The sequence below is a fragment of the Papio anubis genome, chromosome 15 (assembly GCF_008728515.1).
Source record: "Papio anubis isolate 15944 chromosome 15, Panubis1.0, whole genome shotgun sequence".
Taxonomy (NCBI): domain Eukaryota; kingdom Metazoa; phylum Chordata; class Mammalia; order Primates; family Cercopithecidae; genus Papio; species Papio anubis.
In genome coordinates this window covers 73,466,984-73,919,905 of record NC_044990.1, presented here as the reverse complement: position 1 = coordinate 73,919,905, position 452,922 = coordinate 73,466,984, and the positions used below count along the sequence as shown (strand labels likewise).

The 452,922-nt window shown below is 43.0% G+C and overlaps 1 protein-coding gene, 2 long non-coding RNA genes, 1 other non-coding gene and 1 pseudogene across 11 annotated transcripts; 2 read left to right on the top strand and 3 right to left on the bottom strand.

The window, feature by feature from the left end:
• Positions 1-54,126: 54,126 nt before the first annotated feature.
• On the top strand, positions 54,127-67,878 carry LOC110741726. The gene is made up of 2 exons (XR_002518476.1): positions 54,127-54,411; positions 67,558-67,878. It is a non-coding gene; the product is annotated as an uncharacterized LOC110741726 (long non-coding RNA).
• Positions 67,879-76,785: 8,907 nt separating this feature from the next.
• On the bottom strand, positions 76,786-87,420 carry LOC116270501. Its single transcript, XR_004178534.1, has 3 exons — positions 87,250-87,420; positions 82,826-82,873; positions 76,786-79,881 (listed from the first exon to the last, which is right to left on the bottom strand). It is a non-coding gene; the product is annotated as an uncharacterized LOC116270501 (long non-coding RNA).
• A 38,386-nt stretch (positions 87,421-125,806) lies between these two features.
• ABCC4 (ATP binding cassette subfamily C member 4) lies at positions 125,807-417,281 on the top strand. Of its 8 annotated transcripts, none has more exons than XM_003913994.5 (31): positions 125,807-126,024; positions 182,746-182,856; positions 183,521-183,641; positions 195,883-196,107; positions 220,955-221,044; positions 222,144-222,307; positions 223,788-223,913; positions 224,934-225,183; positions 238,974-239,075; positions 244,651-244,740; positions 246,302-246,493; positions 255,461-255,555; positions 255,759-255,845; positions 262,889-262,985; positions 266,759-266,968; positions 268,604-268,744; positions 269,455-269,492; positions 269,882-269,976; positions 271,767-271,913; positions 321,237-321,316; positions 350,163-350,313; positions 358,010-358,129; positions 359,255-359,365; positions 360,289-360,389; positions 361,738-361,929; positions 370,748-370,903; positions 382,353-382,442; positions 391,516-391,688; positions 392,162-392,267; positions 401,161-401,295; positions 415,444-417,281. In XM_003913994.5, exons 1-31 carry the CDS (start codon positions 125,951-125,953, stop codon positions 415,549-415,551), a joined length of 3,978 nt encoding a protein of 1,325 aa, XP_003914043.1. In that variant the 5' UTR covers positions 125,807-125,950; the 3' UTR covers positions 415,552-417,281. The 8 variants fall into 8 exon arrangements, with proteins under 8 accessions (XP_003914043.1, XP_031511460.1, XP_009190353.1 ...); XM_017951358.3 differs by lacking the exon at positions 125,807-126,024 and adding an exon at positions 159,668-160,079; XM_021929724.2 differs by lacking the exon at positions 125,807-126,024 and adding an exon at positions 163,176-163,470.
• LOC116270623 lies at positions 221,290-221,394 on the bottom strand. The gene has a single exon (XR_004178780.1). It is a non-coding gene; the product is annotated as a small nucleolar RNA U13 (small nucleolar RNA).
• A 498-nt stretch (positions 417,282-417,779) lies between the features above and the next one.
• On the bottom strand, positions 417,780-417,878 carry LOC116270668 (annotated as a pseudogene).
• Positions 417,879-452,922: the final 35,044 nt, after the last annotated feature.

Here is a 452,922-nt window from a genome sequence, read left to right as displayed (position 1 = left end):
ATGCAACCTCCATCTCCCGGGTTCAAGCAATTCTCCTGCCTCAGCCTCCCAAGTAGCCGGGACTACAGGCACTCGCCACCAAACCCAGCTAATTTTTTAATTTTTAGTAGAGATGGGGTTTCATCATGTTGGCCAGGCTAGTCTCAAACTCCTGACCTTGGGTGATCTGCCTGCCTCGGCCTCCCAAAATGCTGGGGTTACAGGCATGAGCCATCACGCCTGGCCTGCAGCTTACTTTCAAATGGTTCAGAAGAGTAAGTACATAGAAAGCAAAGGTGGCAAGATGTTGTTGATAATTGATGAAACTGGATGAAGGTGTCTGGTGTTCTTTACATGACTTTCAACTTCTCTGGTTTGCAAATTTTAAAAACAAAATGTTGTGAAAAAAAGGAAACCATAGAACATTAACAATGTGTATCGAGAATTGTCTAAATGGGCTTTTATCTCCTCAGAAGCAAAGCAACCAGTCTTCCAGGGACAGGAGTGAAGACTACATTCCATGATCCCTCTGCTTCCCTGAGAGGAGCAGGGCCCTGTGCAGATTCATTCTTCTTTCTCCAGCCTCTTCAGCCCTATCTCCTTCACACTTCAGCAGTGGTCTCTGGAGCCTGGGCAAAATTAACCCTGTATTGACCAGAATCCTCACCAATGTTGCAACTCCTAGGTCTCCATGGTGAAGAAATTTGGGTTCAGCACACCTAAAGCCTGCCTCGGTGGCCAGACAGCCCTAGTCTCCTTGAAGGTTGATTTTGCTATTTGTGTATCAGAGGTGGATTTGTCATGAAGAGTAAGAAGCTTAAGTTTCAAAGTCCCTCATTTGTACACATCTGGGGGTCCCTGAAAGTAGTTGGGAGTCGTAAAATGTTCTAGGTGGAGAAAGAAAAGTAAGTTCCAGTCAGCCAGCATTTCTAAGTGAGCACATCTGGTAAGTTACATAAAGAGAACTCACAAGAAAGGGACCTGAATTTCCAAGCTCCTAGTATTTTGTACTTTCTTTTCTCATTTTAAATGAATATTCATTTTCACATCTAATTTTGAATTTATTCAAAAGGTCCCTCAAACCTAACTAGGTAAACCTTTATTTTCTGAGATACATTTAATTTATGTTTATTTTTATATTTTGAGACAGGGTCTCACTCCAGTTGCCCAGGCTGGAGTGCAGTGGTACGATCTTAGCTCACAGTAGCCTTGACCCCACAAGCTCTGGTGATCCTCCCACCTCAGTCTCCCGAGTAGCTGGGAGTACAGATGCGCACCACCATGCCTGGCTAGATTTTTTGTGTTTTTAGTAGAGATGAGGTTTCACCATGTTGCCCGGGCTGGTCTCAAACTCCAGGACTCAAGTAGTCCACCTCAGACTCCCAAAGTGTTGGGATTATAGTTGTGAGCCTTCACAACACCATAGTGGAATTTGTGTTAGTATTGCATTGAATCTACTGATTAATGAGAAGGTGATTAACATTTTTGTAACAGCAAGTGATCACTCTTTGAGTATGAACTGTCTCTCCATTTGTTCAGATCTTCTTCTATGTCTTTTTTTACAGTTTTCTTCATAGAGAGGGCTGTTGTGTCTTTTGAGTTAATTTCTTTGTGTGTGTGTGTGTGTGAAAATCTCTTTTTTTTAATTATACTTTAAGTTCTAGGGTACATGTGCACAACGTGCAGGTTTGTTACATATGTGTACATGTGCTATGTTGGTGTGCTGCACCCATTAACTCGTCATTTACGTTAGGTATATCTCCTAATGCTTTCCCTCCCCCCTCCCTTTTGAGTTAATTTCTAAATACTTTATGATTTTTATTAATTTTATGAATTATAGCTTTTTAATATTTTCTAGTTAATTATTGTTCAAGTAAGGAGATGCTATTGAGCTTTCTATGTTAATCTCACATCTGGTAGCTTGCCTAGGTTCTATTATTAGTCCTCATAGTTTCATTCTGGTTAGTTTATTCTAGATGAATGTTTATATAGTCTGCAAATTATGACAGATTTTTCTTAATTTTTATTTTTGGAGACAAAGTCTCACTCTGTTGCATAGGCTGGAGTACAGTCTATGCAATCTCCTCTCACTGAAACCTTCACCTCCTGGGTTCAAGCAATTTTCCTGCCTCAGCCTCCCAAGTAGCTGGGACTACAGGTGCACACCACCACACCAGGCTAATTTTTTGTATTTTAGTAGAGACAGGGTTTCACTGTGTTACTCAGGCTGGTCTCAAATTGCTGAACTCAGCAATCTGCCTGCCTCAGACTCCGAAAGTGCTGGGATTACAGGTGTGAGCCACCGCACCTGACCAGGTTTTATTTATTTATTTATTTATTTATTTATTTATTTGATACAGGGTCTTGCTCTGTTGTCCAGGCTGGAGTACAGTAGCTAAATCATGGCTCACTACAGCCTCAATGTCCCAGCCTCAAGTGATCCTCCGAGTTCAGCCTCATGAGTAGCTAGGACTGTGGTGCATGCCACCATACCTTGCTAGTTTTTATTTATTTATTTATTTACTTATTTATTTATTTTATTTATTTATTTTTGGAGATGGGGTCTCTATATGTTGCCCAGGCTAGTCTTGAATTCCTAAGCTCAATTGATCTGCCTGCCTTAGCCTCCCAAAGTGCTATGATTACAGGCCTGGCCTATTATGGCAGTTTTGACTCTTTTCTACCAACCTTAAAGCTTCTTATTTCCTTTTCTTGCCTTATAGTATTATTCAGCTCTCCAGTTCAAGGCTACATATCAACAGTAATACCTTGTTACTAGTCTTAATATTAATAAAATTCATCTACAATTTCTCTGTGAAGTATAATATTTGCTCTGGGGTGTGGCAGTGGGCCTTTACCAAGTTATGAAGGTGCTCTTCTATTTTTAGTTTGCTCTTTTTTTTTTGTTCCTTAATCATAAATAGATAATGCCCTTTATCAATTACTTTTCATGTAAAAATTGAGTTAATCATATGATTTTTCCCTTTCAGTCCATTGAAATGATGGATGATATTGACAGACTTTCTTTTTTTTCTTTTTGAGACCGAGTCTCTCTCTGTCGCCCAGGCTGGAGTGCAGTGGCACCATCTTGGCTCACTGCAAGCTCCGCCTCCCGGGTTCTCGCCATTCTCCTGCCTCAGCCTCCTGAGTAGCTGGGACTACAGGCACCCGCCACCACGCCTGGCTAATTTTTTGTATTTTTAGTAGAGATGGGGTTCATTGTGGTAGCCAAGATGGTCTCGATCTCCTGACCTCATGATCTGCCCACCTCGGCCTCCCAAAGTGCTGGGATTACAGGTGTGAGCCACCGCGCCCGGCCTATTGACAGATTTTCTAATGGCCAAGGCTTCTTGCTTTACTAGGTTGAGCCCCACTTGATCATAATGTATTATTTTAATATGCTATTGGGTGCAATTTGCTAATATTTTATTTACTATTTGTACATCCTAATATAAAGATGAGATGGACCTATAATTTTCTTTTCTTGAATGTCCCTTATGTGGGAATCAAGATTACATGGGCTTCAGAAATTAAGCTAGAAAGCTCTGACTCTTTACATAAATTTGGGGGTCGGGTGCGGTAGCTTACATCTATAATCCCAGCCCTTTGGGAGGCCAAGGTGGGCAGATCACTTGAGGCCAGGAGTTTGAGACCAGGATGGCCAACATGGTAAAACCCCATCTCTACTAAAAATACAGAAAAAAGTAGCCAGGCGTGATGGCACACGACTGTAATCCCATCTACTTGGGAGGCTTAGGCAAGAGAATCGCTTGAACCAGGAAGCAGACGTTGCCGAGATTGCACCACTGCACTCCAGCCTGGGAGACAGAGTAAGATTCTGTCTCAAAAACAAACAAACAAACAAACAAAAATGGAACAACTCGACTGGGGACATTGCTTTCCTGCCACATTGAGCCGCATGAGCCACGCAGGCAGCTTCTGTCATAAGCATGGAGAAATCTGGCAGCCTCTGGCTCTCTTTGAGTTGCAGATCTTGAGTTTTCAGCACAAAGTTAAAGGAGCTTATTTTTCTCCTTAATTCTTCCTCACCTTATTTCTAGCCGACCCCCCAGTTTTTTTGTTTGTTTGTTTTGTTTTGTTTTGTTTTTTGGAGACAGAGTCTTGCTCTGTTGCCCAGGCTAGAGCGCAGTGACATGATCTTGGCTCACTGTGACATCTGCCTCTTGGGTTCCAGTGAGCCTCCTGCCTCACCCTCCTGAGTAGCTGGAACTACAGGTGTGCACCACAGCACCTGACTAATTTTTGTATTTTTAGCAGAGATGGGGTTTTGCCATGTTGTCCAAGCTGGTCTCGAACTCCTGACCTCAGGTGATCCACCTACCTCGGCCTCCCAAAGTGCTGGGATTATAGGTGTGAGCCACTATGCCCAGGAGATGCTCGGAACTTTTAAACAGAGTGAAGATTTATTTATTTATTTAATATTAGTTTTTGAGACGGAGTCTTGCTCTGTTGCCCGGGCTGGAGCACAGCGGTGAGATCTCGGCTCACTGTGACCTCTGCCTCCTGGGTTTGAGTGATTCTCCTGCCTCAGCCTCCCGAGTAGCTGGGATTACAGGCACCTGCCACCATGCCCAGCTATAGAGTGAAGATTTCTCAGGACGTTTATTTTTGGTTAGGACTTGTCTCTTGCCATCAAGAGAAGTGGATACTGAGGAGAGATATACCTTTTGACACTAAAGTAGGTGGCAACTTGATGGCTTGGCTATGCTAGGATTCCCCTGTGTGCTTCACTGTGAAGCTGAGAACAGTGAGGCAGGGTGAGTTCCCATAAAGGGTCCTTACACTGGACAGCCTGGAGGCCTGTAGAATTTCCTGTGCTCCTTCATCAGTTCAGTCCAAAATCCTTTCTCTATCTCCTACAATCCATCCCCGGCCCATACACTCCAGTTCACCAGGAGGCTGCTCACCTCCACTTTCACAATGTAAAACACTTTCACTTGGCTTCCACTTCCAAATAATGTTCTAACATGCACAATACAATGTTAGCATTTTTAGGCAACAGTAAGATAAAGAAGAGACCGTGGGAATGGAAATAAAGTAAATAGCTAGATATATATGCTTTCATTTTAGGTCTTAAATTACCTAAAAAATGTGATGCCTTTTTTTTTTTTTTTTTTTTTTTTTTTCTGAGATTCAGTCTTGCTCTGTCACCCAGGCTGGAGTACAGTGGTGTGATCTCAGCTCACTGCAACCTCCGCCTCCTGGGTTCAAGCAATTCTCCTGCCTCAGCCTCCTGAGTATTTGGGATTACAGGTGCATGCCACCATGTCCTGCCAATTTTTTTGTATTTTTAGTAGAGACGGGGTTTCACCATGTTGGCCAGGCTGGTCTCAAACTCTTGACCTCATGATCCGTCCACCTCAGCCTCCCAAAGTACTGGGATTACAGGTGTGAGCCGCCGCACCCGACCAAATGTAATGCTCTTGTTTGTGCTTAGACTTAAGTTTAGGCTGGGAGTGGTGGCTCACACCTGTAATCCCAGCACTTTAGGAGGCTGAGGTGGGAAGATTGCTTGAGCCTAGGAGTTCGAGACCAGTCTAGGCAACAGAGTGAGACCTCATCTCTACTAAAGATAAATCAAAATTTTAAAAATTAGCCAGGCATGGTGGCATACACCTGTAGGTGTAGCTACTTGGGAGGCTGAGGCTGGAGGATGGCTTGAACACAGAGTTTGAGGCTTCTGTGAGCTATGATCATGCCACCACACTCGAACCTGGGTTGTAGAATACAACCCTGTCTCAAAAAAAAAAAAAAAGAAAAAAGAAAAGAAAAGAAAAGAAAAAAAAATCACAGTGTAAGGTATTCTTGAGTAAAGAAGTCCAACTTAAAAAATAGTTAGCTTGCTGACAGTGGGTAGAGAAGTAGAGGCTTACAGTATTATCCGTGCATGTTCCTACACCTACCTCCCTTGGAGAAACTCATTATTAACAGTAACTGTATTTTTTGCTCCATGTCACTGAAAAGTATCCAACATCAGGAAGCATTGCTATTCTGCATCTAGTTCTCTGCGATTATACTAACGTAATCACAAGTCATGATAATAGTTTTGCTGCAGGAAATTATAAAATGTATTGCCTTGCCAAATGTGTTTTCACTTTGACATGCTTATTTTAAAGTGGCTTTCAAAACAAATATAATGGACTCATTATAGACAGTAAATTGAATAGAGAGGTCTGCTAAAGCAACCAGTGCTGGGATCAGTGAACAAACAACCCCATCCAAGAGTGTGGTGGTATAAAAACGTGCTGCTGAATATTCATCATTTTATTCAGCAGATACTCTGATGCATGGTACTAGGCACACAGGAAGAACCGGAAGGTTCAGATAGTTCAGATGTATAGGTTTGAACTGATTTATAGGTTTTACAGAAAGCTGTTGTCTTCACGCAGTTCCTTCTTATTTTATTTTATTTTATTTTATTTTGTCTTATTTTTTTGAGGCAGAGTCTTCCTCTGTCACTCAGGCTGGAGTACAGTGTTGCAATACCAGCTCACTGCAACCTCTGCCTCCCGGGTTCAAATGATTCTCCTTCCTCAGCCTCCCAAGTAGCTGGGACTACAGGCATGTGCCACCACACCTGGCTAATTTTTTTAGGAGATCCGAGGTCTTACCATGTTGCCCAGGCTGGTCTCGAACTCCTAAACTCAAGCAATCTGCTCACCTTGGCCTTCTAAAGTGCTGGGATTACAGGCATGAGCCACTGTGCCTGGCCTTCACCCAGTTCTTATTTCTTAATTTCAAGTTGGTCAGTAGCACCATGAATAATGAATCAAATTGCTTGATTTGGCTTTTACCCAGGATGGAAAGACTCATGCCTTTCTACTTACAAATAAACAAACAAAATTAGGAGCAAGTATTCTAAGCATTTTTGTTTGCTATAAAGTCGGGCAAGAGCTTTCACTGGATCCAGACAAGTGTGAGCTCGGCTGGTTCTCTTGATGTTTGATGTTGCCCAAATCTGCCCTGGAATGTGCAGGATAGAGATCCTTGTGGGATATTCCTCCTGTGCATCCCCAGAAGGGCAGGTGGGAGCCGGGAATTTTGCTGACATCTCAGGCTTCCATTTTCAAACCACAGCATTAACATAACCACCCTGCAACTTCAGAGAAGGCAGAACATTAAAACAGCAACCGGGCTTCGTCTTCGGTTCCTAAATGAATTGCAACATGGTGAAGATCACACACACAGCAGGGATGACTACATGAAGCAGTGATAGACACGCCCCCCCCCCCACCTTATGCTCAGACAGTGCACTTTTTCTTCTCTTTATTGTAAAATATAACACACACACAAGAGAGTAAAATGTAACATACAACACTACTGGGTGTGGATAACGTGCTTACTAGGAGAATTTCAGCTGTTTCCACTCAGAGAGCTAGTTTACTCAATTCTCATTAATGGCCTGTACATTTGTATTCATGCATTTGTTTTCAAATTCCATGTCTATTTCCAAATTGTTCTTTTTAAAAACAGAATATTTAAACCACTTTAGTGGTGTAAGACTGGCATGTAAAAAGTGGTGCATATTTAACATATACAAGCCAATGAGCTTGGGGATAAGTATACACCCACGAAACCATCATCACCATCAAGGCTGTAAATATATTTGTCACCTCCTAAAGTTTCCTTTCACTCCTATCATAATTATTATTTGTGTGTATGTGTGGTAAGAGCATTTAATATGAGACCTACCCTCTTAGAGAATTTTAAGTATACAATACAGAATTGTTACCTGTAGGCACGATGTGTATAGAGATCTCCAGAATTTATTTATCTTGTATAATTAAAACTTCATACCCTTTGACCATCACCTCTAGATTGTTTTTTGATGTTGTCGTTTTGTTTTGTTTTGACAAGGTCTTGCTCTGTCACCCAGGCTGGAGTGCAGTGGCATCATCATGGCTCACTGCAGCCTTGACCTCCTGGACTCAAGCCATCCTCCCTCCTCAGCCTCCTGAGTAGCTGGAACTACAGGCATGCGCCCCCAACACCCAGCTAATTTTTAACTTTTTATAGAGACAGGGTTTGCCATGTGCCCAGGCTGGTCTTGACCTTCTGGGCTCAAGCAATCCACCAGCCTTGGCCTCCCAAAGTGCAGGGATTACAGGTGTGAGCCACTGTGCCCAGGCTAGATTGTTAGTTATCTCACCCAAGCATCTATCTTCTTGTTTCTCCGTATGGATGTAAGCTTAACTTTTTTTTTTTTTTTTAAACACATTCCAGACCTCTTTTCCAGAATCCTCTCTTGTTATTGGTTGACATATTATTGGATCTCACTTCAGACTGACTCCCCAACTCACTCCAATAGGATCTAAACCTAGAGAGATGACTCCAGAATCGTCTGTGGCATCTATACTTCCCTGAGTGGGTGGAGAAGCCATGTGAATTATGGCATGGATCAAGGTCGGGTTGCTAGCCTATAGCAAACCACCCTAACTTCCCTTGAGAAACTTCCTGACATCTTTAGGAAGATGAAAGATCATTCAAAGCAAATTTTTATCCTAGTTCAATATTTTGTACCCCTCAACAGCTCCTTCCAAAGTGATTCCTCATCTCCAGATTACATGTCAAAACCTCATCCTCTCTCTACGTCTTTCCAAATTAATATGGATTTCGATACATTCTAGACAGATTTCAGATGACAATTTCATAACTATATCATCATTTTGCGCCACCACTGCCTTTTCTTGATTATTTTGCAATGATTCAAAGCTTAACCTAAAATTTAAAAAACATAATTATATTTTATATGGAGTCGAGCTGCCATTTGAGGTTGGCCCCATTGTCAAAACACCTACAGCAATGGACTATGAGCAAGAAGCTGAGGATGCTCGGGTGAAGAGGAGGAAACGACAGGTACAGCCCTGTCTACCCTCTGCTTCTATGAGTGGGGCCTAGGACAGACGTTGCTTTTAAGGAGTGGGGTATTGTGGTGACAAAGAACAGATAGGAGCTTTGGGGCCAGAAAAAGCTGGGTTGGCCAGAAACTTTTCAGCAGGTGCTATCTAAGACAAAGTCACTTACTTTAAACTTTAAAAAATATATATTGTGAGCCAGGTGCAGTGGCTCACACCTGTAATCCCAGCACTTTGGGAGGCTGAGGTGGGAAGATCAATTGAGCCCAGGAGTTTGAGACCAGCATGGGCAACAAAGTGAGACCCAGTCTCTACCAAAAAAAAAAAAAAAAAAAAATCAAAAATTAGCTGGGTATGGTGGTGCATACCTGTAGTCCCAGCTATACGGGAGACTGAGGTAGGAGGATTGCTTGAGCCCAGGAGGTCAAGGCTGCAGTGAGCTGTGTTCCTACCACTGCACTTCAGCCTGAAAGACACAGTGAGATTCTGTCTCAAAATAAAAAGGAGGGGTGCTGGGTGCAGTGGCTCACATCTGTAATCCCAGCACTTTGGGAGGCCAAAGCAGGAAGATCACTTGAGGTCAGAAGTTCAAGACCAGTCTGGCCAACGTGGTGAAACCCCATCTCTACTAAAAATACAAAAGTTAGCTGGGCGTGGTGGTGCACGCCTATAATCCCAGCTCTCAGGAGTCTGAAGTAGGAGAATCGCTTGAACCTGAGAGGTGGAGTTTACAGTGAGCTCAGATCATGTCACTGCACTCCAGCCTGGGCAACAGAGCGAGACTAAAAATAAAAAAAGAAAGAATTATGGTAAAATAGACGTAACATAAAATTTATTATTGAGACAGGGTCTCGGTTTGTTTTCTTGCAGCCTCGACCTCCCCACGCTCAGCTCATCCTCCCACCTCAGCCTCCCGAATAGCTGAGACTACAGATATACGCCACCACACCTGGCTAATTTTTGTATTTTTTGTAGAGACAGGGTTTGGCCATGTTGCCCAGGCTGGTCTTGAACCTCTTGACTCAAGTGATCCTCCTGCACTGACCTCCCAAAGTGCTGACATTACAGGTGTAAGCCGCCATGCCTGGCCTCATTTTAACCTTTTTTATCTTATTAATTCAATATCACCACACACATTCTCATTGTTGTGCAACCATCACCACTATTCATCTATAGGGCTTTTTCATCTTTCCAAACTGGAACTCTGTACCTATTAAACCATAACTCCCCATTTCTCCTATCCCCAGCCCCTGGCAACCACCATGCTACTTTTTGTCTCTGTAAATTTGACTACTCTAGGCATCTCACATGAACAGAATCATATAGTATTTGTCCTTTTGTGACTGGCATATTTCAGTTAGAATGATGTCTTGGCCAGATGCAACATAGAGAGACCCCATCTCTACAAATAATAATTAATTTTAAAAATAATAATTTTAAAAATTAGCTGAGCATAGTTGTGTGAGCCTGTAGTCCCAGCTATGGGAGGCTGAGATGGGAGGATCAATTTTGGGAGGTCAAGGCTGCAGTGAGTCGCATTTGTGTCACTGCACTCCATGCCGAGTGACAGACCAAGACCTTGTTTTTAAAAAAAAAAAAAAAGCTAGGAAAAAATATGGAAAGCAAGCACAGTTCTTGGCATACAATCAATGGCCAGTAGTTGCATCCATATAAATGACCCCATGTCTACCTTCAAACTGGGCCTATTTGCTTGTTAGTTTATTTGTTTATTTTTAATTTGAGACAGGGTCTCGCTCTGTCACCCGGGCTGGAATGCAGTGGCATGATGTTGGCTCACTGCAACCTCCTTCCTGGATTCAAGCTGTCCTCCTGCCTCAGCCTCCCGAGTAGCTGGGACTACAGGTGCCTGCCACCATGCCTGGCTTTTTTTTTTTTTTTTTTTTTTTTTGAGACAGAGTCTCACTCTGTCGCCCAGGCTGGAGTGCAGTGATGCGATTTCTGCTCACTGCATTCTCTGCCTTCTGGATTCAAGCAATTCTCCTGCCTCAGCCTCCCGAGTAGCTAGGATTACACACCTGGCTAATTTTTTTATTTTTAGTAGAGACGGGGGTTTCGCCATGTTGGCCAGGCTAGTGTTGAACTCCTGACCTCAGGTGACCCACCCACCTCGGCCTCCCAAAGTGCTGGGATTACAGGTGTGAGCTACCATGCCTGGCCTGGAGTGCTGGATTTGTAACTGCTGTGGATCAACTTGAGTTTGTAGCAAAATCTGTTTAACGGACTCTGCAGATGGAGTGAGCTCTGTCGCAGGCAAGCCTTGGAGTCCAGGGTGAGTGCTTCGTACACACCTTCCGATGGACATGGGGAAGGTGATGTGTAGAAGGAATGGCGGAAGTAATGTCCATGTCTCTTTGGGATGAGAAACACATATTTTACTAGCCGTGGAGAAAATGTAGATTTTTAAACCTGTAGTTGGGAGGCCCAGAACATTCTTCTTTATAAAATTTGCCAGGTGCTTAGCAGGACCTCCATGAGTCAGGGTTGTGATTTAGGCAGAAGTTTGTCTTTGCCCTGGTTCCCAACCTAAGGATGACTGTGTTCTCTTCTCCCTTTTCTTCCCTGTCTGATGAGTCCCCCATCATCAGCAACCCCTGCCCATGCCCTTCTTTCGTCGCCCCCAACCCCAAGCTGCTCTCAGGCAGGGACCCGCTGCCACCTGCAGGTTAGTGTGGATTTTGGTCAACATATTGCGTCTCCCAGGAATAAATATTTTTCATTTCAGTGAAGGCTAGTTCAGAACTGCCCCCTCCCACCTCCATCACTCTAAATAAAAAACGTGTTTGCTAAATGCTGTGGACTGAATTATGTCCCCCTAAAAGTCATTATGGTGAAGCTCTCTCTACCGCATTGTGATGGTATTTGGAGGTGATGCCTTTGAGAGGTGATGAAGTCTAGATGAGATCATAAGGGTGGAGTTTGCATGATGGAATCAGTGCCCTTATAAGAGATACCAGCGAGCTTGCTTCCTCTTCCTCTCTCCGTCCACACACCAAGGAGAAGCCATGAGGCAAGGCAAGGAGGCAGCCCTCTGCAATCCAAGGAGAGAACCCAGGCCCCAACCCAGACAGCACCTTGAACTTGGACTTTCAGTCTCCATAACTGTAAGAAAATAAATTCCTTTTGTTTAAGCCACTGGGTCTGTGGCTTTTTGTTAGGGCAGCCAGAGCTGACTAATATACTAAGAAAATGCAGGTTCAGGCTAGGCATGGTGGTTCATGACTGTAATCCCAGTACTTTGGGAGGCCGAGGTGGGCAGATCACTTGAGGTCAGGAGTTCGAGACCAACCTGGCCAACATGGTGAAACCCCATCTCTACTAAAAACTACAAAAAATTAGCTGGACGTGGTGGCACATGCCTGTAATCCCAGCTACTTGGGACATTGAGGCACAAGAATCTCTTGAACCCCAGGAGTCAAAGGCTGCAGTGAGCCAAGATCGTACCACCGCACTCCAGCCTAGGTGACTAGCATGAAACTCCCCATCTCTAAAAAAAAAAAAAAGAAAAGAAAAAGAAAGAAGAAAATACAGCTTCAAGACCAGCCTTCCAGCCTCTTTTTCCAAATAAATTGTTTTCCCTATGCCCCTCGTACGTAGAATTTCTGACACCGAAACAGCTTAACCCTTACCTGTACTTGTATAGGAAATTACCTAGATGCACCAGTAGCTCCCAGAGCACCACCAAGGCGAGCCATCCCAGGGTAGTGAAGCAGAAAGACACACAGTCTAAAAGGTTAACAAGCTTAGGATAGGATGCAAGTGGGACAGAAGGAGCACACTGTCTGGATCCAGATCATGCAAAGTTTACATGTCCTATCCTTTTCTCAGCTATATCAGCCTCGTGGTAGCATGGATGTAAGGACCAGCATGGAAGTTCCAGTAGAGGGACCCAAGAAATGGCTGCACCCAGAGCCGACACATCCCCTCCTCCACCAGAAGACACAGGGCACACATACCTGCCCATGGCTGCAGCTGGCTAGTCAGCCCACTGAGCAGCACTGGGCTTATCTCCCTTTTCTTGGGCAGAGTGCATATGGGGCCAGAATGGGACCACACTAGGTATCACCAATGTGTGGTTGACTTAGGCATGACATGACACAGCTCTCAGCTTATAGGGTGCAGAGTGATTTCCTATCTTTGAGGAACATTGCTGTTTGTTCCATTATACTGTTTATTCTATTTATGTTAATATGGCTTACAGATCACCAATTTACTTATTAACTATACTGAATGTATCCTTTTAGTTGTGTACATTATCTAACTTGCTTCCTTACAGGGAGAACAAAGCACCTTAATATTGTCCTAAATCACCCCAGGTGGGAAAGTCAGCCACAGCTTCTGCAAAGGAATTGTGGAACAGTATCAGATGTACAAGTAAGGGCTAGCAGATACATAACCAGATTTAGATATTACTTTTACATAGACATTTATTGCAGTGAGGAATATATATTCGGAGGGTTCTGTTTCCACAATGCTATATATTTTTGAAAGGTGCTACTGTCACAATAACTCATGCACGATTATTCTACTGTGTCCTTATAATGCTGGAAGAAGAGGTGCCAGGATTGCATTAGTCATCATGCCCCTAACAACCCATCTTGCAGCCCTCTGCCTTTCTTTTGGCATGTGCACTTCTTGTTCCTGCCATATGAGTCTGTTGGAATAGGAACATAAATTATTTTGAGCAGATGTGAACTAATGTTACCTTACTTGAAGAAAAGAAAGGAAAAACCTGCTGGAAACTCTGTTGTCACCTAAAAGAAAAGCACTGATGAGCTCCAAAGTGATGGAAAGTCGATTCCTACAGTTGCCCTGTTTTGCCACGCGGTGGCACCCACGCACCAGGAAGACACCACGGCTCTAAGGCGAGCGGCTGCTCTGCCGGCTTGGGTCTGTCCGGGAAAGGTCTGGCGGAGGTGGTGAATGACCCTGAGAAGAGAAATGGACAGATGAGCCAGAGAAAGTGGATGAAAGCTAAGAACATGGAGAGAGCGTAAGGCAGAAGTTAAGAATGTTGACTTTGGAGCCGGGCGCCGTGGCGCACACCTGTAATCTCCGCACTCGGGAGGATCGCTTGAGCCTATAGGAATTGGAGACCAGCCTGGGCAATATAGTAAGAGCTCCCAACTCCTCCAACCCCCACTCCCAAAAACGGAATGTTGACTCCGGGGTCCACTACGTTGCTTTCCAATCCCAGCTCTGCCACTCAGGCACCTCAGTTCCCACTTTCTTACTGAGAAAGGCAGAGGGACTGGCTAAGGGCAGACCATTTGGTGGGAAAGGAGTGGTGATACGGTTTGGATATGCGACCCAGCCCGGATCTCGTGTCGACTTGTAATACCCGGCGTTGGAGGTGGGGCCTGGTGGGAGGTGATTGGATGGATCGCGGGGGGAGGGGTGGGTTTATCATGAATGGTTTAGCGCCATCCCCTTGGTGCTGTCCTGGCGATCGTGAGTTCTCGTGAGACCTGGTTGTTTAAAATTGTGTGGCATCTCCCTTCTCTCCTTTTGCTTCTGCTTTGGCCATATGAGGCGCTTGCCTACCCTTCACCTTCCAACATGATTGGAAGCTTCCTGGAGCCTCCCCGGAAGCAGATGCCAGTATAAGGCTTCCTGCACAGCCTGCAGAACCATGAGCCAATTGAGCCTCTTTTCTTTTCTTTTTCTTTTTTTTTTTTTTTTTTGAGACGGAGTCTCGCTCCGTCGCCCAGCCTGGAGTGCAGTGGCACGATGTCGGCCCACTGCAAGCTCCGCTTCCCGGGTTCACGCCATTCTCCTGCGTCAGCCTCCGAGTAGCTGGGACTACAGGCGCCCGCCACCATGCCCAGCTAATTTTTTGTATTTTTGGTAGAGATGGTCTTTTTTTGTTTGTTTGTTTGTTTGTTTGTTTGTTTTTGAGATGGAGTCTCGCTCTGTCGCCCAGGCTGGGGTGCAGTGGCCAGATCTCAGCTCTGCCTCCCGGGTTTACGCCATTCTCCTGCCTCAGCCTCCCGAGTAGCCGGGGCTATAGGCGCCCGCCACCTCGCCGGCTATTTTTTTTTTTTTGTATTTTGTAGTAGAGACGGGGTTTCACCATGTTAGCCAGGATGGTCTGGATATCCTGACTTCGTGATCCGCCCGTCTCGGCCTCCCAAAGTGCTGGGATTACAGGCTTGAGCCACCGCGCCGGGCCGATCTGGTCGTTTAAATGTGTGTAGCTCTCACCTTGCTCTCTTGCTCCTGCTCTGGCCATGTGACTGGCTGCCTTCCACTTTGCCTTCCACCAGGACTGTAAGTTTCCTGAGGCATCCCAGGAAGATAAGCAGATAGCAGCATCATGCTTCCTGTACAGCCTGCAGAACAGTGAGTCAATTCAACTTTTCTTTATAAGTTATCCAGTCTCAGGCCAGGCACAATGGCTCATGCCTGTAATCCCAGCAGTTTGGAAGGCTGAGGCGGGCAAATCACTTGAAGTCAGGCGTTCGAAACCAGCCAACACGGCAAAACCCCATCTCTACTAAAACCCCACTCCAGCATGGATCACATCAGAGGATGAATGAGGCAGTTTGGGGACGACACTTGTTTGTCCTAAGAGACACCAGGATATGAGTCCTGACTTATTTGTAGCCCCGTTTCTCAGAAGATTTTTCCAGAGTCATGATGGCACCAAGGGATGGGAATTCTGCTCTGCAGATTGCTTGGAGGTAAGGCAGGTGATCAGGAAGACCTCTGACTCAGAATTTTCTGGGGACGTGGTGGCAGTGTCCTTTCCTCTCACCCCCAGTTCTGCTTTGCTGCTCCCTCCCTCCCATTTCTGCCCCTCCACTGTGCACTTTCTTTTTTTTTTTTTTTTTTGAGACAGAGAGTCTCACTCTGTTGCCCAGGCTGGAGTGCAGTGGCCGGATCTCAGCTCACTGCAAGCTCCACCTCCCAGGTTTATGCCATTCTCCTGCCTCCCCCTCCCGGGTAGTTGGGACTACGGCCCCCCCCCCCTCCCCCCGGCTATTGTTTTTTTTTTTTTTTTTTTTGTATTTTTTAGTAGAGACGGGGTTTCACCAGGTTAGCCAGGATGGTCTCGATCTCCTGACTTTGTGATCCGCCCGGCTCGGCCTCCCAAAGTGCTGGGATTACAGGCTTGAGCCACCACGCCCGGCCACTGTGCACTTTCTAATTTTTCCTACCTGCTTTCTTTTTCTAGCGCATCTCTCAAATATATCTTGTTATTTTCAGTTATCTTGCTTCCTCCTCTTGATAAGAACAAATACAGTAACAGATTCATCTGTTGTTAGCATGGATGTATGACTGTGGAAAAAGGAAAAAGCTCAGAAAAAGTCAGGGGTGGGGTGAGAGAAAAATTTATGGAGAATATACAAATGGCCACAAGCCCATGAGAAGATGCTCAATAGCACTAATCAAATGCAAACTAAAACCACAATGAGACATCACCTCATGTCCATTAGGATGGCCATTTTCAAAAGCATGGAAAATACCAAGTGTTGGCAAGAATGTGGAGAAATTGAAGCCCTTGAGCACTGTTGGTGGGAATGAAAAATGATGCAGCCACTATGGAAAACAATACAGAGGTTCCTCAAAAAGTTAAACATAGAATTACCCCACAATCCAGCAATTCTACCTCTGAATATATTTCGACAACAGGATCTCAAAAAGATATTTGCATACCCATGTTCATTGCAACAGCATTCACAATAGCCAAGAAGTGGAAGCAACTCAAATGTGCATTAATGGTTGAATGGATAATGAAAATGTGGTATGTCCATACAATGGAATAATATTCAGCTTTGAAAAAGAAAGAAATCCTGTCATAAGCTACAACACGGATGAAGCTTCAAGGCATTAAATGAAAAAAGCCAATCACAAAACATAAGTGCTGCATAAAGCCATTCACATGAGATGTATAAAGTAATTAAACTCAGAAAAGTAGAGTGGTGGTTTCCAGGGGCCAGAGAGCCAGGAAAAAGGGAAGTTGTTCAATGGGCATAGAGTTTCAATCATGCAAGATGAGGAAGTTCTAGAGATCTGTTTTACAACAATGTGTTTATAGTTAACGATACTGAACACTTAAAATTGTTAAGAAGATAAATTTATATTGTGTTCTTTACTGCAATTCCAAAAAAGCAACAGAGGCTCATACTACAACATGGATGAACCTTGATGACATTACGTTAAGTGAAATAAGCCAGTCACAAAAGGACAAATACTGGATAATTCTACTCACATGAGGTACCTAAGAGTAATCAAATTCATAGAGACAGAAAGTAGAAGAGCGGTTACTTGGGACTAGGAAAAAGGGATGATGGGGGGTTATTTATGCAGGGAAGGGGGAATGGGGAGTTAACAGGTACATAGTTGCAGTTTGGGAAGATGAAAAATTCTGGAGAGGGATGCAGTGGTGGTTGCATAACACTATGGATTTGCTTAATGCCACTGAAACATAAGCTTAAAATGGTTAAAATGAAAAATTGTATTATGTTTGTTTTCCTATAATTTTTTTAAAGGAAACAAAACAAAACAAAACTGTGGAGGCTCTCCAGAAAGCCTAGAAATGATTTATAGATGGCAGAGAAAATACAAAATAGCAGGAAGAAACAAGGTATAGGCACCACAGTCTGCCCATCTCCGTCACTTTCCATGTCTGGTGATTCCTTGTCTTGAGCTCATTCAGTTTAGAGCCAAAAGACCCTCTAGATTCCATGAGTGCTAGCTTCCCCCCACCCCCACCCCCACCCCATCTTTTTTTTGTGCAGACATCTTTTTTCTTCTCTTGCAGGAAAGCTTGCCAAACTAAACAACAGGCAATTAAGAACTGGTGTTGTTAACAAGTTATTTCTGTTTTCATTCATAATAACAGAGCTTCCAATTTCAATGTGGAAACGACATCTTGATTTCTACAATAAATCCAGAACACAGAAAGAATGGAATTAATTGAAGATCTCCTTTGGCCTTTGCCCAAGTTGGCTGTGGGAGAGTTTGGCAGGGTACAGGAACATCTCTTGAAGAAATCAGCTTACACAAAAAAATCCACGCAGCAGAGCTCCCTAGGGAAGGAGATCAAATTAATTCAGAACTTGACTTACGCCAGACGTGGTGGCTCATGCCTGTAATCCCAACAATTTGAGACACTGAGGAAGGAGGATCTCTTGAACCCAGGAGTTTAAGACCAGTCTGGGAAACGTAGCAAGATCCCATCTCTATTAAATAAAGACAACGAAATAAAACATTTTTAAAAGAAAAAAATTGTGAACCTAGACTGGAATAAATATTTTATATATATACACACAAATATATATATACACACACACACACACACACACACACATATAGTAGAGTGGTGGTTTCCAGGGGCCAGAGGGAGAAGAAAATGGGAAGTTGTTCAATGGGCATAGAGTTTCAATCATGCAAGATGAGGAAGTTCTAGAGATCTGTTTTACAACAATGTGTTTATAGTTAACAATACTGAACCTTAAAATTGTTAGGAAGATAAATTTATATTGTGTTCTTTACTGCAATTCCAAAAAAGCAACAGAGGCTCATACTACAACATGGATGAACCTCGATGACATTATATTAAGTGAAATAAGCCAGTCACAAAAGGACAAATACTGGATAATTCTACTCACATAGGTACCTAAGAGTAATCAAATTCATAGACATGGAGTCTCACTCTTGTCACCCAGGCTGGAGTGCAATGATGCAATCTTGGCTCACTGCAACCTCTGCCTCCTGGTTCAAGTGATTCTCCTGCCTCAGCCTCCCAAGTAGCTGGGATTACAGGCGCCTACCACAATGCCTGGTTAATTTTTTGTATTTTTAGTAGAGATGGGGTTTTAGCATTTTGGCCAGGCTGGTCTTGAACTCCTGACCTCAGGTGATCCACCCGCCTCAGTCTCCCAATGTGCTGGGATTAAAGGTGTGAGCCACCATGCCTGACCAATAAAATATATTTCTAAAAAGAAGAAAAATAAGAACTTGATGTAAAGATCACATGGGAATGTGCCAAAGACATTGCTAGTAGCTGCAGCAAAATGCCTCCCACACCGAGAATGGAGAGAAGAGACTCCTACAAACCTCACCAAGGGCTGTTCCTGACTTTGGGGAATGTATCCTACTCACCCATTTATGACCATCTTTTTCCTACAGAGATGTAAGCACCTGATGAGTTCTTCCTGCCCACTGCACAGACAGAATCAACCCACTGAGAATGAGGCATTGCAGTAAAGAGTTTAATTGACATGACAGCACACATGTGAGAACTAGAGTTGTCACTCAAATCTGTCTCTCCTCCCCCGCAGCCCCCGCCAAAGGTTCAGGTGTTAGGGGTTCTTTTTTTTTTTTAAGATGGAGTCTCGCGCTGTCACCCAGGCTGGAGTGTAGTGGTGCCATCTTGGCTCACTGCAACCTCTGCCTCCCGAGTTCAAGCAATTCTCCTGTCTCAGCCTCTCGAGTAGCTGAGATCACAGGCCATGTGTCACCACACCCAGCTGATTTTTGTACTTTTAGTAGAGACGGGGTTTTGCCATGTTGGCCAGGCTGATCTCAAACTCCTGACCGCAAGTGATCCACCTGCCTCAGCCTCCCAAAGTGCTGGGATTACAGGCATGAGCCACCTCACCCAGCCTAGAAGTTCTTATAGACAATTTAGTGGTCAGGGGGCTAGGGAACGGGTGCTGCTGATTGGTTGGGGATGAAATTGTAGGGATGTAGGAAAGGGTCCTCATGTGTTGAGTCTACCTCTGGGTGGGACCACAGCATCAGCTGAGTCATGACTCAAGTCTAGGTGGGGTCAGTCTGAAAAACATCTCACAAAAACCCAATCTTAGGTTCTACAATAGTGATGTTATTTATAGGAGAAATTGGGAAGGTCACCAATCGTGTGACCTCTGGCCACATGACCCTGAAACAGCAAGGGATTATAAAAAGTCCACCTATTGTGTGACCTCTGGCCATGACTCCTGAGCAGTAAGGGCTTACAGAAACCACACTTATTTTAGGACCTCTTGTTGGTCTTAACAAAGGTGGTTTCAGCCCTGAAAACAGGGAGGGCATTCGTTTTAGAGTGGACTGTCATCATTCTTGTTTCAGAGTTAAACTATAAACTAAATTCTTCCCAAAGTTGGCTTAGCCTACACCCAGGAATGCCCAAAGACAGCTTGAAGGTCAGAAGCAAGGTGGAGTCAACCATGTCAGATTTCTCTCACTGGCATAATTTTGCAAGGGCGGTTTCAGAGATACAGCAAATTCCTCATTGCCTTCCCCAGAAAATCCAGGCTGAGGCCAGCAGAAGGCTCACCATGCCTCTGCAACCAGCCTCCTGATGTTTGAGCGGACTTATGCCCGAGAAAGAGAGACAATGATGGAGAGAGTTTGAATGAGAGCTCCCAAGTCTCCCAGCAGATCCTCCACTGTCCCCTTCTGCTGTCATCTCAGCCCTTCTATTCCCATCTGCCCTTGTATCCTGCCCGTGAGCTTCCCCTCAAATGCATTCAGGACTTCTCTAGAGTTCTACCACAGAGTCAAAATCATTCTGAAGTGAACTCATATGTGGTTTAAAAGTATGTTCCTTGATATTTGAGCAGCTTTACCCATAAGAGCAAGTGAAGGAGGGGAGGGGACAGAAATGGGATGAGGGTCAGAGGTATTGATTTGTTACTTCTCTCTGCTTTTAAATTGGGATATGGGGCATGGAATGCGATCCAAAAACAAACATCATAGCATTTTTGCCAGAACCAGGCCCCCTAAAATTGTGACAGATATGAAAAGTTGCCATAACAGCCCCTCCCAATGCTCTAGGCCTCCCTTAAAATTAGTTTTAATTGTTTGGTTTTAAATGTTGGATAGATGCCAGGTGCGGTGACTCACACCTATAATCCCAGCACTTTGGGAGACCAAGGAGGGTGGATCAACTGAGGTCAGGAGTTCAAGACCAGCCTGACCAACATGGAGAAAACCCCATCTCTACTAAAAATACAAAATTAGCCAGCATGGTGGTGCACGTCTGTAATCCCAGCTACTCAGGAGGCTGAGGCAGGAGAATCACTTGAACGCAGAAGGTAGGGGTTGCAGTGAGCCGAGATTCTGCCATTGCACTCCAGCCTGGGCAACAAGAGCGAAATGCCATCTCAGAGGAAAAAAAAAAAAAAAAAAAAAAATATATATATATATATATATATATATATATGTCTTGGGCTGCTTTTGGTTAAAAGGGAAATTCCAATGAGGACTCTGTTGCCCTCACTATCTGCCTAAATAATTTCTTTCTACCTCCAGTGTCATTATGTTTATCATAATTTACTGTTGTTTTAAATCTTATTTGACCTGGGAGCCCCTGCTTTTCTTCACTTCTGGAAAATGCTCTCTTCAAAAATTACCATTTTAGGCTGGGTGTGATGGCTCACACCTGTAATCCTAGCACTTTGGGAGGCCGAGGCAGGCAGATCACCTGAGGTGAGGAGTTCGAGACCAGCCTGGCCAACATGGCGAAACCTTGTCGCTAATAAAAAATACAAAAATTAGCCAGGCGTGGTGGCACGTGTCTGTAATCCCAGCTACTCGAGAGGCTGAGGCAGGAGAATTGCTTGAGCCTGGGAGGGTTGCAGTGAGCCAAGACCATGCCACTGCACTCCAGCCTGAGCAACAGAGTGAGACTCCATATCAATAATAATAGTAATAAAATAAATAAAAGTAAAAAATACATTGTAATGTATAATGAAATAATTATACAACTTACCATTATGTAGAATCAGTGGGAGCCCTGAGCTTGTTTTCCTGCAATTAGACAGTCCTATCTGGGGGTGATGGGAGACAGTGACAGATCATCAGGCATTAGATTCTCATAAGGAGGTGGCAACCCAGATCCCTCGCAAGCACAGTTTGCAATAGTGTTCGTGCTCCTATGAGAATCTAATGCCCTGCTGATCTGATAGGAGGCGGAGCTCAGGCAGTAATGAGAGTGATGGGGAGCAGCTGTAAATACGGATGAAGGTTCGCTTGCTAGCTCACCACCCACCTCCTGCTGTGCGGCCCAGTTCCTAACTGGCCAGGGACAAGTAACTGGTCTGTGGCCCAGTGGTTGGGATGCCTGGTCTACAGAACTCCAGCCCCAACATGCTAGAGAGGGTAACAGAGAGAGAGAAAGGGTGGGTTTAGGGCTAAGAGACATTAGATTACTAATTTCCCCTTCTCCTTTGACTATGCCATACCCTTCTACTCATATTTGAATCCAAATTTGCATCCTATAATAGTTTTGTGCTTTTTAAAAAATTGTAGTAAATTATAGAGCACATAAAATTTGCCATTTTAATCATTTTTTTCTTTTTAGAGATGAGGTCTCGCTATGTTGCCCAGGCTGGTCTGGATCCTCCCACCTCAGCCTCCAGAGTAGCTGGAACTACAGGTGCGCATCACCACGCTCAGCTCATTTGAACCATTCTTAAATGTTCATGTTAGTGGCGTTAAGTACATTCACATTGTTATACAACCATCACCACCATCCATCTCCAGAACTTTTTATTTTCCCCAACTGAAACTCTGCACCCATTAAACAATAACTCAGTCTGTCTCTAGTTAATGTTAATTATTTTCTAGTTCAGTCATCATCCTACTGGAATATTCTTTTGTTTTTTGTTTTGTTTTGTTTTGTTTTGTTTTGTTTTTGAGACGGAGTCTCACTCTGTAACCCAGGCTAGAGTGCAGTGGCACAATTTTGGCTCACTGTAGCCTCCGCCTCCCAGGCTCAGCCAATCCTCCCACCTCATCCTCCCTGAGTAGCTGAGACTACAGGCGTGTGACACCACGCCCGACTAATTTTTGTATTTTTAGTAGAGGTGGGGTTTCACCATATTGGCCAGGCTGGTCTCAAACTCTTGGACTCGAGTGATGTGGGTGCCTTGGCCTCCCAAAGTGCTGAGATTACAGGCATGAGCCACAATGCCTGGCCTGTAATATTCTTTTACCTAAATAATAGATTATAAATTTAAACTCCATCAATGATTCTTATATAAATAATAAGTGTATAACAAGCGAAGTAGAAAATATGCATAGCTGCTACAGTCCTCATTTTTGTCACTGAGCATAAGGCTTTAGTTGATATTTATAATTTTTTTCAACTTCCCATTTTGCCTTCTCTTTGACCACAGCAAGGAACACAGCTAGCTGGGATTCTTTACCTTATGGTGTGACATAAACCTTCATTCTTGATCAATCAGAGTCCTAGTCACTCAGCCTTCATTGAGTTGATGCAATCATTCTTTTAACTATTACTACTGGGCTTGAAGGTATTAAGAATCATTCAGAGGCTGGGCATGGTGGCTCACGCCTGTAATCCCGGCAGTTTGGGAGGCTGAGGCAGGTGGATCACCTGAGGTCAGGAGTTTGAGACCAGCCTGACCAACAAGGTGAAACCCCATCTCTACTCAAAATACAAAAATTATCTGGGCATGGTGGCACACACCTGTAATCTCAGCTACTTGGGAGTCTAAAGCAGGAGAATTGCTTGAACCTGGGAGATGAAGGTTTTGAGACTCTGTCTCAAAACTAAAGAATCATTCAGAGAGGTTTTCAGACTTAGTCCTCCCTGCTCCACTACGTAGTAACAACTCTACATCTTCTTGTAATTGGAATTAATTACTCCAGTCAGTGCTTTGCCTCTTTCTTTGCATATTGGTTCAGTGGCATAAAGAGCCCCAAATAGTTGGTTCACTTGGAAACAATAATGTGTCCCTTGGTGGAAGCGTTCTTCCCTTGGAAATAAAGAATGACCTGTAAGGCCGGGCACAGTGGCTTTCACCTGTAATCCTAACACTTTAGGAGGTCGAGGCAGGAGGACTGCTTGAGTCCAGGAGTTTGAGACTAGCGTAAGCAACATAGTGAGACCTTGTCTCTACAAAAAATTAAAACATTAGCTGGGTATGGTGATGTGTGCCTGTAGAGTCCCAGCTACTTGAGATGCTGAGGTGGGAGGATCACCTGACCCCAGGAAGTTGAGACTGTTGTGAGCCAAGATTGTCCCAATGCACTCCAGCCTGGGAGATAAAGTGAGACCCTGTCTCAAAAAAAGAAAAAAAAAAGATTTTTTTAAAAAAGCAAAAATATTCAGGAGCAGGAAGCAAAACTTAGGACTACTAAATTTAACAGTGAGAGGAGCTATTCCAGCTTGTACCACTTGATTCCTGGACCCGTGTTCTGACTATGAGAGAAATATTATTTTGATTGCTGGTTCAAAACACATACCCCATCACATAGAACAGACTCCAACTAACGGGGTGTTTTCACCCTGGAAAAGGAGCCTAGTCTTCTCAGAAATGGGAGAGAAGAGTGATTCCACTTGCAATGGGTATTCAGGGGCCTTTGGTGTTTCAAGATTTTTATGTTCGTCCAAATCCACACAAATATCCCCAATTCTCAGCCAGGTGCAGTGGCTCACACCTGTAATCTGAACACTTCGAGAGGCCAAGGCAGGAGGATTGCGTGAGCCCAGGAGTTCTCGAGACCAGCCTGGGTAACACAGGGAGACTGTCTCTACAAAAAAAAAGGAAAAAATGTCAAAAAAAAAAAAAAAAAAAAAAAAAAGACATTGTCCGGGCGCCGCGGCTCACGTCTGTAATCCCAGCACTTTGGGAGGCCGAAGCGGGTGGATCGTTTGAGGTCAAGAGTTTGAGACCAGCCTGACCAAGCTGGTAGTCTACTAAAAATACAAAAATTAGCTGGGCGTGGTGGCCCGTGCCTGTAATCCCAGTTACTTGGAAGGTTGAGACAAGAGAATCTCTTGAACCCAGGAGGCGGAGGTTTCAGTGAGCCAAGATCTTGCCACTGCACTCCAGCCTGAAAGACAGAGCGAGACTCCGTCTCAAAAAAAAAAAAAAAAAGAAAGAAAAGAAAAGAAAAAAAAATTTCTCAAGGTCCTGGTTCTGAATTTACACCCCAGGTTCCCAGAAACAAGGTAGAAGCTGGCAGGAACCAGCAGACGGCACCAAAGAAAACCTCTGGCTGCCCTCACGGCTCGTTAGCGTAAGACACTCCCATCAGCCTATGACAGCTTACAAATGCCAGGGTAACTACCCAAAAGTTACCGCCCCTTTCCTAGAAAGTTCTAAACAACGCTCTTCTCAATTTGCATTAACCCACTCCTTAATTTGCATATAGTTGAAAGTGGGCATAAATATAGTTCCCAACAGCCCGTACACTGCACAGGGAACACTGCCTCTGAGTTATCTCTGCTCCACAAGGAACACGACAATAAAAGATTGCCATCTGATACCACCGGCTTGCCCTTGAATTCTTTCCTGGAGGAAGCCAAGAACACTCCTAGGCTAAGCTCCAGTTTTGGGGGTTCCTTGTCCTGCATCAGCTTCTAAATCAGCTTATCATAATTCTGCAACCTCGGCCAGGCGCAATGGCTCAAGCTTGTAATCCCAGCACTTTTGGGAGGCCGAGGCAGGTGGATTACCTGAGGTCGAGAGTTTGAGACCAGCCTAGCTAACATGGCGAAATCCCATCTCTATTAAAACTACAAAAATTCGCTGGGTGTGGTAGCACGTGCCTGTAATACCAGCTACTCAGCAAGCTGACGCGGGAGAATCGCTTGAACCCAGGAGGCAAAGTTGCAGTGAGCTGAGATTGTGCCATTACACTCCAGCCTGGGTGACAGAGCAAGACTCTGTCTCATAAATAAATAAATAAATAAATAAATAAATAAATAAATAAATATTTTAAAAAATTAATTCTGCAACCCAAACCACCAAAACTTGGATCTATATCAGTCCTATGGCTACCAGAAACCAGACGTTTTTGTTTGTTTGTTTTTGAGGTGGAGTCTCGCGCTGTCACCCAGGCTGGACTGCAATGGCACCATCTCGACTCACTGCAACCTCTGCCTCCCAGGTTCAAGCGACTCTCCTGCCTCAGCCTCCCGAGTAGCTGGGACTACAGGCACCTGCCACCACACCTGGCTAATTTGTATTTTTAGTAGAGATGGGATTTCACCATATTGGCCAGGCAGGGCTCGAACTTCTGACCTTGTGATCCACCCGTCTCGGCCTCCCAAAGTGCCAGGATTACAAGCGTAAGCCACTGCACCTGGTTGAACAAATTATTATTATTATTATTATTATTATTATTATTATTGAGACAGAGTTTCACTCTGTTGCCCAGACTGGAGGGCAGTGGTGCAATCTTAGCTTACTGCAACCTCTGCCTCCCAGGTTCAAGAGATTCTTCTGCCTCTGCCTCCTGAGTAGCAGGGACTACGGGGGCATGCCACCACCCCAGACTAATTTTTGTATTTTTAATAGAGATGGAGTTTCACCATGTGGGCCAGGCTGGTCTTGAACTCCTGACCTCAAGTGATTCACCCGCCTCAGCCTCCCAAAGTGCTGGGATTACAAGCCACTTCCCCCGGCCTAAAGATTTCATATTGGAAGATTTTCTTATTTGTTGTTAATGACTCACCACCAGAAGACAGCACACATCGTTCTTTTTCAAAATAAGTTTATCTATCTATCTATGTATGTATCTATGTATGTATCTATCTATCTATCTGTCTGTCTGTCTATCTATCTATCTATCTATCTATCTATGAGACAGCATCTCACTCTGTTGCCCAGGCTGGAGTGTAGTAGCGCAACCTCTTACCTCCTGTGCTCAAGCAATCCTCCAGCCTCAGCCTGAAGTACCTGGGACTCCAGGTGTGCACCACCACACCCAGCTAATTTTTGTATTTTTAGTAGAGACAGGTTTTCACCATGTTGGCCTGGATGGTCTTGAACTCCTGGGCTCAAGTGATCCGCCCATCTCAGCCTCCTAAAGTGATGGGATTATAGGCATGAGGCACACTGCCTGGACAACTTTTATTTTATAAAAACACTTTAAGAATTAAGAAAAGGGATCATGGTTTTGGCCAGACCCTTGCTGGCCTCTGGCTTCCAGCGCGTGGAGTTGTCAAGAGGAAACTTCTCAGTACAAGGGGGTCACCAGGGGAAATGCAGCCAACCTCACTGAGAAGCGTGAAACATTTTTCAAAGAAAATTGGACAAAGTACCATGTAGACATTTGAGTTTTAAACATAGATTAAAGTAGCAGTGAGGTTTTACCAGTCATCCTTATCTGCAATGGGGATGACTAAAGTTCGTTCCTTCTGTGAAATTGATTAAAGTAATGTTCATGCCCGTTAATCTTTCCCGACAGCAGCTCTTCCTCCTCTTTCCCAAGGGCATTCTTCATTTCTTCCTTGGCCTGTATGGCATCCTCCTCCCTTTCTAGACTCTGGAGAAAGAAACAAAAAAACAAAAGCCCCGCCGGGCGCAGTGGCTCACGCCTGTAATCCCAGCACTTTGGGAGGCCAAGGTGATGGATCACGAGGTCAGGATTTCAAGACCAGCCTGGCCAAGATGGTGAAACCCCATCTCTATTAAAAATACAAAAATTAGCTGGGCATGGTGGCATGTGGCTGTAGACCCAGCTGCTCAGGAGACTGAGATGAGGGGATCGTTTGAACCTGGGAGGCAGAGGTTGCCTTTGTTTTTTTGGGACCAGGTCTTTCTGTGTTGCCCAGGCTGGAGTGCTGTGGCACCATCTCAGCTACCACAGCCTCAACCTCTCGGGCTCCCAAGTAGCTGGGACTACTGGTGTGCAGCATCATGCCCAGACAAATTTTGTTATTTTTTTGTAGAGACCAGGTTTTTCCATGTTGCCTAGGCTGGTTGCAAACTTCTGGGTTCAGTGATCCTCCCACCTTGGCCTCCCAAAGTGCTGGGAGTACAGTTGTGAGCCATCGTGCTTGGCTGAAACCAGAGATCCTTTTAGGGCCACTGCCGAAGTCCTCTGGTTCTCTGATAGCCTTGGGTGAGAATTTAAAGTCCTGAGTTTGTCATTTTCTTTCTGTAAGGCTCTTCAAGGTAGTCAGAGGGAGCCATCCAACTTCACGGTCCTTGTGCCATTCCCAACATAAATGTTAAATGCAGCAGACATCTGGTGTTCTAAAACCTTGTCCTCAATAAGCATTTTATCCCAGGCAACCACAGTCCATAATTAAAATACGGTTTTGCTACTGCATGCCATAGACTTCCTGTATCCTATTTTTCACTGGCTAAGAAGTCACCACTATATTCCAGCCCAATCAGTTTAATAACCAAATTGAGATTCCCATATTTGAGGGTCTTTTTTTTTTTTTTGAGACGGAATCTTTTTTTTGAGGCACAATCTCGGCTCACTGTAACCTCTGCCTCCTGGATTCAAGCAATTCTCATGCCTTAGCCTCCTAAGTAGCTGGGATTACAGGCACATGCCACCAAGCCTGGCTAATTTTTGTATTTTTTAGTAGAGATGGGGTTTTGCCATGTTGGCCAGGCTGGTCTCAAACTCCTGACCTCAGGTGATCTGCCCGCCTCGGCCTCCCAAAGTGCTGGGATTACAGGTGTGAGCCACCGTGCCCAGCCGGTCATTTCTTTTTATACCATTCTGGTACCAAACCCTGTATCAGTTGGTATCCAGTTCAGAAAAACCTGACTGTATGTATTTCAAAAACCATTCTTCTGTACCGAATCATATTAAAATCCCAGGTTTCTTAAACACCGCAGCAGGGGGTAGAAGGCTGTGTGTGAAGTTATTTAAAGAAAAGCAGGGCATACTGGACTTCTGGTTAATGGAGTAGGTGGGTACTCCAGTGTTTTGATGGAAAAATGAAAGTGGGGTGACTGTATTTGTACTTGAACTTGACGCCTTCAATAACTTGCCTCCTATACTGGAGGCTCACTGAGTCAAGCTCTTTCATATAAATTAATCCTTCTCTTTTTGTCTCATCCAGTCTTTGGTGCCTGACACACATGCCTTTCGAGCATAGGAGCACTTGAAACAGGGAATTGGTTACAAAAGGGGTTAGGAGACCTATAGGGACAAATGGGGAAGGGTGGTGTTACCCTGCAGGCAGCTGCTCCTGCTCCTGGGCTGGAGGAGCTTACAGGGACAGCTGTGTTACCCAGAGCCCCAAGCCCACAGCCAGGCTAGAGCTGCTCTTTACAGGGCAGGACAGTTGGAGCCTGGGATTGCTCCCTGTTACTGATACCTAACAGCGACCCACGGCCCAGAACTCCTGCCAACACCTCTGCCAGAAACAGAATTGCACAACCTTCCTCCACCTTCTAATCTGAATAGATGTCTCCCATGGCATCCATCAGAATTCACCAGTCAGGTGAGTCTGAGACATGTAGTTTGCATATTTTCAGCCTCAGTGGTAAAGGAAAGATGACAGCATGCCAGTTATGAGATTGAATATCAACAACTTCTAGTATGCAAGGCAATTTAGGGCACATCCCCATTTATTTTGTGTAGAGAAGGTGTGCAATGTGTAAATGGTTTACAGTAGCAGTATATAAGTATATTTTGGTTGAAAACATTGGATTTGTTAAGCCACTGTGGAGAGTTCTCGTGACAATACAGATTAGGATCTTGCAAAATGTTAATAATAAATTTTAGAAGTGTTGAGAAGGTAGTCTGTAAAGCTGGCAATTTAGCCACTGTGCTGACAAATTAGCTGTTAATTTCTTTGGTGAGAAACAACCAGGCAAGTCCACAATTATGGAAGGGACTAAGTTAATGAGAAATACTGCCTTCTGGAAGCACATTCATAAATTTTCTTTTCAAGAGTTGATTAAAAAAAAAAAAAAAACCTTGGCCGAGCACAGTGGCACACCTGTAATCCCATCACTTTGGGAGGCTGAGGCAGGTGGATCACTTGAGTTTAGGAGTTTGAGACCAGCCTGGGCAACATCTAAGACTCTGACTCTACAAAAAATACAAAAATTAGCCAGGGGTGGTGGACCACACCTATCATCCCAGCTACTTAGGGGGCTGAGGCAGGAAGATTGCTGGAGTCTAGCAAGTCGAGGCTGCAGTGTGCCATTATTACACCACTGTACTCTAGCCTCAGCAACAGAGAGAGACCTTGTCTCAAAGAAAAGAACAAATAAATATAAAATAAAAATAAGTTAGATCAAAATGGAGCAAGAATCATCTAATTTGGCAGGAAAGTCATTCTTAAACCAGGTTCCCAAAGGTAATTTTATAAATGATTATGCCCTTCCTACTCTCTGGTGCATGAGAAAAACAAGGAGAGTGACGAAGGGCAATCATCAAATGCTTTAGTGTGACCTGAAAGGGGTCCAATCTGACATTAAATAAGTGTCGTCTTGGCAATATGTAGCAACCAGATATTTTAGGCAATGCCTTGTGCTTTTTTTTTTTTTTTTTGAGACAGACTCTAGCTCTGTGTCCCAGGCTGGAGTGCAGTGGCACAATCTTGGTTCACTGCAACCTCCGCCTCCTGGGTTCAAGCGATTTTCCTATGTCAGCCTCCTGAGTACCTGCTACCACACCTGGCTAATTTTTGTACTTTTAGTACAGACAGGGTTTCGCCATGCTGGCCAGGCTGGTCTTGAACTCCTGACCTCAAGTGATCTGCCTGCCTTGGTCTCCTAAAGTGCTGGGATTACAGGCATGAGCCACCGCACCCAGTCTACAATTACTTTTGCACTAACCTAATACTTAAACAAATAGTTTGGATTTTTTTAGATGGCGATCACCTAACCTTACCTACTCTCTTTATGGCTCTGGCCAATATCCATGCCTTTCTTTCATTTGTATTTTACAATTGACTTGGAGCCATACTTAGTGAGTTTTTTTTGGATGGGGTCTTGCTCTGTCGCCCAGGCTGGAGTACAGTGGCGTGATCTCGGCTCACTGCAACCTCTGCCTCCTGGATTCAAGCGATTCTCTTGTCTCAGCCTCCCAATTAGCTGGGACTACAGGTGCATGCTACCATGCCAGGCTAATGTTTGTATTTTTAGTAGAGATGGGGTTTCGCCATGCTGGCCAGGCTGGTCTCGAACTCCCTACCTCAAGCGATCCACCCAGCTCAGCCTCCCAAAATGCTGGGATTATAGGCATGAGCCACCATGCCCGACCACGTATTGTTTTCCATAGAGATTGTATTAATTGACCGGGTGCAGTGGCTCATGCCTGTAATTCCAGCACTTTGGGAGGCCGAGGCGAGTGGATCGCCTGAGGTCGGGAGTTTGAGACCAGCCTGACCAACATGGAGAAACCCGGACTCTACTGAAAATACAAAATTAGCTGGGCATGTTGGTGCATGCTGTAATCCCAGCTACTTTTGAGGCTGAGGCAGGAGAATCGTTTGAACCCGGGAGGCGGAGGTTGCAGTAAGCCGAGACTGGCACTCCAGCCTGGGCAACAAGAAAAAAACTCTGTCTCAAAAAAAAAAAAAAAGAGAGAGAGATTGTATTAATTTACATTCTCACTAACAATGTATAAGCCTTCCCTTTTCACCACATTCATGCTAATATCTATTGTTTTTGGACTTTTTAATAATGGCTGTTCTTGCAGAAGTAAGGTGGTATCTCACTGTGGTTTTAATTTGCATTTCTCTTATGATTAGTGATGTTGAGAATTTTTTCATATATTTGTTAGCCATTTGTATATTTTCTTTTGAGAAATATCTATTCGTGTCCTTTACCCACTTTTTGATGGGATTACTTGTTTTGTTTTTTTTTCTTGCTAATTTGTTAGAGTTCCTTGTAGATTCTGGATATTAGTCTTTTGTCAGATGTATAGTTTGCAAATATTTTCTCCCATTCTGTGGGTTGTCTGTTTACTCTGATGATTATTTCTTTTGTTGTACAAAAGCTTTTTAGTTTAATAAGGTCTCATTTATTTATTTTTTGTTTTGTTACATTTGCTTTTGAGTCTTAATCATAAATTCTTTGCCTAGGTCAATGTTCAGAGGAATTTTTCCTAGGCTTTTCTTCTGGAATTTTTGTGGTTTCCGGTCTTAGATTTAAGTATTTGATCCATCTTGAGTCAATTTGAGTTTATTTTTGTATAAAGTGAGAGACAGGGATCCAGTTTCATTCTTCTACATGTGGCTTGCCAGTTTTCCCAGCACCATTTATTAAATAGGGTGTCCTTTCTGCAATTTATGTGTTTGTATGCTCTGTTGAAGATCAGTTGGTTGTAAGTATTTGGTTTTATTTCTGGGTTCTCTATTGTGTTCCATTGGTCTATATGTCTACTTTTATATCAGTGCCATGCTATTTTGGTAACTATAGCCTTATAGTGTAATTTGAAATCGGGTAATGTGATGCTTCCAGATTTGTTCTTTTTGCTTAGGATTCCTTCTGCTATTTGGGGTCTTTTTTGGTGTCACGGGAATTTTAGGATTGTTTTTTCTAATTCTGTGAAAAATGATATTGGTATTTTGATAGGAACTGTACAGAACCTGTAGATTGCTTTGGGCAGTACAGGCATTTTCATGATATTGATTCTTATAATCCATGATCATGGGATGGGTTTCCATTTGTTTGTATCATCTATGAGTTCTCTCAGCAGTGTTTTGTAGTTCTCCTTATAAATCAAAGACAACTTTCATTCATTCATTCAGCAAATAGTTGTTAATTTCCTTTTATGTACCAGGCTGTGCTGTAGGTGGCAAACAGAACAAGGCAAAGTCATAGCTCCTACAGAACTCATGTTCTAGTGGAGAGAGAGACAATAACAAAGATGCACTGATAATTTCAGATAATAACTAGAGATTTGAAGGAAGTAAAATTGGGTGGTGAGGTTATGGATGTTGGATGGTGTGAGATTGTTGTGGTCAGGGAAGGCTTCTCTGAGGAGGTGACTTCATGCCTGCAATCTGAATGAGAAGGAGGTAAGGATCTGGGTGAAGGGCCTTGCAGGTGTGCAGGTGGAAGAGACAGTGATTCCACAGGCCAGATGCCAGCATTAAGCTTGGCAAGAGCGGGAATGGAGAGAATGGAAAGAAGGCCTCAAGTGACTGAGGCCAACGGTAAGTAACAGAGGGAGGCAGCAGGCTCCTGTGAGAAACGACTTCTCTATCCATACAATAGATTATGATTTCACCATAAAGAGAAATGAAGTACTGACACATGCTACAACATGGATGAAGCTTGAAAGCATTAGGCTAAACCAAAGAAGCCACACACAGAACACCCCATATTATATGATAGGAAATGTTCAGATTGGGAAAGTCTGTGGAGACAAAAAGTAGAGTAGTGGTCTCTGGGGGCTGAGGCAGAGGGATGCCTAGTAGGGAATTGACTGTGGAAGGCAAGCAGTCTTTCTTTTGGAGGTGATAAAAATGTTTTAAAATGCACTGTAGAGCCAGGTACAGTGGCTCACGCCTGTACTCTCAGCACTTCGGGAGGCCGATGGGGCAGGATCCCTTAAGCCCAGGAGTTCAAGACCAGCCTGGGCAACGTAGGGATAACTTGTCTCTACAAAAAAAGAAAAAAAAAATTCAATTAGCCAAGCATGGTGGCATGCATCTGTGGTTCCAGCTACTTGGGAGACTGAGGCAGGAGAATTGCCTGTGCCCAGGAGATAGAGGCTGCAGTGAGCTATGATCGCACCACTGCCTGGACAACAGAGTGAGATCCTGTCTCAACATAAATAAATAAAAGTACTGTAGTGATGGTTGTACATATCTGTGAATATACTAAAAACCATTTAACTGTACACTTTAAAAGGGTAAATTGTGTAGTATGTGAATTATATCTCAATAAGGCTCTTAAAAAAAGAAGAACCTACAACTAGATTCTCAATTTCTCCTACCTAGGAATAGGGATTGCAGGTCACCTCAGAAGCGACTGTGTTGATCCAAATCCTCTGGGAAGCAGACATGAGGTAGAGTTAGAAGTGCAAGAGGCTGGGCATGGTGACTCATGCCTGTAATCCGAGTACTTTGGGAGGCTGAGGCAGGCGGATCACAAGGTTAGGAGTTCCAGACCAGCCTGGCCAACATGGTGAAACCCCGTCTCTACTAAAAACACAAAAATTAGCTGAGCATGGTGGCACGCATCTGTAGTCCCAGCTACTCGAGAGGCTGAGGCAGGAGAATCACTTGAACCTGGGAGGCGGAAGTTGCAGTGAGCCAAGCCTGGTGACAGAGCATGACTCCATCTCAAAAAAAAAAGAGATTTGTTAGGGGCAAGCCAGGCAAAGATAAAGGAAATGGGAGCAAGGAAAGCCTTCAGGCCATGATGCAGGTTTGAGAACTGTGGAAGGAGAGGGGAAAGGAAAGGGTTTGGATAGGAAAAGTTTTGTATGGCTGTGCGGCCATCATATAGCTATATGGTATCACGTATGGCATCACATAGCTAGCCCAATGGAGAGCTCCAGCACAGAGGTTTCCCTTTGGGGAGTCCTCTGTTGGCAGAAATCACCAGACCCTAGAAGCCCACCACGCTCAGTCATGACTGGAGCTACCCAGAAAAGCATGGCCTCAGTTCCTCTACTGCAGCAGATCCCGAAGCTGTGCAGCTGTAGGCTCTCAGCTCGCTGGACTCCTTGCTGTAGCTTCTCCTGGGAAGGAGGGCTGTGTGGTGCACCTCCATGGCTGCCTGAGACCTGGCTATTCAGGGAGGAGTCATTTGAAAGCCCTGCTGAATTAGGTGAGGAAGGACAGGAGGGAGAGGGTGACAACACCTTTTATGATGCATTCAGTGCTGCCAGTCCCCAAAGCCCTTGATATTCAGAGCCGATTGTAAAGAAGAAGGTGATCACTTTCGCAAAGGCACCCACATGAGGAAAATATGCATGAGGGTGCTCAAGAGACCTAGACCATGACCCCATGCTAAACAAGCATATGAGGTGCAAAAATGAAATGACCTTCCAGAAAGGGGGAATCTGGTCGTTCTTGGATCTCATGCAAGAAAGAATTCGGGACCGGATTTGGCTCCAGGCCTCTAATCTCAGTACTTTGGGAGCCCGAGGCAGATGGATTGCTTGAGCCCAGGAGTTTGAGACCGGCCTAGACAACATGGTAAGACTCCATCTTTACAAAAAATACAAAATATTAGCTGGGCATGGTGACACGAACCTGTAAACCCAGCTACCCAGGAGGCTGAGGTGGGAGGATCCCTTGAGCCCAGCAGGTTGAGGCTACAGTGAGCAGTAACTACACCGCTGCACTCCAGTCTGGGCAACAGAGCGAGACCCTGTCTAAAAAAAAAGAAAAAAAAAAAAAAGAAAGAAAGAAAAGATAAAGAAAGAAAGAGAAAAGAAAAAGAACAAAAGAAAGAAGACAAAAAAAAAGAAAGAATTTGAGGAGAGTCCATAGAGTGAAAGCAAGTTTTATGGCTGGGTACAATGATTCATGCTATAATCCTGGCACTTTGGGAGGCTGAGATGGGAGGATCGCTTGAGCTCAGGAATTTGAGACCAGCCTGGGCAACATAGTGAGACCTTGTTTCTAAAAAAAAAAAAAAAAAAAAGAAAGAAAAAAAAAGAAAGAAAGAAAGAAAGAAAAAATGCTATTTTAAAAGAAAAAGAAGAAACAGGAGAATGGCTACCCCATAGGCAGAGCAGCACCGAGGACTGCTGGTTGGCTGTTTTTATGGCTATTTCTTGATTACATGCTAAACAAAGGGTGGATTATTCATGAATTTTCCAGGAAAGGGGTGGGCATTTCGAGAACTGAGAGTTCCTCCCCTTTTTAGACTATATAGGGTAGCTTCCTAATGTTACCATGCAGTTGTAGACTGTAATGGCACTGGTGGGAGTGTCTTTTAGCACACTAATACATTATAATTAGTGTATAATGAGCAGTGAGGATGACCAGAGATTATTTTTGTTGCCATCTTGGATTTAGTGGGTTTTGGCTGGATTCTTTACCACATTCTATTTTATCAGCAGAGTCTTTATCTTGTTATACCAGTTCTTCTGATTTCCTATCTCATCCTGTGACTAAAAATGCCTAATCTCCTGGGAAGGCAGCCCAGCAGGTCTCATTTTCATTTTACTCAGCCAATTCAAGATAGAGTTGTTCTGGTTCGAATGCCTCTGACACAAGGACCTGAGGACATTTTGGGCATATCATATTCCTCTCAACCAGTCATTCTGACATGGGCTGTACTTTGATAGTGACCATGGCAGCACATGGATGGGTGCACACTAAAGAGGGCACCATCTGCAGAGACTGGGCAGAGACCTAGAGCAGCAGAGCATCCCAGCCACAGAAGACAAGCTCTATCAGTCACACTTCAGGTCCAACCTCCAGTGGTCCCATGGTGACACGATCTAGGAGTGAGAAGTTACAGTAGCTGTAGTCTGATCAGACTCAGTTCTTCCTACTTTGCTTTTGCAAACAGAATTAATTGTTCTTTTGCACTGAGAAAGATTAAGACCTCAGGTCTCTTAAACAAGGCAGCAGGGGTGGGGGGTGTTTGTAAAGATGCTCCAAAGAGCTGGGGCACACTAGACTTCTAGTTAATGGCATATGTGGGTGCACAAGTGGTTTGTTGGAAAAAATGAAAGTGGTATGACTGCATTTGTACTTGGACTTGATGAACGGATCACACCGATGGCCTTAAATGATTTGTCTCTTACACTGGAGGCCACACAGTTGGCTCCTTCATGTAAATTGCTCCTTCTGTTTCTGTCTATGCCAGGCTTTGGTGCTTGACATATGTTTACTTATCTTTCTATGAACTTAGATTATCATCTCAACAGGATTTCAAGCTCTAAAGACAAGAGTCATGAATCATTTCCTTCCCTAGACCTGTGACCTTAAAGGACAATGACAGGCCAGGTACAGGGCTCGCACCTGTAATCCTAACACTTTGAGAGGCGGAGAAGGGAGGATCTTGCTTAAGGAGGCCAGGAGGTCAAGGCTGCAGCGAACTATGATAACACCACCGCATTCCAGCCTTGGTGACAGAGTGGGGCCCTGTCTCTAAAAACAAATAAAAAGAAAAATAATTTTAAAAAAAATAGCACAATGATGCTTGAGGGGATAGCAAAGAGGTGAATTCATTTGCTCTGTTGGTCATCCCTTTGATCTCAGAGGATAAAATTATAGATTTAAAACAAATTAAGCAACAAAACTCATGAAGTAGTAAATGACTACTAATACTTACAGATGGCAAGTCTCAAATGGATTATTAAAGTCAAAATATAAGAGGCTGAGGTAGGCAGATCCCCTTGAGCTTAGGATTTCGAGACTAGCCTGGGCAACATGGCAAACCCTGTCTCTACTAAAAATACAAAATTAGCCGTGTGTGGTGGTGTGTGCCTATAGTCCCAGCTACTTAGGGGGATGAGTCAGGAGGATTGTTTGAATCTGGGAGGTTGAGGCTGCGGTGAGCCAACATGATGCCACTGCACTCTATCCTGGGTGACAAAGTGAGACCCTGTCTCAAAATTAATAAATACAATCAAAATAGCTGGGTTCAGTGGTGCGTGTCTGTAGTCTCAGCTACTCGGGAGGCTGAAGCAGGAGGATCACTGTAGCCCAGAACGACCCCAGCCTGGGCAAGGTAGTGAGACCAGGTCTCTACAGAAAGAAAAAAATAAATTTAAAAAATAGTAATAAAGTCAAAGTAGTCAAGGTTTTTCGTTTGGGAAAGAAAAGTCTCAATTCTTGCCTATTTTTTGTATTTACTCACTTTCCAATTAATATTGCAGAATTGGTCCTCATGTACTCGACTTCTCTTTGCTAAGCCAATACAGAGGCAGTTTCTGTAACTTCACTCCTTATGCTGGCAGGGGCAGTAAAAAAATGTTAAATATCAGACTTTGAGTTGAGACAGTAAGGCACCAGTATCAATTAGTTTAAAAAGTACATTGCCAAGCGCAGTGGCTCATGCCTGTAATCTGAGCACTTTGGGAGGTCAAGGCGGGCAGACTACCTGAGGCCAGGATTTTTTGAGACCAGCCTGGCCTACATGGCGAAACCCCGTCTCTACTAAAAATGCAAAAATTAGCGGGGCGTGGTGCAGCACTCCTATAGTCCCAGCTACGTGGGAGGCTGAGGCAGGAGAATCACTTGAACCCGGGAGGCAGAGATTGCAGTGAGCTGAGATTATACCACTGCACTCCAGCCTGGGTGACAGAGCAAGACTCCATCTCAAAAAAATAAATAAATAAAATAAATTAGCTGGGGTGGTGATGTGTGCCTGTAATCCCATCTACTCGGGAGGCTGAGGTGAGAGAATGGCTTGAGCTGAGGAGTTCTAGGTTACAGTGAGCTATGATTGTGCCACTGCACTCCAGCCTGTGCAACAGAGTGAGACCCTGTCTCAAACACATAAATACATAAGGGAATAAATAAATAACAGACCACCAGTCCCTGTCTCAGAGTTTCTGATTCAGTGAGTCTGCAACAGCCTGAGAATTTCAAAACACAGTGGGGTTACCCATTACAAACAAAAAGAAAAGGAAAAAGGCTGGGCACAGTGGCTCACACCTCTAATCCCAGCACTTTGGGAGGCCAAGGCCTGAAGTTAGGAGTTAGAGACCAGCCTGGCCAACATGGCAAAACCCTATTTCTGCTAAAAATACAAAAATTAGCTGGGTGTGGTGGGTCACGCCTGTAATCCCAGCTACTCAGGAGGCTGAGGCAGGGGAATCGCTTAAACTCGTGGGGTGGAGGTTGTGGTGAGCCAAGATCACGCCACTGCACTCCAGCTGGGGTAACAGAGTGAGATCCTATCTCAAAGCAAAATCAAATAAAATAAAAAAACGGGAAAAGAACCTTTTGATGAATAAATTCAGCCACATGTGCTTGCTGGGGATGGTAGGTGGCAATGCAGGAAGGTTTTCTGTTTCTGAAACTCTAGGAGGGGTACAATGAGCCCATAAGAGCTATGTTAGTTTTTTTTTTTTAATTTGTTTATTTTGAGATGGAGTTTCTTTCTGTTGCCCAGGCTGGAGAGCAGTGGCACCATCTTGGCTCACTGCAAACTCTGCCTCCCAGGTTCAAGCAATTCTCCTGCCTCAGCCTCCTGAGTAGGTGGGATTACAGGTGCCCGCCACCATGCCTGGCTAATTTTTGTATTTTTAGTAGAGACGGGGTTTCACCATGTTGGCCAGGCTGATCTTGAACTCCTGACCTTGTGATCTGCCCGCCTCGGCCTCCCGAAGTGAGCCACCATGACTGACCCCTAACAATCTAAAAAAATTACTTTAAATTTAGAAAAAGGGTATTAGTAGAGGGTATTAAAAAAACAGAATTCTTTTTTTTTTTTTTTTTTTTTTTTTTTGAGACAGAGTCTTGCTCTGTTGCCAGGCTGGAGTGCAGTGCCTGAATCTCGGCTCACTGCAACTTCCGCCTCTCAGGTTCAAGTGATTCTCCTGCCTCAGCCTCCAGAGTAGCTGGGACTACAGGTGCCCGCCACCATGCTCAGCTAATTATTTGTACTTTTAGTAGAGACGGGGTTTCACCAAGTTGGCGGTGGATGGTCTCAATCTCTTGACCTCGTGATCTGCCCACCTTGGCTTCCCAAAGTGTTGGGATTACAGGTGTGAGCCAATGCGCCTGGCAAAAAAAAAAAAAAAAAAGGAAAAAGAATTCTAAAGGAGATGGTAAAACAAGGTACAGATCTGAAATTTAAGGTTAAAATAAACTGTGTGTGCGTACAATGTTTCATAACTTTTGAAAAGGATGTTTGCTATCTTTCCTTGCTTATTTTTAAGGCCCCTTTACCAGATGACCTTAAATTCACTCAGTTTACAGTTTCCTGCTGAAGAAAGCTGCTCTTGGATGTTTTGGGTTTTCTCCTTAGTCATTTGGAAGAATATAAATTTTGCAGTTCAAGGGCCAGCACATTTTATTCTCAAAGCAATGCCACTGAGATTTGTGTTTGTAGCTAGACAGGGGAGAAAGTAAAACCAGAAACATCAAGTGACTTGCCCAGGGTCAAACCAGGACTTGAACCAGGCCTGGGCAGCTGAGCGCAAGATCATCTATCCTTCTGCACATCAATGCACGAGCAGCCTGGAGCAATGAATTCCGCCCAGCAAGGATGAGGCAATTGGCTGAACAAAGCAGATGGGCTCCCTCTTGGGCTGGAGAAAGCAGAAAGAGTTGGCGGGTTATTAGACAAGGAGGGCAGAAGTCATGCACGGCATGAGGCGGAGGTGTTCAGTAGCAAGCAAGTGGGGCAACCAGGGGCAAGTGAGAATCCCCCATGCTGCCTGGCCCCTGAATAGCCTCAGACATAGATGGCTCATCAGTCCCTGTCCCTGGGAACCCTAAATAAATATCTTTGCCTTTGGTGGGCCTTGTTCATTGCATCCAAAATACAAGGAGCTCATCTACTAAATTAGACAGGACAGGAGAGGCTGGGCGCGGTGGCTCACGCCTATAATCCCAGCACTTTGGGAGGCCGAGGTGGGCAGATCACTTGAGGTCAGGAGTTCAAGATCAGCCTGACCAACATGGCGAAATCCCATCTCTACTAGAAATACAAAAATTAGCCGGGCACGGTGGCAGGAGCCTGTAATCCCAGCTACTTGGGAGACTGAGGTAGGAGAATCGCTTGAACCCGGGAGGCGGAGGTTGTAGTGAGCCGGGATCACACCACTGCACTCCAGCCTGGGTGACAGGGCGAGCCTCCATCTCACACACACAAAAAATAAAAAATAAATTAAAAAAAAAATTAGCCGGGTGTGGTGGCAAGTGCCTGTAGTCCGAGCTACTCGGAAGGCTGAGGCAGGAGAATTGGTTGAATCCAGGAGCCAGAGGTTGCAGCGAGCTGAGACTGCGCCACTGCACTCCAGCCTGGGCGGCAGAGCGAAACTCGGTCTCAAAAAAAAAAAAAAAGGAAAAGAAAAGAAAAAGAAAGAAAGAACAGGAGAAATATGGCAGAATATTAAGGAAGAGGGGAATCAACAATAGAGCTTAACTTGGGGCATGTTGTCCTGAATATCGTGTCTTTGGAGTGTGATTTGAGAAAATGCAAAACGTGCTGACATTTTTATCTCTGACAATCCTACAGATTATTACTCCTTAAAGAAATTCTTGGCCAGGCACGGTGGATGGCTCATGCCTGTAACCTCAGCTCTTTGGGAGGATGAGGTGGTAGGATCACCTGAGCCCAGGAGTTTGAGACCAGTGTGGGCAACACGATGAGACCTCTTCTTTAAAAGAAAAAAAAAAACAGAAAAAAGGAAAAAAAAGAGAAATGTTTATATCTTTTAATATTGGGACTGCTTTAATTGAGTAATCAACTTTTTTTTATCTTTATTCTATAAATATAGCATCAATTTGGGATCCTGACTTGGTTCTTACAAATGCATTTTGTACAAATTCCATTAACTGAAGCCAATTTGTTTTCTATTCTTTAAATATGCCGTAATTGGCTGGGCATGGTGGCTCACACCTGTAATCATAGCACTTTGGGAGGCTGAAGCGGGTGAATCACCTGAGGTCGGGAGTTTGAGACCAGCTTGACCAGCATGGAGAAACCCCGTCTCTACTAAAAATACAAAATTAGCTGGGTGTGTTGGCGCATGCCTGTAACCCCAGCTACTCAGGAGGCTGAGGCAGGAGAATCGCTTGAACCCAGGAGGTGTAGGTTGTGGTGAGCCGAGATCTCACCGTTGCACTCCGGCCTTTGCAAAAAGAGCGAAACTCCATTTCAAAAGAAAAAGAAAAAATTAGCAGGGCGTGGTGGCAGGCACCTGTAATCCCAGCTACTTGGGCGGCTGAGGCAGGAGAATCTTGAATCTGGGAGGCGGAGGTTGAAGTGAGCCAAGATCAGGCCACTGCACTCCAGCTTGGGCAACAGAGTGAAACTGTCTTAAAAAAAAAAAAAAAATTTTCTACCAGCTTTTTCAAAGAGTCAGTCTGAGGATCCTTGCCCTGTGCTGTTCCCCTTGTGCTGGAGCACAAGCCCCAAAATAAAAGTCGTGTCTAGGAAATCTGCTTGGCCCAGTGTTACCTTTTTATTACATGGGAAGTCAAACAGCCTGTGGTCTGTAACGTCTTATAAGTTTTTATGAAGTCCAATCAGTACGTTATGTGAAAAATACGAATCAAGCTATTACTATAAGATCATTTCTATATGTTACTGTGTTTAACTCTAATTTTAATTTAAGGGTCTTTTGTTTAAGGATCCCTTAAGATGTTTTTCATTTTTTTTAATTTTAATTTTAATTTTTATTTTTAAGACAGAGTGTTGTTCTGTTCTCCAGGCTGGAGTGTACTGGTGCAATCTCGGTTCACTACAACCTCCACCTCCTGAATTCAAGCAATTCTCCTGCCTCAGCCTCCTGAGTAGCTGGGATTATAGGCATGTGACACCATGCCCAGCTAATTTTTATAGTTTTGGTAGAGACAGGGTTTCATTATGTTGGCCAGGCTGGTCTCAAACTCCTGACCTCAAATGATCCATCCACCTTGACCTCCCAAAGTGCTGGGATTACAGATGTGAGCCACCGTGCCTGGCCACCTTTAAGATGGTTTTGGATACTGCATTCAATCAACCAGTTTGAAGGCCTCCACTGTGGAGCAGGATTAGCATGAGAACACAGCTTCTTCATCCTTCTTTCCCATAACTTCAGCCTGCACTCTTCAACCAATCAACAATCTCTACACTTCAGCCCACCCCAAAACCCTTAAAAACCCTATCCCAAACTCCTCAGGGAGACGGATTTGAGGTTTCCTCCCATCTCCCCTGATATGGTTTGGCTCAGTGTCCCCACACAAATCTCACCTCAAATTGTAATCCCCACATGTCAGGGGAGGAACCTGGTGGGAGGTGACTGGATCATGGGAGCGAGTTCCCCCTTGCTGTGCTTGTGATAGTGACTGCGTTCTCTTGAGATCTGGTTGCTTGATCATTGTCTGGCATTTCCCCTGCACACTCTCTCTCTCCTGCCGCCTTGTGAAGAAGGTGCTTGCCTCCCCTCCTCCTTCCGCCGTGATTGTAAGTTTCCTGAGGCCTCTCAGTCATGCTTCCTGTTAAGCCTGCAGAACTGAGTCAATTAAACCTCTTTTATTCATAAATTACCCAGTCTCAGGTAGTTCTTTATAGCAGTGTGAGAACTGACTAATACATCCCTGTTTGGTGAACTTCGATTACCCTTTTTCTGCTGCAACCCAATGTCTCGGCATATTGACTTGCTGTGTGCGTATGGTTACAACTCAAAATTGGAGCAATTTGATGATTAAGATGAAGTTCATTTATTGGCCAATTCTGTTAGAATTCACAGAGCTAGTTCAACAAAGAAAAGTAGGATTGTTTGACCACAGAGTATGCCCATCCTGTTCTCCATGATGCCAAATCATCTTTGCAGGAAATTCAGGGAAGAATTCTGTTGCTTCTGCACCCATTCCAGAAAACTACAAATGGCAAAACTAAATCCAACCTAGAGAAAATATTTAAAAATAAGATAACATAAAATAAAATAAAGAAAAAAACACAAGGAAAAAAAAAGAAAAAAAGAAAAAATACATATTAAGGGCCGGACATGGCGGCTCACACCTGTAATCCTAACATTTTTGGAGGTTGGGTTTCAGGGACCAATTAAGCCCAGGAGTTCAAGACCAGCCTGGGAAATATAGGGAGACCCTGTCTCTACAAAAAATAAAAAATTAGCTGAGTGTATTGGTGTGCACCTGTGATCCCAGCTATTGGGAGGCTGAGGTGGGAGGATCACTTGAGCCTGGGAGCTTGAGGCTGCAGGGAGCCATGATTGTGTCACTGCACTCCAGCCTGTGCCACAAAGTAAGAGTCTATCTCAAAAAAAAAAAAAAAAAGTATTAATTCATACTCTGTGACGTGTGAGTGTAAGAGCACAATTTTTTTTTTTTTTTTTTTTTTTTAAACAGAGTCTTGCTCTGTCACCCAGGCTGGAGTGCAATGACATAATCTTGGCTCACTGCAACCTCTGCTTCCCAGGTTCAAGTGATTCTCCTGCCTCAGCCTCCTGAGTAGCTGAGATTACAGGCGTGCACCACCACGCCTGGCTAATTTTTGTATTTTTAGTAGAGATGGGGTTTCACCATGTTAATCAGGCTGGTCTTGAACTCCTGACCTTGTGATCTGCCTGCCTCAGCCTCCCAAAGGGCTGGGATTACAGGCGTGAGTCACCATGCCTGGCCCAAGAGCACAAATTCTGAAGCCAGATTCTGGTCCAAATCCTAGCTCTGGGGGTGGACATGGTGACTCACGCCTGTAATCCCAGCACTTTGAGAGGCCAAGGCAGGTGGATCATCTGAGGTCAGGAGTTCAATACCAGCCTGGCCAACATGGTGAAACCCCATCTCTGCTAAAAATACAAAAATTAGCCAGGCATTGTGGCCGGTGCCTGTAATCCCAGCTACTCGGGAGGCTGAGTCAGGAGAATCTTATGAACTATCGCAATTCCCCTGTCTTGATAAATCAGCTCTGTCTAGTTGTTACAGGTAGTTAGATAGGCATGAGCCAGGCAGGAGAGGGCTCTCTTCCTACCCACTAGGAATGTCAGGTGATTAGACAATTATCAAACTGTCTCTCTAAAAATGTTAACTCTGCCGTGGTGCCAGGGCGCCTGGGAGAGACAATCTCCTGATGATCCACAGCTGTTAACATTGAAGTGTTAATTGAAGGCAGATGCCAGGGAGAATAAACTTCCTGGGCATGCACACTAAGAGATAAAATGGCAAAATATGGCCTTCCAGGGATACTTCACCAGAAAAGGGAAGAGAACCTCAGATGGCATGCGTAGAACCGCCTAAACACACTGCACATGCTCAATTCCCAAGGGTAGAGGGAGCGCTGTGCAAGCGGGAAGTGCCCACTAAGGGAAGAACCATGGGAAAGAGGTGGGCCTATGAAGTCCTCAGATTAATGTTAAATGCTCTTTTTGGCCTTCAGGTGCGTCTTGGATCTTTTCCAAGTGAACTTTCCTTTCTTTCCTGTTCTAAAACCTTTTAAAATAAACTTCCACTCTTGCTCTGAAACTTGCCTTGGTCTCTTTTTCTGTTTTACTCCTCTCGGTCAAATTCTTTCTTCTCAGGAGCCAAGAATTGAAGTTGCTGCTGACCCATATGATACACTGCTAGTAACTCGGATACCTTCCACTGGTAATGTAGGCAGTGGGCAGGGTGAACCCATTGGGCAGTTACAGTTTTGGAAGGGTAATTCCTTAAGAATGACTGGTAGCATTGGCTGGGCGCCTGTAATCCCAGCACTTTGGGAAGCTGAGGTGAACAGATCACCTGAGGTCGGGAGTTCAAGACCAGCCTGTCCAACATGGAGAAACCCCATCTCTATTAAAAATCCAAAATTAGCCAGGCGTGGTGGCAGATGCCTGTAATCTCAGCTATACTCGTGAGGCTGAGGCAGGAGAATTGCTTGAACCCGGGAGGCAGAGGTTGCAGTGAGCGGAGATCACAGCCATTGCACTCCAGTCTGGGCAACAAGAGTGAAACTCTGTCTCAAAAAACAAACAAACAAAAAGAATGACTGGTAGTATCTTGGCTGGGCGTGGTGGCTCACGCCTGTAATCCCAGCACTTTGGGAGGCCGAGGTGGGTGGATCACCTGAGATCAGGAATTCGAGAGCAGCCTGGTTAACATGGTGAAACCCCGTTTCTACTAAAAATACAAAATATTAGCCGGGCGTAGTGGTGTGTGCCTGTAATCTCAGCTACTCGGTAGGCTGAGGCAGGAGAATCGCTTGAACCAGGGAGGCGGAGGTTGCAGCAAGCCAAGATCGTGCCATTGCACTCCAGCTTGGGCAACAAAAGCGAAACTCCATCTCAAAAAAAAAAAAAAAAAGGTAACTGCTAGCATCCCATCGAAATATAAACCAGCTGCCCTTTGCGCCCTTGTTGCCTGGCCCCAACATCATGTTCTGGTTCCTGTTTGGATTTACTTTGGACACCGTGGTTGGAATGCATCTGGCTCAGAACTATGACAAACCAAATCTGGCTAAAGAACTTGAAGAAATTCGGCCAGGCGTGGTGGTTCATGCCTGTAATCCCAGCACTTTGGGAGGCCGAGGTGGCGGATCACCTGAGGTCGGGAGTTTGAGACCAGCCTGACCAATAGAGAAACCCATCTCTACTAAAAATACAAAATTAGCCAGGCATGGTGGTACATGCCTATAATCCCAGCTACTCGGGAGGCTGAGGTGGGATAATCGCTTGAACTCGGGAAGCAGAGGTTGCGGTGAACCAACGTTGTGCCATTGCACCCCAGTCTGGGTGACAAGAGTGAAACTCCGTCAAAAAAAAAGAACTTGAAGAAATTCAAAAGGACTTGGATGCCTAAAAAAGAAATCCCCTGGTTCATGAGGCCAACTCTAGCACTACCTTCTGAATACACTGATTTGACCACTCTTGAGGGCCTCCTTTACCATCTGAACAATCATCCCCAGGCACAGTGACTTTTTTCTTTGCTAGAGCCTGTGTTTTTTGCCTTAGAGCAAAATTGGGGCCCCAAGTTGAGAACTACCCGTCCACTTGCAACATCCTCACCTCTTCCTATGTCTTCCTTTGAGTTTCATGGGAGGTTCTAAGACTGGAATTGCAGAGCTAAATTAGTAAAGATGACTTTTAATAAAGATTAATAAATGAATGAATAAATACATAAAATCAACCCAAGCAAAAATGAAAACTTTTCAACCAACACAATTGCAGTCTATTTTGCCAAAACCATACAGGTTTTTTTGTTTTGTTTTGTTTAAGAGATGGGGACTTGCTATATTTCCCGGGCTGGTCTCCAGCTCCTGGGCTCAAGTGATCCTCCCACTTCAGCCTCTTGCGTACCTGGGACTGCAGGTGTGTGCTACCACACACAGACTATTCCGTCTTTACATGTTGCTCAGAACTCAGTAACTACTTGATCACAGGAACTGAATCTTATGTTTTCTTTTAGTTTTAACATTGAAGTTGAAAAGATTTGCAAAGGGAGTCGGGGCACAGTGGCTCATGCCTGTAATCCTAGAATTTTGGGAGGCCGACGGGGGAGGATTGCTTGAGTCCAGGAGTTTGAAACCAGCCTGGGCAATATAGTGAGACCCCATCTATATAAAAATAAAATTAAAAAGTATTTTTTAAAATCAATAAAAATAAAAAGATTTGCAAAGGGGAAATTAACAGAATATTTGCTTGACTAAATTAGGGAAGGGAAAGGTATGTGTCAAAGATGACTACTTTAGAATCTCAGCTAGAAAGAAAAATAAAGAGAGGGTTGTCAAGAATGGCAGCCTGGCTGGGTGTGGTGGTTCATATCTGTAATCTCACCACTTTGGGAGGCCTGGAATTAGAGACTAGTTTGAGCAACACAGTGAGACTCTTTTTCTACAAAAAAAAAATAATAGTAAAAAAAAGCAGAATGGCCTCAATTAGTGGTAGGAAAACAAGTTCAGGGGTTTGAGATGCCTATAATGCCAAAGTGAATGTCCAACATTCTCCTCATTGTGTGAATTCTGACATTCTAAAGAAATCATAGTTGTTAGGTCGGACACAATGTCTCGTACCTATAACCCCAGCACTCTGGGAAGCCAAGGTGGGAGGATTGCTTGTGTCAGTTTGAGAGCAGCCTGGGCAACAAAGTGAGACCCCATCTCTACAAAAAAATCAAAAAGTTAGCCAGACATGGCGGCTTGCACCTGTGATCCCAACTACACAGGTTGAGGTGGCAAGACTAAGGCAGGAGGATCACTTGAGCCCAGGAAGTCGAGGCTGCAGTGAGTTGTGTTCATGCCACTGCACTCCTGCCTGGGCAACAAAGCAAGACCCTGTTCCAAAAAAAAATTTAATTAAATTTAAAAAATGATAGTTGCATCTTCTAGCAAGATAACCACATGTTCTTTTTCTCACAGTTGGGATTCCAGTAAGTATCCCGTAGTTTAGGAGTAATCAAAAGCCTGCGGCCAGGATCTGCTTTAGAAGTATGTTCCCTTGTGCTGGGTGCAGTGGCTCATGCCTGTAATCCCAGCATTTTGGGAGGCTGAGGCGGGTGGATCATGAGGTCAGAAGTTCAAGACCAGCCTGACCAAATGGTGAAACCCTGCCTCTACTAAAAATACAAAAACTAGCTGGGCACCTGTAATCCCAGGTACTCAGGAGGCTGAGGTAGGAGAATCACTTGAACCTGGGAGGCAGAGGTTGCAGTGAGCCAAGATTGCACCATTGCACTCCAGCCTGGCTGACAGAGTGAGACTCCATCTCAAAAAAAAAAAAAAAAGGAAAAAAAAAGAAAATATGTTCCCTTGCACACTTCCATGAGCTGTTCCTCCAGTAGCAAAAGCTGGGGTCCTTGCTGTCATTGAACTTTGGGTGCTGTTGTAGAGACAGATAATGAAACTGAGAAAGGGGAAATGGAGCTGGGAACCCAAGGCTCACTTAGCCAAGGAAGCTGTCCAGCCACATTAGCTTAGGGGTGAAGTAAGATCATGGAGACCCATTAGCAGTCCCTGGCCCAGCTTCCATCTGTAACATCAATGAAATCCATCTGTCCTCCAAGTTTCCAAGGCTGTTCCCAAACAGCATCACCTGTGCTCATGAGTAGCCTTGGCTCTCCTCCGGTTGTAACTGTTCAACAGGTTCTCCTTGCCTGTAGCCCAGATAGAGCCAATTTATCAAGACAGGGGTCCTGCAATAGAGAAAAAGTTTCATTCATGCAGAGCCAGCTGAACAGGAGACTGGAGTTTTACTGAAATTAGTCTCCCCCAAAATTCAGAGACCAGGGTTTTTGTTTTTTTACTTTTTATTTTATTCATTATTTATTTATTTTTTTTTTTGAGATGGAGTCTCGCTCTGTTGCCCAGGCTGGAGTGCAGTGGCGTAATCTCGGCTTACTGCAACCTTTGCCTCCTGGGTTCAAGCAATTCTCCTGACTCAGCCTCCTGAGTATCTGGGACTACAGGCACGTGTCACCACGCCTGACTAATTTTTTGTATTTTTAGTAGAGACGGGGTTTCACGGTGTTAGCCAGGATGATCTCAACCTCCTGACCTCGTGATCTGCCCACTTTAGCCTCCCAAAGTGCTGGGATTACAGACACGAGCCACTGTGCCCAGCCATACTTTTTAAGTTTTTTTAAGTGATTAAAATTTTCTTCATTTCTCATTTTTTTATAATACTGAACCATCCATTTCCTATGAGACTGGAGTTTTTAAACGATAATTTGGACAGGGAGTGGGGAGTGCTGATTGGTCAGGTCAGAGATAAAGTTATAGGGGTCAAAGTGGATGTCTTCTGTCCCTGGGTGGGATGGCAGAACTGGTTGAGCCAGATTACAGGACTGGATGGTGTCAGTTGGTGCATCAGAATTCAAGGTCAGCAAAATATCTCAGGCACTGATCTTAGATTTTACAACAGTGATGTTATCCCTAGGAGCAATGGGGGAGGTGTGGAATCTTGTGGCCTCTGGGGCTGCATGACTCCTAAACTATAATTTTTTTTTTTTTTTTTTTTGAGACGGAGTCTTGCTCTGTTGCCTAGGCTGGAGTGCAGTGGCATGATATCGGCTCACTGCAACCTCCGTCTCCCAGGTTCAAGCAATTCTCCTGCCTCAACCTCCCAGGTAGCTGGGACTACAGGTGCATGCCACCACGCTTGGCTAATTTTTGCATTTTTAGTAGAGACAGGGTTGCACAATGTTGGCCAGGATGGTCTCCATCTCCTGACCTTGTGATCTACCCACCTCAGCCTCCCAAAGTGCTGGGATTACAGACATGAGCCACTGCACCTGGGCAACTCCTAAACTATAATTTCTAGTCTTGTGGCTAATTTGTTAGTCCTACGAAGGCAGTCTGGTCCCCAGCAAGAAAGGGGTTTGCTTTGGGAAAGGGCTGTTATCGTATTGAAATGGCCTTGTTGTCTGGAGTAATACCCAAAGTTTGTTGTGCCATGGTCATGGAGAACAAGGATGTGGATACAAAAAGAGTGAGGTTAAGAGCAGAAGTTTAAAAAGAAAAAGAATGAGAAGAGCTCTCTGCTGCAGAGAGGGATCCTGGAAAAATGGGTTGCCAAATCCATGGTGAAATGCAGGGGGGTTTATAGATAAGCTGGCGAGGAGGTGGTGCCTGATTTACATAGGGCACAAAAAACTGGTTATGCCATTTGCATAGGGCGTGAATTTCTTGTATCCCCAACCTACTCTTTTTCATGCACGCAGGTTCTCTGCCTGGGCTGTGCCATGTTGCCCATTTCTCTATTACTGCACATGTGATAACAAAAAAAGGGAAGATGGAGCCTTGATGTTGGACATGCCTGGCCACCAGGTAGCCCTTTTCTATTGGCACAGTTGCTGGCATTTGCCCTGCAAGCTTCTAGCTTCCTTATCTATATCTGCAGCTTGATTTTTCAGGCTGCTCTTTGTTAGAAAAGAAATGATTTGGGGGCTGCTTTTGTTAGAAGAGAAGTTCTGCCGAGGACTCTGTTGCCCTCACTATTTGCCCAAATAATTTCTTTCTACCTTCTGTGTCAGCATTTGTTTCAAAGTTAAACTGTAAACTAAGTTCCTCCCAAAGTTAGTTCGGCCTACACCCAGGAATGAACGAGGGCAGCTTGAAGGTTAGAAGCAAGATGGAGGCCGGGTGGTGGTGTCTCATGCCTGTAATCCCAGCACTTTGGGAGGCCAAGGCAGGTGGATCACCTGAGGTCAGGAGTTTGAGACCAGCCGGACCAACATGGTGAAACCCCGTCTCTACTAAAAATACAAAAATTATCTGGGCATGGTGGCAGGTGCCTGTAATCCCAGCTACTTGGGAGGCTGAGGCAGGAGGATTGCTTGACTCTGGGAGGTGGAGGTTGTGGTGAGCCAAGATTGTGCCATTGCCCTCCAGCTTGGGTGACAGAGCAAGACTCTGTCTCAAAAAAAAAAAAAAAAAAAAAAAGGACAGGATACTGTGGCTCACGCCTGTAATCTCAGCACTTTGGGAGGCTGAAACAGGTGGATCACCTGAGGTGGGGAGTTTGAGACCAGCCTGACCAACATGGAGAAACCCTGTCTCTACTAAAAATACAAAAAAATTAGCCAGGCGTGGTGACGCATGCCTGTAATCCCAGCTACTTGAAAGGCTGAGGCAGGAGAATCGCTTGAACCTGGGAGGCAGAGGTTGTGGTGAGCCAAGATCGTGCCATTGCACTCCAGCCTGGGTAATAAGAGCAAAATTCTATCTCCAAAAAAAAAAAAGAAAAGAAAAGAAAAAAAAGAAGAAGCAAGATGGAGTGAGTCAGGTCAGATCCCTTTTGCTGTCATAATTTTCTCACTGCTATAAATTTTGCAAAAGTGGTTTAACTGTAGTCAAGCAGTCACCTGCTGACAGCATGTATCTCTCAGGGTGTTGTGATGGTATCTTGCCACTTGAGGTGGAAACTGTGTTTGTCGTCCTTCCAGCTCAGCTTTAGGAAAAACTCACACAGGCATGGAGGGAGGCACCCTCCTATTAATACTGTCGATTTGCTTCAGCCAGAGTGACTCCATCTTGAATAGGGACTGAGAAAAAACCAGGCTGGGACATGCTGGGCTGTATTCCCAGAACGTTAGGCATTCTTAGTCACAAGCTGTTTATGGTTAAGGAAACAAATTAATAATGTTTACTAGACAGACACAGGACTTAAGAGACCCGGAAATGTCCTGATGTCCCCATAGCTCAAGAACAAAAGCAGTCCTAGTCCAAGAAGAAGTTTAACTTTAAAGATAATAATATCGATTCTTCCAAAAGGTGGTCATTACAAAGATTAATCCTTTATCATGAACCCTTGTAGTCAGCACATCTCTCCATGATTTGTTTGTTATCTTATATGTAAACAAGCATTGCACCCTGATGGGAGGGGGGCAGGGGTGACAAATTATGGGAGGGCAGGAGGGGAAATGTATGGTAAATGAAGTTTGCCTTGTTAGGCAGAAAAACGTCTTTCAAGTGATAAAAGTTGCCCGGAACAGCCTTCTTCCTGGTACAGGCACATTTACTAATGAAAATTTCCTTCATAGATGGAAATTTCCTTTACAAAAGGGCAGGTTTTCAGAGCTGCTCATTTGTCTGTGGTTTCTTAAAAAAAAAAAAAAAAAAAAAAAAAAAAAAAAAAAAAGCCAAGCAGGCTAATAATATGCCAAAGAGGAATAGTTTGGGGTGGTATGTCCTGGGCCCCAACAACACCCTCACCCCAGGACCCTCATTACAATCAATGATTTCATAAAGCCCTCCATTATCACCCGGGCAAAATGTGGCCCAGCTCTCTTTTCTTTTTCATCTTCCCTTAAGTTGCCTTCTTGTAAAGTCTCCAGGGCACTGCTGGGGTTGTTCTTGGTTTTACCAGGACAAAAGCAGGGAGAGGTGGTAGAAAGGCAGTCACACATGACTGAGGAGGCAGGTCTTTGAACCTCCCTAAGGGCAGATGCTGACACTTAGGAGTCTCTCCTAATTTTCCATAACTGGAGGAATTAGATTTTGCTCTGTTGGTCTTGTGAGGGTTTCTTTTGTGTAATCACCAAATGGATTCTTCCTGCTGACTGCACAGACAAAATGAATTCACTGAGACCTCAGCACTGCAGTAAGGAAAAGAGTCTAGGCCAGGCGTGGTGGCTCACGCCTGTAATCCCAGCACCTTGGGAGGCCGAGGCGGGTGGGTCACGAGGTCAGGAGATCGAGACCATCCTGGCTAACACGGTGAAACCCCATCTCTACTGAAAATACAAAAAAATTAGCCAGGCGAGGTGGCAGGTGCCTATAGTCCCAGCTACTCAGGAGGCTGAGGCAGGAGAATGGCGTGAACCTGGGATGCGGAGCTTGCAGTGAGCCGAGATCGCACCACTGCACTCCAGCCTGGGCGACAGAGAGACACTCTGTCTCAAAAAATAAATAAATAAAAAATAAAAAAAAGAAAGAGTCTAGGCTGGACTTGGTGGCTCACACTGAAACTGCCATTGCAAAATGATAACTGAGACAGTGAAAGAGATCTGACCTAAACCAACTCCATCTTGCTTCTAACCTCTAAGCTGTCCTTGTTCATTCTTGGGCGTAGGCTGAACAAGCTTTGCGGGGAGCTTAGTTTATAGTTTGAAACAAAGAGATGACAGCTCTTTCCTGAAACAAACCCCCTTCTTGCCTACAGACCAGTTGGCCTTTGTAGGACTAACAAATTAGCCAAAAGATTAGAAATTATGGTTTAGGAGTTATGTAGCCAAAGGCTGCAAGATTCTGACCCTCCCCAAATTGCTCCTGGGGATAACATCACTATTGTAAAACCTAAGGTCAGTGCTTGAGATATTTTGCAGACCCTGCACTTGATGGATCAGCTGGCATCATCCAGATCAAGAAACTGGCTCATCTGGTCTTGTGGCCCCCACCCAGAAGCTGACTGAGCACAAGAGGACAGTTTTGACTCCCTGTGATTTTATCTCCAACTCAACCAATCAGCAAATCTCAACTCACTGTACCCTACCCAGCAAATTATCTTTTAAAACTCCGGTCCCCAAATGCTTGGGGAGACTGATTTGAGTAATGATAAACTCTGGTGTCCCATCCAGTTGGCTCTATGTGATTACTCTTTCTATATTGCAATTCCCCTGTACTGATAAATTGACTCTGTCTAGGCATTGGGCAAGGCGAATCCACTGGGCAGTTGCAACACCTGTAATCCCAGCACTTTGGGAGGCAGTAAGATAACTTGAGCCCAGTGTTAGCAGCGGGTCTGTGGCGTAGGGGTCTGCAGCAACTCGATTTTTGCCCCTTCAGAGGAAAGAATTCATCTGAGAGGCATAAGGCAGAGTGAGAGACTGAGGCAAGTTTCAGAGCAGGAGTGAAGTTCTATTAAAAAGTTTTAGAGCAGGAACAAAAGGAAGTAAAGTACCCTTGGAAGAGGGTCAAGCAGGCAACTTGAGAGATCCAAGTGCCTGGTCTGACCTTTTGATAGGGAATAGCTGGGCTCCTGGCTAAACCCCCACCCTTAAGCCTGGAACTGCAGCCCCGAAGTGAAAACAGCTGACGCTTATTCTTCCATCCAAATGTTTACCTTTGGGCCTGCCATGCCCCTATCCTGTGCCCGTAAAAAGACTTCAGCTGGCAGAGCAACACAAGCAGCTGAGCCTTGGAGACTATGGATAGACACGGCTAACCTCAGATGGTGCGGCTTCAGGGGAAGATCACCTTCCTGCACCATCCCCATTCCAACTCCTGTCCAGAGGACAGCCGCTTCCATCGCCAAATAAAATACTCCACATATACTACCCTTCAATCTGTTTGTGTGAACCTGATTCTTCCTGGATGCCGGACAAGAACCTGGGTGCCCGCCAGGCGCAGTGGCTCACGCCTGTAATCCCAGCACTTTGGGAAGCCAAGGCGGGCGGTTCACGAGGTCAGGAGATCGAGACCATCCTGGCTAACACGGTGAAATCCCGCCTCTACTAAAAATACAAAAAAAATTAGCCGCGCGGCAGGTGCCTATAGTCCCAGCTACTCGGGAGGCTGAGGCAGGAGAATGGCGTGAACCCAGGAGGCGGAGCTTTCAATGAGCCGAGATCGCGCCACTGCACTCCAGCCTGGGCGACAGAGCGAGACTCTAACAACAACAACAAGAAGAACCTGGGTGCCGAGAGGGCAGGGGCTTGGATGCTGCTGTGGAGACTGCACAGAGCCTGCTCCTGCCAGAGAGGAGCGACCAGCCAGTTCCAGTGCTCCTTCCCTCCGGTTCCTGCACTCACATGCTTGCCTGCACTCCCTCTCTCCAGGAGCGGCCAGCGGTGGGCTGAAAGGACCCACTCCAGCTACTGCCCACGAAGGAGGTCAAGGTCAGGAGAACTATCCTCTCACTTTAACTTGGGGTTTTATAAGTAGGCATGCTTCTGGGGGTTGCATCTCTCCTCCCTTGACTCTTCCCTTGGGGCGGGCTGTCTGCCTGCACAGTGGCCTGCCAGTGCTGGGGAGGGGCCGCATGCACAGCCTGTTTACTGGAGTTGTACATACGCTCACTTGAGGCGTGTTCCCCTTTCCAGTCGAGTATTCCTAGAGCAAGGTCATATACCAGTTAAACTCCATTTTCCTCTTAGTGCACATGCTTAAGCCCACTCGCTCGACTTCTGAGATCTCATCAGGAAACTGCCGATCACCAGCTTCAGGTGTTTTCTGTCTATTGGAAGACTGCGTTTCTCTGGCACTGGTTGCAACCAATTATTATTTTAGAGAGACTGTGTAACAACTACCTGACCATCATCTGATGGTTGCTTGACATTCCTGATAGCGGGAGGCCTCTCCTGCCCTGCTCATGTTTGCCTAACTACTCTAACACCAGGAGTTCAAGACCAGCCTGGGCAACATGGTGAGACCCTGTGCCTACAAAAAACTTAAAAATTCACCAGGTGTGGTGACATGTACCTGTGGTCCCAGCTATTTAGGAGGCTGAGGTGAGAGGACCACTTGAGCCTGGGAGGTGGAGGCTGTAGTGATCTGTGATTACAACACTGCACTCCGGTCTGGGCAACAGAGCTGTAACTGCCCAACAGATTCTCCTTGTCCAGTGCCTAGATGGAGCTGGTTTATCAAGACAGGGGAATTGCAATAGAGGAAGGGTGTATTTCACTCAGAGCTGGCTGTATGGGAAATTGGAGTTTTCTTATTACTCACATCAGTCTCCCCAAATTCAGGGATTGGGGTTTTTAAGGATAATTTGGTGGGTAGATGGTTGGGAAGTGGAGAGTGCTGATTGGTCAGGTGGAAGATGAAATCACAGAGAGTCAAAGCTGTCCTCTGGCACTGAATGAGCTCATGGGTAGGGGCCATAAGACCAGCTGAGCCAGATTACCAATCTGGGTGGCGACAGCTGGTGCATGAGAACCAGAATGCAGGGTCTGCAAAGTATTCAAGTACTGATCTCAGGTTTTATTTTTTATTTTATTTATTTATTTATTTATTTATTTATTTATTTATTTATTTATTTATTTATATTTTGAGACAGAGTCTCTGTCACCCAGGCTGGAGTGCAGTGGTGTGATTTCGGCTCACTGCAACCTCTGCCTCCGGGTTCAAGCAGTTCTCTGCCTCAACCTCCCGAGTAGCTGGGATTACAGGCACCTGCCTCCACGCCCGGGTAACTTTTGTATTTTTAGTAGAGACAGGGTTTCACTATCTTGGCCAGGCTGATCTTGAACTCCTGACCTCGTGATCCACCCGCCCTCAGCCTCCCAAAGTGCTGGGATTACAGGTGTGAGCCACCATGCTCGGTCTGTTCTTAGGTTTTAAACAGTGATGTTATTCTCAGAAGCAATTTGGGGAGGTTCGGAATCTTGCAACCTCCAGATATATGACCCCTAAACCATAATTTCTAATCTTGAAGCAATTCGTTAGTTCTACAAACGCCAACTGGTCCCTAGGCCAAAAGGGGGTTTGTTTTAGGAAAGGGGACTGGGCACAGTGGCTCATGCCTGTAATCTCAGCACTTTGGGAGCCTGAGGCGGGCAGATCACGAGGTCAGGAGTTCGAGACCAGCCTGACCAACATGGTGAAACCCCGTCTCTTCTAAAAATACAAAAATTAGCTGGGCGTGGTGGCTCATGCCTGTAATCCCAGCTACTCAGGAGGCAGAGGCAGGAGAATTGCTTGAACCTGGGAGGCAGAGGTTGCAGTGAGCCCAAGATCACGCCATTGCACTCCAGCCTGGGCGACAGAGTGAGACTCCATCTCAAAAAAAAAAAAAAAGGAAAGGGCTGTTATCTTATTTGTTTCAAAGTTTAACTATAAAGTAAGTTCCTTCCAAAGTTAGTTTGGCCTATGCCCGGGAATGAGCAGGAACAGTTTGGAGGTGAGAAGCAATATGGAATCAGTTAGGTCAGCTCTCTTTCACTATCATAATTATCTCAGTTATAATTTTTGCAAAGGCAGTTTCAGAGCAAGGCCCTGTCTCAAAAATAAAAACAAGAAAAGTTTAATTGGCTGGGTGCAGTGGCTCACACCTGTAATCCCAGCACTTTGGGAGATCAAGGCAGATAGATCACCTGAGGTCAGGAGTTCGAGACCAGCCTGGCCAACATAATGAAACCCTGTCTCTACAAAAAATACAAAAATTAGCTGGGCACAGTGGCATGCGCCTATAGTCCTAGCTACTTGGGAGGCCGAGGCAGGAGAACCACTTGAACCCAGGAGGCGGAGGTTGCAGTGAGCATAGATCGCGCCACTGCACTCCAGCCTGGGCGACAGAGTGAGACTCCGTCTCAAAAAACTAAAAAAAAAAAAAAAAAAAAAAAGGGTTTAATTGACGCAAGGCCAGCCGCATGAACACAGAGTTATTACTCAAATCAGTCTTCTCAAAGGCTTAGAGATTAGGGTTTTTCAAGGATAGTTTGGTGGGCAGGAACTAGGGAATGGGGAATGTTGATTGGGTGGGTATAACATCACAGGGATGTAATAAACAGTCCTTGTGAGTTGAGTCAGGTTCTGCCTGGGGCCAATTGTGATTGTGTTACAATTTATGGAGTCAGCCTGTCATCAGAAATGCAAAAGACAAAGGCAGTAGGGCTCGCCGAGGTGGGACCAGAAGTGAGCTGAGGAGGCGGCGTTCAGGTAGATGCCGGCAACAGCAGTGCTCGCAGCCCCGAAAGAAAAATGAGTTGGGATATAGAATGCTCATCCTGGCCGGGAGCAGTGGCTCATGCCTGTAATCGCAGCACTTTGCAAAGCCAAGGCGGGTGGATCACCTGAGGTCATGAGTTCAAGACCAGCCTGACCAATAAGGAGAAAACCCATCTCTACTTAAAAAAAAAAAAAAAAAAAAGTCAGAGGTTGGAGGTTGAGGTGGAGGTGGAGGTGGAGGTGAGCTGAGATCATGCCATTGCACTCCAGCCTGGGTGACAAGAGCGAAACTCCATCTTTTAAAAAAAAAAAAAAATGCTCATCTTTTCCAGGGGAAAGGCAACAGCAGGTCTCAGGACAGCAAGGGTAGCTGCTGTCCTCTCTGAAGCATTGCTCAGTCATTAACAGCTGAAAAGACATGCGCCTTGTATTATCCCCTAGACCCCAAAAAGAAACCACCACATCTAAGAGCATCAGTGGGCTTCCAGATATAACGTGGAGTTCCAGTGGAAGTGATTTCTCAGATGAAGATAAGACACTTTGGTTTTTTTGTTTTGTTTTTGTTTTGTTTGAGACAGAGTCTTGCTCTGTCGCACAGGCTGGAGTGGAGTGCTGCCATCTCAGCTCACTGTAACCTCCGCCTCCCAGGTTCAAGTGATTCTCCTGCCTCAGCCTCCCGAGTAGCTGGGATCACAGGTGCTGACCACCACACCTGGCTAGTTTTTTGTGGTTTTTTTTTTGAGACGAAGTCTCGCTTTGTCGTCCAGGCTAGAGTACAGTGGCGCAGTCTCGGCTCACTGCAACCTCCTCTTCCCAGGTTCAAACGATTCTCCTGCCTCAGCCTCCTGAGTAGCTGGGACTACAGGCACCCGCCACCGTGCCCGGCTAATTTCTGTATTTTTAGTAGAAATGGGATTTCACCATATTGGTCAGGCCGGTCTCAAACTCCTGACCTCAGGTGATCTGCCTGCCTCAGACTTCCAAAGTGCTGGGATTACAGGCATGAGCCACTGCTCCCGACCAGATAAGACACTTTCTAAATCACAGAGAGGAACCCAAGGGTGCTGCTGTAGCCTCCTAGAAAATGTGCCTGCAAGATTTTCAGTATCAGCAACTTTACCTCTTAGTCTCAAACTTTTCCTGAGTGGTTAGCAGAAAACAGATAACTCTAAAATGTAAGTTGTAGAATGGAAATCAAGGACTCTCTGCCACTGGGAGAGGTGGTGTGGATGAGCAACTTGTGAATGCATAGATTCATAGAAGGTGTATTGTCTGGATATTGGGGTGAAATGTAAATTAGTGATGAAAATATCCTTTTATATTAGCTACGTCAAAGAGAAAGAAGAAGACTAGGAAACAGAAAAGTGTCTTTTATGGGGTATTTTAGAATAGATATTTCTAGAAAACCAAGATTTGTTTTTTAAAAAATGATGCCCCATGTCTTATCCATTCTTCCTGCTTTCTGTTCCTCCTTATCACTTCTTCTCTAACATGCTGTGAATACACTTATTTATCTTGTGAATATTTTCTACTAGAATGTAAGCTCCAGAAGGGCAGATGTTTTGTGTCATTCTTTTCTCTTTAGAAGAGTTACTGAGGCCAGGTGTGGTGGCTCATGCCTGTAATCCTTGCACTTTGGGAGACTGAGGTGGGTGGATCACCTGAGGTCAGGAGTTTGAGACCAGCCTGACCAACATGGTGAAACCCCATCTCTACCAGAAAATACAAAAATTCGGCCAGGTGCGGTGACTCATGCCTGTAATCCCAGCGCACTGGGGGGCCAAGGCAAGCAGATCACTTGAGATCAGGAGTTCAAGACAAGCCTGGCCAACATGGTGAAATCCTGTCTCTACTAAAAATACAAAAAATTAGCCAGGCTTGGTGGCGTGCACCTGTAATCCCAGCTACTCGGGAGTCTGAGGCAGGAGAATCGCTTGAACCTGGGAGGCGGAAGTTGCAGTGAGCCGAGATCGCACTGCTGCACTCCAGCCTGGGAGACAAGAGTGAGACTCTGTCTCAAAAAAAAAGAAAAAATAAAAAAAATTCGCTGGGCGTGGTGGCGCAAGCCTGTAATCCCAGCTACTAGAGGAGGCTGAGGCAGGAGAATCGCTTGAACCTAGGAGGTGGAGGTTGCAGTAAGCCGATATTGTGCCACTGCATTCTAGCCTGGGCAACAGAGCAAGACTCCATCTCAAAAAAAAAAAAAAAAAAAAAAAAAAAAAAAAAGACAGTTGGTGGCACACAGGTGCTTATACAAGTATTTGTTGAATGAAAGAATGTATGTTTCCTATTTGATGCCTTATTAGTGTCTGACCAATAGGTAAATCTTTTCTTCCCCCAGCAAAAAATGCAAAAGCCTAAAAAAAAAAAAAAACAAAAAAACCCTCAAAAACAATCTTACGTTCTACTATTGTAGAATAGTGATGTTATTTACAGGAGTGGCTCAAGAAGTCACAAATCTTGTGACCCCCAGAGCAATAACTGGTTATCCTTTATGCCTACCTCTTAGCAGAATTCAGGCCCTTCTCACAATCCTAACCTTGTGGACTGTTTTTGGTTTTACAAAGGTGGTTTATTTTGGGAAGGATTATTATCATTCTTGCTTAAGGTTAGATTATAAGCTAACGTCCTCCCAAAGTTACCTTGGACTATGCCCAGGAATGACCGAGGACAGCTTGGAGGTAGAAGCAAGATGGAGTGAACTATAGTAGTTTTCTCTTACTGTCATGATTTTGTAAAGTCTGTTTCTTTAGTCCTCAGCCCAAGGTTAATCCTAGCCTTGAGGACTTTTGATTGATCCCTTTAGAAACACAGGTCTACCCAGCTGTATTTCAGGTAATTACATCTGTATAGTATGGGAAGTAAAAACAAAACAAAAGAACAGGAAAAAAAGTATATAAATATATTATATATTATATATATTTATATATTTTTAATGTATTTTTATTTGTTGCCGGCATGATGGCTCATGCCTGTAATCCCAGCACTTTGGGAGGCCGAAGCGGGTGGATAACCTGAGGTTGGGAGTTCAAGACCAGCCTGGCCAACATGGTGAAACTCCTTGTCTACTAAAAAATACAAAAATTAGCCAGGCTTGGTGGTGAGCGCCTGTAATCCCAGTTACTCGGGAGGCTGAGGCAGGAGAATCACCTGAAACTGGGAAGCAGAGTTTGCAATGAGCCAAGATTATACCACTGCACTCCAGCCTGGGCGACAAGAGCAAAACTCTGTTTCCAAAAAAAAAAAAATTGGTCAGGTATTGAAGAATTCATAGTTCATGGAAACTTCAAGATAGTTTTGCCTGCATGATGACAATGTTGTTTCTACCTTATATCCCCATCTACATATTTGACATCAGGCCCCATCTATGTATTTGTAATTGCCTTCGAGTGCTGTTGGTTTTCTGCTGATACATTGTAGAGGAAACTGCTTTAAATATATAAATGCGCTATAAATCAATATATCCTGATGACTTTTACTAAAAAAGGACCTCTTTCATTAAAATGTTTTTGGATGTCAACTTTACCTTTGAATTTTCAAAGGGATAAACAAAGTCAGTTTTGGGGGAATAAGCTTTTTCCCCCTGGAATTTCTGACCCTCTTTGGTTCCAAATTCCAGTTGGGGTAAGCTCTGGGGCAAGCAAGCAATAGCATCTTGCAGTTCAGAGAGTAAGGTCTTGGCCCAGACTAGAGCATAAACATTCAGATCCCAATGTGCAGCCATGGGTCACTGTGCCTTGCACCCCACCCCTCTCCTCAGTATGTTTTTAAGGACTACAGCTTAAAGTCAGAGCCTCTTGGTTTTTTCAATTCAATCTGAAATGCAAGGTAATAAATGTGTCATTATAAATTGACTAGCTGTCAATATGGAATATGTAACACTCTGTAGGGACTGGCTTTTAAGTTTTCCTGTGGCTGTAAAAAAAAAAAAAAAAAAAGAAAGAAAGAAAGAAAAAAACATGGCCAAATGATCTGACCATAAAAGAGAAGCTAAGATGCTTGCTCCAGGCAGTTCCTGGGACCCAGGCTGAGCTCCTAGGTGGACAGGACCAGACTTCAGCAGCAGCACCTGGAGCCAAGATGTGCCAGGAGATAGAATCTGGAGGGAAACTGAAGGAGAAGAAGGGGCAGGGATTGCACCCCCTAGGCATCAATCAAAGAAACCAGGAATGAAGAAGAATGTCCACGTCTAGGGTGAGTCTGAAAAAATGGTCAGAACCAGACCCAATAAGGAAGCCAGAATGGAGGCTGGAGTCAGAGCCTGCAGAGGTCCCTGGAGCCACCAGAATATAGCCTCAGCGACTGTCCAGGCCTTGGCTTGCAATGTTCCCATGGTGGTAGGAACTGACAGAAGCCGCTTGCTTGTGCACAACTATTAGCTTCCGTTTGGCAGATTCTTTAGCTGCCAAAAATTAACAGACAGAGGAGAATCAACTCACCCCTTACAATCTTGTTCCTGGATGATAATGAGAGCTGATTTCAGACTGAATTCTGCCACACACAATCATTTATTAGGCAAACATTTATGAACAAGCAGGCATAAAACCGCATATTCTGTCCTATAAACTCCACGAAGTCCCTGCTGTCTTTACTTGTAGGTGCTCTGACAACCTCTCAATTGAAAGGTTGATTTGAGACAAGTACAGCAATCTAGAGGCAAGATTTAGTTAACCCATTGGCAATCAAAATTCTCTGAAATCATAGCAGGACACATAGGATCGTTTCAGAACTATGCCTTGGAATCTATTCCAAAAGAAGGGAGGTGAAAGAAAGTCTTTCAAAGTCTTATTTATTTTTTTAGAGAAGTGGTTTCACTCTCACCCAGAGGCTGGAGTGCAGTGGTGCAGATCATAGCTCACTGCAGCCTGGAACTCCTGGGCTCAAGCAACCCTCCCAGCTCAGCCTCCTGAGTAGTTGGGACCACAGGCATGCACCACCACGCCTGGCTCTAAGTCTAGAAGAGCTAAAAGAACTTGGGTTCTTTTCTTTAAAAAAAAAAAAATTTTTTTTAATAGAAATGAGGTCTCGCTATATTGCCCAGGCTGGGGTCTTGAACTCCTAGGCTCAAGTGATCCTCCTGCCTCAGCCTCCCAAAGTGCTAGGATTATAGGCATGAGCCACCACACCCGGCCCAGAACTGGGGTTCTAAACTACAGTTGTATTGTGAGCTTGGCTTATCATTTGGGACTTAGTTTACCTATTCTCTTTACAGAAATGTCACTCCTCCCAGTCACTATGTTGTGCATTGAATTGTGTCCAACAAAAGATAGGTTAAGGTCTTAACCCACTACCCTCCTCCCACCCGCCTTGATTGTGACCTTATTTGGAAATAGGGTCTTTGCAGATATAATCAACTTAAGATGATTATGGTGGCCCTAAATCCAGAGATAGAAATGGAAGGAATTTCAAGGATTGCTGGCAACCACAAGAAGTGAAAGAGAGGCAAGGAAAGATTCTTCCCTACATCCTTGATTTCGGATTTGCAGTCTCCAGAACTGTGAGAAAATCAATTTCTGTTGTTTTAAGCCACCCAGTCTGTGGTACACTGTGGGTTTTTAAATTTATCTTATTTTGGCTGGACACGGTGGCTCACACCTGTAATCCCCGCACTTTGGGAGGCCAAGGCAGGCAGATCACAAGGTCAGGAGTTTGAGACCAGCCTGGCCAATATGGTGAAATCCTGTCTCTACTAAAAATACAAAACTAGCCGGGTGTGGTAGTGGGTGCCTGTAGTCCCAACTATTCAGGAGGCTGAAGCAGGAGAATTGCTTGAACCCAGGGGGCAGAGTTTGCAGTGAACTGAGATCCTGCCACTGTACTCCAGCCTGGGTGACAGAGTGAGACTCTATCTAAAAAAAAAAAAATTCTTATTTTACTTTTAAGAGATGGGTGTCTCACTCTGTCGCCCAGGCTGGAGTACAGTGACCTGATCTCAGCTCACTGCAGCCTTTACCTCTTGGGATCCTGCCTCAGGACCCCACCCCTGCACCTCCCCGATAGCTGCACTTGCATGCATACACCACCACACCTAGCTAATTTTTGTATTTTCTTGTAGAGATGGGGTTTCACCATGTTGCCCAGGCTGGTCTTGAACTCCTGAGCTCATGCAATCTGCCAGCCTCTTGAACTCCTGGGCTCATGCAAGTCCTGGGATTCCAGGTGTGAGCCAACTTGCCCAGCCTGGTACATTATTTTGAAGCCCTAGGAAGCAAACACACTATCCTATACCTCTCTTGTATTTATTTCACAGCTCTCAATTGCCTAAAATTATTGTTTGCTTATTTATACCTGTTTTTCCCTGTTAGCATAGAAACTCCATAGGAGCAAGGATCCTGTTTCTCTTGTTAAATTAAGGCAAACAAGGGGTAACCAATCCAGCTGTTTCTGTACCTCACTTCTGTTTTCTGTTCATCACTTTCCTTTTTCTGTCCATAAATGTTATCTGACCACGAGGCCGTTGCAGAGTTGTTCTGGACCTAGTCTGGTTTGTTGCGGGGGTTGAGGGGGGGCAGTGCTACTCAATTAGCAAATCATTCTTTGCTCAATTTAAACTCTGTTCAGTTAAATTTGTCTAAAGTTTTTCTTTTAAGATTTGGGCATGGTGGCTCACACCTGTAATCCCAGCACTTTGGGAGGCCAACGCGGAAGGATCACCTGAGGTCAGGAGTTCAAGACCAGCTTGGCCAACATGGTGAAACCCCATCTCTACTAAAAATGTAAAAATTAGCCAGGTGTGGTGGTGGGTGGTAATCCCAGCTACTTGGGAGGCTGAAGCAGGAGAATCACTTGAACCCAGGAGGCAGAGGTTGCAGTGAGCCAAGATCATGACACTGCACTCCAGCCTGGGTGACAAAGCAACACTCCATCTAAAAAAAAAAAAAAAATGAAGTTTTTCTTTTAGTAGTACAAAGTAGGTACTCAATAAGTATTTCTGAAATAAATGAATGAATATGGGTATGTTAGTTCCCCTGGACTGCCATACTAAAGTAGCATAAACTGGGTGGTATAGAACAACCATAAGAAATTTGGCTGGGCGTGGTGGCTCATGCCTGTAATCCCAGCATTTTGGGAGGCCAAGATGGGAGGATAACTTGAGCCCAGGAGTTTGAGACCAGCCTGAGCAATATGGCAAATCCCATCTCTACAATAAAGTATAAAAAATTAGCCAGGCATGGTGGTGCATGTCTGTAGTCCCAGCTACTTGGGAGGCTAAAGTGGGAGGATCATCAAAGCCCAGGGAAGTCAAGACTGCAGTGAGCCGTGATGGTACCACTGCACTCCAGCCTAGGTGACAGCGAGACTCTATATCAAGATATACATATAAAGAATTTTAGGCTGGGTCTGCTGGCTCATGCCTGTAATCCCAGCACTTTGGGAGGCTGAGGCAGGAGGATCGCATTAGCCGAAGAGCTCAAGACCAGCCTGGGAAGCATAGCAAAACCCTGTCTCTACAAAAAATACAAAAATTAACCAGGTGTGGTGGCATGTGCCTGTGATCCCAGCTACTCGGGAGGATTGTTTGAGCCTGGGATGGCAAGGCTGTAGTGAGCCAAGATCGCACCACTGCACTCCAGCCCGGGTGACAGAGTGAAACCCCATCTGGGAAAAGAAAAGAAAAGAAGAGAGAGGAGAGGAGGGGAGGGGAGGGGAGGGGAAGAGAAGAGAAGGAGAAAGAAATGTATTCTCTCATCGTTCTGGAGGCTAGAAGAAGCAACAGTTCTCAGAATGGGTCAGGTGGGGTCATCAAAACATAGATGAAGATAGTTTTTCTGGAGGAGGAAAAGCTGCTAGGTTAAAAAAGAAAAAAAAAGGTCTGGTGATGGTGTGGTAAAACTGAAGAAATTACGTTGCAAGGAAATCAAGATTCTTGGCCAATTAGAACTATTCTAGTGAAATGGATTGGGCCGAGATTGTGGTCCAATGCTCATGCTCATGGTTAAATGCAACCGAGCTAGGTAAGTTGCCTCCCAGCCGAGGACATGGCTAAGGTTTCAATGGACTATTCTTTAAGGCCACATGCTTTGTGGCAATGGAGTATGTGGCAAGATAGATCAGTAAATCCAAAGGGTATCAGTTCATTGCATTACTTTTTTTTTTTTTCTTTTTTTTTTTTTAGAGACCAAGTCTCACTCTATCGCCCAGGCTGGAGTGCAGTGGTGTGATCTTGGCTCACTGCAACCTCTGCCTCCCAAGGTCAGGTGATTCTCCTGCCTCAGCCTCCTGAGTAGCTGGGCTTACAGGCACACACCACTACACTCGGCTAATTTTTTTGTTTTTAGTAGAGATGGGGTTTCACCATGTTGGTCAGGCTGGTCTTGAACTCCTGACCTTGTGATCTGCCCACCTCGGCCTCCTGAAGTGCTGGGATTACAGGCGTGAGCCACCATGCCCGGGCCTTCTGCATTACTACTTTTGCATCAATGAGTTTCTTGATCAGCATCAATTCTGGAGTGGAATGCATCACCTTAAATAAGGTATTCAGGGCCAGGTGGAGTGACTCATGCCTGTAATACCAACACTTTGGGAGGCTGAGGCAAGAGGATCACTTGAGGTCAGGAGTTTGAAACCACTCTGGGCAACATAGTGAGACCCTGACTCTGCAAAAAATAAAAAAATTAGCCGGGCACAGCGGTGCATGCCTGTTGTCCTAGCTACTCAGGAGGCTGAGGCAGGGAAATTGCTTGAGCCCAGGAGATCAAGACTGCAGTGAGCTACAGTCACATCACTGCACTCGAGGCTGGGCAACAGAGTAAGACACTGCCTCTAAAAATAAAAATAAAAAAATAAGGCATTCAGGCTGGGCGCGGTGGCTCACGCCTGTAATCCCAGCACTTTGGGAGGCCAAGGCAGGCAGATCACCTGAGGTCAGGAGTTTGAAACCAGCCTGGACAACATGGTGAAATCCTGTCTCTACTAAAAATACAAAAAATTAGCTGGGTATGGTGGCACGCACCTGTAGTCTCAGCTACTCGGGAGGCTGAGGCAAGAGAATCGCTTGAACCTGGGAGGCAGAGGTTGCAGTGAGCCAAGATTGTGCCACTGCACTCCAGCCTGGGCGACAGAGTGAGACCTTTTCTCAAATAAATAAGGCACTCAAATGAAACAAACAAACAAAAAAACTAGAAAAAAATTTTTTAAAAAAACAACAAAAAAATAAAAAGAAACAATAAGGCATTCAGTCAGTCCCACAGATGGATAGGGCTGGCAGAAGTATGGCACATAGGAGATCAGATCCAAACCAGAACGTGTCTATTCCGCAAAGGACAAATTGCTGTCCTAGCTACGATGGAACGGTCCAAGTTATCAACATGTCACAAGGTTGCTGGCTGACTCCCCCAAAATACGGTGCCCTATTGAGATGTCAAGGTTGGTGGCTGCTGGGGGCGAGCTGGACACTCAGCAGAGACAGCAGCCGGGTGAGTTTGGTGAAAGGGAATGTGTGATACTGAAAGAAAAAGAAGAAAGGAAGGAAGGATATATAAACAGAAAAAAGAAAAGAGGGAGGGAGAAAAGGAAATGTCATAGACCCCTACCTCAGGCCATGCTTTCTAGGGGAGGTGGATAATGGTATGTTTCTATCACTCACACTGTTTCCTACAGTGAGGATTTCCCATCAACTCATTGTGTTCTTCCCCAGCTGTGTCTGACAACACCAAAGCAGTTCACCTCTCCCTGCTGTAAGGATGCTGTGCAAAGCCTATTTCTTCCTGCTCCCCTGGTCCTATCAGCATGGTATTATCTACGTAATGGGCCATTATTGTACAACCTGTGCAATAATGAGACGATAAAGGTCTCTGTGGCATAGTGCCAGAAAACGTGTCATCCTGTACTGGGGTATGAAGGGAGGCTATGTCCTTCTCAGATAAGAGCCAACTGCCTTAAAAAAAAAAAAAAAAAAAAGAGGGAGAGAGAGAGAGACGGTCTCACTCTGTTACCCAGGCTGGAGTGCAGTGCATGATCATGGCTCACTGCAGCCTCAGTCTCCTGGGCTCAAGTGATTCTCCTGCCTCAGCCGCCTGAGTAGCTGAGACTATAGGCATGCACCACCACACTCAGCTGTTTTTTTATTTTTTGAGCAGATGGGGTCCTGCTATGTTGCCCAAAGTGGTCTTAAACTCCTGAGCTTAAGTGGTCCTCTTGCCTTGGACTTCTAAAGTGCTGGGAATTACAGGTGTCAGTCACTTTGCCCCTCTGTCTGCCTTTTATATTCTCTGTTTATTGGGTTAGGGGAAAGGTATTGGCAGCTCAGTTGCTACATATCAAGTACAGAAGCTGTGCTGATTTTCTCCAGGAACGAATTATACCTAGAACAGTAGCTGTTATTAGCATTAGCATCTAATAAAATTTATAATAATCCACCATTTTTATTCTAGAGTCATCTGACTTCTGCACTGGCTACCCTGAGGATGTAATAAGAATGACCACTTGGCCAGCTTATGCCTGTAATCCCAGCACTTTGGAAGGCCAAGGTGGGAGGATTGCTTGAACCCAGAAGTTTGAGATCAGCCTGGACAACATAGTGAGAATTCATGTCTACAAAAAATTCGTCAGGTGTGGTAGCACGCACCTGTGGTCCCAGCTACTTGGGAGGTTAAGGTGGGCTATTGCTTGAGCATGGAAGGTGGAGGGAGTGAACCATAATCGTGTCATTGCACTTCAGCCTGAGCAAAAATAAAAATAAAATTTAAAAAAGATTACTTGTAGAAGAGTCTGTTAGTTATTTCCCAGTGTCTGTCCTTCCCTTATTCCATAATAATAGAACCCCTGTTTGCAACTTGGTATATGGCCAGCTTCATTTACTACTAAGAGTGGCCATGTGACTCAATTCTGGCTGATGAGTTGTAAATGAAAGAGTTGTGTGCTTACATTTAAGAGTGTGTAGGCTGGGCATGGTGGCTCCTGCCTGTAATACCAGCACTACCATTTGACTCAAAAAAATAAATATTTTTGAGACAGAGTCTTGCTCTGTCACCCAGGCTGGAGTTCAATGTGTAATCTTAGTTCACTGCAACCTCCACCTCCTAGGTTCAAGTGATTCTCCTGCCTCAGCCTCCTGAGTAGTTGGGATTACAGGTGCCCACCACCACACCCAGCTAATTTTTGTATTTCTAGTAGAGACGGGGTTTCATCATGTTGGTCAGGCTGGTCTCGAACTCCTGACCTTAGATGATCCACCCATCTCGGCCTCCCAGAGTGCTGGGATTACAGTCATGAGCCAAATTTATTTATTTATTTATTTATTTATTTATTATTTTTTGAGACAGAGTTTCACTCCTGTTGCCCAGGCTGAAGTGCAATGATGCGATCTTGGCTCACTGCAACCTCCACTTTCCAGGTTCAAGCCATTCTCCTGCCTCAACCTCCCAAGTAACTGGGATTATAGGTGCCTGCCACCATGCCCAGCTAATTTTTTGCATTTTTAGTAGAGATGGGGTTTCACCATGTTGACCAGGCTGGTCTTGAACTCCTGACCTCAGATGATTCACCCGCCTTGGCCTCCCACAGTGCTGGGATTACTGGCAGAAGGCACTGCACCCGGCCAAATATTTTATTTTTTGTAGAGATGGGGGTCTCATTGTGTTGCCTAGGCTCATCTCAGACTCCTAGGCTCAAGCAGTCCTCCTGCCTTGGCCTCCAAAGGTGCCAGAATTACAAGCACAAACTACCATACCTGGCCTGTTAAATTTAATTTGTCTAATTTTTTAAAATTTATTTTTTGAGACAGAGTCTTGCTATATTGCCCAGGCTGTTTTCAAACTCCTGGGCTCAAGTGATCCTCCCATCTCAGCCTCCTGAGTAACTGGGACTGCAGACACACACCAGTGGACCTGACCTAAAGTTTTTCTTTTAACAAAGGTCATTAGTCACTTAGTGTTTTTCTAATGTTTGTTTATAATTGAATTCAAAATTATAGCTGGGTGCGGTGGCTCACGCCTGTAATCCCAGCACTTTGGGGGGCCGAGTAGGGTGGATCGCCTGATGTCAGGAGTTCAAGACCAGCCTGGCCAACATGGTGAAACCCTGTCTCTACTAAAAATACAAAAATTTGCCAGATGTGGTGGCAAGTGCCTATAATCCCAGGTATTTGGGAGGCTGAGGCAGGAGAATCACTTCAACCTGGGAGGTGGAGGTTGCAGTGAGTCAAGATGGTGCCATAGCACTCCAGCCTGGGCAACAAGAAATGAAACTGTCTCAAAAAAAACAAAAAAAAAAAATTCAAGATTATGGGTTTTGGGCCAGAATACCACAGACATGATATTGTGTCCTTGTCAGTATATCATATTAGGAGATATGTGATGTAGATATGTTTCAATACTGGTGATGTTAACTCCATCACAGATTTCACTTTGAATTTAGGAAGAGTCTTATGGGATTATACTTTGAGTCTGTGCAAATATCCTATTTGCCTTTGTGCTTTTGCTTACTAATAATTTTACCATTTACTCTTGCTAGCAACTATTATAATAATAATAATATTATATTATTATTAGGGTCTTGCTCTGTTGCCCAGGCTGGAGTGCAGTGGTACAATCATGGCTAATCTCAGCCCCCTACGTAGTTGAGACTATAGACATATGCTACCATGCCTGGCTAATTATTGTAGAGATGAGTTTTCACCGTGTTGTCCAGGCTTGTCTGGAACCCCTGAGCTCAAGTGAGCCTCCTGACTTGTCCTCCCAAAGTGCTGAGATTACAGGCATGAGCCACCACACCCAGCCACCTGGGTGGTATTTGCAACTATTATTGTGGTGGTATTTGCCACAAGGTGGTTTTAAGTTTCTGTCGTCTTTTCTTTCCAGATACTTTTGAGTTCATCTCCTTGTCTGTTAATCCCATTTGTGGGTCCCCAGCTCCGCCTCTAGGTTTATTTACTGGAATTTCCTGTATAAAGGAGCCTTCTGCCCACTCTTAAGTGAGAGTGGGGCTGCTGCCTGGCTGGTTTTTGACGATGATTCATGGCTGCCTCTGTCCAGGGGAGAAATTAGGCCCGTGGAAAGGGAGCAGCCTTCTGACCCTGAAGAAAGGAATTGGATTTCAGTTTTGTCATTTTACTATGAGTTTTGATATGCTTACATTGCCATGAACTTATATAATGATGACACTTTTAAAGTAAAATAGATCATAACATGACTGACTACCTTCTGGGTGATTAGATATACATTAAAAAAAGGAAAAAGGGCCAAGTAGCAACAAAATGAAAACTTAGCCTTCAAATCCAGCTGCTTGTCAAAAGCAGAGAAAGAACACTGTCCTCAAACCCAGCATGAATGAAATGATGACCTTTATGAACTCTGATAGCTTTAGAGAATCAAACAAAGCCTTTTCATTGTTCTTGGCAGGAGCCTCAGGAGTGCCTTTGACTCAAGAACAAAACTTTGATTTGAAAGGGGCTGTGGCTTCTATTTTTCCTTCATAGGAACGAAAACCGCAACCTTTCCTTTCTTACAGAAAACTGCACTCTATAGGTAATGAAATAAAGGCAGGATGTTTTGTTGAATGAATTTCAAGTGTTTTAGGGATGGGAACTCACCATTCCTCACAATGCTTCCTTACAGGAAGGCAAGGGATAGGGAATTATTATTATTCTTTGTATAAAAACCAAGGAGCGGGGGGGGCACTGCTGAAATGAAAGAGAACAAGCTGGCCTCTGCAGACAGGCAGGCTGAGGGTTGGGAGGCTGGACAATTGTAGCCCTCACTGGTCCAGGTTTGTTGGAAGTCTCTCATATAACTTCATTTCAGAACTCTCCCTCCGCTGTTGTCACCTCTCAGCATTTGCTATTCACATATCTAGACTTCCCTTGTTCAAACATAAACCTGGAAATGCACTGCTTCGCTGATCTTCAATCAATTCCTTGGTCAGACTTTAACCCTCCATGCACATTTTATCAACCGACTGCAGAAGAGTGGAAATGAGCCCTCTATTCCTTGTGTTATCCTTTTTGCCATCTGACTATGAGTATTTATCAACACAAATTAGACTGGATTCTTTTTTCAGAGCAGGTAGAATGTGGAAGGAAGAAAGTAGAGAGGAGAGTTGAGGATAGGGCTGCCGTGATGGCTCTGTCCACCCAGATACTGTTGAGTTCATCGCCTTGTCTCTCAAATCCCATCTGCTCATCCCCAGCTCTACCTTGGCCACTCAAGTCCAAGTAATCATTATTTCTCTCCTGGATGACTGTAATAGAGAGAAGCCCTGTATTCACTCTAGCACAATGTTTCCCAAATGGGTAATTTTGTCCCCCTGGGGACATGTCCAATGTCTGGACACATTTTCTTTCTTTTTTCATTTTTTTCAGAGACAGGGTCTCACTCTGTCACCCAGGCAGGAGTGCAGTGGCATGAGCATGGCACCCTGCAGCCTTGACCTACTGGGCTTAAGCGATCCTCTTACCTCAGCCTCCTGAGTAGCTAGGACTATAGGCATGCCCCACCATGCCTAATGGGTTTGTTTTTTGTTTTCTGTTTTTTTTACTTTTTGTAGAGATAGGATCTCTCTATGTTGTCCAGGCTAGTCTTGAACTTTTGGGGTCAAGTGATCTTCCTCTGTCGGCCTCCCAAAGTGTTCGGATTACTGGTGTGAACCGCCATGCCTAGCCTGGACACAGTTTTGGTTGTCACAACTAAGAGGGGGAGAGGTGCAAATGCCATCTACAGAGTAGAGGCCAGAGATGCTGATAAACATGTGGCAATGTGCAGGACAACCTCACACAGTAAAGCATTACCTAACCCCAAATGTCAGTAGTGCTGAGATTGAGAAGCTCTGCTTCTAGTTCCCCTGCAATGCCTCATGTATAGAACCATGATGTTTCCTGAAAGGGCAAGTCAGATCATGTCACTCTATTGCTTATGTTAGGGCACAGAGAATGATACCCAAAAGTATGATACTTGGGCATGCTGAGCATTTTTAAATGAATGGAAATCCGAGGGCCTTAGAAGCTGCTCAGAATCAAGGCCTCTCTAACCTCTTGTTTCTCTCCCCCTGGTGCAGGGAGGAGCTCTCCCTGGAAGTTACTTTATCTCACTGAGGAAAGCTTCTTTCAAAAGAAATGCAATTATCAGTGGCTCACACCTGTAATCCCAGCACTATGGGAGGACAAAGTGGGCAGATTATCTGAGGTCAGGAGCTTGAGACCAGCCTGGTCAACATGGTAAAACCCCATCTCTACTAAAAATACAAAAATTAGCCAGGCATGGTGGTGAACACCTGTAATCCCAGCTACTCAGGAGGCTGAGACATGAGAATCGCTTGAACCTGGGAGGCAGAGGTTGCAGTGAGCCGAGATCATACCACAGCACTCCAGTCTGGCCAACAAGAGCAAAACTCCATCTCAAAAAAATAAAAAAATAAAAAAATAAAAACCCCCTCCCTAGGAAACTCATCAAATAGCCGGGAATGATTAACCACCAGAGAAAAGACTAAAAGTCATCACCATCACCATATCCAACAGACTTCATCTATTCTCCTGAGGGAAGCTCTAAGACATTATCTGGGAGACTTAATCTACATAATAAGACAACCTTTGTTCTCAGTGAAGTTCCACCCCTCCCCTTTCCGAAACTTCCCTCAGAGCTCAGAAAACCTTTGTCCCAGGACATTTTCTGTTCTTTGGGCTCATTCATTATTCCCTCACAATCACCTATGTCCTCCATCTCCCTTTCCCCTATGAAAAGGGTGCTATTTAGGCCTCAACTACCTGGCCCTTCTTTGAGTCTCTTGTGTCCATGGGCACTTTAATAAATTTGTATGCATTTTTTCTTGTTAGCTGCCTATTAGTTTGTTTGAGCTTTCAGAGGGAAAGTTTAAACTTCCCTACACTTAAAACCTTTCAGGCTGGACACCATGGCTCACTCCTATAATCCCAACACTTTGGGAGGCTGAGGTTGAGCAGATTGCTTGAGCCCAGGAATTTGAGACCAACCTGAGCAACATGGCAAAATACCATCTGTATTAAAACAAACAAAAAAACCTCTCAGTGGTTTCCTATTATTCTTAGTGCCAGAGGTGTTTGAACCAGAGCAACTTTATCTTGAATAGGGGCTGGGTAAAATAAGGCTGACACCTACTGGACTGCATTCCCAGGTTAGGCATTCTTAGTCACAGGATGAGATAGGAGGTTGGCACAAAGTACAGGTCACAAAGACCTTGCTGAAAAAAGGTGCGGTAAAGAAGCTGGTCAAAACCCACCAAATCCAAGATGATGACAAAAGTGACCTCTGGTCATCCTGACTGCTCATTATACACTAATTATAATGGATTCGCATGCTAAAAGACACTCCCACCAGCATCATGGCAGTTTACAAATGCCATGACAACATCAGAAAGTTACCCTATATAATCTAAAGGGGGGAACCCTCATTTCCAGAAATTGCCCATCCCTTTCCCAGAAAACTTATGAATAATCCCCACCTTGTTTAGGATATAATCAAGAACTGACCATAAAAATAGCCAACCAGCAGCCCTTGGGGCTGCTCTGCCTATGGAGTAGCCATTCTTTATTCCTTTTCTTTCTTAATAAACTTCCTTTCACTTTATCCACCCAGATACTGTTGAGTTAATTTCTACTGAGGTTTTGCCTTGAATTCTTTCTTGTGCAAGATCCAAGAACCCTCCCTTGGGATCTGGATTGGGACCCCTTTCTGGTAATGTTAGTATGAGAATTAAAACAAAAAATCCCTAGTTCCTTGAACATGCGTGATCCATCCTCCATGCTCCCCCTTTTCTTGTGTGTAGTAGCCGAACTGACTATTCCTTTATTTCTAGAAACCATCATACTTCTTCCCACCTCATGGGTTCTCAACTCATGTGATTCCTTCTTGTAAATAAGTTCCCTTGTTCTTACCAGCCTCTCCCCTTTTGCCTACTTACAATAGCCTTTGAACCCCTCAGAAGACCTCAGCTCAAAGCTTACTGCATCACAGAATCTCTCCCTGACCACCACGCTGTGAAGTAGCCTGGGAAGAAAGGCCATCTCAGCTCTTCCAGCTGTCCTACCTGAAGCCTGAACATGTGAGTGAGACCACTGTGGACTCCCAGCTCTTGCTGAGCCCTCAGCTTTCTGCAGCTGTAGGAATGAGTCCACGTGAGGCCAGTGGCAGAACTACCTGATCAACCTTCACAATTGTGCTAAATAAATAAGTAAACGATGACTGTTTTTAATCACCTGTGTCTTAGGGTGGATTGCTATGTAGTAACAGATGCCTGATTCATTCTTCTTTTTTTTGAGACAGAGTCTTGTTCTGTCGCCCAGGCTGGAGTGCAGTGGTGCCATCTCGGCTCACTGCAACTTCCTTCTCCTGGGTTCAAGCAATTCTCCTACCTCAGCCTCCCGAGTAGCAACTCCTACCTCAGGCGCCGGCCATCACACCCAGCTAATTTTTGCATTTTTAGTAGAGATGGGGTTTCACCACGTTGGCCAGGCTGGTCTCGAACTCCTGACCTCAGGTGATCTGCCCACCTCGGCCTCCCAAAGTGCTGGAATTACAGGTGTGAGCCACTGCACCTGGCCAACCTCAACCTCATTCATTCTTTTTTTTTTTTTTTTTTTGAGATGGAGTCTCGCTCTGTCACCCAGGCTGGAGTGCAGTGGCGTGATCTTGGCTCACTTGAAGCTCTGCCTCCTGGGTTCAAGCAATTCTCCTGCCTCAGCTTCCTGAGTAGCTGGGACTACAGGAGCCCACCACCATACCTGGCTAATTTTTTGTATTTTTAGTAGACATGGGGTTTCACCGTGTTAGCCAGGATGGTCTCTGTGAGGCCTCTGAGCCAAAGCTAAGTCATCACATCCCCTGTGACCTGCACATACACATCTAGATGGCCGGTTTCTGCCTTAAGTGATGACATTCCACCACAAAAGAAGTGAAAGTGGCCTGTTCCTGCCTTCACTGATGACACTACCTTGTGAAATTCCTTTTCCTGGCTCATCCTGGCTCAAAAGCTCCCCTACTGAGCACCTTGGGACGCCCCCACCCCTGCCTGCCAAAGAACAACCCCCTTTGACTGTAATTTTCCTTTACCTACCCCAATCCTATAAAACTAAAACTACAAAAATTAGCTGGGCGTGGTGATGCACACCTGTAATCCTAGCTACTTGGGAGGCTGAGACAGGAAGATTGCTTGAACCCAGGAGGCAGAGCTTGCAGTGAGCTGAGATCATGCCACTGCACTCCAGCCTGGGTGACAGAGCGAGACTCTGTCTCAAAAAAAAAAAAAAAAAAAAAGAAAGGGCAACAGTGGAACAAAGGGATTGCAGGGACGCAAAAATGATACCACGCTGTTTATGATATCGCTGTTTATGTCAGGAGCACAGGGTTCTAACACCAGGGCATTCCCATTGTCACCCAAGAAGACCACAGGCATGATGCGGATGACTGTGAGACACACTGGGTCAAACAACAGGCCCGGGAACTTCAGAAATGGTGCAAGAAGGCAAAAGATCCCATCAGAACTGCTGAAGGGGAAAAAATAAAATCCTCTAACACAACCACACACACATCACAGGAAGCTGCCAAGCAGGATTTAGCCCACCCGGGTCTTCAGTGCCCTGCTCGGCACTGTACGTAAGCACAACCTGAACATCAGCCATTGGGTCCGCCAGGTTGGAAGTGGAGGAAGTGATCCAAAAAAGTTGCCTGGAAAGTGTATTTATTCTGGAGTTTTGGTAGCCTACCTAGCAGCGAGGGTGGCAAAGCTACAAAATTGCCATGGAGACCTAAATCAGCTTTAGAGATTTAGCACAGATTCCTGGGCTAATAAGTACTATTAATCTAGACAAGGAGACTGATAACCACAAATAGACAGAATATTTAATATATTGTAAGCAACATAAGATCCTGGTAGTAAGAGGAAAACATCAATAGCTGTTGTTTTGATTTTGGGAGAGTTTTTTTTTTTTTTTTTAATCAGTTCATTAACGATTACAGGTAGATAAAATGCTCTATACCCCATTTGGTCTGTAAGCCAGCAGCACCATCACCATCTGGGTGGTGTAAGAAATGCAGATTATCAGGCCCACTGAATTGGAATCAGCATTTTGTTGTTGTTGTTGTTGTTGTTAAGATGGAGTCTTGCTCTGTTGCCCAGGCTGGAGTGCAGTGGCGTGATCTTGGCTCACTGCAACCTCCATCTCCCAGGTTTGAGCAATTCTCCTACCTCAGCCTCCCAAGTAGCTGGGATCACAGGCAAGCACCACCATACCCGACTAATTTTTGTATTTTTAGTGGAGATGGGGTTTCATCATGTTGGCCAGGCTTGTCTGGAACTCCTGACCTCAAGTGATCTGCCCACCTCAACCTCCCAAAGAGCTGAGATCACAGGCGGGAGCCACTGCGCCTAGCCTGGAATCAGCATTTCAACAAGACTCCCATGTGATTCACGTGATTGTTAAAGATTGTGAGGCACTGACCTAGGCCACTTAAAAATTACTATAAATAGGCTGGGTGCAGTGGCTCAAGCCTGTAATCTCAGTTCTTTGGGAGGCCAGGGCGGCTGGATTGATTGGGCTCAGGAGTTCAAAACTAGTCTGGGCAACATGGTGAAACCGGATCTCTACTAAAAATACAAAAGCTAGCTGGGCATGCTGATGCGTGCCTGTGGTGCCAGCTACTCAGGAGGCTGAGGTGGGAGGACTGATGCCTGGGAGGTTGAGGCTGCAGCAAGCCACGATTGCGCCACTGCATTCCAGCTCGTGTGACAGAGACCTTGTCCCCCGCTTTGAGAATTTTCACTAATTACTGGGAGTTCTCACTTCTCTTTTTACTTTCTGAGTCTCTGCGAGACAGAGCGATACTGTTTTATGTAACACACTTGTCCTGAAGTTTTCTGATGAACGATGGTAGCTACAAAACCTTTTATCATTTGAAGGAACAAGTGTAATACACAGGGGAGCAGCAAGCAACTTTCTATTACCAGTAATATACTTATAATGAGGGTTTTAAATTTTTATAGCTGGAAACTATTTTCTAAATGAAGACCGAGGATCAAACCTGTGTTAAACTTGTACAGGCACATGTATCAACTTTGTCATGTCCTAAGCAGGTTAGTTTTGTCACTGGGTCTGAAAAGCTTTTTCTTAGCGAGTAACACAGTATTTTTTAATAACAGAAGTTTTTAAGAGCCAGATGCTTGAACTTGGGGTATCTGTTTGGGGAAAGAGTTAGTTAAAGTAAAGTTATCTTGAGGCATTAACTCTTTTGCTTCTCAAGGCCATTGGTCTCCTATGTTAGCCTTTTTGTAAACATAACATGAAGAAATATCTAGGCTGCCAGCAATGTTTTCAGCCAACTGAGCAAATAGGCTTTTTCTGTTTTTGCTAAAGGAAGAGGTGCTGGTAACTTCTGGTTTATATGTTTAAAGAATGACTGTAAGACTCGGAATTGTTGCTGGACTGGACGGGTCTGGGTTTCCTAAGTGGTATGTGTACAGTGGGGACACCTTATATAGGTGTTTCTTCTAGCGTGGTTATGGGGGGTAACAACAACAAAACAATGTACAGCAAGGACAAAAGAGGTCCTTATCTGGGAAAAAGGTTGAATACAGCGACAGAACAATAGGAAAACAGTTAGTATTGCAGGAAAACTATTAAGACTTTTAACTACATTTACTTGCTTGACAAGTCCTCAAGCTTCGGCCATGTGTAGACTAGTCAGCTGCCGGTGTGTGACTAGAGCAGGGCTTGTTGTCTCCTCAAGCTTCAGCCGTGCATAGACTGATCAGTATCCAGAGTGACCAGAACAGGGCTGTCATCCTCAGCAGCAGCTTGGTCTCGTCTCAGGATCAGCCAGGTTGGATGATCTGTGTCCTGCTGGCTGGTCCACTTGTCCTGAGCTGCCGGTGTCAGCTGACTGTGGTGGATCCAAGACACAACACCTGCAACTTTAACAGCAGTGGGAGTGGACAAGGTTACAGTATAGGGCCCATCCTATATGGGTCCTAGAAAAATTAGATTTTACTTTAAACAGAGTCACTAGATTTAAAGGGGTGTCAGGCTTATAGGCATTTTCATTTATTTAATTATGAACACTTTGTATGGCTATTTTTAAAACCTGCATTTGCTTTCTTAAGGTTAATTTCTTTAGTTTCTGGAGGTCACCTTTAATTTGACCTATGATTTGGGGGTGGCCAACCACACAAAATCTTATAGGGCAAATACCTACTTTGTTTGATGGGGGTGCACCTGACTCAGAGGAGGACCATAAGCAAAAACCTGATTTTATTTTAAATGAGCAAACAAGCACTCGCATGTACTGATAGCCTCCAGCACGGGGCAGTTCTGTAAAGTCTATAAGCAAGTTTTCACAAGGTATGGTTCTTTTTACTGTGTAAGTTTCTTAGAGGAGGGCTTCTTCTCCCTCCACCCCCGCTTTGTAACTCTATTTAGTGGCTTAGCCTTCAGTGAGAAATTGGAATCCAGATACGGCAGAATCTTGCGGCTTTTAACTTCTAATGTGACCATGGGCTCCTGGGAGCCTAATGAGAAGGTGCGTAGTCTGCCCAGTCTTTACATTATTCAGCTCCTGTCAGTCTGATCAGCTCAGTATTTGGTTCCTCCAAGGTGCAGCAGCCCTTGGCTGATGGCCTCTTTGTCTTGCGGCCTTGGCCATTTCCTTTATTGCCTTTTTGAACATTTACCCTTCTAGTGTCCTTTTCTTTTTGCATCTCGCACATTAATCTCTCTCTAGCCTGGTCCGGCTCTTGCATCTTTGCCTAACTTGACTTCTTTCATATCTACATCCACGTCCACGTCCTCTCACGTTGCTAATTTCTCTTTTTTTACACTTACTCTTAGTCTTTTTCTTTTGCTCTTTCCCAGGTTTGTTTCTTTGTTACAGTTAACATACACCTCGATGGCCACTTTTATAGACTAGGTGGTATTCACGCCTGCAGCTTCTGCTTGATATTACCATGGACTTGCTTTACAAATGCAGTATTCACTATATACTGATTTTCAGCAGCCTCAGGGTTAAATGGGGTGTAAAGCCAGAATGCTTTATACAGTCTCTTATAAAACTGACTTAGGCTCTTGTCAGGTCCTTGAAGCATTCCTGGAATCTTTTTTTATATTACTTGCTTTTTTCTACCAACTCTTAGCCTCTGCAGAAGTGCTTCTCAGTACCTCTGTAAATGCTGAAGCTGAGTTGCATTCTCTGGGTGTTTTCTTCCCCTTTTTCCTAGAGTTTAATAGGCTCTTTTCTTTATATAATTCTCCATGCACTTGGAGGGTTAAACAGGCATACCGAGAGTCAGTGTAAATGTTTACAGTTTTACCTTTACTGAGTTCTAGGGCCCGAATTAAAGCAATGAGCTCAGCTTAACGACAGCGTCCAGGGTTACCACCGCATATTCTGCACATCTCTCTCCTTGTGGGTTGATGAAGCTGTTCCCATCCACATAGAGCTCCTAGTCTACTGATGCCCAAGGCTGGTCCCGGAGGTCAGGTCTGCTGGAGTAAACTTGAGTCCATCACCTCTACACAGTCGTGCTCGACAGGGCTCTAGCTGCCGGGAGCAAGGTGGTGGGTTCAGGGTGTTTCCAGTTTAGTAGATCAATGGTTGAAAAGGGCTGATAGATGAAAGTCTGTTGCCATCCCCGCCATGTGGGCCTGGTCATTGTAATAGACAGGTCCTCGTGTCTCCCTGAGAGGGAGCTCCTGAATCTCGTTTCTGAGGGAGCTGTTGGCCTCGGTAAAGCACGGTAGGCTGGGACATATGGAGAAAGAATTACTATTATCTCTGGCAGCTCCTGCAAAACTGGCTTCTCTTGCTGTTTCTGGGACTCCCTTTTCTAACTCTGTGTCTGCTGGTGAAGCTGCTCTTACTTTTACTTTTGGCTTTTTTGCAATAAGCTGTTAAACAGGGCTAAATTTATGCTGGTTTTGTCTATATTATATTTAACCATGAGTCAACATAAAGGAATTTGATCTAGGTACACTGGCTGTGCTCTGACCCCTGTCACCACCTTAAATACATGGCCAATTGTTCTTTGTCTATATTTCCTTCGGTGGGCCATCCAACACCAAAAGAAGGCAGTTCTAATTCACACAGAGATCTTAACCTCTAAGGGATTAACTTAACTCTATAATCTCCTGCAAAACCTTTCTTAAGGTTCTGTAACATGCATTTTAATAGAGTAAGTTTTGATGATTTGATGACTTTCCTTTTCTCTTGTTGAAATTTTTTAACACAGTTCCTAGCGGAGTGGGCTTACTTTGTGTCTGATCTATTCTTCTCTCAAGACAAAACAACATTCACACTACAAGAAGGAAAGGTTCAAAGTCACTCACTCACCTAATTCACACTAAATCAAAATCAAAGCTAAAACCAAAGTGTTGTTAAAGGCACACCTGTTGGTCAAGCAATTTAAGCCAAAGTCAAAATCAGAACCAAAACCAAAGTGCCAATAAAGGCACCCCTGTTTATCAAGCAATTCAAGTCAAGTCAAAATCAAAACTAAAACCAAAGTATCGAGCAATTAATTCAAGTCAAGTCAAAAACAAAAACCAAAGTGCCGGTACAGGCACGCCATGGGTGATCAGGCCACGCTTCCACTCAAATGGAGTGGGCAAGTTCCAAAGACCAGTCTTACCAAGTTTCAGATGTCCGGACTTAAAGTGCCAGTTCCTTCCCGGTGTTCAGCCACTGTGTTGATCCCCCACAGGGGCCTGCTGTGCACTGCTCTGACGACGCGTTCCACCGGGGCAAATGCCTACCCTGGAGCGCTCTCAGGATCCGCATCGCTCAAGCTGGCCAGAGTCCCCTGCAGGGATACTCTACAGGGCAGGCATAAGCTGCCTAAGAGGCTGCCTCAACCGTCCTTTAATCACCTCGCTTCCCGGTCAGGGAACCATGAAATGCAGCAGGACAAGCCGCAGACAAAACTCCTCAGACACCGGATTAAGGAAGGAAGAGGTTTTTTATTCGGCTAGGAGCGTCAGCAGACTCGCATCTTAAGAGCCTTGCTCCCCAAAAAAGAAATACTTGGCCTTTTTAAAGGCTTAGAACTTTAAGGGGTCCACGTGAAAGGGTCGTGATAAATAGAGCAAGCATGGGAAATGTGACTGGGGCCTACATGCATCAGCTAACAGAACAAAAAGTTTTACAATGCTTTTTTTCCCAAACAGTGTCTAGGATTTACAGATAACACAAGTAGTTAAGTCAGGGGTTGATATTATTATTACTTTGTTTAACTCCTAGGGCCGGGTGGTGGTGCCAAGGTTGTCTAGCTATTTATCTTACTTTTGCTCCTTTCTCTCTTTCCTCCTGTCTTGTGAACTAGGCAAGGTGAGGGAAGGAGAGCAGCAGGAGTAGTAGTGGTCTCTTTCCTTAAAATAAAATAAAAAAAGTTATCATAAATAATAAAGTCACACTTTGGGAGGCCGAGACGGGCGGATCATGAGGCCAGGAGATCGAGACCATCCTGGCTAACACAGTGAAACCCCGTCTCTACCAAAAAAATACAAAAAACTAGCCGAGCGAGGTGGCGGGCGCCTGTAGTCCCAGCTACTCGGGAGGCTGAGGCAGGAGAATGACGTAAACCCGGGAGGCGGAGCTTGCAGTGAGCTGAGATCCAGCCACTGTACTCCAGCCCGGGCGACAGAGTGAGACTCCATCTCAAAAAAAATAAATAAATAAATAAATAATAATAATAATAATAAAGTCACAAGAGAATGGCTTGAACCCAGAAGTCGGAGGTTGCAGTGAGCCGAGATCACCATTGTACTTCAACCTGGGCAACAGAGCAACATCTCAAAAAAAAAAAAAAAAAAAAATTGAAGAAAAATTAAACGGCCAGGCACAGTGGCTGATGGCTATAATTCCAGCATTTGGGGAGGCCAAGGCGGGAGGATCGCTTGAGCCCAGGAATTCAAGATCAGCCTGGGCAACATAGTGAAACCCCATCTCTATTTAAAAAAATTAAAATGCTGCTTTTTTTTCTTTACTTGAGAGGAAAGCCAAGGATTATGAGCGTCTTGAAAAACTGAAACTCCAACAATAGCTCAAGGATAAGATGAAGGTTGAAATTCAACACCGAGCTCATGTCAGGTAGAAAAGGATTCTGCTAATAGGAAGAAGTGAGGCTTGCTCTGTGTAACAGCTGGATGTATTCAGGCAAAATAAATGCCTTGTGGTCACTGGCTGCACCTCGCACTTTATATGTCATTGCTCACAGCAGGGATGTGGTTCAGAACACAGCTGTTACCACAAATTTAAAAAGTGGCCAGGTGTGGTGGCCCACACCTGTAATCCCAGCCTTTGGGAGGCCGAGGTGAGTGGATCACCTGAAGTCAGGAGTTGGAGACCAGCCTGGCCAATATGGTAAAACCTCATCTCTACTGAAAAAAAAAAAAAAAAATTAGTTGTGCCTGGTGTTGTGCACCTGTACTCCCAGCTACTCAGAAGGTTGAGGCAGGAGAATTGCCTGGGGGCCAAGGTTGCAGTGAGCGGGGATCACGCCACTGCACTCCAGCCTGAGACTCTGTCTCAAACAAAAGGAAAAGAAAAAACAAAACAAAAAAAAACTCCACAGAGGTAGCCCTCACGGGTAATCGAGAAGCAGAAGATCGTTCAGGTTGTAGCACAGTTGAGCCAGCAGTTGAGCTGTTACACCCCATCAACAGGCACCTACCACTTCTTAGTTACTCACCTCCTCTCTCTGTTTACTGATTCTGCTGAAGGACTCAATATATGTCCACTGAAAGAGAACAAATGGTCCCACCAGTAATCAGTTAACATAAGGGGCCCTGTGAGGAAGAGCCTTCAGGCCACTGTACCCATAGGCTACTGGCCACCCCATAAAGGATGATGAGTCAGGTCCCCCCATTGTCTGGCTAGGTGGTGGTCCATCTGGATGGCCATCCGTGTGTAAAGACCCACTCAGAAGGGACTGTTGGCAGTACTTTGAGGCTTCTAGGAAGGGAATTAGGGCTGGTCGTGGAGGTTCGTGCCTGTAATCCTAGCACTTTGGGAGGCTGAGGCAGGAGCATTACTTGAGCTCAGGAGTTCAAGACTGGCCTGGGTAACATAGTGAGATCCTGTCCTATAAAATTTTGTTTTGTTTTATTTTATTTACTTATTTATTTTTGAGATGCAGTCTTGCTCTGTTGCCCAGCTGGAGTGCAGTGGTGCGATCTCAGCTCACTGCAACCTCTGCCTCCTAGGTTCAAGCAGTTCTCCTGGCTTAGCCTCCCGAGTAACTGGGATTACAGGTGCACGCCACCATGCCTGGCTAATTTTTGTATTTTTTAAGTAGAGATAGGGTTTCACCATGTGCCAGACTGGTCTCAAACTCCTGACCTTGTGATCCGCCCACCTTGGCCTCCCAAAGTGTTGGGATTACAGGCGTGAGCCACAGCACCATGCCAACTTTTTTTTCTTTTTTTTTAAAGGAAGGGAGTTGGCCTCTCCAGCAGAAATGTTCTTAACATGTCATTCAACTGCCTTAAAAATCTAGTTTCAGCCCACTTTCCCTGTCTTTGTTGTGATTCCTCTTTCTTTTCTTTCTTTTTTTTTTTTTTTTTTTTTTTTGAGATACAGTCTCAGTCTGTCACCCAGGTTGGAGTGCTATGGCGCGATCTTGGCTCACTGCAACCTCCACCTCCCAGGTTCAAGTGATTCTCCTGCCTCAGCCTCCCAAGTAGCTGGGATTACAGGTGCCCCCCACCACACCTGGCTAATTTTTCTATTTTTAGTAGAGACGGGATTTCACCATATCAACCAGGCTGGCCTTGAACTCCTGACCTCAGGTGCCTCGCTCACCTCTGCCTCCCAAAGTTCTGGGATTAAGGTATGAGCTACCATGCCTGGCCTGTCATTCCTCTTTCATTAATACTCTACATTTCAGTAAAAGGTGTACCACTTAGAGTCCCTGTATATATCTCATCTTTGCACGTGCTGTTCTCTCCCCAAGGGTGCCATTTCTCTACCATCATATTTAGAAGGTGTCCCATCCCTCAAGGCTCAGCACATGAATCTTCCTTTATATAAGCAGGGTAGGAATGATGACCCCTGTTTTACAGGCATGAGATTGAAGCACAGAGGTATTTGATGCCTCGCCAAAAATACGTTATTGCCAAAACATGATGTCAGGATTTAATCCCAGGCCCCTTGACTCTCCAGTAGCTCAATGCTCACCCCGAAGTTTGGCAGAGCACCATGAAAACACAACATGAGTGCCAAATCTGCCCTTGCATTAAGGATTTCAACCCACTGTATTGTATTATTAGAGACAATACAAGGAAATGATGCATGAGGATACAGAGATGACATTTCTGCTAAAGCTTCAATTAACTGATGATGGTATGGAAAGGTGAATATCCAACAAACATTTCAAAAGTAAAAAAGCAGGCCAGGCATGGTGGCTTATGCCTGTAATTTCAGCACTTTGGGAGGCCAAGGCAAGCGGATCACTTAAGGCCAGGAGTTTGAGACCAGCTTGACCAACAGGGTGATACCCCTTCCCTATTACAAAAAAAAAAAAAAAAAAGGCAGGCCAGGCACGGTGGCTCACACAGGTAATCCCAGCACTTTGGGAGGCCAAGGCAGGTGGATCACCTGAGGTCAGGAGTTCTAGACCAGCCTGACCAACATGGCGAAACCTATCTCTACTAAAAATACAAAAATTAGCCAGGTCTGGAGGTGGGCTCCTGTAATCCCAGCAACTTGGGAGGCTGAGGCAGGAGAATCACTTGAACCTGGGAGGTGAAGGTTGCAGTGAGCCGAAATCACGCCATTGCACTCCAGCCTGGGCGACAGAGTGAGACTCTGTCTCAGAAAAAAAAAAATAGCCAGGCGTGGTGGCACATGCCTGTATTCCAGCTACTTGGGAGGCTGAGGCAGGAGAATTGCTTGAACCCGGTAGGCAGAGGTTGCAATGAGCTGAGATGGTGCCACTGCACTCCAGCCTGGGCAAGAGAGCAAGATTCTACCTCAAAAAAAAAAAATAAAATAAACAAAAGTAAAACAAGCAAAAATTAGATAAGAGTTTCTCTAACAGTTTAAAACTCAGATAAATCAGAGTTAGTCATAAACAGAAATTCTGAAAGAGAAAAAAAACACAAGGTGTTTATATATTAGGGATAAATATGTTTCAAAGAATATAGCTAGGCTGGGCGTGGTGGCTCACGTTTGTAATCCCAGCACTTTGGGAGGCCGAGGCAGGTGGATCACATGCGGCCAGGAGTTTGAGATCAGCCTGGCCAACCTGGTGAAACCCCATCTCTATTACAAATGCAAAAAATTAGCCAGACATGTGGCATGTGCCTGTAGTCCTAGCTACTCGGGAGGCTGACGTACGAGAATCCCTTCAGCCCAGGAGGTGGAGGTTACAGTGAGCTGAGATCGCATCACTGCGCTGCAGTCTGGGTGACAGAGTGAGGCTCTGTCTCAATAAATAAATAAATAAATAAATAAATAAATAAAGGTATATAGCTATTGGTTTTTTCATTTTAAAAATATGTAGGGGAGCATTTGAGAGTGAACATGTATAATGAAGCAGAATATAAATAGTTCTTAAGGGTCCATGGTCCATGGTCATCCCACTCTGTTTGGCAACACTTGGGTTGGGATGCCCAATGGGTGTACTTGACAAGCTGAGCAGATTTAGATCTGAATTGATTCTGGGGCTCTTGGGTCCACTGCTGGGGGGTTCCAGTGTCTGATATCAGCCACGAGAATCCGTTTTTCCAAGGAGGCCTGTTGCCTTATCTTGTATGTAGAGCATAACAAATTGCAACTCGGATTTTCCAAGGGTGTCAAAGGAAAGAGAAGGTCCACTTTCTCTTCCTGATTGTTATTGCCACCATACATTCTGGACAAAAACATGGGCACCAGTGACTTCTTTTACATCCTGCAGAAAAGCAGCACAAGAAATATATACAGAGCTTTTACTGAAAAAAAAAAATGAGATTGCAAAAGGAAAGTAACCCTGCCTGATAAAATAGTTTCTTTATAAATGTTAATTAATTAATTTTTATTTTTAGAGATGGGGGTCTCACTATGTTGCCCGGACTGGTCTTGAACTCCTGGGCTCAAGCCATCTTTCTGCTTTGACCTTCCAAATTGTAGGTATTACAGGTGTGAGCCACTGTACCCAGCCAAAATAATTTCATCAACAGCTACGATACTAAGATTTGTGCGCTTTAGGGTAAATACGTAAATTGATTTTCCCCCCAAAATGCTGCCTATGATCTTTGTTATCCCCAAACTGGTCTATGTTATCCTCTTTCCCTTAATGAATTCTCAAAGTGATTCTATATTTTTTTCAGTTTATAAGGCTCAGCTCTGTTCACTTACAACTTCAATCTCACATTCTACTCAAGTTTCTCACCTGTCAACCAAGCAAGTTAGCCTCAAGGCCCTAGATCAGGGTGTCTCAACGTCAGCGCTACTGACATTTGAGGGGCTGTCCTGTACATTGTTAGATATTTGGCAGCATCCTTGATCGGTACCTACTAGATACCAGCAGCACCCTCCCCACAGTAGTGACAATCAGAAATGCCTCCAAGCATTGCCGAATGTCCCCTGTGAGTGCAGATCACCCCCATTTGGGAGACACGGTTCTGGATGTTTGGAATGCTTGTGTGGGGATTTTGGTATGTTCTGGTTTCCACACACCTCTTCCTCTTCCCTTCTTCTGGTGCCAAAATTCCTGAATTAAGAAATTGCGGCTAGGCCCAGTGGCTCATGCCTATAATCCTGGCGCTTTGGGAGGCCGAGGCAAGCAGATCACTTGAGGTCAAGAGTTTGAAACCAGCCATGACCAAGATGGTGAAATCCTGTCTCTACTAAAAATACAAAAAATTAGCCGGGCATGGTGGCACACAGCTGTAATCCTAGTTACTGGGGAGGCTGAGGCAGGACAATTGCTTGAACCCGGGAAGCAGAGGTTGCAGTGAGCCGAAATCGCACCACTGCAGTGAGCTTGGGTGACAGAGGGAAACTGTCTCAAAAAAAAAAAAAGAAAGAAAGAAATTGAAATCTAGCTATTCATTTATTTTATTTGCAGTTGGAGAAGAGGTAGGGTGGAGATATAGGAACAACTGAATTTAATATTTTGATAAATTATCTTACCATAATAGCGTCTTCTCATTAAACATCTTCTATGTTCCAGGAATTGTAATAAACACTGTCGCATAAACAATAATCCTATGAGACCAGGCGCGGTGGCTCACGCCCATAATCCCAGCACTTTGGGAGGCCAAGGTGGGCGGATCACAAGGTCAAGAGTGCAAGACAAGCCTGGCCAATATGGTGAAACCCCATCTCTATTGAAAATAGAAAAATTAGCCGGGGGTGGTGGGGAGCACCTGTAATCCCAGCTACTTGGGAGACTGAGGCAGGAGAATCCCTTGAACCCAGGAGGCAGAGGTTACAGTAAGCTGAGATCGCACGCCACTGTACTCCAGCCTGGGCAACAGGGTGAGACTCTGTCTCATAAAAACAAACAAACAAAAAACAATAACCCTATGAATTAGGTACTACTTTTGTGTCCATATTACAGATGAGAAACTGATTTCAGCAAATATAAGTGAATTTCCCAGGGTGGTTCATCTGGACTCAGAACAGCTGTAAAAGAAGATATGAATATAAATCTAGGCCATCTGGGTTATAGGGCACAAAGTATTCATCTTCAACTTGGCGTCCAGCTTCTGGAATGCAAGGGTGGATTAACACAGGGGAACTGGGAGAGATGGGTTTATGTGTGTGAGACCCAGGCCAGCAGATGTGACGCTTCACAGGACTGTGTGGGTAGAAGGGAGGTCCCAATCATACATGAGCAACAAGGGCCTATCTGGGCAATATTCCGGGAAAGCTCAATGCAGCAGAATGATGAAATGATGACTAGGAGTTATTTGTTTCTTTATTTCCAATCCTATTCCTGCCAACCCTCCCTACCCCAGGAACCCAAGACAGGTATCCTGCCCTCCTCTTACCTGTGTCTCCATTTTCTCTGCATCTTGTTTGGGGTTTTGCTGACAAATCTTCTCAATCGGCAGGGTGCGGTGGCTCACGCCTGTAATCTCAGCACTTCGGGAGGCTGAGGTGAGAGGATCACTTGAGGCCAGGAGTTTAAGACCAGCCTGGAGAACATAGTGAAACCCCTGTCTCTACTAAAAATACAAAAAAAATTAGCTGAGCTTGGTGGCAATTGCCTATAATTCCAACTATTCAGGAGGCTGAAGCGTGAGAATCTCTTGAGCCTGGGAGGTGGAGGAGGCAGTCAGCCAAGATTGCACCACTGCACTCCAGCCTCGGCAACAGAGCAAGACGCTTTCTCAAAACAAAAACAAAAACAAAACAAACAAAAAAAAACAAAAACAAAAAAAACCCTTAACAAATTTACCCTCTGATTTCTTTTTTAACTTAATCCCAAATGTGGTAGTACCCTCTGATGTTAATGTTAGCTTGGTCTCATATAAAACTGACCATCGCCAAGGTAATACAGCCACATCTGGATAGTGAACGGCCTATTGGCTGGTGAAAAGCCAAGATGACTGGTTTTGAATCAAACACTGCAGGTGTATGCCCAGCTCTGTCACTGTCACTGAAAACATGTGTGGCCTCAGCATATCAGGGACCTTCTCTGGGCCTCAGATTCTTTTCCTGTAAATTCAGACGATATCTCCCACCTCACAGAATTATGTTGGGGATTAACTGAAATTTCACCCCTAAGAAAGCCAAGCACTGTCACTGTATTCTATGAATTTAGTAAAAGTTAGTTGGATCTGAATCAATCCACAGGACGAAGAATTTTAAAGCATCATTAGTCAGTAAGACATATTGAGCAAGAAGCAAATTCACATTGTTGGGGGACAATACAGGCTAATATTTAAAAAAAGAAAAACCAAAGGGCTCAGGTTAAATCACCCAGTTCTGATGGGATAAGAAAGGAAATGGCGTTGAAGATAAAAGAGGAGCTCTAAACTTTTGTATCATTTAATCAACAAAGAGGACAAATTTACAGCAATGCTGGGGAACTAAGCGTGTGTACAAATATATTAGAACTATTTATAGGGTTTGCTTGACTTTAATTTCCTGGTGTTGTTACTGTGATTCTTCTTTGGTTGAGGCTGCTAGATGGGTTATATGAAGAATGAGAACACTTCTAGAACTCAGAGTTCCAAATGAATATTAGCCAGGTGTCCATGCCTGATGGCAAATCTAAACAGTTTATTCAAAGAATAAGTCTTATGACTTTTATAGTTTTGGGAACTGTTTTTCTGTGTGGCTCCTCTGGAACAGAGCGGAGGATTGAAACAGCAAAGAGACACTGTTATGATCACCAGGCATCAGGCCAAGACAGGGAAAGGGGATGGGTTAGGGGATTTGAGCTCTGAGAGTTCCTTCAATGGAAAAGTCTCTGTCCCTGCAGCACAAGACCCATGACCTTGCCTCTAAAGCATATGCAGGTATCCTTGCCCTTTAACCAAAATCCATCTCATAATAAATCCAGATGCCTGAAGACTTTCAGGTACTCTATGGCTTCCTCCCTCCCTCCCTCCCTCCCTCCTCTTTCTCTCTCTCTCTCTTTCTTTCTTTCTTTCTTTCTTTCTTTCTTTCTTTCTTTCTTTCTTTCTCTCTCTTTCTCTCTCTTTCTCTCTCTTTCTCTCTCTTTCTCTCTCTCTCTCTCTTTCTCTCTTTCTCTCTTTCTCTCTTTCTTTCTTTCCTCAGCCGGGCACGGTGGCTCATGCCTGTAATCCGAGCACTTTGAGAGACCAAGGTGGGCGAATCACCTGAGGTCAGGAGTTCGAGACCAGCCTGGCCAACATGGTGAAACCCCGTCTCTACTAAAAATACAAAAATTAGCTGGGCATGGTGGTGGGTGCCTGTAATCCCAGCTACTCAGGAGGCTAAGGCTGGAGAATTGCTTGAACCCAGGAGGCAGAGGTGGCAGTGAGCTGAGATTGCACCATTGCACTCCAGGCTGGGTGACAAGAGTGAAACTCTATCTCAAAAAAAAAGAAAGAAAAAGAAAAAAAAGTCTCTTATATTTTGTCTGATTTCTGTTTCTTTAAAATTAAAAAAAAGAAAGAAAAAAAAGACGGGATTGCACCATGTTGCCCAGGCTGCTCTCAAACTCCTGAGCTCAGGCAATCCACACACCTTGGTATCACAAAGTGCTGGAATTACTGGTGTGAGCCACCATGCCTGGCCTGTTTTTCTTTTATTTTTGAGATGGGGTCTTGCCTTGCTCTGTCACCCAGGCTGGAGTACAGTGGCAGGATGACAGCTCACTGCAGTCTTGAACTCCTGGGTTCAAGTGATCCTCTCACCTCAGCCTTTTGTGTAGCTGGGACTACAGGCACATGCCACTATGCCAGACTAATTTTTTTAGTTTCTGTAGAGATGGGATCTCACTATGCTGCCCAGGTTGGTGTTGATCTTCTGGGCTCAAGCGATCCTCCCACCTCAGCCTACCAAGGCTGAGGGATTACAGGGGTGAGCCACCACGCCCAGCCTCACTATAGCCTTCTAGAGGTCCATGTGACCATTCCACGTGGGTATTTCTTCATTAGTACAGGGGTTGCCTCCTACTCTTTTTTTTTTTTTTTTTTTTTTGAGACGGAGTCTTGCTCTGTCGCCCAGGCTGGAGTGCAGTGGCGCGATCTCGGCTCACTGCAAGCTCCGCCTCCCGGGCTTACGCCATTCTCCTGCCTCAGCCTCCCGAGTAGCTGGGACCACAGGCACCCGCCACCTCGCCCGGCTAGTTTTTTGTATTTTTTAGTAGAGACGGGGTTTCACCGTGTTCGCCAGGATGGTCTCGATCTCCTGACCTCGTGATCCGCCCGTCTCGGCCTCCCAAAGTGCTGGGATTACAGGCTTGAGCCACCGCGCCCGGCCCCCTCCTACTCTTATGAATTTCACCAAGATCACTTGAGGATGCCAAATCAAGACTACAGCCCATAATACTCATGGATGAATGCCAGTGATCAGTAGAGACTTCTATCTTGTTCTATTATTAGTACAATGTTTTCATAAGTCTGCCCATACTACAGCATATTTCTCAAAAGCATCTAAACACCAACAAATACACAGATTCATCATACCCTGAGATGCCCAAACAACCCATATGTGAGGAAAATGCAACCACATCTTTGCTGAATGGGTCAAGTCATAGTGGAAATGCAACTTTTTTTTTTTTCTTTTGAGACAGAGTCTTGCTCTGTCATCCAGGTCGGAGTGCAGTGGCACAATCTCAGCTCACTGCAACCTCCGCCTCCCGGGTTCAGGCGATTCTCCTGCCTCAGCCTCCCATGTAGCTGGGATTGCAAGTGCCCGCCACCATGCCTGGCTAAGTTTTGTATTTTTAGTAGAGGTGGGGTTTCACCATGTTGGCAAGGCTGCTCTTGAACTCCTGACCTCAGGTGATCCATGCACCTCAGACTCCCAAAGTGCTCGGATTACAGGCGTGAGCCACTGTGCCTGGCCAGGAACGTGGCTTTATTATGAAATAGGAAAAGCTTGTCTTTAGCTACAGTGGAACTTTTTTTTCAGTATGGAACTTCCCCATCTTGCCTCCCAGGAGAGGTCCCCTAAGGCCACTCCCAAAGATAGGGAGGAGAGGAGTTACAGAGCAGGAAGAAGGGATTGTTTTGCTCAGAGCACAAGGCCACTCTTTTCTTTGCAGGATTTAAATCAAAACTCCCACAAAAGCAGAACGGAAGCTTCCAAGGTCAGCTTTGTGCTATTCAAGTGAGAATGTTAAAGGTCAAACTGAGGAGGGCCTGGACAATCAACCTGTAAAATAGCATCAGTGATACGAAGTTCTCCTTGCTCATCTAAGTTCGGCATGGTCTTTTCATAGGTAGCAATCTGGCTCGGCCTCTCACCTCCAATAGAAGAAAGACAGATAATCAAGTTCAGAGTTACAAGAAACAGAATCCAATCCTGACTACCTTAAGCAGGAAAAACATTAAAGGCTTTTGTAGCTGGTGCCGTGGCTCACGCCTGTAATCCCGGCACTTTGGGAGGCTGAGGCAGGCAGATCACCTGAGGTCAGGAATTCAAGACCAGCCTGGCCAACATGGCGAAACCCCGTCTCTACTAAAAATACAAAAATTAGGCAAGTGTGGCAGTGAATACCTGTAATCCCAGCTACTTAGGAGGTCGAGGCAAGAGAATCATTTGAACCCAGGAGGTAGAGGTTGCAGTGAGCCGATATCGTTCCAGTGCACTCCAGCCTGGGCGACAGAGTGAGACTTTGTCTAAAAATATATATATATACTTTTGCATAGCTCACAACATATCCAAAAGCAGGGATAACCAGGATTGGAGGCTATGTCCACAGGAAAAACAGCCAAGACTGTGCCACCAAACAGCTAATGAAGATTCCCTTGCTGCTGCCACTAGACACAGACATGGTCCCTTGCAATGCTGCTGGCCCCCAGATCCTGTGGTCCTTGTCTCTACCTCCACACCTCTGGCTATCATACTGCCACCCACACCAGTAAGGATTCCACCTAGGCACTGCTCTTTGCAGCACTCGTTTCTGATTCAAAATCCTATGTGGGACTGGTCTGATGGTAGTGAGTTATCAGAACTTATTAACATTTGTGTCTCTAAAGTTGGTATATAGCCCACCACTGCTAAATTTGACTGGCTTAAAAAAATAAAATAAGGAAAATCCTACATGGGTAAGTCCAATTGGCAGAGTATGGGTTTTGGGCAGGTATCTGACTTAGCTGTAAGGAAGGCTGGAAAAGACAGTATCCAGCTCCCACAGAGGTGGGTAACCCCTGCATCCCACCAAGAACCAAAAGCAGGGGAGTAAGGGTGCTTTGAGGTTGGGTGACCAACAAGAACAACAAATGCCACTCTTGTTACTCATCCATGTGAATTAATATAAGGCAAAGTAGTGCCTCTCCCAGGGGTAGCCACATTCAATCTGTCTTTATGGAATGAAAGGCCTTGCTTCTTGAGTCCTTTAAGATAGCCGGGCAGGCTGGGTACGGTGGTGGCGCATGCCTGTAATCCCAGCATTTTGGGAGGCTGAGGCAGGTAGATCCCCTGAGGTCAGGAGTTCGTAACCAGCCTGACTAACTAACATGGTGAAACCCCATCTCTACTAAATACAAAAAAAAGAAAAAAAATAGCCAGGCATGGTAGTCCATGCCTGTAATCTGAGCTACTTGGGAGGCTGAAACAGGAGACTCGTTTGTACCCAGGAGGCAGAGGTTGCAGTAAGCTGAGATCGTGCCATTGCACTACAGCCTGGATAACAAAAGGGAAACTCCGTCTAAAAAAAAAAAAAATAGCCGGGCATGGTGGCTCACACCTGTAATCCCCCCACTTTGGGAGGCTGAGGTGGGCAGATCATTTGAGGTCAGGAGTTTGAGACCAGCCTGGTGAACATGGTGAAACCTCGTCTCCACTAAAAATACAAAAATTAGCTGGGTGTGGTGGTGTGCACCTATAATCCTAGCTACTGGGGAGGCTGGGGCAGAAGAATCCCTTGAACCTGGGAGGTGGAGGCTGCAGTGAGCCGAGATCATGCCCTTGCACCCCAGGCTGGGTGACAGAGCGAGTCTCAAAAAAAAAAAAAAAAAAAAAAAAAAAAAGCCTAACATTAGCTAGTGAGACTGTTGGTGGTGGTATTGAGGTGCGTTGTATTTATTTATTTATTTATTTATTTATTTATTTATTTATTTATTTTTGAGACAGGACCTTGCTGTGTTACCCAGGCTGGTCTCAACCTCCTAGGCTCAAGTGATCCTCTTACTTCAGCCCCTGGAGTAGCTGGGACCACAGGTGTGCACCACCATACCTGGCTAACTTTTTAATTTTTTGAAGAGACGGAGTCTCCCTATGTTGCCCAGGCTGGTCTTGAACTACTGAACTCAAGTGATCCTCCTGCCTCAGCTTGCCAAAGTGTTGGGATTATAGGCATGAGCCACCACACCCAGCCAGCATTTGGGTATTAATACCAGAAGCTTTCCTGGTATTGAAAAGCATACTCATCTACGAAAAGTGCTGGAAATGGATAGTAGTGATGGTTGTACAACATTGTGAATATACTTAATGCTACAGAATTGTACACTTAAAATGGCTAAAATGGTGAATTATTATTATTATTATTATTATTATTGAGACAGAGTCTCAATCTGTCACCCAGGCTGGAGTGCAGTGGCATTATCTCGGCTCACTGCAACCTCTGTCTCCGGGTTCAAGCAATTCTCCTGCCTCAGCCTCCCAAGCAGCTTGGATTACAGGCACCCGCCACCATGTCCGGCTAATTTGTGTATTTTTGGTAGAGATGTGGTTTCACCATGCTGGCCAGGCTGGTTTCGAACTCCTGGCTTCAAGTGATCCATCGCCTCAGCCTTCCAAAGTGCTGGGATTACAGGTGTGAGCCGCCATGCCCGGCCATAAAATGATGAATTCTATGTTACATATATTTCATCTTTTCTTTTCTTTTTTTTTTCTTTTTTATTTATTTATTTATTTTTTTTACAAGGCACACTAAATGGAACCACCCTACTTGCCCCAGTGCTGGCCTTACACATGGGGCCCATGGAGCACAGCAGCTATACCATAGACCTCCTCTTCCACAGGCTTGCCCACAGGCCACAGGTTGGCCCAGAATGTCCCTTGGTACCATGGTCACTGCACTAGAGTAGAGCTCCCTAGATTTCCTTCAACTCTATTCACATTTGAAGTCATCCATGAATAACAGCAATAATTAGCTGTTCAAATCCTGTGTTACTTACTGTGTAACCTTGGGCAAGTTGTTTAACCTCTTGGCGATTCCATTTCCTGATTTAAAATGTAGGGGCAATTATAACACCCATTTCTTAGGGTTGTTGTAACAAGTTGATATGTGTAGGGCACTTAACACAATGCCGAGTACATAATCAGTGCACAGTAAGGTTACCTATTATTAGTATTGTTTTTTCTTCTTCTATAAACTAGCACCAGGCTGGGCGCAGTGGCTCACACCTGTAATCCGAGCACTTTGGGAGGCTGAGGCAGGCAGATCACTTGAGCTCAGGAGTTCGAGACCAGCCTGGTCAACATGGCAAAGACCTGTCTCTACTAAAAATATAAAAATCAACCAGGTGTGGTGGCACATGCCTGTAATCGCAGCTACTCAGGAGGTTGAGGCATGAGAATCACTTGAACCTGGGATGCAGAGGCTGCAGTGAACTGTGATTGCGCTACTGCACTCCAGGCGAGGTGACGGAGGAAGATTCTGTCTCTAAATAAATAAATAAACTAGTACCAGAGTTTTAAGATTTTCCTTCTCTTAAAGGACAATCGGTGGCTCACGCCTGTAATCCCAGTATTTTGGGAGGCCGAGGCGGGTGGATCACCTGAGGTCAAGGGTTCGACACCAGCCTGGCCAACATGGTGAAACCCCATCTCTACCAAAAAAATTAGCCAGGCATGATGGCGTGTGCCTGTAATTCCAGCTACTCGGGAGGCTGAGGTGGGAGATCCAGGGAAGCGGAGGTTCCAGTGAGCCGAGATCGTGCCATTGCACCCAGCCTGGGTCACAGGGCAAGACTTCATCTCAAAAAAAAAAAAAGGCCGAGTGCGGTGGCTCAGGCCTATAATTCCAGCACTTTGGGAGGCCGAGGCAGGCAGATCACAAAGTCAGAAGATCGAGATGGTCCTGGCCAACACAGTGAAACCCCATCTCTACTAAAAAAAGTACAAAAAATTAGCCTGGCACGGTGGTGGGCACCTGTAGTCCCAGCTACTCTGGAGGCTGAGGAAGGAGAATGGTATGAACCCAGGAGGCGGAGCTTGCAGTGAGCCGAGATTGTGCCACTGCTCTCCAGCCTGGGGAACAGAGCAAGACTTTGTCTCAAAAAAAAAAAAAAAAAAAAAAGGTAGGTTGGTTATCTATTACTGTATGGCAAATATATTAGTTAGGGTACTCCAGAGAAACAGATCCAATGGTGGGGGTGGTAGAGAGAGAGAGAGAGAGAGAGAGAGAGAGAGAGAAATTTCCTGTAGGAATTGGCTCATGCAATTATGGAGGTCAAGAAATTCCATAGTCTGCCACTTGAAAGCTGGAGAACCAGGAATGCCAGTGGTGTACTGCCAGCCTGAGTCTGAAGGCCTGAGAATAGGGAGAGGGCAGGAGCAATGGTGTGAGTGCCAGTCTAAGTTCAAAGGCACGGAGAATCAGGAGCACTGATATCTAAGGCAGGAGAAGATGGATGTCCCAGCTCACACAGAGACAGCAAAGTTGCCCTTCCTCCACTTTTTTCTTCTATTTGGGCTCTCAGTGAGTTGAAAGATGCCCACCCACGTTGGTGAAGGTGAACTTCCTTACTCAGTCTACTAATGCCAAGGATGATATTTTCTGGAAACACCCTAAGAGACACACCCACACCCAGAAATAATATTTTACCACCTATTGGGGCATTCTTTAGCCCAATCAAGTTGACAAGTAATTTTTTTTTTTTTTTTTTTTTAAGACGGAGTTTTGCTCTTTCGCACAGGCTGGAGTGAAGTGGCGCAATCTTGGCTCACAGCAACTTCTGCCCCCCCGGATCACTTGAGGTTGCTTATAATCCCAGCTACTCAGGAGGCTGAGGCAGGGGAATCGCTAGAACCTGGGAGGTGGAGGTTGTAGTGAGCCAAGATTGTGCCACTGTACTCCAACCTGGACAAGAGAGTGAGACTCCATCTTAAAAAAGAAGAAAAAGGCCGGGCGCGGTGGCTCAAGCCTGTAATCCCAGCACTTTGGGAGGCCGAGACGGGCGGATCACGAGGTCAGGAGTTCGAGACCATCCTGGCTAACACGGTGAAACCCCGTCTCTACTAAAAAATACGAAAAAAAAAACTAGCCGGGCGAGGTGGCGGGCGCCTGTAGTCCCGGCTACTCGGGAGGCTGAGGCAGGAGAATGGCGTAAAAACCCGGGAGGCGGAGCTTGCAGTGAGCTGAGATCCGGCCACTGCACTCCAGCCTGGGCGACAGAGCGAGACTCCGTCTCAAAAAAAAAAAAAAAAAAGAAGAAGAAGAAAAAAAAAAGATTTGAGAAGAAGTTTGTTAATGGGGGCACTTCTGAGAAAAGTTTTTGTTTTTGTTCTAAAAAAAGAGACACAAGTCAGAAGTAATGGTTCCCTTCCTTCCCTTTATTTTCCTTTCCTTCTCTTTCCTCCTTTCTCCTCCCCCTCCCCTCACCTCCTCTTCCCTCCCTTCCCTTTCCCCTTCCCTTTCCCTTCCCTTTTCTTTCCACCTCCATATATTGGTGTGAGTAGATTGGTGCTTGGAGCTTTTGCAGTCATCTTGTGACCAGGAGACAAGGTAACTGAAATTCTGAGGATGACAGAGGAAAAGCAGAAAGGATCTGGGCTTACTCAAAGAGTTTATTGAATAATCCCCATAATAATTGTGCCTCTGGAAATAATATATTCTGCTTTGCTTTTAAGTCCATTAATTGAATTAGAGTAATTTGTAGCCAAAAGCATCAATCCAATACAAGAAAACTCATCCTCTTCATTTTGCAGACAGAAGACTAAGATGTGTTGAATAACTTGCTAAAAATCACAGAGAATTGTTTTAATACAAAGCAAACTCCTTCCTTTAATAGTGGTATATGTATGTGTTCTTTATGAAGTCTCCTCTGAGCATCTGAGCCCCTGATCGTCACTATTTCCTTTATTAAAACCCAACAGTGGGTAGCACCTGCACCATACCTCCTAGCATTTGATTATACACTGGGTCATATTATTGTCTGATTGCTTTTCCAGTGTTCAGCTCTTTGAGGGCAGGTCCATAGCTCCCCTGTTTTATCACAGTATGAGGTACACAATACCTGCTTAATAGAGACAGGAAAAATTGACACATGACTGAGTTTGAACTGTGCTAACAAATTAATAATCTATTCTGCCTCTCGGTATTAAAAAATTAATAACCCAATTTTATGGGAATAATATAAATTTTGTTTTTTTGAAACAGGATCTTATTCTGTCACCCAGACTGGAATGCAGTGGTGTAATCATGGCTCACTGAGGCCTTGCCTTGACCTCTTGGGCTCAAGTGATCCTCCCACGTTAGACTCCTGAGTAGCTGGGACCATAAGTGTGTGCCACCACACCTGGCTAATTTTTTGTGCTTTTGTAGAGATGGGGTTTTGCCATGTTGCCAAGGCTGATCTCGAACTCCTGAGCTCAAGCAATCTGCCCACCTCAGCCTCCCAGAGTGCTGGGATTACAGGCGTGAGCCACCACGCCTGGCAATATAAATAATTTAAAACTCTTCACGGCCGGGTATGGTGGCTCACGCCTGTAATCCCCGCACTTTGGGAGGCCTAGGCAGGCAGATCACCTGAGATCAGGAGTTCGAGACCAGCCTGACCAACATGGTGACCACCCCCACAACCTCTACTAAAAATACACGTGCCTATAATCCCAGCTACTTGGGAGGCTGAGGCAGGATAATTGCTTGAACCTGGGAGGCGTCTGTCTCAAAAAAAAGCCTCTCTTCTTCTTAAAGAATGCTGCCATAAATTCATGCTCTGTGTGATTAATAATCATAAAAATAACAATAGTAGAAGTTGCTATTGACTTAGTGCCAATAGGCCAAACTTTATGTGTGTGTGCATGTGTAGATAAATATGTGTTTATATATGTGTATATCAATATATGTGTGTACACACACATCCACGCGCGTGCGTGCGCGCGCGCACACACACACACACACATACATATATATCTTTTGAGATAGAGTCTTGCTCTGTTGCCCAGGCTGGAGTGCAGTGTGGCACCATCACGGCTCACTATAGCCTCTACCTCCTGGGCTCAAGCAATCCTCCCGCCTGAGACTCTTGAGTAGATGGGACCACAGATGCTCAACCACCATGCCCAGCTAATTTTTGTATTTCTTGTAGAGACAGGGTTTCATCATGCTGCCCAGGCTGGTCTCAAACTCCTGAGCTCAAGAGATCTGCCCGCCTCAGCCTCCCAAAGTGCTGGGATTACTGGCGTGAGCCCCCGCGCCCGGCGACAGTTCTACTTTTAAGTAAACTAAACAAAGGAACAAAGTCCCAAGTCCTCTCTGTACTAAACAGAACTTTGCAATTTATGAGTTTCCCTCACAGTGTGGTGGGGAGTGCTGAGGGTGGGAATGTCATCTGGGGAAAGCCGGCCCGCTCTTGCGAGGGGCCATGTCAGAATAGGAGCGGGAAGCTGAGCACCATTTTTTTTCTCAATCAAGTGCTACAGACACAGCACATGGAACCTGTGGGTACTTCAAGGGCCTGTGAAAATATCTGGGTTCAAAACATAATTATCAGCCCCAAAATGTCAAAACAAAAACAACTACCATTATAGGACTTTTTCCTTAGTTCCGCTAAAAACGGGGTCATTGTTACATGGCCATGAAGTATTAGGCATGCAGACACTTTGAAGGGTGAGAAAAGTGGAATTTATTAGACAAAAAGGAAACCAAAAACTTAGAAGCGCGAGAGAGGTTCCTGTCAACCAGCCCCACCTCATACAGACTGAATTGTCGGGTACCACCCCCCAGAACAGGAGAGAGAGGCCGGGCTCCTCCCTGCTGCAAAGGGCATAAATTCCCCACCACTCCACCCCATTCTCCCAGTGCCGGGCTGGGCGGAGGTTTTCCAGAGAATTTCTCCCCTTATGCTTGGCTGTCTCACTACAATATTGATTTTTAATGTGTGCTTTAGTATTCATAGGACATCACCAATGACACTTTCATCTATTGCCAACTTTGATAGTCATAAATGGATTGATTCCTTGGAAAGCAATTTGAAAGTTCTAGTTTTCTCACTGCACAAGAAGTCTCAAACATACACACTATTTGTAGAGCAATCAGAGCCAATCATAAAATGAGTTACTTGTAGCCACGTAATTTCAAAAGCAACATCTCTTTGAAAATGGTTGTAGGCCTGGCACGGTAGCTCATGCCTGTAATCCCAGCACTTTTCGAGATCAAGGCCGGTAGATTACTTGAGGTCAGGAGTTCGAGACCAGCCTGGCCAACATGGTGAAATTCCAACTCTACTAAAAATAAAACAAATTACCCGGGCATGGTGCTGCGTGCCTGTAATCCCAGCGACTTGGGAAGCTGAGGCAGAAGAATCGCTTAAACCCAAGAGGTGGAGGTTGCAGTGAGCTGAGATCGCTCCACTGCACTTCAGCCTGGGCGACAGAGCCAGACTTCGTCTCAAAAAACAAAAAACAAAAAAAAAACAAGAAAGAAAATGGTTGTAGGCCAGATATGATGACTCTCGCCTACAATCCCAGCACTTCGGGAGACCGAGGCAGGTGGATTACTTGAGGTCAGGAGTTGGAGACCAACCTGGCCAACATGGTGAAATCACATCTCTACTAAAAATACAAAAATTATTCAGGTGTGGTATCGGGCATCTATGGTCCCAGCTCTTCAGGAGGCTGAGGCAGGAGAATTGCTTGAGCCGGGGAGGCAGAGGTTGCAGCGAGCCAAGATTGGGCCCCTGCACTCCAGACTGGGTGACAGAGCAAGACTCTGTTTCAAAAGAAAAAAAAGAAAGGAAACAAAGGAAAGGAAAGGAAAGGAAAGGAGAGGAGAAGGGAGGAGAGGGGAGGGGAGGGAGCAGGGGAAAGAGAGAGAGAGAAGAAAAAAAAGGAAGAGAAAGAAAGAGGGAAGGGGAGGGGAGGGGAGGGAAGGGAAGGGAAGAGAAGGGAAGGGAAAGGTTCTAATAAAAAACATGTGTAGGATGTAAATGATTTTGACATGTGATATAACATGCAGTGGGACCCACTGAAAGTATCCGGAGCCAGGGCCGGCTTCGCAGGCGAGTGACCTGTGCATTTAGCACCAGGTCCCAAGTTCATTAGGGCCCTGAGACTGGTTTAATGCTCTGCTCTCATCATCTTGGAAGTCTTTCTTTCTTTCTTTTTCTTTCCTTCCTTCCTTCCTTCCTTCCTTCCTTCCTTCCTTCCTTCCTTCCTTCCTTCCTTTCTTTCTTTCTTTCTTTCTTTCTTTCTTTCTTTTCTTTCTTTCTTTTCTTTCTTTCTTTCTTTCTTTCTCCTTCCTTCCTTCCTTCGTTCCTTCCTTCCTCCGTTCCTTCCTTCCTTCCTTCCTTCCTTCCTTCCTTCTTCCTTCCTCTCTCTTCTTTCTTTTTCTCCTTTCTCTCTTCTCCCTCTCTCTTTCTTTCCTCTCCTTCCTTCCTTCCCTTCCTTCCTTCTTTCCTTCCTTCCTTCCTTCCTTCCTTCCTTCCTTCCTTCCTTCCTTCCTTCCTTCCTTTCTTTCTTTCTTTCTTTCTTTCTTTCTTTCTTTCTTTCTTTCTTTCTTTCTTTCTTTCTTTCTTTCTCTCTCTTTCTCTTTCTTTCTTTCTTTCTTTCTCTCTCTTTCTTTCTTTCTTTCTTTCTTTCTCTCTCTCTCTCTCTTTCTCCTTCCTTCCTTCCTTCCTTCCTTCCTTCCTTCCTTCCTTCCTTCCTTCCTTCCTTTCTTTCTTTCTTTCCCAGGCTGGAGTACACTGTGACCATGGAGCTCAGTGTAGCCTCCACCCACTTGGCCCTACTGACCTTCCCATCTCAGCCTCCACAGTAGCAGAAACTACAGGCAGATACCACCACACCAGCCTTGGAAGTCTTCATAATTTTTGAACAATGAGTCACACATTCTTTTTTTTTTTTTTCCTTGAGTTGGAGTCTCACTCCGTCGACCATGCTGGAGTGCAGTGACGCGATCTCAGCTCACTGCAACCAACGCCTCCCAGGTTCAAGCAATTCTCCTGTCTCAGCCTCCCGAGTAACTAGGACTACAGGCACCCACTACCCTGCCTGGCTAATTTTTGTATTTTTAGTAGAGACGGGGCTTCACCATATTGGTCAAGCTGGTCTCAAACTCCTGACCTCAGGTGATCCACCCACCTTGGCCTCCCAAAGTGCTGAGATTACAGGTGTGAGCCACCACGCCCGGCCACACCACACATTCTTATTTTGCACTAGGTCCTACAAATTATGTAGCTGGTCCTGTCCAGAACTTACGAAGATTTTAAAACAGCCCTGTGTGGAGCTCTGTATCCAGTAAAGCTGTGTTGCTTCCCTTTGCAACACAAAAACAAAGGTTTGTTTTTAGGTCCTGTGTTTAATTCACTTGAAAAATGTGTGAGATTTTGTGTTTTTTACAAGGTAGCTAGATTTTTAAAGTTGAGGAATTATTGTACTATACAGAAAGACAAAACTCCCACTAAGCAAAGACACAGACCCACATCACTAAGGCATTAGAAACAGCACCACGAATTTACGAAAAATAAAGTATACTGCAAAATTAAATCCCGGCTAAGCACTTCAAAAGGTCCAAATGGCTTCTAGGCTAGGAACCAAGAGTGAACAAACATTACCTCCACAAATTAAATTTGGAGTGACTGTAGGACATTTTCATCTGGTTTAGATAAAGTTTTTAAATGGTCCTATCCACAATCCATCAAAGTACTGTCTAGACAAAGGCCAGCATTTTCTGTTTGGGGAAACCAGGGGAGGAAAAACCTTCAGGCCACATCCTGCTGATATCCTTGAGAGGCTCAATGGCAGGATAAGGCCCTGAGTGTTCAGGTCCGCCACACCGAGCCCTGAGCCGCTGCTTTCCTCCCACGCCCTGAGGAGTCGCCAGGACCAGGCAAGGACACTGCCATTTGTTGAATATGAAAGGAAAGCTCAGGGTAGGGCTTGGTGAGCGGGTACCCCCTGTGGACGAAGTCCAAGGGGTCCTCGCGCAGTATGAAAGGAAGACTGGGCATTAGAAAGATGTGGGCTCATTACCATCCTCGTCAGTTCTATTACTTCAATAAACTTTATTTTAATTTGCTGGCTCATGGGTTTTTTGTTTGTGTGTTTAAAAATGTATGTTCATCAGGCCAGGCGCGGTGGCTCACGCCTGTAATCTCAACACTTTGGGATGCCAAAGCGGGTGGATCACCTAAGGTCGGGAGTTCGAGACCAGCCTGACCAACATGGAGAAACCCGTCTCTACTAAAACTACAAAAATAGCCAAGCGTGATGGCTCATGCCTGTAATCCCAGTTACTCAGGAGGCTGAGGCAGGAGAATCGCTTGAACCCTGGAGGTGGAGGTTGCAGTGAGCTGAGATCGCACCATTGCACTCCAGCTTGGGCAACAGGAGTGAAACTCTGTCTCAAAAGAAAAATATATATGTTCGTTGGCCAGGCGTGGTGGCCTGGAGGACAGGAGTTCGAGACCAGCCTGGCCAAGATGGTGAAACCCATCTCTACTAAAAATACAAAAATTAGCCGGGCATGGTGGCAGGCACCTGTAATCCCAGCTACTCGGAAGGCTGAGGCAGAGAATTGCTTAAACCCAGAGGCAGAGGTTGCAGTGAACCGAGATTGCACCACTGCACTCCAGCCTGGGTGACATATATATGTATATATGTTCATCATGGACAATTTAGAAAAATATTTAAAAATAGAAGAAGAAATGACCCATAATTCTATTTCTTGAAGAAAAACCACTAGATCATTAATGCTTGTGTTTTTTCTGGTCTCTTTTCCACAGTATTGTTCATTTTTACATGGAAGTGTAGAAAATATATACCCATATTTTTTATTTAATTTTGTCCTTCTTCCTGTTAAATGGCATGGTACAATCAGGATAAATAGAAAGGTTGATATAACAGGGTTGAAATAAGTCCAAATCTAATAATTATTATTTAGTAAGTTAAAAATGACTAAACTTATCAAATAAGAAACAGACATTATCATATTGGTTGATAAAGAAAAGCCAGACCTTGGCCGGGCATGGTGGTTCACGCCTGTAATTCTAGCACTTTCGGAAGCTGAGGTGGGTGGATCACCTGAGGACAGGAGTTTTGAGACCAGCCTGGCCAACATGGTGAAACCCCATCTCTACTACAAATACAAAATTAGCCAGGTGCTTGCCTGCAGTCCCAGCTACTCAAGTGGCTGACACAAGAGAATCACTTGAACTTGGGAGGCGGAGGTTGCAGTGAGCCAAGATTGTGCCACTGCACTCCAGCCTGGGCAACAGAGCAAGATTCCGTCTCAAAAAAAAAAAAAAAAAAGCAGCAAAGAAGGCAAGATTAGGAATTAAGGAGAACATTTTCACAAATAAATTGTTAATGATAAGAGAATGCCATGAACTATTTTTTACATTTTATTATATTTAATTAATTTATTTTTAGAGTCTCACTCTGTTGCCCACGCTGGTGTGCAGTGGGCAATCTTGGCTCACTACAACTGCTGCCTCCTGGGTTCAGGTGATTCTCCTGCCTCAGCTTCCTGAGTAGCTGGGATTACAGGCATGCGCCACCAAGCCTGGCTAATTTTTGCATTTTTATTAGCAACAGGGTTTTGCCATGTTGGCTAGGCTGGTCTTGAACTCTCAACCTCAGGTGATCTGCCTCCCAAAGTGCTGGGATTATAGGTGTGAGCCACTGCACCTGGTCTATTTTACTTCATTTTATTTTATTTTATTTTATTTTATTGAGATGGAGTTTCACTCTTGTCTCCCAGGCTGGAGTGCAATGGCACAATCTTGGACTCAGTGCAATCTCCGCCTCCCCGGTTCAAGCAATTCTCCTGCCTCAGCCTCCTCAGTAGCTGGGATTACAGGCATGTGCCACCACGCCCAACTAATTTTTGTGTTTTTAGTAGAGATGGGGTTTCACCATGTTGACCAGGCCGGTCTCAACCTCCTGACCTCAAATGATCATCCCGCCTCGGTCTCCCAAAGTGCTGGGATTACGGGCATGAGCCACCATGCCTGGCCTTATATTTTTGAGACAGGGTCTCACTCTGTCACCCAGGCTGGAGTGCAGTGGTATGATCTTGGCATACTGCAGCTTTGACCTCCTAGATTCAAGTGATCCTCTCACCTCAACCTCCCAAATAGCTGGGACTACAGACACACACTGCCACACACGGCTAATGTGTTTTCTGGTTTTTAGTAATGATGAGATCTCACTATGTTGCCCAGGCTGGTCTGGAACCCCTGGGCTCAAGTGATCCTCCTGCCTCAGACTTCAAAGTGTTGGGATTACAGGCATGAACCACTGTGCCTGGTTTATTTTTAATTGACAAATAATAATTGTTTTTTTTTTTGTTTTCTTCTTTTACAATACAACATGATATTCAAGACAAATAATAACTGTACATATCTATAGGGTAAAATATGATGTTTTGATATATATTTACAATGTGGAATCATTAAATCAGGCTAATTAACAAATCCATCACTTCACATATCATTTTTTGGTGTGAAGAAACACTTAAAATCTACTCTTCTAGCAATTTTGAAATGTACATTGTGTTTGTTGTCATCACCCTCCTGTACAATAGGTCACTAAAGCTTATTCCTTTTTTTTTTTTTTTTTTGAGACAAACTCTTGCTCTATTACCCAGGCTGTTCTGCAGTGGTGTGTTCACGGTTTCCTGCAACCTTGAACTCCCGGGCTCAAGCAATCCTCCCACCTCAGCCTCCCGAGTAACTGGGATTACAGGCATGCACCACCACACCCAGCTAATTAAAAACATGAGTTTTGTTTGTTTGTTTTGTAGCAACAGGGTCTTGCTCTGTTGCCAGTGCTGATCTCCAACTCCTAGTCTCAAGTAATCCTCCGGCTTCAGCCTTCCGAAGTGCTGGGATTATAGGTGTGAGCCACTGCATCCAGCTAAGCTTATTCTTTCTGTCTAACTAAAACTTTGCATACTCTTTGATCAATAGTTTCTCTTTCCCCTGCCTCCGGTAACCATCATCCTACTCTCCACTTTCATGAATTTAACTGTTTTTTTCTTTTTTGAGACAGAGTCTCACTTTGTTGCCCAGGCTGGAGTACAGTGGTTGGATCTTGGCTCACTGCTACCTCCACCTCCCAGGTTCAAGTGATTCTCCTGCCTCAGCCTCCAGAGTAGCTGGGACTACAGGCGCCCGCCACCACACCTGGCTAATTTTCTGTATTTTTAGTAGAGACGAGGTTTCACTGTGTTAGCCAGCATGCTCTTGATCTCCTGACCTCATGATCTGCCCCGCTTGGCCTCCCAAAGTGCTGGGATTACAGGCGTGAGCCACTGCGCCCGGCCATAGGTTCAACTTTTTAAGATTCCAGATATAAGTGAGATCATGTCATCTTTGTCTTTCTGTGTCTGGCTTATTTCACTTAGCATAATGTCCTCTAGGTTCATCTAAGTTGTTGCAAATGATGGGATTCACCCCTCCCACCCTTTTTCAAGGGTAATAGCATTTCATTGTGTATGTATACCGTGTTTTCTTTATCCATTCAACTCAGGATGGATTCCGAGTTGCTTTCATACCTTAGCTATTGGGAACAGTGCTGCAATGAATGGCAGTGTAAATGCCTCTTTGGTATACTGCTTTCAATTTATTTGGGTCTATATACACAAGTAGGATTACTGGATCTTATGCTCATTCCACTTTTAGTTTTCTAAGGAACTTCCATACCCCATACCATTTTCCATAATGGCGGTATTAATTCACATTCCCGTCAACAGTGCACAAAGTTTCCCTTTTCTCGGTACCCTTGGCAACACTTTAGTGTAATGTAATCTTTAAATCTCTCATTTTTGATAATAGCCAGTCTAACAGGTATGAGGTAATATCTCAATGCAGTTTTAATATTTTGGATATTAGCCCCTAATTAGATCTAGAGTTTGCAAATATTTTCTCCTAGTTTGTGGGTTGTCTCTTCACTCTATTAATTGATTTTTTTCGTTATGAAGAAGTGTTTTAATCTATGCAATTCCATTTGTTTATTTTTGCTTTTGTTACTTGTGGTTTTGGGATAATGGCCAAGAAATCTTTGCCCAGGCCAATGTCCTGGACCATTTCCTGTATGTTTTCTTTTTCTTTATTTTCTTCTCTTTTTTTCTTTGAGAGTCTTGCTCTGTCAGCCAGGCTGGAGTGCAATGGCATGATCTCGTCTCACTGCAACCTCCGCCTCCTAGGATCAAGCGATTCTCCTGCCTCAGCCCCCTGAGTAACTGGGATTATAGGCACCTGCCATCAGGCCCGGCCAATTTCTGTATGTATGTATTTATTTATTTATTATACTTTAAGTTCTAGGGTACATGTGCACAACGTGCAGGTTTGTTACATATGTATACATGTGCCATGTTGGTGTGCTGCACCCATTAACTCATCATTTACATTAGGTATATCTCCTAATGCTATCCCTCCCTCCTCCCCCCTCCCCACAATAGGCCCCGGTATGTGATATGTGATATTCCCCTTCCTGTGTCCAAGTGATCTCATTGTTCAATTCCCACCTATGAGTGAGAACATACAGTGTTTGGTTTTCTGTTCTTGCAATAGTTTGCTGAGAATGATGGTTTCCAGCTGCATCCATTCCCTACAAAGGACACAAACTCATCCTTTTTTATGGCTGCATAGTATTCCATGGTGTATATGTGCCACATTTTCTTAATCCAGTCTGTCACTGATGGACATTTGGGTTGATTCCAAGTCTTTGCTATTGTGAATAGTGCCACAATAAACATACATGTGCATGTGTCTTTATAGCAGCATAATTTAAAATCCTTTGGGTATATCCCCAGTAATGGGATGGCTGGGTCAAATGGTATTTCTAGTTCTAGATCCTTGAGGAATTGCCACACTGTTTTCCACAATGGTTGAACTAGTTTACAGTCCCACCAATAGTGTAAAACTGTTCCTATTTCTCCACATCCTCTCCAGCACCTGTTGTTTCCTGATTTTTTAATGATTGCCATTCAAACTGGTGTGAGATGGTATCTCATTGTGGTTTTGATTTGCGTTTCTCTGACGGTGAATGATGATGAGCATTTTTTCATGTGTCTGTTGGCTGTATGAATGTCTTCTTTTGAGAAATGTCTGTTCATATCCTTTGCCCACTTTTTGATGGGGTTGCTTGTTTTTTTCTTGTACATTTGTTTGAGTTCTTTGTAGGTTCTGGATATTAGCCCTTTGTCAGATGAGTAGATTGCAAAATTTTTCTCCCATTCTATAAGTTGCCTGTTCACTCTGATGGTAGTTTCTTTTGCTGTGCAGAAGCTCTTTAGTTTAATTAGATCCCATCTGTCAATTTTGGCTTTTGTTGCTGTTGCTTTTGGTGTTTTAGACATGAAGTCCTTGCCCATGCCTATGTCCTGAATGGTACTACCTAGGTTTTTTCCTAGGGTTTTTATGGTATTAGGTCTAACATTTAAGTCTCTAATCCATCTTGAATTAATTTTCATATAAGGAGTAAGGAAAGGATCCAGTTTCAGCTTTCTACTTATGGCTAGCCAATTTTCCCAGCACCATTTATTAAATAGGGAATCCTTTCCCCATTTCTTGTTTTTGTCAGGTTTGTCAAAGATCTGATGGCTGTAGATGTGTGGTATTATTTCTGAGGGCTCTTTTCTGTTCCATTGGTCTAGATCTCTGTTTTGGTACCAGTACCATGCTGTTTTGGTTACTGCAGCCTTGTAGTATAGTTTGAAGTCAGGTAGCATGATGCGTCCAGCTTTGTTCTTTTGGCTTAGGATTGTCTTGGCAATGTGGGGTCTTTTTTGGTTCCATATGAACTTTAAAGCTTTTCCAATTCTGTGAATTGGATTTCTGTGAAGAAAGTCATTGGTAGCTTAATGGGGATGGCATTGAATCTAATTCTGTGAAGAAAGTCATTGGTAGCTTAATGGGGATGGCATTGAATCTAATAGCTGATAAGCAACTTCAGCAAAGTCTCAGTATATAAAATCGATGTGCAAAAATCACAAGCATTCTTATACACCAGTAACAGACAGAGAACCAAATCATGAATGAACTCCCATTCACAATAGCTTCAAAGAGAATAAAATACCTAGGAATCCAACTTACAAGGGATGTAAAGGACCTCTTCAAGGAGAACTACAAACCACTACTCAGTGAAATAAAAGAGGACACAAACAAATGGAAGAGCATACCATGCTCATGGACAGGAAGAATCAATATTGTGAAAATGGTTATACTGCCCAAGGTAATTTATAGATTCAATTTTTGTATTTTTAGTAGAGACAGGGTTTCACCATGTTGGCCTGGCTGGTCTTGAACACCTGACCTCGTGATCCACCTGCTTCGGCCTTCCAAAGTGCTGGGATTACAGGCGTGAGCCTCTGTACCTGGCCAGGTGAAACTACTTCTTAGGTAAATGGGTAGGCTCCATTGTCCTGGGAGAAAGAATATACTCATACATGGCTTAACAATAAGAATATGTTCTGGGAAATGTGTCCTTAGCTGATTTTGTCATTGTGTGAACATCATAGAGTGTACTTCCACAATCTTAGATAGTGTAGCCTACTGCACACCTAGGCTACATGGTGTGGCCTATTGCTCCTGGGCTACAAACTTGTAAAGCATGTTACTATACTGAATACTGAAGACGATTGGAACACAATGGTAACTATTAGTGCATCTGAACATAGAATAGGCACAGTAAAAATATGGTATTGTAATTTTTCAGTAGCCAATTACTGAAGGTATTGTCATCTTATGGGACAACCGTCATTTATGCAAAATGTCATTGACTGAAACCTCTTTATGCAGCATATGACTGTATTTACCGTGGAATTATCTCCACTGTTCAGCAAAGAGTCACATGATTGGTGTCTCTCAATTATACAAAAAGATGAAAGGTTTTTGTGGCCGGACGCAGTGGCTCACGCCTGTAATCCCAGCACTTTGGGAGGCCCAGGCCAATGGATCACTTGAAGTCGGGAGTTCAAAACCAGTCTGGCCAACGTGGCGAAACCCCGTCTCTACTAAAAATACAAAAATTAGTTGGGTATGGTGACATTCACCTGTAATCCCAGCTACTCAGGAGGCTGAGGCAGGAGAATTGCTTGAACCCATAAGGCAGAGGTTGCAGTGAGCCAAGATCATGCCACTGCACTCCAGCCTGGGCAACAAAGCAAGATTCCATCTTAACAACAACAAAAATAATAATAAGAAGAAGAAAGTTGTTGTTATGTAGGATGACTGGACCCATGTTTCAGGGAATAAAGTTTAATAATTAGACTTTTGCTCTTTTGAGTGGTTTCAAGTCCCTGCTGTGGAGGAAGAGGGTAGGGGGAAGGTAGGTCTGGCCTGAGAGGCAACAGACTCCAGAACATTTCCGACACAGCCCTTCAGAGGCTGGCCAGTATTAAGGAAAGTAGTTAGGTATAGGGTCCAGCCTTACGAGGCTTAGCGGGTGTTCTCCCTGTGTGCGGAGATGAGAGATTGTAAGAAATAAAGACACAAGACAAAGAGATAAAGAGAAAACAGCTGGGCCTGGGAGCCCACTACCACCAAGACGCGGAAACCAGTAGTGGCCCCGAATAGATGGGTGCGCTGATATTTATTGCATATAAGACAAGGGGGCAGGGCAAGGAGGATGAGTCGTCCAAGTGATTGATAAGGTCAAACAAGTCATGTGATCATGAGACAGGGGGACCTTACCTTTTAGGTAGCCAAAGCAGAGAGGGAAGGCAGCGTACATCAGCATTTTCTTCTATGCATTTATCAGAAAGATCAAAGACTTTAAGACTTTCACTATTTCTTCTACTGCTATCTTCTAAGAACTTCAAAGAAGAACCAGTAGTACAGGAGGAACATGAAAGTGGACAATAAGCCTGACCACTGAAGCACAGCATCACAGGAAGGGGTTTAGGCCTCTGGATGACTGCGGGCAGCCCTGGATGATATCCAGCCTCCCACAAGAAGCTGGTGGAGCAGAGTGTTCCCTGACTCCTCCAAGGAAAGGGAGGCTCCCTTTCACGGTCTGCTAAGTAATGGGTGCCTTCCCAGGCACTGGTGTTACCGCTAGACCAAGGAGCCCTCAAGCAGCCCTTACGTGGGCATGACAGAGGGCTCACTTCTTGCCTTCTAGGTCACTTCTCACAATATCCCTTCAGCACCTGACCCTATACCTGCCGGGTATTCCTTGGTTATATTAGTAATACAACAAAGGGTAATATTAAAAGCTAATGATTAATAATGTTTATACTAATGATTGATAATATCCATGATCATCGCTATATCTAATTTGTATTATGACTATTCTTATTCTATCTCTTTTCTTTATTATACTGAAACAGTTTGTGCCTTCAGTCTCTTGCCTCGGCACCTGGGTAATCCTTCACCCACAGTTAGGTTTGTGAGGTGAAACAGTGGATGCTTGTGGCTTTTCCGCAGTGTATGCACTCAGGCCAGCTTGACTTGGAGGAAAGCCATCATCTGATACTCTAAAATGGTGCCATCCAGCCCTGGAGGTAACTGTGAAGCACAGGGTTCAAGCCTCTTCCATCATCCTCAGGGCACTGTTTGTTTCAGGATACTCTGTGGCACTGCCTTCTTAGAGCTATAATCTCTAGGATTTTTCACTTTCTAGACCAGCTCACTGGCACCACCTTCCCCTCAGTAGCTAAAGAACTGCCAACCCAAGCTGGCAGGGAGAGCTTAGACCTCACCCCTTAGAGCACACTGGGGACTGATTGGGCACATTATTGCCCACTGCTCCACTAAGAATTACACGCCAAGAGTACCTAAAACAGCCTAAGAGGCCGGGTGCAGTGGCTAATGCCTGTTATCCCAGTACTTTGGGAGACTGAGGTAGTCAGATCACGAGGTCAAGAAATCGAGACCATCCTGGCCAACAAGGTGAAACCCCATCTCTACTGAAAATACAAAAATTAGCTGGGCGTGGTGGTACATGCCTGTAGCCCCAGTTACTTGGGAGGCTGAGGCAGGAGAATGGCTTGAACCTGGGAGTCAGAAGTTGCAGTGAGCCGAGATGGTGCCAGTGCACTCCAGCCTGGTGAGAGGGTGAGACTCTGTCTCAGAAAAAAAGAAAAAAAAAAAAAAAAAAGCTGGGCATAGTGGTGCATGCCTGTAATCCCAGCTGCTTGGGAGGCTGAGGCAGGAGAATCACTTGAACCTGGGAGGCGGAGGTTGCTGTCAGCCAAGATCACGCCATTGCACTCCAGCCTGGGCGACAGGGTGAGACTCTGTCTCAGAAAAAACAAACAACAACAACAACAGCCTCAAAAGGAGATGGAGGCCAGGTGTAGTGACTTACACCTGTAATTTTAGCACTTTGGGAGGCTGAGGCAGGAGGATCACTTGAGCTCAGGAGTTCAAGACCAGCCTGGCAACACAGTGAGACTTGGTCTCTATTAGGAAATAAAAAGAAAGAAACAGATGGAGACATCTACTTGCTTTCAGAAATAATACTTTCTTTTTTTTTTTTTTTTGAGACGGAGTCTTACTCTGTCGCCCAGGCTGGAGTGCAATGGTGCAATTTCAGTTCACTGCAACCTCTACCTCCCGAGTTCAAGCGACTCTCCTGCCTCAGCCTCCCAAGTAGCTGGGATTACAGTCACCTGCCATCATGCCCAGCTAATTTTTGTATTTTTGTAGAGATGGGGTTTCACCATGTTGGCCAAGCTGGTCTTGAACTCCCGACCTCAGGTGATCTGCCCACCTTGGCCTCCCAAAGTGCTGGGATTACAGGCATGAGCCACCGTGCCCGGCCCGGAAATAATACTTTGTAATATTATGTGTGGTAAAATAGACATTGCATTACATTTATCATTTTAACAGGTTTTAGGCATACAGTTCAGTGACATTAAGTACATTCACATTGTTCTGCAATCATCACCAACCATCCGCCTGCAAAATGTTTTCATCTTCCCAAACCGAAGAAGCTCTGTACTCATTTAACAATAACTCTCCATTGCCTCAGACCCAGGCCCTTGCAACCACTGTTTCACTTTCTGTCTCTAGGAATTTGACTCCTCTAGATACCTCATATAAGTTGAATCATACAGTAGTTGTCCTTTTGCAACTGGCTTATTTTTTTGTTCCCTACAGCATGGATGATGTAGTCTGTGTGAGGATCCCTTCTTTTTAAAGTCTGAATAATGTCCCAGTGTATGTACATTACTGTACAAAATGTGGATATGTCACATTTTGCATATCCAATCCAGAAATAACACTTTTTCATTTATTTTCTTTAATTTAGTCTTGACTATATTTGGGTGACTTCATACATAGGGAAAATGTCAGAATTCTTTCCCTCTGTGCTGATACCAATTTATTTGCTTTTTGTTTTTACTATTTTTTTGAGACAGTGTCTTGCTCAGCTGCCCAGGTTGGAGTGAAGTGTCATGAACACGGCTCACTGCAGCACTGACCTTCTGGGTACAAGTGATCCTCCCCCTCCTCCTCCCATAGTGCTGGGATTACAGGCATGAGCCACTGTGCCCGGCCAGCATTTTTGTTTGTTTGTTTGTTTTAGACAGAGTCTCGCTCTGTCACCCAGGCTGGAGTGCAGTGGCGTGATCTCAGCTTACTGCAACCTCCACCTCCCAGGTTCAAGACATTCTCCTGCCTCAGCCTCCCGAGTAGCTGGGATTACAGGCACTTGCCGCCATGCCTGGCTGATTTTTGTATTTTTAGTAGATATGGGGTTTCGCCATGTTCGTCGAGCTAGTCTCTAACTCCTGACCTCAGGTGATCCACCTGCCTCGGCCTCCCAAAGTACTAGGATTATAGACGTGAGCCACCGTGCTCGGCCAGCATTTTTTTTTTTTTTCAAGCAGCAGATTGAACTAACAGGTGCAAGATTCTCCCTTATCTCTTGAAGATTAGTTTACATTTTATTTGTAAATAAAATTGTGAGTAATGGCTTCCTGTACACATTCAGCAAATACTGCTGATGGATACATAAAAGCTGTTGTTCTCATGTAATGCATCATTGAATAATTCTAATTTAATTTTTCTCTACAATAGGTGTATATGTAACTGTGCCATTTTTAGTCTTTTAAGGTCAAATATATTTATTTTTATTTTGTTGAGATGGAGTTTAGCTCTTGCTGCTCAGGCTGGAGTGCAATGGTGCAATCTCGGTTCACTGCAACCTCTGCCTCCCAGGTTCAAGCGATTCTCCTGCTTCAGCCTCCCGAGTAGCTACAGGCATATGCCACCATGCCAGGCTAATTTTTGTATTTTTAGTAAAGACGGGGTTTCATCATGTTGGCCAAGCTGGTCTCGAACTCCTGACTTCAGGTGATCCACCTGCCTCGGCCTCCCAAAGTGCTGGGATTACAGGTGTGAGCCAGTGTGCCTGGCCAATGTCAGATATACTTTAAAATTAATTATCATAGTCTTGGCAGTTTTAAAACATGGATGTCTCTGCTAAACAAGTTGATTTTTCTGCTGTTTTGATTATAATGTCTATATCGTAGGTTTTGAAGTTCCATGGCCTTCCTGCCTGTCATTCTACCCAACATAGCTGTGGTGACCCCATTTCAAGTTGCCCTAAGGCACCTGTTTGCTCCTGCAATCTGGCTTCATACATGTCCAGCCTCGTGGTGCTAGATTACATCAACCACATCAGAAATGTTGACTCAGTGACTGTTCCTTGATCTGCTGGTGACTCTAACATGACATCTGAAGTGGAGAGAGAGGCAGACCAAAGTGGTACAACGTTCATGGGCATTGGCAAATCTTATTTTTTTCCATTTTGGAGAATGTACTTCACCTTTCTCTAAGCTTTATTATCTGTAAAATGACAATAATACATTCCTCCGAGTAGTATCGCAAGGATTTAGTGAAATAGTAAAAAAGTACAGTTACTCATTCAGTGAAGTATAGCTACTGAAAGAAAAAAAATCATATTTTGCCATACATTTATACATTTGCTTTCTATGATATAATATTTGCTCTGAAGCATAATTCTAAACTGATGCTAAATTCTTGGGATCCTGGATTTTTTGTTGTTTTTTCTTTTTTTTTTTTTTTTTTTAGACAAAGTCTCATTCTGTCACCCAGGCTGGAGTGCAGTGGTATAGTCATGGCTCACTGTAGCCTCGACCACCTGGGCTCAAGTGATTCTCCCATCTCAGCCTCCTCAGTAGCTGGGACTACGGGTGCGTACCACCATACCTGGCTGATTTTTTGTACTTTTTTTATAGAGACATAGTTTTGCTATATTGCCCAGGCTGGTCTTGAACTCCTGGGCTCCAGTGATCCTCTTGCCTCCGCCTCCCAAAGTGTTGGGATTATAGGCATGAGCTACCATGCCTGGCCTGTTATGTTTTTCATATACATGTTGATATTTCTTTTCTTTTCTTTTTTTTGAGGTAGAGTTTTGTTCTTGTTACCCAGATTGGAGTGCAATGGCGCCATCTTGGCTCTCTGCAACCTCTGCCTCCCAGGTTCAAGCGAGTCTCTTGCCTCAGCCTCCCAAATAGCTGGGATTACAGGCATGTGCCACCATGGTTGGATAATTTTATATTTTTAGTAAAGACGGGGTTTCTCCATGTTGGTCAGGTTGGTCTGGAATTCCCGACCTCAGGTGATCTGCCCACCTGAGCCTCCCAAAGTGCTGTGATTACGGGCATGAGCCACTGCACCCAGCCAAATGTTGATTTTTCATTTGCTGTGTATTGCTGAGAAAGTTAACATCAGTGATGGTTTTATTTAGGAAAAGGTTTGTTTTTTTGAAGATAGACTTCTGGAATTCACAAAACCTGTTAATCTGTATATTGTAATTACAGTACTTCTGTTTTATTTTATTTTATTTTTATTATTTTTTTGAGATGGAGTCTCGCTCTGTCACCCAGGCTGGAGTACAGTGATGTGATCTTGGCTCACTGCAAGCTCCGCCTCCCAGGTTCACACCATTCTCCTGCCTCAGCCTCCAGAGTAGCTGGGACTACAGGCGCCCGCCACCATGCCTGGCTAACTTTTTGTATTTTTAGTAGAAACGGGGTTTCACTGTGTTAGCCAGGATGGTCTTGATCTCCTGACCTCGTGATCCGCCCACCTCGGCCTCCCAAAGTGCTGGAATTACAGGCGTGAGCCACCGCGCCCTGCCCATGTACTTCTTTTTTAAAACAAACGAATGTTTAATTAAAAACAAACAAACAAAAAAACCCTCACTTTATGCCAGGCTCAGTGACTTACACCTGTAATCACAGCACTCTGGGAGGCCAAGGTGGGAGGATTGCTTGATGCCAGGATTTCAAGACCAGCCTTACAACATAATGAGACCCTGTCTCTACAAAAAAAGTTTAAAAAATTATCCAGCTGTGGTGGCATGTACCTAGTCCCAGATATTTGGGAATCTGAGGTAGGAGGATCACCTGAGCCCTCGAGGCTTGAGTGAGCTATGATTGCTCCACTGCACTCCAGCCTGAGTGACAGAGAGACCCTGTCTCTAAAAAAACAAAACAAAAAACTAAAAATCAAAAAACAGAAAAATTAACGAACTCAGTTGCGGTGGCTAACATTTATCATCACAGTACTTTGGGAGGCTGAGGACAGAGGATCCCTTGAGTCTAGGAGTTTGAGACCAGCTTGGACAATGTGGCAAAATCCCATTTTTACAAAAAATACAAAAAATTAGCTGCGTGCAGTGGCGCACACCTGCAGTTCCAGCTACTCCAGAGACTGAGGTGGGAGGATCACCTGAGCTCAAGAGGTTGAGGCTGCAGTGAACCATCATCACACCACTGCACTCCAGCCTGGGTGACAGAGCAAGACCCTATTTCAAAAAAATAAAAAATAAAAAATTAATGAACTCATTTTAGAAAACTTGGAAAATAGAAAGGTTTGCTTTGATTTTTAATTACCTATAATTACCCACAATACAGAACTAATCACTGTTATCATTTTCGAATATTTTCTTCCAATCTTTCTTAGTTTCATGCATTCTTTTACATAATAGGTATAATGGTTTTATATCATTATATGAATATTTTCTTTTTGTTTTGAGACAGAGTCTCACTCTGTCGCCCAGGCTGGAGTGCAGTGGCACAATCTCGGCTCACTGCAAGCTCCGCTTCTTGGGTTCACGCCATTCTCCTGCCTCAGCCTCCCGAGTAGCTGGGACTACAGATGCAAGCCACAATGCCCGGCTAATTTTTTGTATTTTCAGTAGAGACAGGGTTTCACCATGTTAGCCAGGATGGTCTCAATCTCCGATCTCCTGACCTCGTGATCCGCCCGCCTCGGCCTCCCAAAGTGCTGGGATTACTGGCATAAGCCACCGCGCCCGGCCCATTATATGAGTGTTTTCTATTGTCTTAGTCTGACAAGACCCTAAGACAAGAGTTCGAATGTCAAGAGATTGTTGGTAGGTGATCCCAGGAAACACCCATCATGGAGTGAGGAAGTGAGACAGGGGAGGGAATGAAGCCAGTAAAGGGTATATCATCAGACATGTCCTGGTCTGGGCTACTGGAGAGTAATCCTGCTGAGGAAATTTAGGAGACAGTATAAACACAAACCTCAGTTCCCTGAGGAGTGAGTGAGTGAGTGGGGGTGTTTATACACCCGCTCTTGTCCATCTATTAGTTGATTGTTGCTGGAGAAGGAGGCCAGAGGGAGACATTAACTCCCTAGCCTGCCTTGTACTTGGGCTAAACCAACTCTGGTGGAGCAGAAGGCCTTGAGGCAGAGATGCAGGAAGTCAGGCTAGTGCGGAAATTGTAAGGGCCTGGGGATTCTGGTCAGGCACTGACAACATCTACTACACCCATCATATTAATTCATGGAAGTCAGGCTAGTGCGAAATTGTAAGGGCCTGGGGGTCTGGTCAGGCACTGACAACATCTACTACACCCATCATATTAGTTCATTCTCACACTGCTGTAAAGAAATACCCAAGCCTGGGTAATTTATAAAGGAAAGTGCTTTAATTGACCCACAGTTCCACACGGCTGGGGAGCCTCAGGAAACTTACAACCATGGCAGAAGGTGGGGAAACAAGGACCTTCTTCACATGGTGGCAGCAGAGAGGAGAGCAAGGAGTGAAAGGGGAAGAGCCCCTTATAAAATACTCACTATCATGATAACAACCACCTCCATGATCCAATCACCTCCCTTTGGGTTTCTCCCTCAACACGTGGGGATTGTGGCGATTACAATTAGAGATGAGATTTGGATGGAGACACAGAGCCAAACCCTATCACCCATGTTGTTAAAATTGGCTATGGAATAGTCCACGGTTTGGAGGACTGCTTTCCCAAGGATTTCTCTCCTGCAATTATATATTTTCTCTCTCTCACAGCAACAATTCTCAGAGAAGTTGTATATAATCACTCTCTTCATCTTCACATTCCATTCTCTCCTCAACATATTTTAATTAGGGTCTGTCTCCTTCTCTTTAAAATACTGATTTGATCAATTCACCAAAGGTCCCCACCTTGTTAAACACAGGGGCTGCTCTTCTGTCCTCAATTTCCCAGCCTCTTAGGAGCATGGGCTTCAGCTATCCTTTCTTGAAACATTTTCTTTACTTCTGTGACTCTATTTTTTTTTCTCACTTCAGTCTCCTTTGATAGGTTCTCTACCTGGAAATGTTGGGGGCTGTTTTTAACTAATGTGTCCAAAATATTATCATTTTAACATATAATCCATGTAAAAAATCATTCATGAGATGTTAAACATATTTTTCTTGATACTGTCTTTGAAGTCAGTGTGTTTTATACTTCCAGAACATCTCATTTGGGACCAGCCACATTTCAAGTCCTCAAAATGCTCACGTGGATAGTGCTACCATATTGGACAGCCAAGGGTCTATGGTATTAGTAAACACTTTTATGGGTGCAAGTGAACACATTTTTAAGTAACTGGAAGGATATTTTTTGTAGGTGTCTTAGTTTGGGTTCCCACAGTAGCAGACCTGGAGACAGGATTAGATTGCAAGTAGTTTATTTGGAGGTGACCCCAGAAAACACTTGTAGGGAGTAGAGAAGTAAGATAGAGAAGGGAAAGAAGCCAATACAAGGGGATTTCAAAAAGTTCATGGAATCACAACCAGTTATAGATTTCTTTGCTTCTTTTCCACTCCGTTTCACTTGACCAGCCTTAAAAAAAAAAAAAAAAAAAAAGTTCATGACAAAATGGACTTAAAACATAAAAATTAAAAATATAAACTTTATTTCTCAATATAAGCTCCATCAAGTTCAAGACACCATTGTAAGCAATGATACCAGTCATTAGTCCATCCCTAAAGAATTGAGAGTCCTGGCCAGGCGTAGTGACTCACACCTGTAATCCCAGCACTGTGGGAGGCTGAGGTGGGTGGACCACTTGAGGTTGGGAGTTTGAGACCAGCCTGACCAACGTGGAGAAACCCCATCTCTACTAAAAATACAAAATTAGCTGAGTGTGGTGGCACATGCCCGTAAATCCCAGCTACTCGGGAGGCTGAGGCAGGAGAATTGCTTGAACCTGGGAGGTGGAGGTTGTGGTGAGCTGAGATCATGCCATTGCACTACAGCCTGGGCAACAAGAGCGAAACTCTGACTCAAAAAAAAAAAAAAAAAAAAGAATTGAGAGTTCTGGGAATTCAACCATACAGTATTAACAGTAATAACTAAAGAAAAATACATGCCCTTTAAATATATTTTAAGATTAGGAAGCAAAAAGAAGTCAGAAGGCATTAAATCAGAACTGTAATGTAAATACTAGTGATTTCCCGTTGAAACGCTTGGGAAATTGCCCTGGTTTGATGAGAGAAATGAGCAGGAACACTGTTGTGGTGGAGAAGGACTCTGGTGAAATGCTTTCCCAGGCATTTTTCTGCTAAACCTTTGGCTAATTTTCTCAAAACACTCTCGTAGCAAGCATATATTATCATTCTTTGGCCCCCCAGAACAGCAACAAGCAAAATGTCTTAAGCATTTCAGAAAACTGTTGTGTGACCCTTGCTCTTGACTGGTCTGTTTCTGCTGCGACTGGACCACTTCCACCTCTCAGTAGCCATTGCTTTGATTGTGCTTTGTCTTCAAGATCATACTGGTAAAGCCATGCTTCATCTCCTGTTACAATTCTTTGAAAAAAATACTGCAGGGTCTCCATCTCACTTGTTTAAAACTTCCACTGAAAGTTCTGCTCTTCTCTGTAGCTGATCTGGGCACAGCAGTTTTGACACCTATTGAGTGAAAAGTTTGCTCAACTTTTATTTTTCAGTCAGAGCTGTGTAAGCTGAACCAATTGAGATGTCTGTGGTGTTTGCTATTGTTAATATGGTGTTGGCTGCTGTTAATTGTTGGTTTTCTTCAATTAGGGCACAAACAAGATGATTTTTTTCCATGAAAATTGATGTGGATGGTCTGCCACTGCAGGCCTTATCTTCCACATCTTCTCATCCCTCCTTAAAACAAGTTATCCATTGGTATTTTTTTCTTTTTTCCTTTTTTTTTTTTTTTTTTTTTTTTTTTTTAGACAAGTTCTCACTCTGTCACCCAGGCTGCAGTGCAGTGGCATAATCACAGCTCACTACAACCTTGACCTCCTGGGCTTAAGTGATCCTCCTGCTTCAGCCTCCCAAGTAGCTGGGACTCCACCACTATGCCCAGCTAACTTTATTAATTCTTTTGGTAGAGATGGGTTTTCACTTTGTTGTCCAGGCTGGGCCTCGAACTCCTGGGCTCAACCAATCCTCCCACCACAGCTTCCCAAAGTGCTAGGATTATAGGGGTGAACCACCATGCCTGGCCAAGTTTTTTTGAGACAGAGTTTCGCTCTTGTTGCTCAGACTTGAGTGCGATAGTGCGATCTCAGCTCACTGCAAACTCTACCAGAATCAAGATATTCTCCTGCCTCAGGCTCCCAAGTAGCTGGGATTACAGGGACCCGCCACCATGCCTGGGTAATTTTTGTATTTTTAGTAGAGACGGGGTTTCACCATGGTGGCCAGGCTGGTCTCAAACTCCTGACCTCAGGTGATCCACCCCCTCAGCCTCCCAAAGTGCTGGGATTACAGGCCTGAGCCACAGCGCCCAGCCAAATGGTTGCATTCTTTTGAGCTTCTGACAAGTCTCTCCAAATGAGGCAATCAGAATATGCATCTGTCTCTGTGAGCAGAGGGGTGACTTTGAATAGAATGGGAGGCAGACTTGCCCTGAGCAGTTCCCAGCTTGAAGTGGCCCTAATATTTTTTCCTTTGATAAGTCATTCTTAAGACATCTTTAGGCTGGGTACAGAGGCTCTCACCTGTAATCCCAGCACTGTAGGAGGCTGAGGCTGGCAGATTGCTTGAGCTCAGGAATTCGAGACCAGCCTGGGCAACACAGCAAAAACCCCCCCACCAAAAAAAAATACAAAAATTAGCTGGGCATGGTGGTGCGTGCTTGTAGTCCCAACTACTTGGGAGGCTGAGATGGGAGGATGGGTTTGAGCCTGGGAGGTTGTAGTGAGCCAAGACTGCACCACCGCACTCCAGCCTGGGCGAGAGCTAGACCCTATTTCAAAAACAAACAAACAAACAAACAAACAAAAAAGAAGACATCTTCCTCGTCTTTGCAGGCTCATTCTCTGGCCTAGCTATCATGTATCCAGAAGGCATCCACTAATATTTATTGAATGAATGGGAAAAAATCCCCATTCTTTAATTTGTATATTGCCTTCACAATGTATTCACAAGTTGTGAGACTCACAATAATCCTGTGAAGAAGGAAGAGTGGGGATTCTGATCCCTATTTTGTTTTTAAATTTATTTTTATGTTTTTAGAGACAGGGTCTCTCACTCTGTCTCCCAGGCTGGAGTGCAGTGGTGCGATCAGAGTTCATTGCAGCCTCAAACTCCTAGGCTCAAGTGATCCTCCCATCTTACCTTCCCGAGTAGCTAGGACCACAGGTGTGTGCCACCATGCCTGACTAATTTAAAAAACTTTTTTTTTTTGGTAGAGATGGCATTTCATCACATTGCCCAGGCTGGTTTCAAACTCCTGGCTTTAAGTGATGCTCCTGCCTTGGGCTCCCAAAATGTTGAAATTATAGGTGCGAGCTACCATGCCCTGCCTGACCCCATTTTATTGTTTTATTTATTTATTTATTTATTTTTTTATGAGAGTCTAGCTCTGTCACCTAGGCTGGAGTGCAGCAGCGTGCTCTTGGCTCATAGCTCACTGTAACCTCTGCAGCCCAGGTTCAAGCAATTCTCCTGCCTCAGTCTCCTGGGTAGTTGGGATTACAGGCACATGCCATCACGCCCAGCTAGTTTTTGTATTTTTAGTAGAGATGGGGTTTTGCCACGTTGGTGAGGCTGGTTTCTAACTCCTGACCTCAGGTGATCCGCCCGCCTCCGCCTCCCAAAGTGCTGGGATTACAGGCCTGAGCCACTGTACCCGCCCCGACTCCATTTTAGACCTGAGGAAAATAAGGGTCAGAAAGGTCAGGTAACGAGTGAAAAGATATAAAGCCCTGGTCCCCTGGTTCCATATCCAGTCTGCTCTGCAGTCAGACACTGCTGTACAGTATCGCTTCCAAATACCACATTGTTAATGTTCAGAAAAGAATGTTAAGAAGTTCCAAAAGATCTTAATTAAGAAAAAAATAAGCCTCTGCAGGAGCCGAAGGGACTGAGTACTTTGGCAGTTTGGAGATGGCTAATTATGGGTCTTACACAGTTGTTGGGGGTAGGGAGAGCATTCTGGGGCAGTCTGACACGGGAAGTCACTAGACTTCTAACTTTAGCAAACAGGTTCTCTAGCTTGGAAGTAGAACTGGTAGCTCAGCATTTACTGGGCTAGAAAGCTTAGGGAGTTTCAAAGGGCACTGTAAATCAGGTGAAGACTGATTATTTTGGTTTATAGCTTGCATTATCTGAGAAAGAGCTATCAGAAAGGTAGGTTATTGAATGATCATAGCTTTCCCACAGTAGTCAACTTAAAATATTGTGTTCCTTTTTGTGACAGAAATTCTGAAACATGAGCTGGTATGCTGGTGAGTGCCTACAATCCCAGGTACTTGGAGGGGCTGAGACAGGAGGATTCCTTGGGCCCAGGAGTTTGAGTCCAGCCTGGGCAACATAGTGAGACCCCATCTCCAAAATGAAAACCAAATTCTCAAACATTCATGAAATATGAAGAAAATAAACCCCCATGACACATCATTTGGCTTCAAAAATTATCAATATTTTGCCATTCTTAATGTGCTTGACTTTTTTTTTTTTTTTTTTTTTTTTGGAGACAGAGTCTCACTCTTTAGCCCAGGCTGCAGGGCAGTGGCGTGATCATAGCCTACTGCAGCCTCCAACTCCTGGGCTCAAGCAATCCTCCCACCTGAACCTCCAGCTGGGACTACAGACTCACGCAACCATACCCATCATATTTTTACATTTTTAGTAGAGATGAGGTCTCCCTATGTTGCCCAGGCTGATCTAGAACTCCTGAGCTCAAGCAATCCTCCCACCTGAGCCTCCAGGGTAGCTGGGACTACAGACTTACTCCACCATGCCCATCTAATTTTTACATTTTTAGTAGAGATGAGGTCTCCCTATGCTGCCCAGGCTGGTCTAGAACTCCTGGGCTAAAGCAATCCTCTTGTCTCCACCTCTCAAAGTGCTAGGATTATGGGTGTGCACAGCCTAGAGTGCAGTGGCACCTTTTTTTTTTTTTTTTTTGAGATGGAGTTTTGCTCTTGTTGCCCAGGCTGGAAAGCAGTGGCATGATCTCAGCGCACTGCAACCTCCGCCTCCTGGGTCCAAGTGATTCTTCTGCCTCAGGTTCCCAAGTAGATAGGATTACAGGCGTCCACCACCAAGCCCAGATAATTTTTTGTATTTTTAGTAGAGATGGGGTTTCACCATGTTGGCCAGGCTGGTCTCAAACTCCTGACCTCAGGTGATCCACCCGCCTCGGCCTCCCAAAGTGCTAGGATTACAGGCGTGAGCCATCGTGCCCGGCCCAGTGGCACCTTCTTAACTCCCTGTAGCCTGGAACTCCTGGGCTAAAGCCATCCTCCTGTCTCAGCCTCTCAAGTAGCTGGGACTACAAGGGCATGCCACCACACTTGGGCTAAATTTAAATTTTTTGGTAGAGACAGGGTCTCACTATGTTGGCCAGCCTGTGCTTGACTTTTAAATACGTGTTTGTGTAAGGCTTTCTTTAAAAGCTATTAATGATACTATCTTAGCAAATATACATGCAAAATTATCAAGGAACAATAAAATGATCTTGTTCCAAGCACCATGAACTTGGAGTCTTTATTTTTTTTCATTCAGGGTGGAAATGAAGAGCAGCTGCTGACCTTGGTAAGGTAGCCACAGAAGTAACTGAAGACTTAGAAGTGGGAGTCCAAAAGCTTGGAAGAAGATTTTGTTCATTCATTCCTACAGCCGTTCAACCAGCAGATTCTGGCCACTTCTCATGCACACTGGTCATCCACCAGGGAGATTGGCCATGCTTAGGCACAGGCTTAATGTAAATCATGTTTAATCCTTTCTTGGCTCTAAGACCCTGGACAAGTTCTGCCTTTCAGCTTCACCTTCCTCATCTATAAAATAAGAATAACCTTGAATGCGGCACTGATAGAATTAAAAGTGAGATAATTGGTCGGGTGTGGTGGTACATGTCTGTAATCCTAGCACTTTGGGAGGCCACGGTAGGAGGATCACTTGAGCCTAGGAGTTTGAGACCAGCCTGGGCAACAAAGTGAGAAATTATCAAGGAACAATAAAATGATCTTGTTACAAAGAAAACCAAATTCTCAAACATGCATGAAATATGAAGAAAATAAACTCCCATGACACATCATTTGGCTTAAAAAATTATCAGTATTTGAACTTAGAGCCTTTGATTTTGATTTTTGCATCTCTACAAAAATTACAAAATATTAGCCAGGCGTGGCGGCGGGTGCCTGTAGTCCTAGCTACTTAGGCTGAGTTGGGAGGATTGTTTGAGCCCTGGGAGGTCCAGGGTGCAATGAGCCATAATCGAGTCACTGTGTGTGAGACTGCCACACACACACACACACACACACACACAAGTGAGACTACGCACTCAGAAATGCACATAAACATAATTGGTCTTCTGGAACACATGTGTCGTTTGTCACTGTTATCTGTTAGGCTTTAGGGCTTGATGACAGAAATCATAAGGCAGTCTCTCTTTCCTCTTACATTCCTTTCCCAATCTAAGAGGGCAGCAAAAAGCTCAGAGGTCCACGGTACCATGCAACATGTGAGATGCCAAAAGCCCGCCCCATCGAAAGCCCGCCCCATCGACGACAGCATTCATCCATCTCCCAAATTCATCTGGGTCCTACTCTCGAGTTACCCGGCTTTCTTGAGGTCTTGCAGCTCTACAAGGATAATCTGTGCTAAACTTTGCTGTCGTCCGGGGTCAAATGTTTGGCTCACAGGTTGGAGAGCCTCCCATGGCACCCGCGTTTGGTCCTGAGAAGGGCAAGGCGCCCAGGGGGCGGTCTGGTGGAGCACGAGGCAGCTGTCTCCCAGTCTCCCCAATTCCGTGCCCGAGGGGGCGTTTCTGCGTCGCAGGGGCGGGCACAGCCGACGCCTCCCGGCTCCACCTTCTGGGTCGGCGCCAAGACTCGGATAGTGAATTTTGGGAAGTTTCACTCGGGTGCGAGGACGTGGGCACCTCAGGACCCGGGCTCCGCGCCGCGCGCTCGGCTACCCTCTCCATCCAGCCGCGCGGGCGGCCCTCGCCTCCCCCCTGGGCGTGGCTCTGGGTTCCCTTTGGCGTCGCCAGTTTCGCCTCCTCTCGCCGCGTCTCCTCCCGCCGCGTCACCCGTCGGTCCCGGCCGAGCTCGCACGTGGTGCGCGGCTCCCGGGCTCCAGGCGGCGGCGCGTAACGGGCGCCCCCGAGGCGGCCCTGGTAGCGGCGGGCCTGAGAGGCGGGGACTGGGCGTGCCGCCGGCGCCCGGCTCCCGGAAACGGCTGCTTCACAGGCTCCTGCCGAGCAGACTGGCGAGGCGGCGGGAGCTCCAGCATCTCTGCTCACGGTCCAGGAGGGGAGCCCGCGGCCACCGCCGCCTGATCAGCGCGACCCCGGCCCGCGCCCCCCACGCCCGACAAGATGCTGCCAGTGTACCAGGAGGTGAAGCCCAACCCGCTGCAGGGCGCGAACCTCTGCTCGCGTGTGTTCTTCTGGTGAGTGTCCCCGCCCGAAACAGGTCACCCTGCAGCCGGTGGCCCCGCTGACGCGCTCTCCTGGGGCCGCGCTCGATGCTGCCCCAGCCTTCTGCGGCTGGGGGCGAGGGGAGTGCTTTCCTGTGCCACGCGGTCCACGCTGGGCTTTCTGCTGCGGTGGCGCCGCCCCACGCCGGCCGCGTGGTCCCCGCCTGCGCCCCTGTGCGCGGGGCAGGGGGACGCGGGGACGCGTGGACCCGGCGCTGGTGGCGCGGGGCCAGTGGCTTTGCTGCTGGAGGCCCTGCGGGCCCTTAGGGCTCCGGGGAGGAGGAGCGGGAGGTGGGGAGGCGGGGAACCCAGGCTGCCGAAAGGGGGAGTCTCTTGCCCAGCGGGAGAAGCGACTGCACCCATTACACGCCCACCCTTCGCTGGCTGCCACCTCCTGCTCCGAGACTCACAGTCTCCTGAACTCAAACGCACCTTTTCATTTCTTTTTAAGTAAGCAGCTTACGAACAGCTTCCTTTATCTAATCTCAGCCAAAGCCTAATTAGTGTCCTGGACCTATGCCATCTCCCAACAGTGTCCCCCACCCCTTCCGATATTCCTTACGAGACAGCTGGATCCAACTCCACGTCCCGTTGTGTCTCTCTGTGTCCCGATGTCTCTGTATCGTTTGTCTCAGTGACCAGGGCTCTCCTGTCTCTCCGTGTGAATCTCACTGTGTGTCCATGTGGGTCGTGGTACCTAGTTATGGCAAGTTTCATGTGGGTAAAAAACACTATTATTTTTTATTTATGAATGAGGACACTGTTATTGAACAAAATTTTCCAAGTTTTGCTTTTAACTGGTACATACACCGCCACGACTGGAGTCTGTCTTTGACCAACTTCTTTCCCTGTTTCCAGTATTTTCACTTCCACCTAGGAGGATTGCGCCGGGGTGGGGTCCCTGGAATCGCTAACCTTCGGAGAGGTGATCCATGGTCTTGATGCAGGTGGTTCCTACCAGGAGTTCTAGCATCTTAAAACCACCCCAGGGCTCCTGAGCTGGGAGGGCCCACAGCCCTACCCATTTTCTGCAAGGAAACAGGTGGAGAAAGACTCAGGTGATAGTTGTATCTGAAACTTCCATCTTGGCCTGGCGCAGTGGCTCACGCCTGTATCCCAGCACTTTGAGGGGCAGAGGCGGGTGGATCACGAGGTCAGGAGTTCGAGACCAGCCTGGCCAACATGGTGAGACCCCCCCCGTCTCTACTAAAAATACAAAAATTAACTGGGTGTGGTGGAGCACGCCTGTAATCCCAGCTACTAGGGAGGCTGAGGTAGGAGAATTGCTTGAGCTCAGGAAGTGGAGGTTGCAGTGAGCTGAGATTGCACCACTGCACTCCAGCCTGGGTGACAGAGTGAGACTCTGTCTTGAGGGGCGGGAATTCCATCTGCTAACTACATAAGCCTGAACCTTTGAAGGGCTTCAATCTCGCTTGGTTGATTATTAGATCTTGTGTTTCTTGACTTCTGCTGCCTCATCTTTCCCACATGTTGATATTGCCTTTTATTATGGGACAGCCTAGGGTGGGGGTCTCCAATCTTTTGGGTTCCCTGGGCCACACTGGAAGAGTTGTCTTGGGCCATACATAAAATACACTAACACTAATGATATCCTAACACTAATGACAGCTGATGAGCTAAAAAAAAAAAATCGCAAATCTCATGATGTTTTAAGAAAGCTTACGAATTTGTGTTAGGCCACATGCAGCCCACGGGCCTCAGATTGGACAAGCTTGACCTAGGGGATTCCAAGAGGATGGGTCACTTACTCTTGTTTCGATTGTGATACACTCAGTGAGTGTAGGACCCTCTGGGTTGGCGGCCTTTCTCTTGAGGCGAGAGGCGCGTGGAGGAGGAAGGAATATGGGTGTGGTTTCTGTAAATAATAACTTGAAGTAGACAAATGGTCTCCTCAACTTCAGGCAGGGCAAGGAACTTTTTTTTTTTTTTTGAGACAGGATCTTGCTTTGTGCAAGCTGTGACCCAGGCTGGAGTGCAGTGACACATTCGTAGCTTGCTGCAGCCTCCAACTCCTGGGCCGAAGCAATCCTCCTGCCTCAGCTTCCCGAGTAGCTGGGGCTCCAGGTGTGTGTCACCATGCCTGGATAATTTAAAAAACAGTTTTTCGTAGAGATGGGGCTCTCTAATTTGTTGCTCAGGCTGGTCTTGAACTCCTGGGCTCAAGTGTTTCTCCCGCTTTGGCCACCCAAAGTGCCAGGATTACAGATGTGAGCCCTGCCTCCTTACATTTTCTCCCCCTACATTTTCAAAATTTAGGTGGTGAGGAAATAGGAAGTGATGCCTTCCCATTGATGACTGGAGTAGGTGTTCATTTCTGGTTTCCCTGATGGAGGGGAAGGAGCTAGTACCTCTATTTTACTCTGAGGACACAAGCTGAGAGTGGTTGAGTAAGTTGCCTGGACTCACACAGCAATCAAGTGTCAGAGCAGGCTCCAAAGCTGGGCAGACTGGCTCCCCAGCCTCTTTGGAGCTGCTGTACTGAGCTGCTTCCAGTTCAGGTGCTTGTCGGAAATGCATGGAGAAGGCACCCCCTGTTCTGGCAGGCTAGAGTTTCTCAAGGGAAGTTCTTAAAGTGCCTGCAGTTGGAGATGATACATGTGTAACAACTTTTACTGTGCTTTAGGGCAGCTGTTCTCAAAGCATGGTACTCAGAGCGGCAGCATCAGCATCACTTGGGAGATTGTAAGAGATGCAGATTCTCCAGCATCCGCTCCGGACTGATTCAGTAAAACTGGAAACACTGGGTGTGTGGGTGGTGGTGAGGGTTCACGTGCTCCAGGTGATCTTGATTTGAGGAGCTTACTGCTTCTAGCTACTCCTCTCATTGGAGTGTTATTATAGTATTATGCTTTTCTTTGTTTTTAATTTTTAAAATTTATTTTCTTTTTTTTTTGTTTTGAGACGGAGGCTTACTCTGTCCCTCAGCTCTGTCACCCAGGCTGGAGTGCAGTGGTGCAATCTCTGCTCACTGCAACCTCTGCCTCCTGGGTTCAAGCAATTCTCCTGCCCCAGTATCCCGAGTAGCTGGGACTACAGGTGTGCACCCTCACACCCAACTCATTTTTGTATTTTTAGTAGAGATGGGGTTTCACCATTTTGGCCAGGCTGGCCTTGAATTCCTGACCTCAGGTGATCTGCCCGCCTCGGCCTCCAAAAGTGCTGGGATTACAGACGTGAGCCACTGTGCCTGGGCCAGTTTGAGGAATTTTAAAGTCTGAGGCCTCTTAGTGAGAAAATAATAATCATCATCATCTGAGGAATGCAGAGTCCTTTTAAATTATCAGGCCCAGAGAGACATTAAAATGATACAGCAGTCACCTTATATTTCCCACCCCCTGGAGCTATTTACTTATCACTTGAAAGTGCTTCATATTGCCACATAGCTACAGACTAACCTAACAGGGCCCCACGAACACTGTAATCCACAGCTCAGGAGTTTGAGCTCCAGCGATCTGCCTGCCTGGGCCTCCCAAAGTGCTGGGATTACAGGCGTGAACCACCGCACTGGGCCTGTAGTAAATTCTTGAGTTATATTTTGTGCCTTAGCCTCCTACTTTTAGGTTAGTATTTGTGTTCCCTTCCCACTGCCAGTGGAAAACTGAAATGAGCCCATCCAGGAAGTGGCTGCCTGGAGACAGGGCCCACCTTGTAGGGAAAAACTGCTTTTTCACCTTCTTGCTGGGTATTTGCTTTTCTTCTCAAATATCATCTGCTTTCTGAACTTGTAAACTGGTAGCTGCCTACCTAAATGATGCCAATAACTAGCTTACTGACTTTTATACAAAGTATGTTCCTGGGATTTTGGTGTATTCATAGCATAATTTGGACTTGGAGTCTAAAAGGAGTCATGCATTATGATTGTTGGCAATTGTGGATTTTTAAAGATAGTATTTTCTCCTATTTCTTTTCTCTCCTTTTTTTTTTTTTTTGAGACAGAGTTTCAGCTCTGTCACCAGGTTGGCAGTGTTGCGATCTCTGCTCACTGCAACCTCTGCCTCCCGGGTTCAAGCCATTCTCCTGCCTCAGCCTCCTGAGTAGCTGGGATTACAGGCGAATGCCACCATGCCCAGCTAGTTTTTGTATTTTTATAAGGAGGGTTTCACCATGTTGGCCAGACTGGTCTTGAACTCCTGACCTCAGGTGATCCGCCCACCTCTGCCTCCCAAAGTGCTGGGATTACACACATGAGCTACTGCATCCGGCCACTTTCTGTAGGAAATTTGAAACTATAGAAAAAGAAGTAAGGAATAGAATGTTTTATTTCTGTTGGCCAGGTATATCTGCTGATATTTTGGTTGCTTCTGTCTTCCTCACAAACCTTTTCTTTCTTTTGCTCAGGCTGGAGTTAAGTGGTGTGATGATGGCTCATTGCAGCCTTGGCCTCCCAGGCTCAAGTGATCCTCTCACCTCAGACTCCTGAGTCGCTACAGGTGTGTGTCATGGCTCCAGGCCAATTTTTGTATTTTTTTTTTCATAGAGACAGGGCTTTGCCATGTTGCCCGGGCTGGTCTTAAACTCCTGGGCTCAAGTGATCTGCCTGCCTCAGCCTCCCAAAGTGCTGAGATGATAGGCATGAACCACTGTGCTCAGCCTTAATTTAAATTTTTATGGCATTAAATAATCTTGAAAACATGATATTTAATGGTTGTAATTTATGTAGTTTTTCACGATTGAACACAGTGCATTTCTAATAACAATGTAACGGATATCCATGCTTTTGGTATATCTTTCCTTTTTCTGTTTTCTCAGAAGTAGAATGACTGGTAAAGGCCTGTTTCCCAACAGAATCGGACCACTTTGCCCTCTTAGTAGTAGTTTGTGTCCTTATTTCATTGTTAACTTTGAGTACTGAATTAATTAATTAATTTTGAGATGGAGTCTCGCTCTGTTACCCAGGCTGGAGTGCAGTGGGGGGTGATCAGGGCTCATTGCGACCTCCACCTGCTGAGTTCAAGCGGTTCTCCTGCCTCGGCCTCCTGAGTAGCTGAGATTACAGGTGTGCACCACCACGTCCAGCTAATTTTTGTATTGTTAGTAGAGACAGGGTTTGCCATGTTAGCCAGGCTGGTCTTGAACTCCTGACCTCAGGTGATTTACCTGCCTTCGTCTCCCAACGTGCTGGGATTACAGGCATGAGCCACAGCACCTGGTCCAAATACTGAATTTAAAAAAGTTTCCAAGCTGATAGGTTAAAAATAGTATCAATCAGTTTCAGTTTGAATTTATTTGATTGATAATTATAATTGAACTTTGACAAGGTCTGCTGACCATTTGTTTATTGGTATATCTTTGAATTATCCATTACGTTTTTTGCATTTTTTCTATGAGGCATTTATGGTTTTGAAATAACTTGTAGTGTTTACAATAGTTTTCTAGATTTTCACTTCTCAGTTTTTTTCAGAAGTTTTAAATTTATATATCATTAATTGATCTTTTCTTTTTGGTTGTTGCTGTTGCTTCAGCTCTTTTTTAAAAATAGAGATGAGGTCTCACTATGTTACCCAGGTGGGTCTCAAACACCTGGGCTTAAGCCATCCTTCCACCTAGGCCTCCTAAAGTGTTGGGATGGAAATTTCTTTGGGTAGATTGAGGGACTGAAGTGGGTGGATCACCTATTTTTTCCTAGTTTAGGTGGGATTGCAGGTGCGAGCCATCTTCTCATTTACCTCTTCCACTCTGTTGACCAGGCCTGGAGTGCAGTGGCGTGAACATGACTTAACTGCAGTCTCAACTTCCCAGGCTCAAGTGATCCTCCCAGCTCAGTCTCCCAAGGAGCTGAGCTACAGGTGCATGCCACCATGCCCAGCTAATTTTTAAATTGTTTGTAGAGATTGGTCTCACTATATTGCCCATGCTGGACTCCAACTCCTGGGCTCAAACAATTCACCTGCCTTGGCCTCCAAAGTGCTCAGATTAGAGGTGTGAGCCACTGTGCCTGGCCTTCTTCAACTCGAAATATACCTTTTTTTAACCGTAAGATCACCTCGATCTCCATATCCTTTTTTTTAAAAATTTGGAGACAAGGTCTGGCGGCACTGCCCAGGCTGGAGTTCACAGGCATGATTTCAGCTCACTGCAACCTCCTCCTCCCAGGCTCAAGCCATCCTCCCACCTCAGTCTCCTGAGTAGCTGGGACTACAGGTGTGCACCACTATGCCTAGCTAATTTTTGTATTATTATTTTTTTTAATAGAGCTGCGGTTTCACCATGTTGCCCAGGCTGGTCTCAAACTTGTAAGCTCAAGTGATCTGCCTGCCTCGGCCTCCCAAAGTGTTAGGATTATAGGCATGAGCCACCACGCTCCACCTCTATATCCATTTTCTTTTTTTTTTCTGAGATGGAGTCTCACTCTGTTGCCCAGGCTGGAGTGCAATGGCATGATCTCGGCTCACTGCAACATCCACCTCCAGGATTCAAGTGATTCTCCTGCCTCAGCCTCCCAAGTAGCTGGGATTATAAGCGCCCACCACCATGGCTGGCTAATTTTTGTGTTTTTAGTAGAGAAGGTTTCATCATGTTGGCCAGGGTGGTTTCGAACTCCTGACCTCAGGTGATCCACCCACCTAAGCCTCCAAAAGTGCTGGGATTACAGGCGTGAGCCACCGTGCCTGGTCTTCCATTTTCTTTTAGTTATTGTTTCATTTCTAACAATAAAGGCAGCTAGAATTTCTTTCGGTATTTGATATGAGGTAGTCCCCATTTTTTCCCCAAACAGCTCGTTTTCCCCATTATCATTTATTGACTAATTCCTCCTTTTCCCGTTAGTGGAAATAAGTGGCACAGCCCTTTAACCATGTCAAGCTTGGCACAAGATGGGCCAATCCCTGAGACTCTCCTAGGAATCGTCCTGCTGCCCCCTGGTGCCCGGCAGGCACTTTGCATTCCTCTGCCCACACTTGATACAGAGATCTGGGGTCAGCAGCAGGGTGGAGGCTAACAACGAAGGACGTTTCCCCAAATATGGGCATTGAGAGGGATCGCCAGATGCATCTGGCCCACAGAGAGAGTTGTTAAATCCTTGCTCCCCTGTTGCTGGCCGTGTCTCAGTGGGTGAAGTATCGTCTAGCAAAGCCTGCGCTGCTGTGGAAACGGCCACTAGTGACCAGACAGACTCTCTGGAGACCTGCCCTAGAAAGCTGATGACATGACTATAGAAGCAAATGCAAGTGGCTGAGGGCAGGGGATGGCTTAGAGAGGATGGGTGCATGAGGCTCTCAGTCAATGCATAAAATGTTTAATTTTATATTTTTTTCTATAATAAAAAAAATTATTTTTCTTTTAGAGATGAGGTCTCACTATGTTGCCCAGGCTGGTCCCAAAATCCTGAGCTCAAGCAGTCCTCCTGCCTAGGGTTTCCACCTGGGATTACAGGCATGAACCACTATTCCTGGCCATTTAATTTTATGTGTGTGTTTTGAGACAAGGTCTTGCTCTGTTGCCCAGGTGGGAGTGCAGTAATGCAATTATGGCTCAATGCAGCCTCAAATTCCTATTCTTAAGTCGTCCTTCCAGCTCAGCCTCCCGAGTAGCTGAGCTATAGGTGCATGCCATAACACCTAGCTCAGGTGTTTTTTTTTTTTTTTTGACGGAGTCTCACTCTGTCACCCAGGCTGGAGTGCAGTGGTGTGATCTCGGCTCACTGCAACCTCTGCCTCCTGGGTTCAAGTGATTCTCCTGCCTCAGCCTCCCAAGTAGCTGGGACTACAGGTGTCCGCCACCATGCCCGACTAATTTTTTTTTGTATGTTTTTAGTAGAGACAGTTGGCCAGGCTGGTCTTGAACTCCTGACCTCGTGGTCCGCCCTCCTCCGCCTCCCAAAGTGCTGGGATTACAAGCATGAGCCACCGTGCCTGGACATCTAGCTAATTTTTTTTGCAGGGGTGGGAGGGATGGAGTCTTGCTCTGTTGCCAGGCTGGAGTGCAGTGACGTGATCTTGGCTCACTACAACCTCTGCCTCCCAGGTTCAAGCGATTCTCCTGTGTCAGCCTGCTGAGTAGCTGGGACTACAGGCACATGCAACCATGTCTGGCTAATTTTTGTATTTTTAGTAGAGACAGGGTTTCATCATGTTGGCCACAATGGTCTTGATCTCCTGACCTCGTGATCTGCCTGCCTCAGCCTCCTAAAGTGCTGGGATTACAGGGGTGAGCCACCGTGCCTGGCTGCTAATTTTTATTAATAGATTTTTGGTAGAGACTGGGTCTCACTGTGTTGCCCAGGTTGGTCTTAAACTCTTGGCTTCAAGTGATTCTCCCGCCTTGGCTTCCCAAAGTGTTGATATTACAGGTGTGAGTCTCACCAAATAATAAATTTCTGCGTCCACAGAATCACCGTCTCTTGGGGTTGAGGCGGCATCCTGAAATTTGCAGTTTTTTAAAGTGTATTTCCTGGATGATTCAGATGCTGAGATTTCAGAGCCATGTTTCTCAGGTCTTTCTCAGTCCTTGGCGTCCCATTCTACTTGATCAGTGTCTGGGAGGCCAAGGTTACTGACTTGACCCTCTGCGGTTTAGATTATTCATTTAGCAAACATTTGAGTGCCTTCTTTTTATTTTATGTTACTTTTTAAAAATGTTTTTATTTTTGAGACGGAGTTTCACTCTTTTTGCCCAAGCTAGAGTGCAACGGCGCAATCTCAGCTGACTGCAACTTCCGCCTCCCGAGTTCTAGCAATTCTCCTGCCTCAGCCTCCCAAATAGCTGGGACTACAGGTGTGTGCCACCACGCTCAGCTAATTTTTTGTACTTTTAGGAGAGATGGGGTTTCAACATGTCCAGGCTGATCTTGAACTCCTGACCTCAGGTGATCCACCCACCTGGGCCTCCCAAAGTGCTGGGATTACAGGCACGAGCCACCGCGCCCGGCCTGGACTATGTTTTCTACCCGAACCTTGTGGTCAGAGGTGACCATGAAACTGAGACCTGGCCAACAGGAAGTGGTTGCAAAAGGTGTCTGGCTTCCATGCCTGGAACACAAAAACCAGCCCCACGCAACGCCTTTCCAGCTGAATAAAGAGGTCTCCTGGAAAGGAGGAGTACTGAGAGGAGGCCGAGCCACAAGATGGTGAAAGTCCAGCTAGGAGTGAGTGTATGGTGTTGTTCCCCACCCTAGATGGCCCAAAGGGGACTACAGCATGAGAATAGGCATGGTCTTGGTTTCCTTTTTTTTGATATGGAGTCTATGTCTGTCTCACAGGCTAGAGTGCAGTGGTGTGATCTCGGCTCACTGCAACCTCTGCCTCCCGGGTTCAAGGGATTCTCTTGCCTTAGCCTCCTCCCAAGTATCTGGGATTACGGGAGCTCGAAACCATGCCCGGATATATATACGTGTGTGTGTGTGTATATATATTTATATTTTGTATTTGTAGTAGAGAAGGGGTTTTGCTGTGTTGGCCAGGCTGGTCTCCAACTCCTGACTTCATGTGATCCACCTGCCTTGGCTGGTGATTTTTAATTAAGCCACCGAGAATCGGGGCTTGTTTTCTTCAACACCTAGCATTATTTGCATGATACAGTGGCTGCCTCCCTCATTGTGTGAGCTCTTTGAGAACAGGAATGGTACTTTATTGTAATGGATTTGAACCTGGCAAGAAAGAAGGCACTCTGCCTTCTTTCGTAGTGGCACGTGCCTGTAATCCCAGCTACTTGGGAGACTGAGCAGGAGAATCGCTTTAACCCAGGAGGTGGAGGCTGCAGTGAGCCGAGATCGGACCACTGCACTCCAGCCTGGGCTACAGAATGAGACTCTGTCTCAAAAAAAAAAAAAAAAAGAAAGAAAAAAAAAAGAAAAACATAGTCCAGGCTGGGCGTGGTGGCTTATGCCTGTAATCCCAGCACTTTGGGAGGCTGAGGCAGGTGGATCACAAGGTCAGGAGTTCAAGACCAGCCTGGCCAACATAGTGAAACCCCATCTCTACTAAAAATACAAAAATTAGCTGGGCACAATGGCTTGCACCTGTAGTCCCAGCTACTTGAGAGGCTGAGGCAGGAGAATCGCTTGAACCTAAGATCGTGCCATTGCACTCCAGCCTGGGTGACAGAGTGAGACTCCGTCTCAAAAAAACATAGTCTGTGTGTCCAGCAGTCCCTGCTGCAGGAGTTCATCCTGACCCAGTGTTGGGTGTGCTGGAGTAGAGGTACGGAAAAGCTGTGTCAGGGTGGAATTTTGCTTTTGTTTTTGTTTTTTGAGGTGGAGTCTCACTCTGTCGCACAGGCTGGATGGCTCACTGCAACCTCTGCCTCCTGGGCTCAAGCGATTCTCCTGTCTCAGCCTCCCAAGTAGCTGGGATTATAGGTGTGCACCACCAGGCCTGGCTAATTTTTTTTTTTTTTTTTTTTTTTGGTAGAGATGGGGTTTTGCCATGTTGGCCAAGGTGGGGCTCTTTGGGGAGGGGTTGATCCTCCTGTTGGAGCTTGGATGGAGAAGGTGGGGAGTCATCCCTGGCAGGGGATGAGATGTCCAGGTCACAGAACTACATATGGACAAAGTGTTGCCTGAGACGTGTGGTGAATGACCACCCCTCAGTCGCAATGCCGTCCCTGTGAGCTGGTAGCATTTGGTACACCCAAGGGCGCCCTTCCCTCTTTCATCCCAGCACGTTCAGACTTTGCTTCTCCCACTTCCAGCCCTGTACTCATGAGTACTTACAGCTCTTCTGTGGCCTATGACTTAGCTCCTTGTTCCGTTTCTGGGTTCCATGACCACTTCCGTGCTGGTCTGTTTCTGGCCTAGTCCGTGTCTGCAATTTTCTCCATGCTAGCTCCTATCTTCCCCTTTTCCTTAGTGTCATAGAATTAGTGGGTTGAAAGGAAGAGATCTTCTAACCCACACTCAATACAGGAATCCCTTCCAGATATTGGGCAGTGGGGAAATGCATTATGTGACTCGCATGACTTTAGATTAGAATGCCAGAATTATGTTGTATTGAGCCGCAGTTTTCTTTCCATGCAATTTCTACTCATGTTTATCTACTTTTAAGAAAAAAATTACAGAATTTAATAAAGCAAAGAATGATCTGTGAATCAAGCAGCTCCTAGAACCAAAACAGGTTCATAGCCACTCTCCTTCTTTGTTTTTTGTCAACACACAGAGCAAGTTGGCTATCTCCCTTCATATGCTCACCTCATAGTATTCAAAGACAGCTTTCATGGCCACATTAAATCTTTGTTTCTTTGTTTGAGACAGAGTGTCACTCTGTCACCCAGGCTGGATTGCAGTGGTGTGATCTCAGTTCACTGCAGTCTTCACCTCCTGGGCTCAAGCCATCCTTCCACCTCAGCCTCCCGAGTAGCTGGGACCACAGGCATGTGCCACCACGCCCAGCTAATTTTTTGTAGAGGCAGAGTTTCACCATGTTGCCCTGGCTGGTATTGAACTCCTGGGCTCAAGTGATCCTCCCACCCTAGCCTCCCAAAGTGCTGGGATTACAGGCATGCACCATGGTGCCTGGACAGGAGTTTATTTTTGACCCTGTTAAGTTTGAGATGCCTGCTACACATTCACATGGAGATGTTGAATAGGCACTCAATTGGTCATGAGTTTGGGGCTCATGGAGTTTATCTTCTTCTTATTTCTTTAGATGGAGTTTTGCTGTGTTGCCCAGGCTGGCGTGCAGTGGTGTGATCTTGGCTCACTGCAACCTCTACCTTCCGGGTTCAAGCGATTCTCGTGCTCCAGCCTGTCAAGTAGCTGGGATTACAGGCGCGCACCACCACACCCAGCTAATACTTGTATTTTAGTAGAGACGGAGTTTCATCATATTGGCCAGTCTGGTCAGGAAGTTTATCTTAATTTGTACATCATCAGTGATACGTGCAGTTGAGCTGTATTGGACACGTGGCCAATTGACCTCACAGTCTGCTGGGCTTATCCACGTGTAACTGCTCTTCTATTCCTATGCAAATTTATTTTGTGGATGCCAAAGTTTAGCAGCTCATTGTTGCTGTTGAAAGTTCTTGGAACACTTTTGTATTCTGAATGCTAGAAAGGATGGGTCCTAGGAATGTCCTCTAGGTTGTGGCAGATCCACTAATCAACACTGTAGTCGCTAGATTAACTTGGCCACAAGTGTCAAGAGAGGTTGTGTCATATGGAAAGTCTGCTTTATGGAAGTCAAGAAGTATTGGAGTATTGGATCACCTGGGCATTTTCTTCTTCTTTTTTTTCTTTTTTGAGACGGATCTTGCCTTGCCAGCTAGCCTTGGAGTGCAGTGGTGCAATCATAGCTTATTGGAGCCTTGACCTCCCAGGCTCAAGTGATCCTACTGCTTCAGCCCCCCAAGTAGCTGGGACTAAGGTGCAGGCCACCATAGCTGGCTAATTTTTCTAATAGAGGTGGGGTTTTGCCATATTGCCCATGCTAGTCTCAAACTCTTGAGCTCAAGGGATCCACCTGCCTTGGCCTCGCAAAGTACTGGGATGACAGGTGTGAAGCGTCATGCCCAGCCTGGGCAGTCATTCAGAAACTCTGCCAAGAAAAGGGTTAAAGTCATTTGGCATGATTTCCTCTTTTTTTTTTTTTTTTGAGACTGAGTCTTGCTTTGTCACCCAGGCCGAAGTGCAGTGGTGCAACCTCAGCTCACTACAATCTCTGCCGCCTGGGGTTCAAGCGGTTCTTCTGGTTCAGCCTCCCGAGTAGCTGGGATTATAGGTGCGTGCCACCACATCCGGCTAATTTTTATATTTTCTATTTTTATTTATTTTTTTGAGATAGAGTTTTGATCTTTTTGCCCAGGCTGGAGTGCAATGAATGGCGTGATGCCACTGTGCCTGGCCTCATGATTTCCTCTTTTTTTTTTTTTTTTTTTTTGAGACAGAGTTTCGCTTTTGTTGCCCAGGCTAGAGTGCAATGTCTCGATCTTGGCTCACTGCAACCTCCGCCTCCTGGGTTCAAGTGATTCTCCTGCCTCAGCCTCCCCAGTAGCTGGGATTATAGGTGTGTGGCACTACGCCTAGCTAATTTTTGTATTTTTAGTAGAGATGGTGTTTCACCATGTTGGCCATGCTAGTCTCGAACTCCTGACCTCAGGTGATCCACCCTGCCTCGGCCTCTCGAAGTGCTGGGATTACAGGCGTGAGACAGCACATCTGGCCATGATTCCTCTTAACACAGGCTGGTTCTTGGTGCTGCTTTTCATGAATATACTCTTGAAATGCTCCCTTCAAATGATTGTTGATGTGCATTATTTCAGTTAACCTTACTAGCTCTATTTTTTCTAAATTCTTTTTAGATTACATAGCAGTTTCTTAGCCCTCACCATGATTGGATCACCTGGACAGCCATAAAAATATGGATATCTGTTCCCGTTATAGGCCAATTGGAATAATAATTTCTGGGGGTGGGATCTGCATGTCTATATATATATAATTTTTTTTTTAATTAAAAATTTTTTTTTTTTTTTTTGGAGATGGAGTTTCACTCTTGTTGCTCAGGCTGGAGTAGAATGGTGTGATCTTGGCTCACCGCAACCTCCGCCTCCCAGGTTCAAGCAGTTCTGCCTCAGCCTCCTGAGTAGCTGGGATTACAGGCATTCACTACCACGCCTGGCTAATTTTGTATTTTTAGAAGAGACAGGATTTCTCCACGTTGGTCAGGCTGGTCTCGAACTCCCGACCTCAGGTGATCCGTCTGCCTTGGCCTCCCAGAGTGTTGGGATTACAGGTACAAGCCACCGCGCCCTGCACGTCAATATTTTAAAAAGGTTCTCTATGTTTCTGAAACCCAAGAACTACTGATCAGCTGCTCACCAAAGTCAGATATATTTCTGTGCATATTTCCATTTTTCTGGCCAAAGGTTCACCGCCCCTTCTTCGGGTTCCTCTCAAAGGACTTGGCTGATCTCAAAGCATGAGAACCATTACCACAATAGGACTTATTCCCCTCTGTGGGTGCTCAGCCAGTGGCTGAGGGAGAAGGGTGCTTGCTCTGTACGAGGGATGTTGTTACGGATTCCGTGTCCTTCGATTTTTATAGTAACCCCTTGTTGAGGGTGGCTGTGCTCTTGTGTTACATACAGGTGAAGGAAACTGAAGCTGGAGAGGCCAGGTAGCATAATGAGGGTCACCCAGGCAGGACATGATGGAGCTGGGAATTGAGTTAAATCTGACAAATTCCAAAGCGTGAGCTCCAGCCTCTGTGTCACTATGTTTATTTTCTCACCCTGGGTCAGAGATTAATTGAGCTCATGAGATTAACTGACTAGAAATCTCACACTTGTGAATTCGGGGCTCGTGAGCATAAAATTGCTCTTCTAATCACTTGCTTTTATTTGCTGATCTTTATTGGTGCATTTTATTGGTCAGGATATGATTGAGATTATGTGATAAACCCAATTGACTGCTTCTTTTAACTTCTGCTATTGAAGTAATCCCTCAAATTACTGTCTTGAGAGAGGGAGAATGCAGACAGTCCAACAGGATGTACTCTTCCTCTCTGAAGACAGTAGAAAGGTGTCCATCCTGTTTTAAGTAGTAGCAGGGAGATTCATCAATGGCTTAACATGGTAGGCTGGGCCTGGAGAGCTCTCAAGGTAACAGAGCCCCAATGTGGCATTTACATTAATTCTAAGTTGATCAAGCGACACAATTTGTTCAACTATAAAACATAATAGATTCTTAATAGATTTTACCTATTATTGTATATGTAGGTTCCTAGTTCATATTAGGCTGTAGATAAATGGGATGATGAGGGTTCTTGGTACTAAATTTATTCCCCCTGCCTTTTTTTTTTTTTGAGACAGAGTCTTGCTTTTGAGCAGCCTCCACCTCCTGGGTTCAAGCAGTTCTCCTGCCTCAGCCTCCCGAGTCCCTGGGATTACAGGCTTGTGCCACGACACCTGGCTAATTTTTGTAGTTTTAGTAGAGACAGGGTTTCGCCGTATTGGCCAGTTTGGTCTTGAACTCCTGACCTCAGGTGATCCGCCCACCTCAGCCTCCCAAAGTGCTGGGAATACAGGCATGAGCCACTGCATCCAGCGTACATTTACCCTTTTATCTCGCCTTTTTTTTATTGTCTTAAGTCTTTAAGTCTTATTGAAGTCTTGACTCATTTGCGAGTTTTTTACTAAATTGTTAACTCTTTTAAGGCAGAAACCAGTATCTACAATGTTTTAATCTCTCAGTGTCTGGTTGAATATCTTGTACTTAATATACTTAATTAATGCTTATAAACCATTACTTTAGTCTTAATCTCAATTCTTGAATTTAGAGTTGCTGACACCTGTGTCTTAGGAACAAGTGAGAAGCTAGTTATTGTGACAGCCTCAGACCGGAGCCAGAAGACCCATGATCTTGTACACATTAGCTGTGTGCAACCTTACGCAAGACACATGACCGCTCTAGGCTTTGGTATCCTATTCTACAATTTAGAAAAATTAAACCTACTCACGGCATGCTTTAAGAACTATATTTTAAGAATACATTATAAAATATTTATTTATTTATTTATTATTTTTGTGAGGCAGAGTCTCACCCTGTTGCCCAGGCTGGAGTGCAGTGGTGCAATTTCGGCTCACTGCAACCTCCGCCTCCCAGATTAAAGCGATTCTCGTGCCTCAGCCTCCCGAGTAGCTGGGACTACAGGTACAAGCCACCACGCCTGGCTAATTTTTCGTAGTTTTAGTAGAGACAGGGTTTCACTGTGTTAGCCAGGATGGTCTTGATCTCCTAACCTCGTGATCTGCCAGCCTCGGCCTCCCAAAGTGCTGAGATTACAGTTGTGAGCCACCTCGTCTGGCCTATTTATTTATTTATGAGGTCTTGCTGTGTTGCCCAGGCTAGACTGTAGTGGCTATTCACAGGCACACTACATCCTCAAATTTGTGGCCTCAAGAGGTCCTCCTGCCTGATCCTCCAAAGTATCTGGGACTGGCTCCAAGAGTTGTATTTTAAGGATAAATTTTTTTTTTTTTGAGATGAAGTCTCGCCCTGCTGCCCAGGCTGGAGTGCAGTGGCGTGATCTTGGCTCACCACAACTTCCACCTTCCGGGTTCAAACGATTCTCCTGTCTCAGCCTCCTGAGTAGCTGGGATTACAGGTGCCTGCCACCAGGCCCAGCTAATTTTTGTATTTTTAGTAGAGACAGGGTTTCACCATGTTGACCAGGCTGGTCTCAAACTCCTGACCTCGTGATCCACCCACCTCAGCCTCCCAAAGTGCTGGGATTACAGGCATGAGCCACCACGCCTCGCCAGTTCTCTTTTTTTGGAGACCGAGTTTTGCTGTGTTGCCCGGGCTGGAGTACAGTGGCACAATCTTGGCTCACTGCCACCTTCCGGGTTCAAGTGATTCTCGTGCCTCAGCCTCCCAGGTAGCTGAGACGATAGGCGTGTGCTACCATACTGGGCTAATTTATTTGTATTTTATTAGAGACAGAGTTTCACCATGTTGTCCAGGCTGGTTTCAAACTCCTGAGCTCAGCCAATCCGCCCACCTTGGCCTCCCAAAGTGCTAGGGTTACAGGCGTGAGCCACCGTGCCCGGCCAATAAAACAATAAAGTTCTATACACTTATTTTTCTTTTCTTCTTTTTTTTTTTGAGACAGAGTTTTACTCTTGTTGCCCAGGCTAGAGTGCAGTGGCATGGACTCAGCTCACTGCAACCTCTGCCTCCGGGTTCAAGCAATTCTCCTGCCTCAGTCTCCCAAGTAGCTGGGATTACAGGCGTGTGCCACCACACCTGGCTAATTTTTGTATTTTTAGTAGAGATGGGGTTTCACCATGTTGGCCAGGCTGGTCTTGAACTCCTGACCTCAGGTGATCCACCTGCCTCAGCCTCCCAAAGTGCTGGGATTACAAGCGTGAGCCTCTGTGCCTGGCCTTATACACTTATTTTTCTCCCTCACCTCCAATCAAGCAGGGAAAGTTAATATGGAAGTAGGTCAGTGTATAATGTCCCATCTCTGGTGAATGGAGAAGTCACCTGTTTGTAAGTCCCCCCAGAAATGAAGATCTATTAAAAAAAAAAAAAAAAGAAAGGCCACAAAGGGAAATTTAATTCGTACTCAGAAGTGGGCCTCTATCTATGGAAGTGCTTGGAAAATTATAAGGTGTGTTATTATTACGTCTCTAAGAAGTTTTCCTGGGCTGGGTACTGTGTGGCTCATGCCTGTAATCTCAGCACTTTGGGAGGCCGAGGCAGGTGAATCACCTGAGGTCAGGAGTTCGAGACCAGCCTGGCCAACATAGTGGAACCCTGACTTTACTAAAAATACAAAAATTAGCAGAGTGTGGTGGTAGGCGCCTGTTATCCCAGCTTCTGGGGAGGCCGAGACAGGAGAATTGCTTGAACCTGGGAGGCGGAGGTTGCAGTAAGCCGAGATTGTGCCACTGCACTCCAGCCTGCATGACAGAGTGAGACTGCATCTCAAAAAAAAAAAAAGTTTTTCTGGAAAGCAGTTTCACAGCAGAGCAACAAGACTGAAATTGCCCCAGTCAGCCTTTGCTGACTGACTTCCCTCTTTCCGTTAATAGCACCACCGCACCCAGTAACTAAGGCTTGCGTCCTCAGTTATCTGCATGTAGGGAAGAGTCTGGTCAGTGATAAGAGGTAGTTGATCTGTTGCCACGTCTTGACTGGAGGCACGCAATGATTCCAGATTCCAACCCAGTCAATACACTGCAGGTTTCATCTTTACAAGGCATAGCTCTGCTGCTTTCTGTTCCAGAGCCTTTGGTGGCATCTTTTTTGGCATTTGATACTCTCCTTTTCCTGGTCTTAACTTAGCTTTCCTACATTCTCAGATATCCATTGTTCCTGGACAGTCAATATATGATGGCTTTCCCCTGATCACACCTCATATTTGCTGTCCTGTTCCCTTAGCTCATGCTATGTACCCTGGCTAGAGTACCTACCTCTCAGCTCGGCTGCTAAAATTCTCCCTGAAAACTCATCCATTGACCAACTTCTAGTCCATTATTCAGAGGATATGGAACTGCTATTTATTTATTTATTTATTTATTTATTTATTTATTTATTTATTTGAGATGGAGTCCCACTCTGTCGCCCAGGCTGGAGTGGAGTGATGTGATCTCAGCTCACTGCAACCTCCGCCTCCTGGGTTCAAGTGATTCTCCTGCCTCAGCCTCCAGAATAGCTGGGATTACAGGCACCCACCACCACGCCCAGCTGATTTTTGTATTTTTAGTAGAGATGGGGTTTCACCATGTTGGTCAGGTTGGTCTTGAACTCCTGTCCTCAAGTGATCCTCCCACCTCAGCCTCCCAACGTGCTGGGATTACAGGTGTAAGCCACCACGTCTGGCCCTATTTATTTATTTATTTATTTATTTATGAGATGGAGTGTCACTCTGTTGCCCAGGCTGGAGTACAGTGGTGTGGATCTCAGTTCATTCCAGCCTCTACCTCCTGAGCTCAAGTGATTCTCTAATCACAGCCTTTTGAGTAGCTGGGACTGCAGGCATGTGCCACCATGTCTGGCTTTTTATTTTTTGTAGAGACGACGAGATCTCACTATGTTGTCCAGGCTGGTCTCAAACTCCTGGACTCAAATGATTCTCCTTCCTCAGCCTCTCATTCTGCTAGGAATACAGACATGAGCCACCATGCCTGGCCTGGAACTACTATATATTTAGACATTATAATTATGTAGTGCTTCCTGTAGGCAGGGGGGCTGTTCTAAGTACCTTACCAATAAATATTATTAAATACTAATAACAAACCTATGGGGTGGGTACTATTATTTCCCACGGTCACACAGCCTTTGAGTGGCAGAGCCTAGGTTCAAACCAGGTAGGTGACTTAGCACAGAGTCCCTGCTCTCAGCTGCAATGTCATGTACCTCTTGATTATAGGTGCTGAGAACAGCGACCCCAGTCCCTGTCCTAAGGGGCTTATGTTCCAGTGGGAGTCAAACCATATACATTTTTGAGTCTCTGCTGTTTGCCAAGCACAGGGGACGGGTGTCTGCCCAAAAGGCCGTATCATCTGTGTAGCTGCTAGACACTGTTAGTTCCATGTGGACAGTGTCCTTGCCTGTATGTGTCCCAAGTACCTGACCTAGTCCTGACACAAAGTGGCTCAGTTGGCTAGGCAAGGTGCCTCATGCCTGTAATCCCAGCACTTTGGCAGGCTGAAGCAGGTGGATGGATAGCTTGAGCCTAGGAGTTTGTGAACAACCTGTGCAACATGGTGAAACCCTGTTTCTACAAAAAATACAAAAATTAGCCAGTCATGGTGGTGCATACCTGTAGTGTACCAGCTACTCGGGAAGGCTGAGGTGGGAAGATCACCTGAGCCCAGGAGGTTGTGGCTGCAGTGACACATGATCACACCCCTGCACTCTAGCCTGGACAACACAGTGAGACCCTGTCTCAAAAAAAAACCCCAAAACAATAACCAAAAACTCAAACCAAACCAAACCAAAACAAAAAGAAAAAAAAAAAAAAAAAAACCCCAAAATGGCTCAGTTACTGTTTTTGAATGAGCACACAGGACCAACTTTGTTGTAATTCCAATAATTGTGATTACTCCTTCCACTTTCTCTTTGTTGAAGGGGATGCTAATTACAGTGATGAAAGAAATTCTTAATTTATCTCTTCCTTTCCCTGTAGGTCTAGAACATTTCCATCACTGCAGAAAATTCTGTTGTGGCCAAGTGCTGTGGCTCATGCCTCTAATCCCAGCACTTTTGGAGGCTGAGTTGGAAGGATCACTTGAGGTCAGGAGTTTAGGACCAGCCTGGGCAATAGGATGAAACCCCTTCTCTACTAAAAATATAAAAATTAGCCGGGCATGGTGGCATGCACCTGTAATCCCAGCTACATGGGAGGCTGAGGCATGAGAATCACTTGAACCCAGGAGGCAGAGGCTGCAGTGAGCCTAGAGTATGTGGCTGTACTCCAGCCTGGGTGACAGAAGGAGACTCTGTCTTGAACAAAAAAAAAAAAAAAAAAAAAAAAGATTCTGTTGCACAGCATTGCTCTGGTTTAGAGGATTAGATCCCTAAACAGTGAAAATCTTTTTAAAAACTTGCTCAAAACCAGATGTACCAGTTAGCCTTCCCTCCCAGATTAGCAGGAGCCTGGGCTGAGGGGTGAGGAGCAGGAGCCAGGAGTGTGATAGTGGGTGGCTAGACCCAGGTGAAAGGGACCTGAGATAGAACCTCAGGGATGATGGCCTCATCATCAAGAGCAAATACCTGTACAGCCCTTACTGTGTGCTTTATGCATATTGGATCCTCCCAACAACCCTGTTGAGGTTGGTACTTTATTATCCCTAGTTTAAACATGAAGAAATTGAGTTACATAGAGCTTAAGACATTTGCCCAAAGTGACACAGCTAACAAGTAGCAAAGCCAGGATTGGAATCCAGGCAGTCTGGATTCAGAATTGCCACTCTTTTTTTTTTTTTTTTTTTTTTTTAAGATGTAGTTTGGCTCTTGTTGGCCGGGTTGGAATGTAATGGCACGATCTTGGCTCACTGCAACTCTGCCTCCCAGGTTCAAGCAATTCTCCTGCCTCAGCTTCCCCAGTAGCTGGGATTACAGGCATGCGCCACCAGGCCCAGCTAATTTTTTTATATTTTTAGTGGAGACGGGGTTTCTCCATGTTGGTCATCAGGCTGGTCTCGAACTCCCGACCTCAGGTGATTTGCCTGCCTCAGCCTCCCAAAGTGCTGGGATTACAGACGTGAGCCACTGCGCCTGGTGCCACTCTTCTTTTTTTGAGATGGAGTTTTTCTCTTGTTGCCCAGGCTGGAGTGCAATGATGTGATCTCGGCTCACGGCAACTTCTGCCTCCTGGGTTCAAGCGATTCTCCTGCCTCAGCCTCCCTAGTAGCTGGGATTACAGGCATGCACCACCACACCCGTAGAGATGGGGTTTCTCCATGTTGGCCAGGCTGGTCTCAAACTCCTGACCGCAGGTGATCCACCCGCCTTGGCCTCCCAAAGTGCTGGGATTACAGGCGTGAGCCACTGTGCCCGGCCCCCTCTCTTAATCTCTGCATTCTGCTGCCACTCAGCAGGAGATACTCATCAGAAAAAAGATCCTTCTGGCTGCAATATAAAGTTAGAGGAGGGCAGGAGTGGAGGGAATGAGTTAGGAGCTAGCTGCAGTCCTAGCTGCTTGGGAGGCTGAGATGGGAGCACTGCTTGAGCTCAGGAGTTCAAGGCTGCAGTGAGGTATCATTGCGCCACTGCGCTCCAGCCTGGGAGACAGCAAGACCCTGTCTCAAAAAAAAAGAAAAACCACACAAAAAGTTCAAGGTGGTTCTGGGATTAGCAGCATTAGCAGCAGCCTGTGTTTTAATCAGTCCTCCAAGTGATTCTGATGCATGCTGATGTTTGAGACCCACTGCCATAGGACCAGTTTTTAAACTTTTTTTTTTTTTTTTTTTGAGATGGTGTCTCGCTCTGTCGCCCAGGCAGGAGTGCAGTGGCGCTATCTTGGCTCACTGCAACCTCCGCCTCCTGGGTTCAAGCGATTCTCCTTCCCCAGCCTCCCAAGTAGCTGGGACTACAGGTGCGTGCCACCATGCCAGGCTAATTTTTTGTATTTTTAGTAGAGACAGAGTTTCACTGTGTTGGCCAGGATGGTCTTGATTCCTGACCTTGTGATCCACCCGCCTCAGACTCCCAAAGTGCTGGGATTACAGGCTTGAGCCACTGTGCCTGGTCAGTTTTTAAACATTTTGATCATGTTCTACAAGTTTCACATATGTAATGACCACAAGATATGTTCTCTTTCTCTCTCTCACACGTACATATTTAACATACTTTAGGCTGGACACGGTGGCTCACGCCTGTAATCCCAGCACTTTGGGAGGTCAAGGTGGGCAGATCACAAGGTCAGGAGTTCGAGAGCAGCCTGGCTAACTTGGTGAAACCCTGTCTCTACTAAAAATACAAAAATTAGCCAGGCATGGTGGCATGCACCTGTCATCCCAGCTACTCAGGAGGCTGAGGCAGAGAATTGTTTGAACCCGGGAGGCAGAGGTTGCAGTGAGTCAAGATTGTGCCAGTGCACTCCAGCCTGGGCGACAGAGCAAGACTCTGTCTCAAAAAAAAAAAAAAAAAAAAAAAAGAAAAGCATACTTTCATAAAAGTTTCAAGAAACAGTGTTCTGACTTAGGAAACATGTGACACACTGATATTTTCGATTCTGTTTCATTAAACAAAGTGCTTTGAGACCTGTTTAGAACCCCTGCTCTTGAGCAGATCCACAAGGTTGCTGTGCTGCAAGGGTGCTCTTCCAAAGCCACCTTCAGTGGGTCTTTCCTGGCTTTGAAGAAGCCTTTCGCTTCCAGAGCTTGGCCCAGGGAGTCCTTGTTTCTCTAAGTCTGGACCTGCTCCTTTATCACCCATGTTATGGGCTGAATTGTGTCCCGCTGAGGTTCATATATTGGAATCCTGACCTCTAGTACTTCATTCCGAATGTGATTGGGTTTGAAGATAGGGATTTTTTTTTTTTTTTTTTTTTTTTTAAGATGGAGTCTCTCTGTTGCCCAGGCTGGAGTATAATGGTGCGATTTCAGCCCACTGCAACCTCCACCCCTCCCAGGTTCAAGCGATTCTCCTGCCTCAGCCTGCTGAGCAGCTGGGACTACCAGTGCGTGCTACCACATCCGGGTAATTTTTGTATTTTTAGTAGAGACGGGGTTTTGCCATGTTGGCCAGGGTAGTCTTGAACTCCTGACCTCAGGTGATCTGCCCTCCTTGGTCTCCCAAAGTGCTTGGATTACAGGTGTAAGCCATAGTGCCTGGCCTGATTGTGGTTTTTTTTTTTTTTTTTTTTTTTAGCAGCCTGAGCAGACTATATTATAGCCCACAAGCCTCACAAAGATATTGACTGGAGTTAGTGCCACTGTTTGTCATTTTCCAGAGCTGCTTTGTAGGGCAGTAATTTGTCCTCTATTAGACTGAGCTCGCCAGGGAGTTTGACACTCTACTCCACCTGCTTATTATAGAACCACTCCTTCTTTTCCTCATGGTTTTTGGGTTGAGTTCAGGTAAGATCCCTGTAATTCTTCAGATGTGGAACCAATCTTCATAAACCCTTCAGAATACTTTGCTTCCTTCTGAATTACTACAGACAAGCAGTCTGGGAGGTCCAAGTTTGTATAATTATTGTTCTTAACATACTGTCACTCATTATTGTTGGTGTTCGTTTCTCAATGCCAGATGGGGTGTGTCCTTGGCACAATCGTGTCTGGTATAAGCTGTTCTGTTCTTTCAGGCAGAATCACTCAGACTCATGCTCTCAACTCTCTCTTTTTTTTTTGAGACAGAGTCTCTGTCGCCCAGGCTGGAATGCAGTGGTGTGATCTCAGCTCACTGCAACCTCCACCTCCCGGGTTCAAGCAATTCCCCTGCCTCAGCCTCCCAAGTAGCTGGGATTACAGGCGTGCGCCACCATGCCCAGCTAATTTTTGTATTTTTAGTAGAGATGGGGTTTCACCATGTTGCTACCATGCCTGGCCTGAACTTTCTCTTTTAAATCTACATGCAAATTACCTGAACTATCTGACTTTTGGGAAAACCCGGGCAAGTCCTTAGTATCCAGTATTAAAAAAAAGAGATGGCTGTGTTCTCTTAGCAACTCGAAATCGTCTGTCTTCTCCCCCTTTAAAATATGATGTCCTTGTTTTTCCTTAAAATAAATGTTTTAAAGAGAATATTAGTCCATTTGAAGAAGCCAAAATAGAATCTCTTCCCCTCTCCTTGTCACTGTCTCTGTTGAGTGGATTTTGGTCATTTCTGCTCGGACTTGCCCAGAAAATAGGCTGCAGTCTGTGGAAGGGAAATTCCACACAGCTGCCTCATGTCCACAGTTCCTCGGGAGGAATTCCTTTCCTGTAAGGAGGAGACGTATTTTCTGAGAGTCCCTTCCAGGAAGGATGAGGTGCAGCAGGAAGGAATCCCACAGAGAGCCGTCTCACAGACACACAAAAGGGAAGGAATTGCCTTAGACTTCTGGGAATTGGAGAGTTTTTTTTTTTTTTTTTTTTTTTATTAGAGGACAAAACAAAGTGAGCAAATGGCAGCTACTAGTGACTGACCGTATCAGGTTTTGGAAAAGTGGAAAAGTAGGCAGTGGGGGTTTTGTTGATTGGATGGAATTCTGCTTGGCAAACTGTAGATGACCCTGAGGAAGCCTTAGCCTTTTTTTTTGAGATGGAGTCTCCCTCTGTCACCCAGGCTGGAGTGCAGTGTCATGATCTTGGCGTGCCACAACCTCTGCCTCCTGGGTTTAAGTGATCCTCCTACCTCAGCCTCCTGAGTAGCTGGGATTACAGGCACCTGCCACCACACCGGCTAATTTTTTATATTTTTGCCAGAGATGGGGTTTCATTATGTTGGTCAGGCTGGTCTCGAACTCCTGACCTTAAGTGATCCACCTGCCTTGGCCTCCCAAACCTTAGCCCTTTTGATTCCCTGACATCAAATGCTACTTCTCTTGGAGAGTTACACTGTGAGAAGTTGGTGACGGGCAACATGGGAACCCAGGCTGGTGTCAGAAACTCGCCCAGAGTCGCAGGGACAAAGCTGTTGTGAGGGTTCCTCCCTGCGAGAATTTTAAGGAAGGAAATGGTGAGCACAAACCTTGGCATTTAAGGACTGACAATGCTGAGATGTTGTGGTGGGTTCTTGAGTAGGGCTCAAGTGTCTTTCCAGGGTGGTGGTCCCAGGGAATTGGGCTGGAAACAAGGCCACCCGGTCTCAGCTCTGTGGTTCCTGGGGGGCCCTGTGGCTCCAGGAGCTCGTGAACATGGCGAACCCCACTTCCCCATCCCGTTTCTGCCTTCCCTTCTGTTCTCTTGACAGTCTGTTTTCTACCCCCTGGGGTCAGCAAATCAGCCCCATTTACCGGTTTCCACAAAAATTCATGCACTGTGAGGGCTTGGGGATTTCTTGAAAATTTGGGTTGAGGTATTTCAGGAGGGCCTTGCTTCGCCCCTTTCCGCTCCATCTTCCTCTCTGCCTCCCACTTCTCTGGAGTAAGAGGTACTGCCCTCCTTATCTCAGCCATGTCATTCTGATCACTGTAGGACCGGCTGAGACCTTTTAATGAACAGTTTCCTACCCTTTTAGGCAACCATCTGTAAGACAAGGTAGATTGCTACCCTAACCATGATTAACATTTGCAAACACTGCCACAGTGCAGCCACTTTCTTTGTTTCCAGCTGAAGAAATTGAGGTGCACAGAGGTTAAATTTCGTGCCCAAAGCAATACAACTAGCAAATGTAGGAGGCTGGGCTGCTTGATTGACTCCCAGCTTAGAGATTGAAAGTCACATGCGAAGCGCTTTGGCAGATAGAGAAGGGGGAGTCATATTCCAGTGTGCATTTTAGTTTGTGCTTTTTCTGTCCTTGAATTAAGAAGTGTGACGTGTGCCTCCAAAAGCATAGCATGCTACAGAAATGGATTTCCTTTCCTGGGGTTAATAATCTGCTGGCCAAATGTTTATCTCTGTAGTATCCTGTGTTTCCTGATGCATTTTAACATTTGGTTAAATTGTAGAGAAAAGGGTTTGCGTTCTTTATATCTGGATTTTCTATTAGACCACATTTCTATGTGTTGTATTTGCATCTTTTTTTTTTTTTTCCCCAGAAGGAAGTGATTGGCTGTAACAGTTTCTCTCCAACTCTGATCCCTGAGGAAGGGAAAAAAAATACCTTGGTTTGATATGAAATTAGACTAATAGAATTGCTAATTATCTGAGTTCATTGAGTCGGGTTTTTTTTTTTGTTGTTTGATTGTTTGTTTTCTGAGACAGGGTCTTGCCCTGTCTCCCAGGCTGGAGTATAAGTGGTGCGATCATAGCTTACTGCAGCCTCGACCTCCCTGTGCTTGGACTCAGGTGATGCTCCCACCTGAGCTTCCTGAGTAGCTGGGACAATAGGCATGCACCACCGTGCCTGGCAAATTTTTGTTTTGGTTTTACAGAGGCAGGGTTTTACCATGTTGCCCAGGCTGGTTTCAAACTCCCTGGCTCACGAAATCCACCCGCCTCAGCCTCCCAATGTGTTGGGATTATAGGCGTGAGCCACCGCTCCTTGCCTCTCTGTCTGGGCTTTTATCAACTTGGTCCTCCTGAGAACCTCTGCCTTGATCACCCATCTAGAGGAACCGAGGACCTCTGCCTTTTAAGTCGTCCGTTTCACCTGTACCAGTTGGCCCAGGACAATTGTGGTTTATATCCCTTATCACACTGCCATTATTAAGCTCCCCCTTTCACTCCTAAGAGTATCCCAGGTTAGATTATATGACCATGAATGGAGCTGAAGCTCATATTACATAAGGTATACAGGCCCTCTAAAGCCGTGGGGCATAAGCACCAAGTGGACAGGGTGATGTAAATATTTGCTAAACTTTTATCCAAAGTAATGATTGGGAAAAACCTGTTAGTATCCCCACTTGAGCAGACATCTTCAGAAATAACCTATAACCTGTGCTTTGTACATAAGAACAATGGCATGTGGCCTTCTGTCCTCTGACCCTGGGTTGACCGCGGTAGGGCAGGGGGTCAGACTTGCGTCCTCCAGTGGGGTGAGTCCCCTTGGTGGTGACTGTCCTGGCTGTTGTTCCAATCTGAGCTAGTTTCTTCGTAAGTCAACTGAAGGTGCAGTATTAACCCTGCAGGGTGGACTGAGGAATGTGTTAGCCATGCATGCTGCCTTTCTCCAGGACCTGAAGCCCCGCCACCCTCTCATAGGGTCCCTTTTTCTGTCCCTTCTGCAGGACATATTTTGTGATCTCTGCCCAAACAGAGGCAACACACTTAGTCATTAAGGATTCTTCTGTAAGTGCATTAGGCCTTAGGCTTCAGCACTTGCTGTTCTCTTTGCTTGGAACTTGCTGACCCTGCTCTTGTCACTGGGGGCTCTGTCCTCCTGGGAAACTCTGCCTTGACCACCCATCTAGAGTAACTGCCCCCATTCACTGCCATGGCTCCCTCCTTTCTGTGTGAATCTTTTTTTTTTTTGAGAAGGATTCTCACTCTTGTTGCCCAGGCTGGAGTACAATGGCATGGTCCCAGCTCACTGCAACCTCCATCTCCCAGGTTCAGGCAATGCTCCTGCCTCAGCCTCCCAAATAGCTGAGATTACAGGCGCCCACCACCATACCTGGCTAATTTTTGTATTTTTAGTAGAGACGAGGTTTCACCATGTTGGCCAGGCTGGTCTTGAACTCCTGAACTCAGGTGACCTACCCTCCTTGGCTTCCTAGTGCTGGCATTATAGGTGTGAGCCACTGTGCCTGGCCGCCTGTGTGGATCTTATTGTTACTCTGAACCCCTCTTTTTAGTGTGGTTGCCTTTCCCCCTGCCTGCTCCCTTCCCCAATGCGAGCTCTGTGAAAATGATCATAGGTCTAGAACCTAGAAGGGTGCCTGTTAGTGGTGGATGCTTAAGAGTTAATTTGAATTAATGAGGTTAATAATTCTTATCTCTCCATAGTCCTGTTGTTGAGATTCCTGGTTAGAAAAAAAAAGTGAATTGTGGGTTGTATACTTTATTTATTTAATTTATTTTTTTTGAGACGGAGTCTTGCTCTGTCGCCCAGGCTGGAGTACAGTGGTGCGACCTCGGCTCACTGCAACTTTTGCCTCCCGGGTTCAAGCAGTTCTCCTGCCTCATCTTCCTAAGTAGCCGTGACTACAGGCATGTACCAGCACACCTGGTTAATGTTTGTGCTTTTAGTAGAGACAGAGTTTCACCATGTTGGCCAGGCTGGTCTCGAACTCCTGGCCTCAGGTGATCCGCCTGCCTTGGCTTCCCAAAGTGCTGGGATTACAGGCGTGAGCCACTGCGGTTGGCCCATGGGTTATTAATAAAGGCATCTCTATCTGCTGTGGTTTGAGAGGGGTTGAAGGCTACTTCCCATGGGAATGAGTGAGGAAGAGCTATTGCACTCTGGTGTCTTTGAGGGAAACAGAGAGGGGTAGCGCCTTCTCTGCTCTTGGGTTCCACAGCTGGGGATTGGGAGATTACTCTTTTATCAACTGGTGTTTGTTTTTTTTTTTTGAGGCAGGGTCTCACTCTGTCACCTAGGCTAGAGTACAGTGGCATAATCACAGCTTGCTGCAGCTTTGACCACTTTTTTTTCTTTTTCTTTTTGTTTTGGAGATGAGTCCCGTACTGTCTCCCCGGCTCGAGTGCAGTGGTGAGATCGTGGCTCACTGCAGCCTTGACCTCCTGGGCTTAAGTGATCCTCCCACTTCAGCCTCTGGAGTAGCTGGGACCACAGGCATATTCCACCATGCCTAGCTAATAAAACACTTTTTTTGTAGGGACTAGGTCTTGCCATGTTGCCCAGGCTGGTCTCAGACTCCTGGGCTTAAGCAATCCTCCCGCCTTAGCCCCTCAAAGTAGTGAGATTATAGGCATGAGCCATTGTGCTCAGACCTGAAATTTGTTTTAAAAAGTGCCCTGGGAGTCACTATGGAGTATTCTCTCTAGATTTATTTCCTATTAAGTAAGCCCTTTAACAGACCATGTATGGCAGCTTTTTGAAGAATGTTTTAGGTCTTTCTAAATTTGCAGCTATTCGGGCTGAGGATTGGCATGTTTGTAATTGACCTAATGCTTCAAAGAATGGACTAGTTCAGCTGGAATTTTCTTAAAATCTATCCCATTGACGTAGTATTGCACAAGGAGAAAAGTATATGATTTATAATTAGCGTACCCACTTTAACTCTGAATAACAGGCATAAAGGTTATTACATTTTAAATCAGTGTTAATAGTTTTAGACAGCTGTTCTTTGTTACTTGATTTGTTTTTTTTTTTTTTTTTGAGACAGAGTCTTACTGTGTCACCCAGGCTGGAGTGCAGTGTGGAGATTGCAGCCCACTGCAGCCTGTATTTTGAGGGACAGTTGTTTTTGCTCATTAGAGTGCTGCTGAGAGAGTTGATTTCCTAGCTCTAGAGTCACTGCCAAGAGTCCTAAACACTTTCCTAGAAGAGAGGTGGTAAGGATGGTTACAAAGAAGCAGGACTGATTGGTGTAGAAATTGGTTTCATGTTCAAAGCCAACATGGAGATGGGAGAGTTTTGGATCAGACCTGGCACAGGGCCACAAAGGCTTTGTGTATTTTGTTTACGGAGCTTAAGCAATCTCAGTTATTAGCTTGTGGATAATTACCAGAAATGTGAACTTAAATCCGTGCTTATTTATTTAACCCCTTGCCTTTTCTCCTAAGAATGTAGGGTGCTGGCATTATAAAAATTAAAGCAAAAGCAAGGCTCTACCACTTTCATAGTGGTTCTGCTTTACTTGCAGTAAAATCATAGCGGGATGACCAAATTGCCCTTCCTCTCCAAACTTCATACCATTTACTGTAAAATAATGTGGATCATAGGGTGATGTAGGCCAGGGGCTGAAGTCTGTGTCAGAATGTTCCTGTGGAGGTTTGTATGTTAAAAATTAAAATGAGAACCCGTTTTATTTTATTCTATTTTATTTTATTTTATTTTATTTTTTGAGATGAGTCTTGCTCTGTTGCCCAGGCTGGAGTGCAGTGGCACAATCTCAGCTCACTACAACATCTGCCTCGCGGGTTCAAGAGATGATCCTGCGGGCAGCCTCCTAAGTAGCTGGGATTACAGGTACCCACCACCACAACTGGCTAATTTTCATGTTTTTTAGTAGAGACAGGGTTTCACCATGTTGGCCAGGCTGGTGTCGAACTCCTGACCTCAAGTGATCCACCCACCTCGGCCTCCCAAAATGCTGGGATTACAGGCGTGAGCCATCTCGCCTGGCTTATTCTATGTTGATTTTTATGATGGTCAATGAGATGTGGCCACAGGAGGAGGCAGAGGAAGTGCTCAGGAAGGCCAAGGTTATTATACTCACAGGTCCTAGGGACAGGAAGCATGTCGTGTCATGTCCTGCAGGGCCATATGGGGAAGCATCAGTCTTGGTCCCCCCTCTAGGAGCATGAAGGAGCAGGAGTGAGGGGAGAGCCTGGGCCGTGGTCTTTCTTGAGATTTCATGGACAGGGCAGGGGAGTGCATATGAACGGTTTAGAATTGGCTAGTTTGAATAATTTTGGCAGGCTGTAATCTACAGGCGTGGTTTCTAGTTGCCTGTTATCAGGCCCTGTCATGATACAGGTGAAGAAATACTGCTTCCTGGGGTGGACAGGCCAGATAAAGAAGGCACAGCTCTGGGTTGGTTGGTTTGCGTATCAGAGCTGTGCTCCTGCCTGGGCCCTGCTGGTTCTAAGAATTGGCCAGCTCTGGGAAGGACAGTCTCTCCCCAGCCAGAGAGGTTTTCAAAATGTCAAGACATCATAATATGCACAAAGTAAAAACTATAAACAGTACAAAGGCCCTGAATAGGGTCACCCTGCTGTATGAGAAATCTGATGGCCTGGCTGAAGGAGAAAGTTGCTTGGTGAGAAGCTAAAGCAGGCTTGGTAGTTGTATGAGTCTGTTTTCACGCTGCTAATAAAGACATACCTGAGACTGGGCAATTTACAAAAGAAGAGGTTTAATGGACTTACAGTTCCATGTGGCTGGGGAGACCTCACAATCATGACGGAAGGCAAGGAGGAGCAAGTCACATGGATGGCAGCAGGCAAAAAGAGAGCTTGTGCAGGGAAACTCTTGTTGTTAAAACCATCAGATCTCGTGAGACTTCTTCACTATCACAAGAACAGCATAAGAAAGACCCGCCCCCATGATACAATTATCTCCCGTCAGATCCCTCCCACAACATGTGGAAATTGTGGGAGCTAGGGAGCTACAAGATGAGATTTGGGTGGGGACACAGAGCCAAGCCATATCAGTAGTGTAAACCTGGAGCCAGCAGGAGGAGGCATTTGACAGAGCAGGAGGGTCCATGGTGCTCAAAGTCTTAGGACAAATAGTTCCCATGGAACAGAAGGCAACGCACCTGGCCCTGTTGCGTTTAATTTTAACTTTGCTGTATTTTCAATGATCCTCCAGGGAACTGGTGGCACACCCTGAGTCTGCTTGGTGGGCTAAAGACTCACAACCCGAGGGAAGGGGCCCGGAACGAAAGGAAGCTATGGCAGAGGGTGTCATTTGGGACCCCATGCCCATCCAAGCCGACAGCTGCAGTAAGGCTGAGCAAAACACTCCTACCCGAACCTCACTCTGACATTGTGGGAGGCCCTACCTTGTCAAAGCTGAAAGAAACGTCAGGAAAAGAAAATGCCCAAAATAATTGTAACACATGTGCTATTGGTTTGGAGACTTTGGTAAAAGGTTTGGAAGTTTCAGGGAAGATTCCAGATCAGCAGGGACCATGTTCTTCATAAATTGCTCTTTGAATTAGGATAAAAAAAATCAATTGCCATAGATAAAATTTCTGGGATTTTTATGAACCCAACCTGTTTTCCAGGTTAATCATGCCTAAATATCTTGTTTTTTTTCTTTCTTGCCTTTCCTGTCATGTAATGTCACTGGGGTCCTGTAGGGTGTGTGTGTGTGTGTGTGTGTGTGTGTGTGTGTGTGTGTGTATGATTTTGTGTCAGGTAGCAGGTGTTTAGGTTTGTCCAGCACGTGTTTATTTTATTTTTATTTTTTTATTTGTTTGTTTTTTTCGAGACGGAGTCTCACTCTGTCACCCAGGCTGGGGTGCAATGGTGACATCTAGGCTCACTGCAACCTCTGCCTCCTGGGTTCAAGCGATTCTCCTGTCTCAGCCTCTCCAATAGCTGGGATTACAGGCACGCAGCACCACACCTGGCTAATTTTTGTATTTTTAGTAGAGACGGGGTTTTACCATGTTGGCCAGGCTGGTCTCAAACTCCTGACCTCAGGTGATCCACCTGTCTTGGCCTCCCAAAGTGCTGGGATTACGGGTGTGAGCCACCGTGCCCGGCCCCATGTGTTTAGTACTAGATGCTAAAATCAATCTGTGGCCTTGTGGAGTTTATAATCCACTGAATTAATTTAGATTAATTCACAGGATTAATTTAGATTTCATGTTTGAATATGAAATTTGTGGTCACTTAAACAGAAACTGGGCTGAAAAGTACTTTTTTCTCTGTCTGTGAAAGGTTTTTTTTTAAGGCAAATGAACAGTATAAATTAGATTGCTTAGAGAATGTTGTAAACACATTTTACCACAGACACTTTATGTGCTCAAAGAGGCCTGTTGCAGTGGCTCACGCCTGTAATCCCAGCACTTTGGGAGCCCAAGGCAGGTGGATCACCTGAGCTCAGGAATTTGAGACCAGGCTGGCCAACATAGTAAAACCCTGTCTCTACTAAAAATACAAAAAATTAGCCAGGTGTGGTGGCAGATGCCTGTAATCCCAGCTACTTGGGAGGCTGAGGCAGGAGAATCACTTGAACCTAGGAGGTGGAGGTTGCAGTGAGCCGAGATTGTGCCATTGCGCTCCAGCCTGGGCAACAAGAGCGAAAGTTCGTCACCAAAAAAAAAAAAAAAAAAAGGAGATATATGCTCAAAGAACATGCTGGAGCATTTCCCCTAAGGAAGTTATCTCAGGTACTGGAGATTAATCAGCCTGCACCTCTTTGTGTATATTCAATACTTTAGATATTTTTTGTGAGTTCAAACTGGCTTTTTCTTAAAGTTGGTGGGGAGAGGCATGTGATCAGACTTCTTGGTTGGGTGGGAGCTTTTTAGATTGAGTCCAGCCTGTTTTCCAGGCTGTTGGCTATTGGTGATTAAAGGCCCAGGGAATCCTGCTTGTCTCCTTCCAGTTTTGTGCAGAGCTATGTCACGCTGCGTGCTCTGTTTCTGTTAGGACCAACATCTGTTTGCTATATAAATAGAAAAGGAACATAAAGCTAAGGAACCAAGAAGTTCCATTGCAAATCAGTGTCTCTCAAAGTATCCTTGATGTTTGGTAGAAGTTCTCTGCTTCCCGAAATTTTTGGACAAACATTGTGATATTCATAAATACCGAACTGCTAGGATATTGAGGGCTGAGGTAACGCAAATATTTGCTGAGGTTTTGTAGATTAATAATCTGTTAATCATAGCTGTGGCCTTAGAGAATAAACAACCTCTGTGTAGGCTTCTGCGTAAGAATGGCACAGCTGACGGGGGCCTCTGCGAACCAAAGGCCAGCGTGTGACCTTCTTATCCTCTACTTCCTAGGCCAGCAGTGACTGCCTTTGGAGATCTCATTGTTTATAGCCCTGTCTCTGACTCAAGGTGGCAGACTGTGTTTTTGGTAGAGCCCAGCCAGCCCCTATCACATTGCACACTAACGTAATCTGTCTGCAGCTGTCTCTGGATTCATTATTTAGCTGCACTAACTGGAGTTAATCATAGATCTGAGCTAAACTTTGTTATGGGTCAGGAGAGAAAGGCCATCTGGCTATTTCTTGGGTCGTTTTGGGTGTATTTTTCCAGTGCTCATCATTTGACCACCATCTTTTTTTTTTTTTTTAGACGGAGTCTCGCTCTGTCACCCAGGCTGGAGTGCAGTGGCGTGATCTGGGCTCACTGCAAGCTCCACCTTCTGGGTTCATGCCATTCTCCTGCCTTAGCCTCCCGAGTAGCTGGGACTACAGGCAGCCTCCACCATGCCCGGCTAATTTTTTGTATTTTTAGTAGAGACGGGGTTTCACTGTGTTAACCAGATGGTCTCTATCTCCTGACCTTGTGATCCTCTTGCCTCGGCCTCCCAAAGTGCTGGGATTACAGGCATGAGCCACCGTGCCCAGCCCATTTGGCCACCATCTATGAGGCATCTGAAAGAAGAGAAACTCATGGGTGATGGCTCTGCTGTAGCTTCCCTACTCAGTGTGATTTGCAGACAGTAGCATTGCCAGCATCTGGGGCTGGGGAGAAACACAGGGTCTCATGTTCCGTCCCAGACTTAGTATCAGAATCTGTACTAGATCTCATGCATGGGCCAGCCAGCCCCTGTTATGTGCTTGGTTGATGCTGGGCTGCTGCTAGTAGACCTCCCTTTCTCTTCTATGCCACAGGGTCTCATCAAACTGCAAAGGAGCTGGGTAATAGAGTCAAACCCTGTGCCAGGAATGATGGGAGAAGGAAGGGCCAGACCCACAAATGGGCCAAGGAATGGATTAGGTGAGCTAAGCTGTGGTTGTAGTTCAGCCATCACTATTATGCCCACCTTTTCTTATTCCTTTCCTATTTGTTTTTCTTTTCTTTTCTTTCCTTTTTTTTTTTTTTCCACAGCCTGGTAAAGTGGAATATTTACTTTTCTTAAATCACTGTATTAAAAGATGAAAAAAGTCATTTTTTCTCTTCCCCTTCCCACAGTCATTGTTGGTTAGAGGAAATACTAACAAAATATATTAATTTCATTTCCAACCACAGATAACACCAATATTAATAGTTGGGTGACTGTCCCTCTTCTCATAGAGAAAACCTAATGCCTATCAAATGCCCAACATCGAAGAGCTATACAAATGTGGATTTTCCGGTAGTCTTCCTCCCTCCCTTCCTTTATCCTCTCTTATGACAGAAAATTACAAACATGTGCAAAAGTAGAGGGAACAGTAATGAATCCCTGAATACCAGTCTGTCAATGACCAATTCCCAGCCAACCTTGACCCTCCTTCTACTCATTTCCTGCCCTAGATGTGTTACTTTTTTGGCACATCTGATGAGTGAAGTGAAGAATGGTATTTCATTGCTCTGTTTTTCTTTTCTCTATTCTTTGCTTTTCTTGCAAAACCCCACTCTGTCACCATGCATTTGTTACGTAATTTTCACATGTATCTGTAGGAAATGGCCAGTATATGATTATATATACGCTGTTAAATTATCCATTGAAATCACATTGTGTTCCTTCTCACTACATTTTTTAACCTTTATGTTATAAAGCAGATACAGAATATTATACAAGCAAATGTGTAACTTGGATAATTAATTATAAGGTTAACATCCTGGTAAGTAACAACCAGATCAAGAAATAAGATTTTGCTGGTCCCTGTTCTGTGTCCTGTCTAAATTCCAGGCTCCTTCCTTCCCTCAAAAAGAACTGAAAGTCAACTTCAAATTCTTTGTAGTCTATGTTACCTTTAAATCTTGATCAATGTTGTGTATTGTATATGTGTGTGTGTGTGTGTGTGTGTGTGTGTATATATATATATTTTTTTTTTTTTTTGAGATGGAGTCTCGCTGTGTCACCCAGGCTGGAGTGCAGTGGTGCAGTCTTGGCTCACTGCAGCCTCCAGCTCCTGTGTTCAAGCAGTCCTGCCTAAGTCACTAGAATAGCAGGTCAGCTACTGACAGGTTGTAGCTAGTGCTGCTGACAGGTTGTAGGCTCTGTATTTGGAAGATTTAGGTACGGCAAATCAGGGTGGCCCAGCCCACCCTGACTTCCGTCAACCAGCTGCAAATTCTATGCTTCCCATGACCCCCCTTGGGTTCAGTGAGCTGCTAGAATGACTCACAGAACTCAGGGAAGTGCTGCGCTTACCATTACAGTTTCACTACAGCAAATGGATGCCAACTGGAACCAAAGGGAGAGCCCCAAATACAAAGCTTTCTTGTCCTATCCCTGGGGAGTTGAGACCTGTCACTTTCTAGCCTACTAGTGTGTGACAATGCCCAGAGTATTACCAGCTAGGAAATCTCATCCGGGTTTTGGTGTCCGGAGTTTTTATTGGAGCTTCATTACATCAACACGATTGATGGGCTCATTGGCCATGGGATTGATCTCAGTCTCCAGTATCCCCTACCCTGGAGGTTGGGCAATAGCAGTTGGCTCAGAGCCCAACCCTCTCATCACAGGGCTGGTCTTTGTGACATGCACAGCCCCCATCCTGAGTCATCTGTTAACCTCAGCTGCTAGGGACCCACTAGGTTATATTATGTCCCTGATAATTTATGTTAGTGTAAACCATCAGGGACCACACTTCTATTACTTGGGGAATTCCAAGTATTTAGAGGACCCAGGGACAAAACCCAGCCAAATTCTTTATTATGTGAGTTCCTTCCCTTCCACTCCTTAGCCTTCATTTCTCTGGCCCTGTTTACTTTGACCACCCAGCCCCTTGTCACTGTGCCTGTAGAACTTTGCAGAAGACAAGTCAGGGGAGCTGGTGTATTAGTCCATTTTCACACTGCTGATAAAGACATACCCAAGACTGGGCAGTTTACAAAAGAAAGTGGTTTAATGGACAGTTCCAATGTGGCTGGGGAGGTCTCACAATCCTGCAAGAAGCAAAAGGCACATCTCACATGGCGGCAGACAAGAGAACTTGTGTAGGGAAACTCCACTTTATAAAACCAGCAGATCTCTTGAGACCTATTCACTATCATGGGAATAGCATGGGAAAGATCTGCCCCCATGATTCAGTTACCTCCTACCAGGGCCCTCCCACAACACGTGGGAATTGTGGGAGCTACAATTCAAGATGAGATTTGATGGCCAGGTGCGATGGCTCACGACTGTAGTCCCAGCACTTTGGGAGGCCGAGGTGGGCGGATCACTTGAGATCAGGAGTTTGAGACCAGCCTGTCCAACATAACATGGTGAAACCCCATCTCTACTAAAAATACAAAACAAATTAGCTGGACATGGTGGCAGGCGCCTGTAATCACAGCTACTTGAGAGGCTGAAGCAAGAGAATCACTTGAACCTGGGAGGTGGAGGTTGCAGTGAGCTGAGATGGCACCACTGCACTCCAGCCTTGGTGACAGAGTGAAACTCCGTCTCAAAAAAAAGATGAGATTTGAGTGGAGACAGAGTGAAACTCTGTCTCAAAAAAGAAAAAAAAAAAAGAGATTTGAGTGGGGATACAGCCAAACCATATCAGCTGGTAATGCAGCACACAGAAACAGGAGAGAGCCCAGGGGGCAATGTTACCTAGGCACTCTCGCCAAAGGGATAATGCCCCACTTACTAATGGGGGAAGATGGCCTGGCTGGCTCCCGAGAGCCTGTCACTTGTTGGTGCGAGGGCTCTGAACTCTGCTGTCTGGACGAGTCTCAGCCCTGTCACATGCAACCTGCATGCCCCAGGACAGCTACATGTCTGCCATATGCCTGAGTTTTCCCATCCATAGGGAATGGTGATAACGACACTGCATCATTTTGCTGAGGCTGCCGTAACAAATTTCTACACACTTGGTTGTTTAAGACAATAGAAATTTATTCTCTTACAGTTCAGGAGGCCAGAAGGTAAAAAATCCAGGTCTAGGCAGGGCTGTGTTCCCTCGATATGGTGGGGTGAATATTCCTTGCCTCTTCCAGCTTCTGGTGGCTCCCGGCAGTCCTTGGTGTCCTTCACTTGTGTCTGCATCACTTGAGTCTGTACCTGTGTTTACACCTCCTTCTCTTCTGTCTGTCCCAGGTCTCCCCTGCCTCTTTCTTGGAAGGACACTTGTCATTGGATTTAGGACCCACTTGGATAATCCAGGATGATGTCTTCACTCCAATGTCCTCAGTTTAATTCCATGTGCAAATACACTTTTTCCAAATAACATTCAGTCCTTTACCATGAAAGGTAATACTCACAGGTACTGGGGGTCAGGACTTGGGCATATCTTTTTGGGACCACCATTAAACCCCCTTCAGGAGCCTACTTCACAGGACTGTGAGGATTGCCTCAAAATGCTTGAACCGGTGCCTGGCACACACTAAGTGCTGTTAAGTGCTGGTGACTGGTGGGGACAGATACAGCCCGATCTTTTGTGTAATCTTGACTCCTTATTTCCCCTGATTTTAATCTTTTCCCCTTCACAGTTATCTAAGTGTACGTGGGGTACGCATATTTAATTTTCATACTAAGAGATTTTTTTAATCTGTATGGATGCCATGTACTTGCCTCTCCTTCAGGGCTGGGATTTTTTTCATTTTGCTGTCTGTGAGCACACACACAAGCCCGCAGGTGCCTAAGCCTCTTGTATGCGTGTTTTGAACTGTGTCCTCTGAGTTATGTGTCTAGGTGCATGCCCTCTTGTTAGTGTGGGTCTCCTTCCCCTCTGTAGCACTTCCTAATGTTAGGCATTTGTCCGTTACAGCAGCTATTCAGTGATTTCCTACTTGCTCAAATTCCTGGCCTCAAGCAATCCTTGAGCCTCAGCCTCCCAAAGTGTTGGGATTATAGGCATGAGCCACTGCACCTGGCTAATTTCGTGTTTTACCTCGTTAACCTTTTATTTTTATACTTTTAATCTTTTTTTTTTCTTCTTGTGTCATGCTTTTAAACCAGTACTCTAGAGTTTTCATCATTGTCTTTTAAATATTTTAACATCTGGTAGTGTCTTTTAACTTTTTATTTTGAAATAATTCAACCTGATGAAAAAGTGCAAGGGTAGTACATACATACCACTCTTGTATACCCTTCATCCAGATTCCCTAATGTTAACTTCTACCATAGTTGTCATTGTCTCTTTCTCTGTTTATACATATTATCCTTTGTTATCTGAACTACTTGAAAGTGGATTGTAGTCTGGACGTGGTTGTTCCCACCTGTAATCTTAGCACTTTGGGAGGCTGAGGTGGTTGGATCACCTGAGGTCAGGAGTTCGAGACGAGCCTGGCCAACATGATGAAACCCTGTCCCTACTAAAAATACAAAAAAATTAGCCAGGTGTGGTGGTGTGTGCCTGTAATCCCAGCTACTTGGAAGGCTGAGGCAGGAGAATCGCTTGAACTCAGGAAGCAGAGGTTGCAGTGAGCCGAGATCGCACTTCACTCCAGTCTGAGGGAGAGAGCAAAACTTGGTCTCAAAAAAAAAAAAATAAAGTGGATTGTAGACATGAGGCCCCTTACACCTAAATATTTTAGTGCATGTGTCTTAAATAAAAGGGCACTTTCCATCGTAGTTACAGAACACCCAACAAAATTCAGAAATTTATCTTCAAACTCCATAACCAGTTTCCCTGTATTAGTTTTTTGGGCCCAAGATCCTATAATGTATTTGGCTGTCATATTTCTTTAGTATCCTTTAGTCTGGAACACTTCTGCAGTCTTTTCTTGTCTCTCATGTCCTTGATAATTTGAAAAATATTCAGGTCATCACATTCTAGAATATTCTTCAAAGATGCAAAAAAATGTGATGTGACCTCATAGCAGAAATACCATAAAAATAAATACAGTATCCTCAGTGCATCGTATCCGGAGGCACACAATGGTGATGGTAACTGTTATCACTTGGTTAAGGTCGTGTCTGCCAGGTTTCCCTGTTCTAAAGTTGATTATGCAATACTTTGTTCTTTTAAATATGTGTTTTATGGGGAGATAATTGGAGGCTATGAAAATATCTTACTTCCCATGAATCTTTTACCCACTGATTTTAGCAACCATGGATGGCTTTTCAATAAGTAAATAACTTATTACTGTGGAAGTTGCCAAATGACGATTTTTTTTTTCTGATTCTATTGTTAATTCTGATCTTAATTGTTTGGCATTCTATAGTAAGAAATATTCTGTTTCCCCCATTTATTCACTCATTTATTTACAGCACTATGGGCTTATGAATAATTTTATTTGTTGGATTTGAATCCATTACACTTATGATTTATTTTGGTGCTCAGATTACCCCAGGTTTGGCCATTGGGAGCTCCTGTGTCCTTTGGACATGTTTTGGGATTCTTTGAACATTTCCTTACTTCTGTGGCACAAAAAGGTAGTCCAGACATGTCGTGTACTTTTTTTTTTTTTTTTTTTAGACAGAGTCTAGCCCAGGCTGGAGTGCAGTGGTGTGATCTCAGCTCACTGCAAGCTCCGCCTCCTGGGTTCACACCATTCTCCTGCCTCGGCCTCCCGAGCAGCTGGGACTGCAGGCACTCACCACTATGCCCGGCTAATTTATTTGTACTTTCAGTAGAGACAGGGTTTCACCATGTTAGCCAGGATGATCTCGGTCTCCTGACCTCGTGATCCACCGGTCTCGGCCTCCCAAAGTGCTGGGATTACAGACGTGAGCCACTGCGCCCGACCATCTTGTACTTCTTTTTCCCCAATCTTGGATTCAGCCATTTCTCCAAGGAACCTCTGCATTAAAAAGTTACATGTTCTTTTTAATAAGTGGATACTGTATTTAGAAACAGTGCTGGGCACTATGCACATTTTTTTTTTTTTTTTGAGACGGAGTTTCACTCTGTTACCCAGACTGGAGTGCAGTGGCATGATCTCGGCTCACTGTAACCTCTGCTTCCTGGGTTCAGGCAATTCTCCTGCCTCAGTCTCTCAAGTAGCTAGGATTACAGGCGCATGCCACTACGCCTGGCTAAATTTTGTATTTTTAGTAGAGATAGGGTTTCACCATGTTGGCTAGGCTGGTCTTGAACTCCTGACCTCAGGTGATCCACCCACCTTGGCCTCCCAAAGTGCTGGGATTACAGGCATGAGCCACCGTGCCTGGCCTAGGCATATTTATTGTTATGGGATCTCATTGCTTCTAGGCACTCTAAGCAGACAAAGCTAGGATGTATTTGCATACACAGATCAACACATATTATTTATATATTTGTGTGTATGTGTATATACACATACAGACATATGCATGTGCAGTTGGTTCTTGTTACTAGTGAAGCTCTATAAAGTCTCCACAAACACAGGACTAGTGAACACTGAACCATTGCTTCCAGGGGAAATACAGGGTTAGGTTCCTATGCGCCTTTGGTCACATTTTTGTCAGCCATTTAATATATAACCTTGTTTTATGCATGTTTCTGCTTAGAGACACTTTATTTAATATATAGTTAATTCATTAACTTTGAATTAACAGCCAGCAGCACTATAGCTCATGCCTGAAGGAAGCTTCTGTAACACACGTTTTTTCTGTAGGGCATATGACAGCCCTCTTGCGCTTTGATGCACTAGACTGCACTTGAGCGTGATGCTTGGCACCATTGTAGACAGCGAAGTCACCCACAAAAATCCCCAGAATGTGAAGAACATGGTACTGAACATCCCACAAAAGGATATTTGTTTCTACTCTAAGAGCGGGAATAAGAAGGCAGAGTGTCGGCTGGGTGTGGTGGCTCACACCTGTAATCCCAGCACAGGTGGCATTGTAATCACACCTAGGGAGGCCTAGGTGGCTGGATCGCTTGAGGTCAGTAGTTCGAGACCAGCCTTGCCAACATGGTGAAACCCCATCTCTACTAAAAACACCAAAAATTAGCCGGGCTTGGTGGCATGTGTCTGTAACCCTAGCTACTCGGGAGGATGAAGCAGGAGAATCGCTTGAACCCAGGAAGCAGAGGTTGCAGTGAGTCAAGATCATGCCACTGCACTCCAGCCTGGGCGACAGAGTGAGACTCTTGTCTTGGGGTGGAAAAAAGAAAAAAAAAGTCTAAGTGTCATTTCATTTGACTTCAGCTGGGAGCATGCATGTTGGGTGACTCAGATATTTTGCTGCTCTGTGCACGTCTGTGAAGGACTGCAGGACACCTGGAGGACTGATTTTTTAATTTAGCAAGTAGGCAAACTCGCAAGTACAGGATTTGTCACTAAAAAGCATCAAGTGTATATTGATTTCTCTATCTTTATTTAGGTATCTATTTATATAGATGTGTATTAGGAAACACATTAGGTAGACTTCACACCAGTGCTTCAAATCACAGTTCAAAATCTCATGCTTTGTTCTGGCTTTCCCTCTTTCCGTATTTGTGTCTTCATCCTTCAGTAGTGAGAAACTTGACTCCTGCTGTCCTCAACACCTTGACTTCTTTGCTCAGTCCTCTTGTTTCTCACCAGGGCCCCAGCCACAGGGGCCATCTACTTGCAGGGCGTGTTCCTTGGACCTGGTGTGCGGGGCTTCAGGGCTGTGCTCCCAGGCTGCTGCTTGTGAACTTGCGGAGAGCTGCCCCCCAGGCATGTTGCCCTAGGCTGGCCTCCCAACCTAGTGGATACTTCTTTTGATCATTGTTCACTGTAACCTCAAGCCCCTGGGCTCAAGCATCCCTCGTACCTCAGCCTCCAGAGTGGCTAGGACTACAGATGCGTGCCACTGTGCCCAGCCAATTAATTAATTAATTTTTTTTTTTTTGTGGAGATAAGGTCTCACTATGTTGCCCAGGCTGGTCTTGAACATTTGGGCTCAAGAGATCCCCCTGCCTCAGCCTCCCAAAGCGTTGGTATTATAGGCATGAGCCACCATGCCTGGCTTGAAGTTAGTTTCTTATTAACGTTTTCAGTATCATTAGACTATAGTAATGCAGTAGATTTTTGACTATTTATTGGTATTGTACATCTTGCAACCCTAATGTGCTAGCTTACTGTCTTCAGTCAATGTAGGATTGGAGTTCTAATTGTGTAAAGCTCTCTGTATATAAGATTTATTACTTTGTGTTTTTTCTTCAATAGCCATGTCACCATTAATACTAGTAAATGGATGAGCCGTTCCTTTGTAATATCTTATTTTAATGACAATGAATTAAGGTATGTTTTGCTGATAAGAAGAGCTCCTCATGGATACGGCTTTTTATGTTACTGCTGTGCTGGTTCTAGGTAATTTCTTTTTTTTGACACGGAGTCTTGTCTGTCGCGCAGGCTGGAGTGCAGTGGTGTGATTTTGGCTCACTGCAACATCCGCCTGTCGGGTTCAAGCAATTCTTCTGCCTCAGCTTCCTGAGTAGCTGGGATTACAGGCACACACTACACCCAGCTAATTTTTGTATTTCTAGTAGAGATGGGGTTTCGCCATTTTGGTCAAGGCTGGTCTTGAACTCCTGACCTCAGGTGATCTGCACACCTCGGCCTCCCAAAATGCTGGGATTAAAGGTGTGAGCCACTGGGCCTGGCAGTTCTTAAAAAATTTGATTTAGAGTTGCTTCTTCCTTTTCTATGAAATAGGACATTTACAAAATTGTTTTTGAAAGGATGACTTGTGTTGCGATGTTTTTCTTGTTTTGAGGTCCTAGAGTAAATTAGAAATAGGATGTGAAATTTTAAATTGACTTCTTGTGCATCTGCTTATTTTTGTGGTAGAGTCGCAGAGTTACGACCAAGCAGGGGAGGTGAGATTTGTGCAGGCTGGGGTGTTGGGAGGGTGAAGTGATCTAGTTTGCTTGAATGAAAGGATGTGACTTGTTGTATTGGTGAAGTTTCTTTCAAATCCAATTCCTAACTGGTTTCCTTGCCGTCCACAGTTCATCATGTACAAAGTAGCTTAAAAACATTTACAATTTTCCTGTTATCTTTAGGATAAAGTCCAAATTTCTGAGTTTAGAACACAAGACCTTTGATTACCCCATTATCACCCCAAACCCCATGCAGCATTTTCTCTGCTGTCTCCAAACAATAAGTCTCGGCTGTGTGGCTCCGTTTTTCTGGAAAGCTTGTCCCTTCTTCCTCCTTTGTCTTCTCAGTAAACTCCAAATTCTTTCCCTAAAGTTTGCTCAAACTTTGTCCCTTTCTCCAAACCCTCTCCAACTTCCCAGGTATCTACCTACACCCTCTTTCTTCTCTGTACCATACAAATGGTTCCCAGACCTGGCCGATGACCAGGATGTGCTGGGTGAGGGAAACTCTTTAAGGACCACCACTTGGGCTTCATCTTGGCTTGTTCTGATTCAGTCATTTGGGATTGGGCTCTAGGTGTTTGTGGGTTTTTGTTTTAAAATTCCCCAGGTATAATTGGGTAATGTATTGAAGTTTACTGAAAAACATGAAACTCCCCAGTAAAACTCTCCAGGCTGAGGTAGGAATTTTGTTAATGAGCCAGGGTTGGGTTGGGAGTATTGGCGTATATGCCAGACAAGTGCTTCCCATTTGGTGTGTCAAAGCAAGCTGTATGGCAGGTTCTCAAACCTGAACCTGCATCCGCATCACCTGGAGAACATCAGAAGATACGGATTGCAGGGCCCCACTCTCAGAGTTCCTGATTCATAGACCTGGAGTGGGTCGTGAGAATATGCATTTCTAACTCTTCAGGGGATTCTGGTGCTGCTGGTCCAGATATCACACTTTGAGAACCTCTGCTGTACAGAAGATGAGTCTGGTGAGCTGGGATGTTGAACCCTTAGCCTAATAGAGACCTAAAGAAAGCCCACAAGTAGAGTCTGTGCATAGCCTGTGACCACGTGTCCCATCTTTTTTTTTTTTTTTTTAAATTTCCCACACTACACAGATGTTGTATGTCCCATCTTACTGTAATTCTTTGTTAACATAGATGCCTTGAACTCTTGGAGTGGAATTGAACCGGTGGATTTACTAATGGGTTTATATCATTTGCTAATGTGGCTGAAAGACTGCTGTCATCGTCTTGTGACTTCTGCCTGAGGCCAGCATTTGATGTAAGATTCTATAGCCTGTCCAGAAAGGCTATAGAAGACCTTAGTGCAGTGGCTCTCATCCCTGTGATTTTGCCACCCTGGCATTTCCTCAGATAATTTTAGTTGTCAGGACTTGGGATGGGGATGCTGTTGGCTTCTTGAGGGTGGAATCCAGGGATGCTGTTAACCATCCTACAGTGCACGGGACGGCATCCCCAACAAAGAGTTATTCAGCTCCAAATGCCAGTAGTGCCAAGGCTGAGAAAACTTGCCGTAGGGGAAGGTCTCTCTCTCTCTCTCTGTCTCTCTCTCTCTCTTTTTCTTTCTCTCTCCTTCCTTCCTTCCTTCCTTCCTTCCTTCCTTCCTTCCTTCCTTCCTTCCTTCCTTCCTTTCTCTCTCTCTCTCTCTCTTTCTTTCTTTCTTTCTTTCTTTCTCTCTCTCTCTCTCTCTCTTCCTCCCTCCCTCCCTCCCTCCCTTCCTTCCTTCCTTCCTTCTTTCCTTCCTTTCTTTCCTTTCTTTCCTCCTTTCTTCCCCTTCTTCCCCTTCTTTCCCTTCTTTTCTTTCCTTCTTTCCGGAGTTTCACTCTTGTTGCCCATGCTGGAGTGCAATGGCGCGATCTCAGCTCACCACAACCTCTGCTTCCCTGGTTCAAGTGATTCTCCTGCCTCAACCTCCTGAGTAGCTGGGATTACAGGCATGTGCCACCACGCCCGGCTAATTTTGTATTTTTAGTAGAGACAGGGTTTCTCCATGTTTGTCAGGCTGGTCTCGAACTCCCAACCTCAGGTGATCCACCTGCCTCGGCCTCCCAAAGTGTGGGATTACAGGCATGAGCCACCGCGCCCGGCTGGGGGAAGGCGTTTCTAATGAAGTTTCTAATGAAGTGAGATCTGTCGTTGGGTCTCCCTGCACCCAGCTCCTGCTCTCCAGAGTCCCTGACTCTGAGCAGCCTACCTTCTTCTCCACCCTGCCCCAGTGCAGCCCCGAGGCTGGGCCCAGGAGCCTCCCACAGCCAGGGCTGGCAGACTCTTCAAGGAGAACTAACCAATGGTTAATAATTTGCCACACCTGGAACTACTTTGAAATGCATTATTCTTTCAATAATAAATGACTTATTGAGTGAGGCTAGAGCATCTGTTGAATCATTTACTGACCTCAGGTGACCTGCACATTCCCCTTCTCCTGCGGGCACTTAAAGAGGGTTGCTGGGCCCCAGATGTGGGTGTTCTCTGCTGCTGCTCCTCAGCCTGGGTGGAGAGTCATTCACTCGTTCACCCCACACAGTTCTGAGCGCCTGGTCCCTGGCCCAGTGAACACCATAAAAAAATCCTGCCCTAAGCGAGCTTTTGTTCTAGAGGGGAAAGTGACAAAATAGTTAAGTGCATTATTTTTTATCTATACAAATAGATTGTAGTAAATGGGTGAAGAAAGTGAGAATGAGGATATAAATGATCGACAATGAGGGTATGTTTGGTTTTTTGTACACAAGGGTAGGACTTTCTGGAGACTGAGACCTGCAGGAGAGAAGATCTAATTGTGGGAGAAGATGGGGAAACGCATTTGCTCGCAGGCAAGGGGACAGGCAAACAGGAATGTGGGATACTGTCAGAAACACATCAGGCCAGGGTGGCTGGAACACTGAATGAAGGGGACCCAGTCAAGTACAGCACCCCATCATGAGTTTCATTGTTTTTCTACTGCAGGAAAGCAGCATGGCGTGATATTTTTAAGAATCCACTCTGGCTTTTCTATTGAAAGATCCCAGGGAAACCAAGGGTGAATGTGGGTAGGTCAGCTAGCAGGCTGTTGGGGCCCTGAAAATTCATGACGCCTTGGGCCACAGTGATGGAGGCAAAGGTGTAGAGAGAAAGGGTTATTGTTGGGACAAATGCGCCTGGACAGGCAGGTTGGCGCTCCTGCAGGCATGTGTGGGCTCACATAGGTGAGGCATATGTGTGGGGCATGGCTGCGCACTGAGTGACATGACACATGTCTTAAAGGCACACATGTTTATTTCCCAGGGACAGATAAATTTTGAGCAGTCTGGGAAAGCATCAAGGTAACTGACTAAATTCTGTCAGTTTAGTCTTGAGAAGTGTGAATTATATGTTCACATGCATGTAATTCAGCTTCCAAAGCAATTCTTTGACCCCAGTGAAGCACAGTTGACCCTTAAACAACAAGGGTTTGAACTGCAAGAGTCCACTTATGTGCATTTTCTTTTTTCTTTTCTCTTTTCTTTTCCTTCCTTACTTCCTTTCTTTCTCTTTCTTTCTCTCTCTCTTCCTTCCTTTCTTTTCTTTTCTTTTCTTCCTTCCTTCCTTCCTTCCTTCCTTCCTTCCTTCCTTCCTTCCTTCCCTCCCTCCCTCCCTCCCTCCCTCCCTCCCTTCCTTCCTTCCTTCCTTCCTTCTCTCTCTCTCTTTCTCTCTCTTCCTTTCTTTCTTCCTTTCTTCCTCTTTCTTTCTTCCTTCCTTTCTTTCTTTTTTTTTTTTTTTTTTGAGATGAAGTCTTACTCTGTCACCCAGGCTGGAGTGCAATGGCATGATCTTGGCTCACTCTAACCTTCACCTCCTGGGTTCAAGCGATTGTCCTCTCTCAGCCTGCTGAGGTGCTGGGATGTGCACCGCCACGTCCAGCTAATTTTTCTGTATTTTTATAGAGACAGGGTTTCACCATATTGGCCAGGCTGGTCTTGAACTCCTGACCCCAAGTGAACCATCCGCCTCAGCCTCCCAAAGTGCTGGGATTACAGGCATGAGCTGTGCCCAGCCTACATGCAGATTTTCTTCAGCTTCTTCCACCTCTGAGACAGCAAGGCCAATACCTCATCTTCCTCTTCCTCTTCAGCCTACTCAACACGAAGATGATGAGAATGAAGACCTTGATGATCCACTTCCATGTGTATCTTCTCCTCAATGATTTTCCACAATGATTGTCTTAATGACCGTTTCCTTTCTCTAGCTTACTTTGTTGTAAGAATGTAGTATATAATGCACAGAGCATACAAAATATGTGTTCATCAACTTTATGTTACTGGCAAGGCTACCAGCCAGGAGTAGGCTATTACTAGTTAAGGTTTTGGGGAGTCAAAAATTATATGTGGTTTTTTGGTTGCACAGGGCGTTGACACCCCAACCCCTGCATTGTTAATCAATTATATATTATTCCCTGTGCTTCTTGGTGCACAAATTTAAATGAGTAGCTTCTGATGCTCCTTTTGTTAAGCAGTCTTATTCCTTAGTCTGGCAAGTGGTTCTGTGAGCTTGGAAGCAAGAGAGAGCTATGTCATCTCTTATGGGAGATGAAGTTTAATCGTTTGGAAGAAAGCGCTTGATTTGAACAGGCACTGATTAATGTCTAGATTTTTTTTGATCCTTCCTTCCTTCCTTCCTTCCTTCCTTCCTTCCTTCCTTCCTTCCTTCCTTCCTTCCTTCCTTTCTTCCTTCCTTCCTTTCTTCCTTCCTTTCTTCTTTCCTTCCTTCCTTCCTTCCTTCCTCCCTCCCTCCCTCCCTTCCTCCCTTCCTTTCCTTCCTTTCCTTCCTTTCCTTCCTTTCCTTCCTTTCCTTCCTTTCCTTCCTGACAGGGTCTCACTCTGTCACCCAGGCTGGAGTGCAATGACACAATCACGGCTCACTGCAGCCTTTACTTCCCAGGCTCAGGTGATTCTACCACCTCAGCCTCCTGAGTAGCTGGGACTACAGGTGCATGCCACCACGCCTGGCCAGTTTTTTGTATGTTTTTGTCGAGACAGGGTTTTGCCATGTTGCCCAGGCTGGTCTCAAACTACTGGGCTCAAGCGATTTTCCTGCCTTTGCCTCCCAAAGTGTTGGGATTACAGGCGTGAGCCATAGTCCCTGGCCAATGGCTGATTTTCAGAGAGTCAGCATCATACACTGATGGGCTCAGAAGGATCTTGGCGACAGTGAGCTCTGCATCTAGTAGGTGCCACGCGGGCCTTGCTGACTATATAGTATGGCATCTCTGGCTAGTCGTCAGATCCTTCACTTGCTAGTTGCAATGAACAATGCTTTCATCTCCTCATGAGTCAGCCACATGACTTGGGCAGCAGAAATAATTAATATCCTACTCCCTTAGCCAGGCGTGATGGCACGCACCTCTAGTGTCAGCTATGTGAGAGGGTCGCTTGAGCCCAGGAGTTTCAGGTTACAATGAGCTATGATTATGCCACTGCACCCCAGGATGGGTGGCAAAGTGAGACCCTGGGTGGCAAAGTGTCTCTCAAAAAAAAAAATCTTACTCGCGTTTCATTTTATTGTTACTAAATTGTGTACAAATATGCCAAGTGCATCTTTTTTTAAGGAAGAAGACTAAGACGGTTAATCATGCACAATGGCTGTAGATTCTCAGTACTGGTTGTCGTGTGGGAAAGTGCTGGGAAGATGGAATTATAAAATGAGGGCCCTGTGAAGAAGTGAAAGGCATGGATTAGCTGGTGGGAGAACAGGGAGACAAGAAGGCCGTGGATGAACCAGAGAAGGCTTTGAAGCTCTGTGGTAGGAAATCTCTGAGGTGGCTATGGCACAGAAGGACCCACGTTGAACCCAGAGTGCGGGTATGGAGTGGGGTTTGGAGGACCCAGGAGAGAGGTGGACAGGGCCCACATTGCCTGTTGCTTAGGTTGATATAGAAAGAACAGGTAGTAGAGTGAAGTGGGAAGGGATGAGAAAATGGGCTTTGAACATGTTTTAGGAATGGAGGAACGTTAGAGGAATAATAACAGAAGGAGATCACAGCTTGACGGGTGCCACCTGAGTTTAATTTACTTGGCCATGAGCCAAGATAACTGGGTTGGGACCATGTCGAGAACACCTGTGGTGTGGGTGCTGCACCCTCACACGAGATCCATTCCAGCAATTCCTGTGCCTGGTGAGCATTGAACTTTAGGGCATGGAGAATGGCTATTTCGGACTGCAGAGAATGGGAGGAGATTGAAGAAATCAGGTGTGTCAGGCTCCCCTTGGAGCCAGGCCATGGGAAACTTTATAAGGACAGAGGCCCTGGTGAACTTGGAAGGATTTTGTTTCTTTTGGGCGTGCAGGGTTTGGGGTCTGAGCAGAATTGCTGGAGCGTTAATGAGAAGCTGTGCTGGCGATGTGCTGCACCATTCCTTCCCTGCCAGCACTCAGTTAATGCACATTTGCACCGGTGTGTGTCCTTGCACCCTCTTTCTGAAACCCATTTGCAGAATCCAGGCCTTTAGGAAACTTTTGCTATTGCAGACTTATTTATAGCTGTAAGTTATTTAATATTTATATTTGTAACTGAGAATTTGATACCATGGACTCGTAATGGATTTTGGAGTTTAAATATGTTAAAATAGGTAATTTTTAGAGGATGTGTTCATTCATGTGACAAATCTGGGTGACTTCTGTGTACCCAGCATGTTCTAGGTGTGGGTGGCTTAGAAGCAGACAACAGAAAAACCCCATCCTCGTGGAGCCTGGATGCTTCCGGAGGAAAACATGATTTCAAAAAGAGTGAAATGTAATAGCCCTTCTAATGCTGACAGGTGCTGAGTAGAAAATTTAAGCGTGGGCAGGGGCAGAGGGTGAGCCTCATAGGGTCAGTGTGACTGTTTCTGGATATACTTTGCAGGTTGAAATAATAGGACTTGCTGATGGCTTAGATATGTCCTATCTAAGAGTGACAAAGTAGGGATGGCCTGCAGGGTCACCTGAAGGTTGTCTTTTTTTTGGAAAATTTGGGCAAGGGGAAAGATGTGACGGCTGATAACTGAGAGGGAGAAGCCTGGGAGGAGCAGGATGTTTTTGTGGGATGATAAGGTGTTCTGTTTGGACACTGTTTAGTTTGATATGCTTATCAGACACCCAAGAGGAGGAGGTGTTGAATCAGCAGTTGGTTATGAGTCAGGGGTTTTGTATGTGCCCTTAGGCACTCGCCATGTTTTTTTTTTTTTTTTTTTTTTTTAAGCAAAATTATGACCATCATTTCAGAAAACTATTTTATATATGTAAAGAGGTTGAAAGCTTATTAAGACTAGATTTAGAAAAAAAAAGAAACATATAATACTCTAAGAAATTCTATGTGTAGTGTCAGGTAGAAAGTAAAGTGTTATCTAGTTCTGTTTATAAAACTCCCTTTAGGCCAGGCGCAGTGGCTCATGCCTATAACCCCAACACTTTGGGAGGCCAAGGTGGGAGGATTACTTGAGGCCAGGAGTTCGAGACCAGTCTAGGCAATATAGTGAGACTCTGTCTTTACAAAAATATACTTAAAAAAAAAATAGCTGGGCATGGTGGTATGTGTCTTGTTATCCCAGCTGCTTGGGAGGTCGAGGTGAGAGGACCACTTGAGCCTGGGAGGTTGAGGCTGTAGTGAGGTATGATTGTGTCACTGCACTCCAGCATGGGTGAGAGAGACCCTGTCTCAAAAAAAAAAAAGAAAAATCCGCTTTATACAAGTATTTGCATGAGGGTATTGCCCACATTTGAAGGAACACTTAACCTTCCATGTATTATATTTATATGGAGACTTGTCTCTGAAGATGGGTTTTGGAGTTTAACTATATTAAATTTGTTTTTTTTTTTTTTGACGGGGCCTTGCTCTGTCGCCCAGGCTGGAGTGCAGTGGCGTAATCTCGGCTCACTGCAACCTCCGCCTCCTGGGCTTAAGTGATTCTCCTACCTCAGCCTCCCGAGCAGCTGGGATTACAGGTGTCCTCCACCACACCCAGCTAATTTTTGTATTTTTAGAAGAGATGAGGTTTCACCATGTTGGCCGGGCTGGTCTTGAGCTCCTGACCTCAAGTGATCCACCTTCCTTAGCCTCCCAAAATGCTGGGATCACAGGTGTGAGCCATCATGCCAGGCCAAATCTGGGGATTTCTGGAGGATGTGCTCATTCATGTGACAAATCTAGGTGCCTTCTATGTGCCCAGCATGTTCTAGGTGACGATGGCTTAGCAGCAAACAAAACAGAAAAACCCCGTCCTTGTGGAGCCTAGATCCTCTGGGGAGAAAACATGAGTTTTTGAAAAAGTGAAGTGTGACAGCCTTTCAAATGGTGACAGATGCTACAGAGAAAATTTAAGTGTAGGTAAAGGCAGAGGGTGAGCCCCATGGGGGCGGTCAGTGTGCAAAATGGAAACTCAGCATCATTTCTTCATTGGGGCTGTTTTGGAGAAAGCCCGGGGCGAGCATGGTTGGCCGTGCACTAACCTTTCTATTGTGGAGGCGTGGGGAGGGGAGAGGCATTCTCAGGTGTTTTCCTTAGAAACACAGGAAGGTGAGGAAGAACGGTAGAAACTGAATGAAGAACAAAAGGCATTCAGATTTAAAGATACCAAGATGAGAAGTTCAGAGTCTAGAGTGGTCACCAGGCAGCAGATACTGTTTAAAATAAGTGTTGAATTCCTGGCACCAGAATTCTAGTCCTTTACTATTTTGTGGCTTCCAAATAGAGAAAGTTCATGGAAGGAAGCATTAAGGGCATCTAGTTAAAGTCCTGTGTATCTGTTTCTCCCTATAGAAGTACAGTAGTCCCCCCAGTCCGAGGAGGCAGGGGAACTACCCTCATCCAAGACCCTCAGTGGCTGCCTAAAGCCGTGGATAGTGCTGAACCCTAGTAGTTTTTTTTTTTTCTACTTACACATATCTTTGTTTGTTTTGTTTTTGAGACAGTCTCGCTCTGTCGCCCAGGCTGGAGTGCAATGGTGCGATCTTGGTTCACTGCAACTTCTGCCTCCCAGTTTCAAGCAATTCTCCTGCCTCAGCCTCCCAAGTAGCTGGGATCACAGGTGCCTGCCACCACGCCTGGGTAATTTTTGTATTTTGGTAGAGATGGGGTTTCACCATGCTGGCCAGGCTGGTCTTGAACTGCTGACCTCAGGTGATCCACCTGCCTTGGCCTCCCAAAGTGCTGGGATTACAGGCATGAGCCACCGCAGCTGGCCCTACTTACACATATCTATGGTAAAGTTTAATTTATAAATTGAACCCAGTAAGAGATTAACAATGATAATAAGAAAATGGAATCATTACAACAATATGCTGTTCACCATTTCATCGTTAGAAGATTCACTTTTAAACCAAATCTCAGCAACCTCAGCATACAATTTTTTTTTTTCTTATTTCCTTTTCTTACTGGCTTGAGAACTTTCACCTTTTCATATAAAGGAAGGCCTTTGTGACTTCTCCTTGGCATATCCAAATGGCTAGCATCCTTGTACTTGCTCTTTGGGGTCATTATTAAGTAAAATAAGGGTGACTTGAACACCAGTATTGTGATGCCATGACAATAGATCTGATCGCCAGGGTGGCTAAGTGACTAAGGGTGGGTGGCGTCTGCAGTGTGGAATTGCTGGACAGAGGGAGGATTCCCATCCTGGATGGGTCTGTGGGAGATTTCATCATGCTGCTCAGAAGAGTGTGCGATTTAAAGCCTTAGGAATTATTTCTGGAATTTCCCATTTAATCTTTTCAGTCAACCATGGGTAACTCAACCTGTGGAAAGGGAAACCGTGGATATGGGGGGTTGACTATAGCAGCAAGAGACACCAGTGAACTCCTTCAGTGGGCTGCCTCAGGGGATTTCATTCAACCTGCCCTTAGCTTTCCTTGTTCTCTAAACTCTCAGCTTAGCTCGCAGCTTTGACCTTCTCCTGTGTGGGTCTGAGCACAAACCTGCCTTCTCACTCACCTCCTGGATCCCATGATTCCAGGGCTAAGTTCAGGAGGTACAGAGCAGAGATGACCTTCCCTCCCTGGTCTCTTCTTTCAGTATTGTTTATTTCTAATAAAGGTGGGGAAACTTTTCTTCTTTGATCGACTATAATTTTAGGGTTATGCAAATGCATAATCCATTGAAAAAGGTTTTATTAGGCTTGGCTTCTGAAGAATATAAAATATTGAACTTGTCCATTAAAGACAGAACAATCTTGATTCAATGAGTATCAAGTAATGAAATAATATTTTAGTTCCATCTCAGCCAGTTGTTACAAAAAGGTCAGGAAAGAGGAGAAGACAAATAGAAAGGGCCTTGAGGGAATTAAGGAGGCAGAGAGGTCTAAAAGAGAGCTGAAAGGGGAAAAAAGGAGAGAGGGAAAGAGAAAGTGAGGGGATTTACCAAAGATAAGTTAGCTTTTATTTCCTCCTTTACTTGTAGATATGGGGAGCGTGAAGCTCATAGAAACTGAGGACTCTGGTCAGGGTCACAGAGACAGGGACCTGCGTTTTCCCCCTTATACCACATTAAGAAACCACTATTGGCCAAGCTTGGTGGCTCATGCCTGTAACCTCAGAATTTTGGGAGGCCAAAGTGGGAGGATCGCTTGAGCCCAGGAGTTCAATACCAGCTTGGGCAACATAGAGAGACCCAGTCTCTCTCAAAAATAAAAATATTAGCCAAGCACAGTGGCATGTGCCTGTACTCCTAGCTGCTCGGGAGGTAGAGGCAGGAGGATTGCTTGAGTTCAGAAGTTTGAGGCTGCTGAGCTCTGATCTGATCTGAGTGAGCTCTGATCACTTCACTATACTCCATCCAGCCTAGGCAACAGAGCAAGACTCCATCTCAAAAAAGAAAGAAGAGAAAAAAAAAGAAACCAGTAGTTAGAACTTTTCAAATCCTTGGGAAAAAAACAACAACAAAAACTCAGTGCAAACACCACCAACAATAAATAACAAAACTCTCTACTAACCCTTGTCTAAGACTCCTGCTTGCTGGAAATGATGCTGGGGGTTGTGATCCTGGGCGGAGAATGTCTCCTGTATTGCTGAAGCTGATGGCTTCCTGTGTGTGGCATTGAGCATGACTATGCTATATTGAGTTTGTATTGAATTGTACCCTAGATCATTGCTCAAGGTACTCTACCCATCTGTCTTATTCAATAATACAATCATTCATTCTTTCCATAACTATTTATTATCTATCACATACCAGGCATAATGGGGATTCCAAATAACATGGGAGTAGTCATTGCCCTGAAAGTGCTGTACTGCTAGTAGGACAGTTATGAGGGAAGCGATGCTGCTGTACTAAGTATTGTGGAAGACGAGGGGAAGAAGAGACTATGTCCGAGGAGAGAAGGGCTATTGGGGCAGAATTGGGTGGAGGAAGGGCTCATTTGGCGGTGGTCTGGAATTGTTGACTAGACCCCCTCACGGATACATTGTTATTAAGGAGCCAATTGACTTAGACTTCCATGTATAAAGTCCTTACATAGATGGCTGAAGATAATTTAGTCTCTTGTCAAAGTAGACTTTTGTCATCAGGCAGAAGCCTTTAGCTCTTGCTTGTACCCACATCTTTCAGCCCAGCTTTTTGAGATCTGGGCAGTGAGAGGGAGTAGGAGGGTCCTTGTTAAGTCCTTACTGATTTGTGTCATCCTCTAATAGAAGCTTTGGGTCTCTTCTGATTGCAGATACTTTAAGTCAACAGTGGCACCCCTCCTTGTAATATTTCTAAATATTATCCAGTTAAGTGTTCAGCCTGTGGAACAGAGTTACCATTCTCACTTTTCTTAATTTTTTAACTTCCTGGAGCCAATTTTATTCCCTGATTAGAAAAAAAACCTCTTTAGTCCAAAAAGACACCAGTGCATTTTACTTAGAAGTCCTTGCTGAAATACCCTGTGTGATGTTCCGCTGGAAGGGAGGTCTCAGGCATGCAGAAATCATCTCAGGCATGTCTGGGAAGCCCACCTAAGTTGAAGCTGGGCTGGTTAGGTTACAGTCTTCTGGACACACCTTGGAGGAGGTGGGGAGAAAGAGGTGAGTTGATGAGTTCTTGCCATTGGGTTAATTAGATTTGCTAGTTTGGATCACCAGGAGGTTTCTGGATTCCTGAACTTAACTTGGGTACCCCTGCAATGTGTGCTCCAATCTTAGGGGGCATTGAAAGCCCACCATTTAACTGCAGGCAGAAGCCACCAGGCAATGGGTTCCCCATGGGAAGGGCTTCCTAGATTAGACAATCCCCATAGTAAAACATGCCTATTAAAGGTGACACATGGCCAGACAAGACAGCCAAGATGAAAGAAGTTTGTGTACTTGAGTAATTGCATCTATCAAAGTTATTAAAAGTTTCCTAGTAGGGCACAGGCACAAATATGTTTCTTTCTTTCTTTCTTTTTTTTTTTTTAGACAAAGTCTTGCTCTTCTGCTCAGGCTGAAGTGCAGTGGCGATCACAGCTCACTGCAGCCTTGACCACCTGAGCTTAGTCCATCCTCCCACCTCAGCCTCTGGAATAGCTGGGCGCACACACCACTACACCTGGCTAAATTTTAATTATTTTATTTTTTATTTATATTTTTTATTTTTTTTTGAGACAGTCTCATTCTCTTGCCCAGGCTGGAGTGCAGTGGCATCAATCTCAGCTCACTGCAACCTCTGCCTCCCAGGCTCAAGTGATTCTTGTGCCTCCGCCTCCCGAGTAGCTGAAACTACAGGCATGTGTCACCACACCTCAGTAATTTTTATATTTTCTTAGTAGAGATGGGGTTTTGCCAGACTGGTCTCAAGGCCTCAAGTGATCCGCCCACCTCAGCCACCCAAAGTGCTGGGGTTACAGGCATGAGCCACTGCCCAGACTTTTTCTTTTTAAACTTTTAGTAGAGATGGGGATTTCACTATGTTGTGTAGGCTGGTCTCAAACTCCTGGGTTCAAGCTGCTCTCCCTCCTCAGGCTCCCAAAGCTCTGGAGTTACAGGTGTGAGCCACTATGCCTGGTGCATGTTAATTATTATCATTTAAATGGTTCCTCATGGATGATGACCATTTTGATTTTTTTTTTAGTGAAAAGGATCTCACAATATTTGAATAAGTTCTTTCTGTCCTCTGCAAGAATACTATTTTTTCCTTTTATAACTAATAAATAATTTGTACCTAGATAATTTTAGATTATGTAAATGTCCCATCAAACTTTCACTGACTGGTTTTAGCTTCCGTCGAAAATATTTTCTAACCCCATCATTCTTTATCTGAGAGCTTTTTCCTTCTTCCCCCATTTATGTCTCAGTAAGGATTCGTGGATTCTTTCGTTATTCAGTGGGTTAGAATTCATTGCTGTCATGATTTATTTGGATGCCTCCATTATCACAGACTCGTCTAGTGGGACCCTGTCAAGCTGGGTCCTCTGTTCTTTGGGCCCATCCTCTTGATTCCTTGAATGTTTCCTGATCTTATGGTATCTCATGGCTCCTCTTGTACTTTTTCTGCCCCAGCCTTGGAATCATCTATTTCTTCAAGAAGCCCTGGTTCCTTTTAGAGAATAATGGTATTGGAAACCAAGATCTGGGCACCAGCTCTCAGCTACTGGTGTGTCATTGCTTTTGGGGCCTCTCTGTGGTTAAAGCTAGGGACTGTGCGTGTGTGTGCGTGTGTGTGTGTGCGCGTGCATGTGCACACATGTTAATTTTTCTCTTTCTCTAGCTCTATCTATTCATATCTCTCTGTCTATATAGAGCTATATGTATTTTAGAGGTAAGTTTAAGCCAAACCCATGGAGGTAGGAGTCTACTTAAGCACGGATGTATAATTCCGGGTGTATGTCTCTTCTTTTCTCTTGTTGACAGGTGGCTCAATCCCTTGTTTAAGATTGGCCATAAACGGAGATTAGAGGAAGATGATATGTATTCAGTGCTACCGGAAGACCGCTCACAGCACCTTGGAGAGGAGTTGCAAGGGTAAGTGGGAGGCAGTAAAGTGGGCATTAAGGAAGCGTGGGTGTCTGTGTGTGGGGAGTGGGTTTTGCCTTCCTGAGTCCCGTCTGGAGCCTCTGTATACCCTTGAGGTGAATGTTTGTCACCTTCCTCAGGCTGCCCCTAGGCTCAGCCTACCATGGTGGCCTGGGGGAAACTCCTGAACTTCTGGATTCTGGAACTTAACTTGGGTACCCCTGCAGTGTGTGCTCCAGTCTTACGGGGCATTGAAAGCCCACCATTTAACTGCAGGCAGAAGCCACCAGGCAATGGGTTCCCCATGGGAAGGGCCTCTGTAAAGGTTGGGGGAGCCAGCATCAAAGGCCCGAGATGCCTGAGATCTGTCCCTGGAGGTGGAAGTGGTGTGGCTGGAGGAGGTTGTCCGGCTTATCTGTGCTGTGATGGGGCTTCAATCCAGCAAAGCTTGGCAGTAACTTGTTTCCCCAGACTTCCCCTCAAAGCCTGCTTTTCTGATGCTACAGATTCTATACCACACATACCCTTCAGGAGCCCTGGAATCAATTAGCAGCATTTATGAGATAGTCACAAAATGCCCTGTCTTAAATGCTTACCTGTCACTCTGCCACCTCCCCTGTTTTATATTGTGGCAGGGTACATTGTTATTTACAAAGCTTTTTCCTCATTGTAGGTTCTGGGATAAAGAAGTTTTAAGAGCTGAGAATGACGCACAGAAGCCTTCTTTAACAAGAGCAATCATAAAGTGTTACTGGAAATCTTATTTAGTTTTGGGAATTTTTACATTAATTGAGGTAAAAGCTTTTACATACCGTGAATTGTTTTTCAGGACACATAGAGTAAACGTGCTCGCCATTGATGGTGCTGTAATGGATGGGGAAACAGAAGGGAGAAGTGGCCAGATGGGGTTTGAAGGTATTTTAAGGTCTAAGGATTAAACGTGTCTAGGAAGCATTAGGTAGTTAGTTCAGTGAGCGTATTTATCCGAGTGAATACTTAAATGACTAAAGCTCAAGGTCATTATTGTTTTTCTTGTAACCAATTAAAATGCAGTGTCATGGAAGAAGAGCATTTTATTCTATGGTAGGACAATGCTGGTGCTCAGTAAATGTTTTAAATGCTGAGTCACTCCTGATCCAAAGAGGATCCTACAGCCTCGAGGAGCGCGTGCCCTGTGGTTTGGAGGAAGTGATTTTTGATCAGAGCCCAGAATAATGTAAGACACTTTACAGGTGCTCAACAAATAATTGTTCACCAAGCCAAATCTGATAAATGCTCTCCTGGAGAGGTATTGTCACCTCTCCCCTCTCAGGGAAACAGAGCTGAGGGCCTTGCACCTGGGCTGGCAGTGGTGCCCCAGAGGCTGGAGCTGGCTGAAGCACCCAAGAGCTACCCCCTCCCAATGGGCCCAGGTGCTGGGAGCCAAAACCCCCTCTGGGAAGAAGGTCCGAGGACTGTGCTTCCCAGGGGATTCATCACACCTGTCCGGTGTGTCTTCCTTGCTGTCGGAGTGGATTACTGGTTGGAAGGTAGAGTCTTGGTGCCTGGCCCTGCAGAGAGTGTATAAATGGACAGTCCATGAAAAATCAAAGGCAGAAAGCCGGAAGGGCATTGACCTCCGTTACCCCGAAGGGCCTCTATCGAGATCCTGCAGCAAGGCAGTGTTCTGCCTAGGCACACTGCCAGGTAGCCTGTCTGTTCTGGTCTGCGGCCTGCTAGAGGGGATGCAGAGAGTCCTGCTTGGTGACTTGTGTCCTCTGTGCTACCTTAGGGATGTCAGTGGTCCATGAAAGTAAGAGGGGTGGATGTTGCTGTTGCTACGAAAGGGTGGCTTTAAATGTGGGTTGGGGAGTTGTCACGGTTCATTTTGTTGGGAGTGAGGTGGGGGAGGTTGGTTTGTGTGTGGGGGATGTAGCTCCTGTTGAACATGCTTTTTGTTGTGGAGGGCTCAGTGAGCAGTGGGAGGCAGGTAGGTGCGCTGTGCCCTACACTAGAGGAATCTGTCAGACAACAGGGGACTGGATGGTCCTGGGAGATGGATGGTCTCATTGGTGACAAAGGTGTGTTGGCCAGGGTGCCAGATGGTGAATGCCACCTTTGAGAGGATACCCGCCCTGCCTGCATGCTGCTATGGCTTTGTGGAGGATGGGGTAGATATGTAGAATAACCGGTGGAACTGACTTGAGGGTGGAAGAGGGCGTAGGAGCCCCTCAGGTTCTCCCAGCCCCTCTTCAACCTGTGCCGGGGTGTCCCAGCGATGGTGTTTCCCCATGGCCCCAATCAATCTCAGTTGGAAAGAAACAGAATGACAGGTTGCTGTCAATGCGGCCAGCGTGTGCAGGATTTCCTGGCCCAGTTTGGCTGTGCAACCTCAGAGAAGTTGTCTGGTAACCGTGGAGCCTCCGTAAGTGCTTGAGGCTCACACCAGGTGTCTGGTTAGGTGTAGTAGGAATGAATGGCCTCACATAGGTTTCGAGGCAGGCCTCCCTCAGCGACTTCCATTTCTCTAGTTTCCCTTTGTTACCAGCTGCTTATGAAATTGAAAACAGCATGATCTAGAAGGAACTGAGCTTGTCATACTCAGGGCTGTCCGTGCTATCATGGGCTGCCAGCCACTTGGGGTGGGGTCTCTAACCCACAGATGGTGACTAGACTACAGTGAGATTTGGGTAAGCTTTTGGGAGAAGCAGGCACAGAAGTAGAGGCTGTAGAAATGTGAATTTCTCCTGAAACTTGAGGATGGGCCCCACTCTGGTGCTGGGAGCATGGTAATCCTTACTGCTGGTGGGCATGTGGGAAGGGGCCCGAATCAAGGGGAGCTTAATACAGGTACAGCTGGTGGAGAGCTGGTCTTTCTTTTAGCAGGGTGGTTGTTGGGCAGTCATGGCAGAAGAGTAGGGAGTGGAGGACCTGGCAAATATGGGGGCTCATGCTCAGTACTGCTTAGCAGCAGCAGTGCTAGTAGAAGCAGCAGCAGGATTAGTAGTGGTTGGTACTCAGTAGCAGCAGCAGTGCTAGTAGCAGTAGTTGTAATAATAGTGACAGTGAATACTTGAAAAATAGTATGTACCAGGAACTGCTATGAATTCTTTTCTTTTCTTTTTCTTTTTCTTTTTGTTTTCCTTTCCTTTTCCTTTTCTTTTCTTTTTTTTCTTTTCTTTTTTTTTTTTGAGATAGGATCTCACTCTGTTGCCAGGCTGGAATGCAGTGGTGCTATCTTGGCTCGCTGCAGCCTTGGCCTACTGGGCTCAAGCAATCCTCCCGAGTAGCTGGGATCACAGGTGCGTACCACCATGCCTGGTTAATTTTTGTTTTTTTGTTTCACTATATTGCCCAGGTTGGTCTTGAACTCCTACGCTCAAATGATCCTCCCACCTTGGCCTCTCAAAGTGCTGGGATTACAGGCAGGAATCACCATGCTCAGTCAGAAGGCATTCTTTTACCCCTACTTTTGGGAAGAGGACACTGGGTGCCATGTAGTTATATAATGTGCCCAGGGCCACACAAAGTGTAAATGACAGAGCCCAGATTCAGTCTCAGGCACGCTGACTTAGAGTCCTGACCATCTCCAGACTGTCGTAAAGGTGTCTTGAGAACTCTGTCTTCAGTGTCTCTAGCACATGCTTCTTGAACTTGGCCTGGGGATAAGTCAGATGCTAAGAGCTCCCTGGAGCAGTGGGGCATGGCTGTGGGAAATGAGATTGGGGATTATAAATTACCCTAGGTTCCTAGGTCTCCTGGGGCCGGAAAGTCAGGTGACATGCTAGAGAGTGGCTGGGGTGCTGGGCAGGTCAGAGCACTGAGGTACATTCAGGTTGACCAGGAACCCTTTTTTTTTTTTAAATGTTTTTCTTTGAGGCGGGGTCTCACTCTGTCACTCAGGCTGGAGTGCAGTGGTGTGATCTCAGCTCACTGCAACCTCCATCTCCCTGGGCTCAAGCGGTCCTCCCACCTCAGCCTCCTGAGTAGCTGTAACTATAGGCATGCACCATGCGTGGCTTATTTTTTGTATTTTTAGTAGAGATGAGGTTTTACCATGTTGTCCAGGCTGGTCTAGAACTCCTGAGCTCAAGCCATCGACCCACCTCACCCTCCTAAAGTAGTGGGATTACAGGCGTGAGCCACCGTGCCTGGCTGACCAAGAACCCTTTAGAAACTTGTCTCCCACTAAGTACCATCCTCCAAACGTATGAGGTGTGGCAGCCCTGCTGACCCAAGTTCATCAACATCCGTGCTGTTAAGATACCATTCCCAGTTGTCTCCTCCTCAGACAGACGAGGGGGAAGTTTGTGGTCTTCCATAGTCACGACATTGACTCATGGTTTGGGCAGATGTCAAGTTCCCTGTTTTTACTTATCAAAGGCTCTGGGTTTCCTGCATAGCAATGATAGCTCTGCAGTTTTAGAAGCCTTTGGCCTGAATCGTGAAGAGGGTGTGCAGTTTGCTTGGCAAGGATGAAGACCCCAGATCAGCCACTAGTATGGGGACAGGTCTTCTGTCCTGGTATCTGAACCCTCCCACTAGCAAGGTGGGCCCCAGGTATTAGGGCGGCAGGCTAAGGTGTTAAGATGGACCCACACAGTGCTGGCGGCAGGCACCTCTCATATAAAGTGGAGCCTGGGCTTTTTACAGGAGAGCACTTGTTGGTCCTGTGTTTACACTAATATCTTGGTGGTTTATGGTATAAAATTAGACAGTAGTCAGTTATTTTTTAGATGATCATGGTGACTCGTGGATGATGCTCATTTTAACTTTGTGTCTTTAATATAATAACTGGTAGAACTTTTAGTTCCGACGCAGTAAAGTTCAGGGAGCTAAAGCTCTTCCCAGTTCAACTCGAAGTAATCCTTGGACTTTTTTTTTTTTTTTTCTTTTCCTTCTGGCAGTGAAAACAGCCTGAATTCTAGTATAAATACTATTGTTTTCCCAGACTTGCTTATTGACACTGGGCTGTTTTGGAGAAGTTGGAAATAATTTCTTAAGATGAAGGTAGTGAGTGTAACATCTCAAAAGCATTTCAGGTGCTGTTTTGGGTTTTCAATCATTAAAGCTATTTATTGACCAGGCATGGTGGCTTATGCCTGTAATCCCAGAATATTGGCATGCCAAGGGATGATTATTTGAACCCAGGAGTTCCCAGCTTTAGTGAGCTATGATTGCACCACTGCACTCCAGCATGGGGGACAAAGCAAGACCTTGTCTCTAAAAAAGAAAATTAGGCCAGGTGCCATGGCTCATGCCTGTAATCCCAGCATTTTGGGTGGCCAAAACGGGTGGATCACAAGGTCAGGAGTTCGAGACCAGCCTGACCAACCGGGTGAAACCCCATCTCTATTAAAAATATAAAAATTAACTGGGTGTAGTGGTGGGTGCCTGTAATCCCAGCTACTCAGGAGGCTGAGGCAGGAGAATTGCTTGAACCTGGGAGGTGGAGATTGCAGTGAGCTGAGATCATGCCACTGCACTTCAGCCTGGGTGACAGAGCAAGACTGTCTCAGAAAAAAAAAAAAAAAATGGAGTTAGAACAAATGTTAGTTTCACAACTGATTTTATGAAGATGCTTTTCATTTTTTGGTCTTGTATCTGTGCCGCTTGTGGATCTTCGTATTTTAGATAGTGGAAGCTCTAAACTCAACCTAGCATTTTGTAAAAAGCTTCTGTGATGACATTCAGGCCTTTTTTAACCCACTTATGCCGGAGGTTGCCAATTTTTGTGCGGGTGTGTGTGTGTGAAAAATCAGACCTTGGCGATGACCTTGAGCAGTAGAATATAAATAACTCCCACAAGCTTAGCGTTCCAATAATGGAATGCTAGGCACAAATGGGTTAATTCCTCTGGTTACAGTGCTGTGGATCCATAACTCCCTAGCCGTATACGCTTAACTAAGCAGAATGCAAGCAGAGTCTTCCCTGGGTACTAATGGTGGCACCAGCAGAAAGAGGGATGGTGACACCAGTTTTTGGGGAGTCTTTGAGGTTGGAATTTCAAAGTAATACAAGTGAGATTAGGAATGATTTCAGAGTTAAGGGATGGTTATAATGCCCAGAGAAATAAGTACTAGTCTAATGGTGAACTGGTGAACACGGTGCTCTTACAGGCAAATGCTAATTAGAACAGAACAGCCTGCAAATTTCCAGCACATCTGTCCCCTGTGTGCACCTCCGTGGAGACTGTGATGGGGACTGAGCAAGTATCCACCCACTTGGAGCCTGCAGTGGGGCAGGAGGAAGGAGGAGCTTGGGAATCCTCTGTGTGGGCCAAACCACGACACAGGCAGCTTCTCCATTTGTATCTATGCTGCTTGTTGGTCTTTGTATTTTAAATAGTTGAAAACTATCTAAATATGTCTCTGAGAAATGAGGTGTTTTTTTTTTTTCTGAGACGGAGTCCCACTCTGTCACCAGGCTGGAGTGCAGTGGCACGATCTCGCACACTGCAACCTCTGCCTCCCGGGTTCAAGTGATTCTGCTGCCTTAGCCTCCCGAGTTGCTGGGAATACAGGTGTGCACCACCACACCCAGCTAATTTTTTTGTATTTTTAGTAGAGACAGGGTATCACCATGTTGGCCAGGATGGTCTCAATTTCGACCTTTTGATTTGCCTGCCTTGGCCTCCCAAAGTGTTGGGATTATAGGCGTGAGCTATCGTGCCTGGCCAATGAGGTGTTTTTTAATAACTCCAATTCTACATTTCTTGTTCAGCTGCCTGACATGAGGGCCAAGACCAAGCCTCATGTGGTGTTTTCTTTCTTTGGTTGTTTTGTATTTTGAGCCAGAGTCTTAGTCTGTCACCAGGTTAGAGTGCAATGGTATGATCTTGGCTCACTGCAACCTCTGTCTCCTTGGTTCAAGCCATTCTTCTGCCTCAGCCTCCCGAATAGCTGGGATTACAAGTATACACCACCAAGTGCAGCTAATTTCTGTATTTTCAGTAGAGACAGGGTTTTACCACGTTGGCCAGCCTGGTCTCGAACTCCTGACCTCAAGTGGTTTGTCCACTTCGGTCTCCCAAAGTGCTGGTATCTTTCTTAGGTTTTTAAAGATCATTTCAAAAATATAAAAATATAATAGGACACTAAGCCCCCTCTACCCCTAAGCCAGATTCAGTAACTATCAACTCCTGACCACTCTTGATTTTTATGAAGCCTTGCTCACTGCCCCCTTTGAAGATGTGTGTGCGTGTGTGTGTGTGTGTGTGTATGTGTGTATGTGTTTTGAGATGCAGTCTTGCTCTTGCCTAGGCTGGAGTGCAGTGATCTTGGTTCATTGCATCCTCTGCCTCCTGGGTTCAAGTGATTCTCCTGCCTCAGCCTCCTGAGTAGCTGTGATTACAGGCATCTGCCACCACGCCCTGGTAATTTTTGTATTTTTAGTAGGGATGGGGTTTCACCATGTTGGCCAGGCTGGTCTCAAACTCCTGACTTCAAGTGATCCACCTGCCTTGGCCTCCCAAAGTGCTAAGATTACAGGTGTGAGCCACCGTGCCCAGCTGCGTGTGTACTTTTTAATTGAAGAAACCATGTTGCTTGTCCTGCACGGATTCCCAGGGTGTAGACTGGGCTCATTGCAAATCCCTCCTACCCTTCTCGTGACCCTCTGCATCCCTGCATGCTGTATCATTTAACATGTCCGTCTGGTACCAGAAGTTAGTAGTTAGATCTAGAACCTTGATGTGATTCAGGTTTTATTTTCCCCCCTCCTCCTTTTGGCAGGAGTACTTTGTAGGTGGGGGTGTGTACCACCTGCCACTTCGAGATACCTCGCTTAGGTCTGGTTGTGTGTGTGTGATATTTGGAGCCATTCATGAGCATTGTTTACATCCATTAATTTGTTAGGAGTTTGCAAAGTGGTCATATTCCAGTTCCTTATTTATTAGCTGAAATATTTGCATAAAGAGAAACTTTGCCACTGTCAACTCTTTGATACCCTGAGTTACAGTATACTTATAGGAAAGGCAGGAGAAATGATTAATTTTGTTACTTTTTTTTTTTAAAACCGATTTTCAAAATAAGGAGTGATTCTCCAGCATTTTCCTCTAGAGTTAATGAATTTTTTTGTTATTGCTTGTTCTGTTTATTTTGATGAGTATGATTGTGAGCTCATGGATTTAAACAGTTCTGCTGTTCATTACAGTTATTATCCCTGTGCCACACTTTGGCTGTCTTTGGCTAGTGGGAGTCTGTTGAAGTCGGGCTCTGAGTCTTTTGCATGTGTACTGTTAGTCTTTGCTAGCTTCCTCATTTTCAGGTATGACAAGATGTTTTAGTCTCCCTGAACAGTTTTTGCCCCAGCTGTGGAATCAACCATGTTTCCTAGCAGCTTTAACTCCTTTTATGTTTATATTTAATATGTTTATATTTAAAGATAAACACATCATGCATTTATGTGGGTATTTCCAAATCCGATTCAGGACACTGGTGTTTTTACTTCATCTCTTTGCTCTTACATCTGTATCTCTTTTCTCCCTTCATCTGTTCTTTTTTCTTGCTAGCCTAATCCCAGCTCTTGATATCAACATACTTATTCATTTATTTTATCTTACAGTATCAGTACTATTACCCATAATATGATTTCTGAAAATAAATTAAATTTTTTTCTTTGCAATTTACGTTGTCCTTAGGGTAGATAATAATGTGCAGGGACTATCTTTTCAAACTATTTTTTTTTTTAAAGTCAAACAAACTAGTTAAACTATTTTGTTTAAAGTTAAAAAAAAATTATGATTCATCCTTTTGTTTGGTAGGTACAGTCTTTACTGAACATTGAATTTTCCCTGCTCTGCAGAATGGAAGGTCTTAGTTTCATCACTGAAATCTCAGCATCCTTTTTTCCTAAGGGGTTTTCTTGACATTTGGCAGCAGCTCTGATTAAAAGCCCTTTGTGGTCTTAAAAGTTCTTCAGGGTCAGGCGCAGTGGCTTATACCTGTAATCCCAGCACTTTGAGAGGCCAAGGCAGGCAGATCATGAGGTCAGGAGTTGGAGACCAGCCTGGCCAATATGGTGAAATCCCGTCTCTACTAAAAAAATACAAAAATTAGTTGGGCGGGGTGGCACACACCTGTAGTCCCAGCTACTCAGGAGGCTGAGGCAGGAGGATGGCGTGAACCTGGGAGGCGGAGGTTGCGGTAAGCTGAGACTGCACCACTGCACTCTAGCCTGGACAATAAGAGTGAAACTCTGTCTCAAAAAAGTTCTTCACAGCGGTTCTCCAGCCCCTCCAGACTCAGACACAGAGATAGTACAGGACAGGAGAATAGTGATGTGTACAGGCATTGGTTTCTACACTCCAGAATCTTCCAGGGATGGGGAACTCAGGCCCTACCCTGATCAATTGGCCCTAAATCTGGGGGATGGGTCCTGGGCATCAGTGAGCTTTTAAGTCTCCCAGGTAATTCTCACATGCAGTCAGGACTGCACTGATTCAGAGAGGACTTCAGGTATATCTGGAGTCTTAATGGTTATTATTTCCCCAGATTCACTTTTTTTCTTCCTTATCTCTGGATCTTTCTCAACCCTACTTTTGTCCCCTGTTCCCCCATTTCTTTCTTTTTTTTTTTTCTGAGATGGAGTCTTGTGCTGTTCCCCAGGCTGGAGTGAAATGGCGCCATCTCAGCTCACTGCAACCTCACCTCCTGGATTCAAGTGATTCTTCTGCCTCAGCCTCCCCAGTAGCTGGGATTACAGGTGCGAGCCACCATGCCCAGCTAATTTTTGTATTTTTAGTAGAGATGGGGTTTCACCATGTTGGCCAGGCTGGTCTTGAACTCCTGACCTCAAGTGGTCTGCCCACCTTGGCCTCCCAAAGTGCTGGGATTACAGGCGGGAGCCACTGCGCCCGGCTGTATTTCCCCATTTCTAAAACAAACTGCTTACTCATTTTTCCACAGCTCATTCTTTTCTGCTTGTATTTTTCACTCAAACATGTTCTTCTTTGGTAGCTTGTTTCTATTTCTTGTGTTTTCTTTCCTTCCCATGCAATCAGGTGCGGTGCAGTTGGGCAAGGAATATCTGAAGTGCGTGGGGGAGCAGGAGCATGGAGGCCGCGTGCCCACTGGGCCTAGACATGTAATGTGTCACTGCAAGAAAGCAAGGGATGGGGCTCAAATGTCAGGAGGCTGAGTACCAAATACTCCATTGAGAAGTATCTGCCTTCAAGTACTCTGGGACTCCGGTAGAACCTGAAGTATGGAACACTGAAGTATCCTACTGAACTCTTAAAAATCTCCGTGGTTTCACAGTTGAGGAGAATTCCTGTGAAGGAGTAAGGACTGTATTCTTAGCTTGTTTGTGAAAAGACTCTTCACCAGGTCGTAGATTGGTTGGTCTCTAAGATGGAGAATTTATGTGAGTTACTTTTGACCTTGGTACTGATATTTAGAAAGTTTAAATTTGGTTAGTTATAATTTTGATACTGAGCATTTTCCCAGTTGTTTTGTTTCTTATTAATTGAGGGTTAAGATATGGGATAGAGAGGTCCGTGGAAAGGCATGGACCAAAAACCAGCATTACTCACCAGTGAGCCCGTTGACTTGACTGGATTATTAAAGGCTGTCTCTCGGCAGGGAAATCTGGACAATTAGGTGGTCGTGACCTGCCTGCCTTTTGCATTCTCTTTTGCTGGGTTTATTGCATCTGTTATTTCCTCTGGGGGCCATCCCTCTTGCTGTTTGAATTGTACTCACCCTAGGCTGAAATGGAGAAGTGTGTTAACAGGTAACAGTGACTCCCAGGGACCGTGAGAAGTTTCAGGAACATTTAGAAACGCAAAGAGTTAGCACTGAGCTTCTGGCTGATAGCCCAGGTGTGTCTGCTGCAGCCCTGGTTCCCCTTGGCACTCCTGAGCTGGGGCTGCCCATGTGTACAGGTTGGTCTTCTTGCTAAGTTTTATTTTTATTATACTTTAAGTTCTAGGGTACATGTGCACAACATGCAGGTTTGTTACATATGTATACATGCGCCTTCTTGCTTCTTGATGTAAACTTCCAGATTTTCATCTCAGTAAACTCTACACAGTCCGTGTTATGACCCATTGTACTGGGGACTCTTCCATAAACTCTTAGTGCCTCTTGAATGATTGGGCATGCTGGAAACGTAACAGTGAGCCTCTGCATTCTTGATATCTGATCATCTTATTCATAATTCTTTAACTAAATGGTATTTTCTGATTTCTGTATCATAGGGGAAAACTTCCATGACCTCCTGGAAGGCAACGTGGTTGGTGAAGTCTGTGAGTGTGTGTGTGTGTGTGTGTGTGTGTGTGTGTGTGTGTGTGTATGCATGCATGACAGGACAGGAGTGTTGGGATTTAATATCATGACCCATTTGAGGAATGGGAATGTCTTCTGTAAATATCCTGATCCAGCGCTAGTTGTTTGGGATGAAAGTGTGTGTTAATTTTGTTTTTGTTTTTTATCGATTCTTCTTCCCTCAAGATAGACAAAAAACAGCTATCAATAGCAAATCTGTCAGGTGTTTATTATGCCTTTGTTAAGAAGGAGAGATTGCTTAAAAGGAAAAGTTGTTTTTCAAAGTCAAGGTCTTAAAAGATTTTCAACCTTTTTGCATTTTGTCTTCTGAGAAGTCAGGAGGAAATGATGTCGAGGGCCTACTTGTTTACCTTTGGTGACCTGGATTTGCAATGAGTGTTTGGTTCTCTTTGATGGGGGAAAAGGGTCCCTTACAAGGGTTTCTAGAGGGAGGAAGTAGGTTATGGGGTGAGGTGCTCATTTGGCAGGGAGAGGAAAGGAAAGCTCCTTTGCTTACCTCAAACCATGGCTCAAGCTGTGTTCTGCTGTTTCTTTGCCTTAGTCTTGGAGGTTAACATTGCATTCCCTATGTCTTGTTCAGAAGGTAAGCCCTCATGCCTCCCAGCTCATTGGTGTGGGGTTTTAATTTTGCCTCGGGGAATAGATGATTATTAATATTGCTTCAAAACCAGGACCTTCAAAGTATGACTGATTAGAGAACTAATGATGACATTACCTTTGAGGTCAATTTCTGGCGTGTTTAATTTTTGACTCTGCACTACCTGAGCCAATGTGGCAGTTCTTCTGGGCAAATCCAGGCTTGTAGGGGGCAGAAACATATTGAAGTAATGTCCTGTGGATCCAAGAGCCTGGAATCCTCCCAAGCCTGGCTCTTTTCCCCACTCCAACTGAAGCTGGACTTGGTTGTCTTAGATCTATTGACACGTGGAGTTTGGATTGGGAAAAATTGGAGAGTTTGATTTTCTGATCTGGGTTTGTGCCATTATCTCCGTTCATAAAGGCTCTTAACAGGGAAGAAGGTGTCGAGAGTGGTGGCCTCCCATACACGAGCCTTCTCCACTTTCCTGTGGGCTGGGATGTCAAGAGTTAGAGGAAGTGGGGTGAGAGCTGGGGTGCCCATTTGTAAGCAAATTCCTTATTTCTCTTTGGTCGCTTGTTTTCTTATTCACCTTAGGCCAAGACTTAATTTGGTAGTTTGCCAAGTGTGCTTTAAAGCACTGTTTGTCATACTGAGCACCCACAGTGTACCAAGCACAATGTACTAAAACTTTATTGACTTTGAAATTAGAATTTTGACTTCAGGTTAAAACTCCTATCAGCTTGTATTAAAGAAGAAAACAGTTCTGCTTTTCTTTTAGATTAGTGATGAATGTTGCACTTTGAAAATATAAAAGTAAAACTTGTGTTAAGAAAAAATGAGCCTGGGTGCGGTGGCTCACATCTGTAATCCCAGCACTTTGGGAGGCTGAGGTGGGAGGATCACTTGAGCCTAGGAGTTTAAGACCAGCCTGGGCAACATAGTGAGACCCTGTCTTGACAGAAAAAAAAGAAAAAACCTCTACATGATGATGTGCACTTGTAGTCCTAGCTACTTGTGAGGCTGAGGTGTGAGGATTGCTTGAGTCAGGGATTTCAAGGCTGCTGTGAGCTAGGATTGTGCCACTTTACTCCAGGATGGGTGACAGAGCGAGCAACATCTGAAAAAAGAAAAAGAAAAAATGGTGTGGTCTTTATGTCTAATTAAAGGCTTTTTTTTTTCTTCTTTTAGGAAAGTGCCAAAGTAATCCAGCCCATATTTTTGGGAAAAATTATTAATTATTTTGAAAATTACGATCCCATGGATTCCGTGGCTTTGAACACAGCATACGCCTATGCCACGGTGCTGACTGTTTGCACGCTCATTTTGGCCATACTGCATCACTTATATTTTTATCACGTTCAGTGTGCTGGGATGAGGTTACGAATAGCCATGTGCCATATGATTTATCGGAAGGTAAGTGACATTCAGCATTAAACATGTACCTCACCTGAAGCATCAGAAGCATTCTGGGAAAGTTTTATGTAAATTAAATACTGCATAAATAGCCACTGCTCTCCAGCCTGGGTGACAGAGCAAGACCCTGTCTCTTAAAAAAGAAAAAAGAAGAAAACTTCCGTAAATAGAATCATTTACACCTTACTAGAGAAGCTTGCTATTTGCATCAGGCCAATGTTTTTTTTTCTTTATGCAAAATTTTCTAGTGTATAATGAAAGTTTTCTACTGCTGTCAGGGCACGGCTGCCTTTGATAACAGGCTGTTGCAGAATACTAAATTTATAGTGAAATCTAATTAAAAATATCAAATTGGTTTTCAGTGTTTCTTTGCCTCAATCTCATAGTAGTATTTATGGAAATTTTTGTTGTTGTTCATTAAAACCTTCACTTACATCACAGTTGTATTAAGAAGTGAACTTCAGTGAAATTGGATCTATGAAATGAAATCTAGGAGAAAAGAATATATTTGAGAAAGAATTCTTGTATTTTTTAAATGAACCATTTAGTCATATTCCATATAATTTTCTTAACTGAAGAAAAATGTAAATGGAATCCATGTCCGATACAGGCTTTCTTTGTATTCTAAATCTAGTTGTGGTTGTTTTTAATGGTATTTAAGAAAATAGTTGGATGTTTGGGATAACACTTTGAATTTTTGATTGTTTTTCATAATTTTGGAGAGAACTTACAGTGTTTCTATTTTCTGGTTGGTTTTCATTCAAAGTAAGTTTTTACATTAAACAGTTGTCCCTTGATATTCATGGGGGATTGGTTATAGGACCTCTTGAGGATACAAAAAATCGGAGGATGCTTAAGTCCTTGATATAAAGTGGCATAGTATTTGCATATAACTTATTCATACCCTCCCATATATGGCATTTTATTTATTTATTTTAAATAATTTCATCTTTTTTAGATTCAGGGGTAGAGGTGCACGTTTTTTCCATGGGTGTGTGGTATGATGCTGAGGTTTGGGGTATGGATGCTCCCATCTCCCAGGCCTTGAGTGTGGTACCTGATAGGTAGTTTTTCAGCCCTTGCCGCATTCCCTCTCTCCCCACTCTTGTAGTCTGCAGTGTCTTTGTTCTCATCTTTATGTCCGTCTGTACCCAATGATTACCTCCCACTTATAAGTGAGAACATCTGGTATTTGGTTTTCTGTTCCGGTGTTAATTTGCTTAGGATAATGGTCTCCAGCTGCATCCATGTGGCTGCAAAGGACAAGATTTTTTTTTTTATGGGTGCACTCCCATGTACTTTAAATCATCTTGGCTTACTTATAATACCTAATACAATGTAAATATACATTATATAATGTACAATATACAATGTACATTGGGTACAGTTATATAATGTACATTGTAAATTGTACATTATATAATGTATGTTGTAAATACATTATATAATTGTACATTGTATAATGTAAATATACATTATATTAGGTATTATAAATAAATGTTTAGGGAATAGTGACAAGAAAAAAATCTATGCATGTTCAGTACAGACACAATCACCTGTTTTGTTTCCCCCAAATATTTTCAACCCCAGGTTGGTTGAGTCCAGGGATGCAGAACCCATACATACAGAAGGCTGACTGTATTTTCTTTCCCATCAGGGCAGTAATAATGATAAGACCTGATTTGATATTTTCTTATTTTATTTGTGCTTTTGTATTGAGATATGCCATAAATTATACTATAGTTTGCCGTGGTCTTGCCTGTTACAGAAGGAGTAGGATTTCTGGTTGCTTTACAAAGAAGTTGCCATAGAGATGCTAGTGTCTAGAGCTAAAGAACTTGTCATTAAATCAGTCCTGGATATCTCTTTGTCCTGGGCCATTTTTTTAAGCCATTAAAAATTTTTTTTTTAAACGAAGTCTTGCTGTCACCCAGGCTAGAGTGCAGTGGTGCAACCTCTGCTCACTGCAACCTCCACCTCCCGGGTTCAAGCAATTCTCCTGCCTCAGCCTGCCGAGTAGCTGGGATTACAGACATGTGCCACCACGCCCAGGTAATTTTTGTGTTTTTAGTAGAGACGGGGTTTCACCATGTTGGCCAGGCTGGTCTTGAACTCCTGACCTCGTGATCTGCCCATCTTGGCCTCCCAAAGTGCAGGGATTACAGGTGTGAGCCACCGCACCCAGCTCATTTAAATTTAAAGTACTCTTCTTTAACCTTGTTGTCACTTATCCGGAGCTTCCATTAGGTGTCCTCCCCAAGTCTTCCTTTGACATGGGGGAATCGATCTTGTAATTCTGTGAATCCTGGAGGCCTCGTGTCTTAGTGGCTTTGGTACAGTGTAACAGGTTTGCCCGGATTCCTCATGTGTGACGTGAAAATGATAACAAGGCTTGTACACACTAGTCAAGGGGTCTTCCCCACCACCACCACCACCACCATCACCAGCATCATCAGCAGTACCATCATCTGTGTTATTCTCCTGTACTCTCTTCTGCCATTTAGGAGAAGAATACTGAGGTTTTTCTATAAATTAGCTAGTTTTGTGTCTTTCAAGATCATACGTCTAATAAATTCATAAAAATTTTCACTAACACTCCACTTGCAAACTTTAAAAACACCCTACATGAAGTCCGGTTTGAGGTAGTGGTTCAGTAAAACACAGCTCTTCGTACAAGTGAGATATTGTTCACCTGCTTTTCTTGCTCTTTTCCACTAACGCTTTGGAAAATAGCCTTTGGGAAATCTGATCTAACTCAGCAAATTTGCTTACCTGCATGTAAACATCTCCCAAAGATATTAATTTACCAACTTGATTATCTTAGAAGTATTGTCTCTTTACAAAGTCAAAAATTGCTGGGGTTAAACCATAAGACTTAACCTGAAATCCCAGAAATGTGGGAAAGATGAATATCCTCGTGTCCTGTCTTGTATGTGGAAACATGCCCAGGTGAAGAAATAAGACACTTCCTCCTTACCTGTGGGCTGCTTCCTTGGGGCAGAGGCTGGCTCTGCAGCAGGGCTCTGAAAGGTCCCTCTGCAACGCTGGCAGTTTCCACTGAGGCCCCACATCCTAATTCCCGGTCTGGCAGAAATCAGGTTGGGTGTTGCAAATGGAATGACTGCCGAGCCCATCGTCGTCATTTAGTGTTGAATGATCTTGTGGGATGTCTGCAAATGACTTGTCATTTATTTACTTTTTCACAGCTTTGGTAAAATTACTTTAGGCTTTTTCATCATCATTTTTTTTTCTTATTGTAGTAAAATATACAGAATACAAAATTTACCATTTTAACTCTTTTTAAGTGTACAATAGTTCCTTGGCATTAAGTACATTCACATCACTGTGCCTCCCAACCCCACCATCCATCGACAGAATTTGTTCATCTTCCTGGGTGGAAACTCTGTACCCATTAGGCACTGATTCTCCACTCTCCCTTCTCCACAGTTATCACCCTGCTGCTTTCCAGCTCTATGAATTTGATGACTCTGGGTATTTCATAGAAGTAGAATCCTACGGTATTTGTTATTTTGTGCCTGGCTCACTTCATGGAGCATAAGGTCTTCAGGGATTATCTATGCTGTATTGTATGCCAGGATTTAATTCCTTTGAAAGGGTGAATAATATTCCATTACTTGGATATGCCACATTTTGTTTGTCCATTCATCTGCCACTGGACATTTGGGTTATTTCTGCCTTGTAGCTATTGTGAACATTGCTGCTACGAACACGAATGTACAATTATCTCTTTGAGTCCTTGCTTTTAGTTTTCATTTATTTTTATTTTTGAGACGGAGTCTTACTCTGTCTCCCAGGCAGGAGTGCAGTGGCATGATCTTGGCTCACTACAACCTCTGCCTCCTGGGTTCAAGCGATTCTCCTGCCTCAGCCTCCTAAGTAGCTGGGACTACAGGCGCCTGCCACCATGCCAGGCTAATTTTTGTATTTTTAATAGAGACAGGGTTTCACCATGTTGGCCAGACTGATCTCAAACTACTGACCTCGCAATCTGCTCACCTTGGCCTCCCAAAGTGCTGGGATTACAGGCGTGAGCCATTGTACCTGGCCGAGTCCTTGCTTTTAATACACTGGAGTATTTATTTAGAGGTGGGGTTGCTGGGTTATGTGGTAATTCTATGTTTAATTTTTTGAGGAACCACCATTTTTTTTTTCACAGTGTTTTTCACAGTGTTTTTCACTGTTTTTCACAGAGGCCACACCATTTTACATTCCCACTTACTCTTTAATAATTTGTCTGTTATGTTTTTATGAATCATGACTAGCTTTAATTTGGATTGAGGGCTCCAAGGGTGGTCTGTTGAAATGGTTCATGGTGGTTTGTTCAATTTCCTTGTGTTATTTCTTATAACTTTTACCGAATAAAGAGACTGTGCAGCACAGGCTGTATTTTAAGTGAGGTCAACAGATTTGCATTAAGAATATGGGCTCCTCATGGCAATAGTACTTGCTCATGTTAGAATGTCATCAGTCACAAGTCATATTCCCAGCATGGGTTCGTATTGTGGGGACAGTGCCTTATCTCCTGTTTTTACTTTTATCTGGGACGCAGAAGCAGGGGATGTGTCCATCTTCAAGTCTCAAGGGGTTACTTCCATAGCTTAGAGCACATGAGTTGGGGCCATGTTGGAAGAAGACAGTCCCTTAGTCACACTGAGCCTGGATTAAGGATAGCTGAAGATCTCTAGCCCCAGCCACCAGTGAGACTGGATCTCCCATTTGCCCATGCCTACCTTGGCTTAGGGCCAGGATAGATCTGAGCCTGAATGCTAAACGTCTGTAGACCTATGATGGAATGGAGGACAGTTTCATTAATCAGGATGGGCTTGTCATCCCAGCTTTCATATTATAAAATACGTTAGGCATAGATATTCTTCCTGAAGATCTGTGGCCTAATTAGCTTGAGATTTCCTGACTTTGTGTCTCATTTGAAGAACCGTGGTGGCTTCTGCAGAGGGCTGGCTTCTGAGTTGTGGATTTTGATGTTGGGTTGGCTTGTCCTGAATGCCAGGTAAAGCCACAGCAGTCCCTGAGCCTGCTGGTGCTCCTCTCTGCTGTTTGCAGACTTCTTTGCAGAATTGAGTAAGTTTGGGGAAACTTTTTATTCTGGATAAAACTGCTTGTCTTCACTTTCTTTAGAGTTACTCTGAAGGACAGTTTGAGGTAAAGTATCTGTCTGTCCTTCATTGTTGCGGGAAGTCAGGGACCCCGAATGGAGGGACCGACTGAAGCTCCGGCAGAACATAAATTGTGAAGATTTCATGGACATTTATTAGTTCCCCAAATTAATACTTTTGTAATTTGTTACGCCTGTCTTTACTGCAGTCTCTGAACATAAATTGTGAAGATTTCATGGACACTTATCACTTCCCCAATCAATAACCTTGTGATTTCCTATGCCTGTCTTTAATCTCTTAATCCTGTCATCTTCGTAAGCTGAGGAGGATGTATGTTGCCTCAGGATCCTGTGATGATTGCGTTAACTGCGCAGATTGTTTGTAGAGCATGTGTGTTTGAACAGTATGAAATCTGGGCACCTTGAAAAAAGAACAGGATGACAGCAATGTTCAGGGAACAAGGGAGATAACTTTAAACTCTGACTGCCGGTGAGCCGGGCGGAACAGAGCCATATTTCTCTTCTTTCAAAAGCAAATAGGAGAAATATCACTGAATTCTTTTTCTCAGCAAGGAACATCTCTGAGAAAGAGAATGCGTCCCTGAGGGGAGGCCTCTAAAATGGCCGCTTTGGGGATGGTTGTCTTTTACAGTCGTAGATAAAGGGATGAAATAAGCCCCCGTCTCCCATAGCGCTCCCAGGCTTATTAGGATGGGGAAATTCGTGCCTAATAAATTTTGATTAGACCGGTTGTCTGCTCTCAAACCCTGTCTCCTGATAAGATGTTGCCAGTGACAATGTGTGCCTGAAACTTCATTAGCAATTTTAATTTCACCCCATCCTGTGGTCCTGTGATCTCGCCATGCCGCCATTTGCTTTGTGATATTTTATTACCTTGTGAAGCATGTGATCTCTGTGACCCACACCCTATTTGTACACTCCCTCCCCTTTTGAAAATCGCTAATAAAAACTTGCTGGTTTTACGGCTCAGGGAGCATCACGGAACCTGCTGACATGTGATGTCTCCCCAGACACCCAGCTTTAAAATTTCTCTCTTTTGTACTCTTTCCCTTTATTTCTCAGACCAGCCAACACTTAGGGAAATAGAAAAGAAACCACGTTGAATATCGGGAGTGGGGTTTCCCCAATACTTTATCTTCCGCCTTCTAAGGTGTGTTGAGTCCCTGCAGACTTCCTAGTTTTCCTTTATCATTTATTACACGTCTGTCCTAGAAGAAAATATGGAATATATGTATGCAGTATATCTCAAAGGGGTGCTTTCTATAGATTTCTGTGTTGAGAAATTTTTGTAATTACCCTAAGTGCATTGTTTAACCATTTAAGAGATACTGTGTGGTTCTCTTTTTAGAATTCTGTAAGGTGGGGGGAAAGGCATATTCCCTGTATCCAGGGAATGGATACTCCAGGAATACATGTATATATTCTCTTGGATACTCCATCCAGAGTTCATATTATCAGGTACTCTTCATCTTTCTGGGGAAAGAATTCCCGTTTCTTTTAATCCTGTCATTTGAGAGCCTTCTCCTTTTGACCATTTCTTTCTTCTTTTTTTTTTTTTTTTTGAGACAAGGTCTCTCTATGTTGCCCAGACCAGTCTCAAACTCCTGGGCTCAAGGGATCCTCTTCCTTGGCCTCCCAAAGTACCAGGATTACAGGTGTGAGCCACCCTTTTTTTTTTTTGAGATGGAGTCATATTCTGTCACCCGGGCTACAGCACAGTGGCATGATCTTAGCTCAGTGCAACCTCCACCTCCCGGGTTCAAGTGATACCCATGCCTCAGCTTCCCAGGTAGCTGGGATTACAGGTGTGGTGGTGCCTTTTTGTATTTTTAGCGGAGATAGAGTTTCACCATGTTGGCCAGGCTGGTTGCGAACTCCAAACCTCAGGTGATCTGCCTGTGTTGACCTCTCAAAGTGCTGGGATTACAGGTGTGAGCCACTGTGCATGGCCTTTATCTTTTCCTTCTCTTTTCTGGCATTGCTGCAGGTCAGGTATATTTTTAGGTCAGTGGTCAGAGCAGCAGACAGCCTCCTCTGCCACAGACTGAGTAGGAAGTAGAAAGCGCCCTCCCATGATGCACAGAGAGGCTGGGCTTGTGCACCTTTCCCAAGTCATGTCTGCCGCCCTATGCAATAAGTAGAACCTGAAGTAAAAAAATAAATGCACCATTATGTGCCGATGGTGAGAATATTGCAGTCCCCTGTAGCTCTCCAGCTGCATCCCAGTCTTCCTGCCCCATCTCCCTCTGGGTTTTCTCAGTGGATGTGGAAAGACAATTGATAGAAAATTTTGTCAGCATCTGAGCCACACAATGTTGTGGTTGTAGTTTTAAAACAGAACTTCTGTTTTTATTTAAAGCGAATTTTATTTCACTGTAGACTCTATATTGCTTTATATTTAGACTGAATAGTGTGAAATTAGAGTATTCAGGGCCAGGTGCATTGGCTCACACCTGTAATCCCAACACTTTGGGAGGCTGAGATGGGTGGCTCACTTGAGGCTAAGAGTTCGAGACCAGCCTGACCAACATGGTGAAACCCCGTCTCTACTAAAAATATAAAAATTAGCCTGGCATGGTCATGCACACCTGTGATCCCATCTTCTCTGGAGGCTGAGGCACAAGAATTGCTTGAACCCAGGAGGCGGAGGTTGCAGTGAGCTGAGATCTATGCCACTGCACTCCAGCGTGGGTGACATAGCAAGACTCTTCTTTAAAAAAAAGAAATTACATATATTCAACTCCTTTGGGCCTTTTTACAAAACTAGCAGTTTCATATGGTTCAAACTAACCTTTTGTCTATTAATCTGTAGATAGGTTTCCTTTCTGAGGATTCGTAGAGAGCCTCTTGAGAGTGTTGTCAAAGTGAAACCGTGTGGTGTGTGTGGAAGTAGAGTTATCTCCCTGGACACATGTGATACTTTGGTTGGACTTCCTCTTCTAATGTTATTTTCTAAGTTTCTGACAAAATTAGAATGAAGCAGAAGTGCTTCTTACATTGTCTATAATACATTAAAATGTTTGCTTCAAAAACTTTTTCCCCCCCATTTTTTGGTTTTACTTCTGATGTGAACTTGAATTGTACCTGGGCATTTTGTGAGACATTAGTCTCATCAAGGGACAATTTGTGAGTCTTCTAGTTTGCTAGGGAATAGCTTAAGAGGAGCCAAGTTAACTTTCCGTAGCTTGGAGTTTGAGCTAAGAAAGCAAGTTAAGGAGGGAGGACTTGTTTTGTTTGGATTTTTCCAAGAGGAAGTTTCTGCTGCTGAAGATTTAGGAGTGTCAGATGCGTCCCACCATCTGATAATTTTATTTGCCTCACTGGGGTGTGGGTACAAACTGGAAGAAAATGCTTTAGCTCAGTGGTTCCTCAAACTGCTCTCTGTTGTATTTATGAGGGGAAATATGCAAAATAACACTGGTGTCTGGACTCTTTCCCTAAACATTCTGAATTAATTGCTATGGAGAAATTTTAAAAGCTCCTATGTGATACTAATAGGCCTCAAATGAGTGTTCAACTTAATTTTATGCTTTATGACTAAGACCTTCCAGTTCACAGAGATAGCATATGGGTTGCAGGTTTAATCCCCCTCACTGGTGAATAACTCCTTCGGACTTGTAGGTATAAATATCAAGCATGGTACCTGCTCATCAGCCCGCGTGTCCTACCATCTGGTCTGGGAATCTCATATGCAGGAGAGCCCAGGTGTTGAGTCAGGTGTCCAGGCACTTTGCAGAAGCCTCCATGAAGTCTGCTAGTGGCGGATTGGCAAGGGTAGAGATTGAGTGTGGACTCAGAGCTATCACGGACTCAGAGCAGTCAGACCTGAGTTCACATCTCAATGTTGTCATTTTCTAAGCTATAAAATCTTAGAGAAGTGCATTCACTTTTTAGAGCCAGTTTCCTGATAACAACTTGTTGAATACTATTTCCCCCACTGAATTAAGTTGGAGAAAATGTTGTAGATTAAATGGCCATTTATGTGTGAATCTGTTTCTGGATCTTCTATTCTGTTTTGTGAATCTATATTTTCTTTTGTTTTACTTTAATAGTCAGGTGGATAGAATCTATTCTTTCTTCATAGCAAATTGTCTTAATTACTATAGCTTTATAAATCAAATACTGAAAGTTACCCAACCTGTTGTTTTTTTTTTAAATAATTGTTTTTGCTATTCTAAGTCTCTTGCATTTTCATATTGACTTTAGAATCAGCTTTTCAAGTTTTACAGGAAACTGTTGGGTTATGCATTGGAATTGTGTTAAATTTATAGACTTAGAGTGGGCATCTTAACATTTTTTAGATTTACTGTCTAAGAAAATGGTGTATTTACCTTTTCCTCAGTTATCTAGATCTTTATAAATTTCTTTCTTTCTTTCTTTTTTAAGTAGAGATGGAGTCTCACTATGTTGCCCAGGATGATCTTGAACTCCTGAGCTCGACTGATTCTCCTGTTTCGTCCTGCGAAAGTGTTGGGATTACCGGCATGAGCCACTCACTCCAAGCCCTAGATCTTTAACTCGCCTTGTAATTATTAGGATAGAGATCTTAGTGATCGTTTGTTATATTTTTGTTCATTAGCATTTAAAAAGAATGCCATAATTCAAAGTATCATTTGTGCTGTTATAAATGGTATTTTATTTATTTATTTAATTTTTTTTGAGATAGACTCTCACTCTGTTGCCCAAGCTGGAGTGCGGTGGCACGATCTTGGCTCACTGCAACCTCCGCCTCCCGGGTTCAAGCAATTCTCCTGCCTCAGCCTCCTGAGTAGCTGGGATTACAGGCACCTGCCACCGCACCCGACTAATTTTTGTATTTTTAGTAGAGACGGGATTTTACCATGTTGGCCAGGCTGGTCTCCAACTCCTGACCTCAGGTGATCTACCCACCTTGGCCTCTCAAAATGCTGGGATTTCAGGAGTGAGTCACTCTTGGCCTCCAAAAGTGCTGGGATTATAGGAGTGAGCCACTGTGCCCGGCCATAAATCGTATTTTAAATTTTCACTTACCATTTGTTGTTAGTATATAGAAATACAATTTATTTTTGTATTTTTGCTTTGTTTCCTGAAACCTTGCTAAAGTGCATTAAGTTGCAGTAATTTTTGACTGTTTCCTTAGGATAGCTATTTAGATAATCATGCCTTTGGATAGAAACAAATATACTCTGTGTGTGTGTGTGTGTGTGTGTGTGTGTGTGTGTGTGAGAGAGAGAGAGAGAGAGAGAGACAGTGGGGGAGAGGGAGAGAAGAAGGGAGAGAAGTTAAAATCTCCAGTTATGAGAGTTTGTCTTTTTCTCTTTAGTCATGAACTTTTTGCATCCTGACTTACTGGATTCACTTGTATTTAAAAGTTTCTTACTGGATTCATTTGTGCTTAAGATTTATTTGTATTTAATATCCCCTCACTTTCACCACCATACAATATTTGTGCTTTAATTATTCAGTTGTCTTTCCACAATTTAAAAGAAGAAAAAGAAGAAAAATTACCCACTGAAGTACTATTTCTGGTGCTCTTCATTCCTTCCCTTAGCTCCAGGTTTCCATTTGATATAATTTCTTTTCAGCATGTAAAACATCTATTAGCATTTCTTTCTTTTCCTTTCTTTTTTTTTTTTTTTTTTTTTTTTTTGAGACAGAGTCTCGCTCTGTCACCCAGACTGGAGTGCAGTGGCGCAATCTCGGCTCACTGCAACCTCTGCCTCCTGGGTTCAAGTGATTCTCCTGCCTCAGCCTCCCGAGTAGCTGGGATTATAGGCGTGTGACACCACACCTGGCTAAATTTTGTATGTTTAGTAGAGATGGGGTTTTGCTATGTTGCCCAGGCTAGTCTTGAACTCCTGACCTCAAGTGATCCACCTGTCTTGGCTTCCCAAAGTGCTGGGATTACAGACGTGAGTCACCACGCCTGGCCAACATTTCTTATAGTACAAGTCTGCTGGCAATGAATTCTCTCATTTTGTTCTTTAATCTGGACAAATTTTTTTTTTTCTTTTGAAGCACATGGTTGCTAGATTTTGAATTCTGGGTGATAGCTGGTGGTGTCTGCCCCTCTCCCCTCAAAGGTGTTCCATTGTCAACTGGCCTTCGTTCTTTCTGATAAGAAGTTAGCCATCAGTTGTATCTTTATTACCTTGTATGTAATGTTTCTATGGTTTTTTTCTTTTTTTTCTCTTTGATACTGATTTTCTAGAGGATTGATAATGATCCTAGGTATAATTTATGTGGTATTTATGCTTCTCGGAGTTTGCTGAACTTCTTGGATCTTTGATTTGATTTGTTTTATTATTGTAAAGTTTAGGAAATATTTAACCATTATATCAATTTTTTTGACTTATTCTCACACTCTTGTTTTTCTTGGACTCCTATTACATATATATTAAACTATTTGAGATTGTCTTATAGGACAGTCAGTCTTTTTCACTTTTATTCAATCTTCTCTATGTTTTAAACTGCTAGTAAGCCCAGCCAGTGATTTTTTTTTCTTCTTTCTTTCTCATTTCAGTATTGCAGCTCTAGAATGCTTACTGGGTTCTTTTTAAAATATTTTACACTGGCTAGGCATGGTGGCCTGTAATCCCAACACTTTGGGAGGCCAAGGCAGGCAGATCACATGAGGTCAGGAGTTTGAGACAAGCCTGGCCAACATAGTGAAACCCCGTCTCTACTAAAAATACAGAATTTAGCTGGGTGTGGTGTTGGGCACCTGTAATCCCAGCTACTCGGGAGGCTGAGGCAGGAGAAGCACTTGAACCCGGGAGGCGGAAGTTGCAGTGAGCTGAGATCACACCATTGTACTCCAGCCTGGGTAACAAAGTGAGACTCTTTCCCAAAAAACAAACAAACAAACAAACACTACACTTTTTTTGCTGAAAATCTCTGTTTACTCATATTTTCCCTCAGTTTCTTTCAACATATTAACCCTTTGAGTACATTTATACTTGTTTCTGTAAATCTTAAAATCCAATGTTTGTGCCTACTTGGATTTGCTTTTATTATTTATATATTCGAGGGGTTTGGTTTTTATTATAAACGCTGCTTTCTTTATTGCCCTGAGTTAAATTTTCTTTCTTGTATGTCTAAGATTTTTTATTCTGGACATTTTGGATGATATATTTTATGTCTGACTTCTGATAATTCTAAAAAGTATTGAATGTTACTCTAATAGCATATTAACTCGCTGAACTCATAGGCCTGTTTTTTATGCTTTGTTAGGGCAGAACTTTGGAAATTTTAAGGTGTTTTCCAAGCTTCTCTAACTTGAAGAGACTCAAGATTCAAACCATGTGCCATTTGCGGGCCTTGTTAGGTAGTGCTTGTTTTTTCTTGGGCAAGTTTAGAGTTAACTCTTTTTTAGTGTAGAGTTTCTCAACCTGAGTAGCACTTGACATTTAGGGCTAAATAATTCTTTTTGGGGATGGAGAGGCTGTTCCATGCATCGTAAGATGTTGCACAGCGTCTGTGGCCTCTACCCACTAGAAAGCGTCCCTCTGGTTGTAACAACCAGTAGTGCCACCAGTCATTGCCAAATCTCTCCTGGGGGGCAAAATTGCCCTGTTTGAGAATTATTTTTCTGGATAGTGCTCTTGAATTCTAAGACATGGTCTCTCTGGTGTTTGAACTGGATGCTGGGTGTGTTAATGATATGTAAATGAGGTTTCTGCACCCTGGTCCGGTGAGAATTTCAGTACCTCACCTCAGCTTGACCTTCAGTATCTCTGTTCAGCTCACTCCTCCTTAGCACTAGCTCTCTGTTAAGGCTTGGGTGGCCTTGACCTGTGCCTGCACATCAGCCAGGGACTTGCAGCACCCCCACCCCATAGCCTTCTGGGGCCCTTCCCTTCTGATACCTCCTTACTGTCCAGGGCCATGCAGATGCCAGCGGCTTTAACTAACCCAAGCTCTGACCTCCGCCCCTTTGCTCGGCAGGGCTGCTGTGCTGTGTTTGGACTTCAGTTCACTGCCACAGTTGGAAAGTGGTGTCCTGGCTCAGAGCCACGGCAATGCTTGGTGTCTGGAAGCATCTGCCTCCTAGTGTTGTACAGTTCTGGGGCAGAGGAGTGGGCTGTTATGGTATAAGCCACTTAGCTGTGGCCAGAGCCCACTCTCTCTGCTAGTTGAATAGCCCAGATGTTTATGAGCTGTGGAGCTGGGAGCTCCAAGCGTATAGTACAGGGTGTGGTCATGTAGGCTGCAGGAAATGCCTGATTAACTTCCTTACTGAATAGATGCAGGGTGAGGGCATATGCTAGACTGGGGGGCTCCAGCATCTGCCATCTGTCACCTGTGTGCTTAACAAAAACCCCAATCCCGGGCTCATCCCCAGCCTGACCTGCTATTTCAGAATTTCTAGGGAAAGGGTCTGGAAATCTGTGTATTTAATTTGTGCCCCAGGGAAGTTTCTGTGCTGGAGGATGGCTAAGGGAACAACAGGTGTGGAGAGGGAGGCCGGACGTGGCTTCCTTGGAAGGGAAAGGGCCGCATGAGGCTCTGCATTCCTTTCTCCAGGACTTAAATGTTGAAATCATGGCTGATGATTTAGTTTTTAAAAATGTTAATTAATTCAGTTTTTAAATTTTAGCTTTCTTCTGTTTTTTCTACCTTCTAAGACAACTTGTTACAGCAAATTTTTAAATTTTTTAATTGCCCTGAAAATGTTTTTATTTCTCCTTTTTTTTTTTTTAAAGATATTTCTCTAGGTTTAGAATTTGTATTTTGTGGTTATTTACTTTCAGGCCTTCAAACATAATTGATTTGTTTTTAATCTTTTTCTGTTAAAAATTTTAAAAAATTGTGGTAAAATATATATAACGGTCAGGCATGGTGGCTCACACCTGTAATCCCAGTACTTTGGGAGGCTGAGATGGCCGGATCACTTGAACCCAGGAGTTCAAGACCAGCCTGGACAACATAGTGAAACGCTGTTCCTACAAAAAAAAAAAAAAAAAAACACACAAAAATCAGCCAGGCATGGTGGTGTGCACCAGTAGTCTCAGCTACTTGGGAGGCTGAGGTGGGAGGATTACCTGAGCCCAGGAAGTCGAGGCTTAAGTGAGCCATGATTGTGCCACTGCACTCCATCCTGGGCACTGGAGTGAGACCCTGTCTCAAAAAAATATCTATCACATAAAATTTGTAATTTTTGCAAGGCATGGTGGCTCTTGCCTGTCATCCTCTGGCGTCCTCCATTTTACTTTCTGTCTGTAATAATCTGACTACTGAAGGGACCTCATCCAAGTGGGATCATACCATATTTGTCTTTTGGTGAGTGGCTTATCTCACTTCGCATCATGTCCTCAGATACATTTAATTTTGGAGTTTATGTCATACATTTTCTCAGCATTTAGTGAAAAACTTCTGCCTCACCCTGATCCTCAGCTGTGGTACTGCATATTTATTCAGCTGTAGTGGAAAAGGAAAGAATTTCAGAGATTCTACCCTTTTCTGGCTTCTTGCTCTGACCAACTGCCTGTGTCCTGGTGTGGGTGAAGTCCTTATCTTCTGCTTTCTACCACCTCTGGAGCCCATTAGCCGAAGGAACAGGGTCATTTTCTCTTTTGGGTCTCTCCTGGGGGTAATAGCTGTGGGCACAGGGCTGCTATTTGATATGCTTATCATAGAGTCGAGAAAGTGGGAAGGAGGTACCTTGGTAAAGAGTGTCTGTCCCTCCTCTCTCTCTGCATTTTTCTCCTAATTCCTTTATCCTCATCAGTGAAAGAGATGAAGGCATTACTGCATTTGGTACGTTTGCTTGTAAAAAATGTGTGTTAGTGAAGAAGTCATTATTAAGACGTTTTCTGACATCTGTCATTTTTTTTCCTGCTGCACAAATCTCTTCATTTTCTTAAAGTTTCAAAGATAATCTTTGAAAAGGGAATGAATGATGGAATGAATTTTGCAGTATTATAGTATTGTGCACTGTTACTTTAGGATTACTGAATATCTGGCCTACTCAAGGTCAATACTTCGATAAATACACAACATTAGGAAAAAAGGAAAATCACATATGTAATATATTTTCATTTTCATTTGACTTATTCTTAGTAAAATTATGGTGAGTCTGTAGAGTGCAGATTGCTTCCTCCAAGTATTTTTGGTCTGAAAGAGGCCACATGAAACATGTCGTATTTGAGAAGCTACATTGTAAACACATTTCTTATTTGTTTCTTATAATTTTCTATCAGAAGTGGAAAGCAGGCTGGGTGCATTGGCTCACACCTGTAATCCCAGTACTTTGCAAGGCTGAGGCAAGTGTATCACTTGAGGTCAGGAGTTCGAGAGCAGCCTGACCAACATGGTGAAACCCCGTCTCTACTAAAAATAAATAAATAGCCAGGCGCAGTGGCTCAAGCCTGTAATCCAGCACTTTGGGAGGCCGAGACGGGCGGATCACGAGGTCAGGAGATCGAGACCATCCTGCTAACATGGTGAAACCCCGTCTCTACTAAAAAAATACAAAAAACTAGCCAGGCGTGGTAGTGGGCGCCTGTAGTCCCAGCTACTCGGGAGGCTGAGGCAGGAGAATGCTGTAAACCCAGGAGGCAGAGCTTGCAGTGAGCTGAGATCTGGCCACTGCACTCCAGCCTGGGCGGCAGAGCATCTCTGTCTCAAAAAAAAAAAAAAAAAAAAAAATTAATTAATTAATTAAAAAAATTAGTCAGGCAAGATGGCACATGCCTGTAATCCCAGCTACTTGGGAGGCTAAGGTAGGTGAATCTCTTGAACCCGGAAGGTGGAGGTTGCAATGAGCCAAGATCACGCATGCCTTTGTACTCCAGCCTGGGCAACAAGAGTGAAACTCTGTCTCAAAAAAAAAAAAAAAAGAAGAAGAGAAACATGATAAAAAAGATTTTAAGAAAATGATGATGGATGCCAAACACAATGGCTCACGCCTCTAATCCTAAAACTTTGAGAGGCCAAGGCGGGAGCATTGCGGCACTCGCCTGTAGTCTGTTACTTGGGAGACTGAGACAGGAGGATTGCTTGGACCCCAGAGGTAGAGGCTGCAGTGAGCTGTGATCATGCCACTTCAGCAAAAAGAGCAAGACCCTGTCACACACACACAACAAAAAGATGATAGAAGTTTGGTTTTTTTCTTCCTCTTCAATGGGGGTATACTGCATTTATATTCTCCTTAAGATGATCTTCTCTGCCCTAACCCTAGACCATATATTTGTCCCCATGTGTGTCCTCACTGTCCCTTCTTTACCCACTCCTGGGCTTGTCATCCTCTCCATATTTTCCTTTTCCTTCCTGTTGCCCTGCCAGTATGTCTTGCCCATCACTCTGTTCCCTTCTCAGTTGATAAACCAGTTCAGTTGGGGCTTGTTTTTCAGGCAGAGAAACTGGAGATAGCAGGGTCTGGGGCTGAGGGGTCTTTCGGCCATGGTGGGGGGATGTGGCCCCCCTTTGAAGAGATTATTGTCAAGCCTTGTTACATGTTCTTTCCATGGGTATTGGTAGAGTTGATTAATTAGATTGTACTAATTTCCTTCAATATATATTGACTGCCCCACCACTCACTGAAACGCTAATTTTTTTTTTCCTTTCTTTTCTTCTCCTTTCTTTTCTTTTCTTTTCTTTTCTTTTCTTTTCTTTTCTTTTCTTTTCTTTTCTTTTCTTTTCTTTCCTTTTCTTTTCTTTTCTTTTCTTTTCTTTTCTTTTCTTTCTTCTTTCGAGATGGGGTTTTGCTCTGTTGCCCATACTGGATTCCAGTGGCGTGATCACTGCTCACCACAGCCTTGAGCTCCTGGGCTCAAGCAATCTTTCCACCTCAGCCTCCTGACTAGTTGGGACTACATGCGTGTGCCGCCATGCATGGTTAATTTTAAAATTTTTTTGTAGAGGCAGGATCTCACTATGTTGCCCACTCTAGTCTTGAACTCCTGGGCTCACATGATCTTGCCACCTTGGTCTTCTAAAGTGCTGGGATTCCAGGCATGAGCCACCCCACCTGGCCTACAGAGAACTTTCTGTATAGGTTTTCAGGCTTGTATTCCAGCCATGAAAAATCAGGCGAAACAAAAAGAAAAGCCCCAGAAGGCAGTGAAACTGTCAGATTATAAAGATACAGGTTGTTGATTTTGGATGGACATTTTCATCTCCTTAAATTTCTTTTCTTTTACAGAATTAGGGAAGGAATGTGACTAACTTTGTAGACTAGTCACCCATCATGTGTACGAGGAAGGAGGATATGAGCCAGTCCCTGGGTCATCCCCTCAAAAACAGAGATTATTGGTTTTAGATTATGCAGTCGTTAAAGTAGATGTGTTGTTACTAAGCAACTCTGGCCAACAGTATTGGAAAAATACAGGCAATTTTCTGCTTCAAGTGACTAAGCATACTCATCCTAGTTGCCTGTTGCAGAAATACCCAGTTTAATTGGAAGTTGCATTACCTCACAAACTCAACTCTGGGGTAGGGTCATGAACCGGGAAGTAAGCAAAGCATAAAATAAATAAGATAGATAATACTTGCTTTATGTGCTTATTCAGACCGTATTTACTCTGACTTTACTTACAACACTCCTGAGCCACATCCCAGTCTAAAACAGTAGTGGGTAACGGTGTGACATTCTGATGAGAATAAAGAGGCACCTGATAGCCTGACAGCCAGGGGCACGATGGATCAGAAAGTACCAGAATCCGAAAAGTGTGGCCACCTGGGGACTCTGCGGGAAGAGCATCCCTGTCCACCAAGGGTCATTGACACAGGGTCAGAGCCATTTTGTTGTGAGGAATTTGCATCGTGAAGGTGATGAACTGCAGTTTGCATCTTTTGTTTTATTTATTATTATTATTATTATTTTATTTATGAGAAGGAGTCTCACTGTCACCCCGGCTGGAGTGCAGTGGTGCAATCTTGGCTCACTGAAACCTCTGCCTCTTGGATTCAAGCAATTCTCCTGCTTCAGTCTCTCTAGTAGCTGGGATAGCAGGGGTGTGCACCACCACGCCCGGCTAATTTTTGTATTTTTAGTAGAGACAGGGTTTCACCATGTTGGCCAGGCTGGTCTCGAACTCCTGTCTTAAGGTGATCCTCCCTCCTTGGCCTCCCAAAGTGCTAGGATTACAGGCGTGAGTCACTGCGCCCAGCCGCATCTTCTGTTTTAAAAGGACTATTAGAGAGGGGAGAAAGACATCTGTTAAAATGAAGATAGGATTAATGCATTTAATCCAAGAAGGGATATTTCTCACCAGTCTGGAAAACTCACTTCCATGGAAAGGTCATTCTCTCCTGCCACCTCCTTTTGACGGTGATATTTATGTGGCCACACTGATTAAAATAAGAAAGAAGAAACAGTTTATATCTTTCAAATGAAACTAGATATTACATGATTTATTTTTAAGAAATTGAATAAAATTAATGTTTTGTTCTAGATTGTAGAGTTTTCTTGTAATCCCAAACATATTTCCTTGCCTGCTTTCAGTAGTGAGCAACTATCAAATGGTGCCCTGCCCTGATGGTGTTTACTTTCACCATTCACTGTATTGTTCTTAATGGCCATGCAGATTCTAGAGTAACCAATAATTAGATACTCAGATGTCTTCCAGTTTTCAGTAATTAGATTTTTAGATGTCTTCTAGTTTTTGTATGTTACACATAGCATTTTAATGGACATGATTAAAGCTGAACATTTGGACAGACACATCCTTCATTTCCTAGGGTATACAGATTTCAAGGCTTTTGCTATGCTAGATTTCCTCCCCAAGAGTTGTTAATTACTTACATTTCCAGTGAAATGAGACAGCCCTGAAAGTCCAGATTTGATGTTATATTTTAATCATCACTGTCAATCTCACGAATTTCATAGGTGAAAAATAATGCATTGTTATTTTAATCTATGTGACTTTGTGTAATAGTGGATTTGAGCATTTGCATTTCCTTGGCCATTTGGGTTTTTTTTTTTTGTGGTGAATTTCCTGCACACATCCTTTACTCCTTTAAAAAAAAAAAAGGTAGGCATTTATAATTCATATTGATATGTAGGGGCTGTTGATTTATTAAATATATTTTGGGTTTGGGATGTATACTACAAGTTTTGATTTCAGTTGGTTTTAGTTGCCTTTTATTTGTTCTCACGGTAGAACAATTTTGTTTTCACAGGGAAAACAAATGTAATGGTGTCTTTTTATAACCTGTCAGGTTAATGAAGCATAGAACCAAAATATTTGCAGGACGATGATACATTAATTTACAGATTTTTTTCTGTACATTGGATGTGAACTGTTTTAAACTATAACATGGACACTTTATTGGAACTAAACTTTAGTTTTCTACATTAATGAGAAACACTGGTAACTTTGCTTCATTAAAAAAAATAGCTTGTTCTCTGTCAGATGTAAATAGTTTGACTTTATTTTTGTCTTCTTATCCACAAAATAGGAATAATTCTTACTTGGTAAGTGTTGTTTTCTTGTTCAGTTGTCTGGCTTACAGTAGGTGCTTACTAAATGGTAGCTTGATTTATGATCATAATGACATAAATGAATATGACTTGGTCTGTATATTCTGGTAGCTACTGAGGGTAACACAGATATATGATTACACTAATTGTACTTCTGAGGATGTGAGCACTGTTTTGTTGTTGTTTGTTGGTTTCTTTGGTCTTGATTTTAGGTAGAACTTAGATTATCAATTTTATACGTTCTATTTAAATGTAAAATCCTTAAAGCCAAAAGTGTACTCTAAGACTTGCTTTAGCTATATCTCACAAATTATCATTATCATTTACTTTAAAATCTTTCAGATTTCCCTTATGATGTCATCTTTGACACATGCTTATTTAGAAATGTTGATATTCAGATATTTTTAGAGATATCTTATTGTTGATCTGTAATTTAATTCTGCTGTCACCAGAATACATTCTGTGTAACATTTTTATGTTCAGATATTGATTGACGTTTACTGATGGCCCAACATAAGGACTATTTTACCTTAAAGGTTAGAAGTATACAATATTAAAATTCTATTACCCTTCCCCATCTTTTGTACTGTTGTCATATATTTTACTTCTGTGTCCAAAATGCACTATTACCATTTTTGCTCTAAGCAGTTAGTTGTTTTTCAAAGTAATTTGTCTTCTTTTTCTTTTTATTTTTTTAGACAAGATCTCACTCTGTCACCTAGGCTGGAATGCAGTGATGTGATCTTGGCTCACTGCAAACTCGGCCTTCTGGGTTCAAGTGATTCTCCCACGTCAAGCGATTCAGCCCCCGAGTAGCTGGGTCTACAAGTGCAGGGCACGATCCCTGGAGAATTTTTATATTTTTTATAGAAATGGGGTTTTGCCATGTTGCCCAGGCTGATCGCAAACTCCTGACCTCAAGCAATCTGCCCGTGTTAGCCTCCCAAAATGTTGGGATAACAGGTGTGAGCCACCACACCCAGCCTCTCTTTTACATTTACTCACATTGGTCATTTTGGTTTCTGTGTATTCTTTCTGTAGATCTGAGTTTCCATCTGATATCATCTCCTTTTAGCTTGAAAGGTATTCTTTACACTGTTTTTTTACAGTTCAGGTTCATTGCCGATAAAGTCTCTCAGAAAATGTCCTAATTTCACCCTCATATTTTAAAGGACATTTTTTGTTGGTGATAGAATTTTGAGTTGACAGGGTTTTTTTGTTTGTTCTTTTTTTTTTTTTTTTTTTTTTTTTTTGAGTCAGAGTCTCACTCTGTCACCAAGGCTGGAGTGGAGTGACGCGATCTTGGCTCAGGCAACCTCCCAGGTTCAAGCGATTCTCCTGCCTGAGCCTCCTGAGTGGCTGGAATTACAGGTGCCTACCACTGTGCCCAGCTAATTTTTATATTTTTAGTAGAGGCGGGATCTCACCATGTCGGCCAGGCTGATCTCGCAGTCCTGGGCTCCAGTGATCTGCCCGCCTCAACCTCCCATAGTGCTGGGAATACAGGTGTGAGCCACCGCGCCTGGCCGATTGTTTTTGTCTTTCTTTCAGCACTGTAAATATTGTTCTGTTGTCTTCTTGTTTGCATTGTTTCTGGTGTGTCAGCTGCTGGTTGTTTCTGTTGTTTCTCTGTGTTTAATGTGTGTCTAGGTATAGATCTTTGTTTTTGTCCTTCATTGGACTTGCTAAGATTCTTAATAATGTAAATTAGTATTTACTACCGACTTTGGTAAAATTCCAGTCATTATTTGTTCAAATATTTTTTTCTTCCCCTATTTCTTCTTCTACTAGGACTCCAAATACATGAATATTTTATTGCTTAATATTCTCCCATAAGGAACCTCAGTCTTTGTTCTTTTTCTTAACTCTTTTTTTCCTATTTGTTCTTCAGATTTCAGTTGTAAACTATAGAAGAAAGGGTTAGCGATTCTGGGAATAGATCAATGGAAAGTATCTGCTATTAATGATATCTAATTCATTTTTTATTTCAGGTATTACCTTTTCAGTTCGAGAATTTCCATTTGGTTCTTTTTGGTATTACCTATCTCGCTCCTAAAAATCATATCTACTTGTTATAACCATATTTTTCTTTAACTCCTTGACATATTATAATAGATGCTTCGTAGTTGTTGTTTACTAATGCCAAAATCTGGATCATTTCAGATTTTTTTTTCTATTGCCATTTCCCTCCTTTGATTACAGGTCCCATTTTATTGTTTCCTTGCATACCTAGTAATTGTTTTACTATGTTGAACATTATGATCGATATACTATAGGGAGTCTGGATTAAAGAGCATTGAGTTTTGTTCATGCAGGCAGTTAAATTCCTGGCAGATTGGCCCCTTCAGCATTGAATCCATCCATCTGTCTGTCAGTCAGTTAATCGTAGGGCGGGTAACTCCATTCTGAACTTATTCCAAGTGCACAGCTGTTAATCTAGGGTGAGATCTTTATTACTAAGACATAGCCTTCCTGGTGTCTCAGTTGAATGCCTGAGGCCCCAGTGGGGATTTCCTTCCCCTCCTCGGGTGGCCTGTCCTGCTGCATGACCTCCAGAATCTTCGGTCAGCACTCAGCCCCATAGCTGCTGCTTTCTTAGGTCTCATGGAATCTGGCCCTTCTTATGAAGCCATTGGCAAAGTATCCTGAGTAAATCCCTACTGAAACTTCTGGGGCAAACCCTCTGCTACTCAGGCTCACAAATTCCAGATGCTTCTACAACTTGGAACAACTATTTCTTCTTCCACAGCTCAGTGAAGCTGTTCTGTTTGGGCAGAAAATGTCCCCAGGCATAAAGCCAGGTCAGTCCCGGGCCACCACCTATATTTCCCATCTCTTGAGGCTCACAGTCCTGTGTTACCTCTGGTCCAGGGCCTGAAAACAGCTGTCATATGTTTTGCTCGGTGTTACATTTTTCCAGGGGAGGGCAAGTCCTCTCTCATGGTTGGAAGCAGCAGCCTGGCAGTTTGCTTGTCAGCTGTGTCTTCCTAATTTTTTTTGAAACGGAGTCTTGCTGAGTCGCCCAAGCTGGAGTGCAATGGCACGATCTCAGCTCACTGCAACCTCTGCCTCCTGGATTCAAGTGATTCTCCTGCCTCAGCCTCCCGAGTAGCTGGCATTACAGGCACCTGCCATCATGCCTGGCTAATTTTTGTATTTTTGTAGAGATGGAGTTTCACCATGTTGGCTAGGCTGGTCTCGAACTCCTGACCTTAGGTGATCTGCCTGCCTCAGCCTCCCCAAGTGCTGGGATTACAGGTGTGAGCCACTGTGCCCGGCATGTCTTCCTCATTAATAATATTCATGGCACTTCATGATATTTTTTATCCTATCTGGAGTATGACTGATTTTATTTCAGCAGATCCTTAATTTCTGAGTTGGCAGTAGAGTTATCATTCACTTGGGTTAACTTCTGTTACAACCCAGGTATCTGCTCAGCCTTTTATTCCACCTCTATACCTGGTGATGTATTACTACTGGTAATACATGAATTACAAGTAGCCCTCCTGGTGCACACAGAGAACTTTGTCTTTTTCACAAATTGGCATCTGTGCCATCTTACCTAATCCTCATTGTTGGCAGCAGATGCCATCTGTGGATGATGGTTCAAGTTGGGCACAGTTGATTTCAGATTTCTTGAAAAGGGTCATCTTAGGCTTAGAGTTTGGTGTTGACATTTTGCTTTTATTTTGTTAAAATTAGGTATCGAATTAACATGCTTTAAAAGTGTGGTGTATTTTCTGCGTGTGGGATTAACATACTTGTATGTAAGATTGGCTTTGTAAGTATTTACAGATAGTTTGTAGTTAGTAAGGCACGTTACGTTCTGTTTCTTTCCTACAGGGGCAGGCTGGTCTCTCTCCTTCCCTCTCTTCTTCTCCCTCACCTGCACCTTTTCTTCTTTCTTTGTATTTTATGATTGATTCACTTATATTTGCATAATAGCATTTTTAAATTTTTCTTTTTTCTTTTTCTTTTTTGAAACAGAGTCTCACTCTGTTGCCCAGGCTGGAGTGCAGTGGCACAATGTCGGCTCACTGCAACCCCCGCCTCCCGGCTTCAAGTGATTTTCTGCCTCATTCTCCCAAGTAGCTGGGATTACAGGTGCACACTACCATGCCTGGTTTAATTTTTGTGTTTTTAGTAGAAACAGGATATCACCATGTTGGCCAGGCTGGTCTGGAACTCCTGACCTCAAGTGATCTGCCTTCGGCAACCCTAAGTGCTGGGATTACAGGTGAGAGCCACTGCGCCTGGCCATGTTTTAACTTTTAAAAGTGTTTTCACTTCTCTCTGTCCCTTTTTTTTCCATTCACATAGCTTGGTTGACCGTCTTGTTGCCTCTTGCCTGGACTGTTATTGCAGCAGCGACTCATTCTCTTTCTTCCAGTAGTCTCCTGGCCAATCACTTCTACTGTTTAACCTTCCTTAAGTTGAGTTTCTCCCTCTAACTTGAAAAACCACACATACTGTTCCATATTGCCTTCCATAAGCTTCACCTGCTTCAGCCAGGTTTGGGGTGTTCTTTATTCAGCAGCCCCCACATCCCCCTTCTCTGTACTTCTGTCCTAGCGAGGCCTCCCATGTAGCACCCTTCCCTTCCCTCCTTAAAGTCCCTCCTTCATCGTCCAGGGTCTCTACCACCCAGTGTCCCTCAGTTGGAACTGCCCCGAGTTCTCTGTGCAGGTCACAGTTGAATCACAGGTGTCTGGACATACCTAGCCCTGTTTCCCAAGGCGAAACCCATGACTGCGTCACCGTATCTGTTGGGGCTCCTGGTGTCCTCCAGATAGTTGATGCTCTGTAAACATTTGTCATTTCCCATTGATCACATTGAAACCCTGTGATCCAGGCAGAGTGAAGAGATTAAGGCCCCGTGTGTTTAATTATGTTGCACATCGAATTAATGATTGGTACGGATTTATAGTCCACATCCTCTCATTTCATTCTTTTGACAGCCTCTCTGTTCTTCTCTAATTTCGCTCAAAATTACTTTGGTTGGCTCTTAAGTAGAAACTTACATCATTTTATACTTGGGGGCATGTCCAAATTCATTAAATGAGGTGAGAGATTTTTCTTCTCCTTTCTACCCCTCGCTTTGCTGTCCTGGCAGGACACAGCTGCCACCACTAAAGGTACCGGGAGGGCTGAAATGCTGGTCGTTAGAGCTGTTGTCTTGGGTTATCTGGTCTTGACATCACACAAGACTTCCTCAGGTCTGCTGTGTCCTAAGCCTGACTTAGTGTCACTGTATGAACACAATTCTCTACCTACCTCTTTTATTTCAGGCACTTCGTCTTAGTAACATGGCCATGGGGAAGACAACCACAGGCCAGATAGTCAATCTGCTGTCCAATGATGTCAACAAGTTTGACCAGGTAAGCTGCAGTTCAGGGATCCTTTTTCATTGCATTAAACACCCCTCTTCCCCCTTTTATTCTTTCTGGAGACAGGGGCTCACTCTGTTCACACTGGATTGCAGTGGCAGGATTGTAGCTCACTGGAGCCTTGAACTCCTGGGCTCGAGTGATGTGTGATCCTCCCTCCTCAGCCTCCTGATTAGCTGTGACTACAGGTGTGCACCGCCATGCCCAGCTAATTTCTCTCTTCTTTTGAATTTTCATGTCAGATGGGCTAATGTGGCAATGTCATAACAGAATTCAAGGGTGGCACATCTCACACATGTGCATGAACACCCGACTGTCATGCTCATGAACTACAAAAGGATTGCTGGCTAATTTCTTTTTTTATTATTTGTAGAGAAGGGATCACGCCTTGTTGCACAAGCTGGTCTCAAAATTCTGGCCTTAAGCGATTCTCCCACCTTGGCCTCCCAAAGTGCTGGGATTACAGGTGTGAACACCGTACCCACCCAGTGTCCATTGTTTAATACTTACCTTGTGGAGGTATCATGTTATCCAGGGCATTCTAGCTGCTGGCCATGTCCATTTTGCACTAGGACCACTTTATTTTTTTTCTTTCCAATTATTCATTCATAGACACGAACTAAAGCCTCCGCTCAGTGTCAGGGACAATGAATAAGACGTGGTTTCTGTTCTGAAGAAGCTCACCGCCTGTCTGGGAGACAAATACACAAGTAAATTACTGGAGTGTGTGGTGGGCACTATAGTACAGGCTTTCTTAGGGTACTGGAGAGCCCCAGGGCATATGGGAGCTGAATTCTGTGGCAGAGAGTTCTGGAAAATGCTCAGCTCATCAGTGAGATAGTCACTGATCAAGATCTTCTAATGCCGCTGGTCAGATTCTCTTTCAGGTCTCCCAGACCTGCTGTTTGTTTCCCCAGAATGGCTTCGTCTGTGGTGGGTGCTTGGATTTCTGCTTTAGCAGGTGTAAACCCACTGTGGTCATTTCTGTTTAGGATTTGCCTGTTCTTTTCCAGTGGATCGTTTCTGTACTGTGTTCTTACTTGTTTTGCTTTTCTAGAGTCCTAAGAACGCTCTGTCTTTTTCTTTAAAGGTGACAGTGTTCTTACACTTCCTGTGGGCAGGGCCACTGCAGGCGATCGCAGTGACTGCCCTACTCTGGATGGAGATAGGAATATCGTGCCTTGCTGGGATGGCAGTTCTAATTATTCTCCTGCCCTTGCAAAGCTGTTTCGGGAAGTTGTTCTCATCACTGAGGTAAGAGAAATACTGGTGTGAAAAATGTCATATCTATTTGGTAACATCCACAGTCTTCCCAATGCTTTTGTTCAGAAACAAACTAAATGCCTTTTATTATCTCTTCTTTGCATATGTTGCAGCTCTTCAGGCTTAGCCAAAGGGGGCCTCCATCCTTATACTGAAGGCGAATCTTCAAGGGAGAAAGGTGAAGGCATTCACCGACTCCTCCCAGCCAGCTATTCAGGCGCTGTGGCCGCAATAAGTAGAATGTCCTTAAGCAGAAATCACATATGTAGAAGTTAGTGAAACATATAATGAATAACGATAGATTGAAATATTTCATAGGCTCCATTCTAGCTGCATACATCTTTACTGTGCTTGTGTGAGAGTTATTTTCACATGTGTATACAAGTGTGTTATTTTTACTTCAGTATTTCCATTAAATTGTAAGCTCCCCGAAGGCAGGGTGAATTTTAATGATGTATTTATAAAATCACACAGTCCTAGTAGTGTACATGTTAGAAATATGGTTGTCGGCTGGTCGTGGCAGCTGACGCCTTTGGGAGGCTGAGGCAGATGGATCACGTGAGGCCAGGAGTTGGAGACCTGCCTGGCCAACATGACAAAACCCCGTCTCTACTAAATTTAAAAAATTAGCTGGGTGTTGTGGTACACACCTGTAATCCCAGCTACTTGGGAGACTCAGGCACAAGAACCACTTGAATCCAGGAGGCAGAAGTTGCAGTGAGCCAGGATTATGCCAGTGCACTCCAGCCTGGGTGACAGAGTGAGACTCTGTCCCCCCCCCAAAAAGAAGAAAAAAAAATACAGCTTTTGGTCAAGAGGTTAATGATGATAAAATAAATTAGACTTGAAGCAGGTCCCAGTGAATTGGAAATGAGTCATTGTCAAGGTTGTCAGCTGGATCGAGAGGAGCCACTGTTGGAAGTGCATTGAGTTCTTTGTTTTATGCTTTTGCTTATGGTGTATTTTCTACTTGGACCTTCCCCTCTTTGCCATCTGGAGAAACAGTCCTTGTCCTTTGAGGCCCCGTTCAAATGCTCCCGGTCCTCTGAAGCTTTTTTTTTGCTCTCCTCTTTCCCAGTGGAGTTAACAAGCAGCCCTTTCTTTTCTGCTCCCCAGCACTTCATTCTCATTTTAGTACACTCCACCCACTGTGTTACTGTCAGGCGCGGGTGCCTTTCTGCCTTCCCTGCCCACCTGTGAGCTCCTCCAGGGGACAGATTACATCTGACTCATTTTCATGTCTTCCTCAGCAGATATTACAAATTCTCCAAAATACTTATTGAGTTGGGATAGATTGTTGACTTCCTAATCGAAGTCTTTTTCTATTTGTATTTTGAGTAGGACCTGTCTGTGTTGACGGAAGCAAAAGCGCTCTAGGGAACCATGTGATGCGGGTCCCTGCCTGTGCCTGCCGCTGATAAGGGCAGGCTGTGATCGCTCAGGCTCATCTCCCGTGTCTGGTCCCCCTTAGGAGTAAAACTGCAACTTTCACGGATGCCAGGATCAGGACCATGAATGAAGTTATAACTGGCATAAGGATAATAAAAATGTACGCCTGGGAAAAGTCATTTTCAGATCTTGTTACCAATTTGAGAAAGTAAGTTTTTGTATACATTGTACCGTATTTTCATACTTTTCTATTTGCTATTCTTGTTGAATGGTTTTAGAAGTTTTACTATGTGTTCACATTATGGGAGGTTCAGTACAATCCATCCCACTCCTCACGTGTGGCAGTTGGGTTAAGTAGAATGGTGGAGAATGTTATTTTCACTTGGTTTTCCATTTACCATGTTCTTAAACAGAAAGCATGTGTATGCTTCTTACTAATATAGAAGTGAAATTCCAAATGTTTCTGAATATCCCAAATCCCAACAACGATTCTAAGATGTTAGTATTTGAGAATAATGGTGTTTAAAATAAAACTATGATTTATATTAATGTAGCCAAATGGACAGGTTATAGAGACTGGGCATATCTATATTGGACCAAACTCTATGAATCAGTATTTTTCATTCCAAACAGGCATGGAAATACTGTTAGTTGTTCTTTGTGTTATTAGAATTTTTGGGGGGCGGCTGGGCATGGTGGCTCACGCCTGTAATCCAAGAACCTTGGGAGGCTGAGGCAAGTGGATCACCTGAGGTCAGGAGTTCGAGACCAGCCTGGCCAACATGGTGAAACGCTGTCTGTAGTAAAAATACAAAAAATTTGCTAGGCGTGGTGGCGCTTGCCTGTAATCCCACTACTTGGGAGGCTGAGGCAGGAGAATCACTTGAACCAGGAGGAGGAGGTTGCAGTGAGCTGAGATCGCACCATTGCCTGGGCAACAAGAGTGAAACTCCATCTCAAAAAAAAAAAAAATGTTTTTCTGGCTTTGGATTAAATATTTGATTAGCTGTTGCATTCCAGCACATGGTACTTCTTATGATTTTCTGGGTAGTTCCTGGCCACCTCTCACCTTTGCACCTTTTTGTTGTTGTCATTGCCCAGGATGGTCTCAAACTCTTGGGTTCAAACAATTCATCCACCTCAGCTCCCAACGTGCTGGGATTGCAGGCGTGAGCCACTGTGTGTGGCTGACATCACTGCTTTTTTAAAAACCTGTACTCTCTTCCAGGAAGGAGATTTCCAAGATTCTGAGAAGTTCCTACCTCAGAGGGATGAATTTGGCCTCATTTTTCAGTGCAAGCAAAATCATCGTGTTTGTGACCTTCACCACCTACGTGCTCCTCGGCAACGTGATCACAGCCAGCCGCGTGTTCGTGGCCGTGACACTGTACGGGGCTGTGCGGCTGACGGTCACCCTCTTCTTCCCCGCAGCCATTGAGAAGGTGTCAGAGGCAATCATCAGCATCCGAAGAATCCAGGTTGGTGTCAGATGCCTTTTTAAAGTTGTAGGTGCATTCGAGGTGAAATGATATCTCCTTTTATTTAGCATCACTATGTTCCAGTGTGATGACATTTAACTCTCTCATAACCAAAACGTGCTGCCATTCCACAATGTTGTGTGTACTTCCTTATCTTAGATAGGGCGCACTAAAGACAATGCAAGCATTGTGATCGTTTATTAGCAGCAACCTAAACAGCAGTGGCACAGGGCTTTTGATGTGCAGGTGGTAACGGCAGGTGTGATTAAAATGTTTAAGCTGTCTAAAAGGAGGAAAAGCAAATAGATTTCATGTGTTACGTTAACGCAAATGAGAAAGTAGCAAGTATGGGTTGAGTATGGTTCGTCTGTGGGCTGGAAGGAAAGAGCTTGCTGGAGGTCCCTGCTTCTTGGGCAGGAAGAAGGGCCTCAACTTCACTTAGCTATCCCTGTTTGAAAATAAGTTCTTTCCTCTGTAGATGTTTTCCTTGTTAATTTTTGTGCATGCCTTTAGGATCTCTGCCGTTTCTTTCCTATCCTCTTTTCACTTTTTTCTTACTGTTGATGAACCTAACTCTACCAGACTTCTTTCTTTCCAATCGGTTGATTTCTACTGCCTTGCTCCGTTTGTTCTACCGTAACAAAATACCTGAGACTGGCTAATTTATACATGTTAGACATTTATTTCTCATAGTTCCGGAGGCTGGGAAGTCCACGATTAAGGCTCTGGTGTTGGTGTCTGGTCTGGTGAGGACCATTCTCTGCTTCCCAGATGGACCTCTGTGTCCTCACATTGTGGAAGAAACAGAAGGACAAACTGGTTTAGTTCCCTCCAGCCTTCTGTAAGGACACTAATCCCCATCAGGAGGGCTCTGCCGTGGCGACCTAATCACCTCTTAGAGGCCCCACCTCTTAACACTGACCCTGGGGTGAAGTTCCAGCCTATGAATTTAGAGTAGGCATGCCCATTCAAATCATAGCATCCACTTTACACACCATCACCTTTTCCTCAGTAGCTGTCACTAAATTGCCAGGGACAAATAACTTATATCACCAAGGTAAGGTCCTGGCACATAATGTATGCACAAGTATTTGTGTGTTTATGAATAAGTTGAAAATTAAAATAAATTGGCTTTGTGAGAGGGCTTGGCAAGACCTTGACTGTCTAAGCTTTTCAAAAATCTGCTTTGTTTTATTCCTGGTTCTTAATAGAGATGGATGCCCAGGGACAGACTCGAGTGAACTTAGCTGACACTGGCTGTGATTATTTTTTATTTTTATTTTTTTGGTTGGGGAGAGAGTGGGGTGGGTATTATCATAAAAGCTAAGATTCTTTTTTATGATGAAGTTTGTTTTTTAAAGAAGAGATCTTGCTGTGTTACCCAGGCTGGAGCATAGTGGCTATTCATAGGCAGACTCCCACTACTGATTAGCAAGTTTATATTTCATAAAAAATATTACCTCTAAAACAGACCATACAAGGTCAATTCTTATCCTCATTCTTTCTGACAACAGCTTCAGGTAACACTGTGAAGGGATGGCCCATGCAGGTCAGTAACACTTTTTTCTTACAGCTTTTGCATCTTGAAAGAAATAACTTAGAAATATGCTTTGACCAGAGTGTCTTTCTGAGCATACAGGACACCTTTTTCAGATGGAAGGGCCACATGTGTATTGTGCTGCTGTAATTCTCTGACGGCTGTTGCTACCCCTCACTGTGATTGCAGGCGCTGGTGTGTGTACTGTGAACCAGGGCTCTTGGAAGCCTTTACATGTTATTTCATGTTATCCTCACAATTGAAGGAGATAAGCATTAGTGTCCCCACTTTACAGAGAATGAAACTGGCTCCTATAATAGGTTAAGGAGTTTACCTGTCTTAGAGATAGGAATCTGTTCAGAACCATGATTTCTTAATCATTATTGCGTTGCCTATTCTATTAGTCTGTTTTTATATTGCTATAAAGAACTTCCTGAGACTGGGCAATTTGTAAAGGAAAGAGGTTTAATTGACTCACAGTTCAGCATAGGTGGTGAGACCTCAGGAAACTTGCAGTCATGGCGGAAGGGGAAGCAGGCACTTTCTTCACAGGGCGGCAGGAAGGAGAAGTGCAAGCAGGGGAAATGCCAGAGCTTATAAAACCATCAGATCTCATGAGAACTCACTGTCACTAGAACAGCATGGAGGAACCGCCCCCATGATCCAGTTACCTCCACCTGGTCCCACCCTTGACACGTGAGGATTATGGGGATTGCAGTTCAAGCTGAGATTTGGGTGGGGACACGGAGCCAAACTGTATCACCTATGTTGCTGCCTTAGTATGTTCTGGTGTGGGATATTTCCTTCAGTGTTCTTTTACTCATCTAGTCTTACTCCAAAAACCTTGAAAGGTTCTCTGTTTCCTGTGGAGTCCTATTTTTGAACCCTAGGCATAGGGCTCACCTGGCCACATTGTGTGTTTCCCAGCACATGACCCGTCTCTTTTCTTGCTTTGGGGTCTTTGGCTCTTTGTGGCTTGAGTGTCCTCCCTTCTGTCCTTGATTTAAGCAAGTGCTACTAAGCCCTCCGGCCAGGTCTCAGGAGCCTGGTGGTACTTTTGTTCCTGCTGAGCAAGGCCAGTATGGTGCAGCTCAGAGATGATGAACACATAATGGGCACCAAATGCTGGATGGACAGAAGCAGCACCCATAGCAAAAGGCTGGGACCCAATACAGACCCAAGGTGGTCCAGGCTGTACCATAAGCCAGAGGAAGGCCGAGTGAGGAAGCAGACTCGAGTTGAACATTCCCAGAACACCGGGCCCTGTTCAAGGGGGTTGTGAGGGTCCTCAGCTCTGGGGAGCTGGATCTTTTTCAGAGTGGACTGGATCGGAGTCTCCGCCTTGTTATGCGTGTCCCTCTGTGCATCTCAAACCCCACGGGACTTGGTCCACCTGCTCTTGTAAGAGAGGGGCCATGTCTGACATTAAATGTAGACCCTCCTGGCCGGGCGTGGTGACTCACACCTATAATCGCAGCACTTTGGGAGGCTGAGGCAGGTGGATCACTTGAGGTCAGGAGTTAGAGAACAGCCTGGCCAACATGGTGAAATCCCGTCTCTACTAAAAATACAAAAATTAGTCAGGCGTGGTGGTGCATGCCTGTAATCCCAGCTCCTCAGGAGGCTCAGGCTTGCTTGAACCCAAAACGTGGAGGTTGCAGTGAGCTGAGATTGCGTCACTGCACTGTAGTCTGGGTGACAGAGTGAGACTCTGTCTCCAAAAAAAAAAAAAAAGAAAAAAAAAAAGAGCCTCCTGACTGGCTTCCAGGCGGTGAAACAAGTGGACTTTCCTTGGGCCACGTGGAGAAATAGAAACAGTCTTGCTTGGTTAATAAAATTAGTCTGTCTTCCTGGCCATTATGAGATAAATGAAGATTAAGATTAAGACCATGGGGCTTTATATGAACAGGTAATAGCTGGTGAGTACTTACTAGGTAACAAGGAGGGGCCCAAGAGCCTTATGAATATTCACTCCTTTTACTAGTGTAACTCCCCTATCACTGCTACATTACAGGTAAAGAAACCGAAGTCTGGGGAGGGTGAATAGCACCTCCATGTTTTAACAGTTAATAAAAGGCTGATCCAGGGCTTTAGCCCAGGCCGTCCATCTGTCTCAGAAGTGCGGCCATGGCTCGCATCCCAGCACTTTGGGAGGCCAAGGTGGGCGGATCACTTGAGGTCAGGAGTTCTCGACCAGCCTGGCCAGCATGGCGAAATCCTGCCTCTACTGAAAATACAACAACAACAACAAAATTAGCTGGGCATGGTGGCAGGCATCTGTAATCCCAGCTACTCTGGAGGCCAAGGCACGAGAATTGCTTGAACCCGGGAGGTGGAGGTTGCAGTGAGCTGAGATCATACTACTGCACTCCAGCCTAGGTGACAGAGCGAGACTCCATCTCAAAAAAAAAAAAAAGTGTACAATCTTACCCCAACATGCACAGCATAACCTGAATGCAGATGTCACTTCTGTGCGGCAGCCATAGGAAATAATGGGGCAAAGAGCAGCCCGACAGGTAGTGTGGTGGGGCGGGACGCAGACCTTGGGTCCTCACCAATTCTCTGGGCCTCGGTTTTCTTGTCTCTAAATAAGGGGATTGGACTTAGTGTCTGGAGGTCATTTCCTGTTTTGTCTCACTTATTTAGAAAACCATCTGTATTAGTCAGAGTTCTCCAGAGAAGCAGAATCGATAGGGCCCACGTGTATGTACGTGCAGAGAGACATTAGTAGATTGATTTATAAAATTTTCTCACGCAACTTGAAGGTGAGGTAAGTCCACAATCTGCAGGGCAGCTGGCAGGCCAGAGACCCTGGGAAGAGCTGATGATGCAGCTTGAGTCTGAGGAGGACAGTCTTGAGGCAGAATTCCCTTTTCTTCGTAGGTCTTTTTTCTCTTAAATGCCTTCAACTGATTAGGTGAGGCCCACTGACATTATGTAGGACTTCAAAGTCTACAGATTTAAATGCTAATCTCAACTGAAAAATACTTTCCCATTGATATCCAGACATATTTGACCAAATATCTGGGGACTGTGGCCTAGCCAAGCTGACACATAAAATTAACCATCACATAGTCTTTTTTTTTCTTTTGAGATGAGTCTCGCTCTGTCAGGCAAGGTGGAGTGCAGTGGCACGATCTCAGCTCACTGCAAGCTCTACTTCCCGGGTTCAAGCAATTCTCCTGCCTCAGCCTCCTGAGTAGTTGGGGTCACAGGCGTGAGCCACCATGTCCAGCTAATTTTTGAATTTTCAGTAGAGGCAAGGTTTCACCACGCTGGCCAGGCTGGTCTCAAATTCCTGACCTCAAGTGATCCACCTGCCTTGGCATCCCAAAGTGCTGGGATTACAGGAATGAGCTGCCGCACCTGGCCCATCACAAACTGTTTAATCCTCATCTCTTCTTTTGGGATCTCCACAGGTGACTTTGTCCTCATTTTCCACTTATTATTGAAGCCATTTGTTTATAGATTTCTTTCCCTTCCTAAACTCTGAACGTATAAAAGGCAGACACAATGCCTCATTCATCTTTATATTACGTATACATTGCAGGCGCCCAGAAAATGTGTAAGTGAAGTCAGCCTCCAGCTTCATTACATCTGTGAGATTTGGAAAATGCCTAACAACTGAGCATTATTTTAGTGGGAAGTGATGACTGTCGTTCTCTGCTGAATTATGTCACACATCAGAGAGTGTGGCATGAAAGGGGTCCTGCAGACAATTTTCAGGGAATTGTGGTCCAATATGCGGCTAGGGAAGAAATCCTTAAGATTTTTTATTTTTAGTTTTCCAATAAAATGCAACTCACCTGTGTCTAAGGCTTGAAATTCCTCTTCATGTAGATAGATGTATGCATGCAGTAAAACAAACTGACCAGCTGGGAATTTTACATTTTCCAGTGGCTAACTTTGGCAAGGTACTCTGTGTCCAGATAAAGGATGCATCTTTGAGTTGGGCAGGAAACCTTAATTTCCCCTCACGTACATAGTTTCTGGTGGGAAGGTGGGCCTAGAGTTCAACAGTAGTGGTTTTCAGTAAAGGAGAAACGAATGGCCAGGCATGACTGGTAAGAAAGCGCTGGTGTTAGTGTGCTAAGCTCCTTCACAGTGGTGAAGTCATTGTTGGAGGTTTTGTTTTGTCTTGTTTATTTGTTTTTTTCTGCCTTTAGAACTCTGTATTTTTTCAACCTGGATGGTTCCTGTAACCCATTTAAAATTTTATCCCCTAGTTCATCAGAATTGCCTGATGTACTGATTAAAACTAAATGATTACACCTTGGAGATTCTGCTTCACCAGGCATTGGCTGGGGCCCAGTATCTTTCGTTTTGTTGTTTTGAGACAGCGTCTCGCTCTGTCACCAAGCGGGAGTGCAGTGGTGCGATCTCAGCTTACTGCAATCTCTGCCTTCCAGGTTCAAGTGATTCTCCTGCCTCAGCCTCCGGAGTAGCTGGGGCTACAGGTGTGCACCACCACGCCCAGCTAACTTTCGTATTTTTAGTAGAGACGAGGTTTCACTCTGTTGGTCAGGATGGTCTCAGTTTCTTGACCTCATGATCCGCCCGCATTGGCCTCCCAAAGTGCTGGGATTACAGGTGTGAGCCACTGTGCTCAGCCCAATATCTTTAGAAAGTGTCCTCGTGTCCCTGAAAATATGCTGTCTTTGGAAAACCTTGCCCTAGTTGTGTGATAAAAAAGCACACAAGGTCAAACTATGTGTAGCAAATATAAATGACATCAGGATCACTTAAGACTAAAATCAATTGAGAGGAAGCACACGGACACCTGTCTTGGTCTATGCTAGGCTTTTGGGGGTTAAGTTTGGAATTTATTCATTCACTTAGTCATTGACTCCACAATGTAATTGAGCCCCTGGCTTAAGCTGGCACTGTGATAAATGCTTAGATACAATGGTAAGCCAATGCACAGAAGTCCCTCCTGCTGGGAATTTCCTCCTGGGAATCAGCAAGCGGGGATTAATAAATAACCACAGAATTAAAATCAGTGCTCGTGTGTCATTGTCTTTGGAAGGCAATGTCCGAGATGCCATGAGGTGCTTTGGTAGAGATGCCGATGCCATTGTGGGGGTGTAGTGCTTCCTGTGAAGGCTCAAGAAATAGCCTGCAGCATTGTGTGTGTGGTAGTGGAGAGAGATGGGGAAGGGTTTGGGAAAGGGAGGGGCTTGGGGCAGCCAGGAGGCTGATGCCCTGCATTTCCCTGGGGGTAATTATGTGAGAAAGCTCTTAATGTTCAAGAAAATCCACATATTTTAAATTCACCCTGGCTGCAGTCTGGGAATGCATTGGGGGCCCAGAGTAGAGGCAGGGAGATACGCCAGGAGGCTGATGCAGCAAGCAGTCCAGGAAGAGGATGATGTGATTTGGACTCAGGCCAAGTAGAGAGCCTTGGATAGATTTGAAAGCCACTGGGAGCATATCCTTATTTGGGTGTGGGGCTAGAGGAGGGATTAGTCAGAAGGAGGGATTGGGGCTACTTTCGTTCTTATGGCTGCAAAATCTTTTTACCTGGGTTCACTGAAATATGGAATACTAGAAGAAGACCAGATTTAGGGGTGAATTTGGCTTTGAAGACTGGGATGCTTTAGAACTGTGCAGGTGTTTGCTACAAGACCCACTGATGGAGTCTGCCTGGTTCTGCCTCCTTTCCTATTTAAAAATGGAGGTTGTAAATGATGAGTGTAACGAATTGATCCAATGTTCACTTTTCTTCCTTGCCTCTCATGTGGATGTGTTAATGAACAATGAGAAGGTGAAAAATGGCATCAGGAGAGGAGGAATAGGTCTGCCCGATATACCGATCGGAACTAAGTGAGCCTTGACCGTAGATAGACCAGAGTTTGGCAGACACATAGAGTTTAGAAAACATTGTGTTGTTAAATTTCTTTTTTAAAAATATTTTTATATTTTTATTTTAATTTTTTTATTATACTTTAAGTTCTGGGACACATGTGCAGAACGTGCAGGTTTGTTACGTAGGTATACATGTGCCCTGGTGGTTTGCTGCAGCTATCAACTCATCATCTAGGTTTTAAGCCCCACATGCATTGGGTATTTGTTCTAATGATCTCCCTCCCCTTGCCCCTCACCCTCTGACAGGCCCCGGTGTGTGATGTTCCTCTCCCTGTGTCCATGTGTTCTCATTGTTCAACTCCCACTTATGAGTGAGAACATGCGGTGTTTGGTTTTCTGTTCCTGTGTTAGTTTGCAGAGAATGATGGTTTCCAGCTTCATCCAAGTCCCTGTAAAGGACATGAACTCATCCTTTTTTTATGACTGCATAGTATTCCACAGTGTATATATACCACATTTTCTTTTTTTTATTATTATACTTTAAGTTGTAGGGTACATGTGCACAGCGTGCAGGTTTGTTACATATGTATACTTGTGCCATGTTGGTGTGCTGCACCCATTAACTCGTCAGCATCCATCAACTCGTCATTTACATCAGGTATAACTACCAGTGCAATCCCTCCCCTCTCCCCATAATAGGCCCTGGTGTGTGATGTTCCCCTTCTCGAGTCCAAGTGATCTCATTGTTCAGTTCCCACCTACGAGTGAGAACATGCAGTGTTTGGTTTTCTGTTCTTGCGATAGTTTGCTGAGAATGATGGTTTCCAGCTGCATCCATGTCCCTACAAAGGACACAAACTCATCCTTTTTTACGGCTGCATAGTATTCCATGGTGTATATGTGCCACATTTTCTTAATCCAGTCTGTCACTGATGGACATTTGGGTTGGTTCCCAGTCTTTGCTGTTGTAAATAGTGTTGCGGTAAACATATATGTGCATGTGTCTTTATAGTAGAATGATTTATAATCCTTTAGGTATATACCCAGTAATGGGATGGCTGGGTCAAATGGTATTTCTGGTTCTAGTTCCTTGAGGAATCACCACGTTGTCTTCCACAATGGTTGAACTAATTTACACTCCCACCAACAGTGTAAAACTGTTCCTATTTGTCCCCATCCTCTCCAGCATCTGTTGTTTCCTGACTTTTTAATGATCACCATTCTAACTGGCCTGAGATGGTATCTCTTTGTGGTTTTGATTTGCATTTCTCTAATGACCAGTGATAATGAGCTTTTTTTCATATGTTTGTTGGCTGCATACATGTCTTCTTTTGAGAAATGTCTGTTCATATCCTTTGCTCACTTTTTGATGGGTTTTTTTTTTTTTCTTGTAAATTTGTTTAAGTTCCTTGTAGATTCTGGATATTAGCCCTTTGTCAGATGGGTAGATTGCAAAAATTTTCTTCCACTCTGTAGGTTGCCTGTACTCTGATGATAGTTTCTTTTGCTGTGGAGAAGCTCTTTAGTTTAATTAGATCCCATCTGTCAATTTTGGCTTTTGTTACCATTGTTTTTTGGTGTTTTAGTCGTGAGGTCTTTGCCCATGCCTATGTCCTGAATGGTATTGCTTAGGTTTTCTTCTAGGGTTTTTTATGGTTTTAGGTTTTACATTTAAGTCTTTAATCTGTTGTCTTTCTTACTCATACTTTTCCATTTCCTTTTTTCCATGTACAGAAAATGAAGGTTTTATTGTGAAGATTTTAGGTCCAAGAAGTTCTGTCTGTTTTTCTTTTATTAAGGAAAGGATTGATGGTTTTGGCAATAAGGAAGTCCAATAGGATTTTAAGAGATCTTATCTTCACAGCAAAGCACTGAAAGTCTTCAATGACTTCCACATCCAGTAAAACGTGTCTCTAAGGTTTTATTGTTCACAAAGCTGCCCCAGTTTTTGCCAACCATCCACTCTGAAGTCAATCTCTTTGACTTCAGTTCTGCTGTCTGATACTTCCGCAAGTGAACTATTCTGGGGACGCACCTCATTGCTGTATTGGCAATGGCATTTCAGCTTTTTCATCCTCCTGAGTGACTAGAGAAAGTCCAGCCAGCCCCTCCAGCATCTTTACAAGCCATTCATGTGTTGAGTGGAGTCTCATTTAACCACCAAACTATTATCATCTCTTTCTCCACTCAGATCTATTGTATATTGACCAGTGCTTAGTAGGTTTACTGTGTGGATAATTTTTTATTTTGAAGGTGGGGAACTTCTGTTCTCACATGCATGTACAGAATATTGAATTTGATGTCTTGGTCATACACTTCAGCTAAAATCAGAATTTTATTCTGTCTAGACAAGATTAAGAAGATGTATAGCCTTTTGCTTGTTGCTGTGCTGACGTGGCTGATGGCTTGAATAATTTAAGCCAATCATACAGTCGGTTTCTGACCGTAGCATGTATCTGTGAAGAGCTGACCCCGAGTGCAGTGCAGTTTCATGCAGATGAGTGTGTTTGTAAGTGCAGGATGGGGGACGCATCTCTGCCCTGTACATAACTCAGTTTCAGTACCAGCTGTGGCCACCCTGAGCTGGTTCCCGGCAGGATTAGTTTTTGAGGTGGACCCTGAAGGACAGGGTGGGATTAATACTCAGGGAATCCCTTTGGGAGTGTGAATGTCAGTGCTGCTGGGCCATGGAAGAGTTTGAAGCATGGTGTCCATTATCAGAGGTGTTTTCAGATGGTCCTTAGGGAGTAGTGTTTGGGAACGGTTGGTTTTGATGGGGGATGCTGGAGAAGGGACCAGTGAAAACACTGCATCAGTATCACGCATGATTGCCGGTCAGTAAACTTGTGAAATTGGGTCTGGTCTTTTCCCTCCCTCCCTCCCTCCCTCCCTCCTTTCTTTCTTTCTTTCTTTCTTTCTTTCTTTCTTTCTTTCTTTCTTTCTTTCTTTCTTTGCTGCTTTCTTTCTCTCTTTCTCTCTTTTCCTGCCTCTCTTTCTCTCTTCTCTCTTTCTCTCTTTCTCTCTTTCTCTCTTTCTCTCTTTCTCTTTCTCCTTCCTTCCTTCCTTCCTTCCTTCCTTCCTTCCTTCCTTCCTTCCTTCCTTCCTTCCTTCCTTCCTTCCTTCCTTCCTTCCCTCCTTCCTTCCTTCCTTCCTTCCTTCCTTCTTTCTTTCTTTCTTTCTCTCTTTCTTTCCTTTCTTTTCTTCCTTTCTTCCTTTCTTTCTTTTTTGACAGGGTCTTGCTCTATTGCCCAGGCTGGAGTGCGGTGGTGCCATCTCAGCTCACTGCAACTTCCGCCTCCCGGGTTCAAGCGATTCTCATACCTCAGCCTCCCATGTAGCTAGGACTACAGGCGTGTGCCATCAAGCCTGGCTAATTTTTATATTTTTAGTAGAGATGGGGTTTCGCCATGTTGGCCAGGCTGGTCTCGAACTCCTGACCTCAAGTGATCTGCCCACTTCGGCCTCCCGGAGTGCTGTGATTACAGGCGTGAGCCACCACGCCTGGCCCAACTGGGTCATTTCTTGAGGAATAGTGAACTGTGGCAAATTAGGCCCAGATTCTTATCTCATTGACCATAGAATAGGTGGTATGGGAGGAGGAAGCAGAGATGCTGTGGTTAAGCCTACAGCAGAACATTCAGGCCAGCATCTGTCTGCCCTCTCTGCCATGCCAGACATGGGCTTGTGCAGGGAGGACCAGCAGTGCCCACTCCTAAGTCGGCTCTCAGTAAGGCTGGTGGGTGGATAGTGAGGGAGCAGAAGAATAGACCGCATCTTCTGCTTGCTGGGTCTTTGAGAGAAATACTGATTTTTTTTCTTTTCCTATATAGAAGAAAGGAAAGTATCTTTCTTTTCCTGCATGGAAGAAGGTTTTCATTTTCAGTTTTTGTTCTTTTGAAGTGTAACATTGCAGTCAAATGTGAAGTGACAGACAAAAATTTTAAGGGCTCAAAGGATGTTGACAAATTTTAGAGTAGTAGATGACTTATATAAGTGTTGTTTTCTCTGTCTCAAAACATATTCCATGCTCATTTCAGTTGCTTCAGAGTTGCCAGTGTTTGCAGAATACCCGTGTAATAGCCATTTATACAAGGTGGTTTATTTTTCTCATGCAAAATCCTCATAAGTTTCCTTGTGAGTTTGTGAGGGCTGCTGGAACAAAGTGCCACAAACACAGTGACTGAAAACAATGGAAATTGAGCCTCTCATGATTCTGGAGGCTGGAGGTCTGAAATCACGGTGTCAGCAGTGCCAGGCTCCTTCTGAAGCCTGCAGGGAAGAATCTTTCTTTGCCGCTTTGAGCTTCCAGTGGTTGCTGGCAGTCCTTGGATTGCAGCTGCATCCCTCTCATCTGTGTCCTAATCACTTGATTGTTTTCTGCCCGTGTGTCTCTCTCTGTCTCTCTCTTCTTTTCTTAGAAAGATACTGATCATGTTAGATTTAGGATCCTCCCTTTTCCAGTATGACTTCGTCTTCACTAATTACATCTGTAACACTCCTGTTTCCAAATACAGTCAACCTTTGAGGTCCTGAGGTTATGACTTTATCTTTTTTGGGGGTGTCTTAGTCTGTTTATGATGGGTAAACATAAATTACAGATTGGGTAATTTATGAAAAACAGAAATTCTCACCACTCTGGAGGCTGGGAAGTCCAAGATCAAGGCACTGGCAGGTTCAGTTTTCTAGTGACCTGCTCTCTGCTTGTAGATGGTGCCTTGATGCTCCATAGTCCAGATGTGAGGAATGCTGTGTCCTTAAAGGGCAGAAGGTGGAAGGGCTTAGAGGGCTGCCTACTGCCCAAAGCCTCCTTTACAGGGTCCTTAATGCCATTTATGAGGGAGGAGCTTTCATGGCCTAAATACCTCTTAATACCATCACATTGGCCATTGAGTTTCACCACCTGGATTTTGGAGGGGAGGTTGTCCAGGCAGCTTCCAAGGACTGGACATTGGGGTATAGGAAGTTTCCTGGACGTTGTCATTTTCTGTTGGGCTGAACTTAAGTCATGCGACTACATCTAACTGCGTTAGGGGCTGGAGAGAGTGGTCCTTGTTCAAGGCTGTTGTGCATTGGCTAAAAATTGGGAGTTTTGTTAATCACAGAAAATGAGAGCAGATTTTGAGGAGAGCTGACAGCTTTTGCCACATCTACAAAATTTTGGATGGGGTGGGGGTGATCTAGGTTGTTTATTCTGTTTCTAAGCCACTGTAGCTTCTCTCATTGAGTTATACCTACCATTTGAGGAGCAAAAGGGAGTTTTCCTACATATAATTATGTTAGGTTTGTTATGGTTAGCAGGACTTTGTTTTATTCAGTTAAATTGCATTGTGTAGTTGCTAACTAGTATGGAAAATAGCAATAAGCGAGAGATTGGGCTATTCCTGCTGTCTAGGAGGAGGCATTGACTAAGGAAAAAGATAAGTGTAGGTGGAGCACGGTGGCTCACGCCTGTAATCCCAGCACTTTGGGAGGCCAAGGTAGGTAGATCACTTGAAGCCAGGAGTTGGAGACCAGCCTGGCCAACATGGTAAAACCCCATCTTTAGTATAAATACAAAAATTAGCCAGGTATGGTGGCAGATGCCTGTAACCCCAGCTACTCGGGAGGCTGAGGTAGGAGAATCACTTGAACCCGAGAGGCAGAGGCTGCAGTGAACTGAGATTGTGCCACTGCACTCCAGCCTGGGCGACAGAGAGAGATACTGTCTCAAAATATATATATATAATATATGTTATATATATATTGTTATATGTAACAATAAGTTATTTTGAAAAGAAGCTTATAAAATATGTTTTAAGAGATAGAAGCCTTTTTTTTTTTTGGTAAAGAACACTGACTTAGTGATAGTGAATAAGTTGTACGTCAATTTGACATGCACAAGGGAGTCTGAGAAAGGCCATTTGAATCTAAGTGACCAGCCAGAGCCAGAGCTGCCTTCAGAGGCTCTGCCCTGTGTTTGCTGCCTGCCCTTCCGGGCTAACTCGCTTTCTGAAGGCTGGGAATGGCCTTGACTTTCATGTTGCCAGCATCTAGCGTGGGGCTTGGCACACGATGAGGGTTCATGAAATATTCATCAGATCATTTCCAACCAACTCCCGTGTTCACCATTAGTAACACAAAGGTGCAATAGTAGAAATATGCAGGCTGTAAATGCACTCAACCTCAGAGCAGTATTTTCAGTTTATTTAGGAACCAGTGTACTTGTTGAAAAAAATTACACAGATAGCTCCTAAAATTACAAAGATAGTTCATGGCCATGAACTCTTTATATGTTTATTTATTAAATAAATATCATATGCTGATATGAACCGATACTTTAAATAGGGTTGGTAAAATGATCTGTAGGCTGTATAAAGTTTTATGTTGCAAATTCCGTGGAAGCAGTGACTTTTGTTTGTGCTTTTGTTTCTGTAATTTAAACAATCTGTGTTTTTCCCATTTTCTTTAGAACTTTTTGCTACTTGATGAGATATTGCAGCGTAACCGTCAGCCACCGTCAGATGGTAAAAAGATGGTGCATGTGCAGGACTTTACTGCTTTTTGGGATAAGGTAACATATCCTTAATTGCAAGATCATGACTGCTAATAGATAATGAGTGACATTGATTTAATACAGAATTTTGAGGTGTTACACATGGTATAAAATATGGCTTGCTCATTTACTGTAAGTATGTTACAAAGATTCTCAAAATTAGGAGTAAGTTTTGCAATTAATAGAAAGTAGGTATGAAATCAGGCTTAGGTATTTGACAACTTGTATTTTATCTCATTTTCAAAAAACCAATGAAAGTGTTACCTCATTCTAAACTAAATGTCAGTGTTTGGACATTGGCAACATTGGATTTTATAGGATTGGACAGACTGGGGTGCAGCATGGAATGGGTTAACTGCTGAGTACATTGTAAATTATTACAGAGACTTTGAGGTATCAGTGCACATTTTCACCTTACTGTTTTCAGGTCATCTTATTACATATTGAGAAAGCCCATGACTTGGATTTTTGCCACGGGGTTGGGTTGGGGCTCCCCTATTCCAAGCACCTGGATGTTGCCAGCTGCTTTGGTGGCAGCCCAAGGCAGAGGGGAGGCTGCAGGCTGGCGGAGCAAGCTCCATGGATTCCTGACTGAAGGGTTTCACTGTGTGGTAAGCGGACAGGTAGTTCAGGCAAGGCCACAAGGATTTTTCAGCACTTGGTTTACTCATAACATTTAGGGAAACGGGAACAACAGCAGGGGCCACCCACAGGAAGTACTTAGGCTCGGTGCATCTCCTGTTACCCACAACTCCAGGGCCCTCCTTATGCTTCCAAGGAAGCAGTGGGCTCCCTGCCCAATGCTCATAGAAGCCACTACTATGGCACCAGCTTTTCATGAAAGAAAGGCTGCATTGTAAGTCGAATGGCAAGGAGACAGGAGGCAACGTGCAAATTTGTCTTCCCTAGCTGGGGGATGGGGCAGGTTTTACAGGCAGAGGGTAATGAGGCGTGGTCCGATTGGTTCTTGCAATGAAGTGATGCCGGGGCTGGATCTGATCGCATCCTGGATCAGGCCATGAGGTGTCCGCTCTGAACTCGTTCCTCCTTCCTTGGTCCCAGCACTTGGGTTCTGCCCATGGTTGTGTGCTTGGTTCATCTGGAAATGCTCAGATTACATAACTCGCAACCTGGGATCCATGGCAACTGAAAAACAGTTTACTATGTTATTACGCAGAGTTGAACCAGATTGGACTGGTTCTGTGGTTATGCTTACCTGAGTCCGGGGTCCTCTGCAAATCCACTTGTCTCAGTCTGTGTTAGTCTGGAAAACAGAACATACAGCATGGGAGAGGGAATTTCGTGCAGAGAATTCATTACATAGGTGATGAAAGAAAGAGCACAAAGGGAAAGCAGGGCTGGAAGAGGCCACCCTGAGACCAGCCATGGCAGGAAGCTGCACCCCTGGGGCTGGAGATGATGTCTGCCAGGAGCAGAGCCCAGTGGCCTGGCTGCCAGCAAGATTTCGGATCAGAGGGCAAGGGTCTCTTCTGAGGGCGCTGGGACCGCTTGGACTGCTTAAAACGGGTGGGCAGTGCTGGTGGTGACCAGCTCCTCCCCTCTCCGGGTGCTCTTCGTGGCTGACCTTGAGTTGTAGTGTAGTTTGCTGGAGCCAAAAGCCAATAGGCGGTTGAGCAGCACTCCCGCCCAGCCCCACTGTCTCCGCCCTCTCGTGTGGGACAAATGTCAAAACTCTAGACTCCAGACTCTTCCTTTCTCTACATGCCCTTGGCTCTAAGTATCACACTCCCTGTTTCATGTTTGCCTAATTCTGATGTAATTTTTGCCATCTCGACCGACAGAACAATAATGTGTTCCCAAATATATAGAACATCATTGCACCTTGTGCACATGGAAACTCACACAAGGTACGTCACCTGACCGGACAATTTCTCCTTACCTGCTGGCATTCCCACCTCATACACTTTATTTATTTATTTATTTATTTATTTATTTATTTATTTATTTAGGAGATGGAGTCTTGCTCTTTTGCCCAGGCTTTAGTGCAGTGGTGTGATTTTGGCTCACTGCAACCTCTGTCTCCCAGGTGCAAGTGATTCCCTTGCCTCAACCTCCTGAGTAGCTGGGATTACAGGAACACTGCACCATGCCTGGCTAATTTTTGTATTTTTAGTAGAGACGGGGTTTCTGCCACGTTGTCCAGGTTGGTCTTGAATTTCTGGCCTCAAGTGATCTGCCCACCTTGGCCTCCTGAAGTGCTGGGATTACAGGTGTGAGCCACTGCGCCCAGCTCTAATACACTTTAAGCATTGATAGAAAAGCTCTGTGAACATCCACTAGCAAAAAGCACTCTAGGTGAATGCTGTTGAGCTAGAGGAAGGCACTGCGGTAGCCACCACACACTGTGTAGGTCCCATTTGCAAATTTTTTTTGTACCAAACTCTGCAACATTGTAAAATGGGCTGTTTTGTTGTTGTTCAGTTCCTAGACAACGTTGACAGCTGCATTGAAACAGAACACTCCACCCTGTTTCCTGGGCCTTGTCTTGGGGTGATTATGCCCCACGCTGCCAGGGATTATTAGGGAGGCCATGCAGCTGAGAGGGTGCTTGGGTGGGAGGAGGGGCACAGACACTGGGGCTTTTGGAGAGAAGCTGCAGAGGAAAGAAGGGTGTGCTGGGCTGGGATTCGGGAGAAAGACAGAGGCCCCAGCAGCAGCCCTGCTGGATAGACCAGTGGGTATTGGGGGAAAGGTCTTCTCACCAGCCTAGGGTCTCATTTAGAAAACAAACGGGCTTGTGCTGAATCTCTAAGCTGTAAAGTCTGTGGCCCTGTGGGAGCCTGTGACTCTCCATGGGGCAGGGATTTGCTTCTGCTTTCTTCACTGCTCTGGCCCCAGGGCCCAGCATAGGGTCGGCCCCAGAGTGGGGGCTCAGTCTGCCTGCCTTAGTGTCCTGGAGCCTGGAGGTCTCAGAGGGAAGGGGCCTCGCCTTCTGAGCTGTCGAGTGCTGCCCCCTTCTGGCTGCGGCGCACCAGTGCGGGGTCCCAGGCCTCCAAGTGGGGCAGAAACCTGCTCTAAGAACCAGGGCCGTGATGGGAAGCTGGATTTTGCATGTGGCTCACTCTTTTGCAGTCAAAACTGAGTAAAAAGAAGTAAAATCAGAAATAGTTGTTAGGAAAGAGACACACTGCAAAGGAGGGGAAAGGGACAGGTTGACCAGTTGTGTTTTTTCATCCTTTTGTAATCACAGAAATAAGTGGGTTTCAGTTGTCTTAAAAGACAATGTTACTTAATCAGGAATACAGAGTAGACCCTTTACATTTTAGAGGAGGAACACTTTATACAGTAAGGCTAAGTCAAGCAAGACTTTGTGAATTTGTGACAAGTTTGCACTTACAAAATCGTGTAAATAGGTCACATTTTGTTTAACGTTATTTTTTCCAAGTGTTTAGGTAATAATGTATTACTTTTTAAAAAAAGACATAGTTGATAGGCATGTAGGAAGGAGTAGAGAAACCTCTTCTGGATGGTTTTTATGTAATTCCTATGATATCTGGGGCTAGTTTCTTTGTGATTAAAAGTGATCATGATTGACTTGGTCTGTGGCCATACTATAATATGGTACGGGACACATTTATAAGGGGTCAGTTTACATACACACATATTTTGGTATTTGACCATTTATAAAAATATTTGTGATTATTTGGGTGTGTGACTGTTAAGTCGTTTCCAGATAAATTTTTCATTTTGAAGGTTATCTTGATCTCTTGTTCCTCCGCGGTGCTTTCTGTCTTTTGGGCATTTTACTAATCGCACGTGCCCACCTGAGATGTGGAGAGGGGTTGATGAGTACCCGTTTGTGGACTGGGCCAGCTCAGCATCTTTAGGTTGCGGGTTGGTTGACTTCATGCGTGCTTCCCTCTTCCATCATCCCAGGGGTGTTCCACCCTTCAGGGATGCCAGATTCATTTTGAGGAATCCTTTTCTAGAGTTGAGGAGGCTGCATTGCCTTTGATTCACTCTTGATCATTTTTCTAGGATATGGATGAGCATTTACCAAAGTGTGTTGTGCGGAAGAATAACCCTTTCTGAAAGGATTTGGGACTCAAATAAATTTGCTAAATGCCCACCCACCAGACACACATGGTCAGGTCTCTCCAGTCTATCCACGAGAAATTCAGATGAAGACTGTAAATGTGAGACTTAAACCCCTTTAGGATTCCTCCCAAATTGTAGCTGTTTTTACTTCACTTAACAGTATCAATTTTTGTTTGCTAGTGTTGATGTCTGGGTTTGGATAAAAGTTCTCATCGTTGGCAGTTTTTACGGTTGAGGTTCTATACTCTGAATTTAAAACCATTCCTCTCTTTATTTGTACCAAGTGACTTTTGCTTTTTTAAAAGATAGACAATTCAAAGTATTGATTGTCCTTGTATGAGAAGAGGAAACCTCCTCATTTTGGTTTGTCATGCTCTGGTAAACTGTCCCTTCTCCCTGATATGCACTTAATCCTCTCGATTGAAAATATTTAGAAGCTCTTTGTAAAAGTAATGAATTTGATTTGGTCTCCTAAATAATAAAGTGTAAAAGAACTTTTTTTTTTTTTTTTTTTTTTTGAGTTAAGGTCTCACTGTGTCACCCAGGCTAGAATGCAGTGGTGCAATCTTGGCTCACTGCAGCCTCAATCTCCTGTGCTCAAGGAATCCTCCTACCCATGAACATATACTTAATTTCATTATTCTTCAGTTTTTGGTTGTTGTTAAATTAGAGCTCTGGTTACAGGGTTGACCACCATTTGTAGAATTTCATTTGCCAAGAGTGACTTTATAGTATAAAGTGCCTTCTTGCTGGCTGGGCGTAACTGAGGTTCGTGCTTTATCAAGTGAAAATGGAGAGATTAGTGGAGATTTCACATCATCTATTAGCCAAGGACTGGGCATGCCATGTACTCATGCTGCCACCTTGTGGAGGTTAATGAAATAGAATATTAAAACCAAGGGACAGAAGGAAAACTTACAAATGATTGAAAAGCTCCCGTACTGAATATTATATTAAGAATATTGTTTTAAATGAGAACACATGGACACAGGGAGGGGAACATTACACATCGGGGCCTGTCAGTGGGTGGGGGGCAAGGGGAGGGAGAGCATTAGGACAAACACCTGATGCATGCAGGGCTTAAAACCTAGATGACAGGTTGACAGGTACAGCAAACCACCATGGCACATGTATACCTATGTAACAAACCTGCAGGTTCTGCACATGTGTCCCAGAACTTAAAGTTAAAAAAAAAAAATTGTTTTAATAAGTTAGCATGAGTTTTCATTTCAAGAAGGTTGCCTTGTCATTGTTACTATCTAAATTTTGTGGAAGTGTGAAGCTGTGTTCACATGAAAATCGGGTAAAAGAGAATGGGCCTTCCTTAAGTACTGAAGACTCCAAACTGTTTAAAACCCACGAAAAAAAATGTGATTTATGAAAAGGACTCTAGGATACAATATATTAAAATAGGAAGGAGAAAGATTTGGGTTATGTTCGTGTATCAGTGACTATTGTATTGTTTTCTTCTCTTTTTGAAGTGATTTGTGTGACTTTATTGAAATGGGCACATTTTATAAACTTTAATTTGTAGGCATCAGAGACCCCAACTCTACAAGGCCTTTCCTTTACTGTCAGACCTGGTGAATTGTTAGCTGTGGTCGGCCCCGTGGGAGCAGGGAAGGTGAGTTAGAATGGCTTTTGGCAGCTTGACGCACCCCACTTCTCATATTAACTTCTTGGGTTTGAGCCCAAGGCTACGTGTAACACATTTTTGAATTGGGTATGCTTGGCACGGCATTTCTTAGTACATGGAACATTCGTTTTGCAAGAAGGGTCACATGACCAAGTAAATGTGGGCAGTGCAACTCCTGTTTCTCTTGGTTCTTCAAGTTGCGTAATTGGGAACTCCTAGAAGTTGGACATCACCATTAAGGAAATTATTTACGTGATCACGATGCAGGATGGATTGACTAAGAAAGTGGGAACTTCTTTTTGTCAAAGTGAACCCTAGATGCTACAAGACGTGGAGGTTGTGAAGGCTTGTCTGAAAAGCTTTAAACATGTTTTGATATGACTTCTCCAAGTCACATGAACATACATTTAATAAACCTGTAGCCAGGTGTTCAGTCCTGTGTTAGGAGTAAAAGATACACCTGTAATCAAGACCCAGACACCACTGCCCTCCAGAAGTTTCTGGTATCTGGGGTGAGACAGATATACAAACAGATCATTTCAGTTCAATGTTCTAAGTGTTACAATAGTGGGGGGCACAGACATGTCACGTCTGTGCATTGTAGAAGATGTGAAGGAAACATGCATACAGAATTAGTATCATGCATTCTAAAGCAACGCAATAAATCTAGATGTAGGTATATAACCAATAGGGCGGTTTCACAATTGAAGTTTGCTCTCCAGAGACACGATTCTTGGGTAGTTAAAAATAAAAGTCCTTCGTAGTGCACAGGATATATTGTTTATTTTTATTTATTCATTCATTTATTCATGTATGTATGTAGGTTTAGTTTTTGAGACAGGGTCTTGCTCTGTCGCCCAGGCTGAAGTGCAGTGGCGCGATCTAGACTCAGTGCAACCTCCACTTTGGGTTCAAGTGATTCTCATGCCTTAGCCTCTCAAGTAACTGGGATTACAGGCGTGCCACCATGCTCGGCTAATGTTTGTAGTTTTAGTAGAGATGGGGTTTCACCATGTTGGCCAGGCTGGTCTTGAACTCCTGGCCTCAAGTGATCCACCCGCCTTGGCCTCCCACAGTGCTGGGATTATAGGCGTGAGCCACTGCGCCTGGCCAGGATATGTTATTTACATATAGCTTTTCTAGAACTAGTTCTTTGTCAAAAAGGATACCTGCATGCAGAAACAATGCATTCAATATTGGATATATGAACTATATGTCATGCTTGGCTACCCTGTTGCTGTAAACATTCTTAGTTGATCTTTGTTCCATGTACCATTTCATTTAGGGGAATGAAACTCATTTAGGGAAACTCATTAGGGCAGAGTACATTGTTACACTCTATTTTAACATTCCTTATAAACCCCTAGTTTATATGGACCAAAATGTTATTTCCAATTTTTATTCACAATTTCCTGGCTGTACTAGATCCTCTTTTAAATGAATGAATGATGTTTTTCAAGCTCCCAGGACTGGGCAAGGCTGCACTGCAGTGGCTTATTCTTGTCTCGAGTGTTGACTGAACATGTGTTTTTTTTACAATCTGTTTCAGTCATCACTGTTAAGTGCTGTGCTCGGGGAATTGGCCCCCAGTCATGGGCTGGTCAGCGTGCATGGAAGAGTTGCTTATGTGTCTCAGCAGCCCTGGGTGTTCTCGGGAACTGTGAGGAGTAATATTTTATTTGGGAAGAAATATGAAAAGGAACGATATGAAAAAGTCATAAAGGCTTGTGCTCTGAAAAAGGTGAGTGATGACTTTCGCATTTCATGGACTCCGATGTCAGTGTTCACTTGAACAACAAGGTTTTTTAACTTTTTTTTTTAATTTTGAAAGACCTTTGAATATTATTTCATACCTTAAGGCAGTCCTCCCAGTAAATAAACACACACATGCTCTGTCCTCTTCAGTCTGATGTGAAAATGATATTTACAGGGTGAATGTGGGGGGGGGTTGGTTGGTTTTGTGAAGTTTTATTTACTTTTAACTTTTTTTTTTTCCAAATGGACAATTATAAAAATTTGCAAAAGTGGAGAGAAGGGTGTCTTGAACCTGCATGTACCCATTGCTCAAGTTCAAGTGCAATCAACTTGTAGCCAATTCTACTCCATCTCTACCCCTACCTTCTGCTAGCTCCACCCCTACCCCAGATTCTTCCGATGTACACCCTCGACCTCAATTGTATTTTATTTGTAATACCTTATTACTTATCTCTAGAAGATAAGAACACTTTTGAAAAAAAAAAAATTACATTTCCTTCAAGAAAAATCACCAAAATTTCTTGCTCTCTTCAACTGGCTCGGCAGAGATTACGGTGCTTTAGTATCTCATTACCCACTGGTTTGCATCAGACTCCAGAAGATGTCTGCATCGTGCACTTGGCTGATGTTTCCTGCTTGGGTCCCTCTCAGACCATAGGTTTCCTTCTCCACTCCCTTTAAAAAAGAAAATTTGTTTCAGTAGATTTTGGGGTATGGGTGGTTTTTGGTTACATGGATAATTTTTTCAGTGCAATTTATTATTTAAAGGAAACAAACTGTTTTAAAATTTATTTTTCATTGTGTGTCATTTCACCAAGAGAGTGATTGTTTTCAGAAAAGATGAAGTGTTTGATGGTACACTGAGGTTTTCATAAAATTGGTGGATAGTTGATGAAAACTGAGCATACTTAATAGAAGGCTGTAAGTTAGAAAATAGAAAAAATGGTAAATACTGCTAAATACTATGTTACCTTCTTTGGGCCCTAAAAATCAGTGAATAATGGCATTAAAGGGCTCTCCCCGGGCTCTGTGCAGTGTGGCCTGGACATCCTACTGTTCTTTTGTACTGTCTGGAAAAGGCCGCCACAGACTGTCACAGGTGTGATGCAGAAGGCTTCCAGCCAGGTTTGCGAGGAATGAGTAATTTTGCTTGAGCAATGGCTGGAATATCATAGATTCTATCTATCAGGTGAGTAATATTTGCTGGTGATTTGGACAGAGAAATCATTGCTTGTTTAATGGGCCGTTTCTTCCTCCTGGGCTGTTGTTAATGAGAGATGATGCATTTTCAGAAATGACGTTAAGTTAGCAGTAATGAGCTAGATTTTTATTGAATAGTATATACTGTATAGGAATAGATGGGCTAAGGCAAGCTCCTAGTTATTCAGATTCCACCAGGTGTTAATTTTTTTTCTCTGTCTCACACACACTCACACATATGCGCACACAAAAGTGTATGAAGTTTTAATCTTTTGCCATGATTTCCCAGTGCCTTTGCTAGTGCTATTCTCATTTTGTTTATTTTTTGATATTGCTAGCTTCATTTTTTTTAAAGTAAAATTTTCACTTTATTCAAAGTTGGTACAGAATTGCTAACATTTCCCTAAAATAATTACTATACTTCAGCTTGTCCTGCTGGTGTCCCCCCACTGTCCCCTGCTTCCCTGAATATCCATTTTAGAAAAATTTTGCATAAATACAAGGTCCAAGTAGGGGAATATACAAGGTGATTTCAGTGTGTTGCAGTGAGTGGAGTGTGTCATGTTTTAGGGAATTGAGAAACAGATGGCAAATTTTGCATGTTTTCCCCCATTGGTAGTTACAGTTGTTAACCAAGAAACTGCTGATGGACCAGGCCCTGGAGACAGGAAAGATGGTGTGCCATTTTTCAGTGGAAGGGTGGCACTTGGCAACCGGGGCCTTGTCTTTCAGCTCTTTTCCTCCATCATTTCTCTATGACAGGTTAGAAGTGAGGTCCTTGGGACCAATATAGGGCTTTCTTGGGAAGGCTTTGTTGCTCTTTGCATATTAATCTGTCAGTTTAAAGATAACCTACTAGTAAACGCTAGAATTTAAGAATGATTTATTCCATAGTAGGCTGTGGTTTTAAGAGTTGAATGTTGCTTATGGCTGGGAAAGTGGAGGATGGGAGAGATGAAATGAACTGTGTGAAAATGAAATGAAATGAAATGATCTCAGAGAGATCAACTGAACATTTGCAGTTCAAGTTCAAAGCCATACCCGCCTAGCTCCAGACTCCATTTCCCCTCTGCCAGGCCACCTCTCAGTTGAGAGTGTTTATAAGTTAGGTGATTGATAAAAAGGTAGAATGTGGGACAAAATGTTTTTCAAGCCTTCCCTTTTTACCTGTTCAGTTTCTGGTACCCACATGAGACCCCAGGTCCCAGGTCACGCAGCCTTGCCTTGCTCCTCCCCGTGTCAGAAAGGCTCTGGGGGAAAGCGGGGGTTAGGACAGTGGCTGCCACTGAGCTTCTGCCATAGCCACCTTTGAGGACTGGCCCAGTAACTCTGACAGTGTCCCAGGCACCTGTGGGCTTCTGCGTGGCAGGCAGACTCCAGTGGCAATGGGGTCCCCTCGGGGCTGGGCTGCATGGTGACTTCTCGGTTCCTTCCTGGATGTGTATAAGCACAGACTGCTGGCCCCCGTGCATGGTTCCATCCTCGGTAGGACGGTGGGCCTCCAGTGGAGAAGTCGAACAGAGCAGGAAGCTGGCCCAGCTTTGTCATTTGCTCGCTGTCACTGTGGGTTTTTTTTTTTTTAATTTTGAGATGGAGTCTCACTCTCACTCTGTCACCCAGGCTGGAATCTAATGGTGTAATCTCGGCTCATTGCAACCTCTGCTTCCCAGGCTCCAGTGATTCTCCTGCCTCAGCTTCCTGAGTAACTGGGATCACAGGTGCATGCCACCATGCCTGGCTAACTTTTTTTGACTTTTAGTAAAGATGAGGGTTTTGCTATGTTGGCCAGCTGATCTTGAACTCCTGACCTCAAGTGATCCACCTGCCTTGGCTTCCCATAGTGCTGGGATTATATGCATGAGCCACCATGCACGACCAGCTCGGTGTCACTTTGGACATGTCATATTACCTGCTGTGGGCCCTTGATGTCTCTGCTGCGAAATAAGGACATAGGGTGAGATGGTTTCCCAGAGGTTTTGCTACCGTTCTCAACTGCCATTTATGACTGTTTAGCAGGGGACTGGCAAGAAACCAGGGATCCTCTTAATGAGTTACGAGACCATTTGCTAACTCCTTTTCAAATCCGCATGTCAGTGGTGGGTGTAAGATGGCCATAGAAATAGCAATCCTGGAATTATTTTGGCTTGTAGGTACAGAGATTGCGTGTGTAATGAAAACCTGCTGGACAGAAATGGTCCTGGGTGTCTCTGGGTGTTTGCCTCTGTTTCATTTCTTATTAAATGGGGGAGATACAGCAGGATTATGAAGACTGCAGGCAATGTCTGTAAAATGCAAACATGCCAGGTTTTTGCTAAATAATAGCTATTGCCCTTTTCTGTAAATCAGTTAATAAGATAAATAAATGATTTTGCCTTATACACTTTCTCATTCCCATCCCGGCCACCCTCCACTGCAAAAAAAAAAAAAACAAAAAAACAAAAAAAACAAAACAGAAGTCCCAGAGAAAAAAATAGGAAATAACAAGAATGCTCAGATATATTGATAACAACTAGATATATTGTACTAGATACAACTGAAGTGAATTTATAAGTTCATTGAGCTAAAAATATCTTTTAGATAAAATAATAAGATAGGAAGCAATAATTCACATTTAGCAATATTGGTTTAGGCTAATTGCTTATTCAAAGTGATATCGTAGCAAATGACAGGACATACCTCAGGAAACAACATACTGATGTTAGATATGTAGGTGGATAGTGGTTAAAATCCTAGGCCTTGGAGCCAGACAGCTCTGGGATGGAATCTCAGTTCCTCTTTAGTAGGTGTGCGATTTTAGCTCATCGTCTGAACCTTAGAAAGCCTCAGTTTGGTCATCTGTATAACAGAGATAATAAACTATTCACCTCATAGGCTGTTGTGAGGATAAGATTTAATCAAGAACTTAAAGCATCTGGTTACTAGGCACATAACAGGCCTTCTTCTTAATTATAAGAGCCACCAATTTTGGGTGAAATCACATGAAATGTGACATGCTTGAAAGAATGTATCTGAGTATAGAACTTCCATTATTTGAATTGATATTTATATAGGGGTTCTATACATAGTACAGTAAATAAGTCAACAATAAAAATATTGTTACCCTAATAGATGCAACGTATTAATTTTATGTCACCCTTTGCATAGTTTCTTTTAATCCTTGAGCACTTTTAAGAAACGAGTATCCAAAGGCATGGAATTGATACATTTGAGTTTCATGTTTTTCTATATAGCTCGCTTGAATATACAAACCCCTTTGGGGTCCCCACTATCTTATAATTTTCTTCTCATATTTGCCACATTCCTGCCAACTTGGACATTTTCTTTTTAGATTGCCTTGACAATCATAAAATAACTGTTGTTATGCCTTTTTTTTTTTTTTTGTTAATCTCTCAGTTGGGAGAACCATATCACTTCTTTGTGACGTAATAGGAAAGAAATGCTGAGGGCCGGGCGTGGTGGCTCACACCTGTAATCCCAGTACTTTGGGTGGCTGAGGTGGGAGGATTGCTTGAGGCCAGGAGTATGAGATCAGACCCTGTCTCTCTCTCTTTTTTTTTTTTTTTTAAAGCTGAGTACAAAAGGGATACAATGAGGTGAATCTAACTAGTGTGACTAAGTGGACTGATAGTGCTGTGTATGGATAGAGAGCCTTCGAGTTCTGAGTTGTTTCAGTGTTGCCTTTAAGTATCTTCTAGTAAGCACTTGGGGAAGCGTGATATGAAAGGGCAACAGGCTGTGAACTGAGATGAGCTTGGTTCAGACTCCAACCTTCCTTTATTAGCTGAGAGTCCTCAGACCAGTTACGTGCTCTCACTTCGTCTCTGTCTCCTCATCTGTAAGTGTGGTCAGTACTTACTTGGCAGGTTGTCATGAAGATTGGAGATAATACCAGGCATCAGGCACAGTGGTTGGTGCGAAGCTCTTACATCCAGGAGCTGACTCGTGGAGCAAGACGCTGAGTACACACATAAACATTAAGAGGCAGAATACGGCGGCTCCTTCCTAAGAAATATAAACAAGGAACCTAGAAAAGAGAGTGATGTTTTCTGATTGGGGGAATGCAGGTTTGTTTCATAGAAGAGTTTGAGTTGGGCCCTGAAAGAAGAATAGGATATTGATAAGCCATGATAGGAAGGGCCGGTCCAAATGGAAGCAAAGTGTGGCCCAAAGCTGGAGAGCCCTGCTCTCTGACTCTGGAACCTGCGTCTTGTGCTGGGGCCTCAGGCCTGGCCCCTGTGACCGTCCCCACAGTGTCCTCAGTGGTCTTTCTGCCTTCGGTGTCACCATGGTTGATGTGCACATGGTAGGATTCCGGTGAGATGGCATCCAACCCACATAGCCACGTCATGGTTTTTCTCTAGTTTCTGTGTCTGCATTTCAGTAAAGGTGGTGGTAGATTAATTGGTTAATTTTACTGAGCAGTACCTAACGTGCATAAGATACCTTCCTCCCACTGGGGGCACTTCTGCTTTCTGCTCAACTGTTTCCCTTTAACCAAACTAGAAAATCACGGTTGGGAAATTAGCCTGACTCAGATTGTACTTCAGATCCTTTGAAATATTTTCCCTCTCTGAGGCTTGTCCATAAATAGTTTGCCAAGTCAACAACACTCAAGGTTGTTGTAGTACTCAAAGGGCTACTACCAGGCATGGGGAGAGAGCTCCTTTCCTATTCCCTGTCTGCGTGAAATGAGACAGGTATTTTGAGTGTCTTTTCTAGAAAATGGCTAAGATTGCTGTGCTACGACTTGATGCTATTTTGAGAATGAAAACAAAACAATGTAAAATCAAGGCACAGAAACTTAACACATTATATGAAGACAATCAGCAATGGAATGAGGCCAAGTAAACAATGTGTGTTTGTGTTTGTGTGGAAGGCTGGAACCCTGTCTTAAAATGGTGCATTGTCTTTTTATGAAAACTGAAAGGAAGAGATAGTGTTAACTGGTGCCTTGTCTTTTTTTTTGTTTGTTTTTTTTGAGTTGGAGTTTCACTCTTGTTGCCCAGGCTGGAGTGCAGTGGCACGATCTCGCTCACTGCAACCTTTGCCTCCCAGGTTCAAGCGATTCTCCTGCCTTAGCCTCTCAAGTAGCTGGGATCACAGGCATGTGCCAACATGCCTCATGCCTGGCTAATTTTGTATGTTTAGTAGAGATGGGGTTTCACCATGTTAGCCAGGCTTGTCTTGAACTCCTGACCTCAGGTGATCCACCTGCCTCGGCCTCCCAAAGTGCTGGGATTACAGGTGTGAGCCATGTGCCCGGCTGCATTGTCTTTTTATGAAAACTGAAAGGAAGAGATAGTGTAACTTCCGAGCTCAACAAAGAGATAATGTGAAATAATGAATTTTCATAACGGGGCACTTACTATCTTTCATTTGATGCCATCTGGTTCAGATTGGAGTTTTAGGGGACTCCTGTGTGTCTTTGTGGGCTGCCAGGGAGTGGGTTCCAATGGAGATACTATCTTTTTTCCATTTGGTGATGTACTTTATTTAGTGAGATTCATGCTATGAATGGGGTCCTGCTGTTGGTTTGATCAGAAAATATGTCCTAGTCATCAATAGCAAATTATAAAGAACTCAGATCCTGTTTCCACTTAGTTCATACACTTACTTTAGATTGTTTCAGCATTCTATGAGTTGATTAATTCTTGTTTCTCTAGGACATTTTGTAAAAGAGATAAAATGAGAACTTAGGGAGGTCAGAGGACTTACTTGTCATGGAGATCTCAGTGTGCCATTTGCTTTGTCTCCCTGGCTTTGTCAGAGTAGAGACAAAGAAGTGACACGTTGATCTGTAAGAGGGCTATCTCTGTAGTGTCCTAGGTTGCTGCTTATGAAGCTCAGTCAGTACCCAGCGATCTTCTCCACACTTTGTTTGTTTATGCCAGGATCTGTCTAGTGATAATTATAGGCCATCCAAGTAAAGTTTTCTTTTTTTTTTTTTTTTTTGACAGAGTCTCTCTCTGTCCCCCAGGCTGGAGTGCAGTGGCGCAATCTCGGCTCGCTGCAAGTTCCGCCTCCCAGGTTCATGCCATTCTCCTGCCTCAGCCTCCTGAGTAGCTGGGACTACCTACAGGCGTCCGCCACCACATCCGGCCAATTTTTTGTATTTTTAGTAGAGATGGGGTTTCACCATGTTAGCCAGGATGGTCTTGATCTCCTGACCTCATGATCCACCCGTCTCGGCCTCCCGAAGTGCTGGGATTACAGGCGTGAGCCACCGCACCCAGCCCCAAGTAAAGATTTCTAATGTAATGTCGTGTAACTTAAACCTGATCATTATCCTGTTATTTTCAGGGATGTTCTTGTCATGTTTTTTTTTTTTTTTTTTTTAAAGTATTATGCTTTGTCAACTTATTTCTTAAATAATTTTTAAATATAACTTTGGCTAGATCCTCAAATAAAACCTTGTTATCCTTCCTAGCTTTTGTTTTCTGGGGTCTTGCATGGAACAAGAGTCTACTTCGTGCATCCAGTCTGTGCAGTGTCTCAGGAGCACACTGCTCCTTTCCCTTTGGCTTTTCCTGGCTGGGCTGCTCTTTCTGCTCTTATTTTTTGCAGAGTTTTTCTGTCAGTCTATTGTGATGCCTTAAGTATCACGGTGAAGATGGGGCGGGTGTTATCGCTTCTCTGAGAATGGAAAGCTAAGGTAAAAGTCAGCAAAATGGCTTGTGAAGATACAGTTGTTCCTTAATAAGTCCCATGTCTGTATGCTGACAGCCCTCACAGTTGGGTCTCCAGCACAGACCTCCAGACTCACTTATCCAGCAGCAAGTCAGGATTGCTGGTCAACATTTCAGTTTGGCCATAATCAACCTTTTGCTTTTATCTCTTACATCTGCATCCCTCATTTCCCGCAGCTCAGTACATGGTAATCCTGTTCTTCCCTTGTCTTATACCAAAACCAATGCAGTCCTCCTCTTTTTCTATCAGAACACACACCCATCTCATCAGCAGAGCCTATAGGTGCTACCTTTAAAATTTGTTCAGCACATGACCACTGATGTTTGCTTCCCTGATCCCCACTCTGGTCCCAGCTACTGTTGTTTCTTATCTCAATTATTGCCTTGATCAGATCGTGTCCTTCCTCCTATTTCCCTGGGTGTGAGCCCTTGGCTTCTCTTGCCTGTCTCTGGCCTCTCCTGTCATCATCCTGTGCTCACAGTTCTGCGGGCATCCGTATTGCTCTTCTGTGAGCACCTTGGCCACGTATCACCCCATGGCTTTTGCACTTGCTTATTCCTCTATGTGGAGCAATCTTCCTGCACTCTGTGCCAGCCAGTCCATCCCCTGGCAGGTCCCTGCTCAGACCCCCTCGATCAGAGCCCTTGCTGACCTCCCTATATGAAGTGGACTTTCCCTCTGTCACTCTCTGTCTCCCTAAGCCAGCTTCCTTTTCCTTCTTAGCACTTATCACCTCTTGCATTTGTGTCAATCTTTTATTGTCAGGTCACTCACTGTGGAAACTCTTTCACTGCTGAATTCACAAGGAGTTGGCACTCAAAACATTCCTGTTAAAATGGCTCAGTGCATAAATGCTATGAAAAGCTACAGCATTAAAACAGATAACGTGCCCTGATGGTGTATTTGATAGGTTCAAAGTTACAATTTAGTTCCTATGAAATATATCCATTGCTGTTGATCAAATACTTGTTTATTTCTGAAGAACTAATGTGCAAAGTTTAGGATAACAGAGGGAGAACATGTTTTAAGTCTTTTTTTTCCCACCTTCTTTCCTTTGTCCATATAGGATTTACAGCTGTTGGAGGATGGTGATCTGACTGTGATAGGAGATCGGGGAACCACGCTGAGTGGAGGGCAGAAAGCGCGGGTAAACCTTGCAAGGTAAGTTGCATTTCAGCAGCCACTATACAGTTGTCTTTTGTGCTGCTTCTAATGGTGGTGAGCACATAGGACCCGCTTACTGTGTATTGCGTCCTGTGTGAAGCACTTTCTTGGATTATTCTACTGGCACTTGAATGAACATCCTAGTTGTTGAAAGTTATCATGTTCTGGGTGAGAGTCTGATATCTCTTTATATTTTCTAGAGCAGTGTATCAAGATGCTGACATCTATCTCCTGGACGATCCTCTCAGCGCAGTAGATGCGGAAGTTAGCAGGCACTTGTTCGAACTGTGAGTTTGTTTGTGTCTTAAGTCATTTCTGCTTTCCCAGAGCCATTTCGAGTTGGCTCAGGAAAGCCTTTATGGCTTTCAGCTTGTCCTGCTCTGGTGCTCCCCCTCCCCCTCCGCACTGTCCCCTGCTTCCCTGAAGATCCATTTTAGAGAAATTTTGCATAAATACAAGGTCAAGATAGGAAAATATACAAATGATTTCAGTGTGTTGCAGTGAGTGGAGTGTACCATGTTTTCGGGAATTGAGAAACAGATGGCAAATTTTGCAAATTTTCCCCAACTAGTAATTACAGTTAATAACCAAGAAACTGCTGCTGGACCAGGCCCTGGAGATAGGAAAGATGGTGTGCCATTTTTCAGTGGAAGGGTGGCACTTGGCAACCGGGGCCTTGTCTTTCAGCTCTTTTCCTCCATCATTTCTCTATGACAGGTTAGAAGTGAGGTCCTTGGGACCAACATAGGGCTTTCTTGGGAAGGCTTTGTTGCTCTTTACATATTAATCTGTCAGTTTGGAGATAACCTACTAGTAAAATCTAGAATTTAAGAATGATTTGCTCCATAGTAGACTGTGGTTTCAAGAATCTAATGTTGTTTCATGGATTCTTACCAGAATGAACACTGAAGACTCATCTAGGCCTGGCTTGCCTTTGAAACTAGTTGTCTAGAATCTGGCTTCCCTCCCGACTCTTACGTGGTGTTTCTGGGATTTGCTTTCTTTGGCTCTTGCTTAGACACGGAGCCATGGAGGTAGAATGACTCTGGAATCTTTTCTGTATATTCTGTAACCTCATGTGTGCCGACTGACACTTCCTATGTAGTCTAGACTGGCCTTTTTGAAAGCATTGTGAACTGGTTTTTCTAAAACGGCACCCACATCTGCCCCACAGTCAGCTTCCTGTTTTTTGCCTTGTTAAGGCCAATGAGCCTATCCCACTCATTGTAGCCCTTCTGTGCACACTGAGGTAGATGCCCCTGCAGGTGCTACTGCATGAAACGTCTTTGCTTGCAGAGGATGGCAGTCAGCCACAGAGAAGATAAGCACCCATGCTGGGCTGAGTGAGAGAGAGAGACAAGTTCAGATTTCATTCTTGCCCATAAGGAATTTGTCTCTGCAGGGATTCAAGACTAAGTGCATAGGAAAAGTTCAACAGACCCCAAGGCTTAAGGAATTTCAATATAGGACAATCTATTTTATTATTATTGTTTTTTAAAATAGGGTCTCGCTTTGTTGCTCAGGCTGGAGAGCAGGTGCAATCTCGGCTCGCTGCAGCCTCGACCTCCTGGGTTCAAGAGATTCTCTTGCCTCAGCCTCCCAGGTAGCTGTGACTACAGGCTAGCACCACCATGCCCAGCTCATTCTGTGTTTTTTTTGAAGGGAGGGGGCTTTGCCATGTTTTCCAGGCTGGTCTCCCTATGTTGCCCAGGCTGGTCTCGAACTCCTGGGCTCAAGGGATCTGTCCTGCTTGGCTTCCCGTAGTGCTGGGATTACAGGCGTGAGCCCCTGCGCCCGGCATAGGACAATCAATTTTTTTAAATGGAAGAAGTGGGTAGCTGAGATTGGAAAGGTCACTGAGGGCCGGACTTGGCTAGAAGTAGCCTGTGGTCCTGCAGGCTGGTAAGGGTTTATAGTGGCTGAGAGTAGGATTCAGTTCCTTTGAAAGAAATAGTAGAAGCAGAGGTGTGCAGACAGGAAGGAGTGAGGCCTGTGGGAAGGACAGCAGGCAGGAACCTGTTCCTGTGGTGGGGGATAGAGAAAAGAAAGCTCTGGAAGTCCTGTGTTGGCCAGCCAGGGCTGCCCTCACAATGCCACAGGCTGGGGGGCTTACACAGCGGCCGGTTGTTTCCGCACAGTTCCGGAGACTGCATATGCGAGATCAATGCGTCTGCAGGCGCGGCTCCTCCCGAGGGCTTTCTTGGCCTGCCGATGGTCGCCTTCTCACCCTTTGCTCCTCATGTCTCTGCATCCAAACCTCCTCTTCCTGGCGAGACACCAGTCAGATTAGAGTAGGGCCCACCCTCATGGCCTCATTTCAGTGTAATTACCTCTCTAAAGGTTCTGTGTCGGCCAGGCACTGTGGCTCACGCCTGTAATCCCAGCACTTTGGGAGGCTGAGGCAGGCAGATCACCTGAGGAGTTCGAGACCAGCCTGGCCAACGTGGTGAAACCCTATCTCTACTAAAAATGCAAAAATCAGGGATGGGTGGTGGTGGGCGCCAGTAATCCCAGCTACTCCGGAGGCTGAGGCAGGAGAATTGCTTGAACCCAGGAGGTGGAGGTTACAGTGAGCCAGGATAGTGCCATTGTACTCCAGCCTGGGCAACAAGAGTGAGATTCTGTAATAATAATAATAATAATAATAATAATAATAATGGTTCTCTATTCCAGTTCTAAGGTGCTGGGTGAGGGCTGGAACATAGGAACTTTGAGGGGGGCATGGTTCAGTCCATAACAGGTCCTGGGTAGCAAAGTGGAGACAGAGTCGGCTGTGTGAGAGTAACTCATCTCTGGGCTCTGGATTCCAGGGGTTGGGACATGAAGTCATCCACTGAGCATGGGGCTCTACGTGGGCTCCTGAATGTTTCCCCACCAGAGTGCGTGTGCAAAATGTGCCTGGTATGGGATGTTGAAGTGGATGTGGATGGTGGTGATGGTTGCACAACGGTGTGTACATACTTAGCACTACCAAGCTATACACTTAAAAATGGTATAAATGGTAAATGTTATGTCATGTCTATTTTTCCACAACCAAAGAGACGTGGGTGGCAGCATTGAATCTTTCTGAATGCAGAGTGAGGGATAAGCTGGCACTCGGCATTGCCCCGGCACTCTGATCAGAGTCTTGTTTCCTGCTCCCTCCTCCCTGTGCCTTGATGAATTTTCCATTTGGCCGAGAAGGGCCTCTGTGGCTTGCTCGAGTCTTGCACGAGTCCCCACCAGTTCTTTATCACTCGAACAACAATTCCCGGTGGGACACTCTCTTAGCGTCGCCGCAGGGAAGGAGGAAGGTATTTTCATTGCTGAGTATCAGTGTGCATATCGCACAAGCTCCCCCAAATTTTCCTTGAACTCAGGAGGTATTTATAAAGTCCTCTTGCACCTTTAAGGATTAATGACTTTGGATATACACTTGTTAGAAGCAAGCTTGTTAAAATTGTTGTTTGCTAATCAGAATCACATTCTTTGGGGAAACTTAGGACAGGGAGCACGAATGCAATTTAGGAAATCACTCAGCAGCAACTGGAGAATGTTCTCAACGAGTTAGAAAATTGGATTGAACAATATGCTATGAAAGATGGCGGTTGTGTTGAAGCTTAGAAATGTGAAGTGTTTTGTATTAAAAGTGAATGAATTACACTTCTATTTGCCATTAACAGTTTTACTTCGATCATGAATATATATCGAGAGTTGTTAAGAGTTGTGTTTTACAACTATATGTTACAAACACGAAGTGGATTTTATCACATACAAAAAGTGAGGGGCACTTCCATTAACGGATGCTGATCCGATGTGTTGCCAGCTATAGATGTGTTTGTATTCTAGAAAGCCTCAGATTCTCAGACCCCTGCCCCTTTGAGTCTCCTAATCAGAGCTCCCACACTGTTGCCTACCTATTTGTCTTAGTCCATTCAGGCTGCTGATTCAAAATAGCATAAACTCGGTACTCCATATAAACAATAGAAAACTGTTTCTACAGTTCTGGAGGCCGAGATCCAAGATCAAGGCGCCAGCAGTTTTGGTGCCTGGAGAGGGCTCACGCTCTGGTTCGTAGACAACTGTCTTCTCACTGTGGAAGGGGTACGGCAGCTTCCCTGGGCTGGCCCCTTTTACTAATACCATTCATGTTGGCAGATTCTCATGAAATGGCCTCACCTCCTAATACCATTACATTGGTTAGGATTAGGGTTCAGTAGGAATTTGGAGAGGGCCACATTCATTCAGGCACAGCACTAGTTCACCTTCCCTCTTTCAGTTCCTCTCGGACTCCTGTACTTTTAAGCTACGGTTCTAAGTCCTCGAATGGCAAATTGCCCTTTGCAGTCCGCCCCATTCACCTTTCCAACCCTTGCCCACGCAAGACCAATCCTCCAGCCATGCACACTTCTGTGGGGTGTCTGGAAGGAGGTATGACTTTCTCATATCTGCCTGTCTGTAAGGATATTGTTCCTGCCATTGGAGAACCAGGGATAGTATGCCTGGGCAAAAGAGAAAAATGAAAGACACAGATCCTACCTCCTGCCTTTCTCTTCAGCTCCTCGGAGGCCATAGCGCTTTCTCTGTCTGCCCACAGCCCTCAATGAGCTGCTCTTGATCCACCTATGTGTCCTTCCCCCCAGCCCCTGCACTAGACTGTGAATGCATGAAGGTGCCTTTGCACGGCGCGTTTGTGCCCCAGGACCATTGCACCTGCTGTGTCTGCCAGGATTGCTTCCCCCAGGTAGTCTCACGGCTCGTACACCACCTCCTTGCAGAGGCCTTTCCTGGCCACTCCCTCTAAAGTACAACCTTTGCCTGGCTGTCTCTTCATGGTTTACATTACTACCCAATAGTGTATTTTCTGTGTTTGTGTAGTGAGTATCCCTACACGATGCAGGGTGTTGTCTGTTTGCTTGACCAGTGGATGTATCCTCATCACTTAGAGTAGTCCCTGGTACTTCGTCAGTGCTCAACAAATGTGTCTTAACTGAATGAATGAAGGTAGTGACTGTCTCCCTCCCTCCCTCCCTCCCTCCCTTCCTTTCTTCCTTCCTTCTTTCCTGAGTTTTGCCTTGTCACCCAGGCTGCAGTGCAATGGCATGATCATGGCCCATTGCAACTTCTACCTCCTGGGCTCAAGTGATCCTCCCGAGTAGCTGGGACTACAAGTACACACCCCCACACCTGGCTAAGTTTCGAGTTTTTTGTAGAGATGGAATCTCTCTATGTTGTCCAGACTGGCCTTGAATTTCTGGGCTCAAAAGATCCTCCTGCCTTGGCCTCCCAAAGTGCTGGGTTTATAGGTGTGAGCCACTGCACCCAACCGACTATATCTTTCTCACTTGTGTCACCTCTGACATTGTATGTGTCAGCTCTTAATGTTGTCTTTTTTTTTTTTTCCTTTTTGAGACAGAGTCTTGCTCTGTTGCCCAGGCTGGAGTGCAGTGGCACGATCTTGGATCAGTGCAGACCTCCTGGGTTCAAGTGATTCTTGTGCCTCAGCTACTCGAGTAGCTGGGATTACAGGCATGCGTGACCACATCCACCTAATTTTTGTATTTTTAGTAGAGATTGGATCTCACCATGTTGGCCAGGCTGATCTCGAACTCCTGACCTCAAGTGATCTGTCTGCCTCAGCCTCCCAAAGTGCTGGAATTATAGGCGTGAGCCCTCGTGCCTGGCCTCTTACCGTAGTCTTTATATAGTGTTAAATAGCTTGTTGCTAAATCTATCACTTATTATTTGTTTGTTTTATGGCATGACTGGAAGATTTTTACTCTTAAAAATTTGGAAAGTATTTTTTGAGATTTGCCTAAGAAGCATAATTTAGAAAAAATTTCAAGCCATCAATTACAATGTTAGTGTAATTATTTCTATGTCTCATCTACAATGGAAGATGCTAGGAAGAAAACATTTTGAAACCTTTGAGGTGGCTGATACTGGACATAGCACCCCATCAGATTTGATCATTAACATCTCCCTTTAGATATGTATATAAAGGGATTAATGGCAGCCAATTTTGAAATAAAGGGAAACAGTTTCATTAAAAGCTTTAGTACTAAACCTGAAGAGGGGTATAATAGGTTGCAAAACTGAGTTTTGAAATAAGCCAAACTAGGATACCTGAAAGGGGAAAAATTAATCCTTTTGGATGTAAAGGATGAAGTGATAGTTTACATATCTGCAATCTGGAGTTGCGGTTCTGATCACAGGCGCTGTCTCTATGATACTCGCTTATGACTTCTCAATCCTGAATTTCTAAAAGCAATGGCTGCATATGGGGAAGATTGGACGACAGGGCTAACACTTACTGGGCATGAGTTATGTTCTTGGCTGTTGTTACAGATTAGTGCTTTTCTTTTCTTTTTTTTTTTTCCTCTCCTTTTTTTCTTTTTGAGACAGGGTCTTACTCTGCCAACCAGGCTGGAGTGCAGTGGTGTGATCACAGCTCACTGCAGCATCAACCTCCTGGGCTCAAGTTATTCTCCTACCTTAGCCTCCCTTGTAGCTGGGACTACAGGTGTGTGCCACCACACCCGGCTAATTTTTTTTGTAGCTCCCAGGAGTCTGCATTTACAATGTAGGAGAACTTTGAGCAGGTACTGTAGAAAACAAACAAACCCCAGAAAACTTGATGGTTGAATACCGAGGTGGGTCTTATCTTTGAGCCATATGGTTTGGACTGTTTGGATTCTGTTCTTCCATTTTCTTATTCAGACTGTTTAGGACTAATGAGAGAAGTTTTGCTTCCTGGATGAGACCAAGAATACTGTGGAGAGTCACACATCACTAGCATTTGTTTTCCTACCTATTATTATTTGGGAAGAAGAGTCTGGCAAATGCACTCTGGCAAAAGTTACCAAGAATCTAAGCTTTTTTGGGGGCGTTGGGGGGCATTAATATGTGCATTATAAATTATCATCTAAGAAACCGTCCAAGAAAAATGCTGTGTCATTACATGACTTTGATCTTTCTTTCTCCCCTGCAATCCTACACAGTAGTAAAATAATTAATGTTTCAGTTAAGTCAGGTTTTTGAATCTCTATACTGTTCAGTCATTTTTCATCCTGGAATATATTGTTAAACTAAGTTTTAGAAAAAAAAATTATACTTATTGCCTCCTTCCCAGACAAGTATTTAGGATTTCTTCACAGCAAGGCTCATATTTGCTGCTAGTGGTTTTGAGGACCTAGCCGGCTTTATTGGCTTATATTTCTATTTAGTTTGTATTTAACCTCTAGATCTTTGACTACTGTGTTGTCTTTGACTATAGTTTCAAAATGTATGTTTTTCAATGTGGAGCACCCCATTCGTGTGTGTTTTCACCCTGTGCCTTTTACATTTATAGGTGTATTTGTCAAACTTTGCATGAGAAGATCACAATTTTAGTGACTCATCAGTTGCAGTACCTCAAAGCTGCAAGTCAGATTCTGATATTGAAAGATGTAAGTAGTTTCTAGAGATCTCCTGAACTTGCAAGTACTCAGGTGTGTTGAATCCCCTTCTTCTTCCTGCATTTCATGTCCCTTTCTTCTCAGAGCTGGGATTCATGTTTTTGAGTTTTAACTCAAAAGACTTGTAGAAATGTCATTATTACATGCTAAGCCATATTACCGTAAAGTATGTAAATTGCTACCTCAAGATTACTACATTGTTAAAGAAAATGATGCTAGTTTAATTTAGAACTTTTTGTTTACCTCTTCCATGACTTAATTCAAATTATGTTATTTGGAAATTACAGATACTCAGACCTGTTTGTATCCATTTAATTGTCATGCATAGTTTGCCTAAAGCTCCTCTTCTATTAGTAGCAGAAATGGTTGGGCACAGTGATTCACACCTGTAATCCCAGCACTTTGGGAGGCCGAGGAAGGCAGATCACCTAAGGTCAGGAGTTCAAGACCAGCCTGTCCAACATGGTGAAACCCCGTCTCTACTAAAAATACAAAAAAATTAGCCCGGCATGATGGGGCACACCTGTAGTCCCAGCTACTCGGGAGGCTGAGGCAGGAGAATCTCTTGAACCCGGGAGGTGGAGGTTGTAGTGAGCTGAGATCATGCCATTGTACTCCAGCCTGGGCGACAGAGTGAGACTCTGTCTCAAAAAAATAAAAATAAAATAATGATAATGGCAGCCACACAGGTGGATAACTGAGCAGTGGAGTGACATGGTTTGATCTGTGATTTTAAGAGATCCCCTTTGTTGTTTGCTAGGGGAGCTACAGCAGAAGTAATTTGAAGTCTTAGTAGCTCACAAGACAGAAATAAGGGCTTAGTCTAGTGTGTCAGTTTCCTAGAGCTGCCAGAACAAAGTGCCACACATTTGGCAGCTTAAAACAACAGAAATGTTTTGTCTCACTGTTCCGAGGCTACAAGTCCAAAATCAAGGTGTCCGCAGGGCCATGCTCTCTATGAAGGCTTCAGGGGAGAATCCTTCCTCGCCTCTCCCACTTTCTGGGGTTTTGCTGGCACTCACAGTTGATCCTTGACTGGCAGTGCAGCCCTTTAGTCTCTGCCTCTGTTGTCACATGGCATTGTTGCTGTGTCTGTCTGGCTTTCTTCCTGTAAGGATATCAGTCATTGGACCTAGGGCCCACTCTAGTCCAGTATGACCTTATCTTGTCTTGATTGTATCTGCAAAGATCCTGTTTCACAAAACAAAGGCCACATTCACGGGTAACAGGGTTTAGGACTTGAACATATCTTTTTAGAGGGTCACCATTCAACCAAGAAGAGCTAGCGTGGCCGGGGACTTGGAGGTTAGTGAGAACTTCTCAGTCCAGTGGTGGTTTCATGCATCACTCCTTGGCTCGTTGCCTCTCGCCTCAGTAACCTCGTCCTTAACCCTTGCTCTGTTCCAGGCCCTGGTCAAATTCCTCATTGTAGGTCTGAAACCCCCTTAGTGTCTTCAAATGTTTTAATGTTTCTCCTCCCGCAATTTCTTAATAAAATGATGGAAGTAACAAAAATGAGTGTTAATTATATTTTATAAGATCTGTGTGCACCATTCTCCAAGGGAGATAAATTTCACATTATTGCAACAAATGGGGTATATAATGATAGCAGAGCTCTTAGATAAATTTCACATTATTGCAACAAAGGGGGTATATAATGATAGCAAAGCTCTTGCAAGTCTTTGTGTGTAAGTCTCTCCTTGCTGCTTAAAGAACAGTGAGGAATCTGTCCACCGAAGTCCCAGCAAGTGAATTCTTACCCTTAAGAGGATTATCAAAGGAAGAACTGCTGCCTCTTCAGAAGCAGTTCCGTGTGCTGGCTCTTCCCCTGGGGAGCCTGGGTTCCTCAAAGTTGAAAACAATTAATTTCTCATGCAGAGGGCTAAGACTAGTGTGGCAAAACCTGGATGCTGGTACATTAGAGTAAAATCTGTGGGTGGCAGAATAACCTTTCTCCAAAACAACCATCTGGCCAGGTGCAGTGGCTCATGCCTGTAATCCCAGCAATTTGGGATGTCGAGGTGTTAGGGGGAATCACTTGAGGTCAGGAGTTCGAGATCAACCTGGCCAACGTGGTGAAAACCCGTCTCTACCAAAAATACAAAAAAATTAGCTGGGCGTGGTGGCGCATGCCTGTGATCCCAGCTACTCAGGAGCCTGAGGCAGGAGAATCACTTGAACCCGGGAGGCGAAGGTTGCAGTGAGCTGAAATCGTGCCATTGCACTCCAGCCTGGGCAACAGAATGAGATCCTACCACACACACACACAAACCATTTTTCCACTGGTGGGCACCCAGGATGAATATGTGTCCGTTCTTGCTGTCATCCCAGCCCCCTCCCTAACAGCAGACAGAGCACGGTTGCCCCTCGGAACCCACTCTGCATTGCTTGTGAGTACTTGGCTGAGGAAAATTGCCATCCTAGTACCAGTAGGAGTTTCCTTGTGCGTCTTACAGATACTATGTGAAAAGTGGTCATTTCATCAAACGAGGTGTGTCACTTTTACCTCCTACGTGGAAGAAGACTCAATGTATGATGAAGCATTTTTGAATTCTCCAGTTATCAAACTGGTCCAAAGGGCCCAAGGGGTCATTGGATTTTCCTCAGTGGACCCACCTTTTTGGGGGTGGGGAGGATTGGGGTAGCAGGGAGGGTCCTGGCCACCTTCCCCCACCTGACTTGCCTTAGCCAGGAGCTCCTCTCCTTTGATTTGTATTCTGGGAGTTTGCCTAATATTATGTTTGCTGCTGTTTGAGGAAATCAGTTGGGTCTCATTTAATGAGGTGTCTCATTTCATGGGGTACACAAATAGTGAAGATATTTGTACATTATTTTCTATGACTTTGTAAGGAGAGAAAACTGTGCAAGGAGGTGTCCCATGGAATGTTGAATTTTCAGTTAGGAATTCCCTGAGTCTTTGGGGTATGTATGTATGTATGTATGTATGTATGTATGTATGTGATGCGGTTTTGCTCTTGTCGTCCAGGCTGGAGTGCAGTGGCTCGATATCTGCTCACTGCAACCTCCGCCTTCTGGGTTCAAGTGATTCTCCTGCCTCAGCCTCCCGAGTAGCTAGGATTACAGGTGCCCGGCTAATTTTTTTGTATTTTTGGTAGAGGTGGGGTTTCATCATGTTGGCCATGCTGGTCTCAAACTCCTGACCTCAGGTGATCCACCTGCCTTGGTCTTCCAAAGTGCTGGGATTTCAGGTGTGAGCCACCGCACCTGGCCTGTGGGGCAGTTTTAGAGTAAAGACCATGAAGGTGCAGCTCATGGGGTCTGTGTCCAAGTCTGGTTCTCACACCTTTTTCCAGCAGGGCCCATGGCCAGTGGAGGCTTGTGGAGTGCTTCCTACCTGTGCAGATATGCCTGGTCCTACCTCCCTATCCGTGTTAGGTTTCTTTCCTGGAATATCCTTCTCAATTTACTCATTCCTTCAATTCTTATTGCATAGGGCTTATCTCAGTTTTTCATGTGTAATAAGACTACCGATACGGTCACCAACATCTATGTGATAATGATCGCCATTTGCAACACACTATTACCATTTAAAAAATATTCTTCAGTACCTAACATGGGCTCTGGCTGAGAACAGAGCACCCGGTTGTGTATCAGGTTGAATTGTATTAGATTTGTCAACTAGGATTCCGGACCTAAGTATAATCATAATTTAAGATCAGTTACCTTTTCTGGATTAGAATTAGATTAGGTTAACATTATCACCTGCAAATGTGTCTCTCTGAAATTCTTTATTTTTATTTTAGGGTAAAATGGTGCAGAAGGGGACTTACACTGAGTTCCTAAAATCTGGTATAGATTTTGGCTCCCTTTTGAAGAAGGACAACGAGGAAAGCGAACAACTTCCAGTTCCAGGAACTCCCACACTGAGGAATCGCACCTTCTCAGAGTCTTCGGTTTGGTCTCAACAATCTTCTAGACCCTCCTTGAAAGATGGTGCTGTGGAGACCCAAGATGTGAGTTTACCTCCTGTTACAACATGGCCTGGTTTTGTTGACTGCTAATGGCCTTATGGATCTTTAGTCTCCTCTGTTTGAAGCATCATCTTTTGTCCCAAAGTAGATTCTGTGGTTTCAAGGCCCTATTCCATGATATTGGTAGATTAAAACAGAACCAAGGCAAACAACTCTGGTTGGAGTAATCCTTTGCGTGTAGGCTGGGGAATGTCATGGAGATGAGTAGCAGGTGTGTGTACTGGTGCAAGTCCCAAGCTGTGTGTGACTCACGCTAGTATTACAATTCTTGAATTTACTGTAGTGAAGTCCTACTTAGTCTGGTGGCCCCCGACTTCTCTTTGCATCCAGAGGCATAATTTGAAGACCGCCTTAGAGAAAGTCTTGCTGTGGGCCACATGAAGTTAGCCACTTTTCCTATATGTTGGAATGTTCTGACGCTGCACGTGGCTGATGGAGGTATTTTGCCCTGTTGTCAGATGGTTTATGTTAGGCTAGAAGTAGCACGTGCAAAGACCCAACAGTTCCTGACACACAGCAGCCCATCTTCCTTCTTTACCTTTCAAGGGTAGGAGCTGCATCTTACTCATCTTGGTATTCCCAGTGGCCAACATAGAGCTGCTCAGTACATCCTCAGAGTATGTGAATCTCATGCCTTCTAAGTCCTCCAGGCAGAAATGTACCAGAGCTCACTTAAAAACATAGATATTCCTTGCCACACTAACCCTCACTATCCAAATCCAGGAGCCTGAAGGATTCTTGCAGATATTCAGATTAGGCCCTCACATGCCAAATTCTCAGGAGTCAATTTCTGAAACTCAGGAACCAAACAGATTAGGATCATATGCTATCCCTTGCTTCCCAAACTCTGGTTACTCAGACTCACTGCTTGAACCCAGTTACTGTATTGAGCTCATGTTTTGACCTTCTGCTCTTTTATGCTTCCATATTGAGTGATGCAGTTGAGAGTTCCATATCTTTCTGTACATGATTTTGGAACAAGTTTCTGTATGTATACTTGAATTTGGATGTGCTTGGTAAGTGCTGGACATTCTGATGTCATCCTGCCAGCAAGCCATGCCACAGTGTACAAATGATATTTCCTTACCTCTAGTAGAACCCTGAAAGTGGGATGGCTGAGTCCAGGGATTAGTGCATGTAGCTGGGTGTGGTGGCTCATGCCTGTCATCCCAGCACTTTGGGAGGCTGAGGCAAGAGGATCACCTGAGGTCAGGAGTTCCAGACCAGCCTGGCCAACATGGTGAAAACCTGTCTCCACTAAAAAATACAAAAATTAGCCAGGCGTGGTAGCAGGCATCTGTAATCCCAGCTACTCAGGAGGCTGAGGCAGGAGAATCGCTTGAACCTAGCTAGGAGGCAGAGGTTGCAGTGAGCCAAGATCGCTCCACTACACTCCAACCTGGGCAACAGTAGCGAAACTTCGTCTCAAAAAATATTAAATAAAGAAAAAGTAAGTGCATGTATAGTTTGGCTGGATATTTCCACACCCTTCTCCACAGGAGATGGATCATTTTGGACTTCTGCCTGTTTCCCCACAGCTTTGTCAACAGAGTGCATTGTCATCTTTGGGAACAGTTTTGTATACGATTTTGTCTCTTACCACCCTTTCCTTTGCAGACGGAGAATGTCCCAGTTACACTCTCAGACGAGAACCGTTCTGAAGGAAAAGTTGGTTTTCAGGCCTATAAGAATTACTTCAGAGCTGGTGCTCACTGGATTGTCATCATTTTCCTTATTCTCCTAAACACTGCAGCTCAGGTAAATAATGACATTTGTTTTGTGCCCTCAAAATGATATTTACAGTACCTATGTTTATGCTATTTTGACTGCATCTTGCAGTTCACTTGGGATCTGAATTGAAATGTGCTGTCTTTGGGGAACAAAGTGAGGGCTGCCTAGTGGTGTCCCATTACAAAGACCTTCTGCGGAAAAAAAAGGGGTATCTTTCAATGATTTTAAAATGGAACATGCGTTTTCTTGAGTTCTTGATATCTGGGAGTTTGGGCTCAGCGTAGACCTGAGCTGGAAGAACTATGCAAGTTCTCTGAGCTTTTTATTCTTTCTATTTTTTTTTTTTTTTTTTTGAGACAGAGTTTTGCACTGTTGCCCAGGTTGGAGTGCAGTAGCGCAATCTGCAACCTCCGCCTCCCGGGTTTAAGCAGTTCTCCTATCTCAGCCTCCGGAGTAGCTGGGACTACAGGCACATGTGCCAACCATGCCCGACTAGGCTCATTTTTGTATTTTTAGTAGACCTAGGGTTTCATTATGTTGGCCAGGCTGGTCTTGAACTCCTGGCCTTAAGTTGATCCGCCTGCCTCAGCCTCCCAAAGTGCTGGGGTTGCAAGCATGAGCCACCACGCACGGCTTTGAGGGCTTTCTTTCGATTGTCCATGTTAGCGATTGAGAGTTTTGAGTTGGTAAGTCATGCCCAAGTTTGATTTTTGTCTTTGTTGTTTCTCACCTCCTAGGTTGCCTATGTTCTTCAAGATTGGTGGCTTTCGTACTGGTAAGTTATTTCTGACGTATGAAATAGTCAAACATCAATAAGAAGACTCGCTTTTCCGTAGAGTTAGGGGGAGATATTTGTTGATCTTTCTCTTCTAATCCTCACTTAGTTTACCCGAAGAAAAGTTAGAGTGCTGGCTGGTGGAGTGTAACCTGTGGTGGTCTCCACCCATGTCTGATCCGTGGCATCATGTTCACAGACAGTTTCGGGAACTGAAAGTTGTGATTTAAATTGAATTTTTATGAGGTAGATACACACAGGACTATATGAGCTGAGAATCATTTTCCAGCATGAAGCATTTCTCTCAAATTGTGGTTCATTTTTTAAAAAAAGGTATTTCTCTAAATTCCATATATAGCTTAATATTTTTTTCTCCCCATGTTCCACAGGGCAAACCAACAAAGTACGCTAAATGTCACTGTAAATGGAGGAGGAAATGTAACCAAGAAGCTAGATCTTAACTGGTACTTAGGAATTTATTCAGGTAAAGTTGAATCATTTGGTCTATTATATGAGAGGCTGAGGTGCTTACAATGAGCCTGTGTGAGTAACTAGGGCTTCCGGGAGTAATTCAGTAATGTCTTAACAGATTAGGAGTCTCAGTCGAATTTACTCTGTGAATTAATTAGAATAATTATTTTAAAAATCTACTAGAAGAAAGAGGTTGAATGAAGACTCTTAATTTGCTCTGTACTGGATTTTGAAAGTTAAACCAGGATTGAGCATTCAGAAAATCAGCCACTGGAAATATGTGGCTATTGTCTATTCTAATAGGTTGCTTTAGCTAAATCTTATATCATTATACGGATGGGCAGGGGGATTAGAAACGGATCCCCACCCTGTGGTTCGGATTGTTCCAATTCTGTCTAAATAAACCCTGGCTTTTATTGAACTTGGATGAAATCCTCTGGCAGCAAGGCCCCCAAAATAAAAGCATTATTCCCTCCCAGGTATGCAAAGCTCCCTTCAGCACTGCTCATCTCCTGGGCTTCACTAATTACTTAAGAGGGAAGCTGAGCAGGGAAGAATCCAGTGTCTGGGAATTAGGACGCCTTCTATTTCTTACCTTGAGATCACAATGTTATCGCGTCCCCAACTGTGTGATTAATTTAACATTTGGCTTGCCAAACTAATATTAACGCCGCACTCTGTTTTCACAAGAGTGCTTAAAATGTATGTAGCATTACATACTGTTTAAAGGAAATCCTCATCTAAAATTTTAAATATTTCCACAGGAAATGCTCCTACAAGCTTTCCTCAGAGATAGAGTGAGTTATCTTTGGAAGAACCTACTCAGTGAAATTTGGTGTTTATTTCATCTATCGCTTGCTAAGAAATCTGAATCCGTTAGGTGTTTACCTTCCAAATTGACGGACTATGTGAAAACTAAGGGAAGAAGGAAATCGGTTCTATTATGCTTGTGTAGGATGACAGGCTAAGGATAATGCCTGTTGATGGAGTTAGGAATTTGAGCTGCTTTCAGAGGTTAAATAACAGTGACATGTCATCTGAAAGGGAAATATTTGTTATAGAAGTTACCCCCACTGTATTAAGCATTGTGAGTTAAGAGATGTAGGAAAGCTCTTTTAATTTCTATGTGAATAATGGATCCTCATTTATGTCTTAATAAAATGTATGATTTATTTTATTCATTTAAAAATGTCTTGTGTCTATGTAAAACACTTAGTGGGGGATTAGTTGCTTATTTAGATTAATTATCTTATGTTAAAATATAGTATGTGTTTTCTTGCAATTCAATTATTCAAGAGGTTTTCCACATGCAACTTAATATGGTATTTTTAAATTCTTTAAAGCTACTTGGGCATTTTCTACAAGGAAAAGGTAAATCATTTCTCCTATTCCGTGTTAATATCACATGTTGGTATCAAAACATACCACCTTTTTTAGATTATGGGATATAATGTAAATAATAAGATTTGGAATATGGAGAAGATCAACTACGTTTCATGATTATCTATCTTACTTCTGAGTTTTTAATAGAACTTGCAATTGAATTAGGAGAGCCTAGAATGAAATTGTATTGTACACCTAATTTTTCTTTTCTGTGCAGTTTCCATTCAGTGAGAGAAAAATAAACTATTTTAATCCTTCTTTGTCAATGTATTTTGTAAATACGTTATACTTTTGTAGAATCCAGATGCTTTATGGAATAAATTAAGTAACATCTTTATAAACTACCTGACTTGCTTTAGCAACTGTTGAAGAAAATGCAGAGATATGCTGTGTTCTCTAAGTGATATTTCTTTATTTCAGGTTTAACTGTAGCTACCGTTCTTTTTGGCATAGCAAGATCTCTATTGGTATTCTACGTCCTTGTTAATTCTTCACAAACTTTGCACAACAAAATGTTTGAGTCAATTCTGAAAGCTCCGGTATTATTCTTTGATAGAAATCCAATAGGTAAGTCTGACACCAAGTTTCTCAGTAAGTATGTCTTATTAACAACACATTTAGGATCTGATTACATTTCCGTCTTTGAAAATGGAAGGGATGCTTGGAAGAAAATCACTATGCATGTTGATTCATTTTCTACAAGAAGCTTCGCTGCTATTTTTCTCCTACTAGAGAAAATCTGAATATTGGTGGGGGGGGCGGGGCATACAATCTTTCATTCCAATTTGTATGTGTGTGGAAAAATAAATGAATGTTGACTCTGCAGAATGCTCTAGGAATCCATTTGCTGTGAGGCAAGTGAAGCATCCTGCATTCTCTGTAAACATGTTTAAATGTAGTAGTTGCTAAAACACTGGCTGTGTTTACATAGTGTTAGGTTATGCCATTTTTCGGAGGGGTCTTTGTAATCAGGAATGCTCTGATGTGAGACGGGCTGTGTATTTCTTTCTTTCACTGGGAAACCCATTCATTTCTGGAACCACAGGGTTTTTGTACATACCCTGACTGTGAGGTTTCCCTGAAAGACAATACGTGGTTAGTTAAAAGCCAAGATTGGTAAAATGTAAACTCCCCTTCAAGAACAGTTTCTAACTCTGTGGTTTTAGAGTAGACTTTTGGTTCTATAATAGAGACTTTGTTGAACCTGCCATGTAGATCTTCAGTAGCCCGTTTCCTAGCTATACCCAAGTATACCTAGTAGTTTCCAAGTGGTTGTTGCCTCTGCACTATGGGCTTCTTACCTGTCTTGCTTCTGAGGCTAGCCTTCCTAACCCGGGTTCCTAGGGAGAGTTAGTTGTGCCTATACGTCCCCACCCTGGTCAGTTGAGTGGACTCGTGGGGAGGCCTGAGTGACATTGTGCAAATGACAGCTACCCTCATAGAAGCAGGGAGGAGGCCTGGAGAGAACACAGGCATAGCTTTGGCTTGGCCATTGACTAGCTTTGTGACCAAGGCCAGAGCACATAGGTGCTGTTACACAGGCAAATCTCCAAGCAGATGCTGTAGTTCAAAGTGTGGACTCAAACTAACTGCCTGGGTTCAGTCCTGGTGCTGGTTACTAATTGTTATAGCTGGTTATAGTTACATTTATATTCATATCCTAGTTACTGAATTTTTCTGTGTCACAGTTTTCTTATCTGTAAAATGGGGATACTATTCATACCCACCAAATTGAAATCTTATGAGAATTAAGCATGTTAATACATTCCTAGTACATGAAACTGGGTGTAGCTACATGGTCAGTGCCTAACTAATGTTAGTGGCAGTGAAGTCATGTATCTCTGAATTGAATCACCTTCACTGTGGGATGGAAATTACTCCTACCCTCTCTGTTTTACATGATTTTCGTGAAGATTAAGGAAGCCTATTCTGGAAAGCATCTCGTGTAGACTTATTTAACAAAACTTTTCAGTCCAAGCACGGTGCAATGTGCAAGGATTTGTAAACTGCAGAGACCACACAAATATCGGTCTGATTTCAGCTGTTATTAGAAAGTCATTGGAGGACCTCTGCACTCTTACAGCTGTAACATCGCGCCACTTTGCCAGTTAATTTGAAACTACAGTCATAACGTTTGGAGCATTAAGTGGGACTGCATTTCTGTTATCACAGGCCTCGGAATGTTCATGACTACCATTAACCAGCCTCTCCATGTTCGAGACCTGTGGGCTTCTCCTCATGCTGATTTATTTATTATTCAGGGATTTGGAACCCAGTCTAAATCTTGGAGGTCACTAATCTTACGGCAGCACATGAGTGTTTATCTTGCTTCCTCCTCCTATATCTATTAGCATGACTTTATTCCTTCAACAAAATAGAAGCCCAAATAAGTACCCCGAAAAGAAGCCTACTTTGTCCAGAACGTTTAGAGGTCATGAATTATTTACTTTTTTTAGTGGTAGATGTTGAAAAAATTATATTTAAAGATTAAAAGTTTTTTAATGGTAGAATTAAAATTTTCATTTAGGTGAAATTTTTGTACTTTTTACAATGGTGAAGGATACACAAATTCTGTGAATTATGCCTCAGAATTCACATTACTGATTGTATGTGCTTCGATGGTTATATATATGTATAGAATTTATTTAGAGATAAGGTCTCATTCTGTTGACTAGGCTGGAGTACAGTGGTGTGATCACAGCTCACTGTAGCCTTGATCTCCTGGGCTCAAGCGATCCTCCTGCCTCAGCCTCCCAAATAGTTGGGACCACAGGCCTCTGCCACCATGCCCAGCTAATTATTAAAATTTATTTTATTATATTTTGAAGAGATGGGATCTCACTGTGTTGCCCAGGCTGGTCTCGAACTCCTGTGCTCAAGGGATCTTCCTGCCTCAGCCTCCTCAAGTGCTGGAATTACAGGCATGAGCCACTGGACCCAGCCAGCTTTATAATACAAATAAAAATTCCCCTCTAGGATAGTGAGGCAGGCATGCTCCATTTTTCAGTACTCTTAAATATACATGTTAAATGTGTATAAGTATCTGGCATGATGTTGTGCCCCCTAAATTGCAGAGTATTCTTTGAGTAGGGTAGAAAGACTGGGAAGCGTGTCTGAATACTTAGTTATTAAAAGCAAGCTCTTAGAAGAGCCCTGGGGAAGTTTCCTATGAGCTCAGCATCCTGATATTCTCCCAGATTGTAGAAAATTTAGGAAACGGGGAGGACCTCTGCTGGCATATAGTTTCCAGTAAGCTCACCCTGGGATGGCGAGTGGCACAGAAACTCCAGGTGACTCACACCAGGGGTCTGGCTAGATGTCCCTCGTATCCCCATCTCCAGTGCCCTTGGGCTGGAATATTCTCAGTGCCTGATCTGCAGCATAGAAATGTCTTCTCCATTATTTTATGGCCGCTCCCACCCCAGATGTGCCGTCCCCCTCATCATGCTTCTGCCCAGATCCTCATCCGTGTGGTTAATGAATGGGCGACCCTTGCTGCTGACTGCCCCACTGTGGTCCCAAGTTCACTTATTTGGATTTAGGGAGAAGAGGAAGGTAAACCTGGAAGGTTTGTGTTTCTTCTCAACAGTGAAGTTTCTTTTTCTTTTCTCTCTTTTTTTTTTTTTTTTTTTTGATTCAGAGTCTCACTCTGTCGTCCAGGCTGGAGTGCAGTGGCGCGATCTCGGCTCACTGCAAACTCTGCCTCCTGGGTTCACGCCATTCTCCTCCCTCAGCCTCCCGAGTAGCTGGGACTACAGGTGCCCGCTACCACGCCCGGCTAATTTTTTGTACTTTTTTAGTAGAGATGGGGTTTCACCGTGTTAGCCATGATGGTCTTGATCTCCTGACCCTGTGATCTGGCCGCCTCGGCCTCCCAAAGTGCCGGGATTACAGTCATGAGCCACCGTGCCTGACCTGAAGCTTCTGTTTCTAAGAAGGCCACACTTCTCCAACATGCAAGACATTAAGTTCCTCTCCATTTCGAACCCATCTGTGGTTGCATGAAATTCGTCTTGTTTATATAATACAATACCTTTTTATCTACTGGTCTTTCATTAACCTGATAAATCTTAAGTTAGCAGGATAAAATGTGAGGCAAACCAATGTGCTGCCTTAGAATGACAAGAGACGGTTCTCTTTCTTTTCTCTTTTCTTTTCTTTCTTTTCTTCTCTTTCTCTTTCTTTCTTTCTTTCTTTTTCTCTTTCTCTTTCTTTTTCTCTCTCTCTCTTTCTTTCCCTCCCTCCCTCCCTCCTTCCCTCCTTCCCTCCCTCCCTCCCTCCCTCCCTCCCTCCCTCCCTTCCTTCCTCCCTCCCTTCCTTCCTTCCTTCCTTCCTTCCTTCCTTCTTTGTCCTTCCTTTCTTTCATTTCCTTCCTTCCTTCCTTCCTTTTCCTTCCTTCCTTCCTTTCTTTTCTTTTTTTGAGACAGAGTCTTGCTCTGTTGCCCAGTCTGGAGTGCAGTGGCATGATCTCGGCTCACTGCAATGTCCACCTCTTGGGTTCGAGCAATTCTCATGCCTCAATCTCCTGAGTAGTTGGTATTACAGATGTCTGCCACCACACCCAGCTAATTTTTTTCTTTTTTTTTTTTTTTTTGGTATTTTTAGTAGAGACAGGGTTTTACCTCCTACTGGTACTGAGATAGCAATTTTCCCCAGAAGCCAAGTACTGACTAGCAATGCAGAGCTGGGTCTGAGGGGCAAACGTGCTCTGTCTGCTGTTGGGAGGGGGCTAGACCCACAGCAAGAACAGACACACATTCATCCAGGGTGCCCACCAGTGGACAAATGGTGGTTGTGTGTGTGTGTGTGTGTGTGTGTGTGTGGTACAGTCTCACTCTGTTGCCCAGGCTGGAGTGCAGTGGCGTGATCTCAGCTCACAGCAACCTGTGGCTCCCAGTTTCAAGTGATTCTCCTGCCTCAGCCTCCCGAGTAGCTGGGATTACATTATCCACCATCACACCTGGCTAATTTTTGTATTTTTAGTAGAGATGGGGTTTCACCATGTTGACCAAGCTGATCTCGAACTCCTGACCTCAGGTGATCCACCCATCTTGGCCTCCTCCTAAAGTGCTGGGATTACAGGCGTGAGCCACTGCGCCCGGCCAAGAGCCAGTTTTCCTTTCTCGTCTTTTTATCCTTCTCTCACCCATTGTTAGTTTTTATTCTTTCCTCCTTTGAGGTAGGTTGGTAATGGGATCGCATGTGTCTGTTAAGAAACCTCACATTTTCAGCTGCCCCTGGACGCCTCCTGCATATTTTGATTATGACCTGAGTTGAACAGAGCATTTGCAGACATTTTCTGATGCTGTTCGCTGCGTCTACCTCTTCCTAGTCAGTTTTTTTGTGTGTCTTAGCCCTGTTTCCGTTCTGTTCCAATCATAATAAATGGGTAACGCAAATCCTAAGTCAAGAGTAAGTCTTCAGAAACTAAGAGATGATTTTTATTTGAAATGTAAATCCTGTTTTCCTGGCGTGGGCAGAATTAATTTTGCTTTTGATATCCAGCACAAGAGGGCAGCATGGTCTGCAGTATTTCAGTGACATAATGTAAGAGCACCTCGTGGCAAAACCTGGTTTTTAATTTAAAGCTTTCTTGGAAATTCTATTTTTATAGCTTGGGTCTTTGTATTTTGATACGTGTTAATATGGAATTTAAAAAGTAATTTTGTGGTGTCTTATGTTTGAAACATGAAAGTCTTGGTGGAAGATGTTTTTCTGATGTTGTCTTGGAATACCTAGCTTTTCAAACAGGGTTTTTTGGATTTCCTAATTACACCTTCTTGACTAGTAACTGGAATAGGCAGACGCTGACATCTTGACTGGTTGGATACATTTTAATTCCTGAAGCATACATTATGATTTGCTTGTATGATGTTTCTATTTTCTTTGTAAGCATGAGTTTGCAGAGAAAGATAGCTACACAGTTAGTTTCTTTAGTTTTTTTCCATGCCAACAGAGTTAGCAGAGACATTTTATTCTTATTAGGTCTCTACAATTTCACTCCTTGTTTTGGAGAAAAGATGAGCGGTTTGTTGTCCTGTTTTCTCATGCCTAATTATGGTGACATGACATTTAGCTAAGTACACTGACTCTAATGGATGCCAGATAAATATTTGTTTACTTGCTTTCAATTTGTTAATTTGGCTTTACGAACCCAAGAACTGGTGTCGGTAGAAGTGTTTGTTTACTCTCTCAGGGAAGTATAAAGTTAATATTGGGTTATAGCCAGTATGTTTCACACAACTGGTTTTTCTCCAGTGTGTGCGCGGGGAGTATGTGCGTGTATGTATATTTATGTTCATTGATGCCTTCAACAGTGTAACAACAAAAAAAGCAGATTCATATCGTTCTTTTTTCTTTATAGATTAAGGTAAATGAGAGCTAAAACACTACAAAAAAGAAAAAAGAAACATTGACTTCTTCCCATGTTTCTTTTTTTTTTAATGCAGTGGAAGGTGCTTGTGGTCACTGAGGTATGGAATGTGAATGCTAGTACTAGATTTTAAGACAGGCATATTCTCCTATGTTCCTGAATCAAAAATCTAGGGTTGCCCCAGTGGTTAAGATTCCCAGCTTTTAGCCAGGTATGGTGATGCGTGCTTGTAGTCCCAGCAGCTCGGGAGGCTGAGTCAGGAGGATCACTTGAGTCTGGGAGGTCAAGACTGCAGTGAGCTGTGATTGCGCCACTGCACTCCAACCTGTCTCCAAAAAAAAAAAAGATTCCCAGCCTGACTGAATGGCAAGTTAGGCTCTGTAGATGATTTCACAAATACAAACTATCCTGCTTTTGGATGTGCATCCTACAGGGATTGAGGGGAGGAGGGTGGTAGTGCTTTGAACTATTGTTCTGTTTCTGAAACCTGGAAAGGGACTCTGGAATCCACTGCAAGTTGCTAAATAATTCGTGGAGAACTGAATAGTGAGCTGAGAGCAGCCTCCATGGTGAGGTTTTTATATGATCAGGAAGACTGTCTTGTGATACTTTATAAAATCTAATGTCCATATCCTGCTTCCTTGCCAGAAAAAAAGAGTCATCAATAGAGAAGAAACATAATTGTAGGGATACCTATTTATCTGTTTATTCAGTTCAAATGACCACTGGAGTTGGTGCTAAATGTGCATTTTTAACAAGTATAATATTTCAGCACTGTCAAAATTACCTCTACAATAATAGGCCTGTTAAATTATAGCTCTATAAGCTAGGGGGTAAGATGGCTCTGCCCAGCACACATTAATCTGTGCCTGTTCACACAAGTGATTCTGCTGAGCAGGTAGCATGTTTAAACAAGAAATACTGGTCCTAAAACCTCTGATTTATGGTAGGTGTTGTTTTGACATGGCACCATTCAGACAATTTACAAGGCAAGGCTTCGTGCTAAAATATTTCCTCAGTGTCATCATTCGTCACCAGTATAAATATTCAGGAGTGATGCGGGAAAATTGGTAATATGCCCATTGATGCCAAATCACTCGCTATGTTTCCTTTCAAGTGAGATCTGTTGTGGATATGGTTAAAAGAAGCTATGATTTTTCTTCCTTGAGAGCAGATGAGCTGTAAGAAATTGAGAATAACAACCATCCTGACAGCTTTCATGTACTCATCTTGCCTATATTGCTTTTAATTCTGACTTAAGTCCTGCGGGCTTCCCCTCCCACCCCCTTGCCTGATGCATATTGTAAAGAACATATTTATATGTACATTAGTTAGTTTAAGAGGCTTTTTGTGTTCAAAGGAAGAAGTTAGTCATCACCAGAAAAGCTTTGTTGCAAAACAAAAACACACATTTCCCCTTTCATTTTTTCTTGTTAATAATAACAAATGCTAGTGACTATAAAGGGAATAACACAAAAGATTGCATCAATCATAATGATTCTCAATAGCCACATAAATATTGTTTTTTCAGCTTTGAATGAAACAGCTAAGAGTTTGAAGTAGGTGTGGTAATTAAATCCTGTCGGGTTGTCACAAATTAAAAATAATGTTTTTTCACATAACAATGGTTATATGTACTTAAACTCTTATCGGGGTGATACGAAGTCATATTTTATGGGAGTTGCTCATTTACTGCTAATAGTATCATAAAAGCCTTTGTTAGGAGTTTAAATAGTTACATAGTTACATATATTTGATTGCTATTGTTATTTTGTCAGCAACCTGCATGTAAGCGATTACTGTAGCACTTATCTACAGCTGGTAAATATTGCACCATTTTGGCATACACTTTTAATCTACTAGAATGTTCTGATTCATGTTTTTTCTCCATAATAAATCATACATGGAAATACTGACAACTTAGTAACAGAGAAAGCACTGTGTTTGTGGTTGTCCAATAAAATGTTAAAAAGATAAAAAATTAGGGAAGCGTGTGCTTTGTTCAAAGTGATAATCATGTAATATTTCAGGAAATTATAAGATGACGTTTTACTTAATTGTATTAAATTGTTTTCCTATAGTGTATATAATGTGATACCTGCATGTATTTGTATACGCCTGTATCTCTCTGTCTCTTTCTCTTGATATGTGTAAGTTCTCCACTTCAGTCTAATGGCCATGGCTATGGTTTTAATGCCCCCCATTAACTGATTTGATATGTGTTGTCTTTATCTTTACCTTCAGCTAACTTGGAACCAGCTAACTTGGAACTCAGGGCTTTGTAGCATATCCCAATATCTGCTGTTAATGTGTGCTTAGTAATTTGGCATTAGCCTATGGGATGTGTGACTGATAGTAGTAATTCAAGTGTTGTCATTTAAAACTGTCCCCCCACTGTTAGATCAACAGTTAGCTCTCTGTGACCTTATTGTCAGAAAAGAAAGTATCTTCATGACTTAGTTCTTAGCTGTTGTATAACCATTTCTAGAGAAAATAGAACACTGTTTCTGGAATAACCTAGTAATATTCCATTAGCCACTTGCAGTGGCCGATTTCAACATGAATAAATATTGATGGGTATATTACGGAGAGCCTAATATGTACAAAGCATAGTTTTTGGACACTGAGTGGAAGTTGCTGGGATTTGCTAGCTGGAAACACTGTTTTGTTTTACTGTAAGGCCAACTGCTTCCCCTCAAAGATTTGACTTTGGAGTTCTCATGAGAACTCTGGTTTTCATTTATAACTGGAGTTTTAATTTGAGAGTTTTCCATTTGTAACTGGAGTTTAATTTGAGTTTTAAAAGAGAACTGATTTTCATTTATAATTGGAATTTTCATATTCCATTATTTTATTCCTGCCCCCTTTATTATAAATATGATTATTTATATTGCCGTGAAGACACTGGAAAAAAAATTAGAATATTTACAACATTGGGGTTGTGACATTTTGTTTTCCATAAAGTTTAAAACTTTTTTGCTTTTATCAAGTTTTTGATAGTATTTATGAAAATGATAGTTACATTCTAATTTAGGTAATTATGTATTTACCGCCCTTGTCTTGTGTTAGCCTTGTTTTCCCCTGTCTTCTTGGAGCTTATCTGTTGTTTCCTTGCTAAATCCCCTGAACCCAGGATTGGATACACTGTATCTGATTAGTAAATATTTGTTGGCTGGACAGAACAAGAAATAGTTCCAAGAGTGCATTTGCATCTCTTTAAGCAACACCCATAAAGAACAATGGGACTTTACAGTGTTGAAATAAAGTTAGAGTGTTTTTTTGTCTTACAGCTGGTACTTATATTAAATTTAACTCTTGCCTCCAATTTTCTTTTTCAAAAGTACAGTTTGTAATAGATTACTTGTGGTGGACTTTGTTTCTGATACATGATGGCCTGAAGAGAAAACCATACATTGGTTCTTTGGAAGCTGTGATTTGTGGAACTAGACCAAGTTCTCCTGTTGTTTCCCAGTCAAAGAAATGCAACTGTCAAACACCTAATAAATTTCTTTGGGGTTTAGTTGTGTGTTGAAGGTGACTTTTAACACTCTGTGGGTTAAATGTCTGGTACTGTATAGTTTTATTTCATAAACTGCATGCCCTTAAGAAGTAAAGAGAGGAATTAATCCATTTAAAATCATCAGTAGACATTTAAAATCTGTTCTTGCACAAGGAGTTGATGTGTTGAGATGCCCCAATTCTGCTAGGATCATAGTTTGTGGGAACTAACTCAGTCACTTCTGTTAGCCTCAGGGTTCTAACAGGTAAAAAGAGGCTTTTTCATTCATCAAGCATTTATTGGTCTTCTACTCATTGTCACCTGTGGTCCCAAACATTGGAACAGAAGTACCTGTTTTCAAGGGACTTGCAAACTTAAATAGTTGCAGACAGTTTTCTTTTTCTTCTTCCTCCTCCTCCTCTTCTCCTTGTTCTCCTTCTCCTCCTTCTTCTCCTTCTTCCTTCTTCCTCCTCTTCTTCCTCTTCTTCCTCCTTTCTTCCTTCTTTCTTTCTTTCTTTCTTTCTTTCTTTCTTTCTTTCTTTCTTTCTTTCTTTCTTTCTTTCCTTCTTTTTCTTTCTTTCTTTCTTTTCTTCTTCTTCTTCCTCTTCCTCTTCTTCTTCCTCTTCCTCTTCTTCCTCTTCTTCTTCTTCCTCTTCTTCTTCCTCTTCCTCTTCCTCTTCTTCTGATTCTTCTTCTTTTTTCTTTTTTCTTGAGACAGAGGCTTGGTCTGTTGCCTCAGCTGGAGTGCAGTGGTGTGATCTCAGTTCACTGCAACCTCTGCCCACCGGGCTCAAACAGTTCTCTTGCCTCAGCCTCCCAAGTAGCTGGGACTACAGGCATGTGCCACCACACTTGGCTAATTTTGTATTTTTAGTAGAGACGGAGTTTCACCATGCTGGCCAGGCTGGTATCGAACTCCTGACGTCAAGTGATCTGCCTTCAGCCTCCCAAAGTGCTGGGACAGGTACGAGCCACCACACTAGACCAACAATGGATTATTTCTAAAAACCATCCTGTGTAAGAATCTATGATCTCATATCAAAAATATGCATATTAAAATTAATGCAGCTGCCAAATGGAAGTCTAGTTACTCTTCTAGGTACACAGAAGACACACGAGCATAGCTCCATCGGATGTCTTCTTCATAATTCATTGGCCTTGATTTTATAAAATTTCCAAAAACAGTTCTTTCGGCACTTCAAAACCAATTGTGTTCAAAATGACATCATACCAGTGGGAGTAGCAGAGGTGTTCAGGAAACAAAATAAATGATTATTTATTTCAGATCATAATCTCTAAGCTTATAGTAGACTCACAATTTCTAGCCAGACTCTTGACTGGGCCTAGAGGCTTTTCTGAGCCACTGGGGAAGATCTAAGTGCTACAGTTCAGCTCAGGAAAGTGTGTTGGAGAAAGGGGAGGGACCGCCAATGTTGCCCTTTACAAGTACCAGCACACGCTTTGGGCTTTAAGAAGTATTGATAGGAGAAAACATAAGTAATGATGTTTTCCCTGTAAGTAATGTTATCATGAAATCAACTATGATCCACTGAGTGTTCTCATTCCTGGTCACCAGGATTAATATTTGAGAAATTTCTTGCTCATTTAAATAGAAGCTCTTTCATATCTCAAATAAAGACTCGACAAGCTTCAAAGTACATTTTGAGGCCCTGGCAGTGGGGAAGGGGGAGGGAGGGGGAGGAAAAAACAAGTACATTTTGAGAGGAAGTTTATTAAAAACAAGTTCTCTGTTCTGGAAACATTTTCCTTTCATGTCTTGTTTGCATTTGCATTTTAATAGATTATATCACATGGGCAAATGTTCCAACCTCTTGAACACCTGGAAAGCCTGTCTTAGACTTGTTCTGGTGTTTAGAAATCTTTAGGCAGACAGTGTTCCAAATACAATCATGCTCGCCAGGCATGGTGGCTCATGTCGTATAATCCCAGCTTGGGAGGCTCAGGCAGGAGGATCGCTTGAGGCCAGGAGTTTGAAAGCAGCTTGGACAATAGCAAGACCCCATCTGTAAAAAACAAAGTAGCTGTGCACAGTGGCGTGTGCCTGTAGTACCAGCTCCTCATGAGACTGAGGTGGGAGGATTGCTCAAGCCCAAATGTTTGAAGCTGCAGTGGGCTATGATTACTGTATTGCCCCCCAAGCCTAGGAGTCACCATGAGACCCTGTCTCTGAAACTGTGCAGCACCATCTGAGAAAACAGTATATCTCCCCTGGTTGATCTTCAGCCTGATAGTAGCTAATCAGACTTCTCTCTGAACTTCAAGTAGAAGTTTATAGAAATGTTCTTTTGCTTCAGTGACTGGTCTCATTCCTCACTCTGATAGAAGCACGTAATAGAAGAGTTCAGAGATTTTGAGGGTGGTAGGAAAAAATAGTGTACCCAGTTCTTTCTGTGTTCCGCACAATGATATTGGAACAGGGAATATAGTTGAAGTAGATTTACCCTTAAATATATTTTCTCCACATATAATTCCACATACCTTGATCAGCAGTGGTGCTTTGAGGCATAGAATCATGGATCATTTTTCTTCATTACCTTTACATATTTAAAAGTAGAGTAGGAAGGAAATGGTTGCTTTTTTTAAAGTAGTCATTATTTTTAATTTTTTTTCCTCCTGTTGGTGTCAGAATGGCCTGGGCACATAAAATTTATTTCCTTTGGGGGAACTATAAATTTATTCTTCTTCTCTTTTTGGAGAATAAAATGGTAGTAACATCTTACAATTATCCCATGCGAATATAAATCTTCTCTATATACTCCCTATTAGCATGAAAATGAAGAGGGAGTCAAGTATAGTTTAATAAGTTCTACCAATGAACTGTATTGTAGACAGAAGTATTTCTTATTGGTGCCAAGTTGGAAAAGTTAGTCTTGACGTGGTCCTGTAAATGAAAGGAAAATCAACACATACATTTCAGGATGATGAGTGATCAGTGTTACTAGAAAAGTGTTCTTCTTTCACTTTAAGATTAAATAAATAGTTGTTGACATAAATAGCCAGAGTAATAAAAGGGAACACCTGTGTAATCCAGCCATCAGCAGTTTTATCGTACAATCAGATAAGCTGCTGTTTGTTAAGGAATTGTCAAGTCTTTAGACCCGATGAATAGGTTTAGCTCATACGTTAGAGAATTTTAAAAACTGAACAGAAGAAGCTTTAATTTCCCTTGATGCCAAATGTTCTAACCACTCTCATCTCCTTTCACACATGAGAAGCTGTAGGAGTTTAAAGCTTAACTGACCTAGCCTTCAGGTATGTCTTCTTCCATTAGTTATTGCTCTACTAAAGTAGCTAAATGTTCTAGATGAGATTAGGGTTTGAAATTTTATATGGCAAAATAGGTACCTCATCATTTTTGGATAAACATTGGGTATTTTTTTCTAATACAGCTCATCTTTTCTCTCCCTTTAATTCTCATGTCCACTTTTCATTTGATGTTAAATGAGAGAGAACTTTGGTTGTCATTTAAGAACCTCTTGGCCGGGCGCGGTGGCTCAAGCCTGTAATCCCAGCACTTTGGGAGGCCGAGACGGGCGGATCACGAGGTCAGGAGATCGAGACCAACCTGGCTAACACGGTGAAACCCCGTCTCTACTAAAAAATACAGAAAACTAGCCGGGCGAGGTGGCGGGCGCCTGTAGTCCCAGCTACTCGGGAGGCTGAGGCAGGAGAATGGCGTAAACCCGGGAGGCGGAGCTTGCAGTGAGCTGAGATCTGGCCACTGCACTCCAGCCCAGGTGACGGAGCAAGACTCTGTCTCAAAAAAAAAAAAAAAAAAAAAAAAAAAAAAAAGAACCTTTTGAGCAAAACAGTTATCTTAAGAAGCATTGATATGGGGGGTGTGTGTGTGTGACAGGGTTTAGGGGAGAGGGAGAGAGGGACTTTTTAGTTAGATTGTCCCACCACAATAAGAATTATATTATTGGATTCTTTTAATAACATGTGAAATTTAAAATTTGAAAATTAATCAGCAAATAAAATGTCCTTTGACTTCACCCACAGCAAATGGAAGGATTTTTCTTTATTTTCTAATAGGGGATTTAAACCACTATATGATTTGGGATCCATGGTACCCTTTTGGTAAAAAGCCTGACTTTGGAATCAGCCTGCCCAAATGTGAATCTCAGTTCTACCTTGACGACTTACTTAACCTCTTTCTGCTTCAACTTATTTATAGCATGGCGATGATGTTAACAGTACAATTCTTTTTTTGTGTGAGTGAAAATTAAGAGAATCAATATATGAAAAGAATTTGATATGGTACCTAGCAGCTAAAAATTGATTTTTTTGACTATTTAATTGTTGTGATGAAATTTTAGTAGTTTTCAAAAATGCACAAATTCCAAATCTGCTAGTTTTGATAAAATAATGGGATTTTGGAAAGGGTGTCTGTGTTTTCCTGGGTGCAAAGAAAAATAGATAAATGACCAAGACTAACAAGCCACAAAAGAAAATCAATAGAGTATTTTTTTGTTTGTTTGCATGTTTTCTTTTTGGTTGTGTTTTCAATGGGGCTTAGCTTCATTCCAGAGTTAATTTTAAATTTAATTTGGTTTTACAATGAGAGCTCAATTTTGCATGTAAGTACCAAACATCTGGTTTACTTTTTGTTTGAAAACGATACAGCTGAAGTTTAGTACAGAAGTCTATTGTGTAATTAAGGAAAGACAGTTTGAAATTTTGTAAAATAAGTTCTATTTAAATGGAATATTGGAATTATTCCAGAGAAGTGGATATACTTCTTAGGAGTAGGAGAAACTTACATTATTTTTTTAAAATGCTATAACTGGTCCAAATGTATAAATTCTATGTATTCACCTTTTTCAAAAAGCATGAAAAATGACAAATTTCACAAGCGAAAGTTAAAGTTGACCTAAGGCAGTTTTAGATTGTTGAGCCTTCAAATTTTATTCATGGGATGTTTCTAGAGACAGTCTGTGGTTTGTTCACTCCAGTTAATTCTGGGCAGTCTTTCTACATTTCTATCAGATGGACATTCTGATACTTTAAAACTTCCTCTTGCGCAAAATACGTTTAAAGCAACCTGGGAAGAAAATGAGATTTCTGGTTAGTTCTTATAAACTATAAATTATGTTTTTAAGACATTTAAGGGAATAATAAACCAAACACAGCAGATCACTCCTGTTACTGCACAATTGTCATCAATAAACTAACAATTAAAATGCCATAAAGTACTGACTGGATATCATACTAGCATTGTGATATATAAAAAAATAGAATTTGGGGTGGAGAGACCTAAATGAAGACAGGACACCTACTGATTTTCCACCCGCCTGCCAGGTAGTTGTGTCTTCAGGCAGAGACACCCAAGTAGTCCGGGGTCTTAGAATTCAACCTCAGTAATATCAGAAAGGCCCTCAGCTCAGAACTGCGACGATTCTCTCATTCTGTGCAACTCTTTTAGAGATAATTTCATAAGAGCTTAAGAAAGTCAAAAATAGGTTGTTTGTAAGATGTCAGAGGATTTTTATAATAGTTTTGCCCCACCCTTGAATGTTTTAGAGGTCTGTTGGAGGACAGAAGTTTTGGTTTCTGGCAGTTACATTCTAGTTCTCTACCAAATTGAGGATCAGCCAGAGGTACGATACATTTGGAATCTTTCCCTGTGTCTTATAATTTTATAGCAACATTATAAATTTATTTGACAACTTAAGCATATAAAACTTCTGTCACTTCCGTCGTTTCGTTTCATCTGCAGTAGCAACAAAGCAACAAGAAATCTGTTGCAGGCTCTCTGCCTCTGAGCATCCACACAGTAGATCCACCCTCTTCTTTGCCTTCTTGCCCAATACTCTTGTTATTGTCCCTATCGGTTTTTATGTGGCAACCGCAGAGATGTGATGCCTGTAATTGAAAATTAAATGATTGCCATAAATCATTAATCAGACTGCAGATTATAACAGCATTTATTAAGCATCTCAGTAGGCCAGCAGTGTGCTGGGAATTTTGCATAAGGTAACCAACCAATTACTGTCTTCTGAATTCTGTCTGGGTATTTTCCTGTTTCTTTCTTCCAACTTTTATTTTTGGTTCAGAGGGTACATATGCAGGTTTGTTACATGAGTAGATTACATGTGGCCGGGGGGTTTGGTGTACGGATTATTTTGTCACCCAGGTAATGAGCGTAATACCTGATAGGTAAGTTTTTGATCCTTGCCCTCCTCCCACCATGAAGTAGGTCCCAGAATCTGTTGTTGTTTCCTTTCTTTTTTTTTTTTTTTTTTGTTTGTTTGTTTGTTTTTGAGACGGAGTCTTGCTTTGTCACTCAGGCTGGAGGGCAGTGGCACAATCTCAGCTCACTGCAACTTCCGCCTCTGGGATGTAAGCAATTCTCCTGCCTCAGCCACCCTAGTAGCTGGGATTACAAGTGCATATCACCATGCCTCGCTGGTTTTTGTATTTTTAGTAGATGTGGGGTTTCACCATGTTGGCTAGGCTGGTCTCAAACTCCTGACCTCAGGTGATCCTCCCGCCTTGGCCTTCCAAAGTACTGGGATTACAGCTGTGAGCCACTGTGCCCGGCCTGTTGTTTCCTTCACAGAGTCCACATGTATTCAGTGTTTAGCTCTTGTTTATAAGTGAGAACATGCGATATTTGGTTTTCTGTTTCTGTGTTAATTTGCTTGGGATAATGGCTTCCAGCTCCATCCATGTTGCTGCAAAGGGCATAATTTTTTTCTTTTCTATGGCTGTGTAGTATTCCATGGTATGTATGTACCACATTTTCTTTATCCAGGCCACCATTGATGGGCACCTAAGTTGACTCCTTGTATTTGCTGTTGTGAAGAGTCCTATGATAAACACACAAGTGCATGTGTCTCTTTTTTTGATATGGGGTCTCACTCTGTTGCCCAGTGCAGTGGCAAGATCTCAGCTCACTGTAGCCTCTACCTCCTGGGTCAAGTGATTCTCCCAGTTTAGCTTTCCAAGTATCTGGGACTACAGGCATGTGGTACCTAATTTTTTTTTTTTTTTTTTAAGGTAAAGATGGGGTTTTACCATGTTACCCAGACAGGCTGGTTTTGAACTCCTGGGCTCAACTGATCAGCCCATCTCAGCCTCCCAAAGTGTTGTGATCATAGGCATAAGCCACTGACTGTGTCCAGCCATGCGTGTCTTTGTGGTAGAATGATTTATTTTCCTTTGGGTATATACCCAGTAGTGGATTGCTAGGTTGGATGGTAGTTTTGTTTTAAGTTCTTTGAGAAATCTCCAAATTGCTTTCCACAATGTCTGAACTAATTTCCATTTCCTCCAACAGTGTATACGTGCTCCCTTTTCTCTGCAACCTCACCAGCATCTGTTATTTTTTGACTTTTTAATAATAGCTGTTCTGACTGGTGTGAGATGATATCTCATTGTGGTTTTGATTTGCATTTCTCTGATGTTTAGTGATGTTGAGCGTTTTTTCATATGCTTGGTGACTGTGTGCGTGTCTTCTTTTGAGAAGCATCTGTTTTTGTCCTTTGCCCAATTTTTTTAATGGGCTTGTTTGTTTTTTCCTTGTAAACTTAAGTTCCTTATAGATTCTGTTCTTTTTGCTTAGGATTGTTGTGGCTCTTTGGACTCTATTTTTTGATTCCATATGAATTTCAATATAGTTTTTTCTAGTTCTGTGAAAAATGGCTTTGGCAGGTTGATAGGAAGAGCATTGAATCTGTAAATTGCTCTGGGCAGTATGGCCATTTTGACAATATTGATTCTTCCTATCCATGAGCATGGAATATATTTCCATTTGTTTGTGTAGTCTGATTTTTTTCAGTCATGTTTTGTAATGCTTGATGTAGAGATCTTTTACGTCCTTGGTTAGCTGTGTTCCTAAATATTTTATTTTTTTGTAGCCGTGGTATTCTTGATTTGGCTGTCGGCTTGGATGTTAGTGGTGTATAGAAATGCTACTGATTTTATGCATTGATTTTTGTATCCTGTAACTTTGCTGAAGTTGTTTATCAGATCTGGGAGCTGTTGGGCAGAGAATATGGGGTTTTCCAGATATAGAATCATGTTGTCTACGAAGAGAGGTAGTTTGACTTCCTTTTTCCTATTTGGTTGCCTTTTCTTTCTTTCTCTTGCTTGATTGTTCTGGCAAGGACTTCCAGTATTATGTTGAACAGGAGTGGTGAGAGTAGGCCTCCTTGTCTTACCGGTTATCAAGGAGAATGCTTCCAGCCATTGTCCCTGGGCATTTTCTAAAGTTATGTGGCCCATTCCTATATATTATAATATTTTATGTTATCATCACGCTTCAGCCCCTCAGGTAAGGGTTAAGTTATATTTAGTATAGTAATTCCTTTCTAATTAATGTGGATATCTTATTAATCGTATTTTTAAAAATTTGACAAATTTACGTGACCTGGAAAATCCATCACATATAACAGGTGTCACAATGTGTATGTAATGAATGCATTTATCTGTCTGAATGTGTGCGTGTGTGTGTAATGTTGATATGAGAATTCTAATTTGAGTTACATGTGTGAAACTGAGAAGTATTTTAACCTCTATCTTCTTCACCTTCTGAAATGTTTACTCAGCTTTTACATAAACTTGCTTTTGTCAATTTTCAGAAGGATTTAGCATTTGAAAATGAGTTAGTCCCACAATGGGAGAAAAAAGTTTTTACTGTGTAGTCAAGGTTTCTGCTTCTGTAAACTACATGATCACTTTTGCCTGTTATCATGGGCCTACGTTTTCTAGACTTCTAGCAGTACATTGGCATGACTTTCTAAATCAAGTTTTTATAATTTTTTAACTGGTCATGTGTTAGGAGAGCATTAGGTCTGAAATTTATAGTGTTTGGTATCATAGGAGATACTGTGGAATGGTGATATCATAGCTATTCCTTGGCATTTGTGTCCTACATGGGAGTGGAAATAATTCTGTCTTTGGTATGAACACTTTTTCCTTTTTTAGCTCTCCAAAGTGACAATGGAGAACTTTTTATTTATATTTTAATAAAAAGGAGAGAAAGAGGGAAAGAAGACAGAGAATAAACTCTCAAATCCTACCAAATTAGAAGTCCTTTTAACTATTTCAAGATGTCTTTGGTAAATTTCATAAATTTTAAATTTAATTATAAATGTATCTAGAACATTTCATGTAGGCTATTTTGGAAATGCAGTTGAACTTTTAATAGGACTAATCATTGTTAGACTTTGAATGACAGAATAATGTGGTCAGAAGGGGGATCTCAGAGGTTCCTGTTAGAAGAACCACAGCCAAGTGCCTTTCAAGCTCATGGGAATCCCATCCAGCTGTTCTCTAGGCCTGAAGAAATGTGGGAAATGGAAAGATTGAGTGAATTCTCTTGGTGGTCTACTCAGGAGAAACCATTTCAGTAATGTTGATGGTTCAGTGTCAAACCTGGCATGGACTCAGAGCTTATGAGCCAAGAGTAACACATGTACCAATCCAGGTGAGACCCCAGTTGAAAAATTTATTTTCCTTGTTTTATTTATATATCTAGGCTTTTTAGTACACGGCCCGCTTTTTAGCTACTTGCCCTTCTCCACCCATAAATTATGGTGATAAGAAAGACAGAGATTCTTCTCTCATCCATTTTTTTCCTTGTTTCTTCTTATTATTATTATATTATTTTGGCAGTAAATTTAGAGATTTGCTTTCTTTCTTGTTTGTCTGCTGTAGAAGTCAAACAGTATTTGAAAATTTGCATAAAATAGTGTTTCAGAAATCTTATAATTTAGTCTTCACAAGGCTTGATATTTTATAGTGAGACACTAATTTTTACTCATACCCTTTTCACAAGTAGTATGACGATAAGATCTAATCCTAATTCTAGTCATCTGTTTGTTCTTTGTTCTAAAACTTAGGTGTATACCTTAGATATCACTATTTCTTTTTTTTCTGGTTTACTCATCATCTTTTATTAATTTTTTTTTAGATTTTTTATTTCCATAGGCTATTGGGGAGCAGGTGGTGTTTGGTTACGTAAGTTCTGTAGTGGTGATTTGTGAGATTTGGGTGCACCCATCACCCAAGCAGTATGCACTGCACCATATTTGTAGTCTTTTACCCTTCACCCGCTTTCCAACCTTTCCTCTCAAGTCAAAGTCCATTGTGTCATTCTTATGCCTTTGCATCCTCATAGCTTAGCTCCTGCTTATGAGTGAGAACATATGATGTTTGGTTTTCCATTCCTGAGTTAATTTCGCTTATAATAATAGTCTCCAATCTCATCCAGGTCACTGCAAATGTCATTAATTCATTCTTTTTTATGGCTGAGTAGTATTCTGTCATGTCTGTTTTCCACGGTTTCTTTATTTACTCTTTGACTGATGGACATTTGGGTTGGTTCCACATTTTTGAAATTGTAAATTGTGCTGCTATAAACGTGAATGTGCAAGTATCTTTTTTGTGTTATGACTTCCTCTGAGTAGATACCCAGTAGTGGGATTGCAGGATCAAATGGTAGTTCTACTTTTAGTTACGTAAGGAATCTCCACACTGTCTTCCATAGTGGTTATACTAGTTTACATTCCCACCAGCAAAGATATCACTATTTCTTTTGCTTCTGGGAAAACCGATTTCCAGTTTCCTTTATGTATTGATTGTCCTCTGAAAAAGATAGAGCTGGGCATTGTGGTGCACACCTGTAGTCCCAGCCACTCAGGAGACTGGTTCAGGAGGATCCCTTGAGCCCAGGAGTTTGAGGCCAGCCTGGTCAGCATAGCAAGACCCCGTCTCTTACAAAAGAGTCAATACACAGAAATAGGTTTACTGAATAACACGGCCATTTCCTGTTGAGGGAGCAACTGACTCCTTGGGTGATTGGATTAGCTTCTCTTTTCTTGGCTGAAAGTAGAATAACTATGGTATTTTTACCATTTCCCCTCAGTCTCACTTCTAAGGTTCTTTTCAAAAATGGCTAAGATATGTTAAGGTTTATTAAAAACTTCATTGATACCCCGCCGCCCCCACCTTGTGTAAGGTGCAATGTAGTCAGAGAGGTTACATGTGGAGCTTTATACTTATGGTACATTCTTTGGTCTCTGCTTTTATGCTGCACCTCAGAGGATTCTTAAATTCTTTGACTTTTGAACCTTTTTGTTTTCCTTGCTGAGTTTGAGGACAAATTTTGGGCCAAAACACATGGATGATAAATAATGCATTTAGACAAAAAGAGAAACAAAGTGAAACTCAGTGAAAAGTAAATCGACCTAAACAGTCTAAGAATATTTAACGTTTTGATTACATCTCATGACATTTGATATCTTGACCCCTTCAGCCTGTGCTGGCTGTTGTCTTTGCCTCTGACTTGTAATATCAGTGGATTAAAGCTCTTTTACTCCTTTCTGGTGAAACTATTTGCAATTTCAGATTTGTAACTAGTAGATCTGTTCAGCTGTAAGGAAACCTTTCAGTGATGAGCAACATGACTTTTCATCTGAGGGATGCAGAGTCCATGACTGCCCGAGAGATTGGGATCCTGTAGTGATTTTATTTCATTATGAGCCTCCACCAGTATTATTTAATGCAACCAAGTTTTGAATGCTGGTGAGAACACAGTTAAGGTCATGGTCTGAAAGGACTTTGATGTCCTGCAGAAGCCTGATTTTCCCATAATAGGCATGAAAAGCTTGTGCAGTATAGCTCTTAGGAGATGAATATTTGTTCCTGTAGGTTACAATAGCAGACATAATCTGTGAGTGATGGAAAATGTCGAACAGAATATGGATTTGGAGGAAAAAGGGGAAGAACTAGTATGAAAAAATTAGCCATGGAAATCCATAAATACTAGGCCAAGAATATAACTGCAAATGTGTTAGCTGGGTTTTACCAAGAATGACTGACAGATGCTATGGCAGATCCTGCAAGTAAAGAATTTCTGATGTTTTCTTTTTTTTTCTTTAAAGTTCAACTAAACGATTTCCTTATAGATTTGAAGCTCTTTTCTCCGTATACAGAAATTTCTCCTCTCTCCTTAGTTCCCAGATTTTTATGCCAAGAGAATGCATAAAAGGCAATTACTCTGTTGATATCTTTTTAACTATCTGTAAAGATATCCATATTGATTCTTAGGGCCACTACCCTGGTACAATCTTTGGTGGCTTGAATTAATAAGATGGTTTGCTGTCCATTTTATTTGTGTCTGGAGAAAACTTTAGGTTTTAATGCACTTGCAAATTCCTTGGGCAATCTGTAGCCTGTTTGGCTGTCTTTGTTGCCTTTCCTTTAGATGCTATGCAAAGTCCATGAAGTGCTCTTCTTGCTAAGGAATACAAAGACTGGGGATAGTCCCCCTAGAGCCCCGTAGGTGTACCAGTTACAGTGGGTGGTGGGAGTGCCCTGGGCTAGCACTGATGATTCAGGTTTTCAGTGGTTGACATCATGAGTGAGGAGACTTTTGGAAGAAGCAGAACTGAAGGTAAGACTGAGTAAGTGGATCTGTCCAAGAGTAGAGAGAGATGAGGCATGGAGATGGTCAAGGCCACACACCGAATCTGACTTTGGCAGTAGATCCTAGACCAGGTCAGAATGAGCACTAGAGATCAGGAGGTCAGCATGGAATGAGTGGGAAGCCTTCCATCTGCATGGTTGCCAGCTTCATGCCAAGGGATGTCCTGGCAATTATGGAAGCACATATTGGTAGAGATTTGACTAACCACCCAGACTTTTAGCCTTGGAGTTTGTTTTTTGTTTTGTTTTTTCCCCCCAGAACAGCTGTCAATTTGGGGAGATATACAGGTATGAATTGCATGGGAAAGCACCATTGACTATGACTCTGGGATGGTTAAATATCTTGAAGCTGCAAAGAAGGAACATAGAGCAAAGAACAAGATGAATTCTCATCTTATGATTTAAATTGCATTTAAACAATGTCCGTAGACCCTGCCTTCCTGGAGGCAGTGGCCAAGTAGCGCCATATAAACATGAGTGCTGTTTCTGAGCACTCACGGCCCCATTGGGCATGAGCTGTGGAGGTGCCAAGACTGGAGGGGCTCCTGGGGTTGTGGGTATTTTGTTTGCCCCCTACACAGCTTGCCCTCATGCTTCTGTGTAACAGGGTCCAGTTTCTGGGTTGCAGCTGCCATAGGAACAAGCTGGAACATTGTTCTTGTTTTGAATTTGACCACTGGGTATTTATTTATTTTCCCACCTTTGATTGACATCAACCTTTGGTGACCTCCTTCATCCCTTCTTTGGGTGGTCAATCCTGTCCAGCCACAACACTGGTCTCAGTTCTCATAATGATGTTCCCACCATGTCTCTTTTGTAAACAGCACAAACATAGAAAATGCCAGTTTCTAAACTTTCACTCAATTTCTGCGCATCCACTCAGAAATCCCACTGAGCCTTATCTTGAGTTAGGCACTGTGTTTGGAGCTAGGCCAAGAGGTCATCAAAATTGTGGGGAAGATGAATACTCAGTAAGCAACAGATGGCTGGCCTTGGGATTGGCTCCGTGGAAGGAGAAGCCCAGGGGCCATGGGAGTACAGGAGACAAGCCAACCGGATTTGAGGTGGGGTGGGCCTTGAAGGATCTCTCGTGGACCTGTCATGGGGGTGGGTGGTTGGGGTTACAGCAGCCCTGGAGGTAGGGGAAAGGAGCTGCCCAGCTGGCATGGAGTGATTGCAGACCAGGTGGTGTGAGGGCCTGCCCAGGCCAGGTTGGGCCATGCAGGGCAGATGAAGGATTTTAAACTTTATCCCTAGAACAGGAAGCTTTTGTGTTCAGTAAAATGGATGCCTGATCATGTCACTTTTCTGTGCTTGCCAGAGCTCCATTTCATCAGGGAACCTAATAAGAGTAAAAATGGGGACTCATTTGGATTTTTAAACTTTTTTTTTAGAATCCGGATCTCACGATTTTGCCCAGGCTGGTCTTGAACTCCTGGCCTCAAGTGATCCTCCTGCCTGGGCCTCATAAAGTGCTGAGATTACAGGCATGAGCCATCGTGCCTGGTCTGTTTGTTTGTTTGTTTGAGACGGAGTCTTGCTGTGTCACCCAGGCTGGAGTGCAGAAGCACTCTTTAAGCTCACTGCAAGCTCCACCTCCCAGGTTCACATCATTCTCCTGCCTCAGCCTCCCAAGTAACTGGGACTACAGGTGCCTGCCACCACACCCGGCTAATTTTTGTATTTTTAGTAGAAACAGGGTTTCACCGTGTTAGCCAGGATGGTCTCGATCTCCTGACCTCGTGATCTGCCTGCCTGGGCCTCTGGAAGTGCTGGGATTACAGGCGTGAGCCACCGCGCCTGGCTGTTTGTTTGTTTTAAACATGAACTTATTTTAATGTGTCACAAATTTTGTAACTATCTGACACTTTGTTCACATTTCACCATATGGTTTGTGGCCATTTTGATTCTTTGATTTTCATTTAATTGCATTGAGTATAATAGCAATAAAGTCTGTCTTCTTTCTGTTTATTGCTGTTCCAAGCACCTCCCAAAGAGGAGTAAACCAACATGTTTTATCTCTTTAATCCAGAAAATTATTGCATAACGACGTGTACACATTTAGTTTGAAACTCCAGGGCAAATTAGTGTATTTCCTGGGTTTATTTTCTCATAAATAATGACCGATATTTCATAAATATTCATTTACCACTGGTCATTTAAAAAGTGAATTGCAGTAAAGTTTTAATTGGTAAAGTGTAACTTGCTTGTGGGTGGAAAGGCAGCAACAGACTTAGAGACTTGAACCTCTAAAAGTTTCATTAGTACTCTAAGGGCTTTATCATAAGGAAAGAATTGGTCCTTTTTCTGTAAAAATTAAAATGCTGTTCAGTATTGGTGCCCCCCACCACCACCCACTTTCCCCAAGGAAAATAAAACCTTGGTGCTTAATCAGGGTTCCAGATGTCTGTGTGTATTTATTTATTCAGATATTTATAGTGTTCTCTGTCAAGCAGTTTGCCCCCCTGGGTGCATTCCAGAAATGTTAAAAACATACATGGCAAAGCCACAGAGATCAAAGACCTGTGTCTTGTGAACTCTTTGCAACATTTGGACCAGCCCCTAAAATGATTTATATTAAAAGAGCCGAATAAGCACTCTTGGTGTCCACATCGTGCTTTAAGGAATGTTCTGGATGGGGCCCGAAGAACCCGTGCAAATTGGAGTTCCCCCCCAGCCCCTGTCTTTCGAATGAGGGACCCCAGCAGGAAAACTTCCTGTGGGGTTGCATTTGACCCGCGGGTGCCTCTCCCGTTTCCTCTATTTCCACATTTTATTTTTGTTTTCGTTATTTCTTCCTTTAAAATATGGGAGTTAATGATTTTACTCCCCCCGCTTAAATACTAATTCTACCACATAGAATTTTAGACTGCCCATTAAAAATATGGGTTTCATTTTCTATATTAGTTTCAAACTATGCAGTATCTACCATCTAAATGGGAAACAGCAAGACTTTTTTGTAGTGACAAATTAATGCCACTGTGACTAATATCTCTGAAAGGGAAGTGCCTGTAGCAGCTGAGGCCTGTGAGCTGGAGCAGGACAAAGCAGAGATGTTGTGCTCTGAGTGAAAAAGTCTCAGTGCACATGGCCTTCCTGGTGAGAGCTCTTATTTGAGTGTTTTAGAGACCAGTGATCTGGCTTAGTCCATCATTGGAAAGTGTTATGAAAGCGGCCAATAGACATTTTCCTACTTTCTCTTCTGGCTGGGAGCTGGGGTGGATCGGGTAGGGGACAGAGCAGGTAGGTGTGTGAAGTGACCTTGAAAAGAGCCTGGCCCTATCTACCTTTATACCTGCCATCTGTGATTTGCCAGAGTTCTCTGCAGAGCAAACCATGTCAAGTAAAATGTTGCCTGAACCGGCTACTCTATCCCTGGACCAACGCTGGGTGTCAAGAAGTATGCTGTGCTTTCTGCATGAATGTGATGAATGTGGGAACCTTTTTGAGATAGCAGCACATGCTGTCAGTGATGAGCCGTGTGCTCCTGGGCAGGCTGGGCATCCGGCAGGCATGTTCCCAGGCACTTCCCAGGGACTTGTTGCATCATCAAGTGTTTGATTCTCCACCCCGTCCTTCCCCAGCATGTCCACCACCCTTAGGTGAGAGAGTAGAAAGAAGTTCCACTCAAACTGGGAGAATGGATGTGTGGCTGTGGAATTTCCTGTCTTTCCGAGTTAGCATGCTATTTGTAGAGGAACCTTTTGGCTTCAATTTGAGACTGGATGTCCTTTGTGGAATTCATCCATAACTTTAAGACTATAACTTAGGCCCCTGTCACTACTAGTTCATGCTGGGAATACCCTCAGAAAGGCTACTGTCAGCCCAAACCAAAGTTACCCAGATGCTTCTCTTTCTATTTTCAAATTTGAGATCTGGCCGGGTACGGTGGCTCACACCTCTAACCTTAGCACTTTGGGAGGCCAAGGTAGGTGGATCACTTGAGGTCAGGAGTTTGAGACCAGCCTGGGCAACATAGTGAGACACTGTCTCTACAAAAAGTACAAAAATTATCCAGGCGTGGTGGTGCATGCCTGTACTCCCAGCTACTTGGGAGGCTAAGCCCCGAAGATGGAGGTTACAGTGAGCTGAGATTACGCCACTGCACTCTTTGAGACAGGAGTGAAAACTCGTCTCAAATAAATTAAATAAAATAAAAATAAATTTGAGATCTTTCCCAACAATGAAAGCCTTGCTATCCCTTAAATATTAATAACATTAATTACCGTTCTACTTAATTTTATATTAAATTTTCTCTGAAAAATCATGATTTGCTAAGATTTTTTAAAATTGTGTTTTAATTTTGCTAGATGTAGTTTAAAACCTAGGTTGAAATTTAACTAGAGATTGAAACTGGAATTCTTTCAGTCCTAATGACTAGCTCTGGTGTATTTTTAAAATAACATTTCTACAGAACATTACTTATCTCTATGAGAGATAGTAATGGTTTCATGTTGCTATTTACAAGCATATCTCCTACAATTACACACAGTAGGGAGTTTTTATGCCTCATGATTTGAATTACATAAGTGAAAAGTCAAACTGAGAATATTTGTCAAAATATTTTCTCTTATTAACATGGGTGTTTAGAATGTGAGCAACATGTTTAATGTAAGAATTATGGGCCAGGTGTGGTGGCTTATGCCTGTAATCCCAGCACTTTTGGAGGCAGAGACAGGTGGATCACTTGAGCTCAGGAATTCAAGACCAGCTTGGACAACATGGCAAGACCCTGTCTCTACAAAAAAATACAAAAGTTAACTGAGCGTGATGGTATGTGTTTGTAGTCCCAGCTACTGGGGAGGCTGAGGTGCGAGGATCACTTGAACCCGAGAGGTCAAGGCTGCGGTGAGCTGTGATTGCGCAACTAAACTCTAGCCTGGGCAACAGAGCAAGACCCTATCTCAAAAAAAAAAAAAAAAAAGAATTATGGACATTATTATATTTTCCCTGATCCTGAAATGTAGAGTGTTCAGTGAAAACTTTAGTTGCATGGAAAATTTTAGTTGAGTTTGCAAAATTACAATTTTTATGCCTCTCTTCAACTTTTTCTGATTTTGATATCATTATTCCCTTCTACGAGTCTAAATTAAATGTGAACAAAACTAGAAACCATTTAAAATAGTGGGATTGTCAGACTCGTGCTGGTGTCTCGTGCGGATAGCTAAACAGTAGATAAAATAGTGAATGAATTGTGAGTCTCTGATTTGGTCTCTCCTACCTACCATCAAGGCTTATCCAGAGATTTTCAAATAGCTTGTGCATAAGGGAGACACTAATCAAGCTAATTATTTTCCTTACTGCTTTTTGAAAATGTAAATTAAAACAGATGTCACTTGCTGTCTTCCATGGCATGAACCTCTGTGGCAGGAGACTCTAGGCTAGACTAGTAATTTAGGGTCTGTTTTTACCCCCAAGTTCAGACTTAATCAGATCAGTTGCAGATACCCTGAAAGTGAGGCCCCAGGCTCCTGGGAGTCATCCCTGCCTGGTGATCCTCTGGGCGTTTGGTGCTGCCTTCTTGCATTCCTCTTCCCACCTCCCAGGACCCCACTTCCCCTGAGCATCATTTCCTTCTCTTCCTGCCCAGCAGACACTATGGTTCTTGTCCTTATTTATTTGTTTATTTTAATCTTTTTGAGACAGAGTCTCACTCTGTCTCACAGGCTGGAGTGCAGTGGCGTGATCTCAGCTCACTGCAACCTCTGCCTCCTGGGTTCAAGCCGTTCTCCTGCCTCAACCTCCCAAGTCGCTGGGATTACAGGCATGTGCCACCTCCTCTGGCTAACTTTTGTATTTTTGTAGAGACAGAGTTTTGCCATGTTGTGCAGGCTGATCTCAAACTCCTGAGCTCAACTGACCCGCCCACCTCGGCCTCTCTTGTTTTCATTTAAATGGTTCCTGGGATCACATTTCCTTCACTACATATTCTTAGAACACTTTTCTAGAATAGTCTACAGCATTTTCCTTCTTTAAACTCAAGACTCGCCCTTCTCCACTTCCCTTAATCCCGTTATGTATTTATCTTTACTTTTCATTGCTAGAAACACATTCCCTGGAAGTATAGATAATGTTTGTATGTCACTGTCTTCTTCCATGTAGATCCTCCATCCTCTCTCTTTTAAAAATAACATTTTTTTTGTACATTCCCCCTCCTTTTAGCCTTCTGTTCTCAGTGTATATAAGCTCACAGAGGGCTAGGATGGTTACTGCCTCTGAATGACCATTATTCATACATCTGAGCACTGGTGACTGGCCTAGGAACAATCAGCCTCTGATGAGCTCCTTTTGAAATGGTGGAGCATGGAGGCTTTAGTGAATATCATTCCACTGACTTAACCATGTCACCCAGTGGGGTAGCATTTCATTCATGTTCGTCATTTACATCTTAACCTGAACGTGTTTGGCGTGGGCAGGAAAGTGGGGATCAAGAATATTGATAGTGTAAAATATTTTTCAGAAAGGTCAATTGCTATGGCGTTTTCTAAAGGTCACCCACTGCTTTGCAGGGTAAAATGCTTACCCATATCCTCTTCACTCTCTTTTTCTTCTTCTGTGCATAAGGTGGCTCTTGTGTCCCTTCAGCACCCTTCTCTGCCGCCACAGGCAGGCTCTTCCTTCGCCATTCCTCTCCTCAGATGTCGCGGCTGCTGTTCTTTACTTTCCTCTCCTTATCCTACAAGTAGAGTTCTCCTTTTGTGGAGGTGGGAGGGGACTCTGGTCTCCAGAAGTGCTGTTACTGTCTCATCTCTCTCACTGGTTGGTGACAGAGGGGCTGCCACAGCAGGTACCTCCTCTGTGACCCAGCCACATTGGGTCCTGAGTGTCCACATAGAGCTGAACACTCTGATGGTGTCTGCAGGAACAGATAGGTATGATGGATTCTAAGAGAAGAATGGCTGGAAAGTTGTTTTAAAAAAATGTTTTTAGGGGCCGAGCATGGTGGCTCACACCTGCAATCCCACCATTTTGGGAGGTCGAGGCAGGCAGATCACTTGAGGCCAGGAGTTTGAGACCAGCCTGGCCAACATGGTAAAACCCTGTCTATACCGAAAATACAAAAATTAGCCAGGTGTGGTGGTGCGCGCCTGTAATCCCAGCTTCTCGGGAGGCTGAAGTGGGAGAATTACTTGAACCCAGGAGGTGGATGTTGCAGTGATCGTGCCCCTGCACTCCAGCCTGGGTGACAGAGCAAGATTCTGTCTCAAAAAAAAAAAAAAAAAAAAAAAAGTTAAAATTCTAGTAAAATACACCTAACATAAAATTTGCTGTCTTCATCATTTTAAGTACTCTATATAGTTTGGTGACATTAAGTACATTTGCATTGTTGTACAGCCCTCACCATCCTCCATCTCCCAAACTTACCCATCTTCCCAAACTGAAACCCAGGACCCATTAAACACTAACTACCCACCACCCCTTCCCTCCAGCCCCTGGCATCCACCCTTCTACTTTCTGTCTCTGAGTTTGTCTATTCTATACACTGGACATAACTGGAATCAAACAGTCTTTTTCCTTTTCTGACAGGCTTGTTTTATTTAGTGTAATGTCCTTATGGTTCATCTGTGTTGTAGCATGGCCCAGAATCTCCTCCCATCTTAAAGCTGAATAATATTCCATTGTGTGTATATACAGTCAGCCAGCCTCTGTATCTGCGGGTTCCACATGCTCAGATTCAACCAACTGTGAATGGAAAATATTTGGAAAAACAATCCAATAAAAAGTTATAATACAACAACAAAATTAATGTATAACCAATACATAGCACTTACATTGTATTTAGGCATTATAAGTAATCTAGGGATGATTTAAAATTAAATGGGTGGGCCAGTGGCTTACAGTTATAATCCCAGCATTTTGAGAGGCTGAGGTGGGCGGATCACGTGAGGCCAGGAGTTCGAGACTAGCCTGGCCAACATGCTGAAACCCCGTCTCTACTAAAAATACAAAAATTAGCTGGACATGGTAGTGCATGCCTGTAATTCCAGCTACTCGGTAGGCTGAGGCAGGAGAATCCCTGGAGCCCAGGGGGCAGAAGTTGCAGAAAGCCGAGATCACGCCACAACTGCACTCCAGCCTAGGCGACATAGTGAGAGTCTGTCTCAAAAAGTCAACAAATAAAACATCAATAAAATTATATTGGAGGATGTCTGTATGTTATATGCAAATGGCCTTGAGCATTTGCAGATATTGGTGTTGGTGGAAGGTCCTGGAACCAATCCCACACAGATAGAGAGGGACAACCTTTTGTATATCCTTTCGTTATTCATCTCTTGGGTTGCCTCTGCCTTTTGACTATTGTGCATAGTGCTGCTGTGAACATGGGTGTGCAGATATCTCTTCTAGACCCCTGCTCTCTCTTCTGTTGGATATATATCTAGAGGTGGAATTGCTGGATCATGCGGTCATTCTATGTTTCATAATTTGGGGACCTGTCATATTGTTTTTTTTTTCATTGCACCTGCACCATTTTTATGATCCCCCAACTATATATAAGAATTCTAATTCCTTCACATCCCTGCCAACACGTGGTATATTCTGGTTTTATGATAGTAGCCATGCTCCTGGGTGTAAGACAGTGACTTCCTTTATTTTCTTAAGTCAATAAATCCTACAAGGCAACTTTGAGTTGTTAGCTGTGGGGAGTGTCAGGTTGCCTGACATCTTTGGGCAACTCTTCTCTTCTTTTTTTCTTTTCTTTCTGTTTTTTTTTTTTTTTTTTGAGACAGAGTCACACTCTGTTGTCCAGGCTGGAGTGCAGTGGTGCAGTCTCAGCTCACTGTAGCCTCCGCCTCTGGGGTTCAGGCGATTCTCCTGCCTCAGCTTCCCGAATAGCTGGGATTATAGTTGTGCACCACCACGCCCAGCTAATTTTTTGTATTTTTAATAGAGGCAGGGTTTCACCATGTTGGCCAGGCTGGTCTCAAACTCCTGACCTCAGGTGATCTGCCCACCTCAGCCTCCAAAAGTGCTGGGATTACAGGCGTGAGCCACTGCGCCCGGCCAGGTAACTCTTCCCTGAAAACAAGCCGCCCGTGCGATGGAGCCTGTGCAGGTTTCTTTGTTGCGCGTCTCCTCTTGTCGCCTTTCCTTGGCACGCTTCCCCTTTTTTTAATCCTACACTTGAAAATTAGATCAAACGCAAACTGTGTTTAGATTTATTTACAGTTTAACTCCTTTCCTGTTTGCCTTTTGACAGGCTTGGCATAAGAAGTCTTTTTCAAGTAGTAAATTAATTTAGGTGGCACGCACCCCACCCGAATTTTGTTACATGCTCGCAGTTTAGATGAATGGATATTATCATCTCAGCACATTTCTGCCCAACACCACTGCGCAGATTTGCAAGAGTCTACAAAAGTGATAATATTCTGTCAGTTTGGGGCCTAGAAAAAGAAGAAGAAGGAGAAAAAAAAAAACCAAAAAAACGCCAGGGCACATTTTTAAATTTGTATTTCTAGGATGCCTGTGGGGAAGCCGGAAATACCATATAGCAGTTTACATGGCTAAATACACATGAAAAAGATAAGGGACCCAGAGATGTTTCTTTGTAGGCACCTGGGAGAAGAGTCAGTTCAAATCGGTAATTGTCAGCTGTGTTTGGAGATACATTCTCCAATGCAACCAAAGATTTTTCTTTTTCCCCCTTAAATTCACCATTTCCTTGAAGAATGCAGTCTCTTTTTAATGACTTTATTGATTTGACGATTGGGTTACAATGTACTTTATTTGCTGCAGAAATATTTCATTCTTGTCAGCACTTAATGCGAATAAATCTACTTTTTGGCACCACTTTGATAGACTGTAAAACTGCTTATATTTGCAGGAAAATTTGTTTTGCCACGGTATGTTTATGTGCAGACTCAGTGTGACTTTTTCCTCCCTCAAAATCATTTTTATATCATAGTGTAGCTGACAAATAAATACACATGGTGTAGTAATCATTGTGTACTGTCAGAGCAGCAGAAAACAAAATGTGGGTTTTATGACAGGGATCAAAAAAGAGATTTAATATTCATAATTAAAGCCACTTATTTAATGCTTTATGTTTTTGCTTCTGTGTTAAGGCTTTGCAGTTTTTGGTTCATAGTTTGTATATCTCTTAAAAATAGTAAATATATAGTATATCCTACATTCACTGTTATTATCTGCATGTGAATTTAATATTTATTATCCAAGAAGACCCAATAAAAATTGATCTTTATTTCCTACTGTTCAAGGTAGAAGCAAAGTTAAAATACATTTGCAATACAATAAGTTTTCTGTTTTCCTTCTTTTTTTTTTTTTGGAGATGGAGTTTTGCTCTTGTCGCCTAGGCTGGAGTGCAGTGGTATGATCTCGGCTCACTGCAACCTCCACTCCCCAGGTTCAAGTGATTCTTCTGCCTCAGCCTCCCAAGTAGCTGGGATTACAGGCATGTGCCACCACACCCAACTAATTTTCATATTTTTAGTAGAGACAGGATTTCACCATGTTGGCCAGGCTGGTCTCAAACTCCTAACCTCAGGTGATCCATCCGCCTTGGCCTCGCAAAGTGCTGGGATGACAGGTGTGAGCCACTACGCCTGGCCTGTTTTCTGTTACGATTCTTAACTTTTTCATGAAAGCAATGTCATATAATATTTAGCTTTGCTCTATTATAATACATTTAATTTGGGAAGGAAGCTGAATCATCTTAAACGATTTTTTTTCATGAAACATTTTTTTTCCTACAAATGTTTTCTAGTATGTATTTTTTCTTAAATAAGATAAATACTATCAATTTTATATACTAATATTATACATTTTTGGTTTACTTATTTTTCGTCAGATAGCAGGATATAATAGTGGCAAATTGAATATCATCAAATAGCCTACAACCTTAGTCCTGAATCAGTGCTATGCTACAGGAGAATTTGGAATATCCACAACATGTCCATTATATTTGCAGTCCATCTGAAAAAATAATACACAAAGACCAACAAATGAAAAACTTCCTTTACAAATGAACACATCAGAAATATCATTACGTTTATTGCTTTAGCTACCTTGATGCTTTAATATGATTGGCAATTATCCAGTAATCTTGTGCCGGATAAAAATAAGCACCAGTCTGGGTTATTCAGTTTCAATGAATGTGTAAAATAATATTTTAATAATTACACAATATTTGTGGTTTTTAAAATTTACTTTGGAATGCATTTAACAAACTGGCTAGGAGTCCTTCGAAGAGAGGTAAATGCAATTGTCAACAGCATCTGCAAGCTAACCCCAAAGAACCCATTTTCAGCCGACTTTGTGATCTCTCATTCAGATTGGAATCTACAATGAAGTGCCAAAATCATGCTTTTAAAAAATGGCAGCATTGGTGAAACTCTGGAGGTGCTTATATTGCTAGTGTAGGAAAAAAGCCCAGCAATACAGAGCTAGGCCGCTTTCCTTGGTTCTTTCGCCATAGGAAGAAATGAACTTCCAGGGAGGTAACGGAGTCCTTCTGAGAACCATGATTAAAAGTCTTTGGGAATTATCAGCCAAACTTAAAATGGATCTCTCGGTTTTCATGGGGACTTGTGTTAAAAAGGGACATTTTAATTTAAAGGAACCAAGTTGATAAGGTAGGTTCAGGGAACCAAAAATGTTGAACAGATTTTTGCTGGATTGACAACTTGTGTGGATCCTGAGTTTTTAGAGTGATTAACCGTCTGCTTCTAGGGAAATGGCCACAGCTTGCCCCTCCTTCGGGGTAAAAGGTAGGTTCTGAGTCTGTGATTTCTCCTTGCTCAGAGCGTATAAATATTTTAAGTAGGTGTGGTCAGCTGTCCAGCTCTTTGCTTTTTCAGTTGGGAAGGAAAGAGTTGCACAGCTATGATGTTCGGGGCCAACAAGGACTTGCAGACGCCCTGTGCATAGGAGCAGCTGAACACATTCTGAATCATGCAGTTGAGCAGGCTGCTAAGTGATGGAGAAAAGAATATCACACACAGAGATTTGATGTCTTTTTATGGGAGAACAAAAGAGTTTCGATTCTTTCACACTGAGTTTAGCCTAGCCATTGTGTGGCACAGGAGGCTTAATGAATCATTGTTTAACTAGGATCCTGCCAAGTATTTGGCCATTAAATAGACTCCAATGTGTATAGAGTTCTTCTCTGACAGACTCTTATTTGACTGTGATTAATTGGCATCGAATTGTTATTTAATTACCTCCACAGAAATCTAAGAACAGTTTGTGTTCTGATTAAGTTATTTGATGTAGGAACAGGCATGGGGCTGGAGAGGTCAGCTCAGCACTCAGGACTCCCCTGCTACTACAAAGGCGAACTTCTGTGGCTGCCCAAAGCTCACAGAAGATCCCTGGGGATCAAAAATGCAGACAGAATCTGGATTTTTACCTTTTTCTTAGAATATAAAAAATGTTTTGGCAACTCAAACTTACAGCATAGGTTTGTAAAGCTTTTTTTTGCATGTTGAAATCCTTTGAAGTTATTTATTGGACTGTGTTAAACATGTTCAGTGACAGTTACTGAGGTTCCCTTCTGTTCACAATTGAAACATGTTACGCATTCCCATGCATGGAGAAGAGGTCAGCCAGCAGGATGCATGGCACAGTAGGAGTAAGGCAGAAGAAAATCAGTGATTGCACATCTGGTTTGGGAGTCACTGTCCTTAGAGAATAGCACCATGAGGGCATGAGATCGCCACTGAGGGGATAGAGGTGGAGCCTCTGGATGCAAGGGGAGACCACCTGTAGTTAGCAGGGGTGGAAAGAGGCAGATATTAAAAGAAAGAAAATCAGGCCAGGCGCATTGGGAGGTCAAAGCGGGTGGATCACTTGACGCCAGTAGTTCAAGACCAGCCTCGCCAACATGGAGAAACCTCATCTCTAAAAATACAAAAATTAGCTGGGCGTGGTGGCACATGCCTGTAATCCCAGCTACTTGAGAGGCTGAGGCAGGAGAATTGCTTGAACCCAGGAGGCAGAGGTTGCAGTGAGCCAAGATCGGGCTACTGCACTCCAGTGTGGGCAACAGAGATTCTGTCTCAAAAAAATAAAATAAAATAAATTTATATCCCCAAAGCCAGCATATCTAAATATCTCGAAAAGACGATTAACAATGTCAGATGCTACAGGAAAAGTCAAGAGCAATGAGGATGAGGGAAAAGCTGGCTGCTGGGTTTAGAATGACTGGTGAAGGCCACGGTGTGAAGAGGAGCAGGAATGGGACTGCAGAGGGTTATGGAGCATTTGGGTAGGTGAAGATTCCCCCTAAGATGAAGCTGATGGTTTGACTGAGAGGTAATGTGTATCTTAAGCTGTTTATAACTGGCAGCTTAGGTAGAATTATAAGTATCATAGTAATATTTCTAGTTCTTAAAATTTTATCTGAATTTTTAAAGAAGAAATTCAATGGTTAAATTTTCCCCCATTGCTTTGTAATGATATATATATATATCCAACATAAGTTCATGCGTTTTTATCGAACACAGCCTAGCACACAATTTGGTGTAACATCTGTTGGCGGTTCCCAGATATTAAAATGATGCGCCAGGGATGGAACTGACGATCACATTTGGGTGTTGGTTGATCTGTTTCCAGCACACCTTTGGTTGCTTTACATAGGGTGGGTAGTGGGAGGGCCCATTGTCTTCAAGTTCAGTCACGTTCTCACACTGAATGTTTTGCTGTCCTATTTTTGAGTATTACATATACTTGTATGTGGATCAGAGATAGAGCCAATTTTGCACACTGAATGGTAATTTCCATTCAAGGTAATCTCAGTGATTGAATCTGATACTTGCCTTTGTGGAAGTGGAAATCCCTTGTCTAGGTGAATGCTTTATAAATACACGTTGCTGCCACCATCTCTGTGGGAACACATTCTTGGAGACCGCTGGGTATTTCTAGGCTCTTGTTTTTACCCCTCCAGTACTCATTCTTTTAGAGATATTCCATGAGCATTTAGCCATGAGCGACAGTGACAGGATACTGGACAGTAAAAACTCTGTCTTAGGGTTTAAAGTGGTACATTCCCAGAAGAGGTCAAGATATTGGCGATCTCTTGTTGTCTTAGAATCAGAGGTTCTTAACCAGAGCTCTGCTGTCCTGTGGTTCCTGGTTTGGGAATCCCCTGAAATCATATGCAAACTGCACACGTGTGCATTTCCAAGCGAAAACACTCTGTGGCATTCATTGGCCACGTTCGAGAGCAGTCATCCTAGAGATCCTTCTACCTGTTGCTGTCCAGGGGTCTGTACCTCCCGGATGCTAAGTGAGGTTGGGCCGGGTTCACTCCTCCCTGGTGTATTCTTGAGATCCATGAGTAAAGGAAATGGTCTGGTCTGTCTTCCTTTTTTCTTTTTAGCAAATGTAAAATAGTGATTACTTGCTGTAGCAAAGCATGCATAGCTGCTGTAGCAAAATGGTTTCCTGAGGCAATTTATCAGGTGTTTTCAACGGCTTCAAGGATAATCCCCTACAATACTTCCTAGCAATGAGTGATTTGGCTTTGCCCTGGGTCACACAACCGTGTTAAGGCCTGGGATGAGGTAGAATTGGAATCCCTGGACTTTCCTAATCAATTCTGCCTTTTATTAGGCTGCATGTCCTCATTCATTCATTCATTTACTTACTTGTTACAAGTTACGGCCTCCTGTAACTTGTGTAATTTAATCTTGAGGTGGAGTTATTTTAAATGTTTTACTTTAATTATGATTAGCCAAGAGAGAGTTCCTGCAACCCTTGTAAGCAGGAGTGATAGCCAAAATATTTACCATCCAGTAAGCAGGCAGTAGCCAATCAGAAGGGGCCTGGACTGTCAGCGGCTTCTTTGGCCATCGTCATTTGTGTCAGCCCTGCCTAGAAATTATTGGTTCATTTTTATTAGTAGACATTTAATAGAATTTGCAAATGTGTCCAGTAAATCAGCTTGATGTCATGGAGGTGTTGACATGAGCACACCTTTCTGAACCTCCAGGAGCTGGGTGTGAGTCACAGCCTGGAGGCCTGACAGCCGGGCATCCTGGAATTAATTTCTTACTGTCTCTAAGCCTCCACTGTATCTTCTATAAAATGGGAATAGTCTCTGTGTCATAGTTTTGAGATGATGTATACGGTTTCTGACACTAATTTAGTGCTCTGTGGGGTGGTCTGGAAACACGGTGTTGAATTCACTCTTCTAGGTTTGTGTGCCTAATTTGGTGCCTTATGAAAATGGTCTGGGTTGTGATGTACCTTTATATTATTATTATTATTGTTGTTGTTGTTGTTGTTGTTGTTATTTTGAGATCAAGTCTCGCTCTGTCAACCCCGCCTGGAGTACAGTGGCATGATCTTGGCTCAGTGCAACTTCCACCTCCCAGGTTCAGGCAATTCTGCCTCAGCCTCCTGAGCAGCCGGGACTGTAGGCACACACCACCATGTCTGGCTTTTTTTTTTTTTTTCTCGCATTTTTAGTAGAGATAAGGTTTCACCATGTTGGCCAGGCTGGTCTCAAGTTCCTGGCCTCAGGTGATCCCCCACCTCTGCCTCCCAAAGTGCTGGGATTACAGGTGTGAGCCGCTGTACCCAGCCTTTTTTTTTTTAAAAAAAAAAAAAAGAAAGGGGTCTTTCTTGCTCTCTTACCCAGTCTGGAGTGCAGTCGCGTGATCATAGCTCACTACATCCTCAAACTCCTGGGCTCAAACGGTCCTCTCCCCTTGGTTTCCCCAAGTGCTAGGATTACAGGCTTGAGCCACCATGCCTGGCAGCAGTGGGATGACATCTCCAATCATGAGTGAATGAACCAAGATGAGCCTCAGGAAAAAATCTTGTCCAGCTGCCTACTCTCAGTGAGGAAGGCACCAGGATGAGTTAGCGTGGGCTCTGTCTGTGCGCACAGAGGCAGAGTCAGAGTCGATCTCCTTGACTATCTTCTGTAGACTGCTTTCTCCAGCCAAAGTCAAATGTGTAAAATGTCCATCTCTCCAAACTGCACTTGTGCCCCTCCTAAATGCTTCCTCTTTACAAGCATGGCTTTGAAGAGCCGTAAGTACAAAGAATTTTCAGCAGAGGCCCTCAACACCTGATCCTTTTCCATTCCCATTCCACACCCAAGTCCTCTCCTATCAGCACACCTTAGGTCATGCTCTTCCCATCAAGTAGGCAAATATTTGTCATCCCTTCACCCTTTCCCGCCTCTCAGTCCTGATGGATGTCATTCCTTCCACCTGATCGATGTCATTCCTTCCACCTGATCAAAGTCTGCATTCTTCATCAATACATTTTCTCCCCTCTTTCCAAATTCTCAGGCCCTGTTCCCACGAGGGCTGACCCTGCCTCACCCTGGTAACTCCCACCAGCCGGTGATATCCCCCCGCTGTTGTGCCTTCCTCATTGCCACCTGCCTTGGGCATGGTCCGTGCTTTCTTATTTCTGCCGCCTGCGTGTGTGCTCATGTCGGGTTGTGTTGCTCTACATGCTGTGCTGACTTACATGTATCTATTAACCTGCTACCAGTGTGATCATAAGACACTCAGAGAGGGCTAGGTGTGGTGGCTCATGCCTGTAATCCCAACACTTTGGGAGGCCGAGGTGGGCAGATCACCTGAGATCAGGAGTTTGAGACCAGCCCAGTCAACGTGGTGAAACCCCATCTCTACTAAAAATATAAAAATCTGCTGGGTGTGGCGGTGCACGTCTGTATTCCCAGCTACCTGAGAGGCTGAGGCAGGAGAATCACTTGGATCTGGGAGGTGGAAGTTGCAGTGAGTCAAGATCATGCTAGTGCGCTTCAGCCTGGGTGACAGAGTGAGACTTCGTCTCAAAGAAACAAAACAAAACAAAAAAAAACACACACTCCAGAGCAACATCAAAGAAGCATCAATTTTAAGTCACAAAACAAGTAAAATTTTAATTCCAATTAGCAGGTTCTGATGAGCGACTATAGGTGTCTTACCTGATGGATGAGCAGCAGGAAAGGAATGAGTACAAAGTAAGAGATTCTTGTTACCCAGAGGAAGGAAAACTTGATGCTGGATGTAGGAAACAGATGGTGAGGTTGCCCTTTGCTTTGAAGCCATTTGGGTTTTTATAAGTCGTTTAGTGTAGACAGTCTCACCTAGCATCTTCCAGTTGGGGGAAGAAATGAGAAGGATCTGATTAGAAAAGGAAAGAACACGTACATACTTTTGAAACTCATTTTCTCCAATTTGTCATGTCACGTAATAAAACCTGGAAATTACTTTTTCAAAAATATGTCATAATTATATGAAAAGGCAAGAAACAACTACACTTTGAAAACACAACATATTTATTCTGGAGAGGCTTTCCTTTACTTCACTATGGGATAACTATAATCCCTAGTTCATTTACTGCAGTCCTGATAGCTTAACTCCTAGGAGATGCAAAATTCTCAGAATGTAAGGTGTCTGCCCTGCCACTGGGACCACTCTCCCACCGCATCCGTGAGCCTGCCTGTGGCTTTCCCCATCAAACTGCTTTTCCCTGCCTTTATCTCACAGCTGCCACTGGAGTGAGCATGCGCCGTGTCCGGGACCTGCTACCTGGAACCACCGTTCTGTCTGTGTTTGGCGTGTAAGCATTCAGGTGGGGTAGGAAGAGGAAAGATAAGCAACTGTAGGTGCTTTATCCCGTAGTTGCTGTGACAAGCAACAAAGGTTCTTTGAGGGTCTCTCTATCTGGGGGTCTGTCATCCTCTTCTGCAGCAGTGTTCTAGGCTTGTGTGCCAAATGTGGTACCTTAAGAAAATGGTCTGAGTTAGGGTGTACCTTTAATTTTGTTTTATTTTATTTTATTTTTTAAGGGTGAGGGTCCTGCTTGCTCTTGCACAGGCTGGAGTGCAGTGGCGCTATCACAGCTTACTGCAGCCTCAAACTCCTGGGCTCAAGCAAGCCTCTTGCCTTGGCTCCCCAAGGCGCTGGCAAGAGCCGTTGATTGCACTTGGCCAGATGCACCCTTTTAAGTCTACCATTTAAATAAAATCTCTCTTATATGACTTTACCTTTAAGTTCTGGGAGGAGTTCCTAGCTTCAGAGAAATTAAATAAGGCTAGGCCGTGGCTAGGCCAGAACTTCCCTCCACTTCTGGTTACCTGTGATATCCGTATTATCTCTGCCTGTGATCTGATTCCTGTCCTGTCTGTTCTGCCATGCTTCTTATCTGCTCTCCTTGCCTGCTCTCCAACCCTCCTGTGGTCTGTGTCCCCTCCATGTCCTTCCATCCCTTGTTCCCTTCTCTGTCAGGTCCCCTCCTCATCCCCAACCCCAACCCAGCACCTGGGGTCTGCTATCTCCTCTCCTGCTCTCTTCCTTTTCTGAAATGTTGGGTTTCTTTGCTTTCTGTAATTTTTTTTTAATGCTGTCATGTTGGCTTCTGTAAGTTGCTGTACCCAAACTCGGTCTGTAACTGCATTCGAATGCCCTTTGAAGGAGCACAAGCAAATAAATCGGCTCAACAGCAGTGCAAAGACAGTGGCAAGGATGACATGGCAGATGCTTCACGACAACAAATATTCCCAAATTGGAAAACACTTGCCAGAAAGACTGAATGCAATAATCAAGCGTTGCAACTAGAGCCTTGAAATTTGAAAACAGACCACTTAATATTTGTAGTGGAGGGGCTTGTTTTATTTGTTCACTCAGTATATATGCTAAGCATTGGTCCAGGCCCTAGGGAAAGTGCACAGGACAAAACAGACAACAGTCCCCTGTGCAAAGATTGCCAATGCTCCCATTTAATGCGTGTAAGTAGAAAGGAGCCAAGACTCATCTCCAACTGCCGACCTCAGGTGATCCGCCTGCTTTGGCCTCCCAAAGTGCTGGGGTTACAGGCGTGAGCCACTGCGCCTGGCCAAGGTTTCCCATTTTTAAAAAAGAGTTGGAAAATAGCTGGATTTATGGCATGTTGTTAGCATGTCGTTTGAGCACTCCCTAGGCACTTTGTTATATCCTGTGTGAAAAGTGTATATAATTAAGTCTACTAAACAGGTGACCCTAGAAGAACATGGGGATTAGGTGCGCTGCACCCCTCCTTCCCTGCAAACATGGTCAAAAATCTGAATATAACTTTCAGTTCCCCAGAAACTTAACCACCAATAACCTGCTGTTGACTGGAGGCCATGCAACTTGATCAACACATATTTTGTATGTCATATGTATTATGTACTGTATTCTGACAATAAAGTAAGCTAGAGAAAAGCAAATTTTATTAAGAAAATCATGAGGAAGAAAAAAATGCGTTTACTGTTTATTAAGTGGAAGTGGATCATCATAAAGGTCTTTCTCCTCATCTTCACACTGAGTCCGCTGAGGAAGAGGAGGGGTTGGTCTTGCTGTCTCAGAGGTGGCAGAGGTGGAAATAAATTTACATACAAGTAGATCCCCTCAGTTCAAACTCATGTTGTTCAAGGGTCAACTGTATCGAAAACTAGTATCAAAAACTAGTTAAGATACTAAATAGGTGAAGCTAGGATATATTCTGACAACACATCCAGACTAGGAGAAATCAGGAAGTAAGCTGAAATAGTCTCTTATCCAACAAAGCTTCTGAAAACTGACGCTGGAAACACGAACATTGCTATGTCTTTGCTGATAGTATATTGAATCTTATGTCAGGCCCAGTTTTAACTACTGATTTGTAGGGTTTCCTCCTCCTTCACCACTGAAAGTAAGAATGGAGGTAGAAAAGGCAGGTTTTGTTGACCGAAAACTGAATAATACAAAACCACAGTAGTTGGGAGCATAAGTAACCTAGCAGCTTCTAAAATCATTGCCACATTGAAAAAGTCAGAATAATGATCCTCAAAGTGTTAGTTCTGGGTTATCAAGAAAAGATGTCTTTTTTTTTTTTTTCTCTGAGTTGGAGTCTCATGTCGCCCAGGCTGGAGTGCAGTGCCATGATCTCCGCTCACTGCAACCTCCACCTCCCGAACTCAAGCGGTTCTCCTGCCTCAACCTCCTGAGTAGCTGGGATCATAAGCATGCACTACCACACCAAGCTAATTTTTGTATTTTTAGCAGAGACAGGTTTTCTCCATGTTGGTCAGGCTGGTCTCACACTCCTGACCTCAAGTGATCCACCCTCCTCCACCTTCCAAAGTGCTGGGATTACAGGCGTGAGACATGGTGCCCGGCCAAGAAAAGATATCTTTATGCTGTGTGTCTTTTGTTTAAGAAGTGAGAAGTCTCTAATCTACATGAAAAAGGTTTGGCCAAAACAACTTAAATTTTTTTAAATAAGGTCTTTGATAATTAAAAGGATAGTTAGCAATTTGGAAATTTCAGTTTACAAAATTCATCATTTCTCCATCTAATTTTAGACACTCATTCTCTCGTTGGACATGTGGTATTGTTCTGGTCAAAGCTTTTGGGTTGCTGGGAGCAGAATCTACTCACCTTATTGTGGATGAGAAGGGGTTGATGGGAAGGAAGCAGGGCACCGGGGTGCTGAAGCAAGGCTGACCTTCCTGCAAGCTGCAGATGGGAGCCATTGTCACAGAGCTCATGGATGGGCCCAAGCCCGTTTTCGCTTTGCCTCTCATCTTTCCTTTGGATTGTGCTTCTGCTTCATATTTTCATTTCCTTCACAGACTCAGAGTCATTGAGAGTAGAAACCTGAATTATTGGCAGCTAATCCTGGGACTACAGGCACGTGCTACCATGCCCGGCTAAGTTTTGTATTTTTGGTAGAGTTGTGGTTGGCTTTTCTAGCTGGGGAGGGTTTCTGAGAAAAGCAGCACGGTTATCCACAGCCGGTCCAGTATAGATAAAGGCACTCACATTAGTGGCAGGTTCCTGAGAGCTACATTTGTCAGCAAGAGTTCCATGGAGGAGAAAGGGCTAAGGCTGAGATCCTGTTAGGTGGAGGCAAGCAGGGACCAAGGGGCTTCATGACAGGTGGATGGAAGAGAGAGAAGGCCCCGTGATGGGAACAAGTCCGCATGGCCAGGAGGAATGGAGGGGAGGTTAGGAAGAGACCTCTCTTCTACCTCTTCTCTCCTCACTGTTTCTAAAAACTTAATAGCTTTGATTTGACAGATGAATAAATAAGGGTGTAAATGAGATTATTTTAAATGAAAAGTAAAGACATGCTGGTAATTATGTAAAATAAAGATAAGTCAAAAATGACTTATAAGTTTTCATGCTGTATATTTAGGCATAGGTCTAAGGTAGGGTTTGAGAAGTTAGGCATGGGTTGTTGTGGGTCAATTTCAAAGGATTATGTTTATTTAGATGAGCTTAAGATGTTTTGTAGGATAACTGAGTGTCTGAGTAAGCCCTGGGCTGGGAGATCAGGAGTACAGATAAGATGTGGGATACATAAACAAACAGGAAATCCTTGAAATGAAAGTGAGCAAAGTTCGAGAAGAGCATCAGAAAAAGGAAAAAATGGTCAACAGCTTTATCCTTAGAAAAAAATAAGATGAAGCAAAGGATATTGAAGGAAGTTGCCCTGAAGAGTGGGGTTTCTCATTCCTCTTCTCTCTGCTGTGTGGAAATCCCAGAATGGCTTGGCAGAGAGTACCCATCCCATTACAAAATATTGCATCACCTTGAGCAAGATTGGCTTTTGTCTTCTCATCTCTAACATGAGGAGTTTGGTCTACAAAGTGCTGTGAACATTTCTGTTGCCTGCAGAAACCTTTCTTCAGAGGCGATCTCTATGTGAAGGTCCCAAAGAATGTAAGGCCCTGTGTTTGAGAGGGGAAAGGCAGCGAAGCGGGGAGATGAGGTGTCTGGGGTTGGGTGTGCTTGGCCTCCTCTTCATCCTCTGTCTCCTTCTTTAAGATTCTTCAAGGCAGAGTCTCAGAATCTTCATAAGACAAGGTTTGAGGCTGGGCTCTGTGACTCATGCCTGTATTCCCATCACTTTGGGAGGCCGAGGTGAGCAGATTGCTTGAGCCTCAAGAGTTTGAGACCAGCCTGGGAAACATGGCAAAACCTCATCTCTACAAAACAAATTAAAAATTAGCCAGGCATGGTGGTGCAGCAGAGGTCCCAGCTACTTGGGAGGCTGAGGCAGGAGGATCACTTGAGCCCAGGGAGGTTGAGACTGTAGTGAGCCTTGATTGTGCCACTACACTCCACCCTGGGCAACAGAGAGAGACCTTTTCTCAAACAAACAGACAAGCAAACAAAAAACATAAAGCTTGAATGTTATTAGCCCTGGGGATCCTTCACACCCATTTAAACTCTATAATCCTACAATAATAATGCAAAGAACACCTCACCCATGTGAGCTACTCTAGAATTTAGAGGATCTCTTCATAATCACCATCTCTTTGATCCTCGTGATCTTTGGCCCTGTGAAGTAGTCCAGGCAAATGTCATCAGCTCCATTTTATAGGTCAGGAATTTGAGTGTCAATATAAGTTGGGTGAGTTGCCCTGTATTGTTGAGTCCTGTTGCTACTGAGCCTCCGAGGAGGACAACGACCTCATGTCTTATCCCTGCCTCGTTTTCTCTTTCATGCCTTTTGTGAGCCTCTGCCATGTTGATGGCCTGTTCTGATGAGATGTACCGCAATACTGGACTTCTAGAGCTCCTGTTTGGTTCTCATTTTGGTCTAAGCTGAGTGATACAGGATGTCCAGGCTGGCCCAGCTCCTCACATGGCTTCCTTTCCTCCCAGACCACAGTGTCATGGACGCTGTCATCCTTTTCAGCCCAGCAGCTGTCTCCAGGCTCCACCCAACAGCCTGTACTCTGCACCAGTCTGTGCCCCGCTGTGTGGCACCACATTGTACCGGGAGTGCATACATCAATTCTCTCAACACCATTTCATAGACTGCTCTTTGGGACAGACTGCTTGGATTTACGTTCTACTTCTCACATCTCAAGATGGTGGTTTCCCCATCTTACCTTTGCACACTCCACCTACCATCAACGATGGGTACCTGAGAGTCCACCCTCTCTTTGAGCTTCTGGCTTCCAATTCTCTGCAGGAATATCAAAGGCCAATTTTTTTTTTTTCCTTGAGACAGAGTCTCTCTCTGTCGCCCAGGCTGGAGTGCAGTGGAGTCATCTTTGCTCACTGCAACCTCCGCCTCCCAAGCTCAAGCAATTCTCTGCCTCATCCTCCCAAGTAGCTGGCATTACAGGTGCCCACCACCATGCCCAGCTAAGTTTTTTGTATTTTAGTAGAGACAGGATTTCACCATCTTGGCCAGGCTGGTCTTGAACTCCTGACCTTGTGATCCACCTGCCTCAGCCTCCCAAAGTGCTGGGATTACAGGCATGAGCCACCGCGCCTGACTCAAAGGCCAATTCTTATCAAAAGTATTAGCTTTCAGAACCGTCAGTGAAGCTGTAAGTGTGGATACCTATAAAGAAGTTTACAATATTGAAGAGTTCACTAAACACATCTACTTTTACCTTCAAGGTCAGAGGTGGCATGGCCTGATGGGGTCTTTTTTGCTGATACCTAAGACCGTTTTTGTGGTACAGAATGGGCTCACCAGGAAGGAATGAGTGGCACACTCTACATCATGGGTGAACCTCAAAAACTTGAGATACGGGAAGGAAGCCAGACACAAGAGATCACATATTGTGTGATTCCTTTTCCATGAAAGATACTGAAAAAGCAAAGGGCAGAGAGTAGTTGCTTGAGGCTGGAGTGGGCATAGAGAGGTACTGTGAGTGGCATGAGGGAGCTTATTGGGGGCATAAAAATGTCTTGAAACTTATTTTTGGTGATGACTGCATCCCTCAGTAAAGTTACTAAAATTCATTGAATTGGATGCCTGAAATGGGTGAGTTTTATGAGATGTAAAATATGCATCGTTGCAAATATACCTCAATATTTTCATATTTAAATATACTTTTTTGTTACAAAAAAGAATGGGGCTCACGGTAGACATGGGAACTTACAAGTTTTAACTTGTAGTTTGGTTATAAGGGAACTGAGAAGTTTTAGTTATGGGAGAGGTATTAGAATTCCAGAGGTGACTTTAACTTCAGATTAGATTCTAGAATCAGTTTGTAAAATAGAGTCGTTTATTAATTTGTATTTTGACAAAAAGTTCATTAACACCTTTCATAATATTCTATCTTGTGGAAAAAAGTTAGGAGGAACCTGACTGTGCATGTGGTATTACGACTTCAAAGGAGCTTGGTCTCTGTCTCTCGCAGAGGAAAGTTTTCATGTGCTCATAACTTATTATAGACCCTTTTCAGACATTTTGATTGTTTCCTACTTCCGATTTGCCAAATACCACATTGACCATCTTTGATGCACTTATTAATGCCTTGAGATACCTCTTAGGAATTGAATTTTGGGGTCCATGGGGATGCACTCTCAATAGTTGTTTATTGTCCAGCTCCCAAAAATCTACCTGTGCCATCATGCAGGATTGGAGTGGTGTGGATTTACATTAAACGTGAGTCCAAAATGTGATCCGGCTGCAGGAATTTACATGATTGTGGGCTTAGTCATGGGATATATCCTGACCCTGAGATATGCAGATAATACCTGGGGTATTGGTTTTTATCCTGGGTACCAGGCATTCAGAGAGGCTGGCTACCTGACTGTGCGCTAAGGCAATGGCCAAGATGGGACCCTGCGTGTTACGAGAGATAATTGAGGTACGCAAGGGATAGGCGCCTGTGAGAAGTCTGGAAAACCTGTGATTAACTTTCTTCAAGTAGTTGAAGAGCTGCCCTGTCAAGAGAAATTCCGTTCACTTTGTATGATTGTAAGGGCAGAATCAGCAGCAATGGTTGGAAGTTCCCGGAAGGCAAGCTTTGGTTTAATGTAAGCAAGTCTTGTCTAACAGAACAGTCGGAAAATAGATTGGGTCCCCTCAGGAAACAGTGACTCCTCTTCCCTCGACATCCCTGGAGATGCTCCAGCAGGGACCACGTGTCATTTGGATGAAGAGGTGTGGCATGTGCATGCAGGGAATTTATCATAAGTGTTTGATTTGGAGACCTCTGGGGAAATGACTATGAGACTGTGAACTTGACATCACAGCTCTGATTATGACAGTCTACTGCGAAGCCAGATGAAAATATTCTGACCGGGTGCTGTGGCTCACGCCTGTCATCCCAGCACTTTGGGAGGCTGAGGTGGGCGGATCACCTGAGGTCAGGAGCTTGAGACCAGCCTGGCCAACATGGTGAAACCCTGTCTCTATTAAAAGTACAGAAATTAGCTGGGCATGGTGACATGTGCCTGGAATCCCAGCTACTCTGGAGGCTGAGGCAGGAAAATCGCTTGAACCTGGGAGGCGGAGGTTTCAGTGAGCTGAGATCTCCTCCAGCCTGGGCAACAGAGTGAGACTCCGTCTCAAAAAAAAGTTTAAAACAAGAAAATATTCTTTTTGCAAACACCAGTCTTTGAATTGTGTCTTAGAACAAGAAAGTAACTCTTGAACCTTCTAATCTTATACTTGCTACACTCAGATCATTGTTGATAAGCGTTTCTATTTCAGCTGATCTTTGACATTCAGTTCAGTTGTTGGCGTAGCTGTGTGAGGAGGTGGGCTTTCTCGGTTGTTTTTGTTTTCCTTGTATCTTTTGCTGTTTTCCAACCATGGGTCTCAGATTTTAACATTCTCCCAAATGGTCAAGATAAAGAGTTGGTTTTCACATACTCATCATTTATGTAGGCTTTTTTATCTTTTTTTCCTTCTTCTTTTCTTTTTTGTAGAGATGAGGTCTCGCTATGTTGCTTAGGCTGGTCTTGAACTCCTGGGCTCAAGCAGTCCTCCCACCTCTGCCTTCAGAAGTGCTGGGATTATAAATGTGAGCCCCATCCCTGGCCTATCTTTTTTTTTTTTTTTAATTTGAATATTGCTTTCAACTTATTAAAAGCTGAACTGTACTTGCAATGTTTCTGAATATTGCCTATGTTATAACATTGTTAACTTTTCCATTTAAGAAATAATTCATGTTTTAATTATGTCTTTAATTTTTTAGCTTATATTTTCCTTGTTCTGGTATTGATACATTGAGATGAGAAAAAATAACAAGAAAGATGACAAACAAAATCCATAAGAATCTGTAAGAAAAATGCTCGTCTGACTTTAATGTTTCTTAAGTACAGCTGATAAAATAATAGCCTGACCTCTCACCCTGCATACCGTGATCTGGCAGACAGCAGAAGGGCCCCCGGGAGCGGGTTGGAAATGCAGCCTCCAGCTCCTCCCCAGGGCCACTGCATCAGGACCTGCATTTGAAAAGTTGAGCTTCCTCTCGGGTGGCATGCTGCAGAACCTATGGGTCATAGTCATCGTCGCACCTTTTTGGTTTTGGTTTTTTAGCAGCCATGAAAAAGTACCTGGCATTGTGCCTGGGTTTTGTTTTTTGTTTTTTGTTTTTTTTTCTACAGGCATGAGCCCATTTAATCCCTAGGACAACCCTCTAAAGGAAGTGTTATTAGAGGCTCAGAAAAGTTGTCACTGGGCTTGCCAAAGGTGTCACTGAATGATGCTTTCTGGAGTCTGCGTGTCCAAAGCCTGAGACAGGAAAATTGAGGTGCAGCTCCAACTTGCACACCCTTTGCTTCCTGTGGCCAGCGGGATGCCTTGGGAGAACTGCAGAGGCTGCATTAGCCCCGGCAGTGGGAGGCAGCTCCGTCCCCAGCCTCTGACCATTCACGGTCCACTTGCGGCCTGGTATAAAGGCACCAGGACGAAGTCAATCCTGACAAACCCTAGGAGGCCGCACATCTCATCCGTAAGCAGGGCTTCCGGAAGCGTTGATTAGAAAAGAAGTTCAGAGGCCCAGACACTCACACTTCTCAGGGGTCACCTACAACCACATAGGCTATGGGTGTATAGCTTCTTTTTTTTTTTTTTTTTGAAGGAAATCATTTGAAAGAATAGATATTTATTAGAAACCAGGTTTGATCTGTTTCTGACGCTTTTATGACATACTGTTTTCTTGGATTCTACGTGACAGGGGAAATAAAGTCGATGCTGAGCAGTGATCTTCAATCATTAAATAATATTTCTGTTTTCCTGCATAATTTCCTCTTGTGTTCTTAGATAAGAATAAACCTGTTCTTGTCATACTGTTTGCACATCTGAAAATGACAACCTGTTTGCCAGTAGTAAACTCACAGCTTGGAAAATGATAGGATCCCAAGTTTCCCCAAAAATGTGAGGTACTATCAACCAGGCTGGGAAAAAAAAAATACAGAGGTTATCATTATATTTATATAAGAACATGCCACTTAGCAAAAGAAATGCTGATAAAGCAAAATTAGTGAAATAATTAGGATCAATTTGTGTACATTCATCTACCTACTTTGCACTTGGATTGCAGTCCTAGATTGGATCTTTAAAGGAGGGAACATTCTAGAACCCACCATCCCCTCCTGTTACTGTCACAAGATTTTTTTCCTTCATTCTTTTAAAATCAGGGCCACATTTCAACTCCCTGCCCGCTGCCATTTGATGATATTTTTGTTTCTCTTTAGGTATCATCCTATTTTCTTTTTCTTTACCACTGACATCGGTTTATTTCATATGAATGCGTAATATATTAAATACATATGTGTTTAAAATATTGTTTTGATTTGTTTGCGAATTGTTTCTCTTAAGGGTCTATCTGGGGAAATGAGTAATTTTTCATATCCTGTTCTTGCAGGAAGAATTTTAAATCGTTTCTCCAAAGACATTGGACACTTGGATGATTTACTGCCACTGACGGTTTTAGATTTCATCCAGGTAACGTTGAGAGTAACATCAGGATCTCAAATGGAAAACGGAAGTTCCTATTTTTTTAAGCCCTTTTCATGGGGGCTGGGGGTGGGACTCTCGGCCTGGCTGTGTGTAATGTTAACTTAATAAAAGGCCATGTTTGTAAAAGAAAGGTGCGGTTATAATTCAGAGGCTAAGTTGGCGTGAGTAATACCTTGTGTGTGGGAGTGGCTATACAGTCTTGTCGGGGTTAGTTTGAAGCAGCTTCATGCTTGGTAAGTGGCTCTCTGTCTGCCTCTAGGTATCTGGCATGGATTGTGCTTTACTGTGAACACATTTCATAATATAGAAACAATCACCTCTCACGGAAAGATAGCCTAGATTAACTAAATTATGCATTGTATTACCACAAAGGCAAATACTTAGGCACTTTTTTTTTTTTTTGGATAGAACCAGGTGTGGTTACTTACAAAGAAAAGATTAGTAATAATAAGGTGAAAATAATACTTTATTAACAAGGACAATAGAGAGCAGTTATTGCGGATACAAAGCCTTTAAAGGCAAGGGTATCTAAGCCAATTTGAGTACAGGATCAAAGTCAACTCAGAAAATGTCTTTTTTGTTTTCACACGTTGATTGCTCTAAGTCTTAAGCTGTCTTTAAAAAGGAAAAACCAACAATCCTACAGAAATACCTTCTGTAAAGCATTTCTTTTGTTTGTGAACTTGAGGCTCTAAAGAATAATGCTGGGTCATCTCCTCTCTCATCTCCTTATTCAGTACTCTTGCTCATGTGGTTTGGTTTTACTTTATTTTTTCCTGTTGTTTAATTTTGTCTGCTTGTCAGTGGTTCAAGCTGGGGCACTTTTTTTTTTTTCCCCAAGTGTTTATTTTGGAAATGCATCTATTAAAAGCTATACATATTCCAAAATCTCAGCTGCTGTGGCTAACACTTTATGAAATTTGAACCTCTTTGAGTTTTTCTAAGTGCCAACTTACAGTAGTTCTAATCATTAGGTGAATTTAAGGCCATTAAGTAGAAATACTACAGTTGGGGTCTGCAATTTTGGCTTGATCCTGTGGTCCCCCTACCCCTGCTTTTTTCTCAATGCTCAGATGCTTTAGATCTCCTCTGGAGCCACTGTTGTAAAAGGAACCAAAATTACTTAATTTGGAAAATTAGCTTTGTAAGAAAAGCCAGTCACAGGCTTGAAATGCTTATAGGAATTCCTGTTTGTCACACAGCAAGGCAGCAAAGGAGCATGTGACTGCAAACAGCATAGCCCGTGGGCGAAGGCATCCACTGTTTACTGAGGTGAAGTAAGCTGAGACTCACAGGTGGATTATTTTTACTGCAAACAAGGACCTCTGATTTTTTTTTTCTTTTGCAAACATTTTTAAAATGTGCCCTCCTGGGTTTAGCTATATTATTTATCCCTCAGACGCCGTCACTAGAACAGTTGCCCGGTTTTCACAGAATGCAGATGATTGTCTGTACACGTTTTGACAGGGATTGTTAATTACTTCGAGAAGATTTTGTGAAAGGTTCTGTTTCTTTGCAACTGCAAGCTAGGCAGAGGTTGAGTTTCCGAAGCTGGCTGGCCCACTATGTGCTTAGCAGAGTGAGCGGTCATAATTAGAATCCCTCGTGTGCTTTGTCTCACATATGGAGGCAGAGGAATGGATGCTACTTGATGTCAATGTAAAACATTTCTTAGCAGCATGAGGAGGGAAAATTCTAGTCTCGTTGTACTTCTATTTAACCAGAGAGACAAGGGCATTTTTTATTATCCACTCACATAACCTTGGTAAACTTAACATTGTGGTATCTTACTGGCCCCAATTAGCTGATTTCTTGAATCTACAGCAGAGGTTAAATCCTAATGTTATTGTCTCCAAGAAAGGAGTTTTATCTAAAGGATAACTCAGTTATCAATTATGATAAAGATCTATTGTCACTTGTTTTGTTTGCAGGTGTCTTTAATAAGGCCTCCCATAATCCCTTCAGGAAGAAATATTTTCTCCTTTTAAAAATAGTATTAGCTAAATATAAAAGCTCTGGTCCCTGCCATTGTTGTTGATTCTTTGAGGGACATTTCCCAACATTCATTGTTTAAATGGTTGTCAGGAGGAATCAAGTGAAACGTGGTAAACAATGCCGTAACTGGTTCATCTTACTTTGTGTGCCGAGCCTTTCTGCTGGGGATTTGCATTCGATGAGTGGGCTTTTGACTGAGGTATCGCCAGGATCATTTTGAAGTATTTGGGCCTGTTGCTATATTAGGAAGTGAAAATTTTTTATTAAAGCCACACACCCAAAAAAATGCATTTAACCTGCCCTCAAATAAAGGCCAACAAAAATCTAAATGTAATTTTTTTTTTTTTTTAAGTTGCCTAGGCCTCTGTAAGGATGAAAGCAGCCCAGTGATGTTCTGGGACTCTTAATGGAATCATGTAAACTTAAAATAAACACTATTATGGTAAGCACATAGAATGAAAACTAATTTTCCAAATCAAATACATTATATTCAATTCATTTTCCCCAATCAACCAAATGTTTAAAACCTGTTAGTTATAACAGCAATCTTCTGGAAATTAATTAGAAGCCTATTAGCTCTGCTAGCTGAGCCGAATGAAGGGGGTTGCTCAGTACATTTCTAAGTAGTCTCCTGAATTAAAGCAAAGCAAGGTCAAAATGACAGTTAGCTTTGTTCACCTCATGGCTTTGCTTGAAGTCGTTGATCTTTTTGGGGGGAAGGAGGGGGGTGTTTTGTTTTGCAAAGGAAATTTTGTCTACTTTGACTCACTTCTGTGATAAATTTTTAAAATTAATTTCTAGTACCAGTCGGGTGAGCCATACAGGGAGCATGATCTTATCTGTGTGAATAGTAGCCTTCTCCATTGCATGGGCATCTGAAATGAAGTTGACTTTTAGGCCTCTTGTCTACCACATCAATTCTTCTACAGGGTTTATTTAGCCCCTTTCAAAATTCAGATAGTAGGAAATTTCCTGGATGACTTTGTGTTTAATGTCATTAGCAAAACGTGCTTCGAACGTCAGGGCCCTGGGTTTTGATGGCTCTCATCAGGTTCAGTGGGTGATAATCACAGTGACTAGCAGTTCCTCCTACGCCCAGAGAAACTCACAGAAAGTGGGCCCTTAACCCAGCAGCTGAGATTGACTGAAACAATTGAGTTTAAAAAAACTGGGAATTTCTTTGTCAAGATGTTACCCTTGGTGTTACCTAGCTGACTGATCGACAGGGGAACTACATATCTTCAGTACCAACTACGGATGGTATTCCTGAGCCAGAAAGAACTTTGGCAGGATGTATAGTAACAAACAGAATGAAGATTAAAATCCACAGAAAAGTTAGGTATCTTCATGAAGAGGTAGTTGAAACTTTGCACTTACCAGAAGGTTCAGGCTAAGACTGCTGAGTTGTTATTCTTACTAAAGCTGAGATTTAAAATCAAATAGCTATAGAAATAAATAATGTAGTTGCATTTATCCATGTGACTTTTTTTTTTTGAGATGGTCTCACTCTGTTACCCAGGCTGGAGTGCAATGGTATGATCTCAGCTCACTGCAACCTTCGCCCCCACACCAGGTTCAAACGATTCTCATGCCTCAGCCTCTGAGTAGCTGTGATTACAGATGACCACCACCACTCTAAGCTCATTTTGTATTTTTAGTAGAGACAGGGGTTTGCCATGTTGCTCAGGCTGGTCTCGAACTCCTAACCTCAGGTGATCCACCCACCTCGGCCTCCCAAAGTAATGGGATTACAGGCATGAGCCACTGCACCCGGCCTCATGTGACCTTTTTAATCCAGAGCATTCATGTTTGATTACGTTTTCTGTATGATGGTGATCGTTTTATTGGTTTTATAAGTAGGAGTCTGGAACTGTAGACCATTGGGTCCGAACTGAACTGTTTCCAATTGAGTTTGCCAAAGACTGGAGGGGTAGATCTGAGAGGAGAACCCTCTGCTTGTGGCTCGATGTCTAGAATGTAGGCTCTGTAGAAGCAAGTCTGAAACCATGCACAGATTTTATTACTCCCCTGATGAAATTGCTAAGCTAAGGAAATTCTGGTTTACATGTGACCAGATTTGCTGGCCAGATAGAGGCAATTAACCTAACTTTGATTTTTGGGCTTCAATAAAATATTTGTATTTGCGAGTTTTCATTTGTTTTTATATAGTTAGCTGTTGGCATTCATTGCCAATGGGGAACAGTGACACCAGTAATTTAAAAGTGGGTGTCATTTGCTGTCCTGTAGTAAGGGAAGAAACCCAAAGGGGTAGTGGGTACTGTGTCACTTTGGAACTCAGATTGGCTCAGGTGTGCAACAGTAGTGAATAAAGAAGGGTGAGATTTTTGATGAGGCCTTTTGAAAGGTAAACCAGAATTAAGGAAAGTTTTTGAATATATCATAAGATATAAATATATCACTGGAAATAAATAACTTATAGAATACAAATGAACAGTCTGCAAGTTACCTCAGGGTTGCCATGGGCTAATCAGATAATTTAGCCAAGGCTGGCAGTGCATATCTGGCTTATAAAGGGTTGTTCAAACATGTTTTTCTTGTTTGCTTTTTCAAAAATTGTAACAGCTTTGAACATCTACAATATTTCTAAAGCCAAGTCATTTATGAACATAGAATGGCTCTTCACAGGTTAAAACTGAATAGCTTGTTTTCATAAAGAATTGAAATACAAATAGCATAAAGATCTTCATCTAGAACTCACATTCTTTGAATAGGAATTTGGCATTCAAACAGAATATGTTTGCATAAATCAACAAACAAAAACAGAGGTGATAGTCAACATTCACATTTTAAAGTGCTTGATTACTTCCTTTTTTTTTCCCCGGGGGTGGGGGGGGGGTTCTTTTTTTTTCTTTTGAGATAGAGTCTTGCTCTGTCGCCCAGGCTGGAGTGCAGTGGCGCAATCTCAGCTTGCTGCAGCCTCCACCTCCTGGGTTTAAGCAATTCTCATGCCTCAGCTTCCCGAGTAGCTGGGACTACAGGTGTGTACTGCCATGGCCAGCTAAGTTTTGTATTTTTAGTAGAGACGGGGTTTCACCATTTTGCCCAGGCTGGTCTCTAACTTCTGACCTCAAGTGATCCTCCTGCCTCAGCCTCCCAAAGTGCTGGGATTACAGGTGTGAGCCACCACGCCCAGCCAGAAGTGCTTGATTACTTCCTAATATCAGCACCAATGCCAGTATCATGAATCTCTTCTTCCATTTTCTTAAAATAATAATTGGATTAATAGGTACCCTATCTGTAATAATTGTGTTAATAATATCTTACTAGCATTTTAGTTAGAAATTTAATATTAATGATTTGGAATCAGTAGTTTTCAACAATTTTAATAATACAAATTTATTTATAGTATTTAATGGGCAGATATGGTGTTTTGTGACTATATTTACAACTAGATGTATTTGGGAATATCTCAGAGTTTCTCCCAAAAGGAAAACATTGCTATTACAAATATGTGACTTGTGAAAAGAATTTGTAATTCTTTTCAATATATCTTTTTTTTTTTTTTTTTTTTTGGAGACAGTCTTGCTCTATCACCCAGGCTGGAGTGCAGTGGTGCAATCTTGACTCACTGTAACCTCCGCCTCCTGGGTTCAAGCAATTCTCTTGCCTCAGCCTCCTGAGTAGCTGAGATGACAGGCACCTACCACCATGCCTAGCTAATTTTTGTATTTTTGGTAGAGATAGGGTTTCGCCATGTTGGCCAGGCTGGTCTCGAACTCCTAACCTCAAGTGATCTGCCTGTCTTGGCCTCCAAAAGTGCTGGGATTACAGGTGCGAGCCACTGCGACTGACCAATATGTCTCATTCTTATTACATGTCTTCCTTTTTATTTTCTTCCCACCAGCTTTTTATTGAGCTCCTCCTGTATGCTGAGTATGCAGAGGTGGAAAAGATAGCGCCTTTATCTTCATCCACCTGAGAAGTATTTATTGAGTGTCTCGGTGTACTAGGCCCCATGCTGGGCTTGGAGATAGGGGACTAAGTGAAATTGAATTCCCTTCTTCTCTGAGTTTACTCTATTGGGAGGGACAGATAGAAAGCATTACCATGCCATGTGATAAGACTTACAATAGAAGGGATGCTGTAGGAGAGAATGGTTAAGGTCTCAGCACAAGACCAATTTCCAATCCTAGCTCTTTCGCTTTAAGTTCAATTATGGCTTCCTCCAAGACTGGCCATGCAATACCTAATGCTACAGTGGGGCCTCGAACCCTCTTCTCACAGTGCAGCCATATGTTAGAATAAATATCTGAATAGACTTGTTTTGCTTTGCCTCCCTTTGATTTGTGGCTGCAAGGGACATACAGAGAGCAAAATTCAAATTTTCTGGTCCTTAAATCTAATCTCTCTTTAAATTTTGGAGAGAAACTATGTGCATGCTAGACTGTTGGCACCCGTGTGTGTGTGTATGTTTGCACACCTGTGGCTCACCCTCAAATGTACCCTCCTAATTCTTCATCCTTTAAGGACCAGAGAAAGTCTCTCTTTCCCATTAGTGACGCTTTTCTTTACCACTCTATTCTGTAATAAAACAATCTCTAGGTCCTATGAAAAAGAAGAGATCATATAACACCAGGCTGAGCACTGCTCTGAGCATATTTCACTTGCTCCATCTCATTTAAACCTCACTCATAGTCAGTGAACCAATCAATATTTCTTGGACACCTCCTGTATGCCAAGTACTTTTCCAGGATCTAGAGCATGGAGCAGTGAACCAGATATCAGCTTCCAGGAATTGGCATTCTAGTGCAGGAGGTCGATAGTAAACAGACCAATAAACATAAATAATCTAAGTTAGTATAGTTCTAGTGTGTTCAGCAAAGTAAAGTGTTTGCTAATGACTGGAACAGCATGGTCAAGGAGGAGGTGACGTTGAGTTTGAAAAATAAGGAAACAGCCATGCAAAGAAGATACAGGCGCAGGTTGAGGGAGGGGCACATTGTATGGAGGAGGAACAGGTTCCAGGTCTCCAGAAGGGAACAAAGTGGCATTTCCACAGGAAGAGAGATGCCAAGCATGAGCAGGGTACCTGTAGTCCCAGTTACTTGGGAGGCTGAGGCAGGAGAATCACTTGAACCCGGGTTGCAGTGAGCCAAAATCGCACCACTGCACTGCAGCCTAGGCAACACACTGTCTCACAAAAAATAGAAAATAGGTTTAACAGGCTCACGGTTCCACATGGCTGGGGAGGCCTCACATAGTGGAAGGCAAAGGAGGAGCAAAGGCATGTCTTAAATGGTGGCAGGCAAGAGAACATGTTCAAGGGAACTGCTCTTTATAAAACCATCAGATCTCATGAGACTTATTCACTGTCATGTGAATACCATGGGAAAAACCCAACCCCATGATTCAGTTACCTCCCACTGGGTCCCTCCCACAACATGTAAGGATTATGGGAACCACAGTTCAAGATGAGATTTGGGTGGGGACACAGCCAAACCATATCTATCACTAGGTCTCTAATAATAGATTGTTTTGTCATCTAGTGCCCACCCATCTCCCTCTAGAAAGTTATATGATGCCATTTAATATGAGCCTATGATATTTTAGATATAAACCTTTCAGAAATTGTGGTACTAGCCTTTTTTTCTTATGCCCTGTGTTTTTAGAATTAAAGGTAGACAGACTTAGTTTCCTTTCCCCAAAATTCTTTTAGACATTTTGAGTGTTCTGTTAAGATTCTCAACTGTGGAGACTACTCATTTAAAGAACTTTCTTCCTGGTTTTGTGATAAACCTGGTCTCAAACCCAGGTATCAGAGAAATTGTGACTGTTTTTTAGATATGAGCATCGGGAAGCTCAGGAGAGAGAGGACACTAGATTTTCTTTTCTTTCTTTCTTTTTTTTGAGACAGGGTCTCGCTCTGTCGCCCAGGCTGGAGTGCAGGGGTGTGATCTCTGCTCACTGCAACCTTCGCCTCCCAGGTTCAAGCAATTCTCCCATCTCAGCCTCCTCCGCAGTAGCTGGGACAACAGGTGTGTACTACCACGCCTGGCTAATTTTATTTTTTGTAGGTATTTGGTAGAGACGGGATTTCACCATGTTGGCCAGGCTGGTCTCGAACTCCTGACCTCAGGTGATCCACCCACCTCAGCCTCCCAAGGTGCTGGGATTACAGGATTGAGTCACCACGCCCAGCCTATGTCTTCACCTACAGTATTTTGATGCACCTTTGTTCAGGTTGTGACATATATAGCTCTGTGGTAATACTGTGTAAACAAGGAAGAAGAATTAACTGTGGCAAAAGCAAATGTACATTTCTCCAGTTAGTGTTAAAAAATAACTTTGCATTAAAACATTGTAACAACTGGTGATTCTACATTGTACTAATATTATTCATTGGAAGTGCATTCTTTATAGAAAGTTACATAAGTATACTAAAGAGTTAAATTTAAATACTATAAATATATACACTACACAGCATAAATATTTTATTTTTGTGAAATAAAAACACCTTGTGGTTTAATTAAATGGAATGTTTCTACCGCAATTTATACTTTGAATACTCTAGTTTCTTTTGTTTTTATTTTGTTTTTGGAGAGGAGTTTCACTCCTTGTCGCACAGGCTGGAGTGCAATGGTGCCATCTCGGCTCACTGCAGCTTCTGTCCCCTGTTACAAGGCCGAGGCGGGTGGATCACTTGAGGTCAGGAGTTTGAGACCAGCCTGGCCAACATGTGGAAACCCCATCTCTACTAAAAATACAAAAATTAGCTGGACATGGTGGCAGGCACCTGTAATCCCAGCTACGTGGGGGGCTGAGGCAGGGAGAATTGCTTGAATCCAGGAGACAGTGGTTGCAGTGAACCGAGATTGTGCCATTGCACTCCACACAGAGCGAGACTCCATCTAAAAAAAAAAAGTGACTAGATATCACTTATAAGTAAGTAAATAACTTCAAAGTATAATGTAGGGGCCAGGTGTGGTGGCCCATGCCTGTAATCCCAGAACTTTGGGAGGCTGAAACGAGAGAATTGGTCAAGGACAGGAGTTCAAAACCAGCCTGGGCAACATAGTGAGACCCGCCTTCTCTATAAAAATAGTAAAAGACTTTGCCAGAGATGGTGTCTCATGGCTGTAGTCCTAGCAACTTGGGAGGCCGACCTGGGAAGAACTCTTGAACCCAGGAGTTTGAGACCAGCCTGAGCATTATGGTGAGACCCCATCTCTAGAAAAAATAAAACAATTAGCTAGGTGTAGTGGTGTGTGCCTGTAGTCCCAGCTACTCTGGAGGCTGAGTCAGGAAGATCCCTTGAGCCCAGAAGTTCGAGGTTGCAGTAAGCCACAATTGTGCCACTGCACTCCAGCCTGAGCAACAGAGCCAGACCCAGACTCAAAAGAATGAAAAAATAGTAATAAAAATGTTCAAGTGTAGTGTAGGATGGAATGGAAGAGCCTTGGAATCATCCTTCTTAAGTTTGACTCCCAGCTCCACCACTTACTTTCTCTTTCCTCACAAAGCCACATGCTACATCTCTGTAAAATGGAGAAAATCCTACCTATTCCATGAGGGTTATTGTGAGGTCACAATATTGACCTCACAATATTGAAATGAAGTCATTTCCATAACATTCTTAGCATAACATCTAAGCTCTCTAAATAAAAGGTAGTTATGTTTAAAATACCACGTATATTTTTAAGTAGCAGAAATAGCCTGACAATGACATTGTGCTGCATTAAGGTAATTGTCAGACAGTTACCAGATCCATCAATATCAGGACATGAGTTTGTATTCCAGATATTAGGTTTATTATCCCTGAAGGCTTTAATGGCTGTTTTCTCTTTTGGAATCACAGTATCAAAATCAGTTGTTTTCAGAATAAACCAGTGAGCACTAAATCTCTCATAGTAATGTAATTTTCATAATATTCCTGAAACTTCCTTGGCCCTTGATAACATTAAGTATGGAGTCTTGAGTTATCTAGACTTCTGCTAGCTAAAATCTTTGCCTGTAGGAAGTCTTCGTACTACAAAAAACAAATGAAAAATGAAGGTAGGATGCAGAGATTGGATTCAGGCATTTTAATTTTTTTCTGTTTAAATTTGGGAGTGCTCTGAGTATGCTAACTTGCACACAGCTGCCCTCAGCAAACTACTGTAATTTATTGAGGTACACTGAATTGCAAAACCTTTCTTCCCTACACACCCCTCATCTAAAAAAAAAAAAAAAAAAAAAATCAGCAGCTTGACTGAGCTTAAATAACTGACTTTTCATATCCTTTCATGCAACACAAAGGACTAATCCTGGGGCTACTTGAGCCACCAATGCAGGCAGCAGTGGAGACCACCACTGAATGTGCCGGTCCCTCCTCCCACAAACAAAACACGTCGACTGCAGCTTTATGGAGTGAAATGCCCAAGAAAAAGAAAATGTGAAGGAGGTGTCCTCAGTCATTTCTTCCCTCGGGGGGTAGGAGGGCAGGATGAGGGGAGGGAGAAAAAGCTGCTGCATCTGGATGTGAAGAACAAAGCCATCCTAAGACTTGAGTATAATAGGTTGGGTCACTCGCTTTTATAGAAGCAAAAGAGTGGAACTGCCTTGACTTGTCTCAGTGCCACTGACCCTTGCATTTCATTGTGTAGAGATGTCAGGGAAAGTGTGTAGAAAGCACACTGAACAATGACTTTGTCATTTTGAGATTTCTGAGGTTTGTTCACCCCTTCCCCCAACTCCTACCCTCAAATCCCCATTGGACAAAAGAGATCGTTAGTTAGGTCGCCTTGCCCTCATTTGAAAGATCTCTGTTTTACTGACTCTTTTAAAAGTAAACTCATCCATTTTAACTGAATCACAGCGTTTTCATGCTTTCAAAGTCAACAAAAGAGTTTTAGTCAGTGCATTTATAAGGATGGACTAGTCTGTGAAAATGCCAGCCCTAGAGATAATGATTCATGCCAACTGCCACATTAAAGTGGATTTCCTTGTTAATAGACAGGGCAGTTGATGACATGAGTTACTGGAAATATTTGCCAACCCTTGAACCCTGGATTTCGGAGATCAGGATGATAGGATCCACACAGGCCCACTCTAGCAATTCCTTTACCTTTTCTTTTTTGATGAAAGATGCAATGGTTGGGTTTTTTCCAGTGTGATAGCACATGTAGAAAACAGTACTGTCACCATTAGCGTGCTGACAGTTAATCACTGGGGACCCTCCCAGGCTTTCAGGCTGGCAACCAGTGTTCCAGTTTTTCCTAGCATGTGTGCTCCAATGATAATGTGTTTGTAGTTTAACAAGAAGCTAATTAAGACCTAAAGAAAAAAATTAAGAATCTCAGTTTTATCAAGTCTGGTGGTATTCAGCAGAGCGTAGAACTTTCCATTCTGGCATATTGGATGATGTCCATTGCAAAACAATAGTGGCCATTCATGGTGCTTTCTCTTCTTGTCATCTCGCCTCCTTAGTAATGATAAAATGGACACTTATTACCCGGGAGAGGAAAATGGCTAAATGTTTACTTAATTGAGGACCTTTAAATTCTCTCTATGCTATTCGTGATTGATTGCATTCATTTTGTCTGTATGCCTACTGAGTTTTCTTGATAAGAGGAACAAAAAAAGGTTTGGACTGGAGAACTTGCCTCAGTTTTATTAAAATCTTGCAGTCACTGTTTTATATATGGATCTATCACTTCCATCTGATGTGGGGCATGGGTAAGTGTAATCTCTTCTACTTGTGAGTTTCGTGACTCACTTGTTTTCTTTCAGCCCTTTCCCTGGGTTCATTGACTTAGTGTTCTCTGTCATTTGCTTTGAGTCATGAAGCTGATAGTGCCGCTTGAGCATCTCAGCAAAGGGCCAGCCCACTATGGGACATGTGTCAAACATGGATCAGGAGCCATTTTTGTTCCAGGGCACACAGACTAGTTACCATTAGTTCTCACATTTGCCCTCTTCCCCACCCTCAGGGCACCTGAGGAGATCATCTCTTAGCGTTATGGTTGTGTATTGATACACTGCCCAACCTCTGCCTGAACATGGCCAAAAGGATGGGAATGGAATTCTAGTGTCATATTGTTTTTTACCCTATCAATATTTTTATTGAGGTATAGTTTATATACAATAAAATAAACAGTTTTTTTTAGGTTGAATTTTACTAATGGTGTACATTCCGGTCTCCATCCTCTAAAACAAGCTGTAGAGCATTTCCATCTCCTCAGGAAGTCTCCTTTGCCCCTCTGTAGTCAATTTTCACCTCTTCCAGATTTCTGTCAACATCAATTCGTTTTCCTGTTCTTGAACTACATATAAATGGAACCAATAATTTTTCTGTGACTGGATTCTTTTGTTCACCATGTTTTTGAGTTCTGTGTATGTTTCAGTGGTTCATTTCTTTGTTTTTTTTCTGAGTGATATTTCATTGTATGATGACATCAACATTTATTTATCTACTCTTTGATTAATGGATATTTGAGTTGTTGCCAGTTTTTAGCAATGAATGTTCTTATAGAAGTGTTTATGGGTACGCTATGTATGTTTTCATTCATCTTGGATAAAATTCATAGGAGTGGAATTGCTGGGTTTATAAAGTTCACTTTAAAAACCAAAAATCAAACTATGACAAGGATTTTTGTAATGGTTCTACTATTTTACACACGCAGCAGCAATATGTGAGCATTCTAGTTGCTCCACGTCCTTGCCAACATTTAGTATGATCAGTCTTTTTGTTTTTATTCTTTTTAGTAGGGTATAGATGAACCATTTGCATTGCCTTGATGATTAATATTGAGCTTTTTTCATACAGGCTAATTGGCCATTCATGTGTCTTATTTTCTGAAATACTGGTTCAGATCTCCTGCCAACTTTTTAAAACATTATTTTTAAAAATCTTGTTGATTTTTTAGGAGTTTTTAATATACATAAGTGTATTTATGTATGTTTAATACTAGGCATTTGTGAATATTTCCTGTTTTGCTAAGTGTGATTTTTAATACATTTGCTTATTTTGTCTTCACTGGAGAACTTTTTGCATGAAACTGTTCATAATCTCACATTTGTCCATTTAATGTCTTTATAATCTATAGTGAAATTTCTTCTTTTATTCCTGACACTGATAATTTGTTTCTGTCAATCATTTTAGCTTGGAGTTTATCAATTTTGATTTTTTTTCAGTGAATTCATGTTTGATTTTGTAATTTTCTCTGTAGTTGGTAGATTTTCTATTTCATTAATTTCTTGTATTTTTTTAAGTTACACTGATTTAATGTATCTTTTTCTCTAGCTTTTTAAGATTGAACATTAATCTGTTGGTTTTCATTTGTTTCATAATATATGCATTTAAAATTATACTTTCTCTTGATTTTGATATGTTGTGTTTTCATTATCTTCAGTTCAGAGTATTTATGAGTTGGCTCTTTTTTTTTTTTTTTTTTCTTTTTTTTTTCTTTTTTGAGACAGTATCTCACTCTGTTGCCCAGGCTGGAGTGCAGTGGTGCAATCTCGGCTCACTGCCACCTCCACCTCCCAGGTTCAAGCATTTCTTGTGCTTCAGCCTCCCGAGTAGCTGGGATTACAGGTGCACGTCACCACGCCCAACTAGTTTGTGTATTTTTAGTAGAGATGGGGTTTCACCATTTTGCCCAGGCTGGTCTTGAACTCCTGGCCTCAAGTGAGCCTCCCACCTCAGCCTCTAAAAGTGCTTGGATTACAGACGCAAGACACTGTACCCGGCTCATGAGTTGACTTTCTGATGTAATATTTTAGTAATGAGTTATTATGGAGTATATAACTTCATTTCTAAAGATTTAGGGATTAAAAAAAAAACCTTACTGTTACTGATTTCTAATTAACTTGGTTGTAATTCGATAACATATTCTGTAATATTTCTAACCTTTGAAATGTATTGAGACTTCTTTGATGGCCCAACATTTACTTTACTTTGGTAAAGGTCCCCTGTGTACTTGAAAAAAAAAAAAAAAGAATGTATATTCTGTAGCTGTGGAGTATAGAGTTCTAAAAATGACAGGTCAAGTTGGCTTATAATATCTGAATCTTCAGTATCTTTACTGAATTTTTGTCCACTGTTCTATCATTTACTAAGAAGAGGGTGTTTTTGCATGGTCTCTCTCTCTCTGTGTATTTACAGTCTTTGTTGTAAGCAGCATCTAATTGGGTCTGGCTTTTTAAATGCTCAGCTGACATTCTCTGTCATTTTATGTGGAGTTTTATCCGTGTACATTTAATGTAATTATAGATATGGTTGGTTTTAAGTCTACCATCTTGATATTTGTCTTCTATTAGTTTCATATGTTCTTTTCCTTCTTTTGAGTGAACAGAATATATTTTCTTATCTCATTTTATCTTTTCTGTCACATTTTTAGCTCTACCTCTTTATGTTATTGTTTTTAGTGGTTGCTCTAGAGTTTACATATGCATTTAAGTTTATTGCAATCTATTTTCAAATAATTTCCTACCAAATTTGCAAACAATAGAATAATCTTACTATTATATAATTTATTTCTCCTATTCTTTGGGCTTATGTTGTCATATTGTTTACTTCTGCATATGCTATAAACTTCATGATATACTGTGTCCGTTTTGCTTTAAATAACCAATGGTCTTTTAAAGAAATTTATACATATGTATGCATGTATGTACATACATATTATAGAAAATTGTGTTTTATATTTATTCACATATTTGTCCTTTCCAGTGCTCTTTATTTCTTTCTGAAGTCTGGGCTTCCATCTGGTATCATTTTCCTTAAGCCTGAAGAACTTCTTTTCAGGATGGTCTGCTGGAAACCTTCTCCTAGCTTTTGCCCATCTGAACACGTCTTTATTTCAACTTCATTTTTAATGATCTTTTCAACAGATGGAAGATTCTAGATTGACTTTTTTTTTTCTTTTTTTCCCTTTTCTTGGCATTGTACATATATCACATCGTTGTCTTTTCCCTTCATTGTTTCTGATGAGCAACCATCATTATATAAGCTTGTTGCACTATACACTATGTCTCTTTTCATGGCTGCTTTTTAAAACAATTTCCTCTTTGTCTTTGAGTTTTAGCTGTTTGACTAGATGTGTCTAGTATCCTTCTTGGGGTTAATGAGCTTCTTCAATATATGGGTTGGTATTTTTATTTAATTTTGGAAAATTATGAGTCTTTATGTTTTGATACACTTGTCTTTTCTTTCTCTTTTAACTCCTTAACTTCTGGGACTGAAAATGATAGTATGTTAGACTGTTTGGTGTAGCTCCAAGATCTGGGGTGTTGCATTCCAGTCTTTTAGTCTTTTTTATTTTTGTCTTTCATTTGGATAATTTGTATTGCTCTGTCTTTAGGGTCATTGATTCTTTCTCTTATCCCAGTCTGCTGCCAGCCCATTGAATGTTTTTTTTTTTTCATTCATAGAGATGGGATCTCGCTATGTTGTCCCAGCTGGTCTCAAACTCCTAGTCTCAAGCAATCCTCCTCCCTCCTCAAGCAAACCTCAGTGCTGGGATTATAGGCATGAGCCACTGTACCTGGCCAAATGTGGTTTTTTTGATATTCAATTTTTTGTTTATAGAATTTCCATTTGGTTTGCTCTTATAGTTTTCATCTTTTTTATGTTTATTGACCAGTTGAATATCATTTGGATAAGCACCTATTTAAGTGTCTTAACAATTGTTCTATTGAGTACTCTGGGTTTTTGTTTTGTTTTTCTTACTTATTTGTAGAATTGTTTATATATTCTGAATTGAAGATACCTTCTTCTGTACTAGTGCTTATCTTTTCAGTCCTGTAATATTGTGTTTTCATAAACATACTTATCAATCTTTTCCTTTATGGTTATTGATTTTTGTGTTCTGTTTAAAAAAATGTGTATCTATTTCAGTGTGTTATTTATTTATTTATTAGTTTTCCATACGTTACTGGGGTACAGGTGGTATTTGGTTACATGACTAAACTGTTGAGTGGTGATTTGTGAGATTTTGATGCACCCATCAGCCGAGCAATATCACTGCACCATATTTGTAGTCTTTTATCCCTCGCCCTCCTCCCACTCTTCCCCCTAAACCCCCAAAGTCCATTGTATTATTCTTATGACTTTGCATCCTCATAGCTTAGCTCCCACATATCAATGAGAACATACAATGTTTGGTTTTCCATTCCTGAGTTACTTCACTTAGAATTATAGTCTCCAGTCTCATCCAGGTCACTGCAAATGCTGTCAATTCATTCCTTTTTATGGTTGAGGAGTATTCCATCATATATGTATACACATACATATATATTTACACATACACACACACACACACACACACACATCTCTCTCTCACAGTTTCTGTATCCACTCATTGATTGATCGGCATTTGGGTTGGTTCCACGATTTTGCAATTGTGAATTGTGCTGCTATAAACATGCATGTGTTAGGTATCTTTTTCAAATAATGACTTCTTTTCCTCTAGGTAGATACCCAGTAGTGGGATTGCTGGATCAAATGGTAGTTCTACTTTTAGTTCTTTTTTTTTTTTTTGAGACGGTGTCACCCTTTGTCATCCAGGCTGGAGTGCAGTGGCGCGATCTCGGCTCACTGCAAGCTCTGCCTCCCGGGTTCATGCCATTCTCCTGCCCCAGCCTCCCGAGTAGCTGGGACTACAGGCGCCCGCCACCACACCCGGCTCATTTTTTGTATTTTTAGTAGAGATGGGGTTTCACCGTGTTAGCCAGGATGGTCTTGATCTCCTGACCTCGTGATCCGCCCGCCTTGGCCTCCCAAAGTGCTGGAATTACAGGCATGAGCCACCGCGCCCAGCCTACTTTTAGTTCTTTAAGGAATTTCCACAGTTTCCTTAGCGGCTGTACTAGTTTACATTCCCACCAGCAGTGTAGAAGTGTTCCCTGATCACTGCATCTATGCCAGCATCTACTGTTTTTTGATTATGGCCATTCTTGCAGAAGCAAGGTGGTATCACATTATGGTTTTGATTTGCATTTCCCTAATCATTAGTGATAGTGAGCATTTTTAAAATATATTTGTTGGCCATTTGTATATCTTCTTTTGAGAATTTTCTATTCATGTCCATAGTCCACTTTCTGATGGAATTGTTTGTTTTTTTCTTACTGATTTGTTCAAATTCATTGTAGACTCTGGATATTACTCCTTTGTCAGATGTATATAGATTATGAAGATTTTCTCCCATTCTGTGTATTGTCTCTTTACTCTGCTGAATGTGCCTTTTGTGGTGCAAAAGCTCTGTAGTTTAATTAAGTCCCAACTATTTATCTTTGTTTTTATTGCATTTGCTTTTGGGTTCTTAGTCATGAAATCCTTGCCTAAACCAATGTCTGGAAAGGTTTTTCCAATGTTATCTTCTAGAATTTTTATAGTTTCCAGGTCTTAGATTTAAGTCTCTAATCCATCTTGGGTTGATTTTTGTAGAAAGTGAGAGATAAGGATCCAGTTTCATTCTTCTACATGTGGCTAGCCAGTTATCCCGGCACCATTTGTTGAAAAGGGTATCCTTTCCCCACTTTATGATTTTGTTTGCTTTGCCAAAGATCAGTTGGTGGTAAGTATTTGGGTTCTCTATTCTGTTCCATTGGTCTGTGTGCCTATTTTTATACCAGAACCATGCTGTTTTGGTGACTATGGCTTTATAGTACAGTTTGAAAGCAGGTAGTGTGATGCCTCCAGATTTGTTCTGTTTGCTTAGACTTGCTTTGGCTATGCGGTGTCTTTTTTGGTTCCATATGAATTTTAGAATTTCTTTTTTTTAATTCTGTGCAGAATGATGGTGGTATTTTGATGGGGATTGCATTGAATATGCAGATTGCTTTTGGCAGTATGGTCGTTTTCACAATATTAATTCTATCCATCCATGAGCATGAGATGTATTTCCATTTATTTGTGTTGTCTGTGTCTATTTCTTCGAGCAGTGTTTTGTAGTTTTCCTTGTAGAGGTCTTTTGATTCCTTGGTTAGGTATATTCCTAAGTATTTTATTTTATTTTATTTTTTGCAGCTATTGTAAAAGTGATTTAGTTCCTGATTTGAGTATCTACTTGGTTCCTGTTGGTGTATAGAAGAGCTACTGATTTGTGTACATTAATCTTGTATCTGGAAACTTTGCTGAATTCTTTTATCAGTTCTAGAAGCTGTCTGGAGGAGTCTTTAGGGTTTCCAAGGTAAACGACAGTTTGACTTCCTCTTTACCAATTTGGATGCCCTTTATTTCTTTCTCTTGTCTGAGTGATCTGGCCAGGACTTCCAGTACTATGTTGAAGAGGAGTGGTAAGAGTGGGCATCCTTGTCTTGTTCCAGTTTTCAGAGGAAATGCTTTAAACTTTCCCCCATTCAGTGTTATGTTGGCTGTGGGTTTGTCATAGATGGCTTTTATTACAGTGAAGCATGTCCCTTGTGTGGCGATTTTGCTGAGAGTTTTAAAGGGATGCTGGATTTTGTTAAATGCTTTTTCTGCATCTATTGAGATTGTCATGTGATTTTTGGTTTTAATTCTGTTTACGTAGTGTATCACATTTATTGACTTGCATATGTTAAACCATCCCTGCATCCCTGGTATGAAACCCACTTGATCATGGTGGGTTATCTTTTTGATATGTTGTTGGATTCGGTTAATGAGTATTTTTTAAGGATTTTAGCATCTATGTTCATCAAGGATATCGGTCTGCAGTGTTCTCTTTTGGTTATGTCCTTTCCTTGTTTTGGTATTATGGTGATGCTGGCTTCATAGAATGAATTAGGGAGAGTTCCTTCTTCCTCTATCTTGTGGAATAGTGTCCAAAGAACTGGTACAAATTCTTCTTTGAATGTCTGGTAGAATTCTGCTGTAAATCTGTCTGGTCTTGGACTTTTTTTTTTGTTGGTAATTTTTAAATTACCATTTCAATCTTGCAGCTTGTTATTGGTCTGTTCAGGATATCTAATTCTTCCTGATTTAACCTAGGAGGGTTGCATTTTTCCGGGAATGTATCCATCTCTTCTAGGTTTTCTAGTTTATGTGCATAAAGGTGTTCATAGTATCCTTGAATGATCTCTTGTATTTCAGTGGTGTCAGTTAATTTTTCTCTCTTCCTTTCTTGGTTAATCTTGCTAATGGTCTATCAATTTTATTTACCTTTTCAAAAAACCAGCTTTTTGTTTTATTTATCTTTTGTATTTTGTTGTTGTTGTTGTTGCATTTCATTTAGTTCTGCTCGGATCTTGGTTATTTTCTTTCTTCTCCTGGGTTTGCGTTTGGTTTGTTCCTGTTTCTCTGGTTCCTTGAAGTGTGACCTTAGAATGTCAGTTTGTGCTCTTTTGGTTTTTTCAATGCAGGTGTTTAAGGCTATGAACTTTCCTCTTAGCACTGCCTTTGCTGTATTCCAGAGGTTTTGATAGGTTGTGTCATTATGGTCATTCAGTTTGAAATCGTTTTAAATTTCCATCTTGATTTCATTTTTGACCCAATCCTCATTCAGGAGCAGGTTATTTAATTTCCGTGTATTTGCATGGTTTAGAAGATTCCTTTTGGAGTTGAATCATATGGTCTATCTTGGAGAAAGTTCCATGTGCTATGGAATAGAATGTGTATTCTGCAGTTGTTGGATGAAATGTTCTGTTTATGTCTGTTAAGTCCATTTTTTTCCAAGGTATAGTTTAAATCCATTGTTTCTTTGTTGACTTTTTGTCTTGATGATCTGTCTAGTGCTATCAGTGAAGTATTGAAGTCCCCCCCATTACTGTGTTGCTGTCTATCTTATTTCTTAATTCTATTAGTAATTGTTTTATAAATTTGAGAGCTCTAGTGTTAGGTGCATATATGTTTAAGATTGTGATATTTTCCTTTTGGACAAGGCCTTTTACCATTAGATAATGTCCCTCTTCATCTCTTTGAATGGCTGTTGCTTTAAAGTTTGTTTTGTCTGATAGGAGAATAGCTACCCCTGCTTGCGTTTGGTATCCATTTGCATGAAATCCTTTCTCTACCCCTTTACCTTAAGTTTCTGTGAGTCCTTATGCGTTAGGTGAGTCTCCTGAAGTCAGCAGATAGTTGGTTGGTGAGTTTTTATCCATTCTGCAGTTCTGTATCTTTTAAGCAGAGCATTTAGGCAATTTACATTCAATGTTAGTGTTGAGATGTGAGGTACTGTTGTACTCATCATGCTGTTTATTGCCTGTGTACTTTGTGTTTTTGTTTTGTTTTGTTTTTGTTTTTGCTTTTTAACTTGTATTTTTGTTTTATAGGTCCTGTGTGATTTATGCTCTAAAGAGGTTCTGTTTCAATGCATTTCCAGGATTTGTTTCAAGATTTAGAGCTCCTTTTAGCAGTTCTTGTAGTGGTGGCTTGGTAGTAGTGAATTCTCTTAGCATTTGTTTGTTTGAAAAAGACTGTATCTTTCTTTCATATATGAAGCTTACTTTCTCTGGATACAAAATTCTTGGTTGATAATTGTTTTGTTTGAGGAGGCTGAAGATAGGGCCCCAATCCCTTCTAGCTTGTAAGGTTTCGGCTGAGAAATCTGCTGTTAATTTGATAGGTTTTCCTTTACATGTTACCTGGTGCTTCTGTCTCACAGCTCTTAAGATTCTTTCTTTGGTCTTACCTTTGGGAAACCTGATGACAAGGCACCTAGGTGATTATTTTTTTTCAACGAATTTCCCAGGTGTTCTGTGTGCTTCTTGTATTTGGATGTCTAGGTCTCCAGCAAGGCTGGAGAAGTTTTCCTCGATTATTTGCCCAAATATGTTTTCCAAGCTTTTAGAATTCTCTTCTTCCTCAGGAACACTGGTTATTCTTAGGCTTGGTTGTTTAACATAATCCCAGACTTCTTGGAGGTTTTGTTCGTATTTTCTTATTCTTTTTTCATTGTATTTGTTGGATTGGGTTAATTAGAAGACCTTGTCTTTGAGTTCTTCCTTCTACTACTTGTTTCTTCTTCTTTCTTCTACTTATTCAATTCTATTACTGAGACTTTCCAGAGCATTTTGCATTTCTATAAGTGTGTCCAGTGTCTCCAGAGTTTTTGATTTTTTTTTAAGCTGTCTATTTCTTTGACTATATCTCCCTTTACATCTTATATCATTTGTTGGATTTCCTTGCATTGTGCTTTGCCTTTCTCTGTTGCCTCCCTGATTAGCTTAATAACTAACCTCCTAAATTCTTTTTCAGGTAAATCAGGGATTTCTTCTCAATTTGGATCCATTGCTGGTGAACTAGGGTGATTTTGGGGGCTGTTAAAGAGCCTTATTTTGTCACATTATCAGAGTGGGTTTTCTGCTTCCTTCTCATTTGGGTAGGCTCTGTCAGAGGGAAGGTCTTGGGCTGAAGGCTGTTGTTCAGATCCTTTTGTCCCACAGAGTGTTCCCTTGATATAGTATTCTCCCCTTTTTGGTGTGGATATGGCTTCCTGTGAGCCAAACTGTGGTGATTGTTGTCTCTCTTCTGGGTCTAGCCACCCAGTGAGTCTGCCTGGTTCCAGATTGGCAGTAGGGGTTGTCTGCACAGAGTCTTGTGATGTGAACTTCACAGAGACCTCTGTGGGTCTCTCAGCCATGGATACCAGTGCCTGTTCTGTTGGAAGTGGTAGGGGGGTGCAATGGACTCCATGACGGTTCTTAGCTTTGGTTTAATGCTCTATTTTTGTACTGGTTGGCCTCCTGTCAGAAGGTAGCACTTCCCGGAGAGCATCAGCTATGGTAGTATGACAAGGAACCAGCAGTGCACAGGACCCTAAGACTCCCAGGATTATATGCCCTTTGTCTTCCACTACCAGGAGGCGTAGGGAAGGACCATCAGGTGTGGGACAGGGCTAGGCATGTCTGAGCTCAGACTCTCCTCTGGTGGGACTTGCTGCAGAGTGTTTGGGGTGTCTCCCAGGTCCTGCAGTAGCAGTCCACTTCCTTCAAACGGTCTGTGGCTCCTTTTGGGATTACTGGTTTGTTCTTGCAGTCAATCTGGAGCTAAAGTTCACAATGCGAGCCTCCGCACACTGCTCCGTCAGTCCGAGTCAGAGCTGCAATCTAGTCCTGCCTCTCGTCTGCCATGATCCCACCTTTTGGGACTGGCTTTTTCTTTTCTTTTCTTTTCTTTTTTCTTTTTGAGACAGAGTCTCACTGTCACCCAGGCTGGAGTGCAGTGGCATGACCTCAGCTCACTGCAGCCTTCCTCTCCCAGGTTCAAGCCCCGGTGTCTTCTTGCCACTATTTATATAATCATGTGGTTCTTCCTGTTTCATTAACCTGATAAATAGCATTCATTGATTAATTGTCAGATCTTAACTCAGGCTTGCATTACTGGTGTAAACACAGCTTATAAAGTATAATTATTTTTTATGTTCTTAGATTCAATGTATTTAGTATGTTATTTAGTGTGTGTTTTTTTTCTTTTTTTCTTTTTCACCCAAGCTGGAGTGCAGTGGTGTGATCTAGGCTTCTGGTTTCAAGTGATTCTCCTGCCTCAGCCTCCCAGGTAGCTGGGATTACAGGTGCCTGCCACCACGCCTGGCTAATTTTTGTACTTTTAGTAGAGACAGGGTTTCGCCATGTTGGCCAGGCTGGTCTCAAACTCCTGACCCTGTGATCCGCCCTCTTCGGCCTCCCAAAGTGCTGGGATTACAGATATGAGCCACTGTGCCCGGCCTTAGTGTTCTTAAAACAGTTTTGTTTATAATTTTCCCTTCTTTGGTTTTTATATCAGGATAATGCTGGATTTCAGTTCTCTGGAAGAATTTGATAAAACTTGTGCAAAATCATCTTGTGACCCATCTTTGTTTTTTCTGTGGGAAATTTTTGTGTTGTGGATTCATATTCTTAAATTCAATAATAGAATTATTCAGATTTAGGTTTTTTATTATGTCAGTCTTTGCCCATCATTTTTCCAGAAATTTGCCTTTTACATCAAAATTTTTAATTTATTTATTGGAACAGTGTTTATTATATATTCTTTTTAATGCCTATAGTACCTCTTCTGTTATTCCCTGTTAATTCATGATAATGATAATTTTCCTCTCTTTTTTTCTTAATTAGTCTTTTCGAAGTTTATTGATTTCATCAGTTTTTTTATATAATGAGGCTTTGGGTTTGTTGATTTTTCTCCTTCAAATTAATTTTCTATTTAACCATTTTCTCCTTCTTTCTAATTTCCATTTTTCTCAGATTTTAATTTATTATGCTACTATTTTTCTATCTTTGTAAGGTATATTTTTAGATCCTTTTAGCCTCTCTTTAAAAAAAAAAAAAAACAGTTTGAAGGAATAATTTTACTTGTAAACAGCATTAGTTGCAGTCCTGAAATTTTAATATTACTAGGTTTTCATTTTCTTTTATTTGAAAAGTTTCTAATTTCATTGTAATTTCTTTGAAACAGGTGTTATATAGAAGTATATTGCTGAATTCCTAACATTTCTAGTTACATTTCTAATTACATTGATTTCTTGTTAAACCCACTTATGTCAGAATATGTTCTGTATAATTTTTGTCTCTTGAAGTTTGCTGATACTTGCTTTATGGCATAATAAAGATGCACTTGAAAAGTGTGTATGATGCAGTTATTGGCTATAGTATTGTAGCCTTTAGGTCATCATTAGGTCAAGTTTATTAACCATGTTTTCAAATTTTCTCTATCGATTTTTATGTGCTTGTTATATCAGTTATTAAGATAAGTGGGTTAAAACTTATATTTATTTCTACTTTTATATGCCTTTTTTTTTAAGGTGTTTATTTTTAAGGTAGCATATAGATGGACTTCAGCCTTGAATTTCATAATAAACATTAACATGGAAAAAATGTACAAAGGAAACCATCTATTAGTGAGGTATACTGACCACAAAGGAAGGAGGAGGTGCACCACATTGCTGTAATGCCTCACACCATTCACTCTTCATTGGAATTAGCTGGGACTCAGGATTAAGCACTAACTGAAGTCCGACACAGGTACCAGCGCTGGATGTGAAAAGATCAGATCAGTGTATTAGCGATGAAAGGAGTGATTAATGTATCCCAAGGGAAGGACAAGCTTAGAAAAGCTTAGAGAATGTTTGTTTAGACCTTGTCATACACAGAAGACATACCAACACTCCATAAAGTTCTGATATAAAGGCATTCACTGGGTTGGATGAGGTCAAACAAACAAACAAACAAAAACAGGTAATAAAGTAGAGATCTCCCCAGGTGGGACCTGGGAACCAGAGTTGACCTCTGAACTCCCTGAGGCAGGTGAGGTGCTACAGTAGCACATAATTTACATCTGCTGACTTAGTGCTGATGCTGTCAGTATTTGGGTTTAGGAGCTTACATTTAAGTGTCTTCCATATTGTCCCTTTTGCTTCTATTCATCCTGTAATTGAAGGTAATGATAATGACTTGACAGAATTACATTTTTATTTCTTAATATTCTTGTAGGTTTGTATACCCTGTTCATAATTTTAGTAGCTCCAGAAGAAATCCTGTATTAGCCAGGAGCACAACCTGTTATGTTAGTCATTTTATTGAGAAGTGGTTTCTTTTTTTTTTTTTCGAGACAGAGTCTTGCTCTGTCACCCAGGCTGGGGTGCAGTGGCATGATCTCGGCTCACTGCAACCTCCGCCTCCCGGGTTCAAGTGTTTCTCCTGCCTCGGCCTCGCAAGTAGCTGGGACTGCAGGAATGCACCACCACATCCAGCTAGTGTTTTGTGTTTTTAGTAGAGATGGGGTCTTGCCATGTTGCCCAGGCTGGTGTCGAGCTCAGGTAATCTGCTTGCCTTGGCCTCCCGGAGTGATAGGATTACAGGCGTGAGCCACCACACCTGGCCAGTTTTTTGTTTATTTATTTGTTTTTTGTTTTAGTCTCATGTGTTCCCAAAATAAATAAGTAGAAGAATTTCTTCTGCCACCATATCAGTAAACACCTTACTGATCAAAAATTAGCTGGCAATTTTTTTCTCTGTAAATTGGAAGAAAATCTTGCCATATTTCTCACCAAGAAGTGAACCCTGCTTTGTTTATTGCACCTAAGTTTTGTCTTCTGCAAAGTCAGTAATCGTTTAAAGCAATCTGGACGATTTGTACTCATCACAACTTAGAACACAATTCTTAAGTGGTTGACAGCAGAATTAAGAGCTTTCCAGTTCCTATGAGGTGTTAGCAATCTTAATGATCATTATTTTATGTTTTAATACCATAAACAAATCATGAAACTACCATCTACTGATTAAGTGGCCTCATGATTAAATACATATTTCATCTTGTACCTAATAGAAGGATGACAGAGAGAGGGAGAGTTCAAATAAGGAACAGAATGAGCCAGAAGGATGGACGGCATATTTATTTGCAGAAAATAGGAATACATTTTTACTGCTGTTTATAGAAAACATGTTCACTGGCACAAGCTTCACAAAGACTAGCTGGAACAGAATCCCACAGAATGAAGTTTAAAGTAAATAGTGGATAGATACCTAAAAATTTCTCCAGGACTCAAAGCAGTTTGGTGGTTAAATGCCAAACAGGCATTGTAGTTAAAATTATGCTTGTTAAAAGAATATGTTCCATTCTGTAATGTTTGGATACAAAATTAATTCTAGAAGAGTCTGCCTGAGGAAATGTTATATTTTTCACTACCATTCAAATATAGATATTGAATATGAAATGTAGTCAACCTTCATTTTGTGTCCTGAGGTTTTATATATTTATTAAAATGTGGTTCTTTTTTTCTTAAGTCATTTTGTTTTCTGGGTCTAGAACTCATCTTTTTATGACTTTTAAATGTAAAGAGTAATTCTTAAATCAGTACATGTTGCCATGTTCTATTAGCAAATATTTTAAGACTTTTTAAAGATCAGCTCTTCTTTTGAGCTGAGAAGTCTGTTATATCCTAATTAGCTGGGAGCCTGGGAGTGGTCACCTCACTGAGAGACCAGATATAACCACACACACACACACCACACACCACACACCCACACCACACACACACCCACACACACACACCACACACCACACACACACATACCACACACACACCCCCCCCCCCACACCCCCCCAACCCACACCCCACACACACCACACACACACCACACACACCACACACACACACACCACACACCACACACCCACCCACACACACCACACACACATACCACACAAAATAACCTAAAAAACTAGAAGATACAGAAAACAAAAATATAAAATATAAAAATATAAAAAATATAAAAATACAGGTATATTTAGGTATTAAATTTTTTTTAAAATATGAATCATGTATGTAGGCTATAGTGTCTTAGAAGAACAAGCGTAAGGTCAGTATGGCTGAATTTTCTGTCTTTGAGGAACTTACTGAATCTCTCTGAGACTCAGTTTCCTCCTGTGTAAATGGAGATGATAATCCCTCCTATTTAGATTTGATATGAAAGTGAAGTTAGATAATGGATGTGAAATACATATGTACTACGATTTGGATATAAGCAAGCCTTATGACATGTTGCCTCTTCTTGGTTTTTGGGAGGGTAGGGCAATTGTACCTTGGCTGTCAGCTAGGTACAGAAAATTGTGGGTGGCCTAGTGGGCCAGATGCTGGGCTAGTGGGTCGAGATGCAGGTGATGGTGCTGAGAAGACACAACCAGAATTGCCTGTGTTCCCGCAGCAAGCAAACCGTGATTGCGACCCGCAAATGACTATTCATGCTGTACTTTCTGGTTGTCTGTTAAACTCGCCTGGGAAAATCAATTGTAAGTCTTCCTTAGAAACCTCTACAAAGTGTACATGTATTCCTCCTTATATTTCTTTGATTTTGTTTGTTTTGGTTTTTGAGACATAGTCTCACTCTCTCGTCCGGTCTGGAGTGTGGTGGCGCTATCTCGGCTCACTGCAACCTCCGGCTCCCAGGTTCAGGTGGTTCTTCTCCCTCAGCCTCTCGAGTGCGCAGCATCACACCTGGCTAATTTTTTTGAGACCAGGCTGGTCTCAAACTCCTGACCTCAGGTGATCCACCTGCCTTGGCCTCCCAAAGTGCTGGGATTACAGGCGTGAGCCACCACACCTGGCCTCTCCTTATTATTTCTGTAGCACTCTGTACTTTCTGCTGAAGTCATGTACTTTTATGTAAGACAGTGAACTTTGGAGGCCTCAGAGCATGTGTAATGTGAATCTGCATGCCCCTTACTGTTCGATCCTTCTCAAGAAGCAAGCGTTGTGGTTTCAGAGTAGGTAGGGACTAACTTGAGTTACACTCATATTTCCTGAAGCCATGATATCACGTTTCCTAGTAAAGATGAATACTGAAATGAGCATCATCCAGTGTCTTGGGTTTTTATGCTTCTTGCTTTTGTTTTTGTATTTCACCTTTTAGACCAAGGTAATTTCCAAAGATAACGTCACCTTGCTGGGTGAGATGATGGGTAAGTGAACATTCACAGACCCGTTAACACAGTGCCTTGCATCCAGAAACAACTCGTAAATGTCATTTGCTATTGTCATCATCACGTGCCTCTGAAATAGACATTTGAAATACTCTCCTAATGGCGGAAAATTTAATGCATATCTAAGTGTTAAAGCTAAAAAAAAAACACTGTTAGACATTTTAAGTTGTTTTATTGTTATCAAACCTCTTCCTCAATGCTACTAAACATAAGATAAATAGAAAGCAAAAATTTCTGACAATACAAATTTCAATATATTGTAATTTAAAAAGTCTCAGATCTTTTAAAACATGTAAAAATTTTATTACATTTCTCTTATCTGTTTTTTATTGGGCATGTTAATGAACTCTAATTTCTTATATAAGTGTGTTTGGAGGAAAAATTAAAGACAAATTCAAGGATTGTATCTTGATGAATAAAAATCTAGCCGTATGCTGGGGACAAGCTAAAATGTAGTGGCTGACGATGCATGCTCCCCGGCTCTGTGACTGCTGCTGTGTGTTCTTGATCAAGTTACTTTTTTCTCCTTGTGCCTCAGTGTCTCCATCTGTAAAATGGTGTAGTAATACTACTTCATAGCGATATTGTGAGATTTCAGCAAGTTGATACATGTGTATTTAATATACAGCCAGATACACAATCAGCATTCAGTAAATATTAGCAAAGGATAGATACCAAGAGAGACGACTCCCCCCTTCCAAAGGTGAAGATTTAAATTACTTCCTTTTTTCTGAGCTCTGAATTTGCAGTTAGTCACTTCCTTATCCCGTGCATAGCTGAGGTTTCTGGGTTCCTTGTCTGTGATGCCTGCTTGCTCATTGCCCTGATAACGTCAACTGACTCATGGTAGTTTGGGACTCAAATTCTACTCTGAATCTCAGTTTTCTCATCCGTTAAGCAGGGAAAGTAATAATGCCTGACTCATGGGGCTGGTGAGTGTATCAAAAGAACTAATGGGGGCTGGTGTGGTGGCTCACGCTTGTAATCCCAGCACTTTGGGAGGTGGAGGTGGAGGTGGGCAAATCACTTGAGATCAGGAGTTCGAGACCAGCCTGACCAATATGGTGAAACCCCCATCTCTACTAAAAATACAAAAATTAGTCAGGCGTGGTGGCAGGCACCTGTAGTCCCAGCTACTCAGGAAACTGAGGCAGGAGAATCACTTGAACATGGGAGCGGGAGGCTGCAGTGAGAGGAGATGGCACCACTGCACTCCAACCTGGGTGACAGAGCAAGACTCCATCTCAAAAAAAAGAAAAAAACAAAAAACAAAAAAAACTAAGGGATAAGTTCATATCATAGTGTTTGGCACATGGCAGGTGTGTAATGGATATCATCAGGACCACCTATACTTTTGTTATTCCTTTGAATGGAAAAGCAGTCCCTGGTACTACAGTAAGTCTTTTGGGGAAAGGAGTATAATCCTAACAACAACTCATGAAAGCATTTTTGAAAAGAAGACATGATAGGGAAAACCTGCATCTATTTCTGCTGTTTCAGACATTGCTACAAGTGGTTGGTGTGGTCTCTGTGGCTGTGGCTGTGATTCCTTGGATCGCAATACCCTTGGTTCCCCTTGGAATCGTTTTCATTTTTCTTCGGCGATATTTTTTGGAAACATCAAGAGATGTGAAACGCCTGGAATCTACAAGTGAGTATGGAAACTCGAGTTGGTATAGACATGCTAGCTAGCTTCCGTTTATGCCGTAATTACGGAGCGTCCCTGAAATTCGGCAGACTCTGTCTTCCAGAATTTCTCTAACGTTAGGTAATCGAACATATTGGCCATCATGAATTATTGTGTCCCTTGGAGCATATGGAATTGATAGCATGCAACGTGCAACTTCGCAATTTGGAACAAGGAAGGAGTGAAGGACACATGGGGAATAATATTCTACAGGAATGTCAGCACCATGAAGACAGGGACTCTTCATGTCTTGTTTATGACATACTTCCTTACACAAAGCTGGCATTTAATGAAACATTTTTCTTAAAAATAAAACATTTGATCATGGTGGAACTAATATAGAAGGAATATAATTAGGGTGTTTTTCTTTTCCTGAAGATGCTAAAATGACAAGGAAATGAGAAGGATGGAGAAAGGAAAAGAGGTGTCAGAAGCAATGTATTTGGTAAATTTATGACATTTGCAAACTCACAAAATGGGTAGTAAGTTGCAGTTTTAAACGTTTTGAAAAGATAAGCATTGTTATTTTCAGTTGTCCATTTGTTACCAGCGGTGCTTGTTCTAATGTCACTGTTTGAGGTTTTTCCCCCTCAGGCTGTTTATATATATATGGACACTGAAAATAATCCCCTTAGATCACAAGGAGAGATATCAGTTTAGAAAACATACAGTCTGTTGCTCTATTCAACTTCCTAGTTTTGGAATCATGAGGAAGACATTTTATGATTAATCACTCTATTCCACATGTAATCGCAGAGGCGAAATAATCCAGAGTTCATCTCATTATGCATGCACAAATTAACATATTTCATCATTGTTAAAACACAAACTCATAAGAAAAGTAGAATTGCTCTACTTTTTAATAAAAGGTGTAAGGATAATAGCCAAAAAGTAAAGAAGGAAGATATTTGTATCAGGAAAGCTCCACTGTGGATAGTTACTGCAAATGAATGCCAACTCAGCTCTCTGGAAGCCACACCTAGAAGAGAAACATTGAGTCCCATCATTTTCAGTATCTTCTACTGAGTGGGAAATAGAAGCTTATCAGGACAAAGCAGTCTTTTGTTGTGACGTATATATGTTTCTCTTTTAACAATGAACTTTTTTTTTTTTTTTTTTTTTTGAGATGGAGTCTTGCTGTCACCCAGGCTGGAGTGCAATGGCGCAATCTCGGCTCACTGCAACCTCCGCCTCCTGGGTTCAAGCATTTCTCATATCTCAGCCTCCCAAGTAGCTGGGATTACAGGTGTGCACCACCACACCCCACTATTTTTCTATTTTTAGTAGAGATGGGGTTCCACTATGTTGGCCAGGCTGGTCTTTAACTCCTGGCCTCAAGTGATCCACCTGCCTCAGCTTCCCAAAGTGCTGGAACTGCAGGCATGTATCACTGCACCTGGTCAACAGTGAACTCTTTTTTTTTTTTTTTTTTTTTTTTTTTTTTGAGACGGAGTCTGGCTCTGTCGCCCAGGCTGGAGTGCAGTGGCCGGATCTCAGCTCACTGCAAGCTCCGCCTCCCGGGTTTACGCCATTCTCCTGCCTCAGCCTCCCAAGTAGCTGGGACTACAGGCGCCGCCACCACGCCTGGCTAGTTTTATGTATTTTTTAGTAGAGACGGGGTTTCACCGTGTTAGCCAGGCTGGTCTCGATCTCCTGACCTCGTGATCCGCCCATCTCGGCCTCCCAAAGTGCTGGGATTACAGACTTGAGCCACCGCGCCCGGCCAACAGTGAACTCTTAAGAGGCATTTATCCTAAGTGTCTGCGTGAAGTAGAATGGATGACAGTCCATAAAAGTTGTAGAAAAACTTTTCAATCGTCAAGAAAACCAGCTAAGCTACCATGAGGTCTAGTCTTGTAAGGTTTTCAGTGGGCAGGCCGAGCAGTGGAGCCCACGTGTGAGTAACACTCGGCCAATAGGACTTGCTAGGGAAGGCAGAGTATAATTGCTGAGAGACCTTCCTCGTGCAGATCACTGGCCCTAGCCAGCGTTGTGTGTGGACAGCAAGGCTGTGCAGGCATTTTATGTTTATGTTTGGGCCTGCTCATGAAATGAAGTTATCCGAGAGTCTTGTTTTAAGGGAGTCTGTAGTATGTTGAAGGAAGCAGTTGTTCCAGAAGAAACATCTTGACGTAGACTTCTGTCTGTGTCAAGAGCCACATCCGATCCATGTGGATGTGCAGAAAAGGGGACTTAGGAAGGCTTTTTGGGAAGTAGTGTAGGATTTTCTCTCTTGAATTTCAGCATGTACCCTAAAGCTTGAAAACATTTTCATGTGGAGATTCTGACAACTTTATCATGGCCCCTGAGGCATATTTGGATGTTCCTGTGCCCCGCTTGGCTGTAACAATGAGTTAAATATGCATGTTTCTTTCTCCATGCCCTCAGATCACCAACTGTAGGGGCTGGTTGGTTGGAACTGTTTATTGTTATCCATCCAGGGTGGTGGGTCTCTACCATAAATCACAGTTCCACTGTTTCTTCTCAGCAGCAGTGGATCCTGTTTTTTGAGACCACTGCTGGAGTGACCAGCTGAAAGCAGGATGCCTGATTGCCATGGCAGGGAGGCATAACCCAGCTTCATCCTTGTGCCCTCAAGGATTTCCAAAGCCTCAGTCGGACTGCCACACTGCCTCTGGAGCCATAGCTGGCATTTAAGGAATCTTAATAACAAATTTGGGCCAGGCGTGGTGGCTCACGCCTGTAATCCTGGCACTTTGGGAGGCCGAGGCGGGCGGATCACCTGAGGTCAAGAGTTCGAGACCAGCCTGACCAACATAGAGAAAGCCTGTCTCTATTAAAAATACAAAAGTAGCCGGGCATGGTAACACATGCCTGTAATCCCAGCTACTCAGGAGGCTGAGGCAGGAGAATCACTTGAACCCGGGAGGCAGAGGTTCAGGTGAGCCAAGATCACACCATTGCACACACTCCAGCCTGGGTAACGAGAATGAAACTAAAAAAAAAAATCTGCAGTTGATCATTTTATTTTTGCAAAAGTGACCATATCAACAGTCAGTCATAGAGAAGTGCATAAAAACCGGAATGGCATTTGGTTGCATTTCTCCAGCCACCTCCGCTCATTTGGCAATGCCTGAAATGTGAAGCCATATCAAATTTCTGTTGGTAAAGATATTGTGATCTGCTAGCAACGTCTGCCATGAGCGTGAACTCATGTGTCCCATGTTTTTAGACTGTAAGATCCTTGAGTTTGTTCATCCTAGATTCCCAGGGACTTTGTTCAATGCAAGGTGGTTAATAAGCGGCACAGGAATAGGGAAGGCTATTGGATATTAGCTAAGTAAGATTTGGGGATTTTTAAAATGTGGGCTACGAAGTCTGGAGAAAAATGCCCTCAGGGTGCCTGAGAATCTTTGATTATTCTGTCTCTGAGATACTGTGGCTCAGATTAAAAGCACAGCCTTGGAAATAAAACAGATATGAGTCCAATGCCCAAGTCTACCACTTGCATGGCTTACTTTACTTAACCTTGGGCAGTGTTTTTGTTGTTGTTGTTTTCTTGTTTTTGCTTTTTTGAGATGTAGTCTCGCTCTTTCGCCCAGGCTGGAGTGCAGTGGCTATGATCTTGGCTCACTGCAACTGCCACCTCCCGAATTCAAGCAATTTTCCTGTCTCAGCCACCTGAGTAGCTGGGACTACAGGCACATGCCGCCACACCTGGCTAATTTTTGTGTTTTTAGTAGAGACTTGGTTTCACCATATTGGTCAGCCTGGTCTCAAACTCCTGACCTCAGATGATCCACCCGCCATGGCCTCCCAAAGTGCTGGGATTACAGGCATAAGCCACTGCACCCAGCGTTGGGCAGCGTTGTTGATGCCTCAAGTCTGTTTTTCCCTCTGTCAAGGATATAATACTTTCCCTGTTGGGTTCTTATGAGGGTTGCCTGAGACTGCTTGGAAACCTTGAACATACAGGAACTACCAGAGGCACTATAGCCTTGAGAATTAAAACCATAATAACCCTCAAAGGTCCCACACAGCATCAGTACCCTGCAGCAAGACTGGTAGACCAGATCTTTGCATGCAATTCCTTTTCATGTTCTTTTTCAGAGAAGACAGAAAATCTCTGTAGAGTGCCACCTAAAGAGTTGTCTGCGTTGTGGAAAACACAGCTGTTGATCTTGTGAAATGGCAGGTTGTGTCAGCCAGAAACTGCTGACTAGTGCATTAGAGCTGAGGCTTGGCATGTGCTCTCCCTCGGTGCTAGTTAGTTGTCTTTGCAGACCTCCCAGCTCACCCTCACTGGCAGCCCTCTCAGCCCTAAGTGGGGTGTGAAAGAGAAAGGACTATCTTTTCAAAGGTTGCAGATTTCTGCTGTACCTTGGTAACTTGGTGTGAATTAAAGCGTGTAGCTTGATCTTCATGATATTCCCAGGTGTTCAAAACTGGGATGGTACCTACTTTCTCAAGTTGATCCTGCCCTGAAACCCAGTTGTAGATAAAACAGTGGCAGCTTGGATCTCCTGATAAGGAAAGCAAATGACAATAGCCATGTTGAAGGATTTCATTCCAGAACTCCGTCCCCCTGACTGCCACATCTCCTTCCTTCTCAGTGGCATTCTCTATATGCTGGACGTGTTCAGTCACAACACTCCCTTGCTCTGGAAGTAAGAGCATGGTTCTAGTGATTTCTCTGAATACTGGGAGCCAAACTCTTTGTAGAGAAATGGAGCTTGGAATTCTCTTGTGTTATTTCCAATATCACCCTGTTTCCAGATTGACCAAGTCCCAGGGTGCAGGTTAGAACATCTGGGGTGTGCAGAAAAGACCTGTGTAGAACATCCAGCCTCTCTTACAGAAGCACCAGCTCAGTCCTCTTATGGTCATATCACCTGCCACCTTCCCAGTGCAAACTTACAGGTTATACGAAGCTGACACAAAACAAGTAAAAGGTTACTGTGCGTGTTGAAGAGTGAGGACATTGTGGATGCCAGAGATAGAGAACAGAGAGAACCCTGTGGACTCGCGGGAGGCTCTCTGCCTGAATTAGATATAAGGGAAGTGCCAGATCACATTCTGGTGGGGAATATATGCTCAGGGAAGGTCTGGTTTGTTAAAGCACTATCACAGGAGAGGGCCCCTAAAAGACAGTGCCCCCAGTCAGATGTATCAGCCAGGAAAGAGCCCCGAGGATAGGTGGACAGTCAGTAACCTGCAGCTCCATCTGCCTTCCCCAACCCAGGGCTTCCCACTTTCTCAGAACCCCAGTGTCTCATACCTGGCAGCCTGCTCCTTCTTCACTTCCAGAACTGTGGACTCTGGACTCTTGATGTATGTGGAACCCCCATGTCTTGACACACTGGTACCCCAGCACCTCCAAATGTGCAGTGCCTGTGTGTACAGTGTGCACACCGGTATTGAGTCAGCTGTAGCACAGATGGGCATGTGGGTGCTGGAGGATGCTGGACTAAGAGTCCGACCCAGAAAATGAGTTAGAGTTTTTTTCTCTTAAATTTTCCATTCCCTCCACCCCTTACTCCCACTCTACCCCCTCATCATTTTGTAAAACATATGTAACCACCACCTGTAAGATAGATTGGGCAGGCGCGGTGGCTCACACGTGTAATCCTAGCACTTTGGGTGGCTGAGGCAGCCTCATTGCTCAAGCCCAGGAGTTCGAGACCAGCCTGAGCAACATGACGAAACCCAGTGTCTACAAAAAATACAAAAATTAACTGAGTGTGGTGGCACACCTGTAGTCCCAGCTACTCAGGAGGCTGAGGTGAGAGGATCACTTGAGCCTGGGAGGTTGCAGCTGCAGTAAGCCAAGATCACACCACTGCACTCTAGCCTGGGCAACAGAGTCAGGCCCTGTCTAAAAAAAAAAAAAAAAAATTCTCCCAGACACCCCATGTTTTACTAATAGGGTCTTCTCTGGGAGCTTCACAGGTAACAAAGTCAGTGTTTGCTAATTATAAAGCATAAATTGTTTATCCCAGTAAAGAATGTTAAAGACATGGTGCCAGGTCACTTGTCCCCAACATGCACCTGCCCCAGTATGGCCTCATTCATGGTGGACAATTGAAACTCTCAGGAATTCATCCCTGCCCAAAAGTAGCTAGCCTGCATGTCCCCTGCCATGCAGGAGGGAGGTATGTCCTGGTAGTCATCAAACTGTGTGTTTGAAACACAATGGCCTGCTGGAAATGGTGGCTCACACCTGCCTGTAATCCCAGCACTTTGGGAAGCCAAGGCAAGAGGAAGACCCTCATCTCTATGAAAAACTCAAAAATTATCTGGGCATGGTGGTGCGCACCTCTCATCCCAGCTACTTGGGAGCCTGAGGTGGGAGGATCTCTTGAGTCTAGGAATTTGAGGTGGCCATGAGCTATGATCACACCACTACACCCAGCCTGGATGACAGAGTAAAATCCTGTCTCAAAAAAAATAAACAAAAAAAAACACTAGCACTTTGGAAGGCCGAGGCTGGCAGATCATCTGAGGTCAGGAGTTCGAGACCAGCTTGGCCAAGATGGCAAAACCCCATCTCTACTAAAAATACAAAAAATAGTTGCAAGTGGTGGTGGATGCTTACAATCCCAGCTACTCGGGAGGCTGAGGCAGGAGAATCTCTTGAACCCAGTGCAGGGCGGGGAGTGGGTGCGGAGGTTGCAGTGAACCGAGATCACACCACTGCACTCTAGCCTGGGTAAAAGTACAAAACTCCATCTCAAAAAATAATAATTAAATAAATAACACCACACAAACACAATGGCCCAAGGTAGAGCAGCTGGTCAGTGAACCTCGCGGGACATCCAGCTCCCAAAGAAAAAAGAAGTCACACAAAAGAGAATTCACCTTTTAAAATTCTGTAGAGGCAATGAACCCACTGAGACCACAGTCAGATTCTGAAAAAGGCAATGGCATATGCCATGGAGACCTCCAGACATCAGGACAAGTTTTCAGCAGTCATAAAAACATCCATCAGGTTCCTGGAGCCAGTGTTAAGACCATTCAGAGATATCTTGGCTGGGCAGGTTCCTTGGGCACAGCACAAGGGCATTGCAGCACCCAGGTCCATGGGGTTCATAAAGGACTCTTCCAGCATGAGTGGGCACAGAAGATTCCCCAGGATGCAGGGACGTGACTGTCTGTCTGTTCAGCTTACTTACTGAGTGCCTGTCCTGTGCCAGGTACCGTTCAGTTACCAGGATGCAATGGTTATAGCTGACCCTTGAGAAATTAACAATTTAAGGTGGGGAGAGACACATAGATGGCTAATTGTAATTCAATATGGTGAGTACTTGTAACAGAGAATTGTTTTTAAAAATCCTACTGGCTCAAAAATCAGAGAAATACCATTTCTGTCTAAAGAGATGTCAGGGAAGAGTACGGAGAGGAGAAGGACCTGCAAGACTGAGTTAGGAAGGAAAGAATTAGAACTAGATTTGAATGTGGTCAAAGATAAAACATTTATTTCCAGGCCCCTTATATGAGGTGTGGTTTGAGCAGGAGCTTGAGATTAGAGTGGCAGGGCCCCCTCAGGCTACTGGGAGCATTTATTTCTCTTTGAAACATGAAGCCTCCAAGGAAGCCTGCGTGTGCTGTTTGGTAGATGCGTGACCATGGAGCTGGGGAGGCCGCTGGTTTCCCTGCATCCAGCCTCACTGAGCGGTGTTCTCTGTCTCTGTTTCCCCAGCTCGGAGCCCAGTGTTTTCCCACTTATCATCTTCTCTCCAGGGCCTCTGGACCATCCGGGCATACAAAGCAGAAGGGAGGTGTCAGGAACTGTTTGATGCACACCAGGATTTACATTCAGGTCTGTCCATTTCTGGAAATGGTTTCAAAGGACAGGTTCTGCTGCTTTTTCTGTCTTAACTTCCCTGGTCCGATGAGCTTGTTGGCTGGCACCTCAGGGCCCAGCCCCACATCCTGCTTTTTTGCGCATCTTCCTCTCCCCCGCCGCCCATCCGCTTCTTCTGGGCTGGGACTCCTCTCGGAATCGCTGCTGCCCGTTTCTTCTTTGTGCCTCCTGACTGGCTTGCAGGGTCCTTCTCTCACCATGCATGGCCTGTGGCTCTGTCAGCAAACGTCTTCTGCAAAAGGCCACCTAGTAAATGTTTTAGGCATTGTGTGCCATTATTGTCTTTGTTGCAGTTAACCACCTTTGCTGTTGTAGCACAAAAGCAGACGTCAATACATCAGCAGACGGCTGTGACTGTGTTTCAGTAAAACTTTATTTACAAAAATAAGTGCTGGCTCACATGCTGTAGTTTGCTGACCCTTGCATCAGCGAAGATCTTTTCGATTTGGAAATTTCAGAATTTCCACCAAATCTACAAAACTTGGATCCATCATTCCAATCTTTATTTTATCTTGCTGATCAAATGGCACTTTAAAAACCACATGCTAAAAGGAAAAAAGAAGTAGCAAACAAACAACAAACAAAAAACCACATGCAAATCTTGTTAGTGAGGTCATTTTGACACAGTCCCTAAGCAATAGTGTGCGCGGGCCTTCTGGTAAGTATGGAAGATGGGAGAAGTAAATGGGGACTACACTCTGCTATTGGAGAACTGGAACAGTCAATCATGTGCGTGGGTGGACTTCACGTGAGATGCACTTCACATAAGTACCTCTCAGCACTTCAAGAGATGTCCTTATGAGACTGTTTTTCTCAGTTCTTTATTAGGATCATATTCCTGGGTTTCATATTTGCATGCATCTTCACTCAAAGCCATCACATACCACTGTGTATGTGTATCGTATAGTGCCTGTATCACTTAGCTTTCTGGAATCTACAGGTTCCTTGGGTGTGCAACTTTGCTGCCCAACTCCGTGTAAACATCTTCTGTAGCTCAGCTGAGCAAAACGCACTCTCGCATCCAATGCAGTTAATACGGTTCTACTTATTCATCATGCTTGTTACCGTTCTCAAATTCAGAGGCTTGGTTCTTGTTTTTGACAACATCCCGCTGGTTCGCCGTCCGTCTGGATGCCATCTGTGCCATGTTTGTCATCGTCGTTGCCTTTGGGTCCCTGATTCTGGCGAAAAGTAAGTACAGATGTGAATAACTATGTATGGTATGATTACAATTTATAGCTGTGTTTACAGTTATTAAATTACACTCTTGCCACCTTGTCTAATACTACATAACTGTTTGGTCCTAATGAAGTGTATTTAAATCATTTATGGTGTGTCAGGTTGGATAGGATTCAGCAGTGTGACTCGTTTAAGGAGTCATTTGGGTCTTGAGGGGTTTCTTTCATCTTTCTTTGCATGGGTTGAGGTATGCGCAGTTGAGATTCTGAACATTCCTGTTAGCGTCTGGTAGTTGCGAAGAGAGAACCAATTTATTCTGAAGCATTTTGTCCAGCTTATGGTGTTAGCTTTCCAACTGCTTGTATCTATTGTTTGTAGTTGCCTGGCGCATGAGGTTGAGAAAAATTCTCAGCAGGAAAGAGTATTATCTTCACTGCCACATAGGTGCCAGACAAGCATGGCATGAGTTCACCACCCCAGTAACAACGGTGCATTACAATACTTATTAATGGAACAAGGAGAGTAGTATTTTAGTCTCAAAAGCGTTGGCACTTACAACCTATTGCTTTGTTTTTAGTGGTTTCCAGCTGTGGTTGCATTGCACGTAGAAAGTGGAATAATGTAATGGGCTTTGAAACCATAATAATGAATGTCTGAATAATGACATTATTTCTTGCATATATAATGCGGTTAATTAAATGTATGTCGATCCTGTTGGAATTCATAAAATCATCTAATAATTTTTCTGAATATACAGTGTTGTTTTCCCCATTGTCTCTTGATCTCAAGCAACAAACGGTAAAAGTATAGCTATAAATGTCATTATATGAGAATTGTTTTGACATCATGAAGGGTTCCTCTTGCTAAGTGGCAGAAGGAGCCAGGCCTAGGTGTGAAGTGAGACTGACTTTATTCCCTTCTTCCTCCTTATGTAGCTCTGGATGCCGGGCAGGTGGGCTTGGCGCTGTCCTATGCCCTCACACTCATGGGGATGTTTCAGTGGTGTGTTCGACAAAGTGCCGAAGTTGAGAATATGGTAATATTTATCTTCATGTTCTTTGCTTTTTCAAGTCTCCTTGCCATTAAAAGGTATAAAAGCCATTCTGATGTGAAATACTAAAACTGTAATTTTTACATCTTTGCTAACAGATTTTTGAAAGATCCATCCTCCATCTGTTTTAAGTTAATGTAAAATAAAATATATACATCTTTTTCTGAGTCTTATGGTTGCTATGTCAGCAGGTTTTATATTTATCACAAGCTTTTTCAGATGTAATAAATGTCTCTGTAGGAGGGAGGTTCAGAAATTCTAGAGAGGATATAAGCTAATTTCTTAGAAGCCTGTTTATTTTTGTTTCTTAATGGGTAATTCCTCATTCCTGGTAAAAGAAGATTTCAGGATTTTGAGGTTGTTTATATTTAATTAATGGGTCTCCTCCTCTCCCAGTTCCAGTGTTTACTCTCTTATGTGATGAGCAGAAGGAAGGCAGGCCTGAGGTTTGCTGGTGTGCCTTCGTGGTACAGAAAGCCACCTCTTGGAAGGTGTTAGTCAAAGGGTATTAGTTTATGGTGGTATAGGAGGCTTTAATCAATGTTTTAAATATTTGCACCTTCCCCTAAAGGGAGAAAAGCAATGAACCTGAAAATCTTTTCATTCTTCCTGTAGAGCAAAAGTTGAGTAATTATTGCAGTGAGGTTTCATGATCATCCAATTTAACCCATCTATATCAGGTGATCCTTCTATAGCAAAAGATTATTTAATGGGGGTTGGGGTGAGGGGGCAGAGTTTTGCTCTTCTCGCCCAGGCTGGAGTGCAATGGTGCGATCTTGGCTCACTGCAACCTCTGCCTCCCGGGTTCAAGTGATTCTCCTGCCTCAGCCTCCCGAGTAACTGGGATTACAAGCATGCATCACCACACCCAGCTAATTTTTGTATTTTTAGTAGAAATGGGGTTTCACCATGTTGGCCAGGCTGGTCTCAAACTCCTTACCTTAGGTGATCCACCCACTTCGGCTTCCCAAAGTGCTGGGATTATAGGCGTGACCACCGCGCCCAGCCAGCAAAATATTCTTGATTGGTGGCTGTGAGTATTCTTTTCCTTTACAAAATTTTCTTGCCTTTAATACAGATGTGAAAAGTGGATAAACAAAATCTAAGCATTCATTTCTCTCATTCTTTTAACCTGATGTTGAAGGAAGTGGTTGTAAGTGAAGCTGTTACACAGTGATGAACCAAATTTGTAAGTCATCAACATCCTCGTCTGTCTCCTGCTTCTCTCCTTAACCAACTATGTATGAAAGAAGAACATTTCCTTGACAGTCTCTTAACATCCATAAATGACACCCTCCATTCCTAACCCCTGGGGATGTCATATTTCTTTCAGATGATCTCAGTAGAAAGAGTGATTGAATACACAGACCTTGAAAAAGAAGCACCTTGGGAATATCAGAAACGCCCGCCACCGACCTGGCCCCATGAAGGAGTGATCATCTTTGACAATGTGAACTTCATGTACAGTCTAGATGGGCCTCTGGTACTGAAGCATCTGACAGCACTCATTAAATCACGAGAAAAGGTTTGTTTAAAGCATCTTGCCTCTTCTCAATTTCAGAAGATTTAGTGCTTTGTGTGCTTGCTGTCTTCCTTGTGGATGTGTGAAGGGGATTAGTGGTACATAGGTTAACCTGTCTTGGAAACTGACCATGGAATGTGGATACCAACATTCTTTCTTCATGCTGTGAACTGCTTTATTGTGGTTGGTGGGCCCCGGGCCTCAGGGCTGGAGCTTAATGTGACCCAGGATATTCTGTTTGACACCTAATTACTCATGGGTTTTTCCTGGAAGTCAACTCTGGCTTTGTGTCACCAACACTCCCATGTCTAATTCTGTTGATTTTTACTTTGTTGCATTTCTCAAGTCCTTCTCTTCCTCTCCATTGCTGCAGCTTCTGTTCCAGCCTTTCTCCTCCTCAGTCCTTTGGTCTTGTGTTAGTCTGTTTTCACGCTGCTGATAAAGGTATACCTGGGACTAGGCAATTTACAGAAGAAAGAGAGGTTTAATGGACTTAAAGTTCCACGTGGTTGGGGAGGCCTCAGAATCATGATGGCAGGCAAGGGGGAGCAAGTCACATCTTCTATGGATGGCAGTAGGAAAAGAGAGAGTTTGTGCAGGGAAACTTCCCCTTATAAAACCATCAGATCTCATGACACTCACTATCATGAGAACACCACGGGAAAGACCTGCCCCCATGATCCAATTACCTCCCACTGGGTCCCTCCCATAACATGTGGGAATTGAAGATGAGATTTGGGTGGGGACACAGCCAAACCATATCAGGCCCTTTTGTTAGTCTTTCTTGCCTTCCTTTAACCTGTGTTTTGCTTTCCCTCCCCATCCCTCTCACTGCAAACTCTTTCTTTCTAAAACAGTTTAATCACAGATCTGATCCTTACATGGCCAGCTCCTGGCCTGGGTGAGCAGCTGCTGCAACCTTTCTGAGCCCCAGGCCCACCCCAACAGGACCTGTGTGGCTCTCAGCCCCCAGGGAAGACCCAGATCCCATGACCCCATCAGTGCTCAGAAGTCAGACCCCCAAGCTGGAGGCAGTAAGGGCACCAGAGACTCACTCAAAGTCAGTGAAAGGAAAGCAAGGAGGGGCTTGGGAGGCTCTGTGGAGGTTTGTGAGCTCATTCTGCAGGCAACTAAGTCTACCAGCAATGTCCCTTTCATATGTGGCCTGGGGCCCTTGGCTAGGACTAGGACAGCCTCTTGAAGGAACTAAACCAGAACAAACAAGACAGTAGAATCTCTTCCCCTTCCCACCCCTCTCCTTACAACTCCCAATATGGACACACAGCCCTTGTCCTCAGGGTGCTGTCCTTCTCCCCAAGCACCTGTCTGCCTTGCTCCTAGTGTGCACCCTTTTTCAGTCAGTTCAGACATCTCTGCCTCTTTGAAACTATGTTCTCCATATTGTCTTATAGATTCTTTTTCTGATACAGAGTCTTGCTCTGTCACCCAGGCTGGAGTGCAATGTCACATTCCCGGCACACTGCGACCTCCGCCTCCCAGGTTCAAGCGATTCTCCTGCCTCAATCTCCTCAGTAGCTGAGATTGCAGGTGTGCACCACGGCACCCAACTCATTTTTGTATTTTTAGTAGAGACCGGGTTTTGCCATGTTGGCCATGGCTGGTCTCGAACTCCTGAGCTAAAGTGATCAGCCACCTTAGCCTCCCAAATCATGCCTAGGATTACAGGCATGAGCCACCATGCCTGGCCAGATTCTTTAATATAACATTTGTGGTCCACCCGTGTTCATAACACCATTTTTTGCAGTGAGCAGTAGGTGGAAGCAGCCCAAGTGTCTATTGACCGAGGAATGGAAAAACCAAATGTGATACACACACATAATGGAATATTATCCAGACTTAAAAAGAAGGCGATTCTGACACATGCTGTGACATAGATGAGCTCTGAGGACAGTATGCTAAGTGAACTAGGCCAGACACCTAAGGACGGTGCTATAAGATTCCACTTACAAGTGGGTACCTGGAGTAGCCAGTCATGGAGACAGAAGGTAGGATGGTGGGTGGCAGGGTAGGGGAATAGGCGTTAGTGTTTAATGGGTATAGAGTGTCAGTTTTGTAAGATAAACAGAGTTTTAGAGATGGATGATGGTGATGGTTGCCCAACAACATGAATGTATTTAATATAATTGAACTGTACATTTTAAAGTGATTATAATAATCAATTTGATGTTATTTTACTACAATTTTAAGAGTACATAAAGTACTTTTGAGTATTTTACCACAATTTTTTTAAAAGAAGATAGCACGATGGCATGATTTATAATTCCATCTCACAGTACCCTGAGTCTGTTAAATTCAGGGAGCATTTTATGTTCATCTCTGTGCCCCCAGAAAATGGCATGCTGCAGGGCACATGGTGGGTGCCTTTGAGAGTGAGGGATAGGCACGTATGAAGAAATCAGTAACAAAACATACACAACAGCTCCTCCAATAGCCCATTCTCTGGGTGTCAGTGTTAGATACTTTCAAAACTGCTCTTTTTCTTCTCAGCGCTTCCTACCACAGACCCATTTAATGGGCTATAGTCATAATTGAATGAATGATACCCTTGTGCCATGAAAAATAAATGTACAGATTCATGCCCAGATAATAGCCAGGGAAGCAGCAAAAGCTGATTCGTCATTATCTACCCAGCGACCTTGTGAGTGTGAAGAGGGTGGAGACCACTCTGCAGGCAGCATCAGCTGTAGCTCTTGCTGAAGGCAAAGGTTTCTCAGATTCTGTTCTGATGGTGCCGGGGGATGTCTGCTTACTCTCAGACAATGTGTTTATTAGGTCCTACCTGATCAATATCATTCTGTTAGTTTGGCCACGTTGTAAATTTCCCTTGAAGCCATAAAATATGAATTATCTACAAACCTCTGTTGTACAAGTTAGAAAACAACCTATATCCCCACATTGATAGTGTTCCATCTTAAAACCATCCCAAATCATAGGATTACCTGAGATCTAAAATGTGGGAGGGTAAATTGAATTTGAAGACTGGGTTATAGCTGCAACCACTTGGCTTTTGAGACAGAGTCTCGCTGTGTCATCCAGGCTGGAATGCAGTGGCGCAATCTCGGCTCACTCTGCCTCCCAGGTTCAAGCGATTCTCCTGCCTCAGCCTCCCGAGTAGCTGCAATTACAGGCGCCCGCTGCCACACCTGGCTAATTTTTGAATTTTTAGTAGAGATGGGGTTTCACCATGTTGGTCAGGCTGGTCTCGAACCCCTGACCTCAAGCAATCCACCTGCCTCCACCTCCCAAAGTGCTGGGATTACAGGCGTGAGCCACCGCGCCCAACCCCACTTGGCTTTCGATTTGTGTCCTGGTTCACTCACAGTGTCACCTTTAGCTTCATTTGTGTATTCAGAGATGGCATTCAGGCAGCATCGTGGTGAGTTGGTTCCACTTTGCCTGTGTATGTTCAGGGTGTGTCTCCTCCACACCTGCCTGCGGCCCCAGGATCTCAGGCAGTCCCTTTGCTGTTGGAGCTGATGGAGAGGGGCATTGTTTCCGGCGGGGATGTAGGAATGTGTCTACACAGCAGAAACAGGGCTTCATTCTCTTTCAATTGCTTCATCTGCTCAGATTTCCTGGACATTATAATAAATAGGCAAAAGTAATAGGTGCTAAGTAGGTTTCTAATTCATGGAAGAAATAGCGAGTAAAAAAGAAAGCACTAAAATGAGGTATCTACCACCCTAAGCTTCCTGGTTACACTCCAAACACTGGATGCATTTTTCATTTAGATGATTTTGTGGTTGATTTAATCATTTTAGAGAGTACTGGGCCATTTTAAAGCATTTTTCATCTTTAGAGGTAGATTGATTTTGGTTTGTTATTTTTTTTTCCCTTGCTCAGAGCTATTACTTGGATAATACATTTTTACAGATGTGTACTAGACCTTGCTATAATGTGCAAAATATTAGTTTCTTATATTCTCTGCTTTTTTACATTAATGTTTGCTGAGAAACCCCTCCTCTCACAGCCAGATTGTCCCACTTCCCCTGCCTACTTGCTCATCTCAGGGGCCGGGATCAGCATCACCTGCCTCTGCTGGAAACATGTTAGAAATGCAGACTCTCAGGCCCACCCCACCCTTTTGATTAAAATTGCATTGGGACAAGAACCACCCCCACTCCTGCCCCTGCAGTAAAGCCATCACTCTCCGCGAAACAATTTTTGATGACTAATAATCTGTGATTTCCGAGAAACTTCCTTTGACAACTTGAAGTTGAGCTCATGGATTTCCCCAGCCCCTCTTATGACTAAACATGAGACTCTGGATAGTCCTGGGCTAAGTGCCGCCCGACAGGTTTTTTGTTTTTTGTTTTTGTTTTTGTTTTTTTTACTTTTATTTTCTGCAAATTATGAATTTACATTACAATTTAATTCTGTGTATTCCACATTTATGCATTCATTTGCACCTTTCCAGTCATCTCTGTCTTCTATCACAGTTTTCATCCCACCATACAGCCTTCCCTGAATAGCAGTCTCTGTCCTCATACCAGCTCAGCACAGCCATGTGTTTGAGTTCCCTTCACTACTGATGGGATCAAAATGAGTCTCACTGCCCCAGACAGTACACTAGGTCTCTCTGGCCTGTTTCCCAGTTGCCCCATGTCCAACGTAGCTGCAGGCTTTTCTCCCAGCCTCTTCTGTGGGTGCCAGTTCTTCCTGTCAGCAGCTGTAATCCACCCTAATACAGGTACCGTCTTGGCTCAAAGTAGTCATCTTCTTGTCCCAGCCACCTTTTTATACTCATCCATGTCCACAGCATGCATTAAATGTGTGACAATAGGACCAGTGTGGCAGGCCAGTGCCTTTAAATACAACCACACTTCTCCCTGCTGTATCCCTTCTAGCTACACCAAGGGAATACAGAGCCAGGCTATCCAAGTGATTGGGAGGCCATCAGCAGAATGGGCAAGAGGCAGGCAGACCTGGGTTTCAGTCCCATTCCGTCACTTAGGGGCTCAGTTATTTCAGACGGTTTAATCAATCTTACTAAGTCTCTATTTCTCTCTTTTGCAAAATGCAAGTGGTAGGGCCTAACCATTAGAGTTGTATACTTCAGCAAGATAAGAGGTGTAAAACACCTAGCTTACTGTATACCTGAACAGTATGGCAACAGATTTCCCATAAGTGTTTCAAGCCTGAGTTAAATGCTCAACTCTCTGGGGGATTTCTGTGTTTTGCAGGACACCACAGGTGATACAAATAATACAGAGCTAATTCTAATATAGGTCCTGCCCACAGCACATACCGCCTAGTAGAGGAAACAAAGGAGCATATAAATGGCTGCTCTGTAAGACAGAAGGAGTTCACAGATTTTATGGCTGTTTAGAAAAGGCGTTATGACAGCCATTAAGTGTGGGCGAAATCCACATGGGGACAGGTGGAGGATTTTAATGCAATTATGCATTTGAAACAGACTTTGGAAGGTGGTTAGAATTTCAGCAGGTCGAAATTCATGTGAAAGGCACAATGGCATATGCCAAGGCTCGATGCCGTGATTCGATGTGAATGAAGAATTAGGCACCTCTGAGTGTACAGGGGCATGAACTACCAGGTGAATAACACACGTGCACACTTAGTCCTCACAGCCACCCCAACTCAAGCCAGCTCATGGTGCTAAGGATGGAAAGGTTAGTTGGGACCGTTTTGTAGAGGAGCTTTCCCAGTGTGGAGTGCCAGGCAGAGAGCTGTACTTCGGAAGTTTAATCTGAGAATTGAGTGCACAGGGAAGACGCTAAAGGCCTGAAGCCAATTGATTTTATGTATACTGGCAAGATGTGATGGGGCAAGTGATTCCACTTTGTAGAATCAAACTAATGTTGACTAAAACAAAGCTGTAACACCCTGCTTAGTGAATTTGCAGGTATACAGGTGGGAGTAGAAATTGGTATCATATTTCTGGAGGGTAGTTTGGCATCACTTAACAGCCTCCTTTGAAAATGTTCATACCTGTTCCTCAGCAATTCCACATCTAAGAATTTATTTTAAGAAACTAATTAAGGTTGTTTGCAAAGATGTAGCTTCAAGCATGTTTAACGTGGTATTATTTACAATAGCGAAATATTGGAGCCTAAACATCCACAAATAGGGGATTTGTTGAATAAATAACCATATACTGTAATACATAGCTACTGAAGTAAGTACTTTTATTAAATAATAAATGAAAATAGATTACAATAATCTGTTCATATTCTCATTTTGCCTAAATATATGAGATTATATCTTTAGGAACGTAGATAACTCACACTCAAGTTCAGAAAGAAACGGTATTAACATGTGACAAGGATTCTGTCAGATTGCTGGGGTTGTGGCCAGCATTTATTTATTTTTCAAATTCACTTGCACTGATTATAACTAGCAAAAGCGTTTTTTTTTTCAGATGTTAATGCAGCCTTGCACTCAGGTAATGGTTGCAGAAATTAAAATGAGGATATTGAGTCAAAAAACAGAACAAGTAATATTTTTAGTGCTTGGAGTTGGGGAAAGCTGGGAGGTGCATGTTTTGAGCCTGTGAACTTGGGGAAGAATTTATTGGATTAAAATGGAGGAGTCAGAAGCAGCAGCTGTTTTGAGGGGGGTGTTGGGTATTGATCGTATATGTTGATCATATATTGATCATATATGTTGAGTTTCATATATGAAGAGAGACCCACGTACAAATGTCTAATGTTTGCCCAAAGAGACCACTCTTGGCCCAGTTGGGAAAACAAAAAGGGTCAATTGCAAAGCAATTAAAATAAGACTAAGTGTCTTTTTGGTGTTATGAATGTAAACTTACTGATATTAGCGATATTCTCCATAGGATTTGGTAAAACCCATTGGTGACTTGTGAAAGACTTGGAGACTATAATTTTGATGACTTTGAAAAGAGAAATAACCAGAGCCAGGTTTTCTTTGGTTGCCTTTTGCTGATTATATCCTCACCTGAGTGTGGAGTGCCTAGTCTTATGGTTGTAGGCAGCTCTCAGTGTCCCTACCTTTAAGGAGTCCATCCTGGCCATCTACCAGTAATAGCCTACAAATGTCCAGGTTTGCACAGATGGATCAGTTTCCCATAGAGCTGATAATGTGAGTGTCCACACATTCTCACAAACACAGCATTTGTCTGTGTCTAGGTATGTGCTGATTTACTCAGAAACACACATGAGCCACACACACTGTATGTATGTGTGTGTGTGTGTGTGTGTGACAGAGACAAAATATAGTCAGGTATTTAATATTTGGAAGTTTCTCTACCAAAGACTATGTCATCTTAAATGATAGAACTCTGGAAAAATGAATACTCGTTTATGTCACTTCTGACACCTCTGTCTTGAATTAATATCCCTGTGAAATTAATATCCCTGTGACATTATCTCAGAAATTCAAATTGGTGTGTATATACACACACACACCCACACACACACACACACACCCCCACACCCAGATGTACCTATGTGCAGAAAATGGGCCACCTATAAAGTATAAACTAGGATTTACCATAAGGTAGAATATGACTCCAAAGGTAATACAATTAGCTAAAGCCACTTTTTAAACATTTACATTTTAATATTTTGTACACGTATCTCTTTAAAGATAAAATTCCTTGTGGAAATGCCATGATTGACTTTACAGCTGTGGAGGTGTTCAAATGAGGTAATATGTAACATTCCCAACACACACCCAGTGCTCAGTAAAGTTCTGCAGTGAGTTTTAAAATTTATTAAATAATCGACAAATCATTGAAGGCATCTTTTATGTCCTTCGTTGACTCCAGATTCCTAAATAAGGAGGATGTCATTTCTTGGGAAGTTCCCACCAGGAATTTTGCAGGTGGGCAAGGTCCTTGGCGCAGAGGCCAGTTTCTGCATACAGATTTATATGCACACATGTGAAAGCCAGTTTTTACAATATAGAGGTATTGCCCCCACCTTTTTTCCTGCATTTCATTGATTCTTTGATCGTATTGGCCGTGCACTTCATTCCTCTCTCTCTCGGCTTTAATAGAGGAGTGATACTTGACACAAATGTTTCTCAAGGGACAATTGTAAGTATTAATTAGTTTGTAGAATGCCTTTTGAACTGTGCAGATGAAAGGCCTTACATAAACAGCAAATATTATTTGTGGTGTTGTTGATCTCATTATGTGTGTTTTGGCTGCTAGTGTCTTTTAAGACACTGCAATCTTCATTTCAGAATTTTAAAACATTTCCTTTTGAGACAAAATATGGTCAGATATTTAATGTTTGGAAGTTTCTCTACCAAAGAATATGTTATCTTAAATAATAGAACTCTGGAAGAATGAATACTCGTTTATGTCACTTCTGACACCTTTGTCTTGAATTAATATCCCTGTGAAATTATCAGAAATTCACATTACTCAGATCCTTCCAGTAAAGCTAATTTAAAAGTTGCCTTTTCATGGGCCACTTAGGAGACTGTTGACTTTTCAATGCCAGTAAAAGAATTCTGTTATTTTAAACTCTTTTTTAGAGCAGTGGATCTCAACCAGGGGCAGTTTTGCCCCGGAGGACATTTGTCAGTGACATTTTCGGTGGTATCATTCTGGGAGTGTGCTCCTGGCATCTATGCAGTAGGGCCCAGGGATACTAGCAAACCTCCCACAATGCCTGGGGCAGCCCCCAAAATGAAGACGTATCCAGCTCAGAAGGTCATCAGTGCTGAGGTTGGGAAAGTCTTAGACTACACTCAATATAGAATGTCCTTAATTCTTCTTCAAAAACCGAAAGTTTTCTCCTAGTTTTGCTGCATCTTGTGATTTTTTTTTTTTTTTAATCCTGCCTCCTGGATCTCTCTGTAGGTAGGCATTGTGGGAAGAACCGGAGCTGGAAAAAGTTCCCTCATCTCGGCCCTTTTTAGACTGTCAGAACCCGAAGGTAAAATTTGGATTGATAAGATCTTGACAACTGAAATTGGACTTCACGATTTAAGGAAGAAAATGTCAATCATACCTCAGGTATGCAAGTCATAGCGTCCTTACCTGCCCCTTTTATAAGAGCTACTATGTTTAATTGCTTTTACTTTTATTGCTTTTTTTTAATTGGATGAAAGGATTGTTTTTTTTTTCACCCAATAGAGCATGTTTTTATGAGCAGATATTTTCAACAGGTATTTTCATTAGATATCTGGCTTCGTTCGTTCGTGTGTGTGTGTGTGTGTGTGTGAATAACTTGCCCAGATAGGTTTCTATACTAAGATGCCACAATTTTATCCACTGATAACCATAAAGAACAAAATGATGCATGGTTTGTTTAGCACTGGGGAGGTTTCTATGGGGAGATGTGGATTTTAAGTGTCTTGATGTTGGAATTTTGCTGTAGGAACTAAAGCTGCCTTCTCAAAGGTGATTACCTCCATGAAGGGCTTTCTGTGAAACTGTGGGCTATGAGAATTTAAAAACTTATAGTTGCTTGGCGGTGACTTTTAGAATCTAGCTCTTGGTGAATGATTTTAACCGGGAGGTTGTTACAGACTAGCAAGGAAGAACATGAGAGAAGGAATTCCATCTCTCTGCACTTCGTCTTCATCTTTCTTACGATCACTGTTGTAAGAGTGCGTGGTGTTCTTCACACAGACCCAGTGAGTGTTTGCTCCGATGGTGGAGGGTTAAATTGGCCATCCCTTTCTGGACTCTGATTCTATTTTCTTTTCTTCTCCTTTGCAGAAGTGTGACTCTCAAGGAGTATTCTAGAGATTGGATTCTTTGTACAATAAGAGCTCCTGTCATTGCTTTGGTTCATATTAACATAAATTCAGAAAGTATTCATTGAGTACTATTCTCCAGGTGTATAGGCATGAACAACATAGACCTTGTCCAAGCCGGTGGGCGTGGGATCTGCAGCTGTGGGGCCTCATGGCTTCCATCGGGCCTCACAGTTCCATCCTGTCCTTCACTTTAACATTTCCACATATTCAGCTCCACACATGACTGGGTTGTTTTTTTTTTCTTTTAATGTGGGGTGTTTTTTTTTTAACACTCTGTAGTCATTGGGGGGAGCTGAGGAGCACACACACACACACACACACACACACACATTCTGGAGAAGAGAAACACAGAGGAGACAAGAGTAAAACCCAGGCAGAAATGAACTTTCTGGGCATGTGGATATAAACAACTCTTCAATGCCCATTGATTAGGAAGCATAGAGGACATGCCACTGGAAGGGAAGGAGAATGTGATTTTTATCTTAGACCGACTACAGTTATGGCTATCCTAGCACTGACCTCTAAAACAATTGGAATTACTCTTAAGTAATTTTGAGGATGTGAAGAAATTGGAGCCCTGTGCACTGTTGGTGGGAATGTAAAGTGGTGCAGCCACTTTGGAAAACAGTATAGAGTTCCCCAAAAAATGAGAGCTAACGTGATCCAGCAGTTCCACTTCCAGAAAGAGTTGAAAGCAGGATTTCAGAGTTTCGTACATCCACGATCATCATGGTACCCAAAAGGTGGAAATAGTTCAAGTGTCCGTCACCAGATGAGTGGATGAACAAAACGTGGTCCATCCATACAATGGGGAATTATTCAGCTTTAAAATGGAAGGAAATCGTGACAGTCTATAATGCAGATATACCCTAAAGACATTATGCTAAGTGAAATAAGCCAGTCACAAAAGGACAGACACTAGATGGTTCCCCTAATATGAGGTACCTAGACTAGTCAAATTCACAGAGACACAGAGTAGAAGGGTGGCCACCAGGGGCTGAGGGAAGGTAGGGGATAAGGAGTTACAGTATTTCACAAAGGACTTCGGTTTTGTCAGATGAAAGGCATCTTGTGAATGGATGGTGGTGATGGCTACAAAACAATGTGAATGTCTTTAAGATCACTGAAATGTTTACTTTGAAACTGCAAAAGCGATACATTTTATGCTATGTGTATTTTACCACAATTTTTATTTTTAATTTAAAGAAGTTATGCTATCCTCTGTGATGTAAAAAGGAAGAAACAAGTAGCACGCATTCCCTCTGGCTCGGGCCGGGCTGCGGCCTGCCTGTAATCCCAGCACTTTGGGAGGCCGTGAGATGGGCTGGATCACGCAGGTCAGAGATCGAGACCTGGCTAACACGTGTGAAACCCCCTCACTTACTAAGAAATACAAAAATAGCCGGCGAGGTGGCGGGCGCCTCTGTAGTCCCAGCTACTCGGGGCTGGAGGCCGGAGAATGGCGTGAACCCGGGAGGCATGGAGCTTGCAGTGAGCTGAGATCCGCCACTGCACTCCAGCCTGCTGGGTTACAGACAGACTCCGCCTCAAAAAAAAAAAAAAAAAAAAAAAAAAAGAAGCATGACTTCGTGCTTACAGTAGAAAATGAGAGTATAACTTCTCAAGTTTTATATTTTGGTTATGCCCATCTCAAAAATGGGCCAAATGAGGTTTTCTTAGCAGAGATAATGCGCATGTCTGTAAAGTACTTTTATATCCTTGGATGAAAGGTTCTAGGAACGTGCCCTGCATTACTTTGAATGCTTCTTAATAAGAAATAGTTGTGTGCTTGTGCACATAAAAGAACTCTAAATAAAGAAGTAACATTAGATGATTCTTGGCTCTGCCAGTAATGTTTTGGAAGCACATCTGAGCAAAGACTAAATATACCTTGACATCACCAGGTTTTGGTTCAGTTCCATAAGTTTCCACCCTACTTTTGAGCAAATGCTCTATGTATGTAGTCCAGAAAGCATGCTTACAAAACACTGCTAAGCTTTGTATCCATGTAGATCCTGATCTCCAAGCATTGTAAACATAGAAGCTTTCTTTTTTAACTTTGTATGGCTTTGTCTCCAAGGCTCAATGTTGGTTGAAAAAAAGTAACATGGTCTAGAGCGACTGTGCAATGCTTAATACGACCCAGGAAATCATTCAGCAGACTACCTGGGATAGAATCTTTCAGAGCATCTTCTAAGCGTTAGCACGACCCACATTTTTATTCCAGCACTGCCTGATACAAGTGTGACCTCAATGAAGTCACTTAGCCTCCAAGCTTCAGTTTCCTCATCCTTAAACCAAGCCTAGTAATTACTAACTCACAGATTTGCTGTGAAGATTTTACTGGATGAGAACATGTTTGTGGTCCTACTCTGGGTTCTGAGGAATGCTCAATAAATAGCAACTATTTCTAATTAAGGATTGGGGTAGAGGCCTTTAGGGTATTATTGCTACTCACTATTCTAGAAGGACTTGGCTCATTAACTTCTGTTTCTATTTTTGTGATCCTTGGTGAATTCCTTTAACCAAATTGTTTATGTAAATTTAAATAGTGAAGCAGCAACAAACAAAAAATGCACAATAAAAACCTAAGAGAGAAATCTAATGTTTTTTTCACAAGGAACAAAAGGTGAGGATTGCTTTGTTTTCTGGCTTTCCCCCACCCCGGTCTTAACGGCATTCCTGACCACTGTCAGTACCCCACTAATGCTTTGCATTTCCTGAGCAGGCAACTGACACTGGTTCTCAGCCCTGCGTGAGAACAGGGGCTTGTCCCTCTTAGATCCAGTGCTTTAGTGATAGTTGCGTGCAGACAAGTTACACAGGTAGTGAGAATTCCTAACATTTGCGGAATCCGTAACATGGTTAGCTTCTTTCCTTGCCATCTCCCACTTCATCCTCACAGCAATTCTGTGTCATCCTCATTTGACGTATTTTCAAACAGGCACAGAGAGTTTAACCCACTTAACTAAAAGTAAACAGCAGAGCCAGGATTCAAATGGAATTTACAGCAAATCCCATATGCCAGATCCTGAGTTCCTGAACCCTCTCCTAGGGACTTTAAACCCATGTTGGCCGGCTCAATCCCTGATTGGAACTCTGCTTTGCAGCATGATTTAGTGTGGGCTTGTGCAGGTGCACACACATGCACAGAAACAAAAGTCTCACAAATATTACCCCATGCTTCTACGCCCTGATATTTTCTATTATATCCATTCTATTCTGGTTCATCTAAAAGACATAATGATGGTCACGAGCCACAAAAGTGATTTCATGATCCATTGGTTGCACCTGCTGTTTGAAGAACAGCACACCTCACTGTCCTGCCCTGCTTGGCCAGGCTCTTACTGCCTGGCAGCACCATGCAAGGAGCCTCATGACATGGTGATTGTCACCGCAGCCCTGTGGGGTGTATCAAGTTCTCCATTCTCCAGGAAGGAAACTGAGGCTCGGGGAGATTCATAACTTACCTGGAGATGAATAGTTAATAAGTAGTAGAATCAGAACTCAGAATTATCCAACTCAATTTTTTTTTCAGTAAATGTTTGTTGGACAGCATGATTTCTCATCAAACATTTTACTCATTCTTTTTCTTTTCTTTTTTTTTTTTTTTAAGACAGAGTCTCACTCTGTTGCCAGGCTGGACTGCAGTGGCGCCATGTCAGCTCACTGCAATCTCTGCCTCCTGGGTTCAAGTGATTCTCCTGCCTCTGCCTCCCGAGTAGCCAGGATTACAGGTGCGTGCCACCACACCCAGCTAATCTTTGCATTTTTAGTAGAGACGGAGTTTCACCGCATTGGCCAGGATGGTCTTGATCTCCTGACCTTGTGATCTGCACTTGGCCTCCCAAAGTGCTCATTGTTTTTCTGTCTACCCAACTTAAAAAAGGTTCCCAGAAACCATAACCAAAGAGAGCAAATATGCAGCAAAGTCAAAAGGTATCTTTTCTTTGAACTTTGTCATTTGGACAGTTAGGTCATTTTGAAAGACTAAATTGTTTGTGATTTATTTTTTATTTTATTTTTTCCAAAACCTTAAGTGACACTAAGCACTAAAAGAAAATCCTTTTGGAAACAGAGTGTATTCACTTATGTGTCATGGGCTAATGAGCGTCAGAAGATCCTCTAAGCCTTACCTTGTGGGAGCTCAGAGCCCTTTGTCTTTCAAGGCCTCACTGGCTGCAGAGGGTGGAGAAGGCCGGAGACTTGAGGTTACATGAAGGTTACTGGTCTGCAGTGCAGAAAGCATACGCCCCTCATCCTAAAAAATGAGTGGAAAGCCAAATGGCTTGTGTCGCCACACCCTGATGTAGGGAATTTAGGAAGTTTGGAGCAAACACAGCAAAAGCAGAACCAAGTGCTGTTTCTTTGAATGGCCATGTCTAGGCGAGTCTGGCCTGCATGGCTTCCCGGGTTGTGTGGAACACGAGTTTCTGTGTTCTCTCTCTTCCTGGCTTATCCCTTTCATTTATGGCTCAGGGTCCTCTGTCACTCTTGACCACACCATGAGCAACTCAAATTCATGGTTAGGAGTAAGCAGCAAAGACCTGGGAAAGAACAGAAATGATGACATACACAGTCGGGGGCCAGTCCTGGAGTCACTTTAAGAAACAAATACTGCGCTGGGTGTGGTGGCTCACGCCTGTAATCCCACCACTTTGGGAGGCCGAGGCGGGTGGATCATGAGGTCAAGAGATCGACACCATGATGGCCAACATGGTGAAACCCTGTCTCTACTAAAAATACAAAAATTAGCTGGGCGTGGTGGTGCATGCCTGTAGTCCCAGCTACTTGGGAGGCTGAGGCAGGAGAATTGCTTGAACCTGGGAGGCAGAGGTTGCCGTGAGCGGAGATTGCACTACTGCACTCCAGCCTGGTGACAGAGGGAGACTCTGTCTCACAAAAAAAAAAAAAAAATACTGAATTCTTAAGAAAGTACACCTCAATTTGTATTTAAAATTTCAGGAAGAAGCAAACAGTGAAAGTAATTCCTAAATAACTACCCTAAACAGAATAGTTAGCTGAAATGGATGCTTCCTTTGTGTTCAGGACACAAGGTAGTTAATTGCCCTTCCCAAAGAGAGCACCAAGGTGATACTATAACTCAGACAAGAGTTTGCTTAACTGAAGGATCTGGAAAAATGGATTTCAAAACTTTTTTTTGGATGGATTATTTACTCCTAGAGCCCTCCAATCCTATGGACACAAATAAATGTTTTCAACTAAAGAGTAACTTCATGCAAATTCAACATTTATGATAGCACCCTAAGGGTTGGCATATATCAACAGCTATAATCTTTGTTAGCATTAAACAGATTCATTTTTCATATTTATTGGACTTTTTTGTTTTTCTATCAAAGCAAAAGCTAGGTACTTTTTAAGCAGCCCACTGCTCAGACTTCTGCTATCTTGGTATTTCTACTCCCTGAATTTTCTTCAGTCGGTTGAAAAGGTTAACCAGAGTGTGTCTCTTTAAGAATTCCTTTTTATTACCTGATTTTCTTTCCCTTTTTTTTTTTTTTTTTCTCTAAAGTTCTTGTTGAGAACAAAACTCAAAGGGAAAAGAGGTAGGTATGCAGTTACTAGTAAAGAAATACAATTGGATTCTGGCCTAATGCAGTCGGTCTTTTGTTTCTGCACACTGAAGTCTTCATTAAGGCCATGGAACTGCTCCCTGGAGCTGGTGACCTTTTTGTATGTAAAGAAGACTTTACACGACTTAAATTCTTTTTCCTTTGTTGGCGAACAATGTTCTTTTCTTCTGAAAATGGATGATGATCAGTTCATTCAGAGGCTACAGGGTTTTTTTAAAAAAAGAAGGGAAACCAAGATTTAAAGTGACTTCAGGTGATTCCCTCATTCTTGGCACAGGGAGATGAGCTGCCCTTAATCAAGGTCTTCAGGATTTGAAATGCGCACGTAGCTCTGAGGACACCAGGCAGCAGCAGTCGTGGCTAGCTACTGTGCAGTGTATTTTTTAAGAGAGGGAAGTTTCCTGGTTTGGGACACGATTAGGGTGAAGTATTGTGCTTTGTCTTGCTGGTTGGTAACTCCCTATGCGATTTTTGCCTTGGTCCCAGGTCGTTTTAAGTGTCTGAACGTTGGTGGATAGAGTTTCTTCTTGAGATAATGAGAGGCTTGTCTTCCAGAAGTTTATACGAAAGCTCTAGGAAGACTGTAGTTTTCAGTCTTGCAGTCCTGCTGAGGGATTATCAGTTTACTGCACTAAATGCTTTGATTCAGAGTGGTCATTTTTAGGTCACATGGTGGGTTTTTTTTTGCTGCTGCTGTTGTTGTTTTGAGACAGAGTCTTGCTCTGTTGCCCAGGCTGCAGTGCAGTGGTGCTATTTGGCTCACTGCAACCTCCGCCTCCTGAGTTCAAGTGATTCTCCTGTCTCAGCCTCCCAAGTAGCTGGAATTACAGGCGTGCCCCACCCCGCCTGGCTAATTTTTGTATTTTTAGTAGAGACGGGATTTCACCATGTTGGCCAGGCTGGTCTTGAACTCCTGACCACCAGTGAACCACCTGCCTCGGCCTCCCAAAGTGCTGGGATTATAGGCATGAGCCACTGCACCCGGCCTGATCACACGTTTAATATCAACTTGTCTTATGTGAGTAATGAGGACAAAATTACTACTCAGTTTGGCACAAAGAGTTTTTAAAAATATGACCTTTAAACCCTAATGAAAAACAGGTTTGGGCTGGGCACGGTGGCTCACGCCTGTAATCCCAGCACTTTGGGAGGCCGAGACAGGCAGATCACAAGGTCAGGAGTTCAAGTCCAGCCTGAACAACGTGGTGAAACCCCGCCTTTACTAAAAATACAAAAATTAGCTGGGCATGGTGGCACGTGCCTGTAATCCCAGCTACTTGGGAGGCTGAGGCAGGAGAATTGCTTGAACCTGGGAGTCGGAGGTTGCAGTGAGCTGAGATCGTGCCACTGCACTCCAGCCTGGGTGACAGAGTGAGACTCCATCTCAAAAAAAAAAAAAGAAAAAAAAAACCAGGTTTGATCTAGTGCTTCATTTAAAATAATACGTTGAACAGAGCATTGGTTTTGCTAACTATGGAGGTTAAAATAAAACTCGTATTAAATGACATTTTAAAATATATACCATCAAAAAATATGTACTTAGGCTAATAAATCTTTTATATTTTACGTGAAGATTGTATGTCTACCATAAATCTCTACTCTGAAATGTTCTGCCTGCAAACATTTTTACAACACTTATTTATAAGATTAGTTTACTAACTTCATTACATGGAGGAGGATACTTTAAATAATAATATCTATCAGAAATGATAATTAATTTGACTCTTATCTGCTCTTGCAGTATGTGACTACTATGAGCACTTTTATTACCTTTTGAAGATAATATAATTGTTTCTTATTTGGCAAGTGGATGAAAGCAGAATTAGAAACCAAAATGAACACCATGGATAAAACACATTGGCATATTAAAACAGACATTGTTAACAAATTACCTGCTGGCTTTAAAGAAAAATATAGGTTCAGTCAGTTAATGTTTTATTAAATCATTCTCATTCAACAAGTTTTGATTGAAATTTTACTCTATGAAAAATATATTTGGCATGTCATAACAAAGAAAAATATTCTTATTTACTAAACTATTTTCTTCTGTGTAATGCTGCTAACTAAACATAAATAATTGCTTAATATTTTCTTTTAAATTGATAATATGGATTTAAGCAGGAACCTCTATGGCAGTGGGAAATGCTTAAACTTAAATTTTGGCTTTTTTAACCAAAAAAAAAAAAAAAAAGCCAAAAATGATGGTTGGTGATCATTAGCAGAGCTTCCATAGGTCCTGCAGAGTATCTGAGGTCAGGGTTTAGAGCTCAGCCTAAAGCAGCTGCAGACATTGTTGGCTCAAATTGAGCAACTCAGGGTCCTGTGAAGAATCATGCTTTAATCCTTCCCCCTGGTCTTTCGAGGGATTCATCCATTTAAAGGGGTTTCCCTCCTAAAGGGAAGAAAGTAAGGAAGGGACAGGCAAGGGGCCCTGGATTATGGAAGACAGGATGATTGGACTTGAATTGTACACTCACATGCCTGTTCTTTTGAGCCACCAAAACCGCTATTCCGAAACGTGCTAATACCATGAGCCCTTCCATCACTCAACAGAGGCAGAATAATCAGTCTTTAAATGCAAAGAAATGTGTTCATAAATTAGCTTCGGTATCATCTCTCTAGAACATACTGTGAAAACCTAGGCGGACACTCAGTCAAATCCTAGGCCTGGTAAAAGCGGAGGATTTTTCTCCAGGAGAGGAACCTGAAGGAAAAAATGTTCAGGTAACATAGGCTGTCATAGACAAGGTAATGGACTTGTTTAATATAAGCAAAGAGCTGCGTCTTACAGCTCTAAATGGGCTGAAAGCCCATTTCTTAACCCATTCCCCTCTTAGCCCCCTTATCTCCTCAAACACATGTCCTCAAAGAGTCTCTGGGTTTTGGCTGCTGAACGGAATCATGCCCTCAGTTTAAGGCCTTGTCGGGAAAAGGAGGAGCATCAAAGAGAGAGAGGAAGGAGTTGCAGCCACACCTCTCCTGGCCACATTGTTTCGGAATACCTCATGTAAACAACGAAAGGAGGAGAAATTACCTAGTTAGTTGGAATCTTAGAGTTGATAATTACAGAGAGTAAGTCAAGTTTTTATCTTTTAATCTGAAATAACCAGAATGATGGTTATTCCCCTCACAAGAAATTCTCACCCTTGTGTAGATGGAGGTTCAGGTTTTGGTCTTCAGTTGGGTACTTTTAAGACAGGCCTTATATATGACTCTTGGAATTTTTCAGTTCCATCTGGTAATTTGGAAGCATCATGTGACCAGTGACTTTTCAGTGCTTTTGGAAGGATATTGGCCACTTTATCAGCTTTGTACACAGACAAAGTGCCCATTTTACCATCATTTCCATTTTTGCATTTTGCTGAGGACTTATGTTTTTGGTGGCACTCTGTCTGCCTTCTACATACGTTTCTTCCTCACCAGCCTTAAAACGGAGACTGTAGGGAAAGGGATGAGAGCCTCCCTGGGTATCATTTTTCTTTATGGCTGGTGAAAAAAGAAGTCTACCTCCTTCATCTCTCTTCTCAGGCTTTTGGGAAGTGAGGAGGAACAGTCCTGCCCCAAAGCCAGGTGAGATTTGAGGCCAGTGGTTCCCTTGAGCATTTCTCCAGTACCTGTGGAAGAGTCTCACCTTCTGTTGTTTCCACATCTGTGCATCCGCTTGTTCTGCCCCCATCCTTGAAAGCAGCTGATGGGGCTCCTATATCCTTATGGCCTAGCTTATTAGAACCTTCCAGAGGAAAACTTTTTTTTTTTTCTTAAGATGGAGATTTGCTCTGTGGCCCAGGCTGGAGTGCAGTGACGTGATCTCGGCTCATTGCAACCTCTGCCTCCCAGGTCCAAGTGATTCTCCTGCCTCAGCCTCCCAAGTAGCTGGGACTACAGGTGCCCGCCACCCCACCCAGCTGCCAGAAGAAAACTTTCACACAGCCTACCTAAGCTTATGTTCAAGAGTCTCTCTTAAAATCCAGGAAGAGACCGATATTCCGAGAGTGATTTAATTGTGGGCTCCTCCTGAAGTAGATGAATAGGAACAGCTATTTAAATTGATGTAATTTTATTGCGACCTCCTTCACAATGGTTTTCAGGTTACGCTGCTCTTGTAGTTGATAAGGAGGTTCTGTGACCCAGGTAACCGTGATGCACAGATGAGATAATGTGGGGATTCAGTGATGCAAAATCAGAGGCAATCCCTTCATAAATAGAGGTGCCTCTGGCCCCGATCGTTTAGATCTCCTTTGACCAAAAAAAAAAAAAAAAAAAAAGATGTCCCATTCTGACATTGGAGAGGTTTATTTTTATTTATTTATTTTTTTGAGATGGAGTTTTGCTCTTGTTGCCCAGCTGGAGTGCAATGGCACGATCTTGGCTCACTGCACCCTCCACCTCCCAGGTTCAAGCGATTCTCCTGCCTCAGCCTCCCAAGTAGCTGGGACTACAGGCATGTGCCACCACGCCTGGCTAATTTTTGTATTTTTAGTAGGGACAGGGTTTCACCATGTTGGTTGGGCTGGTCTCGAACTCCTGACCTCAGGTGATTCACCCGCCTCGACCTCCTAAAATACTAAGATTACACGCGTGAACCACTGTGCCCAGCGAGAGATTCTTAATCCTGGAAAACTGTTTTGCCAATGGAGAAAATATCCTAATTTATTCTTTAGTGCAAATTAGAAAATACTTAATAATTTGGCTTTGAAGCACAAACTCTAATCATGCTGTTGGTATTTTCCAGTATTACACAATTGATAGTTAATTTCTACAGCTCTCTTGATGTAGACCTTCAAATAATTATATCCTTATATTTCGTGTTAAGCTAATATTACCAGGAAAGCAGTTTTAAACATCAGGCCTGTCTTTTTCGTTTTCTTCTAAGATAGCACATTGCAACAGTTTTGTTAGTGTTCAGTGGTCTGGAAGGTATTTTCGAGCATGCTTTGTACAGTGGAAAATTAATAGACTTTTTTTTGTAAACAGGCATTTGTAATGCTGTAATTAATGATTATCATGAATTTTATTTTTTGGTATCTTAATTCTATTGTTGATGTTAACATTGGAATAAAATGAAAAGAGTCTGTGGTAATGACCTTGACTGTTTTGAGCACTTAGGAACCTGTTTTGTTCACTGGAACAATGAGGAAAAACCTGGATCCCTTCAATGAGCACACGGATGAGGAACTGTGGAATGCCTTACAAGAGGTAATTGATAAAATGTAATTATCTCTAATTTTTTAACATCAGTATGTGTATATGTACCTTCACAGCATTGCAGGAAATTAAGGGGAGCTTAGTGGTTTAACTAACTTTGTTCACCACCCAGGAGATCATTGAGGATGTGGATATGCTAAAATGTGTATACTGATGATGATGAAAACCAAAAATAAAATTTCACTTGTTCTCATTTTAATTTTCTTCCTATAGTCCAAAACAGTTTGGTGTTGTTTTATTTGTCTTTAGCAATGAGTTAAACTAGAAGTTGTATTTATGAGTTGAGATCCTGTTAGTAACTAAGTTACTCTGCACCATTTATTTTAGTGCTGTATTCTTAGGGAATTTCTAGTAAGGGAAGACGTCTCATAGTTGTTTTTCATTAACTAAGAGATAAATGAGATCATATTTATGAAATGCTTTGAAGTTTTATAAGAAAGTGTTTATAAAGGTAAATTATACAGTTGGAATGGGATAATATTTATTGGCAAACATGTAATTTTAATGCAAGTAACAGAACCCTGCAACCTTTGCTAAGTTTTTATACTAATATGTTGATTTCTAGAGGATTTTCTGTTATTTATGTGGTTCCTGTTGGGCCACTTCTTGAAATTTTCTCACCCTTGCATGAAAAGGGCTTTGACTATTAAGGTGCTGTTGGTTTGTATATTTTAACACTGATTTTCTATGTTCAGCCTAGTTCTTTTTTTTTTTTTTTTTTTTTTTGAGACGGAATCTTGCTGTGTCGCCCAGGCTGGAGTGCAGTGGCGTGATCTCGGCTCACTGCAATCTCTGCCTCCCGGGTTTACGCCATTCTCCTGCCTCAGCCTCCGAGTAGCTGGGACTACAGGTGCCTGCCACCACGCCCAGCTAGTTTTTTGTATTTTTAGTAGAGACAGGGTTTTACCACGTTAGCCAGGATGGTCTCGATCTCCTGACCTCGTGATCCACCCGCCTCGGCCTCCCAAAGTGCTGGGATTACAGGCTTGAGCCACTGTGCCCAGCTGTTCAGCCTAATTCTGCAAATTTGTGCCAGTCTACTTGATGGCAGAAACCATATCATAAAACTGGTAATCCCTCACAGGACCTAGTTCAGTTTTTTGCTTTTAAAAAGTAAACATTTAAGGTTGGGCGCAGTGGTTTACCCCTGTAATCCCAGCACTTTGAAAGTCTGAAGTGGGTGGATCACCGGAGGTCAGAAGTTTCAGACCAGCCTGACCAACATGGTGAAACCCCACTTCTACTAAAAATACAGAAATTAGCTGACCATGGTGGCGTGTGCCTGTACTCCCAGCTACTCAGGAGGCTGAGACAAGAGAATTGCTTGAACCCAGGAGGCCAAGGTTTCAGTGAGCCGAGATTGTGCCACTGCACTCCAGTCTGGGCGACAGAGCAAGACTCTGTCTCAAAATAAATAAATAAATAAAAATTGGCCAGGCACGGTGGTTTATGCCTGTAATCCCAGCAATTTGGGAGGCTGAGATGGGTGGATCATGAGGTCAGGAGTTCCAGACCAGCCTGGCCAACATGGTGAAACCCTGTCTCTACTAAAAATACAAAAATTAACCAGATGTGGTGGCGCATACCTGTAGTCCCAGCTACTCGGGAGGCTCAGGCAGGAGAATTGCTTGAACCTGGGAGGCGGAGGTTGTGGTAAGCTGACATTGCGCCACTGCACTCCAGCCTGAGTGACAGAGATTAATTTCTCTCCATTGTTATTGTTGTTGTTTTGAGTTGGTGCATTTGTCATTGTTGCCCTTCCAGGGATAGCTCTGAAATCTTTAATTTATAGATGGGTTTTGACTGTGAGCAAGTAGACTTGGAGGCCTGACAGTTTCCTGCCAGTAATTCTTGTTTCTGAAGGCATGTCATTGCCGAGTCCTTACACATCCACCCTGCTTTCCAGCAACTGTGGGGATTTTCTTTTTCTAAATTAGGTTGGTTACTTCACCTCCTGATACTCGATAAGCAATTGACCTCTGATTTCATTTAAATTTGTGAATCTCTGTACAGTGAAATTCTAGGAGAGAAAAGGTGGGTACAGTTAACTGTCCAACGTAAAGAAAGATAAGGCAATCTCCTGCCCCTAAATTCTCAGGACAAGTTTATTAGTGAAATTGTGACATACCCTAAAAGAGCAAGAATTACTCATAAAGTATTTTTCTATTTGTTTCAGAGCTTGAGATTTCTTGTCACAGATTCTCAGAGAGTAAAATTACTTTTTAGAAACACATTTCTCTATGAACAGTGAAGAAATGTTAATTGGGAGATGATCCTATCAAAAACCATCATGGAACATGGCTGTAACTCATACTTATTACATTTGTTATAGCCAAAATTAAAATAAAATTTAGTAGTCTCTCAAGAATTCTAGAAATGATGAGGTGGAAGACGTGGTAGGTCCCCCTCAGAAGTGAAAAATTATCCCATCGTTGTCTTTTCTCTGGGAATTACTTCTTTATGGCATTGTAGGTTTCTCTAGGAGTGATTTGGAAGAGTTTCTAAAAATTAGGGTACCACATTGTATTTCCGGTGTGATTCCAGCTGTTTTTCATCATTCATATATATTCCGAAACCTGACCTGAGAAAGACACCAGAGCATTTACACTGCTTGCTTGGGGGTAATGAGACAAAGACTGGAGGAGAGTGTTTTCTTTTCTCTTTGGTTTTTCTGAATTTTCCAAATTTCCTCTGGGTGCTTGTGTTCTTTTTACCTTCTGGATGGTTGGGGGAAAGGCTGAGCACTCCTCATAGATGAAGCATTGTGAGTTTTTCACAGCAAGTTTCATGACTACCAGTTGATGGAGGCTGGGGTCATTCTGATAGGTCAGGGATCTTCCCCGGGGTCCATGGAGTCTGAGGGTCTTCTCGTAGAGAATTCTGAAGCTCACTTCCTGGTGATTGTAAACATGAAGTTGTGTGTGTGTGTTTATCTTGAGAGATGTCACACAAGGGATTCAGCACCACGACTCCGATGCCATTCAAGTTTCTCTGGATTTCTCTGTCACATTCTGTCTCTCTGCTGTCTCCATGGTTTTCATCTTTCATTGATATCCAGTTCAGAACTGGATAACTCATCCTGCTCTTTAGTAGGAAACCTGGTATCATTTGGAAACTCCCTTTAAAGCAGACAAAAAACACAGTCACTTGGTTTATAAATGAGGCCAAACTGGAAATGGGAACCCAAACTCGTAGGGTTGGCTCGAGATTAGGACAGCACTGTCAGTTTTTTCCTCTCTAACAACTTTACATAAAAAGGAAAGGTGCCTTTTATTTCTTTGAAGTTTTTTTATTTCTTCCCCATTCTCCCTTGGCAAGGGTAATACCAGACATGCAAAAGAAGGTCTGGCATCCGGAGGGAGACAGTCCTATGAATGTGGTTGTGTCATCTTGGCTGTATGTATATATGTATGTATGTATGTATGTGTTTATTTATTTATTTATTTGAGACAGAGTCTTGCTCTGTCACCCAGGCTGGAGTGCAATGGCGCAGTCTCGGCTTACTGCAAACTCCGCCTCCCAGGTCCAAGCGATCCTCCTGCCTCAGCCTCCCGAGTAGCTGGGATTACAGGCGCCCACCACCATGCCGGCTAATTTTTTTGTATTTTTAGTAGAGACGGGGTTTCACCATGTTGGCCAAGCTGGTCTCAAACTCCTGACCTTGTGATCCACGTGCTTCAGCCTCCCAAAGTGCTAGGATTACAGGCGTGAACCAACGCACCTGGCCTATTTTTATTTGTTTTTTTAGACAGAGTCTTGCTCTATGGCTCAGGCTGGAGTGCAGTGGTGTAATCTCAGCTCACTGCAAACTCCGCCTCCTGGGTTCAAGTGATTCTCCTGCCTCAGCCTCCCAAGTAGCTAGGATTACGGGCACGCTACACGATGCCTGGCTAATTTTTGTATTTTTAGTAGAGACAGGGTTTTGCCATGTTGGCCAGGCTGGTCTCAAACTCCTGACCTCAAGTGATCTGCCTGTGTCAGCTTCCCAAAGTGTTGGGATTACAGACATGAGCCACCACACCCAGCCAGTTTTTTGTTGTTGTTGTTCTTTTTTTCTAATGCTGAAAGTTATCGTAAATACTGAAAAATAGTCAGCTGTAAATGGAAGAAAGTTTACTAGAATTAGTGCCAGTTTCGGCCCCTAAATAACAGCAACTCTATAAATATAGCATAAGTAATGACTAAAGATGGAAGTCGTTTATGAGAAAAAAGTCAAAAGATCACAGTGGTACAACTAAGAAAATGAATCAGCAGTATGTTATTTCTGTTAATTAAAAAACGACTTTAATACCGGGATTTACAATTAAGACTAGGTTATATCATGTTGGAATAGTGGAGAAATCATCTAATCATGTTCAACATTGATAGAATCACTGTTAGAATACAAGGATGTCTTGTATTCGGGACCCCATAAGGCAGAAATCTGCACACGAGCAGTATCCACGTCCTCTGGGCCTTCGTTTCCCCAGACCTTGCACCTCCATTTTTCCCCGGCCATGTATTGCCCAGAATGAGCTTCCGCTCACTTCGTTCACACTTAGCTGTGTTCTCGTTAAAGCTTGTTCCCATCTGTTGAGTTGCTGTTTATCACATTTCAGCCTCTGGCATCAGAGACTTCCTTTATGAAAAGTCAGAAAGTTCAAAAAAACCTGGAAACAGAATCTGACATCCACGTGAATCTCCTTGAGGCTTTGAAAATATTTGTGATGATAGAAATGGACTGTCTTAGAAAGTTCAGTTCATTATTTGCACTTTTCCTATACTTTCCTATTTTTTCCAAGCTTCAAAATAATCTGATAGACTGTGTTTGAGATGTATAGTTTCAAATATTATGATTTGATCTTGTTTTCCTGAAATTACAACCTTTATTAAATGTAGAAAACATTAGATTTTCTATATTTTAAACTATAATATTATGATATCTTGGAGCCAATTAATTTTATAAGGACTATGTTGCTTTTACAATAACATTAGTAAGAAAATTGTATGCAAATTCTATTTCTGTGTGGATTTATTTTGTAATTTATAAGAATAGACATCTCACAAAATGAGGTGTCCTTGTGGCTTCATACATTCAACAGATATGTGTGGGGAGGTTTTTACATTTACAACAGATATGTGTGGGGAGGTTTTTACATTTACAACAGATATGTGTGGGGAGGTTTTTACATTTACAACAGATATGTGTGGGGAGGTTTTTACATTTACAACAGATATGTGTGGGGAGGTTTTTACATAGGCATTGTAGACTCTGGAGCGATAGCAGTCATCAAGAGAGATAAAGTCCCCATCCTCTTAGAGCACAAATTCTTGTATGGAAGATAGGAAATAAGAAAATACTTATGTAATATAATCTTAGGTACTGGTAAATGCAATGAAGAAAACTAGAGCAGTGCGTGAAAGGAATTAGTTGACTGCATTATTAAAAATAGGCGGCTAGGCGCTGTGGCTCACGCCTGTAATCTCAGCACTTTGGGAGGCCGAGGCAGGTGGATCACGAGTTCAGGAGTTCCAGACCAGCCTGGCCAACATGTTGAAACCACATCTCTTTTTTTTTTTTTTTTTTTTTTTTTTTTTTTGAGACGGAGTCTTACTGTGTCGCCCAGGCTGGAGTGCAGTGGCCGGATCTCAGCTCACTGCAAGCTCCGCCTCCCGGGTTCACGCCATTCTCCGGCCTCAGCCTCCCGTGTAGCTGGGACTACAGGCGCCCGCCACCTCGCCCGGCTAGTTTTTTGTATTTCTTAGTAGAGACGGGGTTTCACCGTGTTAGCCAGGATGGTCTCGATCTCCTGACCTCGTGATCCGCCCGTCTCGGCCTCCCAAAGTGCTGGGATTACAGGCTTGAGCCACCGCGCCCGGCCCGAAACCACATCTCTTAATACCAAAAAAATTAGCTGGTTGTGGTGGCGTGCGCCTATAGTCCCAGCTACTCAGGAGGCTGAGGCAGGAGAATTGCTTGAACCCAGGGGGCAGAGATTGCAGTGAGCTGAGATCGCACCACTGCACTCCAACCTGGGCGACAGAGCAAGACTCTACCTCAAAAAAAAAAAAAAAAAAAAGGCAGTATTTCATTGTCCAGGAAGGAGCAAAATAAACAAAGAAAAAAGAATAGATACTATCTATTGATCTCTTATTTGGTACCAAGCACTATTGTAAATGCTACACATAGTGACTCATTTTATGCTCCAACAATGTTAGGAGATAAGCATCTTCATAAGAATCTTAGTATGGTCTTATTTACAAGTTAATTAGGAAGCTAAGATAGAGAAAGTTCAGGAACTTGCCCAGTTGGCAGAGCCAGGCAGGACTCACACCCATGCTGTGTGTCTTCAAGGCTCCATTTTTTATTTTAAAATGTCCAGATCATGGAACAGTCAAATGAACAGTATTATGAACATACACATACCCTTCTCCAAGGTTCACCATTTGTTAATACAGTATTTTGCTACATTTGCTTCCTCTCTTGTATTCCTTGAAAGTAAGTTATAGCATTTCCATGAAGTTGCAGTTCATCTTTGAATATGTATATGTACCTCCTAAGAACAAGAATGTTCAACTATATAACATAATACAGTTATTTACCTCACTGAAGAAATTGAAGAGTAATGTAATACCATTGTCTAATATATTTTCAGTTTCCCCAGTTGTCACTCTTGGTCACTGTGTTCCACTGCCTCCATTGTGTTTTTCTCAGAGCTGATACTTAACCATAACTTGAATGTATGATAACACTACAGAGGGCCTTCACATTCATATCATTTTTCTTTCTTTTTTTTTTTGAGACAGAGTCTTGCTCTGTCACCCAGGCTGGAGTGCAGTGGCGCGATCTTGGCTCACTGCAACCTCCACCTCCCAGGTTCAAGCGATTCTCCTGCCTCAGCCTCCTAATGGGATTACAAGTGCCCACCACCATGCCCAGCTAAATTTTTTTGTATTATTAATTGATATGGGGTTTCACCATGTTGGCCAGGCTGGTCTCAAACTCCTAACCTCAGGTGATCTGCGAGCCACAGCACTCAGCCACACATTCATATCGTTCTCATAACCATCCCTGATTCAATCATGATGGCAGAGACTCAGAGGACACTGTTTTCTGGGAAATGTGTTCATTGTTCTTCACCTCACAACCCTGTTCTTCATCAAGTCAATGTGGATAACCTCAAGGAAAGTCAAAACCCAGAAGAATGATGGGATGGCACCTTAATCAAGGACAAGTGTGAGATTATTTCTTCAAAGTCTGGCTGCCAGTCTTAGGAAAGACCTTTTTGCACTTACCAATATTATCAAAATCAACTCAGAAGGAAAAGCTAATAAAAACTTGCCAACATCTACTTTTGATCAGTTCCATCACATGGGGTATAGGTCTCTGAATATGTTTCATAAAAAGACTACTCAGTAAGTCCTCTTCCTTGTAATGGAGAGGGCTTGACTAAGCTGACATATTCCATCCTACAGTTTTCAGGGCAACATTTTGCACCAGGAGCCAAATCTTACACTTCAGATTTTGTTTAATTTCCTACTTTTCATGGTAATGCCAAATATCAATACCATATTTAATCTTAACTCAAAATTCCTGTTTCTTGGAGTTGGACTTCCATCATGAGTACAACTCAAGATCACATTCATAGAAGTGTGCTTCCATATTTAAGGTACATGACAGTGTTGCCCGTTTACTCTTGGCTTTTTGTTTTTGGGCATTGTAGTTCCGTACACCTGCTTATTGGCCACCACTCATCTATCTGCTTGCTGATCTCTTAATTGGAGGTGTATTGACTCTTTGTTCCTCTATAGCTCTCAAATGTCACCTGAGTTTGGCTCTTGTTCTATAAAATTTCTCCAAAACACATCAGTGAACTGAACCACCACCCAATGTAGTATCAGATCATCTTATAGCTATAATTTTATAAAGATACATTAATATCAACATCATCTATCCCCATGTCTGGGGCAAGATGTTATTGTGTACTGTTTTTCGTGAGTTTTCATTCACTGCAAAACATTTATTAGACTGAAGAAAATGCACTGACCTGGTTTGGCAATCGGGGCTTAAACTTGGGAAAGGACCAGCCCAAGAATAAGCTCCTGATTTCCTAACAAATGAGGCACAGTTTTCCATTGTTTGCATTTGTATTCTTTTAACTTTTCCAGTTGATTAAAAAGCCTTCCAAAATGGTAAAGTGCCTATAAGATGATATCTTTGGAGGACCATACTTCCAGCAGTAATTTTCTTTTTACATTTTCCCTCGAGTTATACTCACTCCTCTCCAAGATATACTTTGGGAAACTTGACTCACCCAGAAAGATCCTTTTACCTTTTCTTCAGACTCTACATTGGGAGCATGAGCTTCATTTTTTGAGAAACTTCCCTCCTTCCCTGGAAGAGGGGTTCTTGGTGGCTGTCATGTTGGTTTTTGGTCAGGGAGTTCAGGTGCTGGGGGACACTGATATGATTTTTTTTCCCACCAACTCTATCAAGGTCTAATTTACATAGCAGAAAATACTCCCCTTAGAAGTGATTCAGTGATTTTGGTAAATTTATAGAGTTGGGCAGTCATTGCAGGAATCCAGTTTTAAAATGTCTCTGTTACCCAAAGAAATTTCCTTGTGTCCATTTACAGTTAATCCTCCAGCCCTTGGCAACCATCACTCTTTTTGTCTCTAAATTTCTGTAATCTTTTAACTAAAAGTTAAGAAGGGATTTTTTTAATCTTTCTGTATTTTACCTACAGAATCATTTTATTGATCATGCTAGGTTTTTCTTAATGAAATTGGCCCAGGCAGTATTAACACATGGCCCTGCATGAACAGACTGTGCTTGCTGATGGTGATAAAGGAGCGTCTTGGGTTCCATTGTTTGTTCTCTTAAGTCAGAATATTTCAGTTTTGTGTTGACTCTACCACCTTTCTCATTGAACATTAACTAAAGGTAACTCAGCCTCATGTGCGTGTCCACTTAAGTTATATCTTTCAAGAGAAGGGACCTGAAGGTTCTAATGTCTATGAGGCTTGGGTACTTCCATAGCAGCTTGAATGATAGCAGTCATTCTTCTTTGTACATCTACAGGTACAACTTAAAGAAACCATTGAAGATCTTCCTGGTAAAATGGATACTGAATTAGCAGAATCAGGATCCAATTTTAGTGTCGGACAAAGACAATTGGTATGCCTTGCCAGGGCAATTCTCAGGAAAAATCAGATATTGATTATTGATGAAGCGACGGCAAATGTGGATCCAAGGTATAAAGCTGAAGTCCATGTAACCTTGCGCCTACATCTTAAGTGTGTAAATGGGAAACACGGAATGATTCTGAGAAATGTTTCTAAGTACACTGTTTGCCCCAGAGATAACATTTTAACATGGATAACATTCATTCTGAAAAAACAGAAGAAGAAACCCAAACGTGTTTTCCAGTGTCAGTGATGTTATTCAGTATTCCAGGAGAGCTAGATTCCTAAAATCCACTCCCAATAATCAGTTTTAAGCAATTTGAGGGGAAGATATTTTTCATTGTTTTATGAAAATTAGTAAATTACTATATAGATTTTTTATAGAATAAGATTGTCCTAGAACATTTTAACATGCTTTTTAAAACATTGAATATATGTGATCTTTTTTTTAAAAAAAAACTCTATTGTGTAGGAGAGCTTTTTAAGTCTTAAGTCTACTTTTCCCATCTTTACGGAATTAAACTTAACTTCTTTGATTGCAGAACTGATGAGTTAATACAAAAGAAAATCCGGGAGAAATTTGCCCACTGCACCGTGCTAACCATTGCACACAGATTGAACACCATTATTGACAGCGACAGGATAATGGTGAGTCCTTCACCTGCGGAATTCCAGTTGCTTCCAATTATGTTCACTTTTTCAGTTTGTTCCTTCCTTGTAAAACTTGATAGAAACCCCTAGTAAGTTAATTTTCTGTTAATTTTGGCTCTCATTCCCAACAGTAATTCATATGCTTAACTACACCGTCAGTGCCACTAACAATATATCCAATGTATCTCTTTGCATATACTCATATGCAAAAATCATATGTTAAAAGTTTACCATGAAAATATTCCAAATCTAAGATTCAGCTTGTGATGCTAACTGTCGTACTACAGAGTAGTATCAAATAGAAGATCACAGTCATCGTCACTGTCACAGTTGTTTCAGCATGCTTGATCCCCTTAATGACAGACTTAGGTTTTTATATACTGCAAGGGGCTCGTTGGGTAAGGTTGCAGAACTTCTCAGCTGTTGGGACGTTCACAAGATATGTGTCACAGGGGAAGAGATGAGAAGATCTATCACAAATTATTTTCATAGAGGGCCTAGCCAGAAAAACAAATGAATCCAACAGAAAAGATTTAACAGGAAATTTGTTACATAGGAATTGGAGGGCCTAGAAAATGAAGGGAAACAGTGATAATTTTAGGAAGCAAGGCCAGGCACAGTGGCTCACACCTGTAATCTCAGCACTTTGGGAGGCCAAGGTGGGCAGATCACTTGAGGTCAGGAGTTCGAGACCAGCCTGGCCAACATGGTGAAACCCTGTCTCTACTAATAATACAAAAATTAGCTGGACGTGGTGGTGGGCGCCTGTAGCCTAAATGTATCATATAGACTTCTTGTTGGGATTTGCTGTTACAGCATTGATGATAGCTACTCCTTTTATTATCTAATGCTTGGAAGTGCTGTCAACTTAGAAGGTCTGATTAGTTAGGGAGACAGCAAGCAAGGACAGAACTTGGCAGACAAGTCAGTTGGTCACTCCTAAATCTGATCAGTCAGCATCAGACCACATAAATGCCTAGTTCACAAGCATCCCCTTGATCTATCAGCACTGTTACCATTATTGAAATGTGCCCATTAGTTTATTGCTTTATATACCAATCCCTCCAGGTAGCTTCTGAGAGCCTTAATTTTTTTCTCTCTGGATTAATGTCTTTATCTAAACTCTCAACATGGTTCTACAAAGCAATTTACAGTTGGCCCCTCCCTACCTTTTAGCCTTTCCTCACTCTGTTCTCTCTCTTTCCTTTGTAGTAAAAGCCACAGTCCTTTAGTTATTGTCCTTCAGTTCATCAAACGCAGCATTCACTGTTGTGGTCTTGCCCTCTCTACACTATGCACAATGGCGGCTTAGACTATGGTGTGAGCAGTGAAGATGGTGCAATGGATGGATTTGGAGTAAATAGCAAAGTAAAGCAACTGGACTGTGATGGATTGAATGTGAGATTTGAGGGAAGACAGGGGGAGTCAGTCCTGGTTTCTCTGTTTGGGACCTGACTATCTGGATGAATGGGGAAGACCTGGAAGAAATAAATTTGGAGAAGGGAAAGGCGAGCGTTCCCTTGGAGGATGTAACTGTTGAGATGACCTTACATTTCAGCATGGAACTTGCCTTCTCACTCCCAACTCCATTAGTGTCTCCATCTATGGCGATCTCTCCAGTGATATTGGGACATCTTCCATTTAGGGCTTCCTGGCCATGAGGTCATCAGTGACATCACAGGAAGTCCTACTAGGAGGTGTAAATTTAAGTAAGGAGTCTCATTACAAGCTCTGAATTCTTCGTGAGAACTATTTTCCAATTTTTCTTAACAGGCAATGGCAGAATTCAGCCTCAGGGAACCCAGGAGACATGCATTCTGTAGTTTGAGATTGGGAACTGGCCTCTATGTTCCCTTGACCCCTAGCTGAAAGCTTCTCCCATATTCTAGAGCTTCTGATCATCAGCCACCTTTCAATTCAGGGGAACACCATAAATACTGTTCTTTCTCAGATCTTTGATTTTGGAGGTGTTTTTTTTCCCCCCCTTGCTTGTTTTAGAGATATCTTTACAGAAAACATGTGTTCTGTTCTGTTATTCTGAAAGCTGTGAAAACATAGAGACAAGTGAATCAGCTGCAAAGCTCAGTGCTCCAGAGGGCAGGCTCAGGGAGTGGCTGGGGAAGTGACAGATGTTAATGAAGGACATAACCAACACTATTGTCATCGTGCAGTCATGGAATTGCACGTGCTTAAGGTGTAAATAATTACATTTTGTTGCATTGGTGAATACTTCTCCACAAAGACGGATGGATATGGTTTCGTTTACTGTAAGTAAATCAAACAAAAGGCTTGTTGGGAAACAACTGTGACCTAATTAATAGCTTTGTTTATGTGTTGACTCTCCAAAGGGATTTACCCAGTTTTGGTTCATTAAGTGCCATTAATGAGTTAAGCTTAGAATTTTATTTTATGAAGATGTTCTCTCAATTTTAACTTTATTAAACATGGTGTAGTCTTAATGACAGCTAATTTAATCTGTCATTTGCTCAGTTGCCACAAAACAGTAGAGCAAGACGGACAAATTAGAAATCCTCTTTTTTCTAGTACGCACCACTATCTCCACATTAAAGACAGCTTCCTCCCTGTAGTTTTTAGGATTAGCTGGTTACTTGTGACCTGTTTTCCTTTCAGCCAATAGCACAGCCTTTTCCTCCAGTCCCTGCACACCTGTCCTTACAGCACTCTGGATTCTCCCTGGTAGCGTGAGTGAACAAGGAATAAGCGAATCTGCAGTTAGAGAATTCTTCGGGAGTGAATTACAGAGAACCAAAACCAGGACTGAGAAATTCAGATTGTAGCTCTTTTCTTTGTAGGCAGTCTTATGGGTGTATAATGTATGTCTTTCTTTCTAAACCCAAATCTCTTTTTAGTAGAGTTTTCTCAGAGAAAACAAATGAGAAATCGTTCTAACAGAACCAGCTGGAGAAACACAACTCAAAGCTAACTTGAGTTTTATTTAAATTCTATGTTTCATCTTCACGGAACTTCTCTTTAAGAAACCGACAACGGCCACAATTAGAACATTTCAGAAGAGGAAAAATTACTTCTTAAAAACTATGCTGAGACATTTAATTAAAGTGTTCAGGGGGACAAAGAACTAATGTGAAGGAAGAAAGCACAAACTGGGGCTGGGTGTGGTGGCTCATGCCTGTAATCCCAGCATTTTGGGAGGTCGAGGAGGGCAGATCACCTGAGGTCAGAAGTTCGAGACCAGCCTAGCCACCATGGTGAAACCCCGTCTCTACTAAAAATACAGAAAAATTAGCCAGGCATGGTGCCGTGTGCCCATAATCCCAGCTACTCGGGAGGCCGAGGCAGGAGAATCTCTTGAACCCAGGAGGCGGAGGTTGCAGTGAGCCAAGATCACGCCACTGCACTCCAGCCTGGGCAACAGAGTGAGATCCATCTCACAAAAAAAGAAAAAAAAAGTACTAGGAGAATAAATACACACAATTATAGAGCTTTGGGGAAGTGGCTGAGTGGGTCACTGGGACCTACCCTTCATTTTCCCCAGGTGAGAAGAATCATTTACTGTTTTAAGACCTGGGACAGGATTTTGAGGAATCTTTGCCACATGCCATAGTACCTTGTCCCAGAGAAGAGTCACAGGCACCCATTTTATGCGTGAAGGAACCAATTTCTAACATCAGATGACTCTCCATACACCCCTTTCATCATGGCAGCCCAGAACTGACCTCTGAAATGGAAACCCTCCCAACCTCACTCTGCCTGTTGCTAAATGGGGTTTCTCTGTATTGCTTGCTGCCATAGTGAAAGCTGTTCCGAGCTTTTCTTTTCCTATGGTCAGGCTTTTTTATCCTTCACCCTGTCCTGCCCCTCCCCTGTTCCTGAGGTCACCCCACTATCAGCGATGGCATCCTGCCAATTAAATGGATTAAATTGTTTTGCAGTTGGTTCACTTAATTTTTATATCTAGGACAGCTACCTGGAATATCTGCAGATATGCAGGCCTGATAAACACATCTTCGTTGAGCTTATGTAACTGAGGAACTGACTAATGCATTCCAGTATAATGTGTTTTTCCTTGACCTTCTGGAGAGTAGCAAGTGATTTGAGGTTTGCATTGCTGGACAGATCCTGGGGCGGCAGGACCGACATCAATGTGTGGCTTAGTTTATAGTTTTACTTGGGTAGAGGAAAGGTGAGGACTGAGCAGGAGAGTTCAGGACTGTTTTCATATAGGTACAAAAGATATGAAGATACAAATTCAAGATTATACCCCTTTTTCTGTACAAAAAGAAAATTCAGAGTCACTTTATTTTGTTGTAAAAGCTCCAGAATCTTTGGTCAAATCGGTAAATACAGATTGAGTTCCCTAATCTGAAATCTGAAATGCTCCTAAATCTGAAACTTTTTGAGCTCTGATGTGAAGCTTGTAGGAGACCCTCATTGGGGCATTTCAGATTTTGGATTTTCGGATAAGTATGCTGGATCTGTAAGTATGTATAATGCAAACATTGCAAAATTCAGAAGTATCTGAAATCTGAAACACTTCTGGTCCCAGGCATTTTGTAAGTATACTCAACATGTATAAAGGCTAAGCGGGTAAAGTTCTATTCTTAGCATTGTTTTCCATGTGCATCCTAACTTGGCCCTTGTAGCATTTGATTGTTCCTTATTTTCTCTTTTCCAATATTTAATCTGGAGTCAAGCCTTAGCCCTCATTCCTGCTGTGTCTCCTTTTCGCTTTTCTCTCTCTTCTCTATAGCCATCAACTTGAGGCATGTGGTCCTCCAAGGCTATAGCCTGAATCCTGGCATCCCTATACCTCCTTCCTTATCTGTTTCCCAGGGCCAGCTAGACTCTTTCTCTGCTGGACCTCACTCTGTGGTCTTACCAGACTGCACCACTGGTCAGTCACTCAATCGTGCCCCGAATTTCACTTCCTTTGTATTTAACTTTTAGCCAGTGTGCATGGGGTGCCTGCTCACACATCATGTGCAATGCCAGGCCTTGGAGATGCAACGGTGAACCAGAGCAGTCACATAACCCTGCCCTTGAGGAAGTGATCAGTGGGCTGTCAGACCTCTTGGTGTCTGGAATGACCACTGTCCTCCCATCCCTCACCTCCACCACCATTTCTGTGTGTCCAAGTGTGTCCATTCCTCAAGGGCCAGTTTGCTATCTTCTCCTCCCTGAAGCTCCTCCTCAGAAATTTTGGCCAGTGGTGACTTCTGCTGCTGCTAAACTCCCGCTTGTTTTGCCTTTTTTCTGGCATTCTAGTCACTTGAGTGTTTTCTTCTGTCTTTATTTTTTAGTTTTTTTATTTTTTTTTGAGTGTAGGCTTCCTAAAAGCAGGGGCTGGGACTTACCCATTTCTGCCTCTTCCACAGCATCTAGCACAATGACATGAATGCAGAAAGTGTGCAATAAATGTATGCTGAATAAATTCAGCAATTCATGAAAGTTCATTTTCCTCCAATGTGTTCTGGCCAAGTGTCACTTGCTCATTATTAATCCTGAAACTTTAATGAAGTTTGTTTTCTTGGGCCACGTGTGGTGGCTCACACGTGTAATCCCAGCACTTTGGGAAGCCAAGCTGGGAGGATCGCTTTGAGCTCAGGAGTTTAAAACCAGCATGGGCAACATGGCGAAACCCCGTCTCTACAAAAAACGAAAATTAGCCGGGCTTTGATGGCGTGCACCTGTAGTCCCAGCTACTTGGGAGGCTGAGGCTGGAGAATCGCTTGAGCCCAGGAGGTGGAGGTTGCAGTGAACTGAGATCGCACCACTGTACTCCAGCCTGGGTGACAGAGTGAGACTCTATTTCAAAAAAAAAAAAATTATCTTCTTTTTCTGTGAGCATATGCCAGGCACACAGTAAAAAACTGAGTCCTGGGTGTAATAGGACTCCAATTGCAGTGGAAAGTGAATAGGTGAATTTTTTATGCTTCCAGGCATATTTTTCTTAAAATATGCAAAGTTATTATCCAAATAAAAAGGTGTCTTAAAAAATTGACTGTTTACAGTTCTCATTGCCCATATTTTACTTCTGAAAACAAAGAAACTGAAAGTAAATAAAAATGTACCTCTGGGAACTCACATGAAGAGGGAAGAAGACAGGTTTACACCTGGGTTCAAATTCCAGCTCTGCCATCTCCTAATTTGTGCGGCCTAGGCTAAGTTGTTTAACTTATTTGCACTTCCATCTATATCTCTGGCTGTCAGCATCTTGATAGACTGTTTCTTGCTCATCTTTAAATCACCCATTCCTAAAACAGTACTTTGGAAATAGACATTCACTCAATATTGCATGAATGGATGGAAGGAAAGAAATTACCTTATCCATTCTATTTTGGGAGTTTGCAGTGATGATTGTAAAAGCAGAGCATGTTCAACCCATTTTATTTTCCTTTTCCAGTTCAAAAACTGATATTTTAGTTATGGGGTGCTTTCATTGATTTTTATGGTAGCCATACTCTTTGTTAGGTCATATTTATATGCCAAAGATGCCATGTCTCAAATCTTGCGAATTCATCTGTAGCTATGATAATCCAGTTCATTATAAGATACTACATTTTGGGGATTATTTTGGGTTTTTTTGGGTTTTTTTTCTTTTTCTTTTTTTTTTTTTTGAGACAGAACCTCACTCTGTCGCCCAGGCTGGAGTGCAGTAGCACATCTCAGCTCACTGCATCCTCCACCTCCTGGGTTCAAGTGATTCTCATGCTTCAGCCTCCTGAGTAGCTGGGACTACAGTTGCACACCACCATGCCCAGCTAATTTTTGTATTTTTAGTAAAGATGGTTTTGAACTCCTGGCCTCAAGTGATCTGCCTGCCTTGGCCTCCCAAAGTGCTCAGATTATAGGTGGGAGCCACTGCACCTGGCCTATATTTTGTTTTAATGAATATCAAAAAAGTATTAAAGAGGTCGGTTTTATTTTATATTTTTAAAGTGTGAAACCTTATAGAAGTTAAAATTTTAAGTTCTAATAAATTATTAAGGTCGTGGTTCTATCACCCCCAAACTCAAAAACTCTCCTAACAAATAAAATGCCATTGCTAAGTTGTTGATATTTATAAGGCTTAAAGTATTTTGACCAAAATGATCTTTGTCATTTTTATTATTAATCTAATAATAATAATGCTTTTTCCTGGCTCTGCCTTTTTAGATTCTGGTCAGTTTTGAGAACTCCTGGTCTCAGTGGCATTCATGTGTTTTCAGACAATGAGAGGGAATCTGGAAAGATTTACTAGTCACTCAAATGTGAATAAATTTAGTAGGAATTTGGACAAGGACCAAATAGTAGTAGGACTTTCTTTCCATTAAACATTATGTAGAGTCTTTACAGAGAACTCACTCGCTATCAACTCTGTGGGAATAATTTTTAAAAGTTTACTTGTTGCTTTTGCAGACTAAAACTTCATCATTTTAGAAAGTAATTTGATTCACTTATCTATTTAGTCTTTAGTGTTAGAGAGACCTGTATTTTTAAATTGCAGATTTTTTCCTTCATCATCAGGAGGAGTGGTTATGCTCTGTAATGCTATGCTTAAGGAAAATTACACATTTGGGGTATCTAAATTGGCATGCCAAATTATAGGACATTTTAATTATTATGTGGATGTGACAGATTCAATTATTCTCGAACTCTTTTGAGAAAGCTGCCCTTAGCAGTGATTCACAGTAGTAAACAAAAGATTAACAGGAAAATGCCCTTTATGAGGCTTAATAAATGTGTCCGATTAAATACCATGGGACAGAATTAACTGCAATGTCTACATGTAGAAAAACATCCTGTGTCCTGCTTGGAGGTTCAGCATATTCTCTTAAGATAAATTTACTCTAAATGTGGCCTAAATGAAGAACTAAGTGCCACTTAACATCAGAACTGTTTTCTTAGGTATGTCATTTGGGCCAATTGTTCAGACTCTTTCTTCCCTCTGAAACCATTAACCAAAGCCACTAATAAGTAGAAATGCAGAGTTAAGAGCCCCTTCCTTCAATTTCCAGTGGACATATTAACGAGCAATAAAGCAGCTAAAAGGCAAGCAGCTAAAGAAAGAGAAAGAAGCAAAGAAAGGTGATTGGGAAAACAGATATTCCGCCCTCAGCAATGCAGATTGGGCTGCCTCATGTGTCATGTGGGCTGTGATCACAGGAATTTGGAGCTCAATTTCTTAATCGCTTCTTTAGTCTTATCCAAAGAGAAAAGTGGATTTCTAGAGATTTCTTCTGTGCAGAGAGCAATTATGCTAAAGCTGCTTAGGTAACAGCTTTTTTGGCCAGCCTTTCTCTCTCGGAATAATAAAGTACACCCAGAGCCGATTTCAGAATGCACCTTAACCTCACCGTCCAGAGTTTAGCCCCTCTTAGCAGCTGACATGTTCTAGAACCTTAAAGAAATTCCAGAAGCATTTACTTCTTTTCCAAATATTGCTTAGAGTCTATGAAACTGGCTCAGCAATTAATTTACTGTCGGGTCTGTCCCATCTGTTTTTTATGACATTACCCTACCTTTTAGATAAACTGAATTTGACTTTCTTAAATCAAGAAGTTTCCCAACTCTGATCATATGTATAAATACCCTTCAATGCTGAGAGTCTGAGAGTTAAAAGCACTAAGTAATGATAAGAACCCAAAATGCCTTTGGCAGAATATAAAATGCCACAGGACTGCTGAGTGCCCAGAATAATAGTCTAGAACTTTCATTTTCTTCCTTTCCTATAACATTATAGTAATAAAAGGTCAGGTTAGGCCTTTCTTTGCTTGGTAAAACAGGGTAATCAAACCATTTAAACACCATCCAGGCCTACCACCCAAACAGATTCTCTCCCTCTCCTGCCCCTTTCGGAAATATTGTCTCTGTTATAATATGTTACTGCAAAACATCGTGTTTCAATGGGTTTCTTTCTGCTGATTAACAGGTTTTAGATTCAGGAAGACTGAAAGAATATGATGAGCCATATGTTTTGCTACAAAATAAAGAGAGCCTATTTTACAAGATGGTGCAACAACTGGGCAAGGCAGAAGCCGCGGCCCTCACTGAAACAGCAAAACAGGTGAGCGTGCTCCAGGGAGTTGTAATTAAAGTTTGTCTCAGCAGCTCCTTCCGCACAATTTGGCACCGTGGGTATGGTAACAAGCACTGTGTACCCTTTTCAATTATAAGCCTGCAGAGACAAAGCTTCACGACTGGGCCTTAATGGCACGTCCCGGGTTGAAGTCAGGTCTGCAAAGAGTCGGCAGAAGCGGGTAGGGGTTGGGGGGTCAAGTGTGTGCACATACGTGTGCGTGCCGTGTGCCCAAGCAGAAAGGTGTTAGACCAGACTTTTTACACATGTAGACTCTATGGGTTCAGATTCTCATAGAAAAAGGCATAGAGCACATAGTACTTATGTTCTGCAGACCCACTGCATTTCATTCTTACTGATAGGCAAATGCTGTTGAGGTACATACAGGAGATTTAAGAGTTTGAGCAAAAAGTGTGGGCTATTGTTTATTGTTGTAGAATGATCTACCTAGAAAATGTTCTACTTAGATCTACCTAGATTGCTTTTGGTTTCTAGTTTCTGTTTTATATATATATATATATATATATATATATATATATATATATATATATATATATGTATTTTTTTTTTTTTTGAGGCGGAGTCTCGCTCTGTCAACCCCGCTGGAGTGCAGTGGCACGATCTCGGCTCACTGCAAGCTCCGCCTCCCGGGTTCACACCATTCTCCTGCCTCAGCCTCCCGAGTAGCTGGGACTACAGGCGCCCGCCACCACGCCGGGCTAATTTTTTATATTTTTTAATAGAGACGGGATTTCACCGTGTTAGCCAGGATGGTCTCGATCTCCTGACCTTGTGATCTGCTCGCCTCGGCCTCCCAAAGTGCTGGGATTACAGGCGTGAGCCACCGCGCCCGGCCAAGTTTCTGTTTTATTATTTGTAAAGAAAATTCCTACATAATACTCTCACTGTTGCCCTGGGTTTCCCCCTCATTCTTCATTGTTTAGAGTTAGGCCCATATAGCCCATACGCTTCCTCTACCTTCTATAAAATGCAATTGCCAGGCCGGGTGTGGTGGTTCATGCCTGTAATCCCAGCACTTTGGGAGGCCGAGGCAGGCAGATCACCTGAGGTCGGGAGTTTGAGACCAGCCTGACCAACATGGAGAAATCCCGTCTCTACTGAAAATACAAAAATTAGCCAGGAGTGGTAGCGAATGCCTGTAACCCCAGCTACTCAGGAGGCTGAGGCAGAAAAATCGTTTGAACCCGGAAGGCGGAGGTTGTGGTGAGCCAAGATCACACCACTGCACTCCAGCCTGGGCAATAAGAGCGAAACTCTGTCTCCAAAAAAAAAAAAAAAAACAGATGTTATTGCCATCAGGACAAATCAAGAATTTATGATATGTTGCAGTTATAGCCTGAATAATCCTTGAAGTATGTTTATAAGGCATTAAAGACACGCAGGCTACATGATCTCTTTCCAACAATGGTGATGTGGAAGTATCTCATTCTACAGATGTGATAACCGCAGTTTGATTTAAGGGACTTAGCCAGATGTCACGTGGTCACCTGTAATTCTTTCTTAAAATTCTGTGAGGTAAGAGTTGTATTGATGGAGGGAGGGAAGGAACATCCGATGTTCTTGGCTTAGGGTGGAATGAGACTTCTAGCAGTACATGGTGAGGCTCCGATCAAAACTGTTCATCTGTAGGCATTATAATATGGGTGTGATTTTCCTTCTTCATTGTTTTCTATATTTTTCAGGTTTTCAATACTGTAGGTAGAATAAAGTTGCTTGTTTGTATGTAATATTTTAAATATCTATTACAAACAACAGAATAAGAAAATAGGGGCCAACATGGTGAAACCACATGTCTACTAAAAATAAAAAAATCAGCTGGGTGTAGTGGCGCACGCCTGTAATCCCAGCTACTTGGGAGGCTGAGGCAGGAGAATCACTTGAACCCGGGAGGTGGAGGTTACAGTGAGCCAAGATCGTGCCACTACACTCCAGCTTGGGTGACAGAGAGAGACACCATCTCCAAAAAAAAAAAAAGTCCAGTCATGGTGTCTCACACCTGTAACCCCAGCACTTTGTTTGGGAAGCCAAGGTGGGTGGATCACAAGGTCAAGAGATAAAGGCCATCCTGGCCTACATGGTGAACCCCATCTCTACTAAAAATACAAAAATTAGCTGGGCCTGGTGGTGTGCGTCTGTAGTCCCAGCTACTCAGGAGGCTGAGGCAGGAGAACTGCTTGAACCTGGGAGGCGGAGGTTGCAGTGAGCCGAGATCGTGCCACTGCACTCCAGCCTGGCAACAGAGCAAAACTCCGTTTCAAAGAAAAAAAAGAAAGAAAGAAAAAGAAAATATGTTCCCATATCTAACAGTATTTCTGTATTAAAGATTTATCCAAGTAAAACCTAGGTTGCCTTCAGTTCCTATTTCATCTCATTCTCCATAGAAGTGAGGAACTGTCCTTTCCACTGTCTGTAGGACATTTCTTTGAATCCTGCATTCATCCTCAAAATGGTTCTGTAAATGCCTTTGTGTGCACAGTATTACGCTGGGCACTAACAAATACGTTAAACATGCCCCTAGTCATTGATAATATAAACCAAAGAATAGAGCAGAGCAGAGATTTGATTGATGTACTGAGCCCTGATGGTGATGATGATGATGATGATGAGATGTGGCAGACAGGCACTGTGCACTTCTCATTATGCCTGTTCAAGAGGCTGAGACATAGAGAGAGAAAGAAATTGCCCACGATCTCGTAGCTAGCAGAATTATAGGCAGAGTCCAGATTCAAGCCTGGCTTTAGGGTCGACAAAACTGTGTTCTGAATTTTCGTAAGAATCACATTGGGGGAATCAATGTGATTCACATTGGGGGAATCACACAAGGGGGAAGCTGTACTTGGAGCCCTGTATTTCTTTTATACCTGAAATTTACAGAATACTTTTATCTTCTAGAGTGTCTCCCAGCCAAAGGTTCCCTCATAAAACCCGATAAATCATTTGGGATTCCCTGTATAATCTAGTCACAAAAGAGCCAGGAACCTCAAAACCCCTTTTTGTTCTTTGGTACCTTAGGCATTTCACATCAAAGAGATGTGTCCCTATCTATATATCAAAATACCCATTTAAAAAATATGTTATGTATTATCAAGACATGGAGTAATAAGAAATAGGTCATAGAATTTTAGCATGTTCCAACTAACATAAGATAATACAGTTCACCTTTGTTTTACAGATGAGGAACCTAAGGCCCCAAGAAGTAAGTGGGCCCAGACTAATTTATAGCAGAGACAGAATTAGGAATCTTTTTTTAAATCAATGTTTAATGCAAGCATAACATACATGTAGAAAGGGACATTGGTCATAGAATTTGAAATCTCGATTACTGGTCCAGTAATCTTCCATCTAATTCAACAATATTAATGATAACTTACATTCGTGTAGTTTTTATAATTTATTTTACATTGTTTACATAGTTCTTGCATGTATGATTCTACTTAATCCTCACAGCAGTCTGTAAGTCCTACTGTATTGACGAGGATGTTGGGTCATGAGTCCTCATGTGGACACAGAGCTGGTCTGTGGAGAACAGAAGGCAGAAGGCTGATGTTCCTGTTCTGTGTCAAGCCTGAAAATGCTGCTCCTTGTCTCATTTGGTATCCAAGATGCAGCTAGTCGCCCAAATTCACACAGTGGCAGAAATTTCCTTCCTGGATTTTAGTCCTGCCTAACCGCTGGCTCAGGTCACCTCTACAGAAAAACATAAGGAAATACACAGCTTGATTCTCATCCAAGTTGAATATCTTCTTGACATTTCTGCATACACTTGGTCCTCTTAGGAGAACAAGCTGTCAGAGTGTCAGCCTTTTAAATGTGCAAGCATCAAATATCAATGCATCATTCACAACTGTAACACCATGAGGATTAGTCTAAATCAACAAGCTTTTCGCTCTCACAGATTAGAATTCATTTGTTGGAAAGAAAACTCAACATCTGGGAAAAGGTACTTCCAAGTCACGTATTCTTGACCACGTAGCTGCTTTCCTGAAAATGCTGGTGCAAGCAAAGCTGAGTCTCTGTTTTGACTGACCTTTGCAGATGACTCAGGAAGTATTTTAATATTTTAAATTAAATTAAAATTACATTTTAAATTACGATTACATAATTACATTTCAGGGTGCTGAAGGGTGCACTGGTTTGCTCAGGCTGCCATAGCAAAGTAGTACAGACTAGGTGGCTTAACCCACAGCAGTTTATGTTCTTATACTTCTGTGCTAGATTCAAAGAAATGTCCTACAGACAGTGGAAAGGACAGTTCCTCACTTCTATGGAGAATTAGATGAAATAGGAACTGAAGGCAACCTAGGTTTTATTTGGATAAATCTTTAATACAGAAATACAGAAATACCGTTAGATATAGGAACATATTTTTTTTTCTTTCTTTCTTTTTTTTTTTTTTTTGAGATGGAGTTTTGCTCTGTTGCCAGGCTGGAGTGCAGTGGCACGATCTCGGCTCACTGCAACCTCCGCCTGCAGATGGCTGTGTGTTCACGGGGTCTTTTCTCTGTGTATGCCTGTGTCCTAATCACCTCTTTCTGTAAGGACACCAGTCACATTGGATCAGGGCCCACCCTAAAGACCTCATTTTAACTTAATTACACCTTTAAAGACTTTCTCCAAATACAGTTACATTCTGATGTACTTGGGGGTTAGGACTTCAACATAGGAATTTAGGGGGATGCAAATCAGCTCATAACACAGGGTGAATGTCAATCATTGTCTTCCCTGATGAAGCAGACCGAATTTGAGGTTCCCAGTGAGTAACAGAGGTACCATTTTATCCACCTATGAAATCCCCAGATAAACTCAAAAGTTATGAAATCCTGGCCAGGCATGGTGGTTCACACCTGTAATCGCAGCACTTTGGGAAGTTGAGGCAGGTATATCACTTGAAGTCAGGAGTTCAAGACTAGCCTGGTCAACATGGTGAAATGCCGTCTCTACTAAAAATTAAAAAATTAGCCAGGCATGGTGGTGCACGCTTGTAATCCCAGCTACTCGGGAGGCTGAGGCTGGAGAATCACTTGAACCCAGGAGATGGAGGTTGCAGTGAGCCTAGATCACACCACTGCACTCTAGCCTGGGCGACAGAGCGAGACTCCATCTCAGAAAAAAATATGGATGGATGGATGGATGGATGGATGGATGGATGGATGGATGGATGGATGGATAGATAGATAGATACATAGATACATAGATAGATATGAAATCCTGACATCCTGGATCTTGGGAGCCTGGGGCCTGTTTGAATAGGTAGAGGAGATGCTTAGCAGTCAATGGCCTTACAGAAGCCACCCAAGGCCTGTGAGCCTCAAAGGCCTCACCTGTCATGCCAGGATTGCAGTACTGCTCTGGTTTCTTCACTGTTAACATGTATTAAATGAGATAGTGTATGTTTAAGTGATTCAAAGAATATAAGACATTTTACAAATATAAGCAAATTCTGGCTATTGATGATAAAAGCTCAGTAATTTTTTAAGACTATAGACTGAACTCTTAACTCCCAGTAATAGCAAAAGAAGTATCCAAAGTTTTGTAGCTTTATAGACTAAATAATTACAAATTATTTTTAAGAATCAGCTTACCAAGTGATATATGCTCATGTTACAAAATTCAAAGCATTGATAGTTTTGCAAAAAACTTTAATAAGTAAAAAGTAAGTCACTCTGCCACTCCTGCCCTTCATCAGGCAGTTCCTCTGCCAGGTTTCAGCCCTGGCACCATCTTCTCCAGTTTTGTTGATGTATTCTGTGCATAAACAAGCACATGTGCATATATAGCTTTTCTGGGTTTTGAGCACAAATGATAGCTATTTTTTATGTTTTTTTCACTTAATATTATATTCCATATTATATCAATACATATAGTTACCTCATTTTATTATATATGTATATTTTTTATTAGCGGTGTGTGTGTATGTGTGTATGCATATATACACATGTATATATATATATATTTAAAGCAGTTTCACTCCTGTTGCCCAGGCTGGAGTGTAATGGTGCAATCTCAACTCACTGCCATCTCCATCTCCTGGGTTCAAGTGATTCTCCTGCCTCAGCCTCCCAATTAGCTGGGATTACAGGCACCCACCACCATGCCCAGCTAATTTTTTTTGTATTTTTAGTAGAGACGGGTTTTTACCATGTTGGCCAGGCTGGTCTTGAACTCCTGACCTCAGGTGATCCACCCGCCTTGGCCTCCCAAAGTGCTGGGATTACAGGGGTGAGCCACCGTGCCCTGCCAGTTACCTCATTTTTTAAATGGCTACCTAGTATTTATACTTTTTCCACTCTGTACTTTTCACTGTTCCCAATTAACTTCCAATTAAGTTAGCTATTGTTTTTTTCCTGGTGAATGACTTATCAGATTTATTTACTAGTTTATATTCTGTTTTCCAGTTGATCAGTTCCTGCTTTTATCTTTACTGCCTTCGTTTTTTGGTTTTTCTTGTTGCTTCTTCTTGAATGCATTTGTATTCGTTCTTTTTTCCTTAGTATTTTAACGCTGTGAATTTCCGTATTCTATAGGTTTTGATATGTAGTACTTTCATTCATAGTTTATTCTTTATTTATATATTCTGCAATTTTGGATTTTAATTTTCTCTGCCCCAGAAATTATTGAAGAGGGAAGTTTTTAAAACTTTTTGGTGGTCGGGATTTGTTTTTTCTGTTCATTTTTTTTGTTTTACTCATCAGTTTCATTTTCATTGTATGTCATCGATACCCTTTCTATCCATTTCGAATTTTCTTTGTGTCCTAGTTTTTCGGATGTTCTTTGGGCATTGAAAAGATGATGTTATCTGTTTAAGGTATAGAGTTTAATAAGGTTTAATTAGTTCTACTTTGTTAATTACATTCTTATTAATCCTTATTTGTATTGGTCTATTTTCTGTGACTTGGATCTAGAGGTGAATTAGTTTCATACTGTACATATTTCTCTCTGTATTACCTGTTGTTTTTGTTTTGGTAATTTTGATGCTATGGTTTTCAGTCCACAGATGTTCATAACTTAGGTTTCCACTATGAGTTATATTTCCTGCCATTTTAACATGCCTGTCTTTGATTCATGTAATGGTTTTGGTCCTAAATCCACGCTGGTTCAAAACTAGATTGGGTCGCATGCTTTTACTTTTCTTTGTCTGGTATACATGGAATTGTCTTTGAATAGCCAAAAGTGTGTCTCCTGTAGATGACGTGGTTAGGTTTTACGCTGAGATTTAATCTTAGCCTTTGTTTTTAATAGATGATTTAGTACATTTACATTTGTTGAGATTATAAGTATGTTTTGTCTTAGTTCTGTCATGTTATGCTTTCAGTTTTTTTGTATTCATTTTTACCTTTTAATTTGTAGTAGATTATTTTTGCTTCTTTGAATATTGTTTTGTATGTGTTCCTTTTGTTTCCTCTAACTGCTGTTTCTTTATTGACTCCCCATTATAAGCAATGACAATTGTTTATATTCTCTCTCCATCCTACCCACCAAATTTTAGCTTAGTTTTTCTTCTATTTGCCTTCAAGCCTCAAATATACTTAAGCCTCTGTTTTTTGACTTTTCTTTAACTGATACTTTCTCTATCTTTCAGTTAGCTAAAGTTTATCCTTCAGTACTTTTTAAACTTCAGGCTATAACCCATTAGTGGTGCTGTGAAATCAATTTGGTCCATCATGACTAGCGTGTTTTAAGATGTAAAATAGAATAGAATGGAATAGAAGAAAAATAACAATGTATCTTTCATAGTAGTGGTAGTATTTTTTGAAATGCTTTTCAGTATAGATACAGATATAGATAGTGGATGTGTACCAAGTCCCCGTGTACAGTGAAATGTGCCACCCATCACTGTGGGTGGCAGTTTAAGAAAAAAAAAGTTGCAAAACAATGCTCTATACCATCTTAAAGGGAAAGTTTCCTTGGAACTTAGAATCCCTGACTTATTGCATGTGTGAAATCTTTGTTCCTCTCTGATTTAAATGTGGTGGTTATACCATGGCACACATTTACCTAGGTGACAAACCTGCATGTTCTGCACATGTATCCTGGAATTTAACATAAAAATAAAAATTTTCAAAAAGTGGTAGTTATAAAATTACGGGGTCACACCTTCTTTCATTTAGTATGTTGCAACCTTTGCTCTAAGGTCTTCTCGTGTTGTCTATTCATATGGAGACGTCTATGACCACGTTTGACATAACTCGGCCTTTTTTCTTTCTTTTTTTCTTTTAATTATACTTTAAGTTCTAGGGTACATGTGCACAACGTGCAGGTTTGTTACATATGTATACTTGTGCCATGTTGGTGTGCTACACCCATCAACTCGTCAGCACCCATCAACTCGTCATTTACATCAGGTATCACTCCCAATGCCATCCCTCCCCCTTTTTTCTTTTTTGAGACAGGGTCTTGCTCTGTCGTCCAGGCTGGAGTGCAGTGGCATAATCATAGCTCACTGGAGCCTTAACCTCCCTGGCTCAAGCAATGCTCCCTTCCCAGCCTCCCTTAAAGCTGGAACTAGAGGCACATGTCACCATGCCTGGCTAATGTTTTTTCTTCCCCCATAGAGACGAGGTCTCACTATGTTTCCCACGCTGGTCTTGAACTCCTGGGTTCAAGCCATCCTTCCACCTTGACCTCCCAAAGTGCTGGGATTACAGATGTGTGCCACTATGCCCAGCCAGATCTTTTTTCTTGTATGCTAAAAGGTCATTGGTTTTCCTGGGACATTATTGTGTAGTCTTTCAGACTTTTGATTCAAGTTTACTTTTGTTTCTGGAAGTTTACTTGAATTATCCTTGCATTTTTTTTTTATTAGATTATATTCTCTTCTTTACAAATATCTATCGTGTATACGTTTTCTGTCCCTTGTCTATTTTGTAAAGCTATTTTCTCCTTAATCCTTTTTAGTGCTTTATTAACTTTTAGTTATTTTGTTTATTTGCTCAATCCTATCCTGTCTCATACTGTTTTTTCACCATTGGCTAATCTTCGTGCTGCCTTCAGTAGAAATGTCATTTATTTTTTATTTTTCCTTTTTTGAGACAGAGTCTCCCTCTATTGTGCAAGTTGGAGTGCAGTGGCATGCTCTCGGCTCACTGTACCCTCCAACTCCTGGTTCAAGCAATTCTCATGCTTCAGCCTCCCAAGTAGCTGGGATTACAGGTGTGTGCCACCACAACCAGCTGATTCTTATAGTTTTAGTAGATACAAGTTTTCGTTAGGTTGGCCAGGCTGGCCTCAAACTCCTGGCCTCAAGTGATCCTCCCACCTCAGCCTCCCCAAGTGCTGGGATTACAGGTGTGAGCCACTGCACCTGGCCCATTTCTTTGATATTTTCACTTTTCTCTTCCATTTCACTTTTGACCACTGTCAACTCATATTTCAGCATCTTCTGTTGCTCTGGCATGTTTTCCTGTATTTTTGTATCTCTGTTATGCACAGCCTGATCATTCTGCTGCATTTTCTTTGAATATATTATATTCATAAAGTTTATGTGCTCAACATTTGTCCTGTGTTTATCTTATTTCATTTCTTATTTGTATATTTTCCAGGCCCTGTACTACTCTTAAAATTATAATAATAATGATTATTATTCCTACTTCTCACCTGTAAATAAAATGAACTCTTCCTAGACCAGATAGTTGCAGGATAGTTATGGCTAGGGCCTTGTTTCTGGCTAAAGGAAGCTTGCGCTTAATGCAGAAGTACCCTTTATGACCCAGAGAGTCGTGTGTGTCTATGTAGAGGTGGGGGGCTGGTGTGTGTGTGTGTGTGTGCGTTGACCATGAGGAAGCATGCGCATGATGGCTGGCCGTCCAATACGCGTTAATCGGGCGATGCGGATGCCAGGCACGCGCGCATTGATCGCGGGATGCCATGCCAGCATGGGCTGGCTGAACGCGATGGCTGGCGACCGCAGGGCTTAATAACGCGATTTTCGCGCGTTAACGGGCTGGCGAGTACGCGATAATGCATGCCGCCACCCATTACATGCTGCAGGCATGTACATCATCAGTAACGCTGATCCAGTATACGGACGCCGCATTAATGCCAGTAATGCGCGCGGCCGCGCGCGGATCCAATTAATTGCCCGTCCGCCTTCACCGTCTGATCCGCATGCTGGCATTATTATGACAAGAATCGCATGCTGGTAGCGCTGCATGCGCCAGACACCGGATTTATAATCCACGCTGGCACCACGCTGGCGATTGGTGGGGTGTGTGGGAGTGTGGGTGGGTGTGTGGGGGTGTGTGGGTGGTTGTGGGGGAGTGGGTGGGGGTGGGTGGGGGTGTGGGTGGGTGGGTGGGGGTGTGTATGTGAAATTGAGAATGCATGTTTTGGCTTTCTTCCTCCTTAGCTTACAGAATTGGGCAATTGCAATCTCTCTTTTGTCAGGACTTCACCAATGTACATAGGTCAAAGATGTTTCTTTTTGATTGTTTATTGACATACCTTAGTGTTCCTCCAGTTAATTGGAGAACTTTACTTTCCTATGATTGTTGAGGCCGGCTCTTCATAGACATCTTCTCAGCCTTGCCACAGCTCCACTGGTTCCAGCTGCATATGGCAGCCCCTCATGATACTTTACCATTCAGGCTCTCCTGATTTCACAAAGATTTAGCTTATTTTTTATTAATGAATATCTTTGATGCTTAGAGTGGTTTCTGAAAGGGAAAAGAGAGAAAATTCATTACTCCATTATCTTAAAAGCAGAAGTCCTTTCTAAGTCTCCATTACTCTTTGACTTTGACAATATTCAAGCCAATGATGTACACCAAAATTAGACTGGCTTGAAAAATGATGAACTTGAGGCCATGAGAGTTACTGTGATTGAATTAGGGCCATACATATCAGTAAAAATGAACTGACAGGGTCTTGAGCCTGAATTCAACACATCAGATGGTATCTTAGGAATGCAGTGTCAATCAAAGCCCAGTCGCTCTCCTTTGTCCACATGGGGGAGCTTGTATTGCTCTGTTGATTTTAGTAAAATCTAGCTCTGTTATGGTGGCTTCACTGATGAGCTAGAGTTTAAATACTGAACTTAGTTTCAACCTACATTAGAGGAACTATAATGGAGCAAACTCAAGAAAAGAAGGAAAAGAGGGACAAGGTTTCCCATACTCACTGATACTCTTCTTGCCACAAACATGAATGCTTATGGCATTGTCTCCCTTAAGCTTCACAGTCCTTCTAACCTGCTGTTATTATCCCCTTTTGACACATGAAAATGCTAAAATAAAAGAAGCTGAGTAACTTTTTAAAAAAAATTTTATTGGCCGGGTGCGGTGGCTCAAGCCTGTAATCCCAGCACTTTGGGAGGCCGAGACGGGCGGATCACGAGGTCAGGAGATCGAGACCATTCTGGCTAACACGGTGAAACCCTGTCTCTACTAAAAAATACAAAAAACTAGCTGGGTGAGGTGGTGGGCGCCTGTAGTCCCAGCTACACGGGAGGCTGAGGCAGGAGAATGGTGTAAACCTGGGAGGGGGAGCTTGCAGTGAGCTGAGATCCGGCCACTGCACTCCAGCCCGGGCGACAGAGCATGACTCCGTCTCAAAAAAAAAAAAAATTTTTATTTATTTATTTATTTTTTGAGACAGAGTCTCACTCGGTCACCCAGGCTAGAGTGTAGTGGTGTAATCTTGGCTCACTGCAATCTCTGCCTCCTGGGTTCAAGTGATTCTCCTGCCTCAGGCTCCTGAGTAGCTGGGACTACAGGCGTGCACCACCATGCCTGGCTAATTTTTGTATTTTTAGTAGAGATGGGGTTTCACCATACTGGCTAGGCCAGTCTCAAGCTCCTGACCTCAAGTGATCCGCCTGCCTCGGCCTCCCACACTGCTGAGCTTACAGGCGTGAGCCACCGCGCCCGGCCTGAGTAACTTTTCAAAGCCACCAGTTCAAAGGTGTTCATACTCCGACTTCTATGATCTTTCAGTTCTGCCTTTCTGCCTCCCAGGTTACCATATTCACTCAGTTGAAATCGTCTCAGCCACAGCTTTGGGATTCTGTAAAGATAAAAGATGCACCAGAGGGTTTCCTAGATGCTTTGTCTTCATCCTTCAAGCCAGGCGATACTGCCACGTTCTGTGTACTTAGGGGCCACTTCTCTGCGCAGCGTTCATCATGACACCCAACACTAATGCGGCAGGTTTTCAATCTGTTGTCTGTAGCCATTAATCAGTTCCTGTGATGTAGGCTATTGTTATCTCATGTTACAGATGAGGCAGCTGGTAGAGAGAGTGGTTAGGTAATTTTTCCAGGATCAGCAATGAATCTCCAGAGAGCTGAGACTGGACCTGTCCATCCCACACATAGCTTACAACATGAGGGCTTTGCTAAAAGTGGTTCAGTAATCTCAACTCCCTTCATCACCTGCACTGTAAAAAAGATGTTTTGTCTCACCTGTGCTGTTACCCATAGTGTGTTATAAAACCTGGTAGCAGAAGAGAAAACAGAAAGGTCAAATCAAAGACTATATACACAGGATTTGTTTCTGACTAAGTATTTCAGACCATGAAGCTAAGACCATTTGGGTTTAAAATTGCTAATAACAACACTTTCTTTATATAAAAAAATACATCAAGAGGGTTACACAGAAGGAAGCATCCTATTTGGGGAAGGCTATCAAGCAGTAGAAAGTGATGTGAATGTCTATTTGTTCTTTTGGTTGTTTTTAGTTTCACTAAGGAATAGTCTTTTTGGAGTATATAAATCTATAACCGCACAAAATATGGCTAGCTTAAAAAAGTGGGAGAGGGAGATGATATGAAATTATCCCCTGAAAAGTCTTGTTTTTGAACACTTGCATTATAATGGAAATAGCCTCAGGTTTCCTCTGGTAGCATTCCAGCATTATTGGACGATTTATTTTCTCCTTAAGTGACATTTTAATATATAGTGTGTTATATGTAATGTTTCTGGAGTAACAAGCATGCAAGAAGTGAGAGAAAAAGAAAGTACACTTAATATGTAGGCAGGTGTCTCAGCACTTTCTTTTTTGTATGTGAAGCCCATTATCTCCAGTGATAACTTTGTTGACAGCACCCACTAATATACTCGGAGCAAGATTTTATAAAATAGATCCAGAATCGTATGACTAAGAGACCCAGCTGACACGTGTCAGCCTCAGATAGTTGCTACATTTTCTGTTTTAAAGACTCAAACAAAACTTTTCACATTCTTCTTTGGGGAAAAAAAAAAATTACATTTGAAGTCCTTTTTCACCCAAACACATTTTGAGATAAGAGCTCACAAGTCTTGACATTATTTCATTTTGTTATGCGCATCTGTCAAGGAACCAAGATACGATACAGCTACTAAAAACTGATGATCACGGAACAGAGAAACTTGACAGCATTTCATTTCCTTTATGTTCTGATTATACATTTATCAGAAAACCTGTATCTCTTCTAGTTCAGCTAGAAATTGCAAGAATTCAGGAACTCAAAGGCTTGGCAAAGAACTGTCCTATTATTTGGTATCATCTTACATTTTAGAGAAGTTGCTTGGTGGAGTCATTGTTAAAGCTTTTGCTTCTCTTTTCATTATTGTGGGCCACTATCCACAGACCACATTTCTATAGGCCCTATAACTGCTTTGCCGCACAAATTAAACGCTGGGATGTTTCATACATATACGCCAGCATTTCAATGCTTGTCAATCAGAGTTTATAAAATATAGGGATTACAACTTGATATTAACATCCAAATCTATTGTGCTCATTTTATGTCTGAAAATGAGAAACCCTCGTGCAGACGCTAGATTTCCCAGCCTCTTTGTCACCCTGTTTTTAATTTATCTCCAAGTTTTGAGTCAGTAAAATGATTCTGCTTATCAATTTAATACAGAGATAAAACATATCTATGAATCAGAGTGATCGGAACTAAAATGGATCTACAGGTTGTTTGGTATTCAACCCAGCCCTGCTGAGGGTTCTAGTGGGGCTAATTCCTCTGTACAGTACATTCATCCCTGTTCTTAAATTGTGCCTCAGTGAGGGATATGATCTGCTTCACATGAAGAAGTGGACACAGAAGTGCATTGTTTCAGGGAGGAGGACTTTAAAATTTTGAAACATTCTTTTTATGCTTGCCTTTTTTCTTTCTTTCTTTCTTTTTCAGGTATACTTCAAAAGAAATTATCCACATATCGGTCACACTGACCATATGGTTACAAACACCTCCAATGGACAGCCCTCAACCTTAACTATTTTCGAGACAGCACTATGAATCCAACCAAGATGTCATGTCTGTTCCGGAGGTGTTTTCTGCTAGTTTTTTGACTATGTAAACCACATTGTAATTTTTTTACTTTGGCAACAAATATTTATACATACAAGATGCCGGTTCATTTGAATATTTCTCCCAACTTATCCAGTGATCTCCAGCTCTAACAAAATGGTTTATTTTTATTTAAATGTCAATAGTTATTTTTTAAAATCCAAATCAGAGATGCAGGCCACCAGTTAAATGCTGTCTATCAGGTTTTGTGCCTTAAGAAATGACAGAGTCAAAGCTCATTTTTAAAGGAGTAGGACAAAGTTGTCACAGGTTTTTGTTGTTGTTGTTTTTACTGCCCCCAAAATTACATGTTAATTTTCATTTATATCAGGGATTCTATTTACTTGAAGACTGTGAAGTTGCCATTTTGTCTCATTGTTTTCTTTGACATAACTAGGATCCATTATTTTCTCTGAAGGCTTCTTGTTAGAAAATAGTACAGTTAAAAACCAATAGGAACAACAAAAAGAAAAAGTTTGCGACATAGTAGTAGGGAGTATGTAACCCTTACTCTCCACCAAAAAAAAAAAAAAAAAAGGATATATGTTTAAAGGATAGAAGGACAATATTTTATCCTATGTTCTAAAAGAGAAGGAAGAGAAAATATTACTTTCTCAAAATGGAGGCCCTTAAAGGTGCTTTGATACTGAAGGACACAAATGTGACCGTCCATCCTCCTTTAGAGTTGCATGACTTGGACATGGTAACTGTTGCAGTTTTAGACTCAGCATTGTGACACTTCCCAAGAAGGCCAAACCTCTAACCGACATTCCTGAAATACGTGGCGTCATTCTTTTTTGGATTTCTCATTTATGGAAGGCTAACCCTCTGTTGACTGTAAGCCTTTTGGTTTAGGCTTTATTGAAATCCTTTCTAAACTGCATGAATAGGCTCTGCTAACATGATGAGACAAACTGAAAATTGTTGCAAGCATTGACTATAATTATGGAGTATGTTCTCAGGATGCATCCAGGGGTTCATTTTCATGAGCTTGTCCAGGTTAGTTTACTTCTGACCACTAATAGCATTGTCATTTGGGCTTTCTGTTGAATGAATCAACAAACCACAATACTTCCTGGGACCTGTTGTACTTTATTTGAACTGTGGGTCTTTAATTTTTCTTGATGGTGGTGGCTGTAACATGTTGAGTTCAGTTTACTAAAGGTTTTGAAGTGGAGTCTCATGACCTCTCAGAATAAGGTGTCACTTCCTTGAAACTGCATTTATGTATATAGACATGCACACATGTGCATTTGTTTGTATACATATGTGTCCTTCATATAGGAAGTTTTTTGACTCATCAGTAGAGAGCAACAGATGTTTTATTGAGTGAAGCCTTAAAAAGCACACACACAGCTAACAACCAAAATACATTGACTGTAGTAGCTGTTCAACTCCTAGTATTTAGAAATAAATGTATGGTTAATGTTCAGTCCAATAAACCACACACAGTAAACGTTTATTAATAGTCATGGCTCGTATTTTAGGTGACTGAAATTACAACGGTGATCATAATGAGGTTTGTTAAAATGTTAGCTATATTCAAAATGTCTATATGTTTATTTGGACTTTTGAGGTTAAAGACAGTCATATAAACATCCTGTTTCTGTTTTAATGTTGTCATAGAATTTTTTAATGAAACTAAATTCAGTTGAAATAAATGATAGTTTTCATCTCCATTCAGAGATCTGTATTTCTGTGCTTCGAGGGATTCCTGACTCATGTTCTTGCTGATGAATGCCAATGAGTTTTCCTGAGATCGAAAAATATGGGATCAAAGGATACCTTCTATCATCAACTGGTTCTCTTGGCGAATTAGGTGTACCAAATATTCTAACGGGTAGATTTCAGTGGGTTTCAGACAGTTTGAAGCAGTTGCTATTTAAACAAGTCCATCTGTACCCTTCTAGGAAGAAAGAGTATTAGCTTATGCCTCAGGCTTGAGCAGTATTAAATGGTTGAGGTTTTTGCTTTTGGTTTTGGTTTTTAAGATGACTTTGTCCAAAACTAACAAGAAACGTCTATTGCTGTTACACTGAAATCACTATTAAATAATGATTCTCAAAGTGTGGTCCCTGGACCAGCAGCATAGCGCATCACCTGGGAACTCATTAGAAATGCACATTTTTGTGCCTCACCCCACATCTACTAAATCAGAAACTCTGGTGGTGGGGACCAGGAATGTGTGTTTTAACAAGGTGATTTTTTTTTAAGGGGCCATACTAATCTTCTCTGTATCATTACCATTTTAGTATATGTGCTACTGAAGCGAGCAACCTAAGTGTGATTCTGATGCAGGCTAAAGTCTGAGAACCAGTACCACAAACTATAAAGAACTCTTAAAACTCATTAAGAAAAACACAGAAAACCCAATTAGAAAAATGGATAAGAGATGTGAATGGGTATTTCACAAAAGAGAATATCCAAATGGCCTCCCAAAGTGATGGGATTACAAGCGTGAGCCACCGTGCCCAGCCTGGTATAGAGATTTCTAAAAAAAAAAAAACCTAAAAATAGATGTCCCTTATGGCTGGGCACAGTGGCTCACGCCTGTAATCTGAGCTCTTTGGGAGGCTGAGGCAGGCGGATCACCTGAGGTCAAGAGTTCGAGACCAGCCTGGCCAATATGGTGAAACCCCATCCCTACTAAAAATATAAAAATTAGCCATACATTGTGGCGCATGCCTGTAATCCCAGCTACTCGGCAGGCTGAGGCAGGAGAATTGCTTGAACCCGAGAGACAGAGGCTGCAGTGAGCCGAGGTCACGCCACTGTACTCCAGCCTGGGTAACAGAGTAAGACTCTGTCCCCCCCACCCCCCAAAAAAAGGATGTACCATACAAACCACCAATCCCACTAACTGTGTATTTACCCAAAGGAAAAGAAATGTATATATTTCTTTCATCAGTATATCAAAGGGATACCTGCACTCTTGTGTTTATCATAGCACTATTCACAATAGCAAAATATGGCATCAACCTAAGTGTCCATCAACGGATGAAAGAATTTTGTATATGGTGTGTGTGTGTGTGTGTATATATATATATATATATATATATATATATATATATATATGTACCATGCAATACTATTCAGCCACAAAAAAAAGAATGGAAACATGTCATTTGCAGCAACATGGATGGAACTAGAGGTCATTCTGTTAAGTGAAATAAGGCAGGAACAGAAAGACAAATACCACATGTTCTCTCATACTGGAGCTAAAACATTTAATCTCATGGAAATAGAGAATACAGTGATAGATACCAGAGGCTGGGAAGGGCGGGTGGGTGAGAGAGGGAGGCTGGTTAATGGGTATGAACACAGGTAGAAGAAAGAAGTTCTAATGTTTAATAGCAGCCTAGGGTGACTGTAGTTAGCAACAATATATTATATATTTCAAAGTAACTAGAAAAGAGGACTTGAAATGTTACCAGCACATAGAAATGATAAATACTGAAGGTGATAGATACCCTCAAATACCCTAGCTTGATCATTACACATTCTATGCATGTAACAAATACATGTATCCCATAAATATGTAATTTAAAAAATATATACTGTGTATCAATACCAGAAATGCTAGATGCTTTTAATAACACTTTAAGTGGTTGATGTCTTGTGAAGAAACAACTTTAATCAATTCAATGAGTCAGTGAATTAGATTTATTATGTAGTATTGTTCAATTTAGTGAGTTGAGTTAATGTTAATTTATCAGCTGATTAACTTGTCCTTATGTACTGCAATGAAAATCCGTGTTCTTCTTTCAGAGGGTTTGACTGTGGAGATTTTAGAAGCCCGTCTTCTCAAATCTCGGTATTTGTTTCAAATCCTATTCTCAAAAGATTAATGATATTCAGAATCGCATGCCCTGAAGTGTGTTAGATTTTGCACCTGAATGAACGTGTAAGTCACTTCCCACAACCAATTTTGTTTTAGTGTTTTCAAGCTGTGCCTTTACCTAGAAAACTGTATGACATTCTGGCCACCACAGCTCAAAATAACGTCTTTATAATTCCACAAATGTGATATGCATTACTAATGGACATATTTTACTAAAAGCAAAGAGAGAAATCTTTCACCTGAAATAAAGAAAACTAAGAATGTTCAACAAGTAATGCTCATCCTAAAAACCATGTCTCTGCTCAACCCAACTTATTCACCAAATGGTCTAATTCTCAAATCCTCATTCTTTGAAAATTGAGTAAATGTGTGTCAATAAAATACTTCCATCTTACTTGGTAAATAATATAGTTATGGACTACATTATTTCCCAAATACAGATTGAAAAACAAGTAGTTTTCCTCAAAAATTGAAACTCATGGTTTAATTTCCACAAAATATGTTATATGTGTTTTAATGGATATGTTGATCCTTATCAAATGGAAGTTTTCAACCCAGAGGTTAACTCATTCACACACAGAGTCCTTGTTTCCACTATTTTATATTTGATTTCAGGATTTAGAAATAAGTGTTAAGATTCTGCAGAAGCTAGACAGGGGGTGGGAAGAAGTAAGTCTTACGAATATAACTAATTTTCAAGTAAAAATCCTCCCCAAGCCCTAGAAGCTTCTTTGGTCTGTGCTGCAGTTTGATTATGTGGGATGCAGACTCTGAGATGGAGTTTGGTGTTCCGGATGTTGATTACAGAGTTAGCCTTGGGATTGGGATTAATCTTTGTGTAATCAAGAGGGAAGAAGCAGGATTGGGTGGAGGGAGAAATCAAGCTGGAGTGCTAGTCAGAGAGACCAGCTGACCCCACCAGGAACCCTGGAGCTAAAATGGTCAATGAGGGTCATCTGTGTGCCAATGGCCAAGGCTTTCTCCCTCCACCTTGATTAGTCATTGCATGTGGGCTGTCCCCAGAAGGGCTGACAGCAGAAGATTGCCCAGCAACTAAACCTCCAGCAGCTGGGACAAGTCCTTGAAGGGGGTGATGGGTGACACATCTCCATGTCCACCACAGTATATGTTCCAGCTGTGGAGGGAGATTATTGGAGTGTTCAGTGGCAGAAGACTCCTGGTGATTGGCATTTAAGTCAAAATGAATTGCCAGTTGACAAGAGATGGCTGATTAAGTGATTGTCTTCAAGAACCTGTGACCTGAAAAAGAGAAGAGAAGGTCCATGTAGGGGAAATATCCTGGTTGTCCTTATTCTCTAAAATCAGCAGTGTTCATTTATTCCAGGAAGTGATCTTAAGAGCAGTCTTCAGATTGGTTAACTCCTATATATGTCTATAATACCCTGAGTACCCCTCATTACAGTGAATCATAGATGGGGTCTGCAGTGTACAGGACTCCTGCTTAGAAGGACCCAGCACTAAGTTTAATGCCCTGTTTTCACCATCTAGAGATTCTGAATTTTTAAACAAAGGGCCCTGCTTTTTCATTTTGCACTGGGGCCTATAAATTATGTACGCTGCCCTGAGTATTTGTGGTTCTGTCTCCTCTCTAAACCATGAGCTTCTGAGGACTTGGACCATGCCCTGTTCATTTTAAAATCTGCATCTTCTAGCACAATGTCTGTCACATCGTGGGTGCTCATAAATGTTTGTTGAGTGAATGGATAATGGCTGGGAAGAAGCCTTCCTTTAAACTATAATTCTGAGATTTAAAGGGGTATCCTAGGGTAGTAGAAAGATCCCTAGTTTGGGGGTCAGTCACATATATCTGGCTGCCAATTCTGTCTTAGCTACTCCCTAGCAATGTTGGGTGACCAAAGAATATGCTGTCCGCCAGGGCAATAAATTGGGACTGTCCTTGACAAATGGGGATATGGCCACCCTATAGCCAGTAGCCTTGGTTACATGCTTGGATAAGTTTCTGTCTCTATGAACCTCAACTGCTTCATCTGTAAAATGGACATAGTTCTTGAACTTGCACAGTTGCTTTGGTTGGGATGATTGGTGGACCAAGAGCATCCAACAGAACAGAAAGGTTAGGACCCAGAGGGAAATGCATTGAGTTTGGATAGTAAGAAGTTCCCCTTCTTCCACCATGAGAGGAGAGTAAGATAAATGTGGATGAAGGTAGGTTTGTAAACTGTAGAAGGTATTTCAGGGGATCCTCACCATGGTCTAGACCGAACTGTTCTTACTTTACATAGAGTTAAAATGAAACAAGCACACGCAAGAAGGAGCCCAAGCTCCGGAGTCTGCCGTCCTGGATCCAGATGCTGGCTCCTCTGTGCAGTGGCGGCCTGGGTTTGGATCCAAGTTCTACTACCTATTAATTATTGGCCCTTGGGTTGGGAAACACACTATGCTTCCATTTGTTTTCTGTAAAATTGAGATTGGGGTAGTACTTTTCTCAGAGGGCTGTTGGGAAGATGAAATATGAAGGACATACTCTACAACAGTGCCACTCAAAGCATCATGGTCTGCGGGCTAGTGGCAGGCCACGAACTGTTCATAACCTCAGGCCACAATAAGTACAGGAATTTCAGGAAAGCTGTTAGAAACCTTTATAGGCTTTTGACTTCGCCATGACATCCAAACTCATGATTCGGGGACTCCTTGTGCAGCAGCCAAGAGTTTGTTGAACTTGGATAATGAGGCATGTGTGGTGTGAGCAGCACATTAGCCATGCACAGTAGAACCACTTATTAGTTTGCAATGCATTGAAAAGTTAAAATAATTAAGTAAAACCTATTCTTAACCCCAGATAATTGAGAAGCACCATTTTAGAACAATGCCTAGTGTGCAATTAGCTCTCAATAAACACAAGCCTCTTTATTAATCAGGGAAAAATCATACCATGACTTATGTGTTTAAAATTGGGCTACATAGACTTTCAAAATGCTCTACTATATATTAGCAATATTTTAAAACAGCATTAAAAGCTTAAATCCTGCTCATGTTAATTAGGGATGTGTAAAGTCTAAAAGTATTTTAAAAACAAAATGATGCTATGCATATGTTTATACCAAGTCTATTCTTGAATTAACAGCATGATCTTGATGTTGAAGGCAATAGCTGGGTACACGTCAGGCCACTTGTAAAAGTGGGGAACATGGGGTCGGCTGTGGCAGCTCATGCCTGTAATTCCATCACTTTGGGAGACCGAGGCAGGCAGATCACCTGAGGTCGGGAGTTCGAGACCAGCCTGACCAACATGGAGAAATCCCGTCTCTACTAAAAATACAAAAATTAGCCAGGCATGGTGTCCTGAGCCTGTAATCCCAGCTACGTGGGAGGCTGAGGCAGGAGAATTGTTTGAATCCGGGAGGCGGAGATTGCAGTGAGCCAAGATCGCGCCATTGCACTCCAGCCTGGGCAACAAGAGCAAAACTCCGTCTCAAAAAAAAAAAAAAAAAAATGGCGGTGGGGGAAACACCAGTTGATATGCAGGGTGTCGACTTTCCTTTAAAAACAGAAAGAATGTGGGTTAACTGAGGTTTTGCTTTTTAAACTTAATGTTCTAAAAAAAAAAACCTCATCTTTTCAAAAATAAAGTAGCAGTGTAGGTTGAAAGCTGAGAGAAACATGTTTATTTGAATTTAGAACTAAAAAATAACAAAAGAATAACATACCCTGGCCCTAAACGACCTTCACTTACACTCCAGTTTATCTCACTTATCACAGTGGGGGTCCACATCGGGATTATATGGTTTTTCAAGAAGGACCAAGATAAAAACTTAGATAAACTGCGAATACTTTACAGAAAGCTTACATTGGAAAGTTCTGGCTAAATTCAGTATTTTGCTCAGCAACCATGCGCATAAAACAACCAATGCACAATTATCCGTAGCAATAGATAGAAAGCCTTGGGTGTTGCAAAATGGCGTTTGATCCAAAAGTTACTCATATTTGACTTTGGAGGGCATTATGAGAAATCTTTGAAAATAAAATTTTGCAGACTACTTAGAAAAGTCAAAATGAGTCACGGCCGGGTGCAGGGACTCACGTCTGTAATCCCCGCACTTTGGGAGGCTGAGGTGGGCGGATCATCTGAGGTCAAGAGTTCGAGACCAGCCTGGCCAATATGGTAAAACCCCGTCTCTACTAAAAATACAAAACTTAGCCAGGTGTGGTAGCACACACCTGTAATCCCAGCTACTACTCCTACTCTGGAGGCTGAGGTGGGAGAATCATTTGAACCCAGGAGGCAGAGGTTACAGTGAGCCAAGGCTGTGCCACTGCACTCCAGTCTGGGCGACAGAGCAAGACTGTCTAAAAAAAATAAATAAAATGAGTCTCTGCGAAACAATTTATATCACATTATTTTCAGTAAAAAGAAGAATCAACAGAGGATTGAGGTGGGGGTTTTTTGGTTTTTTGTTTTGTTTTTTTTTCAAGACAGGGTCTCTCTCTCCCCAGCTGGAATGCAGCGGCACAATCATGGCTTACTGTAGCCTCAACCTCCTGGGTCAGGTGATCCTCCCACCTCTGCCTCCTGAGTAGCTGGGACTACATGCATATGCTACCATGCCTGGCTAATTTTATTTTTAAATTTTTTGTGGAGACAGGGTCTCACTATGTTGCCCAGACTGGTCTCAAACTCCTGGGATCAAGCAATCCTCCCCTCTCAGCCTCCCAAAGTGCTAAGATTACAAGCATGAGCCACTGCACCTGGCCTAGACTGAAGATTTTTAAATTCCATTTTATAACATAATTAATTAAAAATAACCCATGAGTTCATACTGATTCGAATAAGACAGATGAAGATAGATAAGTAGGTAGGCAGGTAGATAGATAAGATGATAGGATGAGATAAGATAGATGATATTTAGGTAGATAGGTAGATATATAGCTAAGTCAATGAATGGATAGACAGACAAATGGAAAGGAAAGGTCTTTTAGAATGTCAACTAATAAATGTAGAAGGATTGACAGAAAAAGAACCAGGCGGAAGCCATCATTGTCATAAATAATTCAGATAAAATTCAACATTGGCTTCTAAATGAATATAGGGTGGACGTTTGGGTGGGAACAAAGTATTTGCATGAACAGAAAATATCTTCTTGTATTAACTAAAAAGGGAGGAATTGTATCTTTATAGTAGAAGAATCTGGCAGACATCACCCTAACCAGGTGACCAGAGTTAACATTAATAGGACCAGTAGACACCCTTGTCTCTTGACGTGTAAGGCAATGACAAAGACACCACTTCTGTGTTATTTCTTTCTGGCCCCACCCCCCAAAAAAGCCAAACCTGGATCAAATCAACAGAAAAGCCCAAATTGAGGGCACTCTATAAAACAACTTGCCTGTACTCTGAAAATGACAATGACCATTAAAGGTTTAGTGTTTCAGATTAAATGGAAACTTAAAAGACATGACAATTGTGTGATCCTGGATCCAAAAGCATGCAATAAGGACAGCACCGAGACAATTAGTGAAATTTGAATAAGAACTGTGTAGTTGATCATAAGTTGTATCAATGTTACATTTCCTGAATTTACTCATTCTACTATGTAAGTGAAGGTCCTTATTCTTAACGAAATACACATTGAAGTATTTAGGGTAGAAGGGCTATGATGTCTGCAACTTGGTTTCAAATAGTTCAGCAAAAATGATTTTTTATATATATATGTATACATGCACACACATCATATATACATACACACATATATAACAATATACACATTATAAACACATATATACATATAATTTATATATGATCCTGGATCAGAAAACTACCATCTATTTATCTGAGAGAAAGCAAATGTAGGAAAAATTGCTGAGTGAACCTAAATGCAAACTCCACAGGAATTTACTGTATTATTACTGCAACTTTTGTACAGATTTAAAAGTTTTCTCAAAATAAAAAGTTAAAGACAAACATTAGTCTGCCACAGCTCAGCCCACAGACTAAAGAATCCACATCTAGATAAGCAAGAGTTGACTATATGTGGTGTTATAAAAATCATCAGACAAGTTTTAACTTTGTGAGTATGGTTTGCACAGCTCCCTCCAAGCTGAAGGGCTTGAATCTAGCTTTAGGCAAAAGCACAGAAATATGCATACTTCTGTGGAGAATGCATGTGGAGTCAAGTGCTGTGCAGAACCTGGACACAGAATGCAGGTAGATCCATGTGGCCACTCCCTTCAACAACAATGGAGTGAATGATACGATCCTGGAAATCTGGCTCATCAGTGATTCTGCATTTGACATTACTATGCTTTGAAAAATCACATGATGCTGTATCTTGCCTAGATGGACAAAAATAATTTCATTAACAGAAGGGATCTGGATGATGCTGCTCTAGCGATAACAGAGCAGTTAGGAGAAGATGTGTCTCCACCAACAGTTGAAGGGCAAAGCGCTGCCTCTTGCCACTCAGCAGAAGCCATATGGATGATCCCAAACTCTGTATTTTGGTAGAAATTCATTTTATACAGGAGGCTCTCTTTTTTCCATGATAAGCAGATGTTTCCACCTGGCCTTGTGCCAGTCAAGTTTATTCTGGTGTGCACTTTCCTAATATGAAAATCAGCTAACTCCTTTTCATCAGTTTTCTGAAAGACCTGGTTTAACTCATCTGACTCTGCCAGTAGTGAACTTTTTAAGAAAGTAACATCATAGTTGCTACCTTTTTGGCACGGTCTCACTCTTGCCTAGGCTGGAATGCAGTGGTGCAATAATGGCCCACTGCAGCCTTGACCTCCGGGACTCAAGCGATCCTCCCGCCTCAGCCTCCCAAGTAGCTGGGATTACAGGCATTTGCCACCACCATGCCCCCTAATTTTTTTTTTCTTTAGAAACAGGGTCCTACAATATTTTCCAGGCTTGTGTCAAACTCCTGGGCTCCAGCCATCCTCCTGCCTCGGCCTCCCAAAGTGCTGGGATTATAGGCGTGAGCCACTGCACCTGACATTGTTGCTACTTGTAAATGTAGTAACCAAGCCTACAAGCAACCAGGTGAAGGATATTGACTCTACACTTCCTAACCTCCAAATAGGAAACAGTTTCAAAAAAAAAAAAAAAAAAAAAAACCTTGAGAAACGGGGGATGTCTGATTTGACAAAACAGAAGTTAACATTTCTGGTCATTTTAAAGTTCTACTGAAATCTGTAAATTTCATTTGCTAAATATATTTTGTTTTTCTTTGTTGTTTTAATAGCGAATACAGTGAAAATGAGGGAACGCTGTATTCTCCAATTTGCAAGGGTTCTTGCCAACGGGCACTATTCACTATTAGCAGGAATACAGCAGAACAATCACTGTCAAACATGCTGGTAAAAGTGTGAATGATACAAACTTTCTGAAGTTTGGTACATATGTCAAGGTTCTTAAAATGTTCCTATATTTTGGCTCAAAAATTTATCTTCCAGGGATCTACACTATGGATATAAATTCCAACAAAAATATACATTAACAGATATTTTTACAATATGATTTATAATATCAAAAATGGAAACAAGCTAAATTCTACAGTCAAAATTTGCTATGTTCATGCAATAAAGTATTAAATAGCCAATAAAACAATCTTTCCAAAGATAATATAATGATGTGGGGTGATATGGTTTAGCTCTGTGTTCCCACCCAAATCTTACCTCCAATTGTAATCCCCATAATCCCAATGTGTTGAGGGAGGAACCAGGTGGAAGTGATGATTGGATCATGGGGGCGGTTTCCCACCCGCATCTCATCTCGAATTGCAATCACCATAATCCCCATGTCGACGGAGGAACCAGGTGGAAGTGATGATTGGATCATGGGGGCGGTTTCCTCCACGCTGTTCTCGTGATAGTGAGTGAGTTCTCACGAGAGCTGATGGCTTTGTAAGGCAGTTTTCCCCGCTCTTGCTCGCTGTCTCTCGCCGGCCGCCATGATTGCAGGTTTCCTGAGGCCTCTCCAGCCATACGAAACTGTGAGTCGATTAAAGCTCTTTCCTTTATATATTACCCAGTCTTGGCTATTTCTTTATAGCAGTGTGAAAATGAACTAATACGTGAGGTAAGTAAATACCGTTTTTTAATATTAAGAAAAACTACCAAAAATTATATTTTATACGCATGTTTGTATCTTTAAAATTCTGAAATTAATAATCAAAATGTTAATAGTTATTTCTGAGTAATGTGATTGTCACTGATTTTTATTTTTGTAAGTTTTTAAAATTTTCCAAGTTGTCTGTAATGAGCATGGGTTAATTACAAGGTCCTGAAATTAAGTATGGAGAAGTTACAGTGCCTCTTTCAGTTAGAATGAACTTGTAAATTTAAATTGTATTTATGAATAATGCCTTACCTGTCCACAAAGAAGTTCCTAGCTTCAGTATCTTTACTGCAGACACTCCCTTAGCACATGAGTTGAATGGTTGTTCAGAAAAGTTTGGTATCATGGTTTGAACGATCTTTTCATTGTTCCTGTTCTCTAGCAATATCTGGCAAATCTCAATGTATTCCCATTAAAAAGACAGGCCATGTGCAAACTGGATTTAGTCAGGCACTCTACATACAAAAACCATTTTTGAATGGCACTTTTAGGACAAATAATGATTAATTTCTAAACCTTTGAAATATTTTAAAATAAATACATAAATATCACTGCCAAAGAGTTAGCAGTGTTGAATGCAACCTACTTTGTGTCAATGCAACTTCTAAAGTGCCGCAATAAAGGTCTACTCTAGATCAGATCTAGTTTTTACTAAAATTGTGGCTCCTAAATTGCACCGTGGGTCTGGATTTGCTGCCACATGTTTTTTTGGGAGGTACCTGAAATCAGTTATCAGGCAATGAGAAATGGTTAGGCACATTTTCCTGAGACACTTGGTGTTTCCCCAGATTGTAATGATGTTCGAGCTTCTGATTTACATGTGTAGGTGCAGAAATGCAGATGACAATTAGGAACCTGAAACAATAACTCATTTTGGTGAAATTTCGACTTCCAAGTCTTTCTCAAGCACCTGCAGGGTGAGGACTGGTAGGTAGACTGTATCAACAAGCCAGCCCAGCCTCCGAGCTACCCACCCATGGAGGAGGACTGGTGAGTTGTCTGTAGGTAGCTTTTTGTTCTCTTCCTTACTTCCTCACTTTTGTTCTCTCTCCCACCCCTAGAACATGACTCCAGCTTAATAGATTTCCTGACTACTGGTTTTTGGAATGAAGATAGCATTTTTGAGAACAAGTTGTGTATTGTGGTAATGAATACATGATTAATATCACTATTGATTTCATCAGTGCCAGGAGCCTCTTCTTAAAGGCTAGGCTTTTGATTAGGTAGCTGCCCAGGTATTGTGCTTGAAGGAGCCCTAGGAAAATCCTTGATGCAAACGATGTTCCCTATTGATGCTTGGGGGCGGTGGGGGGGCATCGTTTGTAATTTATTCATGCAGATATCTTGTGCTCTTTTCTTGAGGTCCTCTTAAAAAGAAGATACTGCATTTTTATAAACATGCATAATATGAAGTCACCAACACTTCACTGAGAGTCAGTTTATCAATTGCTTTCTCCCTAACAGAAGCAGCAATATGATACCACATGGTTTGGGGGAGTGGGTGTTTTTGATCTCTTTGGAAGGGAAGAACTCATCCTTGGTAAACATGACAGAATCTTCATCAGTAAAGATATTTCAGCAATCAGGTTGCGTAATAATATCAAGTCATAATAAGTAAATCTCCGAAATCCTGAAAAAAGGCGAACAATAGGTAACACATTGAATTTGCCTTTTAACCATTCAACTTTGTGCAGCCAGATACACAAATTTGAACACTATCCACCTGCCAGTTTTGCTTAGTAAGCCAAATTATCCCTCAAGTGCTCTATGGGTAAGAGTTGGTTGAGGGATCTTGGAAGGATTTGACTTGGAGTTCATCGTTTTTGGGAGAAGGAAGTTGGAGAAGCAGACCTGCTTGGTAAAGAGAACTTTAACCTGCTTAAGTGGCAGAGGGGAGTATTTGAGGGCAGCCAGGTCTCATTCCTCAGAGCCTGGCTAAACATGGTGTCTGGACCATAATGGAAGAATAATCAGTGTTGGTTGAAAAAATGAATGGCTTTCATACTGAGTGTTAGCTGAACAAGTTGAATTCTGTTTGTTCTTAGTGTTAATCCTTGTTTCAGGCAAACAAATGTCACTGACATCTCAACATCAAAAAATTCAGGTGTAGTTTAAACTTTTAGACAACTGATTAGAGACTATGCATTTATGTGCTAAGTGTGCTGATTTTTTTTCTCTGCGTTTTCTCTGCTTTAATGTAGAAAGTATCTACTATAGGTAGGGCCCACTCCTATTTTCTGGCCCAAGGCAAGAGCAGGAATGGAGCCCCACACATCACATGTCTAAATAAACTATAAGTAAAACTATAAACCAAGCTAACAAAGTGTTAAATAAAATATGTGTTAGCCTGCCACCTTGACAATCCTTCCTAATTGCCTGGCTCAAATTGAATTTAGAATTCTTGGACTCTTGAGTTTTGTGCTGAACTAGGGAGGCATGGGAAGAACTGTCCATGCCCACAGCCCCCACGTGGAAGGGCCTCATGTGTGCAAGTAAAGACATCCAGAAGGCACAAGCAATTCTGCCACCCCTCCCTAGGCTCACTAATGAGCCCTCTCAGGCCCAGAGCTACTCACACTGGGTGTGTTGCCTGATGCTGTCACTCTTTCGAGGATAGACTCGGGCAACAGGCCCACACAGGTTCTTGAAGTGGGCTGAGGCCTTTGTGCAGGCCATTCTGGGATCCTTGCTACACTAAATAATCTAGATCATTGCTTCTTTAATTGCATATAACCCACCTGGAAATCTTACCAAAATGCTGTAAATCTGGGTCAGGGCATTTCCAGCAAGCTCCCGGGTGATACTGATGCTGCTGGTTCATGGACCTCACTTTTGGTAGCAAGCGCCTAGAAGGAATGGGCTTTAGCTGGATTTGCTCTCCAGGCGCTCAGACCCCATGGGGACCAAAAGGTCCGGGGAGAGCTAGAAGGGCGTCCTCTACACTGTGGGTCCCAGGGCAGAGGCCTCTTGACACTTCTTTGCTCACATCCCCATTGCATCAATGCACTCTGTTCCCACACTGCTGAGCCCTGGTCCTCCCCAGCACTCTGCCACCGCCAAGCTTTGATCTCCCACTCACTGTCCCTAAGTCAAGTTTCTCTTGGCTCCTTTCTCCACCTTCTCCCCCCTCCTTCCCCCGCTTTTCTCTTACACCAGAAAGCAAATGTAAAATAGCATTTCAAAAATATTAAAAATGAGTGCTGATGAAACCATGTTTGTGTTTTCTTGGACTGTCAGCAAGCAGTAAGGATACTCGCAGACACCGCCTCTCCCCGGCCTTGCTGTTGTTTGTGAACAAAATCATATCTGCTCACCCATGAGCCAGAATCAGGATTTCCAAACACAAATGTTTGCTGGATTTGGGCAGACTGGGTTTTTCTCCCGTATTTTTATTTTGACAAGGCTATTAGGAAAGCTGCTATTTCATTATCTAAAGGAATCAAATCAGCTGCTAAAAATAAACCCTGCAAGTTTTTATTACCATGGGGAAATGCCTCTCCCCTCCCTGCCAGTTTCTCTGATGAAGCTTAATCCTTCAACTTGTGTTCAAGTATTTGCACTGTTTTTGAGTTCTTTTCTTCTTTCCAAGGCTGCTTTTCACTATTGGCCTGAGTTATTTGAACAGGTGGCTTTGCACAACCTACGCTAATGTGAGGCTTTTTGTCTGCTTTCAGACTGCACAGGGAGCCATTTCAGGGACAAATGTGTCTTTCTTGCTAAACTATTCACACCTGTCTTGATAACCACCCTTTGCAGAACTAAAGTACCATGCCAGAGAGGGCTTCCTCTCCAAGGGGGCGCATGCTCAGCAAGGAAAAGATACCGCATGTGTCTTTTTTTCTCGGGCCTATGATAAGCAGCCCCAAGGGGATTGTTCTGTGGCATGCGGCCCAATGTCCCCTGGTTCCGTAGGAAGTGAGTGGTCATTGAAGCTCCCCGCTGGGCAGGTCAGGGGCTGGGTGCACGTGGATGCGCGAGGCTTCCATGGGGGCTTGGCCAGGCCACAGTCACCGGTCTGAGACCGGTTCCCCGACCCTCTGTACCAGGCCACTTTCGGCGGGAGCGTCGGCCCCGGGCCGGCGGGGAAGCAGAGTGCGCCGCCTCTGACACAAAGCTGGGCCTGGCGCAGCATCCCAGGCGGGCGCCCCCAGATGCTTGGCGCGAGCGCTGCCTGGCTACGGATCACAGGCGCCTGCCCTCCGCCACTGCCGGCCCGGGAGCTGGCCTGCCCCCTGGAACGCGATCACAGGCTGGGGCCCCGCGGGCAGGGAGGGGCGCGGGCCCCACCCGTGGGGAGAGCGCTCACTTGCTGGCTTGTTCCCACGGGGAGGTCGGGGCTTCTCCCACCTCTCCTGCGGGGATGTGCTCCGCCGGTGGGAAGGGGCGCGGAGAGGAGAGTACAGCTGGGGCCAAGGTGCTTCGGAGTGGCGGTGTGGACACAGCCAGGCACGGCCACGTGGTGGCCACCGGGTCTGAAGTCCTGACCAGGGATGTTCCGTGGGTGGGATTTTTTTTTCTTTCTTCTTTTTGCATCTGCACCCTGTTAGTTCACGGATAGCAAGAAAAGAAAATGAAGCGTTCAGGGAATAGGTGGCAAGGCATCCCTGGATAGAGCTTAAAGGGATCCGGTCCTCCCACAAAAGTGGGCCTGATGCTGCCAGGTTCCCTTCTGGCCGCCACGCCCCACTTGTGTGGTTCGTGGGCTCCTGAGCGCCTTCCCTCATGTTAGCCGCAGGCACCCAGGGCAGCCGTGTGTGTACACACACACACACACACACACACACAATCACAGGTAACCTTTTGGGACTCTGGGCACTGCAAGGAAGGTGAACGGATCACTCAGTTACCTACCATGATGGTCCATCCCTTGTCTCAGTAGGCCAAGGGAGATTGGCAGCTGGTTCCCATCTAGTGGACAAAAGCCACAAAGAACTGTGGAGATGGAAGCATCCCCTCGGTAAATATGCTCACCAGGCATCACCTGTAGACTAAACCAAATGGAATGTCTAGAAAATATGTAGTGTTGTTTTTCAAATTCACGTAGGAAATGGGATTCATAGAATACAATTTCACTTTGAAGTATTAATGAATTCAGGGTTGCTCTCCTCCAGGAGCATCTGCCCTATTAATAAAGCCCAGTGGTACAGGCATCCTGGTGCTAGTGGAGGGAACTGTGCCTGCCTTTCCAACACTCATCCACCCCTTGCTCTCACAACCAGTGGCTGCTACTTGTCTTTTTTTTTTTTTTAATTAATTAATTAATTTATTTTTAAATTATTATTATACTTTAAGTTCTAGGGTACATGTGCATAACGTGCAGGTTTGTTACATATGTATACTTGTGCCATGTGGGTGTGCTGCACCCATCAACTCGTCAGCATCCATCAACTCGTCATTTACATCAGGTATAACTCCCAGTGCAATCCCTCCCCCCTCCCCCCTCCCCATGATAGGCCCCAGTGTGTGATGTGCTACTTGTCTTGAATGGGCTGAGGCCAGTGGTTCACAAATCTGGCCTCACATTAGAATCAGCTGGGAGCTTCAAGAAATTCAGGTCCAGCCACTCGGATACCTGTTAACATGGGATCTCTGGAATAAGGGGTGATTCTGATCACAGAGTTGAGAACTACTGACCCAAATCATCAGAGGCGTATCATCCCCTTGCTCAGAGAGGAGCGGTAGAGGCCCAAGCCAGACAGCACATGGGAAGAAAGGGAATGGCAGGGAGGGCATATTAGAAAGGAGGAAGATCTCAAAAAAGGGGGAAAATAAGTTATTTTTTTTTAGGTGCAAAGTTTTCCGTGCATTCTCCAAATATTTTTAACCATAGAACACTAAAAATTATAACGTATTGACAGAACATTATCAGGAGCTCTTAATCGTGTGCATGTGGGTTAAGGAGAGAATAAAAATGTTATCAGATTAAATGCATGGAATTATCAAAATTTTATCAAATGTACTCATTTAAAAGTGAGTTTATTAAGGTATGTGTTACATAAAATGAAATTCACCAACTTTTAATGTTCAGGTTAAGTTTTGCAATGTATGCAATTATGTACCACCATCATAATCAAGATGTTCAACAGTTCCATCACTACCAAAAGTTACCTTGTGCCTCTTTGCAGTCAGTCCATTTCTACTTCTAGCCTTTGGCAATTGATCAGGTTTCTATCCCTATAATGTTGCCTTTCTCAGGATATCAGATAAATGGAATTATACAGTTCATAGTTTTGAGTCTGGCTTCTGTCCCTTAGCAAAGTGCTTTTGAAATGTACCCACGTTGTTGCACTTATCAGTAGTTGGTTCCTGTTTATGACCAAGTGGGATTCCACTGTATGGTCTTATCACAAATTGTTTATCAATTTATTGGTTGGTGGATATTTAGGTTGGGCTGAAGATAAGTCCATATCCTAATCCATAGAATCTGTGAATATTTCCTGACATTGAAAAAGGTGTGACTGTCAGAGGTCTTAAGAGGAAGAATTTATCCTGGATTATCTAGGTGGACCCTAAATGCCATTACATGTCTGGGTGGACCCTAAATGCCATTACATGTGTCTTTATAACAGAGGCAGAGAGAGATTAGAGACAGACACAAGGAGGGGAGGTGATATGAAGATGGGGCAAAGAGAGATACAGTCACAAGCCAAGGAAAGCCAACAGCCACCGAAGCTGGAGGAAGCAAGGAGTTATTCTCCCCCTAAAGCCTCTACAAGAAGCAGGGCCCCGCCTGTACTTTAATTTTGAACTTCTGGCCTTGAGAACTGTAGAATAAATGTGGTATTTTAAGCAATTCATGAGAACTCTAGTTTCTTTACATTCTTACCAGCGCTTGTTATTGTCAGCCATTAGTTTTAGCCATTCTAATGGGTGTGTAGTGGCATCTCATTTGGTTTTAGTTTGCATTTCCCTAATGGTTCCTGGTGTTGAACATCCTGCCTGTGTTTATTTGTCATGTGGATTATTTATTTTTTGTTTTTTGAGATGGAGTCTTGCTCTGCTGCATGGAATTATCAACATTTTATCGATGTACTTATTTAAAAGTGGGTTTATTAAGGCATGTGTTACATAAAATGAAATTCACCAACTTTTAATGGTGGAGCCTGAAAGGCTGGAGTGCAATGGCATAATCTTGGCTCACTGCAACCTCCACATCCCGGGTTCAAGTGATTCTCCTGCCTCAGCCTCTTGAGTAGCTGGGACTACAGGCGTGTGGCACCACGCCCGGCTAACTTTTGTATTTTTAGTAGAGACGCGGTTTTGCCATGTTGGCTAGGCTGTTCTCGAAGTTCTGACCTCAGGTAATTCACCCTCCTCGGCATCCCAAAGTGCTGGGATTAAAGGTGTGAGCCACCATGACTGGCCAAGGATTTATTTCTTTTTGATATTTGTACATATTTATCGAGTACATGTAAAATTTCATGACATGCATAGAATGTGTAATGATCAAATCAGGAATTTGTATTTAGGGTATTTGTCACCCCAGTATTTGCCATTTCTACATGTTGGGCATATTTCAGGTCCTTTTTTTCCAGCTTTTTAAAAAGTACAATGCATCGTTGTTAACTGTAGTAATCTTCTGTGATTAGAACTTATTTTTCTATTTGTTTGTACCCAATAGCTGACTTCTCTTCATCCCTCTCTCCCACTCACACACCTTTCCTGGTCCCTGGTGTCTGTCGCTTCACTCTTTACCTCCAGGTGATACTTTTTTTTAGCTCCCACATGCGAGTGGGAACATGTGATATTTGTGCCTGACTTTGTAGATTTTTTTTTTTAGTGAAAGGTCTGTTCAAATCTTTTGCGTAATTTTTGAGTTGTATTTTTATTATTGATAATTTATATGCTTTTAATATACATTATAATGGAAAATTAACATAAATTTTTTATTGAAAATGAACTATATCAAAGATAAAACAATCTTTTTGTTTATGCTTTTTGTTAGGAAACACAAACATTGAGTAGGTATTTAGTGAACTCTATCTTACATCTCTATCAAGTATTAGTGTCTGGAACAATGGGACTGAGTCAGAACTTCATATCAGCTGCAACATCAAGTCTATTCATTCATTTTGTTTTTGTTGGCGCACAGAGAGTGTTGTAGCAAAGAGAAGGAGAACACAAATGGTGCGTTTTGCAATATTTGGGTACCCTTGCAATGGGCTGCTCCAAAAATCATTAATTATTTCATCTTGGATAGCTCGCCTTCCAGTTTTTCAGGATCCAGGGCTGAAATTATTCATCTTCATTCTGAACTGTTCAACTTTGTGCTTGTTCAGAGCCACACAGTTGGCTTTTGATTTTAAACTGCCATCTTTCAGATACCTCCATGTGGAAAGTTGAGTAGAATACATGTTTTAACATATAATGAATATTGAATACTACTACAAATATGTGCTGAAATGACAAGCTGGTAGTTATCTAATAGCTTGAACTGACAAATGCTGCTGGCATATCCGCAGGCGCCATGCGGTCACACATCAGGTGACCTTCTCTATTCCTTCCTGGCTTCCCCAGGTGTACACTACCATTTTTAAAAGGGACCTAATTATATTTTAATTAAAACCTCTGTATTAATGTATTTAATATTGATCTGTATTACATATGTAATTAAAAATATATTTTAGAAGAAGATACAGTAACCCCCAGTATCCAATGGAAGGACTGGTTTTAGGACCCATTGTAGATAGCAAAATATGTGGATGCTCAAGTCCCTGATATAAAATGATACAGTATTTGCATATAACCTATACAATCCTCTCATATACTTGAAATCATCTCTAGATTACTTATAAGACCTAATATAATACAATGTAAATGTTATGTAAATAGTTGTTATACTGAATTTTTTTGAATTTTGTATTATACTGTATTTTTATTAAATTTTATTGTATTGTTATTGTTGTATTATTTTTATTGCATTTTAAAATATTTTCTATCCAAAGTGGGTTGAAACTGTGGATGTGGAACACGTGGATACAAAGGGCTCCACTGTATATCCTTGCATAGAAATTAAGAAAGAAACAGCTGCCTATTAAGGTGACAGTCTGAGAATCTTTTTGTCAAGCAGATTCACATTCTTTAGGAACATTAAAATACCCACTATTCACAAAGTTGGAAAATCTGCAGACAAGATGAATGTAAGGGTATTTCAATTTTTAAATTTGATTTTTAATTTAGGGTGGGTTGGTTGTTTTGAGACAGGGTTTCACTGTGTTGCCCAGGATGGAGTGCAGTGGCACAATTGTGGCTGGCTGCAGCCTCAACCTCCTGGGCTCAAGCAGTCCTCTCACCTTAGCCTCCCAAGTAGCTGGGACCAGAGGCATGAACCACTACACCTGGCTAATTTTTTAGTTTTTTGTAGAGATGTGATTCCACTATATTGCCCATGCTGATATTGAACTCCTGGCTTCAAGCAATCCTCCATCCTTGGCCTGTCAAAGTGCTAGGATTACAGGTGTGAGCCACTATGCCTGGCCAGTATTTTCATTTTATAATTCAATTTTACTACAATATAAAACCCATGCGCATAATTTTTGTTAGGGGAGATATTAAGAGAAGGAAATATAGAAGTAGAAATAAAGCCAGAGCAAACAGAGAGACAAACACAAAATGATTTTGCTTCATGATATTCATTCTCTCTCCCTAACACCCCGCTTCCTCTCTCTATCTCTTTGATAGACAGAATTTAAGATGTTCTCAAATTCTTGACTCTCATATGCACATACCTTTCGTAGTTATTCAATCATACGCTAACTAGGTGTTGCTGTAAAAATATTTTACAGATGTAATTAAGGTTCCAAATCTGTTAACCTTAAGATGGGGAGATGTTTGTATGCTCGATCTCTGCATCTAGAAGGCAGAAACCTGGAAGCCAGAGAAACGTGAAGTACAAGACAGACCAAATGTGAGGAAAATGGCAGGAGCCATGCAGCCTGTGATGTGGGTGGCCTCTAGGAGCTGAGAGCAGCCTCGCTGACAGCCAACAAGGAAACAGGAGCCTTGGTCCTAAAACAGCAAAAAATTGGATGCTGCCAACCACCTGAAAGAGCTTGGAAACAGATTATTTCCTAGAGCCTCCTGTGATCTTCCTCTCAAAACATAGAACTCCAGTCCAACCAGAGAATATCATTGAGGAATGTTCTACAAAATACCTGACGAGTGTTTCTCAAAACTGTCAAAGTCATCAAAAACAAGGATAACTTGAGAAACTCTTTCAGGTCGGAGACGGTTAGGGAAACATGATGGCTAAATTTAATGTGTTAAACTGGATGGATCCTGGAACAGAAAAGAGGAATTAGGAAAAAACTACTGGCATCCAAATAAACAATAAAATTCAGTTAATAGTAGTATACAAATAGCGGTCCCTTGGTTATAATAAATATACTGTAGTAAGGTAAGATGTTAACAATGGAAGGAACTGGGTCTATGCAACTTTTCTGTAAATCTAAAACTATTCTAAAATAAAAGATTTTAAAAACTGGTCATGAAAATGAATATGTTTATTGTGTAAAGCTTGAGGCTGTAAGAAATTATAGCTACCATGAAAAAAAAAAATCAGGCAATGGCCAATTAAATTTTAGCATTAATTAGATGTAAAGACTTTTTATTGTTGTCTCATTAAACACACCACCTTTTAGAAAAACACAATGCAATGGTTTCTTTTTATTTTACAGAAATTAAATTTATCAGTAAATATTTACCAACTTTTAACAATATGCATTACCCAATTTCTGGACTTCATCACTGTTTCTTGCCTCATTTCTTTATCCTGGATTTGGCTTTCTTCCTGTAGAGTACTTACGTTACTTTATTGAGGACGTAGGGTAGTGTTAAGGACTGAAGTTTTGTGTCCCCCCAAGGTTCATATGTTGAAGACTTAACCCCCAGTATGATGGTATGAGGAGGTAGGGACTTTGGGAGGGTTAGATGAGGTAATCAGGATGGGGTTATCATAGTGGGATTAGTGCCCTTATAAAAAAAGACCAGAATGTGTGCTCCCCCTCCCACTCCCCCTCCAGGAGAGGACACATCCAGAAGATGTCTGTTTACAAGCCAGGTAAAGGACCCACACCAGGAATCAAATCAGCCAGCACCTTGATCTTAGACTTCTCAGCTTCCAGAACTCTGACTCACTTATTCCCAGTTTCAAGCAGTTAGCTTGGCCCCATCCATTGCCTCACATGGGGCCATCTCTGCCCACTTTTGAACAAAAGCCCAACACCTCTGGATTGCCACAGACGATAAGAAGTCACGTGGAGTTAAGTCCCAGTGAGTAGTCTTTAAAATGGACCACGCACATCTTAAGATGTGTTAATGACCTTAACATCTGTGGTGGTTATTCCCTATTTGACCCATCCTGATCCATTCTCTGTTCTCCTGTTAGGAGAGAAACCTGCTTGAACTGCTTTCAGGCCTGGCTTTCACAATAGAAGACATCAGCAGGAGATTGGTGGGCTGGAGAAGTGGGAGGTGGAGGCATGGCTTCCTTTTCCTTCCCTGCTTCAGGGAAGCATCTTTGGCAGCAACTGTGTCCCCCTCCCTCCAGACACCTGTGGCTACACCTCTTCCTTCTCACTCTAGCTTTCACAAGGCAACAAACGCCATCTCTCCTCTTTGTCACTTCAGCCCAATGGTTTCACTCCAGCATCTTTGTTGTATCTGCCTTTTTATGATGAAAATGTAGGTGGCTCAGTAACAAAGGTTTTCTCCACTCCCCTCCTCCAGAGCTCTAGGAACCTAAGATGTATTTTCATTTGTGCATTCATTCACAAATTCATTCATATACACAACACTGTGCAAGACACTGCTACAGACCCTGTGATAGACACAAAACATGTGAAACATAGGCCCACACATCATAGCATTATCTATTTCTCTAGCTCCTCACTCCCTTCATTCTAGCACCCTGATAACATCATGGCGTCCACTGCCGCCTTTTCTTAATATTTCTTACCTTGCTTTATTACCTAACATTCCTTATCTCAATAACTTTTCTACTTCCTTCTTCTATTCAGTTATTTATCCTCCAGAATTTATTAAAGTAATATTTCCTCCAGGAAGCTACCTCTAATTCAGTGGTTGGATTGACATGTCCCTATTCTATGATGATTCTTAGAGCATTTGGTATAGAATATATCAGATATTATGCTAAGCACTTAATGGGGGATTTTTTTTTTTTTGGGGGACGGAGTCTTGCTCTGTCACCCAGGCTGGAGTGCAGTGGCATAATCTCGGCTCACTGCAAGCTCCACCTCCCAGGTTCACGCCATTCTCCTGCCTCCGCCTCCCCAGTAGCTGGGACCACAGGCACGTGCCACCACACCAGGCTAATGTTTGTATTTTTAGTAGAGATGGGATTTCACCATATTGGCCAGGCTGGTCTTGAACTCCTGACCTTGGCTTCTCCCTGCCTTGGCTTCCCAAAGTGCTGGGATTACAGGCATGAGCCACTGCTCCCAGCAGGGTTGTTTTAATAATCCTCACAACAGCCATATGAAGGAGATATTTTTATGTCCCCTTATCACAGATTAGGAAACTAAGCCTCATTGTGTTTTAGTGGTGGAGCTGGAGCTGGAGCTGGGATTTTTTTTTTTGGACAGGGTCTTATTTTGTCACCCAGGCTGAGTGCATGGCAACCTCAACCTCCTGGCTCAAGTGATCCTCCCACCTCAGCCTCCGGAGTTGGAGCTGGGATTCTAACCCAAGCAATGCAACTTCAAAGACCATCATGCAAAACTCCTTTATATTTAGCAAATAATAATAATTTATTACAATTCTTAGGGTTTTTTTGTACCTGTTTCCTCCAAATAATTATAATCTAAGGACATTATTTGACTCATCTATGCTTCTCCAATGACTACTACAATGTTATTAGGGGAAGAATGGAATCATTCTCAATGTCAAAAGCAGCAAAAAGACTAATGTCATATTCCCTAGTGCTTATACTTGCTATGGAGGAATTCACAATTAGGTGAGGGGTGGGAGTGGCTTACATTCCACAGTCAACTTGTACAAAACGTTACAAATGAGTCTTAATCATTCCTAAAAAAAAGTCCAAAAAATGTTTTACCTTTCTAGTAGAAAATTTCTTTGAGTTTTTGCAGCAAAGTTTATGTTGTAATCTAAATGATACAAGAAAAGATCCATGCTTATACCATTACTTTTATGTCTTATTCTCAGGAGCAAATATTGAACATGTTAGATACCCTGTTAGCATTTGAGGGAATAGTAGTTATGGTAATGGAGTGAGTGATGGGAAGGTGGAAGTTTGAAATCCTGGGCATCTTTGTGAGTTGTGTGTTACTGATAAAAGTCACTCTGGAAGCACTGAGGCCGCAGTGGTCTTCAGGAAAGCCTCCTCTTTCTCATTCAAGGGCAAGACATGGGTATACAGAAACATATTAAAATAAATGGGGGATGTCTGAATCAATTTTTTTTTGTACGGCATGGACTTTAGAATGAGACAGAGCTAGCGTTGACTTTATTTCCACAGTTTACTAATGTGGCCTTGAGCAAGTTATACTCTGTGAGATACAGTTTCCTAATTTGTAGACTGGAGATAGTCCTTAATTCTATGGCTATCAAACAAACAGCTGATATGCATGAGTATGGCTCCCAGCCATTAGAAAATGCTAAATTACTTCTGAAAGAGTTCACAGAGCTCTCTTGCCTTGAGCCCCCCATGTGCTTTTTCACCATTCAACTTCCCTGGCATCTCCTGTAAGAGCTCTCTTCCCCCAAAGTGCCCATGATCCAGAAAATAAAGGGTTAGTGCCTGGTGCGTTCTGGGTTTCCAGGATCCTGCCAGGTGCACAGGGATTATCCCACATATGTTCTGATACATAGGTGTCTATGTTACTATTTTGAATATCATTCCACTTGCACGAGATGTTTGGACACATAAAATGGTTTACCATTTATAAAGTGTTTTGCACCCTTCCTAACACATAGTAAATACATAATGCGTGGTATTTGTAGTGAAGATTTATTTTTTTATTCTGGCCTTGGATCCATTGCCTCATCTTCTAGCCACAGATATTATTTTTCATGCATAACCACCCTGACTATGGGGTGGGGGATAACATGTCATCAGTCCTGACCAGTCAAAATATTTCACCTCTGCTGCTCACCGTTCTTGGCACTGGAATGGGGACATGACCCAAAGTTGATCCAATGAGCCATGTTTAGCTTATGCTTTTTAAGGGAAACAGGTGAAGAGGAACTTGGAGTGGTTGCCAAGTAATCTCTACGGTCTCTTTCAACTCTTAAGAGTCTGTATCACAGAACACCCAACATGTGCTACTCAAAGTCATATTCAGCTTTAAAGGATGAAAGACAACAACCTGAATCTATCACATGAATACCTGTATCCAGCAAAGCATGCATGTAAATCTGCGCTTTTCAGGAATATTAATGAATTTCCTACCTCCCCTCTTTTTTTGCTTAAATATGTTTAAGTGGGGGTTTTGACACTGAAAGAGTCATACTACATGGCTTGATATTACAATTATCTGGCAAACATGTAGACAGTACTTTCCATATGCCATAATCCTGCCTCCTGCTTTGAAACTCTGTGTGTCTCTGATCCCTCCATCCATCCATGACATCCAACTGATGGCTTCCTGGAGGCTGGGAACACTGAGACTTGCTCTCCAATTGCTTGCTTTTGGGACCCCCAGAGGAAGATCTTCCTGCCTTACATTTTCTTCTTTATTTGAGCACCACCAGTGAGCTACTAGTGTTTCCCTCGAGGAGGCTGTGAAATCCCCTAGGGCAAAGACCACATTTTTCAAATAGTCATTGCTCCCTGGAAGCAACGTGTTTCACCAAAATGGGTGCTCAATAGCTGTTGACTGACACTCTCAAAACTCAAATAAAGTGGAAAGAAAATCCACAGTTTGTGATCAATTAAGGCTGTAACCATACTAATATTCCCGGTTGATCAGCAACTTCTGGGCATTAGAAAGTCTGATGCCCTAATGGTCACTTGAAATCCTTCACAGACATCTGAATCCATGATAATGTGGCCCGAATCACTGGTCTCTAAAATGTCAGTGGCTTTCCCTTGGTTTTGGACTTCTTAACAAATGTCAAGTGCATGACATTTCAGTCAGTTCTGCAATGGCCCAAACAACCCCAGTCAACTGACTGTGGGAACTGTACTTATTATGATGACTGAATGGAAAATGATTATGTGCAAACTTTTTTTCCAGGCCACACCCTCTACCTGGTGGGCATTTGAGGACAGAGTTACAATGTGGAATCTCTTGGCAAGCCTTCATTCAAAGTTTCTGGGACTCAATCATTTAGACAGGTGAGGACTGCCCTCTCTCAGCACATCCAGAGGAGAAATTTTAAAAATTTCCCTGCTGAGTCCTTTATGGAAAATAGAAGTTACACAATTCTTTTGGATAATAGTTCCCCCAGGGAGCTATTGTTTTCGTAAACCCGCTCACATTTTTTGGAGCTGCGTGAGGGAATAAGGTTGTATGATGCCACATGAGACCACTCAGCCCATTTTGCTGTGAGGTCAAGAACAGAATCAATCCAGGACACATTCTTAAACTTGGGACTTTTTATTCTGCAGAAGGACACTCCCAGAAACCCTTTCTTCCATTTGGCAGGACCCCAAACTCAGGCATTTGATTTCATTACAACTTATTACTTTCAATTGAGTATTCTGCAAAAGAGACTTTGGGAAGAGTCTTAGAGGAGTCTTAGAGATTACTTGGCAGTCGGGCCAAATATCTCTTCCTATGTTTTCTTAGAGTATAGATCGCACAGATAAAAAGTGAATTCCAAGAACAGCTTTGAGTGCCCCTAATTCTCTGTGGAAAATGTGCAAACAGACTCTAATATAATACAAAAAAAAAAGCAAAACAATAAACATCATACATAATAAACTTTTCACAGAAAAACCTGAAAACTGGGAATTTCTCAACCAAATGTGTCAGTTAAGAGAAATCATAATGAAACATCAAGTACAAAGGAACACAATAGATTTGATAGTACAACAGGGTGATTATAGTCAATAATAATTTAATTGTGCATTTAAAAATAAGGAAAGATTATAATTTGATTGTAACACAAAAGATGGTATCTATATGCCATTTATCATGATGTGATTATTTACTCATTACATGCCTGTATCAAAACATCTAGTGTACCCTGTAAATATATTCACCTACTATGTACCCACAAAAATTGAAAAAGAAAAAAGGAGACATCGTAGACATATTCAGTAGCACATGGCTTGTTAGGAATGTACTGAAAAACACAGAACACTAAGATATTTTAAATGAACATTGAAGTATATGAACATAGGTATCTAAATTCCTTAAATATTGCATCCAAAGGAATAAAGATCAAGGTGCCATAACTATCTCCCAAATATTTACTTTGGGGATAGATCTTTCCATGTTTGCTTTTAATCCTTAGGTAATTTTTAGAGAAAGAAAATCAGATGAAATCCATCCAGCCACTTCTTATTATGCAATGGAGGGAAATAATATGCTCTGCTTAATATAAAAAAGAAAAATTACAATTGACTCCATATCCCTTTGATGGAAACAATGTCCTTCACTATGTCTCTGGGGGTGAAGTTTTTGGTGATGTATTTTTGATACATTACTTTCCACAGATAAGGGTCTGGAAGATCTCTCTCATCAGGAAGCACCTGGATGGTGACTGACAAAAAGAACCAGAGACTGGGCAGCGCTACAAAATAAGCTCATTCATTTATTCAGACATATAGAATTTAACTTGATGGACAAATGGGCTGATAGAATCTAAATCAGACATCTTGTGATTTCTAGAGACTTGGTGGGTAGGTCTAGAACAGGGGTTGGGCTTTGACACTGGAAGATATTGAAGGTTATTTCTGATCATTGAATGGAATTAACCTACCTCAGAGGACTTCCAGGGAAGTCTGAGGGAAATGGTAGGCAGCGTGGAAGTCACAGGTTGAGTAGAGAATCCCAGAGTTTCCCAATCCTGGCTGCACAAAAGGTTTACTTGAGGAGTTTTGTAAAAATCTGAGACCCCCAAAATATTGGCTCAAGGAGTGAACTGAGCATTTTTTTAAAAAGCTCTCCAAGTGACTCTGATACAAAGTCAGCGTTAATTAATAATCACTGACCCAGAGACCACTTTAGAGCTTCCAATAATGAAGCAAAACTGATAGCTCTAATGCTATGAATCCACTCAATAAACATGTTTCATGTGGAATTTTCTGCATTCTGGAAGTTTTAAAGTCTCGGTGTCAGAGAAGCAAAGAGCACTATAGGAAGCTGGAAAAACTGGGTTTGATTACTAATTTTACCCCCAACTGGCACTAGACTTTGAGAGGATGTTTCTTTAAGCCTATATTACATGAAAAATAGGAATAATGCCACACAGGGTTTTTATGAGGAAATCAGATAGTCAACCACCATGTCCAGCATCATACCTAGTTCTTAGCAAGCATAGTAGGTTGAAAGTGACCCTCCAAAAACATCCATGTCAAATTCCTGGAATCTGTGTGTTACCTTATCGGGAAAAAGCGTCTTTGCAGATGTGATTAAAGATCTGGAGAAAATGAGATAATCCTGGATTATCTAAGTCCAATGACGAGTGTCCTTATAAGAGAGGCAGAGAGAGATTTGACACACAGAGAAGACACAGAAGAAGTCACCGAGAAGACAGAGGCAAGATTGAAGTGATGTATCCACAAGTCATGTAACACCAGAATCTAGGAAAGGCATGGCAGATTCTCCTCCAGAAGGAACCAACCCTGCTGACCCCTTGATCTCAGACTTTTGAAATCCAGAAATGTGAGAGAATAAATTCCCATTGTTTCAAACCATCAGGTTCATGATCAATTGTTACAGTAGCCTTAGGAAACTCATAAAGTGTTCCATGACTGCTAGCTTGCTTCATGATCAGGACAGAAGAGGAAGCCCAGAAAGGAAGCTTAGGGATCATTTTCAGGCCCAAGCAGAGCCCTTTTGCGGTGGGTCTAAAGATGTTTCTGAAGCGGAATGAACACTCAAACACAGAAGAGCAAACCGTCCACTCAAGAAGTTGGAGTGGGGGTGCTAGAAGGCTTCCTCTGGGCTTTCTGTTATAGAGAGACTGGGATGGGATGTAGAGGTGTGATCCACAACAAAATATCCATAGGTACCACCCAGAGTGGCTAAAGACTGAATATACCCAGAGATGGCAGGGATGTGGAGCAACCAGAACTCTCAGCCACTGCTGTGACCATGTAAAATGGAAAACAGTTTGGTATTTAGTTAAAAAGTTAAAGATACACCTAACATGTATGGAACTCAGCTATTCCACTCCTAGCTATTTACCTAAGAGAAATAAAAACATTTGTCCACACAAAGATTTGTACTGAATTTTCATAGCAGCTTAATTGTAATACCCTCAAAATATTATAGATCATTGATTAATGGATCAGTGGAATACTGATCAACAGAATGCTGATGATCAATCAGAAGAAACCACCAACTAATACCCTTAACAACTTGAATGAATATCAAAGCCATTAGTCTGAGTTAAACCAGACATAGAATACAAACTGTATAATTCCACTTGTATACATATTAATGTAAATGAAAATGAAAAAGAATCTATAGAATCTATAGTGACAGAAAGCAGATGAATGGTTGCCTGGGAGTGGTGCAAGGGTTTAGACAGAGTTGAAGGGAAAGGGCACAAGGAAACTTGGAATGATGGAAATGTTGGTATCTTTGTAGTGGCTGTGGTTTCATGGGTGTATACACATGTAAAACCTTAAAATACATGTTTCAAAATGCATATTTTAAATATGTGCAGTTTATTTCATTTAACTATGCCTCAGCATACTTGTTAAGGTAGATTCCAGTGGGAATCTACTGAATTGACTGAAAGGAGTGATCCAGGAAAGGTGTTCTGGATCAGCGTTTGTAGAGAAATAGTGAGAGTTCATACATGTTTTATAATAATGATTTAAATGAGTAGCTGAGCAGTGCAGTGAAGCATAGGGTTTTCCTATTTTAAATAGGCTCTTTCATTTCTTAGGGTCAGGAGGCTTCTTGTGTTGTGCACGCACAAGTGAGCTTGTTGCGCAAGTCTGCTTCCTGGTGCTGGGAGAGGATCCTTGTTGGTGTTAGGGAGAGCTTCTCTCTGTTGTGCCTTTTAATCATTCTTCTTTTCCGTGGCTCAGACTGAATGCTGGGTGGAGAAAGCCCTCCTGCCTCCATTGGCCCAATTACTTCATATCCTCCCAGTCCCCCTGCAAAAGAAAGCTCAGGAGAACACCACTCGTGCTCTCACTCCAACTCCTCCAGTGGATGGTATGCTCGTCTTTGTTTTTGAGTGTTTATTCTGCTCTAGAAACATCTCCAGACCCACAGCTAAAGGGCTTTACCTTAATTATCTTTGAACATGACAGAAGAGTTGTTTTCACTTTCCACCTTAAAAGTGTGTATATCTCTAAAGGTTTTAAAAATATTGGAGAGTAGGAGTAGGGGAAACACTTTTTGCTAGCCTCACCATTCAAATATAAGTGCAATTAACTTTCTAATTTTTTCCCACTTTTTGTTTCTGTGTAAAGGCTTTTAATCGCATTGCCATTATGCTATACATGCAGCTTTGCTTCCTGCTTCTTCCCGTATCATTACTCCCTGGTCACTTTTCTATGTTATTACACAAGCTTCATAAATATTCTCTTTAATGGCTGCAAAATACTCCATTGAGTGGATATGTCATTGTTAATCATGGCCCTATTAGCAGACAGTTTAAAACACAGTTAGATGGGTGACTTCACACAAGACAGATTTTACTCAAGATATAAAAGAAGAACTGACCTATGGAAAGACCTGGACTTGGTGTCGGCCTGAGATTTTGGTTCAAGCTGACTTACTAGCTGTTGACTTTTAACATATGTCATTGCTTAACCATGGCCTCTGCTTCCTCACCTAAAAATCACAGATCCAGTTAGCTGTTTACTGTTCCTTCTAGCTTTAAAAGTCTGGGATTCTATGATCTACTAAACTAAAGTGCCTGATTTGGCCATCCAGGCTTTTAATCAATCCATTAATTCCTCAAACACCTGAAAAATAGTATGTACCTAAAAAGTTATTTATTTATTTATTTTATTTTTTTTGAGACAGAGTTTTGCTATTATTTCCCAGGCTGGAGTGCTATGGCACGATCTCGGCTCACTGCAACTTCTGCCTCCCAGGTTCAAGCAGTTCTTCTGTCTCAGCTTCCCAAGTAGCTGGGATTATAGGCATGCACCACCACACCTGGCTAATGTTGTATTTTAGTAGAGATGGGGTTTCACCATGTTGGCCAGGCTGGTTTCAAACCCCTGACCTCAGGTGATCCACCCACCTCAGCCTCCCAAAGTGCTGAGATTACAGGCGTGAGCCACTGCACCCGGCCAAAAGTTATTTTATATTGATTTGAATTGAAATAATCTGAATTAAATTGAGCCTCTTTCAGTGGACCTCTTCAGGAGGAAAACAATTTAATTCCTGTATTTATAGAAGTAAGTGTTTAGAAATATCTGACTTGTTTCCTGCACATTCACCCAAGATAGTTCTAATTCATTCCATGTTACACCATTGAAAACAGCCAAAGTCAAGACAACAAGTTCTGTCACACAAAGATCAAGCAACATCAAAGACCTGGTTGGCCAGGTGCAGTGGCTCATGCTTATAATCTCAGCACTTTGGGAGGTTGAGGCAGGCGGATTGCCTGAGGCCAGGAGTTTGAGACCACTCTGCACAACATGGCAAGACCTTGTCTCTGAAAAATAGCTGGATGTAGTGGCATGCACCTGTAGTCCTAGCTGTTTGTTTTGGGAGGCTAAGGTGAGAGGATTGCTTGAGCCCAGGAGATTGAGGCTGCAGTGAGCTGTGATCACACCACTGCACTCCAACCCTCCTGTCTGGGTGACAGAGCCAGACACCGGCAAAATATACAACTTAATAACATCTTCAATTAAAATTAATCTTTAGGCTTAGAAGGGCTCCTATGAATTACATGGAGATCACTGGGTTCATTCCACACTGAACACTAAATTTGCAAGATAGTATACCTCCAAAAAGAATAGGAGAGACTCCTGCCCTGGGTATTGGAAGCCTGATAAACAACTCCATTAATTAAAAGGTGTAGGTTATTAGCATACTTTACTATTACCTCCTATTCTTTTTTAAATTTTTATTTTTTTTTTGAAATAGGGTCTCATTCTGTCACCTAGGCTGGAGTGCAGTAGCCCCATCTTGGCTCACTGCAAACTCTGCCTCCCGGGTTCAAGCAATTCTCCTGTCTTAGCCTCTTGGGTAGCTGGGATTACAGGCACCCACCACCACACCCAGCTAATTTTTATAGTTTTAGTAGAGACAGGGTTTCACCATGTTGGCCAGGCTGGTCTTGAACTCCTGACCTCAGGTTATCCACCCACCTCGGCCTCCCAAAGTGCTAGAATTACAGGCATGAGCCACTATGCACAGCCCTATCTTTTTAACAAATATTGTGTATATTTGAGGTTTAGAACATGATGTTAAAATATACTTAACAAAAATCCCTAATACAACATAATTGTATTAACCTTAGTGCTGATGTGGTACATTAGGCCTCTAAACTTGTTTATCTTACATATCTGCTATTTTGTATCCTTTAAACTAGATCTCTCATTTCCTTCCTGTCCCCACCTAACAGCCCTCTCATGATAACAACTGTTTCATTCTCTCTCTCCCTGTGTGTGAGTGCTTTTAAAAATATATATATTCCACGATAAGTGAGATCGTGCAATATTTTTCTTTCTGTGTCTGGTTATTTCACTTTACATAATGTCCTCCAGATCCATCCATGTGGTGGCAAATGGCAGACTCTCCTTTTTTAAAGCTGAATAATTTTCCATTGTGCATATATACCACATTTAAAAATCTTCACATCCATACAGATGGCTATTCTCGAAAAGACAAGAGATAACAAATGGTGAGGGTATGGAGAAAAGGGAACGCTAATACACTGTTGAGGGGAACATAGATTGCTGCATCCGTTATGAGAAACAGTATGGATGTTCCTAAGGAAATGAAAAACAGAACTGCCATACCACCCAGTGAGACTTCTTCTGGGCACATACCCAATGGAAGGGAAATCACCGCCTCATAAACATATCTGCATTTCCATGCTTATTGCAGCATTTTTCATAATAGCCAAGACATGCAAACAACTTAAATATTCATGGAAGGATGAGTGGATACTCTATGTATTCTCTTTTATTTCTTGTTAATTAACTCTTTAACTTATATTTGCTTCATCTTGCCAGGTTATACTTTCTGCTTCATCTGAGCTTTTTATTTATTTTTTAAACAGTAGTTTCTATTTGATATTTATTGAACAGTGTTATTAGAGGATAAGGGTAATCTCTGTATAAGAACAAATCCAGTCTTAATAGCATAATCACTACTTACAGAAATTTAAGATCCAGGCTAAATAATGCTTCAAAAGCAAAGACATTAGTGTTAGAAAATATAAATCAATATATGCAAATGGATATTTAACCAATATCCCATGTGATATTACCTAATGGTTAGAAACTTCATGTAGAATATCACATCATGATTAAAACAACAATGACAAAACAGAATAAGAAAATATACAAAATGATGGCATGTTGTTGGTAGTCCTCAACAGAAATGAAGAGGTGGTGGGAAACAAAATAAAAATACATTTATTCCCAATTGTTTTTATCATTTTAGTAAAGCGTTTTAGCAAACTTAAATGGAAATAAATTTAGTGTAAAAATACAATAATCTCATCCTCTTTTAGTTTTTAGTTTACTCTTTATGAAAGATAGAAACTTTGGAAAATTGAACTCATTAAATTACTATGAAAGTCAACACATTCTTTCTACCTAGGAAAAGATTTTTAAGTCAGCAGATCTTAAGAAGACCTCCATTTATACTTTATATAGGTTCACTAACTTTAAACCAGATCCCTTTTAACTTTGCCAAACGAGTTCAAATTTATAAAGACAATTACATTTGAGTTGGTTTAAATGACCAGAAACAATATAAGCCTATTGATTTTTCAAGATGTTGAAAAAAAAAAATGTCAGATATTCCTGCTGTTCTGTGGACTTGGAAATGTCTCCATTTGCCACAAAAATGCGTGGCATGTCTCCATTCAATTACTGAAGTTACCTTGGGGTAGAAATTCATTCACTCAGGAGAGCTATCAATCAATAAAAAAGCAGGGAAGCCCATTCATTCAGTTTATCCATTCAACATATTTATAGAGTGCTTCCTATGTGCCAGGTACAAAAGAGAAAAATACTTAATTATGAATTGTTAGAGCACAATCATAAATGTCACCATAAAACCTTCTTTGATATACCCCCAAGTAATTTTAATTCTCAGAAATAATGCTAGCAATTGCTTTCATACATGTAACATATCCCTCCATATATCTCATCAGTAATTGTGTACAAAAAGCTGTGGATGAGTCCTAGAAAACTGAGATAAAATCCCTACCGTTAAAGAGTTCACTACCTGGTGGGAAAGAGAGACCATGTCCACAAACAATAACAGTAACAGGGTTAGAACATGTCGGGTGTGTCAGACCGCCTGCCAAAGCTCAGGGAAGAAAGAAATTACTTCTTGAGGCCTGAATTAGAATTACTTGTTAGATTTTCTTTCTTTCTGCTGTAGTGTAAGCTCTGTGAAATCAGCGTAAGTCTGTGTGTCTTAGTTGAATCCTCAAGAATGAATGCATACCTGACACATACTAGATGTGCAAAAATATTTGCTGAATGAGTGAATGAATAAATGAATGAATGACTTGGCATTTGACTTAGGTCCTAAAAGATTAGGATTCAGTCACATGAACAAGGGAGGAGGTGGAGGGCATTCCTAATGAGGGAGGTGTGAACTGGAAGGGAAGCACAAATGTGCAGCACCGCATCTCACTTCCAGCTTGAATTAGCCAAGGTAATTAACACCAGGTGCTGCCACCAGATCCCCACATCTCACAGATTTAACATAATAATGTTTCATTTCTCTCTCAAATCAAGTCCTAGGTGGGTTGGGTAGTTCCCCTCCATTTTGCAAATATACCATGTGTAATATGTGGCCTCCAAAGCTACCAAAGCACAGACAAAGGGAGATGGAGAAGCCACCCTGGATCTTAGCTGTCTTGGTCCGTGCCTAATTAGAATCAATCACGTGGCCAATGTAACTGCCAAGCAATCCTGGAGAATGGGAAGGACATTGTATTAGTCAGGGTTCTCTAGAGGGACAGCACTAATAGGATAGATGTGTATATATAAAGGAGAGTTTATTCAGGAATATTGACTCACATGATCACAAGATGAAGTCCTACAATAGGCCATCTGCAAGCTGAGGAGAAGGAAGCCAGTCTAAGTCTACAAATCTCAAAAGTAGGAAAGTTGACAGTGCAGCTTTCAGTTTGTGGCTGAAGGCCTGAGAGCCCCTGGCAAACCACTGGTGTAAGCCCAAGAGTCCAAAACCTAAAGAACTTGGAGTTCAAGAGCAGGAAGCATCCAGTATGGGAGAAAGATGAAGGCCAGAAGACTCAGCAAGCCTGCTCTTCCATTTTCTCCTGCCTGCTTTATTCCAGTCGAGCTGGCAGCTGATTGGATAGTGCCCACCCGGGCTGAGGGTGGGTCTGCCTCTTGCAGTCCACAGACTCAAATGTTGATCTCCTTTGGCAACACCCTCACAGATGCACCCAGGAACAATACTTTGCATCCTTCAGTCCAATCAAGTTGACACTCAGTATTAACCATTACAGACATAAAATATTGGTGAGCACTGTCTCTCTGCCACTCAAGTCTATGCATCTACACATATTTGCATTGTCACTCGTGTATATAGGTCGCATGTATATTTTATATATAGATTTCATTTTCATTCGCCCCCATTTCCTCTAGACTCTTCAGACCACAGATCAAAATTCTTGCTTCTTTTGTCACTCCCATAAACTAAAGGTCAGTGTTTTGTCCTGTCAGCTGCTTAATAAATACTGATAAATAATAATGATTACATTCAAATCTCAAACCGTGCACATGAATAATCTGAAGTTTTTCATAAACATTAGAGATAGAGTCTCTTATAATTTACCTGATGTACACATGTACATGAGTTAGAAATGTGGCTTAAAGGGATTTTCATTTGGAGTTAACCAAGGGAGAATTTTGGCTAATGTTTATGTCCAAAGAACCTTAGAGTGCCTCAATGTTTCTCATCTGAGAAATGGGATTACTGATTTCATTGTGTTCCTTCAAATAACCTCTCATCAAGACTGAACTGTATAATAACTAAATGTTTGGGTTTTGTACATTACACATAAACATGTAAAACTGACAGGATGACAAGAA

Coding starts and splice junctions, on each gene's coding strand:
- ABCC4 (XM_003913994.5), top strand. CDS start 125,951: ATGCTGCCAGTGTACCAGGAGGTGAAGCCCAACCCGCTGCAGGGCGCG. Junction 221,045..222,143: donor ATGTCAACAAGTTTGACCAG/GTAAGCTGCAGT, acceptor TTTTCTTTAAAG/GTGACAGTGTTCTTACACTT. Junction 269,493..269,881: donor GATTGGTGGCTTTCGTACTG/GTAAGTTATTTC, acceptor CATGTTCCACAG/GGCAAACCAACAAAGTACGC.